The sequence below is a fragment of the Choloepus didactylus genome, chromosome 12 (genome assembly GCF_015220235.1).
Source record: "Choloepus didactylus isolate mChoDid1 chromosome 12, mChoDid1.pri, whole genome shotgun sequence".
In the NCBI taxonomy this organism is placed as follows: Eukaryota; Metazoa; Chordata; class Mammalia; order Pilosa; family Megalonychidae; genus Choloepus; species Choloepus didactylus.
The window spans coordinates 70,323,690-70,900,405 of NC_051318.1; the positions used below are offsets into that span (position 1 = coordinate 70,323,690).

General features: G+C 34.7%; 1 pseudogene; it reads left to right on the top strand.

Moving 5' to 3' along the window:
- Positions 1-120,163: 120,163 nt before the first annotated feature.
- On the top strand, positions 120,164-121,059 carry LOC119506875 (annotated as a pseudogene).
- Positions 121,060-576,716: the final 455,657 nt, after the last annotated feature.

The window sequence follows — 576,716 nt, forward strand, 5'->3', positions numbered from 1 at the left end:
CAAGATAGGAACATTATTGAGATGAAAGGGAGGGAGTGGGGGAAGGGGGGAGGCAGGGGGGAGAGAGAGAGGGAGGGGGAGAGAGAGCGAGTGAGAGGGGGAGAGAGAGAGAGAGAGAGGAGAGAAAGAGTGAATAATAGACCAATGTAAGAGCAAAGGAAACAAAACAAAGCCAGGAAGTTGCAGAATGCAAACCACTATCTATTTTTGATGATACATAAAAACATCAGAATTGAGAGCTGGAATTCAGAAAAACTCTCTCTTAAAAATGAGCAACAGAAAATTTACAAGGTCAAATCTCCTAAATTTTTATAACAAGGAAAAATTGGAACAAGGAATAACATTCACGTAAACAATAAAAGCAGGAGAGAAAAGTGACTACAGAATACTTTACAACTTGAAATATATTTCAAAATAAGCTAATGCCTATGAAAGAAATGACAAGTGAAAAAAATGCAGATTGTAATCAGAAAAAACTCAGAAATGAAGTTCAGACTCAATAAAGTTCAACAAATGAAAGATAAAACACATTTCAGAAATGAAAAATAAAATATAAGGATCACAAAAATGGACAAACACAACTGCTATTTAAAGAGAAAATAAGATGCAAAAGAAAAACCTTCAAAAGTTAAAAATAAGCAATGAAACAAAAAGGATAAAATAAAAAGTGGCATAATGAAGAAAGGCAAAGGAAATACAAAATATGGATAATAAGAATTCTTGGGGAAATAAAAACACACCAATGAAACAGAAGTAGCACTAACACTAAACATTCAAGAAAATGTGTCTGAAATAAAATTTAATTTGAAATTACATATTTTAAGAGTCCAAATAAACCTCAGAATATCAAGTCAGCTGAGCTAAAACCAAAACATATTCTTTAAAGATTTTTGAATTTAAATTTTAAAATGTTTGGCATCTACAAGTAAAAAGAGTACATCTAAGAGGCAAGGCAAGATGGTGGAGTGGTGAGGTATAGATTTTAGTTACTCCTCCAGGTCAGTAGGTAGAAAGCCAGGAACTGCATGGACTGGACACTGGAGAGCAATTTGACTTTGGGCATCCTTCATACAACACTCACAAACTCATGGAACAGCTGAGATCAGCGAAATCTGTTACTTCTCACAGCCAGTGGACCCATGTCCCTACCTGCCATGCTCAGTCCCATGGGAGGAGGGGCCATCAGTGCTGGGAACAAGGAGGGAGAATTGCAGTTGCAGCTCTTATTGAAAACTCAGACTGCTGATCCAAACTCCAGACATAAATAGACTGAGACAAGATAGTGGAGAATCCATAAGCAGTCAGCCTGGCAGAGAGGAGATAGGGCTAGCAAAAACAGCAAAATAAAATAAAATAAAATAAAATAAAATAAAATAAAATAAATAAAATAAAATAAAATATAAAATAACATAACATAAAATAAAATAAAATAAAATAAAATAAAATAAAATAAAATATAAAATAACCCAAAAATAAAAACGGTGAATTTTTGAAGTTCTGGTGAACATAGAACAGAGAAGGGCAGGGCTCAAACACAGTCAGGCTCATATGCAAATCCAGAGGGACATTTCTCTTCTCTGAAGAGCTGGTTTCTCTGCTTTCTTGATTGTTCTTTAATGGCCCTAATCTCCTAATTGTCTCCTTAATAGCCCATTAGATCTGCAAGGATGGCCCTTCTTTTTCTTTTTCTATTTCTTTTTTCTTAACTTTTTATCTTTTTCTAAAACAATTACTTTAAGAAGCCCATTACAGAAAGCCTCAAAGACTTGCAATTTGGGCCCAGACAAGAGCAGAGCTAAGATAGCTCTGAGACATAAAGCAAAAAGTCCAGTGGCTGAGAAAAATTGCTAAACACCACAATTTCCCAAGAAAAGGGGGGCATCCCCTTACAGCCATCTTTCTGGTGGGCTGGGAAAGCTCCTGCCCAGCACCAGCACCACAGCACAGAGCTTCCCCAAACAACCCAATGTGATGGGAAGTGTTTCCAATAACACATGTACACACCACAATATTGGGCGTGCACCCTTAGCTAATAGTCCCAGAGCTTGGAAGATGGAGCTGTGTGAAAAGGGGGAAATTAACATGCACCACTCATCCATCTTTTCAGCAGACTGGGAATGCCCCTACACAGCCCTGCAGCCCAGAACTTCCCTTGGGGGATGGTGATTACCTGTGATATTGCACAGTCTTCCCTCAGCAGAGGATGTGGAAGGGCATAGCTTGGAACAGAGACCCACTCACAAGTCCCAGGGACTATATGCCAATACCAAGGGCTTGTGGGTCAGCAGCAGAGACAAACTGTGGCAAGACTGAACTGAAGGATTAGGCTATTGCAACAGCTTTAAATCTCCAGGAACACCTGGGAAATTTGAGTATTAAAGCCAACCCCCTCCCTAACTGCTCAGATGCATGCCCCGTATTCAGGGCAGGCAACACCAACTACACAGGCAAACTTGGTGCACAAATTGGAGCCCACAAGACTCACACCCCCACTCATCACAAAGACAAAGTGAGGGAGAACTGGCTTTGAGGGGAATAGGTGGCTCACAGACACCACCTGCTGGTTAGATAAAGTGTACTCCATGAAGTTGTAGATCTGACAAATTAGAGATAAGGGTTTGAATCAGTCTACATATCCTAAAAGAATCCTATCAAGTTAAGCAAATGCCAAGAGGCCAAAAACAACAGAAAATTTTAAAGCATATGAAAAACCCAGATGATATGGATTACCCAAGCCCAAAGACCCAAATCAAAAGATCACAGGAGACACAGTACTTGGAGCAATTAATCAAAGAACTAAAGACAAACAATGAGAGCATGGCACAAGATATGAAGGACATGAAGAAGACCCTAGAAGAGCATAAAGAAGAAATTGCAAGAGTAAATAAAATAAGATGATCTTATGGAAATAAAAGAAACTGCTGACAAATTATAAAGATTCTGGATACTCATAGTAGAAGACTAGAGGAAGCTGAACAGCAAATCTGTGACCTAGAAGACAACAGAATGGAAAATGAAAGAACAAAAGAAAGAATGGGGAAAAAATTGAAACAATTGAAATGGACCTCAGGGATAGGATAGATAATTTAAAATGTCCAAATATAAGACTCATTGGTACGCCAGAAGGGGAAGAGAAGGGTAAAAGTCTAGGAAGAGTATTCAAAGGAATTGTGGGGAAAACTTCCCAAGTCTTCTAAACACCACAAATACAAAAGTCATAAATGCCCAGCAAACTCCAAATAGAATAAGACCAAATAAACCCACTCTGAGACATAGTCTGATCAGACTGTCAAATACTGAAGAGAAGAAGCAAGTTCTGAAAGCAGCAAGAGAAAACCAATTGACCGCATACAAAGGAAACAGCATAAGACTAAGTAGTGACTACTCAGCAGCCACCATGGAGGCAAGAAGGCAGTGGCATGACATCTAAAATTCTAAGAGAAAAATTGCCAACCAAGAATTCTTTATCCAGCAAAGCTCTCCTTCAAATATGAGGGAGAGCTTAAATTTTTCACAGACAAACAAATGCTGAGAAAATTTGTGAAAAGAGACCTGCCCTACTGGAGATACTAAAGGGAGCCCTACAAACAGAGAAACAAGGAAAGGAGAGAGAGATATGGAGAAAGGTTCAGTACTGAAGAAATTCAGTATGGGTACGTTAACGGACATTAAGAGAGAGAGGGAAAAAAATATATCGGACAAACATAAACCAAAGGATAAGATGGCTGATTCAAAAAATGCCTTCACAGTAATAACATTGAATGTAAATGGATTAAATTCCCCAATTAAAATATATAGATTCACAGAATGGGTCAAAAAAAAAAAAATGAACCATCAGTATGTTGCATACAAGAGACTCATTTTAGACACAGGGACATAAAGAAATTGAAAGTGAAAGGATGGAAAAAAAATATTTCATGCAAGCTACAGCCCAAAGAAAGCAGGAGTAGCAATATTAATCTAAGATAAAATAGACTTAAATGCAAGATATTATGAGAGACAAAGAAGGACACTACATACTAAAAAAGGGGGCAATTCAACAAAAAGAAATAACAATCATAAATGTTTATGCACCAAATCAAGGTGCCACAAAATACATGAGACAAACACTGGCAAAACTAAAGGAAGCAATTGATGTTTCTACAATAATTGTAGGAGACTTGAACTCTCTCCTATAGATAGATCAACCAGACAGAAGACCAATAAGGAAATTGAAACCTAAACAATCTGATAAATGAATTGGATTTAACAAACATGCATAGAACATTACATCCCAAATCACCAGGATACACATACTTCTCTAGTGCTCATGGAGTTTTCTCCAGAATAGATCATAGGCTGGGATATAAAACAAGTCTCAACAAATTTTAAAAAATTGCAATTATTCAAAGCACATTCTCTGACCACAATGGAATACAATTAGAAGTCAATAACCATCAGAGATTTAGAAAATTCACAAATCCCTGCAGGTTAAACAACATGCTCCTAAACAATCAGTGGGTTAAAGAAGAAATGGCAAAAGAAATTAGTAAATATATGGAGACAAATGAAAATGAGAACACAATATACCAAAACTTATGGGATGCAGCAAAAGCAGTATTGAGGGGGAAATTTATAGCACTAAATGCATACATTAAAAATGAAGAAAGAGCTAAAATCAAAGAACTAATGGATCAACTGAAGAAGCTAGAAAATGAACAATCCTAAACCAATCCTAAACCAAGTAGAAGAAAAGAAATAACAAGGAATAAAGCAGAAGTAAATGACATAGAGGACAAAAAACAATAGAGAGAATAAATAACACCAAAAGTTGGTTCTTTGAGATTAACAAGATTGATAAGCTCCTAGCTAGACTGACAAAACCAAATGAGAGAAGACCCATATAAACAAAATAATGAATGAGAAAGGTGACATTACTGCGGATCCTGAAGAAATTAGAGAAAAATTATGAGAGGATACTATGAAAATTGTATGCCAACAAACTGGATAATGTAGAGAAAATGAACAATTTCCTGGAAACATATGAACAACCTAGACTGACCAGAGAAGAAATAGAAGAACTCAACCAACCAATCACAAGTGAAGAGATCCAATCAGTAACCAAAAAGCTTCCCACAAATAAATGCCCAGGGCCAGATGGCTTCACAGGGGAAATCTACCAAACTTTCCAAAATGAGCTGACATCAATCTTACTTAAACTCTTTCAAAACATTGAAGAAAATGGAACACTAACCTAACTCATTTTATGAAGCTAACATCAATCTAATAGCAAAACCAGGCAAAGATGCTACAAAAAAGGAAAACTACAGGCTTATCTTCCTAATGAATATAGATGCAAAAATTCTCAATAAAATACTTGCAAATCTAATCCAAAGACACATAAACAAAATCATACACCATGACCAAGTGGGGTTCATTCCAGGCATGCAAGGATGGTTCAACATAAGAAAATCAATCAATGTAATACAACACATTAACAAATCAAAAGGGAAAAATTAAATGATCATCTCAATAGGTGCTGAAAAGGCATTCAACAAAATCCAACATCCCTTTTTGATAAAAACACTTCAAAAGGTAGGAATTGAAGGAAACTTCCTCAATATGATAAAGAGCATATATGAAAAACCCACAGCCAGCATAGTACCCAATGGTGAGAGACTGAAAGCCTTCCCTCTAAGATCAGGAACAAGACAGGGATGCCCTCTATCACCACTATTATTAACATTGTGCTGGAAGTGCTAACTAGCGCAATCCAGCAAGACAAAGAAATAAAAGGCATCCAAATTGGAAAGGAAGAAGTAAAACTGTCATTGTTTGCAGATGATATGATCTTATATCTGGAAAGCCCTGAGAAATCAATGATACAGCTTCTGGAGCTAATAAACAAATTTAGCAAAGTAGCAGGATACAAGATTAATGCACATAAGTCAGTAATGTTTCTATGTGCTAGAAATGAATGAAGTGAAGAGACACTCCAGAAAAAGATAATATTTTCAATAGCAACTTAAAAAGTCAAGTACCTAGGAATAAATTTAACCAAAGATGTAAAACACCGATACAAACAAAATTACATAACTCTACTAAAAGAAATAGGAGGGGACCTTAAAAGGTGGAAAAATATTCCATGTTCATGGATAGGAAGGCTAAATGTCATTAAGATGTCAATGCTACCCAAACACATCTACAGATTCAATGCAATCCCAATCAAAATTCCAACAACCTACTTTGCAGACTTGCAAAAGCTAGTTATCAAATTTGTTTGGAAAGGGAAGATGCCTTAAATTGCTAAAAACACTCTAAAAAAGAAAAACAAAGTGGGAGGACTTACACTCCCTGACTTTGAAGCTTATTATAAAGCCACAGTAGTCAAAAGAGCATGGTACTGGCACAAAGATAGAGATCAATGGAATTGAATTGAGAATTTGGAGATAGACCCCCAGATCTACAGCCGACTGATCTTTGATAAGGCCCCCAAAGTCACTGAACTGGGACATAACAGTCTTTTCAACAAATGGGGCTGGGAGAGTTGGATATCCATATCCAAAAGAATGAAAGAGGACCCCTACCTCACACCCTACACAAAAATTAAGTCAAAGTGGATCAAAGATCTCAATATAAAAGACAGTATCATAAAACTCCTAGAAGATAATTGAGGAAAACATCTTCAAGACCTTGTATTAGTTGGCAACTTTCTAGGCTTTACACCCAAAGCACAAGCAACAAAAGAAAAAATAGTTAAATGGGAACTCCCCAAGCTTAGAAGTTTCTGTACCTCAAAGGAATTTGTCAAAAAGGTGAAAAGGCAGCCAACTCAATGGGAAAACTTTTTGGAAACCATGTATCTGACAAAAGACTGATATATTGCATATATAAAGAAATCCTACAACTCAATGACGATAGTATAGACAGCCCAATTATAAAATGGGCAAAAGATATGAAAAGACAGTTATCTGAAGAGGAAATACAAATGGCCAAGAAACACATGAAAGAATATGCAGCTTCACTAGCTATTAAAGAGATGCAAATTAAGACCACAATGAGATACCATCTCACACCAATTAGAATGGCTGCCATTAAGCAAACAGGAAACTACAAATGCTGGAGATGATGTGGAGAAATTAGAACTCTTATTCATTGTTGGTGGGACTATATAATGGTTCAGTAACTCTGGAAGTCAGTCTGGCAGTTCTTTAGAAAACTAGATATAGAGTTACCATTCGATCCAGCGATTGCACTTCTTGGTATATACCCGGAAGATCTGAAAGCAGTGACACAAACAGATATCTGCATGACAGTATTCATAGCAGCATTATTCACAACTGCCAAGAGATGGAAACAACCCAAATATCCTTCAACAGATGAGTGTATAAATAAAATGTTGTGTATACACACAATGGAATACTACGTGGCAGTAAGAAGGAACAATGTCATGAAACATATGACAACATGGATGAACCTTGAAGACATAATGCTGAGTGAAAAATAAGCCAGGCACAAAAAGAGGAATATTATTTGCTACCACTAATGTGGACATTGAAAATGTAAAATAAATGGTTTATAATGTAGAATGTAGGGGAACTAGCTATAGAGAGCAATTAAGGAAGGAGGAATGATAACCCAATAAGAACAGATAAGCTATTGTGGGTAAATTTAATGTTCTGGGAATGCCAGACTATGGTCTGTTAATTTCTGATGGATATGGTAGGAACAAGTTCACAGAGATGTTGCTATATTAGGTTATTTTCTTGGGGTAGAGTAGGAACATGTTGGAAATAAAGTAGTTATCTTAGGTTAGTTGTCTTTTTCTTACTCCCCTGTTATGATTTGTTTGAAATTTTTTTTTTATTGTATGCTTTTTAAAATATTTTTTATATAGTTGATTTAAAAAAAAGCATTAAAAAAATGAAAAAATTATGTAGAGCCCCCTTGAGGAGTTGGTGGAGAATGCAGGAGTGTTGGGCTTCCCCACCTCAGTGGTTGTTGATGTGCTCACAGACACAGGGGACTGGTAGTTTGACGGGCTGAGCCCCCTACCACGGGACTTGCCCTTGGCAAAGACTTGCTGCAAAGGAGAGGCTAGGCCTGCCTATTATTTTGCCTAAGAGCCTCCTCCCGAATGCCTCTTTGTTGCTCAGATGTGGCTCTCTCTCTCTAGCTAAGTCAACTTGGCAAGTGAAATCACTGCCCTCCCCCTACATGGGATCTGACACCCAGGGGAGTGAATCTCCCTGGCAAAGTGGAATATGACTCCTGGGGAGGAATCTAGACCCGGCATCATCGTGGGATGGAGAACATCTTCTTGACCAAAAGTTGGATATGAAAGGAAATGAAATAAGCTTCAGTGGCAGAGAGATTCCAAAAGGAGCCAAGAGGTCACTCTGTTGGGCACTCTTACGTACAATATAAACAACCTGTTTTAGGTTCTAATGAATTGGAATAGCTAGCAGTAAATACCTGAAACTATGAAACTACAACCCAGAACTCTTGAATCTTGAAGACAATTGTATAACAATGTAGCTTATGAAGGTTGACAATGTGACTGGGGAAGCCATATGGACCACTCTCCCCTTTGTCCAGTATATGGATGGATGAGTAGAAAAATGGGGGCAAAAAAAGAGAAAAAAATAAAGCACCCAGTGTTCTTTTTTACTTTGATTGTTCTTTTTCACTTTAATTTTTATTCTTATTATTTTTGTGTGTGTGGTAATGAAAATATTAAAAAATTAATTTTGGTGATGAACGCACAACTATATAATGGTACTGTAAACAACTGAATGTATGCTTTGTATAACTGCATGGTATGTGAATATATCTCAATAAAAATGAATTAAAAAATTATATCTAAATAAAATTAAACTATCAATTTTCCAAGAGTAATGCTTTATATCAGGAGAATTGTGTAACACAACTAGGACTCTCAAAAAAAAGCATGATTTGAGGATATTTCTATCCTACAAATTTGTGTTTCAAAGGTAAAGACAGGAAAACTATTACCAACATCAAAAGTCAGCAAAATTTAGTTTTATGAGAACTTTTTGGATGAACTTACTGCAGAGTGAGCTTCAGACAACTAAAATTACTGGATTAACTTAATATAAAATCTGGTTTTGTACATTAAACATATGGGACATCTGGAGATAAATGAAGCTAAGAAAGAAAGAGTACAGTACATACTGGTATATGCCCTGGCAATATAGATACACTACAACAATTTTAAAATGGAAGGGAAAGAAATGAGCACATGCAAAAAAAGTTTTTGTCACTTGAATTGGTAGTAGTGTCAGTACTGTTTGTTGCAATTTCCATACATGTAATATGGGATAAAATTAATGAGTAATTATGGGAAATATTCTAATTTCATCAAAACCTGTGTCTTTCAAAATTGGGATCCTAGATACAAAAGTAAGTATAAACAGGGAATTTCATTAGAACTACACTGAATAGTCAAGTAATAGTCAAGTATAAAAAATCCAAATGTTCAACATTTGTGAATTTTATAAGCAAATTTTGGTATGCATATCCACGGGACTATTTCTCATTCAGCAATTAAAATGAGTGGACCATTGATACATACAAATATATGGATGAATTACCAAAGCCTTATGTTAAATGAAAGAAGTCATTCACAAAAGACCATACACTTTATTACTTTATTTTGAGGAAATTCTGGATAGTATAAAACTTGAGTACTAGGATCAGAACAAAGGTTACCAGGAACCAAAAGAGAGAGGTTGAAGTGAATTGCAAAAGTTCATGAATGAAATATTGGAGTTATAGAATTACATACATACATAAGCATATACATATATATATATCATTAATAGGGGTGGTAGCTTTCTGACTACTTACATTCGCCAAATCTTATTGAATTTGCACTTAAAATGGTGAATTTTGTAATATGTAATTTGTCCTCAATTAAACTGATTTTAAGCATTTATCCATGTAATTCATCACATTAAATTATCATTCAAGTGAGAAAAAACATGTACTCTCAACAAATTCAGAAAATATGTTCAAAAGGTCTTAGCAAATTAGCAATAGAAGGGAAAATATTTACAGTTGATAATGAACATCTAACAGTCTTATAATAAACATCATAATTATTTCTGCACTCTATTTCATTTAAGATCACTAGAAAGACAAAGAATAAAAGAGATAAGATGTGGGCAGAAAAAGAAAATTCTTAAAAGTTTCAGAAGACAAACATTCCAAAAGAATTTACTCATCTACTATTACCATTAGTAAGAGATTTTTCCATGATTGTTGGATATGGAAAAAATGTATGAAAATGAAGTGAATTGCTTTTTATCATGAAGAGTTTGAAAATGAAATTTCCAGAAGAATAACAATTTAAATGCCCCAAATATGTAAATTTCCTAGAAATTTATCAAAAAATTTTTTGAATGCTGTTTGATAAAATAAATGTCTTGAAATATTGAAAACCATTAAAGAAAATATTAATGTAAGCAATATTAAATGTTATTTGCTATAAATGATATCATTAAGATGCCAGTATTCCCCAAACTGATGTGTAGATTCAAGTCAATGGCAAAAACAAAACCTCTAATTTAGTAATTCTAATAATGAATAAAGACAAAGTATTCTATAGAAAAATAGGAAGAAGAGATGAACTGGCACTACCCAAAATTGAAAATGGTGATGATCCATAAACTGAACATTTTTAATATCAGGGAAATGCAAGTTAAAACAGTTTCAAAAGAAATTAAGAATTAGCCAACATCATGCTTTGCGAGTCTGTGGAACTTCAGGACCCATATCTGCTGATGAAATTGTAAATTAAAACAATCTGACATAGGCAAATTAGGGTAGCAAGCAATCCCACTACTAGCTATGAACTTTAAAGGAATTTTTAAACAAATACAATAGGAGACAAGTATAGAAAACTCAGAAAAAGTCCAACAGTAGTAAAGTGCATGTGTATGTTGTTAAATGTTTATAAACAAGATGTATAAGGTAGTAAAATTAAAGAAATCAATTACTCTCATCAACATGGATGAATTTTAAAAAGAATTTGTGAAAAATAAGCAAGATGCAAAAGGATGTATATACAGCATTATTTCATTTATGTAACCTTTCAGATTCTGACAAAATTAAACAATATATTGTCTAGGGATACATATATAGGGATCAATTGTGAAGAACAGTAAGGTAATTATTACAGAATTTAGGATTTTGCTTCTTTTGCCCATGTCACTCCAACTACTGGGAGCATCATTTTTCAAGAGCTCTGAAATCCATTTCTCCATTTTGTGCTTCCAACCAAGGACTGGGTGTGGCATGTCTACTAAGGCAGAGTTATTGATGGAACGGAATTTAAGAATCTGTTACTAAAGCCTAAATGATAAAATGGATATCTAATCAATATTAATGAAAGTCTTCATATGTAACATATACTCTTGCATGCAAAATTTTGAATTATAATTATCTTTTAAAGAGTAATTAAAATGAATGCTTTTCAAGCAAGGTGTCATCTAGTTTTGATTATGTGTATCTTAGACATGATAGAGAGAACATTCATAAGGAAGAAAAAACATGTTTTTAGTATTCTCTGGCATTTTGATGCAACTTCTGCTTTAGTATCCAAGTATGTTAAGGCTATGAAATATGAATACAATATTTTGCACATAGCATAATGGATGCCTGCATAATATTTTCATTGAACTTGCTACTTAAATGTCAATATTTGCCTTACTCTTAAAGGCCAAGTTGAAGGGCTTGGACAGTGTTATTTTATAAGACTTAAAAAATTGCCAATTAAATTTTGTTACATGGTGATATTAGCAGTGTGAATCTTGTTCCATACAATTCTTATGCTTTTCAATTCTTGCTGTAGCATAAAATAGAATATTTTCCAAACATGGTGAAATTTGTAGAAATATACCAACACAATTCCCTTCATGAATGTCAAGACTGTAGTTACTGTGTAGCCCTGAACTATTAGTTTTCTGCAGAATTCCTACCTTGGCAACTTGGATCAAAGATGTGGCTTCAACTTTTGTGTTTACTGACTAGTATTTACAACACATATGGGGATCATTACTTCATGCACAAAAATTTCCAGTAAGGAAATAATAGAATAATTTAGTGGGGATAGTAGGAGGACGGTTGTAGGAGAGTGGTGTGTCGAACAGATAAGAAATAAAACATGGTCCTTAACCCTTTCTCAAATGATGGAAATCCCTTAATTTGGTGTAATGCTTTGAAAATTATATTCTGCATCATATAATTGGATCTCTGGCCCTTTTCCCCATAATCACTCTCTCTCTAGAAATCAGGCTAGAGAAAGAGTTCCCTTGTATGGAACCATCTCAGCTCTATCTCTGTGCAATCAGAGAATTGTACAATGGCAGAATAGGAGCTATGCCACCGTTGCTCCCACATTGGATTAAAATTGTTAGACTTAACAGGAATCAGCAGGGCAACCCCAAGTTATACACCCTCCCTTCTGATGCAACCTTTGAGTAAATGTCAGAAAACAAAATCTGACAGAGATAAGTGAGATAAAAACAAAGAAACCTGACACCTACTGCCTTATCAGTAAAACAAGATAGGCCAGGATTCTAAGAACACTATGAATCTTTAGTGATGGGAAACTATGAATATATAATATATATATATATATGAGCAGAATGTTTTTAATGCTTTTAAGTCTGAGAAATATAGATTACATTGACAAAAAAACACTTCATCTACTTAATCTCCTAAAATAGTTCATTTAAAATATTGGCATTTCACACACTGTCATTCCACATTTACAATTTTTTAGGCATGATTACACATTTCAAACAAAACAATATGTTTCTAGATTTTTCATTTGCAAATATAAATCACCTTCATAAAGTAATTTGTATAAGAAGAATTGTAAAATATCAAGGAAACTGACATGTAAACATTCTACTCCAGTGTGATCTTATTTGCTAAATAGAGCAAATCATACATAGTTCATAGAAAAAAAGTAAAATAGTTTAGCACATGAAATGGAAATGTGTGCACTTATTATACAAAAATGTAGTAAGAAATTTAAAAGTAATTTTGAGAGGACAAAAGCTGTAAAGCGCTTAAAGTCATATAATGATGTATTTGCCAGCAATTAATTGACTTAATTTATCTCAAAGTGAATCTCAAATCTTAATTTATCTCAAAGAAAATTAGTTGGCTTCATTTATCTCAAAGTAATTCATACTTTAACAATCCATTTAATCATAGAAAAAAGGATCCTATGTTTGGAAGACTATTTTTCTTCCACAGTATAATGCAGGCAAATGTTAACCATGGAAACAAGAAAACGGTGTAAAGCAAATCTTCTGAGATGTTCCCATAATATCCTCCATATAATTGTCAGTGTTAGCATGCTTTTGTTTATATTTTTGGAAATTTGAATTCTTATGGTAATACATGACTAAAACTTTGAATATGTATTGAACATATATATAATACATATATGTGTATATGCATACATATATACACGCACTCAAACTCTTCTGCCTAAATGAATATGTCACACACAGTCACAGAGGAAATCATACTCAACGTATCTTAGGTTTTTCTTTGACATAGACTCTTGATGATTATTACAGAAGAGTAAAATAATTAAAAAAGGAAAAATTAATGATATTTTTAATCAAACACAAAATGTTAAAACACAATAAGATAACAGGGTCAGCAAAATATAAATAGCTAGTTTGGTTTTAAAGTTTACTAGGATAAATAAACTTCTGGAAAAACTGATGAACAAAGAAAACAGTTCTCAAATAAGATTCTGAGAAAACTGAAAATTCAATATGAACTAGCTGATACATTAATTATTCCTAATTATTTAGGCAAGTAGGATAAAATTGTTGAGATCAAGAAAATATTGTAGAGATACAGGAAAATTTGGAAAGAGCAAAAAGAATAGATTGTGAGAAAAACACTGTAAGAGGTGACATCTATAAAATTGTTAAAAGCTAATAGAGTTAATAAAAATAAATATCCTGAATTACGGCTTTGAACCTTGCCCAAAAACCAAATGGTTACATGTTAGGTCTGTAATTATAAGAAAAGCAACATTAAATGTATGAATTAATTTAGTAACACAACCTTCATTTTGGAAATAATCCTTAATTTCCTGGGTTTTGCTTAAATAATCAAAAACATTAACTTTAATTGAAATTTCACTTAAAGTGAATGAAATATCTCTTGTCATTACAAGAAAATTTAGAAAGATGATATAAGGTAAACACTGTTCCATCACTTTTATTTCATTACTGATACAATAAATCAGGACACTGCCACAGCCTTCAGCACTATTTCCGCTAGGAATTTTGACAACAGAGCTGGGAATTTTGATAACAAAAGTGTCCCACTTTGAGGTTAATTTTCTCTTAATTTTATAGATTCAAAATTTAATGTTAAAGTTGGATAATTGATTTGAGAACTTTCTATTTTTCCAACATATGTATTTAAAGCTATAAATGCCCATCTAAGCACTACTTTAAATTTTTGATATATTTTGCTTTATTATGATAAAATTCAAAACATTTTTCTTTTTTATTATGATTTTGTCTTAGAATAATGTGCTTTGAAGAAATTTACAGAAATTTGGGTATGTTCCAAATATCCAACTCTTATTGATCTTTAATATATTTCCATTAAATTACAACCTAGTATGATTTCAATATATTTCAAGATATTCAAATTTGTTCCATGGTCCAGAATATGGTAAAACTTGGTGAGGAATTTGAACCCTTTGGTACCTACAGCTACAGCATACATTAAAAAAGTCCTAACTCCAATCCAGATTAACACAAAACCTCACACTAAAAACACACATACCTCAATTCCTATTTCTCAATACATCATGGCTGGCCTTCAAAAACCATTATAATACATCCTGAAAGGCAGGAAAAAAGACAGTCTGAAAAGACAAGTCAAGCGTTAGAATGCAAATATAATACAGATTTTGGAATTATCCGACTAGGAATTGAAAATATCCATGACTATTATAAAAAAGGCTCTAATAGAAAGAATTAGACAACGTACAAGAACATGTGGTTAAGGTAAGCAGACAGATGGAATCTCTAAAAAAGAATCACTAGGAAATTCCAGAAATAACACACAATGAAATTAAACAAAATAACTATAATAAAAAGGAAGAATGCTTTTGATGGGATGGTCAGTAGACTAGATATGGTTGAGGAAGAATCAGTAAGCTTGAAAATAGGTTATGGAAATTTCCCCAACTGAAATGCTAAGAGGAAAAAAGACCAAACAAGAAAAATAGAATGAAACATACAATACTGTGGGGGGAAACATAAAACATGTAACATGTACAATAATTGGAAGAGCAAAAAGAGAATAAAGATATAACACAGTAGAATAAATATTTGAAATGATAATGTCTGAAAATTTTGTAAAATTAATGACAGAAATCAAGCTAGAGATTCACAAAAATCAGCAAACAATGAGGATGATAAATACCAAAAGCACTACATATTGTATTAAAACTGCAGAAAAACAAAGAAGAAATATTGAATGAAACAAGAGGAAGAGGGTCACCTTCCCTATAAAGGAAAGAGGATAAGAATTGCAGAAGGCTTTTTATAAGAAATGTTATGCTGGAAACAGAAAAAACAGATTCTGAAAATCAAAGCACAGAGGTTTTATTGAGCTAAAGTAGCATTAATGTGGGGCAGTACCAAAGGAAGTTTCTGCTCAAAAGGCTGGGTTCAGAGAGGGAGCTTATATGGCTGCTTGAGACAAAGGGAGGGAACTTATTCTCCTTAGAAACTGATTTAGGGCACTTAGAGTTTCCCATTTTTTCATGTATCCATGTAAAGCCAAGTGGCTCATCAAATTCTAGGAAATGTTGTTGTAAACAACTTTCTTCATCATTCCTCATCGCCAGTGATGTTTTAATACTCCTTCAGAGCAATGCTGGCTGGTCGACCTTATATCCAACTCTGTAACCTTCATTAACTCACAACAAATAATCATTTGAATGGCTATAGCAGGTAAACTACTTATCACAACTTTAATAATAGGATTCACCAGAATATTAGAAAACCTAGGGATTATTATTAAAGCATGCTTTTAAAATATTTTACTTTTCTGTTTCTTAAATATAGTCAACAATTGTGACATGAACAAGTGGGATGTTTTTGTCTCTATATCAATTTGGGGAAATGTATAAAATTAATTATTGTCCTTTCCACAAATACGGCCATAATATTCCATAAGTGTAGAAGTGTTATAATGAATAAACCATGGAAATGGGAGATGTTTTGATTCAGTAATTTAACATATATCTACATATATTACTGAGTGAACTTTATGTGAGTGGAAATGCTTTATTTTATTCCTACAGTTTACAACCAATAAAGATAGCTTTCTTTATCTTAGATATACACTTGGAAGAGAAAGAGCAGGAATAAAAGCCCATAGAAATTAGAGGTTCCCCATGAGAGCCAGGACAGAATGATCTAAACACCTTCCTCAATTCATATTCCCTTTTCCCTGGATATTGTTGCAGTCCTACTGAGACTTGGTGCTGGCTAATAAGTGGGAGGATGCTCTAGGCAACTTACTACTACATTGGTTGAGAAAATAAACAACAGCACAAAGAAAAGAGCATTTAATCAGGAGATAAATTTTGAACAATGGCATGCTCACCACCTTCTCCATGCTCATGGCCCAAAAGTGTCTGGACCAGACACATTTTCTCCCTGGGTAGAGTGAGAGGAGGCAACGTTGAACTTCGTCTAGAGTTTAAAGCCTGTATATAAATTCTATGCAGAAATGAATTAGGTGACAACAGAATAGTAAAGTAGAATCAGGTGAGGGGAGAGGTGCAGCCCTGTTGATGTGAAGCCAAAACTGAGATTGCTTCTGCTCCAAAGCAATTTATATGTTGATATAATAGTGACAATTCATCATTCCTGTACTGTGCGTTCTTCTAGCATGTTATCTGACTAAACATATTACTAAAATTTAAAGTACCTAGCACATGCAAAAAAAATACACTGAGAGGGCTTGGACAAGATGGCGGCATAGAGAGGAGGGGAAGCTAAGTAGTCCCCCTGGAACAACTACAAAAAATCAGAAAGAACTAGTAAATAATCCAGAATAACTGCAGGGGGACAAATGAGACTGTCCACTCATCATACACCAACCTGAATTGGGAGGAATGCCCGAGAACACAGCATAAAATCTGTAAGTAAAACCTGCAGATCCAAGTCACGAGACCCCCTCCCCCATAGCCCGAGCTGGAAAGCCTCATGGTGCCAGAGAGAAGCTCTCTCCCAGAAAGTGAACATAGCTCAGCTGAGCTCCAACTGGGGTTTTAAGTAGCAAGTGTGAACTGCTCACTACAGGTACGAATCCCCAAAAAACAGACAGAGGCTTTGGGTGATGACTGACCTTGGAGAGCCAGAGGGGAGCCTTGGACTAGGTCTGAAGGGGACTATCTGTTTCTTTTTTGGCTTTTTCAGCTCAGTGGAGAAAGCCCCAGTCATTTTCAGTTTCCAGGGCTGTGACTCAGAGAAGGGTGGAGACAGCACAAACAGAGAGAGAGACCATTGAAATGATAATGACCTCCCCCTAGGGGGTCTATCTTCTCTAAGAGGAAAGGGGTGGGGCCCTTTCCATTCAGAACCAGACCCCAGAGCCTGAGGGGACACCTCCTCACACCAGTCAAGAATTATAGGCTAACAGGCATCACTTGCTGGGCAGAAAAGCACAGTGACCTGAGGCATCAAAAGATGGAGCAATTTTCTAAGACACATCCTCAGGGAAACCAGATACTGAATATTTCTTCCCTCTGGGACCTGAGCCTATTCTGGACTGGGAAAACCTGATTTGGATAACCAAGGAAACCATGCCTAGACAACAGAAAATTACAACCTACACTAAGAAAAACAAAGTTATGGCCCAGTCAAAGGAACAAATGTACACTTCAACTGAGATACAGGAATTTAAACAACTAATGCTAAATCAATTCAAAAAGTTTAGAGAAGATATTGCAAAAGAGATAGAGACTGTAAAGAAAACACTGGGCATATATAAGGCAGAAATTGAAAGTTCAAAAAATGACTAGTAGAATCTATGGAAATAAAAGGCACAACACAAGAGATGAAAGACACAATGGAAACATACAACAGCAGATCTCAAGAGGCAGAAGAAAACACTCAGGAACTGGAGAACAAAACACCTGAAAGCCTACACGCAAAGGAGCAGATGGAGAAAAGAATGAAAAAATATGAGCAATGTCTCCGGGAACTCAAGGATGAAACAAAGTACAATAATGTACATATCATTGGTACCCCAGAAGGAGAAGAGAAAGGAAAAGGGGCAGAAGCAATAACAGAGGAAATAATCAATGAAAATTTCCCATCTCTTATGAAAGACATAAAATTACAGATCCAAGAAGCACAGCGCACTCCAAACAGAAGAGATCTGAATAGGCCTATGCCAAGACACTTAATAATCAGATTATCAAATGTCAAAGACAAAGAAAGAATCCTGAAAGCAGCAAGAAAGAAGCAATCCATTACATACAAAGGAAGCTTAATAAGATTATGTGCAGATCTCTCAGCAGAAACCATGAAGGCAAGAAGGAAGTGGTGTGATATATTTAAGATACTGAAAGAGAAAAACTGCCAACCAAGAATCCTACATCCAGCAAAGCTGTCCTCCAAATATGAGGGAGAGCTCAAAATATTTTCTGACAAACAGACAATGGGAGACTTTGTGAACAAGACACTCGCCTTACAGGAAATACTAAAGGGAGCACTACAGAGTGATAGAAGACAGGAGTGCATGGTTTGAACACAATTTTGGGAGATGGTAGCACAACAATGTAAGTACACTGAACAAAGGTAACTATGAATACGGTTGAGAGAGGAAGGTGGGGAGCATGTGAGACACCACAAGAAAGGAGGAAAGATAAAGACTGGGACTGTGTAACTTGGTGAAATCTAGAGTATTCACAATTGTGATAAAATGTACAAATATGTTCTTCTACGAGGGAGAACAAGCAAATGTCAACCTTGCAAGGTGTTAAAAATGGGGAGGCATTGGGGGAGGGATGCAATCAACATAAACTAGAGACTGTAACTAATAGAATCATTGTATTATGCTTCCTTTAATGTAACAAAGGTGATATACCAAGGTAAATGCAGATAAGAGGGGGTATAGGGGAGGCATGTTAGACACTTGACATTGGTGGTATTGTTTGATTCTTTACTCTGATTTAAGGTTATTTTTCCTTTTGCTGCTTCCTAGCTGTCATTTTTTTTCCTCTTTCTTTTGCCTCTCTACCTTCTTTGACTCTTCCTCCTGCCTTGTGGAAGAAATATAGATGCCCTTATGTAAATAGTGGTGAAGGTGGTCAACACATAAGTATATGACCCTACAGAGAACCATCGATTATTTACTTAGGATGGAATGTATGGTGAGTGAACAAAACCATTTAAAAAAAAAATGGGTTGATGAAAAAACCTCGAGGGCAATATACTGAGTGAAATAAGCCAGACGCATAAGGACAAATATTGCAGGGTCTCACTGACAGGAACTAATTATAATATGTAAACTCATAGACATGAAATATAAGGTACCAAGATATAGGACAAGGCTTAAGAATAGGGAGTGGTTGTTTAGTATGAGCAGAATGTTCAACTAGGATGAACTTAAATGTTTGGAAATCAACAGAGGTGTCGGTAGCAAGATGTGAGAATAAGTAAAAGTGCCAAATGGTATGTGAATGAGGTGGAAAGAGGAAGCTCAGAGTCATATATGTCACCAGAAGGAAAGTCGGTCAAAAGATGGGGATGTATAAAACTGTCGGGCAAAAGATGGGGATGTATAAAACTATGTCGGGCAATGTCCATGATCAACTGTACAAATACTAGAAATCGCTTCCATGAACCAGAACAAATGTATGACAATAAAATTAGAAGTTAATAATAGAGGAGCATATAGGGAAGAAATATATACCTATTGCAAACTATATAATACAGTTAGTAGTATTTCAACATTTGTTCATAAACAGTAACAAATGTATTATATGAATACTATGAGTCAACAATTGAGGGGGGTTGGTTAGGGATAGGGGAGGATTCGAGTTTCCTTTTTTTTCTTTTTTCGTCTTTCACTTTATTTCTTGTCTGGAGTAATGAAAAGTTTCTAAAAATTGAACAAAAATTAAGTGTGGTGATAGATGCACAGCTGTATGAGGGTACCCAGGGGCAAGTGATTGTACACTTTGGATCTTTGGATAATTGTATGGTATCTGAACAATCTCAATAAAAATGAAAAAAAATACACTGATTTCACTGAAGTATTATTATGGTATTAATTTTCTAAAAGAACTGAATTATAGACATTGTAACTAACACCACTTTTTTTCTCCTTATCTTCTTTTGTTCATTGTCTTTCCTTCAATTTCAATAAACTAGAAATTTAGAGATTTTTAAAGTTATCCTTTGGAATTATTAAATTGCATCCTAATTCAAAAATAGTAAAGAGACGTAAATTATTTCTTAAACTCTGGGGTTTAATTAGGTTGAATTGTTTCCTTTAAATTTCACATTTCATATTAAGTATTCAAATGTAGTCATGTGTTGTTTACTTAAAAATTGTTATTATCTTGACATATAATTCCCTTTATAACAGGAAATATTAATTGTACATGTACTTTCATGAATTCATTATAATATGGTCTAAAAATAGCATTTTTGTCAAGGTTTAGTGATTGAGAAAAGTCTGCACAACAGATCTTAGAGGAAATGATATCTGTCACTCAAGCAGGTAACACTAAACAACTTAGCCAAAGAATTCTCTTAGTTAAATTTCAAGGATGACATCTATTTAAGAGACTCATGAACATTTTATAGGCACACAAGGTACAGTTTTATTTTGAGGAAAATTATCATTCCTCCTGATTTTTCAATTTGAATAAGACAAAAAATAAATTAGGTATATAACAAAGTGGAGAGCATAGCCTAATACAATCTCTCCAATTCACTTGTCTTCAGTTTGATTAAGAGAATAAAAATATATTCTCTTTATAAAATAATAAAAGTATATTCTCTTTATAAAATAATAAAATTACAAAATAGGAATCTACATACCATACTAATAACATGCATGAATGTTTCATATATTTATTATCATTTTTAAAGAAATTTTATTTTTACCTCAGTATTAACCTTAAATATTAAGTTAAATCTTCAACAACTATGTATTAAATTAATTTACATTCTCTTGTTTTGTCCTGAATTATGCTGGTATGCATACGCTATTAGAAAACACATTTGAACCTCTATCATCATTATTCTTAAATATACAACTCCTTTTTAAACCTACTCTTCATCATCTCAAAGCTGATAATCCCGACTGTATGACTTGTTTTTCACAGAACATCATTGCTTTGCCCTTACCACCTGGGTCACCCTATTCTGGACTGTTGGTATTTGCTCTGTATTTTGCCCACAAATAGATAATAGACCAACCATAGATTGTTGTTCAGAGGAAAGGATAATGATAATCTGCTAAAACACAACCAATCAAAAAATAAAATTAATTTGCTTCAACTCCATGATATCACACAATAGCTGATAACCTTGTAGTAAGAACTTACCAGTCATTTTTTTTCATTTTTTTTAATTATAGCAGTTGTATGTTTACAGAAAAATCATGCAGATAGTACTGAGTTCCCACAAACCCTTCTCATACACATATAGTTTTCCCTATTACATTTTGCTTTAGTGTGGTAAATTTATTGCAATTGATGAAATAATATTATTATATGTATACTATTAATTAGGGTCCATAATTTACATTAGGGTTCACTCTTTGTGTTGTACAGGTCCATGATTTAATTTTTTTTTAATTATTCTTGCAACATAAAGAATCATAAACTTCCCATTTTGTCCACTTTAAATAGTACAATTCAATGGTGCTAGTTATAGTTGCAATGTTGTGACACTGTCACCACCATCCATTATCAGAACTTTTCCATCACCCCAAACAAATACTCCATACCAATTAAGCATTAACTGCCCATACCCTACCCCCATTTGGCTTCTTGTAACCTGTATTTTAGTTTCTGACATTATGAATTTTCATTCTCCCAAATGCGAAATCAAATAATATTCTCCCTTTTGTGCATGACTCGTTTCACTATGTCTTCAAGGGTTATCTATGTTTTGCTTGCATCAGAACTCCATTCCTTGTTATGGCCGAAAAATATCCCATTGTATCTATATACCACAATTTGTTTATCATTACCAGTTACTTTTCTGGTTTATTAAGGATATAGGAGACTATCTTATCAGAAATGCAACATTATGTGCGATTCACTAACCCCTTTGAGACTATCTTTCATGGCTGACATGAATCATAGCTTGCAGTAGGCAACAATTGATTCATGTTCTGAGGAAAAACTTCATTACCTTAAAAGCTAAAACAGTAATTCAAAGCACCTTCTCAACTTGCTTATGGAATTGTTTATTTCCAAGAAAAAAACTTTTAGGTGAGTCTACCATGAGCACCAACATTCTATGATAGAATTCTTGTATGTATGTCTTTCTTTTATTGGGTTAACCCTAATTCATCATACAATTCATTTTGTTGGCATAACAATAACACAAAAGGAAACTAAATCCTGAAGATATGCTGAGCAGATGCTGAGGCAATTAAAATGCTAATATGATACCCCTCTCCTTTTCTCAATTGCTTTTGAGCTTACAAGTGTTCGCTTCACAATTTGAAGTTGGTGGACCAGCAAGATGGAAGGAGATTTCCTTCTTCAGTCACTTCTAGAGAAAGCCAGTCCATCAATAATTCTTGCACTGATTTTTGAGCAGTTAAGTCACTGAAATCTTAAAATTTGTATGTGAAATAACTGTGGAACTCTATACAGAAAATAATACTAATACAATTTGTCTTCATTGTATATTAGAGTCATTGATTTAGTAGTCCTCTAAGAGAGGGCAATGTAATGGATATCTGTTTGGAAGGCTAGGAATGCTTCTTATGCTCTGGTAAAACGCTGGTAAAACTGTCCCCTGTGATAACCTCAAGGCAAACAATGTGCTTACTGAGTCTGTAGCTCTGAGGGAATTGATTGGGGAATTCATCTGGCTATTACTGGATTCTTAAGGCAAGGTATTATAATAAGTAAATGAGCACAGGAAATAATATCATGTTTACCAAGTAGAGTGTGACGAATAGATAATTTAAAAACACAAAATATTTCATCTTGAGAAGTCTGATTATAGACCCTAAAGAAGGAATAATGACAAGAAAAACAATAATAGCCATAACAATAACAATAACTTTGAAAAAACCTGGTGAAAAACAGAAGTTTTGCAAGATATCACAGTTGAAAAAAGTAAGGCAGCCTTGTGTTAAACTTCAGATAAAGAGGGTTGCCTTCAAATGCCGTTAAATTAAAGAGGGCAGAAGGGTAGAGAGGATACAAAGGAGTACAGGAGGTCTGACACATTCAGATAACTCCTTTGTGTGTGGTCATGGTGCACAGAATAGACTATAAGCAAGCATTTTAGAAGTCTACCATATTTCTCAGGGAATTATGTACCCAAGGAAACCAAAATTCTAGACTTCTGCCCACAAAGTTTAGAATTAATAAAGCTTAGCATCCATAATTCTCTAAAAGAAAGTCAGGTGTAAAATCTGGACGTCTCCAAGGGAAATCTATTCCCCAACATCTGCTACAGGTCTAGCCATGGAGAATTAGGTACAGTGAAGATCATCATTGAGGGTGGAAATAAGGCATGTGAAGGAAAAGGTATAAGATTTCTCATAGAGAGAAGACTAAAGAACTTTCACCACATCCTTCAACAACGAATATTACCTTATTCAAGAGTTGTTTTCGATTGGTGACTGCAGAGTGACTTTTCTTCTTCCCCTTTCCAAATAAAAGAGTTTAACATTCAGCTTTGTTTACCATTACTTACCAGGTCATTGGAGGGGATGGGTTATGGGTTGGTAAGGCATATTTTGCTTATAGGCCTCTTATACAAGAGACTGGGTAGAGGAGCATGTGAATAAACTGGATATTCTGAATTTAGAGTTAGATGGAGAGCCTAATAGACTCTTAGGTCCAAAACTTGTGGGTATATGATTCCACTTATCTGGATGGAAAATTGTATTCATCATTTAAATTTCAGTTAATTTTTCAACTCTTTTCTTGGTGATGTGGGGTGGTAGTGGCTGGACCCAATGCTCCTCCAGATCTTTCTGAATCTATTCCTTCAACTTTTCTGATTTCTGAGACAGGTACTAGTTCAATGCTAGCTTTATCTGCAAGTCACCAACATCTTCAAAGTTGAAGGCTTGGCTGTGTTGAGAAGGCATTGTGATTCTAGATTGTTCTCCCAAGTTCCAGTTAATACTTCTTCTCCTTAACTTCTTGCCCATCTTTCCTATTAAACTGGCTGAACTGCTGACTTCAGGACAGTACCAGAAGAAAAGCTGTTGGCTATATATAAACTTTATAATAGTTTCAACAATTAAGTTCAAATCCCTAAAATAAATGTCATATTCAATATTATTCTTAATATTTATGTTTTTCTGATTGAGTTATGAATGATTAAAAAATATGGGAGCCTCTTAAGTGTTGAAAAAAATGGTTTCCCTCTTCCGTGTATGGCTATAGTACACTTCATGACACTCCTTGCAGCTGGAGTTCAGCTGATGGAGGTGATTGAGTTCTAGTAAATGAAATGTAAGTGGAAATAAGCTATATAAGGTATGCCCACAAATAGTACTGTTGGAAAAACACCCTCTATTTCCTCATCTAGTGGGCTTGATAGAGGTGACTCTAGGCCATGTGTTGAAGAAAGTGAGGCCAGAAGATTGAAAATCCTGAACCTCTGAGTTATCTCTTGGAGGAGCAGCTGGACCAGGTACATCTTCAATGAGATATACAGTAAGCTAGAAATAATTTTATTATGTTAAACCACCGAGATTTCAAGTATATATGGAAGTAACTACTATTAACTTAACATATATCAACAGTATTTCTCTATCTTATTGGTAACTAATGTTAGTGGTATATTGGGCAAAAGCAAGTTGGCACCTAGGGTTAAGTAGTTGCCCTCAACTCAAAAATCTCTGGTCCTATTTTATTCCTAATAAAACCAATTTTGATCATTTTCATTCTGTTTCAACTAATTTATATAATTATTGGTTTTAATAGTTGGTACATTGTCTATTTTACATAGTTGCATTTCATTTGAAAATATGATAAGTGTGCCCTCTAAATAGTCATGAAAATTACTGATACAAGTAATGAAAATCCAAGATGAAGGCAGAGACCTACTCCACTCAGAATATATCTCCACATTGAGACTGGGAAGATATGGTATTCTCTATGGTCTATGTGTTTTTTGTTTTTTTTTTTGTTTGTTTGTTTGTTTTTTTTAATTTAGGCAATTAACAAGAGTTGTGCATCTTGTTTTCAAGTATTATCAATCCCTCAAAGCAGCTCTTCTGACCACCATATCTAACATAATTTCCCCCACCCTATTTTTTGCATGCATGTCACTTTTTGTTTTTTATATGATAATGTTTTATGTCACTTTTTACAACCTGAAAATATATTAAGTTTATTGATTGGTATTTTTTTTGAATCTATCTCTATAAGCTTATTGAGATTTGGAGACTAGCTGTCTTTTCTGCCACTGTATGCCCAATGACTAGATTAGTGTGAGACATAATAAGGGTTGACTAAATGAATGGATAAATGAATCATGGATAGTCTTAGATAAAAATCTTCATGTTTACACATGCATCTGTGAAATTAATTCCTCAGTATTAAAATAAGAGTGAGTTGTATAAATTTTATTGTTTCCTGGGGCTAATTCACAACAGGGTTTCTGATTATAATGGCTATTAAATATTCCTGAATTCATATGAAATTACAGATGTAAAGATTTCTTTCCATAGTTACATTTCTCTTTAAGTATACCCCTAATGCAAAAATAAATACATGGTGTGTAAAGTAATCTAGGGAAATAAAACTTTGATATATATTTTTTACCATATTTAAGTTTCTATTTCTAGTCTGGAATTTTCAATTCCTTGTTTGATTATTAGCTGTTATTAAATTAACTATGTAATAACTCCATCTGCCCAATATTTCATTTTAAATAAGTTATTTTATTATTATTTCATAATAAATAAGGCATATTCATCACCCCAAAAGCAGACAATAGTTGTTAAATACAAACTATATATACATAATAACTATTACTATTTTGATGCATTTTCCAAACAGTTTTTGTTTATCCACATATTAAGAACATAGGTCTGTGATAGTGTAAAGTCTTCAACAAAACTATCATTTTTAAAGGTTTTTTAAATCTGCCATAAAATTTATTATAATTAGTTAAATTATATCTGATTGCAGCATAGTTTTGGTTTTATGTACACTGTGTTGAACATGTTTGTATTATTATAGGGCTAGATGTTAAAAAACTTCTTTAGCATATTATGATTTAAAGACATATATAAATAATTTTATGATATTTACATATATATTATTTTAAAGTTATGTTGCATTATTGATTAATTGTCCTAACAGATTATTACTGCATACAACTGTTTGATTATTTATATTGCCTGAGAATGTCTCATCTACCATTTAGCACAGGCTTTTATTTTCTTAAATTATTTCCAATTTTTGAAATGGAGATATTTTATATCTCTTTCCATTCATTTATTCTTCACTGAGCAGTGAGCTCAGATTTCTTCTCATATGTGCTAGCTTTTATGAACTTCTTTTTTGGCAAGTTGACATTTCACTTTCTTTGACATACATCCAAATACTTTGTAATGAAAACATGGGGCTGACCTAAATTTATATTAAGATGCTTCTTGAAAATAAATATTCAAGACTGATTATCTATACATAATTTATTAATTGTTGTCTAGAGATGTCTATAAATAAAATGAAATATTTTAAATGTGAAAATTTTAATATTTTTTTCTGCAATTATAACATTGAGATCAAATCACTGGTCTAGATTTTTGGTATTTAGAACACTGGCTGGCCTAACAATTAAACAAAGGAATTTTTGCATAAAAAGGGTGGTAGGATCACTTTCAGCACAAAGAATGTACACACACACACACACACACACATACACACACACACACACACCAGAGAGTAGCTGCAGAATATAATTTAGATTTATAACTGCAAATCTTGGCTTGACATTTATATGTGATTGAGGAAGCAAGAAAGGTTTTCACTGTTAAGATTGAAATATTAGTTGGGAAATACACAAAATAAATTGCTCTAGAGAAATTATATTTTAAAATCAGATTAACACATTGCTTACTCTCAGACTCATGTTTTCCAAATTTTGGACATTGGGCCATGTCAGAGGATAATGTACACTCTTTAGGCAATGTTTTCTTTCTTAATTGATTTCATCTTGAAGGAGTTCATAGAGATCACTTTCTTTCACATCTTGGGTCTAGAATTAAGAGGGTCAGGAGTAAAGCTTCATTAAAAAAGCACATTTTAAAACTATTATATTTTAAAAAGTTTTATTTGCTGTCTCTTTTGTAGGTTCAGTTGAGCAAGGGTAAAGTCTGGGATACTGTTTACTTATTCAAATGCACCAGGAAATTTAGAATCATTATTCAAATGTAACAGGAAATTTAGAATCATTAAGAAACAAAGAAGCAATATCAATCCAATACTTGATATATTCAAGAAATACCTCATTCATTGATTCTGCTTCAGTCATCTTTACTTTAAAATACAACTGACAGACAGAACAGCCAAATTCACATTTGCAATTTTCAGAGCTTTTCATTTGAAGTCAGAATCCAGTCAGTGTGGCATAGGACAGCTGGAAATCTTATAGAAAATCTGCAGTCTTCCTGGTTTCAAGTACCAGAGAAAAGATTCTGAGGTACTAACAGTTGATAGAATGAGACAAAAATCTAGAAAGTCAAAGAAAAATCCTAAATTTTGTTGCAAAAATCTGTGACTGATCCCTGAATCACTCAAGACTCAACAGATTTGAACTGTAGACTAAGAGAAAGATGCTACTGTTAGCATCCAGACACTCCAATTGTCTCTTTAAAACAACAAAAAAGAAAACATCTTCAAAAGAACATAAAAAAGTCTAGCATTTCTTAAAGGTAACATAAACAATGCCCAGGATATAATTAGAACTTACTTGGCATAAAAAAAAAAAAAAAAAAAAAAAAAAGCAGAAATAATTTAGAGTGATTGTCAAATGATTCAGATATTGAAATTAACACTCAAAGAATCTAAAGAATTACTATAATGTACTTAAGGATGTGAGGGGAAAAGTGCTTATAATGAATGAAGAGATAGAATATCTCACCAGAAAAATTAAAAATATGAATGAGACCTAACTGAAACAATAGAATTGAAAGACAGAGGATTTGAAATTTAAAATACACTAAATGGGCTATACATCAGAATGGGGATGACAGGAAAAGTCAGTGAACATGAAGATATAACAACATAAATTATCTAATCAGAAGAATGCAAAGAAATAAAATTTGTAAAAAAATTTTCAAAGAGCTATGTAAAAATACCAAGTTTCAATATTTATGTCATTGGGATCTCACAAGGAGAAGAAAGAAAATGAGGGTAAAAAGGGATAGTGAATAAAAATTCCAAAGTTCATGGAATCAAGAAGCTCAGCAGTTTCCAAACTGAATAAAAATGAAGAAAATCACACCCACACACACTGTAGTTAAAATAATTGAAACCAAAGTCTTGCAGAAAATCTTGAGTGCATTCAGAGAAAATTGGCATATTACCTACAAGGGAACAATGATCTAAATGAATGAGTTCTCATCAGAAAGATAGAAGAACAGAAGAAAATGGAATGATACCTTTAATGTGTTTTTAAAAGAAACAAAAGTTTCCTCAAATTATAATTCTATATCCAGTGAAAATAACCTTTGAGAAAAAAAAGTTGTGACTTTCCACTTATGACCCCTGAGTAGTCTTCTGTGGAACTAAGCCTTTACAGTTTACAAAAACTATAAAATATAGACAAAATAAAAAATACTAAATGAATGAATGAATGAATGAATAAAAGTACTGAACATCTGTAGGGCATGAAGAAATATTAGCAGATACATGAGGGAAATCTTGTAGGAAGACAAGGATAGCTGGTTAAAACAAAACAAAACAAAAATATTAAGTAGCCAACAAAACCACAATCTAGAAGAATTGATGTCCAGTACATCTGCACTACAAAACAGAAAAAAAAAATACTCAAGGGACATGATACAATTTAGACATTCAGAAAGAATGCTGTGTATGGGAAATGATAAACTGATTAATGCAAAAGATTGTGTTGGGTCCCATTTAGCTCTTCAAGAAAAAGCAACTGCAATATGTTGTGGGAAATAAAAATTATTGCATTTTTGTAGAGTATTGTTATGGATTGAATTGCATCCTCCAAGAAGAGATGTTGAAGTTTTGCTATCCAGAACCACAGAATGTGAACTTATTTGGAAATGGGACAGTTACAGATGGAATTATATGTGTTAAATGAGGTCATACTAAAGTAGAGTAGACCCTTAAACCAATAAATCTGAGCCCATATAGCAAGAGGAATTCAGACACAGACAGACAGAGGGGAGAACTCCATGGGATGACTGAGGCAGAAAATGCCAAAGATTGCCAGCAAGCCATGACCAGCAGCCAGGACAGATGGAACAGACTCTTCCATACAGACTTTGAAGGAAGCACAGGCCTGCTGATTCAATGATTTCAGACTTCTACCTTCCAGAACAGTGAAACAATAAATTTCTGCTGTTTTCACCCCAGTTTATATGACTTTATCAAGCAGCCCTGGGAAACTAAGATGGGATTATAAAGTATGAATATGCAACACTATAACTATAGCACAAGTGATGGAGAGTAACTGAACCCATACAAAGTTTCTGTATTTTATATAAAGCAGTAAACTATTAAGCCTTCTCAAACTATGAAAAGTAAGAGTTATATATTGTAAATGTTAGAGCAAACTGTAATATCATGTTAAGGTGTGGAGCTAAATAAAGAGTTAATAGGTACATAAAGCATGATTTTAAAATAAATTCAAATAATACTTTTCCCAAAATATAAGATGGAATTAATACAGGAACAGAAAGAAACAGAACCCATGAATACAAATAAAGTAATAAAATGGTAGAACCAACCCACCCAAATCAATAATTAAATTCAAAGATAATGAACTAATTGCCACAATTATAAGGCAGATATTATCAAAATGCATTTAAAACACAAGCTCAACTGTACAAGTGTCTACAAGTGACACACTGTAAATATAAGAAAAAGCCATTGAAAATGAGTTCTTGTAAGACATTTGAAGTAAACAGTAGGCATAAAAAAGGCTAAAGTTGGCATATTAATGTCAGATTAAATAGAGTGAGTGCAGACTTCCATCAGAGTTGTGTACAGTAGTTAGAAAAAAATATTATTTCAGAGATAATGAGTAATAGAGAATAATAATAAAACAGAGTAGTCATCACTATAAAATAAGAAACATAAATATGTGTGAATCTATTAATAGAGCTTCAAAATGCATGAAACAAAACTCAGAGAAATGAAAAAAAGATATAAATTTCCAATCATAGTTTTAGATTTTAATATCCTTTGTCAGCAATTGACAGACAACTAGAAAAAAAATGAATAGAGCACCTGAACTTCAATCACCAATGAATAACATTATGAACTACCTTGACCTAATTCATATTGACATAATACAACACTCAACAACTTCAGGAAAAAATACAGTTTATTGAAAGAACAGGATACATTCATGAAGATACACTAAATACTGAGGTATAAAAATGTCTCAATTTGTTTAAAAATATTTATATAATAGAGTATGTTCCTTGATGAAAAATGGAAACTAAGTCAATAAAAATAAGGTACTCTGTAAATTAAATATATTTGGTAATTACTCAACAAAGAAGAAATTATATAAAAAAAGTACTAAAAATTGAATCATAGTAAAAGTATATCATATCAAATTTAGGATAAAACTATCTTGAGGGAATTTTAAGGTGGCAAATTTTTGTATTAGTACAGAATAAGAATTTAAAATAAATGACCTAAATTTCCACCTTACAAAGCCAAAGTATTAAGCATAAAGCAGACTCAAAGTTAGAGAATAGAAGGCAGGTGTTCCAATTTGCTAAAGCTGCTAGGATGCAAAATACCACAATTGTATTGGCTTTTATAAGGGGGTTTCTTTGGCTACAAATTTGCAGTTCTAAGGCCATAGAAGTGTTCAAACTAAGGCATCAATAAGAGGATACCTTTACTGAAGAAAAGCCAATGGTGTCTGGAACTCCTCTGATAGCTGGGAAAGCATGTGGATGGTGTGCGCTGGTCTTATGTTCTGGGGTTGCGTTGCTTTCTTCAAAATGTCTCTGGGCTTCTGTCTTAGCTTCTCTCTCTCAGCTCCTGTGTGTCCTTGTTTGTTTCTCCCAGGGTGCTTGTCTTTAAGTGTTTGGGGTCCTCTCTTAGCTTCTTCAGGACAAACTCTGGGCTTCATCTCCAAGTGTCTGGATCTATGTTGGCTCTCAGCTCTTGCTCTCTCTCCCTGAGCCTCTCTTAAGGACTCCAGTAAATTAAGACCCACCTTGAATAGGTGGGGTCACATCTCCATGGAAACAACCAAACAAAAGATCCTACCCACAATAAGTCTGCACCCACAAGATTGCGTTAAAAGAATATGGCTTTTGTGAAGTACGCAAGAGATTCAAAGCAGCACAGCAGGCCATGTTATAGATCAATGAAATTGAAATGGAACAAATAATAGCAATAGTTAATGTGCCAGTTTGAAGCTGTAATGGACCCCAGAAGAGCCATGATGTTTTAATCCAATCTTGTTGGGTGGAACATTTTGATTAGGTTGTTTCCATGGAGATGTGACCCACCCAATTGTGGGTGGGAACTCCGAACATATTTTTTCCATGGAGGTGTGAACCCACCCCTTCAGGTTGGGTCTTGATTAGTTTATTGGAGTCCTTTAAGAAAGCTCATAGAGAGAAGGAGTTCAGAGAAGCTGAGAGAGACATTTGGAGAGAAGGTGAGATATGTAATCCAGAGTTTGTCCCCTGGGAGAAGCTAAAAACTGACACAAATGAAGATGCTTGGAGATGCAGACAGAAAGATGTTTACAGAAGCCCAGAGTTTATCCTAGAGAAGCTAAGAGAGGACTCCGAAATGCCTAGAGAGAAATGCCCCAGGAGAACCAAGAAGATAGCTGAGAGAAGCTAAGAGAGACAGAAGTCCAGAGACATTTTGGAGAAAGCCATCTTGAAATGCAACCTGGTAGCAAAGGATCAATGCCAACCACATGCCTTCCCAGGTGTTCTGGACATCATCGCTCATTCTTTAGTGAAGGTACCCTCCTTTTGATGTCTTAGTTTGGACACTTTTATGGATTTAGAACTATAAATTTGTTAGCCTAATGAATACCCTTTATGAAAGCCAATCCATTTCTGATATGGTGCATAACAGCAGCTTTAGTAAACTGGAACAATTAACAAAGACAGAAGTTGGCACTTGAAATGATCACAAAATTGGTGAACTTTTCCTTTACTGATCACACACAAAAAAATAAAGAGAACACATTTTACAAATATGAAAAGTGAAAAAGGGAATTTTTCTATGATCTTAGAGACATTAAAGGCATTATAAGGGAAACTCATGCAAAATGTTATACAGAATATGGCAACCTTGATGAAATGAATATCATTTAAAACCTACAATATATAAAGGCTAATAAATTATAGAAAAAATAAACTGATAGTCCTATATGTACTGAATAATAAGTTTACTTTTTTAATCAAAATTCATTCATCAAAGAAAATTCTGGGCAAGGATAATATTATTGGTATATTTTATCAGACATTTAAAGAAGAAATGCACACCAATATTCCCAAAACCTTTCAAAAAATACAGGTGGAGGAAACACTATCCAACTCATTTTAGGAGGCCAGAATAATCTTTGTGCCAAAATCAAGAAATGACATTTAAAGAGAAAGAATATTACAGACCAAAGTCCTGCTTGCAGTAGGCCAGCTGCCATTGACACTGAGCATTCATACCCATTCTTACTGGCCATGCCAAGAATGCAAAACTTTGCCCAGTCTTTATTCCAGCCATGTCTCAGGGCTATTTTTGCAGGAAGAAACTTGGAGACATTAGACGGTACATCCCCTGAGACAGAGAGTTTTGCATTTTTTTTAAGAATAAAAGCAGTGAATACCCCAAGCTCAGTGCCACTCTCACATAACTTAACACGTTTTATGTGCAAGCATTGATGATGGCTTCTTGGCTACCCTGTGGAAACTGGGGACAGAGCATGGAGAACTGATACAAATTAACATTAAAGTTTTACTACAGCTTTTGTCATGAGTAATAAAGTCCTTCATCTCTGACACATAGTTTTTGTCTTCTGCCAGTACCTATGAGTGTGTTGCAGAGTAACTTGTTAATTTAAAAATATAGTAAAATATTAGAACCAGTACATGTCATGACAATTCCTGAAGAACATGGAACAAAATCCTAGAAAACTGAATTTAAAATATGTAAATATGGATAATAAAGCATAATCGAGTGGTATTTACCTTAGAAATGCAAATTTGATTTAACATTCAAAAATCATTCAATGTAATCCACCTTGTTAATGGAATAAATGGGAAAATCATTATGATCATTCAAATAGATAGAGAAAAACAGTTTTCAAAAGTCAATACCCATTCATGATTAAAATTCGTAACAAGCCTGAAATAGAAGAGTACCTCATCAATATGATAGAAGGCCCATTAAGTATGATACTTAATGATAAAATATTGACTCTCTCTCTCTAATATTTGGGGGGGGGGAAGCACCATTTCTATTCACCATTGCATTGAAAGTGGTATAAACAAAATGAAAGGCACAATGATGGGGAAGGAAAAAGTACTACCAATTCTATTCCTATATATCATTATTATCTAGAATATTCTAAGGACTATACACAACAACCACCGGAAATAATAAGTGAAAGGTAAAGGAATCAAGTTTGCTAAAAAATAATCTATTGTTAATTTTATTTACAAACAGTAAACAACTGGAAAATAAAATGTAAAAAATGTTTCACAACAGCAACATTAACCATAACAACCTTGGAATAAACAGATGGGGCTTTGTTTTGGTTTACTAATGTTGCCAGAATGCACTATACCAGAAATGGGTTGGCTTTTACAATGAGGATTTATTAGTTTACAAATTTATAGTTCTAATTCCATGAAAATGTTCCAGTTAAGGCTTCAATAGGATGATATCTGCTCTGAAGAAAGGCCAGCAGCATCTGGGGCTCCTCTTTCAGACAGCAAGGCACATGGCTGGTGTCTGCTCGTCCTTCTCTCATGTGTTTCACTGCTTTCAGCTCCTGGCTTCAGCATCTCTGGGGGCTTTTCTTTAAGCTTCACTGAGCGTTTCACTCTGGGTTCTCTGAGTTTCATCTCTTAGCTTCTTTGGGTTTTGGGGTCTCTTACCCTCTCATAAAGGACTCTAGTAACAGGATTAAGACCCAAATTAAATGGGATGGGTCACATCTCTGTTGAAAGAACCTAATCAAAATGCTACACCCACAACAGGTCTGCACCTGTAAGAATGGATTAGGAGAGCATGGCCTTTTCTGGGGTGCAAAACATCTTCAAACCATCACAGAAGTTATATCAGGATTATATATTATAAAATCCATGTATTTTAGATTGTAATTCTCTCCAAATCATACTTGTAGATTCAGAGCCATCCCATAATAATGCTAAGAGGCTTTTGTGATAAAAATTTAAAAATTAAATCTAAAATTCACATATAATTTCAAAGAATAAGAATGGCTAGAAGGGAAATTAGGGAGGACATAATTAAAACAGCAACAGTGAAGAACTGAAAATACAGACACAATTAAACTTTGTAAAGAAAGAATCAATGGTAATTAAATAAAGTCATAGGATGTCTATAACTCTATCAGAATTTTACTATGAAGAGTTTCAAGGCATGAGAATTTTTTTTTTCTCTTTTCTTTGGTTGTTTTGTGTTGGTTAGTTTTGATTTAATTTTGTGTGGTTTGGGTTTTAGTTGTTTTGATAAAGATGACAAAGAGTGTGCTCCTATGGTAGAATGGGGATAATAAAATTTCAAGAGAAAAAAAGGGAATCTTGTAGGCACTATCTATTAGTTTCTTATAGGTGATGGAAATCAGAACAGAAGCTAAGATTTACTCTTTGAAAGGCTAAAGAAGTCTTCTTCCATTATAAGTAGAGGAAAGGCAGATTACACACCTATTCTTGCCATGGTTGGATCTGCTTGATTATAGTAAGAATGATGTCCTCAATAGACTCTTCCTTTGTATCAAAAAAAAAATGTGAAAAAGTGAGAGGGAGCAATATGGTACTGAAAATTTGAGAAGAGAAGATGAAAATATTCTCTTTGAGCTACACTGTCCAGTACCATAGCCACTAACCAAATATGAATCTTAACTATTTGAAAAACAACTAGAATGAAGTAAGCTGTGCTGTATAAAATACACATTGGATTTTAAAAACTAAATGTGAACAGCCACAAATTAACTCATTTTTTTTATTACTTCTTTGAATGATGTAATTTTATATATAGGTTTAAATAAAATATACTACTAAATTAATTTTGAACTTTCTTAGGTTTTATTGTAGATACCAGGAAATGCAAAATTACATAAAATACTCACATTTATGCTTTCCATTACATTTCTATTGGACAGAGGAGAGAATAATATATCCACATTGGAAAGTATACTGATATACCAGGAGTTGATTTCCTGCAACAGTGAGACATCATACTGCAAGAAAGATATACATATAGTTGGGGTTTAATTAAAAGCATAAGTAATATACCTGCTTTGAAAATGTATTATTTTTCCAGTCAATATTATCTTACCAAACTAATACTCATGACTTCTATTGATTTTTCTAAAATTGACACATACTTTTCACTTGGTTCTCTAGAAATAACCCAAAGGACTCCTGTCCGTTTTTTAAAAATCATGTAAAGTGTAGACATAGTGTGGTATTTTGAAGGTGCATATAACCGGAAAAACATGCTCTTAAATTTAATCCATTCCTGTGGGTGTGGACCAATTGTAAGTAGGACTTTTTGATAAGGCTACTTCAGTTAAGGTGGGTCTTAATCCTATAACTGGCATCTTTTAGAAATGAAATGAATGGGTCATTTTCCTGGACTCTAACCATAAGCAAATCAAATTCCAATGTTTAAGCCCAACTCATTTCATGGTATTTGCTTGGAGCAGCCAAGTACCAGGAGAGTGGTGTGTTGCTATTGCAAATACTAAAAATGTGGAAATGGCTTAGGGGTTGGATCATGGGTAGAGGCAGAAGAACTGTGAGCTGTTTGATAGAAAAGGCTTAGATTGCTTTGATGAGACTGTTGGTGGAAATATGCACATTAAAGGTTCTCCTGATGAGGCCTTAGACAGATGCGGTGAATGTGTCTTTGAAACTGGAAGAAAGGTGACTTTTGTTTTAAAGTGGCAGAGAACCTGGCAAAATTGAGTTTGGATGTTAGATAGAAGGCAGAATTTGAAAATGATGAGCTTGGGCATTTAGCTGAGGAGATTTACATGCATTTTTAAAAACAAAATCTAAATGACAGTCCAAGGTTTCATGATGATATTCTTTCAATATAATCAGTCAAGTTGAAATGATGCAGATTAATTCACTAAAGTGACAAGTACTGTTATTTACTGGATTTTGTAGATTAGAAAGCAAGCAAATACACCCTCAATAAAAAATTAAGGGAAGCACAGAATAAATGGATTTTTTCATTTATTTTGACAACTATAGTTTAAATTATTTATGACATACTTCACAGTATGCTAATGAATAGCCTCTAGTATCCTCTGAAATAGAATTTTTGAGGCCTAGACAACTAACTAAATCCCATGTTAATACATCATGTCTGAGAGATGAGACATTGAAATGCTAGAGTTTTGTGAGAAATTAGTAAAGAACTGCTATATAGGTTGGCATCCTTAAATAGAACTTACATTACAGTGTGATGTGTACCTCTGGCATATCTGATTCCTTTAACATTTCTGTGTCCCAGAAAAGTCTAATAAGTCCTCTGAACTGCTATTTGATTTTCTTTGCTGTATTCCTCTGACAACTTGGCATGTTAGACAAACCCAATGTTATCATAAAATTATCACAGACCTTATAAATCAAAGTTAAAGAGTTTAGATTGTTACTTTAAAATTCATTTGGTGAAAGCAGATATTTAGAAATAAATTTTTATTTAAAAATGTAAGGTTTATATATCATTTTAAGTCATAACTAGGGATAATACTGGCATTCATTTACTGGTTTTGCAAAAAAAAGAAAAAATTGAGATTCAGAATTGTCTTTTCATTTGTTACTTGTAAACACATATACCTCCCAAACACAGAGTACAAAGCTTTGAGTACCTTGGATGCTCTCTAAAGTGAAAATTCTATAAAGTAACAGTCTGTCCAATTTTTGAATGAGAGTTGAAAGACAAACAATTAATTATTTATGTCATATTTTTCTTGTTTATTAATGTTAGATTGTGACAGTTACACTGTGGTACTCCCTGAATCTGATAGGATTTATTAATATTTAGAACAGTATTCTTGTGGCAAACATTTACAATTTATTTTGTATTAAATTGCTCCTTCCTGAAAACAATTTTTCTTTACCTCAACACCCAAACGTATACAAACACAACATCACAAAAGAAAATTGGGGGAAAAAAGGCTAAACAAACATCTTAATACAAAAGTAGATTTTTACTTCAACAATTATTCTCTGAAATACCAGTCACATGTTAATTTGTCAAGTATTAAGTGTCTGTTTTCTTTTGTATTTATCCACCCCACCCCCCACCATGGGCCCATATATTAATCACAATTAGAACATCTAATGTTCCAGTGACTCAAGTGTATTGGATAAGACTGGATAATCAATAGTAAATCAATCCTGTGTAGGAATTTCTAAAGTGAAAAATATTGGAGAACACATTTTTCTCGTTCTCTATAGGAATTAACTTTCCTAGTTTCTTAGTGAATTCCTGAAGCTGATGGGAAGAAAAATCATTCCTTATTTTCTTTGGAACTGGCCTTCTTATCTTTCTTTATTTCAACCTGTCTCTATAGATAAGGGATTACTAAGCACCTCCAGTGAATCAGGCCTGTGTTAGATTTTGGGAATAAAAATGTGAGCAATTAAATGCATCCATGTAAGACTTCATGGAGCTTACCACCCAAAAGTTGTGATATGTATTATGTGATCACACAAATAAAATAAATCTATTATTAAAAACTTGCAAATGCTACAAAGAAAAGTTCAGAGAACTAATAAAATACATTGTGGAAGTTGATCTAGAATGTAGTGGAAATAAATAACTCAAAATACCAAATATATGATACAAAATATAAAATATATAATACAAAATATGCAAATGGATGCTGGTCTAGCATCTAAGGATATTTTTCTAGGAGAAGTGTGATTTGAAGGATAAAAATGTGTTATCCAATAAAAATTTGTGAAATAGTGTTTTTTGACAAAAAAAAAATGCCATTTCCAAAGTTTCTGAAATACAGTGGCAGGAAAACAGTAACACTAATTGGAGTTATGAATGGTGGAGATTGAGTTAATAATAGTCCATATTTGAATAATTAAATGATCTGAGACATGATTCAGAAACACTCCTTTCATCACTCGCCAATTTATGGATATAAGCTTTCAACAATATCATTGCCATTGTCAAAAATATTTTTATAGTGTTGTATTTAAGTATCTATGAATTTTAACCAAGAATTTTATTTAAATTATTTGAAAAACCATCAGGGAAATGCAAATCAAAACCACAATGAGATACCATTTCACACCCATTAAAATGGCTGCTATTTTAAAACAAAAGGAAAATAAATGTTTGAGAGGATGCAGAGAAATAAGGACACTCATTCATTGCTGGTGGCAATGTAACATGGTGCAGCCACTGTGGCAGACAGTTTGGTAGTTCCTCAGAAAGCTAATTAGAGAAATACCATATGATCCAACAATCCTTTTACTAAGTATATACTGAAAGAATTGAAAGCAGGGACTCAAACAGATATTTGCACACTAATGTTCACAGAGCATTGTTCACAATTGCCAAAAGATGGAAGCAACCCAACTGTCCATCAACTGACGAATGGATAAACAAAATGTGGTGTATACACACAATGTAATATTATTCAGCCATATAAAGGAATGAGGTCCCGATATATGTGACAACATGGAGGAACCTTGAACACACCATGTTGGGTGAAATAAGCCAGACACAAAAGGACAAATGTTGTATGATCTCACTAACTTGAAACAATTAGAATAAGCAAACTCATAAAGTCAGAATCTATATAGGTGTCCCAATTTGTAAAGCTGCATATATGCAAAATACCAGAAATGGACTACCCTTTTTTAAAGGGGATTTATTAGGCTACAAAGTTACAATTCTAAGGTCATAAAAGTGTCCAAACTAAGACATCAACAAAAAGATACCTTCATTGGGGAATGGCTGATGGTGTCCGGAAAACCTCAACCAGCTGGGAAGGCATGTGGCTGGCATGTGCTGGTCCTGGGTTTTGTTTCAGCTCCTCCCTCAGCTCCTGTGTGTCCTTAGCTAAGCATCTCCAAATTTCCTTCTGTCTGCAACTCCAAATATCTCTGTCAGCTCCAAAGTGTCTCTCCAAAAGTCTCTCTCAACTGCTCTGAACTCCTGTCTGTGAGTTCTCTTAAAGGACTCCAGTGATTCAATTAAGACCCACCCTGAATGAGCAGAGTCCAAGTCTTCAAAATAATTTAATCAAACATTTCCCCCTAATCAACAGACTAATAAATCTGCCCCCACAGGACTCCATATATTGACATGGCTTTTTTGGGGGACATGATATATCCAAACCGGCACAATAGGTTACCAGGGAATAGGGTAGAGATAGGCAATGAGAAGTTGAGGCTTAAAATGTACAAGATTCCTAAATGGTATGATCAAAATGTTTAGATAATGGATGTTGATGATGATAGCACAACATTGTGAATACAATTAATAGCACTGACATATATATCTGAATATGATTCAAGGGGGAAATGTTAGATCGTATATATGGTGACAGAATTAAAATATTTAAAACTCCCTGAAACTACATTACACAAACAGGGAGCCCTCAGTTAAATCATAAACTTTAATTAACAATAAAATTATAAAAATATGCTATCATTAATTGTAACAAATGTTCCACACCAAGGTGTTGGGAGTGGAGTGCTGTATAGGAATCCTGTATTTTATGTATGATTGTTCTGTAAACCCACAACTTCTCTAAAAGCAAAGTTAAAAAATAATTTTTAAAAGATTTGAAATTAAACTTTCTGAACATAGTGTGTAATACAGAGAGCCTAATAGTAATGTGAAGGTTACATTTATATTTAGTTTATTAACAAAATATCATAAATTTAATTGCAGATTAGTCATTTTTCAGATGATATTTAGAGAATTATATATGCATATTCTCTAAGTTCTCAAGTGTATTAAATTTTAAAATACTAAAGCATATTCCCTCTAATACCCATTAAGAGTTAAGAGTATATGTTTCACATATCTATCATGTTAAGGTTCAAAGAAGTACTATAAGTAGAGTGTTAACTTAAAAACTATATTGTAAATGTATTTGGAGACTATTATTGTTGCCTGGAAACTTCTATTCAAGAATCTCTTTTTAGCTCTCTTAAAGATTTAGTCCCACATTAAACCTAGGTAAAAATAAAGAAGTATTACTTTACAAAGTGATTCCAAGCTGAAATAAAAATGCAATATATACGTACATGCATTACCAGATGGTTTATTTTAGCATAAAAACTTGGAAGGAAAAGGAGTAAAGTAGCTGCCCCATGATCCAGTTTATTCAATTTTGTGAGGATGCATTGCTACAGAAAAGAAAAAGGAACTGGCCTTGTTTTATCTCCTGGTAAACATACCCGGACTTCAAGGTAAACAGTAGTTGCTAGGAGAGAGTCTTTATGATTTTTTAGAAACCCACTGATAATCTACGGAATTATGATGCATTGCTCCTCAGCTTATATCATGTAAGTTGTCAGATTTCTGGGGTAAAAAAAAATTGATATAAATAAATATAAATAAATACTCCCTGCTGTGCGAGGTGGTTCAGAACTTCATTGAAAACTCCACGCATTGTTCAGGCCAGAGAGCATGTGTCCAACATGAAGGGAAGGACCTGGGGAACCATCTGAGATGTACCAGATCTCTCTCTGCTTGGTTGTACCTATTTATTGTTTGAAACGTTGAAGTTATTATTAAATTTCAAAGTGAGTAAACTGTTGCTTCGTGTGAATTTGATTTGGCAAATCAGTCTTATCATTGATTTTAGTTCAGTATGCACACAAAAACACACCTATAAAATTATGAATTTTATGTCCCTTTAATCTAAATCAATATGCAGTCCCTAATTTACCTTTGAATTACTTTTTTATTTAACAGCTAATTTTATTATGGTATTATTTGCATATAGTAAAATGTAGAGATCTTAAATGTATACTTTGATGAATTTTGAAAAATCTGTAGAAATGTAGATCAACATGTAGAAAGTTCTTTTTTTTCCAGTCAAATATTATTCCTTCCTCAACTAATGTAAATTTATGTTCTTATTTTAATCAACACCAATTAATTTTTCCTTTTTGTACAAGAAGTGGAGTTGAATATTTTTCTGGCATGCCAGAAAATTACTAGAGGATCTTCTTGATTTTGTGGAGGATGGGTTTTTGGTTTTGTAGAGAAGGTAAATTGATATTTGTCCTATACCCTACACAAAAACCTATATCAAAGGATTACTCCTAAGATATGTCCTTCTTGAATTTAAATGGAAAGTAGGTATTTTTAACAAGCTATTCTCTTTTGGTGGAATTTACACTCCTAACAATTTTTCTCCAGCACAGGTCCTTGCTAAAAATTTCACCTCAGAGCTGATATTTTCTTCTGGAGTGTATGGGAATTTGTCACTTGCATAGACAGTTAAGAAGTAAGACATGGGTATGAGAGGAATTTTTATGTAGACTTTGAGTATCCACTCTTTGTGGCTCCCTTCTTTCTAGAATTCCTCTTCTCCCCCCAAATTTCCAACACCTCTGACAGCTCCAAACTTTGATTTTATGCCTATGCTTCAGCCATTTTCTGTTTGCATTTTATTCCACCATATCCCCCCTTGAAACTAGGGAGCATCCTCAGGGGAAATACAGGTAAATATCACATGCAACTATTTTACTTACCTTCTCTCAAGTTGTTGTCTTTGTAGGTTCTGCCTGCTTTTGGTTGCTCTCAGATAGTTGCTTTTCATATTTTCCCTAGAGGTTGTTATTATTATCATCTGGAAGTTTAGCCAATGCAAATTACTCTAAAAAATTACTCTAACAGAACTTCTGAATTATGTCTCAATTTAAAGTTCAAATATAAATGTTATACGAACATAAAACAATATTACCTGTAAAGATATATTTGTCCTATAGTCTTTGAGATGTATAAATTTAATGGTAAGTTAATATGTTACTCAGTTTCTTCTAAGAATTGAAGAAATATAAGTTATATATCCTGTCACCAAAGGCTTTGCAATTTGCTTACAATGTAAGATATAGATATGTACGTGTGTGGAGAAATTAAATACTGATGAAGATAATAAAATAATAAAAACACTAACAGTTTTTGGTTACATGAAAAATGAAAGTTATGTCATAAATTCTGGAAGAGCCACACTTTCCTAAACAAGGAGTTAAGGTATGAAAGGAAATGTGAGACCATGTTTTAGAAATAATTCTAAGCTCCTTAGTAATGTGACTTTCTGCTCAGCTCATGATGAGTTTATATAATTTTTCATGTCCTTCTCTTTATCAGGAGTTATTTCTGCCTTTATTTTCTAGGGAGTTGGTTATATTGTTACAAAATTTAATAGCATCTACAGATAGAATCAATTATGTTATTTTTCATTATATATATATGTGTGTGTATTTATATATATTTCTTAATTCCCCATTACCTATTCCAAAAGATAAATCTTGATAACTGGAAGATAACTAGAGGATAACTGGAGGAAGTTTTGATATGTGAGAGCAGACAAAGACTCAATCCTCAGTAAAATGCCATTATATATATACTTAAAGATAGTACTAAAGAAATATATTGAAATAATTACAGGTCACATTAAATTAATAGCTTTACATATTTTGGAGAAAAACTGAGAAAGAGTTATAGTGACAATATTTGTGTCTGGGCAAGATGGGTGAATAAGGACTAAATTATGCTTCCACATGAAAGAAAAAATAAAATATTCAAAATATATGAAACGTTGTGTTCAAGGCATTGGATAACGAACCATGAAGGATAATGATTCCCAACAGATGGGAAACAATGGTAGCACTAAAACTACCATAACTTACTGTCTGAAAGATTATAAGATCTGGCAGAGGGAATGGGAAATCAAGGCAAAGCCTGCTCTTCTCCCTGAGGTGAAGAATCGGAGTTTAGTATATCTGAGGGAAAGGCAGCTGGAGTGCAAAGGACAGAGTACCAGAGAATAAGTAGCTGCACAGAGAGTAGCTCCACATCCACACAGACTGGAATCTTAAACTGAGTATCAGTCACTGCATGTATGCAAGGAATATACCTGAAGCCAGAGAAAGAATGATCTCAAAGCACCAGAGCAATTACTTCTCAGAATCCACAGAGAGCTGGGGTTATTTAGTACTTTCACCAGCCACAGTGGAAAATCCGATAATTTATGGGATATCAGGTAGAGTACTCAGAAGAGTTTGCTTCAATAATAATGCAATATCTGTCCCAGAATACATGCTTTTATAATTCTGGTTAAAACATATTAAAAGAAAGTCTCGAAAGGAATAAACTCTTTCAAAGTAATGTAGCTGTGTGTCAGAACAAAGTCTTCAGATATTATAGGGACATTAAAATATTCAGAACCCAGGAAAGTAAATTTGAAAATGTATGGCACACTACTGAAAATTATGAGGCATGAAATGAAGCAGAAAAAAAATCAATCAGTGGAGATTGAACCAGAAATGAAACAGAGGATAGAATAAGTTGACAAGAGCAATAAAATGGTTACTATAACTGTATTCTTTATGGTCAAGAATCTAGAGGAAAGTTAAAGCATGTTAAGTGGAGTCATGAGATATGTAAAAACAACTAAGAAATTCCAGGAAAGCAAAATACAAGGTCAGAGATAAAAGATACACTGTACTAAAATAACACAAGTTTAGGTATTATAAAACTAAAGATTAGTGGTTTTGAAGACATAATAATTATATATATATTAGGAACCACTGACAATTTGAATATTTGTAGATAAAATCATGGATATATGCCAATATTATTGTAACATAAGATTTTTGGAGGTTCTGTGCCAATTCAAAGTGTTCCAAATCAACATGTCTTGTAAGCACATGCATCTTATTGGACACAATGTTGCATCTTTTAAATTATATTTTACTAAAACTTGCAGATCAGGGGTTAAGCTTTCTAGAAAGCTATGTCAGACTAATGAAACAAGAAAAGATGCAGCAGCTGGTAGAACCTTTGTAGTTAATGATCAACTCAAATAGGCTTCTGCTGAGACACACATTGTTTTACTTTAAACTGGATGTGTAGAGGGTTATATTTAGTTCTCACTAAGATTAATGAAGAAAATTTATTTTCAACTTGCAGACATATAGGTTTGCCTGCAAGTACCATTTGACTACTTTGTAGTTTTCCTGCATTGTTGAGTAATATTTTTCTTTCAATGCTTTATAACATAAATAAATGTCCAATTATGAGTCAAAACAAGGTGAGTAACAAATTCTCAGAACATATTCTGAATCCATTCCAGTTTTAGATAATTTCAAATGATTATTTACATCTACAGAGCAATATATTGAACACTGAATTTAAAATAGTGAACTCAAAGTATTACTAGATATACAGTCAAAGAAAAATTAAATGTTATTTCTTTTATGTATGTGTTAAAACAAGACTTGGAAGATTACACTTCAGAAAAACTGCAAATAACACGCATCATAAAAAGGAATCTTTATTAACTTTAATGAAGTAGATGGAATGGTTTATAATCAACATAAGTGTATGTATATCACTAATTGTAACATGAGTTCCTTTTTCCTGATTTGACATCAGTTAGAATCACGGAATAGTTGGTTATATTAAAGAGTTCAAAGTAGCTTTGGTGAAATGTTGAATGACAACATTGTGAAACATCCCTGGTGAATGTTTTCTTTGAGAACAGTGGCATTCTAAAGATTTTCTTTTAACAAAACTCAACGGTTAAAGGAGAGTTCTGTGAAAATTCACCCCTGGAGAAACATGGAGGGTAAGGATAATTTTAGATAAGCAGACTATGAATATATTCTATGAAAGAGTTTTTGAGCAGGTTAAAATAATAATCCTCATCAAACTTTGTCAATCACGTAACACAGCATCTGAGAAACTGATCAATCTGATCAAGTCATTCATTGGGCAAAAATAGTAACTATATCAAGGTGTTAGATATACTCATTACTGCTGTTCTTTAGTCATTTTTCTGTCTGTTACTGAGACATGATCATGATCTTTAGTATTTTCCTCTAAATAAAATAGATATGGAGTCCACATCATACCAGATATGTAAGTTATTGTGATAAAACCATATTCCATATTAGGTGCTATTGCTCTATTAACTGTTGTTTCACTATTGAGGGTAATCAAATTCTCAGTAACCCCATGTTTGAGACTGAGCCCCATGTTACTAGACCCAGGAGTGAGAGGAAAGTCTATGGATTTCCCCAGGCATCTTACTTTGACTACTCTCCTACAATACAGAAATTTGCTTTTTTGACTCTGGTAGTCCTGAAAGCTTAATTTGTTCATCCCATGTGAAACAGAAAGAAGTCTTCAATTTCTCAACAGCAGCTTAACTGAGACAATCTATTATAATATGAAATGTCATTAATCAGATAAGCAGAGCACCTTATCAGAATTTTCCCATTGATTAACATATTGTATTTCAAGATAAGACTTATGGTGTTTTACATCTTATTAATTGCTTCTGGGATAGTGGTTGCATAAGAAAATACATTACTTTCATAAAACTTTATATTATATAACTTATCTAGGATACTTACCTCTTTAAATAAAATATTCTATAACTAACACATATCTAATAATGATTTTAGTATTAATGTATTCAAAACAAACATAAGCAGTAAAAATAGCTGAAGGGTGAAAAATTGAAGTGAGGTAACCAGCAAATATGCAAATAGATATGTAATAGAAAACATTTGTATAAATGTGTCAATTATGATCAAATACCAGTGTTCTAATACTTGAGTCTTCAGAATGGCAAATATAATTTTAAAATGATGTCAAATAATACCTTTATTAATACACTAAAATCAGTGATGGAAAATATGAAATTGACAAATCTATTAAAAGAAAAGAGAATTTTAGAATATAATCCAGGATTCACAATACAGTGGGGAAATTTAATTGCATACTGAATTGCTCTCTAAGGCAGAGTTATGTAGACAAAAGTTGAAACATAAGAACTTAATAGCACTTAAACTGCCACCACTGACCTCAAATAGCAGGAATATCTCAATTTTGCTTGTCAATTTACAAAGTGAAACTTTCTTATACAGGTGGTTGTCATTATAGACTGCTAATCTCCTAGGGAGCATAAACTATTACTATAAGTAAAGAAAAAGAATGGCCTAAGCAGGGAATAATACATGAAATTAGGTTCTTTCTTTCTTAGAAGTGATCATTTGTATGAAATAGCACAATCTATTTCAAGGAATTTCTATACCTTAGTAGGCAAAATAATGGTTCCCCAATGATGTGCATTTCCTGATTCCTGGAACCTATGAATATGTTAGTTTACATGACAAAGAGGAATTAAGGCAGCATATGGAACTAATCAACTGATTTTAAAACAGGAAGATTATCCTGGATTATCTGGGTGTAACTAATGTAATCAGAAAGTCCCTTAAAAGTAGAATTAACATATGACCTGGCAATCCCACTTCTTGGTATATGTGGTGATGATTAATTTCATGTGTCAACTTGGCTAGATGATGCTCTCCAGTTGTTTGGTCAAGCAAGCACTGACCTGAATATTACTGTGAGGATATGACATGTATTTAAATCATTAGTCAGTTGATTGCATGTATGGCTGATTACATCTACAACGAACAAAGGGGATTGCCTTAAGCAATGAGAGGAATCTCCTCAACCAATCAGTTGGAGTCCTTAAAGGAAGAAGTGAGGATTTCTACAGTCAGAAAGAAGAATTTCCATCTCTACTTCAGCCAGCCAAATTCTCCTAGGAATTTCATCTTCACCTTCTTTGCGGTTCCCAACTATTAGCTTTTCCTGGGAGGGGTTCAATGTCATCATCAAGTTCCAAACTTGTGCTTGCCCCCAGAATTAGGGCTTGTCAATCCCCATGGTACCATCAGACAATTCCTATAATAAATCTCATAATATTTACATATATATTAATATATGTCCTGTTGGTTTTGCTTTTCTGGAGAATGCTAACTAATACAATATCCCAAAGAATTGAAGGCAGGTACTTGAACAGATATTTGCACCCCCAAGGTTTATAGCTGCATTACTCACAATAACCAGAAAGTGGAAGCAACCCAATTGTCCACCAATAGATGAATGGATAAAACAAATGTGGTATATCCATGCAAAGGAATAATATTCAGCCATAAAAAAGAATGAAGTTCTGATGCATGGTACAACATGGATGAACCTTGAAGACATCATGTTGAGTGAAATTAGCCAGAGAAAAAGAACAAATAGTGTTTGATCTGGCTTATATGATGAGCTAGTTTGGCTCTATTATGCACCCCAGAGAAGCCTATGTTGTTTTAATCCATTCTTGTGAGGACAGACCTATTGTGGGTGGGACCTTTTGATTAGGTTGTTTCAATTGAGATGTGACCTAGCCCATTCAATTCATGTAATACACTACATCAACAAATCAAAGCAGAAAAGCACATGGTCATCTCAATTGATGCAGAAAAGGCTTAATGGGTGCAGAGTTTCTGTTTGAGGTAATTATCAAGTTGAAAGTTTTTAGAATTGGAAATTTTGAGATATATATGTATATATGTTATTAAAATAGAACTTTTTAAAAAAATGTGTAAGCAGGAAGCAGAAGAATCAATGTCAGAGAGATATGATGTGAGAAATACTTAAACAGCTGTTTCTGACTTTACAGATGGAGAAGGGGATCAATGAGTCAAGACATGCTGCCAGCCTCTAGAAGCTGGAAAAGGCCAGGAACCAGTTTCTCTCCCAGAGCCTCCAGTAAGAAGCACACTACTGCTGATACCTTGAATTTAGCCCAATGAGACTCATTTTTGGCTCTAAACTATAGGAGTATAATGTAATGAATATGTCTTGTTTTAAGCCACTAAGTTTGTAGTAAGTTGTTATAGCAGCATAGCAAACCAATACATTTACAATTAGGTTATATGTTCTGGGAGACAAGATAATCAGTATTTGTACAGTTCTGTAGGGTTCATCAGATCATCCACAAAGTCCACAGAAAATGGCAAGTAAACTGCAGATGGAAATAAGAGATGCTCTTATGTTTCCAAGGAAAGTGTCAAAGGTGTTTACCTCCATTAGATTTTGATTTCAGACTCTCCACATATCTTCTGTTCATACACAACAACCATGATTGCTTATAATTTTGGCAGTTCACATCTTTGGAAACTATTTTAATGGATATCAATGTATCAATTTTATGTTCATATCTACATAATGCAAAAACTCTGATACAAACATGATCTTACATCTGCATAATCAGGGATGAATAAAGCAAAAACTAAAATAATCTTCTTTCAAATACTTTTACTGAATCTTTTCTAGCATTCTCTAAACCATGCAGGGAACTGAATATGACTAATAGCCAATATTTATTGAGGTCACTCTGTGTGCTGGTCATTGCTCTAAATTCTTTGCATTTGGCCATTCATTTAATTATCATGCCAAATTTATGAATTTAAAAAAAAAAAGATCTTCAGAGGTTATACAATTGCCTAAGATCACAAAGCCAGTAAGAAGCGAAGTCCAGATTTGAACCCTACTAGTTTACCTCTATAGTCTCCTGTCTTCATCAATGAACTATTCCAAAATGACTTGATAAAAAAGCATGATACTGGTGTGAAGATAATAAATTATATAAGGAAGCATTCTGTGGTTCATAATAAATGACTTTTTAGTTGGAATGCAAGACAGAAACTATTGTGTAGTGAGTTGCTTATGATGCATTGTGGGAATACAGATTCAGGTACAAGAAAGACTCCCTGAAAATGACTGCTTTATTGCTTGCACAGCACAAAAGGTCCAAAAAAATAGGGGAAAAGATGTCACCTTCTCCACTCCCCCAGAGAGGTCAGCTGCTTGCATCCAAATTGATAGATAGCAAATTTGCCTGCCTCTCTTCATGTGAGAGATGAGGGACACCTACACTGACTGAATGCTGAGCTTTTATACACTCCATGGGGAGGAGGCTCTTCCGGTAAGCAACCCTTATTCTCTGGCAACCAACTGGGACTGGTTAAGATTGAACATTTCTTCCAGCTACCTGTGGTCTCCTGTGAAATAGAAACATATGCAAATAAGTTCAATTGAAACACAACAAATGCCTGCATGCATACCAACAAGTGGACTCATAACAAACACCTACCACTAACAAACAAGAGGAGAAAAGGATGGGGGTAGTTGAGGGCAGTGAGATGGCTGCTGAGTGTGTCCTTGACTTTCCCAGCAACTATATAGTTATGAGAAACATAAAAAGAGTTAGAAAGGATATCAAACCTGATGTGTGGCTGCAATGAATGGCTCATGTTGGACAACTCAGAGATAAGTGAAGAGTGTTCAAGAAAGAGACTCGTGATCAAGGGTAGAAATATCACTTAGCTATGTTTTCAAAATCAAAGATTAAGAATTATTTAGCAATCCATTTTACCTTAGTAACTTTGGGCACATCAGTGAAAATTTGCAAGGTTAGACTCCTGTAGGTATAAAAGACAGTTTGTTCTCATTTCTTACATGAAGTACGTATATTATATATACTAAATTTATGATGCACCTTGTTCCCTGAGAAGCACACTCTGAGACTGAGATCTGAATAAACTGGTTCCTTGGAGAGTGTGGGGTCTGTAGGAGCAGAAAAAGGATTTTTCTCCAACAGGGAACTCTGTCCTAGATGACCTTATAGAATGGTCCTGAATGAGGAAAGTGGTTAAGGTCTTTAAATGCATAAATTGCCCTATCCTTGGATACAGGCTCCTCCCAGGGAAAGAATACACATTGAGCAAGAAAGTTTAACTTAGGTGTAGATGATTTCTGATAAGAGAAGGAGCCAAGATTCTTGATTGCTAGGAAAATGAATGTCTCCATCCAGAAAATGTATTTTTACTATGAACACAGCATTCATTGCAGTGCATAAAACCATTTTCTTTTAAAATATTAATCATGAAGGGGGAATATATAATTCTTGTGATCACTTTTAGGAAGGATTTCTTTTTCTCATTCCTAATATTTTCTTGCATGTTGATAGACCTCAAATTGCATAACACCTGACTTCTTTCTCGTGCTGTACTCAATCAGTTACAGTGAAAGTTCATGCATTATTTGATTGGCAAATCTGGGAAGAATAAACTGAATATCACCAGATTATCAGATCTTGACTTTTTCATTAGAAGATTCTGTATACAGGGAATGTAAGTTCTTTCTGTTCCACCATTTCATATGTTTTACCAATGTAGGCTTTCTGAGAAGAGTAAGATCTGCCCTGGTCCAAAATCGTCAGTTACAGAGAGGATAAATTGCATCTGTGTAACTCTGCCTCCTTTGACGTAGATGTTATCAGTAATAAATACGTGCATTTTTTGCATTCATATACCACTTTTGAGGTATATTCCTTAATTTATTCAAATTCATGCAAAGAGGAAATGACAATTTTTGGACCTCCTCAGATAACCAAAAACTCATGCATGTGTCTGGAAGACTGAGAAATTTAGAAAGAAAATGGAATGAAATTAGAGACGGCAACACAGAAATGTAGAGCAACATTTGTTGGGGGCAATTGTTTGGTTATTGTGCCACATATTTAAAATGTTAGCAGTGCATTTTGAGGTGTGTGTATGTGTGTGTGTGTGTGTGTGTGTGTGTGTAGACAGTTACATCATGCCAGCTTATGTTTTCTTTTAAGGAAAACTAATTGAACATAATGTATATTTAAAAATTGTTTAAATCAAGTGTTCATCTTGATTAATTCTAAATATGTGAGCAAATCAATAATTAGCATCAAGAAATTTAAGAACTTCCTGTAAATCAAAAGAAGAAAACATAAACAGCATTTTAAAAAATTTAGCTTGCAAAAATCTATGACAGGAATTTCAAAAGGAAGAGTCATAAATGACTAATTAACATGAAAGATGATAAATTTTATTAGAAAACAACGAAAGGCAAATTAAAAACCAATACATCCTACTTTTCAAACATACTATTGGGAAAAAAAATTGAACAGCATGAGAATATCAAGTTTGGGTGAAATGTGAATCAATAGAAAGTATAATACTCTATCAGTGGAACTTTAAATTTTTGCAAACATTTCTTAATACTATTTGTCATTAATGTTGAACCAGATGCATATTGTTCAATTCAGCAATTCCTCTCCTAGGTGGATATCCTAGGGAAAACTTGTAGATGTACCCCCAAGAGACTTATCTAGGTATTTTGAACAGCATATTTTGCATTATAAAAAAATCCAGAAAAAAACAAATGTTAAAATAGATGAATAAATTATAAACCGCTAATGCAAAAATTACCACACCAGGAAAAGAATGAGGTTTACTTATAGGCAGCAAATTTAATATCTCATTTCAGAGTGTATATGCTTTTAGCCAGGGTTCCTCAAAAGCAGAAAATGAAAAAAGATCATAGGTGTATGTAGGTGGTATCTTTTGGGAAATGATATCATGTGTGCTTGCTGAGTCATAAGGTCTTTTGTTTTATTTTACTTTTTAGGAAGTGGCTAGTAAATATCCAGAGTAGGTATAAAATTTTAAGTTCCCACCAGCAATACATGAGAGATCCAGTTTCTCTGTGTGCCAGTTTGAGTGTATTGTGTCCCCCAAATGCCATTATCTTTGTAGTCTTGTGTGGGGCAGAAGTTTTGGTGCTGGTTAGATTTGCTTGGAGTATGCCCCACCCAGCTGTGGGAGATAATTTTGATGAGATGTTCCCATGGAGGTGTGGCCCACCCATTCGGGGTGGGCCTTGATTGGTGGAGCTATATAAATGAGCTGACTCAAAGAGAGAGAAGAGAGTGCAGCTGGGAGTGATGTTTTGAAGAGGAGCAAGCTTGCTAGAGAGGAACGTCCTGGGAGAAAGCCGTTTTGAGGCTGGAGCTTTGGAGCAGATGCCAGCTGCCTTCCTAGCTAACAGAGGTTTTCTGGAGGCCATTGGCCATCCTCCGGTGAGGGTACCCAATTGCTGATGTGTTACCTTGGACGCTTTGTGGCCTTAAGACTGTAATTGTGTAGTGAAATAAACCCCCATTTTATAAAAGCCTATCCATCTCTGGTGTTTTGCATTCTGCAGCATTAGCAAACTAGGACACTCTGCATCCTCAAAAAAATTCAATGTTTTCATTATTATTTTTTATTTTATTGTTTCTAATAGTTGTGCAGTGTGTACCACACCACGGTTTTAATTTGAATTTTCCTGATAGTTATTGATTTTGAACATCCCTTTAGGTGCTATTTATTTGTCTCTTACAGTTTTCTTATTCTAATACTTTGAGTTTTTATTGTGTTTTAAGAGATTTTATATAGTTTAGTTACAAGTACGTCATCAGCTCTGTGGTTTGTAAGTAGCTTATCTTTTCATATGTAACAGTTTACTTGAAATGAAACCTGACTATTTACATTTAATGAAGACAAATTTATAATTTTCATTTTTGGATTATGCTTTTTGGTGTCATATATAATAACTTTTTACCAAACCATATGCATGAAGATTTTCTCTTATGATTTCCTCTAAAGTTTTGTAGTATCAGATTTTACGTTTGCATATATGATTCATTTTGAGTTTATTTTTATAAAGTTTGAGATTTATGTTGTGATTCATCTCCACCTCCATATGGATATTCAATTGCTCCAGAATTATTTGTTGAACAGAATGTCCTTCCTCCATTAAATTACTTTTGCACATTTGTGAAAAATCAGTTGGTCATAAATGTGTGGGTTCTATTTCTAAATTCTCTACCCTCATCCTTTGATTTAGGAGCCTATCACTCCAAAAATATCACTGTCTTGATTATTGTAGCTATATAAGTCCAGGAGAAGGGGACAGTGAATCCTCCCAGTTTATTGTTCTTTGCCAAAATTGCTTTAGCAGTTCTCTTCTCTGTTTCTTTATATATTTTAGAATGATATTGTGTGAATATACAAAAGTCATTATGGGATTTTGAATTGTATTAAACCTATATATTAACTTGGGAGATTTGAAATATTTCCTGAGTCATCCAATCTATGAACATGATATGCCTCTCCATTTATTTAGACCTTGTCGCTTGCTTTCAGCAGGCCTTTATATTCTTCAGCATACAAGTAATGTGCATGTCTTTTTAAGATTTATATTTAAGTGTCTTATCTTTTGTTGTCACTATGTTGGCTGGTTATTATATTTTATTATATTTTTATTTTGGTTTTCATTTGTTTATGATAGTATTTAGAAGTGAAATTGATATTTGTGTTTTCCTCTTGTATGCTGCAACCATGCTGAAATCACTTATTAGTTCTAGAAAATTTCTGGTATATTCTTTATGATTTTCTATGCAGATGATCATGTCGTCAACAAATAGGAACAATTTTATTTCTTTCTTTCTCGTCTGTACGACTTTTATCAGTCTTCTTGCCTTACGGTACTGGCTAGACACTCTAGCACTAAGTTAAATGAAAGTGTTGAGAGTGGACAGCATTGTTTTGTTCCCAAACTTAGATAAAAACATTTACTTTTCACTGTTAAGTATATTAGCTGTAGTTCTTTTATTTATTTATTTATTTATTTATTTATTTATTTTTAGATGCTCTTTGTCAAGTTGAAAAAGTTCATCTCGGTTCCTGATATGCTTAAGAGTTTTTATTGTGAATGCTGTTTTATTCAATACTTTATCTGCATCAATTGATATGATCACATTTTGCTGTTGCCCTTATTTGTTACTGTTTATTTTTCCTTTAGCATGTTGTTATGGTGGATGACACTGATTTTTAAATGTACACTACCCATTTACACCTACTACAAATCACATTTGGCCATGATGTATCATTATATTATACATATCTGGATAAGTCAAGGGATGAAGTTGAGGCTTCCCACGTAATCTTTGCTGATGGGGGTGGAAATGGGGCCCCAATTTTTCTTCAATTTTTCTGTAGTAGGAATGTTATTGTCTAAAAAATAATCTGCCAGGGAAAGAAAAGAAATTATCAATTAAGTAATTGTATTATATTTTTAAATTATTACTGGGATATTTCTATTGAAAAATATTGCCTTAACCTTCTTTTCAAAAATAGCACGTCTAACAATAAATAAAATCTTTCTTTTAAATTCTACAATTTGCAAAAAAAATTGTGATTTCATAACACAGCATTAATGAATAGCTTTAATACATAGAATCCTGTGACCAAATAATACAATATCCTGTTCTTTGTTTTCTGTGTTCTTTGGTTAAAGACAAAGGTTTCTTAAGGCTTTTTTTTCTCAGAACCAGCTGTTTTCAGATTGCTGACTCTCCATTACCCATGCTAAGATACATGAACAAGAAAGAAAATGCAGGGATTCGCCACCTTCTTGTTCCTTGATTACCAGGGACTCTAAGCAGTCTGCCTTCTGTGTTCTTTCAGAGTCTTCATATGCATGTCTTGTATTTTTAGTTGTACTTAGTGGGAGGAAAAAGGAAAAATGCAGCAAATCCGTCTTGTCAGTTCTTAATTTTCATATATTTTTGTTTGCCTCTCAAACACTACTTTCAAGGCATTTCCAAAACATTAGCTATTTAAATAAAATATCATATCCTCTATTATGTCTTTTTTTCCTTCTTTCGGAAAGTCTTAATCTTATTTTCATGAAAATTTAATTCGTCTCCTCATATATGCTGAAAAATATCTCATACAACTCTCAATTACAGTTCTTATTCTATTTAAATGCATTAAAATTACATGCCTGCTTTACCAAAATCTGAGATCCTGAAGACAGGGAACATAGCCTTAGTCTTTGCTCTACTAAGACCATGGAAATTTCCTCATGTAAAGGAGGATAGTATAATTCAACTGGGTTGTTAAAAAATGAGTGACTTCTGTATGTATGACCTTGGAAAAGTTACTTAACCTGTTTGAATCTGTTTCCCCATTTTTATAACAATTGAGTTAAATTTGCTAATGCTTTCAATATTTGTCCTAACTCTCAAATGCTATCCCTCTGCCAAGCAAAAGTAAGAAACATGATTGTGTCATAAAAAACATAATGGCATATCTTCAGAAGTCAACTTGTGAGTATTTTATTTACAAATCTCAGCAACATACAAAATACTTATGTTTTAACATGTCACATGTTTTTAAATTAGCTCCCATTATTATTACTGGGATAGTTGCATTGAAAAATATTCTCTTAACCCTCTTTTCAAATGTATCACATCTAAAACTACATCAAAACTTTCTTTAAAATTTTGTAATTAACAACAAAATTAGACTTTCATAGCACAGCATTAATGAAAAGCTTTAATATATGGAATCCTGTGGCCAAAACCATTTTCTGAATAATCAAGAGCTGTAGTGATGACAGGAAGATAGGGAAAGAAGAATCTCATCTCATTTGGGAAATACTTGAGTTTGCTTTTCAGGAATTAGGAAATATAATAAAATTATTTAATTTATATTTTATCTGTCTTTTTCTTTGGTTATCTATATGGAAGGTGGTGAGTATTAGTGAACATAAAATATATAATTATTTGGGAATATAATTTTCAATTTTGTTTAATCACATAGGATCCAGAAAACATGGTACTCCTTAGGCACATTAAATTAAAAATAAAAGGTAATTTCATAATAAAAGATATACATACTTATACTAAGTTTTATAGTAGACAAATGTAGAACGGGCAAGGTTAAAGAAAACATGAATGAAGAAAACAAATTTGATTAGACAGTAAGTAACTTCACCAAGGTGAATCATGTTTCTTTTATTCCTTTGGCATTTTAGCTGAATTGAGTTGTAGATTATTTTCTTCAAATTTGGTAGACTATCTTGTTTTTATTTTTATTTTAAAAATGAGATAGTATAAAAATAATATAGATGTATAGGAAAAAAGAGTAAATGGAAACAAAATAAAATATGAAAAAGAACACTTTTAGAAGAAAGGCACAGATAAAATGTAACGTAGTAATACAGAGTCACAAGAAATTAAAAGATCACTGTGATGTTGTGAGAACTATCACATTTTTATGTGGGATAAAATTATGTGTTTTATTTGTTAATCTTATTTTCCTGTTCCAAATTCAATTAGTGTAAACATTTTAAATAAAGTTAACAAGCAATAATTTAATTTTTCTATTTAGTCTTATTGTACACTACATAGAGTGGTGAACAAGAGTTCAATCTTACTGGCTTGCAAGAATTGATTGTTAAATTTTCATGAAACATACCAGCCAATAAGCATTACATTCTTGGCTTCTCATCAGCTGAGATAGGAGAACTTACATCTTAAAAATTGATAAATGCTATAATTAATCTCCCTCCAACCCCCAAAAAGCCATTTGTTATTTACCAGCACACCACTAAATATGTAGGATTTAAAATTCTTTCTTCTGATACATATTTGTATTTCACAAGCATCTTTTCATAGAAAGAAGACGGCAGTATCTATGTTTATATATATATATATATTGGGAGAGTAAATAGTTTATTTGTTAGCCACACATTAGGAATTCAGCCTTTATAGATAATCTTAAAAGTGTTATTTTGGGATCACATGTAGAAAGATTCTCAACTATTTATTAAATAATATTTGAAATTAAGTTTATAGTTACAAGAAGAGGAGAAATTGAGGTTCAAAGTAAGAAAGTCATTGATTGCATGAACCTATTTCTTAAGAGACATTTTTAATGCAATTTTATTGACATATATTCACATAAAATAAAATCATCCAAACTGTACAATTATTCACAGCATCCTTATATAGTAGTTCATTCCTCACCACAATCATTCTTTTAAACTTTTCCTTATTTAAAGAAATAAAAATAATAAGCATCAAAATAAATATGAAAGTGAAAAGAGCACCCAAAATATCACATACCCCCCCCCACTATTATTCATTTACTTTTTGTCCCCCTTTTTCTACTCATCTGTCCATATGCCACATAAAGGGAATGTGAGCCACAAGGTTTTCACTATCACATAGTCATCCCCTATAAGCTATATAGTTATACAATTGTCTTCAAGAATCAAGGTTACTGGGTTGCAGTTCATCAGTTTCAGGTATTTCCTTCTAGCTATTCTAATACACTAAAAACTAAAAATGGATATATATATATATGTATATATATATATATATATATATATATATATATATATATATATATATATGTATTACATAATAATAACCTCCAAAATAACCTCTTGACTCCATTTGAAATCTCTCAGCTACTGAAACCTTATTTCATTTCTCTCTTTTGGTCAGGAAGGCTTTCTCAGTCACATGATGCCAGGTCCAGGCTCATCCCTGGGAGTCATGTCCCACATCTAGCCAGGGAGATTTACAGCCCTGGGAGTCATGTCCCACATAGGGGGGAGGGCACTGAGTGTACCTGCAGTGTTGGCTTAGAGAGAGAGACCACATCTGAGCAACAAAAGTGGTTCTCTGGGGGTGACTCACAGGCACAATTATAAGTAGGCTTAGCCTCTCCTTTTCAGTAACAAATTTCATAAGGCAAACTCCAAGATCAAGGAATTGGCCTACTACAATGGTAGACCCTAATGCTTGTGAGAATATCAGGAATTCCCCAGGTGGGAAGTTTAATATCTCCAATTTTTCTGAAGTACCTCAAGGGGGCTTTGCAAATACCCTTTAATCTCTGCCCAAATTACTCTGGGATGTATCAGGGTTTCGTGCTAACCTGTACAAACCAACCAGATCTCACTCCCTAATTAAAGTTCCGTGTAATTATTGTGTTTGAGTAAACTGACCATACAAGTTACATTATATAGCATGCTACAGAAAATATAGATTTTCCAGCAAATAAACATCTCTTCCTTTGGTCACAAACAGAAGTCAAAGTTTTAAAACATAAAAATATCATCCTGTTCCCCTTAGTCTGATGTACCCTAGTCCTAACCAAGTCCATTTTGTTAAAATCTCTAATTAAAGTCTGATCTTTATCAGCTTCTTTAACCTTTGCTGTATGGAGTAATGCTGACATTCTTAGGTGTTGAACTCTGGCTCTGAATCTCTGTTGTCACACAGATACCTGAAGTTCCAGGGACTGACCAGGTTATACACACATAGCTCATCTCAGAATTTAGAAATAGCCTTACAACTCATGAATAGATGTGATGCTGTAAGAGCTTATAAACCAGGAACCTTTACCATAAATTTTCACCTGATAAACTATGCTCTCAGATTCACTTCTCAGAGTTCACATATTATAGTTATTCCATATTAGTAAGTATTATTTGTCTTTTCAATTCTGGTATCTTTCACTCAACATACTGTTGTCAAGGTCCACTCACCTAGTTGCATACTGCACAATTTCATTTCTTCTTGCTACCCCTCAATATTCCATTGTAGGTATACACCACAGTTCATCATTCCCTGTATTAGTCAATGTACCTTAGGCCACCTCCATTTATTGAGAATTGTGAACACTGCCACTAGTGTGCAATGTCCATTCATGTCCCTGATCTCAGTTCTTCCAAGAATATACCCAATAATGGGGTTGCAGAACCATATGGCAACCCCATATTTAGCTTCCTTTGGGACCACCACACTGCCCTCCAGAGGGGCTGCCCCATTCTACTTCCCTACCAATAGTAAATAAATATATCCCTCTCTCCACATTTTCTCCAGCATTTGTATGCCTCTGTTTATTTTTTAAACAGTTTTATTCAGACACCATTCTAAGCAAACAATCAATGATTCCTCATAAAATCACATAATGAGGACATTTCCATTTCTTCTGCAAATAAAGAGGAAAAGGAGAAAAACAATGAATAATTAAAATATAAAATACAGAAGAAAAATAAAAATAAAATAAAATACAATGAAAAGGTCAGACAACACCACCACCAAGAATCCCATATCACTGCCTTATATCCCCCTATTATAGACATTTAGCTTTGGTATATTGCCTTTGTTACAATTAACGGAAGCATCTTACACTGTTACTGTTAATGATAGACTCTATTTTGCATTGATTTTATTTCCCCCCCATACTATCCAAGTTTCAACACCTTGCAATGTTGGCATTCATTTGTTCTCCCTCTTCTAAAAACATTCTTATATTTGTATATTTAATCACCATCACTGACCAATCTAGGTTTTGCTAAATTATACAATCCCAGTCTTTCTCTTATATCTTTCCTTCTGGTGTCATAAATGTCCCTAGCCTTCCACTTTCAAACATATTCACACTCATCTTTGTTCAGAGTACTTACACTATTGTGCTACCATCACACAGTATTGTGATATCCGTTTCTGGATTCTTTTCGGCTATCCATTTAACTGAATCCTGTTGAACCTTATGTACTCCTTCAGCATCAAATGCCCATTTTCTATCTTCTTTCTATCTCCTGACAACCTGTACTTTCAACTTTAACACTGAAATTTCACTCATCAATGTTAATTTATATTAGTGAGTCCATAGTGTATCTGTCCTTTTGTTTATGTCTAATTTCATGCAATGTAATGTATACTGTCCACCATTTTGTCTTTTGGATTTCATATGTCATATCTTATTTTTATTTTTTTCTCTCTCTCTTTTTACTCTTACTGATAGTCTTCATTTCTACTTTCTTCTCCAAACCTCTCTCTCCTGCCTTTTCCTATCTGCCTGTAGTTCTCTCTTTAATATTTCCTATAAAGCAGGTCTCTTGTTCACAAACTCTCTCAATGTCTGTTTGTCTGAAAATATTTTAAATTCTCCTTCATTTTTGAAGAACTGTTTTGCTGGATATAGAATTTTTAGTTGGCAGTTTTTCTCTTTCAGTATCTTAAATATATCATGACACTGCCTTCTCACCTCTATGGTTTCTACTGAGAAATACACACATAGTCTTACCAAGCTTCCTTCATGTGTGATGGATTGCTTTTCTCTTGCTGCTTTCAGAATTCTCTTTATCTTTGACATTTGATAACCTGATTATTATGTGCCTTGGAGTAGGTCTTTTTGGATCTATTCTGTTTGGGGTATGCTCAATTCTTGGATCTGTAATTTTGCATCTTTCATAAGAGATGGGAAATTTTCAGTGATTATCTCCTCCATTGTTGTTTCAGCTCTTTTCCCTCCTCTTCTCCTTCTGGGACACCCATGACACATATATTCCTGCACTTCATGTTGTCATTCAATTCCCTGAGACCCTGCTTATGTTTTTCCCTATCTGTTCTTTTGTGTAGGATTTCAGATGTCCATCCTCTAGTTCATGAATCCTTTCTTCTGCCTCTTCAAATCTGCTGTTGTATGTCTCTGTTGTATTTTTCATCTCTTCTATTTTGCCTTTCATTCCCATTATTTCTGTAAATTGCTTTTTCAAACTTTCAAGTTATTCCTTATGTTTGCTAATTCCCTTTTTTATATCCTTCATCTCTTTTGCTGTATCTTTTCTCAGTTTGTTGATTTCATTTTTTAATTGATTAAGCATATTTTTTGACGATCTTTAATTTGTTGTTTCAACTGCTGTATCTCATTTGAGTGTAAGTTTGTTCCTTTGACCAGGTCATATCTTCATTTTTCTAGTGTAATTCATAATTTTTTGTTGTCTAGACATCTGGTTTCCTTGATTACCCCAATTAGATTTTCCCAGACCAGACAGGCTCAGGTCTCAGGAAAAGGCTGTAATCAGTATCAGGTTTCCCTGAGGATGAGACATAGAACACTGTCAGACTTTCCTGTGAGGTCTCAATGTGCTGTGCTTTCCCTATCCTGCCCAGGAGGTGGTGCATGTGAGCCCACAGCTTCCCACTAGTGTAGGGAAATGAATTGCCTTTAGTTCTCAATAGACCCTGTCACTGCCAGAGTCTGAGAGTGTCAGAAGCCAAGCTTCAGCTGTTTATGCCCCTCCCCTCCAAGCCCTAGGGTCTGAGTTCTCTTAGAGTGGGTAGCCTCTTGAGCTGGGCCCCACCTATCCCTTTTCTTAGGGAATACAAGTCCTTTAGGGTTTTTAATCTCCTACACTGGACTTTTTCCTTTGACTCTCTCTTAACTCCACCCTTGCCTGGGTCAGCACTGACAAAAGAAAATGCCTGAGGCTTTCTTTAATGAACTACTTAGAATGAGAGAAGAAAAGGAAAAAAACAAAGAAATCCCCTTTTCAGAGCCATTCCCCAGCCTCCCTCCCCACCCCATTACCAGTCAAGAACTGAAGTTGGTGTCCAGTTCTATGTTCCCCTTTTCTTGGGTCACAGCCCTTTTCCAGTATTCTGGGCTCAAGAAATTCCAAAAAGCCTCTGTTTTCATTTATTTATGTATTATTTTTTTTCTATCAGCCCCACCTTCCCTCTGCTGGGAGAAATCTCCAGTCTCCTTTCCTACTTACTGTGGGTTTGTCTGTACTTATAGCTTGTATTCAGTAGTAGAAATTCATTAATTAAAACCATAATTGGAGCTTGGTTGAGTTACCTCCCCTATTTCCTCGTAACTGCTTCTTTTTCCCATGGGGAAGCTTTCCAACTCTGTCTTCTGTGCCAGTAGGGGAGGGATGCCAGCTCTGCAGTTTGGGGAGCTTTACTTACAGTTCTTATGCTGTGATCTCAGCCTTTCCACCCTTTTCAGACTGGTGCATAATGTTTGTAACCTTCACAGATGTCCCCCAACACTTGTTCCAGACTATTTTCTAGTTGTTCCTGGCTATATGCTTGTTACTTCAGTTAAGATACATTTTATATTGCTATTTTTTCACTTAAACAAGTTTAAAATTATCTGTAGCTACAGTTCAATTTTCTAGCATACTGTTCAGTTATTTAATTTTAAATTACTTTCATACTTCATATTGTAAAGTGCATGATTGCTTTAATTATAGATATTCTGCTTTTATAGTCCCATTTTAAGTATTCTAGGCTTATTTCCTTTTTTTTTTTGCTTTCAGCTACTAAGAACATACATTCTTTATTATATTTGCACAGTCACTGGCAATTTGTGCAGTTAAAACCCTGTGAAGAATGGCCTCCCAATTAGTTACCTATGAATCTGTCTTACGTATCAAAAGATTGTTTTATATTTTTCTAGCACAATTGAAATATTTGATGATCTTAATTTCTTAGAAATGGAAGATGACACTACATATTTTTATGAAATAAAAAATAAAATAGTTTGATCTTCAAAAATAAATGGTTGGGTATAGACAGTTTCACAGTGTCTGTAAATATTGCTCATGTGGTTCATACTTTCAAACATGGTAGCAACAAAATCTTTCTATCAGCAATTGAAGACAAGTTTATTATAAAAGAATGTTTACTTTTTCTGCTATATAGATCCTTGTCCATGAAACTTTGTACTTTCTTCCTTTTCTTAGCAAAGATGTGTTCTTTTCTAATCATTACAATTTAGATCTTCTATGTTAGAAGTTGCATTGTAGATGGTGTGTGCAAAGATATGTCCACGTGGACATTTTTACTACTCTATTATTGATCTATTACACTAAATAAGATAAACAAAAATGCCCATATCTTATAAAATTGTGGCCTTTTGTTTTGTATTTTGATTCAGACATATTCTTTTCATTAAAAAGAAAATTTCATCTTTGAACAGTTTCTCCATCGCAATTCATTCCAATTTTCATTGGCTCTAATGTTTTCCATTTCATAGGTTTTAGAAATTCACTTTTAGCTTTCAATTTTTTAATGATATGTTTGTCTGCATTTAATGGCTGTCTTTCAAGTCCCTGATTTTTTAACTTATGCTTTTCATAGTGAAGCACTTTTACTTTGTCTAGCTTGTTTCCTGTTCAATTAACACTTCTAATATCTTTTACTGAATTCCAAAAGAACAATAGATGTTACTCACAACTGTCATAAAAATTTTTTTTCTAGAGAAAAGGATAAATTATTTTCTATAGTGTAAGTTTTTCATTCAAAATGTCTCAGTACTAATCATTCTATAATCAAGTACTTCCTTGCTGGATGGAGCACATTTAGATTAAACAAAATCCTTAACACTTAAAATCTCTAAGTGACAAAGAGGCTATTGCCTGTGACTGTTCCCATTTAAAAACAATCTATTCTTGATAATTTTATATAGAGACCCTGTTTCATAGGAATTCTGTTGGCTTCTGAAGCTGATGAAACTGGCCTAGATTTGATGCTTTCCCTCCATCAATATCACATGGCAGTTATGGAACAGCACCAGCAAAACAAGGGACAAAGAGCTGAAGTAACAATTGGATTTGGGGCTATTAAAATCTAAGAAACAAGGCTCAAGTTATTTACTGTATAATTAGTGTTTTGTAAATAGATTTTATTAAACCTATTTTATACAGACTTACATACATTTAGCAGAACATCATATGTAAACCAAAACCTTTCCTTCCAACAAGATTTTTTTAAATAATTAACAATCTAAGATTCATTTCACCAACAAGTATATTGAATGATCTAGAGTAATCATATTAATAAAAGATAGTGTATGAACATAAATATGAATACAACTTCAACGTTTCAATTTTTTGCAAACAATTGAAACAAAATTTATTTTTGACATTAAAGGAAAAAGATATTTATAAATTCCTTGTACATTTAAGAAAGTTTGCTACAATACCTAGGGAATCAATAGGAATAAAAAATCAGATACAAGTTTATTGAAGAAAAATAACTTGATAGTTCTAGTGATCTAGTTTCATATCGATAGCATTAATGACTACCACAACAGCAACTATTAATGGCCAGAATCCTAGTTAATTTTCTTTTTTCAGATTTGAGTCTCTAACATAGCTCTTCAACAATATATGTCTCTGTGCACAAAATTTGCGGCAACATTTAATTTACTGGGGTGTGTCATTCAGGGCACAGTCAGGTGACAGAAACTACAACAGTAATTTGAATGAGAAATACTTAGCATAAAGTGTTGTGAACTAATAAAACATGATTAAGCACAAAATGAGGTAAAAGTGGACTCTAAGGGATACTTAAGTAACAAATGCACATCAGTAGCTACTACTTCTAGGAATGTGAGAAGGCCAAGAAGAACGAAATACTGAAAGAATTCCCTCTCTGCCCCAAGGCTAAGATTCAGATCTCTTTGGAGAGAGTGCAGCTACAGAGGGATAGGCAGCTTGCAAGAGCAAAGAAAAATGCCAGAGGAATTGGCCAGGCCTGGTCTGCAGCAACCACTAGTGGAAGGGTGGTGAAGAAACTCGTCAGAGGGAATAGGTAAGTGCAACCAGGCATCCATCATGCCAATCAACTAATTCCTGGGTGAATAAATCTATAACCAAACAAACACACAAGAAAAAATGGACCAGAAATGGAAGTCATTCTCCTATTTTGTCCCTGCAGTGTCCCTTCAGGATGCTCTACTGATAAAGACTGATATCAAGCCAGCTTTCAATGGGAAATATTTCAAGGGTCTCACCCAGTAATCACTTATCAGAGAGAAGGATGGAATTGTGGCTGAAGTTAATAAATTGTTGACTGACACAGGGGGTGGGAAGTTTTTGTAGCAGAGTGTGGTATAATAACTTATATGTAGTGTAAGTGTCTTAAAAATAATAGGTAAACTATTTCTGACTACATATTCTTTTCAAATAAACTATTATATATGTGGAAGTTATGATATATTATATGAAATACGATGTTTAATTATTCTTTACTAAAAACTCACTTTTAGTTATACGAAGCACGTTAAGTGCCACACATAAAGAGACAGAGTCCTTGTCCTCAAGTAACTTTCAGTCTACTGGGGAAAACCTTTTAAAAAACCAAATATATGTGATACAGAGGTAATAACACAGAGTTTCATAGGACAGTGTTTGATTGAGAAATGGAGGAGGGGTCTACAAGTTTTCATAAATAATACTTGCATTGAGTCAAAGCACATGAATGCAAGCTAGTAGTTTTAAATAAGGAAAGGAAATTGCACATAAGAAGAAAACTATTTTCTTTATCTTTGAGAAGCCTGAGTTCCTTAAAAAATCATTACAATGTATAATTTTTATTGATTTTTAAGATAATCTTATGTTTATTTGTTTTGTATACTGACAATTTTGTATCATCTGAGGATTCCTATTATATGCTTCTTTCTGGCATTTCATTTCAAAGATATTAGAAATCATCATATTTTTTACTCCATATCTTCCTCTACCAAATTGTGACTAATTCTCTCACAAGGTTATCAAACATTAAACAGGGGACCTATATAAAAGTAAACAGGCTGTTAATTACATGTTGATATATTTAGCTAAATGGATAAATAGTGCTGTTATATCTCTTATTGGGTTTGAAGGTTAGTGAGAACTGGGAAGGCTAAGGTTAATCTATGTACAATTAATATTTGTTCATCACAGATTAAAATTTATTTATATATGCAATTTTCATGTAGATGTGCTGTATTATTTTTCATATAGATGCGATATATGGAAAGTTTGCTCAAAATTTTTTCCATGAGTATTTCATATAAGAATAATGTGATTTACTCTGAAATATTTAGGATTATTGTTTTTGAGAATTATATTAGTAATAAGTATATACTTCCTTGATAAATTTAGCTTTAAGAATGTTTCATATTTGCTCAATCATTAGGAAATGTCAGTAATAAATTTATGCTTCTAACAAGTGGAATTAAATCAAATGAGCCAGTTAGAAATTTTTGTTCACATGGAATGTAGCAACTTTGGAGAGGTCGGACCAGGAAATATCAGCGGAGTCTTTCAACAGAGGGATTCTGTGTAGAAGATTATAAATATCTAAGTTTTGGGCACACACTTGACATGATGAAGTTGACTTTCCAGGACTTTCGCATCTTCTTGACAAGCAGTGTCTGTATCACTTAGACTTTGATTCAACCTTGATTATTTTGAGTCACAGAACCAGAGAATTGAATGTGCAAAATCATTGGCTGATGTGATTGATAATGCTTAATTCAAAAGTATTTTCTCTACTTGCAGTCTTTTCTACTTAATTTTCTACTACTCTAGGGAGGATTTCTTTACTTGGGAAGTAATTTGGTCTTTGGAAAATCATGGCCCAAAATTCTCAGATATGTGACCCAATAGAAAGATCTCTCAGCCAGTTCCACATTTCAAATCTTTGAAAGAAGAAATCTGAGTGGCATTATTTGAGTCTAAATGCCCCATTTGTCTAATCACTGCTGCTAAGAGAAGATGGGGCCTGAATAAATTGCTCAGCATGTTGGTGAAATTGGTGATTACAATTTATACCCTACTAGAATCAAATTGTTGGAGTTTGGATAAGCAGATTCAGAAAACAAATGAAGATAGTGAACAGAAATAAAACAGTAAACTTAGAAATATCTAAAAAGCAGCAGCTATCCAGGAAACCTATAGAAATGCATTGGCATGATATGATCTCTAAGATGCACTAATGTAATGCAACTATCTCACATACAATGCTAATTCCATTAACTCCCTTCCCAAGTACAGATACCAAAGTCCTATGCCCTTACTCTATCCAGCTTCAAGTCCGAGATATCTGGATGTTGATGAGCATGCTTTGTATGTGGATCCAGTTCACATTCCTCCAGATAAGTTAGCTAGTTGTCCAGTTTTACAACTCTAGCACACCGAACATATAGCAAAAATGAAAATTTATATCTTAAAAGGTCTAGATGGGGAAACAAAAACCATGTTAGTAGAACATACTTTGTTCTATTAAATGGTAAGTAATAGAAAGGATTTGCTTTCCATAAATGAATGTGTTCCTTCTTCAGGCTATAGTTTTTTTCCTGATTTTTGAACAATGAAAAGACCCTCCATGCCCTTAATTCTTCTTGCCTATCTCTGAGCAGGGAATGCAGGAGGATTCCCGTCTTAGTGATTGCAGGGAATTAGATGAATCATTAGTGATACATCATTCAGAGAAAAATTTACCACTCTTGGGTTTTTCTTACATAAGCTCTCCCATAAAACTAAATAAACCTCAATTTTATTTGATATCTTCATGTTTTCTTTGATAGTGACAAAATCCACAAATTTTTCCATGGTCTTCGAATTTAAAATGATCATGTCATTTCTGTCTCTCTGCCCATATTTCAGTTCCCAGCTTCACAGATTCTCTTTTGTAAGCTATTTAGGCTAATATAATTCAGTGATCTGGGGTGGTGAGTAGAATTCTTTTGGGTTCCATCTTTATAGACGACATTTTGTAATAGAGGAAAAGTACTGTTTTTCTTGGACATGGCCCTAGGGCAGGAGACAATAGGAGCTCGAGACTTTGACTACTTTTCTGACTCTTTCAAAGTCTCCTATTTGCCTTCATTTGGGTGTTCCATTTCTCTGCCTTTGATTTTAGTAGCCATTGTGTGTGGTCAAAGTGCTGCTCTTCACCAAGCTGCTATGCTTTAACTGACCAACTCACATTGAACCTTGCTGAAATAGTAAGGTTGCCCAAACACTGCATTTTATTATATTTCAACAAGGGCTTTAAATTGCCAGCTGGGTAGAAATATGACCTACGTCCAAAGACAGAACAGGTAACGATTTTACCAGGTGCTTTATGACTGCATTCAAAGATGAATTTCATAGCCACAAATATGAGAAATTCTCTGCCCTATTTCTTTAGATGCCAGAACCATGTTTAAAATCTGTCATTTCAAACAATGATTGTTAAGTATGTCACTTTTTATTACTCAGTATTCTTAGAGGAGTGAGTGAAAGAAAGTGAATCCAAGCATCTTATTCAAGAAATAGAATTTATTGTCCCACATAACTGAAAAAGTCATGCTGGGGCTCATGCATGACCAAATTCAAGGACTCAAAACATGGCTCTTGCGTTGGTAACCTGCTCTCTCTCAGTTTCCCTGTTTGGTGCTTTGTAAGTCTCTGTCTCTCCTCTTGCAGAGATTTTTACTCAATATGTCAAGGAAATTGACCGATGAAAGACCCTGACTAGGGTAGAAACAGTTTCCAAAAGGATGATATTGTTGGACATTCAACAACAAATATGCACTGTTGGTACCCAATGCCAACAACAAGAAAAATAAGAAAATAAATTTTTCATGATAAACCAGATTGTCATATTACAATCATGAGTTTCTTCTCTATGTGATTATTCCTTGCTTTGTGTTATGAATATTAGCTAAAAACTTTTTTCATAAAAGATATTCAAAATATTTTAAATATTTTAAACAACTTTGGAGAATCAGTTTTTGCTCCTAAGCAATTGACTAGCTTATTTATAAATTATATTTTTGTAGCAGTAAAAAAAGGTCCAAATTATTTTTTCTAAATTACTAAAAACAAACTGTATGTTTTTATTTTAAAATATTTTCTATTTATCAAATATTAATACACTGTAGGTATTTTTTCAAATACTAACTAGAGAAGTACAGTTTTCATCCCCCACTAGAATATACTCAAGTGAACTAGGGGAAAAATAAGTTTGTAAACTTCTGATGATGGCAGAGAATGGGCATAAGCATTCCATCCATAAAAAGAACTCCTTAAAACAGGCTACCTTGCAGGTAAATTATTTCTTAGAAAATTGTGTTAATATTGTTTTTCTGATTCTGATTTCAGTTAGAATAGATGGAAAATTATATAATCTATTATATTAATTTCAACACATACTGTTGCATAGAAAGCTTTAATAAATCTTATTTGTTGCAAGTTATTTGTTTACAGAAAGCAGTTTTCTGAATGCAATAAATTTGTTCTTTCAAAAGTTAGGGCAACTCCATGTGACTATGGTCTTCAGAATGACTACACAGAGAAAGAACGGCCATTTGGCAACATGTCCCTGCAAAGGAGATAGGCCAGCATTTATAACTGAATCTAAATATTCGACAGATGGCGAGCTGAATAAGGCAGCTGGAGCTGAAACATATTTTTTTTCAGAAGAAAAAAGTATATGTTGGATAGAGTGATAATGCAAAAGAGAAATATTAGCAAGATATCTTGAAACAATAGTGAAACAAGGTCAGTGTAAGTCATATTATTAAAGTTCCATGCTGAGAAAGATAATGGAACCCTGCTGGACTAATTTTGGCTTTAATTTATGACATGACCTTTGGGCCAAATGTATGACATTATAATAAAAGCATGTCTTTGCTATAAGCCAGGTTTAGTTCTGTAGTAACAGTAACTTGTTTCATAATAAATCTGTGAGAACATTTTATTTTAATGCATGCATTCATATAAATCCAAGCCATCAAGACATACTATTTCCATTTACTTATTCTGTGACACTGCTGCATGTAAAATTAGATTCTTTTTTTTTTTTTTTTTTTTTTTTTGGAAAACTGATTTACTACAAATTTTAAATACTTAAGAAACTTACAAATATTATCAGAGCTTATGTAAATTATTTGCTGAAGATTAGCACTCTGCTTCCATGTTTGTGTTATGACTTTCATTCCTTGTGTGAGATTTCTTGAAAATGATTTTTACATTTCCATTCCCTCAGGGTTCTATACCAACATTTTTGCTGCTGACATTTCCAAGTTAATAATTTTGTCTCTATACTTCCAAAGGAATGAAGCACCATCTTTAATGATATTACTGTAGCAAGTCAAACTTGAGGCCTGATTATAATAGGCAACATGATTACAAGCCAAATGTCAGGTTGTGCTAACCAGCCTCTGAGCATTACCAAGCTGTCAGGACTTTATTCCTCTAAATATACTCTGGATTGTTCACAAACATACACATTTTTAATATTGATTTTTAAAAGTGTGACTTCAAGTTGAGCATTGCCAAGGATAGACTCACCATTTTCAGCCAAAGCACCATATTAAAAGGAGCCAACAAGACACAATTGATCTAATCATTTTCAAACTCCATTTCCCCAGTTTCACTGATATGTGTATTGTGAAATTAAACAGATGTGAGGTTGCAATGACCAAAGCTAAGACTTTAAATATTTTCCAAGTTAAATTATAATTAAATTAAATTATTGCAGTTGGCCTTTCTATTATATTTAGCATTTTACAAAATAGTAGTGATTTTGTTTTAAATTGGAATCACTTAGAGATTAAGCTTGTGGTCTCTACAGTCATCTCAGGCCATATAGCATAACGGTTTAGAACACAGTTTCTGAAGGGAGAAAGGTTCTCAGGTGTACCACTTACTCTGTAATATGACCTTGGTAATTCAATCTCCCTGTAGCTCAGTTTCTTTAGCTGTGGCATACCCTCACTTCTACTATATTCTAACGAAGGCATAGATACACTTTGGTACCATGTGGGAGAGGGCTATGCAAGGGCAGAAAACCAGGGTGAGAAGCTTACTGGGAGCCAACTTAGAAGTTGGCTACAACAGTTTCTGAAAAGAACCACTCTTGATCTAATGGTTGCATGTTATCAGGGTAAGTGTATTTTTAGTATGTTCCCTTGCTTTCCTATGATTGTCATATAATTTAACCTGAATTATTAATACTAATTGCTAGTGTATTCTTCAGTGTATTATTCCTTCCTGGCCTGAGGAAGGAATTCTCATTTCATTCCCTATTGAACATAGAATAAGTAGTGTCATTTTTTTTTTAAATAATATTAAGTAGTTTAGCTTTAACATGCCTTACTACAAAAAGTAAAATGGTAGGAACATACTCCACAATATGGCATTTCCATGTTTTTTTTTTTTTGTTTTTCATTTTAAGGCCCATCTTGCTGTTGACATAATAATTCAGTCTGCTTTAATACATAGTTATAATGCATTATTTTTATTAATTTTATTTATTTTTATAATTGTAGTAAAATATACATACATAAAAATCATTTTAACCATCTTGGGGATAATTCTTTGATATTAAAAATATTGAGAATGCTATGTAACTTCACCACTATTTATTTCCAGACTTCACCATCCCAGACCAAAACTCATTTAGTGATAATTCCTCATTTCCCCCTCTCTACACCCCTGAATGCATTCTCTATGAATTTTCTTATGCTTACCTTTTTATATAAGAGAAATCATACAATATTTGTCATTTTGTGTCTGTCTGATTTCAGTCAACACGATGTCTTCAGAGTTCATTCAAGTTACAGCATATCCAGCATCACTTCTTTTTATGACTGAATAACATTCCATTATATGGATATTCCATGTTTTGCTCGTCCTCCATTCATCTATTCATGGACACTTGGGTTGCTTCCACCTTTTGACTATCATGAATAATACTGCAGTGAACTTTGGTGTACAAATATCTGTCTGAGTCTGTGCTATCAATTCTATGGGGTATATACCTAGGAAGAGAATTACTGGGTCATATGGTAATTCTGTGTTTAACTTTCTGAGGAACCACCAAACTGTTTTCTACAGTAGCTACACCATTTTACATTCTACAACAATGTACAAAGTTTTCTATTTCTCCTTGCCAAAACTTGTTATTTTCATATTGTTTAATACTAGCCGTCTTAGTGGTATGTGAAGTGGTATTTCACTATAGTTTTAATTTTCACTTTTCTAATGGCTAATGATGTTGAGCATATTTTTATGTGCTTACTGTCAATTTGAATATCTTCTTTGGAGATATATCTATTCAAATCCTTGGCCCATTTTTTAATTGGGTTGTTTGTTTTTTGTTTGTTAAGTTGAGGATTTCTCTATATATTCTGGATACTAAACCCTTATAAGATATATGGTTTCCAAAAATTTTCTACCATTCTGTATGTTGTCTTTTGAATTTCTTCATAAGGTCTATCAGTGCAAAAAAGCTTTTAATTTTGATGAAGTCCATTTTTAAAATGTTTTTCTTTTGTTGCTTTTGTTATAAAATATGAAAATCCATTGCCTACTACAAGGTTCTGATGATATTGTCCCCATGTTTTGTTGCAAGAGTTTTATAGTTTTTTAGTATTAGCTCTCATATTTAGGCATTTAATCCATTTTGAGTTGATTTTTTGTATAAGTGTGGTAGAGTTACACATTCATTCTTCTATTACATATGGATTTCCAGTTGGCCCAGCACATTGGTTGAAGAAACTGTTATTTCCCCACTGAATGGACTTGGAACCTTTGTTGAAAATCAACTGCCCATGGATGTCTGGAGTTATCTCTGGACTCACAAATATCATTAATATTTTTCCATTGGTCTATATGTCTATCCTTTTGCCAGTACTACACTGTTATATTACTGCAATTTTGTAGTATACTTTGAAAACAGGAAGCGTGAGTCCCTGAACTCTGTTCTTTTTCTTTAAGATTGTTTTGGTTATTCAGGTCCACTTGCAATTGCATATGAATTTGAGAATCAGTTTTTCCATTTGTACAAAAAAGGCTGCTGGAATTTTGAAAGGGATTGCATTAAATTTTTAGATCACTTTAGGCAATAATAACATCTTAACAATATTAAGTCTTCTAAACCATGAACGCAGGATGCCCTCCCATTCATTTAGATTTTTAATGTCTTTCAGTAATGTTTTGAAGTTTCAGTGTACAAGTCTTTTACCTCCTTGATTAAATTTATTCCTAGGTATTTTATTCTTTTAGATGCTATGTAACTGTAATTGTTTTCTTGATTTTCTTTTCAGACTGTTCCTTACTGGAGTATAGAAATTGAACTGACTTCTGAGTGTTTTCCTACTATTCTGCAATTTGCTGAATGTGTTTATTTGTGAATTTTTAGATGTCTTCTAAATATAGGATCAGGTCATCTGTGAATAATGATAAATTTACTTCTTCCTTTCCAATCGGATGCCTTGTATTTCTTTCTCTTGCCTGATTGTTCTCTTTAGAATTCCCAGTAAAATGAAGAATAACAATGGTGACAGAGGGCATCCCTATCTTGTTCTTGATATTAAGGGGAAAGCCTTCAGACTTTCACCACTGAGTATGATATTTGCTGTGGGTTTTTCATTAATGCCTTTAATCATATTGAGAAAGTTCCCTTCTATCCCTAGTTCTCTTCAGTGCTTCATAAAAGGATGTTAGATTTTGTAAAATACATTTTCAGCATCAATTGAGATTATAATTTTTTACCTTCATTCTGTTAATGTGGTTTATTATACAGACAAATTTTCTTTTGTCAAACCATCCTTGCATTCCTGGAATAAATCCCATTTGGTCATGGTGTATAATGCTTTCAGTATATATATATTTGGCTCAGTTTGCCAGTATTTTGTTGAGGGTTTTTGCTTTATACTTTTGAATATATTCATACTGGTCTGTAATTTTCTTTTCCTTGTGTTATACTTATCTGGCTTTACTATCAAGGTAAGGCTGGCATTATAGAATGAGTTAGGAAGTAAACACCACTTCTAATTTTTGTAAGTGTTTGAAAATAATTTTTGTTAAATCACTTTTAAATATTTGGTAGAATTCAGCAGTAAAACCATCTAGTCCTGGACTTTCCTTTCTTGAGAGGTTTTTGATTATTGATTCTCCCTCTTTTTTTTTTTTTTTTTTTTTTTTTTTGGTTTTATGTCTGTTGAGATATTCTATTTCTTCTTGTGTCAGATTAGGTAATTTGGAGGTTTCTAGGAATTTGTCCATGGCATCTAGGTTTTCTAATTTGTTGGTATATAATTGTTTATAGTCTTTTAATCCTTTTTATTTCTGTAAGATTGGTAATAATCTTTTATTTTTTATTTTAGTTATTTGTATTCTCTTTCTTTTTCAGGCTTGCTAAACATTTGTCAATTTTATGGAACTTTTAAAAAAAACTTTCTCTGTTTTATTCTATCTATTGTTTTCCTATCCTCTATTTCATTATCTCTGTTCTATCTTCATTATTTACTTCCTTCTACTAACTTTGGGTTAGTTTGCACTTCTTTTCTAGTTTATTTATATGTGAAGTTAGGTTATTGCTTTGTGATCTTTCTTTTTAAAGCAAGCCATTAGGGCTGTAACTTTCCCTGTAAAGACTGCTTTTGCTAAATCCCATAAGTTTTGTATGTTGTATTTTCATGTTAATTTTGAGATTTTTCTTCTGAGAAACAGTCAAGGAAGTTATAGTAAGGGCTGACTTATCAGCTTTTCTGCATGAAGTGGGGGTATCCTTTTCCTACATTATTTAACAAGATCTGGGATAACTAAGAAAGGAATAAAAAATGGTTGCAGTTGCAGTCTGAAATTGTTCCTCAGAGTTTTGCATATGCTTAAATCTGAGGTCAGTAAACTATTTCCGTAAAGAGCCAGATGGTAAATATTTACAACATTGCAAGTAATGCTGTCTCTGTCATAGTTACTCAACTCTGCCATGTGGCAAAAAACAGTGACAAACAATATGTACAACAAAGAGTGTGACTTTGTTCCAATAAAATTTTATTTTAAAAATAGGATAAGAGTCTCCCCCTGAGTGCCTCTTTGTTGCTCAGATGTGGCTCTCTCTCTCTAAGCCACCTTGGCAGGTGAGCTCACACCCTCCCCTCTATGTGTGACCTGACTCCCAGGGGTGTAAATCTCCCTGCCAATGCAGAGTATGACTCCCGGGGATGAATCTGGACCCAGCATCATGGGATTGGGAATATCTTGACCAAAAGGGGGTTGCAAAATGAAATCAAATAAAGCCTCAGTGGCTGAGAGATTTCAAATGGAGTCAAGAGGTCACTCTGGTGGGCATTCTTATGCACTACATAGATAACACTTTTTAGGTTTTAGTGTATTGGAATAGCTAGAAGTAAATACCTGAAATTACCAAACTCCAACCCAGTAGCCTTGACACTTGAAGACAATTGTACAGCAATGTAGATTACAAGGGGTGACAGTGTGATTGTGAAAACTTTGTGGCTTGCACTCCCTTTATCCAGTGTATGGATGGATGAGTAGAAAAATGGGGACAAAAACTAAATGAAAACTAGAGTGGGATGGGAGGGGAGATGATTTGGGTGTTGTTTTTTATTTTCATTTTTTATTCTGATTCTGATTCTTTCTGGTATAAGGAAAATATTCAAAAATAGATTGGGGTGATGAGTGCACAACTATATGATGGTACTGTGAACAGTTGATTGCACACCATGGATGGCTGTATGGTATGTGGCTACAAGTCAATAAAACTGAATTTTAAAAAATGCAAAGTACGACCCTGGACTGTATCTAATAATGGAGGAGAAAATGCTAAAAAAAAAAAAAAAAAAAAAAAAAAAAAAAAAAAAAAAAAGAAGAAGACAGGAGGTAGGATTTGGACTTTGGGCTATTGTTCGCCAATCTCTGCTTTAGATAGCAAAATTTCCATTTGTAACTTATTGGGTTGTTGGTCAACACTCCCATTTTAAAATGTGTTCTAAATTCTTTCATTTCGTTTGTTTGCTTCCATGAGTATAGCAAAGGAATATCCAAGGAGAGCAAATCACTCACCCAATCATTTATTTCTCAATGTTTATAGGAAATCTGCATTGAAATAATTGCTGTTCTAGGTACTGGAGATTCAACAGTTGAAATGTTACAAAAGGAAAAAGTATCTGCTCTCAAGTATCTTACATTGTAATTTTTTCATGCCAAAAGTCTTCTGGGAAAATCATGAGGGGTGTATCAGAAACCACCAGTCAAACACAATTCTATACTGGAAACCATTCTCTAGTCTTAAAGTATAGTTAATTCACTTAAATTTTACAGCAGGCCCTCACACAGATGCCCAATGATGCTTGAAAAAATATTTAATTAGTTCTCAAGTTTTTAGTCACGCATTTTTAATGTATTTTCTGAATAAATGAAGTAAAAGTTGAATGACCCAAGATGAATCATGAAAATTCCCTAACTATAAAATAACCATATTAATGTGAATTTCAGATTAATTTTTCTTGCTTTAATAAATAATGCAGTGAGGTATGTTTGTTTTTAATAAAATTAAATATTCCACTCACATAAAAACAAAATGAATTTTCTTTTATAATTTCAATAGCATCTTTAGGATATCCCATTAATAAATATATAATATATCTTCAATAGAAGGACATTTTGTTTAGTTTTTGTTTGCTTTGTTTTTATTCCTGTGACTGGAAATTATGAATAATATACATTAAGAGTTAGGATTTGAGTATGTTAATGAGGAAACAATGAAATTTTCACTGATTCATGTTACTGACTTATGTCCATTAAAACATAGTTACACTTTTTTTTAGTAATAATTTCACATGCAGTATACATTGGTGCCAGATTTATAAAAAGGTATTTTTAATATGATGTGTACAAAACTTTGGTTAGTATAACTATGTTTTTACCACTTCTAGACATTTTTTACATGCTGAGATATATTTTATTCAATCCTTCAATTGAATGCTTTCCTAATACTAGTACTACTTAAATGTGAATATTGCTTTGGGATGTTGTTTTGAGGAAAAGGAAACCCAGCTCAACCCAACTTACCTAATTAAGAAAACAGTTGGCTCATAAAACTGTAAAAGTCCAGAACTAAATGTGCTTCCAGCTTTGTTCATTGGGTTTATGGCTCCATTTCACAACTCCCTTGAAGTGGCCCTCTTTGGGCTCTTGATTACAACTTCAAACTGCCTCTCCACAAAGCAGTAAAATGAATGTTAGGGTCTCCTGGGACTAGGTTCTTTGTCTTTCAAATCTAGATGAGAGACAGCAATTATCTTTTCTTGAAATAAATTGTCCTAATTATCCTAACTTTACCAACAGTGAAACAACAACTCCAGCTAGGAGAATTTCTTTCCCTGATTAGTATAGACCTGGCTTATTTTCTGTATTGTATGCAATACTGTGACAGGAGATGTGGGGTTATGCTGAACAGGTTAGGTTCATCAAGGCCCACTCCTTAAGTTGAATCCCACATTATAACATGTGGGTAACAGTGTGGAGAAATGAAAAAGAAGTTGGGCAGGAACACATTGCCCAGTAAGTGCCACATTTCAGTTTGTGATGCATATAACTGGCAAAAATAAACTATAATGCTTTAATTTTAAATGAAATTTAAAATTATTAATTTACTCAGACTCATTGTGAACATGATAACTAGGTACATATATTTTTATCAAGTATTTTGTCAAGGAAAAAATGTTATTTTCCTTGTTCTAAAATTACAATTAATATTTTTAAGCTTTAGAACTCAAGCAGCTGTTAACTTTATGTTAATTTTGATAGCTTGGTTGCAAAAAATACACACTATGGAGCAGGACTCCCTATATTAAAATCTGAGACCTGGCACCTGCTGGCTTTTAATCTTGGATAAGTTACATAATTTCCTGATGCTTCCTTTCCTTTCTTTCTAAAATCAGATTATTTGTACCCTCATCACAATGTTGTTGTATAGATTAAATAAAGTAATACATGTATTTTTTTAGCTCAGTTCTGACCCTTATTAAAGACCAAATATTACGGCTGTGATAATTTTCAAAGACTAGAATCATTCAAATATTTGGCATTTTTTTTCATGAATGGAATATATACACTCACAAAATATTTTAGTATGCAATTTAAAAACTAATATCTCTTAATAATGGTACCTTTCAATACAATGAAGTTGGACTAGAAACAGACTGCTTCTGTTTTAGAATCAGACCTCAAGAGAATTTATAATCGGATATAGTTCATTGATATATATATATTTTTTTAAATCCAATAAAAATAAACCTACACTCATAATTATTTGAGACATCTTTTAATAATTCTCACCAAAATTCAAATATAGATTATTTTATTTTACATATTAAATATGTGAAAATATTTCCATATAATGACTTTGCACTGAATTTGTAATTAAATAAAAAATTCATAGGATTAGAGTTAAATTAAGAAAAAAAAAAATAGAATGATCAATCACCAATTTATAAAATATGCCCATTTCAGAATATCTCACATATTATATACATGTACACATGTACACAGGAAAAGTGCCTGGCAGAGGACAACATAAAATACCTCACCCTTCCCTTTTCATTGTGATGCAAGTACTATAGAGATGTGCCTGCATTTCGAAAAAAAAGCAGCATAACATATAATTTTTGTGTTTTATATTATTTATCATTTTGCATGTAAAATGTATCCTATTGATTCCAATAACCTCTCTTAAAGATGGAAAGTCATTGTGATACATTGAATTATGTGCCCCAGTTTAGAGATGTTATTAGTCTTAATCCACATTTCCTGTAGATGTGAAACCATTGTAAATATGGTCTCTAAAATGTTATTTTTGTTAAGGTATGGCCCACCTGAAAGAGTGTGGACCTTAATTTGGATTACCAGAATCCTTCATAAACAGAAGAATTTCAGACACACTGAGAAACCTTGGGGAGGAGCTGGAAGCCAGCAGTCAACAGAACCTTTAAGAGCTAAGAGGGGATATGATCATGAGACATGAGATAGGGATTCAAGCTCAGGAACACCACCATGGATTTCAGAAGGCCAGCAACTTGTTTGCCTGGGAGGAAACGAGTCTTTCTAGCTTCTGAAACCCTGAGACAATAAATTCCCATTGTTTAAAACAACCCCTTGTGCAGTATTTGCCATAGTAGCCTGGAAAACTAAGACGTCATATTTAAAATCACTTAAACATGAAAGTCATATAAAACACTTTCTTATTGAAGAGAAAATAAGAAGTAGAATGTCCCCATTACAAATCCCTTCTCCACTTCTATGAAAATGAAAGCAGAAAGTGAAGAATGACTGAAATAGCTTTGAGGGAAGAGAATAGGCAAAAAAAATATCATTTTAAAAATGCATTTCTTCCATCACTGGCAGTAACAAGTGAATAACCAAGATGCCAATTTAAGACTATTCAACTAACAGCCATTATGTATTCTTAAAAGTACTTTTTTTCTAATAATAATTGTAAAATACTGAAAATGTTTTCTGATCTAAATAGTTATGGGTATATTTTCATTTTATATTTTTCATGATATCCTTGTTTACATTTTCTACCAAATTTTAAAAATCCTGAGAGATTTTATTTTAACTAGGTGAATCAGTCAAGATAGAGACTTGGATCGATTACCAATATTTGTCTTCATCTGCTGGTAAATGCAGTGTATAATATACAATTTTCATTATTCCAAGGCCTTAAACTCAATGTTTAATAGTATTCAGCTGACCCATAAGTATTAATTTTCCAATAGCCCAATTCTTCTGTAGAATTTTTGGGAAACTTATACAAATATTATAACATTGAAAACAAGGAAAGGGGAAAATAGAACAAAGGAAAGAGAAAGAAAAAAGGAAGGAAAGAAGGGAAACAATGAATGAAATAGATAAATAAAGGCTATAATATTAACTTCTTTATTAAATAAATATAAATTAAAGTAATGAGTTATGTGATTGATAGAATATTCTATACTTTTTCATGGCTGCATAAGACATATGGTAAAATAGTCTAGCAGTCCAAAAAAGTTTTAAGAATTATTATTTACACTGTCAGGAAGACAAAATAACACAGAGAAACATTATGAAATTCAAAGATAAATAACTGTGTATTTCTACTTTCCATCCTACTGTGAGGAAGATAGAAAGAGGTCCACTCAGTTAATTTTCCAGTCAGCAGGCATTGGATGTTTCTGCTAGGAATTAATGTTCTAAGAAAGAAAAAAAGATTAATACACATGAATGAGCTCTCTTTTCTTTGAGATTATCAGTTTGCTATATAATCCAGAGATGTATCCTCATTAGAAACTGATAAGCAGAATCCTTGGGGTTTTATTTTATACTATGATTGTGGTGAATTAATAGATAGAAAAACAAACTACCAGGAAGTCCTGATTAAAGTAGTTGAAATCCAAAGAAGCAAAGAAGAAAACATTAACAATGAAATACAGTGATATTTTATCATTAAACATACCTGTGCGTTGTAGGGGAATCAGGTTTGCAATAACTGATACCTTAGGTCTAGGTTAGAGTACATGAGAGTATTTATCCAGGGCTTGCCTCTTTATTTATGTTTATATCTGCACACATATTTTTCCTCCCAAAAATTGGTGTTAAGAAGACAGAAGCATGGCAGACCAACTTTATTCTAACATGCTCACCTAGCGTGACATTCCCAATCTTAGAGACTCCCACATGAAATCTACCCAGAGCATGGATATCATCTTAAGAAGTGCAGCCAGCAGAATGAAGAGAATGCAATTTACCTTGGAAATTCATTCTATATCCTGTTATATGGACTATGTATTTCATCTAAGACCTTCCAAACTGGTTCCTTTTTTAAAAAATCGAATTGTTTCATTAAATTGAAAATTAAAATGAACAAGCCAACACTGAAAACAAGTCTGTTTTTTGTTTTTCTGTTTTTTTGTTTTTTGTTTTTCATTTTTTTGCATATGAGTGCCATCACCAGCCAATGGTAACATCTTCTACTTTCATATTCAAAGTATATGGTCTTTTCCAGTCATGGGTTCCCCACTCCTATCATGGTTAATACATTATATACAGATTATTATATGATAGTCATGATTCTTGACTACTCTTCAAACATTTTTTTTCAAAATGTTTGGTTTAAGTAATCAAGGATGTTAGTGATTGCTTTAGGCAAACATATTTGAGTTGATTTTAACCAATAGGCATTAGGGAAATTCTGCCTTTACAATTCTATGAGAAAATTTATTGCAATGTAGAAAAAGTCACAAGAAGAAACCTTTTTCCTCTCATGATAGTTGGGGATAGTTGCAAGAGAACATGAGGGAAGCCAGGTGGAGTTTGGCAAGGAATATTTTGTGTTTTTGATGATATTTTAGGAAAATAGCAATAACAAAAATGCTGAATTAATGAAACCTCGATCCCACCCAATTTCCACATTTATGGTTCTATGATGTACTGTATTTTATATTCAAACCATTTTGAATTAGGGTTTTCTATTAATTTTAAGTAAAAATTATGTATGATAAAAAATGGAAGTTTGGACTTCAGAACTACAAATTGAGATGTATGAACATAAAATCATTCATAGAAATTTTAAAATTACCAAGATTTTATTGACATTTTCAGCATCCATGTACAATTATATATTAATTATATCAATGTCACAGTCTTCTAGGAAACTTAGTTTTAAAAGTATTAAAGAAAATTCAAAATTCTAAAATCAAAATAATTTTATACATATTAATTTTATAAGGACACAAAGTATTAGTAAATAAGCTATAAAACACATAAAATAAGTTAACTATTACAATATGCAATGATTTATGCTTCATTGTGTTTGTCAAAAATTAGGGTACTGAAGGAGATGTTCTGATACCTTTTAAGAATATACCTTTAAGGTAATTCTGTCTATAAATTAAAAGAAAAACTACCAACAACCACAGCAATACAAATCTCTGAAGAGTGCATAGATATATATTTTATTTAATCTGACTTGTTTTTCAGATAAGTTTAATTTTCTGTATTATAATTTATTTTGGTTATTTTCCTTTTCTTCTTGTTTGTTTTTCTTCCTTTGGCTTGTTTTTTTTGTTGTGTCTTCTTGAATTCCTATTATAAAAATATTTACATCTGGGATTTTTCTCTAACCTGCTATCTTGTCTATTATCATACTTAATAGCGCAGTTTTTAAAACAGTGTTACTGTCTCACCCAGTCTTCTAATTCATGGATAAAGTTTTCTGCATTATATGTATGATATTTATTGTCTTTGTTGATTTTCTCCACTTTTTCTTATAAAAATTTTCAAGCATACAGCAACGTTGACAGAATCTAACAGTGATCACTTGTATGCTCTTTAAAGTGCATTCTACCATAGACATTTAACTATGCTTGTTTTATCATGTATTTGTCCATCTCTCTATTCAACAAACCATCTTATTTTTTGCATAGTTCAAAATAGATTGTAGAATCTTTGTCTTCTCTCTAATATTGTAGCATCATAAATTAGAGAATGAAGTTTTAAAGTTATTTCTTGTGATATTTAAAATTTACTGTGTTTTTTTGGAGGCTATATGTACCCTAGAAAATTCATGTTCTTTTAATCCATTCTTGTGGGTACAAATTATTATAGTTGGGACCTTTGGTTAGATTATTTCAATTGCGATGTGACCCCACCCCCATTCACGGTGGATTTTAATCCCCTTACTGGAGTCCTTCATAAGAGAATAAAGGACACACACACACACACACAAACCAACCAACCAACAAACAAACAAAAAAAAGAGAGCTCAGAGAAACTCCAGAGAAGCTGAGAGACAAGAACTCTTCATAAGAGAACAAAGGACACGCACAAAAAAAGCCCAGAGAGCTCAGAGAAACCCTAGAAGCTGAGACGGGAAGCCATTGAAGCCAGAAGCAGACAATGGCCAAGTGCCTTCCCATGTAACAGAAGTGTCCCTGATGCTGGAAGCCTGTCTTCAGAGTTCTGGTATCATCCTGTTCATGCCTTGAATAGGACATTTTCACAGCCTAAGAACTGTAAATTGTAAGTTAATAAATTCCCATTGTAAAACCCAACCCTTTTCTGATATAATGCATTTTGTCATCTTTAGCAAACAAAAACATTTACAAACCAAAAATGCTCAAGTTGTGAGTGTATATTCACAAAACTCTGTTAATACATATAACTGTGTAACTCAAAGGACATCTACAAACTCTGGAAAATTATCATCTCAGAAAGTCCTCTCATGTCCCTTCCTACAGAATCTCTACTTCCATGTGCTCAGAAGAGCTATTGTGTTCCATTTTTCCTATCACAGATTAGATTTGCCTGTTTTAGAACTTCATATTAATACAATTGTACAGTGTCCTTTGTTTGTATATATATGTGTGTGTGTGTGTCTCCCTTCATTCATTGTTTCTGTGATCCATCCATGTTGCTACATGTTTCAATCATTTGTTTCTTTGTCCTGCTGAGTAGTACTCTTCTGTAAAACTGTATCACAAATTGTATATCAATTCTCCTATTGATGGACACATGAGAGATTTCTAGTTTTGGTGACACATATAATGCCATTATGAGATGTGAACCACCCAACTGTAGGTGATAACTCTGATTAGATAATTTCCATGGAGGTGTAGCCCTGCCCATTCAGCATGGACCTTGATTAGTTTACTAGAGCACTACATAAACTCAGACAGAAGGAGCCAGCTTGCTACAACCAAGAGGGACACTTTGAGTAACGCAAAGGAGCTGAGAGAGGAGCTGCAGCTTACAGAGACATTTTGAAGATGGCCTTTGAAAGCAGACTTTTGCTCCAGAGAAGCTAAGAGAGGACAAATGCCCTAAGAGCAGCTAAGAGTGACAGTCTTGAGGAACTGCAGCCTAGAGAGTATCATCCTGGGAGAAAGCCATTTTGAAACCAGAACTCTGGAGCAGACACCAACACATGCCTTCCCAGCTAACAGAGGTTTTCTGGACGCCATTGGCCATCCTTCAGTGAAGGTACCCGATTGTTGATGACTTACCTTGGACACTTTATGGCCTTGACTGTAACTCTGTAGCCAAATAAATCCCCTTTATAAAAGTCAATTCATTTCTGGTATTTTGCATAAGGCAGCATTAGCAAACTGGAACACCAAGTATAATTGTGAAATTGTTTATTTTTCCTTTCAGATCCATCAGTGTTGCCTGGAGTAATTTAAAGTATTTTGTTTGATGTTTATACATTTAGGATTGTTACATCTTCTTGGGGAACTGAGCCTTTTATTACTAATTTCACTCATCATTCTTGAAAACAGTGCTTGTTCTGAAACCTACGTTACCTGGTAGCAACATAATTACTCCAGCTTTCTTCTGATTGGTTTATATGACACATAGTTCTCCTTTTTATTTTAACCTATATATGTCCTTATATTTAGAGTGAGTTTTTTAAGAGAACAGGTACTTAGATCCTGCTTTTATTTAATATAACAACAATCTGTCTTTTAGCTGATACATTTATAACATTAATAATAATATGGCTATTGATATATTAAGATCAAAATCTACCATCTTGTTAGGGATTTCTTATTTCATTTATTATATGGTGTTTCTTTTTGATGTTGTTTTTTTGTTGTTGTTGTTTTCTTTATCTGCCTTCTTTTGTGCTAATTACAAAATTTCATGATTCCATTTTACTTCCTCCATGGGCTTATTATTTATAAACATTTTGAGTTTTTTATTGGTTATCTCAGAGATTAAAAATTATAACCAATCTAATTAATTAGAGTCTACTTTCAAATATCCTGAAGAATAAGTATCTTAAAGAAGTGTATTCCCATTCATTCTGACCATTGTTTGTGCTATTGTTTTCATCTTTATTTTTACATGTGCTGTAAAATCAGAATACATAGCAATAATTTCTTGAGATGGTCAGCTCTCTTTTAGAACTAAAAATATGTAATAAAATGAATTTCATTTTGCCTTTAATTACTCCGCTATCAGGACTGTTTCTTTTTTGTTCATCTAAGGTTCAGTCTGATATCACATTCTTTCTAACTGAGGAACTTTCCTTAACATTGTAGTGTAGAACTGCTGTCTCTCAGTTTTATTTATCTTAGAATGTCTCCATTTCTCCTCATTTTTTTTTGAAAGAAATTCTCACTGTATTGAGAGTTTTATTCTTACAGAACTTTATGATTGTACTCCATGGTCTCTGGGATCTCATGGTTTTTGAAAAGGTCTTTTATACTTCTTATTTATGTCCCACTTTATGTAATGTTTCTTTTTTTTTTTTTTTTTTTTTTTATTCTGGCTCCCCTCAGACTGTCTTTTTTTTTTTTTAACAGTCTGAACACAATATATTCAAATGTTTGTGTGTGCGTGTGTGTGTGTGTGTTTAAAATTGCAGCCATTATTTCTTCAAATGTTTCTTCTGCTCCATACTCTCTTTTCCATCTATGATTCCAGTTACATTTGTGTTAAAAGATCTGATATTGACAAACAACTCTTTTTCGCACTTGTTTATTTTGTCTTTATGCTTCAGTCTCAGTGAATTCTTTTGAGATATTTTCAAGTTCACTGAATCTTCCCTTGACTGTGTTGAGTCTACTGATGCTCTCATCAAAGGCATTTTCATTCTTGTTACACTGTTGCTTATTTCTAGTGTTTTGATTTGATTTGATCTCATCCTTTCATCATTCTGCTGAAATAACTCATCTAATGCTGCATGCTATCCACTTTTTCTTTCAGCACTTTTAACATACTGAAGATAACTATTTTAATTCTCTTTCAGATAACTCCAGTAATCTGTCATATCTTTTTTTGATTCTGATGATTGAGGTTTTCTTTTTCTAATGAATTTTTTTATCTTTTTGTAAACTCTATAATTTTTTGTTGAATCTAGACTTCTCTACATGTAAGACAGTAGAGATAAATAAGATTTTATGCCTGAGAATGGGGTTAGTTTCCTTCTGTGAGGTCTAACTATGGACTTAACTGATATAATTAGGAATTCAATCAGATTTGAGATTAGTTGTTGCTATGGTTATCCTCAGTTCCTAAAGTCTTCAAATTCCTTTGGAGATAACTTGTGAATAAGGTTGGGTTTTGTTTACCAGAGCAATGCCTGTTTGAATTTTAGTTTTGTCTTCCTTTTGTGCTGTTCATCAGAGAGCATCTTTTGTTCACTGTTGTTCCTTTTATCTCCCTCTCCTAGTAACATGCTACTACTACATGTTAACCAAAGCTGTCAGTTTGGTGTGTGTTCTCTGTTGTTCTGATTAACCCTCAATTTTAGTATGCAAATTGTGTGTGGGTCTCGGGAGTATGGCTTTTTTGGTTCTCTGGCCCCTTCCAGCTCTAGTTGTATGCCCAATGTCTAATCCTACCCCTTTCACCCTTTTCCCCCTCTTTCCTTCTCCCAGTTGAATTATCAACACTGCACAAAGGACAGCAGAGCATTTTATCCACCTCTCACAGATTAAATGTTCTGTTCCCTACAGGGATAGAGGAAAAAGTTCTGAGTGGAGTTTCTTGTCCCTCCTACATGAATGCTATTTGCCTCCCCCATGTATTACTACAGTGAATATTTCTTAATTCTCTTACCATTCATTTTCCTGCATGTGAGTGACAGTGGGATTCATGTATAATGAGCCTATAATATATGCATAATCTTCTATTTTCTGTGACTTAAAGGGGTTTCATACTGCCCATCAGCCAATGCTCAAACTTCACCAATTGTCAACTATTTCAGCTGAATGTGTCTTACTGATACCCAGTTGCGTGTAGTCAGGTGACCATGTGTTCATATTTGCTATCTCCTGGAAGCACTGACTCTACTTAATTTTGGACTAGTTGTGGATTATTATTTTGAATGATTCATAAAGTCACATGGGATTTAATAGCTAACATATGTTTTTAAAGTCATAAAAACGTCCTATTTTATTTATAAATCACATGTATGTATACAAAGAATATATCTATCCTTCCCTGACAACACAATCCTATTAAGCAGGAATTATTTCATTCATATTTCCAAAATTTGTAAAATCTGTAAATCAAAAAGTTTTAATCAGCTAAAAGTTCTTAAGAAATTCCTAAGAAATTAGGTAAGGTGGGATTTTAATGCAAATGAGTAAAACTCACTTTTTTTAATGTATGCCTCTTTAAGACTATCAGTATAAATATTGGTGTGATGACTAAAAATCTTTAGTAATATTGGAAATAAACCTGATCGTATAATCTTAACAAGGCACCCATCAAGAGTAATCCATTTCCTTGATTAAAATATTCATTTCTGCTTCTCATTTGAAGAAACTAAGGACCCATTAGGTTATCAGAAATTGTATGGCTATATATCTGTGGCCAAATTCATGTCAGAAAGTAAAATTGCACAATTTAACAAATATTGAAAAAGGTTAACTAATTGCTTCCTGTAAATCTTAAAACTTAAACTTATAAGTCCAACAGGAATACATTTTTTTCTTGCTATGTTCATAGTCATTACATTCTCCAGTGAAAGTATTAAATTGCAAATTTCAATTGTGAGTTTAAGGTATACATTTCTGAAGTCATGGTGTGCTAATGTATGACATGTGAAATCATTAAGTACTAGTGTAAACTCTATTTTGAACAGAGTTCCTTGAATGTGTTTATAAAAACATTACTTTAGTGCCCATTCTCTCTCTCTCTCTCTTTTTTTTTTTCCAGTAAGGCAAGCTCTACTTTCCAAATCCGGATGAAAATATAGGCCCTTCCATATGTTTTTAGGTTGGCAACATTTCTAAAATCATATTAACTTTTCAAACACTGTCTCACATAAGAATTTAGTAAATCCAGTCTGTTGGGGATTAAATTATGCACCCCATCATAAGATGTTCTTATTCTTAATTCATTCTTGTAGGTATGAACCCACATAAATAGGATCTTTTTAGTAGATGTCATTTTTAGTTAAGGTGTGGCCAACTGAATCCATTTGAGCTTTAATTCAGACTACTGAAGTTCTTTCCTATCCATATCATCCATTCACCTTTTATTCATGTCTAATGGGAATGGAAGATCATAGCTTGGCAATCTTTGCTGAGTCACAGTTTTTAGATTTATTTCTAGTTATTATTATTATTATTATTTTCTTCTGTAGGAAGCTCTAGATTAACTGAATGCTAATTTTCAGTGTATTTTTTTTTCTTAAATCTGTTGAAATCACAAAAGAAAAAGGAGGGAAGGTAATTCTTTTTTACTTTTGGTAGTAAGAAAAACATTACGAAACAAGGCTGGGACAAAATCATTTCCTAATTTCTATATGAAGACTTTTCTTTAATAAAATTATCTAGCTACCTATCTCACAACTTAGAGAATCTAGGCTATACAACATTTAATTTTTGACTGTTGATTTGCCTACCATATATTTGCATTAGCTTTTTTCTGATACAATTTCCCTCATTCCATCCAGATGGCTTGTTTACTTCAGCAATTCACATGGCAATTTGTGTGCTTTATCACAATTAATTTCTCATCCTTGAGACTTCAGAGAAAAACTAAATAGAGAACTTCCAAATCACAATTTATTTGGCTCAGAATGTGTTTACTTTCTTGAGGCTTGTGTATCATCCTTACTAACTAGAATATTCATCATGTGTATACTGAAAAGAAACAGATTGTGTTGTCATCCATTTATCTATTATCTCATTTGACCAAGTATCTACAATGTACTTTCCAATATTTTGTTTTTGAGACTATATTAAATTTATTTTTCCTTATGTTGAGTGTTATTTAATCTTTAATTTGTAGATAAATATTTCTCCTCTCCAACTTTTTAATATAATCTTTTAATTTTCTAATGATTTTAGATTTACAGAGATGTTTCAAAGATAGCAGTGAGAGTTGTTATATACCCCACCCCATTTTCTCTAATTGTTAGCATCTCACATTACCATGGTACATTTGAAAAACTAAGAAACCAACATTGGTACATTACTATTAATTAAATCACACACTTTATGTTTCTTTCACCAGTTTCTCTACAAATGCCCCTTTTCTCTGCAAGGGTTCACTCCAAGATGTCACAATGCATTTAATCATCTCTTTCAAAGAACATATTTTTCCTCATTTACCTTCCTCAGCATCTTACAGAGTTTACTTTACAAAAAGGAAAGGCAATAATATGATGAAATTAAATAATTTTACACCAAGTGCAAAACAGATATGGATGCAATTCATCCAGTTTTTGGAAATGTGTAGTGTCAGTAAAATAAATAACTAGGCAAGCAGCCATGCATGATTAAAACAAAATGTTCAGTGATTCAGTTCCATAGAGTCCTTTTGTTCTATTACTCAAATATTTGTAATAACTGAGAGCATTGTTATATATACACTACAGCAATATACTCTATGATTCCAAAAGATATGAAAACAATACCCTTCAGAGAAAATAATACCCTAGTCATGGTATCTATGCTGGTTAAATGAAGAAACGAAAAAAGGAAAGCCCACTGTCAAACTATATTACTAAGACACAAATGACCAGATGGCTTTGAAAAATCTACTGAAATACCAATTATTTTGAAACAACAATAGTATTTAATTGTTTTATACCTTAATATCAATTTGCAATGATTTTGTTGGAAAGAGTGCATTTAAATTCACATACCTTACTTTCATTCACAATACTGTTTATCTTAATTTATCATTGTTGTTTTCTGATGTGCTTCAGTTATAAGAGAAGGTCAAACAGTCCTCAGGGCATTTCAATCTCTGGTAACAATTTTTATTTACTGATCATAAATGTACTTTAGATTTCTGCATTTTTATTTTATGTAATAATGTCAAGGACAAACATTCTGAAGCATGTCTAATAATATTGAGCTCCATTTTCTTCCCACTACAATTCAGCACCCCATTAAATTTAAAGATAACTGAACATGATGTTAGCTTGGTAGGGGGTGTAATGAATTTTCTTCAAAGGTTTTGTTTTGCTTTTCTAATTGCCCTTATTTTTCTTAGTTTGAAGAATGTCTGTGTCCATAAAAACATGAGGTATGAGAGAAGAATCTGGTAGCAAAAAAAAAAAAAAAAATCCATATTGTCTATGCCATTCTTATTCTTGAATCTACAAAAGCAATATAAAAGCATAATGCTTCTGAAGGTACATAATATATATATGTAATGAAATGGGTTGTAGTGGTTTAGAATAGGTATCCTATATGTTATATTCTCATTATTGAAAATATTTCTCTGAGATATAAACCATTTTTTAAAAAAATTCACTCAGAAAATGTGCAAGAGTATATCCATAAGAGCTGCTCTTTTCTATGGAAGGCAAGCATGTTCACTACCTGCCTGTCATTTCATCATCCTAGCAGTCCTTCAAAAGTTGTTCCTTGAACTAATAAGTTAATGAATACTCTAATATGGGATATTATAGGGAATGCCACCTTCTGTCAGCATTTAACAGTTCTTTTAAATTTATTTTTTACTTGTTTGTTTATTTGTACTATAGGCATGAAATCTTAAAAAAATATTTTAAACTCTTTAAATTTAATTTTTGGTTAGGAAAAGCAGATATGCTTGGGATTAACCTCAAAACTTTACTTACTCAATTTTCATGCCTCAGTTGTTTTGTGAGTTGTTCAATCCAACTATCACATGGGAAGGAAAGCATGGCATCCCCTTACATCTTGTTTCCTCATCAAACCCTTAGTCTTAGAACAAAACCTCAGGGATAATTTGTGGATTCCTTGGATAATTCTTGACTTTAAGCATGAACAAGGGGGGAATAACAACAGTTTAACAGAAGTTGACAAGGGATATGTGAAAAGAAATAATTTGTAAATGGTTAAAAAACAGTAAAAAATAAATAAAAATAAGACTTTATGCCTTTGATAAGCTAGTTTTTTGTTGTTTTTTTTCAATTCTCAGAAGCAAAGCAAATGAGAAAGGAGGAAGTAAAAAAAAAACAAAAACAACATGCAAAAGAAAATCTACACAAGCTTTAAACACTTGGCAGAGATAATTCCTCATTTAAAGTAAAAACAGAGGCTCTTAGAATAGGAGTTCCCAGGAAAAGTTTACATTGATTATTGGGAAATGGTATATGGATGTTGTTTAACCTACATTTCTTATATTTTAACTTTCAATATCTTTCACAGATATTTTAGAAACTTTTATTTTTTTATTTTTGTGAATTACAAATTATGAATATTTCTCGTATGTGTTTTGTTGTGTTATGAAGATGTTTTTAAAAATATATGATGGATTTTACCCATTTTCTGTCATTTATATTGCACGTATTCACTTCTAAAGTAACAATATACTTTAACTTTATTGTGCTTTTTCTTCAAATTTTTTAAATGTTAATGTATTAAAACATTTTAGAGTTTTATCTCATGAATTTATATTTTATTTTGTAGAAATTATTTCTCCACACTAAACTTGTAAAAGATGCAATGATTTTCATGCACTTTGAAGTATTATTATTTATGTAGAATATGATTTCAGTCTTTATTTGAGGTTACCTGAATTTGAGTCTTGTCTCCACAACTTTCTAGTCATGTAGTCTTGTTCAAGTTATTTAACCTCTCCACTCCTCAGTTTTGTTATCTGTAAGAGGAGGGTAATAGTGATTTATCAATTTTTATGAAGAAGAAATCAGTCTATATACTGAGGGAGCTTTGAAGAACAAACTGTACATAGTAAGCATAAAATAAATGTCAAATATTTTCATAGTTAGATTTCAATAATTATTTGAATTTACTTTATACAGTGTAAAGAAAGGATTTAAAGTTACATATATATTTTAGTAAGACTAAATTAACTTAACACATTTACTTGAATTAATCCTTCCACCAAATATCTAAAATCTCTTTTTTATCAAATCTAAAATCCCATCTATACATGAGCTAATGTCTGCCTTCTCAGTTTTATTTCATTTATCTATATGTTTATTGTTATGTCATTTATGTACAGTTAAAAGTGTTTTTTGAGACCTAGATGAGAAGTCATTCATCATTCCTCAATCTTTCTCTCTCTCTCACCAAAATTAGATTAGTTTTATAACTTTTTTTTCTAGATAAAACTTAGAAATAAGTTACAGAAAACTTTAGAGTTTTGACTGAACTTGTTGGTACTTACACATCAATTTAGAAGAAATGGCAACTTGAAAATATTGACTCATTCAAAACAAAATGAAACAAAAATACTATGATTTTATCTATTCATGTTTTTGTATATAATAGTAAAATTATATTGCTTTCTTAATATATATTTTGGCACACATAATTAAAATCATATGTTTTGTTGCCATTTTAATTGCTATGTTAAGATACTAAGTGATTATTTCACTAAACTGATCCTTATATAAAAGAAAACTTAATACTTCCTCAGCCATTAACCAAACTGCATGCTACCTTCGTAGATATACATGCACTCATTTAAGTATCTTTTAAGTGTGATAATATACTGAAAATATGATTCTGCAACTTGCCTTTTCCCTCAACTAGTTGTCAGTACATAGGGATCTAACTCATTTATTAGTCAATGCATAATATGAAATAATTATCATTTGTTTAATTGATTATTAATAAAATACATCATTTTCTGGATAAATATGCCCCAAATTTTCTCTTGACAACTATCTAGACTCAACTCATAGTAGATATGCTTCACATCTAGTTATCCATGCCTGGATTCAGAGCTGGGAATATGACTTAAATTATTAAAATGCACACATTCAGTGTTACACAACCCAGGAACTGATATTCAGAACAAGTGATGTGCAATGGGACTTTACTCTGAGATCACAGAGAGAGAAGAATCTGTCTTTTCTTCTGTACTTCAATCCCAGAAGATGTAGTTAGGAGCTGTTATCAAACAACTGCTTGATAAATGTTAATGTATGCCATATGGAGGGCAAAAGACCTGAGAAATGAATAAAGACAGAAGCTAGTGAACTTGTGTAATTGTGGGTAGAGTTGAAAAAATCCCATTTTTAAAAACAGTTTGTACTAAAGTGTCCATATATGTACAAGAGAACAGTTATGCAAGCATGGCCAGAATAAATATTACTTGGGTTTTGTTTACCATATGCATTTTGAGTGCATATGCACTTCAGGAATCTGATGGGGAAAGGTAGTAGGACTCTGTTTTAGTTTCCTGGCTGCCAAAGCAAATACCATGCAGTCAGTTGATTTAAACAATGAGAATTTATTGGATCACAGTTTTGAGGATAGGAGACATCTAAAAGCAAGGTATCTTCAAAGTGATGCTTTCTCCCTGAAGACTGGCATTCTGAGACTGGCTGCCAGCTGTCCTTAGTCTTGGCATTTCTGCCACATGGTGATGCACATGGCAACCTCTCTTGGCTTTTCCCTTCTCTTCTGGGTTCCATTGATTTTCAGCTTCTGGCTGTTCTCTGTGTGGCTTTTTCCCTTTGTGTTTGAATTTCATTCTGCTTATAAGGTACTTCAATAATAGTACTAAGTCCCGTCCTTATTCCATTGGGCCACAACTTAAGTGAAGTAACCTCACGAAGAGGTCCTATTTAGATAGGTTCACATCCACAGGAATGGATTTAGAATAAGAACATGTTTTTCTGGGGTACATAGCTCCAAACCACCATAGACACTATTCCTAATATACACACATTTTCAAAATTAATTCTTTAAGTGTGGATGGAGTACAGAAAGAAAAACAGAAATGATCGAACTCAGGATCTATTTGTTGGAGTACATTGTTTTTTTATCCATGTTTTCTTGTATTTAAGTTTTGCTTCTATATCTTATAATTGCACACATTTAGTACAAGGAAATCACTTCCAGATACTATGTCTAAAAGTAGCGAAACTTCCCCCAAATTCCCAAGTTTTATTAAGGGAATCAGATGTGTAGACACTAAAAATTATTGTCAAAGATAAAAAGTAAACCTATGTTGCTAACTCATAGCCTTGCATAATAAAAATAAAATACAGTTGCATTGATTAAAATTCAGTTCCTTACATCATTATTATTATTTTATTATCAATATTCATATTTATTATCAATATTCATGTATCTGTATAAATAGTTTTCTTATTGTTAACTGCTCAAAAGTCGGTGTCCTAGATTCTAAAGTGAAATTTTATTGGACACTTTGGATTTGCTGCCAGCTTCTGACTTCTTTAGGAAGTGTCTATGACAAAGAACGAACTTAGAATAATTTGCTCTGCTCTGGACAAAATTGTTTTAGCTGTGTTTCTAAATATACATCAATTTCAAGAGACTTTCAGGAGAATATGACAGTCTTCTTCAGATACTGAGGTATTATATATGTGTCAGTAAGTATACTAGCAATATGTTACTACTGTTAAGAAATCAGACTAACTCCTGTTTTGAAGCTTAATTGTCACTTGCCCATAAGCAAGCTCACAAAAATTATAACACATATCTAAACCGTAGTGTCTTCTTCAGTAAAACTGCCTAATTTTTAAGGTTGTATTCAGAATTAAATTAAATAACATGTAAAAGTGATTAGTACATTGCCTAATATACAATGTTTTAACTCTTTATATTTTTATTTCAAAGAACATTTATGAGTTTTCCAAGCTTTTATAACTGAGAGTGAAAATTCTGTAAAATTTATGAACAAAGTCAAAATGCTCCAGATACTTTAAACTCTAGCTGCTTCCAAAAGTAATTTCTCTATATGCTTCTGATGAAAATAGCTTCACCTTCAATTTTTAACAAGTGATGGTTAAACCACTGTGCTTTTAAACATGGAAGTCACCACAAATTTGTTGGACTTCTCAGGAAGCTATTTACCAACAGATATTTTCTCAGAACTTAAAATCCACTTATACAATAAAACATGTTTTATACCCTCTGTAAATCAATAAGATCCTGCTCATAATCAGCTCTCTTTGTATTAGAGTGATTCATAGCCATTGCTGCATATTAGAATATCCTGAAAAGTTACATCAGAATGATCAAATCAGAATTATAAGATAGGCTATGACATCAGTATTGTTTTAAAAGTTTCTAAAGTAATTCGATTGTGAGGCTAGGGTGGAGAACTACTTAACTAGTGAATGAGTTTAGAGGCTACAGGAAAAAAAATAAAATAAATGTTCTGTTGCATTTACATTAAAAAAGAATACAATTCTTCAATATCAAGATGAAGTGAAGAACATATTAGCAAAACTAGTATTTCTATTAATAAAATGTGACTAACAAAAGAAAGAATCCAATTACCAGTAAATATTTAGTATTTAATAAGTGTTCCCACATCCAATTGAGATTTTAAGGCATGATACTTCAGCAAATAATCTCCATTTCACTTTTAGACATATTATATTATTTGAGAATTGGGAAAGAAAGTAAATCATCCCTGGCTATTTGATTAAATGCCTAAAGAATATCCAGTGATTTTTTTCTCATTTGAGTCTGATGGCTTTAATAATTTTAAAGTTGTCCACCCAAGGATCACTTAAGAACTCTTTCACACTTGTCTCCAATTAAATTCTTTTCTAAAATTCACAGATTTTCCCATAGTGCTCAGGGATTCCTATGACATTTAGTAGGTCCTAGCTACTGATAATATCTGAGATAATAATTAAAAGAATGCACTAACATTAATGGGAGAAATGTATATAAGCACATATTGATCATTTTAATTTGGCATGCCAACAATGAGACATTACTATCATCATAAATTGTCAGTACTTTCAAAATTAATCATTCATTTTCCTTGTACTCCAGATATTCCAGAGAAATTAATCTTTTAAACAATTCAATTTTATTTAATAAAAATGCAATTAATTATTATTTGACCTCTTATTCCCAAAACTCCTGCATTACTGATCAATTCAGAACTGAGAGTAATAGAAATAGGTAGTACACTTTGAATAGTTTTAATTTAATTCTGTCCATTCTATGAATATATTTAGTGGATGATTTTTTTAATATTATATTTTTGTCCCATTGAAACTGCTTAGTAAAGTCAGAGGTTATTTTATAATAAGTACTTTGTGTCTCTGTTCGAATAATAATGCTGTATAACCAAATAAAGTCAGTGATGTGTATACAATTATATTATCTAATGCTGTTTGTGATGCTTTAACTCATGCTTCATGCGAGGTAAAGAAAGCTGAGTCCTCATTGTAGGAGTAATAAATATGGGTAATTATGCATAATTATGGAGATTAAGTTCCAATTAAGGCTCAATTTCAATAATATCCCTATGCACAAATCTTTTTAAATTTTTAGTCACATAAAAGAAGATCAAGGTAACACAAGATACTAATACCTATTATTGTTAAAGATAAAATAAATTTGATTCAGGGAATTTTGCATGTATTCCAGTAATCTAGCAGCATGATATGTTCAAGAACATCCTCATTTGCATTAGGATTTCTCTATTAGCATTTCAGAGTTAGGCAAGAATTTTTGCATACTGAAATTATATTTAACATTTGGAAATCTGCAAAGAATCAGTTTATTATTGGTATAATAAAAGGATGTTTATATGTTAGTGCAATGTTACCTAACAGGTTTTAGAATATTTTCTGCTTAAAGATAATATTACTCTTTCAGAACACCAATGAAATGACTTCACATTTAATATTGTTCATAAAAAGAACAGAACACAAAACATCACCAGAAAAATGTGAGGTACAGCAGTTTCATTAACTAAGAAAGGAAAATCAAATTGCCACTTCTTTTGTTTTCTTCAAAATAGAAAGATAAATTTTACCACTACATTGGTGGTCAAGATAATGCTGAAAACATCATAATTATACAACAGTTTATATATTCTAATCCAAATAATCCTATAATCCTAGAAGTATTAACTTTCTATTCTATTATGAGCTATCTATCTATCTATCTATCTATCTATCTATCTATCTATCTATATTATTTTAAAAACACCTTTTTGAATACTGCTCTGTGTCAGGTACTGTGCTAAATAAATAGATTTACATACCTTTCTATTAAATAAATACTATTATTATCACCTTGTACAGATGAGGACACTATGACTTACAGAGTTTAAATAGCTTGACAAATGTACACAGTTAGTGAGTGGTAGAGCTGGGTTGTAAACCCATGCCATGATCTACCATGCAAAACATATTGCTTATTCATAGTAAAGCTACATATTGATTTGAATGTAAATATCTATACAAGTTGTTAACACAGTATTATTTCTGTAGAGAACCAAAGAATAAAGGATATATGATATCTTCTTTAGACTATGCAACATCTTCTGAATATATTCAGGAATCTTCTAAGGAGAAACCAAACTTATTGCTGAATTGTCTCCATAGTGTTCTAGGAAAAGACATGAGAATAATCCCTTTATGCTTGCACCTTTCCAGAAACGGATGTTTCCTGGTGTACTTCTTGTATCCTTCTCATTCAACTTGCATATTTATTGTTTCCTTGCATTTACTCTTCTTTCCCCACCACAATTACATACACCAACAAAAACAAAGTTGTAAGTGCAGAATAAAAGACAGAGGAAAATGACAATGAAAATATTTAACTAAGAGACTTGGAAGGAATCACACAAATCTATTTTCATCTGCCTATTTTTTTTTTCTTTTTTTATTATAGAATTTGTAGGTTTTCAGAAAAATCATGCATAAAATACAGAGTTAGAGAAGTTTCTTCCTCCATTGTCAGCCATTTATTTAATAAGAAAATACAAGGCAAACAGCTTCATTTATTAAAAGGTTTATGTTTTTCCCTTAAAAAGAGTATACTGAAAAATAGTGAAGGAGAGGGAAATCATATATACTACCTTACAGAGAGATTTTGAAAAGATGACTACTTCTCACTACATATAACATCAAGCAGACTCTAAAAATTAAATGTTTATAGCATAGAAAATTGAATTAATGAACCAGTGGTATTACATGGTTTCTGACAAGCACTTCCTAAACAACATGAGGCCAAATTTTCTTCAATTACATCTGGCCGATGTATTTTCAAGCATTTTTCAGGAGTGAATACATTAAAAGTCTGGGAAAGTGGCAACTGAAGTTACTGGGTATGGGAAAAGGACAGTATTCTTGCTTGATAGTCTCTCATTATGATTAAATGAGTCTTCTAATAGCTTAATGAGAAAAAGTGGGGGCTTCTGAAGTAAGTTTTGAGACCAATAATGTCTAGATTGATAGTTAGCCTGGGTATAAACTTTTAAATTGGGAAATTTTTCCTTCAGAATTTTGCAGGTAGTGCACCAATGTCTTCTGGCTTCCATTGAACCTGTTGAGAAGATTGATGATGTTATGATTTTTGATCCCTTATATGAAAATATTTATGACAGTTTTTCAGTTTACTTAACAGAAGCTTGCAGAATCTCGTCTTTTCCCTCAGTATTCTAGTGCCCAAAGATGTGTTTTATTGTAAATCTATTTTAAACCGTGTGTTAAAACAGTGTGACTCCTTTGAATCTGGAATATATAACATATATTTTTTGTAGAAAATTTAATTATTTATTGGATGATGTTTTTTCCTTCTGTTTATTCTCTCCTTATGGAATAACTTTTATTAAGATATTGGTTCTTTAGAATTGTTTTTATAATTTTAAAGCCTTATCTCTCCCTTTTGTCTTTTTAGTCTACTTGATGGGAAATATCCTCTGTGTATTTTTCCAAACCTTCTTTTGTGGTTTCTACTTCTGCTTTAAAATGTTTACTTTAGGAGCTTTTTTGACATTGCTTTTTTAGAGCTTATTTTTATTTCTAATTATTTATTGATGTAATAACTGAAACATTTTATATTTTTATTCTGAATTTGACTTACATGATTGCTTCCTTTTAGCCACTGACAATCAGTCTTAATGTTAGGATTGAGCTTAGGGAAGTTCTGAGGATAAACTTTCCTAAATTTAAAAGAGAATCATATACTTATTTATTACATGAAGACGGTTTTTGTGGATAATTCCTAATTGATTTAGCCATTAATTATAAGCATGCAGTTGAATAAAATACATCTGAGCTTTAATTCTAGCTATGATATTTAGTACCTCAGTGACTTTTTCCAAGTTAACTGATGTCTCTAGAACAAATTTTACCTCTCTATAAATTGGGACAATAGTGATATTTACAGCCTATGTTTTCTGGAAGGATTTAATGAAATAATGTATACAAAATTACCACCACCTGAAATATAGTAAAGGTTAATGAAATATTTATATACATAAGAAATATAATTATTTATTTCCTCCTCAGCATTTAGCATATTTATCACATTTTGTCTCATATATTCACTAAAAAGGCAAAACTCTATGCCTTGCTCTCTAAAATTCAACAATATTTTTCAGAATGATAAAACAAAACTATGTTCTAAACATCAGTAAAACATCAGTTCATTAAAAAATTATAATATACATAATTTATGAAATAAACACAACAATATAACCATAGTACTTATTTGAAAGATGCTTAAAAGTTAAATTTCTGGGTAAATAAGCATGTAAATATAAAGACTCCACTCCAAGGTTTGTTACATTATTGCCTACTGAAAGCTTATGATAATTTTCATTATCACAAGCAGATGTTAGAAAACTTATAAATTAACTTACTCTGGGTATTTTAAAAATCTCTGTTATTTTCTGATATAATAATAAAAGTGGCATATTGAGGAAGAACACTTTAAAATTTGTATATTGTCAATTTGCAAGAAGTTTTTAAATCATTTGTTTGTATTTTTATATGTTAGGGAAATAATGCCTTCTCAGTCATAAATGTTGCAAATGTTTCCTCCATGTTTACATTCAGTTTTATTTTCACATTTTAAAAATATGTATATATATTTAATTTTAAAAATAATCTATTTTTATTGGTGGTAAAATATACATAACAATCATTTTAACCATTTTAAGTGGACAATTCTTTGACAGTAGGTATATTGACAATACTGTGCAAATTTCTTCACTATTTCCAGATTTTCTTCATCATCCCCAACAAAAATTTATATTCATTTAGCAGTAACTGCCTATTCTTCCTTCTTCCTACTGTAGGTAACCACTATTCTGCTTTCTTTCTCAATGATTTTGCTTAATCTAATTATTTCATATAAGAGAAATTATATAATATTTGTCCTATTGTGTCTGGCTCATTGCACTCAATGTGATGTCTTCAAAGTATCCATGTTGTCACATATTTCAGCACTTTGCTATCTTTTATGGATGAATAGCTTTTTTTGTAAGTTATCAATTATGCTTAAACCTAGATTGATAGGCTTATTATGCTATATTTTGCTTTTTATTTAAACCACATAGTATGAATTTCTTTGATGATTTTGAAAACAATGAGTTTTTAAACTGATTCTGATTACCATCCCCTTGAATTACAAGATATTTTTGTAGAGTATTTCAGCTTTATTAGTTTATTGCACAGATTGAATATTAACATGACCCTGTTCTTTAGTCAACATTGTTCCATTTCCCTGAATGGTTCTCATTTCTTTGTTCAGCATTTTATTTTTTAAATTACCCTTACTTATGATAGTTTTTAAAGAATTTTGGAAATGAATAAAGTACATCCTCATCAATTATTCAAAATTATTTTATTAATTTTATTTCCAGATGTTATTTTGGAATAATTGTTTGATAATGAAATATATGAAAAAGACTAATGAAGGTCTAATTATTTTCTCAGGTTTACACTGACCGTGAGGACCTTTTTCTTTTTCTGATTTATAAAGCAGTATACACTGATTTATCATTATCATATTACAAATCTAGGTTTCTTCTTTTTAAAAATATACGTATAGCCAACAAATAGTTGTATACTGCACATACTGCCAATATGCAGAGTATTTCCTTTAAATGATATATTTATATTCTGTTGCACATTCAACCATAAGATAATAAACTTGTCATAAAATATAAATGTGAACAGTATGTATTGCTACTTCTGTTAAATTGAGCTAGAACACATTATTCATTAATTATTTTATCAATATTCCTTCTTCAGATGACAAATATTGCATATGAATGACTGTAATCCCTTTATTAGTTTATGAAATGACTGAAGCACATATGTCTTATATAAGACATTTACAGTAATTCACTTAGTCCCACATTCCTCCCTGGATCTGATATCAATTTTATATTGTTTTTTCTGTCATATGACAGTACATATGGTGATGTCTTCTTTCTCCTCCAGGTTCCATTGACTTCTGGCTTCAGGATGTTCCCTGTGCCTTCTCTATGTCTGACTTTCAATATTCTTATAAAGGATTCCAGTAATCCCAGATTAAAGCCCAGCTTGCTCCAATTGGGCCATAACTTAACTGAAGAAACATCTTTAAGACATCAAATTTTCAACGGGTCTACACCCACCAGAATATGGACCAAAACCAACAACATTTCCCAACTGGGATGCACAACTCAACATACTACATTATTTCAGAAGCTTCCTGTTTTCATTAAGGAAAGAAATTTATTCTGAATATTTTTTTTTCCATTTCATGGTGCTTAGTATGCAGCAGAAAAGTGAAATGGACTATCATTACATTAGCATTTTTAACAAGAAGTTCATTTATTCAGCATATGATTTAAATAATATTTTACTAGACTTCTGAAAGAAAGAAAACTCCAAATGCTGTATAGAGATCTGTGAATTATATCATAATTGCTACACTACATACTATACACACATGTTGGATTGCATTACATGTGATATTATATTCATCATATATACATATTAAAATATACTATTATCACAGCATAATGTGATATTATATAATACAATATATTGTATTGTATACCATGGTCAATATGATATATATGTATTAACTGTATTACTGTATTATAATATTTAATTTTACAATATATAATATATATTAATTACATACAAATATAATGTATTATACAATATATATTATAATTACTATAGAATCATATATGATTTTATAAGTTTTTAAAGTAGTAGATGTGTTTTTTTTTTCCAAATTAAATTCAGTTTTATTGAGATATGTTCACATACCATACAATCATCTATGGTGTACAATCGACTGTTCACAGTACCATCATATAGTTATGCATTCATCACCCAGATCTATTTTTGAACATTTTCCTTACACCAGAAAGAATCAGAATCAGAATAAGAAATAAAAGTAAAAAAGAACACCCAATTCATCCCCGCCATCCCACCCTATTTTTCATTTAGTTTTTATCCCCATTTTTCTATTCATCCATCCATACACTGGATAAAGGGAGTGCAATCCGCAAGGTTTTCACAAACACACTGTCACCCCTTGTAATCTACATTGTTACATAATCATCTTCAAGAGTCAAGGCTACTGGGTTGGAGTTTGATAGTTTCAGGTATTTACTTTTAGCTATTCCAATACATTAAAACCTAAAAAGTGCTATTTACATGGTGCGTAAGAATGTCCATCAGAGTGACCTCTCAACTCAATTTGAAATCTCTCAGCCACTGAAGCTTTATTTCATTTCATTTCCATTCCCCTTTTGGTCAAGAAGATGTTCTCATTTCCATGATGCCAGGTCCAGATTCATCCCAGGGAGTTATATCCTGCATTGCCAGGGAGATTTATGCCCCTGGGAGTCAAGTCCCACATTGGGGGGAGGGCACTGAGTTCATCTGCCAAGGCGGCTTAGTTAGAGAGGCCCATATCTGAGCAACAAAGAGGCACTCAGGGGGAGACTCTTGGGCACAATTATAAGCAGGTTTAGCCTCTCTTTTGCAATAACAAGCTCCATAAGGGCAAGCCCCAAGACAGAAGGCTCAGCACACCAAGCCATCAGTCCTCAATGTTTGTGAGAACATCAGCAACAATCCAGGTGAAGAAGTCCAACACTTGCCCATTTTCCCCCAGCTCCTCAGGGGTCCCTGCATATATATTTTTATTCTCTGCCCAAATTACTTTGGGATGTGTTGCTATTTCACTCTAAACTATACAAACCTACCATATCTCACTTCCTATTCAAAATTTAATGTAATTATGGTGTTTGAACAAACTGACTGTAAAAGTTATATTGTTTAGAAAATATAGATCCTATATCAAATAAACATCTCTTCCCTTGGTCTCACATGGAATTTGAAATTTTAACACACAGTCAGTTTCAACCTTTACCCTTTGGCCTAATTTCCCTTAGTCTTAACCAGATCGGCTTCATTCATATCTCTAATTGAAGTCTGGGCTCTTTTTCAGCTTTTTTTTTTTTTTTAAACAGTTGCTGCATGCATTAATACTGAGATTCATATCTGCAGAGCTCTAGCTCTGAGTTTCAGGTGCCACACAGGTACCCAATTTTCCAGAGACCAATCAGGTTATACACAAAAGGCATCAGCATTGCAGAGTTTGGAGGTAGCCATTACAATTCAAGAATAGATTTGACTACTGTAACAGCTTACAAAAAAAATCTAGGGACCATTACAATAATTGTTCCCTTGTTAGGCTGTGCTCTAAGATTCAATTCTGAGTTTACACATTGTAGTTAGCCCATATTGGTGAGGCATTATAGTGTTTGCCTTTGTTTCTGGTGAACTTCACTCAAAATGCTGTCTATGGGATCCATTCACCTCGTTGCATGACTTACAGCTTCACTCTTTCTGGTAGTTGCTCAGTATTCCATTGTATACATACAACACAGTTCACCATTCTGTTCCTCAGTCAGTGTTACCTTAGGCCACCTCCAGCCATTGCAAATCATGAACACTGCTTCCATGAACACCAGCGTGTAAATGTCCATTCATGTCTCTGCTCTCAGATCTTCCAAGTACATACCCCATAATGAGGTACCACGACTTTATGGCCCCCACATACTCAGCTTGTTGTGTAACCACCACACTGACCTCCAGAATGTCTTGTATCCCATGAGCAATAAGCACTGCCTGTGATGTAGAGACTATTCAGATAGTGAATGTGAATGAATGAATAGATGAAAGAATGAATTTTGGCATATCCATACAATGAAATAAAATACAGTATTTAAAATTATGTGGTATCTAACTATAAAATTACATATAAAGCTATAATGTAATATATATTTACTTTTTAACATACACACAAAAAATATATATTATAATGATAGCATCACATGTAATTTAATGTCAGGTATTAAACCAATCCCCTCTTTTAGACCTCTAGATTGTTTTCTTTGTTCTCACTAATTAAAAATACTGTATTGTGCTCATCCTTCTTAATAATTCTTAAATATATTTTTTTCTGCCTTAGAATTTTTTAACAGAATAAGAATCTCTGATTAAAGGATGCAGACACTTTCAAGACATTTCACATGCAAAGCTACATTGCACTCAGAAAGGTTTCTGGCCAACTTCAGGAAATGAAAGAGAAAATACTACTTTAAAAACATATCATGAATGAATGAATAAAGAATCTTTCCAGGTTGGTATCTAAGTTAGTTTTCTAAGGCATCTATAACAAATTTATTCACTTAGAGTTCTAGAGGCTAAACATTGCAAATCAAGGTGTTGGAAGGGCATGTTCCCTCTAAAGTATGTAGGGAAGAATCTGTCCCATGACTTTCTCCTGGCTTCCAGGTGGGCTAGTGTGCTGGTTTGGATGTATTATGTCCCCTAAAATGCCATGTTCATTGATGCAATCTTGTGGGAGCAGATGTATTAGTGTTGATTAGGTTGGAATCCTTTGATTGAATGTTTCCATGGAGATGTGACTCAATCAACTGTGGGCAAAACCTTTGATTGGATAATTTCCATGGAGGTGTTACACCAACTATTCAGGGTGGGTCTTAATTGAATCACTGGAGTCCTATAGAAATGTTCACAGAAAGAAGGAGGTGCTGCAGCCAAGAGATACACTTTGAAGAACATACAGGAGCTGAGAGTGGAGCTGGGACACAAGCTGGGATCAGCAGACTCCAGCCACATGCCTTCACAGCTGACAGGATTTCTGCATGCCATTGGCCTTCCTTTGGTGAAGATGTACTTGTGCTGATGCCTTCATTTGGACATTTTCATGGCCCTCAGACCGTAACTTCATAACCAAATAAACCCCCTTTATAAAAGCCAGTCCATTTATGGTATTTTGCATAATGGCAGCATTAGCAAACCAGAATAGCTAGCAATCCTCCATGTTCCTTGGTTATGGCAAAACACTGTCTCCATTGTCACATGGCTGTCATTTCTGTCTGTCTTTCTCTCCTCTTCCCCTTTTATAAGGGCACCAATCATATTGGATTAAGGACCTACCCTACTCCAGTATGACCTCATTTTGACTTGCCTAATTCTGTCTCTAACAACCCTATTTCCAAATAACATCATATTCTGAGTTATTAGTGGTTACGATTTCAAAATATCTTTTTGGAGGACATAATGTAACCCATAAGAGTATCTTCTTATCCTATAGATTAAAAACCTGAAACCCACATTAAGATTGTTCCCTTGGTCACAGTAGTAGTAGACAATAGAACCTGAACTGACAGACATTTTATCATTCTACTTACTCAACCTGGCTATAGAAAGGTATATAAATGGGGTTTGAAAAATCCCATTATAATCTCCAGAATCAGAAAAAGACAGATTTGATTACTGTTAATAAGTATTAAAAAAAGCTATGATTTGATAGTAATAAAATCATGAACCTTTTCTCAACATAGTATTACAAAATATAAGGTCCCCAGTTATTAGTAGGAATTATATAAAATAAATTGTGCAGAGTTCATAATAGCTTGAGAAAATGCATGACTGAATGAAATAATCAAATTTCTTTACTGCAGCATTATCAGAACATTGAGTATACCACGTTCTTTGTGGTTCTTCAAAGAGGAAACATGCTATTGAACTTATGTCTACCAAAATTACTTTTGTATTCTAAGGCATCTTGTAGAACTACTTTTAATAGTAAAATGTTACACTAATGAGGTCATCTCAACTTTCTTACATGCCTTCAGAAATCTATCACTGTAAAATATCAATTTAAATATAGCTTTAAATACACAAAAATGATCATATTTTAAAAATAAGAATAGCAATTTAATTTATTGAACTCAATGAAGGAACATATTATTCTGCTTTGGAAAAAAACAGAAAAAGGAAAGAAAACAAATGAACTAAAACAATACATGGAGAGACTGACCAACAATTCATTAATTTAATAAACCTTTAGATAAAGCCAAATGGCTAGGTTATCAGAATCTAGAGAACAAAGACAAGAGACCACGATCTGAAAGAGTTGCCAGTCTGCTAGATACCAGACAAATCCCCTGACTGATAAGAATGACATGATGTCCCTTGAGTTCACTAATGCAGACTTTTATTCAGACATAACCACAAGTGATTATGGTTAATATAGGCTTTGTGAGGAGGTGTTATTTATATATTAAGCAGTGATTTGGCATTTGTGAGTGATAAAAGCAGGATTTAGAATTGGGTTTCTTAGATCTTTCACTCAGAATGAGAAAACATTATGGCAATAACTTCAGTCCAGAGATTTAGCTAAGATTTATTGTTCTTTTTTCTGTTCTGTTTGTGTAACAAATAATAACCCAATCATCAGAAAGAAAGTCATTTTTCCAGAGAAGTACATAACATCTTGAAGTAGAACTGAGTCCAAGTATCTTGCTGGTTTAAAAGGCAAACTTACACAAATTTGTGATGCTATTAAAAGCTATTCAGAGCAGGTTTGGGTAATTACTTTGATTTTGTATTAGTGATAACATACTCATTAACAAAGGTTAAAGACTAGCAGCTTTAGTTCCTTATATATCAACAAATAGTAATTAGTATTGTTTTGTTTTTAAAAAAGAAAACTTTCAGAAGCCCAAATGATGCTTCTTACTAATAATTTCTGTACTAAGGTATTGGAGAAAATATAATAATTTACCCTTTCTTTATTTTGTTCACTTACTAGAGCCTCAGGATATATCTCTTTTAATACCAGCTCCTCAACAAGAGGCTACAATTCTGCCATAACCTCTGTAATTGTCCCAGGGGTAACCTCTCTACCTGGCCACTTTTTATCTCAGCAGACGGTTGTGTCAATGTGTAGTGAATCGTGAAATTTCCACCTTGGTTCCTTTTTCCTGATCTTTCACTAAAGATCAGGGAACACTGGTTCGAAAGCACCAATCGATCATATCAGACACCTTTATTCAGTAATTTTATTTGTAATTGTTTCCCATTCATTTTTGTTATTGTTTAAATATCCTCCTTGAAATTCACTGTCTTTGACCTCACAGATAAACCTTATTTTCATAGTATATGAAGCATAATAACTTTACACAAATTAAAATGTATTTTTTCAAATGCATATCATATTTGTTGGAGTGAGGAAAGTATTGGGGATATGTTCTTGATTTATTGAGGTCATTAGGGCAATGAAATAATCATTGAAGAATCCATTATCCTTATGTTTTATGCAGGTATGGGGCTATGTAGATTAGTTTTATGACTTGAAAAATAGGTTTCATGATGCAGCATTAAACGAATAGGCTCATTTCAGACATTTTAATATGTCTCTGACATACCCCTTGCTGTTTAAATCCAGTGATATTTTATTGAGTAGGTGAATTATTTTTACAATATAAAAAGACCAATTTAAAACTTCATTGGATTAGGATTACTTGTTCAAGGAATTATATTTCTCAAAGCATGAGGCATAGCATGGAAAAAGGTTTTGTTTGATGTAGACTTTCATTACTAGAATCAGATATCTAATATTGAAAACTGCATTCAATACATTTAAATTCATTTACATGCCCTTTATTTATTCTTATATATTCAAAAGGCAATCATGTGCTTTAGAGTAGAGAAGATCTAGTAAATGTGCCGTATAATAATCTTTCGCTTTTTCACATTGCTGTTTACTCCTCATCTCGTAGCTTATCTGAAGCCAGAAGGGCAGAGCAGCAGGGCTCCCAGGCCTGTAGTTCCTGCTTTTCATTCTGACAAATCAATATCAAATGTGAGCCTGAAACCTGATATCATCAACCACATTTTCTCAGTTTCACAGCAGGAAATAAAGTTATTTCAAAATCCAGGCCACCAAACGCATAACTGTTTATTGTAATATAGTTTTGTGAGACAAAATAGTGACCTATAATTTTCTCATAATACAGTGGCTTATATTTGATTCAACATTTTCTGTGAGAATACACAGTAAAGAATAAATCAGCATGAGCGTACCCTTTATATATATGTACCTGTTGACAAAATCTGTTACCTGAATGCAGATCAGTCCAGGGAAGAATTTCAAAAGAAGTAAAATGTGTTTTCACTGATTCACCTTTTATGGTTTTGTTGTTTATTCTATTTCACTGCACATCATTTCTGTCCCTGAGCATACAGGGTGCTGGCAGCTCCTACTCTCTCTGGCATTTACTAAAACTGAATTAAGAAGCACTTGTATGAATGTAATAAGATGATCTCACTTTTCAAACAATTTCAATGAAATATATGAGCCTTTTGGCATTGAGTGGAATTCCATTATCTATAATATCACACAATGAAGGTCATTACTTACAATGCAAGTCGTAATTTTTAAACATTAAAGTATGATTGTTTAAATCTGAGGATTCGATTTTGAATTATAATTATAATGATTATGGCACATATTTTCAGTCAAATAATCATCCCTCTAAACTTCTGCTTCTTAGACATTCTAAAAGGAAGCTGAATGAATAATACCTGGTTGCTCAAATTTTAGACTGGATTTTCAGTGTTTTCCCCAGAAATTAATATACTGACATTTTTCATTTGTCTGAATGTTTTGGAATGACCTAGGGGATCCTACATTAGGGAATCAAAAAAAAAAAAAAAAAAAAAAAAAAAAGGTATTTTATGTCTAGCCTTGCACTGGACCTAAAATAAGAATCATAAAAACAGTGAAGCATAGTCAAAGCAGGGGGGAAAACACATTTTTAAAAGGCTAAATATATCTCTCAACCCATATTTCTCAATCTGGACTGAATTTAGACATCAAGCATCAAAAGAAGTATTGTTTGATTATTAATCTCAATTATTTTCACACCATAAATAGATAAATGTATCATTTTAAACATTAACTCCTGCAACATCAACTTTGATTTTCTTTTCCAAAGCAACTGCAAGGAAGTTTAGAATACAAAAGTTTTCAAACTTGGGTTTAATGCTATGAAAATTGTAAAGGTAAAAGCATTTCAATGCCAAATCTTTGGATTATCCATCACTTATTGTTTGTATTTATTTTGTGAAAGCATACAAAATCTATAATTTTCCTCAGCTACTCTGAGCCATTACGTGAGTTTATTAATGGATTTATGCTCTTGAAATTCACTTACATAGAATGCAGAATCTTTTTTTCCCTTTAAATGTAAGGAATAAAAGAAGTAACAAATATCCATAGAGGAAATAAATCAACTTGTGATATAAGGTACTTTATCAGGTAGTACAGCTCCAGATTCTTCAAACATTGTCAGTTCTGTAGAGTGGATAAAGGTGACAGTCAATTGAGAGAAGGAGGTTCAGTAAAGAGAAAGTAGAAACTTGCAATAACAGAATAGGCCCTGAATAAAGCACATAATTACTTCTTAGAAATTGAACCAAAGTTCATCGTTCAAATAGCTCTTAAGAGTTTAACTCTATTCAGAAGAACGTTTACGCTGTGTTTCAATTTTGAATACATTGAAATGATCCCTCAGGCAAGCCAGATTTTAGCTCTGTAGGCATTGGAGTTGATCCAGGTAGCTGGCATGAGGCCCCAAATAAATGCACGTTGAAGAGTACTATACTGCAATAGCAGTGTTAAATTAAACTTGACATTCTTAACAAGATTCATTATTTGTATGCTTTCAGGAAATCTGAGTTGTTCCCATAGTGCTCTTCCCTTGGTGTTCCGAGCAGCTGGTGAAGAAAAAAATCTGTTTCTGCCACCTAAATCTATTATTCATAATTAACACTTATGAAAATACAAATATTTACAAATCACCATAATTTATTAGTGAAATTAATCAGATTATTGGCAACAAAATTTGAAATCACATTACTATTCACCTTTGAGCCATTTGAAAAGATCCATTAACTTGTATTATGTTACACTGCAGTTCCCTAGGCCATACTCATCTTTATGTATTGATGTCAAAATAGCACTAAATACACTTATCTAATTTTTTCTTCTAGAAGATCGGCTTGCACTTCTTTTCTGAATTATGTATGGGGCCCTCTAGGGAGTTATTTTGCATAGATTTACGTAGAACACCTTTTATTTAGCTCTGTGGCTTCCGCCAGCTTCTTCATCTAGCACATGACCATGAAAACTATTGTAGAGAACATCAACACACAAACAGGTGTGTGGAGGGTGACTCAGTGCCACTGATGCCTGCCTGAAGCACTGAGACAAAGACCTCATTGAAGACGAGAGGGTCTCTCTCTCCTCTACATGTTAGTTGTAAATTTCCCTGTTGCTCATTCTTCTTTTATGCTTAATCCAAATTGCTTTTATAAAAATAAAAAAGAAAATGCCTTTTCTCCCTACAAATAGAATTCTCCATAATTACTATATATAAACATATATATGTATATATATATATATATATATATAGAGAGAGAGAGAGAAAGAGAGAGAGAGAGAGGGAGAGGGAGAGAGAGAGAGAGAGATTTCACCAAAATGTATTACACAATTTAGTGGAATGTTGCTTTTAATCCTTGCTCTCTACAAGCACATACCCTATATGCCTATGTCTATGATGTGAGTGTGTGTGTGTGTACGCATTTCTATTGTTAGCTGATTTATCTATCTATATTATTATCTAAAAAAATATAGAAAATCCTGCCCAACCTCACACCAGACTCAGTTTCAATAATTTCCTCTATAGAAACACTTAACATGAATCAAAATGATACTATCTTTATCTTAGAAGATATAATTGTTATAACATATAAATTTAAACATATATTTAAATCACAAATGGCGATTTGTGAAAAATATGTACATATTATAGTAAATAATCTTGTTTGCTGTTCAAGGAAAGCAATTCCTCATGTTGTTTTTTAAAGAACCAATGCAATTGAAGGAAGAAAGGGTTAAACTAAAATATGATGCATGAACCCTAAGTTAAAACATGGACTATAGTTAATAGTACAAGTATAAAATTGTGCTTTTATCAATTGTAACAAATGTACCACATTGATGCAAATTATTTATAGTAAGGTGGTATATGGAAATCTTGTGTTTTATGCATGCTTGTTTGTAAACTCATAACTTGTCTAATAAAGTAAAATATGAAGCATGTTTAGTTGTGTAAGTATGCAGTTTTGATGTTATTGAAACTGAAGAACAGAAACATGTAAAGATTGTAAATAAGAGCTCTACCAAATTGTCCCATAACAATATCTTAAAGTAGAAAATCATTGAAATTAGCTGCTTCTGGGTTAAGAAGTCTAGAGGACTATTTGATAGAGACAGCTTTATTTATCAAATTCATATAAGCAAGGATATGACATTACTGTGGCCAATACACCAAGCTCATTACACTGTCATCTAATCAGATTTATTTAACATATATGTGGCTAGTTTTCATTCATACTAACACAAATATTGAAATTAATCAATTAATAAATTAAGTAGAGAATAGGTATTAAGAAAGTAGTATACTTGGAAGCCTGAATACACATCCAAGAGCTCTTTTGCCTCACCAATCCCTGTCTGATGCTAACCCCTGATGGAGTGTATAAAATTATCCAATGTTCAAATGCTCATAGTGGGAAAAGGAAAAGAAGAGAGCTATTTAGAAGGAAGGATATAAATTTTATAAAGTAAAATGAAATTATTATGAATAATGAACATAACATATGTTGGGAACAATAAAAATAGATATATATATATATCTAAATAGATATATCATATATTTTTGTATGATTGAATAAAATATTCAATCATACAAATGGGGAGAATACCCCTAAAAAGAGAGAGATTCTAACAATGTGTAATATGAAGTTTATAAGAATCACACTTAATATATATTGTTAAGTAATAAAGGAAAAGAGAACATTTAACAAAAAAGAAAATATTATAACATTAATAATATCATAAGAACAGAAAAATCAGAAGCCAAACTAATAAAGCTGACATTGGGGGTGGAAATCATTAACATATTAAAGCCATAAAATTGTAAATGACAAACATCATTCCACCAAATGAATAAAGACCTAAAAATGCAAAGAATACATGTAAAATAAAATGGTGGTGGGATATTTCCTTGTGCCACTCTAAGAAATTGTCATCTTAAATTAAGTAAAAGGAACAAACTAATGTGAATTAGAAAAATATAAACTTTAACCTTTTATGTTTGTATTTATGTGCAGAAGTTTACATGTACATTCCATGATTCAATAAACATAACATATAAATTTTACACTTATAAAAATGAAATATGTAAAAAATAAAATTAGTCATTTGTTCCTAAATATTCTAATATATATGTATGTGTATACATACATATACATTTTGATCTTTTAAAGTAATGATAAATAATATGAAAAACAGAAAACTGTTAAAGAAGATATTATTTCTAAGTTTAAAACTCATATAAAGAGAATGTCAAATAATATTTCTGGATGCTATAAAAGATGGTTTAGAAAAGCATGACCACAAAGAAAAGAAACTCACAATCTATTATTTCAAAATAGTTAGAAGAAATTATGCAATAATGTACCTATGTGAGAATGACATAAATTAGAATTAAAGTGTCTCAGATATGTGGTGTTTGGAGAAAAGGAATAGTTGAAAAAAGGTGACATATAGCAGAAAAGAAATATAAATCAAAAGCTATTTCAGAAGTACACAGTAAACTTGACAGAATAAAGTTTAGCTTAATCTGGGTGAATAAATTACATGGAAAATGCCTTAACATGAACAGAAGTTGAAAAAGAGAGAAATGTAAAAATCAAAATGAAATAAAAAAAAGTTAAAGTTTTTGAGAGAAAGAGAATGGCACAGAAGTTAAGTGAAGAAGATCTAAAGTACAGAAAAATTCTTACAAAGAAATTTAAAAATGATAAAACAGAACCAATAATAAAATCTATTTTCAAAAAAATTTTCTGTCATTAGAGATGGGACTAAAAAGTTCATATTTACCATACACCTTTAAGAAGTAACCAAAAATGGGGAAAATTAATATATGTTCTAGTTAAACTACCTGAAAAAAAAAAAAAGAAATCTTTTGGCAAAACTACCAAGACATTTATAAGGAAAAGAACATCAGAGTGCCATCAGACTTTTCCGTAGCAATGATTTATACCAGAAAAAATAACTTCTGGGACATAAAATATGACAAACACTTCTTTCTTATATTCAGCCAAACTAATTATCAAGTGTAAAAAATATACAATAATCATGCAGGAAATCTGTGAACACTGATGTTATAAAATCTTCCTGAAGCATGAATTTGAGAACATGCAGAAGACAAACAAACAAAAGAAAATTCAAGAAACAACCAGATAATGACTCATAGAAACAAGTTTATCTTGTAAACCAGACTAAATAATGTTCATAAGAAATATGTGTGGTATGTAATGGCCTTGACTCTGATAATTTTGATAAAGGCAACTTTCAAAAAATAGACAAACCATACTGGTGATTGTCTTATGTTAAGAATTTGAAAGCAGAGGAACATAATTAAATATTAGATGCTGTGGAAGTAGAAGGGGCAAAGTCAGAAGATGCTAGTAGACAATTTGATATTGCTCATAGTGAGAAACCAGTAAATAAGATACCAGCTCCATCCCCCAAACACACATACTATGCATGGGCTTATTAAAATAAAAACATTCAGATTTACCAGCAATAAAACATCCAGTTGGATTTTTTTTTTTTTTTTTTACTTACAGGAGCTTTATCCAAAATAAAGGGATGCAGAAAGCTTAAAAATAAAAATGCATGTTTTTTTTTCTGGTATAGTTATCTAAACTCAATATAACAATTAAACCTACTTATTACAACTAAAACTTCTGATAAAATATGAAAAGCAACTACATGAACATTCAAGATAAACAACAGCAAGTGGTTGTAGTGGGGAGTCTAAAGTTAGATAAATGACCTCTCAGATGTCTTCCCTTGTTCAGCTTTGAGGACAAGACACAAGTGTGTAATACCATGGGCTGTTACAAATCAGATAGGAAGCCTGTTTTTTTGACCAGAACGCCCAGAATGTGGAGCTATTAAAGTTTGAACATTATGGAGAAAATTCCAGATTGGAGAGATCCAAAGAAGAGATTGGGGTTTTATCCCACAGAAGTCTCAGGTTCACCTCAAGTTGCACATGTATGTGCAGTCCATATCATCAGAGCAAATGCTTAGAAACTAAACTCAGGTTTAAGCCACTGCTCAAGTCTCCAACCACTGAGTGGATAGTATTCATGACAGACCCAAAGCAACAGAGCACTAGAGATTTGAGAATTTAATGGATATTTGAGCCACAGTTCAGAGATGGTGAGGTAGTTGTCTAACATCCCCAGGTTGATTGCCTGCTAAAAGAAAAACACAGCATTCTTCAAATGATTATAACAAGGCCAAGAGTCCACACAACATAACCTTCATATGCCTGGGACAAAATACAAATTCATTCAACACACAAAGAACCAGTAACTTGTAACCAATTCTCCATAGAAAGGATAGCAAAAACAACTGTCCAAATATGACACAGATGTTGGCATTTCCAAACAAAGATTTTAGAGCAGCTGTTATACTATATCCTGTGAAGTAAAGGAAAACATACTTGGTATGAATGGAAAGATAAAGTTCTCAGGAGAGAAAGAAAAAATATGAAAAATAACCAGATGGAAATATAACACTGAAAGTATTATATCTGAAATCAAAATGCATCCAATTGACTCAATAACACAGTGGAGATGATGAAAGGATCAGTGTTAATAGAAAGCAGATTAATAGAAATTATACATTCAGACAAACTGAGAGAAAAAATATTGACAAAAATAAAGTTATTCAGGGATCTACAGAATCATACTTAAAGATTTAACATATGTGCATTGAGACCCCAGAAAAAGAGAAGCAAAATAATAGGACAGAATTTTTTTTAAATACTGACCAAATTCTTTCAAAATTTGATGAAAGATATAAATTCACAGCACCAAGAAACTCAGGAAACCTCAAACAGAAAATAGTCAAAGAAAACTATGCATAAACATACCTTAGTAAATCTTCTAAAGTCAAGGATAAGGAAAAAAACCTTGAAAAGAACAAGATTTGGACAGCTTCAGTTTTACAATCTAGAATGACCTTGATCTAGAATAGTGAGAAAGACAATGGAGAAGAAAACCTTCCTAATAGGCAGAATTTCAGCTGTGTATCTAGGGTCCATGTTGCCTGAAGGAGAAATTGTCAGATATATCAGCCTATATTGCTTCCTCCAAATGCTTAATAATTTGACTCAATTACTTAGAGAAAAAGATCAGAAGATTGCACAAGTGTGGGTCTTGCAAAAGGTATGGGACAGAACCTTTCAGAACGGGCACAGTGTATAAAGATATTTGCATTCTATTTGAATGCTTACTCAATACTGATGACATCTTCAATAACCCAAGGGAAAGATGATGGTCTGTGTGTCACTCAGCCTTTTTCTCAGTGAACCCAGCATATGTTTAATAATCTCATGAACAAAATAATTATGGTGGCAGCCATGGAGGAATTTTCATAAACTTATCTACATAAATTTCTCCTTTCCAAGGATGCTTTGATCCCAATGTTCAAAAACAAAGACTAATTCTAAAGGCCCAAAATGGTACAATTCCACAGGGGAAAAGTCACACACAAGTGGCAGGAACATTATAGTAAATGACTTTCATCATGGATGAGGGTGTTAATTTCTTCCCATTGAAAAAAGATACTTAATTTGGATATCAGTGTGTGTTCTTTGCCTAGGTGCTTCTGGTAGCCTTACCATATATTGTTATAGAGAATGCTTCATTCATATGGTGAACATAATTTTTATTATTCAAACTGTGTCACTTTTTGAAAGTGAACAGGGTCAGCTTAAGGCAGACAAAAGGCAAATGTATATATGGCTAGTCTAATTATTTACAATTTTGTTATCACGTGACATTGCTTATGGAACTCATTTTACTGTGACATAAATGTGACAATGCATTCGTGTCCAGGAGATTCACTGGTTTTACAGCATACTCAGACATTCTGAAGCATCTGATTTGATAGAACAGAGATTTTACCTTGTGAAGACTCAGTTTTCATGCTGATTATGGACAAGACCACAAGGTTGATGTGAACATCCCAAAATGTGGTCACTGAAGAAGAGACCATTATACATTCCTCTTTCTTTCATAGCCAAAATACACAATTTCTGGAAATGAGGGAGCAAGGCAAGTGGACTTGAATAATCCCTCTAACTTAGGCTCACTGATAAATCTGATTTTCAAAGAGGGGAATGATTCCTTCAGGGAACACATATTGGTTCCTTAGAACAGGAAGTTGCGACTGTTACGGATCCACTTGGGCTCCTGATAATGATAGAGTTACTGACAGAACTTTCTGTCTCCCCTTCATAGTAGACCCTGATTACATCTCCCTTAGTGTTTAGAAATTTATCATGGTAAGCAAAGTTAGGATGTGGTAATATATTTTTTAAGTTTAAATATGAATACAAGGGAGTACCAGAAGGCCAAGTAACATGATGTGGTTACTTCTCATAATTCCTGTCTTTGTAAGTACTTGTGTGTATTACAGGAGCTGGAAACCTCCCTCACATGCAAATTTACAGTTTAAATTCTGCTGATAAAAGACAAATGTGATTGACATCATGGAATAGAAGCCAGGTTTGCCCCTTCAGCAGTGGTGAGTAAACACATTGCCTTTGGCAGATGGTAGATGTCAGGTTGTGCAGGTAGCTTATGGGCATCCACTTCAAAATTCCACACTTGACGCTCCAGGCAGTCCAGTTTATCTGCCGTGGTTCCCCATATTACTACACTTCCTCATTTCTTAGCACTAGCAATGGATATCTTGAGCTTCTTACCCCCTAAATTCCAACTTTATTTTGAGACTCTGATTCCTTATATTACATCCTTGGTGGTTTGACATACCTAAAGCAGTCTCTGTTTTCCTTAATCAAATACATATTTCTTCAAACTTTATTTTAAAAATGGGAATTTAGAAAGAACAATCATCATGTAACACCAAGATAATGAAAACCTAAATAGAATATTACTATGAAAGGTTAATTGTCTGACCTTTAGGGCAAACGCCTATTTTATTCTGCAAAGAAAAAAGTCAATTGCTGCTCTGCTTTTTCTAGCTCCATATTTTACTATAAAATTTGTGAACTGGCACATATCAGAAAGCATTAGAGTGAGTGTCTTTTCAACTATGGGTTGATAGTTCAGAGAGCCCAAGGATTAAGTGTACTGGCAATTCTCTATGTCTCCAAAGTGATGCTGAGTTATAAGTGGGAAAAGTTAAAAGAGGTATCCTAGTTGGCTAGAAAATATTTTGCATGCTAGATTATTTCATGTGAAACAAACTGAGACTGCTGTCAAATTGATTTTATCTTCTAGAAAATTATGATGCATTTTTCTCACAATACAGGCATTTATTATAGAAGCAAAATGAATGTAGTGCCTAGTTGTCATAAGATAATAATTACTCTTGGGAATTAAAGATACCTGGTTAAGTTTAGTATCTCTTACAGCCTTAGGGATATGGTTAGATTATGACAAACATAACGCTTATCACTCTTTTTTTAAAATATATTATTAGTATAGTATTTTAACAATATTAAATTTTAAGTTTTAGATTTCCACAGTGGAGAATTCTAGCTGTTCAGTTTAGAATGGTTTCTGGGCTTTATAGTTCTGCTACACCCACCTGCTATGCATTTCACAGACTGAGAAATACAGAGACACTCTATAGCCTGAATTCTCTGCCCTGGCTACTGTGTTTTCCATGAATTGCATGATGATTAAGTTAGAATTTGTTTAGGGAATTATGTTCAGGCTGCTTTGTAGAAGGTAAATATATTCAGGTTGAGAAACAGCTGCCATTAAAAACTCATTTGCCAAAAATTCCAAATTGATGATGCTAGGACATACCTGGATGCTGCATTGTTCAGAACCCCACTAAGTTCACATTCTCTCACAAGCAAGAATTCAGTTTTCTTTAGGGCTTTCTACTATGCAGGATGTCTATGGATTTGCATATTTATAATTAAGGCTGATTTGTACAGAGACTTCCATATCAGACTAGTTAGGTCACTAATGCTGTAAAAGTATAACAATAAAGCAAGTTCTGGATCAGGAAACTTGAAGGTCTTTCAAGTAAGCAAAATCCACCCTCTCTCTGTCAACAAATGCAACTGTAAAACCTAACCAGAGCATGTGGAGGAGCCACGTGAGAACACTGGAAAGTAAGGAGTAGCAGGCATATTGAGGAAGTAGATCATAATGTGAAGTAGCACTGATGAGCAGGGAGTTTACCACTTTATGATTCTCTCTGGTAGCCCTCAGTCTGGATCAAAGTACAGGAAAGCATTCTGCTGGCAATAGGAACAGTGACAGCCAGGATCCGCAGGGTGTAAACCTCTGAGTTAGGAGAAAATTTCTCTTCAATCTGAGAAAAAGTTAGTCCCCAAAAGGAAGGGAAAACCCAGTTGATGTTTTTATTCTCTGTCTTCCTGCTACTTGTTCCAGCAAGCAGGTGCTCTCAAGAAAATTGTGTGGCAGAAGGGGTAGTAAATAAAGCCCCACATTTCTAAAAGGAAAATCTAAAGGAGAACTTGGAAGTACCAGGAAGATTAGAGAGAGAGAGAGAGGAGCTAGGGTAAATAAACTCTTGGGTTCACTCCTAGTGATGTTAAAAATAATATTCCTAAGCAATAATGACTGAAAACATCCCATATTTTGTGAAAGGCACAAACTTATTACACATAAATGACAAATAGGAAAAGACCCCCAGAAAGCACACTGAGACACATAATAACAAAACTACTGAAAACTAAAGACAGAGAATAAATCTTGAAAGTAGCCAGAGCAAAAGCAGCCAGAGAAAAACATTGTTTTTAGAGAAACAACAATTTCTTCAGAAGCCATGGAAGTCAATAGGCATGCCGCATCATATTTACAGTGCTGACATGAAGAACTGCTAATTCAGAAAATCTTATCTGGTAAAAATATCATTCAGAAATGTGAAAAAATAAAATGTAATTAAAGTAAAATAAATATATTCAAAGAAGAAGGAAAATTAAAAATTATTATTCTTAAATTAAAATTATTGCCGGCCAAAATGTTCTAAAAGAATTACAAAGGAAAGTTTTTCAGACAAAGGGGAAATTATGTCAGAAGGAAACTTGGGATATGAAGAAAGAAGGAAGAACAATAAATGGTAAATATCTGGGTAAGGATAATAGCTATTATTCTCTAAGTTATGTAAAGTTTATGTGTTGTTTGAGAGCAAGATTATAAGTGTCATGGATGAATGTATAAGACACCTGCAACATGAAAGTGGGGGTATAACAGGCTCTCTATAGTGTTAAGGTTTCTACTTTCCACTTTACATAGTAAAATATAGATTGTAAATACACTGTGAAAAGGTTCTTATTGTAATATTATTTTTCCTGTGGGTCATAGTTTACTGTTACCTTGCCTAAAATCACAAATTAAATGATGGATATGTTCAGAATGGATTAAAAAATGAATGAAATGTATGCTGTCAAGAAAAATCACATGCAATCTAATGATATGAGCAGGTTAAAAGTACAAGATAAAAAAGAACATTAATAAAAAGAAAGCTGGAGTGTCTACACTAATAATAGACAATGTTGACTTCAGAACAAAGAAAACCACTGGAGATAAAAAGTGACATTACATGATGATAAAATGGTCAATTAACAAAAGAGACATAACAATTCTAAATATTTATTCTTCTACCAAGAGAACTTCAAAATAGATGATGGAAAAAATAAAAGAAATAAAAGAAGTATTCAAGTTCGCTATTAGAGTTGGAGACTGACACTCCTTTCTCAACTGATAGAATTAGCAGTCAGAAAAATCAGTAAGGATACAGTAGTTCTATACAGCATCATTGATAAACTGGATCAAATTGACATTTATAGAACACTTCACATAAAAATATTATATGATCATTTCAAATGCACATGGAATAGTCACCAAGCCTGACTATACATGGTGTCATTAGACAAACCTTAATAAATTAAAAAGATTTGAATTCATACAAATTATCCATATAATTTTTTTTTCCAAAAAGGAATCAAACTAGTAATCAATAACAGGAAACAGAAAAATCCCAAAATATTGTAAATAAAACAATGATTGTCCAAAGAATTCATGGTTCAAAGAGGAAATCTCAAGAAGGGAAATTAGAAAATATTTTGAATTGGATTAAAATGAAATTTGTGCCATTTCAAAATTTCTGTAATGCAGCTAAAGCAGGTTTTGGAGGGAAATTTATGACATTAAACAATAATAGACTATTGCTAGTTTACACAGTGCTGCTGTATTGGGGAAACACTTTGGGGCTTGAAGCTGTACACATTCCAGTCTCTATCAGGACTGGGTATGACCTGTCAGCCTCTACATTCTCTCCTGAAGAGTTTTTCAAGTTGAATATTCTCTGAAAGCTGTGGAAAATAATATACAGCTATAGGAATCAGATGTAAAGATGGCATTGTTTTGGGGGTTGAAAAATTAGTCCTTTCTAAACTTTATGAAGAAGTTTCCAACACACAACTTTTTAATGTTGATCGGCATGTTGGAATGGGGTAACAGGTTTGTTGGCAGATGCTCATTCTTTGGCAGACATAGCAAGAGATCTTTAGATCTAACTTTGGCTACAACATTCCACTAAAACATCTTGCAGACAGAGTGACCATGTATGTTCATGCCTACACACTCCACAGTGCTGATAGACCTTTGGATGCAGTTTCATATTAGGGTCTTACAGAGTGAATGATGGTGCACAACTCTAATTATTGATCCATGAAGTGTTACATATGGTTATTGGGGCTCTGCCATTGGTAAAGCCAGGAAAGCTGCAAAGACAGAAATAGAAAAGCTTCAGATGAAGTAAATGACCTGCTGTGACATTGTTAAAGATGTTGCAAAAATAATTTACATAGTACATGATAAAGTTAAGGGTAAAGTTTTTGAACTAAAGCTCAGGTGGGTTGATGAATTAACTAAAGGAAGACATGAAATTGTTCCAAAAGATATAAGGAAAGAAACAGAGAACTATGCTAAGGAATCTTTGAAGGAAGAAGATGAATCTGATGATAATAGGTAACATTTACATCTGTATCTATTCTGTTTTAAATTTCTACTACAGTTCCACGTAAATTTTTTAGCCCTGGGGAATATTACATACTCAATAACCAATTTTCACTAAATTTTTGCCTTAGAATGATTAAAAAAGATAATAGAAAAGAAGAAAAGTCTCAGATGAGTAATTTAATATTCCGTCTTAAGAAATACAAGAAGCTAAGTAAAGGAATATAATACTATAGCTGAGTGCAGAAATCAAAGAAATTGAAAAAAAGGAAAACAATAGAGAAAATCAATTGAATTAAATACTAGCTCTTTGAAAGTAGCAATAAAATTGATAAACTTCAAACAATACTGACACAAAGCAAAGCAAAACAAAATAATGCACACATAACCAATAACAAGAAGAAACGGGGGATATCGTTAAGAGTCTTCAGGAAACAAAAGCATAATAAGAAATACTGCAAAAAACTCTACACATATATTTTGCAACTTAGATAAAAGGGAACAATTCCTCTACTGACTATCACACTGGAAATCCTAGCTGGTAATAATAAATCAAGAACAAGAGTTGAAAGACATAGAGATTGGGAAGGAATCAAGAAAACTGTCACTATTTATATGCAACAAGCTAATCAACAAATAAAATTCTTGTTATATGCAAAGAAGATTATAGGACTAAGTAAGTTCCATAAGGTCAAAGGGAACAAATTCAACATGTAAAAATCAATCTTATTTTTATTTACTAACAATGAACAATTGTAAACCAGAATAAAAATACTTTTAAATAGCTCAAAATAGTTAAAAATTCTCAAGTTAAAAATGCTTACATATAAGGCAATGAAGAAATGATGAAAAAAATAAAAGAAAACTTAAATTAATAGAGAGATATTCGGGGTTCTTTAGTGAAAGACTCAAATACGCCAATTTTCCCAAATTGGTTTACAGGTATAATGCAATTCTAATCAAAATGTTTACAGAATTTTTTTTTTTTTTTTTGGTATAAACAAGCTGATTCTAAAATTTACATGAGAAACAGAAGTACTAATATAGTCCCCAGATTTTTAAATACAAGAATAAAGTTAGAGGAATCACACTACTTGAACTTATGACAATATAAAGCTACGGTAATCAAGAGAGTGTGTTATTGATGATGGGAGAGACAAAAAGATCAACAGAACAAAGCAAAGAGCCCTGAAATAGAACCTCACATGTATGACCAGTTGATTTATGACCAAGGTGTTAAGACAAAAGACTATGAAGGTGATAGGTTTTTCAAAAAATGATACATATAAAGTTGAACTTTAATACAATTATCATACTTTTTTACAAAAATCAGCTGTAAATAGATCATAGATATGAATGCAAAACACAAAATTATGAAACTTTTGTAAGAAAACAAATAAGATAGTTTTTTATGGGCTGAGGTTAGGCAAAGAGTTCATAGGCATGACACCTATAGCATGGACCATTAAAAATGATAAATTATAGTTCATTAGATTAAAAACTTTTGCTCTCTAAAATACTCTAGTAAGAGAATGAAGAGATGATATGGAGAATGGGAAAAATGATTTGCTTGTTACATGTCCAACAAAACACTTCTATTCACAAGAAATAAAACACTCAAAAATACGAAATAAGCAACCCAACAGGAAAAGGGGAGGGGAACACAAAACTTGGAAACCCTATTGTAAGAGGATAAGCAGAAAGCAAATAAGTACATGAAATATATTTAAGATAAGTAGCTATTAGGGAAATAAATTGAAACTAAAGCCAAGACGTTTTAATGATATGCACAGTTATTAGAATGGCTAAAATAAAAAAATATGATAATATCAAGTGCTGATGAGGATACAGAGCAACTGGACGTCTCTTACATAATTGGTGGGAAAGAATAATGTTACAGCCATTCTGTAAAACAGTTTGGAAGTTTCTTAGAAAGTTAGTCATATATATATGACCCAGCAATGTCATTTGTCAGAATTTACCCTATACAAATGAAACATTGTATTACTACAAAAACCTGAACACAAATGTTTATGGAAGTTCTATTTATAAGATTGAAGAAACAGAAAAATGCATACGTCCTCCAAAGGGTGATTGGATAAACAAACTGCAGTGCATTTATATGATAGAATAATACTCTGCAATGAAAAAGAATATTTGTGTTGAAACCCACTAAGATGCTTGCCAACAGAAGGATTCACTGATGTGGATGAATCTCAAAAAATAAGTGCAGGAAGCCAGCTCTCACTCACTTTAAATCTATTTTCTACCCAGCAGGCTGATGAATATTTTAATGTTATCCGTGGACATCAGGACTCTATAGCTTAAATCCTACTTGTAGGATTCTAATTATATGACTTTGTAAAAAAGACAAAACTATAATGACAGAACAGTTCAGAGGATTTCTAGGTTAGAGTTGAGGGTGAGTCACTAAAAATGCATAAAAATTTGGAGTTTTATGGGATGAAGGAACTGTTCTCTGTCTTTCATTATGTGGTGTTTACATGAATATACATATTTGTTAAAATTTATAGATCTGTACCTATGGTGGATTAAATTGTGTACCTCAGCTTGGACATGCTCTTGGTCTTGGTACACGTTCTGGTGGGCTTGGACCCATTGCAAATAAGTTCCCTTTAAGATGTTACTTCAGTTTAAGTTGTGGCCCAAATGATCAAGTTGGGCTTTAATCCAGATTAGTGGAGTCCTTTATAAGTAGAGTGAAAGTCAGAGGGAGCAGCCAAAAGTAGGTAGTCAACTGAACATGGAGGAGAGAGGAAAAGACATTGCCATGTACGTTGCCATGTGAAAGAAAAGGCAAACAACCTCAGAGATAACCAGACAGCTAGAAGATACTGATCCGGAAGGAAGCATGCATTCCAGCTTCTGAAACTGAGCCAATAAATTCTTGTTGTTAAGCCAACCCATACTATGTATTTGCTTTAGCAGCTAAAACAATACCTTAAAATAAGGTTCATTTTAGTATATGTTAATTTAAAAAATAATAATAATAATAGCAATTATAATATAAATTGATTTTATAATTTTGTGACCTGAATAAGGTAAAGGCTGTCAATTCCCAAATTCATATTTCAGCTAAGATCTCTATTATGAGTTCCACAAATAATTGTAGCCTGTAGATAGCCTGGTTTGGTATCTATATTGAGATGTTACATAGTTGTCCAAATACAATGTAAAAAACCCAATTATCAGTCTACACCTCCTCCCATGTGAAATTTTTCTACTGTTTTCCAATTCAGAAAAAAGCAGTATTGACCACCCAATTTTACACTGCAAAACAGTAAATCCATTCTTGAACTCTGTCTCCTTCATATTGAACCAATCACCAAACCTTGTTGCTAACTTCATTTCATGCACATACATATGCATACACTCACATATGTTCATTTAATTTCTGTTCCACCACCAGTATTTATTTAATCCTAATGACCTACAGCTCTTGCCAAGAACTTCTTGTAGTAGCCTTCTAACAGCTGTTCATTTGCTTATTTGTTTATGCTTCACCTCTCACCCACTTTAAATCTATTTTCTACCCAGCAGGCTGATGAATATTTTAATGTTGTCCTGGGATATTAGCACTCTATAGCTTAAAACCTTTCAATTCATTCCTGTAGGATTTCTAGCAAAATGCAAAACAATTAAGAAAGCTCTATGCCCTTGTATGTTCTGGCTCCTGTTGATTTCTTAGGTCTCATTTTGTGTAACTCTCTCGGTTACTACTTACTAGGCTCTCTCTTTAATCTCCTCCTTTCACTTCCCTGATTTAGTCAAAGCTTTGTTCTCTCTTGTAAACCTCAGAGCCCTCTGCATGCATGGTCCTTTTATATATAACACCCTCTACACCACTTTTGCATCTTGACTGTCTAACTCCCATTTATCACATTTTTCTCTGCTTAAATGTTATCTTCTGGGAAGAGCCTTGCATCTCACTTTCTAGAGAAGCAACTAATTATGTTTTGTCACACTGACCAGCCACTTTCTGCAGATGATTACATACAATGTTGTAGATTTTTTTTAAATATGAATAACTAGACAGCAGTCAGTTCCCTTAAGGCAAGATACACAAAGTCTGTTTTATAGCTCTAGCCACAACGCCTAAAATTACCTGACTATATTAGGCCTTTAATATAAAAATTAATTAATATGTGCATTTAAACCTCTTTTTGTTTCTGTAATATTGTGTACCTCTGGGAAAGAAAAGATTATAGTATATTTTGATATTTACTGAATATAATTTTGTCAAGTATAGGTTGACTTTATAAATAAATATAAAGATGTTTAAAATGGCTAGGACACTTGCCAACAGAATTGCTCAGTATGAATACCAATTTGCAAAGAGTAAAATATTTTAAGCCTCAGTATTGTTTAAATAAAATAAGATTTTATTGTTCTGATCTAAAAGCTGTCTACGAAGTGAGAAGATTTCTCATGCTCAGTTGACTATACACAAAGCTTTTTCTTCTATATATCAGGTCATGACATATGGTATAAAAATGGTTTAAGCATGTATTATTTTTTAAGCTCAAATTTCATCATGTTAGTAAAGGAGGGCAATGTATCAGTGATGATTTTACATTTCAAGTAACACAAAAAGTAACTTATACCACTTTAAACAGAGGATATAATGGCTCATGTTACTAAAACATTTAGAATTAAGACCTGTTTGCTTTCCATGCTTGAGGGCTGTAGTGGATTAAATTATGGACTCCAACTGAGACATGTTCTTGGTTTTGTTCCACATTTTTCTGGATGTTTACCCATTGTAAATAGGATCTCTTGAAGATGTTATTTTAGCTAAGGTGTGGCCCAGCCTTAATCCAGATTACTGGAATCCTTTATGAACAGAAGATGTAGTTCAGGCAGGGTCAGAGAAAGCATTAGAGGAGTCAGAAGTCACCAGGAACCTAGAAGAGGAGAGGACATTGCCATGTAATGGGAAAGCCAAGGAACTCAGGACTGATATATACAGCCACAATTCCATAAACACTGGGAGGAAGAAAGGCTTCCAGCATCTGAAATACTGAAATAGTAAATTCCCATTGTTTAAATTAACCCACTGTGTGGTATTTTGTTGCAGCAGCTTAGGCAAATCTAAGACCCTTTCTTTTATTGCACTGTATTAGTTAGGGTTCTCCTTGGAAACAGAATCAATGAAAGATGTCTCTTATTATCAAATTGTAAAAGTGACTCACGCAACTGCGGGAGCGCACGAGTCCAAATTCTGCAGAGCCGTCAACAAGCTGTCAACTCCAAGGAAGACGTCCAACGAACTCCTCGGGAAACCAACCGACAACTTGGACGAACTCCTCAGGAAACGAACCGGCAACTTTGAAGAACTCCTCAGGAAACGAACCGACAACTTTGACAAACTCCTCAGGAAACGAACTGGCAACTTCGATGAGCTCCCCAGGAAAAGCTTCACTGAGCAGCTGAAGAAGTGAAGGTTCTCTAACCGTCCGGCTTATAAGCCTCCAACTGATCACCCGGACCAAATCCAGCCAATTGCATTCTCTCACTGTGGAAGCACGCCCCTTGATGAGTCATCAGTCAGCTGCAGTCAATTGACTGATGATCCAACAAACCAACCAGCCTCAAATAGCCTCACAGGAATCGTCAGGCCAGTGCCCGCTTGACCAGACAGCTAGGCCACCTAGCCAAGTTGACACATGAACCCAACCATCACAGTCCACCCCTTGTCAACTTGGCAGTCGTACACATCACCTAAAACCATATCTTCAAAATGAACATTACAGCTTATGCCATATGATAAGGGGATAAGACAGAGAAGAAAGCAAAAATATTTTCTTCACAGACAAATACCAACATAATCATCACAAAACGAGGAGGAAATATTCATATCATCATAGTCCTCGTTTCTGTAACTGGTCACGTGGCCGTAGTTCATATTTATCACGACCTTCTTCCACTACCCATTCCATGTTCCCTTTACCCTCAGCAAGCACTTCAGCTGGCCGTGGTTCTTTGCCTGGTGGGGTGACCCAAACCTTCATTCCTGAAGTTTCTTGGCCATTGGTAGTCCTGCCTGGATTGGATTGTTGCAGTTTTCCATTGACTTGAATCACGGGGCATGGTAGTAATAAGAGACGCCCCAGGGGATCTCCTGTATGCCAGGAAAACTCTTCTTTACTTCCATTGTGTAGTTGCAGCGCTATTTCCCCTTGATAGTCAGGATCAATCACCCCAGCCAGTACAGTAATCCCCTTACTTGCCTGTTGATTCAGAGGCATAAGAAGCCCAAAGTGGCCAGGTGGCAGCCTTAACTTCCAGTTCAATGGGATTATTGTTGTGTTTCCTGGTGGAAGCACTCCTCCTTTTGGAACCAAGACCTGTAGACCAGCAGAGCTTAAACTTGCAGGGACAGGAAGCAAAAATTTCCCTAGTGGATCACTAGGAGTGATAGTGAGTGGTGCTACTCCTGTTTCCACCCCTTGATTCCTGGACCCATGAATCCTGGCTATGGGAGAAACAGCACCATAGAGTGGACGCTGATTCAGAGCATACACAGCCTCCCGGAGAACACTGCCCCAGCCCTGCAAGGTATTGCCACCTAGTTGGCGCCGTAATTGAGTCTTCAATAGGCCATTCCACCGTTCTATCAACCCAGCTGCTTCTGGATGATGGGGAACATGGTAAGACCACAGAATTCCATGAGCATGTGCCCATCCCCTCACTTCATTTGCTGTGAAGTGGGTTCCTTGGTCCGAAGCAATGCTGTGTGGAATACCATGACGGTGGATGAGGCATTCTGTAAGTCCACGTATTGTAGTTTTGGCAGAAGCATGTCATGCAGGGAAGGCAAACCCATATCCGGAGTATGTGTCTATTCCAGTAAGAACAAATCGCTGCCCTTTCCATGATGGAAGTGGTCCGATGTAATCAACCTGCCACCAGGTAGCAGGCTGATCACCCCGAGGAATGGTGCCATATCGGGGACTGAGTGTGGGTCTCTGCTGCGGGCAAATTGGACACTCAGCAGTGGCTGTGGCCAGGTCAGCCTTGGTGAGTGGAAGTCCATGTTGCTGAGCCCATGCATAACCTCCATCCCTACCACCATGACCACTTTGTTCATGAGCCCACTGGGCAATGACAGGAGTTGCTGGGGAAAGAGGCTGATTGATATCCACCAAACGGGTCATTTTATCCACTTGGTTATTAAAACCTTCTTCTGCTGAAGTCACCCTCTGGTGAGCATTCACATGGGACACAAATATCTTCATGTTGTTTGCCCACTCAGAAAGGTCTATCCACATACCCCTTCCCCAGACTTCTTTGTCACCAATCTTCCAATCATGTTCCTTCCAAGTCCCTGACCATCCAGCCAAACCATTAGCAACAGCCCAGGAATCAGTATACAGACGCACCTCTGGCCAGTTCTCCTTCCAAGCAAAGTGAACAACCAGGTGCACTGCTCGAAGTTCTGCCCACTGGGAGGATTTCCCCTCACCACTGTCCTTCAGGGATATCCCAGAAAGGGGCTGCAGTGCTGCAGCTGTCCACTTTCGGGTGGTACCTGCATATCGCGCAGAACCATCTGTAAACCAGGCCCGAGTCTTCTCTTCCTCAGTCAACTGACTGTAAGGAACTCCCCAAGATGCCATAGCTGTGGGCTGGGCAAGAGAAGGTAAGGTGGAAGGAGTGGGGGCCATGGGCATTTGGGCCACTTCCTCATGTAACTTACTTGTACCTTCAGGACCTGCTCGAGCTCTATCTCGTATATACCATTTCCATTTTATGATGGAGTGCTGCTGTGCACGCCCAACTTTATGGCTTGGTGGGTCAGATAACACCCAGCTCATGATAGGTAATTCAGGTCTCATGGCAACTTGGTGGCCCATGGTTAAGCGTTCTGTCTCTACTAAGGCCCAGTAGCAGGCCAACAGTTGTTTCTCAAATGGAGAGTAGTTATCTGCAGAGGATGGTAAAGCTTTACTCCAAAATCCTAAGGGCCTGCGTTGTGATTCTCCTATAGGAGCCTGCCAAAGGCTCCAAACAGCATCTCTATTTGCCACTGACACTTCCAGCACCATTGGATCAGCTGGATCATATGGTCCAAGCGGCAGAGCAGCTTGCACAGCAGCCTGGACCTGTTGCAGAGCCTCATCTTGCTCCGGTCCCCACTCAAAACTAGAAGCTTTTCTAGTCACTCGGTAAATGGGCCGGAGTAGCACACCTAAATGAGGAATATGTTGTCTCCAAAACCCAAAGAGGCCAACTAAACGTTGTGCCTCTTTTTTGGTTGTAGGAGGGGCCAGATGCAGCAGCTTATCCTTCACCTTAGAAGGAATATCTCGACAGGCCCCACACCACTGAACACCTAGAAATTTTACTGAGGTGGAAGGGCCTTGTATTTTTGTTGGATTTATCTCCCATCCTCTGCCACGCAAATACCTTACCAACAAATCTAGAGTAGTTGCTACTTCTTGCTCACTAGGTCCAATCAACATGATATCATCAATATAATGGACCAGTGTGATGTCTTGTGGGAGGGAGAAATGATCAAGATCCCTGCGGACAATATTATGACATAGGGCTGGAGAGTTGATATAACCCTGAGGTAGCACGGTGAATGTAAACTGCTGACCTTGCCAGCTAAATGCAAACTGTTTCTGGTGGTCCTTGCTGACAGCAATTGAGAAAAAAGCATTTCCCAGATCAATAGCTGCATACCAGGTACCAGGGGATGTGTTGATTTGCTCAAGCAATGATACCACATCTGGGACAGCAGCTGCAATTGGGGTCACCACCTGGTTAAGCTTACGATAATCCACAGTCATCCTCCAAGACCCATCTGTTTTCTGCACAGGCCAAATAGGAGAGTTGAATGGGGATGTGGTGGGAATCACCACCCCTGCATCCTTCAAGTCCTTAAGAGTGGCATTAATCTCTGCAATTCCTCCAGGAATCCGGTATTGCTTCTGGTTCACTACTTTGCTAGGCAGAGGCAGCTCTAGTGGCTTCCACTTGGCCTTTCCCACCATAATAGCCCTCACTCCAGGAGTCAGGGAACCAATGTGAGGATTCTGCCAGTTGCTGAGTATGTCTATTCCAATTATGCATTCCGGCACTGGGGAAATAACCACAGAATGGGTCCGGGGACCCACTGGACCCACTGTGAGACGGACCTGGGCTAAAACTCCATCAATCATCTGACCTCCATAAGCCCTAACTCTGACTGGTGGACCAGAGTGACGTTTTGGGTCTCCGGGAATTAATGTCACTTCTGACCCAGTGTCTAATAATCCACGAAATATCTGATCATTTCCTTTTCCCCAATGCACAGTCACCCTGGTAAAAGGCCGTAGGTCCCCCTGGGGAAGGCTGGGAGGAAGATTAACAGTGTAAATTTTTGGCAGTGTGACAGGGTCCTTCTCCAAGAGTACCTGGCCTTCCCTTCATTCAAGAGGCTCTGGATCTGTAAACTGTCTCAAGTCTGGGAATTGATTAAGGGGCCGTGACTCTCTGTTTTTGTAATTCAAGGGAGATTTTTGTTCACGTGGCCTAGAATTCTTCTGCTTATATAGTTCAAACAAGAATTTAGTCGATTGCCCATCTATTTTACTACTTGGTACTCCATGATCCACTAGCCAACGCCATAAGTCTCTGCGAGTCATATTATTTTGATTGCTACTTTGAGCCTGTTTTCCATTATGGTAGCCCTGTCCACCTTGTCTGTGGCGATTAACTGCAGCCACTTGGCTTCTGCTGACTCGGGACCCGATTATCCCCATTGTGTTTAAGGATTCCAGTTCAGTGACAGCAGTTCCTACAGTAATATCTGACCTACAGAGAAGGGCGACTACAGAGCTCTTCAGGGATGATGGAGCTAGTTTCACAAATTTATTCCTTACAGTCCTGGTAAAAGGTGTGTCCTCTGGACATTCCAGGACTGTGTGAGCAGGTTTTCCATGATAAATCCACTCTAACATTCCAATCTCTCTAAGCCTTTGAATCCCCTCCTCCACATTATACCAGGGCAGTTCTGGCATTTCAACTTCTGGTAATGCCGGCCACCTTTTGATCCATGTTTCAGCCAGCCACCCAAACAAACTGTTAACACCCTTTCTAACCCCTCAAGCTACAACATTGAATGCAGAATCTCTGCTTAGTGGGCCCATATCAGTAAATTCAGCCTGATCCAACCTTATATTCCTTCCACCATTATCCCACACTCTCAATATCCATTCCCACACATATTCCCCTGGTTTCTGTCTGTATAAGTTGGAAAACTCATACAGTTCTTTTGGAGTATAGCGTACTTCCTCATGGGTCACACTTTGTACCTCACCCTTTGGGGCTTGTTGGGACTTGAGCCTAGTTATAGGTCTTGAAGCAAAAACTGGTGGTGGGGGTGGGTCATGAAAAGAGTTAGAATTATCTCTCAAGCCATTCACCTCAGGGCACTCTGTTGCATTTTCATCTCTTAAAACAGGATTAGTCTCTCCAGACGAAAGAGTGAGGGCTGCTTCCTCAGGGGAGGTGATTACAAGATTAGCAGGCATTGAAGGGTCAATCTCCTTAGGTGGGAGTTGCGTGGCAGGCTCCTTAGGGCAGACTGGAGGCAGAGAAGCTGTTTCCCCAGGACAGCCCTCTACAGGTAAATCTAACAATGACCCAGCAGAATCCAGGGTTCCAATGTCCTCACTGTCATTATTATCAATCCATATGTCTCCATCCCAAGTTTCTGGGTCCCATTCTTTTCCAATCAATGCTTTTACTTTAACAGCAGACACCCTGAGAGGTTGAGATTTTAGTTTACGCTGTAAATGTGCTACTCGCACAATAAGAGACTGCGTCTGATTTTCAGAAACCTCCAGTCTGCGGGCACAGGAAATAAGATTTTCTTTCAGGGCACAGATGGAACTCTTTACATCTGTCATACGGCATTCAAGTTTTGAATTTGAAGCCTTTAGCTCATCCCTTTCTCTTACAACTGTATCCAAAGTATCTAAGAGCAGCCAGCCAACATCATTATACTTCTTAATACTGCAAAACTCTGTGAAAGTGTCGAAAACGCTGTCACCCAGAGCCTCGCTTCGTACTAGAGCACAATTAGGAGAATCAAATGGTGCTATTTTGCGTATTTCCTTTGCCAACTCCTGCCATGGACTCTTAGTACCCTCTTGATTATTGGAAATAGAGTCATTAGTGCCTCTGAATCTAATCAGAGTAGAAAACAAGTTGTAAAAGCCCATTTTAAGATTCCGTTTCTCAAGAACCACTCTCGGTACCAAGTTGTATTAGTTAGGGTTCTCCTTGGAAACAGAATCAATGAAAGATGTCTCTTATTATCAAATTGTAAAAGTGACTCACGCAACTGCGGGAGCGCACGAGTCCAAATTCTGCAGAGCCGTCAACAAGCTGTCAACTCCAAGGAAGACGTCCAACGAACTCCTCGGGAAACCAACCGACAACTTGGACGAACTCCTCAGGAAACGAACCGGCAACTTTGAAGAACTCCTCAGGAAACGAACCGACAACTTTGACAAACTCCTCAGGAAACGAACTGGCAACTTCGACGAGCTCCCCAGGAAAAGCTTCACTGAGCAGCTGAAGAAGAAGTGAAGGTTCTCTAACCGTCCGGCTTATAAGCCTCCAACTGATCACCCGGACCAAATCCAGCCAATTGCATTCTCTCACTGTGGAAGCAAGCCACTTGATGAGTCATCAGTCAGCTGCAGTCAATTGACTGATGATCCAACAAACCAACCAGCCTCAAATAGCCTCACAGGAATCGTCAGGCCAGTGCCCGCTTGACCAGACAGCTAGGCCACCTAGCCAAGTTGACACATGAACCCAACCATCACATGCACCAAGTATGGGATGCTGCTATTACCAATACCTTAAAATGTGGAATCAGTTTTGGAACTGTGTAAGGAATGGAGGCTGGAAGAATTATGAGGCACTTGATAGAAAAGCCTAGATTACTTTGAAGAGACTGTTGGTAGAAACATGGACATTAAAGGTACTTCTGATGAGGCCTTAGAAGGAAATGATAAATGTGTTCTTGGAAACTTGAGGAAAGGTGATTCTTGTTACAAGGTAGCAAAGAACTTGACTGTATTAAGTCCTAGTTTTGGAATAAAAGTAAAACTTGGAAATGATGAACTTGTATATTTAGCTGAAGAGATTCCCAAGCTAAGTGTGGAAGGTGCAGCCTGGTTTCTCCTTGCAGCTTATAAAGTGCAAGAGAAATGGGACAAGCTAAGAACTGAACTTCACACAAGAAATGGCAATTCTAAGCCTATCCCTATAGTGTGCTCTGAGACTAGGGCCAGAAATCAGCTCTATTAAGGCTTTCCTTGAGCTTCCAGGAAATAAGTCCCTAGTGAACAGAACTCCCATTGAGAGTTTAAATGAATGACCCTTTACTAAAGAGGATGTGGTTGAACAAGGATCTAGCCATCCATTTCAGAGGAAGTCAGGTTTGGAAATGAAGTTATCTATGGAGAATCTGTGCAAGGTCCTTTTATATGGTGGTTTGGACCACCTCTGACTACACACAGAGATGGCAAATTTTTTTGGTGAAATTTGTATGAGCAGAGCCACTTCCAGCCTGAACCAGATGGCAAAGAGAGGAGACAAATTGAAGGAAGAATGAGTTCAAGAGAAGAACCATGGCTGCAGAAGTCTGGACCATAAAGATATTTTGGGTCAAGATAGAAAGAGCCCACCCATGTATGTGGAAAGGGGAAACCCTGCACTTGGATGGAACAGGCCATCAGCCCATTTGCTTGGAGGGGGCAGGGCTTCCACCCCAATTGGGGAGAGTTCGGTTCCCACACTAAAGCTCAGAGAGAGTAGGGTCTATTCTCACTGTGCAGAGAGAGATTGGATACCCCCTCATGCTTGGAGAGGGTGAGGCCTCCACCCCAGATTTCAGACAGAGCAAGGCCACCACTCCAGTGCTTAGAATAGGCAGGCCTATGCTCCAGCATTGGGAAGAGCATGGCCACTGTACAAGTGCAAGGAAAAGGTGCAGAAGGCACTCAGGCAAGCCCAGAGGACAAAGCATCAAGCTATGGATGGCTCTCAGAAATTGAAATCTAATGGAGGCCCTACTGGATTTTGGACTTGCCTGGGATTCATGACCCCTGCTTTCCTTCCAATTTATCTCTCTCAGAATGGGAATGTCTATCCTATGTCGGTCCCACCATTGTATTTTGGAAACAAATAACTTTTTTTGTAGGCTTCACAGGTCAACAGATGAAGAATTTTCCCTAGGTGGACCACACCCATAACTGATTTTACTTGGGGTTTAAACTGTTACTGAAATGAGTTAAGGCTTTTGAGACGTTGTGATGGAAATAATGTATTTTGCATGCAGGTTGACTGCCTCTTTTAGGTATTCAGAGGGTAGACTGTAGTGGATTGAATTACGTACCCCAATTTAGATGTGTTCTTTTAGTTAAGGTGTAGCCCAATTGAATAAGGGTCTTAATCTGGATTTCTGGTGTCCTTTCTAAGCAGAAAAAATTCAGATGCAGTCAGAGAAAACCAAGGGGAGGAGCCAGAAGCCACAAATCAGAAGGAATCCAGAAGAGAAAGAAAGGAAATCACCATGTAATGGAAAAGTCAAGGAATCCAAGAATCGCCAGCCACTCAGAACATACAAACACTAGGAAGAAGCTAGCCTCCCAGCCTCTGAAATCATGATACACTACATTGCCATTGTTAAAGCCATCCCATTGTGTGATATTTGTCATATCAGCCTGGAAACCAAGAAGACATTGGCTGTTCTGAGCAGAACGTACTTTCATCTCCAGGGTTGTTTCTGTCTGCATTTTGCTGATCTGTAGCTTCATCTAATAGATGGTCCTTAATACCACAACATATCTACCATCATGAAGACCTTACTTCTTTTGTTACCCATGAGCAGAAAGAGAGAGAATGGGAGAGAATGATACTCTAGCCAATAAACAAGACCTGTGATTCACTGTGATGGTACCAATTAAGACGATCATCCTTACCTAAGCTATTTACTATGGCCAGGCAAATACGGTGGATTCAGTAGGTGACAATGTTATGGCTTAGTATAGTTACCATCCTCTAAAGGGGCCTCCTCTCAAATTTCAACTATGTGGCTGCTATATAATGTGGGTGTTGCCTCAAAGAAAGAAAACCTGAGGAGTCTAGGAAAGAAGTAAATATATGAATGTTGAAAAGCCAGCCTGGATGGATGAGGCTGCCTATAACAAATCAAAGATAATCATTTAATATTTGATGAATTAGCTAATAAAATATTACATGCAAAGTGCTTATTTAAATGTCTATTTAATAAAAATCTTTTAGACATGTGGTCATCTATTTTAAATAAAAGAGCCTATTTAAAATAGAAGCTATATCACTCAAATATAGTTGGTTTCATAAACCCATCCATTTTGACCCACAAGCACACACATTCACAAAGGTGATTGATTGCTATTTGTAAGATTTGGATTTTCTGCTCATGATTTTATCTACATTCAACAAATCATATATTTGTTATACATTAATGATTATGGATGAGTATAAAATAAGACCACTTTGAATCAAAAAAATAAGCAATATTAATTTTTCATCTCCAGAAAATTATAATTTTTGCATTAGTTTTATAATGTTACTATAATCATTACATAATTAGAGATATATATTTCTACGTAACTTTAAAATAACTATATGTTCTTACTTTGAAGAATTTTGTATATTTCATACATTAAAAAATAAGTGGCAAAAGCCACCATATAATAAAAGGTATAATTAACTGCTTTAGTTTTTCTAGAGTAGATATTTTATAGGGGAAGAATCTCTTACACAAATAATCCAATTGATTAAATCTTACTAATTCATTAGAAGAGGTGTCATTGTTCTCTGTTTTGTAGAAGACTATCCCCAGAAATGATAGCATGATGCTTATAAACAAAGATGACGTTTCCAAGATTCTTTCTGAAACAATGAGATTGTTTTTTCAATATACACTAACTGAAGACTTTTGTGGAACTAATCACTCAACATTCTGTGTTTAGATGGTTATTTTTTCCTTCATGGTAAAACCTGGGAATGCAGTGTAACAGCTGTTTCCCGTAAAAGTTTGTAGCTCTTGGCCTCACATACAATTTAGCTTTGTTGCTATAGCAATAGCTACAGGGAAACACAAATAAAAGGAGGAAAATTAATCTGCCTTATAGTTTAAGTTCCTAGAGTGCACCCCCTATATGGTGAGTGCAATAATTAAGTCTTGTTTACTGTATTTTCTTTAAAACCTTTGATGTACCTGATGATATCATCTCTGCCTGATTGATTTTTCAGGTGAGGGAAACAAGCAAAATTAGTTGCCCTAATCTTCACTCAATAACAACACACATATTTTGATTTTGAGCTGGAGAAAATTGTTTTTTTTTTAATTGGTTTTAGACAGCTGGAATCTTTGAATTTCATTTTCATTTTCTTCTCTATATTACATGGGAACACATTCTCAGGGAAGGAAAAATTGTTGCAACCCACAGGTTATTTTGGATGTGAAACTTGAAATGGTCACAACAAAAGGATTTGCTCTTAAATTAAGATAACTTACCTCCTAGTTTACAATGACAGCAGGAAAAAAAAATCCTTTTATATCAAGAAGCTGGGTTTAAAAGAAGATGTAGTTTAAATTGGATCTAATACATTAAATTTAAGAGAAAATCCTTTTTAAAAATAGTTTTTCATTTCTTCTGCGATTTTTATGCAATATGGTGAATTCAGTGAATTCATATATTAATGATCTATCAACTGCTCCATAGGATTATTCCAGAACAACAACAAAAAAAGACAAATAATTAACAAAATCATATTAATATTTTAAAACTTTGTAGCTGTCATCAATTTAACAGACGGATATGAAAAATTTCCATGTATCATATAATGGGTTTGAAGTTCTACTGATTAATCAAAGAAAGAAAAAAATGCCTTTAAGAAAATAACCAGCTCTATATAGCCAGTCCTCTACATGCTAAAATTTACTGTAATAAAGGCCAACATAAAATGTTTTCAACCCTTGATTAACTGTTTTATTTTTTCTCAATTACCAGTTTCTTATTTTTCCCCTTGAACAATAATTCTCATTTTTTCCACCATCTTGTTAAATTTATATCCCTTTCATAAAAGCAGAAAGCCTGACTTCTCATTTCCTAGACAAAATAGAGAACATGATCTATGTAATCTCCTAAATCTGCTGTATTACAGCTACAAATTTTGTGTAACCATTCTCATTCTTTTTTTGTGTGTGTGTTAAATTCAGTTTTATTGAAATACATTCACACACCATACAATCATCCATGGTATACAATCCACTGTCCACGGTATGATAACACAGTTAAGCGTTCATCACCACAATCTATCTCTGAACATTTTCCTTACATCAGAAAGAACCAGAATAAGAATAAAAAATAAAAGTGAAAAAAGAACACCCAAATCATCCCCCCCATCCCACCCCATTTGTCCTTTAGTTTTTATCCCCATTCCTCCACTCATCCATACACTAGATAAAGGGGGTGTGATCCACAAGGTCTTCACAATCACACTGTCACCCCTTGTAATCTACATTATTATATAATTGTCTTCAGGAGTCCAGACTGCACCATGCTCATTCTTATCTCCTTTTTCCCATGTCTCAGGAGGAAGAATCTCTTCCTCTATTTGCATGCAATATTTGCACCTATTATTTTAATTCTGTTTCAGAAGGCTTAAGATAAGCTGAAATGACTTCTACTACCTTCCTCATTCAATTTTAATTTTACTTGTCTACTACATGTCTTAATTTCCTGGTGGCTAAAACAAATATTATACAATGGTTTGGCTTAAAAAGCAGGAATTTATTGGCTCATGGTTTTGAGGGTAGGAGATACTCAAAATCAAGGTTTCAGTCAAATGATACTTTCTTCCCCCAAGCTGGCCTCTGGCTGCCAGCAATCCTTGGTCCTTGGCTTTTCTGTTACGTGGCAATGCAATGGTGGCCTGTCCTTGTTTCTCTGGGTTCCATTGACTTCCAGCTTCTGGTTGCTGCCCTTGGTTTCTCTCTTCTATGTCTAAATTACTTCACTTATACGGTCTTCAGCCATATTGGATCATGGCCCACCCCCATGCAGTTTGGACACACCTTAACTAATAACCTCTTCAAAAGTCCTATTTAAAAAATGGGTTCACACCCATGGGCCCAGGTGTTGGGATCCAAACTTGCCTGATGTGAGGGACATGATTCAATCCCCAGCACTATAATATATCCTTCTTTCCTTCCACAAGGTCATTTATAAGATATTTCTTACTACTGAGTCTCTGAGAGAAACGGCATGCCCCAAATTTTTGTCTGTTCCTTAACAATGTTAAATGTACTCTCCACATGAAACAGAATAATTTCAAGTTCTGTTTTAAGAATTATTTGGAAATCGCTACAACTACTTACAGACCCCTTCTCAATTTTGCCATTTATTTGGGTGGCATTTTAAAGCAGAAAATGATTATTTCCTTTTTCTTTCTCCTGCATTCATTCTTAGCTAGAGATCATTTCCACTCATTATTTTCATCCAACTCTTGACTGTCCACTCATATTCTCATTTTATGTTATGCTTAAATATAAACTCCTTCAAGTAACAAGTCATCTGAGTCTCCCTTTCCCTCCCTTAAACACACCAGAGCCATTTGATGACCTTCAACATTGGATGTTCCATTCTTTTTCACTGATCTGTTTTAATTTTAATTTTAAGAATACATTGTTCACTTGTTTTCTTGACTTAAAATGTATTTTATGAATGCAGAAATAGAGAACTGTATATGACACCATGCAATATTTTGTAGGTATTTAAATAGATATTTTTATTTTCAAGTTCTATTTTTTTAATATTTTGAAGCCCACAAAATTTTCTTGCAACTTAAAGTATTTTGTTGTTTCTTAGAAAATGCATAAGCAGTAGTCATAAATCTTGTTTTTCCTAAAAGGTGAAACAGGTTGATACACATCTATCAGATCAAACTTTACATCCTGGAAATTTCATTTTATAAGTATTCCCAACTGGCTTGAAACTCTAAAAGATATTAAAATGCAATACTATGGGAATAAATTCCAGGGAAAAGTATAATCTTTATTGGGAAAGATCCTCTACAACAATATACAAAATTGAACCCAATCTCTGAAATAACTGAACACAACATGTACCAATCCTATGGTGGATTCTGAGGTTAACATTTATTTTTTCTTATTGATAATGATTATTTTGGAGAATCATAGAACTCCTCTTTAAAGTCAGCACATCTGTGAGTGAAAAAGGGCTCTATTAGTAATTATGTTAAGGCAACATGTTTTCACCAAGAATTATGCTCACCCTCTAATTCGGAACCTGTATTCATTTATTTCTATGTCTATATATTCTCTCATATGTTCCACATATTCTTGGCCAATGTCATTTGTACTGTATATACAGATCTGCTTCACTGTATTTATTGCAGACACTTTTTTCAAAGTTCAATATTTTACATAGCATTTATTATGAAATACTTACTGAAGTATGTCATGGAGTCACTGTATATATACAACATGTCAAATATGAGATCATGTAATATGGCATACAGTGTCTTCTTTAACTAATAGGCTTTATCTCTGTATATGGAAGTGAGAAAGAGGGGTAATTCCATTGACTTTGGTATTATTATTCTTCTGCTTTAGGGATAATCTTATAAATCCTGTGTGTAACTTCCCAGTTATAGATATAGCTTTTAACAAAGCATTTGAACACACCACACATATACATATGCATCTATATGTATGCCCAAAAAGAGAGATTATTTATATATTTATTGATATATAAATCTAAGTTGAAAAAATTATATGTGTATATACATTAATATCTCTGCACATACATGATAATATTAATTTTTAAATTTGAGCAAATGTTGCTAGCATACTATTAGAAATAAAATTATTAAATGATTGAAGTATGATTACCCTACCTCTGATAATTAGGTATTTTCTATCTGTTAAAACATCCTAGTCACCATTGTGACAGATACAAATCCTATACGGGGACATATTCTCATGCTTATTTTTGTTTGGAAAACAAGATAATAATATTAAAGACAATAATTTTATTAACATTTCTATTTACATAGATGTCTTAGTGATCTAAAATTTCATTAAATTACTACAGCAGCATTACTTTTTAAATTTGTGAAAATTCATACACAGTATACAGTACACAAACTACACTTGTTTTTCTCCAAACATTTATTAGATTAATATTTATTTTTCAAGTTAAATTACTCATAAATAATCAGATATTTTATTAAAACAATATTTACATATACATATATATATATCTTGTAAAACGATGTGGTATGAGGCTATGTTTTAAGAAGACCTAATTTACCAAGAAATAGAAAGAAATGACTTTTGTACCAACAGTTACAGTTAATTAGAAGCCACTTTAAATACATATGTTGGTCTTTATGCTTACTACTTTAGTCATAAAAAGCTATTTTGAAAAATTTGCAGTCTAGAAATTTTGAAACAAATAAAAATATTGACATTAGAAAAAATACCTGAACTCTGATAATCACTCACGTTTATTTTGTGTTTGAAATGTGCACCTACTGTGTTTAATTTGAAGTCAAAGTGAATTTGCTAATACAAATTCATGCATTTTAAAGGAACAATGGATACAAGAATCAGAACTGTGCCTGCATGAAGGCAATCTGTGTATTATGCAGATTGTATGTATCCACACTGTGGCTAGAATAATATTAACTAATTCCTTAGCAAATGTGTATTCATCAGCATCATGAAAGTACTTATTAATTCCCCACACACCTTACATTAATTCCTAATTACTAACTAGAAATGTCAAAGCCAATGGGAAAAGCTGTACAAATTAAAAATAAATGGATTATTAGCATTAGTCACCAAATGGAAAAGAAAACCAAAACTGTTACTCATTACATGGTATGGGGTACTGCTAACATTCATAATGTCTTTAATTATGTTTAGATGAGTAAAATTATGATAATTTCCTAATGATGAATTTATTTATGAATGAACTGGTAATAAGAAACATGATTCATTATAATATATGAAAACTTATCGATCTGCATATCTACCAATCTATATACACACAAGTTAATTTCCTAATAAAATCTTTGGGAATTAAGTAACCTCTTGTATGAAAAACATAATTTTGGGGGAAAAAAAAACCTTGAAAGAACCAACTGAGAAGAAAATAAAGTCCATTTGTTTATATATGTTTAAAAATTGTAAATCTATACTTCATGATATATTATTTACACCTACCAAGATAAGTTTAATGATTTGGCTACTTTACAATATTTTATTAGAAGAGACAGAGAGGTGAACTGTCCAAAAACCAGTCTGCAAAATAAAACTGGAAATGAAAATGGTCGGGGGGTGGGGGGCAGTGATAGGGATAAAAAAAGGCAAGAAAATCAACAGAAAATTAATAGACTTTGAGCAACTTAATATATCTGTAGATCACAAAATGAGTAAGTCAGTCAATGGGTTTAAAAAAATGCAAGCATATAAATTCCAGAAGAAAGAGATATGATGTACAGTGTCAGTTTTTGGTTTATATATTTTGAGACTCTTATTATTTGAGTCAATGTTTATAATTGTTGTAACTGCATGATGAATTTGTTATTTTATCATTAAAAAGTATCCTTCTTTATCTCTAGTGAATTTTTTCTTAAAATTTATTTTATCTGATATTAATCTAGCCATCCCAGCTCTCATTGTTTATTTGCATAGCTATCTTTTACCATTCTTTTACTTTGAACTATTTGCATCACTGAAACTAAAGTATGTCTGTTATCCAATCAAACAGTTGGATCTTTGGTTATTCTGTGTGATTCTCCCTGTCTTATGAGTAGAGTATTTTACCCAGTCATATTTGAATATATCATACCACACCTTCTTTCTTTTTTTTAAAGAAATCAGTTTTTTGTTTTTTTGTTTTTTATCATGTTGTGCCCAGTTACTTGATGTGTCAACTTTCTCTTGCTTTATTCAGGACTTTCTTTCGTTTCTTGGCTTTCAACATGTTGACTATGATGTGCCTATGCTTGGATTTTTTAATGACTTACTTTGATTTTGTTAAGATTTTTAGATGTCTAGATTAATTTATGTCATCAAATTTGGGGTTTTTGCCCACTATATATTGAATATTTTATTTTCCTTTCTTTTCCTCATCTCTTTCTGAGTATCCCATCACTCATAGCTTAGTATACTTAGTGGTTTCCCACTACTATCTTAGTCTCTGTTCATTCATATTTATTTTATCTTCCTGTTCCTCACAGAGATGATTTATATTTATATATCTTTAAGTTCACAGATTCTTTTTTGTGTCATGCAAGATTTGCTTTTTTTATCATTTCTTTATTGTACTTCATAACTGCAGTATATCTATTGGTTCATCTTTAAAACTTCTTTCTCTTTGATATTCTCATTTGATGCCTCAATTTCATTATATTTATACTTTATTTTTTTAACCTGGTTCTGTAATGCTTTATTGGTTTTTTCTTTTTTTCATTTTTTATCATGGAATATAACATATGTACATAAATGTGATAACTTTCAAAATGTGATTTAACAAGCAGTTAGAGAGCAAATTTCAAAGAAGGTCATGAGTTACAGTTCCACAGTTTCAGTTATTTACTAACTGTGAAATATAATACATACACATAAAAGTGATAATTTTCAACATACAATTCAGCAAGTAGCTATAGAGCAAATTTCAAAGAATATTATGTGTACAATTCCACAATTTTAGTTATTTCCTTATTGTGAAATATAACATATATGCAGAAAGGTGATATCTTTCAAAGAACAATTAAACAACTAGACACAGAGGAAATTTCAAAGAATGTTATGGGTTATATTTCCAACATTTCAGTTCACTCCTTCTAGCTATTCTAATACCTTAGCAACTAAGAAAAATGATTCAGTGTTCATAATCCTTTGTTGAATTCTGTTTTTTCTGTTGCTACTCCTTCCTCTAGTTTAATCACTTTTCCAATTTTCAGGGATGTCTATGCAGTGACCACCCCAATTTATTCATGTTGAAAAGGGTTGTTGACATTATGGGAAAGGGGACTCATCTGGGTTGATGTCCTTGAAGAGCCTGTTGCCTCTGGATTTTGGGACTCATCTGGCATAGGAAAAATCTGGAAGATTTAAGTTTCTGAAAAATAAATTTAGTGAATGAAACTTTTATAAGGTCTCAAATAGGGACTAGGATATTCTTTAGGGTTTTCAGGAATACTGTTGATTTGTGCTTATCATACTGTGGCCATTTGGCATATTTAGCTGAAGCTTGCCTCGAAGTAACCTCCAGGATAGCCTCTCGACTCTATTTGAAATCTCTTAGCCACTTTCTTTTTCCCCTTTTAGTCAAAAAAGTCATTCTCATTTTTTCTGGGATCCACATCCTGGGAGTGGGATCCACATCCTGGGATCCACATCCTGGGAGTCCTGTTCCATGCCAGGGGGAGGGTGATGAATTTATTTGCAGAGTTGGGCTTAGACAGAGAAAGGTCAAATCTGAGTAACAAAAGAGGTTCTCTGGAGGTGACTCTTAGATAATTATAGGTGGGCTTTGCATCCCGTATACAACTTGGAAGACTTTCACAGGTGGTACAGGAATCCAGCTGGTGGGGGATGATCTCATGGGGACCATCCTGAAGCGAACTGCCAAGGCCATGAGCAAGAAGTCATGCATCTGCCTCCTGCTCAAAGTGAACCAGATCAGCCACATGACTGAGTCTTTTCAGGTGTGCAAGCCAATCCAGTCCAATGGGTGAGGCCTCATGATATCTCATCACTCTAGGGAGACCAAAGATACCTTTATCACTGACCTGGTGGTGGGGCTCTGCACTGGGCAGATCAAGATTTGTGTACCTTGCCAATCTGAGTGCTTGGCCAAGTACAACCAACTACTCAGAATTGAAGAGGAGCTGGGCACCAAGGCCAAGTTTGTTGGCAGGCAATTCTGAAAACCCCTAGCCAAGTAAGGGCTGTGCCAGCAAGTCTCTGAGCCCCCCACACTAGGCAGCTAATTAGACCTCCCAATCCTGACGTGAGCACTGGACAGCTTGAGGACCTCACACTGGTACTGGCAGGAGCCTCTGGTGGTAAACTCCCTCTTCCAACCTGTGATGTTCTCACTGCTTCGTTAGAACTTCTGGAGAAGCCAAGCCTGACCATCTGGAATCCTGTTGGAAACCCTGGCTTTGCAATCATTGTTTTTCTCACCTTGCTTCCCACCACGTGTCTGGGTTGGGTACATCTACAGTGTCATTCTCAAGGTATCCACAGGAAGATCCCCAGTGATGATTTTGCTTGCCAAAAAAAAAAAAAAAAAAAAAAAAGGAAGACTCGCTAACAGTAAAAAAAAATAAAAATTTTTGAACATTATATCCTGTATTTCTTTGTGAATATTTATAATACCTCCTTCAAAGTCCTTGCTTTCTAAATGCAGTATAAATGCAGCATGTTCCTGCCCTTCCCTCATACAATTTGTCAGCTTCTTTTTGCCCTGAGTGTGTGTCTAATCTCCTATTTATTTGCATGTCCAGTCTTTTCTTTGTTTTTTTTACATTGGAAAATGGACATTTTCAATAATATATTTTAAAACTCTAGCTTTTCATTACCCCAGGGCAGTTGTTGCTATTTCATTTGTTTGCCTTGACTAATTCTATGAAAATTGTCTCCCCTGTTATAAATAGCCACTGATTTTTTTTTCAGTTACAATTTTTGTACTCTTGAGTGTGTGTATATTTGTGTGTTTTAAATCTCCCCTTTTGTAGAGGTAACTTCTGGGTCAGACTAGCCTAGGGGTCACTTTGAGCCAAGAAGGCTCCTACCCTTTGTCCATGGATCTCTATGTGAGTTGGAGAATTCTTACATAATTTAGGGAGCTTACAATTCCACCTTGGCTTTTACTTTCTTTAGGGCTCTCTTATGTCTCTTCTGTGTTCTGTGTGTGCATATGACTTCACATTCTGTAAGATTGCAACAGCCCTTTCTATGCTTTCTTATTTTGTGTGCAGACCATGAGGATATGCACAGCTTAACAAGCCCCACTGTGGCTGTTTCATTGCCCTAATCTATTAAATTTCTGCTTAAGCTAACAGTCTATCACTTGCCTCAATGAAGATTGTAAACTGTCTTGCTGAGACATTGGCCTTGCCAGTTCATTTGACACAGAGATTTCAACTAATTCAGACAAAAATCAGGGGCATCAGGTTATTCCCATTCTGCTCCAAGTAAAGTGACTCTATTTTGGCAGCAAAGCTGTGGGTTTTCATGGCTTGCCCAGCTCTAAAAGAACTACCATGTTGACAGAGCTGGAGGGATAGGAGTATCCCTATGCAGAAACAAAATTAAATACTCACTCAAATGGGAAAAAAAAAAAAACAAAATTCAAGTGTTTGTGCCCAAGATTCAGTACTTTACCTTAAATAAATAACTTCCCAAAATGTTTTATATGTCTGATCAATTTCCAGAGTCCTGAAATGGTTATTCTTTTACATTTTTCTCCACCTTTCCCCAGTTTACTTGTTTATGGGGGAAGGGGATTTGCAGATCTCATCCTTCCAACTATTTTTATTTTTATCATATCAGTTATCTTACTGATATTAGTTGCAAAATTAACTGAATTATGACTAGACTGTATTTACTGAGAGTAGCCCCAGTGTACTATAACGATCAATATAGTAGACATATTATAAATATCAATATTAAATGTATTCTACACATAACCACAAACATTAGGGTAATGTTACCAATAAATTTAATCTAAAGAAGATTCAAATTTAAAATAGACATTACTAGCTTCTGGATGATTTGAAAATTTTTTCCAGAAATTTCAAAAATTATTGCCCACACTCTAAAATCTCACCTATTGTAGTCACTTTTTCTTAAGCGATAGCAATCAAACTAATTTTAAATTCACCTCTTTGCTTGACTTTCTTCACATGAAAATCATTATAAATACAGATCTTTCATCAGTGCTGAAACTGATGTTGTTAAATTTTATCTTGCATATATTTTGAGATAGTTTCAGATTCATTAAAGGATGATGTGATGGTTAGGTTCATGTGTCAGCTTGGCCAGGGGATGGTTCACAGGTGTCTGGTCAAGCAAGCACTGGCCTAACCAATACTGCAAGGACATTTGTGTCTGGTTAATAAGCCAGAAGGCTGGTTTATTAAATCTTTAGTCAATTGACTGCATCTGTGTCTGATTACATCAATGAAGGGCATGTCTTCTGCAATGAGAGAATTCGGTCAACTGGATTTAATCCAATCAGTTGAAGACTTTTAAGGGAGAAGAGAGAGAACCTTCCCTTCTTTGGCTAGCCAGCATCTCCTGGGGAATTCTTTGAAGAACTTCATCAGAGTTGCCAGTTCACTGCCTGCCCTATGGAATTTGGACTTTTGCATCCCCACAGCTGCATGAGACACTTTTATAAAATCTTATGTTTACAGATATCTCCTGTTGGTTCTGTTTCCCTAGAGAACCCTAACTAATCCAGATGGGTATTTTACAGTCAATTTGATAGTTTCTTGGTTCCTAGTGTACATTCATTGCCTTTATTTGAAAATGAAGAGATCGTATAATTCCTTTTTAACCACCATTTCTGATTAACCAGATCCTAAAACACACTGGTTATTATATTTATGGATACTTTAATTTAAATATTAATTTAATTCCCTGAAAAATCTAAAATTAAATAATGAAAGTCAGAATATTTGAGCCTAAGCTTTTGTTGTCACAATAATAATTCCTTAATATTCAAAGTTGTTAAATAGAATGAAATGGATGCCTGGATTGGGCATTGCTAAGAGGCACCCCTTCCCAGAAAAGATTTTGTAAAAGACAAAAACAAATTACCTTCATGGGCATCCTGGGGAAAAAAAAAAAAAAAAGGAATAATAGAATGGACTCACAGAACTGCAAATAAGCAACACTTGGTGATAAAGCAGGTTTAGTCCAGTAGAAATAGTTTTTCAGAAGGGACAAATATACTATACAAATCAATACACATCTGCTCACCACTTTGTAAGAACTTCTTATGTAAGATGGAAACAATGACAACCAATCAGAACATATCCTCACTTGCTTCTGCATTCTCTTATTTTCTCCCCATTTCCACCTCCTCAGAGGGGCTTCTTTCCACATGCATTGTAAATGCTGATTCTTAAATCATAAATTGCTCAAATAAACCTGAAAATGAATATCTTGTCTAATATTTTTAACAGTTTTGGTGTCAGAAGTGGGATAGAAAGGAGAGTAATCCCCCCCACCCCCCTGCACACACAGAAGGAGAAGACCAGGTGATAGTACCCGCTGTGCCCTTTGTGTTCTATGTTCTCTGGCAGGGCCCAGAGATCAACAGGTAAGTTCCTCTTGGATATGAGCTCTGTGAATTGTGTTGAGCTCTGACTTTCTTTCAGCAGTGATAAAGTCTTTGGATCAGACTAAGGGTCTGGATAGTGTCCAGATAAAATTGGTCTAAGGATCAGAAAAAGGTCCAGTTAGGTCCAAATACAACAAGTTTGAGTATCAGGTCATAAAGACTTGAGAACTTATGTAAGTAACATGGGTTCTTCTCTGCTTAAAAAAAAATTGGAATCTGGGATTCCCCTAGCTAGGACACTGGCCAGGTACATGTATAAAACCATGGAACCTGAACTTGTCTATTTTTACCAAAAAAAAAAAACAAAAGTCAGATTTTACTAAGGATAATTTAGAATTACAGTGGCCACAATAGGGTAGATCTAGTTTAGATAAAGTACCTTGGAAAATAAAGGATCCCACCTGTACCAGTTTGGATGTATTTTGTCCCACAAAACACCATGTTCTTTGATGCAATCTTGTGGGGGCAGACATATTAGTATTGATTCAGTTGGAACCTTTGGATTAGGTTGTTTCCATGAAGATGTGACCCACCCAACTGTAGGTGATAACTCTGATTAGATAATTTCCAAATAAATCCAATCCATTTCTGGTGTTTTGCAACACAGCAGCATTAACAAACCAGAATACCACATCTCTTGAAACAAGGAGTGCATATGTTTATTGGTATTTAGTGGTATCAAATAATTAGTGATTACAAAATAGGTTCTTTAAAAGTCACCACAAATATTGACGGAGGTTTTAGCACTCATATTAGGCAATGAACTTCAACCTGTCTCATCAACCAAATCAAATTCTGAAAAAATTTGTGTGGGACATGGACAAAAAGTCATCCATTTTGTATAAGCCAGTCAATTTTGTATTTCTGTTTTTTCTGTGTTTCTGTGATTTCATGGCTGACTCATGGCTGAAAAATTTTTTATTGAAGCTATATGCTCTCTATTTTTGTCTCTATGTATGTTTGATGTATATTTTCCTGTCTCCAGATGGTATTAACAAATTAACCTGTAAAACAACTTAAAATAACTCTATTCAAATTGACTTAAAGATAAATAAGTTCTTTTATAAAAATTGATACACCTGAAGTCCTAGAAATTAAGAAAATAAAACATCTAATATTTCCAATGAAAAAGAGTATTTACAGAGCTAAGCACAATGTGTTTTTTTTGGTTTTGTTTTGTTTTCAATTTCAAGTTCACATAATTTAGATAAACATTTGAAAAACAGTACATCGCTAAGTCTTCTGAGTTATCAATATTAAATCAAATACAAGAAAATAATTTATTCAGCTTAGGTTTGTTCTTCCTAAATTTATGCAGGCTTACTGATAAAGTAAGATAGCATTGTATCTATTAGATGTTTAAGATGAAAAATGTAAATTTGTGTTTAACTACATTGAGTTATTTTCTGATAAATTTTATTTCAAGAAAAATTGTTTTTTCTAGGTTGTTGGCTTGAAGACAGTTTCCAATAAATTACTGATAGCTTAAATATGTGAGTAATGCAGAATGTCTTTTTGTTAAAGAAAAGGAAAGCAGTTTTGTCCCAAGATAAAATGATTGGTTGTTGCATAATGAGAAATAGGAATGTGTAGGAAAAAATCTGAGCAGTTATAGAAAATTGTCAAAGTTTTTTAGAAAAGTATGTTTTGTTTTGTTTGTCATCATCAAGTTTGGTAAAATTTTGATAGGTTTATATGTTTTAAATAGTTTTCTTGTCAGACAGTATATTAAGGCAAAACTAGAATTTGATGCTCTCCTGGTTAAAATGAAAAGAATTTTCTTGGATTATTGGTCTGTCTTATTATAAGGTTGTAAAAGGATTTTCTTAATCATCTGAGTTAGCTTGCCTAAAATGCAAGATTCTCTATCTTATCAGAATAATATTGACTTTATTATACTTCATTGTTTAATAGAATACTCCACTTTTACAAGAACTGTTTTTTTGAGAATCATGCTACCTCCTCTGTTTATTTTTAAATTTTTATTATTATTATTATGATTGTTTAACAATGATCCATGTTCCTATTTCACCAAGTGTTCTAACCTCCTTACAACTTTTGACATTTTGCCTTCCCAAAATCAAATCCCAAGCAATATTTTATTGATCTCAAAATGTCTTTTGGATTTTTCCATAAGGCCTCTCTTTTGTAAAAAGAGAGGTGTGAGAAATAGGTTTGTTTGATATGTTATGAGTTGCATCTGAGGTATTGTCTGATACCAAATAATAGTTTAGTGCTATTGGTCATAATTTAGTTATTCATAAAAATGCTATGTACTCCAGAAACAACCAAATTACCTTCTCAAATGCAATTATTTTTGTAATTAACTCTCATCATAACTTTATTTTATAAAGCAGCAGTAAGTTAACATGGATATTTTAATTATTTTGCGATCTACAAGTAGTTTTTATTCTGATGCTTCCCTGAAAACACTTGCAATTGGATACAAGTCAGAATGCATCATATTCAACATAAAACACTGTCTCAGAAACCCAAGGAAAGGACTACACCCAGTACCCTAGGAAATAGCTTTCTAATGACATGGTTTAAATAACTTTCAGACCATACTACTAGACAGAATCAATATATCCAGAATTCTAGCACAGAAGCCCATTGGTTCATAAGATTGCTAACACAAGTTTGAGTGGAAGCAGGATTCATTACCTAGTGCTGAAAGTACAGATAAAGAAACTGACAGGTTTTGTGCGGATTATTAAGTTTTAATATTTTATGTTCTAGATACAAGGAATCCTGTACTGTTTTTCCTTAAGCTATCTATAATTCCCCCCAAAAATCACCTTTTTCTGCCTGCCTGATCCCTCCAGAACTCAGAAACTCTTACTGAATATGGAAAAATAACCAAAAGGACAGACTGTTAAGTAAAATAGCCACCTGCATTGCATGTTGCTAGGAGGGCCCCTGTTCTGAGAACATATTTTCCAGAGAGCAAAGACAATTGACTTGCAGGAGCTTTCTGAAAAATAATAAAAAAAAAATAAAAATAATAAAAAAAAGGAACAATGGATTTTACCCTATGAAATTGCAAATAAGCAACACCTGGTGATAAAGCAATTTTGCTCCAGTAGAGATGGTTAATTGAAATGGACAAGCATACCATACTACTCAGTGTATATCTGCTCCCCACTTTGTGGACCCCTCTATTTAAAACAGAGGCAATGACAGTCAATAAGAACATTTCTTCATTTGCTTCCACATTTTCCCAAATAATCTCTCTACTTCCATCTTATATAAGTTCCCTCTTTCCAGCCCCTCAATAGAGCTCCCTTCCACATGCAGTTTGGATGCTGCCTGATTCATGAATTGTAAACAGCTCAAATAAGCTCCCATAACTGATATCTTGTCTAATACTTTTAACTGAGTATATCCTTGAATTATTTGGTGAAGCAAACAGGAAGGAACCATCCTATGTACCATAGACAAGTGTTTCTACTTGGCTAAGACAGAGTTAATGGGCTAGAGTCTGGTTTCATCCAACAATATGTACCTTAGAGATTCATGTATAGGTAGGCTATCTCTTTAGATCTGTGCCTATTTGACTAAAATATGAGTGTTATGACTGGAATCAGTAAATGCCAGTATACATCATTATAATTGTTATCATTATTTTTAATGTGACAGGAACTAATTTCATTTTCAGGGGAAGAATCCTGTTATGTGGAAAGCTCCCAATATTAAAAATATTTATTCCCCAATGTATCTGAAGTTTGAATGTTCTAATTATGAATGGGCCTTGAGAATAACAACTAATTAGCATAATAAAAAGAGGAACATTTGTGTTTCTCATGAAGAAGAGTGAGAAGAGATAAAAAGCAAAGAGAATGGAGGTACCAGGCAAAATCCTGGAAAATATGAGACTGTACACTAAATTAAGGAATTAGATGGGACGTGGGGCAAGATGGTGACATAGAGAGGTGCAGAACTTAGACAGTCCTCTAGAGCCACTAGTAAATAGTCAGGAACAACTAGTAAATAGTCTGTAACAACTGTTGGGGACATCCATGACTGAACACACATCATACACCAGTCTGGAATGAGTGGAGCAGCTGAGATCACAGAACAGAACTTTAAGTAAAACACCTGGTGCTAATTTGGATGTTTTATGTCCCCCAAAATGCCATTATCTTTGATGCAGTCTTGTGTGGGCACGAAATGTGTTGGTGTTGATTGGGTTGGAGGCGTTTGATTGGATGTTTCTGTGGAGATCTGATATCTCAGATGAGATCTTTCATTGGGTAATTTCCATGGAGGTGTTTGGCCCTGCCCATTCAGCATGGCTCTTGATTAGTTTACTGGAGCACTATATAAGCTCAGAGAGAAGGAACAAGCTGGCTACATCTGAGAGGGACACTCTGAAGAAAGCCCAGGAGCTGAGAGAGGAGCTGCAGATGAGAGACATTTTGGAGATGGCCTTTGAAAGCAGACTTCCTCTGGAGAAGCTAAGAGAGGACAAACACCCCAAGAGAAACTGAGAGTGACATTTTAAAGAGAAGCTGTGGCCTAAAAAGGAATGTCCTGGGAGAAAGCCATTTTGAAACCAGAACTTTGGAGCAGATGCCAGCCACATGCCTTCCCAGCTAACAGACGTTTTCCAGATGCCATTGACCATCCTCCAGTGAAGGTACCTGATTGTTGTTGTCCTGATTGTTGTTGCATTACCTTGGACATTTCATGGCCTTAAGGTTGTAACTGTGTAACCAAATAAACCCCTTTTATAAAAGCCAGTCCATTTCTGGCATCATTAGCAAACTGGAACACTCCCCAAACTGTGCAGCTGGCACCCCTACCCTGCTGGCATGTCACGCTGAGCTGAAACACTTCCCTGTGGCAAAAAGAAGCCAGATACCTGGAGCAAGGGAAAGTAACTCAAGCAAGCTCCAATTGTGGTTTTAATTAACAAATCTGGACTGCTGAATACAAGATACAAGCACAGATAAACATGGAGCGAGCAAGAAAGGAACCTGAGAATTCAGACCCCGGGGCTTGGTGGGATGGAAACAGAAAAAACTTAAGCTTGGCTTCTGACAGCCTCAGCCCCTGGCCAGGACAGGGTCCACTGAGAATTAAAGGGCCCATACCTCTTTACACCAATGGGGAGCTGTGGGCTGACAAGACCACCTGCTGGGCAGGATAGGAAAAGCACAGAGTCTAGAGGCCTCACAGAAAAATCTGACAATCTGCTGGGTCTTTCCCTTAAGGAGACCTCATACTGAATATATCCCCCTGATGAGAACTGGGCCCATCCAGTCTGGGACAATCTGATTGGGGTAACCGAGGAATCCAGATGCCTAGACAACAAAAAATTACAAATCACACTATGAAAAACTAAGATATGGCCCAGTCAAAGGGATGAACTTACACTTCAACTGAGATACAAGAATTGAAACAACTAATTATTAATCAAATCTAAATCAATTCAAACATCGAATCAATGAGTTGAGGGAGGATATGCCAATAGGGATGTAGGATATAAAAAAGACATTGGGCAAAAATAAGAAAGAACTTGAAAATTTGAAAGAAACAATTGGCTGAATTTATGGGAATGAAAGTCAAAATAGAAGAGATGGAAAACATTATGGAGACATACAACAGTAGATTTGAAGAGTCAGAAGGAATGATTCATGAACTGGAGGACAGGTCACCTGAAATCCTACACATAAAAGGACAGATAGGTAAAGAATGGAAAATATGAGCAGTGTCTTAGGGAATTGAATGACAACATAAAGTGCATGAGTGTACATGTCATGGGTGTCCCAGAAGGAGAAGAGAAGGGAAAAGGGACAGAAATAATAATGGATGAAATAATCACTGAAATTTCCCATCTCTTCTGATGACATAAAATTACAGACCCAAGAAGCACAGCATACCCCAAACAGAATAGAGCATAATAGACCCAAGCCAAATAATAATCAGACTATCATATTTCAAAGACAAAGAGAGAATTTTGAAAGCAGCAAGAGAAAAGTGATCCATCACATACAAGGGAAGCTTGATAAGACTATGTGTGGATTTCTTGTTAGAAACCATGGAGGTGAGAAGGCAGTGGTGTGATATATTTCAGATACTTAAAGAGAAAACCTGCCAACCAAGAATTCTATATCCAGTAAAACTGTCCTTCAAAAATGAGGGAGAGTTTAAAATATTCTTAGAGAAACAGATACTGAGAGAGTTTGTGAACAACATACCTACTCTGCAGGAAATTCTGAAGGGAGCATTACAGACAGATAGGAAATGACAGGCAAGAGAGATTTGGAGCACAATATTGAGTGATGGTAGCACAATAATCTAAGTACAGTGAACAAAGATGACTGTAAGTACAGTTGAAAGAGGAAGGTTAGGGGCATGTAGGGCATGAGAAGGAAAGATAGAAGATAGAGACTGGGTCTATATAACTTAGTGAAACCTAGAGTAGTCAATGAGTGTGACTAAGTGTACAAATATGTTTTGCATGAGGGAGAACAAATGAATGTCAACTTTTCAAGGTGTTAAAAATGGAGTGGTATTGGAGAAAAATACAATCAATCAATGCAAACTAGAGTCTATAGTTAATATTAACATTGTAATATGCTTCCATTAATTGAAACAAAGGTAAATATTCCAAAGCTAAACATCTGTAAGAGGTGGATATATGGGAGGAGTATGGGATTCTTGATGTTGTGGTGGTTGTCTGACATTTTTCTTTTCTTTTCTTTTCTTTTAATTTAATTTTTTCTTTGGTTGCTTTGTAGTTGTTATGTGTTTTTTCGTTTTCTTTTTTCTTTTTACTTTTTTTGGCTCTTCCTCTTTCTTTGTGGAAGAAATGGATATATCCTCACATAGATAGTGGTGCTGAATGGATAATTGTGTAATTATACAGGGTACCATTGATTATTTACTTAGGATGGAATGTATAGTGTGTTAATAAGACAATCTAAAAAAGAAACAGAGGGATACAAGTGCTGGAGAAAATGTGGAGAAAGGGATGCACCTAATCACTGTTGGTGGGGAAGTAGAATTGTGTAGCCCATCGAGAGGGCAGTGTGGTGATTCCACAGGAAGCTAAGCATAGGGCTGCCATATGGTCCTGCAATGTGGTTATTGGGTATATACTTGGAAGAACTGAAAAGAGGTACATGAGTGGACATTTGCACAGTGGTGTTTATGGTGTCAGTATTCACAATTTGCACTGGATGGAGGTGGCCTGAGGGTACATCGACTGATGAACAGAATGGTGAACTGTGGTGTATACATACAGTGGAATACTGAGCTGCTACAAGGAGTGAAGTTCTGAGGTGAATGGACATCAAGGACAGTATTTTGAGTGAAATAAACCAGAAATGGAAAGAAAAACATTATAATGCCTCACTAATATGGACTAACTATAATGTGCAAACTCTGAGAAGTGAATCTGAGAGTATAGGTTATCAGGGGAAGATTTATGGTAAAGTTTCCTAAATTGTAATCTCTTATAGCAGTTACGTCTATTCCAGATCTGTAATGGTTATTTCTAAATTCTGAGATGCTGAGATCTTTTTGTGTAATCTGGTTGGTCCCTGGAAGTTTGGGTATCTGTGACACTGGAGACTCAGAGACAGAGTCCAGCAGCTATGAATGTCCACATTACCCCATAAAGCAAATGTCAAGGAGTCTGAGAAAAAGAGATCAGACTTCAGTTAGAGATATGAATGAAACGGACTTGGTTAGGACTAAGGTAAATCAGACTAAAGGGTAAAGGATGATATTGATGGTGTTTCTAAAACTTTAACTTCTGTGTGAGACAAAAAGAAGAGATATTTATGAGGTGTAAAATCTATATTTTTTTGTAACACACTATACATTTTAACTTGTATGGTCAGTTTATTGAAACAACATAATTGCATGGAATGTTGAATAGGGAGTGAAATCTGGTTTGTACAGGTTAGTGTGAAGCCCCAATACATCCCAGAGTAATTTGGGCAGAGAATAAAAATATGTTTGCAAAGCTCCCTTGAGTGACTGAGGGAAAATGTGAAAATATTAAATTTCCCCACCTGGGAAATTCCTGATATTCTCACAAGCACTGGGGACTACCAATTTAGAAGGATGTGCCCTTGATCTTGGGGCTTGACCTTATGAAGTTTGTTACTGCAAAGGAGAGGCTATGCCTACTTACAATTGTGCCTAAAAGTCTCCCCCAGAGAGCCTCTTTTGTTGCTCAAATGTGGGCTCTCTCTCTAAGCCAATTCTGTAGGTAAACTCACTGCCCTCCTCACTACGTGGGACATGATTCCCAGGGGTGTAAATCTCCCTGGCAACATGGGACATAACTCACTGGGATGAGCTGGTCCTGGCCTCATGGAATTAAGAAAGCCTTCTTGGACCAAAAGGGGAAAGAGAAATGGAACAAAATAGAGTTTCAATGGCTGAGAGATCATAAATAGGGTTGAAAGTTCATTCTGGAGGTTATTCTTATGTATTATATAGATAACCCTTTTTAGATTTTAGTGTATTGGAATAGCTAGAAGGAAATACCTGAAACCATTGAACTACAACTGAGTAGCCTTTATTCTTGAAGATAATTGTATAACTATATAACTTACACCATGTGATCGTGTGATTGTGAAAACCTTGTGGTTGCAACTCCCTTTATACAGTGTATGGACAGAAAAATAGAAAAATAAGAACAGAAAGTAATAATAGGGAGGAAAGGGGAGTATGGGATGTTTCGTGTGCTCTTTTAGCTTTTATTCTTATTCTTTTTTGCAAGTGGTAATGAAAAAGTTCACAAATTGATTGTGGTGATGAATGCACAAGTATATAATGGTACTGTGAACAATCACACTGTGGATGATTGTACAGTATGTGAATATATCTCAAAATTGAATTAAAAAAATAGAAATTAGAGGGTGGCCAAAACAATTTGTAAGATCAGAGAAGGTCATCAGAATTCTGTGGAATTTTAATGATTTACCCCGCTTTATTTTACTTTTTTTTGTTTTTGGCTTGTTTGCTTTGTTTTGTTGTGTCTTGTGCTGCTGCTTTATTTGCTCTATGCAAAATAAATGTGACTTCTTCATACTCACAACTATCAAGAGTGACTTCTAACTGTAATGGAAATTCTCACATGGTGAGCAGAAAGATTTCTTTCCATTCAGTTGATTGTTATTTTAGGTGTTTTGTTGACTTGTGTTTATGAGTAATTCCAAGGGAAGCTCTACTATGTAGAGGAAAGAAACTGTATGAGCCATAAGAATATATAAATACACAGATTACACACACACACACACATACACACACACACACACATATATATATATATATATATATATATATTTGGCACAAAAAGAGCAAAGTGGAGCAAAAAGTAATATTTTAAAAAGTCTTAAAATCCTCACAGATGTTATGACTTTTGAAAATTTTCTCCTTAACCTAACTCCTCACTACTACCTACCCCTTCCTCCACAGAAAATGCACACATGACAAATGCATTTCTCTCGCTTTACTTTGCAGCCACTTTAGAAAGTGCAAGTTAATCTGCTTGCTCCATGGTTCCGCTGTCACATGGTAAGACACTTGGTGGCACCTGCTGGTCTCTCCCTTCTCTTCTGGGTTCCCTCGAATCCGGCTTCTTGTTCCTGTGGCTTTGTCTTTGTATTCATTCTGTTTATAAAGGACACCGGTATGAGGAGTAGTCTCATCCTGAATGAGGTGGGTTACATCTTAACTGCAGTAGCCTCAAGAAAAGATTCTGCTTCCAATGGGTTTACCCTGCAAGAATGGATTAAATTTAAGAACATATTTTCCTGGGGCACATACGGCTTCAAACCCCACCACACTTCTAGATCTAGACTGTTAAAAAATTCAAGGAATAGTTTAATCACCATACTCTCATGCTGAAGAACTATATGCTGCCTTTCCTGCCTGCACTCAAATGACCCCGCTGGTTAGTTTGTACCACTGGTAGTTTGGGCTTGTATCTCATTTGCTGTGTTGCTTCTGTGTTTCTTACTCTTTCCAAAAGTGGCAACACAAATTCAATTTCTCATTCAGCAGTTGCTGACTAGAAGAGGTATATTTTTGCCTTCTTTAAATTATTGCTGTGTGCTCACCGTTCCTCATCTTTCAAGGAGAGAAAATCAAAGGCAGAACTGTAAGAAATCCTTTGTACAAGATTTACCTGGTCATTTGATTGACAAATAGTATGCCTATAATGAAATTCATAGTTGTGTAGTGTAATTATTCATTATTTCATTTGGCTGAAAATTCTAATGATATGAATGCAGATCATTTGAATTTTTATGATTCTAAGTTATTAGGTTATTTAAACTAGAACTTTCTAGTAAATTTCTTTAAGATCTAGCATGAGCTTGGGTTTCTAATCCCCCATTTCTATGTTTTATAGATTTATTATCCTTTAGCATTCATCAACTTTAGGTAACTGCATAAGGTATCTGTGGTAAGGCCTTTTTTTATTAAAAAGATTAATATAGATACTGAGACTCCAGAGACTATTCTACAAAACGTTTGTTAAATTTTACTTTCATGAATGAAACAGGTATACTTTGATTTTTAAGAATAATGATTTTACACTGTATATGCTTTTAATATGATAATGAAATAATGACATATTTCAAGGATAAAAGACACCCCAATTGGTTTAATGGCCTTCCATTACAGAACTCTTGTTTTCAAGCACCACAGGGATCATCTCATCCCATCTCCAATCTTTTCACATATGAGGAACATGAGATACTGAAAGGCTGGCTTCTAGAGTGTGCAGAACTCTGATTAATAACCCAATTTTCCTGACTCATTTCAAAGGCCCTTTACATTTTGCTGTGTGTGATTTATGGGCATGTTTTCAAAGAAAATGAGATACCAGCAGAAATCTGTAAATGCTTGTGACTGGTCTCAGAGAGCTATGAAGGTAGGGTGAGTATAGCATGAGCTGGTCGAGGAAGTGCCAAACTCTCAAAACTGTCTGCGCATTAGGCTCCACTAGAGCACTTTTAATACGTAATGATGCACAGTCCTCATGGCACCATAATGAAGTTAAAACATCTGGGAATGGGGCAGGCACTGGTATTTTTTAGGCCACTCAGGTGAGTCTAATACATATACAAGTTTGAGAAACATAATTGCCTAGTTCATTTTTTCTTGCCAATCTTCAGGGTAACCTGAATTTAAATCCTTGCTAAACAATGCAGACTCCTGAGTCTAACAAAGAATGATTGGATCAGAATCTTCTTTTAATTTATATTTTAGTATGGTTTCCAGGTGATTGTAAAGCCAATCACATTTTTAAATGACGAACATATATGATCAGTTACTTTGTCTTGAGGTTCATTTACATACCTTCCATACTTTGGAATCTTCTAGTCCCAGCCTACACTATATCTTGACGTTGGGGCACCCTACTAGTGATTCCTGGTCAGGGCCTTGAACCAATGGGGCACTCATATTTAATGGCAGATGGAGAGGGGGAATCAGTAACTGCCACTCCACTTGTGCCCACTCTTATGGGGCATATTTGTGGAGTCTTTGGACACACCACGTGGTAACTTCTCTACTTTGGCATCCCCTGATATTAATAATGTGATGCTAGCTTGACCTCTTATAAGATTCCCCCAGATGTCAGGCTCCAATAGAAAAGAAGAGAAAGCACAGCACAGTGATGTTTTCCTACAATTTATTTTCAAGCACTTTCCGTAGGAATTTCTATTCCTTTCTTATAGAGGCTTTGGGGATAATGGACTCCGGCCTAGTTTTTCCATTTTTAGCAAGTCATCCAATGATGGGCCTTGCAGCTTTCCTTCAGAATGTGAAGGTAATTGTAAATGGCTCTCAAGTTTGAACTTCAGCCAAAATTCTAACAAGGAAAGCCCCAAACAATGCCCTGCTATATAAGTCCAAAGATGCCTATCAATTCTCATTAAATTATAAAATATTCTATTTAAAATGATGTCAAGGTCCTTACCACTTCTGCAAAACATTTTAAAGAATGTTGACTTGGAGGCATCAATATAGTAAACATAAATTCATACATGAGATATTTACATAATGATGCATGTGTTACAACACATGGTATCATTTTCAGTAATGTAAATTAGGGTACCTGTAGCATAACGCCTGGTATAAAATTATTATAATGTACTAATCACACCTAAAGTACAAAGGGGGATAAAATAATAGAATTTTCTGATGAAATACAATTTCATATCATATTTTATTTCATATCAAATAAAACTTCTCACACGAGTTTTCAAACTATATACCTTGAAGACTTTTGAAGTTTCTTGGAAGTACCCTAGAGGTAATTTTGGAGGATGTAAGTAATGATTTGATTCCAGGTTTCACTTGCCATTTAGCAAGAAGAGTTCCACTGGTATTTATTTTATAAATTAGCTTTCTGTGAAGTTTTTCTTTCAGAAATGGTTTCCACTTTAAAAATGTTGAAAGGCTACTGATCTAATCCTGTGACCTCTATCAGTACCAAGAACTGAGAAATGTGAGCAGTTCTCCTGAGCAGTTGGGTCACGAACAAGGTCTCCCAGCCACAAGGTGACAGACTGTGGATTGGAGCCCAGGTTCCTGATCACGGCACTGGGCTTGTTAAAGCCTAGTTGCATGACAAAATGTCATTTTGTTATCATTTGCAATAATTAGTAAAGCTGGCAACAATTGAGAGTTACATTTTAAATAATCTGTACCCATCAGATTTTTTAAAAAGTAAAAATTGAAAGACCAATAGCATAGAAATAATGACAATTACAACTCTAGGAAATAATTACAGGGGTATTTCTTTAAAATATATTTGGGTGTTAATTAGTAAGTTCCCTCAACTATTTAATGATCTGTGAGTAAGCAAAATTCTGTAATGATATTTACTCCCTATGATCTTTAAGTTTCTATTTATTAGAATAATAAAATAGCTTATTAAGATCTTCTCCAGCTGGAGAGAAAGGCAATAATAAAACTTTCTCTTAAGATACTTTATACTCATAAGCTCTTTGATTCTGAAAAATGAATTGCTTCTTTCAGGCTACCTGCTTATTCTTTAATAATGTATCTAAAAACCTATTGCTGTATTCAACACATATTTATCAAGTGCCTAACACATCACAGACATAGTACCAAATACTGGAAATCCAAAACCAAATCACTTGCCTTCATCAAACTTACAGTTTATGGGGATGGGGAAATTAACAAATAGGTAATTGCAATTCAGTCTGATAATCAGCTTTAAAGGTAAATGCAATTGTTATGAGCACCAGTGGGAGGACACAACAGAGTTTTGGAAGTGGTGATTTCTGGTTAGGAAAGCATTCCTGGAAGTAATGGTTAAATGTTGCCATGAAAGAGTCTGCTTTGTTGAGCAGAATGTATTGAGAAAAAAAAAGCTAATCTTCGCAAAACATTATGACATAGCTTTTATTAGTACTCCCTTTTCACATAAAGACCCAGAGAGATGGAGTAATATACCCAATTCTCATAGCTACAAAGTGGAGGTTCAAATCCAGTCAAACTAGTTCTAAAGCCCTAACTTTGTCCCAAAGCATTGGGAAAGAACAGTGCTATAGCAAAACACAGCTCTACACACAGAATAATCCCATATTGTCTACATAAAATGTTATGATAATACTTTCTGAAGTTACATGAATCAATAATAGTATTTATTACCACTCTTCTTACAAATACTCATACTCTGTTCAAATTCATTTTAATCTTTTTAATTAGTATGCTGTATTGAATTACATATCCCATTTAGACGTGTTCTTGGTCTTGATTCACATCCTTTTGTGAACCCATTGTAAATAGAATCTCCTGACGATGTTATTTTAATTAATATGTCTCAACTGAATGAGGTTGGACCTTATCTGGATTTCTGGAGGCCCTTATAAACAGAAGAAATTCAGACATAGTCAGAAAAAACCATGGGGAGGAGCCAGAAGTAGGAAGTCCGCAGATATTGCCATGTGACAGAAGGCAGGGACACAAGCCAAGGATACCCAAGGATCATCAGCAGCCAGCACCAGGAAGTTAAAGACTTTGGGGAGAAAGCATTGCCTTGCTGATACCTCATATTTGGCCTTCTCCTAGCCTCAAAACCATGAGCCAACAAATTTTCATTGCTTAAGCCAAACATTGTGTGGTATTTGTCATTTCAGTTCAGGAAAGTAAGACAATGATTATTTTCAATTGATACAAATAGAGGGATCAGAAACTATTCATTGTTTTATTAATCACATATTATGTTTAAAGATTAGTATGCCAGGATATAGGATTATTCTTGTTTTAACAGAGGGGTAGGATTATAAATTAACTATTGTGTAATGAGCTATTCTTGTGCTTTTCCTTCTGATGTAACTGCTAGAGCATCTTTCCCTTTCTGTTTTTCACCACTGTAAAGATCTCTGAATCTTGAACTTCATATTAGCTCAGAGAGAAGTCCTTGATCAACCTCAAAAAAACTTGACTAGAACTTATGGGATATGATTTGCAATCTCATCGCACTATTTTTTTTTTTGACTTTACCATAATTGAAAATTCCTAAGCTACTCAATACTGTTATAATTTTCTCTAGACTCATCCAGCAGTGTTGCAGAATTTATTTTTATAAATAGCCTTAGCCCCAATTCACTTTTTGTCCTCTGCTTCTCTTCCTGGAATTTGAAGAAAAATCTCTTCCTTTCTGATTTCCTGACCCCAGCCTACATTTTCCCCTTTCATAAGTCCCTCAGAGTGACCACCCCTTCAAAGGTATTGGCCCTACAGACAGATCAATAAGTTAGTGCTGGGGGAAGGAAAACATCTCAATTCTTTTTTCGGGAACTAGCCACTGCTTAGTTCCCAAAATTCTACAATTTGAACAGTAGCACACACGTGAACTCTGGCATGGCTGTTCTCAAAATGTATACTCTCCATGGGTGGCATTAATACTACTGTCTCTCCAATATCCTTGCAAAGCTAACACATATGAAAAAGAACAAAAAGAAAATAAAATTTTCATACTCATAATTTTCAGTTATCTATCGCTTAACAAGATCTCCAACAATTAATGCAGTGACTTAGATATATGCGCATTTTGTTGTGGCCACACTTTTAGAGTCCTGTGGCACCTGGAAAACCAATGCTCCTTATTTGTTTTATATCTCTGGTGTTCTCTGGTTACTTTTCACAAGTGCCTTGTCAATGTCATAATCTGGGGGAGGCACGCAGGCAGGCAAAGGGAAAATAGAAAGGAAAATTGGGTCCACAGGGACACTGGTTCTAACATTTCCACAACTTCTGAGATTCTATAATTCTTATTGTCACCTTACACTATGTGAGAAAAGTTACTGTTGTTTGTACACTGATGTGATGGAAGAAAAGAGTAAAGATCTCAACAATTTAATTAAATGTATGGCAAGTCTAATTAGGAGCTATTTTTTGTTAATTTGTCATCTAACATCATGATAACTAACCAGTAAGTAGTTTATAAAATATATCTTAAACCTAGAAAATAATCAATAGCATTTTAAAACATTCAGTTATTTATACCAAGCACAATTGTTTTAAAACAAGGTAGCATAAAAATAAAACAAAGACACATACAGTTCAATAAATTAAAGCAAAATATTTTATACATTTAACAAGATAATCTACAGTAACAGATGTATTAATATAACACTAATAAAAAACTGATTATTATGATATTTAGTAATCAGAAGTAAAACATATAGATTTTAGATCAAATATATGGGTTTCAAAAATATTGCCAAGATATATTTGACTTTTAAAATTATTAGATGCTAGCATATTTAGGGATTTCTATGACAATTTACATATGTTCTCTTATTTTTAAAACTGAAATTTATTAAAATATTTTTATTGCTTCATATAATGGACAGCCAAAAATCATTTTTATGTACCTAAGTGAAAGCATCAACTGTTTGTGTCACATATGCCAAATAACAATAATAATGATTTTGTTTAATATATCAGAACTACAAACATAATAAAAAAAATGTAGCAAAAAGTTTCTATTTGAAAGACAATTTACTAAAGACTAATAGGGATTAGCTCAATTACTTCTCAGTACAAATCTTGAGGTAAGTCATTAATATCATTTCTATCTGCTAAGATGAAGAAACCAAGAAACAAATAGATATAATAAATAATTTGTCCAAGATCTCACAGCAAGTGTAAGAATTAGGAATCAAGCACCACACATTGCAATTTTATCATCTGTGCCACCTTACCTTCCCCCTAATTAGAATAGATGATAGATAGATAGATGGGTAGAGAGATAGATAGATACTGTGTTTGTATATATGATGTGTGGACAAATATGCAGAGAGATTATATGTTATATATATACATGTATTTTGTATGTATACATAAATATTCATGTTTATGAATTTATGGGCCTAAACATATATTACTGTGTTTTTTAAACTAATTGGACTGAAATTAAGACAAATGATCATATAAAATAGGAGTAAATATTTGAGCATTTATATAGTGTTTATATATTTTAATAAAAAGTCACTGAAATTGTTTTCCTACTTTTAAAAAAGGAAAAATACATGCCTTTTATTTTTCTATTACATTAAATTATAAAATATCAGAAATATTTTAATTACCAACCAAATACCCCAAATAATATTTTATACAGTTTTTACTCAAAGTTAACACAGAAAACAATAACAATTGGCCTAAGTATGAGGATTTCTTTTATTATGGATTTCAACAATGAAATTTATCAAAAGTAAATGGGCCTTTTTTGATTTAATATTTGGCATTTGCAAAATGTATTTGTCACTATTCAAATATTTACTTTGTCTAAGTGTTTCAGACAGCAAGTGTTTCATTAGTGATTTTTTTATTCCATCATTTTGAGAAATGTTTTTTTGCTGTAAGGTACCTGAACAAAAAAGAAAAGCTTAACAAAACTCCATTCCATCCAATGATTACACTTAAAAACTGGACTCATGTCTTTCATAATTTCTTCTGTTATCAATTTAACAGAAAAATTATCACTCAGGCCATACATCTTTGCAAACATTTACTTTTTTTTTTTTAAGTTTAGAATATGTGTTCAATGGGAGGTCTTTGAATAATTTTATAAAACTATTATTTTGGTGAAAATCCAGAGGCATATATCTATGAATAAATATCAAATATATGATTCTAAAGCACATATATTAATGTACAATATTATGAAATATTTTAATCATGAAATTATTTACTAACGGCTAGTTATTAATAATATAGTTGCTTTTCATTTACCACAGATGATAATTATCAAACAGTAAAGTCCTTGTGAAATCGTATTTTGCTGCTAAATGACAGATCTTACTCCAGTTGCTGTAATCTGGTGTTGGTTAATAGTATCACATAGAAGGTAATAGTCGCTAAAAGAGTAGTTGAGTAATGGGGAGAATATTCCCTTGCAGCTCTCTAATTTGTGATCTCTTTTTTCAGCTTAAAATGTCTAGAATCACTTTCTACATAATAGTTGAGGATTTAAAAAAAATAGCATTCACTTGATTTTCCTGAGAACAGAAGATTATAATTTTCTTAGGAAAGAATCATATCACCCTAACTTTAAGCATGATGTAGTATTTGTAATGTTCAAAAGACTGAAATAGATAAAACCATTAAAATATCATGAAGTCTATGTTTTTCCCATATATCAAATGTACACTTTATGGAAGTGTTATATTCAACACATTCTGCAAAAGTATAGATCTCATAGATATTGATGGCCAGCTCAACCTTCATAATAATGCCTGGCACCCAAAAAATATTATTGTTTAAATATTTTGAGCATACCTCTTTCAATTCTATTTCAACATTGTGTTGAACAAAACAGAAAAAAAAAAAAAACCCTCCTGAAATATCTTTATGGCATAAAATTTTAGCATGGAAATACACCATAATCAGTATACAAGCACTAGGATGAAGAAATTTCCAGTAGTTATGAACAATTACGGTCCAGGTGCATTATAAATTCAGGAAATTCAAGAAAAAAAAAAAAAAAACTATTTTGCCTTATTCAATATTTAGTTACTTCCCATGAATCAATCACCGGGATATATACTCTGAATGCAGAGATGAGTAAGACCCAGCCCCCAGCATGATGCTTTCACAATATAATAGTGGTGAGAAATATCTAAACACATCAATTATAACATGGTATTATAAGCATGACACCAGAAATGTTCAAAATACACAACCAAAAAATAGAAAAGTTAGCTTAAGATGTAAAAGGAAGGAACAAGTATCCCTTTTCCAAACATCTTTTTCCTTAATGAAATATCTTGAAAAGGTCAGCATCCTCTAAGGGGATGTAAATAAAGATAGACACAAGAGCAATGCTTCCTCTTGGAAAGTGATCTGCTCTGCTGGACATCCTGTCCAATAGAATAATGAGAATAATAGGTATAGGTATCTCAGGAAATATGCCAGATATCCTTTGTAACAGTCTTGGGATATTCTCAAGGCTCATTCATTTTACATTCTTTCCTTTGTGATACTTGAAATTTTTAAGGACAATTCTAAAATGGGGAAGTTTTATAAGGGAGAGTTAATAGGCTTTCATGATTGGACAATTTTAAGTATTTGAAAGTGGTTATAATGGGGATAACAATTCATTCACTGATTAAGTTAATAAATATGACTAAGCAAAGAGGTGATAATGTGGTTTTTCAAACAATGACATTAAGGAAAATGAAGATAAATAGTCCATGGTATCAGATACTTGAGAAAGCAGCAGCGTATTGGGTCAAAAGGACAGGTCAGGTGTAATATCTTTTGTAACATTACATTACTATTATTAACTATATTATCATTATATAAATAACTATGCATTGTTTATTTTGTAGTTTTGGAAGCAGTATATTTTGAGTATTCTTTTCTGTTGATTTCAATTTTTTCCAGTGAATTTAGAGTTTGTAGGGACTGATAGTAAAGCAGTCATGTATTTGAAGAGAACAGAATATAGTTAGCATATTGTTATTGAAGAAATTTGAAGAAGGAGCTAAATAGAGAATTCTCGTAGAGTGGAAAACAGTAAGAGATTAGGTTTACTGATTATGCCATGTGTGATCTTAGAGTGATCTTCAAGCTTCTTACCAAGAGCTATAAGATACAATAATCTCGTCACGCTCTGCCTCTTTGGTACTGAATACCCCCCGGAGGTATTCAGTGTGAATACCTGAAAGTGAGCTCCACCTCCATTTCTTCATCAAAGTGCCCTATCTAAATCCTTTGGATCTCTTGTTTCTATTGTAATTATTCATACTAATTGGTTTGCATGTTATATACAACTCCATAATTACAGGGACATTTTTCCATTTATTTTATGCCAAAATCTCAACATCTAAATGCTTGAAAATTATTAGATGTTCAATTTGATAAACACTTGATTTAATTAATGGATGTGGTTGTTAAGCTACAATTAACTAAATAATGTGTAATAAAGCCTGTTGGGGATTGAATCATGTCTCCCACAAAAAAAAAATCATGTTCAGGTCCAAATACCTGGTCCAGTGGATGAGAACTGATTTGTAATTAAGACTTCGAAGATGTTCCTAGTTAAGGTGTGCCCTAATTGAATGAGGGTGGGCCTTAATACAACATGGTTGAAGTCCGTATACAAAAAGGAAATCAGAGTTGGAAGAAAAAGCCAAAGGGAGGAGCCGTAAACTAGATGTCAGTGGAACCCAGAAGAGAAAAGAGAAGTGTCTTCCACATGCATTGACATGGGATAGAAAAGCCAAGGACTAAGGATGGCAGGCACCCTGCCCTTCAATGCCACAGTTTTGGATTTCTTCAATGCCACAGTTTTTGTATTTCTCCTAGACTCAAAATTGTGAGCCTATAAATTTGATGCATGGCATTTGTTTAAGCTGAAGAATCAATACAGAGCCATAATTTGAGCCTAAACCTCATCTATTTTTAGGTTTGGATGTGAGTGGGCATCACAGGCAGAATATGTGGTGGACTGTCAGACACATACTTGATGAAGGTTTGAAGACTATTGTTGCTTTCATTAATTCAGCAGACAGTGACCACATACTGCATGCTAGACCAGTGAATAAAGCAACACAGTCCTGCCTTCATGAAGTTTACATTACACTGGGTGCAGGCATGCAAATTGTGATCGGCACAATAAATAAGTAAATTACAATGGGCATTACAAAGACATACATGATATGAGTACAAAAAGGAAGGAAAAAAAATCCAGTAGGGTAAGGGATAACAGGAGTGTAAAGCAGAAGGTTGAAGAGTAGAGTCATGGTATATATTATGTGACGTAGGGTTGTATCACTTTCCCTATGGATTCAATCATGCTGATTAATGATCTCAAAAGGAATAACATTTATTTAATTATAACATCGTCAGTGTATTTGTTGAAGGAAGAGAAATGAAGATAATTATTTTCTCAGTGTCCCTTTTGTTGAGTTAATAAATACTATCTTTAGCTGCCAAATCAATAGCTTTAAGCATATTACATGAAGTCGTACAAGTATCTCTTATCTTAGAAAGATATCCTGGATGTATTGTAAGAAATACAGTTGTCTCACTTTAAACATTTGAAGATCATTTATAAAAGGACAAAGACAAAAGGGAAAAAAGGAAATGACACTAAGAAATTTGGGGAAAAAAGCTAAGTAAACTAATATAATAATTAAGGTGAATTCAAAGATAAAAAGTTTCAAAATAAATTTATAATATGGAAGCTATTTTCAATAGTAAATAACTGGATAAAAATGGATCATTAAATCCAGAATTTTTAATGAAAAGAAAATAGTAGATGTAAAATTGCCATATAGTATCATATCTACTTGCAGAAAATGTGTTAATATAAATAAAGGAGTCTTGACATCAGACTCTGCAGTTCACAATTTATGTTTTATGGGAAAGAACTTATTCACAAGCAAAGCAATAACATTAAAAATAATGACATACAAACAAAAGAAAGCACATGGATATAGCTTGATATTTAAACAAAGCACTTCATGAATATACTTTAATTGTTATTGTTAACATTTTTATAAAGCTTGCTGCAAGCCTACATCTATGCTGTGTGCTTTTTAAAATATGATTTTTATTTTCATTTTCAGTGAACATGAACACCTGCTGACAAATATTCATATGAAATACATCAAATGGCATATTCATTTACCAAATGTTCTTTTAACTAAACATCAATACACCTCTATTTAATAAAAAATTTAATTTTTTTCCAAAGGCAAATTTTTAAAAAAATAAGAAATCACCCTAAAAATTGAGTGACCAGAAACAAAAGCAAAAAATGGGGTTGCTGCTGATGCTGTGTGGGCAGAACTTTTTAAGGTGGAGATTTGGGGCATATCAGGAATATAGGGATTTTTGTGTTTTATGGAAAGGAAAAATAAATCAATGTTTGTATGAAAAAAAAGAAAGTTATGTTTAAAAAGGAGTTACGCCTTAGAGATTAGAAAAATCAATTCTGTGAACACTGTCACCTGGTCTTTGATCTGTTTCTACTCTCTCTATACTCTCAGCATGACAAGGAGATAGGTGAAAGAGAGGGAACATTTTTTAAAGGCAGTTTTAATATTGGTTATAGGGTAAAAGCAATTGTGGATATTTCAAAAAGGTAGCAAGTGAAAATAATGTGCTAGAATCCTAAATGTTTGTAGTTAATATTATCTTTATAATAAAACTACGATTAAATCAAATATTCCAAAGAGTTTCCATATTTTCAAAATAACCGACATATGTATAAATGGATCATTATACATTCTTTACTTATCGTTGTCAGATATGACTATCTACTCAATAACACCCTGTTGCTGTGAGAAATGATGTATTAATTTCCTTTGCTCTGTTTTTTCAGGGTACCATTATAAGTTCTGAAGATAACAATCACAGACCATCAATTTTTCTTCTGAGGGAAAGTTTTTTTTTCTTCTTTTATCACAAATTTGACCTCAGATTCTTTATAGCTGTAGTACAGGGCATAAGCTATCATGAGCCTTTCTAAAAATATTTTAGATGCTCATTTTTAACACTCAGTGAAACATCAGAGAGTTCAGGGCTCTGGAGAAGGAGGGTGTGGAGATGCCACAGCCATTCCCAGGGCTCTGGGGGCTTCCTCTGTTTTGCTGTCAGAGAATCCCTGGAGAGTGCAGACTCAGTGCTCTATTTCGACTTTATTTATAGGGAGGTGGGGTGGGGGAGAGGCTGTGTGGCCTTCAGGGCATCCAGGCCTTACCATCTCTCAGAACACAACTCAATCAAGACTGTGATGTTAAACCCAGAGACGCCACCACTGCCTGCTGCTCTTAGTCTGCAGGCCCTGCCCACCCAGCCGGAATCCCCAGGCCAGATTGCTATTACCAACCTGACTATGTCACACCCCTACTCAGAACATGTTCATCTTTATAGTGGCTTTAAGACATGAAAAAAGTCAGAATTATTAAAATATGAAATATTATAAAAACATGAATCTGCAAACTAGAGTGTGCATAATTAGAGACAGAATTTAAGCCTATGTATATATATATGTATGTGTATTAATTTATTACATATCTTTTTTATTATTATATTTATTTTTGCATGTTTATCTCTTTTGCTATTATAGATATTGTATATATAATCTCCATATATATATCCAGCATAGCTAGCTGTACCATTTGAAAGTTTTCATAATGTAATTTCTGTAGATTATGACACATTAAAATAAATAATGACTAAAGGATACATTTATTTAAGAGTATATCATCTATAACAGCAAATATTCACATCTCCATCAATAATATGAAACATTTAGCATTATCTACTTATGGGAATTATCTTTTCCCTATCCTATTTGCATTTTTTTCAATAATCTGCTCTCTCCCATATTGACTTAACTTTACATGTTTGAGACTGTCACTTTTTTATATTATGGAATTTATATTCAGTGTACAGAATTCTGTGTATTTCTTCTTACAATTTCTCATCTTCAATACAGGATTTTATTCAATGTTGTTTTTGACAGATATTTTCTTTATTCAAGCAGTATGCTCTTAGAGAAATGTGGGAGTTTATAAAACCTAGAAAGCAAAAAAAAAAAAAAAGTTGCCAGGTAAAATATATATGGATTCATGGACATTTGAAATATATATGAATTTTTTGACATGATCTGATTTTTGCAGTTTTCTAATGCTGAAATATAGAATGGAATGTGTACTCTAAAAATTGTCTTTTCCACTGCCTTTTATTCCAGGAAAAGTCTGTCCTTCTTCCTGTATTTTTGCTCCAGCTAAACCCAAATGTGGGTTGTAGTTGCCACTCTAATATATTAGATCAACGAATGACAAGCAAAGAGTTAAAATCAGTCTATCACCCTTGCTATCTCTTCTAGGGACACCCAGGTTGAATGAATGACCCCAATAAATCTACCTCTGAACATAATGATCCTCAACTAGATCTCTTGGGAGAAATTATGCAACATCTTTATTTATAAATCGATTTTAGAAGGATATTTCTGTTCAAAAGGAATCTTGCCCATTAAATTCAACACCAAAATGGACCCTAACTGAGGAGCAAAGGACAATATTGGATGGATGGCTATGCCTGATATTCTTGAATTTCTCTAAGAAAAGAATGCTGCTTCTCTACCTGGTGATTGTTCTTACCCATTGAATTATTACTGTATTTTGGTATTGAATGATGTGGTATGTTGAATTATGTACCCCCAATTTATACAAGCTTTTAATCTTAACCTACATTCCTGTGGCTGTGAACCCATTGCAAATAGAACCTTCTGAAGGCATTATTTTTGGATAAGGTATGGCCCAACTGAATGGGGGAATGAGGGTGAGACTTAATTCTGATTACTGGAGTCCACATAAAGAGGTCCAGGGAGTCATAGGATGCAGAAAAGACAGGACATCACCATGTGACAGGATGCAGAAATACAAGTGAAGGACCCCCCAAAATTGCAACACTAGAATGATAATCTTCAAGGACAAAGCAAGTCTTTTCGATATCTTGATTTTAGGCTTCTTCTAGTCTTAAAACTGTGAGCCAATAAATTCTCATTGTTTAAGTCAATACCTAGTGTGATATTTGTCACACCGGCCTAAAACTAAGACAGTTGGGATGTATGGCATGAATGAGTCTTAGTTAATATTTCGAAACTTTTGGTCATCATCTATTATTCTTCTTGTTGCGTATAATTTACAAAAACATACCATCAATTTTAGTGTAGTATATGTTTGCTTTACAATATAAGACTTCTCTTCACCAAACTCTCTGCTAGTTATAAAACCCTAGAATTTATAAATTGCTATTAATTTTATTATCTTCATTGTTATTGTTATTTAAACACTTATATAAAAACCACATAGGAGTTTCCATACCCCTCTTCTTTTATCTTTTTTGCTATTCTGAAAAACACAAATATGTTTAAAGACATTTAAATTCCCTGTCTTTTATGTGATTTAAAATGGATGCTGTTCAAAACGTTTTGTTTATTTTTTGATTGCCTTCTTTAATTTTAAGTTCAATTATAGCAGTTCTGACAGAAATGCAGTCACCTAGTCATGGATAGCTAAGGTACTTTTCAAATAAAAAGCTTTGCTATAGTACTTTTTCAAAACTAACTGTGGATTTTAAAGTTGGAATATGTGCTAGAAAAGAAGTTTTAAGTAGCTAAAGATATATTTGAAGCAGAACAGATTTAAACACTCTAGGTGTTACAGTAACTAAACTAAAGTTACCATAACATTCTGTCTCCTTTTCTTTCATTGGCCCTAAAGGGAGGGAGCAGAGGAAATTGCCTTTAAAAGTAAAGCAGCTGAAATTTATCAGGTATATCTTGTATTAAAATGATCTACTATACTGCCAAGAAACTGGCAGCCTTGAATTGCTGTTCAGATTTGTTGTAGTTAATAATCCTGAGTGTTATAGGGTCATCTTTGAAATGTATTAACTACTAGACTATTAAATTTCTATAGATGAAATGTGTGTTATTATGAATGAAAAATATGGGTCTATGAGCATTTAAGGGTAATGTGCTTCCTTTCAACATGATGTATATGTATGCACAGATATAACTTAATCCACAAGAGATGTGCAAGTAATTTATTTCCAACCATTGAAGTAAAACTTGACTGTAATTTATTTGACTTTTAATAGGATGCTGCAGCCAAGGCAAATATGACATTGAAAGGTACAGAACTCTTTTCACTGTACTGTTTATCTTCAGCTTGGGGTACTTGGACATTTTTGTCACAAAGCCAAGTATTCCTTTTGCATGTGGGTAGGTGCATACACAACACACATACACACATACACACAATACATCTACTTGGCATGCTTTTAAATAGAAACTAAATGATTAATGCCAAGTCTTGAGTACTTTTTTAAAAAACTAAATTGGATAGCTACAATATTTCAATCCATAAATATTACTTTATTATCACATGCTAAAACACATAAATATTGGCAGACCTCATAAACAACAGATTTCATTCCATAAACAATGTTATTTTCCTTTCTTTCCTACTGAGACTATGATAGAATTTTGTTCAGAATTTATAAAACATTTTTCCTTGTGCTGTTTTTTCCTTTACAGGAATGATTATGGGAATTTTCCAATTTCTTTACTTTTAGGTATTAATCTCTATGAAATATTATAGTCAGTGAAACAGAATGTAGATTTGATACCTATCTAATATTTGGGGGAAATAATCTAATCCTGTCACAAAACTAGTGTAAATAAAATCTTGATTGTCTAAATCTCAGATATTATTGCATTTATTTATGATAATTTAATTTAATTGAAATACATATTCATTAGCTAACTTGAAATTATACTGGAAATACTGTCCAATACTTTAAGCATAACTTTTTATTTATCACCATACTTGTTTCCGAGGAAAATAGATTGACTTTCTAATATTGTTTGTGATTTTTTTCCTTTTGATGCTATGTTAAAATTTTCTTTCTATCAATTAAATAATGAAGTCTTGGATTTCTGGTCCTAGTAAAGATGGAGCAAGCCCTCTAGGGTCTATTTTTCCAACAGAATACTACCGAAAACACCATACAGAATACGAAGCACAACTACCTGCATTCTCTGAAAAATAAATATTTGCAGGCAAGTTGAAAGGGAAGTCAAAATGATGGAGGGCTTGTACAGCAGTGAATTTTCTTTTTCTCCCAACTTTGACCAAAGGATGAACGTGAGTCCTGGAATTGCTCAGCAGGCATAATCAGCAAAAAATCCAGGAGAAATTGCTTCTTTTTCTCCAGAGCATGGGAAAAATGCCCGCCTGCCCACTGTAAATGTGGAAGGAATTCACAGAGGCTGTTTTTTTTCCCTCTTTGATTAGGTTTTGTTTTTATCTAGATACCAACTCCAGTGGGGAAGCCACACTGCTACCATATCAGTGACTGTGTAGTTACCTTACACTCCAAGAGAAGACCCAAATCTTAATTCTAAAGAAACCACAATGATTCAAAGAATAATGGATGAATCATCACTGTTTCCCTCTTTTATCTCATTGCATCACCACAAGGGAATTTGCAGTCAGACAGAACTGCACACCTTCCAGGGGGCTAAAACCCTGACATAAGCATTATCTGGAAGAAAATAGCTCCCTGGGATCTTGAAGTTATGGGAAAATCCTGGGGAGAAGAGAGTAGAAGCACATCCCCTAATTCTTGGGTTGAAATGAAACATATCCTGAGCTCTGCATGCACCAGATGCAAAGGGTCGGGAAGGTTTTGAGGCTTGAGCAATGAGATTACTAAAGAACTAAGAAAGAAAGTGAATTCCTTAACGTCATAAGTATGTGTCTGTGTGTGTGTGTATGTGTGTGTGTACAAACTACCCCTAACAATATTTAATGTTGAATGATTGAATACTTCCTACTCCTTCAACCACCCCTTACAGAGATCCAGAAGAAGGCAAGTTCTGCCAATGCCAATCCAATTCAAAACATACTAGAAGACCTATCCAGTGCAATCAGAAAAGAAAAAGAAATGAGGCATACATCTTGAAAAGATAGAAATAAAACTTGATATTCACAGAAAGCATGTTTGCCAAAATAAAAATTCCTGGATAACCTATTTTTAAAAAAAGCTCCCAAAACTAATTTTCACATGAGTAGAGGAAATTGGTCAATCATTCTTAGTTCTAGTTACTAGCAAAGAACAACTGGAAATAATTATTATGGTGTAACTCTAATAAAATATGTGCAGAATGTGTATTTTGAAAATATCAAAACAATGATAAAAAACAAAGCTGTATATATAATGGATATTAATCATTTTCATGAATTGCAAGACTCAACATTGTTAAGATATCAATTCATCCTATTTAACCTATAGCTTCAATGCAATCCTAATCAACTTCCATCAGCCTTTTTCTAGGTTTGGACAAGATAATTCTAAACTTTCTATGGAAATTCAAACAAAATAAAAAGAAGAGCCTATATATAGACATCAGGATCCTAGGATGAGATGAGATGAAAAATCAACAAAATAAGATGAAAATTGAAAGACTGTTGTAACATGAGCTTGAAAAGAAAGAAAATATCATGATAGAACTTAATAATTACACACAAAAACATGCATGAGGTTTTAAATATCTGTTTCAGCACATCATCTTAATTTTATACCATGTTACTAAGGCAGTCATCACTACAGTCTAAGTTTAGAGCATTATCCACACTTTAAGAATAAACTCTGTGCCCAATAGCTAGCATTCCCTGTTCCCACCCACTCACCTGCCAAACCAGCCTTAGGCAACAACCAATGTATATTCTGTCCCCACATTTTTGCCTTTTGTGGAATTAGATATAAATAGAAACATATTATGTGATCATTACAGGACTCATCCATGTTGAAGCATATGTCATTCCTTTTTATTGCCAACTAACATTCAAGTCTATGAATGTATCACATTTTGATTACCCATTCATCATCAATTGAGGGAAATTTAATTTGTTTCTACTTTTTTAATATTATAAATAATGCTGCTATAAACATTAAATTGGAATATTGCCATCTTAACAATATTAAGTCTTCCAACCCACAAACATAGGATACCTTAACATTTGTGTTCCATACTTGATTAATATTCTGTATTACATTGATCATGATTCTTATGTTATACTAACACTGAATTCCTTGGGTAAATACTACCAAGTCATGGTATAATCCTTTTTATATGTGTTCTGGTTTGCTGGTGCTGCCAGAAAGCAAAATATCAGAAATGGATTGGCTTTTATAAAAGGAGATTATTTGGCTACAAAATTACAGTCTGAAGGACATGAAAATGTCCAAATGAAGGCATCAACACATGTATACCTTCACCAAAGGAAGGCCAATGGAATCTGGAAAACCTCTGTTAGCTGGGAAGGCACATGGCTGGCATCTGCTGATCCCAGGTTGTGTTCCAGCTCCACTCTCAGCTCCTGTGCATTCTTCAAAGTGTCTCTCTTGGTTGCAGCAGCTCCTTCTGTCTGTGAACACTTTTAAAGGACTCCGGTGATTCAATTAAGACCCACCTTGAATGGGTGGGATATCACCTGCATGGAAATTATCCAAGCAAGGTCTCACCCACAGCTGATTGAGTCACATCTCCATGAAAACACTCAATCAAAGGATTCCAACCTAATCAACACTAATATGTTTGCCCCCAGAAGATTGCCTCAAAGAACATGGCATTTGGGGGGACATAGTACATCTAAACTGGCACAATATGTTTCTGAAATTTGGCTTGCTAGTATTATGTTAATGATTTTTGCATCTATATTCATAAGAGATACTAGTCTGTAGTTTTCTTTCCATTTGTTTGCTAGAGAAGCTAGGGACATGCCTAGCAGCCATCTCACAGCCCTCTTCCCCTCCCCCCCTTCTTTTCTACTGTGTGCAGATTTTCAGTATGTTTCTATTGCACAACCCAGAGGAGATGTTAAGTCTAATGAAAATGCCTGACAATACATTAAACCCAGAAACCAGAGCAAGCTGTTCCACCTCTTTATCAGGACCACTTAATCATCCTAGAGGAAGCTGAGGGGTGAAGGGGAGAATTAGCTTGTTGCCCTTTTCAGGGGGTGGGGGGACTTGCTAATAAAATCATCAATGTACCACTGAAAAATGGGAATCTTGTGAGGGGCTAAATCACCATGGCTGGGGTTGTGATATCAGTGTGCCAAAACCCTGTTGTCCCAGCAAGACCATGACTTCATCCTCATTAGTCCAAGGCTCAGTTGGGATCACCTAATGTGGGATATGTCCCTCTGACTCCCTGTACAAACAGTCTTTACTGCACAGCACGAACAGCTATATTGTCAGCTGTTTTTACCTACTCCCAGCCTCCTCCTCCCTTAAATCCAAATGATGACAAGTTTGTTGGAGGATGGGGTTAGAAGTGAGGCAACCAAGACACCCATTTAGCCTCATTGATCAGGGTGGTAGTGGTGCTCTCATAATAAAATTGGAACATCTATGAGAACAGATTGCCTCCAGGATTCTGTCCATACTTATCTTTCTTATCTCATACCTCCTTCTCCATAAAAGCCGTACTTTTGTTTTCACTATGGGACCTATCATTATTTCTAATCATCTCTTCATCACTAACCGCAAGATTGGTCTGAGTGGTCTGAGTGCAGGTATTCCTGGTTCCAGAATGAGAACAGATATAAGAGACCATGAGCCAGGGGAGTGTACACCAGGCAGCAGAAGCCCCGATTTCACTGATGTCACCGTGGAACCAGCTATCCAATTCCCTGGCATTCATGGCAGGATTTTTAAAGTCCTATTTTTTGCAAACCTTTCTGCAGAGTGGAGACAGCACACCCTAGATCCCCAGCCACAGGTTGACATCCCTATCCAGGCTTGCAAGGGCAGGGCGAACCCTTCAGTTTAGCCCACAAAGCCATGACTCTTGTGTTGCCTAACATGCTCCTGAGCAAAAGGAATGCAAGAGTGACACAAAGAACCACCCAAGAATCAACACACTTCATACTTTCCCATGCATCCTGCTTGCCGCACCAAAATTCTGTGGTGCATGTTGCTACACAAAACATCAAAGGAACACAAGCTTAGTTAGGCGTGACAAAGACTTCCATCAAATTTTTGCTTCAAAGGATCCACAAGAGCAGAAGAGATTTCATCATAGCTAGTGTCCTGGGGAGGCCATGCGCTTGTTTCTGGGTCAGTGGATGCTGGTTACACATGCCCAACTTTACACTGAATTTGAGAGACGCCTGTACTGTCCAAGGGTTAAGTATTTATACTCATGGAGAGTTCCTGCCCTGATAAGCAGCTGGAAATGCTTATTCTTGGTTTCAATTTCAAGGTATGGTCAAGCCAGCCATTACATTAGACCTAAGGTAAGTACTTTGTGATGATTAATATTGATTTTTCTTTAAAAGTTCTGGTAGAATTCACCCATATGTCTATCTGGTTCTGGACTTTTCTTTATGAGGGGTATTTATTGTTATTATTATTATTATTATTGTAATTATTATTATTATTATTTCTATTCAATCTTGTCATTTGTTATAGATTCATTGACATTTTATGTTTCTACCTGAGTCAGTTTGGGAAGTTTATGTTTTCTAAGTTTTTTGGTTTTTTTTTATTCCAACTGTGTCACCTAATTTTTTGGCATATAATTGTTAATAGTAATCCATTGTATACCTTTTCATTTCTGTAAGTTCAGTAATGATTTCCACTCTCTCATTCCTGATTTTATTTAATTGAATATTCTCTCTCTTTTCTTGGTCAGTCTAGCTAAATGACTATCAATCTTATTGATCTTTCCAAGACCCAACTCTTTTTTTTATCTTATCTTTTGTTTTTACTCTCTATTTTATTAATTTCAGCTGTACCTTCATTATTTCCTTTTTTTGTTTGCATACTTTGGGTTGCAAAAGATCTTTTTCTTATTTCTTAAGATGGAAAATTAGATTAATTTCTTGAGATATTCTTTTTAATATTGGTGTTTACAGCTATAAATTTTCCTTTGGCCACTGATTTTTCTGCAACACATATTTTGGGTATTTTATGTTTTTACCTTCATTCTTCTCAGTGTATTTTCTAACTGATTTTTTTCTTTGACCCTTTGGTTATTTAAGAGTGTTTTGGTTAATTTCTACATGTTTTGGATTTCTTAAAATTCCTTCTATTGTTGATTTTTAAATTTAATCTATTGTGGTAAGAAAACATACCTTGAATGATTTAAATCTTTCTAAATTTATTGAGGTATGTTTTTTTATCCAGTACATGGTCTATCTTGGAGAATGGCCTAGGTGTCCTTGAGAAAAATGCTAATTTTGCTGCTGTTGGGTGAAATGTTCTATATATGTCTGTCAGAACTAGTTTGTCTGTAGTGTTTTCCAAGTTTTCCATTTGCATGTTGATCTTCTGCCTAGATGTTCTATCTGTTCTTGAAAGAGAGCACTGAGTTTTCCAACTGTTGTATTTGAATTGTCTATTTCTCCCTTCAATTCTCTCACTTTTGCTTCAAGTATTTTCAAGCTCAGTTTTTAGGTGCATATATGTTTATAATTGTTATATCTTTCTGTCTGATTTGCCTTTTTATCATTCTCAAATACCCTTTTTTATTTTTGATAAGATTGTTTTGTTTTGTTTTAAAGTATTTTCTCTGTTTTTAGTATAACCAATTCAGAGAACAAACCAAACTTACAATAGTACTGGCATTTATTTTCATGCATTTCATTACCTTTACTAGAGACCCTTAGTTGTGCACATGGCTTTGATCTATTGCCTGGTGTCCTTTCAACTTGCAGAACTCTTTTTATCATCTCTTATAAGGCCAGTCAAGTTGTGACAAACTCCCTCAACTTTTGTTTATTTGAGAAAGTCTCAATCTCTCAATTTTTAAGTGTTTTGCCAGATACTGAAATCTTGGTGGACATTTTTTGGCTTTTAGTATTTTAAATATGTTATCCCACTGCCTTTCTGCCTCCATGGTTTGTTAGGATAATTTGGCACAAAATCAAATTAAAATTCCCTTGTATGTATCACATTGCTTCTCTTTTGAAGCTTTAAGAATTCTTTATCCTTGGCACTTGACAGTTTGATTATAATATGCTGCCACATGGAGATATTGGAGTTTATCCTGTTTGGAGTTCATTGAGCACATTGGATGTATACATTCATATTTTTTGTTAACTGTGGGAAGTTTCCAGCCAATATTTCTTTGAATATTCTCTCTTCCCCATTCTCTCTTTCTTCTCTTTCTGGGATTCCAACAATGCATATATTCATATGCTTGATGGTATCCCACAGGTTCCCCAGGCTGTTTATTTTTCTTCATTCTTTCTTCTTTCTGCTCCACAGACTGAATGGCTTCAATTTTCTTATCTTCAGGTTACCTGGTTCTCTCTTCTGTTCATTTCAGTTTGTTTTTGAACCCTCTAGAGAATTTTTAATTTCTGTTACTGTGGTCTTCAGCTCTTTTAGGTTCCTTTTCATAATTTCCATCTCTCCATTGATATTCTTCTCTTTGTGTTCATCTATTGTTTTCCTGATTTCCTTTACTTCTTTGCCTGTGATTTCCTTTAGCTCTTTGAGCATATTTAGGATCTTTTTTTTTTTAAGTCTTTGCCTGGTATGCCCTAGGTCTGGTCCTCCTCATTGATGGTTTCTAACAATTTAATTTTCTCCTTTTTCTGGGCCATCATTTACTATTGTTCTTACTGTTTCTTTGTATGTTTTATAATCTTCTGTTGAAACCTGAACATTTTGACATTTTAATATATTATCACTGGAACTTAGATTCTAAGGCATCTGCCCCTTAAGTTCATATCCAGCTTACATTTTTGACAGAACTTGCCTTGAACAGCAGGAGTTAGCAAAAGAAAAAAAAAGAGTGAGAGAGAGAAAACAAGGGAATAAAGAAAATAGCTTTCCTTGTCTTTGCAGCTTGACCTGTGCCAGTGCTCTTCTCCAGAGTTTATACATACAATGAGTTTAGGGAATAGCTCATGGCAAAAGTGTGGGAGGTAACCTGACCCTTTCTGAGCATGTGTTTTGTTTTGGGCATGCCTATGTGGCACCCTACTACTACACACACTTCTCCATAACTTGCTTTTTTTCATTCTAATTCCTTAGCAGCTTAAAGATACAACTTCCATTTCATTTTTATAGCTATATACTAATTAATTGTTTGTACATACCATATTTATTTAACCAGTACTTTATATTAAGACAAACTAGAAATAAGCAGTTCAGAGACTGCCAGCTAGTCCATAGACTACACTTTAAAAAGTACCCAAATTTATTATCTTTCAAAGCTTATCTTACCAATCATTTGAAGAACCAGATTTTATATGTGCTATATGTTGATTCTATTTTTTATTATGTTTGTTTTTCTTGGTTTCTTTCTCTACTTTGTTTTATTCTGAGTAATGCCATCTGAAGGTCAATGTTAACCTTGGATGGAGGGGGATAGGGGTGAGTGGGAGGTGGGGATGGGATATGGGGTGTTACACAAGGAAATATGGAAGAAAATCTCAAATAACTCCACAGTAGTTTAAAAAGTACACTTTATTTCCTTGAAAAATCTAAATGGCAATAGTGAACAAGTCAAGAGCAAGGGGAAGAAGGACACACTATTTTTCTCGGAACCTGTTAGTCCCTCTCACTGTCTATTCTACAACTTACCCTGAGCCCCTGTTTATATTGACTTCCACTGTTAGATCATTTTGACCCTATCTTCACCAGTGAGCAGAATCACCTTATGGTGAGTGTGCAGTCAACTGTCAACTAAAGCAGTGCAGGGAATTGAGATTGGATAGATAGATACACCTTGTGGGCTGACTGGCCAGGATTTTATGCTAACTGGAATTTCAGGAGCTTAAGCACACCTCTCATTCCATTGTCTCTCATTTGCATCGTTCAATTCTGAAGGATTACAGCAAAGTCACCTTTTACATTATATCATGACTCTATGAATTGTTTATAAATTTCGGGAACAGCATTTGTTTATCTCTCTTAAGTGATGCAACTATATTTTTATCTCTACTTGGCTAAACAAGCTCTGACAACCAAGGAATGATTATTAGTACTGGCGTAAACATGCTTAAAATGTTGGCAGGGTTTGGGTAAAAGGGTGTTTTTCAACTCTTGGATAAAAGCATATTCATGAGCAATTTGAGAAAAACATATTTTCAAGAAAAAGAGAATTTTTGATGAGAAATTTACCTATATCAAACACTGCAGATATAGTTGACTTTGCTCTTATAAGGAAGGATGAGGCATCCTTTAGAAACATTTATTAAACCCAGGTAGCATTTTATGAGTTGGATACTTAGCTATTAATTGTACTTGTTCTTTTCTGTTTTAAGCATTCAGTAGAATTTCCCTCTAAGTATTATTTTATCTGCAAATTGTAGTTTCCAAAAAAAAGCAAAAAGGAATTTTAAGAAAAAATGGACAGAAATAGAATATTTAGTAAGATTTTTAACTATCTCTTAGTTTTAAACTGTTAAGTAGAACATATAAAAACAATTGAGTATCTGAATCATAAAATCAATATTGTTGATTTCAGTGCATTTAGTTCACATTTTATTATCATTCTTCTCTAAGGACTTTGCTTCCTATTTCACTTAGAAGTGAAACAAATCAGAAGACAACCTATGCAAACTCCAATTGCCACATCTACCCACCTGCATGTGAGCCCACACTCTGACTTCTCTCCTGTTAATAATGATGTATTATCTATTTTTCTACAAATTTCTCTTCCATCATTTGTGTACAAAATTTCCATCACCTTTATGCAACTCAAGAATTCACTTGGGCAATTCACCAGTTATTCTTTTGCATCATCATTTTGTTCACTCTACTGGAACTTTTCATTATTTTTTAAATCTTAAAAATGTAAAAAAAAAATTATGACCACTTATTGCCATTGTCTACTCCATATTTCTCCTTGCTTTTACATAAAGAAAGTAATTCTTACTTTCTCTAAATTTCCTCTTAGTATTCTCTTTGCAAACAATTCAAATGAGGCTGGCACCTTCAGCACTCCTCTGATGCTGATCTTAAGAAGTTATCAATGACATCCATTGCTGTTGAACCAACACTCGAGTCAGGCCTCCTTGTTCTTGACCTATCAGCTGTCTCAGCTGAAGGTAAACAGAGACATCTCTGATCAATCATGCTAAATATCTTTGTCATCACATAAGTCTTGGGCAATTTTTATTATAAGTTTCATACAATATCATTGTGATTCAACAAGGGATAAATAAATATTACTTAAAATATCCTTGATACAAATATTCACAGAATTATAATACTGTAAATATACATAAATATTACTTGGGGGTTTAGTTCTTTTTTGGCTTGGTTTCGCTGATCACTAAATTTTTTTGCAGGGATTAAGGTATTAAAGAATGACTTGTAGTTATTGAAAAACATTCAACTGTTATCAATGGACGTTGATCAGAATTAAGTCAAACAGCAAAAACAAATACAGAATAAATTCAAAAATTACTACTATGTTCATACCCTTGTATATATCTAAGAGTTAATGCTCTTAAAATTTACAAAAATGCCTTTTGCTATTACATTAATTCTCAGAATAGCAGATACTCTCAAGTTAGCAAAATATCTGAGTACTTCAATTTAAATTTAGAATATTTCCTGAGATCAATTCATCAGAAATATATTAGTATAACAGAAGTCTCCAGAGAAGAATTATATTACTGTAAAGCATCATTATAGTTTACTCAAGGAACTAGAAAATTTCCATTGACTCCAGATAACAAGTTGTTATCCAAATGCTTTATAATATAATTTTGGTCACATAATAAAGCCTTTAGAATTCAGGAATAAATAATCAAGATTATAAATTTTTATTTTATGTTGATCATTGTAAAATTTGGAGAAATACATATAGTCCAGGTCTTGAAAATATGTAGAAAAATTACATATACTTCTACAAGGAAATCTTTTTATATTTAATTGCTATTACATAGCCCACATTTCGTGAATATAATGTAAAAAAGAAAATAATTCATAGCAAATTATTAATGATTCAAAAATATCCAAGACACTGGAGAAAAATACTATGTTACCCTTATTATCATGGCTAGAAATACTTATTATGTTGTGTAATATAATAAATGAAATATGTCACCCAGAAGCACTCAAATGGAGTATACAGACTTATTTGTGCTTCCTCCTTTTCAATCCAAATATATTATGCTAAAAAATGCATAACATAATAAAACCAAAAAGTGGGGAGATAAAATACATCCATAGGAAATAGAAATAACATACACATATAGAGCTGATATATAATACAATTATTTGATAATGTCTACTTATCAATAGACAAAACTGAGGCATATGATAAAAATACAAGGCAATAAATATGTAAAGAATAATATGATGATTAATGAAGGGATTTGAAGGTCCTAGACATATATTGTATGCATCACCAGGAATACATTCTTTAAAACATAAACACAGAAATACAATAGGCAATCCACTAATTCCCACAAACCCATAGCAAAACCAGAGATGACTATATGATATTTGAAATGATAGTGGGGATATAGCTGTATGTTCAGAATTTTTTAAAGTAGGAAAATAATTTATAATACTATGAAATATAATTTAACATAGTAATGAATTAATGCTTTCTAACACTTTTTAAAGTATTTGCACTATGCCTGAGGCACAGGAAGTATTATTGGAGTTACAAATATGAACAATATATTCGTCTTGGATTTTTTCAGTTTAATGGAAAGTTTCTTGAAGATACCATCTATTGTTTCTGTCTCCTCATGCTTACCTCCTCTTCCGGAGCCTCTTTTCAGTCATCTATTCCCACAACTTCTTTGAATTTGCTCTGGTCATTGTCACCGAAGACTCCAAGATAAAATCCAGTGATCAATTTTTCTGTTGCTATCCATCTTTCCTGCTCAACAAAATTACTGATTTTTCATTCACTTAATAAATATTTACTGAATACATCCTCTGTGGAAAAATGCTAGGGTAAGGCAGTGAAATAAAACAAACTTCTACCTTGATGGAGTAAAAATAAGATGTATTCCAGAAATTTGAAGGGCTTTAGTCTCATAGCTCATTGGGTCAATTCTACATGAGGGCTCATTTGTTTTTTATTAGTTACTTTTTAAGGAATCATATTTCAGATATTCTTTCCTTCATGAAGAAACACATAACTGCAGACATTAAGTAGCACAATAATATTTTGACATTTTATTACACACAAAATATATAAAATTTTATATATACCTTGGAAAAATCTTTTAATAATTCTGTTCTCAAATTCATACACTTGAACATTTTTTTACAACTAATTGGAATGCTGTCTTCTAACATTTATGTGCCTTTGTTTTATGCAGTAGGTGGGGTTTATGCAGTTGGCATCGACTAGCCCCCAAACACTGAAAGTTCTAAAGAAAATACTGAAATTTGGAAAACTTCTCTATAAAAATCTGCTCCTGTGAGAACAAGAGTGAGAGGGCCAATCAGGTTTGTGCCTCTTAGAATTTCAGTCTTGAGCTGTGAAATTCAAAGCAGTGAGAGCTTACTTGAATTTCTGCTATATCCTGAAGAGACTGCACACTGTTTCCTCCTATTTAGAACCCAAAGCTGCCCTAGCTTTTATCCAGCCAGAGCCAGTGCTGGAACTAGGGTGAGGCATTTGCTTTGAGTGCAAAATATAAGAGGATGCCAAAAAACCCAGTAATCAAGGTAAATATTTTAATAAAATATTCTAAAAATCAAAAGTAACACAAAAATCCATAATGAACAAAATATCAAAATTTTCAAGATCGAGTCATGTTATTGATTTTTCCTTCTGCCTCAGGCAATATGATTGGCATGGGATGTGGAGACCCATTTTTTTTGTTTCTTTTTTTTTGCATTTTCCTTTGATTCCATGAGCCAGTCCATATCCTTCCAATAAACTTCTCCAATAAATTTTCCATGAGTTAGCCAGAAAATGTTTTCTTTGCTTACAACCAAAATCCCAAATGATACGGAGTCTGATGTTATAAGTACAATTCTAACTGATCTGCCTTCTTCTTGGACAGATCTATGTTGTCCCAATGCAAACCTAAAACTGACCTTACATGGAAGAGTATTTAAAACCAGAGATGAAAAGCTACCAATTGGGATAGAATCTCAAAATAATTATGTTGTGTGAAAAAATTCAGATTAACCGAAGGGTACAAACCTGTGTGATTCCATTTATATAAAACTCTAGAAAACACAAACTAATCTATAGTAACAGAGAGCAGACCAGTGGTTGCTGGGGAAGGGGCAGAGAGGCATTACAAGAAGAATGGGGAGATTTTGGGGGATTCACTATCTTGCTTGTGGTGATGGATTCAAGCATATACGTATGTCAAAGCCTATCAGATTGTACACTTTAGAATATGCAGTTTATTGTATGTCAAATATACCTCAATAAAACTGCTTTTAAAAAGCAAAAAAAAAAAAAAAAAATCTGCTCCTGTGGAATGCTATCCTTTCACTGCCTCAATATATGTGGATTTTGAAGCTAAACCTTTGAACTTCACTGAAGTTCAAACAACTTGATTCTATACCACTTGAAGTTATGCCATCTGAGCTCTGTTGTGATCAGCCTGATATACAACGTGTTTTTTTGTTTGCTTGTTTTTTTCTCTTTCTCTAAGATAAGTTGTATTTTTAACTTCTTTCTGTTTGATAGTGGATATTGTTGAGCCATTCTTTTAAAAATATAACCTTAGGTTCCTATGTCCTCAACCCTTCCTTTCTTTTCTTTTTCTTCATCTGTCAAAATCTCATTAACTCCTAACACTGGATTTTTTATTTTTAATTAAAGGAAATCAATTTTGCCTCTGTATGTGTGTGTGTGTGTGTGTGTATGCAAACGATACATATATATATATATACACACATATCGTTCACACACACACACACACACACACACACACATATATATATATATTCAATGATCTCCAGAAATCTTTTCTCTTCTAATTCTCTTTCCCTTGAACATTGTCATGGAAAAAATGACAGCAGTTAAATCTCCACCTTTTGGTGTCTTTCTAACCAAACTTGTGCTAAAGATATCCTGCATCTTAATAAAACTTGAAAAGTTTGTTTAAGTACTAAAAAGCCCTTTTGATGTAAACAAAGAATAAATATAGAGTAAAACTAACATTTGGAGATGTTCGTTTGCAACTAATCGTATTTGATACAGAAACTTTAATTAGTAAATACATTGATTTTTGAATATGTATCTTTGATTTGATTTCCTCATTGAATCTATACATTTTTATTGAGTGGTTATTAGACAGGTAAATTTGTGTCTTAGTTACTTCGACTTAACATTAATGCATGCCTAAAATAAAAATAAGTGAAATCTTTAATGACAATTTAATTTAATTAGTCAATAAAGATGAAAAAATATTTTTGGAATAAAAAGTATACTATTTTATCTCTTCAAGATACTTTCTGTGGTTTGGAGTTCAGAAACAGTGAAACAACATATCTTAATCCAATAGGGGATCAGATTTATTACTGATTTATGCTTTCAATCCTGTTTAGAATTTTTTTCTATACTTTAAAAATTAATAGAGAATTTTGTCAATATTTGCATGTAAAATAAGATGGGATATCATTGACATCCACTTTACTTCTATCTTCTGTCATGGACTTATCTAAAGTTTGTGAGACACATGTATGGTGAACAGTTTTTCCATTAACATGCTGTTAAACCTGGAAGTTGTTCAGGCTTCCCATTTCTCTTTTCCCATCCATTGTCCCTTTTCAAAAAGAAAACATATTAATTTTAGTTTTATTTTCAATTCATGGATTCAAAGCAACAATTTAGGAAGACTCATTCAGTTGAAGAAGATATATCTTGTGATTTTTATTTTAAATTTAGTTAAAAGCATAATATTAAAAATAAATGTATTTTTGCAATGAAAACAATATAAACTTTGATACATCACATTACATAATAACATTCTTCCAAGTGATTTTAGTAATTTATACTTTCACATGAATGGCACTTTATCAGATAATCAATGTAATAGATTTTTGCCTTAGTATACAAAGATATATAATGTTTTTATTTTAGAAGAAATGTTTTTGAAATTAATTTTGTGTAGAATTATAACATTAAACCAGTTATTAGTCTTTATATATATATATATATATATATATATATATATATATTTGAATTGAAGATATCTAATGTTTTAGCAACCCTTCTCATACTCAAAAAAAAATCCCACTTTGTGTGGTAAATTATGTTGCTACCCTATTTATAAGTGACTTGAAAATAATCTTTTGAAGAATTAGCCTTCAAATTAACCACATGGATCTAGATTTTCTGTTTATTCCAGAATTAGGTCATGAATGCATCCAAAATCTTCTGATCTGACCAATTTTTATAGCTCCAGGAAATAAAAATTCAAGCAAGCCTCAAAGTAATACAGTATACTTTGAGTGGTGAGAGATCCCAAAATGATCAGCAGTAGCTGGGAATTTACAACTCTTCCCAAGGTATCGAATAGAATAAGCATTACTACGCTGAAATTGTCCATTTTGAAATTAGCTTGCTACACCTAAATGTGCGGGCTTGGTGAGGTAATTCAATTAATGAAACAATCATTGATCTATCAACTGGTGTAGGATAGTTAATTTTTAAAAAGTAACAGCATTTGAATTGGATGACATGGGAAGAAACTGCCCTGTTCCTAACAATTTCGGGAAAGGTATTATTTCCAAGTCAATATATTCTGAGAATTTTCCAAATTCAAGTATGGACAGAATCCTTAAATAACTAATAGGCTATTTTATTTTCGGCAAGGAGGAACATGGCTGGTACTTAAACTTTGTTTAGGGTATGATTTTATAACTCTATCAAATAATAAAAAATATGTAAATAAAAATACACACCAATTTCTAAATAAAAAAGTATGCATTATGTGCATCATTTTTTCAAAGAGCTGGTATGTAAGCATTGAGTAACATTAATCAAATTTCCCAGGCATGTCAATAAAGTCACAGATCAAAATATCTTCTCTTAAATTAACCAAGTTACAAAAAAGCATACACACACAATACAGTGATGATTTACAACTTTATTATTATACATACATTTGAAATTATTCCAAAGTTACAAACACGAAAGATTAAAAATTTCTTTTTAATGAGCCTTATAAATTTTTCTTTAGATTATAGCAATTTTTGTTAAATATCCTTCTCTAAGCCACCACCCTCCTTAATGATACCAGTAATTTAGAACCCCCAAAGGTGTTCCTTCCTGATCATATCTTCCTCTCTTTTGGCTCTAAAAATTATTAATACAATAAAAATGTAAATAGTGTCTCCTGGAGTGCACATTAGTTGCTATGACCTGTCAGGCCTTGTCATTCTGGTGGATATGACATTGTAAGTCATTGTGGTTTTAATTTTGCATTTGTATGGTTCTAGTTACAAATGCAGTTGAGTATATTTCTACAAATTATGTACAATTTGTGTTTCCTTTCTGTGAAGCATATTTATATCATTTTCTTCTATGACTCAGAGGAGGTCATACAGCTAATAACATTTCAAAAGTTTGAGCCTAATTGTCTCTCTATATGGTTTCTCTCGAAAAATTATATTCTTAGTTTTAATATAGCAACAGTGTCCAATTTATTCCTTTGTAGATTATGCCTTTTAAAAACCATGTTTGAAATGCTCTATACAAATGCAAGTTGTTGATAGTGGGGTGGTGTATGGGAATTCTATATTCTTAAGTATGATTATACTTTAAATCCACAACTTCTCTAATAAAGAAGAAAAAAAACATATTTCACAAATAGTTGATCATAAAATATTATTCTATACTGTTAACTAAAAACTTCATATTGTTTGCCTTTCTCCATAGTCCTTACCTTAAATTTTATTTTCCCCCTAGGGGTATAACACATGTCTGATTACATAGCTATATAATTATATTCCTATTTTGGGTTCATGTTGTGCATGCCTTGATTGTGTGCTTTGAATTTTTTATAAATATGTTCAATTCCAATGTAATTGGTATATCTTTTCAAGGACTGAAATAACATAGAGGCATTAGTGGTAGTTTAACATCAGTAATAACTCTGTCCTGGGTTAGGAAATTTTTTCTGGCCGAGTTACATGTAGGATTAGCTATGGGAAGCTTTTATATGAGAGTTTAGTAATGGTATTGCAGCACATAGATAAATTGTGGTTTGAAATATGTCTATTTTCAATACAGGCTTTCCTTGTCTACATTTGTGAACTTTTTTTCAAAACTGATACATTTTATACACACCCGTCAACAATATTTACGTATCATGATACACCAGACCTTTTATATGCATTGATTGGCCATTCAGATTTTTGATGTTTTCATTGATTATTTTTCTCTAATTATTCTACCAATGTTGAGTATAGAGTCTAAAATAACTATCATAGATTTTTCCATTACTACCTTTAAATCTTCCAATATTTTTTTTCATTCATTTTGAAGCACTTATATTATTCACATACAAATGCACAGTTACGGTATCCTCATGAAGAATCAATCATTTTGTAATTACAAAATCTCTCTCTCTATTTTGGATAATGATTTCCTTGAATCTGATATTAATCTACTCATTCCAGCCTTGTATGTCTGGATGGCATTAATTTTCCATCGATTTAACTTCAATTTTTCTGTAACTTTATATATAATGTGCAATTTTTGAAAATACCATTTATTTGGGTGCTGATTTTTAACCATTCTAAAAGTCACTCTTTTTTAATTGATGAGTTTATCCACCTGTATTTAATGATATTATAGATTAGGATGGATTTAGGTCTAACATTTAGCTTATTTTATTTGTCTCACCATTTTATTTTTTGTTTGTGTTATTTCCTCTGTTCCTTATTTCTTCACTTTTTGGAGGTTAGGTTGTCAGGTATAAAAAGTAGTATTACCCATACATTTTCTATTTCTAGTGTTCTTTGTTTCTGAATGTCTGAGTATCACCTTGTATCAATTTACTTATTTTAGTAACATTTCCTAAGTTTGTGTTTATCTGAAAATGCTTTTACTTTATCTTCATTTTACCTGATATTGTTTCTGGTTGGATGATTTTGTATTGACATTAGTTTCTTCACTCAGTATTTTAAAAATGATGTTCCATGCTCATCTAGCTTGCAATGGTTCTGAATCAATGTCAGTAAAACATTGCCCTATTTTTATTCTAATTTTTCAAAATTTTCCTATGTTTGATAATGATGGCTTCAGAAGTTGTTTCATTTCCATTTAACTGTTTTAGCTTTGCTTATTTTTCTTTAATATGTTAATTTATTATTTCAAATAATTTTGTAAATTTCATTTATACACTTCAAACATTTTTTCCCCTCTCTTTATTTTCTTTTCTTCTCTGTTACTCCAATCACAAATATATTGGATATTGATACTGTCACTTAGGTCTCCAAAGTTCTGTTCATTTACTTTTCTACCTTTAATTTTATTTTCTGTAATGAGTGGTTTGTATATTTTTCACTGATGTATCTAAAAATTAACTGACACTGTCCTCTATCTTCTCCAACATTTTCAAATCCCTACTCTGAATTTCTTTAAACATTATATTTCTCAATTGTAGAAACTTCTTTGGATTATTTGTATAAATCTATTGATCTTCTATGGCTTCAAATTTGTTCATTCATTATGAATATATTTTATGTTACTTCCCCAAGCATATGATGGCTTTTTTAAAATATGTATTTTTAATCCAAAAATCTGTGTTTCCTCAAGGTCTTTATTTATTGACTGCCTTTTTTTCTTGAATGTGGGTAATATTTTCTTGCCACTTCATACATCTGATAATTTTAGTTGGCATCCTACACAGAGTAGATTCTTCATTGAAAAAATATGGATTCTTATATGCTCCTCTGCAGAGTACTGACTTTTTGTTTTAGAAAACTGTTAATTTGGCTAGAATTAAATTATAAACTTTCAGTTATCTGGGAAGGCATCAGTAGAAATCACCAGGCAGTTCTTTTAGTATTAGCAGAAATATTCAGAATTATTTCTTTCCTTGAATGTCAGGAGTCACTTAAAGATTTTATACCAGATTATTTGTAAAATTTAGGTATTCCCTTCTGTCACTCCCTCTTTCTGAAGTTTCTACCTTGCTTGACTCATGTCAATAGCCTAAATCTTTCTACTGAGCAATTTCCTACCTGGATCAAAAACAATAGAGTGTGCTAAGAATTTTTAAAAAATTATTTGTGTTTTCTACACAAATAAAATGATATTAGCTGTTGGAGAAATAAATATTTTCTGACTTTAAACTGTGACAAAAACATGTGTCACGGCTAAAGATAAGCTGATTAATGCAGTGTCAAATCCTCAAAAATATTTCATTAATAAATGAAATAATTATCTAGATTTAAAAGTGTGCTTGATAGAGCCCTGATATTTTAAATAGATGCTTCAGAAGCCACAGTTGCTATCAGTTTGAGGGCAAATTGGTAAAAATTCCTCCTTCTACATTTATTCTTCAATCAGAGTAGTTCTCCATAAACTGTTTTGTATGTTTTATTTAATATTTAATTTTAAGATAAAAGTTTTTCCTTCAAAGATACTTTTGAAAGACTCTCTTATATCATTCTTTCTCATTTTAGTGTTTATTCCTTTATAAATGCAGAAGTTAAATCTTAATTACCATGAAATGCTCAATAATCCAAGAATACTCTTATCAAATCAGTTTTTAATTTTAGGTTGTTAATCACAAGAAAGCAAGTTGATCATGCTATTTTGAATGAAATAACAGAGAACATCTTCACTTTTTGCATTCTGTTATAGTGAAAATAAGACCTTTATTTTCCATCCCTTGATAATTACAAGGAAACTATGCAGCAAAATATGTACCATGTTAATTTTTGATGGGTAGTTCAATAACACAATGCACAATTTCTTTTAGATTTTGTATCCTTTCTATCTATTCATGAACCACTTGAAATTTATTTTATTCCTCCTGTATCTGATTTTGTTTCCTCACTTGCTCTCAATTTGGGATATTTAAATCAAATCTCTCTCTTTTCCATGTCATTTTAATTAATCATTTATTTTTACTGTTAATTACACATCTTTGGCTTTTGAACATACTTATCCTTTTTTTTCTGTTTTCTAATTAATTTTACTTTGGTCTCTATTCAATTCTTCCTGGTGATAGCTGATTAGCTGAAATGTTTTTGGCAGAAAATAAAATGAGCTATGATTCAAAATTGTTAAAACTCTAACGGAAATATACTACATCTCCTAAGAAGTTGAGAGAATCTGTGACCTTTAGGTTGATTGATTCAGCAGCTCAGTGATTTCATCAAAGACCCATATTCTTTCCATTCTCCAATATTAGTATTTTCTCCATTTTCTTGTGCCAAGATGGTAACAGCAGTTTCAACTAATGTAACCAGAATTAACAGTATTTTGATGAAGAAGATTAAATCATCCTTTATATGGCTTCTCTTAACCTTTCAATGGCCAGAATTGTCATCCTTGAATAAATAAGTGACAAAAGGAAAGGAAGTATTTCATATTAATGGGGCTTACCCATGGAATCAGTGGAGTCAGTTTTCTTGAAGCATGGTATTGCCTGGGGAAGAAAGAGTAACTAAAGCCCTGCTATGATGGTGATAATAATCTAAAAGGATGGTAAAGAAAGATGTTCTGTATGCAATCAGTAATTATAAAATGTTTTGTTTTTATAGAATTATTTGCTATTCTCTTTTTCAGTTATTCTGTTAAATGGTTAATCTATTATCATTACTTATATTAGAGAAAAATTTCAATTGTTGTTTTGTAGTGAGTTAAACTATTTTAAATACATGGATTTCAATGCATATTGTTATAATTATTCTATAACAACTATGACTCCATTTGGTTGGAAGATTAATTTAGAAATTGTCAGTATTTATATGTATATATGAACATGTGTATAAATTTATATATGCATATAAGAAAAATATTAGTGGATATCTATATATTCATATCCATGTCCATCTATCTATCTATCTATTTGGAAATATTTTAGATATTATGTTTCTTTTATTTCACAATAATTGTTTTAACTTTTTAAATATTTTATAAATTTAGGAGGCTTATTTGATTTCTAATTTTTGATATTATTTTAGTTTTTGTGATCTAACACAACATATTGTCTATGTTAGAAATGTCTCAGAAGTGATCGAAATAAAGGGCTCAGTTCTCTTTTTCCAAAGACAATGATATATTATGCAATTTCCATTGCAATGACAAGTGAAATGAGAAAGCCGACTTTCTGTCCTATTGAGAATCCCATTCTATGCTGTCATCCTACTTCAGGTGAATTCACCCTGTCTGCTATTTTTCATAGATAAGTACGGTTTTGAACCAAAAGCAATTGGATTCAGCATTCTCTTAGCCCGTGGTTCTGTGGATACTCTGAAGACAGCAGTTTCTTCCTTCATCCCTGGAACAGACTATTCTTATCCTAAATTTAGGATCTCAAGCAGGCTCAACCACAATCTCTAAAATTCTCAGCTAAATCTCTTATTTCAACTGGGATCTCAGGAAATTCTTGATCTACTCTGCTACTCTGGAGTCTGATTCTGGTCTGCTTTGCTCCACCATGTACCAGAGAGAATTTGCTGCAATACTTTTCTGGTTACCTGTGCCTTACCTGGATTCAAGGTGCTACTTCTGTCTGCTCTCCGCCTTTAGTTTGGTTCTTAATAGCCTCTGATTGCCATTCACAGGCCAAATATTTGCAGGACATTGGGCCCACATGATCATATGTTCCTTGGTTACTTTCTCTGAAAACCCCTTTATCTCTCCAACCTTTGAGAACATTATTTAGTTACACTGCTGTGTAAGATATCTTATTCTGATTTCTCACATGCATGTTGAATCCTTTCTGCTTTAAACTCAGAGTGACTTTTTAACTTCAAAGCTAAAAGTGTATCATTTCTGTTTGCTGGTCTTTTCTGACAACACTGCCCTGGAAAAAACTGCAGCTTCATGTCTCAGACCTGCAATTGTCTTGTCCCAGAGAAGAGTTAAAGATAAAAAGCAGATAAAGAAAATGCCACATAATCATTCCATACAATTCTTCTTTGTGTCAATCTAAAATTAAAAGCCAAAGGCCAGTATTTAAGGAGAAAGTTTTAAAAAGTAGATGAGCTACCCAGAATTGTTTCCTGAGTAGCAATCTGAGCTCCAGAAAAAGTACACCTGCCAAATTACTTAGGAAGAGAATTTTGAAGGGAAGTGCGTAGGTGCAAAGACATTGGTTTTGTGTCCATGCCTTGTTCCCTAAATGGAGTCCTATAGCTGGGGTTTTGAGGTGGTGATAAAATCCTGCCATAGTTTTAGGGACTCTATGATAAGAGAGTGAGAAAATTGGACACCTTTCTTTGAATGGAAAAAAAATATCTGTTTTTTTCTCTGACGTTCCTCAATTCGTTAAAGAGTAGCAATTGCTCCAAATTGTTAATGCCAGAAGCTAGGGAATTGATCTCAATGCTTCCCTCTTCTTAACCTTATATTTATCTGCCAGATTTTAGAATGTCTAGCTCCTAGTCTTCATCTGTCTGTCCACATTATTGCCAAGTCATCCACTGATTCACAATCCACACAGTAGCTTAAGCAACATTGAATAATGCATAGTGGATCATATCCCTCACCCCTCTTAAAATCCCTCAGGTAGAGTCCAAAACTGTTAATGCATGCCTAACAGGATATAGTCCTGGCTATCTTATCTAGCTTTGGTTTGTAATAAATGTATGATTCACCCATTTTAAATTTATATCTTATTCTTGAAATTGATATGCTCATCCAGTTCTCAGCCTTCGCAGTTTTCCCTTGTGTCTAGACTGCTTTCCTCTCCACCCCCATGTCTTTGCTCATTCAGTACCAGTTGTCTGTCTGATTTTAGTGTAAAAGTCACTTTCTCTTTGCTCAAATGCAAATATGTGTTTGATTATATGCAAATTGTGTTCAATGCCTGTTTTCCACACTTTAACAAGGCAGGAAAAGTCTGTTTTGTTCACTAATCTATCCTGAGCATTCAGAACAATAAGTGGGAAATGCTCATTTTTAAAAATAATGTTGCTGCTAATCAGTAGAAAATGTGACTTGGGAGCCCTGAATTATTCAACTTTGAAAACTGCGTTTATTAAATAAGAGCCATTGCTCTCTGTAGTCAAGTGAGTTTTCGACATCAAGATTTCTTATGTTTATCAGTCTTTTGTTTTCTAGAATAATATACTTCCAAAATATAATATGTATGATAGATACATTCTATCATACATGTATGAGCCTTTTGTTTTCATGTATCAGTCTTCTGTTTTCTAGAATAACATACTTCTAAAAAATGATATGTATGATAGATACATATGTATGAAACATGTATTATAGATACATATGTATGATAGATACATTCTATCATATATTCTGTATCATAGAATATAAAATGCAAGGTGTAAAATATCTTGGAATTGGTATGTAATTTCTTGATATGGGTGGTGGGGAATTGAGAGAAGAATAAAATGTATCTGCTAGGCTGTTTAAGAAAATTGGCACTTTTGCAAGAAATATCAAGCTATCAAATAAAGAGAACTATTTACTAGCTAAACAAAGAAAACATCAAAATGCATGTAATAGAATAGTCTTCAGAGAAAACATATTTAATATATTCTCGGTGCAAGATGAATATATGAATGAATAAGACTATAAACGTAATTCATACATAGACATTTGCTCATGAACACCCTAAAGGGGAACATAAAATTGTGAGATTTTTTAAAATACTTTTACACAATATAAATGGCTTAAAATTTTAATCATTAAAATTAATAACCATTTGGTGATTATGTGACAAACCAAAAATGTCAACAGATATTAATCATAGCTCTTTAACTGCCAGACCACAAATATGTTACCTTGGTCTATGTGACTGAAACATAAAAGAAATGACAGTGAAAGGGTTAGAAAGAAAGAACTTTGACTGGTAAGGAATTAATTATTGCCATATTACAGACAATTTTACAACTCCAGTTTAACATGAAAAATGCTGATTCATGAATAATTTACAGTATTCAGAGTGATACAACAGCAGGTCTTTCCAGAGCATTGTAAATTTAAATGAAATATTTTAAGACCTAATGAGGTAACTTGAGAAGAATATTTATGGTGTGCTGTCATAATTTCATACTCAGAAAAGAAATATGATAGTTTCCACAGTCATCTTTTTTTTATTTTACCAAATCATGTTGTGTCTTTATCAATTATGATTTTAGACCTTATCACATTCTGACATGAATTGTGATTAGATATATATGTGTTCATATCGCTGAGTAAATTGTGAGTAACTTGAAGAATTGAACTATGTCTTACTCATTTTTCATGTCACAGAGTTCTTTTATATGGAAGGGGCTTAACACTTTTTGAAAGTTTAAATGTGACCAAAACAGTGTAGAATAAATCAGATTCCAAGATACGATTATATGTTATAAAATTTTCCAGGTTTGGAATAATGGAGGGAAGACAGCACTGACTCCTTTCTTTGAATCCAACTAAAATGAGTGGAACAAGAAACATTAATTCCATCTTGGCTTAAAATAGGCCAAGCTCTAATCTTAAATATGAGAATATGAAGAAAACTGTCAAGTTAAACTTGTGCTGCAGAATGAGGGAAGGTGCAGGGAGGACATTTTGTATCTTAGAAATGAAATGTTGGCAAGTTAAGGAAATCTCCAAAGGAGGTTACACCCAAATCAAAGATCCCTGTTTGAACAAATCAAAGATTAGAGTAAATGGGAGATCAGGGAGGAGAGGCTGGAAGAAGAAATCAGTAACCCTGTCATTTCACTAAGAAGAGATTCAGCCATGTGACTGTTGAGAGGATTTACTATGTGGATGGCAAGCTCTCTTGCTGATATTTGTCATCAGCAGAAAGTAAAGGCTAAATCAACATATGTGCTTATGCCTATGCACACGCACAAACACACACACACACACACACACACACACACACAGAAAGAAACGCCCACCAATGCAACTTTCTGAAGTATTCCTGGAGGTCACATGCCTACCCCAGAGCATTATTCTATATCCTCCCAAAATAGATCAGCTTGCAAATAACTTGTACAGGAAGAAATCTCCTCTTTTTCATATGAATACTAATTGGCAATGAAAAGGTATGGGAACTATAAAAGAGAGCAAAATAAAGAAGGAAATCAGTAAGAAGCAAAAGTCATTTGAATAACCAGTATCGGAGAAAAACAACCATGCATCCAGTGGAAGCTAATTAAATATTTCCACAAAATCAAAGGACCTAATAAATAAATACTGCATTTTTAAACTTAGATTTTTTTTTACTTAGAATATTTAAGAAATTTTTAAAAAAATTACTGAATGAAGTGAAAAATTACCCGGCGTTGGTAAGGAAAGAAAGAAGTAAGAAAGGGAAGGCCACATTTGAAATAACAGAAAAAGGGAGAAGGGAGTATAGGGACATTTAAAAATGCAATCAGAGACATATAGATATGTTAAAGAATCATGAAGAATATGGGCAAAATTAAATGGAAAAGTCAAAGAACTATAAAAGACTAAAAATGCCAAACTGGACAAATGAGATGCAAAATATAAGCATTTTTAATTACTTTGAGAAGGAAACTGGTAGGAAATATATATTCAAAAATGTAAGTCCTAAAGTTTGACTGCAATGACCTAGGGAAACACGATTGTGTCACTTGTAGGACAGCCATACTCATGAGGCTGGGGCAACTCCTGGGCATGCCTTGATCTATTTAATTACTGGAAACCATGTGCTGTGAGATACCAGATGTTTCACTATAAACAAATTTTTCATTTTCCACTTCAGACTCTTCAGTCAAGTACAACCTTGTGTAAATATTTTCTTGATCACAAAGCTATTAAACTGGATACCAGTTTATTTTTATTCTGAAATGCCAGCAGAAAAGAGTCAGCGCTCACAGGATATGTGGTAATGGAAAAAAGTTAAATCACAATAATACAGAAATGTATATTACATATTTATACACATATTACAAAAATAAATACATCCATGTATTTCTTTTTAATTTGATAAGGGAGAAGGAGAAAATAGCCATAACTGTTGGCATGTTGGTGTGTCATTATATATTTCCCATTAATGTTAATTCAGTTATGAGTGGTTTAAGTATATTATATTATATTAAGTACATTATATTTAAAAGAGTAAAGATATCAAAAAGAACTTTTTTATTAATGTCCTTTGGTAAGGTGGCAATAGATTATATATTAAAAAAACAATGATGAAGTCTATGATAAGAATGTACACTCATAAATATAATCATTAGAAGAAGTAAATGCAGAGTGTAAAATTCCAAATTAAGGAAAATACAAATATAAATAACAGAAAAGAAAGAAGAAAAAGAACAGGGGAAGGGGAGGCAACAGAACGTTTCTTGATTTTATTATTTACATTTAATGTAATTCATTGTACAGTGAATTTGTCTATCCCATTGGCAGTTTTTCCTTTTATCTTTTTAAATATTTGTTCCTCTGCTTCTATTTTTTTTTTTTGCCTTCTCTAATTACAGTATACATTCTTATTAAATAAAAAAAAAAAGAAGAGCAAGACTGGAGCAACAAATATCAACTAGGATAAATGTAAATAACTAAATAAAATCAAGAAACTATCTTCTATCCATTGGAGTATTTCATTTTGTAGTTTACTTCTGTATGTTATAAATTCCATAATATGTTATTTCAAAATGTGCTTTGAACAGATAATCATTTTCCTCCTTATTTAAATCTATGTATATTTCTAGTAAGCTTTTTAAAAAGTTAACATTTTGTGCTCTTTATTCCATCACAAATATGCAAGATACTTTTGATGTCTTTCCCTTCAGCTTGAAGATACTTTTATCAGGAGCTCTCTCTCTGCCTGTTTCTTTACCCTCATGTTCTGTATGATGGAACAACAGTTGGTGAAGACAAATGAGAAAAAAGTTTAGTGAACATTTACTGACTTGTTCTATGGTTCAGTCTCATCAGAATTCTAATCTTTTATGCCAGCATGCAATTTCCTCTAATTTCTCCCTGCAACTTCTAGATACCATCTCCACCCACTTCACCACCCAGAATGAGATGAGCTGTGGATTTTTCTCTCATAGGAAGGGCTGTCACTATTGGAATTTGGTTTATTTATAATTCCTTATATTCTGAAATTTCTAGTGGAATTTAGTTTATAATTCCTTATATTATGAAATTTCTAGCAGAATAGAAATAAATACAAAGCAATGATGATATAGCTTATCATACTTGTTTTGGTTTTCACAGTGAAAATTATGATTTCTTATAACTTTTCTATATTCTTACTGGAGATGGAAGACTCCACAATATTTTAGATGAAAAAAATAAAATTTTGTTTTATACACATCCTGACAAACTCATGCACACACAGATAATTTCCAATTTCTAACTCTTCTTAATTTTAGAAATACTCCAAGTATTTTCAGAGAAGATTTTAAAGTTGTAAACCTTCCTAGGCTTTGTGTGTTTTGAACATATCTTTATTGTGCCTTTATATTTATATGGATATAAAATACTTGAAATTTTATATAACCCAAGTCTGAAGTCTCTTTGATAATTTAAATTAACTACATATCCAGATATATGATATATTGTAGATAGAAAGATCAACAGATAGATAGAGGAAAGAAACAAAATTCTTAGCTTTCTAGGAGCTTTTAGATCCCCACTCCTATTACATATATACTGTGTCACTATTTTGGGGGAGAAAGTCATTCCCCCTTTTCCCAGCTATGAATTTTTATTTTTTATGTCCTCTGTGGATATTTTCAGTTATCCTATTTGATATCTTACTTGATATCCTCCTTTCTACTTACACTTTACTTTTCTTCTGAGATTCTTATAATATGGATACTGTTAGTTTCTAGCTGCAAAAACAAATGCCATCAAGTGAGGTGGCTTAAAAATGAGAATTTACTGACTCACAGTCAGAGGCTAGAAGGCTGACTTTCCCCTGTGGACACTATCTCCTGGCTCACCAGCAATCTTTGGGATTCCGTGGATTTGCCAACACATGGCAATGCACACGGTGGTGTCTTCTTTCTCTTCTAGGTTCCGTTGACTTCCACTTCTTGCTTTTCTGTGGCTTCTTTCTCTGTGTGAATTTTTGTTTGCTTATAAGGACTTCAACCATATTGGATTAAGGCCCACTCTCATTTAGGTTGAACACACCCTAACTAATAACATCTTCAAAGATCCTACTCACAGATGGGTTCACACCCTCAGGACCTCCAGGAGTTGGGTTCTGAACATGACTTTTGTAGGTTACATGATTCAATCCCCTTCAGATACTTCTAATTTTCTAATTAATTCTAATTTTCAGATCTTTTAGATTTTACATTATCTATTTGTAATATCATCTTTAATTTTGTATTTCTAACCTTTGTTTTGCCATAGAGTATTTACAAACTGAAGCATATTCCTTATATTCATAGATATCTTCAGTTATTATTACAGCAAAAAATACCCCCTCTGCATTTATATATTTATTTCCTTTTAAGATTCCTATAACATGAATACTGACAATTTATACATAAGAGCTAAGATTTACTGTAAAAATTCCCACTTCTAATATATATCTAAGGATTTCTGGGGAAAAAAAAACATGACTCAATTTTCTAGTTTGTGAAGTTGTCTTTTGGCAGGATCCACTTTGTTATTAATCTTATCCATGAATTTTTATTTCACTGTATATTTTTTTATATGTGTGTCTTCATTTTTCCCTAAAACATTTTACCAAAAAACATTTTTGTCCTTTTGACCAGTATTTTCCTTTATCTCTTTGAAAATATTAATCTTACATGTAAATATTGCTTTTTCACATCCATTCATTAGGCTTTATTGGCACATAATGGTAGTTTGGGCTCATCTTCAACCATTTTGATTATGTCTGCCCTAATTGGTGAGAGTCCTCTGGGAGCTCCCTTTTATTTACACACTCACACTTTTTATTTTGTAGAAATTTCCATCTCAAATTTCACATCTTCCCTGAATTGGAAGTAGATTTGAGGAAGAAGTCCACGGGGCTTGGCAGTCTGCTTGTATGTATTCACCTATCTCCCTAGCCACACTCTGAAAATCTCTTGTTCTTATGTGACTGACCCTGGCAAATGCCAGTATTGCCCTATTGTTTTTCTCATTCAGAATGGTGAATTTCCCAGGAATAATATACATAGTGCAATTTAGAGGGAAAAATTAAATTCAAAGAAATAAAAAAATCTCCCCTTCCTTCCCTTGGGAAGCATCACACAAAAGCAATAATAAGGAAAATAAGCAGGGACATAAATTCTATTTTAAAACCTATGTAAAAGATAAAATATAGTAGAAAGTAAAAAATACAGTTTGCTGCAAAGAGTGGTTATCCAGCAAGTGTGCATGTCAAAGAAAATCAAGAGAATGCCCACCTTACAAATAGCAAAAGAGCCATAAATTTACAATATTCAAAGAAGAGTGAACTTGTGCTGAGCATCTGGTGGGGTGTCCTTGAGTTGAGGTCCCAAGATGCCAGTGCAAGGATGGAAGGGCCCTCATGCGAGGTTCCAACAGGGTCACTGTTGAGGGGCCTCAACCACCCACTCATGCGAGCACATGGCACCGTGGGGGACCTGAGTGAGCACAATCCTGAATGTATCATTTCCGTGTGATGCTACTCTGTTGATGGGCATGGCCTGGGTGAGTGTTCTCATTACCCAGGAGCCAGGATATAATGGAGATTTCTGGCCTCAGGAATACATGAGAGCTCTTGAAAGTCCTTTCTGTTTCCACCAAGGCTGAATAGGGCACCAGAAGTTGCTTCTTGAAGGAGAAGTAGCACTGGGCTGTGTCTGGGAAGTTCTTGGTCCAAAAACCCAGGGATCTGCAAATTCCTGTTGCTCCCTCCTTCTGCCAGAGGAATCAGTCAGTACAGGTCCGGGTGGCAGAAACCTGTAGCTCAAAAGGGGAACCAAGTTCTAACAGTCCTAATGCAGGGCAGCTCAAATGGCTACTTTAGTACTTTAGTGTCATCTGATATAGAGGTGCCGGGAGACCGAGATGAGGAATATGCTGGTGCCATTATGCAAATAGCACCATGTATGGGACCATGGGTGCAAAAAAGAGTACATTTGTGCATTCAATCCCTTATAAGCTATAGTCAATTGCCACATTCCACTTGCCATTTTCATTGGCCACACCAGGCTATTATAGGCAGAGATAGTAGAATGGAGGATCTATACAGATAGAAGGTCCTTTATGAGTTCAAAAATATCCAATTCCCCACCAGGGAGGTGATATTGATGCTGGTGGACAATGTGGTGAGGAGATCTGAGCACTGCAGTTGCACAGTCCATCACTAGCCCAACCATTATGGCTACAACTAGCTGGGACGGGGAGATTATACCTGCAACATTTCTGTAATGTGCAGTAGTATAGGTTGTCAATCCCAGCAGGGAAGATGACCACAGGGGCTCCCAATGGGTGAAAGAGATGACTTCATAAGATAATGGTAACCTTATGATCCAATACCCATGTGAAATGCCTAAAACCACCCAATGCTATTCATCACCCACTCCCCCCTGCGTCTGCCAGAATGATGGTGATTTGGGCACCTATATCCCAAAGCACCATAAAAGTTTGTCTCCTAATTGTATAAGCACTGGCATATATCACCTTCAGTTCCCAGTAGGTGATTGGGCCCTTGGCCCCACCCTAGGCCATTTTTAATTTAATCAAGTTGGGGTAAAGAGTTCCTTCCTGGGGGCCAGACTCCTCAGCAGAGGTCAAAGGGAGAGGCTGAAGATATTAAAGATCCTCCTCCTCCTCTACTGCCCTTAGTGTGATTGTGGAGAGGGGTCTGGAAGAGGCAGATTGTCCCTGTCAAGCCTGATGGCCCCCTTCTACTGTATATTTTTCCCAAAGTTCTCCATTGGAGAGCTCACTCATGGTGTCCTTAGGGACTCTAGTAGCCACAAGAACACATTTTGGGGAGAGGGGTCACCATGAGGAAGAGACAGCCACAGACCCATCCTGTGCATTTTAGGACTTGTTGGCTTAATAGGTAGTCACCTGCTGGTCTGGCTCCAGTCTTAGTTACCACAGTGGCCACCCTCCTAGTATGGGACCCTTACCCCAAGCAGGAAGGGTACAGTAAATCTGCTCATTTGCATCTCCCAGAAGTATCCCTGGGGTGAGAAGGAGAACCAGCTTATGGCCCCATTCAGAGGGCCCCTTTCTAATAAGACCATCAATTCCTGCCATGAAATAGGAAGCTGGTGAGAGACTAAATCCCTTCAGTGGAGGTGGAATGTCCACGTGACAATAGTCGTTGCAGCATGACCACAGCTCCTCCCTTGTTACTCCAAGTCTTTGTTGGAATCAGGGGGAGGTAACTCAGAGTGGCATATGCTCATCTGACTCACTGAAGGGGCCATTAAACAGAGGTTGTGACCAGGGAGTGCCTGCAGCTACACCATCAGCTGCTCCCTCCTCATCCCATGCATCCTCCCTTAACTCCAAGTGTCTAAGAGTTTTTTTGGGAGATGGGGCTGGACATGAGGGAGCCAAGACTACTCCATTCTGCCTGGTAAATCAGGGTGGCAGTGATGGCCTCATTGTCAAGTCAGGACAGCCATGAGAGGAGATCCTCTCCAGACTTCTGTCCATACCTATCTTTCATATCCTGTATCTCCTTCTCCATCAAAGCTTGTATTTCTGCTTTTACCTCCAGGTACCCATCTTCAGTTCTAATAGTCTCTTGAATAATGAGCAGCCTCACATGACCCTCAAGATCAGTCTGGTGGCCTCAGTGCAGGTATGCCTTGTTCCAGAATGAAAAGAGATATAAGAGGCCATAAGCTAGGGAAATATACACTGGACAATGTAAGCTCCAACCTCATTGATCTCAGTGTGGAACCAGTTATCCAGCACCTGGCATTCATGAGGAGGTGGGAATTCTTAAAATTTTGTTTATTACGGCCTTTTCCCCAAAGAATGTAGATAACATTCCCTATGTCCTCACCTGCAGCTCAGTACATCTACACAGGCTGGTAGGGCTGGGAAATTAGCCCACAAACCCACGAATCCTGTGTTGTCCAAGATGCTCCTGTAAAAAAAGGAATGCAAGAGCAATGAAAGAAAGGCCTAAGATTCAACACACTCCATACTTTCCCAGGTTCATTGCTCACTCTGTCACAATTCTGTGGAATGAGTTGCTACACTATGCATCGTGGGAACATAGGCTCAGTCTCAACAAAGACTTCAACAAAGCACCACTTTATTACTTACATAGAATAAACGGCCCAAAAGAGCAAGGGAAGAGATCCTGTCATGGCAGGTCCCCCAGGGATGCCAACTGCTTGTGTCAAGGGTTCAAGGATGGCAGCTCCACATGCCCTGCTTTGTGTCTGATAGGAGGGCCTGTAATGCCTGAGAGCTGAGTATATATATAACCCCTGAAGGAGGGGCCTTGCCTTTGAGAGTTTCTGCCCTGTGAGGCACATGGAACTGCTTATTCCTGAGTTCAGGTTTAAGGTTCAGTCAGGCCTTTACATTAGACCTAAAGTGTCTTTCAGGCTGCAGGTTGGAAATTGAGACATCTGCACACAATGAAAAAGGAGAGCAGTTCAGCAAGAGTTGGAAGATGGCTACAGGTGTGACTTTCCCAGTAGTATGGACTCATTGTAAACAGGATCTCTTGAAGACATTTCAGTTAAGGTGTGGCCCAACTGAATCAAGTTGGAATATAACCTGGATTACTGGAGTAATGAAATCCAGACAGAGAGAAAGTCACAGTATGAAGCTGGAACCAGGAAGAGAAAGGAGACATTGCCATGTGCATTGCCATGTGACAGGCAAGCCAAGGACCAAGGACCACTGGCAGTCAGCTCCAAAAGGCCACAGTCTTTGGGGAGAAAGTACAGCCTTATTGATGCCTCGATTTTAGGACATCTCCTAGCCTCAAAACCATGAGCCAATAATTTTACAGTGTTTAAGCCAATGCATCATGTGGTATTTGTTTTAGCAGCTGGAAAACTAAGACAATTATTAAGACGGCTGTGGAAATAAAGAGGAATCATTGAAGATGACTCAATTAGACCAAAAAAGACAAGAACAAAAACTGATGTGACAAATAAACAACAAATAGAAAATAGACAAAACATGGCAAGATTTATCCAAATCTATCAATAATTTTATAAATCTATGTTTAATTACATAAAATGTAAATTGCTAAAAGAAACTAATAAAAAGAAGGTAACTGTCAGATGGGAAAAATTTAAGAATTGAAAATATAGTGTCTGTAGAAACATCTAAAAAATATGTCAATTAAAAGTAAAAGGATGGCACAATATATGGCATGAAAACACTAGTCGAACAAAATCAGAAGTGACTATATGAAGAACAGAAAAGTACACTTCGGAATAAGGAATGCTCCAAGATAAAAATTAATAATATAAAGGAGTAAATTTATCAAGAAAACACTAAAATATTATTCCCTATGTAACAGTATCAGAATAAAGAAAAGGACTAGATTATTCCACAATTTCACTCACATAATTCAGTACTCCTCTCAGAATAACGGATAGAGCAAACAGAAATAAGTAATCAATAACCTTGTACGAATCAGTATTTATAGATCATGCAACCAAAGAACATAACAATACACTATTTCTTTTTACTATTCAAACTACACATGGAACTTTATCCAAAATAGACAATAGGCTGAGAGGCTGAGTCATAAAGTTCATCTTTATAAATGTAAAATAATCTAAACCTTATGGAGCATTTCCTCTTATCACAAGTGGAATTAGATTACTAATAAGTTTTTATAAATAAATATTAGACAATCAAGAAAAAAACATTCAAAGTATCCCATGTGTTCTAAATGAAACTACAAGAGAAATAAGAGAAGATTTTGAAGTAAATGATAATGAAAATCAACATATTAAAATGTCCATGATGCAATTAAAACAGTATTAACAGCAAAATAATACATAGCTTTAAAAATGTTAGGAAAAAGAAAAGTTTGGAAAAAATCTATATCCCTTTGGAAGGAAGCTAGAAAAATAAAATGAGAATAAACCCAAAGTAGACAGAAGGAAAGACATATGAATATACAATGATAAGTGAATAAAATAGAAAAAAGAAAAACATTATAGAAATAAAATATTCCATTGGTGCATTTCCATTATTAGATATAAAGTGAAGCCCAGTGGTATTTATTTAATGATGATGACTTAAACCCTTAGAAGGTGGTTATCCAAGAAAGAATGTCAGGGTCAAAAACTATGTTATCAATAATTTTAACTCAGTTATTAAAATAGAGTTGAACTTCGTTATTTTGCATTCTCCATTTATTTTGTCATGCTGCAAATATGACCAAGAGATTAAGCTTATAGTTATGCTGCTCAGCTTTTCTATATAATAACTAATTTAATATTGAATTTTCATTGGACAAAATACTGAGAAAGCTGTGATAAAATTTCTCACAATATGGTGAATTTATCAATATCTCTTTATAGTCCATTCAAATGTTTATTTATACTTGAATAATCTCAGTTATTAGCTATCTATAGATTTCAACAAACTTCCTAACATGTTGAAATTTATCAATATATATGACCTTCTGTATTCATGGTAGTATTTTTTTTCCTTTTATCTTTAAAAACTGTTTTAATTACTATATAGCCTTATTATCATTGTGAGGTATGTGTTAGCCTGTTGTTTCTTTTTCCAACTTTATAATTTGAAGTTTTTCTAACTTTACAGTTTCATTGCATCTCATAAAGTGTATGATTTAGGAGAAAAACTAAAATCTAATGATCATTTTCTTTTAACATTTTATGTTAGTTTTAATATCCAAAGTGACATTTTTTAGGTTAATTCCACTAATGTATTTTGTGACTTAAAAAAATTTTTGCTGAGCGCATTCTTTTCTCTTTATACTTTCTTTTGGAAATAACAAATTTCTTTGTTTTTTCAGTATTGATTTGTTTGTTACATAGATTCTGTGCCCTTACATATGGGGCTATTTCTTGTGCATCTATCTATATCTACCTAATTTATCTATCTACCTACCTATTTATCTTATTTCTTTCAATCCAAATGTGGTGGACTAAATCATGTCTCCCACAAACACATGTCCTTTCTTAACCCCCATTGCCGAGGGTGTGAACTCATTGGTAGACAGGACCTTCAAAGATCCTGTTTGAATGAAGCCAAATTGAATCAATGTGGGACTTAATCCAATATGACTAAAGCCCTTATAAAAAGAGGAAATTTATATACAGTTAGTAGAAAGCAGAGGAGGAGACACAGGAGGCACATCACCATGTTATGAAGGATGGCCAAGGATCAGTCAACAGAACGCTGCAGATTCCAGGAGAAAGCATGAAAGCATGGCCTGACAATACCTCCATGTCAGACTTATAGCCTTAAAAACTGTGAGACAAGAAATTCCTGTCATTGAAGACAACCAGTTTGTTGTATTTGTCAGAGAAGCCCTGGCAAACATTTTTTTGTTTGTTTTTGTATTAGAGATTTAACCAATTGTTTTTGAATACGCTTAATGACAAGCTTAGATTCATCATTACCAACATACAGTTTACTCTATATTTGTTCCCTTTCTCTACAGTTATTTTACTTCCTTTGTTAACCATTTAAAAAAACCCGTTGATTAAATTCCATTGTTTAATACCAAACTCTTTGAATATATTGCACTCTATTTCTACTTTTCTGGTAATTACCATATAATTTTGACACAAATTTTTAACTTTAAAATTTCTAAAATTAATCAGCATCTTTACCCATATCTGAAAAAAAGCATAGCCAATTGCTTTCCGGAATCTCCTCCTTTCTTTACTGAATATGTTTATGAAATGTACTTATATTTTTATTTCTATCACACAAAATAAAAATTTATTTTTATTGTTTTTGTTATTACTATTATTTTTTTCTTTAAACTTAAACATGAGTCTAATTTTCTTGTTCAACATCCATTAATCTCAGCTCTTTCTTTGGAGTACTTTTTTCTTCCTGAAATATGTCCAATGTACTAAAACCTGTTGGGGATATAATTTTATGTTTTATTTTTCCCCAAATTTTTTCCATTTAGTCTTCATCACTAAGATATCATCTTTGTGGGTTATAGAATTCTAATATGATTTTTTTTCAAGAAACTTGAAAAAATCATCTACCCTTTTCTGGCTTCTTTTGAAAGTTAGAAAACCCTTCTCTGACTAGTATTTGTTCCTGTGCAAGTCACTCTAATTTCCCCACTGGTTATTTTCAAAAATCTATTTTTCTCTTTAATATGCTATGATTTCAATATAGTATGCTCAGTTAGCCCTGTTTGGGGTAATTAGGCATTTCTGAACCAGAGCTTTAGTGTTTTTCATTAAATTGGAAAATTTTCTGATATTTCCTCTTCAAATATTTTCTCTCTTCCATGTTTTGACTAATATCTATTTTTATAATTTCATTCAGAAAAAAAAGGTTATAAATCCATGAACATCTTCATGTTGTTGTCTTTTAAAAATCCCTTTTGGGATTCTGGAAGATGGCAGCATAGAAAGAAGTGGAAGATTTAGTCTCCCCAAGAACAATTCATAAATGAACAAAAAACCAGTAAATAACCTGGAATAACAGCGGGGAGACAAACATGACTGTACACTCAACATCCACCGACATGATTTGAGAGGAAAGCCCGAGATCACAGCATAAAATCTGTAAGTAAAATTGTGGACCTGCGCTGAGAGCCGAGAGCCCCTCCCTCACGGAAGCTGCGCCGTGCACTTTCTCAGCCCAGCTCCACGTGAGGTTTTAATATTAACTGCTCAATACAGACAGTGAATCCTCAACAAGCAGACAGAGGCTTTTGGTGACAACTGACCTTGGGAGAATCGGGGGACATATTCTGTCTCTCACTCTATGTGGAGAAAACCTCAGCTGCTCTCAGCCCACAAGGCGTTGCAGTAAAGACAGCCTCACACATTCTGCATTCTGAAATGAGCTGAGAGCCCTGTAGCACAGCCCAGCGGCCCAGGGCTTCCCTTGAGGGATGGCGCACACTGATGATGTAGCACAGCATTCCCCTTAGCTGAGGGAGGATCATGGCTGGGAGGGGGGATCCACTCAGAGAACCCAGGGGCGCTATGCCAAGTCCAGTGGTTTGTGGGACACTGAGAGAGAACTGCCCTTCCTCCCTGGCCACCTGTGCGTGCGCCCCACATTCAGGGCGGATGGCTCCAGCAACACGCCCAAACTGAGTTCTCCAACTGAACACACAAGAATCATTTCCCCACACTCTGTGGAAAAAAGGTTGAGAACTGACTGGAGGGATATAGGTGGCTCACAAATGCCATCTGCTGGTTAGTTAGAGAAAGTGTACATCACCAAACTGTGTCTCTGAAAAATTAGATCGATACCCTTTTTTTTTTTGATACAACTTGAAAGAACCCTATCAAGCAAAACAAATGCCAAGAGGCCAAAAACAACAGAAAATCTTAATGCATATGATAAAACCAGACGATATGGAGAATCCAGCTCCAAACACACAAATCAAGATTTTGGAAGAAACGTACCTCGCAAAATTAATTAAAGAACTACAATCAAAGAACGAAAACATGGTAAAGGATTTAAAGGACATAAAGAAGACCCTAGAAGAGCATAAAGAATAAATTGCAAGAGTAAATAAAAAAATAGAAGATCTAATGGAAATAAAAGAAACTGTTGGCCAAATTAAAAAGACTCTGGATATTCACAATACAAGACTAGAGGAAGCTGAACAACATCTCAGTGTCCTAGAAATCCACAGAACAGAAAATGAAAGAACAAAAGAAAGAATGGAGAAAAAAATGGAAAAAATCACAATGGATCTCAGGGATACGATAGATAAAATAAAACGTCCAAACTTAAGACTCATTGGTGTCCCAGAAAGGGAAGAGAAGGGTAAAGGTCTAGAAAGAGTATTCAAAGAAATTGTTGGGAAAACTTCCCCAACCTTCTACACAATATAAACACACAAAGTATAAATGCCCAGCGAACTCCAAATAGAATAAATCGAAATAAACCCATCCCAAGACATATTCTGATCAGACTCTCAAATACTGAAGAGAAGGAACAAGTTTTGAAAGCAGCAAGAGAAAAGCAATTCACCACATACAAAGGAAACAATATAAGACTAAGTAGTGACTACTCAGTGGCCACTATGGAGGTGAGAAGGCAGTAGCATGACATATTTAAAATTCTGAGAGAGAAAAATTTCCAGCCAAGAATACTTTATCCAGCAAAACTCTCCTTCAAATTTGAGGGAGAGCTTAAATTTTTCACAGACAAACAAATGCTGAGAGATTTTGCCAATAAAAGACCTGCCTTACTTCGGATTCTAAAGGAAGCCCTACCAACAGAGAAACAACAGAAAGGAGAAAGAGATATAGAGAATTTTAACAGACATATATATTACCTTACATCCCAAATCACCAGGACACTCATTTTTCTCTAGTGATCACAGATCTTTCTCCAGAAGGGACCATAAGCTGGGACATAAAACGAGCCTCAAGAAATTAAAAAAAAAAAAAAAAAAATTGAGTATACTCAAAGCACATTCTCCAAACACAATGGAATACAAATAGAAGTCAATAATTTTTTAACTATAACTGCACTATTTATTTCCTACATGATAAAAAATACACAAACTCTAAGGACAAATCAGTGGTTTTGAACTCAATGTAAAATATGTGATTTTAGACAACTATGAATGAAGGAGTATAGGAACATAGTTTATGTGCCCAATTGAAGTGAAGGTGGTATCAAAGAAAAACAAGATTGATACGGATTTAAGAGGTTAATTTTAAGCCCCAGATTAAACACAAATAAATTATCAAAGAATATAACCATAGAGATGAAAAGTAGAGTTTGGGTTAAGAGAAATGGGGGAAGGGGCAATGGGAAGTTAAGAAAGGAGTGTAGGGTTGCTGTTTGAGGTGAAGGGAAATTTCTAGTAATGGATGGTGAAAAAGAGCATAACATCATTCTAAATGTGATTAATCCCACTAATAGAAGGCTAGGGAGGGGGTGGAATGGGAAGATTTAGGCTGTATATATGTTTCCACAATTGAAAAAAGGAAAAAAAAAAAAGTCTAACTAGATGACAATTGAATGCTAAGAATGAACTTGGATGGGATTGGAGGGTGGAAGACAGGTGGCTCGAAGGGACACAGTTGAGACATAAGGAAAAGGAAATATAGAATGTAAGCATTGTATCATTGTTGAATCTCTTATACTTCTTAGCTGCGCTTAATGGAATTACATAAAACAATGTTCTTGTTCATGGGAAGTACATACGTGAATTATAGTGTATGTTCAAGGATGTGTGCAGCTAACTCTCATATGTTCAGAAGACAGAGAAATATATGATGGATGATAGGGAGGGAGGGAGGGAAAGAAACAGTGATGTGACAGCATGTTAAAGTTGGTGGATTGAGCTATCGGGGGAGAGGGGTCAGGGTATGACGGAATTCTGTGTATGGGGCTAGTATTGTTTTTGCAACTATTCATGTAACTTTGAATTTATTTCAAAATTAAAAAAAATGAAAAAAATCCCTTTTGATATTTTTCTATCTCTGGTTGTCTGCATTAAATTCTGGGTAATTTTCAGCTAAAATCTATTCAGATTTTAATAAACTGTGTTTACATAAAATGTCTTTCCCTTTCTCAGATTTACCTAATGATCTTGCTTCCTATTTCACTGAAAACTATAAAACTTTCAGAAGGGAATTTTCGTACACTCTCTCTTCACCACCTCTCTACAAAATATTCTTGTGACACTATTACTACAACTTTACTTTAAACAACAGCATTCATTATCACACCAGTTCTATGGATTAGGAATCCAGGCATGACTTACCTGGGTCTTCTGCCTTTGGGTCTCTAATACAGCTGGAATCAGGAGATGCATCTCACCTGACACATGATTAGGGGAGGATTCACTGCCAAGCTCACGGGGTTGATAATGTTATTCATTTCCTTCTACCATATCAAACTGAGGGCTTCACCTCCTTTCAGGCTCTCCATCAGTGGCTACACTCAGTTCCTTAAGACACGCTTCTTCATAATTTTGCTTATTTCATAAAATCTTACAAGGAAGAGAGTCAATAGAGAGGGTCCTCTAGCAAGATGGAAGTTGTACTAGTGTATTGGGATTAGGGAAATGATTCTCATAACCTTTGCAGTGTTCTATTGGCAAGAAGAAAATAGGAGATCCCGGCTACACTCAATGGGAGGAAATTTTGGAAGGTTATTAACACCAGGATGTGGGATGATAGGAGCCACCTTAGTGCTCTACCCTACAGGTCCTATCTAAATCAGTTTCACTATATCTTAACCCAAGTTGATTAGGATTGAGTGCAATCTATCTAAAAATTTTGTTTTCCATGTATAGTACATTTGTTTCATATTACATATTTTTTTAATAAAATTTTCTTATCCTTATTAATGTGACTAAATGTCAATTCATTCTATTTTCCCCTATTTTATTTAGGAAGTCCAACATAGGACTCTGCTGTTATTTGAAAATAAGACAGCAACTATTTCACTTAGACTAAGATTTACTTCATTACAACATCTATTAAAAACTAATATAATTCCACACTGTAGGAGGAAATCTATATGATACTTTCATTCCCCCAACCTCCTTTTCATGCTATATAAAAGAGAAATTTTAATATACTTATAACTCTTTCCTTTCTCATGTCACACCCTCAACTCTTTTTTTTTTCCTTACAAGGACAGTACTTGCCAGTTTTAAGCCACCATGCTTTAGTGAATAAGATTTCAAATTTCCCCCATTAATTATAATTTTTATTCCAAGTACTTGCTTTTTCTGTTTGAAAGAATATGTCATAGTTTTCCAGGGCTGCTATAATAGATGCCACAAATTGGTTAGCTTAAGCAACAGGAATCTATCATCTCACAGTTTAAGAGGCTGGTAGTCCAAATCAAAGTATTGGCAGGTCGTGACTTCTGTGTAGTGTGTGGATTTCTAGTGGTGGCTTGCTGGCAATTAATCTCTGCCTCTGTCACATAGCAATCTGTTTCTCTTTCCCGTGGCTTTCACTTCCAAGTCCAAATTTCCTTTCCTTTTAAGGATCCCATTCATCCTGGATGAAGGCCTACCCTGATTCAGTTTGGTCTTATCTCAATAGGATCTTTGAAGAAGACGTTATTTACTAATGAGACCAGGAGTGAGGGACTAAGGAGTCAAATTTCCCATCATAAATAAATTCAAACCCATAGGACTGGGGGTTAGGACTTGTGCATGTTTTTGTAGAGGACATGATTCAATCCACCACTGAATATTATGTATTATTTTGAACATCAGCATCATGGTTTTTTTTGTTGTTGTTGTTGTTGTTTTAAATATAGGACTTTGTGTCTTTTTTCCTTCAACAAGGGAAAACAGACACCTCTCCAACAACAGATACCTCCATTAACAGACACCACCATTGACACAGATCACTTGTCTCCTGAATTCCTGAATTCACTGGTGATAGTTTCTGACTATTTTGTCCGCTGGTCCAGCATTCTTCTCATCAGCTCAGCAAGTCTCAGATACTGTTACTACAGTAGACTAAATACTGTAATATATGCATATATGAGATGTAACAGATACCCTAACCTTGAGGACCCAAGGTTTGAAGCCATTAGTTCTCAGTTGCTGTTACTAAGACAATTTTCTGCTTGTTTTGTTGAACTCTGCTCTCTTGTTGAACTTCAGTCTTCACTCTTCAGTAAAAAGGAAACAGGCATAATCCTTAAGTTGGCCTGTTCATGTTACTGAGATGCAAACATTCATTTTTATTCAGTCTCACATTGCTGAGAGTCTAATGTTTCCCAGTATCCACCACCTCTGGTAATCATCCTGTACACTGATTCTGTTGGGACCCAACAAAACTGAAATTCTCACTCTTGTCCAGTAGCCTATGGGATTAGGAGCTCTAAACTCAGGTGAGCTAAGTATGTTTGAATTGGTAGTGGAGTAGAAAGAAGCTACATTCAATTCCCATGATCCTTTCAGCTCTTGTCCTTAAATAATACAAATCCTATCTGATAAGAATGGCACCCACTTAATAAACTTCGGGCTAAAAATAACATAAACACAATGCAAGCTACCAAAGGTAAATATAAAGTGTTTATTGGTGTGATAGTGGGGTGTCTGGCCCAACCGGAAAAGCATGGTTGACAGCTACACTCTTGGGAAATCAGGAACCAGCAATCAACTCTTCTGAAGAATTACCTACAATTTTGTTTTTCAGGATGTCTTAGATTGCTTCTCTTTAACGGGAGGGAAAATTTTCCATTAATTATCAATGCCCACCACACATGATTTGTTCAGTAGACTAATAATTCACATATTGCAAAATTTTCATTGACTGAAATGAAATTCATTTTTGTAAGTGGCATTATTGAAACAAAGTATTGAGGCAACATTCTGACTTAGCTGTCATGGGTCTATTAGCCATAGTCTGAAGGGAATTTGGAACCAAAATAAACGTGAGAGTCACACTCTTTCATTAAGGTAGATAACAGGTGATAAGAAATCAATGTGAGATAATCAAACTTCTTATTTTTGTCTCCTATAAAGCTCACCATTTTAAAAAATTAAGTAATATTTTAATTGATTGTATTTATTTCAATTTCTGTATTGCTTTCATAATTACTATGAAATTCATAAAAATAAGGAAAGCCATGCTACAGAGAGGAAAGAGTAATGGATTTGCAGTTAAACTGACCTGATTTAAATCCTAGTTCATTTACTCTCTTTAGAAACCTCGTAAATAATTACAGTCTTTCTCTAGTCTCAATTTCTTTATCTTCCTCATTGATTACTGCGATAATTAAATGAATTAATGTATGTAACCATTTTACTACAGTGGGTAAAATTAAATAGTTTTAAAATGTGTGATTAAGTTATATTTAGTTTTGAAAATGTAACTTCTTATCTATACTTCTATTTTTAAACTATATTGCATTATGGCTCAGTAGCCCATACTAAGAATTAATGGCACAATTATTTACTAACTAGAAATGTCAGGTAAACTACTTAAGAGCTTAGAGTGAGACTGTAGGTTCACTTTGGTCCCAGAAGATGTTCCTGATATAGCTCATGGTTAAATGTGTGCACTGACTGGTTCTCACCTCTGATGAAATAAGGATAGAGCAGTGGTCCCAGGGGATCTCAGAGGCTAAAAGTCTCTTGTTCTTCTTGACCATATTAGCAGTCCCACAAAAAAAGGTGAAGGTCTCACATCCTTTGAAAATGAGTTCATACAAAGGGCAAATGTGTTAAAAAGTTTATTACTGTGGAATGACTACTCTTTAGAAAAATACAAGACTTCCATCTCTACTGTCTTTGAGCTGAAACATCTCAGAAGTATTACATTTACAAAAAACATCACGTCAGGTAAACATTTGTTCATGAGTTTCTTGCTTACAAAATATTAATCTTTTACCCAATTATAAAGTAAAGGAATTGGAAAAGTCTTAATACAGTTCCTGGTGATAAATGTCATTGTCACCCCTAATTCCCTTAAATAAGACTTTCAATATAAAAGTACATATACTACAGAAGAGTGGAAAAAAAAACTTTTTTTCTGATACTGTATTTCTTCCAAAAAAAGTCTTTGTTAGATGAGTACTCCTTGAATAATTACCATTTCAAATGCTTCATTAAAAAGAAAGCAGAAAACTGATTTAAAAAGACAAAATACTACTACTTTAGAAAATACCAATATTATTTATATAATTTTTGTCTTGTCTTCATATGTAATACATTATTTCAAAATATAAAGGATTTTAATTGTTATGGAATTTTAAAATAAGATGGTTCCATACCAAAACAAATTTTAACAAATATTTTTCAATTAAATAAATGAAAAGTAGGCAAATATCATAAAGGAACTTCTTTCCTGCACAGAAAATACAACGGACAAAACAAAGCCATAGTAGGAAAGAAATCAGATTGACAACTAGTCAAATAGCAATTGAGTGTTTATTTTATCTCTTTCAGGCAGAATTATAAACCATAATATCAGATTTTATTCACTTTACGCTAGTTAAGCCTCTCAGAGATGTTGCCGTAACTACTTAAATCCTTTGCTCATTGATGTTATTTTCTTAAACCCTGTAGAGGGTAGCAAAATTCCCAACATCCATGGAAAATAACCCATGGTTTTGAAAGATTAATTCTGAAAAATCCTTCTGATAGGAAGTCACGGCATGTTGAGCAGCCATCTCCCAGCCCTTGCTTAGCCCACTTTTCTTCCCCTCTTGCTTTGTTGTCTGCAGATGTTTCAATACGTTTCTACTCCTCAGGCTGGGGGAGACTTTAGGTCAAATGGAATGGCCTGACATACCTTGAATGTGAAACTGAGAACGAGCAGTTCCAGCTGCTTATCAGGGCAGGAACTCTGCACAGAGGCTGCTTGACATATGCTTTATACTCAGTGGCACGCCCTCTCCCTTGTGGTGTGTAAATACCCAGCATTCCACCAGCACAGGTATCGTTCAACTCTGACAGGAAGTGGGGCATGCAGAGTTGCCACCCATCAACCCTGATGCAAGGAGCAGGCGATCTCAGGGGACTATCCACGATGGGATCTCTTCCATGCTCCTTTGGACACTTTGTGCTGTGTAAATAACAAAGTGGTCATTTGATAAAGGCTCTGCTGTTCCTGAGCCTGGGTTTCCGCGATGCACTGTACAGAAATTCACTCCACAAACTCAATGTTATACTTAGCAAAATGAGGAAGTTAGATGAACTTCATAATTTGCAGACATGGTGCACATACAAAATACAAGTATTTACCTATCCTTTAGGCAATTGCATATACTTTATAATTTGCATTTATAGAATCTCAAGTTCATTATTTTGGCACTATATTTCAAACATACTTTATTTTCTTTGTTCTTGAAACAAAATACAGTTGTGCTTAAAAAGATAAGATTGGAGTCTAACCATAGTTTTGCTATAAAATTAAGAAGTCAAGTTTTATATTGTTTTGCTATCCTTAAGTAATTGCAACAACAAAAAAATAGTTTTCTCTCATTGTCACTCTTGTTTACCAATTCTTAATAATTAGCAATTTGAACAGTAAAAATGATGCAATAATAATAATTTTAAATTAGATTCATAAGAATGAATGGATTATGGAGAGTGCAAAGTGATTTCAGAGTCAGCTAAAGAATATATCATAATAGCAAGTGAAAGAAGAATCCCAAAACTAATAAAACACTTTGGAGAAAAAATGTACAAGACAAGGTACATATTAAGTGTAAATAAATGAAAACAGTAAAACATAAGAGATATATAAAGCTGAAAAAATCAGCTTTATGTCTATTTATTATACGTATTTTATTATTTTAAAATTTACATTTTAAGGTAGTGTTGCTTAAAATTGTGCAAATTCTAATTTTTAATTTTTCTTCTTTTTCCATTTGATACAAAATTAAGAAATCTTCTAATTTCATTCTGAAAAATAATATTAAGGTAACACACAAAATATTTTTCTGAGATGACAGCAATAGCATATGTTTCAAGGAATTGATTTATGATAAAAACAAGTAAATATTCAAACTAAAGTTAATATAATATTTCCAAAATAATTCACATTAAGTATATAAAAATTTCTGAATCCCTCCACTTCACACCTTGTTCAGATGAAAAATGCCTAAGGAAACAAACATATTTTATATAAAAATAAAATCACATAAAATACATTTATATAAGTGGGTAATGGACAAAATATATTCATAGATGTTTCATATAATTATTTTCCTATTTAAATATCTATTTTCAAAATATATACTGTGGTCATGAGTTCTTGGTAACATTTGCCCTAATCAATAAAATATATTATAAAATGGAAACATCCCTTAATACTTCATAAACACTACTAATATGTCAGTGGAAAAGAGCAGGCTTTTTTTTTTCTTTATAATAGCAGTTGTGGGTTTACAGAATAATCATACATATACCATAATATTATTAACACTTTTTATTAGTGTGGAACATTTGTTACAATTAATGATGGTATCTTTTATAATTGTACTATTTATTAAAATCCATGGTTTACCTTAGTGTTCACTATTTGTTCAGTGTAGTTCTGTGGATTTTTGAAAAAGTTTTATTCTGTACTGTATATACAATAAAATATTTCACCTTTTAATCACATTCAGATATATATGTCAGTGCTGTTAATTACATTCACAATGTTGTACTATCAACACCATCCATTTCCAAAACATTTCCATCATTCCAAATAGGAACCCCAAAATTTTTAAGCCTTAACTTCCCATTCCCTACCCCACTTCATACCATGGTAAACTATGTTCTAGATTCTGACTCTATCAGTTTGCTTATTCTAATTATTTCAAATCAGAGAGAGCTGGGGTACCTATACTAATATCAGATAGAATACTCTTTAAGAAAAAACAGTTGTGAGAGACAGATAAAGGGGACAACTCAATAAGAAGGCGTAACAATTATAAATATATATATGCACCTAACAGTAGAGCCCCAAAAGATATGAATCTAAAACTGACAGATTTGAAGGGAGAAATTTACAGTTCTACATTAACAATAGGAGACTTCAATACACCATTTTCAATAATGGCCACCAGTTCTTTTGAATTTCCAATTTAGTTTCTCACATTATCCACCATGTGGCCATTTTATTTTGAATGGCAGGATTTTGAACTTCAAAAAGATTCTTTAAAACTTATTGTCTCAAAATATTTGACTCTTCTTTTATCAACATTTTTTTTTCAACTACATGTTAGCTTTATTCTGAGCTTAACAAATGTCCTTATCATGTCTTTGATCTTCTTCAGATCCGTTTTTCTTTCAGGCATATAATACATATTTGCTTCTATATTCTAGATCTTTCTATGATGAAAGAAATGAAAATACATTAGCTGAACATTTAATTTATGAAGTTTGGCTAATTAAAAATAATTTATGCTCAAAATAACAATAATTAAGAAAATTATAAAAATAGGACGAACATAAATATACAAAAAGAAAATTAAAGTTAAACAACAAAAGCAATGTCAATTTTATTAGAACTGATGTAACATGTGTGACTGCAGGAAATGAAAAGAAACATTTATTTAAAATTAGTCAAATTAATAATAATTATATGTCAATGAATTTTAAATATTCTGAAAATATAAACATGCCAAATATTATGCAAAAATAAAAATTAAGAAGCCTTATAATTAATACATTATATGAAATATTACCCATCATTCTTTATCTCCCAACACCTAAACCTAACATATTTTATGTATGAATTTTATCACATTTTCTTAAACAAATTATACATCTCCATTGTAAAATATTTCAAAAAGTAGAAGTAAATTGATTTTCTAATCCATTTTTGATAGTTATTTAACCTTGATTTTAAAGAAAGAGAAATATTTTCAAAAAGTAAAAAAAAAAAAAAAAAATCAAAATCCAATTTAATTTATAAAAAGTGATGCAAAATCCTAAAAAAAAAAAGAAAAGTATTTTTTGGCCCGACAATCAGTGAATAGAAAACAAACTATACTACATGAAAGAAGTCAGACCCAGAAGATATATATTGTATTATTCTACTTATATGACATTTAAAATAACCCAAATTATTGGGTCAAAGTGGATACATTTTGTCAGGGATTGGAGGATGGGAGTATGGTTGTCCACAAAGGGGAATCATGGGAAAAGTTTTAGGGTGATGTAACAATTCTGTATGGAACTGTGGTGGTAATTACATGACTCCATGGAGCTGTCAAAACTCAAAACTAGTTACATCATAGAAAGTGAAATATACTGTATGTAAATTAAAACATCAGCCACCACCAGGATGGAGGGGGAGAGATAAAATGCAAACTGTGAAAAATGTATCATACTGCATTGAAAATTAATCACAGAACTAATGAAGAGGATGCAACAGAAAGGAGCAAGCCTAAGTTAAATTGGAAAGCAATATTTTTTAGTGGGTATTTAAAAGCTTAAAACAGAAATAACTGTACAAAATATAGAAACATAGTATAGATAATGATAACGAGGTCTCTCACTGTTGGAGAAAAATGCTACAAATAAGGAAATTACTAACCTTGTGGTTTTAAAATGGAGTCTGAATTATCAACATACAGTGAACTTTTAAATACCTAGCTAGCTTTAGATATATAGATAGGTAGAGATGATATAGATAAAGACAGAAAGAAATACGGATGGAGATACAGATACAGATATAGATGTAGATCTATGTACGCATAGGTAGGTGGACCTTTAGATGTAGGTATAGAAATAATTATAGATACACATGTATGCATGAGTCTGTGTGTGTGTGTGTGTGTGTGTGTGTGTGTGTGTGTGTGTGTGTATTCACCCCCAATTCTGTCTACTGAAAACAACTAGAAGCAGTGACACTCCAGCAGATGTGAGCACACCTATCACATACCTCTTTGTTTCTAAGTGTCATTTCCCAATGAATGGAACTAGGGCTTCTTGGAGAATTGGTAGATTCCAGGTCTAAGGAAGAAGAAATACAAAATTAATCTAGAGCAGGCCTTGAAAAAGTGTTAAAATAAGAATGATCACATATTGGAAATAGTATGGGAACCAATTTAAAAGAGCTCCAATAACCAAAGCTGAAAACTTTGAAAGCAAAATGAACAATGATAGTATTATAACACAAAGAATAATTATCCATGAGTCAATACTAATATAGATAAATGACTGAAAAAAAATAAATGAGGAAGAAGTTGCAATTCTTCATTACAGAAGTATTCTGTATCTAAAGGGAAATGTGACAAATGAGTGAATATATGAGGAAAAATAAAGGAAAGGGAAATCACCATTAGAACATCATTGACAAGTGTAGTGATTCCAAAGCCAAGACATGTTAGTCTTTTAATTAATATTCAGATAATTAGGAAAAAACGTGTATTTGGTTTTCTCCTACACATTTGAATCCTACAAAATGCTTAGAGTTTAAATAACATCAGAAAATCAAAGGTTAGAATTTGAAAGCTCATCAGTTTTCATAAACATGATTGTAATTATTTTATTATTATTTACTACAAAAGCATACTGACTACTTACAGTTTCAATATTTTACTTACTGAAGTATTGCTATGGCAGCCTATTAGAAAGCAGATAAGGAAATACACATCTACTTAACTTTTAAAAAAACTTTGTGTTTCTTAATAACAGAATGGATGTCTCACAATTTTTTGCGTCAGCCACCCAAGGACAATGCCTGGACAAAGTGTTGCTTGGTGAAATGCTTACTGGATGATGAAAAACATCAAAAGAATGAGTAAACTTTTGTTTAGATACTAATGCTAGGTTACCATTTGAGCTTTCCTTGGTAAACACTTTTGATACGTTGTATACCACTTTGTAAAACAGAGTGATATAATGTATTGCAGTTGCTCTTTTGTTACTAACTTTTGCTCCATGTGCATGTATTCACATAAATATTACATATATTATGTATGAATACGTAAATAAGAACATACATGAATACATACAATTCATATACACAAGTTGTTGGGGAATGAACTATGTCCCACAGACAATACATTTACAATTCCTAACCCAAGGACTTTAGAAGATATTGCTATTGGTGTGAACCCATTTGTCAATAGGATCTTTGATGATCTTGTTTAGATGAGGCCAAACTGAATTAGGGTAGACTTCTATCCATATGGCTGAAGTCCTTACAAGCAAAGGAAATTGGGCCCAGAAATAGAAATCAGTAAAAGCCAGAAATCAGAAGAAGCCAGAAGCTAATGGAAATCAGAACAGGCAAAAGAGAGAGATATTGTCTTGTGATGGAGTATCACAATTATGCTACAAAAGTTAGTGTTTTAAAATACAGACAATATCTCAATGGTGAAGCTAAATCTACTCATAACTATGCATGAGAGTCACCCTCAGAGAATCTCTTTTGTTGCTCTTATATGGCCTCTCTTTCTAAGCCAGTTCTGCAAAGAAACTCATTACCCCCCCCCCCATATGGAACATGACTCCCAGGAGTGTAAATCTCCCTGGCAACATGGGATATGACTCCCAGGGATGAGCCTGACCCTGGCATCATGGGATTGAGAAGATCTGCTTGACAAAAAGTGAGAAAAGAAATGAAACAAAATTAAGTTTCAGTGGCTAAGATATTTCAGATAGAGTCAGCTGGCCATCCTGGAGTTTACTCTTATGCAAGCTCCAGCCAGATATTGCAAACTGCCACAGTATGCCAAGTCTGAACAAACAGTATTCCTGAAAACCCTAAGGAATAACTTTGGCTCTATCTATGACTCTATAAATTTTTTACTTACTAAATTTATTTTTTCAGAAACTTAAAGCCTCCAGATTCAGATTGTTCCTATGCCAGATAAGTCCTGAAACCCAGAGGTACGAGTCTCCCCAAGAACATCATCTAGTTTCATTCCTCTACCCCATAAGGTTAACACTCCTTTCCAGCACAAAGAAGTTAAAATGGTCATTGCCCACCTATCCCTGAAGATTAAGAGAATGATTAAATGAAAGGGAGGAGGTATAACTGAAAAATTAGGATTTAGCAAAGGATTCTGACTACTGACTGGTCATAAAGATATTTCCTTTTAGTTTCTAGTGTAGTAGAATAGATAGAAGTAAATACCAGAAATTGTTGAGCTGTAACCCAGTAGTCCTGATCTTTGATAATGACTATATAGTTGTACAGCCAAAAAAAATGCAACAAAACAAAACAAACAGAAATAAAGTAGGTTCCTTGTGTTGTTATGGATCTATTTCTGGATGTTTTATATGTTCTGTTGATCTATATATCTATCTCTGAGAATACGACATTGTCTTAGTTAACCTATCTTTATTGTAAATTTTAAACTTAGGTAAAGTTCAATACCAGGGGTCAGTAAGGGCAGGGGGATGGGATATGGGGCATGGATTGTTTAGGGTTTTCATTTTTCTTTTTAATTTCTTTTCCTGGAGTAACGCAAATGTTCCAAAATTGAACATGGTGATGAATGCACAGCTATGTTATGATACTGTGAACCACTGATTTATACATTGGATGGATTGTAGTCTATGAATATATCTCAATTTAAAAAACAAAAAAAGAGTGCTACAAATTCCGGGAGAAAGCAAACAATGCCAATATCTTGATGTTGCATTTCTAGACTCTAAAACCATGAGACAATAAATTTTTATTGTTTAAGCCAACCCATTGTGTGGTATTTGTCATAGCCCTGGAAAAGTAAGACATATATGTTCATGTGGACTCTTCTATAACATTGCATGCTCTCTTCTCAAGTTGCAGAAATAACTTATCTTCTGCTTTGGACAATAGACAATATTCATTATCTATTAATCTCATTTACTTCCTAGGAAAAGGGAAATTCATCACGTGGAAGTGATGGGGGGTCTCAACACTCCCCTCTTGAAAGGGATTGTTCTCAGGGCCCCAGCTCAGAGATAGGATCTCCTATTGTTAACTGCGACTTACACAGTATAACCACTACTGAGTTCTCAAGAGTGTTGCCTTTTTGTTTTTTTAAACAATTCATTCATTCATTCACTTTTAGCAGCTGACATTCATGAATATTCATGTATGCGATGGGTCTTTTCCCCTCATTGAGTATTTCCCACTGATCTGTAGCAACTGTGTGTGGCTAGGCTAATTGATTAAGCACATGAATGGGATTGGAGCAATTAGGGTAGGTGGGAAGAGATCCTTCTTATTGCTCAGTGGACAGAAGAGTGCTTTTCTTCTCCTTAGAGTTCACATCTCATGGATCTCTCTCTCTCTCTCTCTCTCTCTCTCTCTCTCTCTCTCTGTGTGTGTGTGTGTGTGTGTGTGTCTGTGTGTGTGTGTGTGTGTGTGTGTGTGTCTGTGTGTGTGTGTGTGTGTGTGTGTGTGTGTTTAGTCCTTTTTAAGTTTGGGGAAGAGGAATTCAACTTCAGAAATGTCTTTTCAGGAAAACTACTCTTTCTAAGTGGCAGCATTATGGGGTGGGAAGAGTATGTAACCACACTCGGGGCTAGCCACAAGTGGAGATTTTAAAGTGTTTCTCTATATACCCCCATACATATTCTCATACATTTTTGTATCCTCACATTCATTGGATTATAATTATACTTTTCCAAGATATGTAATTGCTCACTATCACTATTAAATATATTTAAGAAAAGAGCACTTCCTGTTGGACCACAGTAATCCAGTGGTCCTTATGAGGTCAGTAATCTCAGTTCATTCCACTTTTCTTGAGGTTATTGGTTATCCAACCCTGCACCGCTCTACCTGACTCTGTCACATAGTCTTAGATCCACAGGGTAACCTCTCTTTTGGCTGAAACTGCCATATGGAAGTAAAAATGTATGAGTTTCCTACATTTCAGGATTCCATAATTTACAGTTATCAAGTATACCTTGTTTAGTTGACAGTTTTGATGTGCAGCTTGTTGCCTATGCATCTCTTAATTATAAGGCAGAGGCAACCTGCAATAAGATGCACAATTCCAAAAAGATGGTCAGGAAACTACCACAGTCATTGTGACAGTCAAGAAAATATAACATGCAACTAGGTGTGAGGCAATTCATTCTTCAGAACTTGAATACATTTCCCCAGATAATGTAAAGAACAGAATTGCTTGTTGGTGTGAATTTTGGGGTAAGTTAGGTAGCTCAAACATTCTTTAAAAGGATTTAGAAGAAAAGTAAGTCTTTAACATAACAGCAATGTATCTTTTAAGTGTTGGAGGAAACAAGTAGAATATAAGTTGAAAACACTATTGACCTTCTCATAAAGATTTTATGTGATGTAACCCCTACTCTTTTAAATAGCACCTCACCATTCCTCAACACAACTGGCAAGTCCTCAGTCCACTGAAGCCTATTTTAGCTAACTGGTGTTGTCTACTAACAGATGCTTAGGTTCCAAGTTGCTTAATTCCTCCTTAGATTCTTGTTACCAATTTTGAGGAGATGAGTATAGCCCTGTTTATTTTACAGTTAATAATTTAGTAATTTCCAGAATGGAAATTTCGCTCAGATCACCTTCCTGAATTCATGTTGTATATAATATTTATTTTTATTTTTTTACACATTGAAATCTCCAGTTCCCACCCAAGTTGTGACAATTAAAGATATGTAAGATTTTAAGATAATGCTTTAAGATATGTTTTTAAATATTTCTTCTAATCACAGATCTCTAAACATGATCTTAGGAAACTAAAATCATTGAATCCTGATGGAGTCTTTCATTTTTTTTTATATTCATGGGTTGTGCTTGAATATATATAATTGAATTATATAAATTAAATTATATATAATTGGATTTTGGATATTTTATGTGGCTGCATTTGATTTTAGGTTACTATATATGAATACAATTTATTGACATTACCATTGGATCAAAAATTATTTTAACTAAGTTTCATTGAATAAACCTACCTTCTTGTATCAAAGCAAATACACAAGACAACAAATTCTCAATTTTATAACAAGGTAAAACAGCAACAAAATGATTTTAAGTGTTCCAGTTTGCTAATGCTGCTGTTTTGCAAAATACCCAAAATGGACTGGCTTTTATAAAAGGGGATTATTTGGTTACAAACTTTAAAATCTGAAGGCATGAAAATGTCCAAACAAAGGCATCAACAGCAGGATACCTACACTGAAGAACACGGATGGCATCTGGAAAAACTCTGTTAGCTGGGAAGGCACATGGCTGGTGTCTGCTTGCTCTTAGGTTGCATTTCAAAATGGCCTTCTCCCAGGACATTTCTCTCTAGGCTTCTGGGGATATTGTCTTAGTTTCTCCCAGGCAAACTCTGGAGCAGCAAAAGTCTACTTTCAATGGCTCTCTCCAAAATGTTTCTATTGGCTGCAGCTAACATCAGGGATCTGCAACGCCAAGCATGTCTAAGCATCAGTGTCAGCAAGCACCTGGGCCTGTGTGGCTCTCTTTTAAAGTGCTCCAGTAATTAAATCAAGACCTACCCTGAATGTGCAGGCTCCACAGCACCATGGAAATAATCCAAATATATCACCTACAGTTGCTTGAGTCACATCTCCATGGAAACACTCAATCAAAGGATTCCAACATAATCAACACTAATATTTTGGCCCACACAAGATTGCATTAAAGAACATGACTTTTCTGGGGGACATAACACATCCAAACTTGCATGTTAAGTTTAACCAATACTCTTAAAGTATCATAATTAGATGTTTTATTAGCTTTTGAATTATAAAGAATTTTAAATTATAATTTGAAATTAATTTTCTGTAAAAATAAAGCAGTGACATTAACACCTGAGCCTTTTACCAGAGAAGAAAGATACCTGACTGTTTACCTACCTAGAACCTGGAATTTTGTTATTAGACAATATTTGAAGACCTTACAGCCAGACCAAGTTCTTTTCAATTCATTTCCATCTGAATCACCCACATCATCACAAAGTCAAGTTTCTATTTTTGAACTTATATTTCTGTTATGAAAAATAGTAGCAAAAACATATATAGCTGTTAGTTACATATTTAGGTGTTCATTGTCACCCTAACTTTCTTGTGAAAAATCAATAAAATGTAATCAACCAATATAATCAAATATAAATACATCACATATCTTATCTATATAGCTATAAATACAGCTATATAAATATATTAGTTTACCAGCCCTCCTATTTCCATGAAAGTTGGAAAAGTTTTTGGTTATGTGTGCCATATTTTGTTGCAATTGCTGACTCTAAAACTAAAGTTATGTACTGGAGATACTCATATTCTTATATGTTACTCTGATGAGAAGTGCTGAATGGTATTTATATTTATTATCTTAATTTCATAGTCACTGCAGTAGACTCATATTCTATGTACTTAACTAAGAAAAAGCTATCTTTCTCAGAATTCCTGACCCTGTATGGCCTTGGATTGTATTTGAACACAGTAGGAATTAACATGAGATTTGGAATTTTACTCATAGCCATTTAAAGCAATTGCTAGTTAAATGTATTATATTAAAGCAAAGGAAATAAATCCTCAAAACACATCCTAATTATTTTATTTTTTACCATTATTTATAATCTTGAAGTTATTGTGGTTAGCTGGTGATCAAATAGGCGTGCTCTAGTTCACTAGTGCCCTGTATGATGGAGTTACTGTATAATGGCTTTCTATTGCAAATGTCTTCCCATCTCTGCATTCAGTGACTTAATGTTCACAGTGTGAAATCAGCCATCATGGGAGTATTTACAGTATGGAAAACTGGCAAATCTATACATTGGGTCTTTATGTATTGTTTTGTGATTGACTGTGTTGGAGCATTCAACCCAGTGTTTGGAGAGAAAAGGGGCTGCAGCATAAGCCTTTGGAAAGGGTTGGACACTTGCCCTCTCAAACCCCAAGTATAAAATGTCATTCTATAAATGACTCTCAGACTTTGAAATCTAATGGAGTTACCCTGCAGGTTTTTGGAACTGTTTCGATTCCATGACCCCTGTTTTTCTTTCAGTTTTTCCCTATCACAATGGGAATGTTTACCCTATGACTGTCCCTTCTTTGTATATTGCCAGCAGATAACTTGTTCTGAGTTTCACAGGCCCACAGCCAGAGAAGAATGTTAGGACTTTGTACTTATCTATATTGTGATGGGATGAATGCATTTTTGCATTGGGGAAGAACATGTTTTTTTGAGGTCTGGGGGTGGAATGTGCTGGTTTGGATATATTGTGTCCCCCCAAAAGCCATGTTTTAATCCAATCTTGTGGGATATTTGGATTAAGTTGTTCCCATAGAGATGTGACTTACCTAACTGTAGGTGATAGTTTTGATTAGATTATCTCCAGGGAGGTATGGCCCCACCCATTCAGAGTGGGTCTTGATTAGTTTACTAGAGTCCTTTAAAAAGAGCTGACACATTTGTATAATTGCATGGTATGTGAACAATCTCAATTAAAAAACAAAAAGAGCTGACACAGACCCAGATGTTTGCTGATGCTTGGAGATGCTTGGAGATGCTTGGAGTTGTGGACAGAAGGACATTTGGAGATGCAAAACTAAGAGATGAAATGCAAAGTTTGCCCAGGAGAAGTGAAGATGCCAGCCATGTGCCTTCCCAGCTGACAGAGGTGTTCTGGACACAATTGACCATTCTTGAGTAAAGGTGTCCCCTTGTTGATGCCTTAGTTTGGACACTTTTATGACCTTAGGACTGTAAATTTGTAATCTAATAAATCCCCTTTATAAAAGCCAATCCATTTCTGGTGTTTTGCATAATGGCAGCTTTAGCAAACCAGAACAGACTGGACTTATGGAAATGATAGAGCAAATGTTAATAGTGCACATTAGAATTAAATATGTCATCATTGTAGTTCTTATATTGTGAATATCACAATAAATTGCAAAAAGAAACTTCACTTACGGACATTTAAAACCAATTTGTTTGCTGTTTACATTTATTGCAGTTTCTTAAAATATTAGTGATTTAATCAAGGGAATGTATCATCTCTTCACCTGTTGCAGTGTGGCCTGACCTGACTGCCCATTTGCCTGTTTCATGAATCTATGCAGCTTGCTTTAGTTAATTCAGGAATCTCCACTAGCATTCTAATCATTCTTCTGAGACACCAATTGTTGTTGCTGTTTTGTCAATTGGTGAACATCTACTGTATCCATTTTATTTTTGATCCAAATAACCACTTAGATTTTCATAAGTGTCTATTCATAGCTAGAGACATGGGTCACATTGAACCTCTATCCTACTAGTCTCTGGGAGTTAAAAATAGTTGTTAGTAGGGAGGAACACCTATTCTACTCTAGATGAAATATATTTAAAGCAGAAGCAATCTTGGAAATAATTAACTATTTGTGATGTGAAATCTCTATCAGTTTGACTATTCTGGATATATTTCTTGTCATCAGTGTTAGCAATGGTCAGAGAAAACTATTACTTGTATGTACCACATTTTGTCTCACTCTCAGGGCAGTGATCTCATTGAATATTGAAATGTGTAATTAAAACACTTGTTAAAACAAGAGTGCAAAAACATTTCAAGGATTAACTGAGCCATTTAATTGATCTGGAATTCATCATGAATATCAGAAGAAAGGGAGGCAGAGGCTTCATTGGAAATATTTTGAAGGATGTCAAAATTAAAGGGTGGAAACTGCAGATAAACTCACTGCCCTCCCTCCTATGTGGGGCATGACTTCCAGGGTCATAAATCTCCCTGACAACATGGGACATGACTCACAGATATGAGCTGGACAGGGCATCATAATATTGAGAAAGACTTGTTGACCAAAAAGGGGGAGAGAAATGAAACAACATAAAGTTTCAGTGGCTGAGAGATTTCAAGTGGAGTCAAGAGGTCATTCTGGGGATAACTCTTATGCATTATGTAGATATCCCTTTTTAGTTTTTAGTGTATTAGAATAGCTAGAAGGAAATACCTGAAACTGTTGAACTGCAATCCAGTATCCTTGATTCTTGAAAATAATTATATAACTATATAGGTTATATGGTGTGACTGTGTGATTGTTAAAATCTTGTGGTTAACACTCCCTTTATCCAGTATATGGACAGATGAGTAGAAAAAATGGAGGCAAAAAGTAAATGACTAATGGGTGGGAGGAGGACTATGAGAAGTTTTGCGTGTTCCTTTTCAATTTTATTTTTTTTTCTCTATTTTTATTTTTTGGAGAAATGAAAATATTCAAAAATTGATGGTGGTGATGAATGCACAACTATATGATGATACTGTGAACAACTGATTGTACACTTTGGATGATTGTATGGTATGCAAATATGTCAATAAAATTGCATTAAAAATTAAATGGTGGAGAAGATAAAAATACAAGTAAAAGTATGCAATTCTACAACTTTATATCTTTCCCTGATCGTTGTTTTTTTTTTTTTTTTTAATCTAATATGCCTCACACAGTTTAAACTTCTTAACAGAAAGGGATATTAATGTTAAAAATACAATGCTGAAATCATAAACTTCAACAGTGTGTATCTTTTAAGGTGTTTTGGGGTGGGTCATTTTGCATCATGGGGCCAAATTGGAGCTAACTGGTTTGGCCCCATTACTAACTGGAAAAGGCACTCATGTGTTTATACATCTGTCAAATACTATAACATTGTATCATGAGTGGTGCCAAGGAAGAGTGTTACACAGGCTGCTGTTTTGCTGTTTTTGCCAGCCCTATAGGAAAATAGCTTGTCCCGAACTTGGATAATCCAAAAGGCTAATAAAAGTAATGAGAGGAGACATTAGCCTTCTGAATTCTGCTCATGATGGACTGTTATTTGTGTGATTAATGTATTTCCTTTAATACAGTTCTAAAGTAGAAACCAGAATATAGCAAAGTTTATTTTTTATTGTCATTATATTGTAGGCCCTTGATTCTTAGTTTTATGTGGTAATCTTCTACCACATTTTTTTTGATTATACCCTAAGCTTTATCGCATGCTTTGGGTGCTAGTGCAGCTGTCAAAAGAAGCTCCCTTTCTCAATATTTAAAGAGAAACCCTCAAGGTGAAAGTTGGTTTTGGTATTCTCTTACCACCAAGGATTCATAGTTTTAGTTTATTTTTGGTATCTGTGCATCCATTAATTTTATGCCAGTACACCATTGTATTTTAAAAGGTGTTTTAAAATATAACATTCCACGTATCAAATCTACTACACTGCCAGAAACAGAAGACAGAAACTCATTTTTAATTTTGGTAATTCACATAAATACCCATAATCACCTTTAATAGTTCCTTTGTAAAACTGTAATCAGTACCATTCAGCGGCTCTCTTTCATTGTCTGTTTCTGGTTTAGTGTTTACTATTTTTTCTCTTTGGCTGCTGGATCAGAACAATGAATGGGACATGGCAGCTGGTAGAGAAATGCCTGATATAGTTTGGCATATTACTGCTCCTATTATTATAAATAGAACCATTTACTTTAACACCCATTTTAATAAGATATTTTAGGTGAGTACTATAATTTAAAGTAACACCTAGCATTACCAGACTTATGTCTTAAACAAAATCATTTTAGGGCAAAAACAAACAAGCAAGAAAACAAACAAAGGAAAAAACAAAATCCTTGCCAGGACCCATACACGGAGGTTATGGAAGAGCTTCGAGATAGGCACATGTTTTAGTTTGCTAAAGCTGATGAAATACGATATACCAGAAATGGGTTGGCTTTTACAATGGGGATTTATTAACTTACAAGTTTACAGTTCTGAGAACATGAAAATGTCCAAATCAAGGCATCAACAGGTGTTGCTTTCTCCCTGAACACTGGCAACTGACTGTACTTAAGGCACATGGCCAGGTCTATTGGTCTCTCCCACGTTTTGTAGCTTCCAGCTTCTGGCTTCAGTGGCTTCCTTTGTCGGCTTCTCTGTGGCTTTTTTCTTTGTCTTCTCTGTCTTTTACCCACTTATAAAAGATTTCAGTAAGAGGATTAAGACCTACTATGAATGAGGTGGGTCATATTTCAATTTAAGTTAAGATCCCACTCACCAAAAGATCCTGTTTACAATGGGTCCACACCCATGGGAATGGATTAACTTTAAGAATATGTTTTTCTGGGGTACATACAGCTTCAAGCCATCAGAGAACATCATCCTATCTGTCAGTGATTCTCACCTGCAGGCAATTTTGCCTCCTGGGGACTTTTGGCAATGTCTGGAGACATGTTAGGTTCACAGCTGGCTTGGAGATTCCACTGTTACCTACAGGGTGGAAGGAGGGGATGCTGAAAAACATCTTGCAATACAGAAGACATCCTCCCCTGTCTCCTCACCCAGCAGAGAATTACCCAGCCCTAAATGGTAACAGCACAAGGAATGAGAAATCCTGGCATGATCCATATGATTTTATAGACAAAGACAATGTTACTGGGAAAAGCAGAGAGGAGGTAGCCAGACAATGTTTAAGCTCTATAGAACAAACATAGCCTGAGGAGATATGAAGATAGGTTAAAAAATGTGTGATATAGGAAGAAGCAATTTTAGCAACTTTAAGGAGAAAGTTTAGACAAGGCTTAAACACACATCAAAAAAAAGAGAGAAGTCATCTCATCAGCCCCAAATGAATAGACAGTGATTTCAGTTAGATAATACAACCGGTAAAAAAAAAAAAAAAAAAAATATGATCTGGAGGGATAAAATCTATGTAAGACGTGGGCTTCTAACAGAGCAGTTTTGTGTCAAGTCTCAAAGGCCTTTTTCCCTCCAGATTTTAAGTTTTTAGGGAAAAAGCTATTAAATAGGTTGTACAGAGCCTTCACAATGCATAAGATATAAAACTCAGTAAAGAAGTGACATTTATTAATTGCTCCTTTCCTCTACCAAATTTAAGCAATAAATGAGCATTTTTAGCTCAAAACTAATGAGTGCTTTCTTTTGTTTTTCTTGCAAACTATGATATTCAGCATTTCATTGTATAGCAGGGAATATTAGTAAGTCTTGAAAATTCCTTTATAGGTTAATCTGAAGTCATATCACAGGTTTGTTAAGAATATTTTTACATATTTTTCCTTTCCCTTACACAGCAAGTTGTCACTAGAATTTACAATGGAAAGAATAAACATAACATATGTCAAATCCAAGCTGTGATTCTAGCTTCTTTTTATCTGAGATGAAAATGCCATTTGCTAAGTAAGTTTTGTAAACTGAATATTAAATTTTTGTTCCAAAAATATATATTTTCCAATACTGCATTTATCAATCAATGACTTTAATTTGGAATCATTCCAGTCTCAATTATTTAGTGGAAATTAAATTTTCTACTTCAAACTCCTTAATCTTTATATTTGGTAAGAAGGTCAAATCGTGAAAATATCCTCCTACAAATACAAAAAGGTATTACAGGGGGTCATCCTGGGCCAGGTACAGTAGGTGAACTTTAAAGTCACTTTAAAGTTTAGTTCACCTTAAACTAGACTTGCCATTAATGCTGATTTTATGGTGGTAATTACTCTATAATATCTAGTGAAATTAGAGCAAGAGAAATTTCATGTGTTGGTTACCACCTGGATTCACTGTTTTCTAATGGGTTAAGCAATATTGGAAGAAAATAGAAAAATAGCATATATTCATTTCTACCCAGTAGGGTCTATTATACTAAGCCTAAATCATCCTCCCTGGCATCTCATCTACATTGAAAGACCCAGTACACAGAGATATGAGTACCCTGTACATATCTGACTGATCTCTTCTGTGCATTCTGTACTTTGTTCATATTCCTATTAAAATGTAGAGTTTAAAACTGTACATGATCCAATAAGAGTAGAGTCAAATTATTACCTCAACCACTAACATTCCTGGCATCATACTCCCATTAACGCAGCACAAAGGGATATTTGGTAAAACCTCGCTTTACTGAACCATTGACAACTACCCCTACATCACCAACAGATATATCCCTGTTCTGTATGCAGCTTGCTTTTGACTTCCTATACCTAGTGGGATACATTTAAGTTTGCTCATAGAGCTTTCAATTTTCCTGAGTCCATCCTAAGATTTGAGATCATGAAAGAATAAAATTAAAAATATGAAAATTATAATTTGACAGTATGTATATTATTAGATGTTGAAATAATTATTTAAGTAACTGAAATAATATTCTTAACGAAGCTTGTGTAAGGAAAACATGTCTTTGAAGGTAATATTTGACCAGATTTGTACATTGTCTTATAGTACTGATAAATAAATCTGTTTTTTAATTTATTTAAAGCTTAATGCATTTTTATTTTCCTTGAAGACTGTAAATATTTTTAAATTATTTAATAAATATATTAGATAAAAATACTTTTTCAGTATGTTTATAATATTTTTAAATACTAGAAAAAAGTATTACAATTATTATTCTTCAGTGACCTTCCTGAACAACCAATGCCATTTTAAGTACAATGAATATGTCCAACAAGAAGCCCTATGTATGTCTACACTCTTATTAGTCTATGATAGATTATTGATATGTCTTTCCCATATTATTCAAACAAATATTCTTTTATTGTGGGATTGGTAGGAGCAATTATAAATCTTCCTTTATGAGCAGTCTATGAATAAAAACAACTTTTCCACAAATGTGGAGATACAGGAAAAATAATTCTAGTACAGGTCACTATGTTTTGTGAGAAGTATTCAGTGTGGAATAATAATGTCTCAGATAAAAGGGAAAATACTCTAGCATTCTGGGTATCAACTAGTGAAGTGCTACTGTGAAAAATGTTTAAAATTGTGGAAATATCTTTGGAATTGGCTAATAGGTAGAGGCTGGAAGAGTTTTGAAGTGCTTGACAGATAAAGCATAGATTGCCTTGAAGAGATTGACAGAGACATGGACTTTAAAAATGATTTTGGTGAGGGCTCAGAAAGAGGTGAGGAGTTGTGTGGAGAAAGTTTTATTATTTTATAGAATTTGTAACTCATCAGGACAGAATATTTGTAGAACTATAGATATTAAAGGTGCTCTTGGAAGGCTTTAGCAACAAGTGATCCTTTTTATAAAGGAACAGAGAACTTGGCTTAATTATATGCTTGTGTTGTGTTGAAAATAGAATTTCTAAGTGATGGAATTGGATATTTATCTAGGGAGATTTCCAAGCAAATTGTGGGAGGCATAGCCTGGTTTCTCCTTGTTGCTTACAGAAAAATGTAAGAGGAAAGAGATAAACTGAGGACTGAACTGTTAAGCAAAAAGGAACCAGCACTTGATTATTTGGACAATTTCAGTGTATCCAGATAGTGTGCTCTGAGAGTAGGGTCCCAACCAGCCCAATCAGGGCCCTCCCTGAGTTCCCAGAATGTAAGTTCCCAGATAACAGGACCCCAGAGGAGAGCTTGACTGAATGACCATTAGCTAAAGACATTAGGAATATGACTTATGGATCCAATCAACCACTCCAGAGGAAGTCAAGAATGGAAATGCATTTATACAAGAAGGATGTGTTGGAAGATCTTTTTGTTTGATGTCTTGGGCACCATTGAATGGCATGGAAGACCAACAAGGTTTTGAGAATTTTGTATTAGAAGGTGACATCCTGGATTGAAAGGGACAGAGATGGGATAAAATAAAAGAAGAATGACTTCAGAGGCAAATCCATGTAACCAGAGGTCTTGGCTGAAGAGATTTCCTCAGACTGAGAGAGAAAGAATCTGCCACAATATTTGGAGAGGTTGGGGCTTTCATTCTGGCATTCAAAGAGAGTGTGGCTGCCACCACCATATTCATAGAGGGTGAGGTCACATCCTTAGTACTCAGAGAAGGTAGGGCTGCCACTCCAGCAGGCCCAGGGGACAAAGCATTGAGCTACAGATGATTCCCAGGCATTGAATTCTAATGGAATTTGATCTCCTAAGGTTTGGAATTGCTTGGGACCCATGGGCACAGCTTTTCTTCCAATTTCTCCCTTCTAGAAGGGGATCGTATATCCTATACCTGTCCCATCAGTGTATTTTGAGGAAGATAACTTACTTTCTATGTTTTAAAGGTCCACAGATGGAGAATTTTGTCCCAGTATGCACTACACTGATTTAGATAACATTTTGTTCATAAAGCTGTTACTGAAATGGCTTAAAGTCTTTGGGGATATTGGGATGGGGTAACATATTTTGGGTGTGTGAAGAGTATGTCCTTTCAGTGTACAGAGGGTGGAATATTATGAATATATAAATTATCTTGAAAACATTCAAATCCATATCCTTCTGACTAGAATATTCACAATGGCTAGATATGAACTAAAATGAATCCATTCATTTGTTATGTGTGTTATAGTGGAGATTCAGATAAATTTGGCATGTCTTCTACATGGTATTTATATATTAAAATATATTAAATCCAGTTAAATTATTTACACTATTGAAAAACTCAAATATCTGACAATACTTCATTTCATCTTCATTATAATAAAACTTATAGTACCCAAGAATACAATAAGTTAATGCTATTAATAAATATATAAATAATCTTAATATAGCATACTTTTGCATTAGATTTTAGTTTGACAATTTTTAAAATTACAGAAATCACACATGGAAGTGTTTAGCAATGTCATACTTAGAGGCAATTGTCATCATCAAACCTGCAAATGCTCAGAGATAGATAGCTAAAGACATGGACTTGAACCAGGTTTTATCACTTTCTAGCAGCCTATAACTAGAAAAGGAACTTAATCACTCTGAACCTTAGTTTCCCCTTCCATTTTTTGGCTTCAGCTTACAATTTTAGTTTTAAAAAATAATTCACATACAACTTTGCACATACTAAACTCTAAATAACTGATAGCAATTATAATCATAATGTAGATAAAAGAAACAAAACAACTAACAAAAAATATCTTCTCTGTTTTTATAAATCAACAAACACTTGATTGACTTCTGGATGTGGGGGGCAGGATTTTGATTTAACCAAATCTGCCAGTTAGCTTAGTCAAGCGAATGTGCACATATGTGCATGTGGTTTGTGTCAATCTATATCACTTTTTAAGAAAACTAATACTCATCCTCTATTGATTTTATAATTTTCTTTCATTTCATGCTAAGGAACTATAGTAAAATTCTATTTAATTGTAATTTTATTTAATTAATTTTAAGGGTCTAAGTGCTAATGTCATGAAATATACAGCAAGAACTTTAGACTCATCACTTTAAATTGAATATGTATGAATATGCGGCTTGCACATCCCTTTCAAAACATTTAGCACATTTTAGTTATCTTGGGTCCTTGATAATATTATGAACATTTTTCACTGTTATATTTCTGAAATTGAATGTACTTTATAATAAATGTGAAAAGAAACTTTCTAGTTTCTGGGCAGAGGCGTATACTGAGAGAAAATTGTCACTGACTTCTCAAGAGAATATTCAACCATGCATGGAAAGTTTATCTACTTCTTAGTTTGTTTTAGGTTTTTTCATATAACTCATACTGAGTTTTGTTTGAGTCCTATGTCGTGCTTGACAGTTTTAAAAAGTGATCATAGTCGATGTTCAGTCAGAACAATAGATTGGTACATACAATAAAAGGCCAATTGTCACATGGAAGACAATTTAATTGAGAATAGTAGAAAGTACAAAATATTTGAGCATTTTATGTGAATCATTTTGCATGAACTGTGAAGTTATAGCATTCAGGCATTAAGAGAATTTCAATCTGTCAGAAATTCTGACAGTTTGTTAAGAGCCTTTGTTTAAAATAAGTTCATTTATAAAAACTATGTAGAGAAGAGTAACAATAATGATTAAAAAACACAGAAAATACAGAGAAATCCAAGATCTATGTTTACAGGCCTCAATATTTTACTGTCAATCCTAAAGTTTCTCAAGAGATTAACATTAGGAACTGGGGTCTAAAAGGCAATTGTTGCATTGCCAGTTCTAATTGACCTAACAATGAAGTAAAACAAAGGATAAGTACTCTTGTAAGCCAAGTTTCACAGTAAAACTGAAAAAGGAACTGGTTAAAAACAGTGGAAAGATGCTTCTTAATTAAGACTGTATTTTATTTATTCTGTTATTCAATAGGTTGTGAATTTTATGGTATTATCTTCAAATCAAACAAATATAGTATTTTAAGATATATATATATTATATTCTATATTTAAAAATGCATTAGGTAATTAACATATTTGGCTTGATTATTAAAATTAGCATGATTAGATAGCGCAATGCCAGAAGCTTTTATTGAGGATTAATGAAGAGTACCGATTTATTTTCCTAAATGAAATCAATTTATTATAGTGTTTCACAAAGGCAATGGAACTTCATAAAGACCACTTTTAATGCCATGGGAAGAAGGTTTGGGGAGATGGGGCAATAGAAAAGTAGAAATATTATGGAAGATGCTCCTTTAAGAGTCCAGTAACATAACATGATTTCCAGAACTAAGATGACAGATGTAAAGAGGTGAAAATTCTTGGATTGCAAATATGTTTTAGATGAAGAATCATTGTGTTATGCACTTGGATGAGATTCAGGAGGTGAGTCAGTTGAATTAAACAATAAATGATGAATGATTTCTCTATTTCTGAGTTTAAAGGAATAAAGAAAAGAGTATATTACCTTATTGTTTACTGGAATGGAGAAGATTGGTTAGTGACTTGGAAGATGCAAGTTTGAGGAAGAAATGAAGGGTTCCTATTTGAGCATGTCAAATTTGGGTATAATTTGCAGTTAGAAATTTAAGTTTAGGAAGCAGTAATAAAAAGATAAAATTTAAGTGTCTAGAAATGATATCCTAATTTATGGAGGATGTAGGATTTGAGAAGAAAGCCCATGCTGTTCCTTGATTTAAAAAAGAAAAAGAAAAAAAAAGTAAAACAAATGGAGGGGGGTGTTTTACAAGGAAATTAGGAAGAAAATTCTATTTTGGGAAACCAAGAAATTTTAGTGATTCCGAAACTAGGAAATAATAGTATTTAAGAAGGGAAGACTGGTACCTACCGTGGAGGAAAACAGAGTGCAAAATGTCTTTAAACAGATATATGTTATTGAGTGAGTGTGTGTCTGTGTGAATGTGTGTGTATCCATAATTTTTATTTTGGCTCTGACATTGAGAAGAAAAAGAAATGCTATCTGGAGGGAACTGGTGTAAGATAAAAGTTTTCTTTCAGTTTATTTATTTTAAAAGTTAAGAATTAACATTTTATTGTTATCCTGATAGATTAGAAAAGGAGTGACTAGAAAAGGAGAAAACAGTTCAATATACATATGAAAATATAGTTGTTTAATTTCTTATTGAGGACATTTGTTCTTTCCAAAATTAATTTGTGTTTAAGAGTGCAAATTTGATTTGTGTAAGATGACAGATTAAGCAGAAATTCTGTGGAAAACAGATAAGACAGATAAAAATATTTTTTTAATTTAAGACAAGTTTAATTATTATATTCAATAAATGAATTAAAAAATGAAATCTATTTTTATAAATTGGTAGTGAATTTGTGGGGACCAAGGAGAAATATGCCAAGAAAAAACAAACAAACAAGCAAAAAAAAAAAAAAAACAAAGCAAAACTTCAAATGATTTTCAACACTTATTTAGTTGATGATAACAATGTGCTTCAGGACAGGTTTGAGGCAGTGGGTTAGAGGCAAGCTCCATCCTAAATTCTTGTGCTTTCCACCTGTTAATTAGAGTTTGAATATCTCATCAACAAACAGTCAATTTCCCTGAAAAAGATTTATTCTCCCCAAAATTAAAAAAAAAAAAAAAGTGTGTGCCACTTACAGGGTCCTATATTTGCAAACAATTAGGTGGTAGAGAAACAGAAATTCATTGCACTGAATTAGTAATTAGTTCAGAACCCATGAAAAGGGCCTCACACTCTATTATTGCAAAGGCAATAATGCCTCATAAGGATGACTCAATCTTCTAGGAGAGTCAAATTCCACAAAAGTGAATTATTCCTGAGAATGAGCACATTTAAACACAAAAACAAGTGTGGTTATCTAAGATCATTAAAGATCATCAAATAAAATCATAAAGGTGTAAAGGATTTACAGTTCTTATTACATAATATTTAATAAGTAAAAGGAAGGCATACAATTCATTAGAATTGGAAAAGATCAGAAGCAAAGGATGGAGAAAAAACAGAAGTGAAAGATTAGAAGAAACAAGTGGGATTATTGGAAGGGATCAGAAAAAATAAGTAACCATTTATATTTAGAAAAAATCAGTGCCCTTCAAGAAATAATCAATGAAGTAAGAGTTAAATATACAATAGAAATTAGGCATGCATTTTCCTATTCTTCCCGCTAAATAAAACTGGAAACCTTGGCTATTTTCTGTAAAACAGATAGAAGACATATAAGACAACTCCAAAATGTGGAGAGAAGGTGAACTTGCTAGGGATATCAGCACAAATAAAAACATACATCCATATAAAACCTGTACACAGAAGATGCCTATAGAAGCTTTATTTGTAGTAGCCAGAATTTGGAAACAACACAGATGTTTTTCAAGAGTGAATTGTGAAACAAACTATGGTACCTTCATATCATGGAATTGTACTCAGCAATAAAAAGGAATTGACTGTTGCTGCTTGTAAAAAGTTGGATGAATCTTTAGAAAATTATGCTGTGTGAAAAATCCTATCCCAAAATGTTACATGTTGCATATTTCAATTCATAAACTGTTTTTAAATGACAAAATGATAGAAACAGGGAAATATTAGTGGTTAAGGAAGAAGAGGATGTGGTGGTACCCAAGAAGGTATGGCTTTAAAAGGGCACCATTACATATCCTTGAGGTGATGGACATGTTCTGTATCTAGATTAATTCAATATCAATATCCTGGTTTTCATATTGTACTACACTTTTGTAAGGTGCTACCGTTGGGATAAACTGCCTAAAAGGCAAATGAGATCTCTCTTTCTTAGTTCTTTTAATTATTTTCAAATTTAAAAACATGTTTTTTGTTTGTTTGTTTGTTTGTTTGTTTTTTAATAAACCTTAAAAGCCACAAGAGAGACAAGAGAGATGAAGCTTTTCCTCCAAGGAAACTCAATGAAAATGAGATCAAATATTTTCATCACCACAGCAGATTTCATTAAGAAAATAGAAGTCAAGAAAAAATGATATTCAAACTAAAATTTACACAGAGATGACTTCTTATTTAAGAGTAAATGTAAAACAAAATTATATTAAGAAATGCAATCTCTAAAACTTTTTATTGTGGGCATCTACCCACATAGTACAAAAAAATAGTTTTCTATAAAGGCAATTGAAATCTAAAAGCAGTAGGATACCACAAGGAATAGTGAGTTGAGAATTTGTTGAAATATATTTGTGTATATAAAGATAATTAAATGCAAATATTTTAATAAAGACTTGATGGGATTAAAAACAACACCTAACCTTAGACAACAATAGCAGCATTTATGAGGGGAAATCTGAAAGAAGTAAACACAAGACAATAAAAAAAAGAAAAATTTTATCAATAAGATAACCAAATTAAAATGTTGGGAAATTATAGAAATAATTCTAGATAAATCAGAAATAACAGCCAGTTTTAAAAGTTAGTGGAAGGATTGAAAATGATAAGTAGATAAATGAAAAATATTTTTAAAAGGGACAAAAGTCAATCTTTAGAGAGGGGCAAAGTGTATTTGGAAGGGATTAATAGCAGATTAGACAATGCAGAAGAAAAGTTTTGAGAACATGAAGAAACATCAAGTTTATCTAAAATGAAGAGATAAATAATACAAGATGTAAAAACAACAATAAAATAAAAGACCAGAACATCAGTGTTCTCTGAGACAACATCAAGCTGAGGAGGTAGGGTAAAAAACAAATATTTGATGAATAATGGATAAGTCATTTTCCCAATTTAATAAAATCACTAAATCCATAGATCGAAAGGGCTCAGTAACAACTAAGTACAAGAAGCATGAAGAAACCATGACAGGCATATTATAATAAATTTATTAACATGAATGATGCAATATATAATGTTAAAAGTAGCCAGAGAATATAAAAATAAACAAAAACATTACATACAGAAGAATACAGATTATTACAAAAGGAGATTTCTAGTTAGAAACAATACAGATCAGAACACAGTGGACTGACATCTTTTAAATACTGAAATGAAAAAAAGTGCTAATTTAGAAATCTACATCTAATGACAATATCTTTAAAAGGAAGACAAAATAATGGCTATTGGAAATACAAAAGCCAAAAGAATTCATTATCAGGAGGCTTGTACTATATGTTAAAATGTTAAAGGATGTTCTTGACCTGAAGGAAATATGATACCAGATGAAAGTCTATATTTTTACAAACAAAAACATTGGAAATTATGACCTTGTGGGTAAATATAAAAGACAGATTTTCTTATTATTTAAATCTCTTAGAAGACAAAAAACTGCTCAAAGGCAAAAATAATGCTATTGTATTGTAGAGTTCATAGAATATGTAGAGACGAAAGGGAAGGCAACAATCACAAAGGCTAGTGGGGTGGAGGCACAGATGGAAATATACATCTGAAAGTTTATTATGCTACATATGTGCACTAGCAACATAAACACTTTCAAGTAGACTGTGAAAAGACAAAATGCATAATATTAAGCAGGAATCATCCATTACAAGCCCAACAAAGAGCTATGGCTAATAAGGCAAACACAGAGATAATATGGAATAAAAAATAATAACTGTATTTAAAAAGACAGAAAAAGGAAAAGGGAGAAGCCAACAGATTAGAAACATAAGAAACACGTTAGAAGGCAATAAACTGAAACCCTAGCAAAAAAGAAAAACCACATTAAAATTTTAAAAGTCCTAATGAAAACCAGAGTTTGTCAAACTGGATAATAAGAATATCAAGGATCAACTATATGTTAAGGTGGTTGAAAAAATAAAGGCACCCAAAATGCCCATGTCCTAAATTGTGGGACCTGTGAATATGATATCTTAGAAGACAAAAAGGACTTTTTGGTGTGATTAAAATAAAAGATTTTGAGATGGGAAGATTATCTTGGTGATGTGACAATGGCAGCAGAGATTGGTATGACAATGACACAAGATAAGGAATGTCGTGGCCAATAGAAGCTGGTAGAAGCAAGGAACAGATTCTCCCCTGGAACCTCCAGAAGGTTTGAGCCCTTCTCACAATTTGAATTCAGCCCTGTTACCTTCAACGTAGAGTTCTAACCTTCAGAACCATAAGAGAATAAATTTGCACTGTTGGGAAACACTACAATTCTGGTAAAATCTAACAGCAGCCATAGGAAACTAATACAGCTTCCTACCACATTCTTAGTTGAAATATAAAGAAATGAATAGTTTATATATAAAAATATAGAAAGCATTTATACCACATTAATATTAAACAAAAGAAAGCTGAAATGACTATTAATATTAGACAAGATTAGGGGATGAGAATTTTACCATAGAATCATTTCATAGTTATTAATGGTTCCATTCTTTAAGAGTACATATAGGCAAGATGGCAGCATAGAGAGGAGTGGAAGCTAAGTAGTCCCCCTGGAACAACTACAAAAAAACAGAAACAACTAGTAAATAATCCAGAATACCTGCGGGGGGACAAACGAGACCATCCTCTCATCATACACCAACCTGAATTGGGAGGAATGCCGGAGAACACAGCATAAAATCTGTAAGTAAAACCTGCAGATCCAAGTCATGAGACCCCTCCCCCATAGCCCGAGCTGCAAAGCCTCATGGTGCCAGAGAGAAGCTCTCCCAGCAAGCGAATATAGCTCAGCTGAGCTCCAACTGGGGTTTTAAGTGGCAAGTGTGAACTGCTCACTACAGGTACGCATCCCCAAAAAACAGACAGAGGCTTTGGGTGACAAGTGACCTTGGAGAGCCAGAGGGCCGCCTTGGACTGGGTCTGAAGGGGACTATCTGTTTCTTTTTTGGCTCAGTGGAGAAAGCCCCAGTCATTTTCAGTTTCCAGGGCTGTGAAGAGGAGAAGGGTGGAGACAGCACAAGCAGAGAGAGAGACCATTGAAATGCTAATGACCTCCACCTGGGGGCTCTGTCTTCTCTAGGAGGAAAGGGGTGGGGCCCTTTCCATTCAGAACCAGACCCCAGAGCCTGGGAGAACAGGGCCATACCTCCTCACACCAGTCAAGAATTATAGGCTAACAGGCGTCACCTGCTGGGCAGAAAAGCACAGTGACCTGAGGCATCAAAGGGTGGAGCAACTTTCTAAGACACACCCGCAGAGAAACCAGATACTGAATATTTCTTCCCTCTGGGACCTGAGCCTGTTTTGGTCTGGGAAAACCTGATTTGGATAACCAAGGAAACCATGCCTAGACAACAGAAAATTACAACCTACACTAAGAAAAACAAAGTTATGGCCCAGTCAAAGGAACAAATGTACACTTCAACTGAGATACAGGAATTTAAACAACTAATGCTAAATCAATTCAAAAAGTTTAGAGAAGATATTGCAAAAGAGATAGAGGCTGTAAAGGAAGCACTGGGTATGTATATGGCAGAAATCAAAAGTTCAAAAAAACAACTAGTAGAATCTATGGAAATGAAAGGCACAACACAAGAGATGAAAGACACAATGGAAACATACAACAGCAGATCTCAAGAGGCAGAAGAAAACATTCAGGAACTGGAGAACAAAACACCTGAAAGCCTACACGCAAAGGAGCAGATGGAGAAAAGAATGAAAAAATATGAGCAAAGTCTCCGGAAACTCAAGGATGAAACAAAGTACAATAATGTACGTATCATTGGTGTCCCAGAAGGAGAAGAGAAGGGAAAGGGGGCAGAAGCAATAATAGAGGAAATAATTAATGAAAATTTCCCATCTCTTATGAAAGACATAAAATTACAGATCCAAGAAGCACAGCGTACTCCAAACAGAAGAGATATGAATAGACCTACGCCAAGACACTTAATAATCAGATTATCAAATGTCAAAGACAAAGAGAGAATCCTGAAAGCAGCAAGAGAAAAGTGATCCATTACATACAAAGGAAGCTTAACAAGACTATGTGCGGATCTCTCAGCAGAAACCATGGAGGCAAGAAGGAAGTGGTGTGATATATTTAAGGTACTGAAGGAGAAAAAGTGCCAACCAAGAATCCTGTATCCAGCAAAGCTGTCCTTAAATATGAGGGAGAGCTCAAAATATTTTCTGACAAACAGACAATGAGAGACATTGTGAACAAGACACCTGTCCTACAGGAAATACTAAAGGGAGCACTACACGGTGGTAGAAGACAGGAGTGCGTGGTTTGGAACACAATTTGGGGAGATGGTAGCACAACAATGTAAGTACACTGAACAAAGGTAACTATGAATACGGTTGAGAGAGGAAGGTGGGGAGCATGTGAGACACCACAAGAAAAGAGGAAAGATAAAGACTGGGACTGTGTAACTTGGTGAAATCTAGAGTATTCAACAATTGTGATAAAATGTACAAATATGTTCTTTTACGAGGGAGAACAAGCAAATGTCAACCTTGCAAGGTGTTAAAAATGGGGAGGCATTGGGGGAGGGATGCAATCAGCATAAACTAGAGACTGTAACTAATAGAATCATTGTATTATGCTTCCTTTAATGTAACAAAGATGATATACCAAGGTGAATGCAGATAAGAGGGAGGATAGGAGAGGCATGTTAGACACTTGACATTGGTGGTATTGTCTGATTCTTTATTCTACTTTGATTTAAGGTTATTTTTCCTTTTGCTGCTTCCTAGCTGTCTTTTTTTTTTCCTCTTTCTTTTGCCTCCTACCTTCTTTGACTCTCCCTCCTGCCTTGTGGAAGAAATGCAGATTCCCTTATATAGATAGTGGTGAAGGTGGTGAACACATAGATGTATGACCATGCAGAGAACCATCGATTATTTACTTAGGATGGAATGTATGGTGAGTGAACAAAACCATATTAAAAAAAAAATGGGTCGATGACAAAACCTCGAGGGCAATATACTGAGTGAAATAAGCCAGACACATAAGGACAATTATTGCAGGGTCTTACTGATAGGAACTAATTATAATATGTAAACTCATAGACATGAAATATAAGGTACCAAGATATAGGACGAGGCTTAAGAATGGGGAGTGGTTGCTTAGTATGAGCAGAATGTTCAATTAGGATGAACTTAAATGTTTGGAAATGAATAGGGGTTTTGGTAGCAAGATGTGAGAATAACTAACAGTGCCAAATGGTGTGTGAATGAGGTGGAACGGGGAAGCTCAGAGTCACATATGTCACCAGAAGGAAAGTTGGAGGTCAAACGATGGGAATGTATAAAACTGAATCCTATGGTGGGCAATGTCCATGATCAACTGTACAAATACTAGAAATCACTTCCATGAACCAGAACAAATGTATGACAATACAATTAGAAGTTAATAATAGAGGAGCATATAGGGAAGAACTATATACCTATTACAAACTATATACTACAGTTAGTAGTATTTCAACATTTTTTCATAAACAGTAACAAATGTACCATATCAATACTATGAGTCAACAATTGAGGGGAGTTGGTTAGGGATAGGGGAGGATTAGAGTTTCCTTTTTTTTTTTTTTTTTTTCATCTTTCACTTTATTTCTTGTCTGGAGTAATGAAAAGTTTCTACAAATTGAACAAAAATTAAGTGTGATGGATGCACAGCTGTATGAGGGTACCCAGGGGCAAGTGATTGTACACTTTGGATCTTTGGATAATTGTATGGTATCTGAACAATCTCAATAAAAATGAAAAAAAAACATAAAAAAAAGAGTACATATAACAGAGCTTCAGAATAACTGAAGAAAAATTGTCTATATGTAACGAACACATAGACAAAAATTAGTAAGTACATAGATGACTTAAGCTGCACTTAATAGTTTGACATCATTGATAATGTTAGAACACTTCAAAACAGCAGAATACATATTTTTGCAAGTACTTCTGGAACATTTGCCAAATAAACCATATATTGGGCCTTAAAACATTTTGTAATATATTTAAAAGTTTGAAAATTGTTAGAGTATATTCTCTGACCCCAATGGAATTGAATTAGCAATCAATGACATAGAGATATCTTAAAATTACCCACACGTTTTGAATCTAAATAGCACTCTTTGAAATAATCCATTTATTTATCTGAATGTAAATTAAATGGGAAATTAAAATGTATCTTGAAATAAAAGAAAAAGGAAAATACAATGTATCAGAGTTTGTAAGACATAAATACAACAATACTTAGAAGAAAATTTAGAGAATTCAGTTTATATTTTAGAAAAAAAGACAGTTCTCAAGTTAATGACTTTTGATTCAACCTTGGGAAATGAGACAAAGAATAATTAATTAAATCCCAAGTAAGCAGGAGAAAGAAATATTAAAAGTCAGAGAAAAAACTAATGAAATAGAAAACAAACAAACAAAAAAACAATGCAGAAAACCAACATAACCATAAGCTTGTATTTTCAGAAGGTCAATGAAACTGATAAAAATCTAGCTTGCATTCTCAGAAAAAAATGACAAGAGATAGACACACATTTATGAGAATATATTATGAAAAAAAATTGAGACCAATGAACCACAGAGATGCATTGGAGAAGCCTCCTTAATAAAAACAAGCTTCCAATGTTTATTCATTAAGAAATAAAAAACTGGAATAGCCTTATATCTAGTTTTTAAATTGAATCTATACTTAAAAATCTGCTTCCAAAGAAAATTGCAGATATAAATGGTTTCACTTGTGAGTTCATCCAAATATTTAAGCAAGCAATATTAGCAATTCTACACAAACTCTTTCAAAAACTTTAAAAGAAAAGATTATATCCCAATCATGTCTATGAAACTACCATTATTTCAATAGTAAATCCAGGCAAAATATAATACATCTTGACCAAGTGAAGCTAATCCCAGGAAAAAAAAAGGTTGTTTTAACATTTAAAAAATCATTTGATATAATTCACCATATAAATAGATTGAAAAAAAATTATATCCAAAGATACAAAAGAAAATACTTGATGAAATCCAATATCCTTTCTATTTCCAATTAAAATGTCAACAGACTTGGAATATGATCATCCATGAATAAACTGTTGTGGAATCTCAAAAACAAACAAAAAGACAGTTAAAACTGAAAAAATTATTTCATCAGGTTTGCAAGATGCAGAGCCATTGCAGAAACACCAATTGCCTTTCTATAAGAAACCAAAAACCAAAATTGGAAATACACGATGTAAAATTGCAATAAAATTATGAAATATTTAGGGATAAATCTTAGATGCTCAAGACATGTATACTAAGAATTACAAAACATTCCTGAGAGAAAATTTTAAAGACTTAAATGAATGGTGCCACATATGTGTTCATGAATCAGAAGACTAAATATGTTTATGATATCAATTGTCCACCAGTTTATCTATGGATTCAACAAAATGCCATTCGTAAGGGAGATATATAGGATTCTTAGTAGTGGTGATGTCATCTGACCTTTCTATTATATTGTATTGCATGATCTTTTTCTCTTTCTTTTTTTATTGTTCTTTAAATTTTTTTTTACCTTAGTAATCAATATGTTCAAGTGCTGATTGTGGTGATAAATGTACAACTATATGATCACCCTGTGAACAGTGATTGTACACTGTGATTAATTTGTATGTATGTGAATATATCTCTATAAAATTGTAGGAAAAATATAAATAGGGATAAAAGTGCTGGAGAAAACATGGAGAGAGGGATCTACCTATTTACTGTTGGTGGGGATGTAGAATGATGCAGCCTATCTGGAGGACAGTGCAGTGATTCCACAAGAAACTAAGTATGTGGGTACCATAAGTTCCAGCAACCCCATTATGGGGTATATATTTGGAAGATCTGAGAACAAGAACATGAATGGACATTTGCACACAGGTGTTTGTGGAGGCAGTGTTCATGATTTGCAATGGATGGAAGTGGCCTAAGGGTACATCGACTGATGAATAGAATGGTGAACTGTGGTGTATGCACACAACGGAAAATTGAGCAACTGCAAGAAGGAGTGAAGCTGTGAGATACCCAAAGAGGTGAAAGGATCCTGTAGAAGGCATTTTGAGTGAAGTACACCAGAAATAGAAAGACAAACATTATAATGCCTCACCAATATAGGCTAACTACAATGGGTAAACCCAGAATTGAATTTAGAGCACAGATTATCAGGGCAACGATTATTGTAATGGTCCCTAGACTGTAAGCTCTTAAAGTAGTCACATCTATTTCTGAATTGTAATGATTATCTCCAGATTCTGAGATGCTGATCCCTTTGTGTATAACCTGGTCAGTCTCTGGAACTTTGGGTATCTGTGTGACACGTGAAACTCAGAGTTGGAGCTTGGCAGATATGAATGTCAGTATTAGTGCATACAGCAATTGTTAAAAAAAAAAAGTGGAAAAGGAGTCTAGACTTCAATTAGAGATATGAATGAAGCCAATCTGGTTAGGACTAGGAAAATCAGGCCAAAGGGTAAAGGATGATACTGGCTGTGTCTTAAAAAATCAACTTCCACGTGAGACAAAGGGAAGAGATGTTTATTTGGTGCAGGATCTATATTTTCTGTAGTACACTAAATAATTTAACTTGTACAGTCAGTTTATTCAAACACTATAATTACATGAACTTTGAATAGGAAGTGAGATCTGGTAGGTTTGAACAGGTTGGTGTGAAATAGTGATACATCCCAAAGTAATTTGGACAGAGAATAAAAATATACATGCAGGGCACCCCTGAGGAGCTGGGGGAAAATGCAGAAATACTGGACTTTCCTACCTGGGTTGTTGCTGATGTTCTCACAAATAATGAGAACTGATGGTTTGGTATGCCAGGCCTTCTATCTTGGGGCTTGCCCTTATGAAGCTTTTTGCTGCAAAGGAGAGGCTAAACCTACTTATAACTGTGCCTAAGAATTTCCTCCAGGGTACCTCTTTGTTGATCAGATGTGGCCCTCTCTCTCTAGCTAAGCCAACTCAGCAGGTGAATTCACTGCCCTCCCCCCCCCCATGTAGGGCCTGACTCCCAGGAGTGTAAATCTCACTGACAACACAGGATATGAAACCAGGGATGAGCTTGGACCTGGCATCAAGGGATTGAGAACATCTTCTTTACCAAAGGGGAATGCAAAATGAAATAAAATAAACTTTCAGTGGCTGAGAGATATCAAATGGAGTTGAGAGGTCACTCTGATGGACATTCATATGCACTATATAGATAACAATTTTCAGGTTTTAGTGTATTGGAATAGCTAGAAGGAAATACCTGAAGCTATCAAACTGCAACCCAGTAACCTTGATTCTTGAAGATGATTGTATAACCATGCAGCCTACATGGGGTGACAGTGTTATTGTGAAAACCTTGTGGATCATATGCCCTTTATCCCGTGTATGGATGGATGAGTAGAAAAATGGGAACAAAAACTAAATGAAAAATGGGGTGAGATGGGGGAATGATGTGGGTGTTTTTTTGTTTTTTTTTTTACTTTTAGATTTTATTCTTATTTTTATTCTATCTGGTGTAAGGAAAATGCTCAAAAATAGATTGGGGTGATGAATGCATAACTATATAATGGTACTGTGAACATGGATGATTGTATGGTATGTGAATATATCTCAATAAAACTGAATTAAAATTAAAAAAATATCCCAGGAAGCTTCTTTATATAAATTGTTTAGCTTATTCTATAATGCATATGGAAATTTCATAGAATAATAAAACCAATATTGAAAAATAGGAATACTTTTGCAGCACATATTCTACCTGATTTCAAGATATATTATAAAACAGTTTTATATTGTTATAAAAGTAGGAAAACAGATCAGTGAAACTAGATAGTTTTGAAAACTAGACGTGCACCTATATAGTCAATTGACTTAATAAACTTGCAGACACAATTCAGTGGATAAAACATAATATATGCAACAAATGTTGCTAAAATATAGGGTATTGATATGCAAATGAAACAAACTTTATCCATATTTCATATCATTAAAACTACTCAAAATAGAGCATAGAAAATATATGAAACATGCAATTATAAAATTTTCATAAGACAACATAGGCACATTTTTGACCTTGGGTTAACTAAAGATTTTTTTACAAAGGACACCAAAATTGCAATCAACGTAAGAAAAACTTTGTTGCTTTCAAAGGCTGTCTCCAAAATGCGTCTGTAACCTACAGCTCCTTTCTCAGCACCTGTGTGTTCTTCAAAGTGTCCCTCTTAGCTTGTAGCAAGCTTGCTCCTTCTGTCTGAGCTTATGTAGTGCTCTACTAAACTAATCAGGGTCCTTGCTGAATGGGCAGGGTCACACCTCCATGGAAATTATCCAATCAGAGTTATCACCTACAGTTGGGTGGGTCACACCTCCATGGAGACACTCAATCAAAGAATTACAATCCAATCAACACTAATATGTCTGCCCACACAAGATTGCATCAAAGTTAATGGTGTTTGGGGGACATAATACATACAAACCAGCACAACAGGCAAAGATGCTCAATATCAATAGTCAGAGATACCAGTACATGCAATTGAACATGTCTAATTTCTTTAAAGAACCATACCAAATGTTCCTTTGAATTTGGAGCAACGGGCACTTTCACACATGGCAGCAGGAATTGTAAAGTACAATAACCACATTGGAAAACAGTTCACTAACTTCTTAAAAATTCAAACATATACCTTTTTTCTCTTTTTCATAAATGCATTAAAAAACACTTTTTATTGTGAAATATAACATATATACAGAAAAGTGATAGCTTTCAAAGAATGGTTTAAGAAGTGGTTATAAAGTAAAATTCAAAGTATAGTATGGGTTATGTATTAGGGTTCTCTAGGGAAACAGAATCAACAAGAGATACCTATAAATATAAGATTTTACAAAAGTTGTCTCACAAAACTATGGGATTGTACAAGTCAAAATTCCATAGGACAGGCAGCAAACTGGCAACTCCAATGAAGGTGTTTGATGAACTCCTTAGGTGGCAAACTGAGAAATCCAATGTAGGTGTTTGATGAACTCCTCAGGCAGCAAAATGGCAACTTCAATGAAAGTATTTGATGAACTTCTCAGGAAACACTTCACTGGCTAGCCAAAGAAGAAGCAAAGGTCTTCTCCCTCTATTCCTTAAAAGTCTTCAATGATTAGATTAAATCAAGCTGACTGAATTCTCTTATTGCAGAAGACATGTTCTTCATTGATATAATCAGTTACAGCTGCAGCCAATTGACTGATGATTTAGTAAACCAGACTTCTGGTTTTTTAACCCATCATAAAGGTCCTTGCAGTGGCAGTTAGGCCAGTGCTTGCTTGACCAGACACCTGGACACCATCACCTGGCCAATTTGACACAAGAACCTAACCATTATAGTCCACCCTTTGTCAACTTGGCAGTTATAACATCACATTAAACCATACTTTATCTCTAAGTAGAGAACAACAACAGACATATATTTCATCTAACAAGACTCAGCTGTCCTGCATACAACAGGAAACACACTAAATCTCTCCAGAATAGGGTGCAAGTCCATGAGTGACATTGACTCTTAAACTTGATTTCCTTTAACTTAAATACTGAAAAATGAACAATACAGCTTGTGTCATAGGCTAAGTGAATAAGATAGAGAAGAAAACAAAGATATTTGCTTTACAGACAAATACAAACATAACAAGACAAGGAGGAAATATTCATGCCATCACAGTCCTCATTTCTATAACTGGTCACATGGCCATAGTTCATATTTATCACTACCTTCTTCCGCTACCCATTCCATGTTCTCTTTACCCTCAGCAAACAATTCAGTTGGCCATGGTTCTTTGCCTGGTGGGGTTACCCAAACCTTCATTCCTGAAGTTTCTTGACCATTGGTATTCCTGTGTGGATTGGGTTGTTGCAGTTTTTCATTGACTTTAATCACAGGACATGGTAGTACTAAGAGATGCCCTAGGAGATCTCCTGCATTCCAGGAAAACTCTTGTTTGCCTCCATTGTGAATTGCAGTCCTATTTCCCCTTGAACAATCAGGATCAATCACCCCAGCCAGTACAGTAATCCCCTTCTTTGCCTGTTGATTCAGAGGCATAAGAAGCCCAAAGTGGCCAGGTGGCAGTCTTAACTTCCAGTTCAATGGAATTATTGTTGTGTTTCCTAGTGGAAGTACTCCTCCTTTCAGAACTAAGACTTGTAGACCAGCAGAGCTTAAGCTTGCAGAGACAGGAAGCAAAAATTTTCCTAGTGGATCACTAAGAGTGACAGTGAGTGGTGTCACTCCTGTTTCCACCCCTTGATTCATGGACCTGTGACTCCTGGCTATGGTAGAAACAGCACCGTACAGTGGATGCTGATTCAGAGCATACACAGCCTCCTAGAACACTGCCCCAGCCCTGCAACATATTGCTAACTAGTTGGTGCTGTAACTGAGCCTTCAACAGGCCATTCCACCATTCTATCAACCCAGCTGCCTCTGGATGATGGGGGAACATGGTAAGACCAGAGAATTCCATGAGCATTTACCTATTATCTCATTTTATTTACTGTGAAGTGGGTTCCTTGGTCAGAAGCAATGCTGTATGGAATACTGTGAGTGTGGATAAGGCATTCTGTAAATACACAGATGGTAGTTTTGGCAGAAACACTGACTGCAGGGAAGGCAAACCCATATCCAGAGTATGTGTCTATTCCAGTGAAAAAAATCGCTACCCCTTCCATGATGGAAGTGGTCCAATGTAATCAACTTGCCACCAAGTAGTAGGCCGATCAACTTGGGCAATGGTGCCATATTGGGGACTGACTGTGGGTCTCTGCTGCTAGCAGATTAGGCACTCAGCAGTGGCCATGGCCAGGTCAGCCTTGGTGAGTGGAAGTACATGTTGCTGAGCCCATGCATAACCTCCATCCCTATGACCATGACCACTTTGTTCATGAGCTCATTGGGCAATGACAGGAGTGGCTAGAGTCTTATGGGTATCCACCAAAAGGGTCATCTTATCCTCTTGATTATTGAAATCTTCTGCTGAAGTCACCCTCTGGTGAACATTCACATGGGATGCAAATATCTTCATGTTTTTTTGTCCACTCAGAAATGTCTCTCCACATACCTTTTCCCCAGGCTTCTTTGTCACCAATTTTAAAATCATGTTCCTTCCAAGTCCCTGACCATCCAGCCAAACCATTAGCAACAGCCCAGGAATAATTATACAAATGCACCTCTGGCCAGTTCTCCTTCCAAGCAAAGCGAACAACCAGGTTACTGCTTGAAGTTCTGCTGACTTGGAGGATTTCCAATCACCACTGCCCTTCAGGGACACCCCAGAAAGGGGCTGCAGTGTTGCAGCTGTACTTTCAGGTGGTGCCTGCATATGGTACAGAACCATCTATAAGCCAGGCCTGAGTTTTCTCTTCCTCAGTCATCTGATTGCAAGGAACTCACAGACACCATAGCTGTGGACTGGGAAAGAGAAGGTAAGGTGGAAGGAGTGGGGGCCATGGGCATTTCAGTCACTTCCTCATGTAATTTACTTGTGCCTACCAGACCTGCTTGAGCTCTATCTCATATATACCATTTCCATTTTGTGAGGGAGTACTGTTGTGCACGCCCAACTTTATGGCTTGCTGGGTTGGACAACACCCACTCATGATAGATAACTCAGGTATTATGCTAACTTGGTGGCCCATGGTTAAGAATTCTGTCTCTACTAAGGCCGAATAGTAGGCCAAAAGCTGTTTCTCAAGTGGCGAATAGTTATCTGCAGAGGATGGTAAGGCTTTACTCCCAAATCCTAAGAGCCTGTGTTGTCATTCTCCTATAGGAGCCTGCCAAAGGCTCCAAACAGCATCTCTATTTGCCACTGACACTTCCAGCACCATTGGATAAGCTGGTCATATGGTCCAAGTGGCAGAGCAGCTCACACAGCAGCCTGGACTTGGACAGAGCATCATCCTGTTCCAGTCCCCACTCAAAACTACATGTTTTCCTGGTAACATGGTAAAAGGGTCAGAGTAGCAGATCCAAATGAGAAATATGCTGTCTGCAAAATCCAAAGAGGCCAACTAAGCACTGTGCCTCTTTTTTGGTTGTACAAGGGACAAGATACAAAGCTTATCCTTCACCTTGGAAGGGATATCTTGACATGCCCCACACCACTGGACACCTTGAAATTTTACTGAGGTGGAAGACTCCTGCATTTTTGTTGGATTTATCTCCCATCCTCTGACAGGCAATTACCTTACCAATAAATCTAGAGCAGTTGATACTTCTTGCTCATTAGGTCCAATCAACATGATATTATCAATATATGGACCAATGTGATGTCTTGTGGGAGGGAGAAGTGATCAAGATCCCTGCAGAAAATGTTATGACATAAGCTGGAGAGTTGATATACCCCTTAGATAGCACAGTGAATATACTGCTAGTCTTGCCAGCTGAATGCACTGTTTCTGGTGGTCCCTACTAACAGCTATTGGGAAAAAGGCATTTGCCAGATCACTATCTGCAGACCAGGTACCAGGGGATGTATTGATTTCTTCAAGCAATGATATCACATCTGGAACAGCAGCTGCAATCAGAGTCACCACCTTGTTAAGCTTACGATAATCCACTGTCATCCTCCAAGGCCCATCTGTTTTCTGCAGAGGCTAAATAGGAGAGTTGAATGGGGATGTGGTGGGAATCACCACCCCTGCATCCTTAAGTCCTTAAGCATGGCATTAATCTCTACAATCCCTCCAGGAATCCAGTATTGCTTCTGGTTTCCTATTTTGCTAGGCAGGTACAATTCTAGTGGCTTCCACTTGGCCTTTCCCACCATAATAGCCCTCACTTCATGAGTCAGGAAACTAATGTGAGGATTCTGCCAGTTGCTAAGCATGTCTATTCCAATTATATATTCCAGAACTGGGGAAATAACCATAAAATGGGTACAGGAACCCACTGGACTCCTGTGAGATGGACCAGAGCTAAAACTCCATCGATCACCTGACCTCCATAAGCCCCAACTCTGACTGGTGGACCAGAGTGATGTTTTGGGTCTCCTGGAATTAATGTCCCTTCTGAACCAGTGTCTAATAATCCCTGAAATATCTGATCATTTTCATTTCCTCAATGCGTGGTTACCCTGGTAAAAGGCTACAGGTCTCCTGGGGAAGGCTGGGAAGAAGATTAACAGTATAAATTTTTGGCAGTGTAACAGAGTCCTTCCCCAAGGGTACCCAGCCTTCCCTTCATTCAAGGGGCTCTGGATTTATAAACTGTCTCAAGTCTGGGAATTGATTAAGAGAGCATGGCTCTCTGTTTTTGTAATTCAAGGTAGACTTTTGTTGACTTGACCTACAATTCTTCTGCCTATACAGACCAAACAAGAATTTAGTAGACTGCCCATCTATTTTACTACTAGGTACTCCATGATCTACTAGCCAATGCCATAAGTCTCTGTGAGTCAGATTATTTTGACTGCTGCTTTGAGCCTGTTTTCCATTATGCTAGCCACATCCACCTTGTGTCTGATGATTAACTGCTGCCATGTGGCTTCTGCCAACTCAGGATCCAATTATTCCCATTGTGTTTAAGGATTCCAGCTCAGTGACAGCAGTTCCCACAGTAATATCTGATCTACAGAGAAGGGTGACTACAGAGCTCTTCAGAGATGATGGATCTAGTCTCATAAATTTATTCCTCACAGTCCTGGTAAAAGGTTTGTCCTCTGGACATTCTTGGGTGTGTGAGCAGGTCTCCATGATACTCACTTTAATATTCCAGTCTCTCTAAGCCTTTGAATCCCCTCCTCTACATTATACCAGGGCTGTTCTGGATTTTACCTCAGGTAATGATGGCCATCTTTTGATCCATAGCTCAGCTAACCACCCCCCCAAAAAAAGCTGTTAACACCCTTTCTAACCCCTTGAGCTGCAACATTGAATGCAGAATCTCTGCTTAGTGGGCCCATATCAGTAAATTCAGCCTGATCCAACCTTATATTCCTTCCACCATTATCCCACACCTTTAATATCCATTCCTACACACATTCCCCTGATTTCTGTCTGTATAAATTGGAAAACTCATACAGTTCTTTTAAAGTATAGTGTACTTCCTCATTGGTCACACTTTGTACCTCACCCTTCGGGGCCTGTTGGGACTTTAGTCTAGTTATAGTTCTTGAAGGAAAGACTGGTGAGTCATGAAACGAATTGGAAGTATCCCTCAAGCCATTTACCTCAGGACATTCTGTTGCCATTTCATCTAGTGAAAAAGGATTAATCTCTCCAGACAGGGGAGGGAGGACTGCTTCCTCAGTGGAGGTGATTACAGGTTTAGCAGGCACTGAAGGCTAATCTCTTTAGGTGGAGGTTGGATGGGAGACTCCTCAGGGCAGACTGGATTTTGGGAAGCTCTTTCCTCAAAGCAGGCTAGAGGTGGGGTAGCTGTCTCCTCAGAGAAGACTGGAGTTGAGGGGGGGTTGCTATTTTCTCAGGGCAGACCACTACAGGTATATCTAACAAGGGCACAGCAGAATCCAGGGTTCCAATGTCCTCACTGCCATTATTATCAATCCATATGTCCCCATCCCAAATTTCAGGATCCCATCCTTTTCCAGTCAATGCCTTCACTTTAATAGCAGACACCCTGCAATGTCGAGATTTTAGTTTAGGTTGTAAATCTGATACTCATACAATGAGACTCTAGGTCTGGTTTCCAGAAATCTCAAGTCTGAGGCAACAGAAAATAAGATTTTCTTTCAGGGCACACATAGAAAACCTTTACATCTGTCATATGGCATTTAAGTTTCAAATTTGAAGACTTTAGCTCATCCCTTTCTCTTTTAACTTTATCCAGCATATCTAAGAGCAACCAGCCAACATCATTATACCTCTTAACTCTGCAAAACTCTGTGAAGGTGTCAAAAACACTGTCACCCAGAGCCTTGCTTCATACAAGAGTATGGTAAGGAGAATCAAATGGTGATATTTTGCATATCTCCGTTGCCAACTCATGTCATGGACTGTCAGTGCCATCTTGATTATTGGAAATGGAGTCATTAGTGTCTTTGAATCTAATCAGAGTAGAAAAACAATTGTAAAAGTGCATTTTAAGATTCTGTTTCTCAAGAATCGTTCCTAGTTCCAAGTTGTATTAGTTAGGGTTCTCTAGGGAAACAGAATCAACAAGAGATAGCTATAAATATAAGATTTTACACAAGTGTCTCATGTAACTGTGGGTATGCACAAGTCCAAAATCCATAGGGCAGGTAGCAAACTGGCAACTTTAATGGAGGTGTTCAATGAACTCCTCAGGAACCACTTCACTGACTAGCTGAAGAAGAAGTGAAGGTCCTCTCTCTCCCTCTCTTCCTTAAAAGTCTTCAACTGATTGGATTAAATCCAGCTGATTGCAGTCTCTCAGTGCAGAACACTTCATTGATGTAATAAGTCACAGCTGCAGCCAATTGACTGATGATTTAATATACCAGCTTTCTGGTTTTTTAGCCAGCCACAAATGTCCTTGCAGTAGTGGTTAGGCCAGTGCTTGCTTGACCAGACGCCTGGACACTATCACCTGGCCAGGTTGACACATGAACCTAACCATCACTGGCTACATTTCCACAATTTCAGTTATTTCCTTCTAGCTGTTCTAATACAATAAAGACTAAAAAAACTATATAATGATTCAGTAGTCATAATCCTTTGTTAAATCCTATCTTGTCTGTTGTTACTCCTCTCTCTCACTGTCTCAATCTTCAGGGATATTTGGGCCATGACTAGTTTAACTTGTTCATATTGAAAAGGGGTGTTGATTTTACATAAACATGCAATTTTAATTCCATCATAATATTCACCCATTCCATACCCTGCTACTTACTCAACAGAAATGAGAGCATATGTCTTTAAACAGACTTGCATATGAAAGTTCTTAGTCGTTTTATTTCTAATAGCTGAAAATTGGAAACAACTTATAGCCCATCAACAGGTGAATGGATAAACCTTGTGGTTCAATTAAACAATAGAATGCAATTCAGCAATGAAAATGAACTATTGTTAAATGAGAAAGCATGAGAGAATTCCAACATGACTATGCTGAGTCAAAGAAGATGACAAATAAATAAGTACATTCAGTCTGAGTTCAGGCTTATCAAATTCTATTTATAGCAAAATGATCTGTAATAATCCAAAGCAAATCAGCAGTTGCTTGATGATGGAGGAGTTAGTGGTGATGTGTGGAAGGGAAGAATTACAAAATGGCGTGAAGAAATTTGCAAGGGGGTGATAGACATATCCACTTAGCTTGGTTATGAAGACAATTTTACAGATGCGTACATATAGGATATATCAACATACCCTTTAATTCCACCAAATAATTCATCCATTCCACCCCTATTTATTAAGACATGTCCTTGGTGTCAAAACCTATCAAAATGTACATTTTAAATTTGTGAAATTCATTATGTCATTTATACCTCAATAATGCTGTTAAAATGAAAGCTAAACTAAACTGAAATGGTATAAATGAAGGTGCCTGAAATCAAAAGAAGTATAAGCACAATAAACAATTTACATAGTGATATCTAGAGAGTCAGATTTACATAAAAATAATAAAAGAAAGGAAAAACTAGAACTTGACACTTCATGCACCTCACCCATAATACAAAGATATAGTTTCCCAATACAGTTGCTAAAATAGGTAAGGAAAAAAAAGAGGAAATAATGACAACTAATAATCAAGAGATAGTGCCACAACCTTAAAATGAAAATCATTAAAAGAATAAAGTAGGATGTTATTCATTGATTATTGAGCAAACATGGGCAAATGACCTGACAACACACACACAGCAAGACTACTTGGACAGCAATTATTTGGTGAATTTCATGGAAACAAGAATAGCTCATTTGTGTGGTTGCCAATTGCCTTTCTACTCCGGAGTAGTCCTGGGTTCTGATAGTGAGGCTCATCAAACTTTGGGCTACATGGCTTTTCTCTTGCTTGATTAGAGAAGTACCATCTGCCCATTGTTTATCTGGCATAATCAAGAGTTCCATTTCAGGGCCAGTGGTTCTCAGTGATGTATTGTAACATACCTGCATCTACATCTATGCCACTACAGAACATTATTTGTTTGGAGAGCCTCTGCATTTTCCCTGGCTTAACCAGGTACTAAGGTCCAAGCCTTGTGCTTCTGGATATTATGAATGACAGAATCTGTGGCTAGAGACACCATCTCAATACTCCGTCAGGAAGGTTTGCCACAAGCACTAAAGCAATTGAACTCACGGGTTTATCTCAGCGAAGTTAGCAGGACTCTATAATTAAATATCAAAGAAGACATTGTATTGCAACATTGTTTGTTGCATAGAAAAGTAGTAACTACTAGAATGGCTAGATAAATTAGAGTAGATGCTTACCTAGTTGTATTGTGAAATAGTTAAAAAATGAGTCAAGACATTATGGATGAATCTTAAAAAGTGAACTGCATGAACTAAAGCAAAGGAAGAGAAGGCAGTCTGTGATAAAATGATGTTTCTGTAAATTAAAAATACATGGACACAAAGCAATGATATATATTTATAATGATGCATAAATAAACAAACAACTTGAAAGATTTGATTATGGGAGTGGAACACTGTGGACAAAGAAAATAAGAGAAAATAATAAGAAGGGAGTGAAAGGCAGGCACTTCTGGGACAGTTATTGATAATGTCCCATGAATCTGTGGGCAGTTAACTCCACTCTTGGCAGCAGAGCCTTATTAGGTTTAAAAAAAAAACAAAAAAAAAACTACAAAAAGAACATGACATAAAGCAAAACACAATGTTGATCACATAAAAAAAATCTTGTTATCCCCCAAAAAGACGTCTCTAAAGCAAATAAAAAACAATTTACAAATGAGGAGAAATAATTTCATCATATACTACAGCCAAAGGATTTGAATCTAAAATATTAAGGCATGCACACACTCAAATCTTAGAATAAAAGATTAAACCAAATATATTTCCTTTTAAACTGGACCAAGCATATGCTAGGAAAATAACATAAAAGAAATGCAAAAGCCATCTATATGCAGAAATTAAATATTGCATAAATTCACTGCAGAGACAATTGATTTATGAATAAACACATGCATATGTTTTTGGAGACTAACATGTAAACTTAAACTATAAAAATAAACTCAGCAAACAGAAATGATATTCCCTAGAGATATAATAAGAATTCTTCTAGTGGATCTATAATATTTTACTTATTTAAAAAATATTTTAAATAACTATAACACAATATTAATTTTTCTTTATTTACTACATTGGAATTTGTTTTGTTTTCTAGATTTTGTAGAATGGAAAAGTATACTTTCTGAAGATTTCAGTTTGAATTTTCAATTTGAATTTAGGTTCTATTAATTTTATTACTTGGGAAACATTTCTCTGGATCTCAGTTTCCTAATAAATTAATGAACATCATACTATCTATCTATTTATCTCTCTATATATATATAAATATATAAAATAAATTGGTTTAAAGATTAAATCACAAAAGCTTGAAAATTGTTCAGCAGATATACAAATATTATAGATATACACATTACAGTACTATTAAGTTCTTTGCTGTTGGTGATTTTTTTAATTATAATAATGCTCTTCCAACCCAGCTCTTGAAAACATAGGGTTGGCACAGTCCCAAGACCAAAAAACATGCTAGGCACAGAGTCAGATGTGAGGTTTATTAGGACTTATGAACAGGAGAAGATTTTTCCTGGTGGTGGCCATTCAGGAAGTCAGCCTCCACAAAAGCAGAGGTGCAATGGGCAGCTTATAAGGGTTTAGTACAGAGACATTCCATAGGGCATGAGAACAGAGTTTCAGCAGAGTCTCATTGCACAGGGGTCTGGAGATTTGTCATCAACAGTGATCAGGGGAGGGGAGTTTCAATGCTTTACAAAATAAGTGGTTTAGAATACCATCCATACATCCTTTGCTCCTTGAGCAGGTCTGCTGACTTTCAGCTTCTGTCCCAGTCATGCAGGCAGCTATGTGCAGCAACTTCTCTCAATATGGAGGGGGAGCCCAGGCCCTGGGTCTCCACAAATGCCACAGTGCATATCTCTTAGCTCTTTTTATATACAGTTCATCCTTTTTAGAAGAGGATATCTTAGAAGCAGAAATCTAAAGAGTATAATATTTCTTGTATTTATTACTTAATTATTCTCCAGAAAACTTTCAAAATGAATACCTTCATCTGTTGTGTCATTAATGTATCTGTTTTTCACACCATTATCACATGATAACTTTCATTTACACATATTATTTAATTTAATAGAAAATAAAGGTAAAAGTTATTTTTTTTCTATATGCTTATGGTGTGTTTCCCTGTTTCCATAGATGGTGCCTTCATGTCTTTTGTTCTATTGCTCTGTTAATTTTTTTTCCCAAAAGCCTCAACATGTGCAAACAGTGTTATCCTAAATGCTTACAATGCCTGCTATGTAATGAAATGATACAAATATACAAATATTCAATTTATTATGCATCTTCTTACTACATAGATATTGTCTAATTTTACTTTTAAAAAATACTAAAACACCCATTGGTAAAAATATGAGCAGAGACAAACACTGTAAAATGAAACTGTAGTCCAAACTATTGTCACTTTCACAAATTCCAATGGCTTTCAGTGGTACAATAAATAATTGTATTCTATAAATTTATACTTTTCTTTTCTTCAGGATGATTTTCCTTTGTAATATCACAATGGTCTGCATAGGTCACACTGATCTTTCTAAATTTGCACCATAAACCTTTCCCAGGAGATAAGCCATACTAATAATTTTGACTAATTTTCCAAAATTTTCTACATTTCAGGCACTCTAAGAGCTTTTCAGCCATAGTCTCAATAATTCTTATAAATATCGGCACAACCTCTAAAAGTTTGAGAGTTCACATGATTTGCTAAAGGACAGTGCAAAATGATTAAGGTTACAGGCAGTGATGTTAGTAAATCTTGGGATCCAATCTTTCCTTCAGCACTCAACATCATTGCATAGTTGCAGTTAAAATTACCTGACTAATCCTCATCCCATTGTCAGTCCTTTCTTGTTTTAAGTGCTAAATTGGGGTTTACACTACTGCTTAATTCACACAGCTTTTGAGAGGGTTAAGTGAAATAGAATGTGAAAATGCAAAAAATCAGAACAGAGGCAGCTGGGTTCATTACACTCAGCAAAAGAGTTCATCATTTAAAGAGAGGGAATACAGAAATTAATATCAAGTCACTAGCATAAGCCAATTTTATTTTCCACATAATGAGTCTTAGGGATTAAAAAAGAAAACTCTGCATTTCACATTATATAATATTGATTCAGTGATTTTTAATTATTTACGTACATTTTTTTCTACTTCTATCAAGGGGAAGAAATCCTCAATGTATTGCATAAACACCTGACGAGATTTTAGTGCTGACTTTGAAAGAAAAATAAAGACACTCCCTTTGTAGAGAGGAGTCTTTACAAAAATTCAATGTGTGTGTGTTTTGTGAATAGGAAGACCTGTTAAAAAAGCAGGTGCGGAATGACCCCAGAGAAAAACTACCTTCAGGGAATTGTAAAGAAAGATCTGTGGGGTTTTTTGGTGAGGTACAAAATTATATAACCCAGGTTCCTGTTTTCTTCCCAATTTAAAGTTTACCTCCATGCAAAATAAAATGACTATTGTTTCTGTTCCTAAATGTATTTACATATATATAATGGAACATAGCTTCAAGGCATAATGGGGAATTATCAGAAGTAAAAATCTGATTATGGCTATTCTCAAACTTCAGTGTGTTAAGATTCCCAAAGGGGATATTTCAGTGTGAATTTCTGGGTCCTAGACCCAGCACTTATTGAAATTGTCTATCTACTTTCTGATACAGATAAAAAATGGTAGAAGTAGCATTTAATCCCCCAATTTTTAATGTCAAAATTTGATGATATCTTAATGTGAATGATTTCATGCAGCAATTATTAGATACATAAAAGAAAAATGACCATAATAACCAGAATTTTAGGGTATTCTAGAGAGCCTCAATAATGAACAAACACTGAAATAACAAATTAAAAACTTTTATCTGTTGTTATGTTTATTTTTCCTAAGAAAGGAGAGTTTATTGTATTCCAGGGAAATTGTAAGAAATGATAGGTAATGTTGATCCTTCATATTAATCCTTTAATATTTTTCCTGCTTTTATTCGTTCTGGGGTAATTTTCTTTCCCCTTTAGTTTTATACTGGGAGAAAAGTTATTTATTTATTTTTCTTTGACAGATTTTAACCCACAAAATCAAATATTTTCCACAATTGTCAGGTGGAATTTTAAACATCTATGTATATCTAAATTAAAGTTCATCTCAGATTTTAGTTCATGTTGGCAATTATACATAAGCATTTTAATAAAATTACTATATATGATTATTATTATTTACATATTAGTATTTCTATTTGGACACCTCTAAGTAAATACTACCCAAAGGAAAAATATATGTAAAGTGATATAATTCAATTCTTTTTGAGCTTTGTCATTTAACATAATTACAAGATTATTATAGAAACAAAATTTTACATTATGCTGTGTTATTTTATTATATTATGTTATGTTGTTATGAAAACTGGGGGACTGATTAATTATTACATAGAAATTTGTATAGGGATAAAAAATCAATACACTTTAAAATAATCCAGCGAATAATAAATATACATATGAATTAAGTTAGTTATAATTATAGGGAAAAAATCTCCATTTGGATGAAGGATCTTACAAATGAATGAATATAAAGAAGCCAATGTTAATTCTCTTCATGATTAGTGTAATTATGACACCACAGCTAACACAGATATTAGAAATGAGGAATTTTTTAAAAACCTTTTAATATTAATATTTTCACTTATTAATTATAATGAAGATATAGTGGGAGTGTGCTCCTGATTGAAAATATAATTTGAATGGTAATTGTATAGGCTTGACTATCACAAAGTTAAATATCCCAAAACACTAATGTGTGCAACAAAGAAAATGTTTAGTGAATATTGTTACCTCAGTTCTATATAACTCAGTTGTATAAAGGTAACGAAATTATACCTCTACTTTATGAAAATATCTATGAATTATCAGGAATTGTAAAGACTTGAAAGAATTAAATATGTTTGGCTGTCTATTATTACAAATAAAATTATGATTTTAAAAAGAATTTTATCAACTAATGATTATGAGTTTGTGCAAATCAAATTAACTCAATCATATATAATTAGTTTTTAAAAATGCTTCACAATATATAAATAATAAATTCATCTTCTGTTTATTGATAACCTGTATCTCTAATATATAAATAAGAAATACACAATCTAGAGATTAATTAGAAGTACCAAAACACAGTATTTTATTGCAAACTTTAAACAGCTTTAAAAATTATATGCCATTGAATGTTCAATATGAATTATTTTGGGACCTAAATTATTTAATTAATTGGTTAATACTTGATGAAAATAAGAGACTTCCTCAGTGAACATTATTAAAATAGTAGGAAAAGTAGGAATTGATAGACATATATAGTAGGCAGAAATGTGAAAATATTTTGTGTAGGATGTTAATGATCACCAGAGGGGAACATTTTTGAAAATGTTACTGTAATAGGCTGAATAATGACCCCAGATTATGTCCATGTCCTAATCTTCTGAAACTGTGAATGTTACTTTATTTCACAAAAAGATTTTGCAAATTCGATTAAATTAAGGATCTTGATATGGGAATATTATCGATAATCTCTCTGGGCAAAGTGAAGTCATAAAAGGTACTGATAAGAGGGACAAGGGAGGAGTCAGAGTCAGAGAAGGTGATGGATGTGATGACAGAAGCAGAGATTGAAATGAATGATTTTGAAGATGAAGAAAGGGGCCACAAGTTACAAAAGATAGCTGGACATCAAAGCTGACAAAGGTAAGGAAATGCTTCTCCCCTTGAGTCTCCAGAGGGAACCAGGCCTGCAAACACCTTGAAATATAAGAGAATAAATGTGCATTGTGTTAAGCCAATAAGTTTGTCATAATTTGTTACAGTAGCAAAAGGAAATAATACGGATATTAAACAATCAAATAAGTACATAAGTCAGCCAGCCATCAGTTACTCAGTTCTGGCAGGGTGGACACATCAGCAAATTAGCAATGGTGGCAGGGATGAAGGCTCTGCTTGGGCGCAAGGGAATAGGCTTCTACCTCACAGTCTGATCGATCTAGTGCCACTACTGAATTTCAACTTACCAATAACAGAGACTAACACTGGGTTCCTGATATGGCACCTTTCCTGGAGCAGACAAAATTGGATGCAAGTTTGCTACATTGAACCCCTTTGATTCTGGAAGATTCCACAATTTATTCTGACAGTAATAAACACATATTCCTGTATGTATTGCCTTTCCTTCCCTCAGGATCACAGCCAGAACCTTCATCCTACTGGCATGGGTCCTGAAATAACATCCTGTCAAGCAAGAGGACCCATTTAATAACAAAAGAGTTGTGTGAGTGAGCTCATGGCCATGGAATTGACAGGTTGAGTCAAGCTTAATGGCTGGTCTGAGGCTATACTTCACAAGAATAGGGCACCATCTTCCAGGATTTAAAGACCTTTATATATTAGTGCTCTCCAGTAAGACCACATGGATCCAGGAATCAAGAGCTGGAAGTGAAAAGTGTTGGAAGCATGTCACTCACTTACCATCAACACAAGGGACTCATTTGGAGAAACTGTGCTGTAGATCTCCTCAGCCATGAGGTACAAATGATTAAAGGTATTGGTTACAAAGGTTTAAAAGGGGATCAGGAAGATTTCCATTAAATTAAAAGTTGCATCTGCTACCAGGGCACCATGGGCTGCTTGTGGCAAGGGTCCAGCATAAAATTAGAGGAATCACCATCCTAGCAGGAGAAACTGATCCTGATATCAGAAGTAGGGCTCCTCTTTTGCAATAGGGACAGTGAGAGAGACTGTTGCCACACAAGTGGATCTGAGGGGCATACAATTTGAAACATCACTGTTACCCAGATATCCATTCAATAAGGGATTTGATGCAGAAGCTCCTGAGAGTAATGTTTGTATACAACTTTCAGCTGCCAGTGCTTTCAAGGATTACCTCTAATACACAGAGACACTAGGGAAAATTAAAGGATTTTCCTGGGATACTCCACATTCCACAACAATAAAAAGGACTGGCCATCATACTCAACTGGATCCTTATCTGAAAAAAGGACACTTCTGAATTTTGAAGGAATTCTCTCTTCAGAGCTCTTTATTGTGTCAGTTGAGTCTATATTACAAGCATCTTCTTCAGCTCATTCCTGTTTTCATGCTCTTCCTCTCACAATATTGATCCCAAGTACAATTCTTAATAAACATCCTATGCAGGAAGCTCCATTTCAGAATTTCTACTCAGGAGAAGCTAAACCATGATAGTGGGGTAAATATATTATGGGCATGGATGACAACAGGAAGGAATTTCCATGCAGGCTATTTAACATAAAAAAAAAAATCATAGAGGTATAGGGAGGGACTTCTCAAATAATTGAATGAAAACTTGGCAAATCCTCTACAAAAAAAGCAATGATAAAATTGAAGCTAAAATTATAAAAAGCAACCATTAAGGGAACTGGAACATGACCAAAGGCATACAACAAATCAAGATAATATTATTTTAGTAAAAGTATTTAACCAGAAGAGAAGACTTAGCCCATGGAATCCTATTTATATTTATTTGTGCTATATTTAGAATTCCATGAGAAAAAAATTACTCAACTTTTTTTGTGGAATATGTTAAAAATTTCATATTTAAAAGGTTTGGACAGTGAAAATAACTTTGCACATTTGGTGGATAAAGTCTAGGGATTAGTAAATATATCACTGAATGAAGGCATGCTTCACAACTTTCCAATACTCTAAACCAGCTATCTGAAAAGTTTTGTATGGCTAGTGAGTTAGCTTTTTCTTTTGCTTTTTACATTCTTAAAAGTTTATACCCAACTCAAAAATAGAAGAATATTTAATGGATGCCATATGTGGCTCAATAAATCTAAATACTTAAGTATATTAACCTTTAGAGATCAAGTTTACTTACCTCCAGTCTAAATGAATATGTTTTAAAATATGAAATAAAAAAATTAATCACTCAAAAAGAATTGGGAGGTGAAATCAGCAATATGGTAGAGTAAGAAGCCCTTGGCCAATGGACCCCATTAGAAATAGCAATGGGTAGAAGTTTCCAGAAATCTGGAAAATGAACAAGGATAAAGTACAACTCTTAATACTGAATCAGGAAAAAGAAAATCTAAAACTGGTATGGTATAAAATTTGTGGGACATTTTTACTTGTCTTGGCTCCATCCCCTCCCTTGTCTTGTCACAGTAGTCTGTGGTGCCAGCTGCAGGTTGGTTTGGTGGCCATTTACATTTCCAGTGTGAGTCCCTGGTGCTGGGTTATTAGCACACTTAAATGAGCATATCATTTGTGTTTGTATGTTGGCTCTAACTCACTCTTTGGGAGACTGACTGAAAGGTGTGTGCTTGGGTCTTCTAACATGGAATTTACCTGGGGTGAAAAGACAGTGTGGGATGGAGTGTAGTGGTGAAGCAGAGCCAAGAAGAACACAGCTACCTGGGGTGAGAGACAGTGATTGAGACAAAGAGCACAGCACCTGCCTGAACCCAGGAAGTAGAAGCTGGGGAAAGAAACTCTTCTGTTGGGGAAGGAAATAGTTGCACATATGGGGAAATTCTTGAAAGCAACCATGCATGCCCAGGGCAAGATGTGTGGTCAGAAAGAACTGAGAAGAACCTAAATGTACATCACAGGTTAATCTATATCTCCAGTATATACTGGGCCAAACACTGAAGGAGAGCCTCAACACAGAGCCAAAGCCACTAAAGCCATGGGGAAGGAAGAGAATCTGACTTCTAGAGTTAACATGTCAAATATTCAAATATCCAATCTTCAACAAAAAAATGTCAAAGCATACAAAGAAATATGAAAAGATAGTCCATTCAAAGGAATAACAAATATAGAAACTGTATCTGAGATGGCAGATGTTGGAATAACTAATCAAATATGTTAAGTTTCTTAATCACTCTCTTAAATAAGTTTAATGATCTAAAAGAAAACAAGGATATAGAATGAAAGGAAATCATGAAAATAATACATGACAAAAGGAGGAATTAGAAATTTCTATAAGTAATGAAAAATAAATTCTGGAGATGAAAAGCACAATAATGAAAAAATGTGCACTAAAGTAGTTCAACAGCAGATTTGAACAGGCAGAAAAAGAATCAGTGAACTTGAAAATAGGAAATCTGAAATTAAGAAGAGCCTACATTATTTTTGTAACAACATGAAGCATTTTGGGAGTCCCAGAAAAAGAAGAGAAAGAGAAAGGGGCAGGAAGAATATTCACATAAAAATGGCTTGACTACTTCCCAAATTCAATGAAAGACATGAAAGCACACTCCAAGAATCCCAAAGAGTTCCAAATAGGACAAACTTAGAGATATCCACACTAAGACACATTATAGGCAAACTGTTTAAGGCCAAAGACAAAAAGAGAATCCTAAAAGCAGTAGGAGAAGTGACAGATCACATGCAAGAGGTCCTCAATAAGATTAAGTACTGATTTCTCATCAGAACCATGGAGACCAGGAAGCAGTGGGAAGACATATTTAAATTGCTGAAAGGAGAACACTACCAACCAAGAATTCTATAACCATAAAAACTGACCTTAAAAAATGAGGAATAAATCAAGAAACTCACAGATAAAATAGCTGAGGAAATTCATTACCTCTAGAACTGCCCTATAATAAATGCTAAAGGTATACTTCAGGGTGAAAGTATAGGACACTAGAGAGTAACTTAAAGCTACATGAAGGAATAAAGAACCACAATATGGGTTAATACAAATGTCAGTACTTCAGTAATCTTGGTATGTTAATATACTTTTAATTTCTTACATTATTTAAAATACAAATTCATTAAAATAAATATTTTTATGTTATTGCACACATAAAATATAAAGATTTCACTTGTGACAAGAGCAGTATAAAAAGGGAGGACAGAGGGGTATAGGAGAAGAGAATGTATATGCCATAGGAGTTAAATTAGTATAAATTTAAACCAGATTGTTATACATTTAGGATGGTATAAATAAGACCCATGGTAACTATGAAGAAAATATCTTCAAAAAATGTACAGACAAGGAATTTAGAGGGGATGAAACTGCTTCAATACCAAAGACCAAGTATACACAAGAGAAAGCAACAATGGAGGAAATGAGGGGCAAAAAAGTCATAAGACAAAACAAAAATGACAAAATGGCTAAAGTAAGTCCTGCCTTCTCAGTAATTACTTTGAATGTAAATGGATTAACTCTCCAATCAAAAGGCAACAATTGGCAAAATTCAACAATATGTTGTTTACAAGAGACTCACCTTAGACCCAAAGACACAAATATGTTGAAAGTGAAACGATGGAAAAAATATTCCAAACAATCAGTAACCAAAAGCACACTGGGGTGGCTATACTAATATTGGATAAAATAGACTTTAATTAAAAATCTGTTGAAGAGACAAAGAAGGACATGATATATTAATAAAAGGGTCAAACCACCAAGAAGGTATAACCATTATAAATACACATGTATCTAATAACAAAGCCTCCAAATACATGAGGAAAACATTGAAAAAAATGAAGGAAGAAATAGCTCCACAATAATAATTGTAGACTTCAATACACCACTTTCTGTAATGGATAGAACATCTAGGCAGAAACTCAACAAGAAAAACAGAGGACTTAAAAATACTGTAAACAATTTAACCTAACAGACATATATAAATCACTCCATCCATCAACAGCAGAATATACATTTTTCCCAAGTGCACATGGTTCCTTCTCCAGGATAGACCATGTGTTAGGCCATACAAGTCTCAATAAATTTATAAAGATTGAAGTCATGCAAAGCACCTTTGGTTTTGAAGGATAATTTTGTTGAATATGGGACTATAGGTGGACAGGTCCCTCTCCCACCACCATGGCTTGAAATTTCATTCCCTTATCAGCAGAAATCTTTCTGCTGAGAAGCTTGTGGCCATTCTTACCTTTGCTCCCATATACCCAATGTGTGTTTATCTCTAGCTGCTTTTGAGATTTATATCTTTATACTTGTTTGCAGCATTTTCATTATGATATTCCATGAAGTGTTTCTTTTTGCTCATTCTGCTTGGAGTTGGTTGAGATTCTTAGATATACAGACACACACATGTATATACACATATATATGTGTGTATGTATGTGTATGCATGTACGTGTGTGTATTAATTTATTTCTCATTTTCCCATAGGTTACAGAGACTTTATCCATTTTTAAATACCTTTTCTCAATGTATTCTATTAGAATAACTTCTTTTTTGATGTCTTCAAGTTTGCTGTTCTCTTATGCAGTGTCTAACTTGCCTTTAAAATCATTCAATGGATTATTAGAATTTTTCTAATTTTAGCTCTAGAAGTTAAATGTCTGTCTTTTTTATACTTTCCATTTCTCACTTCATTACTTTTTTAAAAATCCTTTAACATATGACTATATGTATACATTTATATATATGCATATGCACATGTATATAAGCAAATGCATTTGTTTCCATTCTCTCATTATCACATTCCAATACTGTCCATTGCACAATGTCGTGCATACTTGTCCAGTTTACCACTTCTATAATGTGGGAGAGCAAGCCAGTACCAGCCAGTGGCTGGCAGTCTGATTTTAGAGATGTTTAAACTGAAACTCATAAAATTGAAATGACTTGTCCAATGTGTTAAAATGTCTGGAACTCTATTTTATGCATGTTTTCTCTGTAAATCTAAAACTTTTCCAATGAAAAAAATGTCTGAAAAATAATTCAGCATTCCTCATTTATTTCTTCACTCTAATTCTGAAGATTAGAATAGAATAGAATATTGGATTAAATATGGGGAAAGAAACCTGAGTTACAGTTTTTATTATAAACAGTCTATAAATACATTTATGAAAATATTTTATTTATCTACATTATATCCTATTTTGTCCATCCTAGAGTTTAATCCTTAAATTACCTTAATCCTATATTGTACACTCATTTGAAAAGGGCCTAATAAATATCACTATTACATAATTTTGCATCTTAACCCATGATGGTAGAAGAGGTGGTATGTATCAGGAATATCACTGAACTTTGAAATCAGACTTGTGTATTTTGACACTTATAAAGTGGATTCCTGCATGAATAAATATTTATTATTTACTTCAAGAGAGACAAACATTTTCTTCCTCAACTTGGAACTTCGGCAGTTTTGTTACTATTATAGCTTCTCTTGCCTTTTCTTTTACTCAATTTCCAAACTATGACTCATTTGTCCCTCTGTCTTTGAACTTCAGTAAATAGGATCTGTAACCTGAATGATATTGAGAAATAATAGACTTGTTTTTGCTATTCGAATTTGAGATTTTCATATCCTAAGGAACATAGGCCTCTGACTTCTGTGCCTTCACAGTTTATTCAGCGTTGCTTTATTCTTTTATATTTCTCTTGTTTTGCTTCTGTATTGTTTTTTGGCTCTATGAAGTCCTTAAAGGAAGGCATATTGTTCTGAAGTATTCCACTGCTAATTTTTTCAATTGTTTATTGTTGAAGGTTCGCCATAATAATATAAATTATTAATGTTCTGATGGGTTGTTTTTGTATTTATCACAGATGCCTTATTTTTGGCTGCTGTGTTATCATGCATTCCCATATAGTACATGGATTTTTATCCAGTAAAAATAATGAAAGTATCAAAGCTAAACCCATGAATAAACAAACTATAAAAAATCCACTGATAACCATTTATTTAAAAAAATGGAAATTTGAAAATGGACTGGATGTGCACTTATAATAAGGCTTTGTTATTAATTGTAGGGGTTTTTACATTTTTAAAAAGTCATATTTAATTACTTAAATATTTACACAAAAAATGGTATTTTGTTGGTGATTTGTTTTAAAATGACACAAGAGGGGAAAGTGGATTGGAATATAGAGAAAGAAGACTGGTGAAGCTGGGTACAGGTTTCAGGAGGGCTCACTGTACTAATAGACTTTTTTTAATTTTGCCTAGCTTTGAAATTAAGACTAGTAAATTAATGAATGAGAGAGAAAGAGTTTTAACAGAGGAAAAGGAGATAGAAAAGAAACTATATGAAATAAGATAATTTTGATTATTTTGAAACTTTAGAACCATTTAGAAATATTTTAGGATGATAATGCAAAAATACTATAAAAACATCAGTGAATGAAGACAGAAAATATATGTATTTGATCTTAAAAACAATGACTAGCAACATTGAATATATGTCTTTTAAAATAAACACAGAAATATAAAAGAGATGTGGTATGAATTATTATGGTCAATTGGAGTCATTTCCAGCCAGACAACTTCATGACTTCAACTACATATTTCAGTTTAGCACTTAAGATGATAAGAGTTTTCTTCAGGTTTCCTATATTAAAATTAGTTAATATCCCCAGGAAATCTGTAATCAATACCTTAAGAGACATGAAGAAATCTTTTTTAGGTAAATAGCATGGTACAGGGGAGAATTTATTGATCAGATGTTTCTGTGTTTATTTTATTCCTATAAAATGGCAACCACAATATGTTGTTATATTTGAAATTTTGGTAAGATGACCATTTTATAGAATTATTTGCTTGAAAAGAAAGTCTTGGAATTTACTCTGGAAATCTTGACATGTAAATTATTTGCCAGCTTGAAAGATAATCATTGGAAGTGCTGTTGAAAGTTATGTCCTAGCATCTTAGCCTCCAATAAAGAAGAACATTTTAACACAATTTTTAGAAAAATAAAGTATCTGAAAGTCTTCATTTTGTTACATGGTCACATATTTATAAAAATCCAAGTCAGAACATTGTTCCTTTCACAACAAAGGGCTGGCCAATTATGCTTGCAATAGATTGTCAGCTAATGGAGAAAAAAAACCTGTTTTCCTGTTCACAGATTGAGGGAGACTTGCCTATATCAAGTACCTGATATTAATTGTTAGAGAAGAGACTCCTGCTTTCAGGCATTTAGGGCATAACCTGACAAGGTAATTAAAAAAATAAAATGAGAGTCTACATATTTGACTGTATTACTGAACTTGGTTGTTCTGAGTGTAGTGATTTCAATCAAAAGAATCCAACCATAAAATCACACGAAAGGGGATAGCAAACTCATTTTTGCAGACCTTAAAAAGGTACTGCATCTCTATTTACATCATAATCTACTCTTTTATGATTTAAATTGTGAGTCTTTGGGAATGAAATAATCCTCCATATTTAGTTCCACTTTCTCTCCTTATTACTATTTTTATCATTGCAATAATTAGGTTTCATATTCTTAAAAGTAGTATTATTACAGCATCCAAAGAACATTTTAACATAATATCAGATTGCCCAGGAAATTTGCCTAAGATATTTCATTAATCATGCAAGGTCGGCAGTTATCATTGAAACATCCCCGAAAGCAGAAGAACATCGGATAAGAAATTATATAATATAAATATTAGATAACTTACCAGGACAAACTCTCAGAAGAATGGGGAATTGGTAAAGGAGATGGAAGGTGAGGGAGGAAAAGACCTGGAGTAATGCACGCTTGGGGTATGTGAATTCCCACTTATTTTTTTTAATTCAATTTTATTGAGATATATTCACATACCATGCAGGCATACAAAGCACACATTCAGTTGTTCACAGTACCATTTTATAGTTGTGTATTCATCACCAAAACTAATTTTTGAACATTTTCATTACCACACACACAAAAATCATAAGAATAAAAATTAAAGTGAAAAAGAACAATTAAAGTAAAAAAGAACACTGGATGCTTTTTTTTTTTTTTTTTTTTTGCCCCCATTTTTCTACTCATCCATCCATACACTGGACAAAGGGGAGCATGGTCCATATGGCTTTCCCAATCACAGTCAGCCCTCATAAGCTGCATTTGTATACAATCGTCTTCAAGATTCAAGGGTTCTGGGTTGTAGGTACTTACTGCTAGCTATTCCAAGTCATTAGAACTTAAAAGTGTTCTCTATATTGTGCAAAAGAGTGCCCACCAGAGTGACCTCTCAGCTCCTTTTGGAATCTCTTTGCCAGTGAAGCTTATTTCAGTTCCTTTCACTTCCCCCTATTGGTCAAGAAGATGTTCTCCATCCCATGATGCCAGGTCTTGATTCCTCCCTGGGAGTCATATTTCATGTTGCCAGGGAGATTCACTGCCCTGGGTGTCAGATCCTATATAGGGGAGAAGGCAGTGATTTCACCTGCCAAGTTGGCTTAGCTAGAGAGAGAGGGCCACTTCTGAGCAACAAAGAGGCATTCGGGAGGAGGCTCTTAGGCACAATTATAGGGAGGCCTAGTCTCTCCTTTGCAGCAACAGTCTTGCCAAGGGCAAGTCCTGTGGTAGAGGGCTCAGCCCATCAAATTGCCAGTCCCCTATGTCTGTGAGCACATCAGCTACCATCGAGGTGGGGAAGCCCAACACCCCTGCATTCTCCACCAGCTCCTCAGGGTGGCTGAGCATATTTTTTCATTTTTTTTTAGTTAAATCTTTTTTTTTAATTAACTATTAACTATATCAAAAAAATATACAATAAAAAACATTCAAACAAACCATAACAAGGGAGAAAGAAAAAGACAACTAACCTAAAATAACTACTTTACTTCCATGTTTCTACGCTACCCCAAGAAAATAACCTAATATAGCAACATTTCTGTGAACTTGTTCCTGTCATACCCACCAGAATTGAACAAACCATAGTCATTCCTGGGCATTCCCAGAATGTTAAATTTACCAACGATAGTTTATCTGTTCTTATTGTGTTATCTTTCCTCTGTCATTAATTGTGCTCTATTGCTGGTTCCCAGATACTTTTAACTCTCTAAGCACAGGCAGACTGGGTTCTGGGAGCCTGTGGGGAGTTCTCCAACAAAAAGATAGAGGTGCCATTTGTGGCAAAATGGCAAAATTGGTGAAGGATTTAAAGAAAAATGGGGTGGAATACTGTCAGGTCTGCTACATACTGTATTATATAATAAAACTCCACCTAGTACTTTACCTCTGTATAGTTTCATCCCATCCTAATTCACAATATTTCAATCTGTTCTCATTTGACTCTAGTTTATTTAATAGTTTAATAAATTTGTGTTACTTTTGTTGACAAATATTACAATGATATATCCAAGACTGATTTTGGTAAACTGCTCTTTCTACTTGATATTAATTCTAGGATTTCTGTAACACAAATGATACGATATTACTCTTACTTGGCTACTGCTACTGTTGCTACAATTGCATGGACAGAAAGCCAACTAATAGTTTTAATAATATACATTCCTGGTATTCTATTATTAAATTATTTTATTAATCTGAAATTATCTAGAAATTAGTGAACATTTATATCTGTAGTGTATTAACTTTGCAATTATGACAATAATTGTGTCTATTATTAAATAATATATGTGTATTTACCTTGTAAAGATGTATGCACACATTGTTTGAATAAAACAATGGGGAATTTTTCTGGTAAAGAATTAAAGCAACTTTTATGTATGCATGGGGGCAAGAAATAGTGACTACCTATCTATTCATATCTATACATATCTCTATCTTTCTATCCCCATTTGAATCATCTTATCTATTTTTTAAATTTTCATATAAATTTTGATCAGACCACACATTGGATGTTTTGTTCTTTTACTTAGTTATGTACCTTCATTGAGTAAAAGGAAAAAAAAAACTCAAAAAATTTCCAATATTATTCTTTCATCATTTACTGTCCAGTTTCTATTCTATTTGATCATTTTAAAGTTTGTGTAACTTCTCAGACCTGACCTCCTCTTCCTTCTCTCTCTTCTATTCAACCTTACATTTCTAAAATATTTTAAAAGATAATTGGAAGACATGTAGTCACAGCTTTTTCATACCTTTTATTTAATTGATTCAAGTGCATTCTTTCAACCCTATTTCATAGGTCTTCCTAATTTTGAAGTTTTTATTTTATTACTTAAATTTTATTTGTAATATTTCATCCCCAAATCAGTACTTAAAACCGCTTGGAAAGTAATTGCTCACATCCAGACAAAGAAACAATGACAATGTTCCTCAGTATTCATAACCCTTGAACATACATGCACAATATCAAAAGCATTAAAAAGGTTTGGACTCAAATGATTACAAAATATTTTCAAAGTAGAAGAAAAAAAAAAAAAAGAAGTAGTTTGAATGTCCAGTATAAATAAATGAAGGTAATGTTAATAAGGTCAACTTCAGTTATTAGATTTAATTTTTTTTAAATAATGGCTTATTGAGATATAATTCACATCCTATAAAATTCACACTTTTAAAGTATACAAATCAGTGTTTGTCTGTTCAGAGTTGTATAACATCACAACCATATAATTTTAGAATATTTTCATCATCTCAAAAATTAACCCCGTACCCATATGCAGTCACTCTCCATTTCCCCCTCCCCCAACCACTGGCAACAACTGATCGACTTTCTGTTTTTATGGCTTTGTCTATTCTGATCTTTTCTTGAATGGAATCAAACAGTATGTGGTATTTTGTGACTGGCTTCATTTACTTAGAATAATGTTTTCAAGTTTCATCTGTGTTGTATAATGTATAAGTACCTATCAAACTTGTTTCTGAAAAATTCAATGTAGGATTAAAAAAAAAATCCACTAGCCCTTTATTATGTATTTCTGAATAGTTCAGGCACAAATTATGTAAAGTCTATCCCAGTAGTGAAATTTCACAAATTGTTTAAAATGTGTTTTAAATAGAGAGAGAAAAAAAAAAACAAAACTGAAAGCTTATCACCTAAGAGCCAGTAGGTGATAATCATTATAAGATCTGAGGGATATGACTAAATCAAGTTAGAAGAAGAAAAGAAATGTGCTTCTGCCTAAGTGCTTTGCATACAGAAGTCTTTAAAACAATTATTTATTTAGTTAAATAGCATTGAACTAGGATTCATTCTTTGGTGACTCTGAGCATTTAGGGAGAAATAATAGATTGCTCTGTGAACACTGCCAAAATAGAGTGACCCTCAAACATTTATGGTTCCCTCACACTCACAAATGCTAGAAGGATTTAAAAATAATCAATGTCCTAAAATGTACAAAAGAGAAGTTTAAAAAATTTGAGGAAAATAAATATTTAGAATCATAGATGTTTCTACAGTATTACCAACTTCTGTGTATACTTCATCTTCATCAACATTTTAGTAGCATTAGACAAAGTTGAACACTCCATTCATCTTAAAATAGTCTACTGTGTGTAAAAGCAATGGTTAAATTACTGTATTATGCCTCTGCTAGTAAAAACAAGGACAGCCCTAGGTTTTTTTGAGTCAGCTTAGTGCTACAGATTCATCGACTTCTAAACATTTTCTAAATTTCTACTCCAGCTCCCTACTGTTTTCTTTTCTGTTGTAACTTGCTAATGCACTGATCACTAGATACCATATAATATCACATTCAGTGTTGTGAGTCTATTTTTAGAGTTTCCAAGTCTTTTTCTATCTCAACATTGTTTATTGCCAAAAATTGTCTGTTTTATTTTTCTTTTAATAAAGTGACTATGTGTCTGAAAATACTAGTGCCTATCTGGATATTAATTCCAGATTCTTCTATCACTTGGGTAATGTAAGTAAAGTCTGGTATTTGATAAGCATCAACAGAGAAATGAATTTAATGATAAAAACAAGCACTCACCCAATGCACACACATACCCACAGATGGTTTGCGTTTCAGAGTAACTTAATCTAAGACACAACTTTGTTTTAAGTTTAACAATTTAGCTAAAGGAGCAAACAACTCATTGGAACATAGCAGCAGCTTGAAAACTATAGCACTTGTCATCAAATCTTAAAGCAGTTTTTAACAACAAAAGAGACAAAAAAAATTGCCAGAGATTCTGCTTCTAGGTTTTCTCATAGCCCTGGGGAATTGAAGAGGCAAACCTGCCTCCTTGAAAAAATCTTCTCCCTTGACTTTGTAACACTCTATTTTTTTTTTTTTTTATGTCTCATCTTATGCTTTCTCTCTAGCTCTCTCCTATTTTTCCTAGTAGAAATCAATGTGCACTTTCTAGTCCTAGTGTGGTGACTTGAAACTATGTACCCCAGAAAAGCATGTTCTTAATCTTAATTCCATCTCTTGTGCATGTGAACCCATTGTAAATAAGACCTTTTGATGAGGTTACTTCAGTTAAGTTGTGGACCTACTGAAATCAGAATGGGTCTTAATTCTATTACTGGAATCCTTTATATGCAAAATGAAACTTAGAAAAATGAAGAGAAAGCCATGGGAAGAAGCTGGAAGTCAATGGAACCCAGAGAAGCCAGGAGAGGTGCCATGTGCATTGCCATGTGACAGAAAAGCCAAGAACCAAGGATCACCAGCAGCCAGCCCCACAACACCACAGTCTTCTGGGAGAAAGCATCACCTTAATGACACATTGATTTTGGACTTCTCCTGGCCTCAAAATTTACTGTGAGCCAATAAATGCCCCTTGTTTAAGCCAACCCATTTGTTTTAGCAGCCAGGAAACTAAAACACCTAGCTTATCTGTGTTCCTACTCCACTCAGTGAAGTTTATCTGTATTCCTACCCCAGTCAATGACTGCACACTTTGGCCTATGTTATCATGCAGCTGGATTAAACTAGTCACTTTTCCTAAACCTCTGTCATGGAAATCTGCTTATCTAGCTAGCATGTCTAGAGCAGTCCCTCTATGTTGGTCATTCTTCTAGGTTCTTACCATTAGCTCTACTTTTATCACAGTAACCATATGCAATATATACTATTATCCCTATTTTACTGATTGGAAAACTGAGGCACAGAGTGGTTAAGTAATGATCCCATGGTCACCTAATTAGTGTGTGGTGAAATTGGGATTCAAATCCAGCTATCTGGATCAAGATTGTTTGCTCAAGAATAGGTATCTGTCTTTGTTTTCCAATTCTTACATGTGCTGTTGAAGACATTGAAATTTTGATATTATTCACACTTCATCTTGAATAATGCCCATCTTCATTTTATTTTATCCATACACTCTTATGGCCCATCAAAGACTTTTACATCACTTCGTCCCCCTCCACATCTGCCCATAAATTTAAATATTCCATGAAAAACAAACTCCAATGTACCATCATTTCCCTTACCTGTCCTCCCTCCATTTATTATTTGACCACATGGCAACTTCCATTTTTTCCTGTCTTCATTTTGTTCTTAATCTATTTTATCTTAGATAGTTGATTATTTCATTCAGTCTCTTGCCAGTCTTAGCAAGCTTGCCACAGTATTTCTTTACATCAACCAGGGGAATACATCATATCCCAACTATTTGCCTACCCAATAGTTAAAAAACATTCATTGAATGGATTGCAATGCAATTTCATAATCACATTTTTTCTCCAAAGTTTGCACTCATGACTTTGGGCCTAATATATCTAATTTCTTACTGGAAATCACAAAGGCATCCCCCAAAAAGCATATTTTAATTTTAGCTCAGCTTGGGCCTGTGAACGTACATGCTGAAATTTCAGATAAATTAGGAATCCTAATGTGTGCTCTACAGATGAACAGATATCTCTCATATCAGGTAAACATAAATCCTTCTAATCACTGCCTATTGTCTATGATGAGAAAATGTGAATCCTTGAGTCTTCCTGTGAAAAGAAATCTACCAGGCCCTGTGTGATCTGATATCCTCCCTATTCTCCCACCTCATCTTCTCTTTGTCTCATTTATTATACTCTGTATCCCCAGTCTCTTTCAGTTTATCAAGCACAGCAAGCCTTCCTACCTCAGGGCATTGGTGCCTTTTGTGCCCTCTTCTTGAAGCACCCCTTCAAGCACTCTCTACAACCTTACTTAACCTCATCCTTTATTTCTCAGTTTAAATGTTGCTGCTATAGAGAAGTCTCCTATGATAACCCTATGGCTGTCCCCATTATTCTTATTATGGTATATAAACTTACATGATCAATTTGCTGCCTACTTATGTGTTTGCTGATTTGTCTCCCTGCCGGAATACTATCTAGTTAGGAGGAAAGAAAATCAAGAGTAAATTTCCTTCCATTTTAATCAATAATGCCCAAGGTAACACTGAACAGAACAAACACACAAAAAGTACTTAGGGGCATAAATGAATGAAAGCAAATGGGTAGATGGTAGATGCTCCCCCAAGGCCCCCTTCTCTCAGTCGACCACTTCTGCAAAATGAATTACAGGAAAGATCCAAAAACACAGTCACCTCCAGGGTTGAAATTTAACCTACAAATTATTTGACCCAATTTGCCTCATCCTTCAGCAAGTCAATGGTCGAGTTGGCCAGAGGCCCCTCACCCTCTGCTATCACTTTTCTAGCACGTATGCTGCCCTATTGTGATTGCATTTTTACTTGTCTGAATCCCTCCAAAACAGCTCCATGAAGGAATCTTTGTAATGGCTATACCTAGAACCTCACTCATAAGATTGCTTTGAAAGTATTATTGAATAAGTGGATTTACCTGTTTATCAAATCATATTTCTTCTTCTTGCAGTAGCCTCTAAATACTGCTCTTCTTGGCAAAATCCTACTTGTGCCATAACAGTGAGCTCAAATATTGCTTCTTTTTAAAAAAACCCTCAAAAAAGAGAAAAGTCTTAGTAATGTACTCATGAGTGTGTATGTGTGTGTATATATGTGTATATATATATATATATGCATCCATCTTACTTATATATATACAGGCACACATACAGTTTACATATTTGCCTAAGGGAGATCATATAGTACATTCTGAGGTGTTTTGTGTATTTTTTTTTTTTTCTGTTTTCATTTTGCTTGTCTCCCCCTCCCAGTTTTCTCACCATAACTTCTGTCCACATCATCCACACTCAGGCAAAAATTTATATATGCACGTTTATGTTCAAACATGTACATATAAATTTACACAAAGGCATTGGTGTATTTTGCAAAAATGGAATATATAATACAAAAATGGAAGATAAAATTCACAGACATCTTTTAATGTAATTCATATGTGCATGTTTGAATGCATATAGGTGGATTTCATGTTTGTATATATATATATATATATTTTGCCTATGTAAATATTTCCAATTAAATTAACATAGAAATTATTTTAATGGCTATATAAATTTGATATGACAAATCAACCTTGATGTCTAAAGCAATCATCTATCTATGGACAATAAATTTATTTCAAATTTTTCATATCACAGAGCTGCTAGCTATAAACATCATTGCATATGTATCTTTGCATACTCATGTCTTTGTTTCCTAAGTATGTTTCCCAGGGAAGAATTTATGGTTCAGAGTGTATCTGCATTTTTTATTTTAATAGATGTTGCCATAGAGTTTTCCATAAATGCTACAACATGTATATTTCTTAACAGTGGCTTCATGTTTTTGTTGCTTTTTCAGTTATTTTTATGATCTACTTCAAATTAGTTTTTGTGTATGCTTTACTCTGTTGCATATTTCTGTTTTTATGTTTACTTCAGCTATCTGCCTTTATATTTCCACATTGATTTAGGGGATTTTATCCAATTATTTGTCCCCAAATATATTGGTATTTTAACTGTATATTATACTTGCATATTGATTTTGGAAGATGTTAGAATATTTGTTTCAAATTAGTTAAGTTGGATTTTAAATTTGGGTCTGGGTAGAGGTCAGGTACTACACAATAGGAGACCCAGGCCTAATGCATGAGAAATAATTGTCACGGCTCCCAGAGAGGGCCCCCAGGAAACTTGATCAGCTTGGGTGGCTCGGCCAGCAGGTGGGGAGCACACAAGGAGAACCAAAGGGACCTGTGTGCTTGTGCCTTCATTGTGTTCCAAGGACAGAGGCCGGTAGATTTCCTGTGTGAGTCAGGGATTGGTTAGTTTAAAGCAAACACGAGCCAAAAGGGAATGGGATTCAGGATTCGAGGGTGGGGTGGGGAGGGATAGTTAACTTATCACTTGGGACACCTGTGTTTTGGGTGAGGTGCATGAATAGTCACCACAGGTAGGGGTTTGGGCTCTGGGAGAGTTTCTGCCCCAGGACTGGAAAGCTGCCTATTAATAAGGCCAAAGGACAGTGTTGAGGCAAGTGGCTTAGCCAAAGTAAGATGGACGCCGAGGCAGCATGCAAAAAATGTTGATAATTATAACAATTTTTAAACTTTCAGTTGAAATTTTTTTTTCTTTCAGTGCAGTCAGATTTTGTTTTTTTTTTTTGGACTTTGTTAAGATTCTCTAAGTTTACATATAACCTCAGGCATTCTTCTTAAACATTATTCTCCTAATCATTTGGTTCCTGTGTACATGACTTTAAGAAATGGAAGTTATTTTTGTATTTTAATCTTGACTCTAGGCACTTTACCAATATGTTTTATTTAATTAATGTAATTTTCTTTCTTTAACTCAATCTTATTAATTTCATAGTCACTCACACCATCAGCAAATGTAGATATATCAATCCCTTTTGCCAATTTATTTCCTTTTTTTTTCACATTTTTCTTCATCTCAAGTCAATCATAAATGATAATGGTCCTATTGGACTATCTTCCCTAACTCCTATTTTCAAATGTTATGATTTTCAGAATTAGACAAATTAGTCTCTATAATATTTCAACTTTACTTGGAATTTTTTTAGGAATTGAAATTCAATTTTACTGTGTTTTCAACCTCTATCAATAGGGGCTTATGAGTCACCTTAAATTTTAATATGATAAATTATTTTCATAACCTTTAATGTTAAAAGATCTCTGTATTAAAATTCTTGACTAGACTATGTTTTTGTTTTATCACTATTTTTAAGACTATATTTAGAATTTTTGCATTATATTCATAGCATAATCTTTTTTTTAGGTTTTGTTTTTGTTATGCACATAAGGTTTTGGTAATAAGTTTGTGTCTTAGTTTGCCTAAGCCGCTAGAACAGTTACCACAAACTGGTTTTGGTATAAACAACAGGAATTTGTTGACTTATGGTTTTGAGGCTAGGAGAAGTCCAAAATCTAGCAAAACTTGCTCTTTCCCTGAAGACTGTAGCATCTGGTGCTGACTGCTGGCAGTCCTTCAGGTTCTTTGGCTTTCCCTTCACACAGCTGTGTCCTCTTTTTTTCCTCCCTCTGTGACTTCCCAGTTCTCTTTTTAAGGCCCCCAAAACTCTGGATTAAGGCTAAGCCTATTTCAGTTGGCTACAGCTTAACTAAAAAAAGTCATCTTCAAGAGGTCCTAATTAAAATAGATTCACATCCACAAGAATTTGGATTAAGATTAAGATGTGTTTGTTGGGAGACATAATAATACCTACCACAGGTTGTGTTACTTTAAGAAATTTTAATAATTTTCATCTGTTAGTCCTGGAATAATTTAAATAACATTTGAATTCTATCAATGTTAGATGGAACTCAGTGGGAAAGCATTTGTTCCTGATCACTTTTTCAATGTTAGATCTCTAAACTGCTATTCAGTCTCTTATTTTATTAAGTTTTCTGTTTAATTTTAGGTAAATTTATATAATTAATTTTTTCTAGGAAATTGTGGCTTTCATTGAGATGATGATTACACATATTTGTGACATGTACATGGTTCAGTTTTGTTAAGGTCAAATGGAACTATTCTGTTTAAGGTGTAGTCCTGCAAAGATCAATGATTTTATAATTTGTATTTTATATTTTAGAAGAACATTTTCTACCTATTAGACTTGTCATATTCTTAAAGAGTTTTAAGTTTGCAATCATAAATGATATCAACTTTTCTGCTTTTCTTTTAGAAGCCAATAATTTTTTGCTACATACAGCAAAATATTGCAAATTGAAATAGTCATTGTGTGAAACCTATAAGATTTCAATGCCAAGTTTTAAATTAAATTATACATTGCTCTAAATTTAGATTTCTTGGCTGTCTGGGTCTAGGTCCAGTTGTTGGATTAATTTATTAGAAGTCCCACAAAATGAAGAACTTTCTCCAATGGATGTCTCAGCAGAGTGACCTAGATTATGCATCTGATGATTCTGGAGAAATCCTACCTGTCCCCATTCTACCTGAACTTTCTTTCAGAAGTAGGGAGCATCTGTCCACTGATTTCGATGATATCTTGAGTTTTCTTGTGCCTGGGAAGAGAGGCCAATTGATTTCTCTGTGGCTTGGAGAATATCTGTTGCCCAACCACCTCTAGCACTCTGCTGCTTTCTCATCCTCCCGCAGGAGCACGCTGACTCTGATCTCCTGGCTCCCATTCCACAGAGGAGAAACCACAAGAGTTTGCACATGGCTAGACACCTACAGAACCCCATGCTCTCACTCACTCAGCTGCCTCTCGGGTCCAGAAGTCAGGAGATGCTTGTTTTTGCCTATGTAGATTTTTACTGGTGTGGGATATATGTTAATTTGAAGAGTATACTTAAATATTTGTATACTGGTTCTTTTAAAAGATGTGAATACCATATTCATCATTAAGGGCAAAAACTATGGCTTATAAGCTAATGAATTATGAAAACATTGTGTTACCTTTATAGTAAGATTTTTTCTGAATATAAATATGTAATAGGTTTTTACTGCATATTTTTATACAGAGATGAGGAAAACTTAAAAACCTAACTTTCTATAGTTTTAATTTTGCCATTTACTGAAAACCTCACACATATCAGTATATTTCCAGTTGGTAAAATGTTTTCTGTATTTTTATTAAGATATGACTTTAATGAATTTCATCTATTTAAAATAATCACTGGAAATGACAAATATGTAACTACCCTTGTCTTTTAAGAAAGTTGAAGTAGTTTTAATCTTTAATATTTGCTAGACATATAAAATATATCATAATAGAATCTCTATAACTTCTATATAATTATTTTAATGTTTGATAATCAAATCCTTTAAAAATTCCATAATAAATTTATTTTCTGTTCTTCAGAATAAAAAAAGAGGATGTTAAAAAAAGTTGCTTAAAAGAATCACCATTTTTAAATTAAAAAGTCTCCATGAAATAGCGATTATTTTATCTATATTTACCCAGTTTATGTAGTTCTAACACTGGTTATCTTGGGAACTAATTACTAGTTACGGTAAACAATAATGTAATTGTATACCTCGTATAGGTTTGTAATGTTGGTTTTCTAAAAACTATGTCTAAAACTAAAATATGTAATCACTTTTCTGGAATTATAGTTTCTTGCCATTTGTCTTTAACTTTGATGTTTCTTCTATATATATTCATTATAACATCTATAGTTTAGAGCACTAATCAAAATAAGCATTTTTACAAAAATAATCGGAAAACCTTAAATTTTTCTTAATATATTATTGATATTTCAATTGATTTGCATGTACAAGTATATGTACAAAATATATTTTCTATGATATCTTAGACTGCCCTGCTGTCATGATAATGTAATTATTTCAATTACATGTACTGAAAAATATATTAATAATTCTTAAGACTATTTTGTTGGAATATATTTAACATCCATTTACCAGCTTTCAAGCAAATAATTGACTTACAATTCTGTTCCTCAAAATGACTTCATCATCTCCAGCATGAAATACACCAAGATATATATATTTGATTTTTAAGTGGGCATTTTCTATGTCATATAATTATAACTTAAACAAGATTTAACTTAGTGAATATATTTATGATGGATGTGAAAGCATATGGTTCTCTCTCCCTCTCTCTCTCTCTCTCTCTCTCTCTCTCTCTCTCCATCTTTCTCTTTTCTCTTTGCCTTTTTCTTTCTTGCAGCACTTTCTAGACCTACAAGAAGCTCCAGGATCATCTTGTGTATTTCTTGTCCCAGTCCTAGAATTATCCATTTCTCCATGGAGCGCTGGCTACTTTAATGGAGATTCATATTAGAAACTATGATCTGGGTGTTAGATTTGCTAAATGTTTGTAGGATGTCATTGTTTATAGGTCCTCTCAGAAGAAAGAGTAAGGAACTATATTATGTATCATAGCCTGTGTGTGTGTATATGTGTGAGTATACACACACACAAATTTATAAATATTTCTATATGTGATTATCTATCTATATTAAGCTGAATATAAGTTCACACTGATATCTTCAACTCAAATCCTTTATTATAGGCATCATTCTAGCCTCTTCCCCTTGCTTATCTGCAAATTTTCTCTCCAACAATGAAAAATCTCACTCACACCATCCACCACCCATTTACTTATTTGTTCAATTCCAGCATAGTTGTATAGCAGCATCAGAAATGTTAGCCTGTATCCTTGTAGGAAACAACTTTGTCAACTAGAGTAGTGTACTTATATAAAATTTCTTTTGCCATTATCTTACAGATTGCATACATTTACAATATTACTTAGGTCAACAAATTTTTCCTCCACCCCTTTAAGCTGATTGGTTCAAGCATTTGTAACACACTAAGACTGTGCTATTACAATCTGCATTTGATCCAAGCATCCCCCTATTAAATGATATTTTTAATTTGCCTTCGTTTAGTATTAATCTTTTTAGTGTAAAGCTGCATAGTGTCATGTATCCACAATTACAGCATCATACAGGATAGTTTCACTTGCCTAAAACAAAATCACCTATTCAACTCTCTCTCTCTCCTCCCCCATGAAATATTGATAATCCCTGATTTTTCCTGAACCTAAGGATTTGCCTTTTAGTAAAGATCATAAAATATCTAGCACTGTCATACTGATTTCTTTCATTTAGAAATATGTATTGAAAATTCATTCATGTATTTTTGTGGATTGATACCTCATTTCTCTTAATTACTGAATAATACTCTTTTGTACAGATGTAACTCAACTTGTTTATCCAGTCACCTATTGAAAAACATCTTGGTTGCTTCCAGGTTTTGCTGATTAAGAATAAAGCAGAGGCGGGGCAAGATGGTGGAGTGGTGAGGTGTATGTTTTAGTTACTCCTCCAGGGAAGTAGGTAGAAAGTCAGGAGCTGCGTGGACTGGACACCGCAGAGCAATTCGACTTTGGGCAAACTTCATACAACACTCATGAACATGTGGAACTGCTGAGATCAGCAAAATCTGTAAGTTTTTGCAGCCAGGGGACCCGCGGCCCTCCCTGCCAGGCTCAGTCCCATGGGAGGAGGGGCTGTCAGTGCTGGGAATGAGAAGGGAGAACTGCAGTGGAGGCTCTTATCAGAAACTCATTCTACTGATCCAAACTCCACCCATAGATAGACTGAGACCAGACACCAGAGAATCCGGGAGCAGCCAGCCCAGCATAGAGGAGATAGGGATAGTAAAAACAGCAAGAAAAATCCAAAAATAAAAGCAAAGGCTTTTTGGATTTCTGGTGAACACAGAAAGGGGAAGGGCAGAGATCGGGCCCTGAGGCTCATATGCAAATCCAGAAGAAAAACCATCTCTCTGCCCCCTGGACCTTTCCTTAATGGCCCTAATTGCTTTGGCTCTTAGCATTTCAATAACCCATTAGATCTGTGAGTAGGGTCCTTTTTTTTTTTTATCTTTTTTTCTTTTTCTAAAACAATTACTCTAAGAAGCCCCATACAGAAATCCTCAAAGACTTGCAATTTGGGCAGGTCAAGACAAGAGCAGAACTAAGAGAGCTCTGAGACAAAAGGCAATAACCCAGTGACTGAGAAAATTCACTAAACACCACAACTTCCCAAGAAGAGGGGGGCATCCTCTCACAGCCATCATCCTGGTGGACAGGAAACACTCCTGCCCATCACCAGCCCCATAGCCCAGAGCTGCCCCAGACAGCCCAGTGTGACAGAAGTGCTTCCAATAACATGCACACACCACAAAATTGGGCATGGACTTTAGCATTCCCTGCACCCTCATCTGGATGTCCCAGAGTTGGGAAGGTGGAGCAGTGTGAAAAGGGGGAAATTAAAACGCCCCATTCAGCCATCCTTTCAGCAGACTGGGAGCCTCCCTATACAGCCCTGCAGCCCAGAACTGCCCTGGGGGGACGGCACTCACCTGTGACATAGCACAGTCATCCCTCAACAGAGGACCTGGGGTGCACGGCCTGGAAGAGGGACCCACTCGCAAGTCTCAGGGGCCATACACCAATATCAAGGAATGTGGGTCAGATGCAGAGACAAACTCTGGCAGGACTGAACTGAAGGATTAGACTATTGCAGCAGCTTTAAAACCCCAGGAACACCAGGGAGATTTGATTGTTAGAGCTGCCCTCCTTCTCTGACCGCCCAGACAAACACCCCATATACAGGGCGGGCAACACCAACTACACACTCAAGCTTGGTACACCAGTTGGGCTGCACAAAACTCACTCCCCCATTCACCACAAAGACAAAGTGGGGGAGAACTGGATTGAGGGGAACATGTGGCTTGTGGATGCCACCTGCTGGTTAGTTAGAGAAAGTGTACTCCATGAAGCTGTAGATCTGACAAATTAGAGATAAGGATTTCAATTGGTATACAAATCCTAAAAGAACCCTATCAAGTTAAGCAAATGCCAAGAGGCCAAAAACAACAGAAAATTTTAAAGCATATGAAAAAACCACATGATATGGATAACCCAAGCCCAAGCACCCAAATCAAAATATCAGAGGAGACATAGTACCTGGAGCAATTAATCAAAGAACTAAAGATGAATGATGAAACCATGGCACAGGATATAAAAGACATCAAGAAGACCCTAGGAGAGCATAAAGAAGACATTATAAGAGTAAATTAAAAAAATAGATGATCTCATGGAAATTAAAGAAACTGTTGACCAATTTAAAAAGATTCTGGATACTCATAGTACAAGACTAGAGGAAGTTGAGCAATGAATCAGTGACCTAGAAGATGACAGAACGGAAAATGAAAGAACAAAAGAAAGAATGGGGAAAAAATAAAAAAATAGAAACGGACCTCAGGAATATGATAGATAATATAAAACATCCAAATATAAGACTCATTGGTGTTCCAGAAGGGGAAGAGAAGGGTAAAGGTCTAGGAAGAATATTCAAAGAAATTGTTGGGAAAAACTTCCCAAATCTTCTAAACACCATAAAAACACAAATCATAAAGGCCCAGTGAACTCCAAATAGAATAAATCCAAATAAACCCACTCCAAGACATATTCAGATCACACTGTCAAATATAGTAGAGAAGGATCAAGTTCTGAAAGCAGCAAGAGGAAAGCAATTCACCACATACAAAGGAAACAGCATAAGACTAAATAGTGACTAATCAGCAGCCACCATGGAGGTGAGAAGGCAGTGGTATGACGTATTTAAAATACTGAATGAGAAAGATTTCTAACCAAGAATGCTTCATCCAGCAAGGCTCTCCTTCAAATTTGAAGGAGAGCTTAAATTTTTCACAGACAAACAAATGCTGAGAGAATTTGCTAACAAGAGACCTGTTCTACTGGAGATACTAAAGAGGGCCCTACAGACAGAGAAACAAAGAAAGGAGAGGGAGACATGGAGAAAGGTTTAGTACTAAAGAGATTCAGTAAGAGTGCATTAAAGGATATTAATAGAGAGAGGGAAAAAATATATATGACAAACATAAACCAAAGGATAAGATAGCTGGTTCAAGAAATGCCTTCATGGTTACAACATTGATTGTAAATGGATTAAACTCCCCAATTAAAAGATACAGATTCACAGAATGGATTAAAAAAAAAAATGAACCATCAATATGTTGCATACAAGAGACTTATCTTAGACACAGGGACACAAAGAAATTGAAAGTGAAAGGATGGAAAAAATATTTCATGCAAGCTACAGCCAAAAGAAAGTAGGTGTAGCAATATTAATCTCAGATAAAATAGACTTCAAATGCAAGGATGTTAAGTGAGACAAAGAAGGCCACTACATACTAATAAAAGGGGCAATTCAACAAGAAGAAATAACAATCATAAATGTTTATGCACCCAATCAAGGTGCCACAAAATACATGAGACAAACACTGGCAAAACTAAGCAACTGATGTTTCCACAATAATTTTGGGAGACTTCAACACATCACTCTCTCTTATAGATAGATCAACCAGAAAGAAGACCAAAAAGGAAATTGAAAACATAAACAATCTGATAAATGAATTGGATTTAACAGACATATATGGAACATTACATCCCAAATCACCAGGTTACACATTCTTCTCTAGTGCTCATGGAACATTCTCCAGAATAGATCATATGCTGGGACATAAAACAAGGTTCAGTAAATTTAAAAAGATTGCAATTATTCAAAGCACATTCTCTGACCACAATGGAATACAATTAGAAGTCAATAACCATCAGAGACTTAGAAAATTCACAAATACCTGGAGGTCAAATAACACGTTCCTAAACAATCAGTGGGCTAAAGAAGAAATAGCAAGAGAAATTGCTAAATATATAGAGACAAATGAAAATGAGAACACAACATACCAAAACCTATGAGATGCAGCAAAAGCAGTACTGAGGGGGAAATTTATAGCACTAAATGCATATATTAAAAAGGAAGAAAGAGCCAAAATCAAAGGACTTACACTCCCTCAATTTGAAGCTTATTATAAAGCCACAGTTGTCAAAACAACATGCCAAAAATGGCACAAAGATAGACATATTGATCAATGGAATCAAATAGAGAATTCGGAGATAGACCCCCAGATCTGTTGTTGACTGATCTTTGATAAGGCCCCCAAAGTCACTGAACTGGGTCATAATGGTCTTTTCAACAAATGGGGCTGGGAGAGTTGAATATCCATATCCAAAAGAATGAAAGAGGACCCCTACCTCACACCCTACACAAAAATTAGCCCAAAATGGATCAAAGATCTCAATATAAAAGAAAGTACCATAAAACTCCTAGAAAATAATGTGGGGAAACATCAAGACCTTGTATTAGGTGGCCACTTCCTAGATTTTACACTCAAAGCACAAGCAACAAAAGAAAAAATAGATAAATGGGAACTCCTCAAGCTTAGAAGTTTCTGTACCTCAAAGGAATTTGTCAAAAAGGCAAAGAGGTAGCCAACTCAATGGGAAAAAGTTTTGGAAACCATGTATCTGACAAAAGACTGATATCTTGCATATATAAAGAAATCCTACAACTCAATAACAATAGTACAGACAGCCCAATTATAAAATGGGCAAAAGATATGAAAAGACAGTTCTCTGAAGAGGAAATACAAATGGCCAAGAAACACATGAAAAAATGTTCAGCTTCACTAGCCATTAGAGAGATGCAAATTAAGACCACAATGAGATACCATCTCACACCAATTAGAATGGCTGCCATTAAACAAACAGGAAAATACAAATGCTACAGGGGATGTGGAGAAATTGGAACTCTTATTCATTGTTGGTGGGACTGTATAATGGTTCAGCCACTCTGGAAGTCAGTCTGGCAGTTCCTTAGAAAACTAGATATAGAGTTACCCTTCGATCCAGTGATTGCACTTCTCAGTATATACCTGGAAGATCAGAAAGCAATGACACGACCAGATATCTGCACGCCAATGTTCATAGCAGCATTCTTCACAATTGCCAAGAGATGGAAATGACACAGATGTCCTTCAACAGGTGAGTGGATAAATAAAATGTGGTATATACACACAATGGAATACTACGCAGCTTTAAAAAGAACGATGTCGTGAAACATATGACAACATGTATAAACCTTGAAAACATGATGCTGAGCAAAATAAGCCAGGTACAAAAAGAGAAATATTATATGCTACCACCAATGTGAACTTTGAAAAATGTAAAACAAATGGTTTATAATGTAGAACGTAGGGGAACTAGCGATAGAGAGCAATTAAGGAAGGGGCAATGATAATCCAATAACAGATAAGCTATCGTGGGTAAATTTAACGTTCTGGGAATGCCCAGGAATGACTATGGTCTGTTAATTTCTGATGGGTATAGTAGGAACAAGTTCATAGAAATGTTCCTATATTAGGTTACTTTCTTGGGGTAGAGTAGGAAAATGTTGGAAGTGAAGTAGTTATCTTATGTTAGTTGTCTTTTTCTTACTCCCCTGTTATGGTCTCTTTGAACTGTTCTTTTATTGTATGTTTTTTTAATTTTTTTAATTTTTTTTTATTTTTTATACAGTTGAATAAAAAAAAAGTTAAAAAAAAAAAACAAGGAAAAAAATATACAGAGCCCCCTTGAGGAGATGGTGGAGAATGCAGGGGTAATGGCCTGCCCCACCTTGATGGTTGCTAATGTGCTCACAGACATAGTGGACTGGTGGTTTCGTGGATTGAGCCCTCTACCACAGGACTTGCCCTTGGGAAGACTGTTGCTGCAAAAGAGAGGCTAAGCCTCCCTATAATTGTGCCTAAAAGCCTCCTCCCGAATGCCTCTTTGTTGCTCAGATGTGGCCTTCTCTCTCTAGCTAAGCCAAATTGGCAGGTGAAATCACTGCCCTCCCCCCTACATGGGATCAGAGACCCAGGGGAGTGACTCTCCATGGCAATGTGGAATATGACTCCTGGGGATAGAGAACACCTTCTTGACCAAAAGGGGGATATGAAAGGAAATGAAATAAGCTTCAGTGTCAGAGAGATTCCAAAAGGAGCCGAGAGGTTACTCTGGTGGGCACTCTTACACACAATTTAGACAACCCTTTTTAGGTTCTAAAGAATTGGGGTAGCTGGTAGTGGATACCTGAAACTATCAAACTACAACCCAGAACCCATGAATCTTGAAGATGGTTGTATAAAAATGTAGCTTATGAGGGGTGACAATGGAATTGGGAAAGCCATAAGGACCACACTCCCCTTTGCCTAGTTTATGGATGGATGAGTAGAAAAATGGGGGAAGGAAAAAAACAAACAGACACGGGCACCCAGCATTCTTTTTACTTTAATTGCTCTTTTCCACTTTAATTATTATTCTTGTTATTTTTGTGCATGTGGTAATGAAGGTGTCAGGGATTGATTTTGGTGATGAATGCACAACTAGGTAATGGTACTGTGAACAATCAAATGTGCAATTTGTTTTGCATGACTGCGTGGTAAGTGAATATATCTCAATAAAATGAATATTAAAAAAAGAATAAAGCTACTATGAACAACTGCATGTGGGTTTTTCTGTGGGCTTAAGTGTTAAAATCATTTGAATAAAAACCTAGGAGAGGTGGGGCAAGATGGAAGCATAGAGCAGAGTGGAAGCTAAGTAGTCCCCCTGGAACAACTACAAAAAACCAGAAACAACTAGTAAATAATCCAGAATAACTGCGGGGGGACAAACGAGACCATCCACACATCATACACCAACCTGAATTGGGAGGAATGCCTGAGAACACAGCATAAAATCTGTAAGTAAAACCTTCAGATCCAAGTCGCAAGACCCCTTCCCCCATAGCCCGAGCTGCAAAGCCTTGTGGTGCCAGAGAGAAGCTCTCTCCCAGCAAGCGAATACAGCTCAGCTGAGCTCCAACTGGGATTTTAAGTAGCGAGTGTGAACTGCTCACTACAGGTACAAATCCCCAAAAAACAGAGGCTTTGAGTGACGACTGACCTTGGAGAGCCGGAGGGTCGCCTTGGACTGGGTCTGAAGGGGAATATCTGTTTCTTTTTCAGCTCAGTGGAGAAAGCCCCAGTCATTTTCAGTTCCCAGGGCTGTGACTCGGGGAAGGGTGGAGACAGCACAAGCAGAGAGTGAGACCATTGAAATGCTAATGACCTCCACCTGGGGGGTCTGCTTTCTCTAGGAGGGAAGGGGTGGGGCCCTTTCCTTTCAGAACCAGACCCCAGAGCCTGGGGGAACATGGCCATACCTCCTCACACCAGTCAAGAATTATAGGCTAACAGGCATCACCTGCTGGGCAGAAAAGCTCAGTGACCGGAGGCATCAAAGGGTGGAGCAATTTTCTAAGACACACCCGCAGGGAAACCAGATACTGAATATTTCTTCCCTCTGGGACCTGAGCCTGTTCTGGTCTGGGAAAACCTGATTTGGATAACCAAGGAAACCATGCCTAGACAACAGAAAATTACAACCTACACTAAGAAAAACAAAGTTATGGCCCAGTCAAAGGAACAAACATACACTTCAACTGAGAAACAGGAATTTAAACAACTAATGCTAAATCAGTTCAAAAACTTTAGAGAAGATATTGCAAAAGAGATAGAGGCTGTAAAGGAAATACTGGGCATATATATGGCAGAAATCAAAAGTTCAAAAAAGCAACCAGTAGAATCTATGGAAATGAAAGTCACAACACAAGAGATGAAAGACACAGTGGAAGCATACAACAGCAGATCTCAAGAGGCAGAAGAAAACATTCAGGAACTGGAGAACAAAACACCTCAAAGCCTACACGCAAAGGAGCAGATGGAGAAAAGAATGAAAAAATATGAGCAACATCTCTGGGAATTCAAGGATGAAACAAAGTACAATAATGTACGTATCATTGGTGTCCCAGAAGGAGAAGAGAAGGGAAAGGGGGCAGAAGCAATAATAGAGGAAATAATCAATGAAAATTTCCCATCTCTTATGAAAGACATAAAATTACAGATCCAAGAAGCGGAGCGTACTCCAAACAGAATAGATCTGAATAGGCCTACACCAAGACAGTTAATAATCAGATTATCAAATGTCAAAGACAAAGAAAGAATCCTGAAAGCAGCAAGAGAAAAGCGATCCATTACATACAAAGGAAGCTTAATAAGACTATGTGTGGATCTCTCAGCAGAAACCATGGAGGCAAGAAGGAAGTGATGTGATATATTTAAGATACTGAAAGAGAAAAACCGCCAACCAAGAATCCTATATCCAGCAAAGCTGTCCTTCAAATATGAGGGAGAGCTCAAAATATTTTCTGACAAACAGACAATGAGAGACTTTGTGAACAAGACACCCACCCTACAGGAAATATTAGAGGGAGCACTACAGGGTGATAGAAGACAGGAGTGTGTAGTTTGGAACACAATTTTGGGAGATGGTAGCACAATGATGTAAGTACACTGAACAAAGATAACTATGAATACGGTTGAGAGAGGAAGGTGGGGAGCATGTGAGACACCACAAGAAAGGATGAAAGATAAAGACTGGGACTGTGTAACTTGGTGAAATCTAGAGTATTCAACAATTGTGATAAAATGTACAAATATGTTTTTTTACGAGGGAGAACAAGCAAATGTCAACCATGCAAGGTGTTAAAAATGGGGAGGCATTGGGGGAGGGATGCAATCAGCATAAACTAGAGACTGTAACTAATAGAATCATTGTATTATGCTTCCTTTACTGTAACAAAGATGATATACCAAGGTAAATGCAGATAAGAGGGGGGACAGGAGAGGCATGTTAGACACTTGACATTGGTGGTATTGTCTGATTCTTTATTCTACTGTGATTTAAGGTTATTTTTCCTTTTGCTGCTTCCTAGCTGTCATTTTTTTTTTCCTCTTTCTTTTGCCTCTCTACCTTCTTTGACTCTCCCTCCTGCCTTGTGGAAGAAATGCAGATTCCCTTATATAGATAGTGGTGAAGGTGGTGAACACATAAATGTATGACCATGCAGAGAACCATCGATTATTTACTTGGAATGGAATGTATGGTGAGTGAACAAAACCATATTAAAAAAAATGGGTTGATGACAGAACCTCGAGGACAATATACTGAGTGAAATAAGCCAGACACATAAGGACAATTACTGCAGGGTCTTACTGATAGGAACTAATTATAATATGTAAACTCATAGACATGAAATATAATACACCAAGATATAGGATGAGGCTTAAGAATGGGGAGTGGTTGCTTAGTATGAGCAGAATGTTCAATTAGGACGAACTTAAATGTTTGGAAATGAACAGGGATGTTGGTAGCAAGGTGTGAGAATAACTAACAGCACCGAATGGTGTGTGAATGAGGTGGAAAGGGGAAGCTCAGAGTCATATATGTCACCAGAAGGAAAGTTGGAGGTCAAAAGATGGGAATGTATAAAACTGAATCCTATGGTGGGCAATGTCCATGATCAACTGTACAAATACTAGAAATCGCTTCCATGAACCGGAACAAATGTATGACAATACAATTAGTAGTCAATAATAGAGGGGCATATAGGGAAGAACTATATACCTATTACAAACTATATACTACAGTTAGTAGTATTTCAACATTTTTTCATAAACAGTAACAAATGTACTATACCAATACTACAAGTCAACAATTGAGGGGGGTTGGTTAGGGATAGGGGAGGATTCGAGTTTCCTTTTCTTTTTTTTCTTTTTTCATCTTTCACTTTATTTCTTGTCTGGAGTAATGAAAAGTTTCTAAAAATTGAACAAAAATTAAGTGTGATGGATGCACAGCTGTATGAGGGTGCCCAGGGGCAAGTGATTGTACACTTTGGATCTTTGGATAATTGTATGGTATCTGAACAATCTCAATAAAAACGGAAAAAAAAAAAAAAACCTAGGAGAACAATTGTGGGATCGTATATTAAGAATAGCTTAAACTTGGCAAGGAACAGCCAAACTGTTTTCAAAGAGGATATACATTTCGGAATCACCAACAATGAATTAGAGATGCTATTGCTCTGCTGGCCTTTGTTATTGTCAGGGTTTTTCTTTTCTTTTCCTTTTCTTTTCTATTCTTTTCTTTTTCTTTTCTCTTCTTCTTCTTCTTCTTCCTTTTTTTTTTTTTTTTTTTATTTTAGCCATTCTGAAAGGTGCATGGTAATATCATATGTTTTTATCTGCAATTCTCTATTGCCAAATGGTGTTTAGCATATATTCATATGTTTATTTGTCTTCTGTAAATACTCTTTGGTGGGTGTATGTTCAAATCTTTTGCATGTTTTTTAGTTTTTTCTAATTGTTGTTTTAAGCTTTCTTTGAAAATTTTGAAAATAAGTCCTTTGTCAGATATGCATTATGCAAAAAGTTACTCCCCATGCATGGTTTGTCTTTTCTTTCTCCTTACGGTGTCTTTCACAGAGCAGAATTTTGTTATTTGGGAGTTATACTGAATCTAGAAATCAAATTTAGGAATATTGTTATCTTAACAATGTTGATCCTCCAATCCATAATTACTGAGTGTCTCTCCATTTATTTAGATCTTCTTGGATAGATTTCATGAGAATGCTGTAATTTTCCACAAACCTGCCCTGTATACATTCTGCTATATGTATAATCAATGATTGCATTTTTCAGATGCCATTTTAAATAGTACTGTTTTTTAATTTAAATTCTAATTTTTCATTGCTGGTATTAAAGCAAGAAATGAAATTGTATATTAACCTTATATGTAACATTCTTGCTATAACTACTCTTTAATTACAGGATTTTTTAGTTGTTATTGATTCTTTGGAATTTTCTACATAGACGCTAATGCCATCTGTGAAGTCAGATACTTTTATTTCTTCCTGCTGAAACTGTATAATTTTTTTCCTTCCTTGTATTATAAGCACTAATTAGAATTTCTAGTACAATGTTGAATACAAGTTTTGATAGAGAACAAAATTGTCTTGCCACCAATCTTTGGGGTAAAGCATTCAGTTTATCAATATTAAGCATGATGTTAATAAGAGATTTTTTGCAGATACTCCTTGTCCAGTTGTGGAAGTTTCAGCCTTCTAGCATTTTTTGTTTTTTAACCATGAATGAGCATTGGATTTTGCCAAATGCTTACTGTGCATCAATTGCTATGATCATATGATTAATTTTCTTTAGCCTCTTAATGTTACAGATTTCATCAATTGATTTTCCAGTGTTGAACCAGCCTTGCTTGTTGGGAATAAACACACCTAGAGATGGTGTATAAATCTTTTTTATACATTGTTGGATTTTCTCTGCTAATAGTTCGCTGAGGGTTTTTCATTTATGTTCATGATGGATATTAGCATGTGGTTTCCTTTCTTTTAACAGCTGTATCTAATTTTGGTATAGTGATAATGCTGGCCTCATTGAATGAGTTTAGAAGTGTTACTTTTGCTTCTAAATTCTGGAAGACATTGAGGATAACTGGTATCATTTCTTCTTTAAATATTTGGTAGAATTCACTAGTGAAACCATCTAAGCTTAACCCTTTCCTTCGTGGAAGGTTATTGATTTTTTTCATTAAATTTCAGTTCCTTTAATAGATATAGGCCTATTCAGATTTTATTTCTCTTGGTGTGAGTTTTGGTAGTTTGTGTCTTTCAAGGAATTGGTCCTTTTCATCTAAGTTATCAAATTATAGCATACAATTGTTCAAAGTATTGCTTTATTACCCTTTTGATATCCATGAAATAAGGAGTGGTAACTTCTTTTCAAGGAGAACATTCTACATGTTCAGAACTCAGCTCCCAAGGGCTAGTCCTGAATATAAGCCTTCCTAGGGAACATGCAGAGTTTTTTGTTTTGTTTTGTTTTGTTTTGTTTTGTTTTCTGTCACCCTGGCCTGCTGAGTTAACACTTTCCTACACACTTATAGGCAAATTTAACACAATATATACAATTCCCGTACAATTCAAGGTGGAAAATATTGCAGAGAAGGAAAATAGGTTTAAATATATGGGTAAATATACTGTGTTTAAGCATCAGAATTCTCAATATTGTTAAGATGTCAATTTGCCCCAAATTTTTCAATGGATTTAGTAAAATAAAAGTAAAAATCCCAGTAGGTTTATTTGTAGAAGTAGTCTAACTTTTCTGAAACTTAGTATAGAAATGCCAAAATAATTGCTTAAGAGAAAAATAATTTGTAGGACTTACACTACCTGATTTTTAGCATTACTATTTGTTTTCAGTAATCAAGATAGAAAATGAAACGTGTTGTACTACAACCCATTTCACTGGTGTAGGAACTGGCATATAAATCAATGGACCAGAATAAAGTTTTCAGAAATACACAAATCCAAACATGATCAACTGAATTTTGAATTAAAGATGAGGTAAAAAAAAGTAGAGAAATGATGCCATTTTCATCAAATGTTGCTGCAACAATTTGACATTCATATGTAAGAAAATAAACTTTGAAATTTAACTTACTCTATGCAAAAAATTAACTCAAATAGATGATAGTCCTAAACATAAAAGCTAAATTTAATAAAACTTCTCAAAAAAAGAAAAATATTTGCAACTTTGGGTACGATAAATATTTATTCTTAGCACATGAAAACTAAAGAAGTGAAAATGTTGCATGTAAAAATGGAAGGAAATATTTTGGGGTGATAGAAATGTTATCTTGATTTTGATTGCAGTTAAATGGTAAGCATTTGTCAAGGCTCATCAAGCTGCATACTTAAAATTGTGTGCATAGACTTGTACATAAATTAATCCTTAATCATGTTCACATTAATTAATTCAAATAATGAATAAATAGTAAAAATATATTTCCAAAATATCTCTTATTTATACTAAAGTTGTATTTTGCTATTGCTTATAATGTGCAAACTACTTCCCTGAAGTCTTTTGTTTAGAAAAAAGAAGTTCAAAACTTATTTTTTTATGTATAGTTCTATCTTACAAATGAAGAGAGATTACAAAGTTTTACAGGAATATTCTATTCATAATCTAGTCAACATAATACTACAACCCATTTCATTTAATATTCTACTGTACATATTTTCTCTAATTTTATCATCTGCTCAAGACAAGGTCAAACAAAAAAAATGACATACCAGGAAAAATTTGGATTTTTGGTTTTGCATTTTCTTGTGGAAGAAATCTGAATTATTCAGTATTAAAAAGTCTTTGAAAACAATTCCCTACATTAATCTATGAAAACAGTGAGGCACTGTTGGGTAATACCAGATTCAGGCACCAGACAGGGTGGGTCCATATTTGGGCTCTATCACTTAGCAGCTATTTAATACAGGGATATTTACTTACATTTTTGTGTGTCTGTTTTTCATAATTATAATATAGATTAAATGAGCTAATATGTGTAAAGCACTAACAGTGCCAGGGACATAACAAGCCTTTAATTACTACCTATATTATTAACTTAAAGCCTAAGTTCAATTCTGTTAATTTCAAATTCCATTCTTGTCCTAAAAAACAAGTTATTAAATTTGGTATAGAATATTAATCTCATAAGAGAAAAAAATCTACTGAGCATCTACAATCATTTCCATTATATTATGAAAACTCTAGAGTCATTCTTATTAAATCCAGGAATGAGGAAAAATTTACCATTTTCATCTCTAGTACTAGTATCACTCAAGTTCTATGTTATGACACAATAAGTAAATGATATATAAAATCACTGTAGGAAAAAATTATCATCAGGAAAAGGCATATGATTACTTCATAAATGTAGAGCCCAATATAATTGGTAAATTATTGTACATACTAACAAACTTCAATTAAGTTACTGAAAAATTAGTATTTTAAAGATTATTTTTCAAAATAATTGAGTTTTATAACACTTCACCAATATATGAAGTTTGGAAAGTAAATTTGGCAAAATATCATTCATAAGAAAAATGAAGAATATTTTGTAAGAGAAAGATAATGCAGGAAAACATTCATCCTGAAAGACACTCATCACATGCAAATAATAAAAATGGCAGTGTTAATTTTAAATTCTTTTACTCTTTTTTACTCAAACATATCTGAGAACCTAAAATACTACATTAAAAATTTCACTTTGGAGAGGCTAAACCTGCTTATAATTGTGCCTGAGAGTCTCCCCCTGAGTACCTCTTTGTTGCTCAGATGTGGCCCTCTCTCTCTAGCTAGGCCAACTCAGCAGGTGAACTCAATGCCCTCCCCTCTATGTGGGATCTGATTCCCAGAGACATAAATCTCCCTGCCAATGAGGAATATGACTCCCAAGGAAGAATCTGGACCTGAAGTTGTGGAACTGATAACATCTTCTTGTCCAAAGGGGGATGTGAAATGAAACAAGATGTAGTTTCAGTGGCTGAGAGATTCCAAATGGAATTGAGAGGTCACTCTGGTGGGCATTCTTATGCACTATATACATAACCCTTTCTAGGTTTTAATGCAGTCGAATAGCTAGAAGTAAATACGTGAAACTATCAAACAGCAACCCAGTAGCACTGACTCTTGAATATGATTGTATAGGAATGTAGATTACAAGGGTTGACAGTGTGATTGTGAAAGCCTTGTGGATCACACTTCCTTTATCCAGTGTATGGATGGATAAGTAGAAAAATGGAGACAAAAAACTAAATGAAAAATAGGGTGGGAGGGGGAATGATTTGGGTGTTCTTTTTTACTTTTATTTTTTATTCTTTTTACTTTTTCTGGTACAAGGAAAATGTTCAAAAAATAGATTGGGGTGATGAATGCACAACTATAACTATATGATGGCACTGTGTACAACTGATTGTACGCTTTGAATGATTGTATGGTATGTGACCATATCTCAATAAAATTGAATTAAAAATTTCACTTTTAATTTATGTTATGGAAAAAATAATATTAAAATAAAAATAGAATCCAAGTTAAAAATATGTACACAATCTCATTGTAGAAATAGTTTGCTCTTTTTTGGCCAAATTAACTTACAGCTATTTTCTATATGCACGGTTTCAATGTATTATAGTCAATATTATATATGCCGTATTATCCCTTAACATTATACCCAATGTTGTTTTTTTTTTCTTTTTGCCGTCTTATTTTCCTTTTTAATACCTTTCATTTAGAGTCAGTTTTTCTTCAAAATTGCAAATATTAATGGCTTTAGGTATAACTCTTAACACCTCTTTTTTGCCATTAAGTATACGATGTAATAATTATTGTGGAACCAATGTCTAAAAGGTTCAGCAATTTGAAATATATAGGCTGGTTCCCTAAAGGTGCTACTATGAAGGACAATTGATTTTTAACAAATTCGATAGGTGTACTATATTATGTAATATAATACACCATATATATATATATATATATATATATGTATATATATATATATATATATATATATATATGATCAGATATGTTACCCAAAAGGCTGAATAAGCAAATATACCTCCCACAAACCATTATCTGAGATTGCTCTCTTGCTTACATTATTTTTCATAATTGGAAGCTTTAACATTTTTTTCTGTATATATTCTATATTTGGGACTGTAATGTGCCTTTTCACAATGGATTAATTTTGTGAATTTTCTGCTCATCACATAATACAAGTTGTTTAAATAAATGGTCATTTATTCTGAAAATTTGGTAGGAGCTCTTTGTATGAAATGGTCTATATCCTATTATTTCTCATATGTGTCATGAGTATTATTCACAAATATCCTCAAATGAATTATCATTAGTTTCTTTAATAGTATCTTTTAAAACATTAAAAGCATGACACATTTTGTTTTGAATTCCCTGGATTTCTTGTCTTGCTAAATAGTCCCTGACACTCTAATGTTAGACAAATATTCTTTTACTTTTTTATGATGTATAGGTTTTTTTCTTATTCTAACAGATGGCCAGCCAACTCTTCTAGAGCTATTATTAAATAAACCAGCCTTTTCCAAAATTTTTTCATTAATTAACATTTTTAAAAAAATATTAATTTCTTCAAGTTGAGAATACCCTTTGTGTACTCTTTGTGTACTTCTAACTGGTAGAGCTATAGCACTGGTGGGTTGGTTAACTAACTATACATAAACAAGTCCTAATTTGTAATGCTGCCAGTTGCCATGGTGTAAAGTAAATATTCTTACCACAGCCAATTTTAAGTTACCAAGGTTTAACAATTGGCTGGCAAAATTCCTGTATATTTAATAGTCCAATCTCCTAAGTTGGTGTAAGTCGGCTCTAGTATATTAAAGCCAGTATCCTGCCCTGATGTCTTCATAGTCTGAGGTAAGACAAAAATATGAAAAAAATATATATTAAGTTAATTTCAGTACTATAACTGTAGTAGAGATAGAAAGGTAAATCAGATGAGGTGTTCTTAAACCCTTTTTTTTAGGTAATCAAACATTTTGTGACAAGAGGTAAGACATTCTAGACTAAAGTAAATAGAACTATCCAGTTGTTTTTGAATCATTTGCAGTAGCTATTAATTTAGTTTTGTGTCTATTTATCATTCCTTTTGTTTTAATTTTCCAGTTTTGCATTAAATAATACTTTATTCATAGAACAGCATTTTAATTTGTTACTTTTCTGTTTTCTAATCATTCACCAAAACCAATGAAAAATTTACTTTGAACCCAATTTCTTTCTGAAGTATATTTTTCTTTTATAATTAGATTCCTTATTTTCTAAGCTGTGTTCTTTGGTGAATCAAAAGAAATAAAGTCGTAATTTGATGCGATGATTATCATTTCAAATTTAATGAAAAGTTGACATGTCTTTGTCAGATATTTGTGTAGCAGGTAGACTGGACCCATCTCTACCACATTTCCTACATACTTGTCAATGAATAAAGTGCTGCATAAATATTTGTTAAATGAACACATGAATAAATGTTAAAGCCTTGCTAGTCTATCTTCTACTTAATGATTTTACTACTGCTATAGAAATCTAGGCAACATATTATTTCAATTGGACAAGCTCTTTATCCTGAAAGTTTCTTGAAGTATTGCACTTCCTTCTAAGTCTTATTGTTTCAGGTAAAATGCTTCTACAGATAAATACATTTATGCTTTTGAATATATATTAAAGTTTGCATTAAACACTGTCCCCTTTTTAAATATTTTACTTTAAACCATCTACTAGTATATCTAGGTATCACCCTCTTTTATTGTTTTTTTGGTTCCAATCAGCTGCTGTGGATCTTTAAACATTACTTTCCTTTTAAAATGGAATAGGTTGCATGTTTTGTTTCTTTGTTTTTCTCTTGGGCAATATGGACTAGTATCAGTTGGCCACAAAATTGGTTCTTAAAAGTGAACTATAACTTATTATCTCATACGCCTACTGATTGGAGCTCTATACAATGAGTTCTGGAAGTGTACCTGAATTGCCTATAATTAATCCATGTGTAAGTTACCAACATTCCCTAAATTGGCATATCTATTCCGAGAGGGGTTTCACATAAACATATTTCTATTCTCAAAGACTTTAATATGAAACTCTAATTTTATAACACTACATTGTAATCTTATATTTGGTATCTTTTACTTTTATTTTTTATTGAAGTATAATACACAAAAAGAATATATCCATATCCTAAGTACATGGCTATGTGAAATTTAACAAACTGCACACTCCCATGTCACCAGCTCACAGATCAAGAGATAAAACACAATTGACATCTCAGAAAACCTTTTATAGTTTTTACCCTTTATCTTCCAGAATAGCCACTATACTGATATCTAAGATCATAGATTAATTTCACCTTCTTTTGATCTTTATATAAATTGTATCATGTATGTTCATTTTGTTTCTGACTTCTGGAATGCAGCATTTATGTTTGTAAGTTTAACTATATTTTGTGTATAGTTGTGATCACTCATAGTCAGTGCTGAACAGCTTTCTATTGTTTAAATATATCACAATTAATTTATCTCTGGCCCTGAGTAAATGAGCCAAAAAATGGACTTTTTTTCCTAAATGGCCCAAGAAAACAATTTTTTTTTTAATACAAAAATTGTTGAAGATCGCACTTAGAAAATACTAAGAGAAGGTAAGTGAGGGACCTGAATAATTTAGAGTTTTAGAGTTAAAATTAGGATACTGAATACTAGAGAACATATGCAAAACAGAAGGTGCAAAAAAGAAATCTTTAACTATTTCATAGTTGTGTGTTTTTGTTTGGTTGTTTGTTTGTTTGTTTTTTAACTTCACATCCCAGTCCTTTGGGCCAAACACTCTTGTAGTCATCAATGTTATAAAACTATATACTAATCATCTTTTGATATTTTAAGTATATGCAGAATTGTATTCTCATTTCAAAAATTCTACACAAGTGTACATAATTAAATAAGTGTAGATTTTATATTGAAGATCTATAGATTTTATTTTGAAGATCTACAGATTATATTATGAAATTAAATAAAAATAAGCAACATGAGAACAATTAAAGCAAAATATAGCCTTATATTTTTTAATAAATCTCCCCAAAGCATATAATTGCAGAAGTCCATAACTTAATATGAGGTTAAAACATAATTTAAAGGATAAAAGAGTTTCCACATATGTAAAAATTTTTGTAATATGATTACTTTTAAAATATTACTAGCTTTTCAATTATATTTTTAATTATTTGTGCAATGCCAAATAAGATAGTGTTCTTAAAAATTCAGTAACCTTGATGAAAACAATAATATATTTTTATCCTCATTATATCATTATTTGTAAAATTAAATCACTAATAAAACTGGGCAGTCGATGACAATAGGAGTCAGGAAGCAAGCAATTGCAGGGAATAGAGTGGTAGAACTGGCAATATTTGATTTTTCAAGATAAATCATAAAATTGTTTTTTATTAGTATCAGATTTCCCAATTGTAAAAGACTGTATTTAGAGAATGATGCCATGAGTCATCAATTTCTGCCTAGCAAATTATATTTATAATAAAAAACGGTACTTCCAATTTCAGTTTTGCATATAAAGAGCTTTGAAGTTGTCACTCTTGTCATTAAAAATAAGAGAAAAAAGCTGAACAAACTAAAAATCCATTACTTTTCTTGGACCTATCAGAAATTTGAACTCTAGATAGACAGGTGGGTACAGAGAGTCACAGCTAAAATCAGCTTAGCTAAATTAAAAGCTACTGGAGTCATACTCTGGTGGCAACATTTACATGGTAATTTTGCTGAACTGATGGATGCTGAGCATGAACTACAATGAGAGAGGAACTTCTCAGGACTGTAATCTTAGGGTAGAACCCACACATTCATGGATTTTTATCTTCAGGAGACCTGCCAGGTTCTCATGGGGAAGAGCCAAAATAGATGTCCCCAGGGCTCTCTCATTTGGAGAGAGGAAGTAACCATTTGACATATAACCTGACTGCTCCCCATAACAATGGCCTGTTCTTTAAGGGAAAAGCCTACCAGGGCAGAAAGGCTTTTCTGTGACATTAGCTCCCTCTACACCAAAAGATGTGAAGCAGGGGGAAGAAAGCAAAGAAAAGCTTCTGAAGATCACTGCCCAGGAACACAGGGGGCTCATTAAAAGACTGGGATTTAGTCATAATATTTTAGGACACTTTTCACCCCCACATCAAGAAGTCCAGTATAAAAATAGTGGATTATAACTAAAAGAGATGAAAGGAGCAGACACTGCCTAAGGATGGTTTATTTGGAAGCCAGAACAACAAAGGGAACAAAAACAAGGACACTAGAGGTCCATTAGGAGACTTGACATGACTGAGGGAAAAATTCAGTGAATTTGAAGACACATTAAGAGGAACTTACCAAAATAAAATGAAAATAGAAATTATACTGAAAATCAGTAAGCAGAACATCCAAGCATTGTGGAACAACTTCAGAAGGTGTAACATTCATGCAATTGGAAAACCAGAAGCAGAAGTGAAAGAAAACAGAGCAGAGGATATATTTTAAGTAATAATAGCTGAAATTTTCCAACATTAGTGGCAGACAACAAACCACAGATCTGGGAATCTCAGAGAACAGTAAGCAGGATAAATGCCATATATATAAATACCTGGGTATATCATATTTAAACAGAAGAAAACTAAAGATGAGGAGGAAATCTTGAAAGAAGTCAAAGAGCATAGAGGGAAGAATATTACCTATAGAGGGATAAGGATAATAATTATACCAGACTTCTCATAAGAAATTAAGGGAGTGAAGTGAAAAATTTAAAGAGTTGATAGAAATAAACCACCATTCTAGAATTCTACACCAACCAAGTTATCCTTCAAAATTGAAGGAGAAATAAAGACTTTCTGAGGCAAACAAAAACTAAAGGAATTTATCACCAGTAAAGCTGGCTTTCAAGAAATGTCAAGAAATGTCTTTAGGGAGAAGGAAAAGTATATAGAAGAGAAGCTCAGATCCACATAATGAAAGAAAGAGCATTGGAGAGGGAATAATTTGAGTTAAAATATAAACTTGTATTTTTCTTAATCTTAGTTCATCTAAAAGTTATGTGTTTAAGATAATAATACCTCAAATGTATTTTTTGAAAATAGCATATGAATAGGTGAAATAAATGACAACAATGCCATAAAGGAAGGGAAAGAGGAATTGTGAATGATCTGTTGTAAGTACCTGCATCTTGTGTGAATCTACTTAAAGTTGTTTGAATTTGGACATATATGTATACAGAAAGCATGCAAAAAAGAAGTATATTTGATACTCTAGGAGAAGAGATAAAATGAAGTTATTTAAAATACTCAAAATCATGGAATGCAGAAAAAATAGGAAGAAAAATAATAAGTGCAATGAATAAAAACAGTTATAAACATGGTATGTATCAACCCAAAAATATCAATAATTACTTTAAATATGAATTATGAAAATACACAGATAAAAATTCAGAAACATCAAAGTGGATAAAAAAAGAAGATCCAGATATATGTGTCTGCAAGAAATTGATTTTAAATATAAAGACTCAGGTATGTAAAGTAAAGAAATGAGGAAGGAAATACCATGCAACATTAATCAAAGAAAGTTTAAGAAGCTATATTAATTCCAGACAAAGCAGATTGATAACAAGGAAAATCACCAGAGATAAAGAGGGACATTCCATTATTATAAAGTGGCAAATTATCCACCGAGGAATAACAGTGGATAATTGACCACTTTACACATAACAATACACTGCCAAATATATGCAACAAAAATAGTAGAACTTCAAAAAAGTGGAAAAATCCTATTGTGGATGTTGACATTTGCACACTTTAATCATTATTGGTACATCAAGTAGGCAGAAAAACAATAAAGGTACAGTTGACTTGAAGAACACTATCAAGTAACATGATCCTATTGATATTTATGGAAAACTCCATCTAACAGTAGTAGAATATACATTCTTCCCAATGCACTCAGAATATTCCCCAAAATAAACCGCATTCTAGCTAATAAAAAATCTTCTTAACACATTTAAAGAATAGAAATCATACCAAGTGTTACCTCATACCACAATGAATTTAAACTAGAAATCAGTAACAGAGATAACTGGAATATCCCCCAAATAATTATAGATTAAAAATGTATTTCTGAATAATACATGTGTCAAAGAAGATTTTTTGGGAGAATATAAAAACTATAAATAAATGAAAATGAAAATACTATATATCTGTGGGATGTAGTGTAAGCAGTGCTTAGAGGAAATTTTATAGTATTTAATGCATATTTTAGAACAGAAGAAAAATTTGAAGTTATTAATGTAAAATTCAATTTTAGAAAACTAGAGCAAACAGAAGAAAATAAACAGTAACAGAGCAAAAATCAATGAAATTGGAAATAGAAAAACATGAGCGAAAGATCAATGAAATCAAAAGCTGGTCCTTTGAAAGGATACATGAAATTAATCAACTTCTAGCCAGGTTAACAAGAATTAAAGCAAAAAGACTCCTATTACCACTATCGGAAATGAGAGAGGAGTCATCAGTACTGATCCATTAGACATTACAGAATCTAAAGGACAAGTCTATACACGCAAATTGGAAAATGTAGATGGAACATACTGATTCCTTGAAAGATTCAAACTAACAAAATGTATTGTAATGCTAGTTAGATGCCAGAAAGATGAGTGACTCCATAGACGTATGAAAGAAAAGTTTATTAGTATCAACAAGTCTTGGAACAGAGAAGGGAAGCATGCCCCACGCAGTCACATGGGGAAACATGTCAGGAGTGTAGGCTCAACCAAGCTGGTGAGAAGCCAAAGATTACAGTGGACCTGGGACCTTTGCCTTTATAGCGTTAAATAGGTGGAGCTGTAATGGTTTTTCAAGCAAGAGTGGTGTTTGGGGAATTTGCATTTGATTTTGCAGGGGTGCAAACGAAGGTAGTAGCAGAGAGGAGAGAGAGAAGCTGTCTACCTTGAATAAGCAAATGTCGGGGTGGTCACTGAGGAACCTAACAACAGAGTGTAAGAGACCGAGCCACTATGACAATGCAAAAGTCCCTTATGCTACTACCAAACTCAGAAATGCTAAGCAGCAGGAAAATACGAAAAGTCCTCTTTTATTTTAATTCACTACACAAAACTTACAAAAAAAAGAAATGTCATCTAAACAAATCAAATCAAGAATTACTAACCTTCCAGAAAAAGAAAGCACCAAACCCAGATGATTTCACTGAGAAATTCTACCAAACATTAAAGATATAATACTAATTTCCATACTCTCCTCCAGGAAACAGAGGTAGAGGGAACACAACCTGACTTAATATGAGACAAGTAACTAATTCCAAAGACAGTGAAGACATTTCTAAAATATAAAACTACACACCAATATCTCACATGAACACAGTTGCATATCAAACCCAATGATTTAAAAAAGTAAAAATACACTGTGACCAAGTTGGATTCATTCCAGGATGCAAAGCTTGTTCAATATTTAATAATCAATTGTGTAATCAACCACAACAGCTGACTAAAGGAGGAAATTCATATAATCTTATCAATTGCTGCAGAAGACATTTGAAAAAAATCCAACACCCAATCATGATAATAAATCTCAACAAATTAGTAATAGTATGGAAATTCCTCAACTGATAAAGAACATTTGCAATAAACTAGCAGACAATATAATACTCAATGGTGAGTGCTTCCCCTAATATCTGGAACAACACAATTATGTCCTTTCTCACCACTCCTATTCTAATCATACCAGAAGTACTAGCTAGTGAAATAAGACTACAAGAGGAATAAATCTTACACAGATTTGGAAAGAAGAGAGAGAGAAATGGAGAAATGTAGTTATTTTGTTTGTTTGCTTGTTTATTTGGCAGATGACATGATGACCTATTTTTTAAATCCTCCAAAAATTGATTTAAAATTTCCCAGAGCTAATTAATGATTATGGTAAGGTTGAAAGATACAAGGATAATACACAAAAGTCCACTGATTTCCTTTATACCAGCAATAAGCATTGAAATTTGAAATTTAAAAAATACCATTTATTGTATAGAAACAACAAATGAAATACTTATATAAAGCCAACAAAATAGTACAAGATATATGTGTATAATTACAAAACTCTGATAAAAGAAAGCAAAGATCCAAATAAATGGAATGATTTTCCATGTTCATAGATTGAAAGACTCAATATTGTTAAAATGTCAATTCTTCCCCCTTGCCCTATAGATTCAATGAAATCCCAATCAAAATCCCAGTCCAAACTTTTTGGTAGTTTTCTATACACTGATTATAAAGTCTGTATGGAAAAGCTAAAGAACTAGATGTGTCAAGATGATACTGAAGATGAAGAACCAAGTTGGAGAATTCACATTACCCAATTGCAGGACTTCTTGTAAAGCTACTGCAGGCAAGACCATTTGGTATTGGCAAAAGAATAAGCACAAAGATCAATGGAAGAAAATAGTGAGCCAAGAAATAGACCTACACAAATAGAGTCAACTAATCTTCACAAAGGGATGAAGGGAATTCATCAGAGGAAAGTAGTCTTTTCAACAAATGGCACTAGAACAATTGGACACCTGTAGGCCAAAATATAAATACAGAAAAAAATGTTAAACCTTTCACAAAAATTAACTCAAGCAGATATAGGCCTAAATGTAATACATAAAGTCATAAAATTCCTGCAAGAAAACTCATGACCAAGGTTTGGTTATGAGCTTTTAGATAAAACAAAAGCATGATCCATGAATGAAAAAAAAAAACAAGATAAGGTGAACTTTTTTAAAATTAAAAACTTCTGCCCTGAGAAAGAAATTGCTGACAGACTGAAAAGACAAGCCACAGACTGGGAGAAAATGTTAGTAAAATTCATAATACTGGTTCATTAATTGTGACAAATATATAATAGTAATGTAAGAAGTTAATAACAGGGGAAGCTGGTTGTGAAGTATGTAGGAAATCTCAGTACTATCCGCAATTTTTTGTAAATCTGAACTTTCCCAAAAATAAAATTTATTTAAATATTTAAAAATAATTTTACTTATTAAATGAAATAAAACTTCACTAATATAAAATATTAATTCCCTTTTTTAAAAAAAGTGAAATTTGAAGATTTTAAATTAGATAATGAGGAATATTTTGATTTGCAGAACAAAGAAAATTCTGTTAATATTTCTCATTTTACGCAAATATATTGTTTGGCTTTATTTTTGTTAATTCACCTTTCCCTACTTTAGTCTCAGCTGTCCTCAAGAAAATAATTTTTTAAGATAAATAAATGTTATGTATTTAAGATTTTATTTCTAAGAATTATTCTCTAAAATACTGGTAAGACTCTCCTCAGTATAGCTTTGCTCATTTCCTGAAATAAACAGCATTTTGCTTTTCAACCACTTGTTAAGTCAGGTCATTCAAGTTTAAAGCATATAAAATATTTGTGATTTTCCATTAATCATTTAAATAATATAAAGAATACTTTTCTGGATATAGTTTTAGCAAAACTAGAAATTAATATTCAATTATTTCCTATTTTACATGAAGGAAATTTGATAATAGGAACAAATGAGGTAAGCATGAAACTGTGCATTCATATTTCCACTGGGATGATTTCTCTGAGACTCTCAGCACAAACTGGAGCACCCTTGCTGAAGCTATTTCTTCCTTGAGAGAGCTTGCCATATCTGTAAGGTAACAGGGGAATTATGGGTGACTGGTGAGAATTCTTGACTCTAGAAATGCTGGGAACAGTTGTGAATTTGTACCATAGACCATGCACCTGACACGAATGGGTTAAGCTGGTATACATCATGGGAGGAGTTAGAGACAAACGATATCTGAATGGTATTAGTTTTCTACTCAAGGAGAGCAGGGAGGATAAAGATGGCAGATAAACATTAGGAAAGAATCCTTAATGATATCCTTTTAATAACATTATATGGCTATGGTTCTTAGAAAAAAAGTAGTTGACAAAGAGGAAATTGAGGAATAACCAAACTTTCAACTGTAGAAGACATAAAGATGAGGTCACGGAACCATGTAGAATCCCAAGGGAACTAAGGAATCACAACTAATGTAATAAAGAGCAGAGTTTGGCTTGAAAAGGGAACCATCTGAAATAATTACACTAGAAATATCCATGAAATTGTTCCCTTTAAGTATTAAAGCCTTTGTTTCTCACCTCACCATCTTCCCTGGAGACACTAAGTCCACGGGGTTGTCAGAAGAGAAGCCAAAAGAAGACACCAATACTTTTTATCAGTATTAAAATAAAACCATGAACAAGACCTCCTGCAGTCCTCAGTGCCCTCTGGTAAAGCTAATCCTCCTAATCTATGTTCCAGAACATATTTATATCCAACTTGAACTCTTCCAAACTTAAGAATCCTAGGAGAGTTTTCTGGTCTCCCACCAGCTTTTCTCCTTGACACCTAGAGACATCACTGACTATAGCTCCAATATATATGAATTAGAAGGGAAAATCCCAGTTATTACTAGGATTCCTGGATATAGGAACTCAGACATTCACCAGGCATCTGAAAAGAACCTTTGTAAATCTATTTCCCTTTTTTGTATTTGGTATTGGTGTTATTTATAGCTCAGCAAGAATCACAGTCACAGTGGTTGCTTTTGACATTTTGAATGAACTGTAGTAGTCATTTTTTTTTTTTTCCCAGAGAGAATAATTGGTAGGGACATTTTGGGTCACATAAACTCAGTGCAAATATTTCAATTTTTCAGTTAGTCTCATTCACAGCAACACCACCAGGTGACCCTCAAGAATATATAGAATTGCATTGCTGGAGTCATTCTGCATTCTCCAGTTCCTTTCATGTTCATACAAATGCGACAATACCATGTAACATGAGGAGAAAAGTAATTTGTCTCATAGGAGAATTCCTAAAGGGGGAGATGAGAAGCAATTAAATCTCCCATCTTAATCATCTTGTGTAACCTATTATAAAGGTCCATTGATGTTTTTAATAAGAAAGAAGCTTACCTAGTATGATTTCTGCTGTGCTTGATATGATAATTGTCTTAGTGTGCATTGCTGATGTAACAAATTGCCACAGACATAGTGACTTAAAACAATACAATTTATTATTTCACAGTTTTGTAGGTCTCAATGGACTAAAATCAAGTTTTGACAAGGCTGCATTGCTTTATAAAGACTCTAGGGGAGAATACATTTACTTGGCCCATTTTGCCACCTTCAAAACCAGAAGTATTGCAATTCTCTTAACATTCTTCCATAATTATTTCTCCTTCATACCACAGTTGAGGGAATTTCCTGATTTTAAAGACTGTTGTGATTAGTTTGGGTCCAATTAGGTATAATCTCCCTATCTCAAGGTCCTCAACTTAATTACATCTGCAAAGCACCATTTGCTATGTAAGATATCATATGCATTTTTTCTGAGGATAAGGTCATGGACATATTTGGGGGACTATTATTCTGCCACCACAGTAACCAAATGAAATACACTGCACCACCAATGGGTATTGTATGTGGTTTTTCGTACTGTCACAATAAAGCTACAAATATTATTGTATTCTTCTATAACAGAACATGAAATTAAATCCCTGGGGATATATATATTCTTAGTAATACATCTTTAATGCATCAGAAAAACCAATCCCAATGAAGACTACTGGTGGGGTCCAAAAATTCCATCATATTGATGACATTTTGATAGTGGCACTCATGAAGGAAACTGGTATATTAAAATGCATCCCATTCAGACTCAACTGATGAGATGGACATGTTCTGAACATGCTAGGTTTTTTGACTCATGTATTTCTTCTACTACTGAAAAATATATGCATTATGTTAATCAGCTTTTAGACTACTCATTGGGCTTAGTGGAAACAAATTACTTCATCATAGAAAACTGCTTCACCCATTCAATATTTTCCACTCTGATAAGGCTACTCTTCAACCCCAAATTTCCTAAAGTGGGATAAACACTGGAAAATGAAATGGAAATAGTGCAACCAATAAGGAAAGGCTGGCTTCTGATGCTTTATCCAACTCCATAAACATGTGTTTACTTACCCAGTAGGAAAAATGTGGTCTTGCCAAATTCTTCATTTAACGCACTGACCCAAAGAGGGCCTCACCTCCAAGATTTGGCAGCTGAAAAGCAATCAATGTTCTTCAATGGGACATCTCTCCTCTTGGAAGAAATTCAACAGAGTGCTACAAAAATCCATGAAAGCAACATTAAAGGCTTGTTTTCCTATGGTATTATTAATTTTAGTAATTCTGAATAGTGCTCCTGGCTATAGCCTGCCACCCCTAGATTGACTGGATCATGTCTTTACTCATGGGCCATTATGAAAGTCCTAGTTATATAGTCAATTTCTAGGCCATCCAAAATAGGACTACTAAAAGAACCGTGACATGACGTGCCCTTTGAAAGTATGTATAATAATTGAAACGCAAACTATACCTGCTATCACACATATGCATACTCTGAAAAATGGACTATCACCTAGAAGAAGGCATTTAGAATAAAAAAAAAAAAAAGCTGCTCAGTCTTGCACAGTTGTTAACTGGTAACTCAACGATCCATGCCAGAAGCCATTATGTTTAAAAAACTAACATAAAATTCTGGAATACATAGCAAGAAACTTATTTGACTCTATGAGAGATAACATCACCTGCAGAGCTTTACCTTTTGCCAAGTATATGGTCATGTACCTCAAATAGAGCTGAGCATAATATATAGATCCAGACCAGTGTACAAAGAAGTCAACTTCTTACCACTGCAGATATTGTTCTTACAGAATGGCTTCAGGATATGAAATTGCTGTTTTCCTTGCTGCATTGAATGACAAACTTTATCACATGGATTGCATGAGATGCAATCATATTTAATGTAACCTGATAATTCAACTCTCTTCCCAGCTGCTGCCAATCAAAATGGGATTTTCTGGCTGTCCTATGCCAATTACACACAAATACGGCAGGCACAATTGAGGTCAGAAACCAACCTTTTCAACAATACCCTTCAAGGGTATCACTATTTGGTGAAGCTCAAAGCAACCTTGAAGTCCAGACTAGAGAACAAGAAAGTAAAGTCAGTTTGTTATAATTTTTCCGTTTTTCTTTCTCAACCTGTTCATGACAGGGATAGGATCCTAGTAAATAATGACTGGATGGACACAACATTGGAGGCTTCATTAAAATTTCACAGTGGCATCTGGAGTGCTTATTCTCTGAAAGGACTACTTTGATTTTATAATTGTAATCAGTGGTTCTACACTTCTGCTACACACCCCTTTCCAAATAGGGGACATTGCAAGGTTCTCAGGCCTGTGGAATAGATTTCCTCTGTTTTGAAGCTGGCATCCCATTTTGAGGTGTCACCTTTAAGAAAAGAATGGTAAACACTTGGTCAATTTTTTAAAGCTCATTCCTCCAGGAAAAAGAGAGTCTGGATCTTTCTAGAAGTCGATAACAAAACTCAACTTGTTATATGGAGAACATTTATGACCTTGACATAGACAAAAACAGGCAATCCACAATAATCTACTGTGAAGATCTAGCTGGGAACCTATAGCAGAGGATACAATCATTCTGTTGGATATATTGTCATTAAGTGAATATAGTGGCGTGCAAACGCACTGTCATCCAACTTCCTGAATTAATTTTAGTCTAACAGCAGCTGTCATCCTTCTTGGCATAATGTAATTTGCTCAATCAAAAGTATCGGCTCTCTATTGTTACTGGTGTTATGGGGTCTGGGGTGAACACATCCATGGAAGAAATCTTACAAACCCCTTTTTTGTTTGTGGTTCTCAAGCTTCTCCTTTATGTCTAGTTTGATTGTTCTCTTTAATTCCATAAAATCCTACAGTAACAAAAAAAACACCATTACCAACATCTGGCTCCTAAGGTCACCTGACCTGGGTTTCAGAATAGCACACAGCTCTTACATGACATTTTGGATTTTTTTTTTTTTTCGTTTTGAATGGTAGGTATCTCTTTGTCTTCCCTCAAAATGAAAAACTTCTGCAAAATTGGAGTCTCTCTAAGGGGATTTACTGTAAAGTAATGAAGTTTAATCTTCAGTACTGATTATGTGCACAGGCTCCTTCAAAGTCTCTGTGACAATTCCTAGGAATATGTTATTTATGATTGTGTATTGTTTGAGTTTTAAAAAAAGTCCACTAAATTGTATAAGTGACAGCTTCTATAAAACTAAGTTTTGCTCCTAGGCATCACAGTAATCCAGGAACCAGTTGGCTTGACCCCAATCCACCTTCTAGATTTTTTTATGCAACCAAAGCAACTTATTGAGTGGGAACACCATTTCCCATTAACTTTTAAGGATTGCTCTTCTATATTGGCATATCTGATACAACACATAGAATCTATAGGCTGTCCACAACTTGAAAAGAAATTTCCAATGGGAACCTCAAGACTATTTATTCTTATTTGAAGCTAGCTTGCTTAGAAAAAAGATCTTCCATTGTTACCAAACAATGTTAAATTTCCCTAAAGACCACATAATACATGTCCATGGTTAGAAGACCCAGGGACTGAGGATCAGGAGAAGCTGAAGTTAGTCATGTAACCCTAAGTAACCCTGTAAGGTTTCCCTCACTGAGTCTTTGAATGAACAACCTCAGCATGGAGTGCATCAAACTTTCAGCTGAAATTATTTTGGTTATGCGTCTCATCAGAAGACTGCCTAAAACACAAATGGCTCTCACTCCAACAAGAGTACAATTTCATTGCAAAGCTTAGGGTCTTGTGAATTAACCAAGGTCACTCTCCAAATTGCCCCTAGGAAAAAAGTGTTGCTCGGCAAAGTGTAGGTGTTTAGACATACTAGAGAATTAGACACCACCACCTTCACAAATTCTTAGTAGTGTCTCAAAATGGGGAAAACAGGGAAAGCTTTTAGGGTCTGGGTTGTGTGAATTTAAGGTAGGCTTTGTAAGGAAGGGAACTGGTTTTAATTTAACAGAGTTAATGACATAATAGCTTTTAATTGGTGGGCAAAGAATGGTGAAGGTCCTAAAAGGAATCTTGATGAGTTAGTTGTTAATTCTGATAAGTTGCCTATTACATACCTAGCTACTAGCACAAGAATTTTCAGAAGCAAGAAGCTAAATTATTTGTTTGATTTCAGTATGTTCAGCTAAAGGGGAGAAAAGTTTACCTAGCCCCAAGAAAGGGATTTATGTTGGTTTTAGTTTTCACCAGTGAACCTGCTTCCCTCTCTATTCCTCTGTAATAAGAATGTCAGCAAATGATTGGGATCTCTCTTCTAGAATTAAACCTCAATGTGAATTTTCATGGCTAGCCAGCATTGGTGTAAGACTGGGTGATTTTGTGTATCCTGGTGGCTGTGTGCCTATAAGTTCCCTTAGTAAACCTACTTTGATACTTCAATGTAAGTCATATGTTGCATTTGCTTCTCCCCTTTCCCAGCACTGATTTAAAGGGCCCATTACTCATTTCCTACAGCTCCACTCTTTCCATTCTCTCTCTAGTGAGGCTCTCACTCGGATGCTTCATCAAAATTGGTATTCACCAGTCATCTCCAAATTGCTAAAAGCAAAACAAAACAAAAAAAGACTCCAAAACAATTCACCCTCATCTTTGTTCTATCTTAAAGATTTGCAACAATCACCTCCTACCCTTTATTGTTATTTTTTGTTTGACCTCCAGAATACTCTACTCTTCTTGTTTTCCTACAAACTTACTTTCTGCTCATTCATTCTCTCCTTTAAAGTTTCTTCCTTATGTTGCTTATCATTAAATATTGATTATCCTGGGCTTAATCCTTGCACTCTTTTCTTTTTTATTGAATCTTATATTTTGGCAATCTCATCTATTCCCACTACTTCAATATCATCAACATGTTAACTCCAAAATATATACCTCCATCCTAGTCCATAACTGACATCTATATTTAGATACATAATGAGCATCTTAAACTTGTAGCAAAATAAAATTCTGATCTACCCCCAAACTTGTGTCACCCATACTTTTTATTATCTTATGTCAATGAGTTCTGATTCTTTCGATCTGTCAACAAAACCAGTTTGCTGTACTTTCAAAAAATATTTTAAAATCTAATCAGCTATTGATATCTTTTGCATTGACTCTTAATACAGCAACCAGAGAATTCCCATTAAATGGGTAGTTACGTCATCTTACATTTCATCTAAAAACCTCCAATAGCTTCCAACTTCAGTATAAGTAAATGTTTAATTCTTTGCAGTTGACTTCAAATCTTACCCTAATTTAAAGCACTTCAGCCCAGCCACTAACTCTGTGACCCTCAGGCCACTAAAGTTCATGCTTCCAATTTCTGGAATAATCTCTCCTAACATATTTGTAGGGCTCAGCCCTTCATTCCCCTCTGGTCTTTTCTCACATGTTACCTTCTCATTGATATATTTTCTAGGCCTGCGTTAGTCAGGGTTCTCCAGGGAGACAGAACTGACAGAAGATAGACAGGTAGATAAGTAGATAGATAGGTAGGTAGATAGATAGATATGTAAATATTATGAGATTTATTATAGAAATTGGATCAAATATCCATGGGGATTGTCAAGTCCAAATTCCATAGGGCAGGCCTCAAGTTGGGAACTCTAGGGAAGGCTTTGATGAATTCTCCAGGAGAAAGTGGCTGGCCAAAGTAGAACTGCTTCTTTGTGAATGCTGGAGTCATCACTTCTCCCTTTAAGGCTTTCAACTGATTTCATAAGACTTTTCTCATTGTAGAAGGCAATCAGCTTTGTTGAGAATAGATGTAATCAGACATAGATGCAATAAAGTGATATGATTTAAATCCATGAAATATCCTTCAGAAATAATCACGCTAATGCTTGCTTGACCAAACAACTGGACACCATAACCTAGCCAAATTGACACATGAACTTGGCCATCACAGTTAAGTGATGATTAACTTGTCAAATTGACACCTATACATATCCCCTTAAGCCATGCTTAATCTCTAAGTATAAACAGTAACAGTCATACTTTTGCCTAACATATTTTGACTGTCCTGTGTATAATCAGAAACAAACTTACTCATTCCCCATGACAGAATGTAAGTCCCTGGGTAATCTTCAGTCTTAAACTTGACATCCTGTAGCTTAAATACTATGACGTAAAGTTAAATACAACATATATTATATGAGAAGAGAATAAGATAGGGAAGAAAACAAAGATATTTGCTTTATGTATATATACAAACATTTAACAAAACAAGGAGGAAATACTCAAAGCCATTGCAATATTTGTTTCTGCAACTGGTCATGTGAACAGGGCCCATATTCATAAGTACTTTATTCCATCAACTATTCCATGTTCCCTTTACCCTCAGCAAGCACCTCAGCTGGTGTTGGTTTTTGCCTGGTGGGGTGACCCAAACTTTCATTCTAATTGAATAGTTGCAGACTTTCATTGACTTTACTAGTAAGAGAGATGCCCAAAGGGATCTTCTGTATTCCAGGAAAACTGTTCTTTACCTCCATTTTGTAGTAGCAATAGCATTTCTTCTTGATAATTAGAAGCAAATATCCCAGCCAGCACAGTAATTCCCTTCTTTGCTCATTTAAACATAGCCATGGGGAGCCCATAGTAGCTGGGTTACAGTCTTAATTTTCAGTTCAATGAAATCACTGTGTCTCCTGGAGGAAGCATTCTTTTTGGAACTCAAACCTATAAATCAGCAGAACTTAAGGTATGGGAATAGGAAGCAAACATTTTTCTAGTGTATCACAAGGGGTAATAGTTGGTGGTGCCACTCTCACTTACCTAATGAAAATTTTAATTCTCTGGCATTCCCTATCCTCCTTCTGTTTCTCTCCATAGCATTTTTTCACCATTTGTCTATCTTTTCTTCTTTCTCTCTTTCTCTCTTTCCTTCTCTCTCTCTTTCCTTCTTTCTTTCTTTCTTTCTTTCTTTCTTTCACATTGCCTGCCTCTTCCTTCTTAGGCAAATTCTAGTTTTTAGAACCTCACTTTGATCTTTGGGCATTTAATTTTTATTGTTTAGATGAATGAATGAATAGTCCAACAGGATGCAACTACTACTGATGGTTCCACTGCTATTGCTGCCACTATGGCGAATGAATTCCAAGGATTTCAGCTCATTCTATGCAAATCACTCAAAATTAAAATGTCCAGGATGGGCATCTGATTGGCTGAGCTAAGACTGCATGTCCATCCCAGTTTTACCATGAAAAGGAGGGGGAGGCTTTGTTCCTGTGTGTTGACTTGAATTACCATCCCACCTGGATTATACAAAATAGTGACAGGTGATTCTCAATGGGAAATCCCAGGGTTATGAAGCAAATGGATTCAATGGTGGATATCTAAAGAGTTCCCATATCCGTTACACATCCAACAGATTTTTAAGGCATAAAAAATAATATTTAATGAATATTTAGTATATAATTACATTCTTTTTTTATCATTCATGAAAATCTTCTTGATAATACTATTCTTATCCTTTTTACAAAGGAGAAAACTGGTTCTAAATGACAGCAAAAGAGCCACTATTTAAATCCAGACATATCTAATGCAAATGTCTGTCTTAACCTTCTCTCTCTTACACTTGGAGAAAGTCAAATATTTATGTCACCTCTTAAGCACTGTCATAGATGCTGAAGGAGACATAAAATTAAAATTGCATGGGAAGAAATTTCTGCTATCCCAGAACAGTCCAGAGAAAATATACCTGCAATGTAAACTATTTAACTATTAAGTTTTTATAAGTACAATCCAAAGAAACCAAAATATTTAAGATTCATAAGCTAAGATAAAACCTCTGGATTTATGAACTACAGAAACAATGGGGAAACATATAAACTATGGATAGGTAAATGTTTGGGATAAGAATATTTCAAGAAAATAGAATAATTGGGCACTAGTACAGAGTTAATTTGGTCCATTTTTGAAATTAAAGGGATTTAAGAAATAATATAAACTGATTTTACTGGTTTAAGTGATAGCACTTGAAATTTTCTGAAAAATTCCAGTTCTAAAATAAATAGCTAAACATCAGATAGCGGACAACAAGATCTTGGTCAGGTCTGGAATATCTTTATGGAAGAATCTATTTAAGAGTAAAATGAAGACAAGAAGAATGATCTTGAAGGTTGTTTTATGAGACAGATTTCACTTAAAGCATCTGTACAGTGCTTGCAAGGGGATGCCCAAAATATTTCAGCCATAGACAAAATATGATTGAAGAAATATTTTAAAAAAGTGAATCTAGAGGGAATGATGCAGGACTAAATCACATCCAAAGAACTATTTTCAAGATTCCCACTTGTAATGCATTTTTAGAGAAATTATCAAGTGAGAGAAAATAAGATTAAAAAAAAAAAATAGGAGATTGGTTCATTAGCAAAACACTACCCTTTTTTCATGAAAAAAAAAAAAAACCCAAAATACAAAACAGCAGTAGAGGAAATAGAGAACCGATACGTTATCTCAACAGATTGCCCATAAGTTACATTTTTTTTCCTGGTGTTTACTGTGGAACATCAGCAGATTTTTAAGTAATCGGGAAGGACTGACAAAACTGAGCCAAACCAAAGATAAAACAAAGCAACAACAAAACTAAGTTTAAAACTAAGATGAACTGTTTAGCATATTACAATGGATAGTAAAGGAATAAAACATTCAATTTTATTTGTCATAATGTCTTAGTTTTCAAGAATAACTTGTGGAGTGCAAATGCCAACTATGTGTCCATGCTAAGACTTCCACTGTCCCATCAATCAGTTGATCATAAACTGGTGATGCTGCTGCTTTGTAGCAGAGCAAAAAAATGTTAATTTGGCTATTACTCTACTGCAAAGCAGCTGTGATTGCAACCTCCTGAGCACTGAAAATACTTCCTCCTAGACTCATGTAAAGCTTCATATGGAAAAGTTCAAAAAAGCTAAATATGCATATTTCATAATTTACTGAGATATATTTTGCTTCATGCTGTTATATTCTGCAAATCAGCAAGAATAAATATTATATCCTGGGAATTTTCCCCTCATAAACTCTGTTCTAACAGTCACATACAAGACATACCTTTTTATAGTTAATATAGTTCATTTGAGCTTAAGCGGCAACCCTGAGGAGAAAATAAAAAAAAGAAAAAGCATAGCTAATCGAAGACTTCCATAAATGTTATCACCCCAATCCCCATAGAGTTTTTACATTTTGTATTAATTTGCATAGAATTTTCATACTCTCAATGAAGTTATGAAAATATCTCCTAGTTTTATTTTTAATCTGGAGTGTTAAGATGTTAATTAGATTTGAAATATAACTCATGGATACTAAGAAGAGGGATGCAATATTCTGGATCAGGACCTAATTTGGAGACAACTCCCAGTTAAATAAATTCATATTTGGTGACATCCAAGATTTTTGTAATGAATGATTCCCAAGGATGTTTAACTGAATTTTTTAATTGAAATGTTATGAAAAAGATATTGTCATTAAAAAAATACTCTCTATATTGACAATTCCACCTGAACTTTTTTCAAATATTTATTTTATTTATGAACATTTTTCCTAAAATTATTTATAGACAGGTAACATCATCTTCATCCCCTCTATCATATATTTGTGAAAATAATAAAGCCATATTTCTGTGTGTTAATTAATGTCACCAAGGTGAATGCAGAGAAGACAAGGCCTCAGTTTCAAGGTGATTGAGAATGTCACTTGTTCCTTTTTCAGAAAACTAAACTTTCAGGACTCTCTGGAGTCATATCATGCTTCCAAAGACATTAATAGGTCAAATGAACCCCTGGTTTGCCAATGCTGCCACTGTGTAAAATACCAGAAATGGATTGGTTTTTATAAAGGAGGTTTATTTGGCTACAAATTTACAGTTCTATGGCCATAAAAGTGTCCAAATGAAGGCATGAACAGGACGATACCATCACTGAAGAATGGCCAATGGCATCTGGAACACCTCTGTCAGCTGGGAAGGCACGTGGCTGGCATCTGCTCTTCTTTTGCTCCTGGGTTGTGTTTCAATATGGTTTTCTCCAAAATGTTTCCGGGTTTCTCTCTTAGCTTAGCATCTCCAAGCATCCTTCTGTCTGCATCTCCAAGAATCTCTAAGAGTCAACAAGCCTCTGAGTCTGTGTCAGCTCTTAGCTTCCCTCTTAAATACTCCAGTGAACTAATCAATACCCACCCTGAATGTGCAAGGTCCCACACCTCCATGGAAATAATTCAATCAGAGGTTCTGTCCTAATCAACAGACTAATCAGTCTGCTGCCACAAGATTGCATGAAAGAATATGACTTTTTCTGGGGGACATAGTATATCCAAACCAGCACAGAACCTAATGTCCTAAAGTTAACAAAGTGTTTCAAATGTTGAAATCATTGCTGTATCCTGCAATAATGATGACCATTTGGTGAATTCTCTGGACAGAACCCATGTAGAATCTTCTCATTCCATCTCATATATTTAATATTTATCGCACATCCAGATTATGAAAATTAAAAGCACAAGAAATAATTGAGTGATATAATACAAGTTACAGAATTATCTTAAAATTATGATGAAAAATGTTTCCAATATAGAATGTACAGTCAATTTTCTGTATTCTAATATATCCACTGCCCTCTCCCAACCTACCACCACCTTTACAACAGTGACATTCTCTCAACCTTTATACTGAATACACAGAGCAATATCTGGAAGAGCTTTGAAAGACATGACACCTACCACTAGAACACAGAAAAACTCAGATGTCAATCTAGATGTAAGCTCATTAATTCCCTTGTTCTAATAATTTAACATACCACTCTCTTTTCTTTATCCTCATCCAGAAAGCTGTAACCCTCCTGTATGTGCCATGGATCAAATCAACTATCACACTATCCACGATTCTGCTTCTTGATTTTTGCCATCTCTGAATCCCTCCCTACATTCATCTCTGTAATATAAATATATGCAACTATTCATGTCTTTGAAAATAAATCTCCTTAATTACTCTATTCCATTAACTTATTACCATATATAATTTTTTTCAACCAAACTTCTAGCTATCCTAAAATGGCCAATTTCTTTACATATGTAAAGTGTGGCACTCAATGAAAGAGAACACTCTCTGGAATAGAATTCAATACTCATTTGATGTTTCTTTATAGTACCAGTACCACTGGCAATCTACTCATGCCATGTAGTCACCAGTACTCTTTTGACTTCCATATCTACTACTACAGTTAAAAGACTTGTCATCAAGCCCCCAGGACTGTCTCTGTACATCTCAAGGCATTTCAAGCACAGCATATTCAAATTCAACTCATCTTCACTCATCTTTCATCAGTTATGCTGACCATACTATTCTTTATATCAGTGCTTTATACTCCCAATCACCAAAATTAGTCAGAGCAGGAATCTTGGAATTTCTTTATCCCCACAAAACTTCAATTGTTAGTTTCTACCTATTCTAAGTTATCCATGAAACACATTCTTTCATCTTTAGATATCTGTGCTAACTTCAGACCTGTATTTGTGCCACATTTATTGCACTAGTCATTCAACTGGCCTTTCCATCCTCAATTTTGACTCTTTACAACTTCATCATCTGCCAAGGCTACAGAGTCATCTGACATGATAGTCACACCGTGATTCAATCATGCTCCAACACCTGCAGGATAAATCCAAAGCTCTCTAATAAATAAAGCACTGCATTTTATGGTCCTTGCCAACTAATCCAGCAACCATTCTTATCATTCCCTTCTTCAGTGCTCTGCATTAGGGCAATTACTCAATGATGCCCTGTTATTTCCAACATAGTTTCTCTGCTTACATTGCTTCTCCTCCTAGGAACATCCTTCCTTCTCTGTACTTTTTCATCTTTTCCCCATTTCCAATTTTCAATTACTTGAAGCTTTCTTTGGCATTTCCTGTTGTTTCATCATAGACGTATTGGGAACTTCTGTATTCCTACCATGTTTATTTTTATCTTTATATAGCAATTTGAAATTTTAATTAAATTTTCGTGAATTTAATTACTATATTTCAATCATTATAATTAAAATTTAATTAAATTAACTCTATTTCTAGCTGTGATATAAAGTGCCTCCAGAACCTTAAGAGACCCACCAGGTATTATGTTTTCTTATTCATCATATGGGGTGCAAGATGTAATAGTTAATTTCAGATTTGGAGGAAATCTCTACATGTCTTTGGACACTGGAACCCTTCTAACTTTAATAATGAGTTAAGTATCCTAAAACGTCATCATATTTTTCTTTTATGTTTTAAAGATCCATCATGGCAGCCAACTCTTGCTCATCTGGATAGGTTGGCATAATATCATCAGTGATTGAATATACGTCATGTTCAGGAAAAAGATCATAAAATCCAAATCCTCTAAGACTATAGTATGGCAATGTTTGGGAAAGATGACATAGTTCTGGGGCAAAACTCTACATGTATACTGTTGTCTATTTCATATGAACTGTGTTTAAACTTTTTTTCTGATTGTTAGAGAAAAAAAATCGATGGCCACACACCATGTACCTGAGGCCAAGAAATAAGCTCTAACAAAATTATCACATGCAGCATGACAGCTGAAATCACAGTCACTGCTTGGTCCAGTGAGCAGTAGTCTGCAGTCACCTTCTAAGATCCATTAAAGTTCTATAGGGTCAGACTGGTGAATTGAATGAAGATCCCATAGATACCACCTCCCCTGCATTTTTCACATCCTTAAGAATGACACTAACATCGAACATCTTTCTGAAATGCATTTTTAAAAAAAAATACTATTTTGGCTGGATAAAAGGGGCAGTTTTAGGAGTTTTCACTTGGCCTTCCCTACTGATAGCTCTTACCTCCTGGGCATAGGACCCAATGTGTGGTTCCATCAACAATCAAGTATATCAACTCCATTTATATATTTGGGGCATTGGGAAATGACAACTATCTAAGCCAGATATTGGTCAGGAATCCATTTATTACCATGATCCCCAATGTCACATTCTAACAGAGTGAGACATGATGATATTCTGGGTCTCTAGGTATCAATATTATATCATAGCTGGTATCCAACCATCTTTGAAATTTCTGAGTATTGCCCTTTATCCAGTGTATGCTTATGTACATGAACTTGATGTTTTAGTTATCTCTTGTTATATAATAAATTACCCCAAAACTTAATGGAATAAAATAACAATAAAAATTTATGATCCTCACATTTTCTGTCTGTCAGGAATTTAGGAATACTTAGCTCAACACTTCTGGCTCAGAGTCTCTTGTGCAATGTCAGTAAAGATGTCTTCTGGGGCCAAAATCATCCCAAGGTTTGGCTGAAGCTGGAAGGACTCTCCCCAAGGTTTCTAACTCACATGACTGGAAAGTTGGAGCCAGTTGTTGACAGGAAGTCTCAGTTCCTCCCCATGTAGGAAACACATTGCTTGAGTTTCCTTAGAGTGTAACAGCTTGCTTGTCCCAGTGCAGGTGATCTAAGAGACAGCAAGACAGAATTTGTGAGTCTTTTTGTGACTTAGACTTGAAGTGGAAGTGAGTCATATCATGTAGCTCACAATCAGTGGGAGGTGAATTAGTCTTTACCTTTGGAAGGAGAATGCCAAAGGATTTGTAGACATATTTTAAAACCTCCATATTCCTCTTTCTGGCCACAAGTTATTTATATTCCTCCCCTATTGAAAATATACGCACACACTCCCAAGATCTCCAAAATACTCATTCCTTTAGAGAACTGTTTTGAAGTCCAGAATCTTAAGGACTTGCTGAATCTTGCTTTCATCCTAAGCAGGTCCATGTACAAAAAAATGCTTGTCAGAAGTAGTTTCTCTAATGCAGCTTCTTGAGTAGAGATCTGGATATGATGGTGTGTGAACTAAAAAGCCATCTTTTCTATCCCCAAACTCCAATATTCAATGATGGGGCAAGCATAAGATAACTATTATTGGCACTCTGTTAAAAAGAATGACAAAAATGAGGCACATGGAAGTGTATTTTATTCCAAATTTAAATGGGCACACACGGGCCGTACATTCATTAGCATTCAAGGTCTGGCAATTATTATTTTATGGCTCTTCATTTTGTCCTCTGAGTCTTGGTTCTTCCCTCTGAGTCATCCTTTTTCATCAAAGGTAGTCCTTGTCTTTCTCAGCATACTTGCTGCCCATAGAAGTGTGGGGGTTCAAAGTTCTATTTTTCATTTGTTTGATTGTTTGTGTGTTATTTATCTCTTTCATTCTCTGTATGAGGTATTTCTGCCTATACACTACTCATGAAAATATATGAGTCTCCTATGGATCTTACTTGAGTTCACTGCATTACACAAAACCCACAAGCACAAATCTCTTGGAGATATGGGCTTGTACTGAGTTGTCTGAGAAACAGCCTACTTAAGGACATCCTTATATAGGAAGATTATATTGGGACTGGTCCCTTCTCTAATGCACTTCTTTAGATTTTTCTGTGGTTTTTATGGACAACATATATTATGGTCACACTCTTAGGTTTTCATCCTTATACTTCAATTTCCTGAGAGAAACTTTGATTTGATTTTTACCTGGAAGCCATTTATTAATTGTAACATTATTTGCTTTAGGTAAAAACTTGGAACTTTCAGCCTATACAATTCCTCAGGCTAACACAACAGATAACCATATGAGGGGCCCGTATTAATAAATGTTACAGGAAAAAATTCCCAAGCTTTTTTTCTTTCAGAAGAGTTGATACAGTTCGTGTGTGCAAATAAAATAGAGATGGCAATTGTACTGAAGCCTCAAACAGAAATGGCCTTGAAAACTTTGGTGAAGAAGGATCTACTCAATGAATGGAGATTTGGGTGATGAACTTGGTTGTCCATATTATGCTAATGGACAAGCAAACCGATGCTGCAATATGTAATCTCACCGGTAGTGATGAGTTTTGAGACATTTGGATGGACATATGGGAACAGATAGGAAGTGTGAACATCTTTCTTTGTATGACAAATTAAAGCTGACCAAATATCATCCATCATGGAAGAGGCACTAAACAACATAGTTAAGAAAACCATTTAGTCAGTTGAAGTCAGTTGGCCTTACTTATTTGCCACCCAATTCTAGCATGATGGGCACATGAATGGATTGGCTACAATAGCAAGGAGAGAGGCTCTCTATGGGTACATCAACATAGAGTCCCACTTTCCAATGCTGACCTTGTTGCAACCACTGCCAAATATCCAGCCTTTAAGCAACAGACCAACAATGAGCCTCTGTACTGATATCAATTCTCAGAGATCCATGAGCTATTTGGTGATTATATTTGGCTTCTTTTGAACAGGAAATGCCAGTATTTTATTTATGCAAGAATAAACACTTATTCTTAATATAAGTTTGCCTTTTATGCCCACAATGTGTCAGCCAACATTACTATCTGGGGGCAAAAGCTTAATATGCCAGGATGGGATTGATTTCCCTAATTAGTTGCATCAGCCCAAGTAAACCACTTCACAGCAAAGTAGTTGTGAGAATGGGCACATGATCATTAGTTCCAGGGGGCAATTTGCTGAAGACACAAGTAAAATGCCAGCCCAAAGGAAACATTCTGTGAGTATGGAGTACCAGCCTCTAGGAAAAAACATACACATTCAAGCAAGTAATATATTTGGTGCCATATCCCTAAGGAGAAGATTGTACATCTAGCATCCAGCAAGTGGAAGAAGGTAGCTAACATAATCTTACTCCCAGTGACATGCAGGAGAGCTTTTGTTCCCTCTCACTGAAATGCTGGGCTCTGTGTAGTTGGAGGTTATGGTTCTGAAAGGGTATGAACTGTTACTAGAAAACAGAGGAAAGATTGAACTTTAAGTTTTGTCTGCCACTGGATCATTTTGGTTTCCTTATGTCCAAAGAACAGAAGGAAAAAAAAAAATAAAGGACTCACAATCTTGTCAGGTACAATTGGTCCTGTTTAGCAGGAGAAGTTGGGGCTGCTGTTACACATGGGGGCCCAGGAGAATTATGTTTGGATCCAAGGTGATCCACTTGGGTTCTCTCTGCACTGTATACCTGTGACTCTGTGAATGGACACATATAGCAATCCTATCAGAGGAGGAAATTATTATCAGGAGCAGGAAACCCCAGTGTTCTCATTTGCTAATGCTGCCAGAATGCAAAACACCAGAAATGGATTGGCTTTTATAAAGGAAGTTTATTTGGTTACACAGTTGCAGTCTTAAGGCCATAAAGTGTCCAAGGTAACACATCAACAGTTGGGTACTTTCACTGGAGGAAGGCCAATGGCACCCAGAAAACCTGTTAGCTGGTAGGGCATGTGGCTGGCATCTGCTCCAAGTTCTGGTTTCAAAATGGGTTTCTCCCAGGATGTTCCTCTCTAGGCCACAGCTCCTCTTTGAAATGTCACTCTCAGTTGCTCTTGAGGTGTTGTTCTCTCTTAGCTTCTCTGGAGCAAGAGTCTGCTTTTAACAGCCATCTTCAAACTGTCTCTCATCTGCAGCTACTCTCTCAGCTTCTGTACATTCTTTAAAAGTGTCCCTCTTGGCTGTAGCAAGCTTGCTCCTTCTGTCTGAGCTTTTATAGGGCTCCAATGAATGAATCAAGGCCCACACTGAATGGACGGGGCCACATCTCCATGGAAATTATCTAATCAGAGTTATCACCTACAGTTGGGTGGGTCACATCTCCATGGAAACACTCAATCAAAGAATTACAATCTAATCAATACTAATAGGTCTGCTCACAAAAGATTGCATCAAACATAATGGCATTTAGGGGGACATAATACATTCAAACTGGTACAGCCAGTATTGAGAGTTTGAGTACCAGCAAGTAAATTAACCAGATTAACATTAACAGATGCTAATGGTGAGGGGTAGCTTGAATACATAGTGCATTAGTGAGACAATGAGTCCCAGCTGGACCCCAAGACCAACTGCAGTAATAAGGTTGTAGCGCATCCTATTAACCTCCCACTTCTAAGTTCCCTCTCAGGAAGAGAGACTCCCTCACCAAGGTCCAGGGAATACTACTCCCCTAAAGTGTGTGGAGATAGCTATCCACTTAGCACAAAGGGTGGACTGTGCCATCTCTGGAAATGTGCCACTCAAATCTCCTTATAGAAATGACTGGCTACTCAAAAGTATCTGCTTGGTCGTAGATAACTTAGCCCACTTAATGGAGTAGAGAGGTAAGGAAAGACAGACAAAATGTTTTGTTGGGCCATGCCTAGGGTGTGCGGAACCCTGAGAAATGATATTTCACAGGCCCCTTCTACATAAATAATTTCAATACTACAAATAACAGTATGAAAACCATTCTACCTGGAGAGAGCTAAGGTGGCAGCATAGAGAGGAGTGGAAGCCAGTTAGTCCCCCTGGAACAATTCATAAGCAACAGAAAAATTAGTAAATAACCTGGAATAATGGCGGGGAGACAAACGTGACTGTCTACTCATCATACGCCAACCTGAATTGGGAGGAGTGCCCAAGATTGCAGCATAAAATCTGTAAGTAAAAACTGCAGACCTGCGCCGAGAGCCGAGAGACCCTCCCTCACGGAAGCCTCGCAGTGCTGGAGAGCAGCACGCTCGAAAAAAGCTAGTGTACCTCAGGCCAGCTCCAACTGGGATTTTAATGTTAACTGCTCAATACAGACAGTGAATCCCCAACAAGCAGACAGAGGCTTTTGGTGACCACTGACCTTGGGAGAGTCAGGGGACATATCTGTCTCAGGATGGGGAGCCCAAAGGATCAGGTGCTATCTCTGGCCAATGGGTGAATCTGGGGGCTTTCTGTCCCTTTCTCTCTCTGTGGAGAAAACCTCAGCCATTTTCAGCTCGCAGTGCTTTGCAGTAGAGAAATCCTCAGCCATTTTAAAATTGCAGCACTCTGACCCAGACAAGGGTGGAGAGAGCAGAGTCTGAGAAACAAAGAATCTATTTATATGCAAACGATCTCTCTGTAGGGGGCATAGCTTACCAAGAGGAAAGAGGAGGGGCCCACCTCTACTACCTGCCTTCCATTCAGAACCAGACCCCAGAGGCTGGGGGAGGAGAGCTGCGGGCCACACCCCCTTACATCAGCCTGTGGCAGGTTGACAGGCAACACCTGTGGGCTGAAAAGCACAGGATGTGTCAATCCTTTAAGACACACCATCAGGGAAATGGGATACTGAATATTTCCCCCTTCTGTGACCTGAGCTTGTTCTCATCTGGGAAAACCTGATTGGGGTGGCCTACGAGGTCAGATGCCTAGATAACAGAAAACTACAACCTACACTAAGAAAAACAAAGTTATGGCCCAGTCAAAGGAACAAACTTACACTTCAACTGAGACACAGGAATTGAAACAACTAAAACTACATCAATTCAAAAAGTTTAGGGAAGATATGGCAAAAGAGATGAAACATATAATGAACACACTGGATGTACATAAGGAAGAAATTTGGAAGTTCAAAAAACCAACTGGCAGAATCTATGGAAATGAAAGGCACAACACAAGAGATGAAAGACACAATGGAAACAAACAACAGCAGATCTCAAGAGGGAGAAGAAAACACTCAGGAACTGGAGAACAAGGCACCTGAAAGCCTACACACAAAAGAACAGATAGAGAAAAGAATGGAAAAATATGAGCAATGCCTCCAGGAACTTAAGGACAAAATGAAATATAAGAATGTACATATCATTGGTGTCCCAGAAGGAGAAGAGAAGGGAAAAGGGGCGGAAGAAATAATAGAGGAAATAATCAATGAAAATTTCCTATCTCTTATGAAAGACATAAAATTACAGATCCAAGAAGCACAGCGTACTCCAAACAGAATAGATCTGATTAGGCCTATGCAAAGACACTTAATAATCAGATTATGAAACGTCAAAGACAAAGAGAGAATCCTGAAAGCAGCAAGAGAAAAGTGATCCATCACATACAAAGAAAGCTTAATAAGACTATGTGTGGATCTCTCAGTAGAAACCATGGAGGCAAGAAGGAAATGGGGTGATATATTTAAGATACTGAAAGAGAAAAACCACCAACCAAGAATCCTATATCTAGCAAAACTGTCCTTCAAATATGAGGGAGAGTTCAAAATATTCTCCAACAAACAGATAATGAGAGACTTTGTGAATAAGACACCCGCCCTACAGGAAATACTAAAGGGAGCACTACAGACTGATAGGAGAAGACAGGAGTGAGAGGTTTGGAACAGAATTGTGGGAGATGGTAGAACAGCAATGCAACTACACTGAACAAAGATAGCTATGAATATGGTTGAAAGAGGAAGGTTAGGAGCATGTGGGACACCAGAAGAAAAGGGGAAAGATAAAGACTGGGACTGTGTAACTCAGTGAAACCTAGAGTGTTTAACAATTGTGATAAAATGTAGAAATATGTTTTTTCACAAAGGAGAACAAATGAATGTCAACCTTGCAAGGTGTTAAAAATAGGGTGGCATTGGGGAAAAATACAATCAACATAAACTGGAGACTATAATTAACAGAATCACTGTACTATGCTTCCTTTAATGTAACAAAGGTGATATACCAAGGTAAATGCAGATAAGGGGGGGGGATAGGGAAGGGTGTGAGACACTTGGCATGGGTGGTGTCTGACTCTTTATTCTACTTTGATTTAAGGTTATCTTTCCTTTTTCCTGCTTCCTAGCTGCCATTTTTTTTCCTATTTCTTTTTTCTTTTTCTTTTGCCTCTCTACCTTTGACTCTTCCTCCTGCTTTGTGGAAGAAAGGAAGATGCCCTTATATAAATAGTGGTGAGGGTAGTGAACACAGAAATATGTGGCTATACAGGGAACCATCAATTGTTTACTTAGGATGGAATGTATGGCATGTGAACAAAACCATCTTAAAAAAAAAAAGGGTTGATGATAAAACCTTGAGGACAATATACTAAGTGAAATAAGCAAGACACATAAGGACAAATATTGCAGGGTCTCACTGATAGGAACGGATTATAATGTGTAAACTCATAGACATGAAATATAAGTTACCAAGTTATAGAATGAGGCTAAAGAATGGGGAGCAGTTGCTTAGTATGAACAGAATGTTCAATTAGGATGAACTTAAATGTTTGGAAATGAACAGAGGTGATGGTAGCACATTGTGAGAATAACTAACTGTGCTGAATGGTGCATGAATGAGGTGGAAAGGGGAAGCTCAGAGTCATATATGTCACCAGAAGGAAAGCTGGAGGTCAAAAGGTGGGAATGTATAAAACTGAATTGTATGGTGGGCAATGTCCGTGATTAACTGTACAAATATTAGAAGTCTCTTCCATGAACCAGAACAAATGTATGACAATACAACTAGAAGTTAATAATAGAGGGGCATACAGGGAAAAAATATATACCTATTGCAAACTATATACTACAGTTAGTAGGATTTCAACGTGCTCTCATAAACAGTAACAATTGTACTATACCAATACTACAAGTCAACAATGGAATGGGGGGATGGTTAGGGATATGGGAGGATTTGAGTTTCCTTTTTTTTTTCCTCTTCTTTGTCTTTATTTCTTGTCTGGAGTAATGAAAATGTTCTAAAAATTGAACAAAAATTATTTGTTGTGATGGATGCACAGTATGAGAGTACTGGGGGCAATTGATTGTACACTTTGGATCTTTGGATAATTGTATGGTATGTGAAGAATCTCAATAAAAATTAAAACAAAACAAAACAAAACAAAAAAACCATTCCACCAGACCAATCTTTCAATTCCTTAAGAAAATACCACTTCAACCAGCAGGAGCAATTTGCACACCAAGCCATCTTCCCAGAACTAGATCATGGCTACTAGCCCCAGGACAACAATGAAGGTGAATTGCTGGAGCTTCTTGGAATGCCTTAGTGATTGCACATTCAGATTATAGGGTCAACAGATACCCCAATGGAGAAAAATTAGGATAGGGCCTATAGGGCCTGGACAAGTCACAAACCAGTCTTTGGGCACCGCACACAGGTAGAACTGTTGGCCTTGGCTTGTCTCAGCCACCAATGGGGGACTTGGAAAATTTCAAATAAATACATCTAGTGACTGGGACCCATAAGGCATGAGACCTGGTCTTGGTGCGTCCTGTTCAAAAGGCACTGACAACCTCAGCAGGTCCCAGGTACTGAAGAGGCACACAAAACAGTTGAGGAAGGTCCTCCAAAGTGTGGAACCCCAGAAGTGGCATGAAGTCTGGAAAAGGCATCTTGCTTTCCTGGGTCTAAGAACAATTTTGCTCCCAAGCCTCAGTCAGATTCCAAGTACTGAGTGGTGAACTGAGTGCCACCCAGCTTTCTGTGTGGTCTGCTTTAAGAGGGGTGATGTGACACCACAATGCTGGTTAGATAGAAAAAGAGCTATCAAACATTGAGGGATCTGCAGCCTGAAGACGCCACAGTGAAGCCATATCAGAGAGGGATCTCTACTATACCATGACCAAATCATGAAAGAAAGCCAATCAATTGACCTATCAGTTCTATAATTTATTTACAAATGCATCATAGTCAAAATAAACCAAAGTACTTTCACTCAATGTGAGTCCTACCAGGATTTGTAAACACCTTCACCTTAGACACCTATTGGGAGAAAAATCTGTACTAATCTTTTGTATTTCTCCATATCAGCCCTGTTTGCCCTTCGCTCTGAACTACCTTTTCAAGAATGATTAAACAGTGAACAACATTGGAAGATAGGTGTGGTGGTTTGGAACTCTATGTACCCATGAAAATTCATGTTCCTGAAACTAATCCATTCCTGTAGGTATGAACCCAACGTAAGTAGGAGACCACCATCATTCATTCAGCATGGGTCTTATCCTCTTACCAGAAGTCCTTTATAAATGGAATGAATACAAAGAAAGAAAGAGAAAGCCACAGAAGCAAAAAGCTCAAAGAAATGAAACCTAGAAGAGAAGGGAGAGGCCAGCAGATGCCACCATGTGCCTTGCCATGTGGCCGAGGAACCAAGGATTGCCGGCAGCCAGTCTCTGAGATGATGCCTTGATTTGGACATTCTCATGGTCCAAACCATAAGCTAATAAATTCCCATTGTTTAAAGCCAACCCATTTCATGATATCTACTTTGAGCATCCTGGGAAACTAAAACAATAGAGATGGCATTTTATTTAACTTTTTATGCAATTTGTTTCATTACTTTTCTTCTTTTTTATAATGTCTTAAAACTCAAATTTTTTATTCCTTATACAGATAAACATGGTGTATCAAGAAGCCCATCACACATTCCCTCCTTTTTCCCTGTCAAATTGGAGGAAGGAAGGAAGGAAGGAAGGAAGGAAGGAAGGAAGGATCTCTTCCATGCATAACACTGAGATAATGTGCTTTTCTGTTTCTATCTTTGCACCTCATATTTGAAACCTTTCCATAATTCAAATTCATGCTCAGACACACCCCATCTATAGCAAGCCCTTGATACCCCTCAATTTTTTCCATGAAAAAGTGTTTCTTTTTCTGATTATTGTCAAAGAATTTTGATAATAATATCAAAAATAATTGAGAAAAATAGTAATTGAGTATGCTAAACAATATTCCTGGTTTATAAGCATTGTTGTAAGTTTTAATTTAATTGACACACAACACTACCAACAACCTCATGAGGTAGATATTATAAACGTAAGTATCTCTAATTTATAGATAATGGATGTAAGGTGTAAAGAGTTTGGGTAACTTCAAAACCATTATTTTAGCCCACTCCTCACTTTTTTGTTGTTTGTTTTTACTATGCAGCTTAAATTCTTTAACGATCTCTTCATCAACATGCTCTAGGTGCCTCATTCTACATCTGAACTAATGGCTCATCGCTTTTGTGAGCAGCTTAAAATATTGTTTTTTTAACAACAATATTTCTACCCTAGCTTATTCATCCAGCTGCCTAGGTATTGGAAGATGTAAATAAAAGCTAGGCTTCTTCCCTCAAATTGCTCTCTAATGTGGGCAGTCACATTAGAGCTAGAATAGATGGAAAAAACATCTATTTTGATGCAAGTTGGAGAAAATTCACCAACTTTTAACCTCATTTTGTTCTTTGTGGCAACTGCAGCCACAAAGGTACAAGCAGATGCTAGGCTCTGTGTTTATGTCATTTAACCTTTATCCTGATCCTATGAAATGAGTTTTACAGATAAATAAATGGAAGAGCCTCTAAAAAAGTAATGTGTCAATGGCCAAAATAGAATGTAGTGGCATAGCAGTATTTCCAACTACTAACGCTTGATTTCAAGATATGTATTTTTTACTATAATATTCAACATGGGAAAAATTAGTAATTTAGTAAAATTACTAAAAAATTAGTAGCCTTCTAAATTAGTAAATTATATTAAGTGAGATAAGGTATAAAAACAAGTGTACTTTGGGTACAGAAAATGATGTGCCAGTGAAGAAAGCACAGTCACTTTAAATCTTTCATTTAACTGAATGTTACCAAAAATATTTTATAATAGTAAAATTGTGTAGTTATACAGATAGATTTAGGTGCAGAATAACTGGATGTTGGCATAAACAAGCTACTTCCTATTTGAGAAATCATAGCCAAACTAAACAATTCCAGTTTTAGTTTTCAAAGCCATAAAATGGGAATGACATCTACTCTCCAGATTTGTTGTGGACACTAACGGTGTATTTGGCTCAAGGCATTGCATTTTTCAAAAATGCAAGGAATTGTAGGTCTAATTAGTGTTGAAAGAAAGACTTCTAAGTAGAGGAAGCACATTTGCAGAAAACATAGAGAAAATAAGGCCACAGATGGTGGTAAGAAAGACCTGTTTCCTTGACAGTGTCTCAGGTAGCATTACAGTCACTGGTTTGGTCAGCAGAAGAGAGAAAAGTGGAAACAAATTAACTGAAAATCCCCTTATAGAATAACTCAGCTCGCTGACCATCTCCCCTTCACCAATTGATGGACCACAGAAAGCCTTGCATGTAAGTAACAACGGAAAAATAAAGAATATATCCCCCCACACACACACTTAAAAAAATGGAACAAATCCTCTGCAGCAGCAGTAACAGAGGCAGCAGTGGGTGGCTGCACCGGCCTTCAAGAGGGCAGCTCCATTACCTGCGGTGGAAACCAGCTTTCCAGTCCACTCTTAAAGCCAATCCCTGTGGAATCTGCACAAATATTAACCCTCTGCCTAAGCAGGGACATGAACTGCTGTAGTTCAGCCAGTTGTCAGTAAATTACTACAAAATAAAAGCTTACACATGGATATTGCAATAAAGCATATCAGGGAGCTCTTAGAATTCTTGAGTTTAGAATCTCTGGTTTTGAAAACTTGCAACATGCGAAAGCAAATATTCAGACTTAGATATAAAAGTTACATTGATGATCATTGCAAAACATCACTATTTCACAGAAAGATTTGAATGAACCACTTAATAAGACAGTTTAATATTAATTTTTCTTGTATCCTATACAGCAATAGAGTTCTTAAAATAGACACTTTAATTAAATTTAGACAAAGATGTCTCTTTGGGATTTCTGTACAACTTCTACAAGTTCCTGGATATGTCAGAAGAAATATTTAAATGCCATTGTATCAATTTATTTTTAAAATTAAATTCAGGCTTACATGAAGTTGATTTGTATGAAGAGATAAATATTTTTAGAACGTGTTCTGCAAGAATCAGCAGCTCTAGATGTATTAAAATTTGTGTTTAAAACAGTCTATGAAAAAATTTCTCAATGTTTTCACAGCCTGTAAAATACTAACAACAATTCCAATAACGGATCATCAGGGGGGTATTGTTTACATTTAAAATTGTCAAAAAAATACCTTTATTTTTGCATTTGCCAAGAGCAACCCTTTGTTTCAATTGTAGCCATTGAAATGAAGTTCCTAAAAGCATACATTTTGATAACAATAAAAGAATTTGCAGAAAAGCAAGCCAGAAAAATATTATAATAAATCAAGTTACAACTTTAATAAAGTATCATTACTTATTGCATCATTTAATGTCATAGCACCCAAACATTTATTTTTATGCATTTATAAATATATTCTTAATCAGTCCCAGTACTAGCCTGACTATATTTTACAGCTAATAAAATATTTTAAAGGAACAAGTTTTATATTTCAATTACTTCAACTGAACTTTTCCCTGCCGTATGCAGAAGTGGCTCCATATTTTCATTTCGAACTTTTTCCTGTGAATTCTGTTGCTGACTCTACATAGGGATGATGCAGGTGATAATTGACAGAGGTTGCAGACAATGGGATTTATGTCACAGATGAGGAAACTCAAGTTTAGGATTTTCCAATCTTTTGTAATAGGCTGCTAACCACTGTGTCCACACTGATCCACAGAAAAGACATGATCACTATTATACTGGAAAGCAAAAAAAATCCTGACCTCATACATGGGGAGACATGCACTACCACCCAAGCCTGCTTGCAGTCCCAACACACTTAAAAAGGTAATCTAAAACAAAACACTGTTGGTTCCCCTACATGCATAACATGCAGAAACATTAGAAACTCATGGAAAATTGTCTCAGGACAGTATTCACTCCTCATTTCTATATTATCTTTGCTTCTGTTTAATTTCACCATGAGAATGTCCCTCTGTTGATCACTCAGATTAATCTGATTTCCAGAAACTAGGACCAGATGTGTTCAAACTAGGATTGGATGTGTTCAATTTGTATCACAGAGCACTTGACTAAAGCTAGTATCAAGAGGAAGAGACTAAGAGTATTTAGAAGCAGCAGCATTCTAAGTTACTGCACTATCTTCCAATGCATAATTAAAAGCTTTAGTTAATTGATAAAGTGTATATTTAATAACATATAATAACTTGCAGCAAGCATTTAGATCAATGAATCAGAAAAGACACTCCAGAAATATACTCTTAACTTTTTTGGTCAATTAAATTTTGATAAAAGTGCTAAGATAATTCAATAGGGGGAATGATAGAATTTTCAACAAAAGGCTGAATATTGGATGTCCATACTAAAAACATATCTTGAAACCTTAATTCACATTATATACAAAATTTAATTCAACAACATAGATGAAAAAAGCAAGGGCTGTAAGCTATTCAGAAAATAATCATCAGAGAAAAGTTTTGTGATGTTCATTAGGAAATGATTGATAAGATAGGAAAGAATATGAACTATAAATTTTTTTAAAAAGATAAATTGTAGTTGATCAAATATTTAAAATTTTTTGTTCAAAAGATGCTTTTAAGAAAATGAAAGGGCAAGCCACAGACTGGGTGAAATATTTATAAATCATATACTGACAAAACATTTGTATCTAGAATATACAATGAACATTTATAAATCAATAATAAAATATTTAAATAAACATTTTCAATATATATATGTTTATATAAAAGGAATATAAGCATGTGAAAAAATGCAGCACATGGTTAGGTAATTAGGGCAATGCAAATGAAAGTCACAAGTTAGCAGTGCACACGGATTTTAATCGCTAAGTTTAAAATGACTCATAATACCAAGTGTTGGCAACAATGTGGAAGAACTGGAACTTGAGTACGTTGGTGTTTGTAATGCAAAATGATAAAGCAACTCTGAAAGATGTTGACTATCAATATGTACATATTGGATACGCTCATGAATACATAATTCAGGAATTTTCTTTCACAGCTACACAAAGGAATATGTGCAAGAATGATTGTGGCAGCATAAAAAGAGAATGGGAGATAATCTGTGCTAACTTTATTAAATGGAATGTACATTAACTGTGAAAATGAGCTTAATTGGATAGATCTCAAAATGTTAATAAAACATATAAACCACAAAATAATGCACCAATTATAACACTATTTAATAAATTTTAAAACTTTAAAAACAATACTCCATGTTTTAATAGTACCTTTATCCTATTCACCAAAGTTAGGATAGTGGTTACTGCTTACTTGGAGAGATAGTGTTGAAATTAATGAATGATATAAAACAATGTTAGAATTCTTTTTTATTTTTCTGTTTATTTTATGAGATAAGTGTTGTTAAAAGGGTATTTATCTCATTCTTACTTAATATTCTAATTGTTCAAACATTTACGTAATTAATCTTAAAGAGATCCATGGAATAGAAGCTATTAAGGAAAAAAATGAAAACAGCTAGTTCATCTGTTACACGTGACTAGGCAGGTGGTAGTTTTCACTTATAATGGTTGGAAATGTCTGGTGTGAGAAAGGAAAAAAGCAGCAAGCACTTGAAAGTTTTCTCGGATAGTACTGTGAGCCCTGAAATGGCTGATGTCATGAATATGGAGTGGCTCAAATGATTATTCCTAGTTGATGTGAATAGTCTGTGGGCAGAGGAGTACACCAGCTAGACAGGTAACTCCGAAGGGATACAATTCTACACCTGACATGACGGAAATTCATTTACCCACAACGCCCCACACAGTCATTTTCATCAAACAGACAGAAAAAAATGGATACTGAAGTTTTATAATTATGATGGTGGTGACGTTGAGAGTGATGATGATTATGCAGTGAAAAATAACTTAGGTTTATTATACATATAGTATATTCCAGAAGCTGCAACAAGCACTTAAAGTAATAATATCATGAAATTCTATCCTATGAGGTAGGCAGTATTTTATTAATATTTATTTTTGAGGGAACTATAACTTTGAAGTTACATAATTTGCCTAATGTCACAGTATGTGAAAGAGCTGGGAATTAAATTTAATGTTTACTGATCCTAGAGGCTTAACTTTTAGCCATTATGCTATACTGTTTTATTGCATATTAAACTAATAGTACGATACAGATTATAATTCAAAAATATTGAGTATTGCCAAACTATATTTCGAATATATTCAAATATAATTTATAATATATACCAATAATTTGCTAAGTGCACAGTTATCAAATAATTTATGGTATATGTTGGTAAATAAGGTTTTCACTAAGATTTAAAAAAATACAAATACATATACTTACACACATATATATGTATTTATACATGTACATATAGAGAGAAAGAAATAAAATATAAAATGAAGCACACAGAAAACAAGAATGAGAGGGAGAAATGTTTATAGAATAATTTATAATAAACAGTGGATCAAGTAAGTCCTTATTAGATATTAGTAAGGAATGACATATTGAAATTTGGCCAACCTAATTTATTTTCTTGTATTTTACATGTGCATGTGTATTTTTGTATATATATACGATATCATGGTCTCTTTTTTAATATCATTTATCTTTCCATTATTATCATAACCATGGTAGATAAAAGAAGTAACAAATATATCAATAAATCAAGTAAAAATCTCATTAAAGAAATTCAGACATTAAGAGGAGCCACACAGACACGTAGAAAAATATGAAAGGGTAACTTTCTCAGTTGGTATGAAAACAAATCCCATAAAAAATGACAGAAATATTTTGGCTGGACATATTATACTTGAAATTATCATAAGAAACTATATAATCATGGGCATTTTCATACATAATGGTTTGACCACTAAATATGCACTGACTGGTAAACAAAGTTCATATAAAGCTAGCATATTTATTAAGCATTTACTATGTTTAATAAACTGATACTGCCTACCACACATGCAGAAAATAAATTCCTTGGCTCTTTGTATGAAAAATGATGAAAATGAAAAATCTAGCTAGGAAAATATTTTAAATTTTTTTAGTCAAATCCAAAATTGACTCCTTGTTAATTAGCTGTATGAAGGTTTGCCAACTACACAGTGTCTTTTTCTAAAATGTATTCACTGATGATTTCCAAAATTAAATCTCTGATTCAATTCTCTCTATATCTTTCTAAAACTCTACATATGTATTTTGAAATACTCCCTGGATGTCTATGGATCATAGACTTTCAATTCCCCATTTCTTTAACTTTACTGTATTTTAGGTAATTGCCTCCATGCAATCAGAGTCTTCAACAGTCATTCTTTACTTTTATCTGTCCCTGATTTCTTTTCCACACTGAACTGAATTTATCAACATATTTATATCAATTAAATATCTCACAATTCAATTGCCTGCTTTCTCACTGAAAATAAAATTACGTTTAGAGGTAATATATGGGAATAGAAATAGTATACATATATATGCATATATATAATATACATATATAAATACAAATAAGCATACATACAGACAGACAGACACAAGCTATTCATAGCACCTTGAATAATTTACACAGAGGTGTGGTGTATGTGTGTATGAATGCAATGCATATGAGGCAGAAATCATTCAAATGGTCTCTGAAGTCTCCTCCTATCACAAGTATTGCCCTACTATTTAAAAAGTTATCTTGCCACATGATTCCTGTAGGTAAAAATAGATAGCTATGCATTGTCTACAAAATTAAAACATCCCATTTGTAACCCGTGACTAGAGTAACCACAAGATCCAGTTTCCCTGAGACAGGCTCAGTTTATGTTGCTGCCCCAACATAACTATTAATAACACTATTGTTTACTCTCACTTGTTTAGATAATCAAGTTTATCACCTACGCATGGCTCACAAGGCCGTTCATATTCATCTCTGACTTGGTTCTCTTCATCTTACTCTACCTATACTGTGGGCCTGAAGACTGCTTCCACTTACTGTGTGTACTTGTTATCTCTGAACGTAATTGTGTTTCTCCTTTCTCTCCGACTGATATGCTGATCCTTCATGGATAAATATTACTTCGTCAAAGCTTTTATCCCTCCTCATCTGGCGATGCTGCCCTTGATCTTAAAACTATTTTTCCTTTGCCTGTCTTTTAGTACTAATCACAATGGGTTACTTTTCTTCACCACTTGCCTTCTTACCTGAGAGATTGAGCACAAGTTAAAGGCAAAAAGCATGGCTTATTCTTTCACTTTTTCCTAATGCCTATCACATTGCTGACACATAATAGTGTTCCATAAATATCTGTTTAGTAATTAAACACATTGACTTATTTGACTGCCTTGGTACTGTTTAACTATGCAACCATTTTTTAAGGCCTGTAAGAGAAAATGAATGAGAAAATACACATTCAAGGAGATTTTTACAAGCCTTTTAAGAGACTAGGATACTATAAATTAAATTTTCTCACCAAATATAGGAAATAATATCATCTTCATAAGTCTGACTTAAATTTATCAAGTAAGTCATATATTAGAGGAATCAGACATGAATGACTTTTGAAAATCCTTTCTCTGTGTATAATGGAGGAAAAGCTTTGCTTAGAACGTATACAACATTTTGAAATTCTGCTGATATTTTAGATATGTTAAGAGCATAATTTGATAGATCAAGTAGTAGATATTCAGTAGGTTATAACAATGTAAAATGTGAAATGTTGTTAAGAACCTTCAGAATGATGTCATAGTTGCTTTAGCAAAATATTTAAAGCCTAATACACCCAATCAAATCAGGTGTTAAATGAATGTGACTATTGAGGAGTAAAATAACTTAAAATTATAAAACGCCCAGAAGGAAAGGTATGCATTAGAAAGAATATAAACAGGAAAATAAATTTTAATTTAATTATTATCTTTTAATTTAGTCATTTAACATATTTAAACAACTACTATTTGTCAGTTGGACTAAGAATTGGTGATCGAGTATGAAAAGTCAGAAATAGACTGACTTCATAAGGATAAAAACTTATTAATCAAGTACACTATCAGAAATTACTCAAGCATATTTTCAATGGGAAATTTTGATTTTGAATTGTGAAACCACTACATTCTTAAAATGCAGTTTTATCTTAAAACATAGAAGCAAGTCCTAGAAATTATCTAAGACCATCCAACATTTTATAAATTTAAATAACTTGTCCAGAGACACAAAATCCCTTAATGTAAACATCATAAACAGAAGCAGGGTTTTATTTCCCTAGTATTTTCTTCCCTCGTCTAATACATTTTCTAATCATGTGAAAAAGAACAATATTTTTATATGGGGTTTCCCTTCCTAATTTATTAAGCATAGTCACTACTAGTATTAGTGTGTGTAACTCACTCCAACCCATGTGATCACCTCAACCTAATGTCAGCATATACCTGTAATTTATTGTATCATAAATTATTGTTTCTCCACAAAAACCTCTTTTTAGTATTTATATTAAATATTGATTTTAAACATTACATATTGGGAGCACTGCCATGTATCCTAAAATCAAGAAATATGAGTCTCAAACTTTACCTTCTGTTCACCAACATTTGTTTATTATGATAGTAGAAAGAAGTTTACTGAACATAATTTTCAGTACACCCTCAGTGGGTTTCCCTTCTACTTTCTTAATGGGGGTGTTGCCCAATTCATAAATTGCTCAATAAAGCTGTGAGATCCTAAACTGCATGAAAAGCTTTTCTTTTCTCAGGTGTCTACTTTGTTGAAACAAATACAGCAAGCCCATCATATACCTTTTACTGTCTTTTACCTTTGCCCTACCTATGTCATTAAATTGAAAGTGAGCTTCCTATAGCCAGCATACAGTTGGTCAACAATTTTATTTTAATCCATTATGACAATCTGTCTTTTAATTGGCTTGTTTGACCATTTATAGTTAATGTAATTATTGATATGTTTGAGTTTAGCACTACCTTTTATTTCAATTATTTGTTTTCTGATTTTCTGTCCCATTTTCCCATCCTTTGTTCTTTTTTTTTTTTTTTCCTCTCCTATCTCCTTTTGGGTTATTTGAACATAATATATTTTTTTAATTTTACACTTAATTTAATTATTGTAATGTTGAACATATCTATTTCTGGTGTTATTGTTTGCAAAATATGTACTTAAGTCTCCATCATCTACTAAGAATCAGTATTTTCATTTCAACTGAGTTTAGAAAAACACCATCATTTACATTTCTTTACCCCTTTAAGCTATACTTGACATATATTTACATCTACATACTGAGGAGTCCAGATTCTGGCCAATCCCATCTGTGATTTTTCAGCCTCAAACATAGGTGATTACAAAGGCTCTACCTTTCAAGCCTCATGGTGGAAAGCTGACCTCCCCAAACCACGCTTGGTGCATAGCCAGCACACTGTGGTCTCTGAAGAGGGTTGCAGTTGAGGACTTAGGATCCCAATCAGTCATACATACCCTTAGTGTTCAAGATTTTTCCTTGTCTTCAATTTTCATAGTTTAATTATGACTTGTCTGGACATGGATTTCTTTGAGTTTATCCTGTTGGAATTCTCTTGACTTTTTTGATTCCGTAGGTTTATGTCTATTGCTGAGCTTGAAGAATTTCAGGAATTATTTCTTCAATTTTTTTTTCAGCACTGCATTCTTTCTTCTCTCCTGCCAGAAGTCCCATGATAGGATCAATATGTCTTTTGTTACTGTCCCACAAGTCCCTAAGGCTCTTTTCAGGTTTCTCTTTATTTTTCCTTTGTTTTTCAATTTTGATAAATTTTTTTGATCTATATTTATGCTCAGGTTTCTCTTTATTTTTCCTTTGTTTTTCAATTTTGATAAATTTTTTTGATCTATATTTATGCTCACTCACTTCCCTCTTTCTTTTGTCATATTCATTCTACTATTGAGTTAATTCAATGAAAATTTTATTTCAATTATTGTAGTTTTCAATTTCAAAATTTCCATACAGCTCTTCTTTACATATTCTATTTGACTCAAGAGTGGTTGTGATTGTTTGAGTATTTAAAAAAAATAAATGATTTAAAAATCTTGGTTAAATATTTTCAACCTTTATTGCATCTAAGTGTTGGTGTCTATTGTTTTGTTTTTTGTTTTTTTTTCCCCACATAAGGTGAGATTTTGCTAGTTCTTCATATGTTGAGTAAATATGAAGTTTATTCTGTACATTTTGAATATTATGTTATAACACTCTGGGTTTAAACTTTATAGAAAATGTTGGTATTGCTATTAGTACTGGGCTGCAAGTTGCAACCTGCCTTCTGTGAAGTGGGTTCCAACATCTGTTCATTTTTCAAAGATTGTAGTGCTTAGTGTCTACCCAATTTCTGTGTCATTCAGTGGTCTGTTTGTGACCTGGTCAGTTGTCTATCTATTACCACTGTTCTCAAAGTCTTTGGTGTGCAAATTAAGATCAGTTTTATGCCAGCTCAGAGTTAAGCTTTGGCATTCTTAACAGCTTTATGTAGTTGATTTTATGAGTGTGTCCCTGTTTTAGTTTCCTAGGCTGCTTAAGCAAATACCATGAAATGGTTCAGCTTAAACAATTCGAATTTATTCACTAGGGGTTTTGAAGTAGGGAAAATGTCCAAATCAAAGTGCCATCAAGGTAATGCTTTCTCCCTGAAGACTTTGGTGCTCTGGGGATGGCTGCCGGTTATTCTCGATTCCTCTGTCACATGGCAAGGCATATAACAGTGTCTCCAGGTCTCTCCCTTCTCTTGTGGGTTCCTGCAATGTCCAGCTTCTTGCTTCCTGTGTCTTTCTCTCTCTCCATCTGAATTTCATGCTGTTTATAAAGGACTCCAGTAATAGGATTAAGACCCATCCTGAGTGAGGTGGGCCACAGCTTAACTGAAGTAAGGTTCTACTTAAAATGGGTTCACACTCACAGGAATGGATTAAATTTAAGAACATGTTTTCTCAGGGTATATACAGCTTCAATCCACCACACTCCATCTGTGCTACCTCTTCTAAACTTTCCTGTTGACTGCAGCTCCCCTTTTTGGCCATCTGACCAGAAACTTGAGGTTATAGTTAGCTCACTTTTCCATGTACACACATATTTTGGAGCACATTTATCCTTAAGCAGCAGGAAGAAGAGAAAGAGATGTAAATCAACAGAGGTTGGCCCCACTATCTAGTAATCGCAACTCTGAGAGAAAGATTCCCCTTTCTCATTGTTTGGGCTCCTGTTGACTCCTTTACTGGCTGCTGTCACCACTGCTGTGGGGATACTATGGAAATAGGGCATGTGAATATGGACAAAAGAAGGACAGAAAAAAATGGTGTTTCTACCCTCTCTGTGAGCACTACAATTTCCCTTTTTCTCACTGTAAGCCAGATGTTCTAGTTTGCTAATGCTGCTGGGATGCAAAATACCAGAAATGGTTTGGTTTTTATAACAGGGGGTTTATTTGGTTACACAGGTACATTCTTTAAGGCCATAAAGTGTCCAAGGTAACACATCAACAATTGTGTACCTTCACTGGAGGATGGGCAATGGCATCCAGAAAACCTCTCTTAGCTGGGAAGGCATGTGGCTGGTGGTTGCTTGCTCCCAGGTTGTGTTTCAAAGTGACTTTCTCCCAGAACATTCCTCTCTAGGCAATAGCTCCTCTTCAAAATGTCACTTTCAGTTGCTCTTGGGAAGTTTGTCCTCTTTTAGCTTCTCCAGAGCAAAATTCTGCTTTCAAAGGCTGTTTCCAAAATGTCTGTGTAAGCCACAGCTTCTCTCTAAGCTCCTTTGCATCTTTCAAAGTTTCCCTCTTGGCTGTAGCAAGCTTGCTTCTTCTGTCTGAGCTTATATAGTGTTCTAGTAAACTAAAGGCCCAGGCTGAATGGGCGGGGCCACACCTCCAATGGAAATTATCTAATCAGAGTTATCACCTACAGTTGGGTGGGTCACATCTCCATGGAAACAATCAAAGACTTACAATCGAATCAAAACTAATAACGTTTGCCTGCACAAGATTACATCAAAGAACATGGTGTTTGGGGGGACATAATACATCCAAACTGGCACACCAGAATAGAGGACATCTCCTAGAGATTTATTTGTGCCACTGTGTTCATTTCCAGGTTCCGACTATATTATATTGAGGCTGGGGGTTACTGGAGGGAAACAAACGAGTGAACTTACTGCCAGTTTGGTTGTACTTGGCATCCTGGTGCTCATCACCAATTGCCTGCTGTTATTTACTTTTTAGAGTTCTCAAATACTGATTGATGTATTCCCTCCAGTTTATATTGATGCATCCAGTAAGAGAAACAGTTTGTGTACTAACTCCGGATTACTCAGACACAGAATTCTAGGCTACTGTTTGTCAAGCAGAAGTGTCATTTGCAATGCACTTTCCTTAAACCTTCAAATGTGTCAATGCTTCTGAAGCCCAGAGAGATATGAGCACATTTCAAAATGCAGTACATGAATCTAATCCCTACTTTTTAGTTTCACATTTCATTTGGCAATATGCTTGAGCCTTGCCACAAGTTACAAGTCTGAGCTCGCATCTTTGATTGTGTCTTGAATCAATATAACAGAAATAGTAAAAGTCAAAAGGTAACTTTTACATATCCCTGACCCCATAATCACAATGAACCTAGGATTTAATAGGAGGAATTTTTTCCCATCTTTCAGGTAGGATTAAAATCACATGTCTTTCTGAAGGGCTTAGAGAACTGTGATTCCTACAATTCTCTGGTTTCTTCCAGAACCCAATATTGTCTTCCTTAGTTTAATCCACAGCTATTGGTGAAGATGACTTTACCATGGGGTAGAATCTTCGGGTTGTGCAGGTTAGCAAGGAATCTGATTAACTGTCAATTATCCATCTGGATTACTGTTTATTAAAGCAGCCAATAAATTCTATGTTCATCCTTTCAGGTTTTTACACACACTGGTGTGTAATGAAATATGCCTAGTCCTTGCAAGCATAAGTGATATTCAACAATTACAACTTCCTTGCAATATTTTTTATCAATTCTTTAAACTCCAGCATCAATGAAAAATAATTTGAAGACCAATATACCCCATGTGAAAGTTTGCCTTTTTCACTGTGGTTTAAAAAGGATTGGCCATATCCCAGCCAGTTATTAAAGGATCAGCATTGCTCCCTCCAAAATTTTGATCAACTTGTAACACTCTAATTTCAACTATAAATTTAGAATCAGTAAGGACTTTTTAATTTATTCATGACTAAATCTAATTTGTGCAATCAAAATGAATGAGAGCTTTTTCTTCCAATGGCTTTGGAAATTTACTTGGGGCATTTAGTGACCCAAACGATCACTCACTGCTTCAAGTTTGACTGGGTTCCACGACTGAATTGGTCATATATCCATTGCTATAACAATGGTGATAGGCACTGCAGTTAACAGCCTCACCAGTAAAAAATGTTTTGGAAGAGAATTCCTTCCACTGAAGGAGGGCCTCATAGGCAACCAAAACAATATTTTCACCCAATATTCCTCTATTTATTCTGCTATCTTTTGTTGAAGGGATGTTTGAAGACCTCTTGTGTATTTTATTGTCTCATGGTGTGCCAGTTTGAAAGTATTGTGTCCCCCAACCACCATTATCTTTGATGTAGTCTTGTGGGGCAGACGTTTTGGTGCTGATTAGATTTGCTTGGAATTTGCCCCACCCACCTGTGGGTGATGACTCTGATGAGATATTCCCATGGAGGCATGGCCCCACCCATTCAGGGTGGGACTTGATCAGTGGAGCCATATAAATGAGCTGACTCAAAGAGAAGGAACTCAATGCAACTGTGAGTGACATTTTGAAGAGGAGCAAGCTTGCTAGAGAGGAGTGTCCTGGGGGAAAGCCATTTTGAAGCCAGAACTTTGGAGCAGACTCTAGCCACGTGCCTTCCCAGCTAACAGAGGTTTTCCGGACACCATTGGCCATCCTCCAGTGAAGGCACCTGATTACTGATGTGTTACCTTGGACACTTTATGGCCTTAAGACTGTAACTGTGTAGCCAAATAAGCCCCCTTTTTATAAAAGCCAATCCATCTCTGGTGTTTTGCATTCTGCAGCATTAGCAAACTAGAACAGATTTTGGTACCAGGAGTGGGGTGCTTTTGCTGCTGAGTTTGCAAATACCAAACATGTTGGAATGGCTTTTTAAATGGATAAGGGGAAGATTCTGGAAGAATTGTGAGGAGTTTGATAGAAAAGTCCTAAACTGCTTTAAAGAGACTGTTTATGGAAATATGGACTCTAAAGATACTTCTGATGAGGACTTGAGCAGAAATGATGAATGTGTTGTTGCAAACTAGAAGAAAGGTGATCCTTGTTTTAAAGTGGCAGAGAATTTGACAAAATTGAGTCCTGGTGTCAGATAGAAGGGAGAATTTGAAAGCGACAACCTGGAATACTTAGCTGAGGAGATCTCCAGACTACATGTGGAGGATGTACCCTGGCTTCTTCTTGCAGCTTATAGTGAAATGCGAGCAGAGAGAGAGAAACTTAGAACTGAACTCTTGGGTTCAAAGAAACCAGAAGCTGATGGCTTGGAAAATTATGAGCTTCCAAGGGGTGGAATCCCAGAAGCTACAACCCAACATGAGGATGTAACCAAACATGGAACCCCGCTGCCATTTCAGAACAAGCCAAGATTGGAGATAGAATTATCCAGAAAGGATTTGTGGAAACTCCTGTTGTCTGATGGCTTTGACCCCTGCATGCTTCATGCGAAGCCAACAGAATTTTTGCGAGATCTTTACAGACAGAGCCATTGCCAGTCTGGACTGGAGAAGACAGACAAGGAACAAACTGAAGGAAAAGTTTCTTCAAAGACAGAGCCATGGAGGTTGAGGTCTTGAGTTAAGAGGCCTTGGGCTGGAAGAGTGGAGCAGCCCACAAGCATGGAAAGGGTAAGTTTGCCCCGGAGGTCGAGGGTGGGCATTCCACCTCGATGCTCTGGAAAAGTTTTGCCACCCGAGGTCCCAAAGAGGGTGGAGCACATTCCCAGGGAATTGGGGAGAGCCTGGCTGCCACCATACTGTTCTGAAGGGGTTGAGCATGTGCCCCGGAGATGGAAGGGAATCTGGGAGCTGCCCCAATGTTTGAGGAGGGTGGGGCCAAGAAGGTGGTCTCCCCAATGTGTGGATATGTTGGAGCACTCACCTAAGCATTTGGAGAGGAAAGGGCTGCCACAAAGGCCCTTAGGAAGGGTTATACTCCCGCTCTCTTAAGCCCCAAGGATGCAACATCATTCTGTAAATGACTCTCAGACTTTGAAATCTGATGGCATTTGTCCTGCAGGTTTTAGGAACTATTTTGGTCCTGTTAACCCTGTTTTCCTTACTCTTTCTCCTTATGGCAGTGGGAATGTTTATCTTATGAATGTCCCTCCTTTGTATACTGGAAGCACATAACTTGTTCTAAGTTCACAAGTACAGAAACTGAGGGGAATTTTCCTTTAGGAGAGACCACGCCTATAATTGATTTTGATAGAATCTTGTACTTAATTTTTGTTACTGAAATGATTTAAGTTTTTGTGATATTGTGATTGGAAGAATGTATTTTGTATTTGGAAAGATAATGTCATCTTGGTGTCCAGGGTGTGGAATGTGCCAGTTTGAAAGTATTGTGTCCCCCAAACACCATTATCTTTGACGTAGTCTTATGGGGCAGACGTTTTGGTGCTGATTAGATTTGCTTGGAATGTGGGTGATGACTCTGATGAGATATTCCCATGGAGGCATGGCCCCACCCATTCAGGGTGGGACTTGATCAGTGGAGCCATATAAATGAGCTGACTCAAAGAGAAGGAACTCAATGCAACTGTGAGTGACATTTTGAAGAGGAGCAAGCTTGCTAGAGAGGAACATCCTGGGGGAAAGCCATTTTGAAGCCAGAACTTTGGAGCAGACTCCAGCCATGTGCCTTCCTAACTAACAGAGGTTTTCCGGACGCCATTGGCCATCCTCCAGTGAAGGTACCCGATTACTGATGTGTTACCTTGGACACTTTATGGCCTTAAGACTGTAACTGTGTAGCCAAATAAGCCCCCTTTTTATAAAAGCCAGTCCATCTCTGGTGTTTTGCATTCTGCAGCATTAGCAAACTAGAACAGATGGTGATTAAAAATTATTTCCTATAAATGTGATTATATGTACCAATTTAGTTTTAGTAATATTTTTCAATATTTTCTGAGCATTTTTATTTTCAGACTGACTCATTCACATATCTCAGAGCCGGTATTAATTATATGAGTTTAAGTATGTTTATGCTGAACCTATTTTCCAGCTACTCCCTAATGTCTCAGATCAGATTCCTTAAAGTGGAATATATCTGAGTTACTAGCCTTCTTTCCTTTTACTAGTATATAATGATAAAAGAATTTGATTATGCATGATTCTCCCAGAATATAAAGTTAGTTATAGTTACTTTAAAACCAGAATATAAATGGTCAAAATGATAAATACAGATTTTCCCACTCATATAAAATTTTGGCAATTTAGAGATTCTAATATTTGGCAAAAGGAACTAAGTGGTTTTGTTACCATCCATCTTAACAGAACTAATATCCACAAAAAAGAGGCATTTGAAACCTTCCTTTCTGACCCTATATGGTGAAAGGTGGGTGAAGTTACACCGAAAAACAAATATATTCCAACCTTTTGATAATCTTCCCTTTAGTCATCTTCCCAAAACATCATATATCTGTTTTGTGGTAGGAGTAATATTAATTTGATAAATCCTTGGTTATCATCAACTCTACCACTGAGATGATTTCTTGCTCGGCATACTGCTCACTCCAAGTGAAAGCAGAGAATAAGCCCTGTTACATTCTCCTTCCTTGGTTGGAACCTTGCATCTCTGTCTTTCCGAAGATGCTAGAAGAACAAAGATATTCTTGACATTCCCATAGCACCTTTTCACCATAGTTACTTTCCTTTTAATAACTGAAGTGTTAGTTGAGTTTTGCTTATGTCACTTCTACTTCCCACCTGAGTCTTGCCTTCATATTAAAGGAACAAAGAGGTGGGTCATCTATCTGCTTGATCTGATCCTAGTAGGAATTTAATTAGAATGAGGAAATACCTAGTTCAGGGGATTTTGGCACATTTTCCGTTCAGAATGCATGACCATCATTTTCAATTTTTCTATAGAAAAGCTATTTTGATTCCTTGGATATATGTTTTCCTGAATGAAACTTTCTCACTCCTAGGTTGCCTAAACTATTTATGAAGAGAAGCCTGTTAAAAAAACAAAAGATGCCATATGTAACATATGACATGAAAATGTCTTGATAGATTTTCATTTTTCTTGGAGGATATATTTGGAATGATACAACTTTAAATATAAAACATAGATGGAATGAAAAATTCACTTTAGGAAGCTCAGAAGGGGATCACCACATAAACTCAGCACTAGAGAGAATGAAATCCATGTACAATTAGATATGTGTCTAAATGCAAACCAGGAAAGCCACAAATTGATTTCATGGAAAAAAAAGTGATCAATCATTTTAAGTATTAAAAAAATTGAACAGACTGACAGAACTGCAAGCCTTGATTTGTAATCAGTTGATTCCCACTGACAACTTCATGTCAGAGTGATTATAATCAGGCATTTATTTAATTTACTACATTGATGGCTTACCTGAGCTAGCAGCAGGGAATAAGAGTTAGTATATAGTATCTCAAAAAAATCAGTTAGCCATATTGAAATCATCACCTAAATACCTATTTTGGAGTCAGAGAAAGAAAACACAGTGGTATTTTAAAAAAGAGACCAAAATGAGAGATATCTATTATAATAAAGTGCCAAAAAGTCGTTAATGATTCATTACACTTTTCAGATAGTAATGCAAATTATGTAAATTTTTCAGAATTAAAAATATATTGACACTTGGTTTTCTTTAAATATGATATTTCTAGAAGCACATATAAACATAGTTCTTTTTTGTTTTAGCAGATATTTTACACTCATTCTATGCTTCTATAACTAACATTGCACAGGATGTGTCACAAAATATATATAGCTCAACTTCCCAGAGATGCTGTGCTTACTTCCTTGCTTTAATGACTATTTCACTTTCAAATGGATTTATTAACAGAAATAAGTACACTCTAAACAGATGGTTGTCAGAAATCTGCTTACCTCAATAAAATAATTCGGAGTTAAGAAACATTTGCAGCTTGGTGTGTTATAAAGCATCACTGCATTAAGTTGCCATAAGGAATTGGCACATAGAATACTTTATAAAGATAACTCATGTTTATGTAGTTTTGATTTCAGTAATATTAAATACATAAAGTGCATGTGCAAATGACTAACACAAAACTATAAATAATGTTCACTAAATAACACCTATAATCTCCAAAGCTTATATATATTCTTCTGAAGCCACTGTAAAAATAGGATCAGCTGCAACCAAAGTGGGGAGAGATTAATTGTAGTTTTACTCAGAAAAAATAATAAGCAAACTGTCTGAATATTTATAATGTAAAAGTTTTTTTCCCTAACCTTCTGTATCATAAAATAAATAAGTTTGAGAATATCCAAAATATCTCAAGTGCAATAAACATGTCAGATAAAATGCAGTATTAGTCTTCCTGTACTATATTAAAATGCTGTGCAGCTAGTAGTATGTTTGTTGCAGCATATGAAGGTAGGACATTATGATGAAGACAAAGCAATGCTAGGAAACAGCATGCAATAGGAACAATGTTTAGAGATTTTTGTTTTAAGTGCTGTGGAAAATTAAAGAATAAATTAAGAAAAATCACATCAACAAGTGAATATGCTGTTTCTTCTTCCAAAAATGTGTGATCTTTCTTTTCTTATGAGAAATGCACAATATATCCTCTGTATTTATTCTCCATTTATTATCCTGAAGACTGATTTTGTCTAACCTCTCTATGCCCCTCACTCAGCATTTTATCTATCTAATAATTTAAAATTTCTCACCTTAGACTAAGGATTTTAGTATTCATGCTTACTAATCCCCCCCCCCAAATTATGGAATAAATGTATTTATCTGGATAATATGTGAGGAATATGTCTTTAAAAAAATTTTGTAACATAATTCATAAAATCTCTTTTGCTAATGAGAAGATTGGGGACAAATTATTCTCTTCAAATTTTACACTGCAGAATTTTTTGTATTTTATAATTTATAATGTTAAGTATTATTGTTCTAGTTTGCTAATGCTGCCAGAATGCAAAACAACAGAAATGGATTGGCTTTTATAAAAGAGGGTTTATTTGGTTATACAGTTACAGTCTTAAGGCCATAAAGCATCCAAGGTAATCCATCAACAATTGGGTACCTTCACTGGGGGATGGCCAATGGTGTCTGGAAAACCTCTGTTAGCTGGGAAGGCATGTGGCTGGTGTCTGCTCCAGAGTTCTGGTTTCAAAATGGCTTTCTACCAAGATGTTACTCTCTAGGCTTCAGCTTCTCTCAAAAATGTCACTCTCAAGTTGCTCGTGGGGCATTTGTTCTCTCTTAGCTTCTTTGTAGCAAAAGTCTGCTTTCAAAGGATGTCTTCAAACTGTATCTCATCTGCAGCTCCTCTCTCAGCTCCTGTGCATTCCTCAAAGTGTCCATCTTGGCTGTGGCAAACTTGCTCCTTCTGTCTGAGCTTATATAGTGCTCCAGTAAACTAATCAAGGCCCATGCTAAATGGGTAGGGCCACACCTCCATGGAAATTATCCAATGAAAGATCTCACCCTCAAATAAGTAATCACATCTCCACAGAAACATCCAATCAAAAGTCTCCAACACGATCAACACCAATAGTTTCCTGACCACACAAGACAAGATAATGGCATTGTGGGGGACATAATTCATCCAAACCAGCAAAATTATCTAAACCCTTAAAAAAAATCTGGAAATTAAACTGTACTGTTAAAAATGGAGTTAGTTGCTTCTGATTCTTCCTGTTACAAATAGACATACATACCAAAGAATTATAGCAAATTTGAAAACCTGTAATTCCTGGTAGGAGTTGATTACAATACTTATACTGAAAATGTCATTAAGAGGGTCTTGTCTTGAGAATGTAGGTTGAACATCTTGTCAACATCGGTCTAGTGCTCTGACTTACTTCTTTAAGGGATGTTAGAACATGACATTTTTTTTTTTTTCTTTTCCAAAGTAGGAGCTGGTAATTACAGATACATTTTTTTTCTATTTGTTCTCCTTCCCTCCTGGAAGCCATTTTGTATCTTTCACAGAGAGAATTCAAATGTCAGTAGGACTGGAGATGCCTGCTTTAGTGACTCACATCTGAGCAGAATGGCCAGGCTGGCCCTTTCTCTACCTCTGTTGCCAGAAAAGAGTGCAACTCTCCTTGACAGTGGAAGCTGGGCAGCCAACATTCAGCATTTGCCTAGAATGATGATAATATGGCTAATGTGATGATAGTAACGACACTGACAAATATATTCTCTGGAAGAAGTTTTACAAAATCAAATGATAAACATTCTATTTGGGCTACAAAGAAAATGAATCCAACAAAATGTCTTCCTGCCTTTGATGTAACTGATGAAGTCATGTGACAGGTCAGGGCTCCACTCCTTTTCCCCAGAAATCATTCTGTACTAGTACACTTCCATTTCTTTTACCACTTGCCTTTTGTGATATTCAGAGTAATTATCACATGTTCCGAGCTATTATTTCTGAGAAGTTATTCTTAGTCCAATTACTACTCAAAAAACACTTTTTGTTCATGTTCTATGTATGATATTAAATCATCTTTGCAGTTAATTATTTCAGTTGGGTAGTGCCCTTTTTTTAACAAGCTGGGCTGCACAAAGACATTGAGGAGGTAAATCATGTTGGAGGAAAAGAAAGCAGAAAGACCAGGTTCTCATCAAGTGGCAAAGATCGAAGTCTTAAATGGAATATGGATTTGGCCAGCAGGGGTCAGAGTTTATCAGGCGAAAAGATGGTTGACTAAAAGATGTCACAGGTGGCAAAGGTATGCTGATATCAGCTCCTTCTAAAAATGCTTGAGAGATATTAGAATATCAGAAATGAACAAATGCATCAATGAGTGAATGAGATTCTTAACTGGAAGAAAACAATATTCTCATTTAAATGTATCAATTTTATTTCCTCCTTGGTTCTCTTGGCCTGACCTCCTTTAAGGTGAACTTGGTGCAATTTCTTGGAAGTTGTGACTACTGGCTATAATTGAGTTTAATATATATCAGTTAGGAATAAGAATTATAAAGTATTATTATCTTTTGGATTGTTGCTTCTTCTGTTATTTAATAATATTACCTGTCTTTTGTTTTTATAAAATACAAGTCTTTAAAACTGGAAAACAAATTAACTGTTGTTTTAGTTAAGAACAAACTGGTCTCGCTTGGGTTTGAATCCAATATTTAGTTTAGCAGAGCAGTTTAAAGTATTTATCACAAATAGTTGTATCATATTTACATTAGAAATATCTTTCCCCACAATGTTTTAGTTGTAGTAGTATAATTTTAGTGAAATTATTTTCATGATATAAGTAAAACCTGCAAATAATCTACTTAAGCTCGAAAAGAGCAAATTTGCAGTTACTTTTCATCATCCTACTCAGAAGAAGCAAGAATAAACAACGCAAATATTAGACTATTGAGAATTGACTGTCTCTATCATTAGAAACTTTTCAGTATGCCTGTGCTAGATAAACCTGGAAACTTGCCAGAATTTACAAAAGACAAAAAAAAACAAAACAAAAAAAAAACTGATTACCAAGATATAAAACTACTGCTAAATATTTTGGTGGCCAGTATATTAAAATATAAAGACAAAAATATATTAAAATTCTGCCTGGGTTTTTAAAGAATTATGTAAAATTGAATCTTGCAAGTGTTTAATTGTGTATACAATCCCCATCCTTCATAATGAACTGTCAAATTATTTTGCATGAAATAGTATCATTAAGGAATTAATAAAAAAATAATTCCTATATTTACTGATTAGTTTGTTATCTGGTGCTTTTCATTCCTTCTAGTAGATTTTCATTTTGATATTTTATAATTTTCCTGAGACTTACAAATTAGATAATATAGTTTCTTGTATGACAGGTCTGCTGTGAACAGATTCTTTCACTGTTTACCTGAGAATGTTTTTATTTCACTATCATTTTGATACATATTTTCACTATATTTAGAATTTTCAGCTGATATGCTCTGTTTATTTCTTTTGTTTAGCTTTTTTTTTCAGAACCATATAGATTGTTTATGATGAGAAGTCAGTTATTCTTATCATTTCTCTCCTGCACATGACATGTCTTTTCATTTTGACTGCCTTCGAAAGTTTGTCATTTTTGAATTTTGGAATATGACAATAAGCCTAGGGATTTAAAAAAAAAATAGAGAACTTGTAGGTTTACAGAACAATTATGCATAAAATACAAGATTCCCATATACCACCTTATTATTAACACCTTGCACTGGAGTGGAACATTGTTAAAATTGATGAAAGCACATTTCTATAATTGAACTATTAATTATTGTCCATTGTTTAACTTAGAGTTCATTGTGTAGTGTAGTTCCATGGATTTTTTTTTAAGTTTTTTATTCTGTCACCATGTATAAAACCTAGCATTTATTCCTTTTAACCACATTCAGATGTGTATTTCAGTGCTGTTGATTACATTCACAATGTTGTGCTACCATCACCACCATTACCAAAATATTTCCACTGTAACAAATAGGAACACTGCATTTCAAACTTAACTTCTCATTCCCTAACCCTGCCCCATCTCCTGCTAAGCTGTATTCTAGAATGATTCTATGGATTTGCTTGTTCTAATTATTTAATATTAGTTAGATCATGTAATATTTGTGCTTTTATGTCTGGCTTATTTCACTCAACATGATGTCTTCAAAGTTCATCCATGTTTTGGCATATATCAGGACTTCATTCCTTTTTTACAGCTGCATACTATTCTACAGATTGTTTATCCATTCATTGATTGATGGACACTTGGGTTGCTTCCATATTTTGACAATTGTGAACAATGTCACTTTGAGCATCAGTTTGCAAATATCTGTTTGAGCCCCTGCTTTCAATCTTTTTGGTATATACCTAGTAATGGGATTGCTGTGTCATATGGTAATTCTATATTTAACTTTCTGAGGAACCACAAAACTCTCTTCTACAGCAGTTACATTGCCACCAGTAATGAATGAGTGTTTCTGTTTCACCCATCTGCTCCAACACTTGTAATTTTTGTTTCTTGTTTGTTTGGTTTTCTTTTTTTTTTTTTATAGCAGCCATTCTAATAGATGTGAAATGGTAGCTCATTGTGGTTTTTATTTGCATTGCCCTGTTGGCTAATGATGTTAAGCATTTTTTCATGTACTTTCTGGCCATTCGTATATTTTCATTGGAAAAATGTCTCCTCAAGTTTTTTTGCCCATTTTTTAACTGGGTTGTCTTTTTGTTGTTAAGTTGAAGGATTTCTTTATATATGGGGATATTAAACTTTTATCAGATATGTAGTTTCCAAATATTTTTTCCCATTGTGTAGGTTGTCATTTTACTTTTATGATAAAGTCCTTTGACACTCAAAAGTTTTTAATTTTGATTAGGTCCCATTTTTTTTCTTTTGTTGTTTGTCCTTTAGGTGTAAAAATCTAAGAAACCATTGCCTAACGCAAGGTCCTAAAGATGCTTCCCTACATTATCTTATAAGAATTTGATAGTTCTTTCTCTTGGGTTTATATATTTGATCCATATTGAGTTTATTTCTGTTTAAGATGTGAGCCAGTGGTTGGAGTCCATTTTATTCATGTTCTATTTTTATTACTTTTATTATAAGTAGTTGTGGAGACACGGAAGTTCCCCTGGCTTGATAGATTATACATAGGGCCCATTTCCCAAAATCTGGAAGCCTGAAGACAGGCTCCAGAATGGGAAAAGTCCAAAAGGCTTGCATGTCTGAAAGCAGACTGCAATTTAGATGAGGGAGTAGTCTCTGAGCTCTTGCTGGGCTCCTTCCATGCTCCTGTCTCCTGCCTCCTGCCCCCTGCCCCTGCTGTTTCCTGTCTAGCCCCAAAGAAATTGTCCTTTGAGATTAAGGATATGTAAATACACCTCATGGCTTTAGACAAAATGTACCTGAGAACAGTCAGGTAGGAAACTACCTTGTATGCTATAAAGACCTGTAGAAATAAGTAGAATAAAACTTTCTCTTGCATGAACACTGAAGACGGAGTGTGCCCCCCTTCTTTCACAATTGGTGCCCCGTGTAAGGCTCACCAATCCTGACCATGATGTTTGGAAGCTGCGCAGTAAGTACAAGCAAGTTGTCTCGTGGTGGGTCAGTAGTTTCAGCCACTCAATGATATGGGTCAGTCTCTCTGTGTTCCCCAGCGCTGGTATGTGTTAGTTGCTGCAGGCTAGTGGAGCTTCTGTTTCAGAAGATAATTTATATTCTTTATTGCATGAGGTGGTTCAGCATAACCCCTGGTTTCCTGAGGAAGTCATGTTAGACTTAGATGTGTGGGAGACTATTGGATGAAATTTAAAGTGTCAGTTTAGGTGAGGACAAAAAGTTTCCTCTAAAACGTTTACTACATGGGCTTTTATTGGCACTGCCCTGGCCCCTCTTCATATTGCTGAGACTGAGAGTTCTAAAACTAAGGTACCTGAGAAAGAGACCGCTGCTCTCTCCTATAAATGCCTCCCACCCCTCAAGCCCTTGGTCCCCATACCGCCAGACGATAAAGGCAGCAGGGAAATGACCACAGCCTCACTCCTTCCCCTTTCTCCTTTACCACCGCCTTCAGGGCTGCTGCTAGCACCACTGCCACTGCCACCACCGCTGCCTTCCCTCCTTAAAAGTGCTGCACCAGTTTTGCAACGCTGTCTTCACAAGGCAGCATTAGCCAGAAATTTTGTTTGCCTCATTATGCTTAACCAGCTGCCCAGAGATTTTTCCTAGAGTGCCAGAACTAGGAAGTCCAAATGAAAGTGCCTGCCACAGACAAACGCCAAACGCATCTGAGTTAAGGTAGCTTTAAAATTCAAACTTTCCCTGTACCGGGTAAGTGTATAATTTTTGTTTATTGTCTTCACTTTGCTTTCTTTGATTCCTATTAGTCTGTTGTGTATAAAGCTAATTAAGTTAATCCAAGAATCATGCATGCCAACTCAGTGGGTTTGAGCCCCACTAACAGTAACCCAGATTTCTAGTTCTCCTTTTAAATTTTGTGCAGTTTGCATAGTTTGCATTTGTGTAAAAAACCAGTAACATTTAAACAGCTCCTACTCCTATGTTCTGTCTTTATAATTTCTTTTGCTGTTGTTCAGCCATGGGAAACTCTCAAAATGTGCCAGTTACATCTTCCTTAAAAACTATTCTTAATAATTACTCTGAATTTAAAAAGTGTCATTAAAATTGTTAATGAGCTATAGCTGCAGCCAGCTGGCCTTTATGTGTGGTATGGCTAGCTATAGCAAACTGTCTCAAAAAAGACAAAAAAATCTGTAAGTTAAAAGTAAAGTTACAGTTTAAAAAATATATGCAGAACTTCCACCTCTGCTTTAATATCAAGACTTCCAAAGCAATTAAAATAAAAGAAATAATAATGTAAATGTGCTAGCCTATCAGTTTTTTAATTAAGAAGTCAAAAAGACCTAGTCAAAATGGTCCTTACAAAACCTAAAATTGCTGAAAGAACATCAAAAGTAACAAATACAGTTTAAAAATCAGCAAAAGTGCAAATTGTCAAACCAGTGTCATAAAATAATATCTCTACTAAGGAATCTGATAATGAGACCTATAACTCCCTCTCTCTATAAAGAGTGTTTTGAAATATTTAGCACCATTCTAAGAAGTTTAATTTTGGTGGTAATAGCAGGTTGTATAGAAGGTATTAAGAATGTTTTTCTAAATAAGGAAAAAAGGCAAGTAGCTTTGTCCTAAATGACTGATTGTTTAGGAATGTAAAATAAAGCCTGGAAGGATAGGAATGTGGGATAAAGCTTAGCTAGGTACAGAAAACTGTAGAAAGTTTGTGAAAACAATTATTTCTGTGGTCAAAGTTAAAAAATGGTAAAAACTAGTAGTAACACTGCTTAACAATAAAATCTCACAACTTAAAGAGAAAAAGGTGGTTTTATAAAACAGAATAACATTAAATATTTTAACCACCACCCAAAGCAGTAATTAATATTCAGTGTTGTGAGTATGTGCCTAATAATTCACAAAATATAAAACATTCCTCACTGTACTGCAAGCTTCTCATGTTATGGTCTCCTGCTGTTTTTATTAAGAAAAAAGCTTTCCTTAAATTATTAAGGTTGTTATCTCTTAATAAAAGGTTATAGAAGTGTTTTTCTAAGTAATCAGCTTAAGATGCAAAAAGTCTCTTTTATCAAAATAACTTCTTGCACTCAACATATGTTAAGTTTATCATGTCCTTGGTTGTCTAAAAATACTGTCTTCTCACTTTTAAAAAAAGCTAAGTCTTTTCCTTAACTTTAACTAAATAAAAAATATATATATGCTGTTTCAAACCTAATAACTTAACATTTTACTTTATCAAGGTCAAACCCTAAAGAATATCCTTTTTATTCCCAACAGTTACAGAGAACTTGTTCTATCACCTTAGAAAAATAAATAAATAAATAAACTACTAAAAATAATTAAATTCTTGCAGTATGTTATAAATTGCAGAAAAAAATATTTAGACTGGTATAAAAATTAAAAACTTCTAAACTTCTTTTGGTTCCTAATGTGCATAACATCAAACAACAATGCATTACTAATAATTATAATTTCAGTTATTTTTAAAAGGTTATCTGTCATAAAACAGCCCAGTGGAAGCCTGAAGCCCACCGTCTCGCTTCCCAGAGGACCAATGATGCTGTAACAACTGTACAAAGAAAATACCTCCCAAAGCTGACTCCAGTGCAGGTGAACCAGCCTAAAAGATGTGGCACTTGTTCCCAAATTCCCCATGATATCCCTATGAATGAGCTTTATGTCACTACACCAAATTGTAATCATAATAAAAAGAGGGGAGATGTGGAGACACGGAAGTTCCCCTGTCTCGATAGATTATACATAGGGCCCATTTCCCAAAATCTGGAAGCCTGAAGACAGGCTCCAGAATGGGAAAAGTCCAAAAGGCTTGCATGTCTGAAAGCAGACTGCAATTTAGATGAGAGAATAGTCTCTGAGCTCTTGCTGGGCTCCTTCCATGCTCCTGTCTCCTGCCTCCTGCCCCCTGCCCCTGCTGTTTCCTGTCTAGCCCCAAAGAAATTGTCCCTTGAGATTAAGGATATGTAAATACACCTCATGGCTTTAGACAAAATGTACCTGAGAACAGTCATGTAGGAAACTACCTTGTATGCTATAAAGACCTGTAGAAATAAGTAGAATAAAACTTTCTCTTTCATGGACACTGAAGACAAAGTATGCTCCCCTTCTTTCACAAGTAGTCATAGTAATAGTCACATTTCACTACTTTTTGCATGTCTTGTATTTTCTTATTTATTTTGTTAATTATATATTTTGCAGATGCTAGACACTATGAAACTTGAATTATGTTGTTGGTTTTTATTTAAATTTAAAATACATCAAGTATTGTTTTGCTGGGTAGTCTTATTACAGGTGAATTTTTGTGATCCTGTCAGGCTTGGTTTTATTCTTTGTTAAAGTTGGTCTGTTTCAATTTTGTCTTATTAATAAGATGTACCCTATACTTCAAAGTGTGGACTTTACTTCTTATTTGGCCTTTCTGTTGTTTCAATCTGAATATCTGAGCCATTGAGTAATGTGTTTTCCCTCTGATTAGGCTGGGACTCCGATGCCCCCATCACTGAATGATTACCATGCAGATAGCTGTCAGCCTTACATATCTTCTTTTTGCTAGGCTGAGTCTCACCATGTACATACAGGGGGCAGCCTTCATTCAAAGAACTATAGAAATTTTCACTTAGATTTCCTCCACCACATTCCCAGAACATATATGCAATTATTTTTAATTGATATATAATTATGATATCAGCTTGCTCAGATATGGGTGTAGAGGAATATATGTTACATCGATAAAAGCTTTTTTTCTCATTTATTCACTTACTACCTTCTGGACATGAGGAAATAAATTATAATAATGAAACCCCATGATATTAATTCTACTATTTATTAACTGCATTTGCTCCAGAACTTGGAATATCAAACATATGTTCTTCAATCCCCCAATTATCATTTGGGGATAGAAACAGACTTCAAAAACATAACTAAATATAAACACAGTTGAAAAATTTCTATGAACTATTTTAATTCAAGTTCAGAATTTAATTCTAGTTCAGAATTTAATTCAAGTTCAGAATATATACAAAAAGTACATTGTGATTACTCAAAAGTTTTCTTCTACAGGTTTTAGAGTTTAATGCTTATATTTAGGTGTATGATCCATTTCAAGTTATTTTAAGTACATTTGTGAGGTAATGATCTAACTTTTGTTTCTTGATTGAATTTCCTTGGTACCTTTGTCAAAAACCAACTGTCCATTAATGTGTTTATTTCTGGAACTTATATTCTGATCCTTTGACATATCATTCTATTTTTACAACAGTAACAGAGAGGTTGTTGATGCCATTTATAAGGTTGAGGAAATTCTCCTTGCTCTAGTTTGCTAATGCTGCTGGAATGCAAAACACCAGAGATGGATTGGCTTTTATAAAAAGGGTTTATTTGGTTACACAGTTACAGTCTTAAGGCCATAAAGTATCCAAGGTAACACATCAGCAATCAAGTACCTTCACCAGAGGATGGCCAATGGTGTCCAAAAAACCTCTGTTAGCTGGGAAGGCACATGGCTGGTGTCTGCTCCAAAGTTCTGGTTTCAAAATGGCTTTCTCCCAGGATATTCCTCTCTAGGCTGCAATTCCTCAAAAATGTCACTCTTAGGTGCACTTGGGGTATCTGTCCTCTCTTAGCTTCTCTGGAGCAAGAGTCTGCTTTCAACAGCCATCTTCATAATGTCTCTCATCTGCAGCTCCTGTACTTTCTTCAAAGCATCCCTCTTGGCTGTAGCTCCTCTTCAAAAGTTCACTCTCAGCTGCAATGAGTTCCCTCTGTCCATCAGCTCATTTATATGGCTCCAGTGACTCAACTTAGACCCACCCTGAATGGGTGGAGCAACACCTCCATGGAAATTATCCAATCAGAGTCATCAGCCACAGCTGGGTGGGGCACATCTCCAAAGAAACACTCAAAGAAATCTAGTCAACACTGACAACATCTGCCCACACAAGATTAAATCAAAGATAATGTCATTTGGGGGACATAATACATTCAAACTGGCACACTCCTCTATTACTAGTTTGTGGAGTTTTCATTGGGAGTATGTTGGATTTTGTCAAATGTTTTATCCATGGTCATAAATACCAAAACTTTCTGTGTGCTGCCTCATCCATCTAACCTTGGCTAAACCACATGCCCTGACACTGACCTTTGGCCTACTTAACAAGTAACTTCCCAAAACCCATGTCTGTGGTCACCCCCACACCACCCACATGCCTCACACAGAACCCACAGCTGGCCCTAAATAATAAGCTAACCATCCCCAGTGCCCTCAGACTGCCAGTCCCTTTCCCTTTATGTACATGTGTGCTTTAAAACAATGAATCCTTGACTCCTGTGGGAAATCTACTAACCTCTACCCCTGGAACACAATAAAGACAGAAGCCCAAATTCCTCTTGCTCTACTTGTGTGCTCTCTACCTGCTGGTTGAGCTGACCCCAGCCAATCATGCTTCCTGTTGACCCTACCTGTCACTCCCTCTCTCTGGGACCTGGGACTATCTTTTCTCATGCAACATGGTCTCAGTTTCCAATTTTATTGTACCTGACTTCAGCCTGTATCCAAACATAAAATCCACTTAACTAATGAAATATGCATTGAGATGGTAATTTATTTTTTGTTCTTTTTACTATTCATAGTGTCCATTAAATTTATTGATTTTCACATGCTAAAGTAACTTTGCATTCTTGGAATAACTTCCACTTGGTCATGTTGTATAATCCTTTCATAGTTTGCTATTTTCCATTTTCTAGTATTTTGTTAAATATTTGTGAGTTCATGTGCTTGAGTGATACTGGTTTATTTCATTTTTTTCTTTGTGTCCTTGTCTGCTTTAGACACCAAGTTAATTCTGAACTCATAAAAAAAGTTGGGTTTCAACTTCCACTGTTTTCTGAAAGATTGTGTTTAAGAATGCAATTATTTCTTCCTGAAAGATTCATTAGAAGTCTCAAAAAAAAAAAAAAAGAAAAGTATTTATGCAAGTGTTTTTCTTTTCTTTTTGAGAAGATTTTAATTACTAATTAAATTTCTTTGGTTTTTTTTTTTGTTTAGATCTATTGAGATTTTCTATTTCTTCTTGAGTCAGTTTTGGTAACATTTCTAGGATTTTTTTCCCATTTTTTTCTAAATTGTATAATTTATTGGCATACATACCATTGTTTATAACATCCTTTTAAAATCATTTTTATTCTGAAGATCTTATAGTAATCTACAAATCTGTCTTTCTTAATTTTGGAAATTTGTGCTTTCTTTTTCTTGGGAACCAAGTTAAGTTTAATCAAATTTGTTGATCTTTTTAGAAACCAATTTTATTTTCTGTGATTTTTCTCTATACTTTTTCTGCTTTTCATATTATTTATTTTCCTGCTAATCTTTATTCTTGATTTTTTTTCCACTTTACTTAGGAAAAATTTGCTCTTTTTTCCTTCATTTCTTAATAATACAGTTTAGATTATTAATTTTAGATTTTCCTTTCTAAGATAAGTTGATTTTGCAGCATTCTAAAAATTTCTAATTTATGTTGTGATTTCTTCCTTGACTCACAAGTTATTTAGATGTTTGTTGTTAAATGTTCAAGTTTTGAAGGATTTCCCAAACTTCTTTCTCTTTATGAATTCTAATTTAATCTATTGTGTCAGAGAACATACTTTGTATAATTCAATCATTTTAAGCATAAAGAGGCTTGTTTTAATGACCTGTAATATGATCTATCATGGAGAATGTTTCATATACATATGAGAAAAATGTGTATTCTGCTGCTGTTGTGTCAATTAGGTTTATCTGGCAAGTTTAGACAACTCAGTTGATAACTTTGTTCAATCCTCTGTATCTTTCCTGAATATCTTCTAGTTGTATCAATGACTGAAAGAGGGGATTGAAATTCCCATCTGTAATGGCTGTGTTGTCCATTTCTCCTTTCATTTCTGTCAGTGTTGCTTCATGTATTTTGGGGCTTTGTTTCTTTTATACATACATGCATACATACTGATTAAAGAATATTTTTACTGACCTCTTTACTCCATCATAGCAGAAGCCCTGCCCTCTCCAAAAAGTCATTCTTATGAATCAGATAAGCTTACAACCTCATGTTAAACTCTTCAATGGCTTTCACTTTATCTTAGAATAATAGTAAAATGTACTAAGCATTCTCTAAAAAGTCCTTCATGAACTGTCAATTGAATTCTTTCTGATCTTTCTTTTCTCCCTTCCTCTTTTACTCAGAACATTTAATTTCCTAATTAACTTTTTCCCATTCTTATGGTCCCAGTTTAACTGTCATTTCTTCTAGAAAGCCTTTCCTGCCCAATAAAAATAGTTAGGTCAAGTAGGAGGATAACTTGAAAGTGGAATTTGTACTTGGAAATTAGGACATTATTGCTGCCTTTTGCCATGGCAGATTTGGTAGAATGGTGGAGGCAGAATTAAGATTGTGGAGCATTATCTGATGATGATGGTCTAGAGACAAATACAATTGACTAGAACTTTCCAGAACTATATTATTGAAAGGAAAGTGGAGGAAAAAAGGCTGACAGTTTGAACACAGGCCAGCTAGAGGGCATGCTTTAGGAAGAAGAGGAAGTGTATATTTGAAAAGAAAAGTATGAAATCTTCATGTAGGAGAGGTTGGAATCAGAAAAGAAAGAAAGGATAACAGATCAAGCAAGATACTGGTAGATTATCTTGAGGAGAGATCTAAGATGGTGGCATAGAGAGGAGTGGAAGCTAGTTAGTCCCCCTGGAACAAATAATAAACAACCAGGAACAACTAGTAAATAATCTGGAATAACTGTGGGGAGACAAATGTGACCGTCCACTCATCATACACCAACCTGAATTGGGAGGAATGCCCTAGACAGCAGCATAAAATCTGTAAGTAAAAACTGAAGATCCAAGCCAGGAGCCTCCTGTCCCATAACTTGAGCTGCAAAGCCTCATGGAGCTAGAGATCAGCTCTCTCTGAGTGAGCAAATACAGCTCAGCTAAGCTCCAATTTGGGTTTTAATCAAAAAGTGTGGACTGTTTGATACAAATCCCAAGAAGCTAACAGAGGCTTTGGGTGAAGACTGACCTTGGAGAGCCAGAGGGTGGCCACAGACTGGCCCTGAAGGGGGTTTTCTGTCCCTGTTTTGGCTCAGTGGAGAAAGCCTCAGCCATTTTCAGTTCCCAGTGCTCTGACCCAGACAAGGGTGGAGATAGCACAGGCAGAAAGACACCATTGAAATGCTAATGACCTCTCCCTATGGGGGTCTATATTCCCTAAGAGGAAAGGGGTGGGGCCCATCTCTACTACCTGCCTTCCATTTAGAATCAGACCCCAGAGCCTGGGGAAAAACAGCCATGTGCCACATCTCCTTACACCAGTCTGGAGTTACAGGCTGACAGGTGCCACCTGCTGGGCAGAAAAGCACAGTGACATGAGACCTCACAGGATGTACCAACTTTCTAAGACACACACTCAGAGAAACCAGATACTGAATAGTTCTTCCTTGTGGGACTGGAGTCTGTTTTGGTCTGGGAAAACCTGATTGGGGTAACCAAGGAAACCATGCCTAGACAACAGAAAACTACAACCTACACTAAGAAAAATAAAGTTATAGCCCAGTCAAAGGAATAAACTTACACTTCAACTGAGATACAGGAATTTACACAACTAATACTAAGGCAATTCAAAAAGTTTAGGAAAGATATGGCAAAAGGGATGAACCATACAATGAAAACACTGGGCATACATAAGGTAGAAATTGAAAGTCTGAAAAACCAACTGGCAGAATCTATGGAAATGAAAGGCACTACGCAAGAGATGAAAGACACACTGGAAACATGCAACAGCAGATCTCAAGAGACAGAAGAAAACACTCAGGAACTGGAGAACAAGGCACCTGAAAGCCTACACACAAAAGAACAGAGAGAGAAAATAATGGAAAAATACAAGCAATGTCTCCAGGAACTTAAGGACAAAATGAAAAGCATGAATGTATGTGTCATTGGTGTCCCAGAAGGAGAAAAGAAGGGAAAAGGGGTTGAAGCAATAATAGAGGAAATAATCAATGAAAATTTCCCATTTCTTATGAAAGATAAAATTACGGATCCAAGAAGCACAGCATACCCCAAACAGAATAGATCTGAATAGGCCTACGCCAAGGGACTTAATAATCAGATTATCAAATGTCAAAGATAAAGAGAGACTCCTGAAAGCAGCAAGAGAAAAGCAATCCAATACATAAAAAGGAAGCTTGATAAGACTACGTGCAGACTTCTCAGTAGAAACCATGGAGGCAAGAAGGAAGTGGGCTGATATATTTAAGATATTGAAAGAGAAAAATCATCAACAAAGAATCCTATATCCAGCAAAACTGTCCTTCAAATATGAGGGAGAGCTTAAAATATTCTCTGACAAACAGACAATGACAGAGTTTGTGAACAAGACACTTGCTCTACAGGAAACACTAAAGGAAGCACTGCAGACAGAAAGGACAGGAGTGAGACATTTGGAAAACAATTTTGGGAGATAGTAGCAGAGCAATGTAAGTACACTGAACAAAGATGACTGTGAATATGGTTGAAAGAGGAGGGTTGGGACCATGTGGGACACCAGAACAAAAGACAAAGGATAAAGACTGGGACTGTGTAACTTAGGGAAACCTAGGGTGTTCAATGATTGTAATAAAAGTTACAAATATGTTTTTACATGAGGTAGAACAAATGAATGTCAACATTGCAAGGTGTTAAAAATAGGGTGGGATTGGGGGGAAAATACAATCAATGCTAACTAGAGACTACAATTAACGGAAACATTGTATTATGCTTCCTTCAGTATAACAAAGGCAATATACCAAAGCTAAATGCATGTGGGAGGGTCAGATAGGGGAAGGATATGGGACTCCTGGCATTGGTGATGTTGTCTGACTCTTTACTCTACTTTAGGTTAATTTTATCTTTCCTTTTGTTGCTTTCTAGCTGTCGTGTTTTGGGTTTTTGTTTGTTTGTTTGTTTTCTGTTTTTTCTCTCTTTCTCTTTTCTTTTTCTCTCTGCCTTCTTTGACTCTTCCTCCTTCTTTGTGGAAGCAATGGAGATATCCTTATATAGAAAGTGTCAATGGTGCTGAATACATAAATACATGATTAGACAGGGAACCAATGATTGTTTACTTAGGACAAAATGTATGGTGTGTGAACAAAACTGTCTTAAAAGAAATGGGTTGATGAAGAAATCTTGAGGGCACTATGTTGAGTTAAATAAGACAGACACATAAAAGCAAATATTGCAGGGTCTCACTGATATGAACTACTTATAATATGTAAACTCATAGACTTGAAATATAAGTTACCAGTATAGAGAATGAGGCTAAAGAACGGGGAGTGGTTGCTTATTATGAGCAGAATGTTCAGCTAGGGTGAACTTAAGCATTTGGAAATGGACAGTGGTGATGGTAGCATGTTTGAGAATAACTAACAGTGCTGAAGGGTGTGTGAAGGTGGTGGAAAGGGGAAGCATAGAGTCACATATGTCACCAGAAGGAAAGTTGGAGGTTAAAAGATGGGAATGTATAAAACAGTGAATCTTGTGGTGGACAATGTCCAAGATTAACTATACAAATATTAGAAATCTCTCTCAGAAACTAGAACAAATGTATGACACTAGAGCTAGAAGTTAATAATAGAGAAGCATATAGGAAAAAAATATATACCTATTGCAAACTATATACTATAGTTAGTAGTATTTTAAAATTCTTTCATCAACAGTAACAAATATACTATACCAAAACTATGAATCAATAATGGATGGGGGCTGGTTATGGGTATGGGAGGATTTGAGTTTCCTTTTTTTGTCTTTATTTCTTTTCTGGAGTAATGAAAATGTTCTAAAAATTGAAAAAAAAATTGATTGTGGTGATGGATGCACAGCTTTATGATGTACCAGGGGCAATTGATTGCACACTTTGGATCTTTGGATAGTTGTATGGTATGTGAACAGTCTCAATAATAAAATATGTTTATTTATAAAAATCCTGGTAGAAGTAGAAATCAAATATTATTTAGATGGTTGAATCTTAGAAAGAATGACCAATTATTTGCTGCAGATAAAATATAAACCTTCCTGAAAATATAGATAAATTTAGAGGGGAAGAGTAAATAAATGATAAATGATAGCAACTCTTGTTGAAAGTGGATTATGGATGAGTTGGTGATTTTAAGGTAAATAGAGAGGTTAGAAAACATATCCATTATATTAGGAAATAGACTGCAACCAGGAATAAAATAAAACATATCATTTAGCACCACAGAGGCAGAAGCAGACACTGCAAATCTAAATTTTGTAAATGACTTTAACTGGTAGCACTGTAAGTTTGTATTTTTTATTTAAATTGGTCTATTTTATTTTACATTTTATTCATAACTATATGCCTAAGATGAAAAGGAGAGAAAGTAGGCAAACAGGTTGATCTGAAGTTGGATATTGACAGGGCATTTAACTTCTTTAACTCTAATTTTACTCGTGAGGACATTTGGCCACAGGGAGCTTAGATAATTTGTACAGGTTTACACAGCTAGGAATTCAACGAGCTGGGATACTAACGCAGTCTCAAAGACTTCAGTGTCTATGTCAACACAGCAAATGTCTACTTCTTATGTAAAATGGGTTACTATGCGGGACCAAGCCAATGAGGATATCATTAATTTGACAATTTCAATATTCTGGGAAAATGGAGAGAGGCAATTTTCTTAAATCATCTCTTAGATTGGCTGTAGATAGAATGCAAGCCTCATTCTTCTTTTTATGTCCCCACACTGCCCAGTGTCCAGGACAAAGAATGCTCAGGAGAATATTGGTAAGTGAATGGAGGAGTAGCTGAAAGAACACAACACTACTAGCACAATCTCCAGAGAACAACTCAACACAGATTCTTGACTTTGCTCTCTCTGGGGGCAGCTATAGAACTATGTTTGTTTCAAATAACTTAATGAAAAGCTGTATAGTGTATTTTTAAAGATACCACTTTAGTTATCCCCCCATTTGTACCCCTTTTGTTTACACTGCTATACTGGGATATATACCCATAACTTTCATTTAACCCAAGAGTGAAATTTTATATCACAAACTACCATCCTATGGATTTCAGAATAACGATGATTGATATTGTCCTTTTTGACATTTTCTTTTTAAAAAACATGGACTTAAACACATATTAAAATTCTTCCTTACCTTGCCCTAGTTAAAGAGCTACAGAGCCACATCTAAAAAACAGGACCAAAAAAAAAAAAAAAAAATTTAAATTAAGAAAGAAAAGAAAAGAATGGAGAAGAAAGGAAAATAAAACCTGGACATCCCATAATATTTTCAAGGTAGATTTACAAACTGAAATATAAAAGTGACCCTGGGTTTCAGTTATAAAAAATATATTTCACTATCAGAATACACCTCCTGTCTGACAGAGATTAAGGATACTGGACTTCAGTTAGAAGGTAAAGCAGAGAAATCCTGCCTGCTAATTTAAGCAACCCGATAAACTAGCCTGTCTCCTACAAGGTGAAGGACGCTTCAGAAACCTTAATGAACATCTTTCTGAATAGCAGTTACAAGCTTAGCTGCTCACCATGGAAGACTGATTAAGTTTGAGAGGATATTACCTTTTTATCCAGCCTGTCCTCTCACACGCTTTGCCACTGAGATTGAACTAGCTAGTGTCTGCAGCTCAAAGATAGCATTGCTCAAAGAATAGTTGTCCTGTAAATCCACAGATAGAATCATTTATCCTAGAAGCTTTCTATCAAAGTTCTTGCCCACGATTCTAAAGTTGTCCCACACTTACAATTAAGTATTTCAACATATTTATTTCAATAGGGAAATTGATGGAAGTTATTCTTGGACAAAATTATGTTTAAAAAAGAATGATCCTTGTATCTCAATGCATTTGAGTGTGAATTTTGATTTCTCATTTGGTAAATCAGGATGTCATGATATTTAGAAAGAGGAACTCAATTGTTCTTATTAGATTTATTCAAATGTAAAATTTTGAGATCGAATTGCTTTTTTGATCCATGTATTTTAAAAAGTCTAAATTGTTAAAATAAAGGGATATCAAATTAATACATTTATATTAAAAATAGACATGTCATATTTTAGAACAATGGAGATTTAAATGTCATCAGATATAATCACATTTACAGGATTGGTTCTTCCTTTTCAAATGATGATGACATATTTATATAGACTGTCCACTATACTTCAGAATTGAACCAGCTTAATCCAATATCTTCTGGTAATTGTAAAACCCTGAGGTATAATAATAAAATAAGCAATCATTTCCCATAAACAGGCTTTTGCAATAGAACAGTTTCAGCAGTAGAACATTTGATGTCCCCATATTCCCCATTATTAATGTCCCTCCCATATCAAGTAAAACACTATCCAGTATCTCATGTTAAAAATTATTTTATTCTTTGCAGTGTTTACACATATTAAAGCAAGCCTAAAATGCTTGGTTTTCTGGTTTTTCATGTTTCTTTATTTGCTTTTCATTAAGAATGGAATTTTACTGATTTTATTTTTCTGTCCATAGACATTTGGGTTATTTCCAGGCTTTAACTAATATTTGCTCATTCAACACATACTTAATAACCACCCACTATATGCTAGGCCCTGTTCATGACACTGAGCTAGAACCATGCATAAAGTAAGTAGAATTTCATGTTTTATGAGGCTTGCATTGCACAATGGGAGGGAACAGAAATGATTTTCAAGTTAAATTATTAAAAGTAGTAGATAAAATGAAAATACATGTTAGGGAAAAACAGAGCAAGAAAGACAGATGGAGAGTGTGGAGGAATTGCAATTTAGATAGAGTGAGCAAGGAAAGTCTAGATTAGAGCAAGTGCAAAGGCCCTGAGGCACCTGCCTCCAAGGCCAGTTTGAGAACCCACCCAGCACCTGCAGCAAAGGCTGAGGGAGTTTGAGGGGCAACACTTATATTAGGGGCGAATGAACACCGTGAAGAGAAAGAATAGGAGACAGTAAATAGAGGAAGAAGATGAACTGCAATGCAGGTCTGACAGAGCCTCAACCAACTCTACTGTGAACTCTGGAGGGTGTATTTCCTAGTCAGAATGCCTGTCTCTCTGCAACGGCCAGACCTTTATTTTCTCACCTCACTAAGTCAGCAGAGGTGGGCTGCCCCAGGGAGGCTGTGGGCTCTGGTGGGGCAGCAATCTGCAGCTGAGGTCAACCCTGCTGAAGGAGTGAGAGCTCTAGGCTGTGTGCCTGGCATCTGGGCAGAGTCTTTCCTGGAGGAGGAATCTGGGGGCAAGGCTTTGTGTCTCCCCCACCAGCCCAGGCCCGTTTTAAACTGCAAGCTTGCTGGGGGAATTTTATCTCAAGTGGGCAGTAAGACCTCTGAATCACTGCCATTGCTACTGGGTTTGCTTCTCTGTCTGGATTTTATCTAGACTTTTGCTTAAAGCATAAGTTTTATAGCTTAGTCTTTATAACATCCTGTATTTTACAATCTTTTGATACACCTTTCTAAATCTAATAGCATAGCTATTCTTCTGCTCACTGTTTTTTCCCCAACCCTATGTTATTACTAAACCTAGACATGTGACAATAATATTCTCCAAATTTCAAGAAGTTTTTGAAATCCTTAGAATCTCAATTATGTCACATCCTCTTTTTAAGAGTTTACAATCTCAGCTTTTGATTATTCTTTCTCCTTACACAAAAGTGAGGCAAATAGATACTGGAAGGCTAAGCATTCTTTAGTGTTTTAAAAGGTTTGTTTGGAATCCCTATTTATATGAATTATTCTACTTTTGCTTTGATTTTCTCCTTTCCTAACTTGCACTTAATTTGTGTTTTATTTTTACTGTGGTGCTGTGTTTCAATTGCATCCATATTTGTGATTTAACTATGTGATATAATACTAGATTGAATATGGTGTTTATTTATGTAGCTGAGTTTCACTTTGCATATGAATATTCTTTTTAATTTTTAGTAGTTATTGAACAAACGAATGGATGATAACACATATCTGCCATATTTTTCAATTATAAGCAATAATTGTTTTCATATTCATTGAAAATATTTAACTATTATCTATAAAATTGTATTATTCTGGTATATATATGTTAATCGGGAGGTTTTTCTTGATTGATGATCTAGACTCTTTGAACTGTATAGGACATTCCAGGTAATTTTTTAATCTTCACCATCAGTCATCTGCATATGAAAATGAGCCAAATATATCATATTATTCATCTGAAGTTTTCTATATATTTAGGGAAAGAGATTTGGAATATTAATAGAAACAGACAGAAACTGGTGTCCTGATTCCCATTCATGACTGTATTTGTTTCTCAACTTAGCAGAATCCATTTTACTTTTAATCAATACCACCAATGGGTCGAGTAATCATCAATTATGGCCCTTCCCTGGGTGTCATACAGAACAAATCTAAAAATATCTTGCTTCTAGATGCTTGCATTCTACCACTGGATGGAAGAATATAAAGATAGAGATGATAGAGTTAGAGTTAGTTATAGATCAATGCTTCTGAAACCTGATTACCTTTCAGAATGACACACAATTATGTACAAACATACACGTGTCTGCCCAAGCTAGTCTTACTCTCTACTTGTAATCCAACTCTTTATGACCAACCAACCAAAATCAACCAACCAAACCAACAAAACAAATAATAAAGACCTCTAGATTTGATTTTTATGCACAGGCATTTTTTAAAACCACTTTTCATAGGCCTATAATTAGCTCAATTATACACTTGTACCCACCCTTCAATGTACCTCCTTTGATTCATTCTTACTTGGTGCCAAGAACACAGGAAACTGGATTTTCAAAATTTCAAGACATTTTTACTCCCAAGATTACTTCTGGGTTTGTCCAGGAGCTACACTCAAGTTGAATTAAGTCAAATATTTAAAATGTATCAAAGACCATCATTAAATTGGGAAGGAACTAATAGATATTTAAGAAAACTTCTAAATTGTTCCCACCATTTCTCAATAATAAAAGTTTCTTTCTTTCTCAAAATCCAGTTAAAACAACACAGAATATTTTGTGTTCTACTTTCAAAGTTACCAAGAGCATGATTAAATGTATTGGACCTCAATGGGGCCATTTTTCCCTTAGATAACATCAACCCAAGAATTCCAATTTATTTATTTATTTTTTTGGTTGGATCAGCAATCAACTCATCCTCTCAAGTGTGTTAAATTTAGCATGTTCTTTACAAAGCTTTTCTGCCACTTATGTCTGCTCAATCCCTTCAGTATGGCCTATTTTGGTTAATATTACAATTATTTAATTCTCCATTTCCAATGAGTCATAATACTGAGAATGTTTTCAGCTGATTTCATAATATGACATTATGCTTCATGGCTCATCTTCTCAGAGTGCTGATATCCAACATTAGATAGTCCTTGTTTAGTATTTCTGTGGGTAAATCCTACTCATCTGTCAACATTAAATGTAGTATTCACTTTGCTGTGATACTTCATCTTCTCCTCCTGTATGTTCTTTTATGTTAATATGTTAGAATGATGTGTGTCTCCTCCACTAGATAATTTACCTTTTTGAGAACAAAAGATCATGCCTTTTTAGGAGTCCATTATTTAATTCAGTGGTTGGAACACTATAGCACTAAACTAAATATTTATCAAATAAACAAATGGCTTGAAATAATTAATTCAAATCTCCACCTCCCACACACACATTAGCAAGATTTCAAAATATCTAGAAGAAACTATCTACATGTTTCAGAATATTTCTTATGCATACCAGCTGTGATCTACAGGAGCTATAAATGTGGAGCTGTAATCATAAGTAAAACATAGGAGTGGCTGCAGGATAAAAAAATCTTCAGTGGGATGAAGTGGAGGCAATTGACTTAAAAAAATAAAAAAGCATGTTGGGGAAAAATATTTCCACAATTAAAGAATACTAATGGCTTGTTTAGAGTTGATCACTAGGAATCATAATCTTTGAAATCAAATGATTATTTGGTGAATTGTTCATGTAAGAATTATTCAACATAGTTTCCTAACATTGTTCAGCATTATTTTGTGGTGTATAAACTGCATCCCAACTACAGCAAATGTCCCTACCTCTTATAAACCCTGAGAAAATAGAAGATATCAACCTCCCACAACAAAACTCCCAAACCTACTAGCATTAATACACATTGTATCACACTTACCTCCTGCTAACAAAGAAGTAACTCTATCAAAGGCCAATACCACCAAAAAGAACAACCACTTTCTGCCTTGTTGGGCAACTATGTTTTTCTAGCTTTGTAATTTCCTCTGCTTCTTTTGATACACAAACTCTTACACAGTGTGTACCCACAAACTCTTACATAGTGCGTACTATGAGACAAGCACTCTTCTAGAACAAAAAAGTAAATGCATTTTAACAGACAGAAACGAAGTCCCTACTGTTATGAAACATACATTCAAATGATTAAAAAAAAAAGTAAACATACTGCTTGAAACACACACACTCTCCTGGGAATGAAAATAGGGTAATAAGAAAGACTTAAGTCAGAAGGTATTTAGAATGATATGTTAATGCCAGCAAGGAAACAGACATGTTAAAGACGAAGGAACACAAATTTAGCAGGTAAGATAAATTAGAGACAGAAAGACTGAAAGCAGGACAGCCAGTTGCAGGCTACAGAGGTAGCTCAAAAGAAAGACCATGAAACCTTTTTTCCTAGATTGTTAATAGTGGAGACAAGGGGTCAGATTTTGGATTAGATTGTAACTATAGAAGCATTAGGACATGCTGATGTGGAAATGAAGGACCAAGAAATCTGGCTTGAGATATTTGGCAGATTATGCCACTAGAGTAGCAACTAAGTGTTTCCAGGTCAGGAGAATCTGGAGATCAAAACTTTAGCTTCAGCCACATAAATTTTGAACTGTCATTTTATACTCTACATGGAATTACTTAGTGTGATGGTTAGGTTCATGTGTCAACTTGGCCTGGTGATGGTACCCAGGTGTCTGGTCAAGAAAGCACTGGCCTAACCATTACTTCAAGGCCATTTGTGGCTGGGTAATAAACCAGAAGGCTGGTTTATTAAATTATCAGTCAATTGGCTGCAGCTGTGACTGATTACATCAACAAAGGGTGTGTCTTCCACAAGGAGAGAATTTAATCAGCTGGATTTAATCCAATCAGTTGGAGACTTTTAAGTGAGACAGATAGAAGACCTTCACTTCTTCAGCTAATCAGTGAAGCATTTCCTGAGGAATTCATTGAAGTTGCCAGTTCATTGCTGAGGAGTTCATTGAACACATTCATTGAAGTTGCCAGTTCAGTGCCTGAGGAGTTCATGAACATCTTCACTGGAGTTGCCAGTTTGATGCCTGCCCTATGAAATTTGGACTTGTGCATCCCCACAGTTACATGAGACATTTTTATAAAATCTTATATTTATACATATCTCTTGTTGATTCTGTTTCCCTAGAGAATACCGAGTATAGGTTGAGTACAAGATTCCAGAAATAGGGCAGGTAGTCAACAGGAAATAGATGCTATTTAAAGACATGAGATTTGAGATCACCAAAGAAAAGGAGGTAGATTGATAGAGAAATTTTATCATGATATAGCCTTCAGGAAAGCCAACAATTAGAGATCATGCAAATAATGACTTTCCAGTAAATGAGTATGAGATAAATCCAAAGTAAGATGGAGGAACAAGATAAGATTATGATATTAGAAGTCAAAGGAATGGTAAATATTGTCAACTGTTTCTTATAGTTTAAGTAAAATTTCACAATATGGAGAATATTGGTGAGGCTGATAAGAAGAGTTTATTAACATATGGGAAAGACTTGAATAATTTGGAAAGAGAATTTGAGGTCAGGAAGTGGAGGCAAAATTGTAGAATATTTCAAGAAGCTTTGTTTGTCATTGTCATTCTTGTTGTTTTTGTCAAGAGCACCAAAGAAATGGGGCTCAGAGTTTGCCTTGTCAGGAAAGACAGAAAAGACTTTAATTATTTGAAGACATGTATTCTTATGTTAGGGAGTGGGGGAAAAATGTTGACGTGGAAAAGAAGGGAGGGCATGTGCATTGCCCTCCTTGGAAGTCAAAGAAGAATTGAGATACAAGTGCAACTGGAAGAATGTTATTCTGCATCAAGGTAGTATTCTTAGGCTGCTCTTCTTTACTCTTCACAAATCAGATATCAGTTTAAATACTATTCAGATAAGCTTTCCCTAATTATGCAGATTAGGTCCGATTCTCTATGTATAAGCATTAATAGATTACCATGTATTTAACAAACACATACTTTCTTTAAAAAATTCAGTTTTATTGAGATATATTCACATACCATACAATCAGCCAAAGTATATAACAATTGTTCATAGTATCATCATATAGTTGTGCATTCACCACCACAGCCAATTTTTGAACATTTTCATTGCTCCAAAAAAATAAAAATAAGAATAAAAATAAAAGTAAACTGGTGGAGAAAACAGGGGTATTGGGCTTCCCCACCTCGATGGTTGCTAATGTGCTCACAGACTAGGGGACTGGCAGTTTAATGGGTTGAGCCCTCTACCACAGGACTTGCCCTTGGGAAGACTTTCTGCAAAGGTGAGGCTAGGCCTCCCTATAATTGTGCCTAAGAGCCTCCTCCCGAATGCCTCTTTGTTGCTCAGATGTGGCCCTCTCTCTCTAGCTAAGCCAACTTGGCAGGTGAAATCACTGCCCTCCCCCTGATGTGGGATCAGACACCCAGGGGAGTGAATCTCCCTGGCAACATGGAATATGATTTCAGGGGAGGAATGTAGACCAGCATCATGGGATGGAGTACATCTTCTTGACCAAAAGGGGGAAGTGAAAGGTAATGAAATAAGCTTCATTGGCAGAGAGATTCCAAAAGGAGCCAAGAGGTCACTCTGATGGGCACTCTTATGCACAATATAGACAATGCTTTTTAGGTTCCAGTGAATTGGGGTAGCTGGTGGTAGATGCCTGAAACTATCAAACTACATCCCAGAACCCATGAATCTTGAAGATGATTGTATAAAAATGTAGCTTATAAGGGGTGACAATGTGATTGGGAATGCCATATGAACCACACTTCCTTTTGTCTAGTTTACGGATGGATGAGTAGAAAAATGGGGGAAGGAAAAAAAACAAACAAATGAAGAAACAAAGGCACCCAATGTTCTTTTTTATTTTAATTGCTCTTTTTCACTTTAATTGTTATTCTTGTTATTTTTGAGTGTGTGGTAATGAAGGTGCCAGGGATTGATTTTGGTGATGAATGCACAACTATGTAACGGTACTGTGAACAATTGAATGTATGATTTGTTTTGTATAACTGTATGGTATGTGAATATATCTCAATAAAATGAATTAAAAAAATGAAACAACCTAGAAAGCAGGCAAAATTGCTTTCAAAATGCATAAGAAAACTGCAGGATCTCCCCAGGGTGCAAGGACCTTATGAAGACATGAACTAATGGCTATAAACATTCATTTCCAACCAAATTCCTTTCAGTTGATTTACTTGGAACTTGAAAACAATTTTAAAATTTGTGATCATTTTGCCAAATATATAATTGCTGGAAAATTATTTAGAAACTAAAAGTCCCAAATCTGGAGGTGGGGTTAGAGGGTAAAGGAATATCAATAAAAGTTGATATTGACATTAAAAAAAATAAAATAAAACAAAATAAAAGTAAAAAAGAACACCCAAAACATTCCATACCCTTTCCCTCCCCCCATTATTCATTTACTTTTTGTCTCCATTTTTGTACTCATTCATCCATACCCTGGGTAAAGGGAGTGTGAGCCACAGGTTTCAGAATCACACAATCACCCCATGTAAGCTACATAGTTATACAATCATCTTCAAAATTCAAGGCTACTGGGTTGCAGTTTGATAGTTTCAGGTATTTTATTCTAGCTATTACAATACATTGAAAACTAAAAAGGGATATCTCTATAGTGCATATGAATGCCCTCCAGAGTGACCTCTTGACCCCATTTGAATTCTTTCAGCCACTGTAACTGTATTTTGTTTCATTTCTCTTCCACCTTTGGTCAAGAAGACTCAATCCCACAATGTCAGGTCCAGGCTTATCCCTGGGAGTCATGTCCTGTTACCAGGGGGATTTATACCTCTAGGAGTCATGTCCCACATAGGAGGAGGGCAGTGAGTTTACCTGATGAGTGGTGTTCTAGTTTGCTAACGCTGCGGAATGCAAAACACCAGAGATGGATTGGCTTTTATAAAAAGGGGGTTCATTTGGCTACACAGTTACAGTCTTAAGGCCATAAAGTGTCCAAGGTAACACATCAGTAATTGGGTACCTTCACTGGAGGATGGCCAATGGCATCCAGAAAACCTCTGTTAGCTGGGAAGGCATGTGGCTGGTGTCTGCTCCAAAGTTCTGGTTTCAACATGGCTTTCTCCCAGGACGTTCCTCTCTAGCAAGCTTGCTCCTCTTCAAAACATCACTCACAGCTGCACTCAGTTCCTTCTGTTATGTCAGCTCATTTATATGGCTCCACTGATCAAGGACCACCCTGAATGGGTGGGGCCATGCGTCCATAGGAATATCTCATCAGAGTCATCACCCACAGTTGGGTGGGGCGCATCTCCATGCAAACAACCTAATCCAAACGTTCCAACTTAATCCCCACTATTATGTCTGCCCCACAAGATTGCATCAAAGAATACACCTTTTTCTGGGGGACATAATACATTCAAACCAGCACAAGTGGACTTAGAGAAAGGCCACATCTGAACAACAAAGAGTTCTCTGGTCGCAATTATAAGTAGGCTTAGCCTCTCCTTTGCAGTAACAAGCTTCATAAGGGCAAGTCCCAGGATCGAGGGCTTGGCCTACTAAATTGGCAGTCCTCAATATTTGTGAGAATATCAGTAATAACCCAGTTATGGAAGTCCAAAATTTCTGCATTAGCAAATATATACTTTTGAATGAGTAAAAGGAAAAAAAGAATAAAGAATATCAAGATAGACATACCATGGGAGTGACATAATAAACTTGGTAATGTAAACAGCTATTAAAAACTTCTCTCCAGAGTTTCAATGAAAAAGGACATTATGAATTGTTTGAAACCCTGGGGGTGGATATAGAGTCAAGAAAGACCCTGCAAATGCAGAATTGAAAAAAGAGAAGACATACCAGGTAGGAATCCCCCATCTTGGACCAGCTGGTCCTCCCCCCTCCCCCCACTCAGTCTCTGAGGCACAGAATCAGCAGATGGGACCCCAACCACCAGGGACACAGATTTTAAAATCTCACCACAGTGAAAAATACCTTCGTTGTTTGAAGACCTGGGGGACATGGGAGGACATTTCAAGGCCCAGATAAGTGAGGGACAAAGAGACTGAGAAAATGTGGACAGAGGCTATTTCCAGCCCTGGGTCTGAAAGCCCTTCCCTCACCCTTGAGGGAAGCAGCAGCTGGTGGCTGTTTCCTTGCCTTGGAGATAGCTGGATTGCTGGGTCAACTGAGGAAGTACTTTGCCACAGGTGGAGCCCCACATCAAGCCAGATTTTGGCTGGCAAAGTGAGGGCATAGGAATCTTGCTGTTTTAGCCCAGCTGGATCAGACACAGCCTGTGCTCAGAGGCAAAGCAGCCTCTAAGGACCATTATGTTATCAAGCATCACCATTAGATGGATAGTCTGGAAAGTGCAAGGGAATAGAAATCCTTTTAAAAACATGCTTCAGACCCTTTATTAGGAGCACAGGAGCTGGTCTACATGCCCTGTACAGAAACTCAGCCCTCTTTGGGCTGAGAAACAGGGAAGACCCAATTGTCAAACCAGGACTCCAAAACAAACCCAGGTCTTTCTAGCCAATGGGAAATAGATCACCACTGGGAGCCAGTAGATTTGTATTAGCATACACAGTGAAGTTGCTGGGGTGCCCAGTGCCTACCTCCCATTCCTGTGGCAGGCCATGGTGGGCACCTGATTTTGGGTAAAGATTCAGGGGCACAGCTAATCTGGCAACCAACCAGGAAGAGAAACAAAGATAAGATAGAGATCAAAGACAACCAACAAGAAACCTTAGGCAAAAGAGGGAAAACAGCCTCCAGAATAAACCAATCCAGAAAATCAGATGCCTAGACAGCAAAAAAAATCATGAGCCACATCAGGAAATGGGAAGACATGGCCCAGTCAAAGGAAGAAACTAACAACTCAATTGAGATTCAGGAATTGAAACAACTAATTATACATGTTGAAACAAATCTTTTAAATGAAATCAATGAGTTGAGAGAGAATGTGACAAAAGAGATGAAGGATATAAACAAGATGCTGGGTGATCATAAGGAAGAATTTGTAAGCTTGAAAAAACAAATGGCAGTACTTATGGGAATGAAAGACATAATAGAAGAGATGAAAAACACAATGGAGACATACAACAGCAGACTTAGAGAAGCAGAAGAAAGGATCAGTGAGCTGGAGGACAAGACATCTGAAATCCTGCACACAAAGTAACAGATAGGGAAAAGAATGGAAAAATATGAGCAGGGTCTCTGGAAACTGAATGACAACATGAAACACAAAAATATATGTGTTACAGGTGTCCCAGAAAGAGAAGAGAAGAGAAAAGTGACAGAAAGAATAGTAGAGGAAATAATGAATGAAAATATCCCAACTCTTATGAAAGACATAAAATTACAAGTCCAAGAAGCACAGCATACCCCAAACAGAATTGATCCAAATAGACCTACTCCAAGATACTAATCAGATTTTCAAATGTCATAGACAAAGAGAGAATTCTGGATGCAGCAAGAGAAAAGCAATCTATCACATACAAGGGAAGCTCAATAAGACTAAATGCAGATCTCTCAGCAGAAACCATGGAAGCAAGAAGGCAGTTATATGATATATTCAAAATACTGAAAGAGAAAAACTGCCAACCAAGAATCCTCTATCAGGCAAAATGGTCCTTCAAAAATGAGGGAGAGTTTAAAATAATTACAAATAAATAGACACTGAGAGAATTTGTGAACAGGAGACCTCCTCTTCAAGAAATACTAAAGGGAGTGCTACAGACAGATAGGAAAGGACAGGAGAGAGAGTTTGGAGAAGATTGTAGAAATGAAGATACCAGGAAATAGAAAGAGAGTAGAAATTGGGCATTTCATGTTGAAAGAGTATAGAATATTATAGAGGATTGATTATTGACTATATAGTTCCATAAATGGAAAGCACAATACTGTGTGATCGTAGCACAATATTGTAAATACACTGAAAAAAGATGACTGTGAATATGGTTGAAAGGGGAAGTTTAGCGGTATGTGTGACCCTAGAAGGAAACATAGAAGATAAAGACTGGTACTGTATAACTTAGTGAAACCTAGAGTGGCCAATGAGTGTGATTAAATGTACAAATATAAGAAAGTTTTTGCATGAGGGAGCAGCAAAAGGGAATGAAGTTGTGAGGTATACAACTAGGTGAATGGACCATGAGGACAGTAGGTTGAGTGAAATAAGCCAGAAATGAAAAGAAAAACATTATAATGCCTCACTAATGTGAACTAATAATAATGTGCAAACCCTGAAAATTGATTCTGGGAGCATGGGTCATCAGGGGAAAGCTTATGTAAAGGTTCCTAGATTGTAAGCTCTTACAGCAGTCACATCTATTCATGACTTGTAACAGTTTTTCTAAATTTTGAGATGCTGAACTGTTTGTGTGTGATGTGGTCAGTCCCTGGAGATTTTGGTGTCTGTGTGGTACCTGGGACTTGGAGCTAGAGTTCAGCAGCCATGAGTGTCAACATTGCCCCATGAATCAACTGTTAAAGAGGCTGAAAAGAGATCAGACTTCAACTGGAGATATGAACAAAATGGACTTGGTTGAGATTGGTTTATATCAGACTAAAGGGTAGAGGATGATATTAACAGTGTTTTAAAACTTTGGCTTCTTTGTGGGACCAAAGTAAGAGATGTTTATTTGGTACAAAGTCTGTATTTTCTGTAGCACACTATTTAATTTAACTGGCATGTTCAGTTTACTCAAATACCATAATTACATAGAACATTGACTAGGGAGTGAAATCTTGGTTTGTGTAGGTTAGCATGAAGACTTCCTACAACCCAAAGTAATTTTAGCAGAGAATAAAAAGTATTTGCAAAGCCCCCTTGAGGGACTGGGGGAAAATGTGGAAATATTGAACTTCCTCAGCTGGGGAGTTCCTGATATTCTTACAAGCATTGGGGACTACTAGATTAGTAGGCTGAGACCTCGATCTTGGGACATGCCCTTAGGAAGATTGTTACTGCAAAGGAGAGGCTAAACCTACTCATAGTTGAGCCTAGGAGTCACCCTAAGCTTCTTTTGTTGCTTAGATGTGGCCTCTCTCTCTAAGCCAACTCAGCAGGTGAACTCACTACCCTTTCCCCTACATGGGACATGGCTCCCAGGGTTGTAAATTTTCCTGGAAACATGGGATTTGACTCACAGTGATGAGCCTGGACCCTGCATTGTGTGATTGAGAAAGTCTTCTGGACCAAAAGGAGTAGGAGAGATGAAACAAAACAAAATTTCAGTGGCTGAGAGATTTCAAACGGAATTTACAGGTCATTCTGGAAGTAACTCTTATGTGTTATATAGAAATCTCATTTTAGTTTTGAGTTTGTTAGAATAGTTAGAAGGAAATATCTGAAATGGTTGAACTATAATCTAGTATCCTTGATTCTTGAAGGTGAGCATATAACTGTATAGCTTTTATGGTGCAACCAGGTGATTGTGAAAGCCTTGTGGCTCACAGTCCCTTTGCCCTGTGTATGGAAAATGAGTAGAAGGATGGGTAAAAAAGTAAATGAATAATAAGGGGGAGGAGAGGTATGGGCTGTTTTGGGTGTTTTTTTTACTTTTATTTTTATTCTTATCTTTATTTTTTTGGAGGAATGAAAATGTTTAAAAATTGATTGTGGTGATGAATGCACAACTATATAATGAAACCATGAACAATTGTTTTACACTTTGGATTATTGTATGGTGTACTGGTTTGTATATCTTATGTTCTCCAGAAAAAGCCATATTCCTTAATGCAATCTTGTGGAGGCAAATGTATTACTGTTGATTAGGTTGGAAGCTTCTGATTGTTTCCATGGAGATGTGACCCACCCAACTGTAAGTGACTGCTTGATTGAATGTTTCCATGGAAATGTGGCCCTGCTCATTCGGCATGGGTCTTGATTAGTTCACTGGAGTCCTATAAAAAGAGCTTATAAACAGAGGGACCTCAGAGCAACTGAGAGTGACATTTTGAAGAGAAGCTGCAGCTGAGGGACACATTTTGAAGATGACTGTTGGAAGCTGACACTGACATTTTGGAGAACACCATTTTGAAACTCAACCTGGGAGCAAGCAGATGCCAGCCAAATGCCTTCTCAGCTAATAGAGGTTTTCAGATTCCATTAGCCATCCTTCAGTGCAGGTACCCTATCATTGATGCCTTACCTTGGACACTTTATGGCCTTAAGACTGTAACTTTGTAACCAAATAAATCCCCTTTATAAAGCCAATCCATTGCTGTTATTTTGCAAAATGGCAGCATTAGCAAACCAGAACATATGGTATGTGAATATATTTCAATAAAAATAAATTAAAAAAAATAACAGTTATACACTGATCAACATCTGTATACATATGGTACTGTCTTTACCTCTTTATAGAGAAATCTCCATCTCTGCCTTTCTTTATCAATTTAGAATTTTAAAATTCCTCTCAATCTCCAATATTGTTTTCAATAATATTTTATAATAATATATGATTTTAAAATAGGAGTTAACCCTCTCAATTTAATGTAAAGTATTGGTTTCATGTTCCAAAGTTATTTATGGTTTAAAAAATCTCTAATGTAAAGAATATAAATTAATTAAAATGTTTAAATGCATTTATTCACAATTTCATAGTATCATAACTAAAATTAACCAAATTTTAAAATGGGTGAGTCCTTTGTTGTTAAAATAAGTATATAAAAATATATGAATTATGAAAAGTAGAGCCATGTAATATGTCACTAACAGTATTTCAGTTTTAAAAAGTTTATTCATATTGATTCATATTGATTACTCCTTGTCATAGGAATAGAGCATAATCCTCCTATAATTTTTATACCAATTCTTTACAAATTCTTTACAAAAATTTCAATTGTCCAATTGTGAAAAAAGAAAAAAAAACATATTAAAACCCAAAAATGATAACAAGATTCAAGATAAACCTGTATTGAATATATAAAAAGTGGGAGTAGGCTTTCCATAGTATTTGCTGACTAGATAACAAAACCTACTCCAGTGCTCATCAAAGAATTTAACATAATTTCAAGTTTTTAGATTAAAGCCATGTAACAAAAATACTTCTAAAACAAACCCAGAAATGTACAGGTGAAAAACGGATTTAAAAATTTGCCTGTATCCTATTAAAGTGTCTTAGGTCATTTCACTGCTTATGGGAGTGTCAGTAATGCAGTGTAACTTAGATATATGAGAAGCTGAAATAATTACAGTAATATACACTTTTTCAAGTAATATAGGCACATTCACACATTACAAACACATGAACACGCGTGCACACACACACACACACACACACCCCTTCAGCACATAAAAGGGCATAAGAACTAACTTCAGACACTCTTTGTGATATTTCATACATAGGTACCAAGAAGAAAAATGCCGATGCTACACTGTTATTTATTAGAATAGAAAAAATAAAGTATTACTCAATTTGGGGAATCAAATCCAATAGCAATCTTATTTCTGGCATGGAAGTGTCAAGATCTCCCCAAATCCTTAAAAAATACAACTACAATCAATGGCTCAGAGTATCATCACATAATTGTGAATTCATCACCACAATCAATTTTAGAACAATTGATTGTATAATTTGGATGGATTGTATAGTTTTTATCTCAATAAAACTGAATTCAAAATACAACCAGAGGGTTAAAAAAAAGTGTTGTGGTTTGGGGGGCATTTAGAGTTGGGGAATGGGGCAAGAGGAGATATGTCCTCCCACACCAAAAAAAAATTAGACCTTTCCATCCATTTTTATTTATTTCTACTTCAAGGGGTGAATGAAGATTTTTAAATCATCCACATGAGACTTTGTCACCCAAATCCAGGTAATAATTTAACATTATTAGAATGTTGTATATAGAAGTGAGAGATTAGTGCAGCTCCTAGGTAGCAAAGATATAATTTTTGTCTAACAAATCAAATTGGGAAATTCAGAAAATCTCAAGGTGTGCAAGAACACATAATTTTTAGTAAAGTAATTCAGAGCTATTTTTAAATGCCTTAATAACCCTTAATAACCTTGGGATAATGGGAAAATTCTACAATCTACATCTTCACTTCATTATCTGTAAATTTGAGTAAGACTATCTATGCAGTATCTTTACTTAAATGATGAAATAAAATAATAATCAACAAGCAGTGATTTAGAAGGTAAATTCTCAAGAACTGCTTCCAAATATTGTTACTAATTATTTCTATTATCACTATTGCCACTACCATTTTTCAGATTTATATCCTAATGAAGATCATTATGATTTCTGTTTGTTACTATTAAAAATTTTAAGGTAGTTATGCTCTTTGTGAGTACTTTCAGCTATAATATTCAATTAATATTTGATTAATGAATTATTCTATTAATTGTGCTTCTGGTTTGCATTCCTCTTACTAAAATGTTTAAGCATAAAATTCTAGTTATTTTTAAATAGCCATAGTCCTAATTCATTTTTTTACTTCATAAAAATTTACTAGCTATCTATGAATTTATAGAATGAATTTGAAATTGTTGCTAACCTTGAGATGTGCATGGAATTATACATTGGAATACAACATTAAATCAAATGCAATATTAACAGAAAATAGCTAATCTTACAATTTATTTCTAGTTATTTTACCCATATTATCTCATTTGATTTAATACAGCAGATTTATGAGGTTGGCATTATTATTCTCATTTTATAGGTAACATACATACTCCAAATGTTTCCTCTCTGGTAAGTGGTAGAGCTATCATCTGGTGAAGGAATTTGACTTCAAACTTTGGCTCTTTATTACTAAACGTTTGTAAGTTAATTGAGACATCTAAGAAACTAGACAATATCATCATCTACATTAATGAAATAGTAATTTCCCCCAAATATGACATAGATGTGACTTGACTGATGATTCTCTATGTGGCAGATTATTACATCTTCTTAGAAGTCAATTAAAGATGTCCTAGGTGAATTTCACTGAGGATAAAAATGCACCCCACTCCTAAGAAGGACCAACCATTTTATTATGGTATCAAGTTACCACCATAACTGCTTTTAAAGCCTGTCTGAAGAATCAATGACTCCTTTCTGAAAATCAGCTGGTTGACTTGCAGAAGCACATAGGCACAAGTTCTAAGCCTGACATCAACTCATTCCTGCCTCTGTCATCATCAAAGCCACAGAAGAAATACCTTCTAAAAACCCAATAGAGGATAAGGAGTTTGTTTTGCTTAATGTAACTAATTATACCTGACCATAATAGATCTGTCTTATGTAAGTGAGAAATACAATTCAGCTTTGATTTAAGATATTAAGCAAAGGTCTCATTCTCAGCATTACTTAACACACACATAACCTGGAGAGGTGAGTGGAGGGACAAACTATAGACGTTTCTAGTCCAGACCTTCTAAAAAAAGCAACAGAGGGGGAACCCAATTTGGTCGTCACCTCTAAATCACAGCACAGGTGATGCCATTTACAATAACAAATTATAAGTTTACTGTTGATAATGACTTCTCTACCTATAAATATCCTGTATTTCCTCATTCTCTGTTAGGTAAAACTATCACTCTCATTAAGACTGGACACCTGTATAATTCATTAGAAGAATTTATATTGACAAATCCCATTTATCAAGTGATTGTGTCTTTGTGAATATACTGAAGTATGTACAGAGTAATTTCTTTTGATACTGTTGACAGCAGCTCATTTTGTATGTGCTTCAATTGAATGATCACAAAAATCATTCCATGTTTATCTCAAGTGAAAAGGAGATTACACCAGCTGGCAAGCACAGAGAATTGTAATTATGAAATGATAGACTTTTAATCACTTAGAATTGTTTTTGGAAGTAACATACATTAATATGCCTTAACAAAGTAAAGCTATAAAGTCTGTAGAAAAAGATAATTCAAAGTGAAAATAAAATCTGAAAAATCATTTTAAAACATATATCCATCACAGTAATGAATTAAAAAAAATTAAATGACCAGGTAATTTAAAATATGTACTTGTGTTTGATTAGCAGGAAGCAGGAAAGTCCCCAAAATCTATTTCCAAAGCTGGAGTTTGAATGTTCTAAGAAAAGGAATGTTCAAACTATAATTCAAATGTGAAGATCAAACAAATGTATTTTCAGACATTGAAAGATTTTCAAACTATGCCTTCCATTTACTTTAAAACTTTTTTTAGATAATTTGAACCAGTAAGGGCACACACAAACACACACAGACATATATACACACGTAATTTTATTTTATATGTACATATACATATATATGAGGTTTATTTTTATAATTATATTTGCTTCATATTTATTTTCCCAAAATATATGCAATATAATTCAATACCCATATGCATATACACACACACATACCAAAAAATTGAAAGCAGATTGGCATACTACTTGCTTCATAAATAATTTATAATTTTTGTTACATACAACATTGTATTATTATAAATTAATAAGAAGGTAATATTTATTATCTTGTTTTCATAACTTACTATAAAAATAGATAAATCTCTTATTTAGATCTATGTTAATTTGATCCTGAATTAAATTGTCTGACTAATCTATCTTATAAGATTCAACATTCATTTATTTCTCATTGGTTTATATTTTTAAGTATCATCAAAATATGTATTAACACATTTACATAAATTCTATTTTTCCTGAGTAAATTGGCAAAAAGTTTTGATGATTAGGTTATATGACAAAGTATTTTCCATAAATCAAATGCCCTAGCAAAGTTTTGAGAAAAATATATTGAAACTATACGGTAAGATAAAATACTTATTAAGATGTTGTGTTGAAAAGGAGTGATAACATAAGCAATGCTTTTATTTTTCCAAACTGCTCGGAATAAATCAGTTTACATAGGTGCCTTTAAGTGTACTGGAAACAGGTATAATTAGTTGTGATTTGTTAAATGTTAACAAAGCATTTCTAATACACTTTCCAGAAATAAAGCAAATGGCTCTAATGACTAGGTTCTCAATCTTTTTGCAGTCAAGATGATTTCCATTTCTCCTCAGATTTCTCCAATTTGAAGGAGAAATTAATTGAATTTTCTTCAAATAGTATATAGAGTGATAGATAATAGCAAATTATATAATTTATAGAATACAACTAAATCATAATACAAAGAATTGCATGAGATTGCTTTGTTCTTTCTCTATATTCAATTTAGCTAATTTATCCACCTATTTGTTCTTTTACATGAGAAAGTCTCCAGGACTTTTATATCTATAAAAGGAAAAGGACAAAATATTGTATGATGAAATTTGTGTCATTCTGGCAATAATTCAATAATTAATCATGCAATATATAATAATATTTCAATAAAAGATTAACATTTACATTTAATTTTCAGTTACCAAATTGTTAAAATGCATTTTGTTTAATTATATAACAAATGTTTATAATTATTTAGCACAGAAGAATATATTTAATATTTGAGTCTTATGGTTACAGGAAATTAGACAAATTATAAAATAATCATTGAGATACTTATTTTTATTGCAGCATAATATGGTGACCATTTATGGAGTCTCAAGCATAAATATATATTAAAGTAGATTAAATTCTGTGGTAGTTTGGGGTTGCAAATAAAAATCCACTGAGAAAAGAAAATATTTTAAATGTTCAAGTTTTACAGAACTTGCTCCTGAGTTTGTAAATACAGGATGATCAGTATGAAATCACAATTGATTTAGACACAACTGGATATATTTTAAGATGTGATGTGAAAAATAACTTATTTTAAAATTCAATAGTGAACTGTGTCAGAAATTTTGTTTATAATATATAAATTTTGTTAACAAAATGCTAGATTTTTTACATTAAAATGTGCTTAATCATATACATGAGAGAAAAACAAATGCTCTTGCAAAAATAGGAAATCTATCAAGGAAGTACAAAGAGGTTAAGTTATTTAAGAATGCTTTGAGCTTCAAGTAATAGGAAACACAAACTAAAAGGGCCTATAACTGTAAAAACATTGATCATTTTGTGTGAATTTCTGAGCTACTTGGGACTCATTGTTGATCTTGGTACTCAATAGTGCCAGGGAGTTATAAAGATTTTTTATGTTTCCTCTCTGCTCTTTTAACACCACCAAGCTGATTATGAAGGAAAAGAAAGGGGCAATTCTCTTTCTTCTAAAGAAGTTCTGTGTTTTCATCAAAAAATAGAAATTACCCAACATCTCAAGAGGGAGCTCATTCTAAATTCCCAATAAGAGATCATTTTTAGAAAGAGATAATGTAATTACTGAGTCTGATTTATATTAACCATGACTCATTTCCTTTGGTAATAGAACGTGTGGGGTCAAGCACTATCTAGATAGATATCCTTACAAAATCAAGTTTCTGTTAGCAGAAAAGGAGAAAGAGATGAGTGTCAAATAGAAAACAAACATTGTCTGCCAAACATGGATACAGGAAAATTGTGCAAGAAATCTTGAAGAGCATCTAGAATAATTTCAATGATGACAATAATTCAGTAAATCTAGATGCCAGATTTCAGGAGCATGAGCATGGACTACATAGAAAAGCAATGTCTTTAGTAGAAAGGGATTAAGAGCCAAGAAACTATGTAAATACTTTGCAGAAGTATCTGATTAAAAAAAAAACTACTATATTAATTTTAACATTACAACTAAGACTTGCAAACTTGATTTTTATCCACAAATAAGAACTACTTGAGCTCAATAATAATAATAGCATGCATATTATGAAAATATGTGCAACAAAAGTCATAGCATAGAATGGATATGTTAGTTTTCTGTGACTGCTGTAGACATTTCCCACAAATTTAGCAACTTAACACAATTTATTATCTCACAGATCTGTAGGTCAGAAGTCCAGGTTGGCTTTCTTGTTACTCTGCTCTAGGCTTCAGAAGGCCAAAATTAAGGTATCAGTCTAACAGAATTTTATTACCAGAAGGTTCTGGGAAGAACCTGCTTCATTCAGTTTGTGTGCTGAATCCGTTTACTCATGGTTGTGGGAGTAAGGTTCTGTTTACTTCCTGGCTATCAGCTGAAGGCTGCACTTAGCTCCCTAGTGTCTCTCATCAGTCCCCAAAAATGGGCCCCTAATTCTCAAGGCAAAGTTCTGTGGAATCTTTCTCATGACTGGAATTTCTCTTACGTTCCCTTCTACTACATCTCTTCTGTCTCCAGCTGGAGAAAGTTCTCTGCTTTTAAGGGTTTATGCAATTAGATTAGGCCCATTTTGATTATCTGGAAGTATTTTTCTATCTTAAGCTTTGTAACCTCAATTTCATCTGCAATCCCCTTTTCATCATATTATTTGTAACATACTGACATGTTCTAGAGATTAGGGTGTGTGCCAGTTTGATGATGCCTTAGTTTGAATATTTTTATGGCCTTAGAACTGTAAATTTGTAACTTAATAAATTCTCTTTATAAAAGCCAATCCATTTCTTGTATTTTGCATAATGGCAGAATTAGCAAACCAGAACAGGGTGAAAACATACTTTGGGAGCCATATCTGCCTTATCACAATAGAGGTTTGCATGAAGAATGGAGTTGAAGCCTTCTAAGAGTTTTGCATTGTCTGGGAAGATGTAAATCAAGGATGCATGCTAAAATCCCTTGGTCGGCACTGTACACCAGAAATAAAATGTGAGCCAATTATGTAATTTAAAATTTTCTAGTGCCACATTTAAACAGTAATAAGAAAGGTGAAATTCATTTTTAAATTATATTTTATTTAACCCACTATCATCAAAAACATTTCCATTCAACATACAATCAATATAAATATAATAAAATATTTTCAATTATTTTTTGTATTTTAATCTTCTAAATAACCCATGGGTCAAAAAACTGGAAAGGAAATTAGGAAATATCCTACATTGAGTGATAATAAAAGCAAGGTGTTCTAGTTTGCTAATGCTGCTGGAATGCAAAACACCAGAAACGGTTTGGCTTTTATAAAGGGGGGTTATTTGGTTGCACAGTTACAGTCTTAAGGCCATAAAGTGTCCAAGATAAGGGGGCACTTTCACTGAAGGATGGCCAATGGCGTCCGGAAAACCTCTGTTAGCTGGGAAGGCATGTTGCTGGCATCTGCTCTGGTGTTCTGCTTTCAAAATGGTATTCTCCCAGGACATTCTCTTTAGGCTTCAACTTCCCTCCAAAATGTCAACCTCATTTTCTCTTGGAGCATTTGTCCTCTCTTAGTTTCTCCAGAGCAAAAGTCTGCTTTCAAAGGCCATCTCCAAAATGTCTCCATAAGCTGAAGCTCCTCTCTCAGTTCCAGTTTGTTCTTCAAAGTGTCCCTCTTGGCTATAGCAAGCTTGCTCCTTCTGACTGATCTTATATGGTGCTCCAGTAATTTAATTCAGACCCACCCTGAATGGGTGGTGCAACACCTCCATGAAAATTATCCAACAAAAGGTCTTGTCCACAGTTGACTGAATCACATCTCCATGGAAACACCCAAAAGATTCCAAAATCTAATCAACACTAATATGTCTGCCCACACAAGATTGCATCAAAGTTATTGTTGTTTTGGGGGACATAATACATTCAAACTGGCTCATTCCATCCCCTGGACTCCAAAATGACATGATCTTTCCATATACAAATTACATTCATCGCATCACAATATCACAAAACTTTAAATCATTTCAGTAACCATAGTTAGGTACAAGATCCCGTCAGAATCAGTTGTAGGTGTGGTCCATCCTAAGGCATAATTCCCCTCTGGCTGTGAACCTGTGAAACTTAGAACAAGTTATGTACTTCCAATATGCAAAGGAGAGACAGACATAGGGTAAACATTCCCATGGCCATAAGGAGAAACTGAAAGGAAAGCAGGATTTAAGGGACCAAAACAGTTCGTAAAACCCACAGGGCAAACTCCATTAGATTTCAAAGTCTGAGAGCCATTTACAGAATGATGTTTTATCCTTGGGGCTTGAGGGAGTGGCATTATCACACTTTCCAAAGGCTTACCTGGCAAACTTTTTCTCTCCAAATGTTGGGGTAAATGTTTCAACATATCCACACATTCGGGAGACCACCTTCTTGGCCCCAACCTCCTCAAACATTGGGGCAGCACCTGGATTCTCTTCCATTTGCGGGGCACACACTCAACCCCTTCAGAACAGTGGGATGGCAGCCAGACTCTCCCCAGTCCCCTGGGAATGTGCTCCACCCTCTTGAGGCCTGAGGTGGCAACATCTTTCCTGAACATTGAGGTGGAAGGCCCACCCTCAACCTCTGGGGCAAACTCACCCTTTCCATGTGCGTGGGCCAATCCGCTCTCCCAGACTGAGAATTCTTGACTCCAGACCTCAACCTACTTGGCTCTGTCTTTGAAGTTTTTCCTTCAAGTTGTTCCTTGTCTGTTTCTTCCAGTCCAAACCAACAGCAACTCTGTCTGTAAAGAGCTCACAAAAATTCTGTTGGATTCACATGAAGCACACAGAGGTAAAAACTGTCAGACAATAGGACTTTCCATAAATAATTTCTGCTTAACTCCTTCTCCAATCTTGGCTTGTACTGAAATGGTGGCTGGGTTCCATATTTGGTTGCATCCTCATGTTGGGCTGTAGCTTCTGGGGTGTCACCCCCTGGAAGCCCAGAGTTTTTCAGGCCATCAATTTCTGGTTTCTTTGAAACCAAGAGTTCATTTTTCAGCTTATCTCTGTCCTCTTGCATTTTGCTATAAGCTGCAAGTAAAAGCCAGGCTACTTCTATATTTTGCTTGGAGATCTCATTAGCTAAATATTCCAGGTTGTCACTTTCAAATTCTGCCTTCCATCCAACACCAGTACTCAATTTTGCCAAATTCTCTGACACTTTAAAACAAGGATCACCTTCCTTCCAGTTTGCAACAACACATTCATGATTTCTCCTCGAGGCCTCATCAGAAGTATCTTTAGAGTCCATATTTCCACAAACAGTCTCTTCAAAGCAGTTTTGGCCTGTTCTATCAAACTCCTCACAATTCTTCCAGAACCTTCCTTTATCCATTTAAAAAGTTGTTCCAACATGTTTGGTATTTGCAAATACAGCAACACCAGCACCCCACTCTCGGTACCAAAAATCTGTTCTAGTTTGCTAATGGTGCCAGAATGCAAAACACCAGAAATAGATTGGCTTTTATAAAGGGGGTTTATTTGGTTACACAGTTACAGTCTTAAGGCCATAAAGTGTCCAAGGTAAGGGGGTACCTTCACTGAAGGATGGCAAATGGCATCCAGAAAACCTCTGTTAGCTGGGAAGGCATGTCGCTGGCATCTGCTCTGGAGTTCTGGTTTCAAAATGGTATTCTCCTGGGGCATTCTTCTCTAGGCCTCAGCTTCCCTCCAAAATGTCACTCTCAGTTTCTCTCTGGGCATTTGTCCTCTCTTAGCTTCTCCAGAGCAAAAGTCTGCTTTCAAAGTCCATCTCCAAAATGTCTCTGTAAGCTGAATCTCCTCTCTCAGTTCCAGTGTGTTCTTCAAAGTGTCCCTTTTGGCTGTAGCAAGCTTGCTCCTTCTGTCTGATCTTATATAGTGCTCCAGTAATTTAATTAAGACCCACTCTGAATGAGTAGTGCTACACCACCATGGAAATTATGCAACCAAAGATCTTGTCCACAGTTGATTGAATCACATCTCCTTGGAAACACCCAAAAGATTCCAAAATCTAATCAACAATAGTATGTCTGCCCACAAAAGATTGCATCAAAGATAATGGCATTTTGGGGGACATAATACATCAAACTGGCACACAAGGTATATTAATTTACGGAATTCAGTTAATCAGTACTTAGAGAAAAGTCTGTAGCATGTATTGCTTTTACCAGAAATGAAGAAATGTATAAAAATGAATTGAGCTACCACCTTAAGATGCTAAAAAGGAGAGCAAGTTAAGCTTAAAATACATGAGTGAAAATAGCAGTTAATGAAATAAGAAATGGGCAAACAATAGAGAAACTCCATTAAACCCCAAGATAGTCTTTAAAAATATTAATATAATTGATAATTTTTTATTCAGACTGATTAAGATGAAGGAGAGAAGACAGATCATGCCAATACGAAGAGTGAAAAAAATGCACATCATTATACACATTGAAAGTAAAATAAGGGGCTATGATGAGCAGCATTTTGCCAACACTAAAATTAAATAACAAATGTCCTAAAAGGCACAAATAGCCAAAGTGACACAAGAAGAGCAAATATGAATAGCTTAATACCTATTAAATAAGTCAAATTAAGTACCTTCACATACACACACACATACACAGTTACACAATCTCCAAGTCCAAAGGGTTTCACTTGTGAATGCTATCAAATATTGAAGGCAAGCTTTGCCGATACCCTGCAGTCTCTTTCAGAAAATAGACGATGATCATCAACTTCGCAAGTAATATTGTAAAATCAACATGTCCTTAATAACATACACAGACAAACATAAGAAAAAAATCAATCTTCCTCATAGACTAGACAAAAAATCTTTAGCGGAATAATATCAAATTTATTACAGCCTTATCTAAAGACAATAATAGATCATGACCAAATGAGGATTATAGCAGAAATGCTAGGTTTGTGTAACTTTTAAAAATTGATCAATGTAATACACAACAGGAAAAGATAAGAGGGATAAAACTCATGTGATCACTACAATAGATAAAAAAATAAAAGTATCTTGACAAAATTCATCATCTGTTCCTGATAAAACTTTTAACAAACTAGGATTACAGGAAGATTTCTCTACTTGATATAGGGTATCCATGAGAACAAGAAAACATATAGATAACATAAAATTCAATGGTGAAGGACTGAACATTTTCCCACCAAGTTGGCAATAGTCCAAGATATTCTCTCAAACTAATTCTATCAAGGTTATAATAGATATCAGGCAACATAATTAGTCAAGGAAAAGAAAAAATTGCCAGTAGATCGGGAAGGAAAAAACTCTTTATTCACAAATAATACAATCAGCTGTATTTTATACTAAGGAATCTATAAAAACTAATATTTTAGAGGTTCAGAAATATGAGTCTTTATGTGATAATGCAAGTATAGATGCCAGACGGCATCAGTAGTATGTTGATTTCACAATTTCTAACTCATGGCAGGTTTCTTCTTTGTATTCTTTGTGGCTTTTTTTCACATTTGAGTTTATGCTTTTGAAACTTTATCTTTCATTATCTTTGAGGTCTCAATTTATTCTGCATTTTTCAACAGAACATTTTATTTTCTGCTTAGTACCTGAAAACACAAGCATCCAAGGGTTTTAATAATCTATTTTTCCTTTTTAATTTGAAGTTTTATGGATACCTATCATGAGAACTCTGGCCCCAAATATGTGGCCACTGAGGCTTATAGCAAGCATTCCTTTTTTTTCTCTCTCTCTAGGAGACCCAGAAAAGTAGGTATCCCCATTATCTTCTTCTGTGAGGTGGCTTTCCCCTCAGACTTACATAGGATTTTCTATTACTATCTTGCTCCTTTCTTGAATAAAAGGGTTTGTGGCCTACCTCTTCAGACACACAATTAAAAAAAATAGGTATTTGGAGGGTTTTATGTCATGTTCACTAATTGCATATTTCTCTGCATTATACACACACAGTGAGATGCATAGGTATATATGCATTTGTGTTTATGTGTATATATGTGTGTGTGTGTATGTGCATATATCATATGTGTGTGTATATATATATATATATATATATATATACACACACACATGCAAATCTACACATAGCATAGAGCTTGGACATATAAATACTCAATAAACCTTAGATTATCATAATAGTCAATTTTGGTTTAATTATGAGAGAAAACTAATCACTATAGGCTAATTTGAGATTTCTTATATTTTTGAATTTGAAAATTTAATTTGAAAAAGTGAAAATTCATGCTGTTAACTAGAGTCATGATTATCACTCCTGATAAGCATTTACTATTACCTCTTTGTCTTGGTTTGCCAGGCTGCTGTGACAAATACTACATAATGAGTTGCTGTAACAAATACTATATAATGAGTTGACTTAACAATGGAAATTTACTGGCTCACGGTTTTGAGGTTAGGAAAAATCCAAATTTGAGGCATCTGCAAGGCAATTATTCTCCCCAAAGTCTGTAAAGTTCTAGGGATGGCTGCCAGTGATCCTTGGGGTTCCTTGGCTTGTAACCCTGACTGGTGTCAAATGGTAATGTCCTTTCCTTTCTCTCCTACTTCCATTGACCCCTGGCTTCTTTGTCTTCCCTGTGGCTTTCTCTTACTTTGGCTTCCAGCTTCTTTCTTTTATAACACTTCCAGTAATTAAGATTAAGACAACCTCACTCAATTGGGTCACAATTTTATTTAAAATAACATCTTCAGGAGATCCTATGTACAATGGGTTCACACCCACATGAATACAGATTAAGTTTAAGAACACGTTTTAATTGGGGTACGCAGTTCAACTTACCACACCCTTCCATTATATTTATCTTCCTAAGTATTGGATTTTATATTCGTATATAACATTTTATAAATTAATATTTTGGTTAATACTTTCTAAACTAAGGTCATGTTAATTCCATTTTTTACTCCTCTCCTTTTGGCTTAAAAAAACTTCCTGTGTGGTAAAAGGGAAGGGAGAAAAAGAATTATCCAACTGTCAAAAAATCTCTGGCATTCTAAACATAATATTATGAGGATTATGATCCACTTTTTCCAAAAACAGAATTTCTGATTTCTTTGTGTCACTTTCTAGGTATTGATGAGAGAGTAGATTGGGTAAGGCAATGTAAATATGCAACCACATGGCTTAGATATAACCAAAGTCAGAGAAAAAGTTTCTTGACCTCCTTAGATGAAGCTAAAAACTTTGTACATGTCCGTCTTTGACTACTATTTAATATAATTGCTGATTTTCCTCTCATAAAATAATATCAGAAGTAAGCATCTAATTGGCACTGTTAAAGGAGTGAAATTTTCAGATATTTAAGACTACTTTGTTAATTTCTGGCTCTGTTTCTACAGTCTGCCTGATATTTCTGTTTTTTTTTTTTTTATTTGTTTCTCTATGTCTCTCTGAGTGTTTTCTTTTTCTTTCTCATCAATACTTTAAGACTTACAGTTTTTCTTCTGAATTTTTAAAAGTAATTTCCTTTATTCTATTATCTAACATTGACATATTTTCCTTTCTGCAATAAAATAGATATCCCTTCTGATCAATACTTTTTAACAGTTTATAAGGTTTTTCCTCCAAATAAATTGTTTCTGCTCTGCACATTTCTAGGAGTCTTATTTTTGCTAAAAGTTTCAACAAATATGTATTTAATATGTCTCCTATGACAGACATGGGTCAGAAAATTTGACTTTTGCAATTCTGCATATACTTTTAGACTTGTAGCCAAGGTGGATTTCTTGCATCAAGCAGAAGAGGTCTCATTAGAAAAATTATTTTCTGTTTCATTTTTTGTTTTCTGTAGTGCCAGCAGTACTGAACACTATCTACTTGACCCATTCTGCATTACCTTTCTGAAATTCATTGGATATGGCTAACATATTCCTACTCCAACTCTGACATTTCACTTTCAGATCTTCTTAAAATTCAAGCTTGGGAGTTTGTTTTGAAACATGACCTGAATTTTAAGAATTTAGAATTGACATTTAACCATCTGCATCACATGATTTAAAGAACAGCCAAATTCCCTCTACAAAATCTCATCTTAGACAAAATCACATCTTAGATAATCACATGTTGTTTTAGTTCACTAAAGCAAATACCATGCAATGGGTTGGCTTAAAATAGGATTTTATTGATTCCCAGTTTTGAGGCTAGGAGAAATCCATATCAAAGTAACTTTTCTTCCTGAAGACTGGGGTATAAACCCCACCCTCTCTGAGAATTGTGGTGGTGGCCAGGATCTCTGTGATTCATAGAATATGCTTATGTTTAATATTTAAATCCTGATAAACTGTTTTGCAATGCATTTGTACCAATTTAGACTATTATCAGCAGTGAATAAAATTTTGAATAGCTCCACAATGTTGCTAGTCCATTTTCTCTCTTTTACTTTTTAGTACTTGTACAATTTATAGACTGTAGACCTATAAATCTACACTATTTTGGTACCAATTTCATCTTTGGCATGATGAATGAGTTTGAATACTTCATAATCATATTAGCCTTCTTGCCATTGCACTTTGCAAATTGCCAGTACATGTTTGTTGCCCATTTTCTAAATTGGGCTGTCTTTTTATTTTTATTGATTTGTAAAAGTTATTTACTTTCCTAGGATTTGAGAACTTGATGAAAATAAATATTGCACTGATCTTTTCCCACTCTACGTCTTGCCTCTAAATAAACTCAATGGAGTCCTTTGGAGAGTGCATTAATAAAAAATATTTTGAAAAATCCATTTTAAAACCTAAGTTATGCATATTTTCATCAGTGTTTGGTACTTTTGTGATCCCTTTAAAAAATATTTGCCTACTTTTAAGATGACAACTATCTTCTAAATATTATTGTTTAGAAAATTTTCTTTTTGTACTTCCATATTTAGACCTACGATTTGTCTACAAACCAAAGACCTACAATATTTGGTAGGATTTGTTATATTGGAATGAGTTATTAATTTTATATATGGATACCTGATACTATTTATTTAAAAAGACCATCTTATTTCCACTGCATAGAAGTGCCAACTTTGTCATCATTCAAGAGAACATTTGGGTTTTTTACAGGATCCTCTATTATATTCTATCTGTGCCAACCCCACATTGTTTTAATTAGTGAAACTTTATCATACATTTAATGACTGATACTATGAGTCCTCATTTGTTTTTATTCCTCAATATTGTCTTGGCTATATTTGAACATTAAGCTATTTACCTAACCATCATACGTCAATTATAAAATATTGAAATCCTTAATGCTGAGATTGGAAAAAAGGCAAGGATGCCTAATTTCATCTCTTTTCTATAATTTTATAAAGGAGATCCTAGCCAGTACAAAAAAGGTAAAAAAAATGAATATTATTATCACTTATGATAGTGGATTTAGTCTATTTTGCTTTAATTTTTTTAATTTTTAGTTTATATATATTGAAGATATATTATGAGACACACATAATTTGAAATTGGTATATTTTCTTAGTAGATTGATTGTTTTTTCATTATATCCTTGCCTGATACTCAATTTTGTTTTGTCAACTCTGTGCAAGTTATATTTTTTACATTTCTTTGGTTTTGCCTTTGCCGTTATTCTTATATAGCTATTTTTATTTTTGTAAGTGGCATATAATTAGGTTTTGAGTTTCTCAAGGATGAAATTCTGTTTCATCTGGAATACTTAATTCTTCTGCATTTAATGAAATTACTGGCATATTTATGTTTAAATCACAATTCTTGTGTTATATTTCTCATTGATCGCCCTTTTCTATGTATCCTTTCTATCCCACTTTTGTTTTTATGTTCAATTTGTGGGATATTTTAATAACAAATTTCCCCATGTTGACATGACTGGTATGAATTATTTTTATTTAGCAGTTATTCCAAACTTAGAAATGGATAAATTTAACTTTCTTCCACATTTTATGTAACTGCTGTTTTTTTTTTTAATAGGTAGTTAGATGTATAATTGATTACCTATATATCAAAGCATATGAAACATTTTTCTCTTGTTCTTTACAAATAAATATCATGTAGATTTACATTTATTTACCCTTTCCATTGCTCTTAATTTCTTCCTGCACTTCTATATTTCTCTTTATTATCATATTTCTTCTGTCTATTGTCTGTGTCTAGTTTCTCATCTTTTTTTTCCATATGGATATGCCTTTATGTTTATGCCATTTTTAAAAGATATTTTACTTGGTAAAGAATCCTAATTTGGCAGTAATTTTTATCCATCACTTTAAAAAGTCATCTTTCTTCTTTCTAAAGTCAGCATTTTGAATGTTAATTTATTATACATTCATTGGTATCATAATTTTTGTTGAGACATTAGTTATCTGAATTTTCTCCTTTGAAGCAAATATGTCTTTATTTCTATGTACTTTTAATATTTTTCTCCTTGTCTCTGGTGCTCAACAGTTTCTCTAATACATGTCTAGATAATGGGGACTCACCAAGTTTTTTAAAATTGTGTTCTGTTGTCTTCAAGAATATAAGAAAAATTCCTACCAAAAACTTTTCAAATGTTTCTTCCACTCTATTTTTCTCTCACCTGCTTTTCTGGGTATCTGTTATATGTATTATCAATACTTTTGGAATGCCCACATGTCTCTTGTGCTCTTTTCTATTAATCTATCCCTTCTTTTTCATTTTTGAAGGTACGTTCTGTGCTTGAATGTAGATATTTTCTAGTGGTCTACCTTACAAATTAACGTTTTTCTTTTTATCTATGACCTATCTATTCCAGATCCATATATTGCTTTCTTGATTTAGGTTATTATGTATTTTTATTTATTGAAATGCTATTTTATAGATGCTGGTTCTTCAGTGCAGTTCTCCATCGTGCCCTCCATATTTTTGAACATGTTGAACACGCTGATTTTAAAGTTTTATAATTCCAATATCTGTGCCACCCAGAGTTCTATTTTCTGTCTTTTCCTTTGCTCTGCCTCATGAAATGTCTAGTAAAGTTTAATTGTACGCTGGGCAATTTGAATGAGGATTTCTCTACTTAGGGATATTTTCTAGCTTTTAGTATGAAGTAGAGACTGTTAATATTATTTGGAAATGAGGTGATTGAAAGTGTGGCGTTCACTCCTGTGTATCGTGATTTATTCAGATTGCCTCTTATGCTTTTGAGGGTCCCAACTAAAATCCTGTGGTGTGTACTTGGGCCGTGAGGTCCACTTTATACATCCCTCCCACTATGGCATGTGGAAAGTGCTGCATAGCTTCTCAGCCTCTCAATAGCCGTGCTAATTAACCATGTTGTTTACGAATCGGGGACTGTCTTGATGAGAAAAGCAGTTCAAGCTCTCACAATCACTTCCATGTGCTACTATTTTCTCTGAGTGGTTGGTCGCTCAAAGTACTGGTTTTCTTAATAATCCTGAACTCCAATAATTGTCTCATCAGCCTCTTAACAAAGCTTAAAAACAAAACAAAACAAAAACCCTCAGCAGCTCTTATCAGCCACTTTGAACTCGGCTTCTTAACCTCTTCATAATTCAACAACATAGAATAGCAGGTTCAACTAATTCTCTCTTCTTTATAATCTTGTCCTTTCAAATCCCAGGTTTATTATCAGCTGCATCATGCTTTTAAAATATATATGTGCTGTGCCGGTTTGAATATGTTATGTCCCCCAGAAAAGGCCATATTCTTTGATGCAATCTTGTGGGGCAGACAGAATAGTGGGGATTAAGTTGGAACGTTTGAATTAGGTTGTTTGCATGGAGATGCGCCCCATCCAACTATAGATGATAACTGATGAGATACTCCCATGGAGGTGTGACCCCACCCATTCATTGTGGGCCTTGATCAGTGGAGCCATATAAAACATGCTGACTCAAAGAGACTGAACGGAGTGCAGCTGTGAGTGACGTTCTGAAGAAGAGCAAGCTTGCTAGAGAGGAATGTCCTGGGAGAAGCCATTTTGAAACCAGAACTTTGGAGCAGACTCCAGCCACGTGCCTCCCCAGCTAACAGAGGTTTTCCGGACGCCATCGGCCATCCTCCAGTGAAGGTACTTGATTACTGATGTTTTACCTTGAACACTTTATGGCCTTAAGACTGTAACTGTATAGCCAAATAAACCCCCTTTTTATAAAAGCCAGTCCACCTCTGGTGTTTTGCATTCTGCAGCATTAGCAAACTAGAACATGTACCTTTAAACATTTTTATTTGCTCATGGGGGAAGAAATAATTTGCTGCAAACTAAACAGTATAGACTAAGGTGGAAATGTTAATTCCATATATTTTAGAATGTAGTGTTCTTAAATTAATAACTAAATTGGTATTCTTGTAAATTATTCATAAATTTAGAAGTTTTCAGGCTATCAAATTCAAATATTTGATATTTTATGTGGGTTCAAATACTTACGTGTGATCTCTATGTAGAATCAAAATAAGTAATATTACAGAAATTGCTATGGATGAAATAATTTTGAAAATGAAGATATGAGGGTATATTACTACAAAGAGGTAGATATAAAGTCAACATTCATTACATATTTAAAGCAAGAAAGATATGATTTGCAGGAAAGATGTATCTGCTAAACTAAGTTCAAAAAAAAATTCATAACAATATAATATGAATTTTAGGCTTAATGTATTTATGTAGTCTCTCTATCAAGTGGAATAAAAGAAAATGTTATCTCCAAAATTATAATTAACATTTTGTGATTATATTGTTGACATGAAAGTTTAATTGAAATTTAAATCTTTCAATCCTTTCCTGAGTTTAGAACTAAATGAGAATTTTCCATAGAAGTTAAGCAGTTGGAGATCAACTATTCAATAATGAGAAAAACAAACTGGGAAACATGGCATTGGAACTATGGTTAAGTGAGTTTATTAGTTCTTCAACTTGAAATGTAATATATATCCTTGTCATCATAAGAAACAGGTGACAATGGCACACCTTCCTCAAACTAACAGACCCTGCAACTTTAAAATCTGTATTACACAGGAGAAGGGAAGGCAAGTTTCCTGAAGTTCAGTTGACTCCAAAAAACGTAGAATACATCTCCTTTCCCAAATATTCCATATGCCTTTTACTTTCTCATGTCACAATATTTTTCGTAGACTCCCTGTTGTTCCCCTATCGATCTAGTTACACATCTTTTATAAAACACACATTTCAGAGATGAGGCAACAACTACCAGAGCCTTTAACAATGAGAAAAGAAAACTTAGTAAACCTTTTTCCTTTTATCTATTCTTCCCGTTTGTTGTAATAGGGCCTTTATTCTTTCAATATCATTTTTTTAGAATATATCATTTTTAGTTAAATTTAACACTCTGCATTTACATTCTATCTCATGTTAATACTGCTATTTTCTAGGTAGATGGTAGGCTTGGATACTTAGAAACCTTTTCCAGATATAAAAAGTCTCATATAGACTTTGTAAAGAGCTCTATTTTTGAAAATTCCTGTATCTGTCCAACATACAGGAATTTTTGCATCTTTAATTATGTACACAACATGTTCATGACAAAAAGTGAATGGAGGCATGAGAATTTGAATGAGAATCTTTATATTATGAAAGCATTCTAATTTTCAAGCTGTATCAGATGATTCTGAGCTTTATAAATGATATTTATGAATAAAGGATTCATACCTCAAGGATTTGCCTACTTTCTATGAATGTGTTTGTGGTATAGAATAGTCAATCTTTCAGCAGAGTTGACAGGGACACCTGAGTAAGAGGTTTTCTTTAATTTCTATTTTGAAGAATAATGAAACACCAACTGAAATGATATTACTCCTAATAGATGTTTAAAATGGAGACAATTCTTCTCCTCCATGACACTCATATTAACAGATAGCTGGTTTTAAATTCAACTCTTTAATTTTGGGATGATTGTAGATTAATATTCAATTGTAGGAAATAATATAGGGAGCACCTGTGCACCCTTTACCCAGTTTCCCCCAATGGTAGTGTTATACAAATCTATATTACAGTTTCACAACCAGGATTTGACATAATAGAGAACATTTCCAAGGATCTCACCTGTTGCAACATTTTAGCCTGACCCACCTTCCTACCCAACGTCCTTCCCCAACCCTTGGCAACTACTAATCTATATTTTTCCATTTCCATAATTTTGTTTTATCAAGAATGCTATAAAAAAAGAACCCATCAGTATATAATTTAGGGGACTGGCTTTTTCATTCAATAAAACCCCCTGAAAAATTATCCATGTTGTTCTGTGGCAAAAATCTGTTCCTTTCTGTTACTGAATACTACCCCATGGTATGGATATTTTAGTTTCTTAATCATTTACCTCTTGAAAGACATCTGGGTGGTTTTGGCAATTATGAATAAAACAATCATGTGCAGGATTTTGAGTAAACCTCTGACATAAATGCAAAACAGTGAAATTGCTGGATTCAATGGTAGTAGCATGGTTGGTATTTAAGAAATTGCAAAACAGTTTTCCAGAGAGGAAAACACTCACTGCTTTTCTAGCAGCAATAAATGATTGATATGGTTTCTCCACATCCTCATCAGCATTTCATGTTTTCACTGATTTTTATTTTAACCATTTTGATATCTCAATGTGCTTTTAATTTGCATTTCCCTAGTGTCTAACGAAGTTGGATATCTTATTTATATTCTTCTTATTTACTATCCATGTAGTCTCTTCAATGAAATATTTATCCATAAATGCACATTTTATAATTGGATTTTATTTTTACTGTTGATTTTGAAAATTTGTGTATATTCTAGATGCTGTCAGATATTTGGTTTGCAAATGTTTTGTAGCTTGATTTTTCATTGTCTCAACAGGATTTTACACAGAGCAAGTTTTTTTTTAATTTTGGTAAACTCCAATTTATTCGTATTTTCCTTTTATAGATTGTGCTTTTGGTGTAAAATCTAAGAACTCTATGCCCAGCATTAAATGAGATGATTTTATACTACTTTTTCAAGGAGTGTGATAGTTTTATATTTTGCATGTCTTTGATCAATGTTGATTTGATATTTATAAAGTATAAGGTTTATGCTGATGCTCATTTTTTGGCCTACAAGTATCTGATTGCTCCAGCACTCTTTGTCAAGAAAGCTAGTCTTCCACCATTGAATTTCTTGGAACATCTGTGAAAATTAAGCCAGGCATATTTATACAGGTCTAAATCTAGGTTCTCTAATCTGTTCCATTGATCTATGTGTCTATCCCTCCAACAATAACACACAGGTTGATTGCTGTAGCTATATAGGAAGACTTGAAGCTTGGTGAACTGACCAATTCCACTTTATTCTTTTTCAAAATTGTCTAAAGAAACTTCATTGGGAATTTGATAAAAATTGCATTAAACATACTGATTAATTTGGAGATGATATATTTACTATATTGAGTCTTCCAACTCACGTACAATATGTCTCTCCATTTATTTAGGTCTTCTTTGATTTCTTTCATAAGCACACAAAACCTGAGCGTGTTGTGATAAACTTACAATTAAGTATTTAATTTCTTTGGAGTGATTGCAAAATGGCATTGCATTTTTCATTTTGATTTCAATGTGTTAATTTTTTTTTATTCTGTGCATTGATTTTGTACCCTGCAATACTGCTGAATTCACTTATTAGGTTTTTTGTTTTGTTTTATTTTATTTTTGAGATTCCTTGAGATTTTCTAAATGGACTTCATATAACATGAAAAAAGGGAAAATTTTATTTATTAATTCCAGTCTTTATGCTTTTTTTTAAATTATTTTTTTCTTGAACAATGGCAGTGTCTAGAACTTCCAGCACTATGTTGAATAAGGGTGGTGAGAGCAGATATATTTGCCTTGTTTCCAATCTTAGAGGGAAAGTGTATTAGCTAGGGTTCTCCAGGAAAACAGAAACAACAAGAGATATCTGTAAATATGAGATTTATAAAAGTGTCTTACACAACTGTGGAAATGCATGAGTCCAAATTCCATTGGGCAGGCTGCAAGCTGACAACTCCAATAAAAGTCTTTGATGAACTCCCCAGGAGAGGCTGGCTGGCTGAAGAAGAGAAATTCATAGGGTAGTCTGTGAGCTGGCATTCCAATGTGGGTCTTCAATGAATTCCCCAGGAGAGGCTGGCTGACTGAAGAAGTGAAAGTTCTCTCTCTTCTCTCTTAAAAGTCTTCAACTGATTGGATTAAATCCAGCTGATTGAAACCTCTCATTGGAGAAGACATTCCCTTTGTTAATGTAATCAGTCATAGATGCCATCAAATGACTGATATTTAATAAATCAGCCTTCTGGTTTATTAAGCAGCCACAAATGTCCTTGTAGTAATGGTTAGGCCAGTGCTTGCTTGACCAGACAGCTGGGCACCATCATCTAGCCAAGTTGACACATAAGCCTAACCATCACAGAAAGCATTCAGTTTTTTACTGTTAAGTATGATGTTAGTCATAAGGTTTTTTCTTCTTTCATTTTTTAAATAGGTGCCCTTTTCAGTTTGAGGATGTTGCTTGATATTCAGTTTGCTGGGAGCTTTTATCATGAATAGGTATTGGATTTTTCCACCTGCTTTTACTCTGTGAATTGATAATATCATGTGACTTTTTTTCTTTAGCCTATTAGTTGGTGGATTCTGCAGACTGATTTTCAAATATTCAAACAGCCTTGAATGCCTGCTATAAATTCCACTTGATCACAGTGTATTATTCTTTTCTTAAATTTCTGGATTTGATTTGCTAATATTAAGTTGAGTATTTTTGTAATTAAGTTCATGAGAGATATTGGGCTGTAATTTCCTTTTTTGTATAGTCTTAGTGTGGTTTTACTATCAGGGCAATAGTAGACTCATAAAGTGAGTTGGGGAGTTTTTTCTCCTCTTATTTATCTCAAAGACATTGTGCAAAATCAGTGGAGATTATTCTTTATATGTTTGTATACTTTTCCAGTAAACACTTTGGGCCTGGGGATTTATTTTTCAGAAATGTTTAATTACAAATTTAGTTTTTCTAATGCTTATAGAACAATTCAGTTTGTCTATTTCATCTTGGTTGAGTTTTGGTATTTTGTGGTTGAAGAGGATTTGGACCATTTCTTCTGAGTAATCAGATTTGTGAGTGTAAAGTTGTTCATATTATTCCCTTACTATCCTTTTAGTGACTGCAAGAACTTTAGTGACAGCCATGGTTTCATTCCTGGTATTTTGTATTGTCTTCTATCTTTGTTTCTTTGCCAGTCATTTTTATTTCCTTCCTTGCACTAGCTTTGTGTTGTTTGCTCTTTCTTTTTCTAGTTTTTTTCCTAGCTTAATTTAGTGAAATGTGTTTTTTTGCATGTGGTAGGGGTTTATTTCCTAGCTTTGAGGTGATACCTTAGATTACTGATATGAGAACTTCGGTCTTTTATAGTGTAAGAATTCATTGCTATAAATTTCCCTCTTAGCACTGCTTTGGCTGCATTCCACATATTTTCAAATGTTGTATTTTCATTTTCATTCAACTCTATGAATTATTTTATTTCTTGGAGAATTCCTCATTGATCCATTGATTATTTAGAAGTGTGTTATATAATTGGCAAGTGTTCCGGTTTGCTAATGCTGCCATTATGCAAAATAACAGAAACGGATTGGCTTTTATAAAGGGGGTTTATTTGGTTACAAATTTACAGTCTGAAAGCCATGAAAATGTCCAAATTAAGGCATCAACATGAGTATACCTTTACCAAAGGAAGGCCAATGATGTCCAGAAAGCCTCTGTTAGCTGAGAAGGCAGGTGGCTGGTATCTGTTGATCCTGGGTTGTGTTCCAGCTCCTCTCTCAGCTCCTATGTGTTCTTCAAAGTGTTGCTCTTGGGGTGTTTTGTCCTCTCTTAGCTTCTCTAGAGCAAAGTGTCAGCAAAAGTCTGCTTTCAACAGCTGTCTCGAAACATCTCTCTCAGTTGCTCCCAAAATGTCACTGTCGGGTGCTCTGAGGTCCTTCTGTTCATGAGCTCTTTTACAGGACTCCAGTGATTAAATCAAGACCCACCCTGAATGGGGACGGTCCATATCTCCATGGAAATTATACAGTCAAATGTTTCACTCACCGTTGCTTAAGTAACATCTTCATGGAAACCCTCAATCAAAGGATTCCAACCTAATCAACACTAATCCATCTGCCCCCATAAGATTGCATTAAAGAACATGCATTTTGGGGGCACATAATACATCCAAACCACCACAGCAAGTATTTGTTGATTCTCCTGTTCTCTCTCTGCTATTGGTTTCTAGTGTGATTCCATTGTGAGCAGAGAACATACACCATATAATTCCAATACTTTCAAATTCTAGTAATGATCTAATTTATCACATTGAATGTTCCATGAGTGCTTAAAAGTTGTGTATTTTGCCCTTGTTAGGTGGAGTGTTCCATATATGTCAGTCAAATCCTGTTAGTTGCGTTGTGCAATTCTTTATTGTTCTTGCTGATTTTCTGTCTGTTTTATCAGGTGCTGTGAGGGGTTCTTGAAGCACCCAATTACATTGTGGATTTATCTATTTCTTCTTTCAGTTTTGCACCACTTTGTTTCATCTGATTACTGCTGGGACAGCATAGAGGTTCAGCTATACACTAGACGTCACTGATTGAGGGGAGGGAGGATGCAATGAGTGGAAACAAGGTGGAGCCTAGTTGTGACTAGCACTGTCTTGAACTGCCTCCTGATATCTCACTCATATTGAATGGGAGTGGAGTCTCAACTGGCTGTTGGACACTACTTTGGTGGGAGAATCAGAGAACTACCTGCTTCCACTCAGTGAGGAATGGGAGACCAGCAACCCACTCAGCCCAGTTGACACTACCCTGGCATTGGAATCAGAGAACCACCTAGTTTCTCTGAGCTGGTTATAAGAAATCAACTCTGTGGAAATAACCGGCATTGTAATTTGCACAAAAGGAACAGGAACACTAAAAAGGAGAAAAAAGCAATATGGAAAGGAAACAAGATGTGCTGAAATTTCAAGATTATAATATCAAAATGAATATTGGAATATAAGAAATTATTACAAATAAAATGCTGAATTTGGTTCTTGAATTAAAATCCAAATTGGCAAAATAAACAATAAAATTGACACTAAGAAAATGCCAATATTTTATATTTACGTACATATTAACCATTTTTTGGCATTCATCCTGTGTAGATCCACATTTACAACTGATATATATATATACATATACACACACATATACACATACACACACACACACACACACACATATATATATATATATATATATATATATATATATATATATTTTTTTTTTTTTTTTTTTTGCTTTCAGTCTGGAAAACTTCTGTTAGGACTTCCCTGCATGGTCTTGGCAATGAAATCTCTCAGCTTTTGTTTTCCTTCAGAAAGCTTTATTTGCCTACATATTTGAAGAATATTTCCACTAGATAAATAGTTCTAAATTGATAGTTTTTGGTTTGCTTGTTTGTATGTTTTCTTTCAGAGCCTTAATTATGTTGTTCCTTTATTTTCTGTCTTTCATACTGTCTGGAAGATTTAAAGACTTTTTTTCTTCACTGCTTTTCTACAATCTTATTATGATGTGCCTGTGTATAATTTTCTTTGTGTCTATTTTGAATGGGGTTTATTGACCTTCTTCCATATGTGGTTTTAGAGTTATCAGTTTTGAAATTTGGGGGATATCATTTCTTCAAATATTATTTATGTATTTTCCCTTCTATCTGTGGAGTGAGTTGCTATATACAATGTGCCTTGGGAACACAGACTAGACACAACAGAAACTTTCAGCAAATGATCACTTTATTACTTACACAGCCCAAAGGGCCCAAAAGAGCAGCGGAAGAGATTTCATCATGGCTGTTCCCTTGGGGAGGCCTACTACTTGGGTTAGGATTGGTGTACAGCAGTTCTGCAGCCTCACTTCCAAGTGTGGATATTTGTACCCCAGAGGGAGGGGACCACTAAGCAAAAAGCATGTGTCAGCCAAACTTTGTGCAGAGTTCCTGACCTGATAAGCAGCTGAAGCTGCTTGTTCCTGATTTTGGGTTCAAGTTACAGTCAGCCCACCCATTAGACTTACTGTCTCTCCCAGGCTGTGAAATGGTAACATATTGAAACATCCACACATAAAGAAAAGGAGATGAGGGAGATGGCTGCTAAGTGTGTCCTTGACTGCCCCAGCACCATCATCCATATCAGGAACTCTTATTACATAGATATCAGAATACTTGATATTCTCCCATGGGTTAAAGAAATTCTGTTTTTCCTCTTAATTTCTGCCTATGCTTCATCTATCATAGTTTCTATTGCTATGTATCCAAGTTTACTTTTTTCCCTTCTTCAGTGCCTACCTTAATTCCACTCAATGATTTTTTTTTTTCATTTAGGAGATTATATTTTTCATCTCATGAGGTTACATTCAGTTCTTTTGTACAACTCAGAGATTTTCCCTATGTTCTTCTGGCCTACGTAGAATATCTGTGCTATTGTCCTTGTCTGCTAATTCTGTCAAATCTTTTATTAATTAGTCTGTCTCTATTGACTGATTTTTCCTTTTGAGTCATATATTCCTGTGTTTTTGAATGTATAATAATTTTTGACTGGGTATTACGTAGTATGAATTTTATGTTGTTGAAGCCAGATTTTGTTACTTTCATTTAAAAAGTGCTCAATGTTGTCCTTACTGGATACTATGTTATTTAGAAATCAGATTAAATATTTCAACAATTGTTTTTAAATTGTATTAAAGTGAGTTAATATAACCCTTATCCGAAGGTAATTTATACCTCTTACTAAATCTTACTTTTTCTGAAGTGTCTCCTGAATGTTCCCAGTGCAATTAGAAATATCCCTTCTGGTTGGTCAAACTTCAAATGTTTCCTGGGATTGTGTGATCTCTGGAAATTGAATGGCTTATGAATACCCAATTTCATGGACTTTCTTCTTATGTAATTATGGCTCTGTATAGATCCAAAGACTTATATGGACACTTATGCAGGTTTCTTGGTATCTTTCCTGATAGGTCTCTTCTCACTCATACTCTTTCCCAAAATTCCACCTCTCCAAACTTAGACATTTCAATTCAGTTCAGTTCTGCTTTAGTTCACCACCAACCTTGGGTTCCTCACCATGGCCCTGAAAGAGCTTCTAGGCAAAAAGCCAAGGTCATTACAGAGCTCACTGCATTGTTTTCTCTTCTCTTAGTGATGACAAACTATCAGAGCCTGCCATTCAGTGTCTGAAACCAGCTGCCTCATATATTTTGTCCAGTTTTCTAGCTGTTTATAATGGGAAGAGAACTCCAATCCAACTTAGTCAAAATTGTATTACAATCATGTCAAATTAAATAATATTAAGAATTTAATTACAACTTTCTATTGTAAACAGTGAAAGTACTATAATTTACTTAATATTTTTCATATTATTGTATTCACACAACACTAAAATGATTGCTGCATCAAAAAGGCCTTCTCTACTCTTCATTAGGTGCTTTGTATTCTTGTTTGTGCAGAATCAACCCGGTCACTGTGGATCAGAAAGTTGTGGTAGGCCCTGATGATGTTCCTGAACATACTGCTGTATTTATGGTTAGGAGTGACTACCTTTTTAAAATTCTCATTTGCACAAACTTTATTTTTATGGGTAAATCTCTAAATGGCAGTTAGTATTACAGGAGTCTGTGAATAGTCCTGGACTCTTCTTTAGTTCCTGGCACTAGTCTCTAGATTCTTGTTAAGTATTGGTCAGGTATCTAAGTCTGGTCACTTCCATGGAGTATTTTTTTCTTACACAGCTAATGCATTCACATAAAGCTAGCTGGTTTATAGAGGGTAATTCTTTAACATTATTATTTTTAAAAGTCTTTTTTGTTAACCACTGCACTTTATGGAAGGGAGAACATCACAATGGTTAAGTACATTCCCCTGGAGTGGGTCTGACTCAGCACAGACACTCACTCTGTTATTTCTAGGCTACATGACTTCCAGCAATTTAATCAGACACTCCTGTGCCTAAGTTTCCTCAGCTCCAGATTGGGATCAATGATTGCTTTTACCACATAGAGTTGTTAATGAGGATTGAATAAAATAATGGATTCCTAAAGTAACATGCTAAGTTGTCCACAGAACAAAATAAACAGAAGTTAGCTATTATTATTTAAACTATAAACAAAGTTTAGTAATTTCTACTCCATTCCATAAATGATGGTGCCATTCGACTCAACATCTGGTATTTGTTCTCTGATTAAATTAGGTTGCTTGTAGGCAGGACAAAGAACTAATTGGAAGACAGAAGCAGATTTTTAAAGTTTAAAATTATGAATAAAGTAATAGTATTAATAAATGTATTAACAAATTAAAAATTTATGAATGGTATTTTTAACTTTTAAATGTGGTTCTATGTATGAGTGCTAATGAAAGACTCTATCTAGATAAACTTGGGATATGTATGTCCAATTAACTATCAGTCATAAGAATCTGTCCCACAGTTGTACTAACCCAAATATATAAAAATATGTCAGAACTTTTACTTCCAACCTATCTTTGGCATAAACTATCTTAATGATCAGTACTTTTAACCATAGTGGCCAAAGCCAATCTGGTAGTTAGTCTTGACTTTCCCCTCTCTTATACCAATTGTCCATTAATCATCATATAGGTATAATTTACAAACAGTTATATCATCCAAATTCTCTCCAGTTCCCTTCCATTCTTTAGGATCACAGGTTTTTTTCTCATCAGGATTTTAGCAGTGGCCTCCTCATTGTTCTATATGCTTCATTTTCCTCCTGTTCCAATTTATTCTTTAATTTTAACTAGTATTTATTTGCTTTTGTAGCCCAATCTCTATCATGGTACTTGACATACAGAAAATGTCCAGCTAATAATTAAGTAATTAACTAACCATTTGATTGCCACTAACTCCAAAATAATTTTCTTAAACAAATTTAGTCAAGTCACCCCCTACATATTTCATAATTAAATGGAAACTCCTGGCATTATAAAAAGACCTATTATGATTTAATCCAATGTTTAACTTTATCTTGCAGCCTTATCCTTCATGCCCTCTGCTGTTATTTTCACAATAAATCGCTTGCTTTTCATTGAATACACATCTCTAATGTCTCTCTTTTCACAAATTCACTCTATTTAAAGTTATTATCCTGTTTTCATGGACTTCCAGAATTCAAATACATTTTCTACACTACAAGCAAAAAATTAATTCAAATACAAAATTGCTTGTCACTTCTTTACTCAAAATATGTTAATGGCTTTTTATTACCTTAGAATATAGAAAAAAATTTTTCATACAGTTTACCAATTCCCGTATGATATGGCTCCTGAAAAATGTCCCAAGTCCTATTCAACTTTTTCAAGATTTGTACATTTCTGGCATAATGACATCTTTAAAGTCTCTAAAAAATGCCATGATTGAAGAGTCTGAGTCTCATCTTCCTCATCTTCTTGAATTTTACAGGTCCTCCCAATTTCAGCTCAGATGTGACATTCTAAGAGAAACGTTTCCTGAAGTTACCTATTCCAGGTCCTTATATAACAACAATAATAATTAGTACAATTATTTAGCCCTAACTATGTGCCTGGATCTGGTCCAAGTGTTTTCCAAAGTGTCAATCAGGATTCTCCAAAGAAACAGAAGCAAAAGGATATGCATGTAATATTAAGAGATTTGTAATAGGAATTGACTCACACAACCTTGGGAATTGGCAAGCCTGAATTCTGTAGGACAGGCCTCAAGTTGGAAACTCAATGAAGGTGAAGTTTAATTTCTTAGGAGAAGGCACAAGTTGGAAATGCCAGTGGAGATGATGTTGAATTCCCCAGGAGAATAAGGCTTTCAGAATAGAGATAGAAATTCTTCTTTCTGACTGCTGAAATCCTTTGTTGACTGTAGATACAATCAGCCATAGATGCCATCAGCTAATGATTTAAATCCACCTACAAATGTACTCACAGTAAAAATCAGGCAAATGCTTGCTTGATCAAACAATGGCACACCATTATTATCCATCCCAATATATTGGTTCAATTTATCCTCACAACAGTCCTGTGAAGTATGAGAAAATTGAGATACAAATGAGAAAACCAAGACACCAAGTGATGCAGTAACTTGCCCAAGGTTCTCCATACGGTAAGTGGTGAACCATGGATTGAAACCAGGCAAATATGTCCTGAGTTGTGCTCACATGTTCTTATTTGCTAAAGGGTAGTTTCCTCAAAACATGTAAAATTTTTAATAGACTCTAAGATTTATGAAGGCATGTATCCAATTAGACTGTCAATCTTATAACATTTTCTTGTGGCAATATAATCCCTTCTCCATCCTTCTTCTCAAAACAGAGGCAATGTGACCCATTATTCAGCTAGATCAAACATAATTTCTTCTTACTTTTCTAATTTAGTGATTAAAATAAGCCATGTGTAAGTGACCCAAGCTAAAAAGTTTTCTGTTATTTTTTAAATTATAAATGTGAGCTAAATACATTTTCCTTTTATCTCCAAGCAGATACACTGCAAATTTGAAGATGCCAACAGTTATAGGTATTTCCATGGTTCTACCTTGTTGGAGAAAATGAATCTGGCAGGCAGATAGAAGCAGAAAGGAAAAATGGAAAGATGGTACTTGAGATTTTGATTCAAATCATTCAGAAGCCAGTAACATCCTACCTTGCATCAAATGTGCAGAGCAGGGTCATTATATGTGCAATGAACTACCCCAAGCTTTGTTTTTGTTTGTGTGGTAACACTGCATTCCCATTGCTTGTGCAGAGTCATGATACAAAAAGAGAGTGAAATTTTGTGAAAAAATCGAACCAAAAAGTTATACTGGATGACTCAAGGCTGGATAGAACTCAGCAAGGATCTCCATATTCCAGGCCTCCTCCAAGTTATCATTACCTGTTAAGTCAGAGTGGAGCCCATTTTGAATCATTACCCATTATCTTAAGTCTTAGACAGTACACCTACTATAGCAAAGCTATATACACAGAAGGATGTGGACTCTTTCTTATAGCTATTAATATGCAATACAAGACCAGTGAGATTTGAGAAATCATGTGCCCTTTCAAATTGCATAAGGACATTTTCTGTTCTGCTATTAAAGTTATTGTGTTAACTAGCAATGGGGTAGTCTATAATAGCTAGAGAAATGGAGCCCTCTAGTGCCCCACCCAGGAACCTCTTATGCCTTAGGGTTTCCATCCTGTTCCTGATGTAATCCGTCATATAGCAAAATTAACTGGGACGCGATCAGAGGTCGAAAAGCTGATTTGTAGAAAGGGGTAAGGCAGGAGCATCTGAATTGTGGCCTGATGTGACTGTGGTAAAGCTCTCACAGCTAAGGATATGAGAAAAAATCTCCAAAGACCATATCCAGATTCAAAGAAAAACAAAAACTCTACTACATAAGATTCTGAATTTGGTACTAGTTAACAGAGTTCCCAAAACAGAGGTGAAAGAGTAGCTAAATATGTTAAGATAGCTGTATTCCCAGAAATATCCCAAAAGGCTAGTGATGTGTATACTGCAAAAGTAATTCTTGAGACACTGTAAAGCAGACAGGCTAGATAGGGACTATAAAAGTGAACTTCCATCGACTAAGTTCTCCCACTGAGAACAATGGACAAGGAATATTACTTCTCTCAACAAGCATGATCAGCATCGATCTAATTGGCTGTTCCAGGATTTTACTCCACTGCCAATGAAGCATCTGTGCTCCTGTCACATATTATATAGACTGGCTTGGTGCCTCTTACTTGACACTTACCAATTTTTCTTATTTTTAAGTGTGAAGGTTTTTACTATTATTTGATTATCCTTCACCATTATCTATTTGGTTTGTTTCACCTGATCTGTAAGGATCATGAGAAAGGTCCTTAGAGGCTGTCCAAGAAAATGTTAGCTGTGGATCCAGGAACTTTGGAGATAATGGCTCCTGACATTGCTTTGGAGGAGTTGATAGATGTAAATTTAGCTGTCTGCTGTTGGGAAATCAGTTAGTACATTTGCATCTGTATATCTGATTAATTTATAATATTAAGAGAGGGAAAGTTTGGAATTGCAGACATGGGGGAAAAAGTGTGAGATGTGTGCATGTGTTTGTGTCTATATCTGGCAAAGTATATGTGGGAGCTAGAGGCACTGATAATCTACACAGACTAGCATTCCTGGACTCATTTACAATGATTTTCCCCAGGGGCTATATCTGTACAATTCTTCATCCCCCTCTCTTTTTTTTTTTTTTTTTCCTTCTAAGTTCCCACCTCTGGTAATATTTTTCCAGATGCCCAATGCTTACTTACAAGTGACTGAATCAATCTTATTTCCTCTACCCATTATGACTTTGCAACACTGCCTTCTCTTTTGCTGAGGTTTTAATACTCTGTAAAGACCTCTCTGACTTTAGAATATACACATAGTTGCTTGATTTCCTTAGCATTCTCTGCACATCCTTATCAAAGAAAATGACTGAATTATGGTTAAGCTATTATTTATAATCCGGATTTTGCTTAGCGTCATCTTCTTGGAGATATGAACCATAAATTCTCATCTTGTACTTCTGGTCAACATGAGGGCTGTTAATAAGAAGGCACTAAAAATCTTATCATTGATTAAATGATGGCAGTTCCCAAAGTTACAGTGTTGTGTCCCCCTAAGATTCATAAAGGTAGAAAATAAATCTATCAAAATTAATTCCATTACACTTGTTAACAAAAATCATACATATGCAATGATATCAGTACTAGTCTAAGAAATGAAATTGTTTCTTCTATAACTGAGATAAGTAATTTAAGCAAAGTAAATATGCAAAAATACTTAAATCTATAGCTGCTAATACTTAGTGCACTAACTGATTTCAAAACATCTTATAGTTCACATAAATTTACTGATGCGTGGGGCTTATTATTTCAAGAATGCAATCTTCTGGGAAAAAGATGAACTACAGATGCATTTTTCTAAAACAATAATTACATCTGTTCTTTACAAATGTAAGGAAGGTGAAAAAATAGAATTATATAATTCCAAGAAAGTTCAAATGTACAAAACAAAATATCACAAAATACCTTTATCATTTTAGTAGTTCTCCAAATTATACATTAATTAAAAAATTCTTAACTACTGCTTTTGAAATTTATTTGCAACAAATCATTTCCTCTGGCATTAATGGCCTCTAATTAGTTGTGACCTGAGTCATCAACTCCAATGTTTTTATTAATATTTCTTCACAGAAATTCAGATTTTTTTTTAGCACTAAGATATAACCTATAAAATATATTTATGAGTTTGATGAATATTTTTTAGAAGCAACATATCAGTCTTAACCATATCCAAGAGAGGTTTGTTGCATCACCTGTTGCTATATAATTTATAGGCACTTTTTAATGTTGAAAGCTTGAATCATGATATGCCAATCAAGGTACATTAAATATGATATAAATGCTAATAAAATAGAGAAACAAGTGTTCTGAGTTATTTATGGAATGAATCAGGGTACACATAAATAAAATAAATCTTAAAATATAACATTGCGTTTTAAAGCACATATAAATTGATTCTATGCTCTGCTAAACAAGACAAACAGCAAGATGTACGAGCCATATTATCACACTAACCACCTAAATAAATAAATAATCCATTGAATTTGAGACTTTCTTTTAAATATGTTCCTTAACATTTCAAACCCATAAAATTCTAGTATTACATAATTACCATGTAGAAATAAATACAACTTAAATTTAAAATGTTTCTGAGCAAGATTCAACTATTTTTCTAAATAGTTTTCTTAATGAAAATTGGGATTAAGATAGCTTAATATCATAATTACATCAATAAATATTTATCAAACCACTATTATGTGAAAAGTACTGTCCTAAATTTTTATATCTTATGTTGTTTACATGCTAATATATAGCCTATTAATATTAGCTCCTCAGCATGCCCAATAAGAATGTTTGCATGCATATCATAAACAATGTTTAATGAAGATCTTTAAATACACATTAGTCACAGTGAATTACTTACATGTAATGATATTGCCATTCAGTGCACCACTCGTTTCAAGAATGTTTCAGCTTCCTCTATTGATATACTCAGATTTTTCTTCTAAAAATGTATAAGTAGAAGTGATATCATTAACAAATGTGAATATTGTAGAAATGAGGAAGAAGCTGAGTAATTTGACTTTTTAATTCATTATGTACATTTATATCTGAGCAAAACACAGTCCACTTACAAAAAAATCCTGTATTTCTTTATCATTATTAAACTAATAAAAGCTTGAAAATAAATTGTAGTACCAAATTTGTTCCTATATTGAATGCCTTAATGTTTCATGACCTTCAGAGATTGAGATCTGAATCACTCTACTGTAGACAACAAGTATTTATCTGTATAATCTAAATGATTAAGTACTCATTTATTTCACATTATTTACAATGTAGCTGTTTTGTTAAGGTGCTAATTGATATTGAAAAGATGCTAACAGAAACCATTGTGGAGATAACTAGTTGTAAACTCACCATCATCATCATCATCATCATCATCATCACCTATTGTTTGGCAATGGATATATATTTTGTATGCTAACCTATAGGTAGAAAGATAATATTATGGGTCACACCCATTTTGTGATGACATATTTGCGAGATAGCAAAGGGTCATGATATTTCCTTATTTATTTTTTAATAAATATTTCCCTTTCTGGCACATCATAACTAAAAGATAATCACATTGTATTTGCAGATTAGCAACAAGCCATAGGCCAATAATTGTGGTAAAATGATTATTAAAAATGTATGAGAATGAGAAATTTTTGAAACAGTACCAACATTATTTCTTCTCTCCTTTTAAAATTGTAGTTTTGAGATATTTTTAGCTGAATATAATTATTTTAAAGGAATTATCTTTCTATAATGTAGTACTTGAATTACAACTGAACAATATCAGTAACTAATTAGGTAAAATTGATGTAATTTATTTCACGATACAAATTATTTTATATAGGCATTTTAATTAAAATTTGCTGTATGTTATTGGAATTTGAATTTTATTCTTGATTTCCCTTATAATCAAATTTCTATCCTAATGGGAATCATTTTTCTGTAGCAGTTTGAATAAAGTCCTGAGGGCCTGTTTCACTAAATACTTATTCATAGTCATGAAAAATTAAAAGTGCTCACTTTATTATAGTTTTATGGTGAGCAAGAACATTAAATGACTGATCCATTGTACTTAAAATTCTCATTTACTTTTGGTGATATCAGAATTGTTATCCATATGAAATGTATTTTAGATAGTGACAAGATGTGTGATTCCTCAACTGTGAGTTATTATTTTGCAAATAAATATAAAAATCTGAGATTACAGACCAAATTAGAAGTTGCTTTTAGTCTGTTAAAGATAAATATACAATAGATATTATCTCTGTGGCCTCTTTTATTTGGGGATTTTGTTTAAAATAATTAATTGAAAATTATTCTATAAATAATACATGGACCACTAATTTGCACACCATTGATGAATATGAATACATTTGAACAGTTAATGTATTTTTATAAAGAACTTTACAGTAATAATTCCTCAAGGTGTCATGAAGAATAAACATTTAAATTTAAATTTTAGTTATTAATTTTTGAATAGTTAACACTTGCTTTAATTGGAAGTTGCAGCTGCACCTATAGGTCTCATCTCAATAAATGACGAAAAATGGGCTCTTCTGGTTGATTGACACTATCATTTAATTGTTAGAACTAGTGAGTATCATGACTATTATTTTATTCAGTGCTTATTTTCTTTCAGACACTGCTATAAAAATTATATTTTAAAATGTTCACAAGAACCTTTTGATGTTGATACTATTGCTCTATTTTATAGCTGAGAACACAGGAATAGAGAGATTAACATACTTGTTCTGATTCGCATGGTGGAGCCATCATTCAAATGAAAGTCTGACTGAATCCAAAATCCTCACTCTCCCAGCTCCGACATTCTGTTGTAATTAACTTGCAATTAAATCCACAGAAAGGTCTTCTGTACTCACTATGCACTTCATTAAAAGGTAGTTTGTCCAATTTAATTCACAACTTTTGTTGGAAGAATAACTATTTCCACCTGCCTTTTGAGCTACAGCAAGGAAATACTTTCCTTTGAAATAGTTCATGGAAATGCTTTTTTTGAGATATAGATGATTTGACAAAGGTAGTATGAATTATAATTTTTATTCCTTTAATTGCATATACTGAAAAGAAATAGTTTTGATTTTGAGCTCTCAAACCAACAGATTTTGAATGAAGAAGAATGAAATTTTTCAATGAAGGAAAATAAATTCTATTTTTTTCTTGGTGCTAGTACAAGTGTCCGTAAAAGGCTGTATGACTTAAGCCATCTCAATTAACCTTATTAGAATCATAGACTATTAGAGCTTTGACAACTTCTAAAGTCATTTCCAGCTGTAAAACTTTGGCCTAATGATTCTAAAATTCATTCTTCCTCATTAAGAGAAAAAGATAAAATTGCAGTGATGTGTAACCAATTATGACACAGAAAGTATAGAAGTGAAGAGTTATTTTCTAAGCAACACATTACACTACTCTTTTTTTTCTGCTTCATGCATCCTAACATGATTAGAAAGTGTACTGGTTTTTGTTACAGAAGAGAAAACCTCTACATCTCACTAAATTACAAAAACTGTCATTGGTTTTCTCACTCAAGAGTTTGTAAGTAGGCTCTGGCTCTGCTGGGCTTTATCAGATGTGCTTGACTCAAACCTGTTACCAGATTCAGGTCTCTTCCCAGTGTTTTCTTGATCTCTTTGGAGCAGTGGGCATATTCTTTTCATGATAAATCAGGAAAGTATAAAAGAGGGCAAGCCAAAATGTACATGAACATTTAAAGCCTCTCCTTGAGTCACCTCCTTTAATATTTCAGGGCCAAAGCCAGCCAGATGTCCAAATCCAAAGTAAAGCCTAATTCTACTCACTGCAAGGTCATATGGCATAGGAAAGGGGTAGACAATGTGGAATATTGAATCATTCTACCAAAGAAGTAGTAAATTAGGCAAGAAATAATATCCTACTATTATATATTTCAAATAATTGATTTTCATAGCACTACTTTTCTCTCCAAATCACTACGATCACAATAGAATCCTTTGCCTGGAAGGCATCTTACATGCTCTTGGACATAGCCCCACATGAGATCCTTGAATGTCTTCTGTAGAAGCCACTGTCAACTGGGATCCATCAGCCACATCTCTCAAGAGCACAGCCCAACCCTTAGCTTCACTAATATCTTGAATTTCTTTCTCTAAAATTTTAAATTTGAAATACCCTATTTTTGACATCTACAAATATTCTCCTTTGCATATACAAACAACATAGTTGTAATTTTTCAACCTTTTGGCACTCTGTATTGTCCCACTATAACTGTTTCTGTTTGTCAAAATGTTCCTAGTCCAGTCTAGGACCTATAGGACCCCACAATTATAATCATTGCCTTGGAAATAACTTTGACTTTTTGCCTCTTTTTTCTTTATAATTTTACCTGGAAACCTTAATATCAAATTATCCCTCCTATCAGCATCTTGGGTCTTTCACCCAAGGACTGACTTGATTATTGTTGGAGAAAATCCCCAAATTAGGCAGAACACTTTTGCTATAAATTCATGATGTTGGAACTCAAATAGACACTCAGTTGTCCTCTTTCAAATGACATTTTCTGGTAGGTTCTATTTTTCACATCTGAGCAAGACAACCTTATATTTCTCCATTTTCCTTAAAATTCTAAAATTTTACTTAAGTGGTGCTTTTACACATTTAACAATTCAATAATCGAAAAAAAAAAAGAATTAACAAGCTATCCCCATCATCAATTTTTTATCTTCTATCTTTTCCTTCCCTATTACAAGAAAGGAAGTATTTCTCTTCCTGACAAAGGCTAATATCTACAATTGTGCTCTTGAACTTATCCTCTCCTACCTTTGGAAGGACTTTGCTGTGTCAGTTTTCCAATGCTCTATATCTTATTTTTTTTTCCCTTTTCTACTGTATCATTCCCACCAGTATAATGATATATGTGCTTTCTGATTCATTAAAAAAAAAGCCAAAACAAAAACCAGATGTTCTAGTTTGCTAATGCTGCCAGAATGCAACACACCAGAAATGGATTAGCTTTTATAAAGGGGGTTTATTTGGTTACAAAGTTACAGTCTTAAGGCCATAAAGTGTCCAAGGTAAGTCATCAGCAATCGGGTACCTTCACTGGAGGATGGCCAGTGGTGTCTGGAAAACTTCTGTTAGCTGGGAAGGCACGTGGCTGGCATCTGCTCCAAAGTTCTGATTTCAAAATGGCTTTCTCCCAGGATGTTCCTCTCTAAGCTGCAGTTCCTCACAAATGTCACTCTTGGTGGCTCTTGGGGTGTTTGTCCTCTCTTAGCTTCTCTAGAGCAAGAGTCTGCTTTCAACAGCCACCTTCAAACTGTCTCTTATCTGCAGCTACTCTCTCAGTTCCTGTGCTTTCTTCCAAGTGTCCCTCTTGGCTGTAGTAAGCTCACTCCTTCTGTCTGAGCTTATATAGTGCTCTAGTAAACTAATCAAGGCCCAGGCTGAATGGGTGGGGCCACACCTCCATGGAAACTATCCAGTCAGAGCTATCACCCACAGTTGGGTGGGGTGCCTAGTCCAGATGTTCCGACTTAATCCTGAGTAACATGTCTGCCCCACAAGACTGCATCAAAGAACATGGCTTGTTCTGGGGAACACAATACACACAAACCAGCACACCAAACAAAAGCAAGAAAACAAACAAACAAACAAAAAACCCTCTTAAACCTTAGCCCCACATCTCTGCATCACTATAAACTTATTTCTTTGTAGTCCATTAAAAATAATTTTCTGAGTCACAATTTTTCCCCTATCTCCAAATCATTTTACAAACCAATATAATCTGACTTTGCTTCCACCAATCCATTAAAACTGCTTTTATCAGTGTCAGTAACAATCCCCATGTTTTAAACTCTAGAGGACACTGTCATCTCTTACTCACACTGTCAGTGCTTTTAATATGGCTGATCACACCCTCATTTCACACTTTAGAAACCATCCTCATTTCTTGGCAACTCTGACAACACTCTCATATAAGTTTTGTTGTTTTGTTTTCCATATACAAATAGTCCAGCCATCTCAGTATACTTTACTTGTTCGTCCTCTATCACTTAATCTCTGAATGATTTCTCAGGACTCATTACATAAGTTCCTATTTTTTTTTCTTTATACTTTCCATGGATGTAAATGTCACCTGTGTTCTGATGTTTCTCAAATATATACAAGGGAATCATATTACATGCACATAGAATTCTATAGAATGCATTTACTTGTACTTGAATAAAATAAAAATAAAATGAAGAAAAAATGTTTGACCTTCCCTCAAAAAGTTATAAACCAAAATGTGTCTTAAATTCGATGTCTACATTAGTGCTTGGTGTTTGGCTTGAGAATTTAATAAAAATGCCTGTGGTACTAAATTTTAAATCCATCAATGGTAAAAATTAGAAGCAATTTAAAGCTGATTATATTTAATGACTAATCTCTATATTTAAAATATCATTTAGAATCCAAATTATCTTAACCATAACAAAAATATAGACAATGCCATATTCTGAATAAGACAGTACATGTATACTTCTCATTTTGAATAATTCCAAGAAAATTATCTACTTTCAGCACTGAATATCTATTCCTTTTCTATTATCTGAAATATTGGAATCAAAGCTAACCAATACCCCTAAGCTAAAAATACTGCCGTAGATAATAGTTTAGAAAATAGCAAATGGATGGACAGTTTGATTTTGTTTTGTTATTTCTCTATGCATGTAATAATGCTAACTACTCTAATTAATAATGTCTGAAGGGAGAAGTGAAAATTCAATAAATTCTCATTGTCTTTGAAATGGAAATGTTTAAACTTTCTCACAAATGAAATCTTATACCATTTTTATTGCTAATTATTTTTAAGTTAGTAACAACTAGAGGAAAATTATTTCACTTGGAATCCATATTATTATCAAAGCTTGTTATGAAAAGCTATAACACAGTTAATCATGTGTAACCTGAATGTTTCTGTACATTTTAATAGAGGTGGAGTGGAGAATAACAGAGCAGTTACAAAAGTCTATAGTTTTTGTGTAGGTTGCAAACAATGGCTAACTCCTACATCACTTACTATATAGCAGACATGAGTCTCAGTGCTTTTAGGCCAGATATTATAACCCCTTCAGATCCATTCTTCTACCTATTCTTTACTTTGAGAAACTGAGCTTCTTGGACAGTAGGCTTTGTTGCATCTTGCTTCCAGATGGGAAATCATGGCACAGTATTAAGGGGAGTGATGACAGTAGGGGCAGAATATTTTTTCTACCCTCCATTTCAGCAGGGTCAGTTTGGGCAGGGTAGATCCTCCAAATAAACCACAGTTCCTCTCAAGGCTGCCTTGTCTATACAACTCTCTACATAAATGCTTTGGTAACTGTACCTTCCTCTAGTCCTTTAACATTTGAAGTGGCAGCTTCTATGCTTTTACTAGTCCTGGGACACTGAAATATCTCTTGTGAGTTCCCATCATCCTTCTTCCACATTAAACTGTATAATTCTAACTTGCGCATTCTTTTTTTTTTAATATTGAGAACTTGATTGATACCGCTTTATATAAATTAACACTTTGATTTCTCCCACCAATCATTTGAGGCATGCACAAGCTTGATCGCCATTTTGCACATGAGGGAACTAAGGCAAAGAGGGTTTAGGTCACAGAGCTGGTTTGTAATGGAATTGAAATTTGAATGAAATAATCTGGCACTAGGTCAGAAGATTCAATCAATATCCACACATACAAACCACACATACACACAAACACACACACCTACACAAACTGTGCAAAATGATAATCATGTCAAGATTATATGATACTACTCAAAAACATTCTACTATAAAAACAGCATGGAAATAGACTGTGTACATTGATTGTCCTAATCTTGTCACTAATACAACATGGGAAATATTTTTAAATGACGATATGGACTCATAGAAGTTATTTAATTCAGCCCAGGGCAAATAACTGGTAAGTTTTCTGATAAAGTTTATAATTAATCATGAGCCATGATAAAGGATGTGATTATATTAGTTGTAGTATCAGAGCAGGTATTCTAATGTGTAGGGAGGGAAAGGTAGGGCATGACCCCAGAAGCACACAGATCTATGGGACTTTCTGCTGGGCAGTGTCTCGGGGGCAGCAGAGGGCTGTCCTTACACTGAGCACAGGGGACTCTGGACCACTGCTTATGGCAGTCTGCAGGCAGACGATCTCCCTCCAAGAACATGAGATCCCTCTGGATGTATATATAATTAAACGTGATGAATAATGAAAAAGAATGATAGATTCACTTTTATACCACATGCAACTAAAAGTTTAATTCCATACTGAAGACAAACAAAATGCCACAAAAATATATGCATCTGATTCCTAATGACCAATAATGAAATTGAGTTATATTTTGAATGTAGCTAAAAGGCAAAACTTTAGGTTGTATACATGTTACTAGGATAATTAAAAAAAAAAAAAAAAAAAAGCAAGTGAGAATCAGATCATGAAGGTGCTTGTGAACATAGAAGGGTTAAGCAGGTAATATCCTGCACGGATATGTTCTGTGGGGGGAGTCCTCTGAAACATGTTGAGCTCCCAGGTGTTGAAGTGGTCAATTAGGACAATGGGAAAAACTGAAAATACAAATCCAGCTTTGATTTACTTCTTGTGACAGTTCAGCAAAAAAGGCAAAAGTAAACGATGCTCCCCCAGTGTTCCATTTCTTCCCCCATGGAACAGTACCAAGTAAGGGATCAGATGACAGGCAGCGCAGGTGGAGGGGGATCATCTCTTGCCTTTTTATGATCCTGGATAATCTGGGCAGGGATGGCGGAGGAGGGAAAGGGCTGCAAGTGGGAAAGTATTTATTGAGTCAGAGTGGAGAAAAGTACCTCAGCTGGTTTAACCCCTGACAAGGAGGCTTCTGAATGAAGATGCCTGAGCCAGGAATGCAGACATGCATATGAATATGGGTGGCCTGGGTTGGGGGCTGTGCCCTTGACTGCAACTCATTCCAGAAGACTGAAACGCACTAGCTGTGCACCAAGTCTGTTGTGGGCAGGACAGATTCCCCCTAAGAGGCCTGCCAGGCCAAGCCTTGAAATTGCCTGTGGTTGGAACTGAAAGACCACACATAGGACTTTGGCCTGGAGACAAATTCCTTAGTGGCTTGGGCAGCCCAGACTGTAAGGAGAAGCCCAGGATCTAGTTGTCCTCTTGTGTGATGGATGAGTCCTGGACCAAGCCAGAAGTCCGGGAGAGGGAGGGTTTGATTGGAGACAGGTACCAAAGCCCCAGTCAGGGTTATGGAAGGCAGGGGTGGGCTGGGTGCTGGGCCAAACTGATACACAATATTTGCTAAATTAAATAGAAATTCTGAAGACATCACCTCTCTTAAAACCTAAATTGCATGTTTTCCTAGGAAATGCTGAATTTTATAAATACTTGTAAAAATCACTGCCACTGCATATGGGTGGAAGAGGTGCAAGGATGAGGATATAGAAAAAAGCAAATGGTCTTCAGACAAAACGGACACTTCCCTACCCTGATCCTAACCTGCCCCATCCACCTGCATGTACTTTGCTTCAAATGCAATACTGATTCTATTTATAGAATGGCTGGTGTTCATGCAGTCCCCTCTGTACTGTCTGTCTCATTGAAGAGTGTTGCTGGCCAGGGCTAGGTGTCAACTTCGTAGTGAGAGACTCGTCCTAGGACTACAGGGGCCTTTCCCCAGAGATTACCGAGCTCCCTTTAAGGAAGACGCTCTAGAAGGCAGCATGGTGCAATGGAAAAAGAACCAACTTCAGAATCATGGGTTTGTCTCCATGGCACAGTTCCCACATCTCTAAATAGGGAAAATAATATTTGCCTTTTGAGGCTGTTGTGAGGATTAAATGAGATGATGTTGTAAGGCCTCGTCTCTGATGCTATCTCTGCCTTGCCCAATTCCCCTCACCATTCTCCATTCCCAGACATGCCACTTTCCCTGGAACAATTCTTCAAGTAATGGCAAATGGAACTTGGAGGATAAATGTGCAGCTTCCCTGCCTCCCCACTGGGAAAGCTCTGGGGTATTTTCACACTATCTCCCAGAATTTACCGATGGGATTGATTCTCAGGTGCCGGCTTTTTAACCCACTCAGTAATATTCTCTACATGGACTTCCTTCCTTTTTGTGTCTTCTTTCACTACACACCTACTGGTGCTTCCTGTGATCACTTCCCAAATAAAACCATTGTACTCAAAATATTGCCTCAAGGTCTGCATCTGAGGGGAAGCCAGCCTAAGACAGACCCCTAGCACAGTACCTGGCACTCCTCCTTCCTCAGGTGGTATTTCCAGTGGCTTCAGCCTTGACTGAGTTGATGGAGGAAGAAGGGATAAGTCAGAGTCTTTGAACCTGACCTGAGGCAGACAGAAGAGGGATCCATTAAACCCTAGAGCTGTTGGCGGTTGGTTTTCCACCATGTGTCCTAGAGGTGTAGAACCTAGTCTGCATTGAGACACACACACACAGATATCAAATGAAGAATCCTGTCCCCATACAGGCCCATGATTCCTGGTTGTACCTTTGGCCCAGCTATGTCCTATTCTGGGGTTCCAAGGGACCTCCTACATCCTTATAATACTTTTCCAGATCTAGTGTTTTCTGTTCTTGGCAACCAGTGCAGCCCTAGCTTACCCACCGGAGGAGTAATGGGGGTTCTTTAGAAAGCATGGGATGGTGACTGGATGTGAGCTGGGCTCTGTGATGAGCTGAAACTCAGTGGGATGACCACTTGACTGGCATTTGGGAGGCCTGGCTCTGCCCTCATCCACTGTGAGAACCTTGAAATGTCACTTTGACCTTGGTTTCTGCCTTGGTAAAATGAAGGCAATATTTGACACTTCCAACCCCACAGAGTTACTGGGGTATAAAAGGATATTCTATAAGTGGAAGAGGAGCAGCTAAAGATTTAGGAAATGCAAACAAATGGGATGATAAAGTAACTCTGTACTGCTGTAGGAACACAGTCTTTGGTCCCAGTGTGTTACTGCCTTTGCTCGGGAGACCAAAGAATGCTTCTGGAAGACCTGAGAAGAATATATAATCATTTATCTAGGGAAGTTTACAGACAGGAGATGTGGTTCAGGGTGGCTGTTGAACCCCGCAAGCAGTGCTCCATAGTGTGCAGCGGGCTACATGGGCATTATATATGGGGAGAACAAAGAAGGCCAGATCCTGCAAGGTCTCAAGACTTGTTTATCGCACTTAGAGATGTGCCCAAGATCTCCCAGGAACTTGTACAAAACAACTTTATTTATCATGGTCACAGGGCAGAGTTTCAACCAGCGTTATGTGCCCTGCCTTTTCATCAAGTAAACAGTCCCTTGTTCCTTGAGGCTTGGCCAGGGCCCTTGGAACACTTTTTGTATTGTTCCCAGGAAACAAGGGGAGCGGGAAGGTAGGGAGGAAGCAAAAATTTGCACTTGAGAAAATATTTGCTTTACATGCTACCCCTGCAAATATTATTGACCCTTACAGTCTTGTATGTATTTTTTCCACAACTACCCTTGAGTCAGGTTTGCAGGGGAACATTGCCTGAAATTTAAAAATAGCAGTATGAAGCACAGCAATTACATAAGATGGATCCAAGGGTTGTGAGTATACCGACGAAATGTTTGCAGCTGAGGTGGGTGGTTCTTTCCAGGTCCAGCACTTAGACCGGTGTGCCCAGCAACATGTTTCCATTTGGTTTAGAAAGGTGTTGGCTTAAATGTTACTTCGGAAACAAGGAATGAAAAGTGAGATGTTTTAGAGAGTTTAGAATAGGTAGGTCATGTCCATCTAAGAGAACACAAGCAATAACATTTGTTTGGTTGAGGATTACATCCCCTTGTGGTTTAGTCCCAGGTTTACAATTCCATACTCGTCTACCTGGAGCTGGGTTTAAGGGTAGTACATTCAGTGTTAAATGTATACATGTAACACTCCATGTGGATAAAATTAACTCTCTTTTCTGGAGAGTTTAATGCTGCGGACCTGTATGTTTGGTAATGGAACATCCAGGTGGCTTATTGTGAGGTCCTGCTTTAACCCTTTAACCAGGGACTCCAAAACCCCAAGCACCGTGGTGGAATTGTCCACTGCCAGGGCCAATGGAGAAGAAATGACCCTATGGGTAGGTATGTTGGCAGAGGAAGTAGACTGCTACCTGACTGTTGCTTTTCTGGCAGTGAGGCACTGGAAGTGATGACTTGGGCCACCACAGCTTTAGTTATGATTGGTCCAGCAGTGAGTAGCTGGTAAGCTGCCAGGCATAAAGATCAGGGGTTGGCTTTAATGTTTTGGAAGGCTTGCAACAGCATCTTGGTCTGACCTATTTAGGTGTTGTCACATGTTAGTAATTTTAATTGTTGTTTTAAAACTCCCCTCATCCACTCCACTAGACCAGCAGCTGCTGGAATTGTAGGGTGGGTAGAAATTCCATTGAATGTTATTTTTTTTTTCTGCCTATTTTTATACTTTATAGTTATCGAAGTGGGTACTTGATCACCGCTGATGGCCACAGGGAGCCCATACATTACATTTGATTTTTATAAACTTCAAATGTTGGCTTGCTGAGTCACGTTTTTGTGGGGAAGGCCATTAGCAGGCCTAGTATGTGTTCACACATAGTATTGGGCCTTCTGATAAAGGTAAGGGCCCAATATAGTTTATTTGCCATCAGGTGCATAGCTGGTGTGTCCATGACAGCTGTTTTTGTCAATGTAGCAACTTATGAGGTTGCTGCATCTGGCATTCAGGTCACTGGATACAAGCCATTGGGATGCCTGACTATTTCAACGGCAGTCCCATTTTCCTTCACAGAGCCCATAGGACCTTTTGTCTTTTGTGACCCACTTTACGATGGAGCCATCCAGTAATGTCGTCCACTGGCACTTGTTCCAGGGCTCGTAAACAGGCCAATTGGTCCACCTGCTGATTTCCCAGAGGAGTTTGAGCAGTATGTACAGTTACATGAAAAAAAATTACTTTCATTTTTTTTGTTTAAACAGGCTTCCATCTGTTTTTACATTTTCTGTCCCCAAATGGCTTATTTAAAACTGTCCAATTCTGACTTTTCCATTGGAGCAGCCACATAGTCAGGCCCCTGTATTCAACCCAGCTGTCAGTTAGAGGGCTATTGGGCTGGCTTCATGGATAAGTACTAGCCAGGTGGCTCGTAGCATGGCCTAGTGGCTGTTTTGCCTTGTACCATCTTCTTTCTAGGGGGTGTCAGTACCGGGCTGCACAAAAACAGCCATCCAGGTGCATGGATTGCCCTTAGCTGGTCCGTCGGTGTACTAGGCACCTTCCAGAATAGTCCTTGTTTTTTCCTTTATATTCTTAGGCAAAGATAAGGTGGAGTGCTGGTCAAAGATGGTGTACTCCAGGGGTCCAAATATGGCATGTAGTTCAGCACTCAGAGTCCCTCACTATTGTAGATACACTTGTTATCTTTGTAGAGCTTGGTCAGCTTGTTAAATGTGTCTTTGATCCAGCCAGCAATGGGAACAGAGGTATGGGCCACTACTGGGAGAGCTTTTGTAATAGTTTTTGTTTGTAGGAGGCCTTGTATGTGGCACCAAGTTCTTGTTTTAGGGGCTAAATTTGTTTTCCACCCCTTTCTACAGTTGAGACCAAACTCCTAAGAGGATTCATTTACTTCCTTGCCTCTGTCAGAGGCTCCATCCACACCCTTCTGGGTAATGGGCTATGTCCAGTTCACATGGCTGCTCCTGCACTAAAACTTCCATAGTTTGTATTGGTTTTATTGCTATCTTAGCCTGTCAGAAGGCTTCCTCCTCTGGGGCTCCCCCTTCCCAGACAGCTCCCTTCTTTATTAGCAGGCATAGGGGCCTTAATATTTGGGCTAAGTGGGATATAAAAGTTTGCCGAAATTTCAACAATCCTATAAAACCATGCAATTGCTTCAGTGACTGAGGTCAAGGGAAATGTTGGGCTTTATTAATAACAGCCTCGGGGACAACAGGAGTCTTACCAGGCTCGATAACAATTAAGTATTTGACTGAGAAGCCAGCCCTTGGAGTTAGTTGTCATGTGCTGTTCATCCTCTGCTTTGAGGTGGACCACCAGATTAGGTGCACCCAATTTCAGTAGCTGAACGAGTTAGAGGTTAGCATAACATCATCAATGTAATGGAACATAGTGGCCCTCTCTGGATATATTCATTCAGACAGGTCTGCAGCAGCCATCCCATGACAAATTGTGGGGCTATGGAGGTATCTTGTGGGAGAACTTAAAAGTTCCATTGACTCCCTTCCCCTGCAAAAGCATCTTGCTTTTTTACTTTAACTCCCCTCAGTGGAGCTCCTTTCTACTTTCTGAATGGGATGCTGCTGAGTTCATGAAACACCCAATTAAAGCTGTGAGATCCTGAATTGCATGAAAAGTGTGTATATGTGTGTGTGTGTGTGTGTGTGTGTGTGTGTGTGAATGTATAAACACTTCCATCAATCTGAGTTTCACCATGAAACAAGCCTTTACATAATATTCTCAAATCACTTTGAGAAATAACTATAAGTCTATGAAGTTCAATGAAAATGAGAAGTAATTAGACAATAACTTAATTTCCAGCACAGGCCTCTGGGTCATGTACAGTCAAGTTGCTTCAAGTCCCTTCATGCCTCTACATTTCTACCAAAGAAAAACACAACCCAAGAGAGTGAAATAACTGCTTTCTCATCCCAGGATTAAGTTAAACTCTTGATGTCAACACTGCCTGTGATTAAGAATGAATCCTGATTTATCACACGCCCTTTCTTTACTTATTCTATGGCCTCTCTCTCTCTCGGTATCCTAAACCATGTACACAGAAAATGATTAAAACATATGTTACCTGTAGCATAGACATTCAGTGAGTTATGGGTTTGTATATCAAATTTTGTACCTGATGTATCCATTTGAGGTTCTCAAATTACTTCAGAAATGGGATGACTAAATACAACATCATGTTCTCCAAATTATTAAAAATATGGTTCTCTTGTAGGGTAAGAGGGAACAAAAGATCTTCCCAAGCAACAATGATTTCACCAGGTTTACCAAACACAATAGTCAGAGAAGAGACATAATGAAATAGTGACCATAGTTTTGTTTTTTAATAGCACATAACCCTTACAATTACCAAAACTAATAATGAGAGAGTCATCCTTGATGATACAGTCTTCTATATTCAAACCATCACCCAAGTCACACCACCAACTATAGAATTTCACATCTATCAATTGCTCTCCATTCCCACTGACACTACTTTAATTCTTTAATTAGAATATGGGAATTTCCTGTCAACTGGTTTTATTGTATCCTCTCTACATCACCTCTATCTTGTAGTCAATTCTACAACCAATTACTCTTTAAAAAACAAACAAACAAACAAAAAGCACAAAACCTGTGTATGTCATCCCAGTGGAAAATGAGTCAAGAGAAGCCAATTTGTAAGATGAAGACCAGGTCCTGCACAATCTAAGCTCTTTCTCTCTGTCTTATCTACTATCTTATCTCCTCATTTGATAGGTTCCCTAATTTCTTTCACAAAACTACCAGACTTCCCCCACCACTAGAATTGTACTACTTTGGCTACTGAAAATTTCTCATGCAGTTTGCTTAAGAATTCTTCTCCATCAAATATCAGGTCAATCATTATCTTATTTTCCACAAGGGTATCTTTCATAAGTGATGTGCCTCTCCACTGATCCACTTATCCCATTTTAAATTTTATATTTATTTGAGTTATTTTTTGGCTGTAATGCATTACCCAATACACTTACCATCTATGTAGAAAGGTATCATGTCTTAATTTGTTTGTTCGTTTGTTTGTTTTTACAGTTGTGTTCTCAGTTCACAGTATACTGCCCCCCACATATTAAGGTCTCATTATATTAGTTGAAAAAATAAAATAATAAATGGATGTCTGGCAATGGGAAAATTTCTATCCTCCTGAGAATATAATCTAATTCTTAGCTCTCTGCAATATGGTCCTATTAACCTACTGAAATATCTACATAATATTGTAACATTTATCCGTTTTGCCAAGTGGAATTTTTCAATGTCATTAATTGTCACTGTGACATATCCTTTATCATCATCACTATTAGTATTATTATTATTCCCATTCTATAATAATAATTTGGTTTGACAATTTTATTTCTCATAATGCCTAGCAAAGGTCTGACCAATAAATTAATCTCATTAGTTGTCTTTATATATGTATGTATATATTCTTTTTTAACAAAAAAAAAGAATATATATATCAGCATTTTTGCATGATAAATAAGATATTTTCCTATTAATAAAACCAACTCAGAGTTCATTAAACAGAAAAGATAGAATTGCAAGAAATATTAGACATCAATATGCCTTTGTAAGTAGATATTTCAAATGTGTTTACCTAAAGAATATAACAATTCATATTTGATATTTCAAACTGAAATAGCATAAATTAATGACTCATGACCTCAAATTTCTAATAAGTTAAGTAAAGCTGTAAGCATTCCTAGTGTGTTATTTAAAATTGATTTTTAATTAAATATCCTTTAAATCTATAAATATATTTGGATAATGAAATAGATCCACATTTTCTACTTCATCTTCCACATAGGAACATAAAACTGCTTGCTTTAACGAATGGAGTAGACATAGTTATTCAATGTATGTATGTATCTAATGTATTTGTTATATTATATAAATTTAATTTTCTTTCACAGACAGATTCTCAGAATAATTAAGTCAGAATATAGGTAAAGGAAAAAAAGGTGTGTATTTAGAATTTTTGAGTTGGCCTCAGTTTTTTTGTACCAAAAGTTTGCCATTTAACTCAGTATGCACATTAACATGTTATTTTTCTGCAAGTTCTAAAGCATGATCATTCTGTTAAAACTCTGTAAATTTATAATTGACATAATGTATTGTCACCCTAAATTAAATTTTTCTTTAAATTCAGTTTGATTCTTCATTTTATGGCATTCTAACAAGTGTGCATATTTACAGGGAATCCTTCACAATTTACATTGTTCAATATTTTCTTTTGTTATAACTAACTGGGTAAGTTGGTCTGAGTAGAGAATCATTTATGGCATTAGACCTAATTTCTACCCATTTGAATAAGTTTGTGTTAAAATCATCAGGGAGTTCTAGTACAAGAAATATATTAAAGGATATTTCTGCAGAATATCATTGTGTTGACTTGCATTTTCATGAAACTTACAATTTCTTTAACTTTCTATTTTTATTAATAATGGAGATGAAAAATGTTGAAAAAGTTAAACAATATAGAAAAATCTAAGAGTATTAGTCTAACTAGGCACTTCAATGATGTCATTTATATACTTAGAAACTTATAAAGAATAAAAACATAGGTATGACTTTCCTATTGCTACTGTAGCAAAATACCACACACTTAGTGTATTTAAACAACACAAACATATTATCTTACAGTCCTGAAGTTCAGAAATCTGAAGTAGGTTCACTGGGTTAAAATCAATGTATCGACAGGATTAAGTTCTTTCTGGAGTCTTTCAGGGGAAAATTTCTTTCCTTGTCTTTCCCAGCTTCTAGAGACCGGACACTCTTCTTGTCTCATGGTCCTAATCACTCCCACCTTTACTTCCATTGTGACATCTCCTTCTCTGATTCTAGTCCTCCAGTCTCCCTTTTATGAGAACCCTTGGGTTACATTGGGTGTAGCACCCAGAGAATCCAGGATAATCTCCCCATCTCAACATCTCTGATTCAATCATGCCAGCAAAGGCCTTTTTGCATGTAACCTAATATATTCCCAGGTTTTGGAATTAGGATGTGCACATATGTGGGGAGGGGCATTACTGTTCCTTTCTCACTATTCTGCCTATCCTACACATAGTAAAGGCTCTGGTAAGGCTTGCTGTAAAGATACTTGGTATACTTACTTCAACCCATTTTTTATCAAACAGAGACTCTTCCTGCTGAAAACTAATAATTAATTAATATTAATTAAACACAATTAAATTGTGTTTCCTGGAACAAGATTTTGGAAAAAAATCAGTAAAACATATTTAAGGTAAGGGGGGGAAGACAATTGAATTCAAGTCACTAAATAGTAACTGAAATGTCATTATATATTTTTCAGCCTTCAAGGATTTGTCTTATCTCAAAATGAATTAGCTACAAAGATATGTTCATCCTTGGAGAAATGGCTGCCTCTAGGGCTGGGTCAGGGAAAGTAAAATATGAGGCTAGAGCATCTTGTAGTGTCAGGAAGTAAGGAAGTGCTCAACAAACAAAAGGATGGAGCAAGTAAAGTCATTCAAGTGTCAAACTCTATGATAGATAAAAGATGAAATAATTTGAACAACAAATAAATAACATAGCATTGGATTATAATGCAAAATCAAATAATACGCATAAGTCCATACTGATACAAATAAATGATTGAATAAATAAACAAATAGGGGAGATGGGACAAAAATCTTCCTTACAGAAGAATTTCAAATAATGTATTAGTTACTCCCTTCTCCTTGAGAGTGGGCATGACTCGGTGACTTGCTTCCAAAGAATAGGAAAAAGAGTAACTTGACAATAGAGAAACCTGGCAGACACTACCTTAGCCAAGTGATCAAGTGAACATCACCAGTGAACTCACGTGGATGTCATCATGTGATGTAAAGGCAAAGACACGTCACCTCTGTGCTATTCTTTTCAAAAATTCATATTCACTATCTAATCAAGAGAGAAACAACAGACAAACCAAAATTGAGGGATATTCTACAAAACACCTGACCACTACTCCCCAAAGCTATCAAAATCAGAGAAAACAGACAATCTTTCAGGGACCAGTGGAAAGAAAGAGACACAACAAGTCAAGGAAATGTAGACTTCTGGATGGGTTCTTGGAACAGAAAAGGGGCAATAATAGAAAAACCCACTGAAATCTGAATAAGGTTGAGACTGTAGTTAATATTAATACACCAAAATTGTTTTAACAGTTTGATAAATGTTTCATGGTTATATAAGATGATGATATTAGGGGGAACTGGGTAAAGGGTGTACAGAAACTCAGTGTACAGTCATTGCAAACTTTGTGAAAATAAAAAACTCATTCCTAATTAAAATGTTTATTTAAAAGAAAATGAATGATCCTAACTCTCTAATAGTCATTGATAATGTTATCCCTACAACATTTTTTTCAAATAATTTGGACATTTCTTCTCTGAAAAATCATAGACAGTTCCAGTAATTATTGGTCATATTTGGTTCTTAAGCCTTCTATTATGTCAGTGGAACAAGCTTTCTTAAAATGTTTTTATATTATTAATAAGTCCTACTTGTTCATTACCCTGAATACTAACTCTCCTCTAATATTAAGCTTTTAGCTCAATTTAAAATCTGGAATATGAAATAAAGAAAAAGTCTTCTAATAATTCATCATACTTTTAAAACAGTTCTGTAAATATTTAAATATTCAGTGTTTATCACCATAAACATTTAATTGCAAACATTGTGCTGGCAATTTGTAGCTGCCCAAACAAATTATGAGTTGTTATCCCTTCAACATCAAGAGACAGATTATTTCTGTAGCAATCCTTTAGGGAGAAGAAAATTCTTATTACTTTACCTTATTTTGCTTTATTTTAAATTTTCATTATAATGTAAATGTGACAAAATTGAAATTGCTATTTTTTAAACCAACATTTTTATCATCTTGCAAAAGGAAGCAAAATTGGGTCATTGTTGATTATAGCCAAGAAATTACACAATGGGAAGTCTAAGATCAAACAACCCTTACAGTTGTAACTTTAGTAGCTTCAATTTTATTTTTAGTAAGAAAAAAATGTTATTCCCCTTTACAGTGATATATCAAAATAAATATTGATGTACCTATCTTTGAGAATATATGGGATTGAGAAATATAAGGAATATAACCCGGTTAAAATTTTTGCCAGGTTAATAGAAAGATTTCTTACCAGTCTGGCTATCAGACTTAATGTCTGATTCTACACTGTTCTCTGTATACTCATAAGCCCTTCACACTGTTTGTTCTAACTTCTAGGGAGTGAGAATAGCATTTTACAAAGCTTTACAGGGTGATAATGCACATGAGGAAATGGAAAGTAAGAATATTTGCAGTTTAAGTGAGGAAACTGAGAAAAGTACATGCAAAATTCTGTGAATAGATTTTAAGGGTATTATTATTTTGTTATTTTCCCTAGATAATGCATAAATATGGTGCTATAAAATATTAGTTCTTCTGAGTCGTCAGGTTAGTGTAAACTGAAAATAAATACTATTTTTTCCACTAATGGGAAATATTTAAAAAAACTAGAAAATATTGGGAATTGATGTAGAAGGAAAATAATGTATAATCAACAAAATAATAGCTCTTCAGAATACAGTGAAAGGTTTCTATACATTTCCTGATTTGTAGAAGAATATTAACTTTTCCCCTAGATATGTCATAGATTTGTAATATAGAGAAAATGGAGTTTCTTTCTATTTCACAATACAAGCTACTTTGCATTTTAAAAATTATTTTCCCTAGGTTCATATTTTAAAAAATCCAAACATACAAAGAATTGGAAAGAATGATACAATGACCTTTGATATATACTCCACTTAGATTCAGCAGTTGCTATTTTATCACAATTGCATTATATTTTCTTTTTTTATATTTTTTCAAATTTATTTATTCATTATTAATTGCAGTAAAATATACATAACAAAATAACTTTAACCATTTTAAGTGGACAATTCTTCAACTTTCCAAACATTGACAATTCTGTCTTTTTTCAGAAATTTTCATCATCCCAAAACAAAACTCATACTCATTTAGTAATAATTCCCCATTCTCCTCCCCCTCCCATTAACCACTATTCTGCTTTTATCACTATGAATTTGCTTATTCTAATTATTTCATATAATATAAATCATACAATAGTTGCCCTTTTATGTCTGGCTTATTTACTCAACATGATGTCTTCAAGGTTCATTTTTGTTGTAATATGTACCAGCACTTCATTTCATTTTACAGCTGAATAATATTCCATTGTACAGATATACTACATTTTGTTTATTCACTCATCTGTTGATGGGCACTTGTTTCCACCTTTTGCCTGCAATGAACATTAGTGTGCACTTATGTGTCCAAGTCCCAGCTTTCTATTCTATTGGATATATACTTAGTAGTAGAAATGCCCAGATAACATGGAAATTCTTTGTTTAATTTTCTGAAGAAAGTTTTTTTCACACTGTTTTTCACTTTTTCCACAGCAGCTGCACCATTTTACATTCCCAATAACAATGTATGAGAGTTCCTATTTCTCTACATCCTCACCAACACGTTATTTTTACTTTTTTTTAACAATAGCCATCTTAGTATGTGTGCAAAGTGGTATTTTGCTGTAGTTTTAATTTGCACTACTTTAATAGCTAACGTTGTTGAGCATGTTTTCATATGCTTACTGTCTGCTTGAATCTCTTCTTTGGAGATATGTCAATTCCAATCCTTGGCCCAGTTTTTTTTAATTGGATTGTTTGTTATAAGAGTTCTTTGTATATTCTGGAAAATAAACAATTATCAGATTTATGGTTTCCAAATATTTTCTCTCATTCTGTAGGTTGTCTTTTTACTGTCTTGATAATGTCCTTTGATGCACAAAAGTTTTTAATTTTGATGAAGCCAATTTATCTATTTTTTTATTGCTTTTGCTTTTGGTGTAAAATCTAAAAAGTCCGTTACCTACTACCCTACTAAAAGGTCCTGAAGATATTTCCCTATGTTTTATTGTAAGAGCTTTGTAGTATTAGATCTTTATTTAGGTTGTGGATCCATTTTGAATTAGCTTTTATATATGGTAACAGGTATGGGTCCACATCCATTCATTTGCATGTGGCTTTGCAGTTGTCCCAACACCATTTGTTGAACAGACTATTATTTTTCCATTGAACGGACTTGGCATCCTTGTCAACAACTAACTGCCCAAGGATACGTGAACTTGTCTCTGGACTCTCAATTCTATTCCATCTGTCTATATGTCTATCTTTATGTCAGGACCACATTGTTTTAATTATTGTAGCTTTGTAGTCAGTTTTGAAACAGTGAAATGTGAGTCCTTCAACTTTATTCTACTTCCTCATGATTGTTTTGGCTACTCAGGGACCCTTGAAATTCCATATGAATTTGAGGATCAGCTTTTCCATTTCTGCATAAATGCTGCAGGAATTTTGATAAAGATTACATTGTATTTGTAGGTCACTTTAGGCAGTATTGCCATCTTAACAATATTAAGTCTTTGAATTCATGAACACAGGATGTCTTTCCATTTATTTAGGTCTTCTTTAATTTCTTTCAGCAATGTTTTGTATGCTAACAAATTAGAAAATCTAGATGAAATGGACAAATACCTAGAACCCTGAAAATTACCCAATTTGATGCAAGAAGAAATAGAAAATCTCAACAGATTTCTAACAAATACAGAAATTAAATCAGTAATTAAAAACTTCCCAACAAAGTCCAGGACCAGATGTTTTCACTGCTGAATTCTGCCAAACATTTAAAGATTTATCACTGATCCTTCTAAAACTCTTCCAAAAAATAGAAAAGGAGGGATTATTTCCTAATGCATTACATAAGACCAGCATTATCCTGAAGCCAAAGACAGAAAAAGACAGCACAAGAATAGAAAATTTCAGACCAATCAATATCCCTCATGAGTATAGATCCAAAATTCCTCAACAAAATATAGCAAACCAAATCCAACAGTACCTTGAAACGATTATACACCATAATCAAGTGAGACTTATTCCAGGAATGCTACCTAGAGCTACATTTTAAATGATAATGTAACCCTTGTGTGACTGAATGTCTTGTCTTTGTGAGGTAAAGGAAGAATTGAACTTCATGATTGATGTCCACCATCTTAGAAAATTTATGATGAACTTGTGCTCAAATGGAGGCAATCCTCATGTCATCTTAGGCATCTGATTGACATAATTCTTCCTTGCTTTACCCTCTAAATTAATCCCTCAAGATACAGAAATTCATCTATGATGAAAAAATGAACATGGTGAACTTTTTATTTAAAGTCTGTGTGAAGACAACACTAACGGAAAGAAAGAGGGAGCCGGAGGCAGAGAAGGAAGTGAAAGAAGAAGGGAAAGAAAGACGGAGAGAAGAGAGAGATAGAAGGAAAGAAAACTTAGAAGTTGTAACAATCAAATAACTGGAGAATAATTTGCAGTTCAACAGGCAGCCTCGATATATAATATTCTCGTTGTGTATCTTACCACTATGAGATTTTCAACCAAAATTCTGCTATTGTCCCTGCCTTGTAGAATGCCAAGGGGAAGGAAGTTACTTAAAATTCTCACTTGACTAGGACCTTACAAGAATTCCCAGTTGCCTATGTTCTTATCCCTCTCCTTTATATATAAATAAAGGAAAGTGTCATTCCTGGTTAATTAGCTATCCATAGATGATAATTAGAGATAACAAACTTTTCTATCTACTGTGTTGTGGTCAGAAAAAAATATACATGCAACTAGTTTTAGGGGAACTCTGTGCCCAGAAAGTCCACTGCTATTTAAAACTATTGCAATTCTATGGATGCCAAGGCTTTTTTGATTAAAACAAACCATGCCCAAGTTAACAATTAGTACTTGCTGAAATTCCACAGATTTTTTACTCCCTACACTATGAATATCATTTTTCCCTTCTGTTTCTCTTGTTTATAGGCAAGAGATACAGTCCCATATGCTTTTTATCTGGCTTTTAAACAAAGTTACCAGATAAAAGTTGAAATTAAAATACATGTAATTTGATAATTTATAGAAGAAAAGGATTAAGGCCAGATGTTCAAGGGTAGTTAAAAGTATGCCCTTCGCAACAGTTGCACTTATATAACCTCCAGAATTGCAGCTGTGATTAAAAAGGACATAAAATATTATGGCTTGTTATGGAATACTCATCAAATTTACCCCAAAACAAAATGTCAAGCAAAACAATGGTTTTTTTCCTCCTTATTTGAACTTTCCAAATAAATGCTTTGTACTTGCTGTGTTCATAGTTATTTAGAATTCAGTAATTGCTAAGTAACAAAATGGTTAAAAGTATGAGTTTGTGTTCAAATAAATCTGCTTTAGGTTTCAAATAACCCATTTGCTAACTACATGACCTACATTAAACTGCTTAACTGTTCAACACTTCTGCTGCCTCATACATGATAGTTGAGAGGATTAAATGACATCAGGCATGTAAAGTGCTTAGCTCACAAAGCATAGCATATGTGTTAAACAATACTTGAAGGCACCATTATTATTTTAAATGTAAATTGATGACACATATGGTGTACAGAGAGCTACAATGCACTTTACTTTTTACTAAAAGTAGCAAAGGGTTCTTAGACAATTAAGTCCCAAGCATTTTAAAGGAATTGAATTTCAGAGCCAATTTGAGTCATAATTTCCATATAGATGAAGCTGGAAACTTTATTTTGTGTTGTTGAACTTTGATGTGAAATCTCATTCACTATAAGAAACTAACCTCACATTTCCTCCCTCTACAAGTCATTTTGAAATGATTCTTAGGCGAAACAATGTAAACACAAACTTTGGAGAAAATACGTGAAGATTCCACATATTCCTTAAATATATGTGATGCCATTTTTTCTCTCTTCTTAAAAATTTATGAATATTTTTGTATCCTGGCATCCTAGCATTTGGAGAAAATTAAATCCAGAGAATGTTGAAGGTGTGAAAGCCTGCAGTCCCGACTCCAATATAAAACCTTTAAAAGCTTTCCCTATCACCCACATTTTTCTATGGAATATTTTCTAGAGGTAAGCAGTTTATTTGAATCATTCTACTTCATTAGGTAGCTCCCTCAGAATTATTGGGAAATTTTTTGTTTGTTTGGTTGGTTGGTTTTCACCAATTTGGCAGACACTTCCTTCAATTTAGAGTGTCAATTTTTCTCTCCATAGATATGGAAAAGACATATTTCTTATCTTTTATTCATCTCAGAGAACTAATATATATAAATATATTTAATTTTGATTTGAAATATTACATATAATCTTATTACTATAAGCTATCCCACCTATAGATATGCAGCAGAACTAAGAAAATGTTACATGCTTCAGGCATGCATTTGATTAAAAAAATTAATTTAATTTGAAAGTCAATTTTTTTCTGCCATTTTCCCATTAAGTCTCCCTCTCTCTCTCTCCCTTTCTTTCTCTTTCTCTCTTTCTCACACACACACTCACACACATCACAAAATATATAACAATGTAAAATGCAGAAAGCAAGAAGATTTTCTTTAGTATACTGATGCAAATAATCTACCTTCTAGTCCCTGCAAATTTTCAACCTTTCCATTGTGATCCTAATTATGTCCCTGAGACTGATAATAAACTTCCAGTATAACACTAAATTTTCAGTATTCAAATGTCAAAAACGTTTTTAAAGTAAAATGAACTCTAAGGCAAATTCTCATTTGGATAAATAAAGAGAAAGCAACAATCTATCATACAGAAATGACTGCAAGAATTAATTGTGCTGCATGAGTAAAGAAGGTCAGAGACAAGCTGTTCACTTCTGTCAGCATTTTGAGACTCTGGAAATGTTATACCACCTAAATTAGGCAACATCTATTTGCTCATGGTGTTACTAAATCATATCACCCATCACACAATTTCTTATAATATGGTCCCCTCTATCGATAACATTTTTTTCCACTTATGAAGTAAATAACAGTTTCTAAAATCATTGGAAAAGAAAGACCCAGAAAATGTGTAGGGATTTTCAAAAGATCTAGAACATCTGGTTCATTTTTTTCATTTTTGTTTCTCACCTTTAAATATTATTTCAAGTTCTACTACCTTCCCCCTAAATTCCTTTAAATACATTACTTTAAAAGCAACATACATAAGATTCAATAAGTGATGTAGAGTATTATTTTCCTAGAATACTTTATTGAAAAATGGAAGTGATTACCTGATTCTCCAGAAGGCATTCTGCTACTGAGCAACTATATTTAATATATAAACAAATCTGTGAATGCTTCATATCTCAAACAGAAAATTTCATAGTTGGTCTCTAATAAAAGCAAAAATAGGTGAAAGATTGACTTGGGATTGTATGAAACACATTTTAGATGTCTTTTGGTTTTGGTGGTATATATTTCATATACATAATTGTATGTATATAAAATGTTTATTATTTATTTATTATATAATATGTTTATTATATTATATTATATTTACTGCAATTAATTCACTTCCACCCAGAGATCAAGATCTTCCATGTATCCCTGCTAACCTAGTTGGTTAACAGTAATTTGAAGATAAGTGCCAAAACAAAATAGATCAATGTGACATCTAAAATTCAATTAAACATGTATATTATAATTTAGGATTATTTGCAGCACCATCAACCCATCCCCTGAAGACACCTCAAGGAGCAAAAGAGGAGGCTGGGACTCTGTTGCTTATTTTCTGCACATCTATATCTTTAAGATGAACAAACCATAATACTAATATTTCTGAGATACAAGACCAAGACTTAACTTTTAAATAAACCAAGGTGACTAATTTTCACATGGCGAGAAGTCAAGCTCCTAGTAGATATAAAGGGCAGCAACAAGAAGAAAAGTGGAGAACACAGATTTCCTTAAACAATTAGATAAAGTCAAGATACACAAAAAAATCTACTTGCAGACTGAGGGATATTGAATAATTGTAGGCCACTGTCAGGATGGTAAATTTTATACTAAGTTCAATGCATTTGGATGAACATCATATCCCTAACGATAAATGGGGAATGAAAGAGACTTCTGCAATTCTGCTTTCCTGCATTATTGACCTATTTTTATTCATTCAAAAATACTTACTTTGAAATATATCACACATAAATTAGGGTGTTTAAATTAGATGTTGAGATTAGCAGTTATAAAAGACATTTATCTATACAAAGACTCTATACTTTTGTTGAAAAAATAGGTTATTATCATAAATGAACCTGTGCATACTTTATATATTATATGCTTTCATTAATAAATAGATTTATATGTATTTATGCCATCACTATGATTTTCTTTAGTATATGAATGCTGTTTTTAAATAAAGAATAAATTTTTTATGTTCTACAGTAAGTTCAGAAAATCATACACTATTTTAACTTCTATGAATTTTAAAGAAATGCAAAGAGGAAATATAAATTGCTGTTGGGTCAGAATATATAAACTGAAAGTTTTAACTGCAAAGCTTTTATAAGTGCTACACAATAACATTTAGAACTTTACAAATCCTAAAGGACAAAGTTTTATGTGATTGAATCTTACAAGATTATTTAACAGTCATTTAAAAAAATCCTTTTAATCCATTAGACAATTATGTAGAATTGTTTCCTCTGTCTTTTTGTTAAGTCGGAAGATGAACATTTTTAAATTTATTCTTTTGTCTCAATAGTAAATCCCAGAGGCTCCTCACAATATTTATTTGAATTTTTTATAACTTTGGTAGCACACCTTAATTATTCCACAAATTGTAAACCAACCCCACTCAACACCCCCAAAAAACCCTTAAAATAGCTGTAATATTAATAATGGCTGTGCAATAAATTGAATTTACTCTTATAAGACATATGTCATGTGTATACCTAGTATATGTATATCTTAAAAAAATTGAATGGTTGCAATCAAAGAAAATTGTTTCAAAATATATTTAGCATATCAATACACGCCTGTCATTTTGAATACTGAAAAACCCACATTTTAGTATACATCCTATAAAATATAATTTTAAAACTTGCCCATTTGTGAAATACCATACATTGAAAAGTTTACTAATCATTGTTTCATCTCCAGATGTTGATTTCAGCAAATAAATTTAATAGCTTTCTACCTAACATCCCACTGAAACAGCTTAAGGTATTTTTCTGGTGGCAAAAATCTATCAGATATTTGAAACAGATGATTTCCATTGAACAATTCACAGTTAAATACAGGAATATGGGGATTAAGCTTAAGAGCAAGGTCCCTGCTTTCCTGAAGAGGTCATGTACACATTCGATCTGCAGGGCAGCAGGAATTACTGCCCCCAGGAAAGGCATGTACCTATGGGTACCAGATACCACCCACCATGTTTTCCCTTTGGGAGAAATCATAGGAAGGACACAAAACCCAGGTATTATGACAAACAAAAGAAAAATAATTGCCACAACACTGGAATTTGCTTTTTGGCTATACAGTGTTTTTCAAACTATTTTCTTTCCTCTTTGGCACAGACAATTCAAGGTCTGACCGAAAACAGATACAAGCAACAAGAAGTTGAGATGAGGAAGATTGCGAATTTGTAGAGCACAAGTTTAAAACCCAGACTGAGATTTAAGAAATTCTCCAGCCAGTATCCATGGGTGGAAATATGGAAATAAATTGTTCTGAAATCACTGAACTTCCTTGCAAGTGACTAAAATTCCATGAAATCATCCCAGACTTATGCACTTGAAACCACAATCTAACAAAAGGAAGCTATAAGGAAATGATATTATTTTAGTAGGGAATTTATGAGATATAATATACTATGTAAGGTATATACAATGCATACAAATCTCACCAAATTTCTGAAAAAATCCATCTACAATTCTAATTCAAGAAAGAGACTTCTATCTGTAAGGTGGAAATAAGCTTTAGTGTATTCTGTATTGTGCTGCCAAAATAGATCCCCTGTTTCACAACCATGGATTTCATTTCCCCAACTTCCCAGAATGTTGGCTGTGGAGAGCTTGCAGCTGGGGCTCTCTCTGGGTATTACTGTGGATCTCAAAGAGCTGCCTGACCTAAGGCTATGCCGAATCCCCAGGGCCTTCCTACGCTCAATGACTTACTGATACTGAGGTGGAAAGGCCAGATCCCGTGTTCTCATTTCAGGACATCTGGGAAACCACATCCCAGTTTCAGAGCACCCTTTAAAATCATCTTAGGCCTAATTACAATCACATTCCAGTCCAGTTTCTCCCTCTGACTGATCCTGCTTCTCTCACTCCCTTACGACTTTCTTAGGAGCACTCCCTATTAAACCAACTGCATGCAAATCTCTGTTCCAGAGCCATATTCAGGGAACACTACCTAAAACTGAAAGACTGAGAAAAGTCTTCTGAATGTAAACACGTAAGTTTTCCACACAGCAGCAACTGCTCTCCAAACAAAGAAATCACTCTACCTGAGAAGAGCTACAGAGACAGAGTTCTGCAGCATGAAACAGAAGCAAAGGAAAGCTTGAATCAGGATTCTAAAACAGGCATTTACTGCCTTCTTTACTTATATATCCCAAAGAGACACTTGTGGGGGAAGAAAAAATATTTCAGGAAAAATAAAAGAATATGATAATATGATAACATTTCAATTTACTTTGAGAATACCAAAATTCTAAACTTATATCCATCTTATTATACAGCTTCAAAAATATAAAGCAAAGTGTTCCACAACTATAAAGAGATGGTAACAAATTAGCCATTTTTACATACCTCTGAAGATCGAAGGCCAAAAATCAGCAATAACATAGAATATTGTAAGAATAAAATTTACCATCCTTCATTCAGGTCATTTGTGGACTATTATAATAAAAATAATGAAAACTAAAAAAATAATATAAATACTGAATTGTTTTGTAATGATAGATTATTCAAATCTATCAGCTAAGCACCAGCATAAGTTAGAAAAGAACAAAAAAAAAGGAGTAATTCAAAGAAAGTGGAAGAAAGTCAATAATAAGGATATGGGCAGAAATCAGTGACATAGAAAACATGCATGCTGTATATAAGATAAACAAAGACAAAAGTCAATACATGGCTGGCCAGACATATGGGCCAGAGAATCACTTATCCCACTTAGAGATGCAGGGCAGTCGTCTGATTTTAGTAGAGTGAATCCCACCAGAATAAGAACTCTCTCCTGGGGAGCTATAGATAATGGACAACCAGATGTGAGGATCCACACAACAAGAGACTGAACCCAGAAAGTGTGCTTCATCCCTTTGGGCTAGATAACCCCTTCCCTTCCCCCACTGAGAGACATCAGGCAGCCGAGGGTAAGCATGGGAGATTCCCTCACAATAAGCTCCTGCCAAGGGAAGCACCTTTGTCTCCGCAGGCCAGGAAACTTCCTCCTCCACCAAGAGCCATCAAGTGACAGGGCTTGGGGAAGTTCCTTTTATATCCTCAAGCAGGGATCAATAGGAACTCCAGAGCATCATTCAAAACAAGCAGACCAAAATAACCCAGCAAAGTTTCTAAAAGGTAAACGGCCATTTGAACTACAATCCAAGAATGTAAGTCAGGATCTGTGTGCTAAATGTAAATAGGATGACTACCTTGTAAAACAGAACATTTAAGCAGTGTATTAGTTAGGGTTCTCTAGGAAAACAGAACCAACAGGAGATATTGGAAAATATGAAATTTTATAAAAGCATCTCACACAACTGTGGGGATGCACGAGTCCAAATCCTGTAGGGCAGGCAGTGAGCTGACAACTCCACTGAAGGTCCTCAAGGAACTCCCCAGGAGAGGTTGGCTGACTAAAGAGGAAAAAGTTCTCTCTCTTCTCCCATAAAAGTCTTCAACTGATTGGATTAAATCCAGCAACTGAATTCTCTCATTGTGGGAGGCACACACTTCATTGATGTAATCAGCCACAGGTGCAATCAATTGACTGATGATTTAATAAACTTCTGGTTTATCAAACAGCCACACAGTGTCCTTGCAATAACGGTTAGTCCAGTGCTTGCCTGACCAGACACCTGGGTACCATCACCTGGACAAGTTGACACATAAACATAACCATCACAAGTAGGATCCCAAATCTGCTGATATGTCAGACAATATGTCCAGGTACAACAGACAATCACTCATCATACAAATAACCAGGAAAATAACAAATTTAGTGAGAAAAGATGATCAATTGATTCCAACACCAATACAAATCAGATGTTGAAATTAACTTACAAGGATTTTAAAGCAATCTTTATAAAAGTTCAACTAGCAATTACAAATTATTTTGGCACAAATGAAAAAAATAGAAAATCTAAGCAGAGAAATAGAAGCTATAAAAATTAACCAAATAGAAATTATAGAGTAATTATTGGAAATAAATTGGAAATAATTTGGAAATACTTTGAAAAATGGAAAAATATAAGAACAAATTTAAAATCTATGCTTCATGAACACAACAACAGAATTGAGATGACAGAGGATATAATCAGTGAACTTGATGGTGGATAAATAGAATTTATCCAATATAAATAATGGAGAGAGAGGAATCTAAAAATGAAATTATGAGTGTCGTGGGGACCTGTGGGACAACAAAGTATCTAACATTCAGATTGAATATTTAAAAGAGAATTTAAAGAAATAATGTCTGAAAGTTTCCAAATATGGCAAACTACTTGAATCTACAGAGTCAAGAAACTGAGAGAACCCCAGATAAGATAAACACAACAAAATTCATGCCACAACAAACATATCATATTTAAACTTCTGAAAATGAAAGACAAAGGAAAAGCAGCCAGCAAGAAATAGTACATGCCTACAACCCCAACATGAATGACAACATATTTCTTGTATTAATCCATGGAAGCCAGAAATAAATGGTTCAACTGTTATCATGTGCTGGAAATAAAGATTAAACATGAATGCTACATCCAGGAAAACTATTCTTTAGCATTGAAAGGGACTTAAAGCATTCTGAAATGAAGATTAAAGGAACTTGTCACTAGTAGTTCTGAAAGAATTTTCTTAAAGAATGGCTAAAGAATTTATTCATATAGGAAAGAAGTAATCCTGGAGAATCAGGAAGGCAGAAAAAACAAAAGAAAGCACAGAAATATGGATAAATAAATTGACTAGCCATCTGTTCTAGTTTGCTAATGCTGCTGGAATGCAAAACACCAGAGATGGATTGGCTTTTATAAAAGGGGGTTTATTTGGTTACACAATTACAGTCTTAAGGCCAAAAGTGTCCAAGGTAAGTCATCAGCAATCGGGTACCTTCACTAGAGGATGGCCAGTGGTGTCCAGAAAACCTGTTAGCTGAGAAGACACATGGCTGGAGTCTGCTCCAAAGTTCTGGTTTCAAAATGGCATTCTCCCAGGACGTTCCTCTCTAGGCTGCAGTTCCTCAAAAATGTCACTCTTAGTTGCTCTTGGGTTTTTTTCCTCTCTTGTCTTCTCTGGAGCAAAAGTCTGCTCTCAGTGGCCATCTCAAGCCATCTCTCAGCTGCAGCTACTCTCTCAGCTCCTGGGCATTCTTCAAAGTGTCCCTCTTGGCTGTAGCTCCTCTTCAAACTGTTGCCCTCAGCTGCACTGAATTCCCTGTGCCTGTCAGCTCATTTATATGGCTCCACTGATCAAGGCCCACCCTGAATATGTGGGGCCACACCTCCATGGAAATATCTTATCAGAGTTATCACCTACAGTTGGGTGGGGCACATTTCCATGCAAATCTATTCAGCACCAAAACGTCTGCCCCACAAGACTACATCAAAGACTATGGCTTTTACTGGTGGCATAATACATTCAAACCAGCACACCATCTCATGAATTTTCTAAATGATATGTGATAATTGATTTACAAGAAAATGATATTGAAGACTAGTAAATTAAAAAGTACTAAATGGAAGTAAGGTTTCTACATTCTCTCAAAGTGGTAAAACATTGATGCCAGTAGATTTTTATGTCACATATACATATTATAATACCCCAATCAACCAGTAAGAAAACCACACAAAGCAGTACATTTGAAACAATAAATGCAAATCAAGATGAAGTTATAAAATTGCTGAGGTAAACCACAGTAAGCCAAGAAAAGGGAAACAGAGGGAGAAAAAATAAATTAAAAAATGGCCTTAATGAATCAACAATTATGCTAAACATAAATGGTTTAAATACATCAGTTGAAAGACAGAGATGGACAAAATGGGTAAAAAGAAAAAAAAGAAACAGAAGAAAAAACAAAAACAAATCACTGGTGCTTACAAGAGGATCACTTCAATTTCAGTGACATACATGGGCTGACTGTTAAAGGATGAACAGTGGAATACCATGCAAATATTAATAAACAAAAGCAGCAGAAGTGGCTACATTAATAACAGATAAAGTAGACTGCAGGGCAAAGAAAATTACTATAGCACAGTGACACCTTACATAATGATTAAAAGATCAATCCACCTGGAAAACTTAATGATCCAAAAAAAGCAACATCAAAGCCTCAAAATATATGAAGCAAGAACTGATAGTGCTTAAAGGATAAATAGACAAATCAACAATTGTGTTTTCAGACTTCCATAAGCTACTCTCATGAATGATAAGACTACCAGAAAGAACAAAAGCAAGGATATAGAAGATCTGAACAACACAGTCAACCAATGCGTCTAATTGCTGTCTAACTGCCACTAGAGAACTCCTACCAACAACAACAGAGTATATATTATTATTTTCAAATGGAACCTTCAACATGGTAGTCCACATCTGAGGCAATAATACAAACCTAAACAAGTGTATAGATCATACAGACTATGTTTTCTGTCTCTAATGGAATTAAACTAGAAATCAATAACAGAAACAGAAAGACAGCAGGAAAATTTCTAAACACCTGGCAATTTTACAGTACATTTCTAAATAATGCATAGGTGAAAGGTGAAACTTCAAAGGAAATAAAATATAGAGCTGAATGAAAGTGAATGCAATGTACCAATATATGTGGTGCAACTAAAGCAGTGTTGAGAGGAAAATTCATAGCACTGTATGTTTACATTAGAAACAATGAAGGCTCTTAAGTAAATAATCTTTCTTCAACAAACATTAAAAGAACAAAATAAACCCAAGGCAAATAGAAGGGAAGAAATAACGATAAGATCAGAAGTCATGCAATTGAAAAGTTGAAAACAATAGAGCAAATATAACCAAAAGCTTATAAATATCAACCTCAACTGGTTGCATAATGTATGATTCTATCTATATAATATTCTTAAACTAACAAAGTTATAGAGAAGGAGAAGAGATTAGTTGTTTCCAGGCATGAGGGAAGGGGTGGGCAGAGGGAGGCGACCATGCCTATAAAAGGGTAGCATAAGGGATCATCGTGATGGCCCTGTTCTGTATTTTGACTGTAGTGGAAGTCCCACAAATATAAACACTTGCTAAAACTACATAGAAATAAATACACATATGAACAACTGAGTTAATGTAAAATGTATGATATCTGAAAAATATTGGTGGAATGTACCAATATCAATTTCCTTGTTGTGATAGTGCACTATACTTATGTAAAATGTTACTGTTGAGAGAAACAGGAAGAAATTTATATGGAATCTCTCATGTTGTTTTTAACAACTGCAATTTTTATCTACAATTTTCTTAAAATAAAAAGTTAAAAAGGACACCAAAAACAAAGTGAAAATGCAAGTGAAAAATGAATTTAAAAATTAACAGTATTTTATTAAAAATGAGTACAATAAAAATTGGACAACAGTTTTCAGATTTAAAAATAATGAAATACTACAGATCAATAAGACAAAAAAAAAACAAAACTAATCAATAGAGGGAATTATAGACTATATGATTGAATAATTCATGTAAGAGGAAATTATAATGGCTAATAAATATATAAAAATATTATCCTCCCACTCATAAAATAACCAGTTCTAAGCCCTCCTTTCTATATCAACAGTGATCAAAAGAAAGCCCTAAATATTCAATAAAGTGTTAGCATGGCTACGTAATCACCGCCTAGCATGAGGTGTGAACTAAACAGATGTTTATTAAATGAGTAAATGCTCTGTCCCATTAGTAATCAGGAGAATGTATGTTATAATAAGAACACATTCATACTAACCAAGTTGACATAGAATGGCAAAAGTGTGTTTGACCTTATCGAATGTTGGTGAGTATATCAGGAAATGGGATCACACCACAAGAGGGTACTTAATTAAAGCAGTTACTCTTCAGGCCAAATTTTTACTAAAATCGAAACTTGCATATGATACTATTCAGCAATTCCTTAACTAAAATTTCTGGTAGTGATCCTAGATAAAAACTAGCACACAAGTGTACAAGGAAACAAGCAGAAGGAATTTTAATATATTCTTGTTTGTAGCAAAAATAAATTGGAAATGACTTGAACAGCCATTAAAAAGAAGAATAAAAGGTTAAGTCCATACTATGATATAATATTATACAGAAATTAAAAGCAATAACTTGGAACCATATGTGACAGTATTCATCTATTTAAATCTTTACTTAATAATTACTTAAATAGGGGCTAATATTCATTAGACTTTGTTCTAAATGCTTTACATTTATGAGATAGATACAATTATCATCCTCATTTTAAAGATGAGAAAACTTCAACAGAAAATGTTTAAGGATATTGTCAAAGATCAAAGAGCTAGTTAGAGGTGGAACTGAAATCCAACCCAAGGTAGTCTGAATATTAACACTCTCAACCAGTGTGTTCATTGCTTCACAAAAAAACAAACAAAAAAACAAACAAACAAAAAACTCCATGTTGAGTCATTATTAGGGTGCAGAATGTTAGTTATAGAATATCAATATTGATTTTTAAAAACAGAAATGTATATAGAAAACTCACACTTATAATCCTTGAGTTTTTGCAAAAGTAAATATGTATATACACTTTATGTATATATTTAGCATGTATGTATATATTATACATATTTCATGTAATATAGTATTTTGTGTGTGTGTGTGTGGTGGAGTGATAGAAAGCAAACTCACATTCTTGGTTACCTCTGCATAGCTGACAAGGGGGCTGAGATTTGGGGATCATGTTGTGTGTAGTTAAATTTAAGGTGGTTAATCTATAAATCTCTTTTGTTTTGACTTAAAGAAAAAAAATTCCATGCAGTTTCTGCCAAAGACCTTACTTACTATGTAAATGGGAAGGCATGGATTCAGTGTAATCTAGGACTCCTTCCACGATTTTCACCCACCTAATCAGAATCTGTACCCACACTCTCTTGTTTTCCAGCCTATTACACTGAGTGAAGCATCCATGCTCTTATCTAGAACTAATCACACCATGTACAATAAGTCATGATCCTCTCTCCTGTAGAAAGCCAACGATGCAGTAATGGTCCCACCATTATTATTTTATTACCAATGTTAAAACTCTAGGGGATTATTCACGGCAGATTATGTACTTGGTCTTTTTCTCCTCCTATGTAAAATAAAATAAAATAAGTTTAAATAAGATAAAAGCTTTCGCATTACTTCATTTTCCCACCAGAGGCTACCATTAATCTTCACTTCACTATTTGCAGAAATATTCCTTAAAAGAATTGTCTATGTATCTTTTTACTCAAGTACTGCTAGTGAAAATATAAATGGGCAAAACTTTGGGGAAAAATTGACTTTCTCTAATAAAGTTGAAGGATCTGATCCAGCAATTTAGGCCTAGATATATATCTTAGAGAATTTCTTTCACATGTTCACAAAAAACATGTAAAATTAGGCTCAATATAGCAATATTTTTAAGCATATAAAAAGACAAATGATCCAAATAGCTATCAATGTTCACTGATAATTAGTAAATCAATAAATTATAGTATAGTCAAAATGTAGACCAAAACATGAATAAAAATTAATTATAACCACATGCCAATACGTAATTGAATCTTAGCAATATGTTGTATGAAAAAAGGTACAGAAAGATAGGTCACACATTTCATATAAAACTCAAAACCATGCACATGTAAACATTTATAGATCCAAAGATAGGTGACAAAACTGCCAAGAGCAGCAAGAGAATTTTACAAGCAGAATTCTGAATAGTGAATACTTCTGAGAGCAGGGCTGCAATAGGATCTTAAAGGGCATACAGGGATTTCAAAAACAATGGCAATGTTCCTTTCTTACGTTGGTTTTGAGCATGATGCACTCTTTTTATTCTCATTCCTTATTCCTTTCATATATTTTGTTAAGTATCCTTTGCATTTAAAAGAATAGTAATAAAATGTTTTCCTAAGCTAACTAAAACCTGAGTTTTCAGAACACCAGCATCTCACAATATTAATGATGATATCAATTCAGCATAAATTTCAGTGTTGTTTCAAGAATATATGAGTGATTGAACAGAATAAGGATGTTTCAGTATTCATAAAATCAGCAAGAAATTACAATGAAAAATAGAGACATACCTAAAAAAACATTTTAAGTTATTTATCAAACAAAAAATAAAAAGCAATACTATCTGTAATATATGACAGAGAAATTACTTTATACAATGCTTTTTTATAAAAATCAAGAAGATAAAAATAAAAAAAATGGATGAAGAACATGAGTAAGCAATAAGTAAATCACTTTCATGGTGAAGTATCCAACCTCACTGGTTTCAGACACAGGCAAACAAAGAATTCAAGGTCACACCACTGAAAAGAACAATAAGGAATCAAATCTCGTCTCCTGAGACCAAAGCCCATGTTATCAATATCGACACTGCTGAATTTTATCTGCTCCAAGGGTAAAATTATATATTTATCTTAAGGAGTGCTAGAATGTTTTTCATAATTGATAAAGTAACTTTAGATTTTAAGAAAGATGAAAATTGCGAAGATATATGGTCAATTATATATTTTTTTCTGTGATGAAACATATTGATGAATCCTACATAAACTTGCTGATGAGTTTGAGGACAAAATAATTAACCTTTTTACCTTCTTGTATATCCAACTGTTTCGACTGATTCCTTTCCACAAATTTATTAAACATGTTTATGTCTGTCTAGTATAAGAAAACAGATCAAAATCACTTATTCCCATTTCAACTGTACTTATCCTCATTCTCTACTCCCCTTTATGGTCACACTTTTTAAGAGATGGCTGTACTGGCTGTCTCATCTTCTCACTGCCCCTAATGTCTCATATAATCCAACCCAGTAACTAGCAGCACCATTCCTTCGATGAACACTTACTAATATAGCCAAGGTTATGAAGATATTCTCTTATTTTCTTCTGGAATATTTTGAAAATACCTTTTATCCAAATAAGGAAGTTCCTTTTTATTATTAATTTTCTGAGGGTTTGTAGGTTTACTTTTTATCAGGAGTAAGTGTTGAATTTTATCAAATAATGTTTTTCTGCATCTATTTAGATAATTATATTTTTTTGTTCAATGTTTGGCTTACTTAGGAGAATTAATTGATTGATTTTCTAATGTTGTACCTATGGAATCTGAGTTAAGCACATGAACATTATTCAGACATTTATTTCAACTTTTCTGCATGTTTGAAATTTTTCAAAATAAAAAGTTTGGAGAAAAAGGTAGTTTGGAGGTCATGGGCAAGTGGAGTTCCTCATTCTTCATCAGAGCACATGTATGTGATCAACGATGCCTGCAGAAGGAAAATCACAGGCTTTAACACAGGAGTTTGACCCAGATAGCATGCCAAAATGCAGACCAGAATTCACCCCTTCTGAAAGAAGATATAAAAGGTTAGAACATACAACATTCAGAGCAATCCACACATTTTCCTTTTCTCTAACTTATGAATCAGTTAAATCATACCTCCTCTCCTGGTGAGAAGTGAGTGAAGGGATGATGTAAATCCTGGAATGATGTGCTCTTGGAAATTCTTTCACATAAAAGCAGGTTGAAAGGGAATGCATGTTCTCTCATAATAATATTGTCTTAGATGCTTCAAAAGCACCTTAGTTAATATACCCTAGAATAAACATATGATCCCCTTAAACTTGATCTTTCATTCTGCTTGGGAAGTCACAACTCAAGGACTCATCCTTGAAACATGTCTCTAATTTGATCTCATGTCGAGTTAGTCACTAAATGAAGATGTTGATTTTAATTGCCAAACAATGTTTCAGCAATGCTATCTTGGAATAGCTCACTTGAGGTTGTAATGAGAATAACTAGAAGCTTTGTAAAAATATAATACAAAATTTCAACACTTATGAAGATGTCTGAACTTTGAACATTAAAGCAATATGAAATGTTCCAGGGAAAATATTAAAATATCTTCCCTAATAAGAACATGTCCAAAGGAACAAAATGGTAACACTCTTAAATGAAACTCCTATGTTTACCCCATTATCAGTTTATCAACCAGGAGAGGTGATATTAGATGTATTATATGATTACACATGTTACAAATGAGCACTCTTCCCTTTTATACCACATATAAATGCAAGACAGCTATCATCATTCTCTTGGACCCTCTAAAATCGGCTCCTAACTAGTCTACACAAGTGTGCTCTGCTTCACTGTCTGGTGTCCACTGGCTATATTATGGCCAAAGGATTTCTCAAAATGCAGGTTAAAATACTTCACCATTCCAGGTTAAAGCTATCAAGGCCTTCTCATCCCCCTTAATATGGAAGCAAAGTTCATTAAAATTACCCCAAATTCTTATTCTTTAACATATCTGGTCTCTTGCTTTATTTCCAGCTTCACCTTCACTGTGCACTATTTTGTGTTTCTGCTCTGTCCCTTGTGGTTACCAGACTCACTGCTGAGACATAAGGAGAGTGGGAAAAGAAGGAACAGGAGCAGGAGAAGAAGAATGAGGGAAAAAGGGGGAAGAGGAAAGGAAGAAATAAATTAGATTATAGAGGGTTATTGCTACTATGAGGTGAGAAGAAAGGTCTATGTAAATACAAATGCAAAAACAATACATATTTAGACTATTCTAGGGAAAGCTAAAATCTCAAACATGAAGCTGAATAGATTTCTGCTCAACTCCACATGCTTCAAAAGAAAATTTATGTGAGGAAATGTCTTAGAACAGAAAAAATTGTGTATATATATATATATTCATGATACAGTGAATGGTGGATCTCCCTGTAGCAACTGTTCCAGGCAGTTAGTCTTTTTGTCATCATTATAACCACCCAGCAGATTTTTTTTAATGAACTCTTAGTATCTCTTTTAGATTCTAGAATAGATCTCCAGTCCTCCAATATTTCTTTGATGGCAAATATATTATTATTCACCAAAAAAACTCCTCTACTGCAGAGTTCATACTTGTTAGTGTTGAAAACTGCAAACAAAGATATTCAATCACATATATTCCAAAGAATAATGTGCTCAATATCTCTTTGAAGTGTGCTAGAGAAATAAGACTACCCATTACAAATAGCATATTATTAACTGTCTTTTCTAAAACCTTTATCCTTTTTTTTTTTTCTTTTGAACTCATGACAGACCACAGGTTAATCACTCTTATTCTAAAGGTACTTTCCCAGGGGTGGCTTTATATACATGCCATTACTCTTTCCTTTTCACAGTATTATTTTCAATTATTAGGGAAGGATAAAAGAAAAAGTGAAAAAGAGAGGGGGAAACAAAGAAAAGAAAGAGAAAAGAACTTGATAGATGCTCCAAAATTTTCTTTATTTATCTTCACAAGATGCTCTCTAGGACACAGTGACATATTAGTACTTTTAGCTATCTAAATGATATTGGAAATCCTTGGTTGCCTATAACAAAAAACAAACAAACCTCAAATAGTGACCTTGGTTGACATATGTAGTTCGAATTTCCTAAATTCAGTGATAAAAATAATGGTAGTATAATCACCTTTCTATTCATCTCCGTAATGGTAAATATTCAACATACATTTTCTTACTATAGTTAACAATTTTTCAGAAAGATCTTGAATTGGAACTAGAGTTTTTTAATGTGTATAATTATAACCTTGACCACCACCCAGTAATATTTTGTCAACAGAGTTATGAAGGATTTTGACATTGTCAGCAAAATATCATACGTGCTAAAATTAATTCTCATTTTCATAGAAATAAAATCAGTTTTGCCAATTGTATTTGTGGCAAATATCATTCACAATCAAAGTTAAAACTTCTTATACAAGGATGAAATTGAGAAATCATCTTGCAATCACAAGCCAAAAAAATCTACCTTTAAGAAAATGTAAATTTGGTGATCATGAAGTTTTATTCATATTATTCAAATGTCTTTGGGCTGGTTTGAATCTGTTAGGCACACCAGAAAAGCCATGCTCTTTTAATCCAATCTTGTGGGTACAGACTTATGGTGGATGGGCTATTTTGATAGGTTATTTCCATGGAGATGCGACCCACTCAATTTGGGGTGAAACATTTTGATTAGATTATTTCCAGGGAGATGTCACCACCCTATTCAAGTTGGGTCTTAATTAGTTTACCAGAGTCTTTAAGAGAGCTCAGAGAGAGAGAGAGAGAGAGCTCAGAGATAATGCAAACCCAGATACTTGGAGATGCAAACAGAAAGATGTTTGGAGATGCTAAGCTAAGAGAGAAGCTATGAGAGACATTTGGGAGAGAAGCTAAAATATGTAATCCAGAGTTTGCCCCTGGGAGAAGCAAAGAGGACCCACAGGAGCTAAGAGACACTTGGACAGAAACTCTCAGGCAGAAACAAACACAGAGAGATATCCAGGAACTGTGTGGAACAGACACCTCAGGGAATTCTGTCACACAACATACAACAGTCTCAAACATGTGGAGTAGCTGAGATCAGCAAAACCTGTGAGTTCTCATGGCCAAGGGGCCTGCACCCCTCCCTGCCAGGTGTGGGGGACTGTTTTGTGGCTGGTTTCCCATGAAAGCAGGGACCATCAGTGCTGGGAACAAGGAGGGAGGCTCAACCAGGCCCCAATTGCAGAACTGGTTAAAAACTCAGACTATCGAACAAAAACTCCAACCACAGATAAACTGAGACCAGACACTGGAAAATCTGGCAGCAGTCAGCCCAGCAGAGAGGAGTCAGGGCTGGCAAAAACAGCAAAAACAGAGAGTTTTGGAGTTGGGGGTGAACATAATAGGGAGAAGTGCTTGGCTCAAACAGAATCAGGCACATATGCAAACCCAGGAAACCAAGGACCTTCTCTGAAAAGCCAGTATTTCTGGTTTCTGGTTTCTTCCTCCATTGCTCTCTAGTTCCTTATCTTTTTGCATTTCAATAGCTCATCAGAACTGCAAGAGCAGAATTAAAGGTGTCTCAGTGGAACTATCAAGTAAGAAGAGATTGTGGAGACATGGAAAGTTCCCTGGCTTGATACAGGGAGGTCACTTCCTAGCCTTGGAAGCCTGAAGGCAGGCACCAGGCTGGCAGAAGGCCAAAGCTTTGCATGCCTGAAGGCAGGCAGCAATTTAGATAAGGGCTCCTTGTGGGGCTCTTTCTGTGCTCCTGTCTCCTGCTCCTGCTGTCTCCCGTCTAGCCCCAAAGACATTGTCCCTTGAGATCAAAGACATGCAATCACACCTTATGGCTTTAGAAAAAATGTATGCTCCCTGAAATACCTGAAAACATTCACATAGGAAACTACCTTATATGCTATAAAAACCTGTAGAAATGAGTAGAATAAAACTTTCTTTTGCATGAACAAAGAGGACAGAGTAGGCTCCCTTCTTTCACAAGAGATAATAAGACTAAAGTGTTTTTCTTTAAATAGTCTACACTGGGTCTTTCTTTTCCTTTTTTTTTTTTTTTTAAATCTTCTTCTCTCTCTCTTTTCTTAAATAACTATTCTAAGTAGCTCATACAGAAAGCCTCAAAGACTTGCAATTTCGGCCCAGGCAAGAGCAGAGCTAAGATAGCTCTGAGCAACAAAGCAATAAGTCTAGTGGGGGAGACAATTCCCTAAAGGGTATAACTTCCCCCAAGAAAAGGGGGGCATGGTCCAGCTCAAGTGGCAGCCTTCCTTCTGGGAACTCAGACTCCAGGGGCTGGAATTCAGAAACCAACTTCAGTCAGCCACACACCATACTGGGTCAGAGGCACCAGAAGAACTAAAGGCTCCATATCTCCTTACACTGCTGGGAGAGCTGTGGGCAGGCAGTCTAAAGGCTTTGCAGGAGGATCTCATTCTCAGGGAAATTCAATATCCTCCTCCTGAGACCTGGGCATCTCTGGACTGGGAAAACCTGACTAGAGTGGACCATATCTGAGGAGAGCCTCTCACAAAAAGGCTACATAAGGCAGGGCAAGAAACAGAAAAACAAGAGGTGAAAAACTCTGATCAAATAAATAGAACCTAAGTTAGAGGTCTAGAATAATTTGAACTGAACACCAAAGGGTAGAGAACAAAGCCAGCCAACAAGAAAACCCTAGGTGAAAGAGTGAAAATGAGCTCCAGAATAAACTAATCAAGAAAGTCAGATGCCAAGGCAGCTTAAGATAACAAGCTATACTCAGAAGCACAAAAATATGTACCAGCCAAAGGAACAAACTAATAGTTTCAACCAAGATATAGGAGTTGAGGCAACTGATGCTAAATCAATTCAATGAACTAAGGGATGAACTAATTAAAGATGTTCAAACAAATCTCCTAAATCAATTAAAAAATCAAGTCAATGAACTGAGGGAAGATATAGCAAAAGAGATGAAAGCTATAAGGAAGGCACTTGATGACCATAAAGAAGAATTCATAAACTTGAAAAAACAAATAGCAAAACTTATGGGAATGAAGGGCATAATGGAGGAGATGACAAACACAATGGGAGTATAGAACAGTAGATTTGAAAAGGCAGAAAAAAAGGATCAGTGAATTAGAAGACAAGACAATTGTAAATTCATAAACACAAAAGAATAGATGATGAAAAGAATGGAAAAATATGAACAGGGACTTAGGGAGCTGAATCACAAAATGAAGTTCACAAATATACATGTGATGACTGTCCCAGAGGGAGAAGAGAGGGGAAAGTGGGCAGAAAAAATAATAGAATAAATATTCACTGAAAATTTCCCAACTCTTTGGAAAGACAGAAAATTACAGATTCAAAAGGTACACCATATCCCAAACAGAATAGATCCCAATAGACCTACTCCAAGACACTTACTAATCAGATAGTCCAATGTCAAAGACAAAGAGAATTCTGAAAGCAGCAAGAGAAAAGCAATCCATCAATACAAGGGAAACTTGATAAGATAACGTACAGACTTCTCCAAAGAAACCATGGAAGACAGTGGTTTGATATATTTAAGATAATGAAAGATAATGAAAGACAGGAGAGAGAGGTTTGGAGAAGAGTGTGGAAATGAAGATTATCAGGAAGGGTAAAAGGAGAGAGAGGAAAAAATAAGACATGACATATAAAATCCAAAAGACAAAATGGTAAAAGAAAGTATTGCCCTTACAGTAATAAGACTAAATGTTAATGGATAAATTCCCCAATAAAAAGACACAGACAGCCAGAGTAGATTAAAAAACAGGAGCCATCTATATGCTTTCTACAAGAAACTCACTTTAGACACAAGGACAAAAATAGGCTGAAAGTGAAAGGTTGGAAAAAGGTATTTCATGCATAAAGCAACCAGAAAAACTAGAAGTAGCTATATTAATATCAGACAAATTATACTTCAAAAGTAAAACAATTAAAAGGTACAAAGAAGGGCTCTACATATTAATAAAAGGGTTGATTCACCAAGAAAACATAACAATCAGAAATATTTATGTACCAAGCCAGAGTGCCCCAAAATTCATGAGGCAAACACAGAGAACACTGAAAGGAAAAGTAGATACCTCTACAACAATAGTTGGAGACTTCAATACATCATTCCCATCAATGGATAGAACATCTAGACAGAGGATCAATAAGGAAATGGAGATGTTGAATTTTATGATACATGAACTAGTCTTGACAGACATTTATAGAGCACCACACTTCACAACAGGATACATATTTTTCTCAATTGCTCATGGAACATTCTCTAGGATAGACCACATGTTGGGTCACAAAGCAAATCTCAACAAATTTCAAAATATTCTTATTTCAAAAAACACTTTCTTGGATCATAATGGAATGAAGTTGGAAATAAATAACAGGGAGAAGGTTGTAAAATTCACAAATATACAGAGGCTAAACAACACACTCTTATAAAACCAGTGGGTGAAGGAAGAAATTATAAGAGAATTTAGTAAATATCTTGAGGCAAATGACAATGAAAACACAACATATCAAAATTTATGGAATGTAGCAAAGGTGGTGCTGAGAGGGAAATTTTTTGCCCTAAATTCTATATTAAAAGAGAAGAGAGAGCAAAAATTGAGGATTTAACTGTTCACCTGGGGGTACAGGAGAAAGAGCAGTAAACCAACCTGAAAGCAAGAGAAGGAAAGAAATAACAAGATTAGAACTGAAATAAATGAAATTGAGAACAAGAAAACAACAGGGAGTATAAACAAAACTAGAAGTTGGTTATTTGAGAAAATCAACAAAATTGATGGACACCTAGTTATGCTCAGAAAAAATAATAAAAAATAAATAAATAGAGAGAGCAGATGCAAATAAATGCAATCAGAAGTGGGAAAGGAGACACAGCTACTGACCCTGCAGAAATAAAAGAGATAATGGAAGATACTGTGAGCAACTATATGCTAATAAACTAGACAATTTAGATGAAATGGACAACTTCCTAGAAAAATATAAACAACCAACATTGACTCAAGAAGAACAAACCAATCACAAGTAAAGAGATTAAGTCAGTCATCAAAAAGCTCTCAAAAAAGAAAAGCCCAGGATCAGCTGGCTTCATATGTGAATTCTACCAAGCATTCAAGAAAGAGTTAATACCAATCCTGCTCAAACTGTTCAAAAAAATTGAAGAGGAGGGAAAGCCACCCAACTCATTCTATGAAGCCAACATCATCCTAATACCAAAATCAGACAAACATATTACAAAAAAGGAAAATTATAGACCAATCTCTCTAATGAACATAGATGCAAAAATCCCCAACAAAATACTTGCAAATCAAATCCAGCAGCACATTAAAAGAATTATATACCTTAACCAGGTGGGGTTTATTCCAGGTATGCAAGGCTGGTGCAACACAAGAAAATCAAGTAATGTAATATACCACATCAATAAATCAAAGCAGAAGAACCATATGATAATCCAGATCAATGCAAAAAAAGGCATTTGACAAAATTTAACATCCTTTCTTGATGAAAACACTTCAAAAGATAGGAATAGAAGGGAATTTTCTCAATATAATAAATGCAATATATGAAAAACCCACAGCTAGCATCAAACTCAATAGGGAGAGACTGAAAACTTTCCCTCCAACAACAGAAACAAGACAGGGATGCCCACTGTCACCATTGTTATTCAACATTGTGCTGGAAATTCTAGCTAGAGCAATTAGATAAGAAAAAGAAATAAAAGAAATCCAAATTGGAGAGGAAGAAATAAAACTTTCACTTTTGCAGATGACATGATTCTATATGGAGAAAATCCAGAGAAATCTACAGCAAAACTATTAGAACTAATCAATGAATACAGCAAAGTGACAGGCTACAAGTTCAACACACAAAACTCTGCAGTGTTCTTATACATAATATGCAACAAGAGGAAGAAATCAAGAAAAAAAAAATCCATTTACAATAGTAACCAAAAGAATAAGTATTTAGGAATAAACTTAACAAAGGCCACAAAAGACCTATACATGAGAACCACAAGAAACTGCTAAAAGAAATCAAATAGAACCTAAAAAAATGGAAGAACATACCGTGCTCATGGATTGGAAGACTGAATATAATTAAGGTGTCAATTCTACCTAAACTGATTTATAGATTCAATGCAATACCAATTAAAACCCCAACAACTTACATTGCAGAAATAGAAAAACCAATAACCAAGTTTATCTGGAAGGGCACAGTGCCCCAAATAGCCAAATATCTTGAGAAAGAGGAATGAAGTGGGAGATCTCACACTACCTGAATTTGAAGCATATTACAAAGCTACAGTGCTCAAAACAGCATGGTACTGGCATAAGGATAGATATACTGACCAATGGAATCGAACTGAGTATTCAGAAATAGACCCTCACATCCACAGACAACTGATCTTTGATAAGGCACTCAAGCCAAGGCAACTGGGACAGAGCAGCTCTTCAATAAATGATGCTCGAAGAACTGTATATCCATTTCCAAAAGAATGAAAGAGGTCTCCTATCTCACAACTTATACAAGAATGAACTCAAAATGTATCAAAGACCAAAACATTAGCACTAAGACCACAAGACTCTTAGAAGAAAATGTAGGGCAATATCTTAAAGATCTTGTGAGGTGGAGTCCTAGACTTTATACCCAAAGTGTGAGCAACCTAAGAACCAAGAGACAAATGGGATCTCCTCAAAATTAAACACTTTTGTACATCAAAGGACTTTGTCGGAAAGATAAAAGCCTGGCTTCACAATGGGAGACAATATTTGGAAACCACATATCAGATAAGGGTTTAAAATCCCAAATATATAAAGTGATCTACAACTCACCAACAGAAAGACAAACAAACCAATTAAGAAATGGGCAAAAGACATGGACAGACACTTTTCTGAAGAGGAAATACAAATTGCTCAAAAACATATGAAAAAATGCTCAACTTCACTGGCTATTAGGGAAATGCAAATCAAAACCACAATGAGATATCATCTCACACCTACCAGAATGGTCATTATCCAAAAAAACAGATGACTACAAGTGCTGGAGACAATGTGGAGAAAGAGGCACAGTTGTTCACTGTTTTGGGGAATGAACAATGATGCAACCACTCTGGAAGACAGTGTGGTGGCTCCTCAGGAAGCTAAGTATAGATTTGCCATATGACCCAGCTATTTCATTAATAGGTATACACTCAGAGGAACTGAAAGTTAAGATATGAATGGACATTTGTAAATTGATGTTTATCACAGCATTATTCATGACAGCCAAGAGAAGGTAACAGCCTAGATGTCCATCAACAGATGAGTGGATAAACAAACTGTGGTACATACACACATGGAATATTACGCAGCTGTAAGACAGAACAAAGACACCGAACATATAATAATGTGGATGAACCTTGAGGACATTATGCTGAGTGAAGTTAGCCAGAAATAAAAGGACAAATACTGTATGGTCTCACTCATATGAACTAACATTAATGAGCAAATTTTGATAGTTAAAAGCTGATGACACAGGCTACAGGGAGATAGAAAGAGGGTAGAGATCAGACATTTGATCCTAAAGTACTACACAATGTTCAGCAGGATTGACTGTATAGATCCCGAAATAGGTAGTGTAATACTGCGTGATGATAGCACAATATTGTAACTACACTGAACAAGTTTGTCCACAAATAGCACTGAAAGAGGTGGGCTAGGGGCATGTATGACTCCTGAGGTAAAGATAGAAGATAAAGACTGGGATTGTTTAACTTAGCAAAAATTGGAGTGGTCACTGATTGCAACTAAATGTACAAATATAAAACTGTTCTTGCATGTGGGAGAAAAAATGAATGTCAACCATGCAGTGTTGGAAAGGGGATACTATTGAGGGCAAAGTTATAATCAAAGCAAACTGGAATCTTTGCTCAACAGTAACATTGTAATACGCTTCCATTAAATGTAACAAAGACAACATACCAAAGCTAATTGTGTATGAGAAGGTGATACAAGGGAGGGATATGGGATTTTTGGTAGTGGTGTTGTCTGACCCTACTATTATAATGTATTTTATGATATTTTATTTTTCTTTTTATTATCTTTTTTATTATTTGTTTAAAAAATTTTTTTCATAGTAATCAATATGTTCATGCTCTGACTGTGGTGATAAATGCACAACTGTGTGATGATACAATGAACAACTGTTTGTACACTGTGGATAATTATATGGTATGTGAATATAGCTCTATAAAATTGTATGGAAAAATATAAACAGGGATAAAAGTGTGGAGAAAATATGGAGAGAGGGATGTACGTATTTACTGTTGGTTAGGAGGCGGAATGATGTAGCTTTTCTGGAGGACAATGGGGTGGTTCCACAAGAAGCTAAGTCTGTAGGTGTCATAAAGTCCTGAAACCTCATTAGGGGGCATATACTTGGAGGATCTGAGAGCAGGGACATGAATGGGCTTTTGCACACTGGTTTTTATGGAGACAGTATGCATGCTTTGCAACGGGTAGAGGTGGCCTAAGGATGCATTGACTGAGGAACAGAATGGTAAACTGTGGTGTGTGCATACAATGGAATATTGAGCAACTCTGAGAAGGAGTGTAGCTGTGAGACATGCAACAAGGTGAACAGATCCTGTAGACAGCAGTTTGAGTGAACTATTCCAGAAACAAAGGCAAATTCTATAATGCCTCACCAATATGGACTAACTACAATGTGTAAACTCCAAGTTGAAACTTAGAGTACAGTTTATCAGAAGAAAGCTTATTGTAATGGTCCCTAGATTGTAAGCTTTTACAGCAGTTATGTCTATTCCTGAATTGTAATGGCTATCTCAAGATTCTGAGATGCTAATCCATTTGTGTATAACCTGATCGATCCCCGGAACTTTGGGTATCTGTGTGACAGCTGAAACTCAGAGCTAGAACTTGGCAGATATGAATGTCAGTATTAGTGCATATAGCAACTGTTTAAAAAGCTGAAGGAGAGTCCAGATTTCAATTAGATATATGAAAGAAGCAGATGTGATTAGGAATAGGGCAAATTGGGCCAAAGGGTAAAGGACAATACTGGCTGTGTTTTAAAACTTCAAATTCCATATGAGACAAAGGGAAGGGATGTTTACTTGGTGCAGGATCTATATTTCCTAAACAATTTAACTCATACAGTTTGTTCAAATACCATAATTACTTGGAACTTTTAATAGGAAGTGAGACCTGGTAGGTTTGCATAGGTTACTGTGAAATAGCAACACATCCCAAAGTAATTTGGGCAGAGAATAAAAACATATATGCAGGGCACCGCTGAGGAACTGGGGGGAAATGCAGAGGTGTTGGGCTTCCTCACCTGGTTTGTTGCTGATATTCTTACAGATATTGAGGACCAGCAGTTTGGTGTACCGAGCCCTCTATCATGGGACTTACACTTATGAAGCTCATTTACTGCAAAGGAGAGGCTAAAACTAGTTATAATCATGTCTAAGATTCTCCCCCTGAGTACCTCTTTGTTGCTCAGATGTGGCTCTCTCTCTAGCTAAGCCAACTTGGCAGGTGAACTCACTGTCCTCCACTCTACATGGGATCTGACACCCAGGGATATAAATCTCCCTGGCAATGCAGGATATTACTCCTGAAGCTGAATCTGGACCTGACATTGGAGGATTGAGAACATCTTCTTCACCAAAAGGAGGATGCAAAATAAAACAAAATAGTTTCAGAGACTGAGAGGTTCCAAATGGAGTTGAGATGTCACTCTGGTGGGCATTCTTATGCATTATACAGATAATGCTTTTTAGGTTTTAATGCATTGGAATAGCTAGAAGTAAATACTTGAAACTATCAAACTGCAATGCAGTAGCCTTGACTTTTGAAGATAATTGTATAGCAATGGAGTTTACAAGGGGTGACAGTGTGATTGTGAAAGCCTTGTGATCACACTCCCTTTATCCAGTGTGTGGATGGATGAGTAGAAAAATGGGGACAAAAACTAAATGAAAGCTAGGGTGGGATGGGGGGGATGATTGGGTGTTCTTTCATACTTTTATTTTTTTATTCTTATTTTCACTTTTCCTGGTACAAGAAAAATGTTCAAAAAGTAAATTGGGGTGATGAATGCCAAACTCTATGATGGTACTGTGAACAATTGATTGTGTACTTTGGATGATTATATGTTATGTGAATATATCTCCATAAATTTGAATTAAAAAAAAAAAAGAAACAGAGATCTGAGAGAAACTAAAATATATAATCCCAGCATTTGCCTCCTGGAGAAGCTAACAAGGACCCACAGGAGCTGAGACAGAAGCCCAGAGACATTTTGGAGATAGCCACTGAAACCAAAAGTTAAATGCAAGAGAGAAAGTTCAGCAGAGCCAGCCATGTGCCTTCCCATATGACAGAGGAAATCTGGATGCCATTGGCCTTTCTTAAGTGAAGGTATCCTCTTGTTGATGCCATAGTTTGGCTTTAGAACTGTAAATTTGTAACCTAATAAATCCCTTTTATATAACCCAATCCATTTCTGATATTAGGCAGCTTTAGTAAACTGGAGCAATCTTATAAAATCACTCAATTTTTCACTTATTTGAGTATTCTAAGACTTACATGAATTTTTAAGAATATTTATAGCTAAAATTATATTGCATAAACATATGTTTACATATTATATATGCAAATATATAAATAATACTGGAAGAATAAGGCTTCAAATGGACACTCACATATGAAGAAATAAAGAAGTAAAGCCACTAAAGCAAATCTGAATTCATTTGTATCCAAAAGGACTATATACTTTTGGAAATGCTAGACAACTGAGTTTATATGCTTTTATCTTAAGGTATTCACAAAATGATACCTTTCAACAATCATGATTAAATACCAGGCATAGTAGAAAAATTCTTAGACAAAAACCTGCCTTTTAAGTAAACCAACAATTAGTTGATTGTGTTAAATCCAATAATTATTTCAAACAAGAAATCATAGAAAATCTGGATTTGTGACTTCTTTAAAAGGCATAACTTATGAAAATCTAGGAAATAATCTTGTAAACACTAAAAATTATGGAGTGACATCATCAACGTGCCAACATAAACAGCTAATGAAAACTTCTCTCCAGAGAGTCAATGAAATAAAAGACAATTCTGAACAGTTTGAAGCTCTGTAAGAGGATACAGAGTGGAGAAGGACCCTGAAAATGCTGAATTGAAGAAAAAGAAGAAATATCAGGTAGGAATCTTCTGTCCTGGACTAGCCGATCCTCTCCCCTCCCCCTCACTTGATCTTATGTGGAAAAGGCACAGAATCAGCAGACAGGACCCCTTCTAGCAGTAAGACATACCCCACCATTTGAAGACCCAGGGGAAAGGGGAGGACATCTCAAGTCCCAGATCAGTGAGGGATAAAGAGACTGAGAAAATGTAGGCAAAGACTGTGTTTCCAGCCAGTGGGTCTGAAAGCCCTTTCCATATCCTTGAGGAAAGAAGCAGCTGGTGGCCATTCCCTTGCCTGGGGGATGGCTGGAGTGCTGGGTCAGCTGAGGGGGTACTTTGCTGCAGGTGGAGGCCCATATCTAGCCAGATTTTGACTAGCAGAGTGAGGGCATAGGGATCCAACAGTTTCAGCTCACCTGTGGTGATGCAGCCTATGCTTGGAGGCAAAGCAGCTTCTGAGGACAAGTTACTGAACATCACCATCTGCTGGACAGTCTGGGAAGTGCAAGGGAATTGAAAAAAGTTTTAAAAAGATACTCCATACCCTTAAGATGACAGGAGGTGGTCTACATGCCCAGCACAGAAACCCAACCCTGTTTTGGCTGAGAAATATGGAAGATCCAGCTGTTAAAGCAGGGTTCTAAAATAAACCCAGGTCTTGCTGGCCAGTGGAAAAGAGATCACCACTGGAAGCCAGAAGATTTGTAATACCAGCATAGTGAACTTGCTGGGGTGTCCCAGTGCCTAACTCCCATCCCTGTGGCAGGCCATGGTGGGCACTGATTTTGGAGGGAAGACTGGGGGGTGGGGGGCTAAGCCAATCAGACAACTGGCCAGGGAGAAAAACAAAGAAAAGATAGAGAACAAAGATAACCAACAAGAAAACTCTAGGCAAAAAAGGGAAAACAACCTCCAGAAGACACTAATCAAGAAAATCAGATGCCTAGACAGCAAAAAATCGCAAGCCACACCAGGAAACATGAACATATTGCCCTGTCAAAGGAACAAACTAACACCTCAACTGAGATTCAGGAGTTGAAAGAACTAATTAAAGATGTTCAAACAAATCTTCTAAATCAAATCAGTGAGATGAAAGAAAATGTGAGAAAAGAGATGAAGGATATAAGCAAGACACTGGGTGATCATAAGGAAGAATCTGTAAACTTGAAAAAAACAAATGTAGAACTTATGGCAATGAAATGCACAATAGAAGAGATGAAAAACACAAGGGAGACATAAAACAGCAGACTAGGAGGGGCAGAAAAAATAATTAGTGAACTAGAAGTTAGGAAATCTGAAATCCTACACACAAAGGAACAGATAGGGAAAAGAATGGAAAGATATGAAAAGAGGCTCAGGGAACTGAATGACAACATGAATCAATGAACACACATGTTATAGGTGTCCCAGAAGGAGAAGAGAATGGAAAAGGGGCAGAAAGAATAATAGAGGAGATAATGGTTGAAAATTTCCCAACTCTTACGAAAGACAAAATTACAAGTCCAAGAAGCACAGTGTAACCAAAGAGAATTGATCCATTGATCCAAATAGACCTACTCCAGAACACTTTCTAATTAGATTTTCAAATGTTAAAGACAAAAAGAGAATTCTGAAAGCAGCCAGAGAAATGCAATCCATCACTTACAAGGGAAGTTTGATAAGACTAGGTGAGGATCTTTCAGCAGAAACCACAGAAGCATGAAGGCAGTGGTATGACATATTCAAGGTACTGAAAGAGAAAAACTGCCAACCAAGGCTCCTATATCCAGCAAAAGTGTCATTCAACAATGAGAGAGAGTTTAAAATATTTTCAGATAAACAGACACTGAAAGAGTTTATGAAGAGGAGACCTCCCCTGCAAGAAGTACTAAAGGTAGATAGGAAAAGGCAGGATAGAGAGGTTAGGAGAAGAGTGTAGAAATGAGGATACCAGGAGATAAAAAGGGGGTAGAGATTTGGCATTTGATGCTGAAAGAGTACAGAATGTTCAAGAGGACAGACTGTATAGATCCAGAAATGCCTAGCACAATACTTTGTGATGTTAGCATGATATTGGAAGAACTGAACAAAGGTGACTGAGTATGGTTGAAAGGGGAAGTTTAGGGGAAGGTATTACACTGGAAGGAAAGATAGAAGATAAAAACTAGAAATGTATAACTTATTAAAACCTAGAGTGGTCAATGAAGTCAATGATTGTGATTAAATTTACAAATATAAGTATGTTTTTAGATGAGGGAGAACAAACAAATGTCAACTTTGCAAGGTGTTGAAAATGAGATGGTATTGGGGAAAAAATACAATCATTGCAAATCAGAGTCTATAGTTAATGGTAACATTGTCATATGCTTCCATTAATTGTAACAAGGGTGATATACCAAAGCTAAATGTCCATAAGAGGGGAATATAAGGGATAGGTATGGATTCTTGGCATTGGCAGTGTTGTCTGAATATTGTATTGTATTGTATTGTATTGTATTGTATTGTACGGTATTGTATTTTTATTTTTTCTTCTATGATTTTAGTCTTTTTTTTTTCTTTTTTCTCCTCTTCCTCTTTCTTTGTGGGAGAAATGGAAATGTCCTTATATAGATTGTGGTGGTAAATGCATAATTATGTTTTTGTACCACCAACAGTGTTTTAAAACTTCAACTTCTGTGTGAGACCAAAGGAAAAGATGTTTTCTTGGTGCAAAAATGTATATTTTCTCTAGCACACTATATAATTTCACCTGAATGGTCAGTTTATTCAAATATCATAATAACATGGAACTTTGAATAGGGAGTGAGATCTGGTTGGCTTGCACAAGTTAGTGTGAACTCCTAATACATCCCAGAGTAATTTGGGAAGAGAAAAAAAATGTACTTGCAAAGGCCCCTTAAGGTACTGGGGAAAAATGTGGAAATATTAAACTTTCTCACCTGGGGAATTACCGATACTCTCATAAGCATTGAGGATGACCAATTTAGAAGGTCAAGCCTTCAATCTTGGGGCTTGCCCTTATGAAGCTTGTTATGTCAAAGGAAAGGCTAAGCCTACTTATAAATGTGCCTACAAGTTACCCCCAGAGAACCTCTTTTGTTAGCTCAGATGTGGCCTCTCTCTCTATAAGCCAACTCTGTAGGTAAACTCACTACCTTCCCCCTATGTGGGACATGACTCCCAGGGGTGTAAATCTTCCTGGCAACAAGGGATGAACCTGGACCTGGCATTGAAGGATTGAGAAGGCCTTCTTGACCAAAAGGGGGAAGAGAAATGAAACAAAATAAAGTTTCGGTGGCTAAGAGATTTCAAATAGAGTTGAGAGAACATTCTGAAGATTATTCTTATGTGTTGTATAGATATCCCTTCTTAGTTTTAAGTGTATTGGAATAGCTAGAAGGAAATGCTTGAAACTGCTGAACTGCAAACTAGTAGCCTTGATTCTTGAAGATGATTGTAGAACTATGTAGCTTACACTGTGTGACTATGTGCTTATGAAAACCTTGCAGCTCACACTCCTTTATCCAATATATGGACAGATGAGTAGAAAAATGAGGACAAAAAGTAAATGAATAACAGGGAGGGATGGGGGTATGGGATGTTTTGGGTCTTCTTTTTTACTTTGTTATTCTTTTTTATTTTGTGGTAATGAAAATGCTCAAAAATTAATTGTGGCAATGAATGCAAAACTATATAGTGGTAATGTGAACAATTAAATGTACACTTTGGATGATTGTATAGTATGTGAATGTATCTCAATAAAATTGAATTTAAAAAATTATGGATCTTTTAACCTGTTTAACCACATTCACACATATAATTCCGTCGTGTTAATTACATTTACAATGTTGTGCTAACATCACCACCATCCATTATGAAAACTTAAATAGTACATATATTAGAAAATAAAAATAAAAAACAACAACCATTGGACTGTACAGCACATTGAACTGTAATGTAAACCAGGGACTATGGGTAATAGTGCAATTATAACAATATTCTTATAATAATAATATAATAATAACAATAATAATAATACCGTTACCACACTATTGCAAAATGATAATTGAAGTGGGTTATGGGGGCTCTATATTTTCTGCATGATTTTTCTGTAAACCTATAGCTTCTCTAATAAAAAAAATAAAATGAAATATGAAAACATACCTAAATCGAAAAAAAAATTATTTATCATTCATAATTCTTAAACAAAATCTTCATAGAGATTTTAAAAGTAGCTAATTGAGTTCCTGCTAATATAATGTTCAGCAAAACCTGGAAAAAAAATAAGAGGGGTAGAAAAGAGGCTTCTCCTCACCCTTCTTTGGAAGGTTGAACTAGACTTCATCAGTCCTTTCCACTTCTGATCTAATAGTCCATCATGCCTGAAATGCAGACCAATTTAGTGCACTTGCATTGTGCAACCTTAAAATATGTTCAGTTTTCTACTATATGTGTATGCACACACACATACACACACACATATAGTATCACCAGCACATCAAACTTCAGACTGACCCTCACAGTTCAAAGTCATACCATATCCTTAACTGCTATTAACCTCCAGTTAAACTTTTAAGCTTCTCTCCCAGCAAAGAAAGAAAAGTATGAGTTAACTAAAAACATAAAAAATAAAAGATTATTTACATGATAATTGATAAAGAAGCCATCACAATTATATTGTAAACAGCTCTTTACATCTGAATAATGCCCTTTTAAATGTAATTATGCAATATATTTATTTTCATAAAAACAATCAAATAGAATTAAAGTGCTGTTCTGGCCCACCTTATCTCTAAGACTGAAGAACACACCAGGCACGGAAGTGGACATGGTTTTAATTGGGACTTACTGACAGGAGATGATGCTTTTATGGTTGTGGCTGGCTGTGGAAAGAGAACCATGGGAAAAAGAGGGAAGGCTGTCAAGAGGGGCTGCGTATGAAGGTTTTTGGCAATAGAGATACTCTTAAGATTAAGTTACTAACCTGTAATTGGAGAGGGAAATTTTAATGCTTCCCCCCCTCGGGGGTGGGGGGCACTGTTGCCCAGTCATGAAGGTGGCTGCATGTATCTCATAATGGAGGAGGGGGTTTGGCCCCGGGTCCTGAGTCCTCACAAGTGCTTAGATATTGTTTTCATTTACTGAGGAGATTCCTCACACACCTTCCTTCCTTTACTATAAGAAGTTGTGCATTTGTTGAAAATAAGATTTTTTTTTTATTCCATTTGCACTGGACTAGTCTATCCACAAACAGCAAAGTTCTAGTTATTATTAGCAGTGCCCAGAACACTTACAGGTGAAAAGACTGTTGAATATGGCATGCATTTTGTTCAGAAAAGGCACTAGAGAGAAAAATACACCTGCAAGGTTATTATAAAAATATGGTTTTGCTGAAGGTAAATTGCAAGGAAAGAAATTTTTCTTCTTTATTTTAATTAGGCAATCCCAAACATACTCTATGTGCAAAATACTTCAAACGGTGAGGGTAACAAGTGTAATTTAGCAACTAATAGTTTTTAAAATAAGCTTTTAAGTTATTTTTGTTGGTCTCTTGAAGTTCTACTAGCTGGTTTGCAATTACAGAACTGCTGTAGAACATATCATTCCCAGAGAACTGAATTACAGGAAACTCCAGTGGAGTCAGATCAAAGGCTGACAAGGGGCTCTACTTAGGAGATAAAGAAAGTACAATAGGGTTTTGGAGGTTTTATTTTCAGAACATTTCCTTATCTCCCAAAGACTGAATAAAACTTTTGAAGCATCAGCAAATAAAAGCAATCCACTCTCCTTTTGACCTGAACTTCTATAAGCCAACTGCTGTAGTCCAATATGTTGATTTGCTGGGAACAACAAAAATATGATAAAGTAAAGAAAAAAGAAAACTGGTTTGCTGTATCAGGCAAAGCAAACTCTTTCCTAGGTAGTCATATGTGAGGAGATAGAGTGCATTGTCTATTCAAATGCCTTTACTCAAATTTAAATACAGAATTCCTATATAACATGTAACATACACTTTTAACAATTATAATGCCAGTATAATGTAAATGGAATTCATATCACTATAAATCATTAACACAAGTAGAATTTATATCATTATTTTAATATAAATTATGTAACAATATACATAGAATTTGACTAAAAATTACATTATACAACACTTAACTACTCAATCATAACATAAGATCTAATGATGTTTTTCACAGACAAATTAGAAAAACTTGATGAATCTCACAGATTTCCTTTTCTCCTTATGTATATTCCATGTACTCACTAAAAAGTGTCAGCTCCTTTCGAAAATAGATCCATCTACCTATTTTTTAGACTAAATCTCCTGCTCTCTTTTTATCATTCTCCCTTTTCTCAGTATATTCAAGCATATTTTATCTAAAGCCCCTTTATATAAATTTACTCAAGCCTTTCCAGTGTTGAAAAATAAAACAAAACAAAACTCTCAACTTCTTTTTGTGTCCCACAAATCACTGATGTCCCTCCTTTTCTTCCATATTAGCAGAGCACAGATAAGAGAGTTTAATCTATATTCCCTGCCACTCCTTATTCAACTACCACCATTCCTTCACTCACTGAAATAGCATTTCAATCCTACTGGACTTCCTTTGCCAGGATCACTGATGAAACTTTGGCTAACAAATCATATAAGTACTTTTTCTTCCTAATGTGTTTCAGCAGTATTCTTCATTGTTTAGTATTGTTTCTCTTCTCAGAGTTCTCTCTTCCATTGTTTTCCTTTACACTCTTTCCTCCTATTTTCTGGCCATTTTTTTTTTTTTGCAGTCTTTTTTTATGACTGTCATATCCTTCACTGAAATATTATATGTTGATTTCCCAATGCTTCCTTCCTTGTCTATTCCTGAGGTTTCTACTCTCTAAATACTAATAACCACAAATCTATATTTCAAGCCCATCTCCGTTTTTCATGAGTGCAACAGTTACACATTCTAGAATTTGTTGTTTGAATGTGTAATGGCATCTTTGATGACAACATAAAAGAAACTGAATTCATTCTCTGAAGCCATTAGCAAATACATATAACATCCTATTGGCCTGAACTGGATCATGTACAAACTGACAAATACTGTGGTCATGGGATTGAGTGATTTTAAGCCAATCAAGGTTCATTCACTTCTGCACATGGGTGAGGGAACTCTCACCAAAATCATGTGGCTAGAGTGGGTGTGCCAATTTGTGTGTGTTATGTCCCCCCAAAAAAGCCACATGCTTTAATGCATTCTTGTAGGGGCATATGTATTGGTGTTGATTAAGTTGGAACCTTTGGATTACGTTGTTTCCATGGAGATGTGACCCACCCAACTGTAGGTGATACCTCTGATTAGATAATTTCCATGGAGGCTTGGCCCTGCCCATTCACCATGGGCCTTGATTAGTTCACTGGAGCCATATAAAAGCTCAGACAGAAGGAGCTCACTCCTAGTTATCTGCAGCTGAGAGACACATTTTGAAGACTGCTGTTGGAAGCTGACACTAACATTTTGGAGAACACCATTTGAAACGCAACCTGGGAGCAAGTGGACACCAGCCACGTGCCTTCCAAGCTAACAGGTTTTATGGATGCCAATGGCCTTACCTTAGACACTTTATGGCCTTAAGACTGTAACTGTGTAACCAAATAAACCCCTTTTTTAAAAGCCAATCCATTCCTGGTATTTCTCATTCTGGCAGCATTAGCAAACCAGAACAGTGGGGAGAAGGAAAATAAAAGCTGTGGGAGACAACAAGCAAATCTCATTATGCCCCAGACATTGCGCAGTATCTGGCTTTTAGGATACAATTATTCTGGTTGTGTTGAATGAAAGAAAAACATATTAATGTAAAATAATAATAAAAATCATTATAGAACACATTTATCTGCTCTCTATATTGACATATTTCCTTCTTTCTCATAAACCCTGTAGGATTTAAGTATTACTACTGCTCTCATTTTATAGAAGAGGAGTCTGATTCACAGAGAGTTTAGGTAATTTGTTTTCCCAAGAATTCACAACTCTTAAGAGGCAAAGACAGTTTTCACATTCAACAGTCAGTTCAACATTCCCTTCTCTTAAATAAAATTTTTTACTTCTATAGAGTAAAACTTGAAGGATAATTTTTGCTCCTGCTCCAGCTCAATCTACTCTCCAAATGTAAGCTATTAAAGTCAATTAAATGTTTTTAAATAGGGAAATGGTTAAATAAGTTATAATATAAACCTATCAAGTTATACTAGGCTATCACTAAAATCAAAGAGGTAGATCTTAAGTGCTAATGTGAGAATAGCATGGGCTTTTCTATTCTTTGCACTCTTTATATGTACTCGTAGGATCACACACACCATTGTTTTTCTCCTTAGCCAAGCATTATCTTCTATCTCTGACTCTCTAAGTCAGTGTGGTTTAGCTTAAGTACCCTTAAATTTATTCAGTCTTGGCCATTTTCCTGACACGTAGTTAATCATGGTTTTACCAGCACTACAACAAACCCAAATTTATTTACATTATATATTATAAAATTTATTTGAAGCTTCTGTCTTGTGAATGGAGTCTTACCCTAGTTTATAGCATTGAGATTAAATTTTTTGTCACTTTTGAGAATTTGGAAGAGAATAAAATGCATAGGCTCAAATTCCCGTTCTACTAGTAGAGGTAGATCATCTATAAAGAAAAATGATTGTACACAGCATTTTTAAATTTATATATCATGAATTGTTCTATGAATCCTGAAATACTTTTTATACAGACCTGTCATAGCCATGAAACTTACTTATTTTTGCCACAAATTTCATGTGGGTTTTTTTGCTTTTAAGTTATTAGTCTGAGGAATCAAGGAATCAAACAATTTGAATTTAGTTTTGGGAATTTTTACTCTGAACAAATATTACTGGAATGATAAATGATATTTGTTTCTACTTACACAGTTAACAGTTCTTTGCATTGTTTTCGAGTGAGAATCAGGACACATAAATTTTAATAGAGAACTCTCACAGGGTATTACTGTTATAAATAGACTGCCTACCATTTAGCTCCTTCTTGATACTTGCACAAATATTTCATGTGTTTTAAAACATTTTTATTTAACTACCTATTGAGTTAGGTTTGGTTTTGCATATCCATTTAATGTACTACTCAGTAGTTAGAACAGGTTTATTTTTGTTATTCTTGGGAGGGCTGCATAAAGTTTTCTACTCTGTTTCTCTTTCTAACTTTACCCAGAAATATAAAGCTAACTATCCAACAAAGTGTCATATACTATTTTAGTCAGATTTTGATTAGTTATTATTTATTCATTTAACAAATGTATACCTATATTTGACAGACCACAGAAATTTAAATATGTATATATCAATGTGCACATATTGATAATATTTATTTAACAAGTATTTACATAGCACTTAAATCTAGGCCCTGTTCTAAGTGCCTTACATATGTAGTAACTCATTTAACCTTTACAACAAGCCTATGAAGTAGATGACGGTTTGGAGGTGAGGTGTTGAGGGCAAAGAGATCTTAAATAACTACAACAGCAACACAACTGGCACAATAGCAGTCAGACATCAACCCTGGATTCCAGCTCTAAAGTTCATACCTTTAGCCACAATATCATAACTCCTCCCACATAGGTTAAAACAATTTTAGACAAATTTTGGATTCATAGACCTGTATCTACTTACTTATATATCTCAGTTTCCTTGTTTGTTAAGTAAGGGAATTGGGTTAAGATTTTTTTTAAGACTTCACCTATCTGGATTATTCTATAATTTAACATCTTCTGGTTTCATTATATTGATTGGTTCATAATAGTTTCGGTGTCATGGAAAAGATGCAACAATATCTGTTTAAGTCTACCCTTTCTAGTTAAAACTGAGACTAGGTCATACTTCATGAACCACCAGGGTGCACAAGTTTGGTCCCCTTCTTCACCTTGGTGCAATTATAATTTATTTCCTTTCATGTTCTCATTTTTGGGTATAAATACTAATTAGACAAATTTATGATGAGGTCAAGTGGAAATAAGCCCAGGATTACCAAAGGGATCCTCAGAATCACCTTCTCTGCTCTGCTTGAGAGGGCAAAAGGATGCACATGGGGCTTAGCACCAAATTCCTTGTTTATGATAAATTGTGTGAATTTGCCTCTTCTGCAGAGTTAATGGATGATAACGGCAAACAACTGGTTCAAACTCCAGATGGTTATGATTCTTGATAATTCTCTTTCCAACACTTGCATCTAATTATATGTATACTGCTAATCAATGGACTTGGGATTTTTACATATTCAACAAAAAATTATATGCACTTATGTGAGAAAAGAACTGAGTAAAATTAAATAAGTGAATGAACAAAGATATAGGTCAGATCCTATCACAGTAAACATTACTAGATAGATTTCTGTATCTCAAAAAAATTAGTTTAACTCTGGATAGATAAGCCATTAATTTTAACAGTTTTTCATGTATCAGATTCTAGTATAACAAAGGAAATCTGATTCCTTTTGAGTTCACTGAACTAGGATTTTCAATATAATATAATACCTTTAAGAACTAATGTAAAGCATGCTATTACAATCAATTATTTTTTAGACTATCATAATTTTAATGTAAGCTAACATTAGTTAGTAGGTCTGTTTGAAACTTGAAATATTCCAAAACTGTATTTGCTTTTTAAGTAACCTTTAATGCAGGGCAGAAACCAAGTTTGAAGAACTTTAAATACAGGTGATGAGTGTGACAGTCATTCATAAAGAGAGTGAGACCATTTTAATTAGAAAATATCAATAGTAATGTCACTTAATTTTTATTTCTAAGATTAAAATTCCAAGTAGTTAACTTAATAAGTAAATTTTGAAAAAAAAAAAAAAAAGAAAATTTGAAAGGAAAAATGTAATAAGCTTTCTGTTTAAGGTAACATTACACTGTAAATATGTTTAAGAGCTTATCACCATTAACATTTCCTGTCCTAGGACCCCTGCCACAGTGCCTTTCTTTGGCATTTCCATCCATCTCTATCCATCTGCCTCACCGTTGCTTCCTGAGCACTCTGGCCCCTTCTGGAACACCTCTGTAAAAGCCCACTGGCACATACCATAACTTTCATCTCCTACTGGGAATGAACACATAAATATTATGTGTTACTTGATTTGTCAGTTTGTATCTTCACATTTGGATGACAACATATCTAAGTAGAGCAATTTTGTCTCAAACTGTTTCCATGAAGTTTTTTTTAGATGACACGTTACTGCTTTCTATTGTTGACTGTAGTGTGTAAGGCTAAAGCCGTATCAATTTTTTTCTTTTAACATATATTTATTCCTCAGAAGTATAGAGAATACTTTCTAGTCCTTTGAATAAAAATACAATTTGTTTTGGTGATAATTTTGTCATGAATTAAAAAGAAAACAATGATCCATATCAATTTTACAAACTTAATTGTTTATCAATTATGAAAAAGTCTATTACATTTAAACCCTTGATTACTGATTATAATCCATTCAATTTTTTTCCCCTCCAGACTTTTCATTATCACAATTCTGAGGCATTCTTAATATTTTATGACTAACAGATTTATATTATTTTATCTCAATTAATTTTTCAGAATGTTACTTCTCTTGTATTTGACTTGTTACACAAAATGGAAATTTGCAACATGAAATCCTTTTAATACCTCTAACACTGACATTGTTGACCAGGTATTTTTTTCAACAGGCATAACGCTGCTCAAATATTTGTTAAATAAATGTATAAATATATATATTTTAAAAGATCATTATTTTTCATTTGTTCCTACTCTTCCTGTCTTGTTTTTTTTTTCTCTTTAGTCTTTAGTACTCATATTCAGTTAATAATTACAAATAAAAAATATCTGTTTATATTCCTACCATAGATTAATGTAATGAATACCATACACAGACTCTATTTCAAACAAGGTAGATGAAAACCATAGTAAGCCATGGTTTTATTCCTCACTGTTGTGCAAAGATATGATGCATTTTAATTTATTTTAATTTTTGACTTTTATAGTAGCAGGAAGTAGAGGCTAACTGAGCCCAGTGCCACCTGGACAAAATGGTAGGAAAAAGGAGCCTGCACCTCCTACTGGAGATAGGTATGTGGAGCTTAGAAACCTTAAAATAAGACATCCTCAGCCTATCCAGCCCAAAATGACCATGTGATTCATTACCATGAATTTTATGTCCAAACAATAAAATTTAAGCTAAAGGGAGTTATAACATTAAATTCTTTACAATCTTATGATACCACCCTTAGCGATTCAGATACAGAGATTTTCTTGCTAGGACATTCTCCTGCTCGGAGGGGTGAGGCCGGAATTTAGTCAGAAAGCATCACATATAGAGGAGCTCCAGAATAGTATTTAGATTGTTCTCTGAGAACTTCACAGTCAGATTTCACTTTTTGTGTTCTAAACAAACATCCACAGATGAATGTCCATAATGCAGATGTTGGATTCAGCCAAAGCTAAAGTTCCTTTTGACTTGTTCTCCATCTAGACAATTCTGGAGGCCGTATCAGCCAGGCTGTGGTTGGCTGAGCGTCGCTGCAGTGTGCAGTTACAGTAGCAATGAGACAGGACCGCATGGCCTTGGAAAGAATATTAACTGTATCAAAAAGAAAAAGTATATTATAAAGATTTAAATATACTAACAGATGAGATTGACTACCATGCCAATCATGTCCTGGAGCCCTGGGATAAGATTTCTACTTAGGGCTACTTGGACCAAGTTTTGCATGCAAGGGATTTCTGGAATCTTCAACAGCATATGTCTATATATCAGCACTACAGTAACCAACCACTAATGGAAATCAGCAGTCCTCTACAACTTCCTACTCTTTTTACCTTTAAACGAACTCTCATCTTTTCTTTTCAATCTCATAGGCTTTACTTGCCCTTATTTTCAGTTTACTCCTAATTTTGAGTTGCTATGGTCCCTTTATTAAGCATATTACTCATATGGTGTTTCTCTGTGCATCCTTTCAGCTTTAGTTTTGCCTAATTGTCTTAGTCTTTCAATGTTTCACAATGAATAATCCTAATAAAGAGAAGTTGACTGATTCAATATACATTTCTGGACCAGTTCTAACTCCAATGGCAAAATTAAGTGAAACATGCTATAAAGCTTAGACACCAAGGACTGCCCCATAGAAACTCTACATTAGGCAGCTCCCTAAGGAGGTTTTGGGGACTGAGTAGGCTATTAAATTAATATGTCTAGTTTCACATATGAACATACAGCATCTTACGTACACACATTAAGTATATACTACATATTTATATACACAAAATCTTAAATTCTAACACAATCGTTATACAAATACTTAATCAAAAGTGTTAAATTCTTACACAATTCCTTTTATGTCAGTACAAATATCTATAAAGGACAAAAAAACTGAGACTCCTCTCTAAATTTCCAGCCTGTCAGCCTCCCCTACAAATTTAGAACTCAAGACTGCACCCTTCCTCTTACCGAACCTTCCAACCTGACAGCCTGCCCTCCTACAGCTTTCAGATATGCCAGCCCCCACAATCCTGTGATCCAATTCTTTAAATTAAATCCTATATACTAAAATAAATTCTTTATGTATGTGTATATATATACATAAATAAAGAGAATGAAAGAGGGATATAATATGTGTGTGTGTGTGTGTGTGGTGTACATATATCCTGTGGGTTTTGTTTTACTGGAGGAAACTTATTAATACAGTAATTAACTGTAGAGTTTCACATGTCCTTATACAATTATTTTAAAAAATCTGAATAAGCAGATAATATTTTTATGTTTAAATGACTTTTTATTATAAACAAATATTTCCTATGCTATTCCCAAGTTGCTTGACATTCTTCTTGTGTCCTCATAAATGAAAATTTTTACAAAAAATTACATGCACATCTCAGATCCTTTTATGTTTTACAAAGAAATAGTAAAAATGGAATTACTGGGTCAAATACGGCAAACAATTAAGAGGTGTTTATGTGTATTATGAAATTGCTTTCCCCAAAGTTGTACCATATTTATAATCCCATTATAATGATGGAGATCTCTAACGAAGATATCTGTCAGCTTTAAAGAGCACTGTCAGCATTAGAAAGAAATAGAAAGTCACATCTAGAATTGGAATGAGAATTGTATTAACCCCATATTCTAACTTGGAAATATTTGACATGTTTGTCGTATTTATCATTTTTATCCCTAAAGAAAATGCAGTTTTCGATGTATTCAAGTTTTATTCTATCATTCAAAAACTGACTGCTCTCTCCTTACAGTAATTTTATTATCAATTATACTTAATTCCATGCACTCTAAGATATGGAAAAAGACTGAAAAAATAAAAATAAAGAAACAAATAAAATGAACAAAAAATAAATACAAAGTCATGACTGACATTCAAGGTCAACTGTTTTCTGGAATTTCATGTTTAGACCCATAATACTAATCACTAGTTTCACAAATCTTAGAAAGTCTCTAAAGTTCCTCTAGAGGAACTGGTAAGCAATCATCTTATATAACCCAGAATACAAGAAGTAAAGGGAGTTCAGATTTCCCTTTCTAGAAAATTCAGTAGTCCTAGAATCAGTAGTGTGCTAGGAGCTAGCTCACATCAGTCTGCGGGAGCTGATTGTGACATTTTTATCACGTTTGCTAACCAGTAGTTAAACACAGCTATTATTAAAAATTAAACTAAATTAACTAACCATTAAATAAAGAAAACTGAAAAATACTAATGATCAAAATTCTTAATTACTTATTTATTTTGCTGCACTTTGCTACTATTTATACTTTCAAGGTTATTGCTATCTATCATATCATACAGTGAAAATACTATGTAACCACTTGCTATTGCACATCTCTTGCAAACTCTGTATTCAGTGACAACATGTTGGTGGTCTGAGCTTGGCGATAGTGGAGGTGTTTACTCCACAGAAATCAGCAAACGCTACAAATCAATTCTTTTTATTTTTCCAGAGAGCCAGTTGTTAAACACTTACTAGCACACCATCTATATACATGCATATATGCATATGTGTGCCCATATGTGTGAACACACATTTCCTAATAAAATTTATGTAGATTAGAATTCACATACACACACATACACATGCTGGAAAAACATATTCAATCAAATGTTTACTATTTGGTGGGCATGGGGTGATTAGAATGAGAAATACGGATTAAATGACATGTCCAAATAAATAATAAAACAAGGAAGACTTGCAAGGACAGATGATGATAGTGTGTTATGAACTAACAATTATGACCAGATTAATGGTTTGTGCCTGAGGTCGAGAGAGAGCAAGGCAGAGAATGTTAGTAACTGTTGACTTAATCCCACTTGTTTAAATGCCTCCTTACATATTTAAAGTAGCTGAATGATGCATGCAGTCCATCATGATTCTCAAATAAAATATGTAACTTTTTCCATGAATTAAGCTGTTTAAAACCAACATACAGATGCCCAAAATGCTGAAAATTTGTTTCCAAATAATACATATTTTACCTTGGTATTTTGAAACCAGAAATTGTGTGCATTTGTGCTATTTTGTAAGTGTAGTGGTCATCAGAGACTCCTTTGCAATCTGGAAATAGGAGGAAACAAAATGACATATAAAGAACATGTAACTTCCCTTGAGTGTTCTGTTTTTTTTTTTTTTTTTTTTTTTTTTTTTTTTTTTTTTAATTTATGCTTTGATTCTGTTTTGCTCCCCTAGCTTTAATTTCTCTATGGCCCATGGGGTGGAGAAGTAGCAGTGTAGAACCGAGAGGAGATGCCTTACGTCATTAATGACTAGAGTGAAACTTCAAGAGAGAGGTTGCATCATCTTTCAAAAAGGCCATTGTGTTTATTCAGTTATTGTGCAGAAGTGTCTGTAATTTACAAAAGAAAAATAAATAATCTATAATCATTCATATCACTGGGGAGATGTATTCTGGGGATGCTTCTACTTAGTGTTACAGTTGCCTGGGAAAACAGGGAGAAGACAATGACTAGGAGAAAAATCTCAGATGCAGTGGTAACAGTGAAATTTATTTCAAATGCTTATTTTAAATATTATTTCACTGTAAGTGAAATTACTAAGAAAATAGGAAATAATTAGCTTAGAATTTTGGAGAAAGGAAAAAATGAATGGACATTAAATTTGGTCTTGTCTTGCTTTAAGAATTTTAGCTGTTATAGAATTAGCAATGCCAATCATGATCAAAATATAAATCATTTCAATACTAAAACTCACAGAGACATATCAGCCAAATTGAATAACACAGAATTAATATATTTCTCAAATGTCTCTTGCATTTCTCATTACATGTATTTATTGGCCTAAAAGTATTTTTCTCTTTTTGAGAGCCAAGTTTATTCTGCAGATCTTCTAATCTGATTAAAATGTAATTGCCCTTCCATCTGTTTAACACTGTCTACTCTTTTAAACTTTACAGCTACAAATTTTAACATATAACCTGTAGCCAAAATGTATTTCATGACTTTAAGGTGAATTTAACTGAGATAAATTTAAGTAAAGTATACTAAAATAACTGCTGTTCCACTGAGAATTTGACCCAAAGCTCATGCCTTGGGGACATGGCCTACAAAGAAATAAAAAAATATGTAAGTTTATGGATATAAGTGGTGATTTGCAGAAAGAGCACCGAAGATAAAATAAGACCTAGATTCCAGCCCTGACTGTGGCACTTACCCATGATATGGCTTTGGATGATTAATTTAAACACTACTTATTACCCTGTACAATGAAAATAATTAAAATTTCTTTCAAATTAATTCAAATAATTTTGCATGTAAGAGCACTTTGTAATACTGAGTACTTTAGTTATAATCATATATCATCTCCAACACCTCATGAAGAGAAAACAAATACATCCTATACCTGGCAAAAAAAAAAATAATTGAGGTATTTCCCTGAAATATACTTTCTGGGAAGATAAAAATTTTATCCCTTCAATTAATTATTAGTATTTTATGAGTCAAATATAAGGCTTCTAAAAATCTTGGTGAATAAAAGTGATACCGGAATTCATGGCATATTACAGAACTGTAATAAAAAAAAGACTCTGACTATCGAACTAATTTTATACAGATTCTATAAAAAGAATTGCAACCATGCTGCTTAAAATTTTCCTGAAATTCAGTGCAAAAGACCCTATGTAGTCAAGGATTGAACGTTTTAAATATGATACATAATGATGAACAATTATCTCCACAATTCCTTGTTCATTCATTTTGATAGGCAGAATTCCACAGATATTTCCCAACTGCCTGTCCCCTAATAATTGATTATTCACTCAAACACTACTACAGGTACTGTGGTAGAATGATTTTGGAATAATTGAACCCTCAAGTCAGCTAATATTAAGATGGGGATTAGCTAGGTGGACCTGCCCCAATCAGATGAGCCCTTTTAAAGCAGAATTTTCTTTGGCTGGTAGCAGAGGAAGACAAAAGTGAGATTCAAAGCCTGAGGAGGACTTGGCACACTGTCACTGGCTTGAGGATCAAGGGGCCAGGTGATAGCCTCTAAGAGCTAAAGTAGCCCCTGGTTGTGACAGTCAGCAAGAAAATGGGGACCATAGACTTACAACCTCATGGAACTGAACTCTACCAACAACCTGAAGGACCCTGAAGCATAGTCTTCCCCACAGGCTCCATATAAAAGCCCCATCTGACCTACACTTTGATTTCAAATTTGTGGAACCCTTAGTAGAGACCTAGTAAACCCTGCCCAGATTTTTTTTTTACCTACAAGACTATGAGATAATAAATGATGTTGTTTTAAGGTGCCAAGTGTGCAGTAATTTGTTACTCAGCAATAGAAAGCCAATAAATTCATTCAACAAATTGCTTTTGAGTATCAGCAAGATTTAAAGCTCTATTCTGAGTGATGTAAGCAAGCAAGCATTAATCAAATGTAAAGGTTGCCCTCTTAAAAGAGTATACAAATTAGATGAGGAGATAAAATACAGAAATAAACAAGTATAAAAAGAGAAAGAGAAAGAAGATAGATACAAGGAGAATAGTGCTGTGGTGCAAAATATTGGTATGAAGGAAAATTTTATGAGAGAGTTGGCATTTTTAGATGCTGGAAGAGCAGCCAGAATTGGATATGAAGACATATTTACAAGGATATTCCATTAAATACTGGATTATCTGAGTTTTAAACTTTAATCAAAAGTATCTGTTAGTTCTGCATTTTTAGCAGTAAATATAATGAAGAAGAATTGTAAGAAATAAAATGGAAGAGATAAATTAGGATTATAGAGGCACTGAATGATTATTTAAGTAATGTGGGTATTATTCTTTAGAAACGACAGAGTTATTGACAATTTTTATCATGGAAATGACCTTATTAGAGGAGTGTTTCTGGAAGAATAAAATAGAAGCATTAAAAACATATAGGAAAGGGAAAGGTATGTCCAAGGAAAACCAGGTTAAGGAGCTATTTAAGTATCAGGGTGAGTGAAATGTGGCCTTAAATATGTGTTGTGGCAGTAGGAATAAGCAGGAGCAGATGATGTTGAGAGATATTGCAAGGTTATTAAAAAAAAAAAAAAAAGCCAAAAAGGAAAAGAAAAGGAGAACTTTTTAAAAACACTGTTTCTGAAATCCTGAGTCTAGGTATGCAGGCAGAGAATAGTGCATTACTAATTCAAAATGTAAACAGATGAGGAGGTGAAGTCTGTATGATAAAAAGCTGGTGGTTTTAAAGCACCAGTGTCAATCTTCAGTGGGCTTTTTAAACAAAAATGTGTGTCATATGAATGAAAGTGTAATCTGAAGTTCTCAGCTATAACAGACCTGAAGTTATATCTACATTTTTACATATCGTAATGTCCAAACTTCAGTAAAAACATCAGAATAAAAACCTCACAAATATGATGGGTCCTTCTTAAACATGCCATAGTCATCTAAAACTTAATCCACAAATTACCTTCCAAAACAGAAGCAAAAATATAGCATTTTTAGACTAAGATAGACTGAGAAAATTTAACAGAGGCAGACACAAACTAAAGAAATAGAAAAAGTATTTTTTCAAACAAAAGGAAAAATTATCCCACCTTGAAACAATGAAATGTAGTAAGGAATGGAAAGCAATGGAAACACTAAATGATTGGATGAAAACAAATGAATATTGTCTATAATGTTCTGTTTGGGAAGTTTTAAATATGTGTAGAAATAATATACAAGACAGGAATGGTACCTAAAATGGATGGAAAATAAATGGACTTTACACACTGTTACAAAAATAACTACACTTTAAATATAAAGATTTATAGAGATTGAAAGCAAAAAAATGGGTAAAATACACTATGCATTCACTGAACAACAGGAAGGTGGCATACCTGCAATATCATCAATTACATGAATCTCAAAAAATCCTTCTAACTTTAAATAGGCATATTTCATAATGATAAAAGGATCAATAAACCAGTAATTAAAATTTTAAGTATTTTGTAATATATCCTCAATATATATGTAAAAAATACTAGAATTAAAAAGAAAAACATATATCCACAATAATTTGATACATTTTTAAAAGATTTCACCAAACAACATAATCTAAGACAGATGAAATTAGTGCAGCATTGTGGACAAATCTGATCTATCAGGTCATTGCAACCCCAAACTGCAAATTATACATTCTTTTCAAGTGCACAGAACATTTATGAAAATTGACCTTAGGCTGCATCATGGAGAAATCTCATTACACTGCAAAGGCTGTCTGTAAGATAGTCAGATTTTCAGGCTGACATGTATCTGAAAGAATAAGCTAACTCCTGAAGTAAGATATTAGTTCAAATGCATGATGAGCTACTATTAGTTCATTCACATTCATTCATAGTATTTCACACCCATGATGAGCTGGGTATTGTTGACAGAACTATAGTGATCTTGGGAGAAGCATTTTGTTATTATTGATCAAAGTCCAAGGTTACAAGATTGAATAATAAAATAAAACTGTGGAGGGAATTTAAGTACAAATAAAGTCATGTGGAAGGAAGTCTGCATTTTGGCATGTATCAAGGAAAACTCTTAAATAGTTGTCAAATGATCCAAGTGAGATAATAGGCAAGATTCATTGTAAAGTAGAAAGAAGGGCATGGAGAAGGGGCAAAATGTGGATAAATTAATCTTCTGATGGAAACTTGTATCATCTTCTGCCATCATCTGCTTGAACTGAAAGCCTGTGTCAGGTGTCACATCTGGGGATAGTCTGTTTCTGGGTGAACTTGGAATCCAGTTTTTCATAGGAGATTAGATCTGCCACTTTGGTTGAGAAACATATATTTGAGGATCAACACCTTGTTTTATGCTCGTGCTAGTGACAAACAGCACCTGAAGAGGAACTGCAGATCTGGGCTCAAAGGCAGATGCCCTTTAATGTCTGTTCCTAAATGATAAACCTCTACATGTCAAGTCTTGCAGGGGATCTTTGGATAAGTTTTTTTTGGAAAGATTGTTTTATGTTAGGTTTTGGAAATTCTAGAGTCTGAGACCTTTGCCAATTTTTTTTGAAGCCCATTTCTAACCTGTAACTTTTATTTTCTCTGAAGACTGAGGATAAAGGAAATGATATTTTTTAGTAAAATAGAGAGATTTACATAGTCCTTTGACGATAATAGGCCAAGTAAAATGTAATTATCTCTCAAAGAAAAGCCTCAATCCATTCTAAAATAACGTGACCAAACATACGAGGACATCCCTATACTTTTATACTCTCTTTGATCTTTTGTTATTTGGTGGGTTATCTGAATATATAACACTTCTAGGGAGGTTCATCTTCAAATAGAGAATTTGAAGATGTCATGTAATAGCCTGCTGGACAGTTACAGGATTCTGATTTTAAGTAGGAAATATTAATGAACAAAATTAAACCATGGTTAAATGAGGCAGATGGTAAAGGACTTCTTAAGGCACAGTAATAGTTTAACCTCTTAAATGATTGAAAAATTTTCTTTTCTTGGGTAGAAGTAGGAGAGTTGCTGGGTGATAAACAGTGATATGTGAAGAAGGAAGAAAATGAGATCATTCATATCTCTAGGAAACTTAATTTATCCCAAAAGTTTAATGAAATTTTTCCTGATTGACAAAATATTTGAAGCTAAAATTCTGTAAAAATAAATTGGACACAGATACTGAATCAATTTTGGTTCTTAAAGATGAGTATGCTTCTTTTAATATTAAAGTATATGATTATTGGTCATAAGGACGGAGGTGGGGCAAGATGGCGGACTGGTGAGCTGTATGTTTTAATTACTCCTCCAGGAAAATAGGTAGAAAGCCAGGAACTGCGTGGACTGGACACCACAGAGCAATCTGACTTTGGGCATACTTCATACAACACGCATGAAAACGTGGAACTGCTGAGATCAGCAAAATCTGTAAGTTTTTGTGGCCAGGGGACCCACACCCCTCCCTGCCAGGCTCAGTCCTGTGGGAGAAGGGGCTGTCAGCTCCGGGAAGGAGAAGGGAGAACTGCAGTGGCAGCCCTTATCAGAAACTCATTCTACTGATCCAAACTCCAACCATAGATAGACTGAGACCAGACACCAGAGATTCTGAGAGCAGCCAGCCCAGCAGAGAGGAGACAGGCATAGAAAAAAACAGCACAAAAAACTCCAAAATAAAAATGGAGGATTTTTGGAGTTCTGGTGAACATAGAAAGGGGAAGGGCAGAGCTCAGGCCCTGAGGCTCATATGCAAATCCCAAAGAAAAGCTGATCGCTCTGCCCTGTGGACCTTTCCTTAATGGCCCTAATTGCTTTGTCTCTTAGCATTTCAATAACCCATTAGATCTGTGAGGAGGGCCCTTTTTTTTTTAATCTATTTTTCTTTTTCTAAAACAATTACTCTAAGAAGCCCAATACAGAGAGCCTCAAAGACTTGCAATTTGGGCAAGTCAAGTCAAGAGCAGAAATAAGAGAGCTCTGAGACAAAAGGCAATAATCCAGTGGCTGAGAAAATTCACTAAACACCACAACTTCCCAAGAAAAGGGGGGTGTCCGCTCACAGCCATCATCCTGGTGGACAGGAAACACTCCTGCCCATCGCCAGCCCCATAGCCCAGAGCTGCCCCAGACAACCCAGTGTGACAGAAGTGCTTCAAATAACAGGCACACACCACAAAACTGGGCATGGAAATTAGTCTTCCCTGCAGCCTCAGCTGATTGTCACAGAGTTGGGAAGGTGGAACAGTGTGAATTAACAAAGCCCCATTCAGCCATCATTTCAGCAGACTGGGAGCCTCCCTACACAGCCCAGCAGCCCAAAACTGCCCTGGGGGGATGGCACTCACCTGTGACATAGCGCAGTCATCCCTCAACAGAGGACCAGGGGGTGCACGGCCTGGAAGAGGGACCCACTCGCAACTCTCAGGAGCCATATGCCAATACCAAGGACCTGTGGGTCAGTGGCAGAGACAAACTGTGGAAGGACTGAACTGAAGGATTAGACTACTGCAGCAGCTTTAAAACTCCAGGATCACCAGGAAGATTTGATTGTTAGAGCCACCCCCCTCCCTGACCACCCAGAAACACGCCCCATATACAGGGCGGGCAACACCAACTACACACGCAAGCTTGGTACACCAATTGGACCCCACAAGACTCACTCCCCCACTCACCACAAAGGCAAAGCAGGGGAGAACTGGCTTGTGGAGAACAGGCGGCTCGTGGATGCCACCTGCTGGTTAGTTAGAGAAAGTGTACTCCACGAAGCTGTAGATCTGATAAATTAGAGATAAGGACTTCAATTGGTCTACAAATCCTAAAAGAACCCTATCAAGTTAAGCAAATGCCAAGAGCCCAAAAACAACAGAAAATTATAAAGCATATGAAAAAAACAGACGATTTGGGTAACCCAGGCCCAAGCACCCAAATCAAAAGATCACAAGAGACACAGCACCTAGAGCAGCTACTCAAAGAACTAAAGATGAACAATGAGACCATAGTATGGGATACAAAGGATATCAAGAAAACCCTAGAGGAGCATAAAGAAGAAATTGCAAGACTAAATAAAAAAAAATAGATGATCTTATGGAAATTAAAGAAACTGTTGACCAAATTAAAAGGATTCTGGACACTCATAGTACAAGACTAGAGGAAGTTGAACACCGAATCAGTGACCTGGAAGATGACAGAATGGAAAATGAAAGCATAAAAGAAAGAATGGGGAAAAAAATTGAAAAAATTGAAACGGACCTCAGGGATATGATAGATAATATAAAACATCTGAATATAAGACTCATTGGTGTTCCAGAAGGGGAAGAAAAGGGTAAAGGTCTAGGAAGAGTATTCAAAGAAATTGTTGGGGAAAACTTCCCAAATCTTCTAAACAACATAAATACACAAATCATAAATGCCCAGCAAACTCCAAATAGAATAAATTCAAATAAACCCACTCCGAGACATATTCTGATCACACTGTCAAAAACAGAAGAGAAGGAGCAAGTTCTGAAAGCAGCAAGAGAAAAGCAATTCACCACATACAAAGGAAACAGCATAAGACTAAGTAGTGACTACTCAGCAGCCACCATGGAGGCGAGAAGGCAGTGACATGACATATTTAAAATTCTGAGTGAGAAAAATTTCCAACCAAGAATATTTTATCCAGCAAAACTCTCCTTCAAATTTGAGGGAGAGCTTAAATTTTTTACAGAAAAACAAATGCTGAGAGAATTTGCTAACAAGAGACCTGCTGTGCTGGAGATATTGAAGGGAACCCTACAGACAGAGAAACAAAGAAAGGACAGAGAGACTTAGAGAAAGGTTCAGTACTAAAGAGATTCGGTATGGGTACAATAAAGCATATTAATAGAGAGAGGGGAAAAATATATATGACAAACATAAACCAAAGGATAAGATGGCTGATTCAAGAAATGCCTTCACGGTTATAACATTGAATGTAAATGTATTAAACTCCCCAATTAAAAGATATAGATTCGCAGAATGGATCAAAAAAAATGAATCATCAATATGTTGCATACAAGAGACTCATCTTAGACACAGGGACACAAAGAAATTGAAAGTGAAAGGATGGAAAAAAATATTTCATGCAAGCTACAGCCAAAAGAAAGCAGGTGTAGCAACATTAATCTCAGATAAAATAGACTTTAAATGCAGGGATGTTTTGAGCGACAAAGAAGGCCACAACATACTAATAAAAGGGGCAATTCAACAAGAAGAAATAACAATCATAAATGTTTATGCACCCAATCAAGGTGCCACAAAATACATGAGACAAACACTGGCAAAACTAAAGGAAGCAATTGATGTTTCCACAATAATTGTGGGAGACTTCAACACATCACTCTCTCCTATAGAGAGATCAACCAGACAGAAGACCAATAAGGAAATGGAAAACCTAAACAATCTGATAAATGAATTAGATTTAACAGACATATACAGAACATTACATCCCAAATCACCAGGATACACATACTTCTCTAGTGCTCATGGAACTTTCTCCAGAATAGATCATATGCTGGGACATAAAACAAGCCTCAATAAATTTAAACAGATTGAAATTATTCAAAGCAGATTCTCAGACCACAATGGAATACAATTAGAAGTCAGTAACCATCAGAGACAGAAAATTCACAAATACCTGGAGGTTTAACAACACACTCCTAAACAATCAGTGGGTTAAAGAAGAAATAGCAAGAGAAATTGCTAAATATATAGAGATGAATGAAAATGAGAACACAACATACCAAAACCTATGGGATGCAGCAAAAGTAGTACTGAGGGGGACATTTATAGCACTTAACACATATATTAAAAAAGAAGAAAGAGCCAAAATCGAAGAACTAATGGATCAACTGAAGAAGCTAGCAAATGAACAGCAAACCAATCCTAAACCAAGTAGAAGAAAAGAAATAACAAGGATTAAAGCAGAAATAAATGACATAGAGAACAAAAAAAAAAAAAACAATAGAGGATAAATATCACCAAAAGTTTGTTCTTTGAGAAGATCAACAAGATTGACAAGCCCCTAGCTAGACTGACAAAATCAAAAAGAGAGAAGACCCATATAAACAAAATAATGAATGAAAAGGGTGACATAACTGCAGATCCAGAAGAAATTAAAAAAATTATAAGAGGATACTACGAACAACTGTATGGCAACAAACTGGATAATGTAGAGGAAATGGAGTATTTCCTGGAAACATATGAACAACCTAGACTGACCACAGAAGAAATAGAAGAACCCAATCAACCCATTACAATCAAAGAGATCCAATCAATCATCAAAAATCTTCCCACAAATAAATGCCCAGGGCCAGATGGCTTCACAGGGGAATTCTACCAAACTTTCCAGAAAGAACTGACACCAATCTTACTCAAACTCTTTCAAAACATTGAAGAAAATGGAACACTACCTAACTCATTTTATGAAGCTAACATCAATCTAATACCAAAACCAGGCAAAGATGCTGCAAAAAAGGAAAACTACCAGCCAATCTCCCTAATGAATATAGATGCAAAAATCCTCAACAAAATACTTGCAAATCGAATCCAAAGACACATTAAAAAAATCATACACCATGACCAAGTGGGGTTCATTCCAGGCATGCAAGGATGGTTCAACATAAGAAAATCAATCAATGTATTACAACACATTAAAAATTCAAAAGGGAAAAACCAAATGATCATCTCAATAGGTGCTGAAAAAGCATTTGACAAAATCTAACATCCGTTTTTGATAAAAACACTTCAAAAGGTAGGAATTGAAGGAAACTTCCTCAACATGATAAAGAGCATATATGAAAAACCCACAGCCAGCATAGTACTCAATGGTGAGAGACTGAAAGCCTTCCCTCTAAGATCAGGAACAAGACAAGGATGACCGCTGTCACCACTGTTATTCAACATTGTGCTGGAAGTGCTAGCCAGAGCAATCCAGAAAGACAAAGAAATAAAAGGCATCCAAATTGGAAAAGAAGAAGTAAAACTGTCATTGTTTGCAGATGATATGATCTCATATCTGGAAAACCCTGAGAAATCAACGATACAGCTACTAGAGCTAATAAACAAATTTAGCAAAGTAGCGGGATACAAGATTAATGCACATAAGTCAGTAATGTTTCTATACACTAGAAATGAACAAACTGAAGAGACATTCAAGAAAAAGATACCATTTTCAATAGCATTCAAGAAAAAGATACCATTTTCAATAGCAACTAAAAAAATCAAGTACCTAGGAATAAACTTAACCAAAGATGTAAAAGACCTATACAAAGAAAACTACACAACTCTACTAAAAGAAATAGAAGGGGACCTTAAGAGATGGAAAAATATTCCATGTTCATGGATAGGAAGCCTAAATGTCATTAAGATGTCAATTCTACCCAAACTCATCTACAGATTCAATGCAATCCCAATCAAAATTCCAACAACCTACTTTTCAGACTTGGAAAAGCTAGTTATCAAATTTATTTGGAAAGGGAAGATGCCTCAAATTGCTAAAGACACTCTAAAAAAGAAAAAAACAAGTGGGAGGAGTTACACTCCCTGACTTTGAAGCTTATTATAAAGCCACAGTTGTCAAAACAGCATGGTACTGGCACAAAGATAGACATATAGATCAATGGAATACAATTGAGAATTCGGAGATAGACCCCCAGATCTATGGTCTTTTCAACAAATGGGGCTGGAAGAGTTGGATATCCATATCCAAAAGAATGAAAGAGGACCCCTACCTCACACCCTACACAAAAATTAACTCAAAATGGTCGAAAGATCTCAATATAAAAGAAAGTACCATAAAACTCCTAGAAGATAATGTAGGAAAACATCTTCAAGACCTTGTATTAGGCGGCCACTTCCTAGCACAAGCAACAAAAGAAAAAATAGATAAATGGGAACTCCTCAAGCTTAGAAGTTTCTGCACCTCAAAGGAATTTCTCAAAAAGGTAAAGAGGCAGCCAACTCAATGGGAAAAAATTTTTGGAAACCATGTATCTGACAAAAGACTGATATCTTGCATATATAAAGACATCCTACAACTCAATGACAATAGTACAGACAGCCCAATTATAAAATGGGCAAAAGATATGAAAAGACAGTTCTCTGAAGAGGAAATACAAATGACCAAGAAACACATGAAAAAATGTTCAGCTTCACTAGCTATTAGAGAGATGCAAATTAAGACCACAATGAGATACCATCTCACACCAATCAGAATGGCTGCCATTAAACAAACAGGAAACTACAAATGCTGGAGGGGATGTGGAGAAATTGGAACTCTTATTCATTGTTGGTGGGACTCTATAATGGTTCAGCCACTCTGGAAGTCAGTCTGGCATTTCCGTAGAAAACTAGATATAGAGTTACCACTCGATCCAGCAATTGCATTTCTCGGTACATACCTGGAAGATCGGAAGGCAGTGACATGAACAGATATCTGCATGCCAGTGTTCATAGCAGCATTATTCACAATTGCCAAGAGATGGAAACAACTCAAATGTCCTTCAACAGATGAGTGGATAACTAAAATGTCGTATATACACATGATGGAATACTACATGGCAGTAAGAAGGAACGATCTCGTGAAACATATGACAACATGGATGAACCCTGAAGACATAATGCTGAGCAAAATAAGCCAGGCACAAAAAGAGAAATATTGTATGCTACCACTAATGTGAACTTTGAAAAATGTAAAACAAATGGTTTATAATGTAGAATGTAGGGGAATCAGCAATAGAGAGCAATTAAGGAAGGGGGAACAATAATCCAAGAAGAACAGATAAGCTATTTAGCGTTCTGGGGATGCCCAGGAATGACTATGGTCTGTTAATTTCTGATGGATATAGTAGGAACAAGTTCACAGAAACTTTTCTTGGGGTAACGTAGGAACATGTTGGAAGTAAAGCAGTTATCTTAAGTTAGTTGTCTTTTTCTGACTCCCTTGTTATGGTCTCTTTGAAATGTTCTTTTATTGTATGTGGTTTTTTTTTTCCATTTTTTTTTTCATACAGTTGATTAAAAACAAAAAGGTAAAAAAAAAAAAAAAAAAACAAGGAAAAAAATAGGTAGAGCCCCCTTGAGGAGCCTGTGGAGAATGCAGGGGTACTGGTCTACCCCACCTCGATGGTTGCTAACATGACCACAGACTTAGGGGACTGGTGGTTTGATGGGTTCAGCCCACTACCATAGGTTTTACCCTTGGGAAGACGGTTGCTGCAAAGGAGAGGCTTGGCCTCTCTATAATTGTGCCTAAGAGCCTCCTCCCGAATGCCTCTTTGTTGCTCAGATGTGGCCCTCTCTCTCTGGCTAAGACAACTTGAAAGGTGAAATCACTGCCCTCCTCCCTATGTGGGATCAGACACCCAGGGGAGTGAATCTCCCTGGCAATGTGGAATATAACTACCGGGGAGGAATGTAGACCTGGCATTGTGGGACGGAGAACATCTTCTTGACCAAAAGGGGGATGTGAAAGGAAATGAAATAAGCTTCAGTGGCAGAGAGATTCCAAAAGGAGCTGAGAGGTCACTCTGGTGGGCACTCTTACACACAATTTAGACAACCCTTTTTAGGTTGTAAAGAATTGGGGTAGCTGGTGGTGGATACCTAAAACTATCAAACTACAACCCAGAACCCATGAATCTCGAAGACAGTTGTATAAAAATGTAGCTTATGAGGGGTGACAATGGGATTGGGAAAGCCATAAGGACCACACTCCACTTTGTCTAGTTTATGGATGGATGAGTGGAAAAATAGGGGAAGGAAACAAACAAACAAACAAACAAAGGTACCCAGTGTTCTTTTTTACTTCAATTGCTCTTTTTCACTCTAATTATTATTCTTGTTATTTTGTGTGTGTGTGCTAATGAAGGTGTCAGGGATTGATTTAGGTGATGAATGTACAACTATGTAATGGTACTGGGAACAATCGAATGTACGATTTGTTCTGTATGACTGCATGGTATGTGAATATATCTCAATAAAATGAAGAATAAAAAAGATTAAAAAAAGGTAAAAGGTAGGATAGTAATAATTTAGTGTAGAAATGAGAACTAAAAAGTAAAATATTACATATAAATTACAAAATGTATTGCCACAATAGGTGAGATAAAGAGCAAGATTGATATAGTTAACTAAGAATACAGTGTAGAATGGTCAGATGCAGGAGGATAGAAGGCAAAAGGAAAGAGAAAGAAAATATAAAAGGAATACTAAGTGGTACAAAAAATATAAATGTCTTAGATAATACAAAAAAGAGATACAGGAAATGTTTTAGAGGGGAAGAAAATATTTTAAAAAACAGTACACCCACCTAGAAACATTATTATAAACACAAACTTCAAAGAGAAAGAGAAAATTCTACCTCCTTATAGGAAAATATATATATATATATCTCCCACAAAGGAACAAGAATGGGACTGAGTTCAGACTTTTCAACCCTACCAGTGGTTCCAAGATTAGAACAAAATAATACTTTAAAATAACAGAAGATACAATAATCTTCAAACCAATGATATTATATCAAGCTTCTATGTTGTGTTTTTTGTTCTTGTTTTATTAGAGAAGTTGTAGATTTACCGAAAAATTATGCGGAAAGTCCAAACTCCCATATAACTCCCTGACACAAATGGTTTTCCCAATTATTAACACTTTGTATTAGTGTGGTAACTTTCTTACAATTGATGAAACATTATTATAATTATACTATTAACTATAGTCCATAGCTTATATTAGGGTTCACTGATTTGCTGTATAGTCCTATGTTGTTGGGTTTTTTTAAAAATTTTTATTCTAGTAACATATATACAACCTAAAAAAAATCCAAAACCGTGACCCAGAATGAATTTTTTATGTAGTATTAGGAATACATAGGTAGACCCCTACCTACTAGTCTTCTGTAAGAGTTAGTGTTCTGGTTTGCTAATGCTGCCAGAATGCAAAACACCAGAAATGGATTGGCTTTTATAAAGGGAGTTTATTTGGTTACAAATTTACAGTCTTAAGGCCATAAAGTGTCCAAGGTAAGTAAGTCATCAATATTTGGGTACCTTCACTGGAGGATGGCCAGGGGTGTCCGGAAAACCTCTGTTAGCTGGGAAGGCACATGGCTGGTGTCTGCTCCAGAGTTCTGGTTTCAAAATGGCTTTCTCCGAGGATGTTCCTCTCTACAATGCAGTTCCTCAAAAAAGTCACTCTTAGTTGCTCTTCGGACGTTTTTCCTCTCTTAGTTTCTCCAGAGCAAAAGTCTGCTTTCAACAGCCATCTTCAAACTGTCTCTCATCTGCAGCTCCTCTCTTCTCAGCTCCTGTGCATTCTTCCAAGTGTCCCTTTTGGCTGTAGCTCACTCCTTCTGTCTGAGCTTACATAGTGCTCCAGTGAACTAATCAAGGCCCATGCTGAATGGGCGGGGCCACATCTCCATGGAAATCATCCAACCAGAGTTATCACCTACAGTTGGGTGGGTCACAGCTCCATGGAAACACTCAAAGAATTACAATCTAATCAACACTAATAAGTCTGCCCACACAAGATTGTGTCAAAGATAATGGCATTTAGAAGGACATAATACATTCAAACCAGAACAGTTAGAAAATGTCAACTCATGGCATTTGGTTTTCTTTCCTCGTTATTTAAAATTAAAGTTATTAATTAAAACCATTCCAGGGTGCAAGTTTAACATGGTGGTGGGTTTTGAAGGCTTCAGTCCCCAAGCTGAGGCTCCTACTTCATCCTGGGTGACTGCAGAGGCTCTCCAAATCAAGATTGGTAATTGCATTGGGGAATTTTGTGTTTCTTTTGAAAATTGAACTCCACCTGCTACTGGGGAGATCAGCACTTACACTTCAGTTTTTTCTTGTTTGTTTACAGAGAAAGAACAGATTGATTCCCAGTACAATGATTAAAATGGCAGGGTTTTTTTCCCTTCACCTAATCTTTCTATATAAATGAATCAGAGCTGACAGGCTCATTACAGCAGTACAGTACCCCACTGACAATATTGACTGAAAAGCAACTACCTTGCTTATTTTTTGTTCACTTAATGATGGGACAGGCACAAATGGAACTTGCCATCTTAGCTTTTAGTCTTTATTCCCATCACAATGCTTAACCACTTCTATATTGTTCATGTGGAAAGAGATATCAACTAAAAATAAAAGCCTCCCAGACCTTTACCTGATCAAAAGCACTCTTGCACTTAATGTTTACTCCCTCACATCATATCAAACATATGAAACTATACCCCAAATCCCTCATTAAAACTAATTTTGGCTATACAAATATTCTTAAACAATTTATAAATTTTGTTTTTGAAATTACCTGACTCTACATAACGTATTTATGTCAACAATTATCCCAAATTCTTAGGAATTCTTATGAGGTGAGAATATCTACACAAATGTTTGAAAACTGAATGAGATGTTATAAGCAATACATTTAAGAATTATTAAAATTGACAAAATATTATGTTTTATGGATATTTAACATTTATTCATTATGACATTTTAGTTTTCTTTTGGCATTTTTGAGCCAATTGAAAAAAATATTTTTCAGTTCTCAAAAATGTACCTTTAAAAAGATGCTAACAATAATGTAAGTACACTGAAAAAAGATGAGTGTGAGTAAAGTTGAAGGCTAGAGGCATGTATGCCATGAGAAGGAAAGATAGAAAATAAAGACTGGGACTATATAATTTAGCGAAACCTAAAGTGGTCAATGATGGTGAATAAATGTACAAATAAATATAAGAATGGTTTTACATGAGGGAGAAAAAATGAATGTCAATATTGCAAGGTGTTGAAAATGGGATGGTATGGGGAAAAATTCAATCAATGCAAACTAGAGTCTATAGTTAACACTAACATTGTAATATGCTTCCATTAACTGTAACAAAGGCAACATACAAAAGCTAAATGTCATTAAGAGGGGGATATAAGGGAAGGTTATGGGATTCTTGGGCTGTCGTTGTTGTCTGACATTTTATTCTATTTTTATTTTTATTTTGTTTTGTTGTTGTTTTATTCTTCATTTATTTTTTCTCCTCTTCCTTTTTCTTTACAGAAGAAATGGAAATATCCTCATATAGGCTGTGGTGGTGAATGCATAACTATATGATTAAACCTGAAACTATTGATTGTTTAATTAGGATGGATTGCATGGTGTGTGAATAAAACTGTTGAAAAAATAAAAAAAATAAAAATAAATAAATAAATAAAGTATATGATTATTAAAGCATATTTACATGTATATATTATATAATTAATTTAGATGAGATTGCTTTTAGTTTTATCAGTTTTTTCCTTTTACCATAAATTTTGTGAACAGTGAGTTCAGATGATAGTTCACAGTTAATTAAAATTTGGAGATGGATGCAAAAACCCAAATATAATATTTTTTAAAATATGATGGAATACATGTTTGTATTACCAGGAGGCCATTCCGGAACACCCAATAGAACTTAAACATAAGAGCATTTAAAAAGTTTTATTATTATGAATTTGGCACCTATATTTTGGAAAGGAAAAATCAAGAAGGAAAACACATTCCAACATGGAAAGGAAAAATCAAGAAAGAAAACACATTCCAACATGAATGACTTAACTTTCTTTTTTTTTAATATTCATTTTATTGAGATATATTCACATACCACGCAGTCATACAAAACAAATCGTACATTCGCTTGTTCACAGTACCATTACATAGTTGTACATTCATCACCTAAATCAATCCCCGACACCCTCATTACCACACACACAAAAATAACCAGAATAATAATTAAAGTGAAAAAGAGCAACTAAAGTAAAAAAGAACACTGGGCGCCCTTGTCTGTCTCTTTGTTTGTTTGTTCCCTTCCCCCACCTTTCCACTCATCCAACCACAAACTAGACAAAGGGGAGTGTGAGCCCCATGGCCCCCCCAAACCCACTGTCCCCCCTCATAAGCCACATTTTTATACAATTGTCTTCAAGATTCATGGGTTCTGGGTTGTAGTTTGATAGCTCAGGTATCCACCACCAGCTACCCCAATTCATTAGAACCTAAAAAGGGTTGTCTATATTGTGCGTAAGAATGCCCACCAGAGTGACCGCTCGGCTCCTTTTGGAAACTCTCTGCCACTGAAGCTTATTTCATTTTCTTTCACATCCCTCTTTTGGTCAAGAAGATGTTCTCCATCCCATGATGCTGGGTCTACATTCCTCCCCGGGAGTCATATTCCACGTTGCCAGGGATATTCACTACCCTGGGTGTCTGATCCCACATGGGGGGAGGGCAGTGATTTCACCTTTCAAGTTGGCTTAGCTAGAGAGAGAGGGCCACATCTGAGCAACAAAGAGGCACTCGGGAGGAGGCTCTTAGGCACAATTATAGGGAGGCCTACCCTCTCCTTTTCAGCAACAGTCTTCCCAAGGGCAAATCCCATAGTAGAGGGCTCAATCCATCAAACCACCAGTACACTATGTCTGTGGGCATGTTAGCAACCATCGAGGTAGGGCAGGCCAATATTCCTGCATTCTCCACCAGCTCCTCAAGGGGGCTCTGCATATTTTTTTCCTTGTTTTTTTTTTTTTTTTTTAAACTTCTTTTTTTATTCTAAATCAACTGTATGAAAAATAAAAAATTAAAAAAAAAATTAAAAAACCATACAATAAAAGAACATTTCAAAGATACCATAACAAGGGAGTAAGAAAAAGACAACTAACCTAAGATAACTACTTTACTTCCAACATGTTCCTACTCTACCCCAAGAAAGTAACCTAATATAGCAACATTTCTGTGAACTTGTTCCTACTATACCCATCAGAAATTAACAGACCATAGTCATTCCTGGGCATTCCCAGAATGTTAAATTTACCCACAATAGCTTATCTGTTCTTCTTGGATTATTCTTCCCCCTTCCTTAATTGCTCTTTATTGCTAGTTCCCCTACATTCTACATTATAAACCATTTGTTTTACATTTTTCAAAGTTCACATTAGTGGTAGCATATAATATTTCTCTTTTTGTTCCTGGCTTATTTTGCTCAGCATTATGTCTTCAAGGTTCATCCATGTTGTCATATGTTTCACGAGATCGTTCCTTCTTACTGCCATGTAGTATTCCATCGTGTGTATATACAACATTTTATTTATCCACTCATCTGTTGAAGGACATTTGGGTTGTTTTCATCTCTTGGCAATTGTGAATAATGCTGCTATGAACATTGGCGTGCAGATATCTGTTCATGCACTGCTTTCCAATCTTCCGGGTATATACCGAGAAATGCAATCGCTGGATCAAAGGGTATCTCTATATCTAGTTTTCTACGGAAATGCCAGACTGACTTCCAGAGTGGCTGAACCATTATAGAGTCCCACCAACAATGAATAAGAGTTCCAATTTCTCCACATCCCCTCCAGGATTTGTAGTTTCCTGTTTGTTTAATGGCAGCCATTCTGATTGGTGTGAGATGGTATCTCATTGTGGTCTTAATTTGCATCTCTCTAATAGCTAGTGAAGCTGAACATTTTTTCATGTGTTTCTTGGCCATTTGTATTTCCTCTTCAGAGAACTGTCTTTTCATATCTTTTGCCCATTTTATAATTGGGCTGTCTGTACTATTGTCATTGAGTTGTAGGATGTCTTTATATATGCAAGATATCAGTCTTTTGTCAGATACATGGTTTCCAAAATTTTTTTCCCATTGAGTTGGCTGCCTCTTTACCTTTTTGAGAAATTCCTTTGAGGTGCAGAAACTTCTAAGCTTGAGGAGTTCCCATTTATCTATTTTTTCTTTTGTTGCTTGTGCTTTGGGTGTAAAGTCTAGGAAGTAGCCGCCTAATACAAGGTCTTGAAGACGTTTTCCTACATTATCTTCTAAGAGTTTTATAGTCCTTTCTTTTATATTGAGATCTTTGGTCCATTTTGAGTTAATTTTTGTGTAGGGTGTGAGGTAGGGGTCCTCTTTCATTCTTTTGGATATGGATATCCAACTCCCCCAGCCCCATTTGTTGAAAAGACCATTATGACCCAGTTCAGTGACTTTGGGGGCCTTATCAAAGATCAGTCAGCCATAGATCTGGGAGTCTATCTCCGAATTCTCAATTTGATTCCATTGATCTATATGTCTATCTTTGTGCCAGTACCATGCTGTTTTGACAACTGTGGCTTTATAATAAGCTTCAAAGTCAGGGAGTGTAAGTCCTCCCACTTCGTTTTTCTTTTTTAGAGTGTCTTTAGCAATTTGAGGCATCTTCCCTTTCCAAATAAATTTGATAACTAGCTTTTCCAAGTCTGCAAAGTAGGTTGTTGGAATTTTGATTGGGATTGCATTGAATCTGTAGATGAGTTTAGAAGCTCAGTTAGGGGAATCCACCTCAGCTGAGAATGTAACATTCTTCATGTCTCACCCAAGTTTGGACAGTCCAAAAAAAAAAAAGACTGTGGAAATTGTAGTGAAAAGTTATTAAGAAGTTGTGGGAAAATAGAGGTATAACCCTGGAGGAGGGACAAAAATACTTCTATAGGCCACAATCTGAGACACAAACAAATCACTAAAAGAGTTAGACTTAAGTAGAAAATTAAAGAATGTGAGAATGTTCCACCTCCCTGTGCCCTACCATGCAAACACACATGCATGCACAAGCAAACACAACAAAACAAAATGGAAAACTAGTAATAATAAGGGTGGATTAAAGCAGAAAGAACTTCAAGATACAGATTCTCTTTGGGAGAGTAGAAAGTGAAATCTCAAAGCCAAGGAGGAGAAAACAAATTTACAGAAGAATTTGAAACTGAAGTTTCTGATGCTTATAGCAAAAAGATATATAAAATACAGTCCAACATAAATTCTTATACTAAAATCTATTTACTTCTGTACTACTACCCTATATAATTTGTCTGATTTGTAACAAAGTTATAAGGCATACCAAAATGCAAGAAAAAATGGTACGAAGAAAAAAATACTTATTAGTGTTAGATTCAGATATAAAAGATATTGAAATTATCACACAGGGAAAGCAAAATAACTATGATTTATATCTTAAGGACTATGATGGTAAAAGTACTCAATACGCAAGATACATGTGTAAAGTCAGCAGAGAGGTGGAAATTATGAGAAAGAAACAAAAGGAAGTGCTTGAAAGAAACAGTAACTAACATAGAATTCTTCTGAAGTCTTGTGATAGATTGAATAATATACCTCAACAAAAAGCGTGTTCCTGTAGGTGTGAACTCATTTGTAAATAGGACTCTTTGAAGATGAATTATCAGGCAAGGAAAAGACTCATTTGTGAAAGCATCTTCTAAGATCCTAATTAGTATGATCAAACTGACTGATGGTGGGCCTTAATCCTTGTGACTGGAGACCTTATTAAGAAAGGAAATTCCAATAAAGTCATAGGAGCTAGAAGCCAGAAGTCAGTGGAAAACAGAAGAGTAGACACAGGGAGAGGGATATTGTCATATGACAGGAGGCAAGGATGAAAGCCAAAGAACCCCAGGGATTGCAGCATGCCAACACCAGAACACTACAGACTTTAAGGAGAAAGCATGGCTTTTCTGATGCCTTGATTTTGGATTTCTAACCTTCAAAATTGTGAGACAATAAATTTCTATTTTGAAGCCCTCCCATGTGTGGTATTTGTCATAGCAACCAGGCAAACTAAGACAGGGCTCATTGGTACATGACACCGCTGATGAAAAAATCAGTGAACATAAAGTTAGGTCATTAAGAACTTTCCAAATTAAATGCAAAGATAAAAAAATAGCAATTAAAACAGAATATTCACAAACTCTGGTAAACTATCAAGAGGTATAATAATGCAATTGGAATACTACTCAGAGAAAACAGGACCAAAGAAATATTTAAGGGAATTAAGGACAAGGTCTTCCCTAAATTAATGACAGACATAAAACCACAGATCCAAGAGTTTTACAAAATACCAAGCTGGAGAAGACGTTAAGAGAGAGATAAACCTACTCACTGTTGATAGTAAAGTAGAATGGTGCAGCCCCTCTGGAGGGCAGTGTGGTGGTTCCACAGGAGACTAAGTACAGGGTTGCCATATGATCCTGCATCCCTGTTTTTTGGTATATGCTTGGAAGAACTGAAAGCAGAGACATGAAGAGACTTTTGCAAACTGTTGTTTACGGTGGCAGTAATCACAATTTGCGATGAATGGAGGCAGCCTAAGATTACATCTATATGGATGAATGGAAGGGTGAAATGTATTGTATACATACATTGGAATATTGAACAGCTGCGAGAAGGAATGCTGTCATGAGGCACGCAACTAGGTGAATGAAACTTGAGGACATTATGCTGAGTGAAATAAGTCAGAAATGAAAGGACAAATATTGTAAGTCCTCACTAATACAAACTTACTATAATGAGCAAATGCTGAGAATTGAATTCAAGAGCATAGGTACCAGGGAATAGAATGTGGACAGAGATTGGGCAGGAGTGGAGTGTTCAATGAGGCTCATTGTAAAGGTTCATAGATTATAAGTACAATGAAAGAAATAATGGAAATTAGAGCAGAAATTAGTGAAGTTGCAAACAGGAAAATGATAGAAAAAAATCAGTGAAACCAAAAGCTGGTTCCTTGAAAACTCAATAAAATTGATAAACTTCTAGTCAGGGTAACTGTGCCAGTTGGAAAGTATTATGTCCCCCCCAAATGCCATTATCTTTGATGCAATCTTGTGTGGGCAGATGTATTAGTGTTGATTAAGTTGGAACCTTTGGATTACGTTGTTTCTGTGGAGATGTGACCCACCCAACTCCAGGTGATAGCTCTGATTAGATAATTTCCATTGAGGCATGGCTCCACCTATTTGGCGTGGACCTTGATTAGTTCACTGGAGCCCTTTAAAAGCTCAGACAGAAGGATCTCATAGCTAGCTGCATCTGAGAGACACATTTTGAAGATGGCTGTTGGAAACTGACACTGACATTTTGGAGAACGCCTTTTTAATACACAACCTGGGAGCAAGCAGACACCAGCCACATGCCTTCCCAGCTAACAGAGGTTTTCTGGACTGCAATGGCCTTTCTCAAGTGAAGGTACCCTATTGCTTATCCCTTACCTTGGACACTTTATGGCCTTAAGACTGTAACTGTGTAACCAAATAAACCCCCTTTATAAAAGCCAATCCATTTCTGGTATTTTGCTTAATGGCAGCATTGGCAAACAGAAACAGTAACCAATAAAAAAAGAGGACTGTATAAATTTCCAACATTAGTAGTGAAAGAGGGACAATTATTAATAATCCCACAGACATTAGATGAATAGAAGGTAAAACTAAAAAGAACCAAGTTCTCTAATTTTAACAACTTTGCATAAAGTAGTCAATTCCCTATACACAATCTAAATATACTTCTCCAAGAAAAAAAGTAAGCTAATCTGAATAGTCCTATTCTAAGAAAGAATTAAAAGTATTAGTTAAAAACATTACAAAACAGAAAATTCAAACATGCCTATATGTTTTCTCACTGATGAATTCCAACAAACCTTTAAGAAAGACAGAATACTAATAATAACATTTGTACAAAATCCCTTCCTAGAAAATAGAAGATGAGGAAATTGTTCCCAACTCTTTTTATAAGGCTGGTATTTCTCTAATATGACAGTTAAAATCACAAAAGAAAACTACAGAATATTATGTCTCATAAATATAGAAATAAAACCCATAACAAATTATTACCAAATCAAATCCAACAATATATAAAAAGAAAAACATATCAAGACCTAATAGGTTGCATGCAGGAATGTAAGGCTGGTTTGACATTCATAAATCAATTAATGTAATCCATCATATTAATAGACTAAATTTGAAAAACATATGGTCATTTTAATAGATACAGGAAAAACATCCAATAAAATTAAACACCATATATGACAAAAACTGTGATAAACCAGGAATAAAGGGAATTTTCCTAAAACTATTAAATGATATATACATAGAACCTACAGCACACATCATATGTAATGGTAAGAGATAGAATGCTTTTGCCTTAAGCTCTAGAACTAAGCATAGATATCTTCTCTCACCACCCCTATTCTTCATCATATCTAATGTGCCAGTTTGTTCAATAAAAAATAGAAATAAAAATAATCAGATGGGTTAAAAATATTCATATGGATAAATAAAATCATTTATATCTCCAAGTACATTAAAAACCCCAAAGAACCTAAAAATGAAACAAATAAACAAACGAAAAAATGGAAAACCATCCTGAAATTACTAAGTAAGTTTAGCAAGATTCTGTATGCAAGTACAATACACAAAAGTTAATTTCTTTCTACATACCAAAAATGAACAATTGGAATTTGAAATAAAAAGAAACATTTACCACAAAAAATAAATTACCTAGGTAAAAGCTAACAAAATATATTTAGGATCTACATGTAGGAAATTATGATACACTGATGAAAGAATCTAAATTCATTAACTATCTAAATAAATTGAAAGATATTCAATGTCCTTGGAATGGAAGACACAATACTGTTAAGCTGTCAATTTTTCAGAAATCGATGTATAGCTGTATAGATAAAACCAATATGTCAATCTAACACAAGCACTTGTAGATATTGACAAAACTTTAGCTACCTGAAAAGGAAAAACAGAGAGGATACAAATAACTAAAATCAGAAATGAAAGGGGAACATTTCTACCAACCCCCCCCAAATAAAAGACTGTAAGAGGATGCTATGAATGTCTGTATGCCAATAATTAGATAACCTAGATGAAATGGACAAGCACAGAAGCAACCTACAGTAACTCAATAAGAAATAGAAGATTTAAACCAACCAAGTATTAGTAAAGAGATTGAATCAGTAACCAAAACCTCCCAACAAATAAAAACCCAGGACCATATAGCTTCACAGGGGAATTCTACCAAACAGAACAAGAAGACACCTCTAATTCTGCTCAAACTTTTTCCTAAAAATTGAAGAGGAGGGAACACACCCTAATTCATTCTATGAAGCCAACATCACCCTCATAACAAAGCCAGATAAACACACCACAAGAAAAGAAAACTGCAATCCAACATCTCTTATAAATATACATGAAAAATCTTCAACAAAATACTTACAAACCACCCTCCCTTCTATGTGGGACATGACACACAGGGGTGTAAATCTCCCTGCCAATGTGGGACATGACTACTGGGGATGAGTCTGGACCCAGAATCATAGATTTGAGAAAGCCTTCTTGACCAAAAGGGGGAAGAGAAATGAAACAAAGTAAAGTTTCAAGGGCTGAGAGATTTCAAATGGAGTACAGAGGTCATTCTGAAGGTTATTTTTATGCATTATATAGATATCCCCTTTTACTTTTTAGCATATTAGAATAGTGAGAAGGAAATACCTCAAACTGTTGAACTGCAACCCAGTAGCCTTGTTTCTTGAAGATGAGTGTATAACTTTATTGCTTGTACAGTGTGACCATGTGACTGTAGAAAATCTTGTGGCCCACACTCCCTTTATCCAGTGTATGGACACATGAGTAGAAAAACGGGGACAAAAAAGTAAATGAACAGCACAGGGGAGTGGGGAGATGGGTTGTTTGGGGAGTTCTTTTTTACTATTATTTTTATTCTTATTTTTATTTTTATTAATTGTTTGGAGTAATGAAAAATGTTCAAAAATTGACTATAATGATGAATGCACAACTATATGATGATACTGTGAATAAGTGATTATACACTTTGCATATCTGTATGGTATGTGACTATATCTCAATAAAATTGAAAGAAAAAACATACTATCAAACTGAGTCCAAAAGCAAATTAAAAAAATTATACACCATGATCAAATGAGATTTATCCGTGGAATGCAATGGTGGTTCAACGTAAGAATATCACTTAATGTAATACACCACATTAACAGAATGAAGGAAAAAAAATCCACATAATCATCTCAATTGATGTAGAAAAGTCTTTTGAAAAAAATCCAGCACCCTATTATCATAAAACAAAACAAAACAAAAACAAACAAACACTTAGAATACTAGGAATAGAAGGAAACTTACTCAATATGAAAAAGTACATTTATGAGAAGCCCATAGCTGGCATCCTACTTAACGGTGAAAGACCGAAAGCTTTCCTTCTATGATGAAGAAAAAGACAAGGATGCCCACTGTCACCACTGTTACTCAACATTGTACTAGAAGTTCTATCCAGAGCATTCATGCAAGAAAAAGAGATAAAAGGCATCCAACTTGGAAAGAAAGAAGTAAAAATTTCCCTATTTGCTGATGATATGATCCTAGATATGGAAAACCCTGAAAAATCCACAACAAAGTGCCTAGAGCTAATAAACAAAATCAGCAATGTGATGGGGAACAAGATCAGTAACAAAACATCTGTAATGTTTCTATACACAAGCAATGAACAATTGGAAGAAGATATCAAGAAAAGAATTCCATTCACAAAAGCAACTGAAAGAATCAAATATCTTTGAATAAATCTAACCAAAGATATAAAAGGTTTGTACACAGAAAACTACAAAGCATTGTTAAAAGAAATCAAAGATGACTGAAATAAATGGAAGGACATTCCATGTTCATGGATCGGAGACTAAATATCATTAAGTTGTCAGTACTAACCAAAGCAATTTATAGATTCAAGACAATTCCAATCAAAATTCCAACAATATTCTTTGTAATAGAAAAGCCAAATATCAAATTTATATGGATGGGTGTGTGACCCCAAATAGCTAAAGCCATCTTGAAAAAGAAGAATAAAGTTGGAGGACTCATACTTCCTGATCTTAAAACTAATTGCAAAGCCACAAGAAATCAAGATGGCATGTTACTGGCACAAGGACAGAAAAATAGACCAATGGAATCAAGTAAAGAGCTCAGAAATCAATCCTCATATTTATTGTCAACTGATTTTTGACAAAGTATCAAAAACCACTCAATTGGGAAAACAAAAGTCTCTTCAACAAATGCTTCTGGAAAACTGGATCTCCATTTGCAAAAGAAAAAAAAAAAAAAAGAAAGAAAGAGGACCCCTACCTCACACCAAATATACAAAAATCAATTCAAAATGAATCAAAGACCTAAATATAAGAACTAGCACTATCAAACTCTTAGAAGAAAATGTAGGTAAGCATCTTCAGAATCTTGTGTTAGGCAATGGTTCTTAGAATTTATACCCAAAGCACAAGCAACAAAAGAAAAAACATAAATGGAACCTCACCAAAATTTAAAACTTCTGTGCCTCAAAGGACTTTACCATGGAAGTAAAATGACAAACTTCACAATGGGAGAAATTAGCTGGAAACCACCTATAAAGGTTTAATACCCAGAATATATAAAGAAATCCTTCAACTTAACAACAAAAAGACAAACAACACAGTTAAAAAAAAAATGACTTGACTAAATGTCTCCCCCAAAAAGATAAACAAATTGCCAAAAAACACATGGAAAGATGCTCAACATTATTAGGCATCATGGAAATGAAAATCAAAATCACGATACTATTTCACATATGTTAGAATGGCTGATATTAAAAAAATGGAAGATAAGTGTTGGAAAGGATGTGGGGAAACAGGAACACTCATGCTTTGCTGGTGGCAATGTAAAATGGTGTAGCCACTGTAGATGAGTTTGGCACTTCCTCAGAGAGCTAAGTATAGAACTACCATATGGCCTGACAATCCCACTACTAGGTGTATAACCAAAGGAATTGAAAGCAGGAACTTGAACATATATTTTCATACCAATGTTCATAGCAGCACTATTTGCATTTGCCAAAAGATGGAAACAACCCAAGTGTCCATCAACTGATGAATGGATAAGTAAAATTTGGTATATATGTACAATGGAATGTTGCCATAAAAAGGAACAATGTCCTGATGCACGTAAAAACATGGATGAACCTTAAAGACATCATGTTGACTGAAATAAGCCAGACTCAAAAGGCCAAATATTGTATAATCTCATTTATTTGAAACAATTAAAATGAGCAAATTCATAGAGTCAGAATCTTGAATACAGGTTACCAGGGGACAGGGTAGGGATGGAGAATGGGAAGTTAAGGCTTAAAAAGTACAATTTTCCTATTTGGAATGATGAAAATGTTTAGGTAATGGATGGTGGTGATGGTAGCACAACACTGTGATCACAATTAGCATCACTGAAATATATAACTGAATATGATTAAGAAAGAGAAATGTTAGATTAAGAAAGAGAAATGTTAGATTGTATATATGGTAACAGAATAATAATTTTTCAAAATTTTTAAAAATCCATGGAGCTACACTATACCATCAGGGAATCCTAAGTTAAAAATCACAGACTTTAATAGTACAGTTATAAAAATGTGCTATCATCCATTGTAACAAGTGTTCTACACCACTGTAAGTTGTTGGTGGAGAGGTATCCTGTATTTTATTCATGATTGTTCTGTAAACCCACAACTTCTCTAATAAAAATAAGAAAGGATGGGAAGAGAGAAATGGGAAAAACACACACACACATACACACACCAAAAAACAAGCAAACAAAACACCATAAAATATGAAAAGACAGTTATCTGAATAAGCCAAAGGATAAGCAACTTCAGTGTTCACATTATACCTGTGTTGCTGTGTCTCCATTAGACATGTGCAATTTTCTCTGCCCCACTAGACTTTCAGGTCCTAGAGGGACAGGACTACATCACACACACCTGTTTATTCCTAGTGACCAACCTGGAGTGATATATGTGTTTAATATATGTTTTATGAGTGAATGAATGAAAGGGCAAATTTCCTTCCCGATTGGATCTGATAAGTTGGCCCACTTTTCATATCAGCTTCTGTCGTATGCCTGAGATTATTTTCCTCAACCTTGTATCAATATTCTGATAGTTGGATTTTAGAAAGAATCTAGAAAGAGAAAATAAAGCCTAAATATGCTAAATTATCTAAAAGAAAGCAGCCAAACCTTATCCAGGGTAAAATATTCTTGAAGGCTGTGTCCCTCAACTTGTGTCGTCATTCTATCTTGCTTGACTTAAAAAAGGAAAGAATTTCTTAGCACATATCTAATGGTCTCCACTGTGTAAAAGGCTTGTGGATTACATCTGATTGGTTGGTCTGTATTTAGTCAGAGATGATTTTTTTAAACTGCAAGTACTGAAAAACAAAAATAAAATAAGCAAAATAACCTACCTACAGTTTGTGGTCTGTAGCCCTCCTATATAACACAAGGTAAACAGTTGGCATTTCCTGTGCCTCTCACTCATCCTTACTGCATCTATAAAGCCTATTGCTATGCTCTATCTGGCACATGGTTTTATTTCCTGCTTATGGAATATTTCCTGGGACAAAATAGCTATTCATTAAATGCTTTTGTTCAATGAATGAACTGATAAGGACGTCAGCCTTCGTGCATCTTGCTATCTTTCCAGGCACTCTGTTTTGCTGCAGCATATATTCTCCCGAGTTCCCGCCTTCCTCGCTATGAGTAGGTAAAGATTCAGATCATTCTCTAAATCTACTTTTACCCACTGCAGATAAAATAAATCAGATTCAACCATCCAAAGCATGTTTTTTGAGTATTTGCTCTGTGCCATGCAGAAAACATCGGTTTTCAAAACGAAAAGATCCTTTTCCATGCAGAATTTACATGTTGACATGTTTTTTGAGACTCTAACTAAGGCTGGTTTTGTTAATGGAATAAATAGCACTTAAATTTGGATATTTTATTGTATTTTTAATTATATCAAGTAGGTAAAAAAGGTCAGGCTTGGAAAAGGGTAATTCAGAAATACAAATAAGGGTTTTTAAGGATAGTAGAGAAATTTTGCGATTTATGTACATAATACAGTTGTATTCCTTTGGTAGGCCTGTACTAGCATAGCACATTATAAAACAGTATGCCCAAAACAGATGAACTCATGAATGAATAAGGTTAAAGAAGCAAGAACTAGAGAAACTTAACTTGGATTGGGGATTTGGAAGGAATTAACTTTTTAGATTAAAGTTTGCTGGGAGAGCTATTAGACAAGCAGAGATGTAAAATAGTACAATTAGAGAAATACATATGTGGAAGACAATGCAAAACTAAACTGAACTAAATTAATAGCTTGGTATACTCGGGGATCTGCAGTCAGGAAAAGATTGATGGATTTTGTCATGAAGTGCTGATATCACTAAGTACTCTGACACAGAGGCCAGAAATTAAAAGCAAAAACTGGGACTGTGCAATGACTGATGCCTAAACCCTTTGGAAAGACAGATGAGAAAATCATTAGAAGCAGAATCTGAAAGATAAAGAAGAAATTTGATATGGACTGCAGTTGAAACTGGATTTTTTTTTTTTTTTAATGTAAAGAATTTATTAGAAAGGTTACTATATTTCCAAACTTTGAGAATGGGCATTAAGAATGAGGGAACTATGTAAAGTTTACCTGTAGCTAATTGTCTTCTCTCTCCTCCCTGGCTCCTTCCATGAGGTAAACTTGCAAACATCCCCCAGATTGGAAGATGTGGTGACTAAATTATACAACATGTAGAGTGTTTTTACTATCCTCAACTTATTTACCTATCATCATTTAAATAATTCCCTTGCTACACTTAAAATAACACCCTAAAAAGCTGAGAAATTTTGGAAAATTCACCAATTCCTTACATTATTTTAAAAAGTCTTCAACTTAAAAATAGGCTATCCATCTCAAAGAAAAAGCAAGCGTGCAACTCATTTGTGAAATATAATGGTAAAATATTAGAGGATTTCCTTGAAGTTAGGAAAATATGTCCTACTTTGCCATTATTATTTAATTTCCTTTGGAAATCCTCTCTACTGAATTAGATAGAAATTAAATAATATGTAAAAAGGTAGCAGAAAAGAGAAAGCATGATTAGCTTAGAAAACCCAAATAAAATGAAATGCAAATCAACTACAAACTGGTAGAAGTTATTAAATATTGATATAACAAACAATTAGTATTCTATTTGCAAAAAAAGTCTGGTAAACAATATGATGAAAAATATTAAAATGCCATTTTAATGTAAACTAAATATTTTCCAAACTCTAAAAAAAAAAAAAAAAAAAAAAAAAAAAGATAAAATATCCACAGAAAAATAGAGAGATAAGCTGCTTTTGTTCACACTTTAAAAATTTTACTGTTAAGGTGTTAATTCTTCCACTCTTAATTCAAATACAACCTTAATTAGAATTCTAACACTGGTTGGCAAAGTAATTGAAAATATAAATTGAAATGTAAGTTAGGTAGCCAAAAAAATAATGAACAAGAAGAATGACAAAAGGATTTTATTCTCCATGACTATAAAATGCATCATAAAATTTCAATAATAAACAATTAAGGTACTGATATAAAACTATTAATAGATCAAGTAAATTGTAATATATTAACATTTTAATGTAAAAATAAAACTATAAATGATCTAGTAAAAGTATCGTAGGAGAAGGCATATATTTCAGAAGGCAGAAATCAGATGTTAACGTTATTGAAGTGACTGTGTATTTTTACCTTTCTAGAGAAAATATAAAAGTCAAAATACAACAAACAGAGCAAAAGAGTTCTCAAAGAACAGACATTTCCAGATCAGAAGAAGACTGTGCCTTTTGGGGTGGAACATGGGACATAAACTGTTTTGAATTGGTTAAGTGGGATTTTAAATTTGGGTCCTGGTGGAGCTCAGGTGTGACACGTTGGGAAATCGCCGCCATAATGCGTGAGAAAAGAGTTTGTTACTAGCTGGTCACAAAGAGAGAGGGTGGCGATGAGGCATCCTTAGCAAGCTCGGTGGGCTGGGGTAGATTTCCCACGGGAGTCAAGATTGTTTAGTTTAAAGCAAACACAGGCAACAAGGAAAGGGACGGGGGGTCTCAGGGCAGTGCGGATGTTGGCCAGCTGTTTCCGATGAGGTATGTTTGTGGTGCTGATGGAGGCTGCAGGTGCAGGTTAGAGCTCGGGGAGCGTTTCTGACCCTAGGCTGGAAAGCTGTTTATTAACTAGGTCAAAGGTCAGGGTGCACGCAAGTGGTTAGCCAAAGTAAGATGGATGCCGAGGCAGTACACAAAAAATTGTAATAGTTATAACATAAACTTTGCCTTCTTACTCATGTGAAGAAAGGAGCGACAGTATCATCTACTACCTCGAAGCCTACGCCTACAGCAACTTTTCCAAAATGGGGCAAGAGCACGTGAGGATACTGATAGCCAGAAAGCAATAAAGCCCCAAACCATGAAGTAATTAATCTCAAAATACTTAATATTTTACCTACTCAATCAAAAGCAGAGAATATTTTCAAAAAAAAAAGTATCAACTGTAAATGTGCTGAAATACATGTTTTCAAACTATCCCTATAAAATTACATGTTTGTGAGTTAACATTGCATTTAAGAATCAAAAGAGGTGGATCAATATTTTAGTCTTTTTTTTTAAATAAGTCACTTTTAAATGTGATAAAAATGTGTCTTTTTATGTAGCACTTCTAAATGCATAAACATGTAGTTAAGATTTCAGACGTTGAAAACATGTGAAACTTTATAGCACCTCATTAACTTTGAGTACTGCTTCTCTTTTTTTTGCCAAAGTAAATAATTAAATGCTGGAAAAAATTAAAATTTGCAAGATTAGCACAGGCCAATTCAATTATATGAATATCTCATGTTAAACATTGACTCTGTACTAAAGATGATCCTCCTCTTAAAGACTAAGTAAGTTGTTTTGTAGTTTGTCTGTACTAACAAATTTTAATTTTCTGGTGTGTGTTTTAAGATAGTGTGCTGTTCACATAGAAATATTCTGCTCAAACAGGTCTCTTGCCAAAATAGTTAAATGAATCATAGTCACAAGTTAAATTTTTAAATTTGCTGTGACTACTACATGTTAAACCGGTACTACCGAAAGATTTATGCAGAAAAAGAGGATTTATGCAACAAAGGATTTATGCACCGAGAGATTTTGTGTTTCTTTCTGATCTAAAAATTTAACACGTTATCCAATGACATTGTGCTTTACTAATTTTTAACATTTCATTTGATTTCCTAGATTGTACTTTTTTCTTCTTAGGTACGGTACCACATTTCAGTACAACATGTAATATATTCTAAAAATTGTACAAATTCTTTGAAAAAGACATAAAAACTGAAGTAATGTGAAGCTCTGAATTTATCCTGTACAATTCATAATGTACCTGTTGGAAGTTGGTATCACCTATAAGTGACGATGCTAATGAACCAAGGGATCAAAAACCTAGCTCATTAAATATAATTCACCACAGCTAATATATAAAAATGGATAATATAACATGACCTAGTGTTGTTAATCCAGAAATGCAGATTTGGTTTTATATTCTAAATTCAATCCATGTGATCTATCATATCAATACACTAAAATAGAAAAACTATAACATTGTAAGCATTCACCAAAAAAAGCATTAGACTAAATGTCACATCCATTCCTGATACAAATTCTCAGCAAACTACAAACTGACAGGACTTTCCACAAACTGTTAAAGGTCATCTACCAAAAAACAAAACAAAACAAAACTATAACTAACATGATACTTAATGTTGATGCACTTTATTATTTCCTACAAAGGTTAGGAGAAAGACAAGGATGACCTTTCTCACAACTTTTACTCAACATTGTGCTGGAGGTTCTAGCTCAGGAAATAAGACGAAGGGAAAACAAGAAAGACAAACACAGAGGAAAGGAAAAAAGTAAAACTACATTTGTTTACACATCATCATTATCGGTGAACAAAATAGTATGGACTATAGAAAAAGGATAATAAAACTACTAAATCAAATTAATTTTTAAAATATCATTTACAATATAATCAAATTATATGAAATACATAGGGATTAAAATTAAAAGTTTATGTGCTAGACCTGCCATCTGAAAACTAAATCCACCAAAGGGAAAAATCAGCCAATACCTACAAAAAGAAAAGCTATACCATGCTTATGGATTAGAAGACTCAATATTGTTAAAATGTCTTTTTCTGCTGAAAATAAAATATATAGACTCAGTAAAATCCTAATCAAAATCCCAGCAGACATTTTTTTAAACAAATTGTTTATAATTTGTTTACAAATATTTGTGTCTTTACATATATTTGCAGACATATGTTTGCTTAGAATTTGGTTTAGAAATAGAGATTTTAGAAATGTAGAATTTGTATTGTTAATGACCTATATAAACTAAAACAACTTTGAAAAATGAAGAATAAATTTGAGAGGACTTTCACTACTGATTTATTATAAATCTGTAATAGTTGGGATATTGTAGTATCAACATGAATATAGACAAACAGATAACTGGAACAGAATAGTATTTCCAAATATAGCTACACATGTATATGATGAATTGATTGTGACAATGGTGCTGATACAGTTCAACTGGTGCTGGAAAAACTGGATAGCCATATGAAAAAATACTAATAAAAGTTAACTTTTCCCCTTACATTTCACCTCATACATGAATTAACTTGATATTGGTCATACACCTAAATATAATAGCTGAAACTATTTAACTTTTGGAAGTAATCATACAAGAAAACCTTAGTGACCACAGGTTTAACAAAGATTTCTTAATCATGACAATAAATATACAATGCATTAAAAATATGAATAAACTGAACTTCATAAAAATTAAGAACCTCTGATCTTTTAAAGACAATTTTAAGGTAAGGAAGAACTAACCTACAGTGTGGGAGAAAATAAAGGACTTACATCCATTATGCACTTTCAAAACTCAAGCATAAGAAAACAAACAATCCATTTTTTTAAAATAGGCAAAATATTTAGAAAGTTCACCAAAGAAAATATGTGGGTGACAAATTAGCATATGAAAATGATCAGCATCATTATATGTATAAGAAGTATAAATGAAAATCACAATGGGATTCCACTATATACCCACTAATGGCTAAAATTAAGACTAATCATAACAAGATTTGGCAAGGATGTGAACTAACAATGCTGGTGGGAATGCAAAATGGCACAATTTGGAAAACCTTTTGATGGCTTCTTTAAAAAGTTAAATATATAATTAGCTATGAATCTGTCATTACCTGTTTTCACCCAAGAGAAATGAAAGAATTTGCCCAAAGACTTCTACAGGAATGTTTATAACAGCTTTATTCAATAGCCAAAAAATTGGGATCAATCCCAATGTCTATCAACAAGGGAACAGATAGACAAATTGTTCTATAAACATAAAATGAAATTACTGGCATACTCAACAACAAGGATGAATCTCCAAATAATTATGCTGAGTGGAAAAAACAGGCAGTAGATGATCCCATGCATGTAAATTTCTAGAAAATGTAAACTAATCTATGCAACACAAAAAATACCAGTGTTTGCTTGCGAACAGGGCATAGAAGTTAGGGAGGGGTGAGAAAGAGATTACAACGAGAAACAAGGAAACTTTGAAGGGGTTTTGTGTTATGTTCATTTTCTTGATTGTGGTGATGGATATGCAAGTCTATATACATATGTCAAAATGGATTAAATTGTACAGATTAAATATGTGGCATTTATCACCTGTCAATTGTACTTCAATGAAACTACAATTTTTTAAAGATATTATGAGATAGGAGTACTTTTGCTCTCTCTGTCCCTCTCTCTCTCTGGAAATTACTTAAATAAATTATCTGGTGGTAATGGAAATACTCACACCTTGGATTCATGTCATGCTTATCTAATAACAGTATAATAAATTCTTCTGTCAAGAGAGGAATTAATCATTGCTTGGCAAATGACCAGGCAGCTCTTAGGCTTGCTCTTGTAGAATGTGCAATTGTCCACAGGTATATAACTATAAATTGAAAGATTCTGTTTCTATCTTATTCAATTGAATGCAGTCAGTTCTTGATATCCAATAACTTTATGCCTTTCAATATTTAGTTCATTTTCCCTATGATTCTTTCACCTGTAAATTTATGGAAAATTGTGAATTCAACATGATGTCAATTATGATAATGTTATAATATTATGCTATTAATGGAAATCAATAATGCTATATATACCTATACATATAGGCATATCTGCAAATATGTATTATATACTACAAAGATAGACAAATATATATATATATATATATATATATATATATATATACACACACACACACACACACACACACTAGACCCTGAGAAGCTAGGCAAAGCAAATAATCTGAAGACTCAGAAAGGGCCAAGTATACAGCATGACATGCATGGAATGGTAACGCTCAAAGTAGTTTCAATTTTCCAGGTACCAATGCCTAATTCAAGAATAATAAATGTGCTGGGAATGCACTTAGGGTAGATTTGATGTCGTCCTTCAGGACATCAACGAATGTAATGTCCCAGTAATTTATTTATGTCTTCTCTGGATATTTTATAAGCAACCATTGGGCAAAAGTAGTAAGTACTATGCATGGCTTTTAACAGCAGCATATTGGCCTCTAGCTTGAATATCAGATATAACTGAAATTCAGCAGCCTGTGACAAAATTAGGATACACAGTTAATGTGACGTGAAGAGGTCCCATTAACCTTAATGTGCAAGTTACACAGGTTAAGCCCCCATCCTACCTGACTGAACAATGCTCTGTCTTTTAACAATTCATCCTACTCAAATGTCAAGGGGCTTTCCAGGGGATGCTTTTGTCAGCCCACTGAGAAACATTTTCCTGACTCTCAACTAACAAGCTAGCTCTCTGAATCTGCAATGCTCTATCTTTGTACAACTGCTCAAATTTTTGGTACAAATAACGATGGCCATTAAATGGTTAAACAGTAAAACTGTAGTCAAAGGAATTTTGTATTTGATGTTATACTACAGGTTGTATAATAAAGCATAATAAGAACTGTGTAGTGGAGGGATCCTTTTTGTCATATTCATATTGAAAAAACAACTTTTCATCCTGACAAAAAGAAAGGACAGATTACACAACTTTTGTCAGTCCTTTGAGCAACTCAGAGAGAACAGAGAGTATCTGCATAGCAGCACAGATAGAGGATTAGAAAACTCATTCCCTGGGTCAAATACAGGAAGCTTTTAAAAAGCATTTTAAAAGAGGTCACACCATCTTATGTTCCATAATTGCATGTGTGAGTGTGCATGTGTGCACGCCCATGCATGAACAAATTAGGAAAAGGAATAGGAAAGGTTTTATACATACAATTGAAGAAAACTTACAAATATAGTTGAGAAACTAAGAATTTAGCTGTCTGGATAAAAAAGTAGAAATAGCAACAGATAACAAACCCTTTTTGACTAAACCGGAAAACTAGAAAAACTGTAAGAGAGAAACATGGATAATGTAATGGAAAACCAAGAATCAGAGCCAAACAAGTCCTGTTTTATATCAGACTATGAGGTTGTGCTATTTCTTGTTTTCGTAGGCATGATGATTTGTCACACGTTTATGAGTTCCCTCTCTACTGTGCCTCTCTGCAGAAAGATATTTCCCCAGGCCCCTGATTCTGACCTGGTCATGTAACCTGCTTTGGCCAATAAGATGTCTAAACTCTAATACATGTTATCACATGGTTTACTTCTTCCCTACCACCTGGCTCCATCCCTAAACTTTCCCCTTCTGCTATGATAATAACACAAGAAGACATGTAGAGCTGACTCTGATCCATTCAAATATAGCCTAGGAGTCTCCATTAATCCAGCAGAGCCACAGCCAACATCATGTAATAAACCTCAAGAAATAAAGGCTCATCGTTTAAAGTCGCTGAGATTTGGTGCTTTTTTAAAGCTGCAGCAAAACTGACTAAGCATGCATGAAAATAAATGCTGGAAGTTAACTTGAATGCCACACTTTTTTTTTAATGAAGCTTTTGTATATATAATTATTTTATTTAGCATATCTAATTATTGCTATTTAGAAACACTATTTCACACATTGTACATCACTTATTCCAACATTCTGGTTAGCAACAAATCCATTTGTTGGTATGTTTGTTTGCTTGTTTTCTTTGTTTTTCAACAAAGTCCCAAAGTAACAAGTTAACAAATCCCTTCAAGCATTGTTAAGGAAGGATATATAAACCCAAAGAAACCAACTAATGATGTACAGTCAAGATTTCGATGCCCTGACTGGGAAGGCCAAGTTAGCAATCTCCTTCACTACAAAACGGATTCTTAGTAAAGGTTTACCACTAGCTGGATTTGAAACATCCTACACTAAGCACCACTGAGCATTCAATCTCAATTTACCAGGCACTTTTATGCTCCTTTTCTTAAATCACTGCTGCTTTTTCTTGTAAAATAAGGAAATAGGTGGTTAATGACTCTCTTCTTAAGAGAAGTAATATTTAAATCAAGAGAAAACAGTAAGAATTATGGTAAAACAAATACAGCAGTTTCTTTAAGATCTTAGAGTTTTTCTGACTTCTTAAATAATATTTCACCAGAGGGAATAAAAATAATTTCTACTATGCCATGATTTTGCACCGGTTATTGGCACGCTGCCTAACATTCAGATTTTTAAAGCAAAGGAGTGTTAGTTTTTCAGATAATCTGAAAAAAAATGGAATTTTTCTAGAACGTATATTACAAATATAAAGTTTATATTGCATGATTTGTGTATGAACCTCTATGTGCAAGTCAGTTTATAATTTTTGATGAGCAAGTAGAGCCTTAAAGGTGTCCATCTTTCTCCACAAATTGAATTCAGCTTATTATTAGCAAATTTCAAAATTATTTAAACAATATTGCCTCACAGAAAAACAGCCCAAACCTAAAATTAAAAAAAAAAAAGAAATCAAACAGAAAAGGAAAATAAAGAAAAAGAAACTGAGAGAGAATATATTTGAGAATATACCTTTTCCTATTAAATTACATGTGTGTGCAAAACCCCACAGCTTATGTGGGCTAATTAATGGTTTATGAATCCTGTTATAGGTGAGATCAGGGGTTATTAGGTTATTAAAGTTGTGAATGTATTTAGGACCATTACTTCCTAGAGGAACACAATTTGGCAGTTGAAAATATCACACTAAAGTGATCCATAATTCTGGATCTTGATTTTTTTTCCTCTTGTATATAACCCAAGGGCTTTATGTAGTTTCCTTAGCTATGAGTTTAAATGTCTGATCTATTTTTCTTCTAAATGTTTTGCTTGTCTATGTTAACCTTTTTATCCATCTATATTTAGCTTACTCTGTAAATACTTAAAGTGCTGACTGAACTATCTCAAAGGAAAAGGAAGATAGGAAAACTCGGCCTGAAAATCAAGGGAAAAAAGAAAATTTAACTCTTTGTAGTCATTCAGAAAATGGTGTTAGTAGGGAAATACTGCTTCAAGTGTAAATGTATTGTGGAGTTGGCACAAAACCATGCTAAATAAGAAAAAAAAAAAAACAAAACTTTCCTTCATTCTTCCTAATTTAGTGTTGATTGAGTTTTTCAAATTATCTTTATTTAAGGCTGAGATGAAAAGATACCATTACAGAAAATGCTATCTGTTTATAATTACCTAAGTTTCTAGACACAGATTTGTTTTTATCCTAAAGTTTATACAACTTGTCATATATTTTTCTAGATTTTCACCTCTCATCTCATCTCCATCTGGGAAATAAAATATAAAAAGTATATAAACATATAAATCACAATTATTATGGGACAGATCTAGTGATGTGCAACTCAAAGTGAGGTCTCCAGACTTGTGCTGATTTGCAAACTGTTTTTAAAGGTCCTTGACAAGATATTTTAAAGTTTTATAGCAATTTGAAACATCTACATAAGCATCATTTATTCTTATGGTGATTTGAGAGAGTAAAAATGTCTGTGATAAATATAAAATGGGCTTTTTTTTGCATATTTGAATTTTATTTTTCTAGTGTTGTGCTTTTATTTTAATTTTACTAAAGTATCCAATGGTAGGATGCAGATAGGAAATTAAAAAAAATAATAACTTAATCTTTTGGAGGCAGAACTTGTTTGCTGGTTAATTTGCACCTCTCAATCTTGCCGAGATTTGAGGAACAGGGGCCCTGGAGTCAATTTCCAAAGTTCAGATCCCAGGTGCCTGCTTTCTTTCTATGAGACACTGGGTAGTTATTAACCTGTGTCTCTCTCATGATGTATGTGTGGCATTTAGCTCTAAGCCTGACATATGCTAAGTGTTCAACAAATGTCAGTAATATCTATAATTGTTACTCTCCGAGTCAAAAAAAAAAAAAAAATCCCTTACCCTACTTTCTTTCAAGAACCTTCCCATTCGGTTCTGTGTCCTGGTCTAATAAAAACAAGCTTTGTGTGCAACTGACTTTTAGAATTGGGAAGAGGGACATAGTGATATCCATAAATTGAAATGTCTAACCTAGAGACTTTTTTTTGAATGTTCATAGCAGCTTTATTCATCATCAGCAGAAATTAGGAATAGTCCAGTTGTCCATTAATAGGAGAATGAATAAACAAACTATGACACAATCATACATTGGAGAAATACTCAGAAATAAAGAGAGGGATGAACTTTTGATACATGGCCAAAAAAGGCCATGTTCTTTTTTTTAATTGAATTTTATTGAGATATATTCACAAACCATAAAATCATCCACCAAATACAATCAGTCATTCACAGAACTATTATATAGTTGTGCATGCATGACCAAAATCAATTTTTGAACATTTTCAGTACAACTAAAAAAAAGATAAGGATAAAAATTAAAGTAAAAAAGCACACCAAAACGTCTCATGCCTCCCATCTCTCCCTATTTTTCACTTATTTTGTCCTCATTTTTCTACTCTTCTGTCCATGCACTGGATATAGGGCATGGGAGCTACAAGGTTTTCACAATCACATGATCACACACTGTAAGTGATATAGTTATACAATCATCTTCCAAAATCAAGGCTAATGGGTTGCAGTGCAACAGTTTCAGGTATTTCCTTCTTCCAATACACTAAAAACTGAAAAGGAATATCTGTATAATGCATAAGAATAACCTCCAGAATGACCTCTCAAATCTATTTGAAATCTCCCAGCCACTAAAACTTTATTTTGTTTCTTTTCTTTTCCCCACTTTGATCCAAAAAGGCTTTCTCAACCCTGTGATGCCAGGGTCAAGCTTGTCCCCAGGACTCATGTAGCATATTGCCAGGGAGATTTACACCACTGGGAGTTATGTCCCACGTAGTGGGGAGGGCAGTGAGTTTACCTGCAGAGTTGGCTTAGAAGAGAGGCCACATCTGAGCAACAAAAGAGGTTCTCTGGGGGTGTCTCGTAGGACAATTTTAAGTAGGTTTGGCATTTCTTTGCAGTAACAAGCTTCATAAGGGCAAGACCCAAGATTGAGAGCTCAGTCTTCTAAATTGGCAGTCCCCAATGCTTGTGAGAATATCATTAATTCCTCAGATGGGGAAGTTTAATATTTCCATATTTTCCCACAGTCCCTCAAGGGGGCTTTGCAAATACATTTTTATCCTCTGCCCACATTACTCTGTCATGTATTGGGGCTTCACACTAACCTGTACAAACCAACAAGATTTCACTCTCTATTCAAAGTTCCAAGTAATTACAGTGTTTGAATAAAGTGACCATACAAGTTAAATTATATAGTGTGCTACAAAAAATATAGATTTTGCACCTAATAAACATCTCTTCCTTTGGTCTCACACAGAAGTTGAAGCTTTAAAACACCATCATTATCGTCCTTTACCCTTTAGTCTGATTTACCTTGGTCCTAACCAAGTCCATTTCGTTCATATGTCTAATTGAAGTCTGATCTCTTTTTCAGAGTCTTTAACATTTGCTGTATGGGGTAATGCTGACATTCTTGGCTGCCCGACTCTGATTCTGAGTCTCAGGTGTCACACAGATAACTGAAGTTCCAGGGACCGACCAGGTTATATACAAAGAGCTTAGCATCTCAAAATTCAGAAATAGCCATTACAATTCAGGAATAGATGTAAGAGCTTACACTCTAGGAAATTTTACCGTAAGTATTCCCCTGATAACCTATGCTCTCAGATTCAATTCGCACAGTTCACACATTATGGTTAGTCCGTATTAGGGAGGAATTATGCTTGTCTTTTCATTTCTAGTTTATTTCACTCAACATACTGTCCTCAATGTCCACTCACCTAGTTGCATACCTCACAACTTCATTCCTTCTTGTAACAGCTCAATATTCCATTTTTTGTATACACCACAGTTCGCCCTTCTGTTCATCAGTCAATGTACCCTCAGGCCACCTCCATCCAATGCAAGTCGTTAATTCTGCCACCATAAACCCTACTGTGCAAATGTCCATTCATGTCCCTCTTTACAGTTCTTCCAAGTGTATACCCAATAGCAGGGTTGCAGGACCATATGGCAACCCCCTACTTCACTTCCTGGGGAACCAACACACTGACCTCCAGATGGACTGTGCCATTCTATTTCCCCAAAAATGGTGATTAAGTACATCCCTCTCTCCACATTTTCTCCAGCACTTGTACCCCTATTTACTTTTTAGACAGTTTTATTCTCATGCCATACATTCCCTACTAAATAAACAATCAATGGTTCCCTGTATGTACTCTACTTTGTATGTATGTACTCTACTTTGCATTGATTGTATTGTTTCCCCAATACCATCCCATTGGATGGAGGTGGCCTAAGGGTACATACTTACACATTCACCAACACCATCTAGATGAGGACATCCACTTCTGCAAAGATTAAGAGGCAAAAAGAGAAAAAAGAAAAAAGACAAAGAAAGAAAAAAATGCAATTCAAAAGCAACAAAAAAATTAAAATTAAATACAATAAAAAGTTCAGACAACAACAACAATGCTAAGAATCCCATATCCCTCCTTTATTTTCCCCTGTTATAGACATTTAGCTTTGGTATACTGCCTTTGTTAAAATTAATGGAAACATATTACAATGTTACTGTTAACTACAGACTCTACTTTGCATTGATTCTATTGTTTCCCCAATACCATCCCATTATCAACACCTTGCAAAATTGACATTCATTTGCTCTCCCTCATGTGAAAGCATTCTTATATATGTACATTTAATCAAAATCATTGACCACCCTAGGTTTCATTAAATTATACCATCCCAGTCTCTTTCTTCTAGCTCTCCTGATTTCCTAAATGCCCCTAACCTTCCTCTTTCAACTATACTCACAGTCACCTTTGTTCAGTATACTTACAATATTGTGCTACCATCACACAATATTGTGCTACTCATTTCTGGATCTATACAATTCTGTGGAACATTCTGTACTCCTTCAGCATCAAATGTCTGATCTTGACCCACTTTCTGTCTCCTGGTGTCTTCATTTCTACATGCTTTTCCAAACCTCTCTCTCCTGTCTCTTCGATATCTATGGAATTTTCCACTCACATAACTATTATTTTATTAACTCCAATATATCTATTCTGTTTTTATGCTGACATACACTTGCCCTGTGGTTTTTATTAATTCCTGAAGTTTGGTTTGATGTGGGGCTATACCTGTGGCAGAAGACTACCTCAGCTGGCACAGTATGCCAGCCATCCCCAAAGCAAGGAAACAACCACTGGCTGCTTCTTCCATCAAGAGTGGGGGAAGGGTTTTCAGACCCAGGGCTGGAAACACAGTCTGCCCACATTTTCTAAGTCTTTTTTTCCCTCACTGACCTGGTCCTTGAAATGTCCTGCCCTGCCCCCCAGGTCTTCAAACAGTGGGGGTATGTCTCACTGCTGTGAGAGATTTATGGTCAGTGTCCTGGTGGGAGGGGTCCCATCTGCTGGTTCTGTGCCTTTCCTGCACTGAGCCTGAGCGAGGGGAAGGGGAGAGAACTGGCTGGTGTGGGATGGAAGATTCCTACCTGATATTTCTTCTGTTTCTTCAATTTGGCATCTACAGGGCCCTTCTCCAGTATATGTCAACCTCCACAGTTTCAACCAATTCAGAATTGTTCTTATTTTCATTGAACCTCTGGAGAGGAGTTTCCAGTAGCTGTTTATGTTGCCATGTTCCAAACTAGAGACTTTTGAACCTCAGTGTTCCAAGGAATGATAACATCTTAACCGTGCAATAGCCATACATTAAATTTCAAACATATGAAGAGTTATCAGACTTTTACTTGCATATTTCATACTTGCTTTTCTCACTGTCTTTAAATGAAGATAGGGAAGTTTTCTGATTTTGTTTACTTATCTATACTTAAGTATCATAGGCACCTAGCAGAGTGCCTGATGTTTAGAAGTGTCTCAGGAAAGATTTATTATGTAGATAAACATCAACTATTTGATTTGTTTTTGTCCCCCTCCCCAACAGAGAAATAAAACAGAGTCAGGCTTATAGATGTCCCTTTGTGCCAGTTTGGATGTATTATGTCCCCAAAAATGCCATTATCTTTGATGCAATTTTGTGGGGGCCAATGTATTAGTGTTGATTATGTTGGAACCTTCTGATTGAGTGTTTCCATGGAGACGTGACACACCCAACTGTGAGTGACAACTTTGATTAGGGTGTGACCTCTTGATTGAATGTTTCCATGGAAATGTGGCCCCAACCATTCAGGGTGGGTCTTGATTAGTTCACTGGAGCCCTACAAAAAGAGCTCACAAACAGAGGGACACCAGAGAGCAACTGAGAGTGACATTCTGAAGAAGAGCTGCAGCTGAGAGACACATTTTGAAGATGGACATTGAAAGCTAGAGCTGACATTTTAGAGAATGCCATTTTGAAATGCAACCTGGGAGCAAGCAGATGCCAGTCATGTACCTTCCCAGCCAACAGAGGTTTTCTGGATGCCAATGGCCTTTCTCCAGTGAAGGTACCCTATTGTTCATGCCTTACCTTGGACATTTTATGGCCTTAAGACTGTAACTTTGTAACCAAATAAACCCCCTTTATAAAAGCCAATCCATGTCTGGTGTTTTGCAAAGTGGCAGCATTAACAAACCAGAACTCCCTTCATTTATTCTCCATTGGTGGCTTATCCAGTAGTTGAAGAATGGCAAAGACAGAAATAGGAGTTTTCTCATTCTGGCAATTTTTTCTGTTCATATTTTTTTGGATGTCATAAGAATTTGTAAAAGTATTTGTGCCAGTTTGATGTATTATGTCCCCCCAAATGCCATTATCTTTGATGCAGACATATTAGTGTTGATTAGATGTCTCCATGGAGATGTGATTCAATCAACTGTGGACAAGACCTTTGGTTGGATAATTTCCATGGAGGTGTTACCCAATCCATTCAGAGTGTGTCTGAATTAAATTACTGGGGCACTATATAAACTCAGACAGAAGGAGCAAGCTTGCTACAGCCAAGGGGGACACTTGAAGAATGCACAGGAGCTGAGAAGAGAGGAGCTGCAGATGAGAGACAGTTTGAAGGCGGCCATTGAAAGCACACTTTTGTTCTGGAGAAGCTAAGACAGGAAAAATGCCCCAAGAGCAGCTAAGAGTGACATTTTTGAGGAACTGCAGCCTGGAGAGGAATGTCTGGGAGAAAGCCATTTTGAAACCAGAACTTTGGAGCGGACACCAGCCACGTGCCTTCCCAGCTAACAGAGGTTTTCTGGACACCATTGGCCATCCTCCAGTGAAGGTACCTGATTGTTGATGTGTTACCTTGGACACTTTATGGCCTTAAGACTGTAACTTTGTAACCAAATAAACCCCCTTTATAAAAGCCAATCCATTTCTGGTGTTTTGGCTTCTGGCAGCATTAGCAAACTAGAACAGTATTTTTTGGTCAATTAGTTATAATAAATGAAAGAAAAATAGACCTCCATGATTCTACCCCAGTGTCTTTAAAGATTGGTCTGCAAACAATCTAAATGATAAGAATTGGGACATAAAGTAAACACATATATTTGAGGTCCTTCACATTTGTGGATGACTGTTAGGCAGGATTTTACATTGCAAATGACCTGGACCCATTTCCTTTTAGAGAAGTGTTACATGTCTCAGAGTAACCTTTGACTTTTCAAATATTGCATTTATACCAGTAAATTTTCTTTTCTTTTCTTTTTTGAAATCACAATTCTTCCAACCACCTGAAAAAAGCTAAATAAGTAAATGTATTTATGAATACATTTAAAATAAATAAGTAAATGTATTTATATGTATAAATATTTCACTAGTTTTCACTTTAAGGAGATTTATGGAATCCCCGGAAGAAAAACGGACCCAAAGTTTAGCAATTCTTGTTTCTAATGCCTTTTAAACAATCCTCTGTTCTATACATATGCACAAAATAATTTTCTGTCTCAAAAGTATTCTTTTTCATTGATTTCATATTTTTTCTCCCAAATGTTCAGAGATATGCTTAAAATATCAAACCACCACACCTTTTCTTTAATCCATGTCTATTAAAGGAGTTTAAGATAAAATCTTCCTAGTAACAGTATGTTTCATTTTGTGATAACTGATATAATTTGATGTAACTGTGCCCTTTGCATATTTTATTTGTTATATTAATCTTTGCTTCACTTCATTTTCTTCTTCTTGCCTTTATTATATCTTGGGGTTTTAGTTCTTCCCACATTTTGATTTTTCTTCCATTGGTTTTGAAATTTATATTATATTGCTTTCCTTTTAGTGGTTACAATAAATGCTTCACATCCGTTCTTAACACATGTGAAAAAAAAACAATACTTCTATCCTCATCATTCTTACATTGTAAAAACTTTTAAAACATTTAATACAACTGCACCCCCCAAATTCCATGTTATTGACATTATTTTAAAACCAAGTGATCAATCATTAGTATACGGTTTTAGTCAATATTTATAGATGAACCCCTTTACTATTTATTTTCAGCAATGTCATGGGTCTCTGACATTGTTACCTCTAATTTGCATGTCTGGGAATATTGCTTTACCCTCACTCATTAATGGTAGTTGGATAACAGTACTTCGGAGATAGTTTCCCCTTGCAATGCAATTATGGTTACTGGTAAGTCTTTTTTTTTTTTTTTTTTTTTTTCCTGTTAGAGTTTAGGATTTGATTTGGGTGGTATTGGATAGTCTGCATTTTCACTATTATACATTTTAGCTATTATTATGAATTATTTTCATTCATTTTAATTCTTTGGAGTCAATAATCTTCAGTCAGTTGACTCATGACTTTCAATCTTAAGAAATTACTTACCACTAGATCTTTGAATGTTGTGTTCACTTACCTCATTTTCAGTTTCTCATTTATAAAGAATGCCTATTGGATATTTAACTTTCTCATTCTCTCTCTATTTCACTGAATTCTCTTTTAGAATCTACACTTCTGCCTCTGATATTGCAATTTTCCGTGATTTAGCTTCTAAACCACAGATTCTCTTTAGGTACATTTAGCCAAAAGGCCAATAAATTCCATTGACGTAACATATTATTTTCTCCAATATATCTATTCTCTTTTTATGCTGTCATGTACTTGCCCTATGGTTTTTATTTTCCTTTGACTTTTTACATTTTAAACATGCTTCTTTTAAAATCTATTTCAAAGTTTTATATTTCTGTTGTGTTCACTAAGGGAATTACCCAAATTTTAAGTCAATTGACTTTATTTTCTGTTTTTCTTTCCTTAATAAACTTGAAACTTTTTTTCTTGACTCAATTTCTATTGGGTTGTTTCCATTGGAGACTAATTGGCTATATTTTGTGTAGATACGTATAGGAATATAGGGAAAATAGGGTTTATCCCATCTTGTTCTTATTTTGAGGTAATTTCTTAGTTTGAGATTACAGAATATGGTAAGATATTGAGTCCAACATGTTTTATTGAGTTTGGTATTGCATTCTACATTTTGGAGGGTGAAAGTCCTTTGACCCTACCCCAGATTTAGGTCAATGATGAGATTGTTTGCTGCTTTCCCAGGATGGTGGGTAGAGATATTGTTATCTTTGTTTCACAGATGGACAGAGATTTTCAATTCTACTTTATATAGGAGCTCAATGGCAAGCTCAGATCTAACTTCCCCTGTTGACAGAAATCTAATAACATGTGATATCACATTGCAATTAATATTTCTACCCCCAATTAATATCTTAATTTTGAATGAGCAACTGAGCTTTTGCTCTGCTTATCTGATCTTATTTTTGGCAGCTGGGGTGTCCTTGTCTATTTATTCTGCATCTATATTTATCTTAAAATATTGTTTAGAAATAATGCAACATTTCAAGTGTATTTAATAAGAGGGCCAGTCCTTTTAACCCAGCTTATTCCACCATAGTAACCAGATGTCCTCATCAGCACTATTATACAAAATACATTACTTAGAGCCTAAAATTCCTTTCCCCCAACATATCTATAAATATAGTAAACTTAGCATTAACCAAAGTTTTACAGTAAATTTTAATTTTAACTGATTTGCATATTTTAGTTGCTGCTTCCAAAAAATCATTCTGTTATAATTAAATATTAACTAAGAATTATGAAAAATGATTTTCAAAGATTTTCAATGCATTTGAAATTTAGGGTATCTTGAACTGTATGCAAATGAACCTTTTGTTTAACACTATTATTACATATAGCTTTTTGTGGTATTTCTGATCCACAAAACTGAAGAATTCGAGCATTGCAAGTAGCGCCTTTTTAAAATGAAAACCAGTTGCTTTCAGATTTTCACTAGTAATATATGCTTTTGTTTGTGTTTTAAATTGAAAGAAAATCTTAAAGTGCTATCGATTTATGTTCTTAACTCCTACTTGTATTACATATGGTAAAAGACTTAGGTAGTCCCAAATTGGAAGATGAAAACTTCCCAATTTTGAGGCATGAATCTTCTTGTAAAGTCCACGTAAACTTCTAACAAATACACCAAACCAAAGCAAGATGTTAATAATTGGCAAAACTGTGGGTTTGAGTGTGGGAGGGTGTGCTGGTTTGGAGCTGTTATGCACTCCACAAAAGGCCATGTTTTTCTTAATCCATTCTTGTGCATGCAGACCCATTGTGGGTGGGACCTTCTGATTAGACTGTTTCCATGGACATGTGAACCACCCAGTTCAAGGTGGATCTTCATCCTTTACTGGCATCCTCTAAGAGAGCTCATGGAAGGGGAGAGTTTAAAGGAAAATGTCCCGGGAGAAGCACGAAGGACCCACTGAAACTTAGAGAGCCATTTGAAACCAGGGCTCAAGAGAAAAAGATGATCTGGCATTGCCATGTGCCTTCCCATGTGACAGAGGAACCCCAGATGCCATCGGCCTTTCCTCCAAGAAGGTATCTTCCTGTTGATGCCTTAATTTGGACATTTTCATGGCCACAGGACTGTAAATTTGTAAATTAATAAATCTCCATTGAAAAAGCCAGCCCATTACCAGTATACTGCATTCTGGCAGCTTTAGTAAACAAGCATAAGAGTTTATGGGAACTATGCAGTTTTTGACTAATTTTTCTGTAAACTTAAAACTGTACTGAAAATGAAGTCTATTAATAAGAAATGGAGACAAAAATATAAGTCAGTCTTCTGCTTCCAGGCTTGTCTTTACACCTCATTGTACTTACCTTGCCTAGAAAAATAACAGAGAACACCCCAGGAAAGAATTCACAGGTTAAATGAACTGTTACTTAATATTTGCCTTAACAATACCATTGATTCCCAAAGTAAGGGATTAATCAGGAGTGTGTTTCCTAGTAAATCTAGAGTATCATTGAAACAAAGCTAACTTCAGGCAAAATCACAACCCGGGGTCAGTCCTTGAAGATTTTAAACTATTTTGCCAAAGGTGTTCTCCACTTCTCATTATCCACTCCCCAAAATCACATTAGAGTCCTAGAAATTCTGGTGTTTTATCCTATGGAGAGACTCTCCCAGAAATTTGAATTTTGTAGTCCCTCCACAATATAAAAATCACTGGGGACAATTATATACTCATGGGCCAGTATTTTTCATGTTTTGTTGTCTTAAGTACATATACAGTATACTTCTGGGGAAATTTTACAAAGCAAAATTTAATCATTTTAATTATAAAAAATAATTAGAGAAATTAGGAAAAATATATGAGACTTCAGGTATAGGCCACTGAGATAGTGTGGGAAAATGCTTCTACAGAAGAAGAAGCCTTTTTATGTGTGAAATATTGGTTCTTAAACTTACAAATATTTTTAATAATTATAACAAATACCATTTAGTGAGTGTTTACTATTTTCCAGGTATTCTTAGCCACTCTATAATAATATTAATATTGACAATATTTATTTACCTTGACCATTTTATAGTTTAAACTCTACCAAAATCAGAAAACATTTTTAAAATGAAAACCTAATTGTGCTTAGGGTCTTCAGAAACAGATTTCCAGAAAAGTGGCACCCTTTGGATTTTATTTATGGAAAAAAGTGAGTATTTAAGTGAAAAGTTGAGGGTAGTAAAAAGGATGCAACTGATTAAATCTTTCTAGATTGAAAGAGCAACATGTACAAAGGAACTGGTGTGCCTACACTATTCAAATTAATTTAAAATTACTGGGTTGAGAAATGGGGAGGTGAGACATCCAGTTAGGCTTGGACAAGGGAAACTTTATGAATGCAGCCTTCTGGCAGTTATTGAAAATGATTCTGGATTTATTAAGGAGAAAATAGAATTGGAATGATCCAAAGTACTCACAGAATAAAAAGAAAGTCTTGAGAATCAGCCCCAGAAAATGGGCACAACCCAGGGAGAGAGAGACAGAGAAGACAGCCACTCAGGCCCTGGGCTGGGCCTGTTTAGGAGAGCAACACTGGGTGCTTGCTAATAGTGGCCTTGCCACCAAAGATGTCACAGCCCTCACTGGATACTCTCCCCTGCTACTGGTCACCAACAACATGACCACCCCAAATAATCTCCAATTGGCATGGCTCTTTGAACCGTTTCCTCAAGTTACAGACCCTGCTTAGCAACATCTGTTTGGCCAAGCTTGGTGCACATATACATGCCACAGCTGCCAGCAGTCCAAGTGCAGTATTTACTGTCTTGTCACATTTAGCTACTAAAGTAGGACACAGGGACCTATTTTCTACCAAAACTTACACAAAGGAGGCATCCTGCAAATAGTAAGGGGTTAGGTCCTGAATTGCAGTCACTGGGGAGAATAGTTCTGAAATTAAGCTTAGATTTTTAAAACAGCAATCCTCCCTTTGCAAGATTCTGATATGCTTAAATTTGAGTCACCAGGGCTTAGTTAAATGCCATTGGTCTCCTCAATAACACAGCTCAATTTTCAGTTGGTATAACTGTGAGTAATTACATAATATATAAACTTTGCTGTTAGTTCTTCAGTCCAGGATTCACTGAGTAAATAACAGATTAATATATATATACCATGATCATTGACCAGTTAGGTCATTAGGTCATTTCTTTCAAAAACTTTTGGGGATTGGCCACTGAGCACATGTGATTTGGTTCACGCACAGACAGCTTGCAGATGTGCTGCTTCCTTGTCTCCCAGTAATAAAATACTGTGTCATTTTACAAAAATGACAAGTAAAAGAGGGAAATGGCCGACAAAGATGAAAGTGCAGAAAAGAAAGTAAAAGTGATAACACTGCAAGTGAAATTTGGATCAAGCGCAAATGAAGTCATAGAAGAAATAGCAAATTTTGGAAATGTTGACTGCTGCTGTTCTAGAGATCTGGGTGTGCACTTTAGTGAAAGTGAATTTGTTGGCCTAATTGAATAACAGAGTTGTGACAAAAAGAATGACAATGCTCTCCAGGATGTGACACTGCCAAAAAATCATCACATTGAAAAAAATCTCTTAGATACTTCATAACACTGAAAGAACAAAGGGTCATACATTGGAAGCTGATCCAAACTTAGGAAGGAGATCAATTTTCCAAGGCTTAGAAAAGATTTCAGCTCATATCATAAATTGTACAATGAGAACAAGAATGCAAGGAATGTTCAAACTATTTTGATAAGCTTTTTACAAATAGATAAAGCACTTTAATTCTTGATGTTTTTAATATTTTAAATTACCATTTGCTGAACAAATATTAGTTTTAACATTTTCACTTCCTTATATGTTTGAAACAAAGTTTGAGAGATTTTAATATTTTGACAAAAAGTTTTAAAGTTCATAGAACAGTAACAACTGATCTCAATGATTTTTAAGATCATTTTGCATCATTTTGACTTGCATATTTTTGCATTCCTTCTCTGTACAGTCCAATGCAAGGACTTCCTGTAATTCTACCACAGTTGCTTTTAAAATGCCTTTGCCCCTAGTTACTCCACTATGCATTTCCTAAAATTTGTACCTTCTTTTACCCAGCCAGAGTACAATTATCCAAATAAAAAATTATATTGTTAGAATAGTATTTTCCATTTTAAAAACTTTATTCAAATTTACCAATTGTACCAAAATTTATATTATGAGAATACAAGAAAATTGTTTTCTTGGCCCAGGATCCAATTAAAGCTCACCAGTTGCAGTTAATTATAAGATGTCTTTAGGTTTCTATTAATTTATAATAATTTCAAAATCTCCCTTTATCTCTTATTACCTTGACATTTTTAAAGAGTACTGGATATTTATTTGGGGTTTTAATGATATTTCTTATTCATCAGATATAGGTTAGGTATTTTGGGCAGGAAAACAGTAAAAGAGACAGGGCGCCCTGCCCTAACGGGGCATATGCAAATATCTGGTTTCTCTTAAAATTTGCATCCACTAGTGATGTTATCCATCAATGATACTTGCCTGAAAAACTTATTTTTATTGTGAATACAAATGGTGATTTTTTAATTCTGTCATTTACTTTCCATCTGTTAGTTGGCATTCTACTCTAAGGAAGAGCTTTCCCCTATCTCTGTTTATTTGTGTGAGTTTGTGTGTGTGTGTGTTTATATACAGGTGGATGCTGGGATTCTTATTTTATTTTATAATCCATTGCTCTCATTTTTAATTTTCATGCTTCAAACAAATTACCCCAGAATTGAACAGTGGTGGGGGGGCAGAATTTAACCTGACTGGTGACAGCCCTGTGCCCATCTGACAAGACCACATCATTCTTGAGCATATCCTTACTTTCTGTCATAGCAAGATTATCTGGACTTATTTTATATTCCCAGTCCCAGCCCTAGACCAGTCAATTTTCCAAGGAACCCTGGTTCCTTTTAGTGAAAACAAATATTTAGAAATTGAGCTGTAGGTATGCTCATTGCTACTGGGCTGTCACTGTTGCCAGACCCTTTGAGTGGACAGAGCTAGAAAATTATTTCTAAATATGTCTATGAGTACAAAAATACAAAGTATTTATCTGTCAATCAATCTATCTACCTACCTAAAGCCGTTAGTTTATATTGATACCTCCATTTCCAATCAAACAGCACAGGGATTATTCTAGCTTTCTCTTTCCACATCTGTAAGTCCCTTTTCCAATAGTGAGAAACTTGGCTGTCGTTATTAACAATATGTTAACTTATTCCTTTATGCAAAATATTTGTAACTCACTTACATGACTAATAGTCCATGTGTCTGTTAAAAACAAATTACTCACTACAGTTTAATTTCTGTTTACAGTTCTTTTTGCCTTTAGTTTGAAAGTATATACTGTGGTCAAATTACTATCTTCAACACTTACTTGAGCTATCTCCTCTACCTTGCCAATGTGATTACATCTTTACTTTAATGTACATTTGCATCTTCTTATATTCCTCTTTTCTCCCAAGTTTGATGTTATTACATCTTCCCAACCTCCCCATCTAGGTAACTAGTCTCATTATTTACGGTTTATCCTACATGCATGTATGCGTGTATGTTTTGTTTTGCATAAATGAGAAAATACGTTTATATTTTGTTAGTTTACCTTATTGCATACATAAAAATTAACATATCTTGGATGCTCTTTTGCATTTTGTTTCTTTCACTTAACAAAATACACTGAAAATAATTCCATATTAATTCATGGTGTTTTTTTACAACTCAGAGTACACTGTTTTATTAATGTGCCCCAGATTATTCCACAACTCTCTTATGTATTGCTAGGAAGGTCACAGACACTTACGGACATGCTCAGCAGCCATCACCTAGCCCTCACCTAACCTCCTCCTTTAGCTTGTGTGCAGATGTTTCAGGATGTTTCCATTTTGCAGCTCAGGAGAGACATTAGGTCTAATGGAACAGCCTGATCGAACCTTGAACACCAAACCAGGAATAAGCAGCCCTAGGTACTCTTATCAGGGAGGAAGCTCTTGCACAGAGTTTGCTTGATATCTACTTTTTGTTCAGTGGCAGGTTCCCCTCCCCAACCCTCTGCAGCACAGGCCTTCCTCCTCTGAGATGTGAAGTGTGGGCTGCAGAGCTGCCATCCACAGGCTCTGACCAAGCAATCGACCTTCCTAGGAGACCAGCCTCGATGGGCTCTCTTCCCCTGCTCCTTTGGACTCTTTGTGCCTTGTAAGTAATAAAGGGGCCATTTGCTGAAAGTTTTTGTTGTGCCTGAGCCTGTGTTCTCATGATGCACCATACAGCAAACCTCTCCACCTTATGGGCATTTAGGATATTTCCTGTATTTTCTAATTTCAAATAATGAAAATGAATAGGTTTGTTCATATGCATTTTCATATAGTTGAAGGTAAAATACTAGAAGGGAGATTGCTGGGTCAAAATGTAAATACATATGTGTTTTTGTTAGATATTGTCAATTTTCCCTCCAAATAATTATACCACTTTGTATCCCCATCAGCCATGCATGAGAGTGGAACTTTTACAACTCTCTTGACAACAGAATAGGTTGTAATTTTATCTTTTTCACTTGTTGCTATGTTATAGGTGAGAAAAGATATCTCAATGTTGTTTTCATTTTTATTTGTCTGATTTGAGTTTTAAATTTTCTTAAATTTTAAAAACTATTTTTTATGTTTCAGTGAATTGTCTGTTCACATCTTATGCCTATTTTCCTGTTTCTTCTTTTGCCTTTTTACCTCAGTTTTTAAGACTTTTATATTACTGATACTTGCCCTTTATACGTTACATATATTTTTCTACCAGATTGTTACTTGTCTTTTGACTTACTTTTTGTGTATTTTTGTCATGCAAATTTTTACTTTTTTTTTTATGAAGTCAAATATACATTTTTCCTTTTCTTTTTTTTTTTTTTTTTATTTCCTTACTTTAAGATTTTAGGAAACATTTCTCCATGTCCAAGAAATTCACCCAAGTTTTACTTACCAGTTTCATTTTTCACATTTAGATCCTTAATAAATTTGGAATTAATTCTTGGATATATGAGTTATGAATCTCATTTTATCTTTAATGAGATTCAAAGACTCACGCTATTTTAAAGATTTTTTTTAAAAACTAGCATTTTAAAATGAATTGACTGCAATTATCCTGTAAGTAGTGTGTGTGTGTGTGTGTGTGTGTGCACCTGTGTGTGTTTTGTTTGAACTCTGATGTAATAAAATCCATGGTAAATTGAAATAGCTTTTGAAGATGTTTCATTCTGTTTGCTCTTTCAACATTAATAGAAACATCTCCACAAATAAATTTGGTCAGTGTTGATATTACCTATTCCCCAAAGAAGGGTAAATGCTCTTTCTTAAACTTAATCTATAGATGGCATCTGTCCCTTCTCATGTATCTTACATTAATTATGTAATTCTCTTTCCATTACATTGTAAATAACAAATTAAATATTTTCCTTTAAAATATTTAAATTTACTATAATAATTGAATTAGAAATTGATTTTATATAATAAATTTATATGTTAAAAAGAGAAGATTAAACTGCATCAACAAATAAATAGATTATAGCTTCCTCTTTAATCTTCACTTGTATTATGTCTGAATTAAATCTTAGGAATGATTCCACCTTAATTAAATAGATTTTATATTATAAGATTTATATTATTAATTTTTTTACAGTTTTCAGTACTTGGTCCTAGCAATATTTTGACTATATAATGAGATGGTTTCTGTCTTAGTTTGCTAAGCCGCTATGAAAAAATACTGCACAATGTGTTCGCTTAACAGGAATTTATTGACTTACAGTTTGGAAGGTTGGGAGTCCCAAATCAAGGTGTTACCAAAGTTATGCTTTAACCTCAAAATCTATAGCATTCTTGTGTTTGCTGGCCACAATCTTTGGGGTTCCTTGGCTTGCATGTCTGCCTCCCATCACATGGTGATGTCTTCTCTCTTCTGGTTTCTGTGACTTCTGGGTTCTCTTTGTAAGGCCTCTGGTAATATGAACGAAGACCCACCCTGATTCAGTTGGCATCTTAAAGTCCTATTTACAATGGGTTCACACTCACAGGGATGAAGGTTAAGATTAAGAATGTTTGTTAGACTACATAAGTCAATTTACCATAGTCTGTCCCCTGGAGAGAGATATTGAGCAATAGAATCAAATTGAGAATTCAGAAATAGACCCTCACATCTATGGCCAATTGACTTTTCAGAAGCCTGCCAAATACACTCATTCAGTGAGAGTAGTCTCTTTCACAAATGGTGCTGGGATAACTGGATATCCATATGCAAAATAATGAAAGAGGACCCCTATCTTTCACCATATCCAAAAATTGACTCAAAAGCGATCGAAGACCTAAATATAAGAACAAGGACTATAAAACTCCAAAAGAAAAGATAGGCAAACATCTACAGGATCTTATGTTAGGCAATGGTTTCTTAGACTTTACACAGAAAGCACTAGCAATGAAAGAGAAATTTTTAGATAAATGATACCTTCTCAAAATTAAAATCTTTTTGTGCATCAAAAGACTTTTTCATAAGAGTGAAAACGCAAACTACTCAGTGGGAGAATACATCTGGAAACCACGTTATCTTATAAGGGTTTAATATCCAGAATATATAAAGAAATCCTGCAACTCAATAATAAAAAGACAAACAGCCCAATTAAAAAATGGGCAAAAGACTTGAATACGTTTCTCCAAAAAGTATGTACAAATGACTACAAAGCACATGGAAAGATGCTCAACATCACTAGCTATTAGGGAAATACAAATCAAAACCACAATGAAATATCATTTCACACCTGCAAGATTGGCTACAATTAATAAATGAGAAAACCACAATTGTTGGAGAGGATTTGGAGAAATAGGAACACTGATTCATTGCCAATGGGAATGTAAAATGGTGCAGTTGCTGTGGAAGACAGTTTGCCGGCTCCTCAGGAAGCTAAATATAGAATTACCATATGACCTGGCCATCCCCACTATGGGTATATACCCAGAAGAATTGAAAGCAAGGGCTTGAACAGATATTTGCACACTGATGTTCATAGCAGCATTATTCACAATTGTCAAAAGATGGAAGCAACCCAAGTGTCTATTGACAGATGAATGATGTATTAGTTAGGGTTCTCTAGAGAAACAGAACCAACAGGAGATATCTGTAAATATGAGATTTTATAAAAGTGTCTCATGCAACTGTGGAGATGCAAGAGTCCAAATTCCATAGGGCAGGATGCACAAGTCCAAATTCTGTAGGGCAGGCAGTGAGCTGGCAATTCCAATGAAGGCCTCCAAGAGAGGCTGGCCAGCTGAAGAAGTGAAAATTCTCTCTTTTCCCTTAAAAAAAAAAAAATCTTCAACTGATTGGATTAAATCCACCTGATTGAATTCTCTCATTGTTGAAGTCATGACCTTTTGTTGATGTGATCAGTCACAGATACAATCAATTGACTGATGATTTAATAAACCAGCCTCCTGGTTTATTAACCAGCCACAAATGTCCTTGCAGTAACGGTTGGGCCACTGCTGGCTTGACCAGACACCTGGGCATCATCACCTGGCCAAGTTGACGCATGAACCTAACCATCACAAATGAATGAATGAAATGTGGTATATGCATATTATTCAGCTATAAAAAGAAATGAAGTCCTGAGGCATGCAACAATATGGATGAACCTTGAAGACATTACGTTGAGTGAATTAAAGACACAAAAGGGCAAATATTGTATGATCTCGTTGATATGAAATAATTATAAGAAGTAAACTCATGAAGTTAGAATCTAGAATATAGGTTACCAGGGGCTGGGTTGTGGGTAGGGAATGGGGATTTGGAACTTAATTTGTACAGACTTTCTATTTGGGTTGGAAATGGATGGTAGCACATTATTGTGAGTTTAATTAACAGCACCGAATTATATAGGTAAATGTGGTTAAGAGGAGAAATTTTAAGCCATATATGTCACTAGAATAAAAATTAAAAGAAAAATCATAGGGCTATATAATACAGTGAACCCTATTTTATACAATGGCCTATAGTTTATTTACAAGTATAAGGATGCCCTTTCCTGAATCATAACAAACATACAACACTAATACAAGGTGCTAATAATAGGGTGGTATATGGAAAACAATACACCTAACGTAAACTATGGATGGTAGTTAATAATACTATCTTAGTAATTTTTCATCAATCATAACAAAGGTAACTACTGTTATACAAAATTAGTACAATTACAAAAAGTGCTATTGGCAATTGTTAACAAATACTCAACACCAACACAAAGTGGTGGGGGGGTGGTATATGCCATCCTGTATTTTATGCATGATTGGTCTGTATACGCAGATTTTCTAATAATTTTTTTTTTTAAATCACCCAACTTCGTTTCTTCAGGCCAATTGAGGATTTTGAAAATAGACTTATAATATACTCCAGTAATCTGGGTTAAAACCCAATCTGAATCAATTGGCCACATCTTCACTGAAGTAACATCTTTAAGAGATCCTACATACAATGTGTACACATCCAAAGGACCGGGGGTTGGAACCTGAACATGCCTTTTAGTGGGAGACACAATTCAATCCCCAACACACAGCTTCCTGGATCACTTTGAACTTTAGTAAGGTTTGAGTGGTGAAAAGGTTAATTTTGACAACTATGGAATGTCTCACTGTATACATAGTATCACTTAAGGCTCAAGTTTGCAGTGAGCCTGAACTAATCTGGAGCTTTTTCCCTTCTGGATGTTTTTTAATATGTCTTGAATTTCCAATCAAGATAGTTACCTAAGTGAACTAATTACCAACTTAATGTTGCTATTACACATTCAATGAGGCTTTCTAAGCTTTTGTTTTTTTCTTATTTTCTGTGAGTTGAATGAAATACTTTTATCCACTGCACACATATAGGCAGTATATTAATGTAAATTGATGACTTCCAATAATTTCCATTTATACATGCTTTTCATAAATTATGCTTTAAGAAAGCTACTTTTTTAAACCACCAATACATTCAATTATGGTTTCCACTCAGTTGATAAAATAGTTTTTTTACAATCCTCATTAGAAGGAACGTAATTTTGCAACAATGGGTAGGTGTCAGATATCACAAAATGAAAATTTAAATAGATTTAGATTGTTACCAGCATCAATGTACTTTTCTCCATAAAGTAACAGATGATGGACAGGTAGAGAGGCCTAGGGCAATAATTACGGCAATGTGCACAAAAATATTCAGAATATTCCTCCCAATTTTTTGACTGACTTCTGTGTTTGAGAAGAATAAAGCTAGTAAATCTTGGTTTATTCATCTTAAGAGATAAGATTAAACTCACTGTGCTAGTATGTTGACCTTGACCACATACTTTTTTAAGTGACTGTAGAGTTACTTGAAAACTTGTGTTTATTAATGGTAAATGAAGAAATAATTACACACAAAGGAAATCAGTATTACGCAAGTGCTAAGTAACAAGGTCTACAAGTCCACATTTAATTTTTTCTCAGTTAAGAGCATACCTACTTGTGCAGCAATGTTTCATACTTTTGAATATCAAATAGATATTCATTCTTCTTTTACATCTTCTGTCACCTTCTCTCAGTATGATGATAATGTCAATTAGAAATTGCATTGAATCATAAATTCAGCAAATATTGTTTGAATGTCTCTTAGAAGGCTCTAGAATGCAGAGAAAATCTGTCACTACTTAACCAGTTTTACACTTTTAGCTCTATTTCTTAAATTCTTGAAGTTTATATGCAATATTAAATTAAAATGGTTGTTTTTTTGTTCGGTCCTTTATATCCTTCCACTGGTATTTACTATGTAAACTACTCTTCTAAACACTTTCACATTTAAAATATTCTACTTCACAGATAACTTAGATCAATATACTGATGTTTCCACCAGTTTTATCTTATTTTATTTTCTCTTCAATGTTTGTTAAAAATTGTTATGGTCATCTACTTCATACTAAATTTTATACACTGGAATTAGATATCAAGTTCCCTTGTTATATTTTTATTCCTTTGATACACTTTATTAAGTTTTATGTTTGTTTTTCTTTTAATTTGTAAATGAGAAAATTATTTGTAACTCAAAATTCTTTGAAAATTTTTCTCATATTTGAAATTCTTAATTTTTATGACTCCTCAGTTGGCAGACCCTTAAAATGCATCTTACTTCCTCTGTGTGTTCCCTTTATCAGATATACTAAGGCCTAGACACTATATACTTACCTTAGAAAAATATTAAGTAGTAATAATAATAATAACAATATTAGGTTACTGCAATGTGAAGAAATTCTGACAACCCAAGCATTTCCCAAACTTTTTAATGTATAGATTTTAGTATTCAACAATTCCTGAGATATATAGGTTTTAGGAAAATGAAAGTCTTAAATCTAAATATACCCACTAACCCTCTAAATAAATTAAGAACATCCAAGTTATCTTCAAATCATACAGAATAAATCATGAGAGTTATTAAAATCATTGCTAAATTCAACAGAATAAAAAAGATTATAAGGTTTGATTTTCTGATATGAGAATTTACAAATGGTGATGATCATTTTCCAAGTTTAACAACCAAAACAAATGAGACCAGATTTCAAAGTAAGAAATTTGGCTTAGATACTATGGGTAACTGATATATTCATTTATTTAAAAATGTTTGGATGCCTGGTCTACCCCAGGCTCTGGTCTTAACAATGGAAATACAGAAACAGGCTTCTGCCAAACAAAAATAAAAGTCTCCTCACATTAGGACCCTCACTTCCTCAATTACTGACTGGCTCATCTGATCAAGCCATAACTATTGCATTGTTTGTAATACCCTAACATATTTTCTAAGTAATCTCCTCTTTACTTTCACCTTACTTTAATGCTTTGTTCCTTAGATCCTCTAGCCAGGCAAAAGTCAAAAGATCTGCACTTACATGTCATGTCCACCTTCTTATCAGCCATTTTAGTTACTTTTCCACACTTGTCATTCCATTAGTCTGTTCTTTTTAAGGTCACTATTGACCTTTATACTGATAACATAATGGGCCTTTTCAGTCCTTATTTCATTCAATCACCTTGCTATACCCTCTTGGTTTCTTCAATTCTGTTGTAGACAGGAAAAAAAAAATAACTCAAAATTTACAAACAAGACTTTGTAGTACTTATGAATTGCGGTGGTAGGAAGAAAGGAGAACAGTGCTAATCAACCTGATGTTGGGACCACCCACTCTGATTTCTTAACACATCAAAATTAGGAAAATTTTAGACCTGCTCCAAAAATGGCCTTGAAGTCAGTAGGAGAGTATGAGTCTTATGCCATTCAAATAAAGAAGTAAAACCTCATGAAACTCAGCAGTAGAGGAAAGGTAGACTGTAGGTTTGTACTGTGGTAAACTTCAGAAGGGGTATTTGAAAGTGTATTCTGATAATTTGCATTTGAAAGAGGTAAAAATACCAGGTGTCTCAGTGATGCCCAGGGAATTATAAATTATAAACTATATATAGACTATATATTATGTAAACTATATATAAACTGTATATTATAAACTACCTACCTGCTTTTCACATTATTTATTTGCACAAAACATGGTATGTATCAGTTTAACTAAATTAAAATGATTTATTTATTGCACCTAATACCATAGCAAATATAATTTTCATCATACAATGATCAACATATCAGCATTTATTAGTATTTGGATAACATTGACTACCATGAATAAGAATATCTTTATTACAAACACTTTAATATTTTGTCATCATTAAGATTATGTTTTAACTGTTTTTGTTTTAGATGCTTCAATTTCTTTGATATTCATTAGCAATATTATTAAGAGATCATGTTAAATTACTATCATGACTAATAGAAAAGTTATGACAGGAAAAATGTTATTTTTTTATCCACAATTACACATATGGTTTTGGATATATATATATATATATATATATATATATATATATATATATATATGCCATTGTGTTGCCACTCATATTTTATGAATGACAAAAATATGAGTCAAAAAAAGATACTTGAATCTGAAAAAACAGTTTGAAAAAGTAAGATGAAGGATCATAATTTTATTTATATAAATTTTGTACATAAAACCTTTTTAACTGAATCATTTATATCCAATTTTGTGTGAATGCTGCTTTGTTCTTACCAAATTTGTTGTCTTGGTTCAGTCTATGTGAATATAAATCAAAACAAACCTAACATTATAAAAAGAATGTAAGTTTTTATTTTCATATGTTTTCATTTTTAGTTTTAGAATTTTTCAATCAAATGTAAAAGATTATCATGTGAACTCTTAGCAACTACATAAAATTACATAACTTTTATATATATTCCCTAGCACATAAAATTTTCTTTCTTTTTTGTAAGCATAATTAAAAGTCAATACTTAAGCTTAATTAAGTGTTAACAATTGCTAAGCTGAAATCTGAGATACACATTTGGACATTTGGGGGAAATATTTAGTTTATACAGAAAAAAAATATATTGTAATGACTGCTAAACTTGGAAGAGTAGAAGAAAAAGACTTTGTATATTGTCAAAAAGATAAAAAGGAAAGCAACTTATTTTGAGTACACCAACTTATTTTTTTCCCAAATCTCCACTCTATAGTATTTAAAAACTTAAGCAACACCTACGTTATCCAGCCTCTAGGCATTTCCAAGGACAAGAAATGGATGTGGCATAAGCAATGGGAGAAGAGAAGGAAGAGAGTCTATTTGTGTCTAAGACAAAAAAAAAAAAAAAAAAAAGTTTAGGAATAAAGTTGGAATGTTGGCTTTTAGCGGAAGCTTTTTACACTTTTCCTTACTCTGTATTAGTAGATTTCAGAGAGTTCAGTTTAGAGGACAAGGAAGAACACTTCTGACTTTATTCAACAGGAAAGACAAGGTCCTTGCAGGTTGCTGAAGGAGTCACAAAACAGAAGCATAAATTGCTAGGTGCTAATTGTAGATTGGACAACTTGACCTATTTATCATAAAGATACTAAAATATAAATATTAAGGATATTGAGCCAAAGAGGTGTCAAATGACTTGTTGAATTTAAGCAGTGTATAAGAATAGGGCTATCCTATAGCTGAAGCAGGACAAATCTATGCTTCTTTGATTATGCCTGGAGGGACCCTTGAACCAAGACAAGGATTTGATGTGCTAACTGTTTGATGTATAATGCATTGTTTAAAATTTGAACAACTCCCCACCCCTGGAGTTTAGCTGGGTAGTTTGCATCTGGTTCAATCAGTTACAATTGCTTTCACTTTGTTTCTCTTCTCATGTCATATGTTTTAAGTTTATTAAAGTTTTATGTGAGCATATCCTGTGGAGTCTTGTGAGGTCTTTTAATATATGACCCTGAGTTATCAATGCAAACAAGAAATAATAATAAAACAGAAGGATAATTTAATCCTCCGTATTTATTATACATATTTTATCACATACATGTGCTACTTAACGAATATTAATGTGAGTTTGATTTTTAAAAATATTATACATTTGGACTTTTAAAAATAGTTAATTCATGATGAGGAAATGTGTTGGCCTTCTCTGAAAGGATTAAAATGTTAACTTAGCTTGTTAACCTAAGCTAAGTAAACTGTGAATTATATTCTGAAGAAATCTATGAAAAATCAGTATATGTTAAAACATATTATCCATTTCTCCCTTGAAGTATAAGCTTAATTGAATAAATGTGGTGGTAATTTTTCAGAAAATAGACTATTAGTTTGGATTCTAAATATGAAATGGAAGAAAATGGGTTAAGCATCTAAAAAGCTCTTAAGAGCAAAAATGTTTTTGAAATTTTTATCACTATAGCAACAGTACTCATTTAGTAACAGTTATGCTACTTTTAATGGAACGTTAATGCAACAAAACTGGAATCATTAGAGTTTTTTGAAATGATATTCTTTTAGAAATAAAGACATTTTCTTGAATGATTAGAAAGGGCTACCAGATATATCAGAAGAGATTTACTAGCAAACAAAATCTTAATTATCATAAATTAAAGTATACTTGATTTAATTAACTTCTATATCTACAGATGTATCTACAGATATCTTCTATATATCACTATCTTTTACCAATTATTTTGATATTTTGATTAACTAAAATGTTCTTTTTTCCAAAACGTCTTACTGAGCACACAAAACATTGTAGTAAGTTAGCTATGATTCTTTGCAGAACATATAAAGATGAATTAATATTGCATGTGATACATTAGTAGCAAAAGGGCAACTTTATAACTCACACACACTTTGGATGTTATCAAAATATCTCGAGAATGATAAATATTTACAAAAAAATTTAATTAAAGACTCAGTAATAGAGAGAAGGACATACAGAAAATAGAGAGAAACCATCAATACAGAGAGGAAGCTGCTGAAGCCAGAAGCTGCAAGCAACAAAACCTTCGAGAAAAGGGAGAGACCAGCAGATGTCACCATAAGGAAGTGGGAATCCCCAGTAGCTGGTCTTCAGGGAGAAAGCATTGCTTCTTGATAGCTTGATCTGGACATTTACATGACCTGAGAACTGTAAGCTTGTAAATTAATCCCCATCGTAAAACCCAGCCCATTTCTGGTTTATTACATTTTGGCGACTTAAGAAAACTAAAACACCCCTCTAGGGGTCTTCCAGTTGTGCAAATTGCTTTTCTTTCAAGTCAGGAACTTACAGTGCTTTCTAACTAGATGATGGCCTCAGCCTGTTTCTCTCTCTTTTACAAATAATTGTGAAAAATATCATACACACAAAAGAAAGTATAAATATACAGGCATAAAAAAAAGAATAATAACTTGGGGAAAGGAAAATTTTGTTATTATTTTCCATAGCAACATAAAAATTTAGTTTAGCAGTTAGTTTTGAAACCAGTTTTAAAGTAATACAAGCTCTAAAAGCTTTCAAACCAGTACTATAATAAAATCTGAAAAGAATATTAATCAAAAATGAGAACTAAATTAACAGTTACTTACCTAAATAAATGCTTTTTTAAAATGAAACTAAATGAAGGCTTTTTGTAAGTTCAACACTACTCACTGCAAACGGTATCAAAGTGCTCCAAATAGCAGTGGCAAATAGAATACCCTCCTAACCTGAATGTTAGATAACAGTTTCTTCATTCATCTCATTTTATTTGCTATCCTTAGCACTTATGTTTCTTTTTTCTGTAATAACAACCATCATTTATCCATTAAAAATAAAATTCTACCTTGGGGTCATATCTCACTCAATGAAATCGAAAATAATTCTTGTTCTATTGGAAATTTCAGGCTGAACAATAAATGCATTCTATGAAGAAGAATCTCTAATTCCCCAAGGCTGAACCTCTGAGCAGCCAGAGGCTTAAATAGAGGTAAGGATATTTTTTCCCCCTTTTATATTGTTTCTTGCTAAAATAGCATGCTTGTCAAAGCCATTTAACTTTACAGATTGATAGGCAGACAGGCTTCTGGCTTGATATGTCACAGAAGCAGATGGCATCATCGCTAGCCAGAGTTCCCTATCTTGGCATACTTGGTGTCAGAGGAATCAAAGCTCACTAGCCTTTCATTGACATAAATATAAAAAAGAAAATTTATGCTTATTAGAAAAATAAAGGACTACATAAAAATATGCATGAATGTGAAAAGATTTATGTCTGCTCCTTTCAGAATTATAGTACTAATTATCTACTCTCATGAATGTGAAGTCTGTATATGAAGAGAAGGAAAAGCTTGAATATATCACAAATGAACCATTATTAGCAGTGACAACTATTGTTGGCAGAGCACTGACACAAATGCTCTATTTACATGTGGTTTAAATTGGTCTGGCCCCATCTTGGCTTAACGTGCATGGCCTATATTACCTTATGCTTCTGCAGAGTCCTGCGTACATTAAAATGTTTTGTGTAGGCCATGTGTTGCTCTCTGTTTAGTGTCTGCATCACAATGATCTAGGATGCCTGTCTAAAATTGAAAAATGAATCTTTCTTTTATTAGAAGCCAGAAGTATTCATGTTTTAAAAGGTCTCCAGATAATTCTTATATTTATAAATGTTTGAGAACTATTAGACTAGAAGGATAGAGCAAAGTGCATCATGGATGTAGAAATATGCTACATATATAGAACTTAATGTTCAGTTCTCATATTCATTATAAAGTATCATCTGGCTCATTAATTTATAATGTTATTTATAATCAAAGAAAATAAAGGTGAAGCTCATTATCATCTCAATCCTTAAGGAGCTCAGATTCAATGAGAGGTAAAAGTATAAACAGTTAAATTATAATACTTACGTAGACAGCACACAGACAAAAGGTGTGACAATATCTGCAGATAACATGGCAAAGCTTCATACTGAAAGTTGTATTTGAGCTTATTTTTGGTGATTGATCAGGAATGTGTCAGGCGATTGCATGTGTAGAAAAAGAGCATGAGCTTGTCAGCAGACATGGCACATCTAATGAATATTATACTTTGAAAATGAACTGAATGTGGTGTGTAGGAGCTACGGGGTAAGAAAGAAGAGGGATGAAGTTGCAGAACTGCCACATGGTTGATTCTTTCTGAACTACTCTCAGTTCCCCAAGCCTGGTGCTAACTTGTGTTAAAATGCAAAGATATATTTTTATTTGTATAGCTAGATGGATGGTATACATATATAGAGAGAGATTAGGTAGGTAGGTAGATAGATGATTGATAGATAGATAGATAGATAGATAGATAGATAGATAGATAGAGTTGGAATTTCAAATACACAATATTGTAATCAATTAAATCCTCTTTCCCTAACAACCTTAAGGAAAATTGCTCTGAATAGGGACCAAAACAAGGCAAACCCTTTCTTTCTAGTAAGCATTCGGCTAAATATTAATCACTATCTCTCACATATCAGGCATTTTGGAAAATTACTGTTCTTTAAACTGAGAGATCACTGGATACAAAGTGGTCCCCCAAAATAGTAATAGTTACCCATAAACAACTTCCAATACTTTAAAACCCTTTAGATAATTGAATAGTTTAGAAGGATTTCACCAAGAGGGCGTAGGATTTCCTAATCAGTAGGACTGGTTAGTGTCGGACTGGGTAGATATGGGTAGCCAACAGATAAGACAAGCTTATAATATAAGAGACAAGTTTGGAGAGTAAGATAACAACCACCTTGCTGGAATTTGAAAATGTAGTAACTACTTTATTTAGCTTTTACCTGAAAGCAACAGAACGCTACCCAGTATATTGAAATTTTCCAAGTGGTATGCTTACGCTAATGTGACAATGCTAAGGGTATTAGATGGAGAATTCTGATGTTTAAAGATGATTAAATATCAGTGAACCATGGTGAATGGAGTCCAAATTACATTCAGATTGCAGAAATGGAAAGAGAAATATTAGGCCCCGGGGAGGAAAATGGATTGTTAAACACCTCATTTTGGATATAAGGACCTCCATATATTGCCTGGCTGTATTTTTTCAATAAATACATTCTTATTCTTTCAGAGCTCCAGCTACATTGACTAAATTTCTGTTCTTAACCATCCCAAGTTTTTATCATTCAGATCTTAAAGAGCATGTCTTTGAGAATCCTCCCCTGTGTATTCTAACTAAAATAGCCTTAAACTTAATCTCTATCGAAAACCAACTTCTAGAGCATGTATTCTAGAGCTTCCTTTACAATATAATAATAATACGCATTCACATGGCAAAACTTAAATAGTCAACGAAGAAGTTGGACAAACAAAAATATTTATCAATGTTTACTTATTGTAAGTTCCTAAATAGTTTGTTGTTGTTGTTGTTGCTGTTGTGAATTTCTTCAAATGATCTGAGAACAAATATTCTCTTTGTATTGTAATCTCATCCAATAATTTGAAAATGTAAATCATAGACATATTTTACATATAAGAACATCACAGAAAATAGGAGATAAAAAGGATCAGAATAACGTTTGTGAACATTGATGTTAAAATCCGGATAAAATGTTAACAACTTGAATTCACTGGGATGTGGAAAGATTAACTCAACATTAACCAGTGTCCATGCCTCACCTAGAAGACCATCAGCCTCAAATTAAGAGGTATTTAATATTTGAAAAGCTTGAAATAAAATAAATAACAATGAATCCAAAGCAGCAAACAATATACACTTCTGAACATATACTAAAAAGGGACTGGATAAAAATTCGGCGTTCATTCTTACACAAAGAAACAAGCAAGCCTCTGAAGAGGAAGAAAGTAAAAAAATCATTTGATATCTGTAAGAAAAGAGAGAATGAGAGAATAAAGGAGTGAAATAAATAGAGAATAAGCAGGGAAGGAAACACTTTAAAGTTTCAGAGAAGAGCATTAGTAGTAGGGGAAAAAGGCAGAAAAAGGTGAAGAGATTGGTTTGTCAAGAAAGCCTTTGAGAGTTTTTCTGCATTCAATCATATTTCACTAAACATACTGCCTAAATTATTTTTTTAAACCAGATGGTTTATTTTATTTTATACTAAATGGGCTATTTTAAACTAAATGGTTTATTTATGGATGGGTTGTCTATGATAACTCCTTTTAACTAAAGCTGACATTGAAGAACTGACATCTCTCATAAAACTAAAGAAAAGTGATGTTTCAAGAGTCATCTATTCAGCTAATACTTAATGAGTACCTAGTCTGTGTCCACAATATTCCTATTGTGGAGATACAATAATGTGGAAATTGCTGGTGAAGATAGAGTAATACATAAAATAATCTGGATTCTTAGGGGAAATGATCCAGAGAGTTGAGGAGAAAACAAATTTAGAACACTTCTTGAGGGCTTCTCTAACAGTTATGGGGGATCTATTTAGGAACACAACGGAGGTTCAACAAATGTAAACCATTAAAACAATTCATCACAAAAATAGATTTAAAGAGAAAAAAATTGGATTGTCTCCTTACATGCCAAAAAGGCAGCCCATGATAATAAGTGTATTTGAAAACAGCTAAAAATTTAACATGATGATGGGTGGATAGATAGATAGATGCATCATTAGATAGGTAAATAGATGGATGCATAAAAAGTGATGGACACATATTTCTATGTTTCTTTCCTGGACCTGGACAATGTGATTATAAAGTCCATGGGGAAAAGTAAACAATAAAGGATACCTAGGGTAACTCTGAAAAGTAAGAGTATGATTGGAGTGACTAGCATTATGAGCTATTAAAATAATTTATAAAATTCCATAATTAAAACAGTATAGTGTTTGTGCCAGTTTGGATATATTATGTTCCCCCAAAAGCCATGTTTTAATGCAGTCTTCTGGGATATTTGGATTAGGTTGTTTCCATGGAGAGGTGACTTACCCAACTGTAGGTGATAACTCTGATTGAATTATTTCCATTAAGATGTGGCTCCACCCATCCAGTGTGATTGATTAGTTTATTGGAGTCCTTTAAAAAGAGCCACATAGGCCCAGAAGCTAGCTGCTCTTGCTGATGCTTTGTGATGCTAGCCCAGAGTTTGCTCCAGAGAAGCTAAAAGGGGACAAAATGCCCCAAGAGCAGCTGAAAGAGTTTTGAAGAAATGCTTGGGAGCTGGCACTTGAGACACTTGGAGATGCAGACAGAAGGACATTTGGAGATGTTAAGCTAAGCAATGAAGCCCAGAGCTTGCCTTGGGATATGCTAAACAGGGCCCCCAGTTGCTTGGAGAGAAACATACTGGGAGAAATAACCAAGAACACACAGGAGCTGAGAGAGGGGTTGGAACACAATTCCAGGATCAACAGACACTAGCCATGTGCCTTCTCAGCTAACAGAGGTTTTCTGGTCACCATTGGCCATCCTTCAGTGAAGGTATCCTATTGTTGATGCCCTAGTTTAGAAACTTTTATGGCTTTATGACTGTAACTTTGTAATCAAATAAACATCCTTTATAAAAGCAAATCCATTTCTGGTATTTTGCACAATGGCAGCATTAGCAAACCAGAGCAGTGTTGGTACAGGAATAGGTGGAAAGGGGATCAATGTAAAAAGGGAAATTTCAGAATATGGAGAAAATATGCAAATTTAGCATACAAAAATGTGACACATCAATTCAGTGTGGAGAAGATGGTATTTGTAATAATCAGTATTGAGGCAACTGGCTATCCTTATATGTTTTTAATCATAAAATTGGATTTGTTCACACTGTAAACAACCAAAATTTCCAGTAGAACACAAAACATAAAAACATACATAAGGGTGAAAACATGATTGAATTAATTTATAAGTGAACACTGTGGAAACAGTTTTCAAACTGTGACTCACAACTCAGATGTAATTAGAAAACTAGATTAATAAATCTCATTATAGAAAAAATTGCATCAGAAAAACACCAAAAGCAAAGTCAAAACCAACTTCCAAACTGACAAACATTTGTTTGAACCTATGTAATAATCTAATGAATCACTTAAGAAAGGTGAAGAAAATAAAGATCAATCCAATAGAAAAATGTTTTTAAAAGACCTGAACAAATTCCAGATAAAAAAAATACAATGTCCAAGGAAATATAAAAGTGCAAATTAAAATTGGATTGTGATATACTTTCTTAAACATCAGAATGAAAAAAAAATAAAAGTTTGACAGCAGACTCAGTGATATTATGGGGTAATAGATATTATCATACTCTGATTTTAGAGCAAAAAATGGTTCACCAAAAAAGGAGAGGATTTTGGCAGTGTTTATCATAACTATATCATAATTTACCCTTTGCAGCAACAATATTAGTCTTAGGAAACTTTCCTAAATACACACAGACAAAAATGCAAAATGATTTACGCACAAAAGCTAATTGATTTGGTGTTATTTAATAGATTTAAAAAGAGAAAAAAAAAATGTTCACCAATATAGAACTAGTTGAATAAACTTTGTTTTAACTATCAACTGATGTGCACCCTTGAACTGCAAAAAAGGATGAGATATACCTCTAAATATTGATACAGTGTGATCTCTAGAATATATTAAGGAAAATAGACCAAGGTGCTTTGCCCTAAACAAAAGGGGTAGAAATACACACACAAACACACACACACATATACACACAATATGAATATATTTTTGAACCTGGAAGCATAATAAGTGTAATTTATATATGTATATTATAGATGTTATATATATATGATGGGGATATTATATATAAATGCATACATATATGTACACTTTACAAAGGATAGAGATATACATTATGCTTTTACATTAAAAAAAAAAAAGGAACAGTGAAAGGATAAAGCCACAGTAAATAAAATAGTTACTTATAGGAGGAGAGTACAGATTAGAGGGAATAAGGATAGAAGTGAGATTTCTTTCATGTACCTTTTAACTTTAGTACCATGTGAATGTTATCCATTACTGAAAGCTACATTTACATCATGAAAGAAAACAATCAATCCCCCAAAAAGTGAAAGCAAAGGAAAACAGATTATCTTGATTTTGTATGAAGTTTAGCATAACCACATAGAAAAATGAATTTTTCAGGTGATTTTAAAGCAATTATTTGCCTGAATGTCCCTCATGATATTTATTCTAAAAAAAAGAACCTCAAAGAAATCTTAAACTTCACTCAATTGTCCTTCTTTGTAATAAAATTGATATTGATATTTCTAAACTATTATAGGTATATTTTATGATGAAGCAGGTAAGTAATTATGTCACTGCTTTTAAGGAACCAAAATTTATAATGTAAGTGAAAATATATTCAAACATATTATTAATACATATAAGTCCTGTAGTCTTAAAGAACAATTTGAAACATTTTGAGAAACTCATAATCTTTTCCCTCTAAACACAAATTAGTATTTCCTAGCTCTGTCCAATAATACAGTCTAGACAGTCAAGACATAACAACCAAGTGGAATGTGAGGACCTCATTTATATTCCAATTTGAACAAAACAACAGTAAAAGGAACTTTTTTTTTAGATAATCAGAGAAATTTGAATGGGGCAGATACTAAATGTTATTACACAACCATGGCATGAAACTTATATTTTAAAAAGCACAACCCTGTATTTGTTAGAGTCATTTAACATTTAGTTACACCTATCATTTGCAGATGAAATGACTCTAAGCAATCCAGAGAAAAAAAATAGAGAAAGAGGAAAGGCTAGATAAAAAAAGATTAGAAAAAGGTTGGTAATTGTTGAAACTGAATTATGGTAATATCGGTATTTATTATATTTCTTACTTGAATTTTGTATATATTTCATCTTTATATACTAAAATGCTTTAAAAAATTAAAAATGGAATATGTACTACTTTGCCTAAAATTTAAGACCATCTAAATAAAGTATAAAATTTTAAATGTACCTTAAATTTGTTATGAACAACCTTGAAAAATTATAAAATCTAGTGTACTGTAACTTTTTTATGTTAAACATATACAAGCATGAATCTGTAAAAACACCAAGATATTTGATAAAATATGTGGCAGGCAGGGCCCCCACCTGGTCCTCAACATCAGCTGAATCAGATGGGCTGAGAGATAGTGTCAAAACATTGTTATCTTGCCCAAATCAACATCAGTAAAATTGTTGAGGATATTTGCCAGTTTGTTTCTGGCAGTTGTTAACTTTATCAGGAAAAAAAAGTAATATTCAGTCCATGCACTCTCTTTTTGTCCTTTTCTACTGCCCTAGATAGCTAATTTTTGCAAAATAAAAACAGTATTTTAAAGTGATAATTCATGATTTCTGTTATCTAGAATCATGCCTATCTTTTTGTGACTCAATCCACTTCAACAAATGTTACATGAATGCCAGGCACTGATTTTGGCTCTGAGGATAAGGCGACAAACTAAGAAAATTCCTATCTTAGTTTCCAGGCTGCTGAGAATACCATACAATGAGCCAGCTTCACAATGGGAATTTACTGGCTCACGGTTTCAGAGGCTAGAAGCCTTGCTTCCTTCTGGGGTCATTATCTTCTGGTTGACTGGCAATCTTTGGAGTTCCTGACTTTTCCATCATGTGGTGATGTCCTGTAACAGGATTAAAATCCGCCCTGATTCAGTTAGCTACACCGCCACTAAAAATACCATCTTCAAAAGGTCCTATTTAAAATGAGTTCACATACAAAGGAAAATGAGATTAAGATTAAAAACATGTTTGCCCCAGATTCCCTCACCAGGTTATATAATTCAACCTACAAACAGTTCCTACTCATACAAAACTTTTAGTCAAAAGGAAAAAAGTGAAACAGTAAATAAATCAGCCATTGATAAGTGCTATGAAGAAAAATAAAGTAGGATAATGGGTATCCAGAATGTGGAAGATGCTCTCATGTGTGAGGTGGGGATGCCTCACTGATAAGGTGATAGTAGTCACTTTGAAGAAATTGAAGGAATAAGCCAGGTCATTATTAGGTATAAAAATTTTCAGGCAGAAGAATAAAAAGCAAATATCAAAGTTAGAAGCTGTCCTGGCATATTCTAGGAAATGAAGAGGAAGTTAATGTGACTAAGGCAGATAAAGTAATGTGGATAGTAGCTGTTTCCATTTGCTAAAGCTACCAGAATGCAATATACCAGAAATGAGTTCATTTTTTCAATGAGAATTTATTAGGTTACAAATTTACAGTTCCAAGGAGAAGAAAATGTTCAAATGAAGGCATCAAGAGGAAGATGCCTTCTGGGGGGAAAGGCTGCTAGCATCCGGGGTTCCTCTGTGACATGGGAAGGCACATGGTGATGTCTCCTAGTCCTTCTTTCCTGGTTTTGGTTTCAATGGCTCTCTCCAAATGTCTCTGGGCATTTCTCTCTAAGCTGTCTCTATGGATTTCTCCAAAATGTCTGAACTCTCTCCACAATGTCTCTGCCTTTTATCCTCTCATAAAGGAATTCTGTGAAGGATTAAGACCCACCTTGAATGAGTTGGGTCACATCTCAGTTGAAATAGCCTAACCCATAATAGGTCTGTCCCCACAAGAATGGATTAAAAGAACATTGTCTTTTCTGGTGTACAAAACAGATTCAAACCAGCACGGTAGATAACAGTGAGATTGGCTGCATCATGCAGGACACAGTAGGTTAAGGTAACTGAAGTGATATGATGTAACTTATATTTTAGCATAGTCATTCAGTTGTGTAAAGAATAATCATGAAACCTCAGATAGATTCTTAATTTTTTTAATTTTTAAAAGCCAGCATTTATTGAGTGCTGAGTACATGTTTGGCATTATTATTATTGATGTTGTTGTATATTGCTGTTGCCACTTTATAGATGAAGAAAATAAGGTTCAGAGAGGTTAAGTAAAAACATGACATGCAGTATGTGACATGTGGAAACCAAAAGGAGGTTTTTGATTAGCTAGAATGCCCAGATGTCTTGAAACTCCATCTAGAAATGGTCATAATGCTATGACCAAAGTTATACCAAAACACAGAGCCCTTGGAGGACTTGGGAGTTCAAAAAGGGATGAAATGAAAGCTGAGAGGAAAAAAAAAAAAAAAAAAACTGACATGATTCCAGAATATATAACTAGAATTTGAGGTTGCACCTCAGTCTGTTGAGAGAAGCATAGGATGCACTGGTGCACCAGAGTTTGTTTGTTTGTTTTTTCCTTGCAGTTTTATTGAGATACAGTTACATGCCATATAATTGTCCAAAGTGTACAATCAGTTGTTCACACAGTATCATCATATGGTTGCACATTCATCACCCCAATCAATTTTTTAATTTTTTCATTACTCCAAAAAAAAGTAATAAAAGTAAAAGTAAAAAAGAACACCCCAAAACATCCCATTCCCCCTAAACCCCTATTATTGATTTACTTTTTTGTCCCCATTTTTCTACTCATCTGTCAATACACTGAATAAAGGGAGTGTGAGCCACAAAGTTTTCACAATCACATTGTCACACCATGTAACTTACATAGTTAGACACTTGTCTTCAAGAATCAAGGGTACTGGGATGTAGCTCCATAGTTTCAGGTATTTCTTTCTAGCTTTTCTAATACACTAAAAATTAAAAAGGGCTATCTATATAATGCATAAGAATAACCTCCAGAATAACCTCTTGACACCATTTGAAATCTCTCAGCCACTGAAACTTTATTTTGTTTCATTTTTCTTCCCCTTTCTGGTCAAGAAGGTCTTCTCAATCCCACAGTGCTGGATCCAGACTCATCCCCAGGAATCATGTCCTGTATTGCCAGGGAGATTTATACCCTGGGAGTCATGTCCCAGGTAGGGGGGAGGCAGTGAGTCCATTGGGTAGATTCTTAATGTGCCTGGAATCCATAACGTATTTCACTATTCCACTCATTTCCCCACTCTTCTTGAAAATTCTTTAATGATCTCTCCTCTCTCCTCAATCTTCCAACTCCTCCTCCACCACTGTTATTCACACTAATGAACCCACTTATTCTGCACTGAAAACGTTGAAGCCTTCTGAGGAGAATTTGGATGGACACCTACCACCACCCATTTACAGGCACCTGTGATCATATAATCTGCCTTCTTTTCTGACATTTTGTATTAATGTTCCAAACACCTAACAAAGGCCAAATTTAACTTCAGTATTCTAGTGATGCCTTCACTTTTTGTCTACTCAAGAATTTTGTTTCAGAAAACTTTCCCTCTCTCCTTAGAATCAATAATGTCCCTCTCTATTGGATCATTCCTACCATCATACCAACATGCGATCATTTCCCTCATCCTTAAAATAGAAACATCTGTCTTGATCTCACTTCTATTTGAAGTTACCACTCTAATTCTCTGCTTTATTTTACTGTAAAACCAAAAGAAAGAGGGGACCCACTGTATGCCTTATATTTATTTTCCTCCTATTCACTCTTGAACCCATTCCAATCAAGATATTTCACAACTACTACCCCATCATTCCACTAATAAGGGAGGGTGGCTTCGACAGGGTTAGTGGTGGAGGCAATGGACCTGGCCAGATTCTTGATATATTTAAAAGGTAATGATGATTGCCTGGGGATTTTGAGAGTGTGAAAAGTCAAGGATGGTAGATGTTGTTAGAACTCCAGCCATATCCTCTCAGGCCTTCCGTGCTCCCTCAGGACTTCCCACTCATAGTATCTCCATGACTTTGCCTGAAGTCTTCCTCAAAAGGGGGATTATTGGTCCCTGAGAGCAACCCTCATCCAAAGCCTTAGAGGGTATTAGACACAGATACACCCAGTTCCCTCCCTCATATGTGTGATAAATCTGAGATACATTTTCTACCCTATTTCTCAAGGTTTCCCTGCAAATTAAGCCCCAACTGCCCATTGGTGTAGCTGGCTTGAAAACATACATTTTATTGGCTGCCTTATCTTAGCTTGTCTTATTTCCTCACTCCCTTACCAGACTTTGCTGCATCTTCCAAATAAAATTCTTGCACTCGTGTTCTTGTACTTACAACAGTCTCAGACTCTGCTTCTGGGAAAACTAACACAAATATGCATGGTTTCTGACCTGAGCATATAGAATATCAATGAGTTTTAAAAGGACATGTAAGACTGTTAGATAATTCGCTTGGAGAAAGGGCTTGAAAATAGTAAGCTCTATTTTGGTATGTTGAGTTTGAGATTCTTGGGATATGACAAGTCTGAATTTGAGGGTTGGGACATTGTTGAGGCTTGTAAATTGTGTAGGCATCCTTGGAGAGTGAATGTAGATAAAGGAGAAAAAAAGGTTAAATAACTGAGTCCTGGAGCACTACAATTTAGAGGACAAGAATTTGGTGAAAATCCAACCTAGTAAAAAATATTTGCCAGTGAGTGTAGAAGGCGAACAAAGAAAAAGCTGTGGCCGAGCAGACAGGTAAATACTGTCCATCAAAAAAAAAAAAAAGGAGGTGATTAACTCTTTCAAATTCTGTTCATAGTCAAATAAGATGAAGAATGAAAATTAACCATTAGACTTGACAATGTGAAAGTCACTGGTGGTGTTGACAAGAAAATGCCCTAAATTGATGGGGAAGAGAGTGGTTGAAAAGAGAAGAAAAAAGAAAAAATGGAAACCATGACCATATTCAAAATTTTGAGGTACTTTTCTATAAATAAAGAAGAAAAGGATAATATGAAATCAAAGGAGGTTTTGTTTTCATTTTGTTTTGTTTTGTTTGAGTGGGAGAATGTGGCATATTTTAAGGTGAAGGATATTATACAATACAGAGAAAAGCTCTGATGAAAAAGAGAGAAACAACTATAGAAACACATATGCTAGAAGGTATGAGATCCAACAAGCAAGGGAATGGAATAGCTTAAAAAGTATACAGATTATAATCAGAGTATAGGTACATTATTGGTTCCTAATGCAGGAATTTTGGCAGATTTAGTGGTAAATAGTTTATATTTCCCAGTGAATTAAAAAGTCAACAATTTAAAATGTTTGGGGGAAGAAAAGATGCTTGGTGTTTGAGGAGAAAGGGAAAGGCCTAAGAATTGGAGAGTGAATTCAACATTAAAATAAGGTAAAATAGGTAGAATGAAAGGTCACTTCAAATTAGTGGCCAAGAATTTAAGTGTGTTTTTTTCTTTATCTATGTTCAGCTACATGGTTGGATGTATATAGTAGCAGTAAAATGGCATGAGAGGACAGCAAGGTGATTTAAGGTATTGCCAAGGGAGTGATTATATTAACAATCTATGGAATCTAAGCTAGGAAAGGAGGGGAATGAGTATGTTATAGGGATGAGTGATGGCACAAAGGTGGTGAAATCAATGGATTATACCTTCTAAAGAGGCTGGAATACTTTTCGCATTCAAGAACTAGGAGGTATAAGCTGCAAGGAGAGTTTCCTTAAAATTGAGTGTACTGCCGTGAGCAGAATTAATATAAATAAAATGCTATGCAAAAATTCATCCCTGTACTGGCAGAACTGAAGGATATAATCTTGGATAAATTCTTTCTACATCTTAAACTTAATAGTGAACACTAGAAAGGGAAAAGTATTGGATCCTAAGGGAGTCTTCATGTAAGGTGTCTTGAGAAGGGAGGAGAGCTTGTGTTTCTGTGATGGCTAGGACACTTTCTCCAATATTTTCAGAGTAGAAAGAGTCACTGAACTTGTTGCACATTGCTGCAGCCAGAGTGAGATATATGAAGCACCGTGAGATTAAACAAAGTTGGGAGAAGGCTAGCAAAAGTCTTGCCAAGGGTTTAAAATGGTGTGCTTATCACGAGAGCATGGGCTGACAGCACTGACAGCTCCAGATCTTGTATGGGAAATCTATTTACTTCAGTCTCAACTTTCATTGCTTGCTCTGCCACTTCTCTGCTGCTATAAATTCTCACTTTCTGTTAGACATCTAGCCTGACAGGTTAGAAAAAAAAGGATTTAGATTTTTCATTAAAATAATGAAAATTCAAGGCACTGCATAGGCAGTTTTCTTTCTGAAGACATTTTCTCCTACTAGATTCGAGTACAGAACTGAGCTCAGACTAAAACGTGTATGGAAAATACATGGAAGAGTGTTTCTGTGTCTGTCAGGTCACACACATGCACACACATTCTAAATGATCATTGTGATCAGTCAACAAACTTGTTTTCTTATATCTAGAGAAATTAGGCACCGATGCTTGCTTTTTGTTATCTGATGACTATCCATGTATCTCTTTGGCAACTTGAGCTGAATATTTTGTATAAAGTCATCTCTGTCATAAACTAAAAGAAGAGGACCAATAGTTGTGAATGATAAATAAAGAATTACAGATTTTTTCTTGACAGTTTAACTGCAGTACAGATATGAATTAGCACATGATAGAGAATTACATGTGATCTAAAAACATAAGCTGTTTGAATAAGAAGGTAAAATGAGCTATTATTAACTTATCCTGTGCATTCCAATCTCTAGATAAACAGAGGCTCTTATTTTTCCAAAGCTTTAATTTGTTCATCTTCAAACAAGAAACAGTATGATTACAAATAAGGAAATATTACAGAGAAGTCATGAATATATAACCCTTGTGCAAAAAAAAGATATTTGTAGTTAAATCAGCAGCTTGAAAATAGTCTGCTCACAAATAGGATGAAGAATAAAGGCAATTAGGAGGGAGCTCAGATACATGTCTGATTAGAAAAACTAAGTTAAAATAATTAAAATATTAGCAATTAACCAAAGAAAGTTTTATTTACAAATTCAGAACTATGTTAAATAGTTTTATATAAATATAAAACATGCATTAGCCAAGTGTGTCAAAAATAGTATTTTAAATATGTGCAAAAAATGACCAAAAATACAAAATAATTTGATGTTATACTAGACACATTAAAGCAGCTACTGATTCCTTCCTTCCTTCCTTCTTTCCTTTTCTTTCTTTGTTTCTTTCTTTCTCTCTTTGTTAATTCTTTTAGATCTACAGTACAAAAAGCTCTAAAATGGAAGTGATTTCCAGAGGGAGCTCCAGTGATCTGTATTTGTTTTGAGCATCTGTTAACTGACACTAATCAATACCTCTATGGGACTTCTTTATAGTAAAGCGCCAATACTACCTCCTGTTTATAAACAGCTAGGAAAACTAGGCAGCTTCATAAGGACTGAAGTTCTTTCCTGGGAAATCTCTGTAGTTTTGTCTTCTTAGATACATAGGCGTGTTAACATGGGCTGCTGATTGACAGATACATGCAGAACCACTTCCCAGTAGACTCACAGTGCCCCACACAAACCCATCCACTGTATCACTAGATGGATGGGTAAGGGAGGAACTAAATCCATTCACCTTTGAGCCAATATATGAGCACCAAACAATGTACCAAATCAATATCCCTCTGCATTAGCAGCACCATCAATTTTGTCCTCAAAACAGCTGAGAGTATTTTGAGAGTGTCACTGTTTTATTTTTCCTTATAATTAACTTATTTGCTCATTTGCCTGTCTGACTCCACTTCATATGTTAGTTCACAGCTAAATCTACTGGATTCTACAATGAACTGCACTTGTAAAATTGTCTGAGGCCTGACCTAATTAATGTGGTTGTCAGGACTAGTTTCAATCTAGGACTAACTAGGACACTCAATCCTAACACCATAGGCACTGCTGGTGATTTGGGGCTACTCAACACCAATGTATGTATTGGCATCAATGAAATGCTAACAATGGAAATACGTTTACCACCAACACACAAGAAAATACCAGAAAAATGCATCATTCAAAAAAAAGGTAAAACTTGAGCAAATAAACATTTTTTTACTTAAACTAGGCAAAAGTAAAATAAGACATATATATGCATAAACTATTTCAACAAATTCTGTGTGTGATAGATTTTTCTTGTTAAATATTTCTTAAGCAACTTTAAATTGACAGCATATGTTAAATATCACAGAGCAATGTGTGTCTATCACTTTGCATCTATTAGAAATTCTTAAAGCTAATTCCTGTTTAAATGTTTACTTCTTCTGCATTGCAGCACACTTTGTTTCTGTGTGTCAGATTCCAATATTATTATTTTATAAGAAACATAGATGGAATCTTGGTAACTCTATATGAAGTAATTCTAAAAGTATCTTCCTTTAACAATGATCCATCACTTGAAAGATATTAGAATTGATAATAAAACAATAATTTTACATGAGAACTCAGGTGCTTATGTTGATACCAAATGGGAATTTAGTGAAGATGTGTGTGGACACCTACTTAAACTCTTATCAGCCCTTTTGTAAGGAAGGACACAATTTAATGGGGAGAAACTCCATGATTTGTGTCAGTTTATTTCCATCATCTTGTGGTAAAAGAAGTTATAAAGTTTGACTTTATGCCTCAGGTGTCCCTTGTGTAATAGTGACTCACGTACTAAATCTTCTAAGAAAGATAATGAAAATATCCATTTTAATTAATAAAGCACAAACCCAGTAATTTATTAGAAATCAATACACCTTTTCTTGTTTTCTTCCACAGATTGGCCTCCATACAACAAGATTCTTTTCCCCTCATGCAAAATTTTTGGAGTCAGTAGAATTTATTGAATTAATGAATTGAAGTAGAATTGAAATTGCAGTGCATGCTGGTGAAGGGAACTATCATTAAATGATATTGTATATTTATTGCCCTACCAAGAGTATATTCTATTTTTCCACAGCACAAAGATATTTTGTTGATGTTAAAAGTATAAGAGCTTTTGTATCTATTATTCGTCAACATCTACCTCATTCAATCAATTTCTGTTTCATCAATGGTGCATCATGCCCTGCCCCCGTAGAACACTGCAATTATTTGAAAATTACATAAAAACAAATTTGTCCCTCTCTCTCTCTCTCTCTTTCTCTCTCTCTCTGATAGTTATGCCAAATTGACTGTTGCTGTCTACTTGGCCCTTTTATATCTCCTCATCCTCTCTCACCTATGTCTTCTTGCACCCATGGTAAGGAATAGGTTTGGATAAAATGCATAGGCTGTATAGAACACTCCCATCCCTGTTAACCATAAGACATATAGGATATAAGGTAAAAGTGACTTGAATTCTAGATTCTATGTCTTCTAAGTATATTTGCATTTCCATTAGAATGAGGTGAGATTGGTAATAGATAAAGGTTTGTTTACTTTCCAGTGGGGTTTGTATGGAATCATGTTTGGAAGATTGGGGAAATACTCAGCTGTGGATGGATGCAATGGGGGAATATAAGAAAAGAGGCTAAGATATAGGAAAAGATAGGTACATTCTACTTGTAAGTATGCAAAGAGAAACATAGTATGCCATGCCTACTCTGAAGTACATTTTTGAACTGGACTGTCAGATCTGGGATCACTTTTAGCTTTAATTTCTTTTAATTGGTAATTGGCCCATTTTAAACTGGATCAGGGAAGACTAGCCATTTATTAACAGGACATTGCTTGTTAGCTGAATGCAAATATATAGGCCATTTCAATTTTTCTTTGCTTCATAAATATTTTTTTAAATGCTGGTTATCAAAATAGGCTCTCATCTAAAATATTACAATGGTATTGTATATGTTTAAACAATTATTTACAAATAAAATATTATATGAACTGACTTGAAAACTAAATACTAGCTTTCTCTTCTTCTGTAGTAAAACTGTCACTTTAATTTATTTTTCTGAAACTGAAGTCCAGATCACACAGGAGTTTTATGTATCATATTTTATACAAGAAAAAAAAAGTGAAAAATTCTACCTAATAATTCAGAATTCATCTTTTCTTTAAAACTGAGCATAGGTGGTCCCATTATGTTGTTTATCTCTATAGCCCTATCAAGTGTGAGTAACATTTAGAGGGGTAGACTAGCATATACCAGTTTGCTAAAGCTACCAAAAATGCAATATACCAGAAATGGACTGGCTTTTACAAATGGGGGTTTATTTGTACACATATTTACTGTTTTGAGGCCATGAAAATGTCCAAATTAAGGCATTAAGAGGTATATATCTTCTCTGAGGAAAAGGCTGATGGTGTCAGGAACACCTCTGTCAGCTGGGAAGGCACGTGGCTGGCATCTGCTGGTCCTTTGCTCCCGGGTTGCATTGCTTTCAGATTCTGATTCCAGTTGCTTTCTGGTTAAGCATCTGTGGGTTCTCACTTAGCTTCTCCAGGCAAACTCTGGGCTTCATCTCTTAGCTTACTTAGCATCTCCAAATGTCTTTCTGGCTGCATCTCCCAGCGTCTGCGAGTGTGTTGGCTCTGGTTTCAACGGCTGTCTCCAAAATGTCTCTTGGTTTTTTTTATCTCTAAGCATCTCCAAGTCTCTCTTCAAAATGTCTCTGCCTTTTATACTCTCATAGAGGATGCCAGTTGTGATGGTTGGGTTCATGTGTCAACTTGGCTAGGTGGCCTAGCTGTCTGGTCAAGCGGGCACTGGCCTGACGATTGCTGTGAGGCTATTTGAGGCTGTTTGGTTTGTCGGATCATCAGTCAATTGACTGCAGCTGACTGATGACTCATCAAGGGGCGTGCTTCCACAGTGAGAGAATGCAATTGGCTGGATTTGGTCCGGGTGATCAGTTGGAGGCTTATAAGCCGGACGGTTAGAGAACCTTCACTTCTTCTTCAGCTGCTCAGTGAAGCTTTTCCTGGGGAGCTCGTCGAAGTTGCCAGTTCGTTTCCTGAGGAGTTCTTCAAAGTTGCCGGTTCGTTTCCCGAGGAGTTCGTCGGACGTCTTCCTTGGAGTTGACAGCTTGTTGACGGCTCTGCAGAATTTGGACTCGTGTGCTCCCGCAGTTGCGTGAGTCACTTTTACAATTTGATAATAACAGACATCTCTCATTGATTCTGTTTCCAAGGAGAACCCTAACTAATACACCAGTAAACTAATTAAGACCCACCTTGAGTGGGTGGGGGTCACACCTCCATGGAAATAATCTAACCAAAAGGTCTTACCCACAGTTGGGTGGGTCACATCTCCATGGAAACAACCTAATCAAAAAATCCCACCCACAATACATCTGCCCCTACCAGAGTGGATTAAAAGAACATAGTCTTTCCCGGGGTACATAACAGTTTCAAACTGGGGCATAGTATATTTCATAATAACCTAGCAAATGTTTTTCTCTTAAAAAACTGAAAATTATAACACTGAATATAGTATTTAGGAAAAAAAAAATAGCACCAACAATAATAAAAGTTAAGTTTGATCAAACCAGCTGTAAAATTTTATACACTTTTAGAAAATATTACATTTGGTGGTTTGAAGCTGTATGTATCCCAGAAAAACTTGTTTTTAAATCTAATCCATTCCTGTGGGTGTGAACCCTTTGTAAGTAGGACCTTTAAATGAGGTTACTTCTGTTAAGTTGTGGCCCAGACCAATTGGGATGGATCTTAATTCTATTATTGGAGTCCCTTCTAAACAGAATGATATTCAGATAGGAGGAGAAAAAGCCACAGAATTAAGACACTGACATTCAGTGGAACCCAGAAGAAAAAGGAGTGGCCAAGAGAGGCCAACATGTGCCTTGCCATGTGACAAACTACAAACCAAAGATTGCCAGCTGCCAGCCCCAGAACATCACGGTCTTTGGGAAGAAAGCATTGCCTTGATGATGCCTTGGTTTGCACTTTTTCCCAGCTTCAAATAAATCCCCATTGTTTAAACTGACCCATTTCATGGTATTTACTTAAGCAGCCTGGAAACTAAAACATGCATATTATGGCATTATATTCGGTAAACTACTATATTATTGAAAGCCTGAAAATTGCAAAAATCTACTTCAGTATGAAGTGGGCTAACCATGCTTTCTATTGATGCTTTTTTTTGTACGTTATTAGGATACATAGTAAAATGTAGAAAAGTGAAACACTTTTTTAGGTCTTAAATGCCCAGGGAGAGCTAGAATCCAGAACCATGGAAAAGAAAACATAGCTACATAGAATCCAAATCTAAGATTACTAATGATAGAGCAAGCTCTAGCAACCAGGATCACATCTGATCCTGTAGAAATGACCCAGCTCCTCTCCATGACCTTCTACCACCTTCTCATCGAGGCTCTATTCTCATTCTTTCTTCCATATGTCATCTACTCATACTGGTTTTTTTTTTACACATTCGTAATCCAAATTCACTGGGCCATCTTAAGGCTAATTCTATCCTCATGGGATAGTTAAAGAAGCAGAAATCCAACATTAAATGCTTTGACAAGTAATGCAATGGTTTAGTGTAGACATGTAACTGAAGCAGCGTTCCATTAAAAAAAAAAAAGAAGAAACATCCAAAACTTTTTCTTTACACATGTCTCTCTTCAGTGTTGTACTTTTGAAAGCAATTCTTACTCATTTAACTTTCTTTTCCTTCTCTTCTTTATGTTCTGCACACAGAATTTCCCCTTTTTCACCCCTTCTAATCTCATTCTTTCTCATATTTTGACATGTGGTCTATTTTATCATTAGCCCATTTAATGAAGGCTAAGTGTTTTGCCAAGAGAGAAAATTGTCCTTCCTCGTTAGAAGATGAGACAAGGGATGGGTCTCAAATATGTGTAATGTGCTATGCTTCCCTGTAAGACTCTCCTAATACAATAATGTTGGAAAATATCAAAAAAAAAGAAAAAAAATTACTTTTGATTCCCAGCAACTCCTCCACCCCATGTAGCAGTTATTTTATTTTATTTGTGCTTGTTCTGATTGACCTGTGTCACTGAGTTTACATTTTTGCTTCTTTTCTTTCTTTCTTTTTATAATTTTTTTGGTAATGCCTCTGAATACAGAATTATCTGACTTGCTCTGTTTGTCCTTCAACTTTTTATTTCCCATCAGAAACTTTATTTTTGGGAAATTTGGAGAAAACCTAGAGAAAATAAATTGCTAATTATTCAATTCCCCTCACCAATTCATTCCATTTCTAGGGCTAATCTATATACCCTGTCATATGAAACAGAGCTACCAAATTACTCATGCAAAAAAAAGTATCGGTAAAGTTTTGTTTTGTTTTGTTTTTATCTTGCATATAACAAACTGTCTAGAGGGTTCAAACTGAGCACAAACCAAAAAAAGAAATCCTTGCATGACCTTTTATTATCTAAGTTACCAGCCCCTAATTCAATCCAAAAGCTATCATCTGATGGCTTTTTTTTCCTTCAGAGCAGTCACGGAAAATACCATCTCACACTCTATAAAAATAGCTTAACCAATAATAAAATTCAGTTGGCCCATCAGGTTTCTGAAAACTTTAAGATTTTGTTATTGTTTCCTCTAAGCTATTAATCATTTCTCTACTAACTTGTCATTGTCATTTGTAATTATCCAGAATGTATTCCACCAAAGTGTTTGACCTGCCTCAATATTCTCTCTAGACTGAATGCAAATACTTCTTCCTTTTGGATAGGAGAATAATGCATGCAACTAGACTTATAAACCGGGGAAATATTCAACTTGCTGTGTGGGTTTCCTAGGACTGTCAGATGCTCTAGAATTGAATTATAGCTATCTGATACCAGGATTGCATTCTAATGTTATGTCCTGTAAAATTTACCTACTCTCTATCAGTTCTCATTCCTTAAGCCTGCCACCCTTGTGGTATTGTAGTGCATGTTCTAACTACAGCAGAACAATGAACTGAGATACTAATTTGTACTTTTTTCTTGCTTTATCCTCCCTTGTTTTTTCCTTGCCCTAATTATCAAGCACTCTATTTGGGAAAGGTTGTCCTGAACTTTGTGCTTTCTTGTTCCAAGAAGACTGTGTTGCAGAGCACAAAGAAGCAATTTTGTGATGATAACTACCATTCATAGCTTTTCATTTTGGAAAATTGTTTTTTGCTTCATTATTCTAGGGAGATGGACAAGGGTTGCTTGTAAAATCTCAGAGAAGAGCTGCTTTATGGTGCATCTTGGGAGGTTAGGATATAGGCACCAGGCTCCAAAAGGATTTCTATGCACAAGCATAACACAGAAGACACAGCAACACTCTCTTTATGGATCTATGAAAATATCACCAATGAGTGCTATAGACCAGTGATCAGAGGGAACTTCCTAAGGGTTCAGATATGTGTAAGAACCTCAGCTTCTTTTGCCTGACTTTACGAGTGTATGGGATCCTCAGCCACAACTGGGATGGATTTTCTACTAACCCAGAAAGATAGAGACTCAGGGGCAGATTTAGTTACATTTGAAAGAGATATTATATGTGAAAAACTTATATAACATTTAGAATAATAGAAATGAATCCACTGTACCAATGTATATCTTAAAGTCTGTGGAGACACAGAAGGTTCCCTGGCTTGATAGGTTATACAGCAGGGCCACTTCCTAGCCTTGGAAGCCTGGAGGTGGGCACCAGGCTGGGGGAAGGCCAAAAGCTTTGCATGCCTGAAGGCAGGCGGCAATTTAGATAAAGGAATAGTCACTGGGCTCCTTCTGTGCTCCCGTCTCCTGCTCCTGCTGTTTCCCATCTAGCCCCAAAGAAATTGTCCCTTGAGATCAAAGAAATGTAATCATACCTTATGGCTTTAGAAAAAATGTGCCCTCCCTGAAATACCTGAAAACAGTCATGTAGGAGACTACCTTGTATGCTATAAAAACCTGTAGAAATGAGTAGAATAAAACTTTCTCTTGTATGAACACTGAAGACGGAGTGTGCTCCCCTTCTTTCACAACTGGTGCCCCGTGTGAGGCTCACCAATCCTGACCATGATGTTTGGAAGCTGTGCAGTAAGTACAAGTGAGTTGTCTCACAGTGGATCCGAAGTTTCAGCCACTCAACGATATGGGTCAGTCTCTCAGTGTTCCCCAGCACCAGTATGTTTTAGTTTTACAATGGCTGCTGCAGGCTAGTGGAGCTTCTGTTTCAGAAGATAATTTGTATTCTTTATTGCATGATGTGGTTCAGCATAACCCTTGGTTTCCTGAGGAAGGCAAGTTAGACTTAGATGTGTGGGAGCGCATTGGATGAAATTTAAAGCGCCACTTTGAGCAAGGACAAAAAGTTTCCTCTAAAACATTTACTATGTGGGCTCTTGTTCACACTGCCCTGGCCCCTCTTCATATTGCCGAGACTGAGAGTTCTGAAATTGAGGTCCCTAAAGAAGAATCCGCCGCTCTCCCCAATGAATCCCTCCTGCCGCCCAAACCCACGACACCCATACTGCCAGCCGATAAAGGCGGTGGGGAAACGACCATAAAAGTCTACTTCTTTCCTTTTTCAAGGCTCTCTACCTGACATTGTATATTTGTTGGGATCAAAGGCACTTATCTAAACACTTCCAAATCATTTAAAAAAATTTTTTTAGCCCAGAGTAGCAACACACTCACTGATTCCAGACAATGGAGCTGAGCAAGAGTTCTGAACCAGTCCTCTTCTGACTGCCACATACTTTCTCGTAAGTGAAATACTCATAGATATTCTCAAAAGTGCAGTACTCAAATTGCTTAGCTGATGGGTATGTATGAGTTAAATATTTATTTCTAGCCTGTAAACTCATAAAAAGTTTCTTAAACTTGCTCAATCTAGATTACTCACAGAATCCTGGTGATGTCTGATTCTCCAAATAATACATAGAGTCTTTATACATTAACCTAATATTGAAATTCTGAATGGTTTCTGCAGTTTCCCTCCCATGCTTATCATGGCATTAAAGGTTAATATTGACTTTCTTACACAATAAATCCAACAACCTAACAGCCAAGAGTTAAATGGCTCTGTGTGTGTTTTGTTTGTTTTGTTTTAAGTCATGATGCTGCTTAGCACTGCTACATATTAGGCTCAAACTTTGGGGTAGTACCATCATTCTGACACAGTGCATAAAGTAATCCACATATTCTAGAGCCAGTTTTGGCTAGCGCCAGCATAGGTGAGTCAAGGGAAATATAGAAATGACCCCCCAAATCCTTACTGTATAATGATGATCCTTAATATATGCTTTGGGGGACGTTTTAAAGAAGAATATATAATCTGTAAAACAAATCTGGACTTTGCCGAAACTCCCATTAAATATTCAACCATTTTTCTTCCTCGTTAGCAATGTGATTTCTTTTCTCTGCTTTATTACCTTTTCTCCCACATACTCTATCACATAGAACAACTTCAGTTACAAAAGGCATTTGTCATGGTTCCTACAAACTCCTTTCAACTGAACAGCACAAGAGGAACTCAGGGTGTGAGCAATGAAGCAAAAGTTATCTCCTCAGAAGTTGGGCAATGACTGAAATACAGACAGAATGGCCCCAAAAGGAAGAAAAATAAAGGAAATGATTGTTTAAATTATTTAATGGCCACATGATAGAGCAAGTAGTGCTACAACTCAGTAAACATTTATAAAGCCTATAATATGGGTGAGGCAGAATATTAAGTGTTTACATAAAAATTTCATTTAATAGTTACAAAACTTACAAGAGAGGTGCTACTTCTGTTCCTCCTTTGCATATTAGAAAACAGGCTTATTGATTTTAAATAAAATGCTGATGTTTTCAGTTGGTGTATGTGTTTGTGTGATCAAAAATTGAAAAGCAATGTGTGGTTATGTCTAGGTGTGAAACAATGTGCTGCTGAAACTAATGCTCTCTTTTTCTCTTCCTTCTTTTCCTTATCCTTCCCTTCCCAGTTTCCTCCTTTTTCATCTCCTTCTTCTTTGGACTTTCCAAATACTTAGAAAGATATGCTCTATTTTTATAATTTGAGAAAATGATGTCAACAATTTTTAATAAAATTAAGCATATGCAATCT